The sequence below is a fragment of the Gnatocerus cornutus genome, chromosome 6 (assembly GCF_029298725.1).
Source record: "Gnatocerus cornutus isolate USDA-ARS CGAHR chromosome 6, icGnaCorn1.1, whole genome shotgun sequence".
NCBI lineage: Eukaryota > Metazoa > Arthropoda > Insecta > Coleoptera > Tenebrionidae > Gnatocerus > Gnatocerus cornutus.
In genome coordinates this window covers 13,984,280-14,544,854 of record NC_142238.1, presented here as the reverse complement: position 1 = coordinate 14,544,854, position 560,575 = coordinate 13,984,280, and the positions used below count along the sequence as shown (strand labels likewise).

Here is a 560,575-nt window from a genome sequence, read left to right as displayed (position 1 = left end):
ACTTAATGTTAGAAATCCATGTTGAGTCCACCAAGATTTTGGAATCTCGCGATTTTGACAAACTTCAGAACACAATTGAGTTTTTGGACGGTATAATTATGGATATTAAAAATACATTTCAGGAAATCATCCTCGCAGAAATGATATCCGAAATGTTATGCACCACTATAGGAGTTTATTACTCGATTTTAACATTCGGAAATGTGGATTTTTGTATGACTGTTACTTGTTTTTTCGTCACGATTATACAAGCAGCAGCTGACTTCACTACGATTGTGTTTTACCAAACAGTGGCAGAACAGGTAGTAATAAATTCGTGTTTTATTTTTTACCTTTTATATGTTTTAGAGGCAATCACTCTTGCAGAAAATCGATGACTTTTGCTGCGTTTTTAATAGAAGATTGCAGTCGTATAAACAAGTATGTTGTGAGTTTCAGTCCTGTTTAAACACACGTATTTTTTCAGAGCGAGCTTTTCAGTTTCCATTATCATTTTAATTCAATTAAATTCAGTATCTGCGGTTTGTTTCTTCTAGATTATCCCACGATTTATTCAGTAAGTAATACGTTAGAAATAAAAATGTGGAAAATGGGACGAGACCCGGTTTAATAACTTCAGGAATTTAAAACTGGATTTTTTTCAGATGATAGCTGGTATCTCCACGGTAATAGTATACCTTTTTCAATTTCAGAAAAAATGAGAAACTGGCGGAGAATTAATTCGATTTAATTCAGTTCATTGTAAAGCAAGATTTTGCATAGCTATGACACTAAAATTATAAGATTAAGAGCTGGTTTACACAGTAATACAATTGAAATTAACTAATTTGACGATTGCGGACATTTGTGTGGCGGAAAATCGATCACATATTACTTTAACATTACGTTAAATTTTTAATCAAACTTAAAGATATAATTTAGCTTCTGTAAACCAGCCTAAAAAAATTTATTCAAAAAAGTTTAAAATTTTTGCAGTTTCTAAAATAAAAATTTCTATGTGTGTGTATGATGCCGGAATTTGTTACTGCTTTTAAAATAAAGATTTCGAAAATTTGTGTTTTTTGCTCTACAATTTTGCAAGATAGTGGAGTTAATACATAGCTCAAAAATAGTAACTTCCCCAATTTTCATAGTTGTAGCACTAAAATTACAAAATTTACAAATTTTAGTGGAGGATGATGTGAATTTTTTTTCCTCTTTAAAACGAAAATTTCTAAAATTTGTGATTTTTGCTCTAAAATTTTGCAATTTAGTAAGGTTAGTACACGGTTCAAAAAGAGTAACTTCCCCAAATTTCATAGCTGTAGAACTAAACTTACCAAAATTACGAATTTTATTGGCGGAAGTCAGAAATTTTTGGTGTTTTCAAAATAAACATTTCTAAAGTTTCTGCCTTTTACTCGTCCATTTTTTAATTTGGTAGAATTAATACACGATTCAAAAAAAGTAACTTCCCTAAATTTCATAGTTGTAGCACTAAAATTACTAACATTACGAATTTTAGTGGAGATTGTCGGATTTTTTTTTTCATCTTTGAAATGGAAATACTATTACTAAGGCCCCTTTAGAAGACAACATGTTTTTAATGCTTTGCCCGGTTTTTCGAAGTCACCTTTTTTTAAAAAGTCAGAATTTTATGAAATAAATCCTGTTTTATTAAACGTGAATACGGTTTCGGTTAAGAAAAGTTACCATTTAAAAACACTTAAAATTCGTCTTTTTTCCGTTTTTCTGTTGGGCCACCTCAGAATACTTTGTTTTTTAAGCACTTTACCCCTATTTTAACAGCCTTCTTAATTAACAGTTAAAATTCGCCTTTTTCCCGTTTTTTTGTTGAGCCACTGTAGCACAAAAATGAATACGGTTTTCACCTTTTAAAAAGCAAATATTTTAACGATTTTATGCTGTTCTTAAGGTATATTAACAAATATTTCAAAAATTGTACTGTTATTAAGATAGGTATAGATAGATCTATTTTTAAGTTTTTTACTACATAGTAAGGCCCCTTCAGAATTATTTGTTTTGTTTAAGCATTTTTGTCCTGTTTTTCAAGGTCTATGTAAAAGTTCATAGTTCAGGAATTCTGTAAAGTTTTTAAAAGTTTTTTTTGTGTTTTGTGATTTTTGCTTTAAAATTTAGAGCTGTAGCACTGAAATTACTAAAATTACAAATTTTATTGAAAGAAGTCGGAAATTTTTTGTGTTTGTAAAATAAAAAATTCTAAAATTTGTGTCTTTTCCTCTACAATTTTGCAATTTAGTAAAGTTATGTACATAACTCAAAAAGAGTAACTTTTTTAAATTTCATAATTGTAGCTCCAAAATTACCAAAATTACGAATTTTATTAAAAAAAAATCAGAAATTTTTCTCTAAGTAGAAAAGATATTTGCGAAGATGTCAATACTGTAATAAAACCACACTAAATTTAGGTATTTCGGATTTGTTGTCTCTTCACAACGCAATATTCAAGCAATTCTATGTGTGTGTATGATGCCGGAATTTGTTACTGCTTTTAAAATAAAGATTTCGAAAATTTGTGTTTTTTGCTCTACAATTTTGCAAGATAGTGGAGTTAATACATAGCTCAAAAATAGTAACTTCCCCAATTTTCATAGTTGTAGCACTAAAATTACAAAATTTACAAATTTTAGTGGAGGATGATGTGAATTTTTTTTCCTCTTTAAAACGAAAATTTCTAAAATTTGTGATTTTAGCTCTAAAATTTTGCAATTTAGTAAGGTTAGTACACGGTTCAAAAAGAGTAACTTCCCCAAATTTCATAGCTGTAGAACTAAACTTACCAAAATTACGAATTTTATTGGCGGAAGTCAGAAATTTTTGGTGTTTTCAAAATAAACATTTCTAAAGTTTCATAATTGTAGCTCCAAAATTACCAAAATTACGAATTTTATTAAAAAAAAATCAGAAATTTTTCTCTAAGTAGAAAAGATATTTGCGAAGATGTCAATACTGTAATAAAACCACACTAAATTTAGGTATTTCGGATTTGTTGTCTCTTCACAACGCAATATTCAAGCAATTCTTCTAATTTTGACAAAATGCCTGTGACGGAGCAAAACTAGTCTCACCTTCAGAATCCGAAGGCAATTTACTTAAGAAATGACTTTCACTTCACCACAATTTTTCCACAATTTATTAACAAGTGGTATCTCGTTAATTTCAAATGTTTTACATAAACGTATTATACTTTGTATCGATCAAGAATTAATTTAGCTTATTAAATGTTTAGCTATAATAACACTCGATTATTATACCAATAGTCATGATGTGGCAACCCAATAAGTTTTCTTCGTTTTTAACACCAGTTTCCATAGTTTGGAAGTATACAGGACTTATTATCTTTACAAAGAAGTACTCAAGCAAATTAAGGAAAAAAACGTTCGTTTGTAGTAACGTACTGCTGTCTCCCATAGTAATATTACTGATGACAGCGATTTGTATTTTTTTTGTGCAAGAAAGAATATTCAATGGTGGTTTCTTATTAGGTTCACAGCTTGCGTTACTCGGATCTCAAAATGTTATCGCTATCACTGTGATTTACAGAAGAAGATACAATTTGGTGGCTATAATTTCGAAGTTAATTGAAGCTGAAGTGATAGTTCAAAATTTAACCAACACACACGTAATTTACCAAAATGCGAACTTTTTCTTACAATATCTGCTAATCAGGTATATTTGTACCATTATATCCTTGATTTTTGATATCGCAAGCGAGCCTACTTTCAAAGTCAATATCGCATTTTTTTACTTTGAATGGCACTATCAATTTCTTATTCAATTAATGCTTTTTACTTTCTTCTTTGCCTTGAAGACTTTGTATTTATTGTTAGAAATCCATGTTGAAACTACGAAGATTTTAGAATCTCGAGGTTTCGACGAACTTCGGAATATAATCGAATTTTTAGACGGAATAATCATGGATATTAAGAATACATTCCAGGAAATTATCCTGGTTGAAATGGCAGTCGAAGCGCTATGCACCACTGTAGGAGTATATTACTCGATTTTAACTTTCGGAAATTTGGATTTTCGTATGAATCTAGTTTGCTTCTTGTACGTGATCATACAAGCAGCTGCAGACTTCAGCACTATTTGTTTTTACCAAGCAGTGACAGAACAGGTAATGGTGCTACATTCGAGCTTTATTTTACACGTTTTATATGTTTTAGCGGCAATCATTCTTGCAGAAAATCGATGACTTTTACCACGTTATTAATAAAAGATTGTTGCCATATAAACCAGTACGTTGTAAATTTCAGTCTTGTTTATACAGACGGACTTTTTCAGCACGAGCTTCTTAGTATCAACCCCCATTTTAATAAAATCAAATTCAGTATCTGCGGTTTTTATCTACTAGATTATCCGACGATTTATGCTGTAAGTAAAACGTTAGAGTCAAAAATGTGGAAAATGGGCCGAGGCACGGTTTAATAACTTCAGGAATTTAAAACTGGGTTTCTTTTAGATGATAGCTGGCATTTCTACGATAATAATATACCTATTTCAGTTTCAGTAAAAATGAGAAAAGCGAGGAAAATAAATTGTAAAACGAGATTTAAAAAATTTGACGCAATAAAAAAAATACTCCAAAAAGCACTAATAAAGTGGTCTTTATTTACTCTCTGAGGCAGACAAAGTATTGCTCTCTGGGGACCATAAACAAAAATCATTCCATTTTCCATGGCAACATAATTGTAAAAAAATGTCACTTTTGCCAATTCTTTTAATTTTTTAGTTGCAACCAACAGAGGCTTTGGACAAAATTTTGTGTTACGCTCTTTTTCTCTCGGTTTACAATCTCTAGAATAACTTATTTTCTGTTTCGTTCTTTTGGTAAAATAAATATCTATTATAGAGACATGTAAGTATATTAAGATGTCTCTAATAAGTTTGTGTGCATGTTAAGTAGATCAGAATAGTGATGTGATGATAAAAATAATTCAAATAAGGTAGTTACCATTTCATAATAGCATAGTTACCATCAATCCATAATTTTCAATCTGTTTACGGAATTGGAAGCAACTTTGATTACTAAATAATAAACAATCTGAAGTTTATCTGTATTAATTTTAATATAAAATATCTAGGGAAGTGCATTTAGGAATTTTTGATAAATAAATGGGTGCAATCATGTCATAAAACAACATTGCTGTCATTTTAGTTGTCAATCGAGAAATACCTAATACAGCTACATAAGGGGTATTCTACAGGGTGGCCCATCTAAGACTTTCGGGCTCAATATCTTTGTTATTTATGAACGGATTTTTCCAAAATTTAAAATATAATTTCTTGAATAGGTAAGGATGATATGACATTACCAGCGTCATCCTTGTCTTAAAAATGTTAATTTTACTTGTCTTATTTTAAATTTTAATTAGTTAAAAGTTATGTCATTTTATAAAACAGCAATAATTATACGCGCGTGCCAAAAATCAACCGTCTAGCAAGTCAAGTTGCCGAGAAAAAGACAAAAAAGGACCTCAACATTTCCAAAAGATACTAACTGATAGTCGGCTATGAAACAATTGACTTCTACAGCGAGTTTAGATTTTGGACATCCCTGACTTGTTGATGAATCCGTGACATTCATGACATTTGTGACATTCATTTGAGGTTATGTTTATTTTTGAGCATTATGATGAGGACTATTGATTTAAACATGCACATTCACGATTTTTTATCTCGATCTTTTAGTAACTAATCACAATGCATTGAACCGAGCATCGTTTCTCGACATTTGTGATATTTCTCGTTTGAGGTTATGTTTACTTTAAAACATGATGATGAATATCATTCATTTAAACTTGCGCAGAACGATTTATCCCGATCTTTTGAAATTGAAAACTAATCACAATACATCAGACAACGTTTTGGTGCAAAAATTTCATAGGCACAAGGAAATGTGAGCGAAAAACTTGTTAAAAGTTGGTCGTCACCAGAAAAATGATTGCAGAATGGTTCGTTATGAGGTGCAACTAGTATTTACGACTTCTTTAGCACTGTCACAGGTTTATTGGAAATGGAAATTCAGTGACACGTATGCAGTGAAGCGATTTGACTCATTTATGATTGCATTTGCGTTAAAACAGTAATCTCATTTATGATGAAGACAGAATTAGATGATCACAAGATTTCGTCCTTTTTCAGGAAACTACTTTACTTTGATTAACAAATAATTTGTTACAAGGTATTTTATTGTAAGGTACAAAGTTTTAACAGTGAATAAACTATACCAGTGACAATTATAGCAATGTAACACCATATTTTCTACAATAGTAATGAACGAATGTACAAAAATTTACAAATGTATCAGATATTTACACTGTTACAACATGTGTCTGTACTTTGAACATTTATAACAAGTGCAAATAATGCTGGAATATTGTAAGCGTTTGGTCACTGCCATTTTGCTTGTTGGCGATGCGATGAGATTTGGCTTTTTTTACTAGCAACTCATTTCTTGAACTTTCTTGTAACGAAATGGACACAAACAATTAGGGGCAGCATAAGTTTTTGGATATGTTCTATGATGGCGAAGAATGAATTTGAGGCCCCTTGGTCCGAGCAAATCGCTTGTCGCTTTCAACTGGAACAATTGCTTCGATGATACTAGTCATTTTCCTTCGCTGAACACTTACCATGTAATGTTGCGGCGACTCTTCATCGAATTCATCAACAAGCAGGGTTTTGCACTTTTAGCAGCTTGGTTACTGTCCGTCAAACATATCCACCCATGTTAGAAGAATCCAAGTGGCATAGTCGTTCATGGTGATCAACAACACCGTCCAGAACGTTCTGCAATCGTTCTTAATGCTTGCAGCAGGGTACGATAGGGTGTCAATAAGAGTCCTTTACATGTTTGCATCTTTTGGCGGTTCATTGAGAAAAAACAGGTTCAATATTGAAAGTAACAGTCCGTGTTGGAGTACTGCATCATTTTCAGTGTGTTGCTTTCAGTCTTGTGCGTCTTTTTTCACTCGTCCAAGTTATTAATTGGTTGTTTAAAGAATTATCCCATTGAAAGAGTCGACCGACGATACTTTGTTAGAAATATCATGTGTGCAATTTTCATTAGAACGCAGTTATAAATGATGTTCATTGTCATTTTGTTTCATTTTTTTCTTGCACTACTTCTTTGACTCGTTATTCTTTCTTAGTGAGAAATTGTCTTGATACCGTGCAAGCACATTTTTCATATGATAATAGAGGGGGTATAGTGGTCCTAGATCGTTAGGTAGTTCGCAAGGTTTGTTGAAGCAACAAATACAACTCGCAACATCATGCACCATATTCAGTTCGAAAACACGAATCTGAAATATCAGATGTAAACAGTGTTCCTACAATTTGCAATGACCTTAGAAAAAGTAACTCACTATTATGCGTTTTTGGTGATCCAAAACCGCTTAGTTGTCGGTAAGCACATGTATCTGATTTCCATATTACTTATACGTCTTGGTATCATTAGTTGGTTTCCTATTCAAAGTTTCATTTGCTAATATTTCGAAACGGAATATTAATGGTACTGTACGACCAATTTGGACTTGAAAAAACTTTCATGATAACATCTTTTAGCATGGCGGTCTTGAAAGTGTGCAGAATTGTGCCTACATTTGTCGATTCGACTTTGTTTCTACAAATCATAATTGAAACATACGAATTTATTAGTCGCATAGCCACTAAATACCACAAAACTCCGTTTTGACATGGGTAAGTTTGTCTTTGCCGTTGCTCTTGTAGGTTCTAAGCCACTCAACGATACAGCATTCTTCGTTAGTTTTGCATACCAACTATACCGACTGCACCAGTATTTTTCGATAGCAGCACTGCGTCCTAGATTTCATACGTATTGTGAACCAATTTTGACTTCTTGACTACGGCAGTTCACATATTGGAGCTTCGAGCTTAATCTACTTTGGATTAATGACATTATTAAACAAAAGAAAAATGTTAAACGTATCTAGTACCATACATTTTATAGGCGCAGTAAAGAAGTTTGCCGAAAAAGGATGAAATCAGCTAATTCTGTCTCCATCATAATTGAAATAACTGTTTTAACGTAAATGCAATCATAAATGAGTCAAATCGCTTCACTGCATACGTGTCACTGAATTTCCATTTCCAATAAACCAGTGACATTTCTAAAGAAGTCGTGAATTCTAGTTGCACCTCAGCAAACCAAACTGCAATCATTTTTCTGGTGATAACCAACTTTCAACAAGTTTTTTTACTCACATTTCCTTGTGCCTACGCATTTTTTGCACCAAAACGTTGCCTGATGCATTGTGATTAGTTTCCAATTTCAAAAGATCGAGATAAATCGTTCTGCGCAAGTTTAAATCAATGATTTTCATCATCATGCTCAAAAGTAAACATAACCTCAAATGAGAAATATTACAAATGTCAAGAACGTCACTGACGTCAGCGATTATTGACAGACCGAACGCAGGGATGTCCAAAATTGGGCGTGGGAAATTATTTTTTTCATAGCCGACTATGATTTTGCATCTTTTGGAAATGTTGAGGGTCTTTTTTCTCTTTTTCTCGGCAACTTGACTAGCTAGACGGTTGAGTTTTGACACACTCGGATAATTATTGATGTTTTATAAAATGACATAAATCTTAACTAATTAAAATTTAAAATAAGACAAGTAAAATTAACATTTTTAAGACAAGGATGACGCTGGTAATGTCACATCATCCTTACCTACTCAAGAAATTATATTTTAAATTTTAGAAAAATCCGTTCATAAATGACAAAGATATTGAGCCCGAAAGTCTTAGATGGGCCACCCTGTATATGCTAACTATTATATTATTAGCAGCTTCAACAATATAGCAGACAAGGTAAAAGAGACAGTTTAAACAAATTTATAAGGAAATGTTTACAGTCGGATCAAATCATGAAGAAGTTAGCTAATTTAAAACTGCTTTCTGCCGATAAACACGTAAGATTTCGAAGGATTTAGCTCATAGACTAAGCTTCACTTTTAGAAAAATTTAGTGGTGCGTTTCCAGAGTAAGAAGCTTCGATTTTCGGTCTGCAGTTTTTTTCCTTTGGATAAAACTGCAATTTTCTCGGTAAGTAATAATTAAGGAACGCTTTGCAAGGGAAATTTTAGGGAGTTGCAGGAATGACAAATTATATTATTTGGAGGGTTCAGATATCTCGAGTGACAACTGCGGTTGAGCTTTCGGTTCAACAATGAAGACTGAAAAACAACTTTTGTTTGTTTGTTTTGTTTACTTTTGTTGATATTATTTTTAATTAATTTGTTATAATTACATGTGTGTTGACCATCGGTGTTATTATTGTCACTACCATAGAACTAAACACACCTTTAAATAAATGAGGAAAAAATGACGATTATTGGTTGGTCATAAAAATTCGGAAATTTTTAGGATTGCTTATGTCAGCCCTCTGATCAGAAAATATACTAAAAATATTCTCTACTTTTAAAAATAGCACTTTTTTGGATTTTTACCAGAAGTACCTTTTTGCTATATTTTCGATAAAATTAAGTTTTGGATTTTGATCGGCCATAACTCAGTTATTTGTTGTCAAATGTCAAATACAATAACGCAAGTTTACTTCAAAAAAATAAACTCCAAATTTCGAATTTTGAAAAATCTAAGAACGGTTTCTTAGGTAAAACTATTGAAAAGGGTTTGTTTATATTTGTCTTAATTTAAGGGATATCGAGCAAAATCGTTTCCGGACCGCCAAAATTTTGGCCTTCTGGCGACAGACAACTCAAAGTTTCAAACGGCTCTAATTCAGTTATTTGTTGACTGACGAGAAAAACAAGGGTGGTTTTGAATTCAGCGCAAAATTTTGCGTAAAATGAGCCCACATACTGTATACATACATACATACTGTAAATTTCCTTAACAAATAAACGAGATATCGACCAAAATAGATTTTCAGAGTGTAGTTTTAGCGTCATTTTCAAGATGCTGCTTCGGGGCGAAAACTGCACTTAGTATTAATGAATTATATATTGATCGAAAAAGCAGTTCAAGATCTCTCAACTGACTCAGGTCCATAAGGCAAGTGGTTTACGAAGGCCAATCAAAAAACGAAAAATTTAAAATTTTTCATCCTTTGAGTCGCAACATTTTATTTGCCTAAAAAATTGACCATCGAATTTTTGACTTTTGAGAACATATTCTAAAGTAAAATGAGCCAAAAAAACGATGGTAAAATCCGTTTCTCCAAATCTTTCGTAGTTTTGGAGATATTCAGCTTTGAAAATTTTCCAACTCAAAATTCAATGTCTAAAACTTTGATCGCTCATACCTCAGTTATTTGTTGACCGATCTTAACAATTCTCACCTTTTTGGAATCTACGTAAAAATTTGCGTAAAATGACGTATAATTACTCCAAAAATAAGCCAGATATCGATTTCAGAACTTTTGCCATAGTTTTAGTTAGGTATTTTCGCAAAGAACTCCAACTTTCGACTGTAGGAAAATCTAAGAACGATTTCTTATCTAAAAAATCGCGAGAAAAACGATTTTGGAAAGAGTTTTTTTCTATTTGCCTTAATTCCGGTAATATCGAGCAAAATCGTTTCCGGAGCTTCAAAATTTTGGCTTTCTGGCGACAACCCAAAATTTCAAAAATAAGCCGCATATCGACCGCAGAAGTCTGACATAGTTTTACTCATCAATTTTTTTTTTTTCGACAAAAGTTTAATGCCACTCGAACTAGCAACTCCAAATCTATTGGTGACACAATTTTATTTGTTTACTTTTCTTATTATTTATAACTACTTTGTTATAATTACACTTGTATTGTTCAAGGGTGTTATTATTGTCACTACCGTGGATCCAAACGCACCAATAAATAAATGAATAGAGAGAACCCTGACGATTTATGCCTGGTCATAAAAATTTGGAAATATTCAGGACTCCCCGTTTTTATCTTTCGATCTGAAAACACACAAAAATTTGAACCTAAAAACTCAAAACTGTGGTGGTTTCTCACCGCTGCAATTATCATCAATGCAATCGTCTCCTTTAAAATCTCAACAGTTAAAGACAGCACGTTTTTGGATTTGTACGAAATGTACGTTGTGGTACTGCAAAACACGGGAATTCTCCTATTGTCTCATTGGAGACAATCCCAGCTTTCAGGTTTCCTCTCTAAACTTCTTTCAATTGAGGAGAAATTGAAGGAAACAACAATGAGAACAACACAAAGCAACAAAGTTGGTTTCGCAGTTTTCGTGACAACTAAATATTGCGAAATCTTGGTGGTTTTTTTACAGGAGATCTTTTTTTGTGGTGCTCACGACTTTTTGGCTCTAGTACCAGTTTATATATGCTGGTTTTATGATAGCAACGTTGAGTTTTTCCTGTTTTGTCTCCTGATTCGGTACAAAAAAATATACACTTTATTATGCCAGTTTTTACACGACGACAACATCCAAAGTTGGCCTACCCTACAGAAATCTCTTCATATGTTCAATGACCTCATTGACACCGCCGAGACTTTCAACAAACTGTTTAGTCCAGTAATTTTACTAAAATTCTGGTCAGACTTCATATTTATAACAAACGGAATTTATAAGTTTGTTTACTTCGCCGTACATAGCGACGCTAGTTTGGTTCAATACGTAGCCAACACCATCGCCGACATCGTTTGGATCGTAACATCCATAGCTTGTAACACTTTCATTATTGTCGGCTTCAACAAAATATCTGATAAGGTGAAAACCCAAAATAACATTTTTTTGCGCGTTCACGTGTGAAGTTTGCAGATTGATGAAGCCACCGAAAAACTGCTCAGTCTAAAATTACTCACAACGAGACAACAGGTAAGTTTGTTGCGAAATGAAAAGTGCTCCTTTTGTGTTTCCAGAAAAAGCTACAAGTTCGTTTTCGGGGGAAGAGGCGCGGGTTTACCGTCTGCAATCTTTTTTCTTTGGATATAACTGTGATTTTCATGGTGGGTGAAAAAACGTGGAATTTTAATAATGAAATTTCAGGCTGTTTCAGGAATGACGAATTATATAACTTGGTTAGTACAGTTTTCACGGATGAGAGGAGGTGAATACTAAACGTTATCTTGTGTAATAAAATTTACAATTGTATTTTTGAATCGCATTTTTGTACGTAATCACATGTACAGATTCAACCACTTTAACTTATTGTTAGAAGCTGTAATTAAACTAAATTACTGGATAATGTATTATCGAACAGCTCTACAAGTACAAGAAAGTTGGGTCCTTCCGAGCAATCATTGGATCAGATCTGTTAACAAAATTGTCCTTGGAATTAAATTTTCTATCTTCATGGCGCTCGCTCCCGGAAAATCGTTATTTATTACAAAGAAGGAGCCGCGCTAATTTAATAAATCTCTGTTTACCTATCTTCTAAATAGTTCCGGAGTTTTTTCGTAGCTTGGAGCCTGTCATTGCCCGGATTATTCCAGTTTATAGTCAAAAGGAAATTCAATTTCAGACAAAGTATCGAGTTTAATGGTACACAGAACTTATCTTTATGAAAGTCATTAATGTATAAATGGAATTTCGGAAACACAGCTGAGAATGTCGTCTCACATGTCTTAGATCGGAAATTTTAATATAAAGCTTATAAGATTGATGCGTGACTTTATGTATTTATAACTACTGGAAGTTTATTCAAGAACTTAAAATGTGCATGTCGATGATGGATTTACAAAGTACTGTCATTGTGTGAAAACTCAATTTACTTGAGTGCGCCGTTTTTTTACATTCCCGCATGCTCCATTAATTAAATTTATTACTTCCCTGAAATCTCTAAAGCTTAGTTTCCAGGTAAGTTTTTATTTTTTACTACTGACGTAATTAATTACCTGCGTAATGTAGCATTCATTACGCACATCTGTGAGAGTATAAATTTGAATTTAACAAGCTTTGTCCTTTCAGCGTGTATTCAGGTAGGTATGTCATTTCTCGCTTTGAAACTACGCGTTTCAATTTTCATTTCCACATATCAGTTATTGTCGATACCAAGAATTATTAATTTTAGTATTGCAGTTGAAGAGGATATAAACCATTTTTAATTTCCGTCGTTTATCATTGATGTTCAATGAAATCTGCCCTTAAATGTTTCGCTCGTTTTTTTCTGTTGACAAATTACGCACAGAATTTTCTCATCACACCGAAAATCTTTCACGTACAAGCAGTGAGAGGGAAAATACGTTGTGTTTAGGGCAGCACTCCTAAAATCATGTTTAATTTTAAAAATAACAAATTGATAAATTTCCAATTGCTTGTAGTTGACAAAGCTCTAGAATCAGAAAAAAAAAATTGGTATTTATTATCGATAGCTTGGCGTCGCGATGTCTAAAAATTGTAAAACGTACCTATCTATACAAATTTAAGATCGATTGGATAAAAAGTTTTGGGCAAAAAACAAAAAATTGAAAAAATTTTTATCGATTGAGTCGGAACTTTTATTTCGCAACAAAATCGCCTATTGACTTTTGAGAACTTGGTAGCAAATCCGAAAAAAAAAGCGCAAGAAAAACGATGGCGCAAAATGTTTTCTTCTAGTGTCGTGGTTACGGAAACATTTAGCATTAAAAATTTGAAAAATTAAAACTAACTATTCGAAACTTTAACCGGTCATAATTCTGTTATTTGTTAAACAGATTTTGAGCCTCGATTTAGAATCTGCAGAAAATTCTGCGTCAAATGATGTATAACAGCGCAAGTTTACTTCAAAAAATAAGCGCAATATTAATATCAGAAATTTGGCATAGTTTTAGTCATGAATTTTTGCGAACAACTGCAACTTTCGATTTTAGGAAAATCTAAGAACAATTATTTATGTAAAAAATTGCGAGAAAAAAAACGAACATGAATTGGCCATAACTCAGTTATTTATTGTCAGATTTGAATTTCAATCAAATTCTACGTAAAATGAAGCCTATTGCTCAAAAAATAAGCAAGATATTCACCGCAGAAAATTGATATAGTTTTAGTCATGACATTTTGTTTTTTGACGAAAGTTTAATACATCAATTGAAACTGCAGCTCTAACTCTATTAATGACACTATTTCATTAGTTTACTCTTGCTATTTTATGTCACTCAAAGTAATATTTCATTGTAAAAACGTTAGAAGTGCTGCATTAAATTTTCATGAAATTGGGCCCATTATTCCAGGTCAAGAAAGCTTTTTTTCATGAGAACAATCCGCATGGACAGTCTATTCTCAGCCGCCCAATCACCTTATCCACAACTTCAACGCCGAGGCTGCCTTTTCTTAATATTTCATCTTTCTGTCAAACCTAAAACAAGTGTCTAGGGATTTAATAGCCGTCAACAAAACCTTGAAAAAAAATGGAAAACTGATGCTTCGTTCTCTTTAACCATGATTTATTATCGTATCTTGGATAATTTTGCAAGAAATTAGAAAGTCGACAAAACACAAAATTTGTACCGCATAAATAGGAGCTGTCTAACTAGAAATTTCGCATTCAATGCAGCATTGATGCATCCATGAAAAATTATCCCAGTCCTGCATCAAAAGCCTTCAAGATTTAATACAATTATGCCAATGATTTATGGGATCACGAAACATTGTTCTGTTCTGAAATTGGCAATACTTTTTAATCAACTCTTTGAAGCAATGTCAATGAGAGTACAGAAAAGTTTAATCCAGGCGCAATACGCAATATAAATAATTCCTGTAATTAAAACGGACATTTCGCTTATTTAAGACAGAATGGATTCCATTGGAAATTATAGCTTTCGAAGCCGAACAACACAATTAAACGTGGAGTTTATTAATAAGTGATAATAGCACATTTGATCAGAGATGATCGATTTGTTGTTTGATGTAATTGAAATTATAATAATTAATTCGAAACACGAGTCAACTCGACGCAACGGATCAATACTTCAAATTTGGCAGAAAAATTTACCGACAGTAAAATGATGGATCAAATCTCACGAGATTCGCATCATGAAAACTTGAAACGTGTGATATACGTGCGGTCAAACCCTGAAAAAATCGTGTCTAAGTCTACAAGTAATTAAGTAGAATCTTTCACGTGCAGGATACCAAGAATTGAAATTGCAAAAAGCGATCCAATCTCGACTTAATTACTACTTTCCATGCTTTAGGTAGGTTTTCTGTCACGGCATAATTCGTCGATAGCCAAAGATTTTTAGTTGTAACAATTCATGCTTAAATTGAGAACTCTTCAGTATTCATGAAGGGCTATTAACTCTGAAGTATGTCTCTATTTAAAATGTCCCCTCACGTACAATCGACTGGTATTTTAGTGCCTTATACTCTATTAAATATAGACGTTGAATCCACACATTATTACTGACACGTTTCACGTTTTGGGCACGTAAATCTTTGTGAAATTTTAATGTTCGTGGAATACATTGTGGTTCACACTCATGTAAATTGAGATTACATTTTTAAAGCAGTCTCAAATGGCGCACAAGTCCTAGCTTTACAGAAAATTGCTTGTGGTACCACATAACTGTTGATGTTCATAAATTATTAAATCATGTTCATTGTAGGTGCAAATGAAAGGTATAATCATGTGTCGAATTTCGAAGCTGTTTATTATAACACCGATTGATCAAATGTGGATTTATTATTAATTATGTGATAACGTGCATATCAAAATTTCAGTTATAATGAACCTACATTGTCATAAAGCAATCCTTTAGAATACTAATTGAAAATTTTATTTTGAATATTTGTATCACTATTTCAAACCCGGCGCCTCCACCATTTTTTGCGACTAATGAATATGCCTCCGCTTAAAGAGTTTGTAACTTTTTTTAATCCAGCATAATTAAAATCCAACTCGATAAAGCCAATTTATAAAACTTGAAATCCATTAAGACACAAATTTCAGAAATTTTTATTTTAAGACGAAGCCGAAATATAAGAAATATTACCCTAAAATCCGTAACCTTGGTAGTTTTAGTGCTACAGCTATGAAATTTTAGGAAATTACTAGTTTTTAATTGTTTATTCTTTCTGCTAAATTGCAACATTGTAGATCAAAAGTCACAAATTTTAGAAATTTTTATTTACAAGGCGAAGCAGAAATATGAGAATTCCTTTCTAAAAATTCGTAATTTTGGTAATTTTAGTGCTACAGCTACGAAATTTGGGGACATTACTAGTTTTTAAGCGTTTGTTAACTCTGACAAATTGCAACATTGTAGATCGAAAGACACAAATTTTAGAAATTTTTATTTTTAAGGCGAAGAAGAAATATGAGAAATCCTTCCCTAAAATTTGTAACTTTGGTAATTTTTGTGCTACAGCTATAAAATTTTAGGTAATTACTAGTTTTCAACCGTATATTAATTCTGCCAAATTGCAAAAATGTAGAACGAAAGACACATTCTAGAAATTTTTATTTTAAAGACGAAGGAAAAATATGAGAAATCCTCCCCTAAAATTTGTTATTTGATTGATCAAATGCGCATTTATTATTAATTATGTGATTACTTTCATATCAAAATTTCTATCATAATAAACCTACATTGTCATGAAGCAATACTTTCAAATATTAACTGAAAATTTTATTATAAATATTTGAACATATCACTATTTCAATCCCGGCGCCTCCACTATTTTTTTCGAGTAATGAATATGCTACCTCCGCTTAAAAAGTTTGTAACTTTTTTTAATCCAGCATAATTAAAATCCAACTCGACAAAGCCAATTTATAAAACTTGAAATCCATTAAAAACATTAGTATTCTGCATATAAATTTTCATAATTATTATGAACTAAGTAAACTCAAAACGCGGTGTTGTAAGAAATAATTGGATTTGATGTAAAGTTGGTATTACGGACATATATTTAATTATACTATCTCTCCCTTGTCATGTAACGTGTTTGCTCAATTACACTTGAAGGACAGAATTGTACTGTTTCACCAAAAATGATATTGTGTTCCTGCAAGTTTACGTAATCGTATTAGAATAATTACAAACAAACTTTTGGAAGTTTGATACTACTATAAACAGAACTAAGAAAAATGAAAAGTATTTGTCTCTGTAATCTTACCGGAAATAAATTGTCAAACCCCTCAGTAATTTAAAAGTGGGCTAAAGAACTTCGCTGCTAATTTAATAAAAACTTTTTTTGTTACTTTTGATTAATATTTTTGGTTGTAATAAATCTAATGTCAAGTGGATTCATTATTCAACATAATACAAATTTTGTGACGTTTATTAGTATGAAATTTAGATTTGGCCGCGCCCAGTGTTAATAAATTCTTAACCGCGCTGGGATTAAGCCAAATTAAAATATGAAGGATTTAAAAAGATTTGTTTCCGTTGCATGTGCAGTTTGTCCGAAGAGTAATTAGAATAGTTATTTTTGGCTTCATGAATTGTAAACGGAAACATTATATTAACAAGCTCCCTGGACGTTTATACACGCCGGGCGATAAAAATTGCCCAAATCGTCTGCTCTTCAGATGCGTTTATAAATTAAAATCACTGTAACATAATGAAGATTGATCACCAAAGTGGTATCTACCTAAATTATTATCTCAATTAAAACAATATTTTTATTTTTAAAGCCACACTAAAACATTTTTTATTCAGCGCCATCTTGTGTTTTTTTTGTGCACCAACTACAAAATTGACAGAATTGACAGATCATAAAATCTATAAATGTCAGATGTGACAGTTCTCATGAATTTTGAAAAACTCAATTATTAAATTAAAAGTTATTCGGCCAAAAATGTGAATACAACTCTTGTGCGTTAACCATTTTACAGCGCTCAATCATTAAACTGATTCCGCGCTGTAAAATGTAAGTTACCACACGCGACTGTAAATAACTATTATTTTAATTTTTAAGGTGGAAAATCATCTTAAACTCGATAAAATTTCCGCGCATTTTGCGGTGCTGATTCAATCACGGAAATCCTGAGTTTTTTGCAGACAGTTGGAATTTGAGAAATCGTTGCCAATATGCGTGAAATTTAACAAAAGTCGATAAATCATCTATAAATGTATTCTAAAGAAAGATTGCTACTTACCTGTCAAAGTGTCATACTTCTGCGAACTTGTTTGATCAATTTTACGCACTTGGTTATGAAAGAATGTCATTTCTAAATTAAAATGACAATCAACATGGTTTAAACAATGAACTTAACGATTTTAGAAGTAGAAGAAGTAGAAAATTTGGTCATAAAAGTACGAAGAACTAGTTTGAAATTACTTGAAAGGTTTCAAAATCAGTTTTGTCTACAAATCGTTCAGAGACCGAATATTTGAATTTATTTTGAAACTCGACCTTTAGAAAAGCCGTTGTCGGTTATGGAAATAGTGCTACCTGATACTATGTAAGTGGGACTTAAGTCCAAATAATCCCAATTTTTCTTAAAGGCATAAGGAACCAAGTGTAAAAATATGCCCAGAAATTATTTTGGATCAAAGATTACGACTATTACGCACGATTGAAATAAATAGTCATCAATAACTCGCAATTCGCTCTTAAATTGCATATTTGAAAGGAGATTAATAACACCACCGTTTTTTTTAGAATACCAGTTTTCTTAATTTTCACGAAACTATAATTATGGAGATAAACCCCTATGCTTCGAGGTACCGATGTAACCTAGGTATATAAAAATTTTAATTTGCCTCTAGCTCAACCGAATTAAATTCCACATCCAATAAATCGGTATATTTGGCCACACTCCGCTGTTTTTGCTGTTGGAGACGTGGAGAAATTCTTCTGAAAACCTCGCATGCACATCTTTCCCTCAATTTCCCATATAATCTCGTTTAACTATTCAGGGTTGTTCTTTGACCAATCAGTACATTTACGCGCATGTCACTGGTTTCAATGAATCTACAGATATTCCATTCAGTAAGGGCGCGCTCTTTCCTCCTGAAAAGTTGGTTCGTAACCGAGACCATCAAATACGCGCTTAGATAAACAAAATCTCGTGAAACTAACACATCAAGTAAATAACATCCACAGTGACAAGAATGTTTGGAAAAATCGAACTTTCCTCGTGTCAGGATGATAGAAATCTTGTCGGTAGCAACTGGTAAAATGGGCGAGGAAGTTTATGACGAAGACTCTAAAGCTAATATTAGTGTGTTAAATGAAACTTTGGATGTTTATAACAACGAAACAGTTCCGCCGGAAATTCTTTTCCATCAGAATCTTACAGTAATTTTAGTTTATAGTGCGTTGTTTGTTGTTGCTGCTGTTGGGAATCTCACGGTTTTTATTTCGCTTTTTCGCTCAAGACACCGGAAGTCCAGGATAAGTTTAATGATTCGCCATCTTGCCATTGCGGATCTAATTGTCACTTTTATCATGATACCAATTGAGGTAAGGAAGTTTGTGTTAGGATCTAAACCCTATTACTAAAAAAATTTAATAAAAATAGCACCCAGAGAGAGCTTTACTCATTCCTAAAATATGCAAGTCAGCGCGCGGTTTTCTTGCTCCCGTTATTAAATCAAATTACCGGAAAAGCGTCAAGAGTTTCAATTTCAAATTGTCACGGAAATTAACCCGTCATTACAGTTCTTGCTGGTTTAAATTCATTTCATGTCTTCAGTTTAAAATTTTTATATTTAAGAAATATGATATGAAATGAAAGGGGTAAAGCGGCAGGTCAAATTCTTTTATTTATTTTTGCCGAAATAAAGTGTACTCATGAAAAACAAAGCTGTAAATAAAACCTCAAGAGATTTTGTCCGGAAACCGTTTCGTAAAAAATATTTTTGTCTTTCTTGTTTTATTACCGTCATGTTAATTAGTAGTCTTCCCACTTGCGTCAAAGTTTTAGGTACATACTTGATGTTACAAGTGCAAAGAAAATATTCCAAACAAGCAACAACCTTCTAAACTTCAGTCTCTCTAAAACTCAAAGTTTTAATACTCAAAGTTAATTTATTAGGACTAAGGAAATTGTGTTAATGAAACAATAACATTATTAGATTTTATTTAAAAAAATAGTCGTGGGCTTTGGTCCTTCCACTCTATAAACGAATTGCTGCTTTCAATATCGAACGATATTCAAGAGTTTTCTCAATATCAGCATCCTCAAATTGACAAAATTGAGTTAAGTGGAGTAAATTTATCTTCCGAATCCGAAATCTGCGAAAGAAACTACTTTCTAAGCGTTTATCTCAAACTTAAAGGTGAACACGGAGGATCTACAAAGTAACAAAGCAGATTAGAAGTAGATAGACAAAAATAAACGGAAGGAAACCGAGCTGGCAAACTAAAACTGTGCCGATTTTGCCGCAGATACTGCAATAAAGTTTCTTGTCAGAATAATAGCGACAGCATGTGCACAGCATCTAAGAGGAGATATTTTGCACTTTGTATGCAAAATGAAACGTGCGAATGTTACAGACGAATTATTGTGTAACGCGAAAACGGTTTCAATTTTGAATCTATCAATTTTAAAATAGTTTCTAGTTTTTTTATCGTAATAATTTTGATCACAAAGTTGCAAATTTAATTTTAAACTACGTAGGACTGGCAACAATTTCATAACGGCCGGAATTTAATCTTACATTAAACTAGATCAAAATATCATCCCAGCTGATTTAGCGGAAGCTATTCGAAAAACTTTTAATGAAACCCACGTTTATATTTCTAGCCATAACTTTTTTTGCGTATAAAATTTTGAGTGTTGACGTGTTGAGTGTTTAGTACCGATTTCTTTTTTATAGGCTGACTTTAAGGCTGCATAAAGTGCTATTTAGTGTCTAGCGCGTTTCGATTTCAGATGATAAATAATTTTGAAGCTTTGACACCTTCAACAATTAGAATAAAGTCGTAAACGAGTGAATATCGATTTGCGCTCGTAATAATTCTAATGCTCTGGAAAGGGGCTGCTAAGTTTAGTCCTGGTGACTAAACAAATTTGGACCGCATTTTATAATGGAAACTTGGAATTACCATAAACAACTTTGCTAGTTGATAACAGAATAACAGCGGAATATTTTAATAGGGATTTGCTTAAATATGCATAGTTCTGTTACAAATAATGTTGGAATTCTATTTACTGGCATTTCCTAGTATTTTCCGATTTAATTTATGCAAATTTTTAGTATATCAAAAAACGAGTTTTTAATGATTTCATATTTTGTCTATTAATTTCGATTTTACAAAATTCTGATGCGGAAACAGTTTATTAACGCACTTAAAACAAATGTAGAGACAGCTGTTACCATAGCAAATTAGAAAATTAGAAAACTCTAAGCAAAGGAAAGCGGCATTTGTTGGAGAGACGTAAAATCCTAACAGTGCAAGATTTGTAAAAACAGTTTTTGGCCGATAAACCGACTAAATCTGAATTAAAAATGTTGATCTGACACAACTGACAATTTTTTAACAACGTCACTTGCAGTTTTCAAATCTTCTAATAGATGGCGCCACTACCAAAAAATTTTCAAGACCGACTCTATCCGTATAAAGCCGCGATTCCACTTGCTTGTTCTAGCCCGGACCAGACCAGACATCCAAGATTTGAGTGACGTTTTTATAATTCTTCAGCCCCTTTCTGCGGTTGGGCCGTAATAAAACATTAAGATGCAATTGCATCCCTGATTGCTGATGGCTTGTCTGGCTACGCCAGACAGGCCAAGTTGGTTCGGTTTCATGGAACAGGACGGACATAAATATGGTGCACTTGGTGATAACTGATATTGACTGATATTCGATTAATTACACAGTAAATTTTGTAATGGAAAAAAAGGGTGTATTAATTTTTTGCTGGTTTTGAATTTTAATACAACGGCCGCCGAACCGCACCAACCGGAGTTGTCTGAGAACTCGCCAGACACGGGAAGTTGGTTGAGTTTTGTAGAACGGTGATGAGGACTGGTATTTTATTAATTAGACAAAAATCACATTTTAATGCAAATTTTGTTACAATCATATTTTGTTGACTGCGTTTCTTAAGTATGATTTGTAAATTACATTATTTTGTGAAATATACATGGTGCCCGGAAAGTCGCGCACCACCGTGAAACTGTATTCTCGGACAATGCCATAGATCACCGGAAAATTGTTAAAAAAAATCCATGTCTTCAATTTTTCGAGATATGATGGATTAAAAAGACAAAGTTTGATACGAAAATTAACAATTTCTGTGCAATAATTTTACGTTCAAATGAATTTGTTACCTAAAGAACATTTTGCGCAAAGGCATGGTGCCAAGAAAATCGGAAAAATCTTGTGCAAAATGCCTGAAAACTGTTTTTTGACTCAACAATCTCGATCAGTGTGACATCGTTCATGTGAAACCATAGTTACATTACTTGTTCATGAGCCGACCTGACTAACGATAACAATACAACAGCAACGTTACTATGGCTTTGAATACTGAAAATTTAAATTATAGGGAGGTTCAGTTCTGCAATGTTGCCATTTTCCTAATTTTCTTTTGGTCCTCCTGCGAAAACAGAATGTCTGGATTTTTTTTTAACAATTTTTTGGTACTTTGGGGGTCCACCCAATTACCCCCCTTTCAAGGTGGTGCGCCACTTTCCGGACACCCTGTATGTATAAACTGCTTTCATCATGCCCTCATTAAATAAAATTTAATTAACTCCACAGATGCTAGTTTCTCAAAAATACCAACTACTTTGCAAATTTTGTCTGGATTTGTCTGATTTATCAACGTCTCGTTGAGTTCAAATCCAATCTCAATTATCAACTTGCTACAAATAATTTACTTCTTTTCAAGAAAGAAAACAATTTTGTCTGGTATTTATTACAGAGGCAAAGCTGATTTAGATGATTTTTGTGTAATTAATAGAATAGCAAAATCCTGCTCCACAGAACCGAACTAACTTGCCCTGTCTGGCGAGTTCCCGGACAACCATGGTTGGTTTGGTTCAGAGGGCGTTTGAAATTCATAACCAGCAAAAAATTTAATACACCTTGCGTTTATCATTACAAAATTTATATTATTTCTGTGTAATTAATAGAATATCAGTCATAATCAAGTGGTTTATATTTATGTCTGCTGTTTCACGGAACTGAACCAACTTGGCCTGTCTGGCGTAGCCCGGACAGACCACCAGTAACTTGGGGTGCAATTGCATCTTAATGTTTTATTACGGTCAAACCGCAGAAAGGGGCTGAAGAATTATAAAAACGTCACTCAAATCTTGGATGTCTGGTCTGGTCTGGGCTAGAGCAAGCAAGTGGAATCGCGCCTTAAGAGGCCTGTTCGCTCCCTATTAAAACGGGTTCCTAGATATTTTTTTGTGTTTACCGATTGGTATCGCACTGTCATCAATTGACACAGAAGTCTGCTGAAGTATTTTAAAAGAGGTTAGAATGTTTTATTTCCAAAATAGTTACTAGAATGGCAACCGTAAAAAGTAAAGTCACTAGATCAGATTTTTTTGTGATTCTTTAAATTTTGTTAACCTAAAAAATAATGTAGATCACACGTCCGAAAATGCTTTTGGAAGTCTTCGTGTTGCTACGACTCGACTCGCCTCGACTTCCCAATTTCACTCAGATTTACAAAAGAGCATTTTCCGGTCTTGTGATCCAAATTATTATTAGCGTATCATCTTTGTAGAAAAATTTGTTTTCTTTTAAATGCCCCTGAGCGGCCAGTGTAATCTGACCTTCTTGCCGCACTGCGGCAGCTTTTCCGCACGTGTGATTTACAGTTGAAGAACAACACAAAATTTTGATTCCAACATGAATGTAAAGCCCAAATGGAAAAATCAGGGAGTCTAATTGAATTTAAATTAATTTCCGAGTAATGGTCATTAATAATAACTCCGTTCTCTCATTAAAACATAACAACCCTTTCTAATTATAACTAAGCAAACAATAACTTACATCCCCAACTAACCACATAGTTAAAACGCAAGTGTGGGTTTAATGTGACTTTGAATATTTCATGCCGACACTTTCACTGTGCTCAGATTAATCCCCACATCATTGCACCACCTTTAAATTGTTGACCTGGATCACAGGCACATTTTGATTGGCAATAACAGCCCTCATGTATGAACATGTCTCGAAAACAATGAAAATATCACATCGCGAGACCTTTCAGACATCAAAAATATCAGAAGCAGCGTTGCAGCGACAGTAATAAATTTAATTGTCTCTTTGAGTGTCATTTTACGGAGAAAAAGAATCAACTACAAGATCAAAGATTTAATAATTTCAAACAATTAATTCTTCTAGTTTTGCACGTAAATTTTCGCGTGGGTTCGAATTCTCTGGCGTCACAGAAGTTGTACAAGATTTGATTGCTTTTTTCTCATACAAAAACATGTGTGTTTCTGATATCTTATTGATTTGATTAAACAGCTTCTCGGAGAATCTGATCCGTTTGTGTACATTTACAAGGGAAAAATATTTGACTTGCCTGGTTTCAAGAGTATAAATGAGTTTCTTGTGATAAAGGAAATGTCTGATTGCTGATTGCTGTGGTGACAATATTTCAGCAGAGCTTGAGAGCACTCTATCAAATATTTATTCACTCATGAGTTCATATCCAAATTGGGAGGCATTGAACTCGGAGAACTAATATTTGAACTACTTATAAGTACGAATTTGATTTTTTTTTTAATAATAATGAAACATTTATACGGTAATTCTTCATAAACTGTTACATTCATTAAACTCACTGTGGCATTTATAAATTAAATCGAATTCACACCACATTGTAATTAAGCCTTTGAAACAAGAAAGTGGTGGTGGATGCGCCAGTTCAAGAAGATCTATAAATAAAAATCTCAATTTTTCCGTTTGATTGGGTTGCAGCTCATTTCCGACTCGCAATCTAAAACTGAATTTGCCTTCCGAAACTATTCTGAAATATACAATGCCCAGTTGAATAAAATCATCAAAGATCCGTTGAAACCAGTACTACATAAACAAACGGTTTAAATGTTGCTAAAACCTTTTTGCATTGTTTACCTTGGTTCGGAACCCCAGGAATTCACCTGAAATGAAAATAGAGATCAGAGATGAACCTGCCACTTCGTGATGTTATTTCGCAATATAAACGCAAACAGGTCTAGATTGTGCAATGTTCAACTATAATGAGATGTTCTCTTTGACGTTTTATTGACAACTCAAACCGATCGGAGAATATAAACGCTGTTAAATCCACACAGCGAATATTTCGTGCATCGGCGCGCGAAATAAAGAATTTCTTTATTTACTTTTGATTTTCCAGCTTATCGAACAATTTAATGGAAGACCAGCGAGGAATTAAAGTTGTCTCGAGTTTGTGTTTAATAAATAAAACTGCACGTTTTTTCCCTCGACCGAATTATTCCAGTTTTGTCCACAAAAGTGTGTTATTTCACTCTTTCAGGTTGTTTGGAATTCAACCCTCGTTGAAAAAACGGGACAAAGCCATCAGAAATTTGAAGAACCGAAAATGTCTGGAATACTATAAATGGCTCGTCGAACGAAAAAACATGACAATTATTTCTAGAATTGTTTTCAGAAAGCTTCAGGCGAACACATTTACAAATCTGCTCGTTATTTCCAGGCCAAAACCACAGAGTGCGGTCTACAGCTCCAAATTACTTGATGTTGACAACGTTCTAGTCTTTCTAACCCTTTGCCGGTTTGATTAAATAAAAAAGTCGATTACACAGATTCATTGAGTGGAATTTTTAGAACATGTTTCACCCGAGCGACATTTGAAGGAATTAGAAGTGAGGGATGTTACTCTTAGGAGTAATGGATAAGACGCTTTCAAGCGATTTATGGTATTGGAAAATAGTGCAGTTGCTCTGATAAGATAAAAAAATATTTGACAACGCGAGTTTAAAGTTTCCACGCTTTGGTTTTATCACTACGTAGCCAGAAGTCTGCGTATTGAGTTTTATTCGACAGCTTTGAGTTTGAACTTTTTAAGGTCGCACCTTAAAATGCTTGTGCGATCATAACTTAAAAACGGTTTGGTCTAGAAAACTGAAATTTAGAATATATACTGTCCTTGCAGTTATCTACAAATTGTCCGTTTTTTTATTGATATCACCCCTGGAACAATAATTACACTGCATCAATTTTGGCTGAAGACTGTAACTTCGGTTTGCGTATCAAAAATGTACACAGTTGAATTGTAAAGCAAGTTGTTCTGAATACAACGGTTCTAAGTTTTAATAAATATTCTAATAATTAAGCGAGTAATCGTAGGGTAAAATTTTGGATTTTATATCGAAGCTGAAATTTTTTAATTTATAACCAATTGCCGGCAAACCACAGAAACTAGTGCTTCTCCACAAATACAAAATTTATGGTGGGGTCAGGTAGTTAGACGAAACCAAGAGGTCTAGCTGTTTGTGAAATAATAGCTCTTTTTTGGAATTAACAATAAGATAATAATAAAACTGTATTTTCATCTTTGCACTGTATTATTGGACTATGCTATGGACCACAAGGAAAATGTTCAAAAAAATACCTCTTATATTAATAAGGATTTCTGTACTAGAAATACTTACCTATTTCACGATCCTATGCATTTCTTATACAGAATCGGTAGCAAAAATTTGTTTTTTTTCACCAATAATTTTGTCGTCGCGACGCTTTAAAAATGTAATCTGTTTTAATGATTTAATGATTTTTGAGGCATAGTGGAACCAAAAGCTAATTGATTTTTTTTAATACATATAAATGTGTGAAACATATATTTCAGTTGTCATTTCAGATTTGATTCAAGTTGTTTTTAAAATTTAAAGAAAAATGCGTTTTTATTAAGTAAATAAATTAGTCAAAATTGGAAACTACGCATACTCCAAACGATCCTTTAGCTCACTTTAGATTGTAACAAAAGCCCTACGATTTCAACTGCCTTCAGACGAATTATTGGAGTGATTTGTGAAATTTGGAATAAATGTAGTTTGCAAGTGTATCATTATGATATTGAAAACTAGCATTTTTTCTCAAATTTAAAACACAATTTATAAAATTTAAAATTAAAACGGAAGCTTTTTTATCACAGTTATGTTAAAAAAAGAGTTTGCGAGTGTTTCCACTAAAACTCTAAATTTCACTTCGTGGGCGTCGAGACGCCAAGCTGATAAAAAAAGCGTTATATTCTGGAACTTAATCAACCATAAGCCGTAAGTATTTGAACAAAAAAGGCATATTTGTTTTCCAACTAATTTTGGACTTTTTTTTTAATTTAAAAAAAATTAATTAGGCAATTTTGTGCTCTCATGTTACTTCAATCAGTTAGTCACGATTTTGATCACTTTTTTCATCATTAAATATATAATATACCTTGAATATATGACGCACCTCCATTTTCGCGATGTAAAAACGAGAAAAAAAATGCTTCTTACTTTATAAAAAACTCCGGTATTTTTAAAGGGTAAAAAACAAATAAGAAAGGGTATCTCTAGGTTCTACAATTTGCTTTGAAAAATTTATTATGTTCAGCTGATTGTTTTATGGCGGTTATTAGACCCAAGCACTGGCCTGTCATTTTTGTGACAGCTCACTGCCGAAACCGAAATCTGCAGAGCGGGCTAGGGTGCGCCGTGATTTTTCAAGCATTGAATTGGTGAACTTGGTTCAAATCCGAGAATTAGCAAAGTCATGTATTTATTGTTATACAAAACAATACTTGACAAGGTGACTGGGCTGATGTGAAAGCGGCAAGTATGTAGCGTTATGGTCCCCTGCGGCAAGCAAACGCTTGTATCGTAAAGGTAATTAATTTCAGAACGTAATGCTTCTAAGTGGAATTACCAGAATTTATCAATGTGCAGAATCCGTGGAATGTTACTAAAGCGCGTCAAATTTACACCGCCACATGCAGTTAATTCAACAGTCAAAAATCAGTAACGTGTTATTTTATTAACTTTACTCGTCGTCGTCAGAGAAAATGCTTTTAATTAAAACAACCGAAACTCTCAATACAACCATTCTCTTTGTGGGCGGTTTTAATGGCACGAGGTTTTCAATTAAACGCCCGCTCCACTTCCATTTTCCCTGTAATGTTAATCTCCAGGAACAAGTGATCGTTTACATCAAAATCTTTGCACGTTTAGATTAGCTAATGCATTCGGTAAAGTCTGGTCAAAGTCAACCGCACCGATACACTTAAAGATAGTAGAGGGTCTATGAAATTTAGCTCGTGAGCAGCAAGTTTAACAGTATTATGTACATTGTCGCGTGAATTCTCATAAGCTTGTTACAAAGCGAATTTTGTGTTGTCTACGCATTAAATTCTCGAAACGAAATTTAACGTGAAGGATTGATACTTGGAGGAACATTCATAAAGTTAATGAATGGTTGTAAAGAAGCGTCGAAATTGCAAGAGCTTGCAGAACAGACGGAAAATAGGATAAGTAAGTCAAAAGAGGGAAAACACGTTCGTCTTGAGAAAATTTCAGTTTCTATCTAACTTTAGTCTTCTTAATTATGAAGTTATAATTCTCCAACTTATACAGCAAAAACTTTTCTTTTAATTCATACAAAAATAAACTAAAACTCATTTATTTTCAGTTTCAGAAATAATTTAATACACTTCCTAGAATTCAATCGCGAAAACAATACACACAATCGACCTCTGAACAGATTTTCATGAAGAGATTTATTCGCACCACTAATTTCAACTATAGAGAATAAGGCTCTAGTTAATTGAAGATGATTGTGAGAGAAGTCGAAAGTGTGTTCAGATCTTGGAGAGCCCATCAATCTTTATATTTGCTAAGGAAAAATAATTTCGCGCTTATTTATTTTGTAGAAAATTTAAATTTTTTTTCAGGTTAAAAAAGGGCAAAGAACTTCATTCTTTTTAATAAGCAAGATTTAATATTGCCGTGAACTTCAAATATTGTACAAATTAATTTTTTTCTCATTGACGAAATTGATGAGAAGGTAAACATCTTTGGGGCAAATTTCGATCATTTATAGATTTAAGATTAGAGAAATACGAAAAAACGTTTTTTAACTGTTGTGTTTGAAGTCTGGACTAACATTTGTTTTGTTATCCGATGTCAATAAGTTTGTCTGCACTGAAAGTGCTCGATGGAAAAGAAAGAGGTCTGGAATGTTGGAAGGTAATTTTTTTTATCTAAACTAGTGGATGAGAAAAGTTTAATTTTCTGAGTGCAACAAGCGAAGAAAGCGAACAAAGAATTGCGATATTAAATAATAAAAAATATCTCTACGATGTTAGGTATAAATATTTGTTTCAATATCAGAACAAGTATACATATTTAACGAGAATACCGTCTGGATCATTTTCATCTGAATTCTCATTTGGTCGTTAAACTCACAGTCTACTTCAACTCCAGTTAAGTTTGCATTGATCAATAGATAGAAAGCTTTTAAAAAATTAACTCGTTTCTTAATTGAAAAGGTAAAAAAGTGTAATCTGGAAAGAATATCTCGACTGATTTGGTCTCACTCTCAGACTTATTTATTTTTTATTTTTGAATCAATATTGGAATAATTATTTATAGTATAAGCGCGGAAACGAACGGTGCTGTGAGCGAGCTTTTGCTATGAGCTTTTCGCGAGAGTACTGTACATGACTTTTAATACTGCTTTTTCAAAACACAAAACTAACCGAATGGAATTGTTGTAAAATATAAATTAACACTTCTGTTTGTGGCTAACTTCACCTCTTTTAAAAAACCATTACTATGGTTATTATTAATTGGATTTTTGGCCAATTAGAACCGACAAATTTTATAATTGCACCTAATAGAACTTGATTGTGACCAACAATTATGTTTAAAAGCGAATTATTACGTGATTGTAGATAAAATAAATTGCTATTCAACTTACAAAGCACTTAAATAAACAACAGCTAGTTAGTTCTTAAACTTACAAACATAATAAAAACAAACTCACCATTCATTCAAATGTAAAACCCCAGAAACAATCAGAATGTAATCTACCAGCGTCTTTTGATCTCTAAAGGAGTTGAGTTTCGCTACAATTCAACAAACCATGAAATTCAAATAAAAAACACACCACCAAAACACCGTGTAAAAAACTTCAAGAGCGACGAGGGTAATCTTTAATTAAATCTTTAGTTGAAAGAAGTTCCCACTGAAGTACATACGTTTTTAGATTTTACTGCCGGTGAAGTCGTGTAAAGAAATAAAAACCGCTACAAGAGCTGACAAGTTGGGCTCAAGTTAAACCCGGTTTATGTCAGAAAGTTTTTCGTGAAAATATGTGATGGTGATTGTTGTTCTTTTCAAATAAATATCAGCAACAGACTTAAAGTTTCAGTGCTAATATTTAAGATTGTTTACTATTGACCCGGCGCATCCACCATTTTCATACGTCTAATTTTTATTCAAAGCGTTCCTATGAGCATTTTTTTTTAAGAAGCTCGTTGCCTAGGAAATTTTAATTGCGCTAATAATTCTTCATACCTTGCCTCTAGCACATTTTAATTAGCAGCAGTTATGAGCTCACAAAGCCGTTGAAAAGTGTACTTAATCAGCATTTTTGTAACAGATTTTATCTAGTACAAGTCAAACATTAGTAAGTTCGCAAAGCTCGCTTTCAGATTCCGTTTGCAAATGCTCTGCCTTTTACGATAATTTAAATATTTGTATCCTAGTCTTCCGCAGAAACAAATATCTGACGTTAGCTCGGCAACTTTAATGCAACTTCGTGAGGAAGGAAATACATCCACGTGTAAAGGGTTAGAGCAACTTTTATCTCAGCTTCTATCCTTGATTGCGCTTAAAACTTGTTCTTTCTGTTCCTACATAATACCTGTAAATGAGTTCTTGTGAATTTGTGTTTAATAAGCAATAAGCAATAAGCAACAATTGGACGTTTTTCAAGAGGAAATTAAATAGACGTGCACGTGTTTTGATGCAAACAAGTTGTTTATACATTACACAACTGTTTGTGGCTGAAGAGGTCTATGCGTACATATTCATGAAGTTTCGTTTACTAATTGTACAAAAAATGTGAAGTCCTAGTGCTGAAAAAACTAAAAAACAGAATTAAAAGTCGTATTCGTGTCAGTTTCTAAAATTTTATAAACTGCAATCGTGAAAGTACTTGAAGAAAATATTTCCGGAAAGCGAAGTTCGTGACTTGGTTTAAAGTGAAACAACTTTTCTAGCAGCTCGTGTGCCCCCACAATTTACAACTTGCAAATACCTCTTTTGTTGCACCAAATAACTGGAAAATGTTTGCCGTGAAATAAAATCGAGGAAAATATTACACCACTACTACCACTTAAAATAAATACGAAGACTGGTAGCTACGGGAATTACTCGGAAGTTTATAACATTTTTACATTGTTCTTGAAATCGACAAATTTTTATTTACTGCGCTAGTTTTAAACTCGGAAACGCCGAGCTTTTCATTTGGAAAATAAAGAAACTTTGGCCGTTAGTTATAGTTCCACTGAAACGAAACAATGATAAGCAGAGAAGTTGTTGCGATCGAACTTGATTGAGTGCAAATTGTTGGTTGGATACAGCCGAAACCATATTCATGCATATAACGCAAATTAAGGCCAATCAATGTAAAATTGGCGGAAATATCAAAAGTTGCTTCGACTCAAACTAGTTTTCTAATAAACAAATCAACGTATTGAGATTCTCTATCCGACCATTACAAGACAATGACACAACTTACAAACTTATCTTTACGGAAACGCTTATTGAATGACTGCCTACAAAAGCCATAGAAAGTAGAGAAACAAGAGTTTGGCTGCAACTTGAGGTAATCGGCGTTCAAACCGATTAAATATTAATTCAGTTATTCAATATTACAGGTAGCAACCACTTCTTAAGTTTAATTAAATTAATTGGAATTTATTACAGCTTACTTGGTGTCGCGCTTGATGAAATTCCATCAAATTACATAAAAAACGACTCGCTGCTTTTTCTGCTACATTTGCATTATAGTTAATTATTCATGTCTGGTCCGAACCTCGCTTATAAATTTAAATTTAGACGCAACTACAAAATATTTTTTATCCAAATTCGGTCTCCGGGGGTGGTCGAGAATAAAGGTACGAACAATTTCATTAGTGTGGGCGGCGACTAACAAAATTTTAAATTGGCACATATAAAACACATCAAAGACGTATTGTATTACGTTTAATTAAAAATTCGGGTATTTGCTTGATAAATATAATGATACGACAGTGGTTTTTAATTAAATGATACAAATTTAATTGTCTGTGTAAATTAAAAATATTGGGAGCTAGTGAGAGACAAAAGAAATTAGCTCGCATTGACGAGTACATTTATTGGGAAATTTATGTGTCATAATGAAACAAAAAGTTTTAATTAAAAACCCGCTAATCCGCTATCAACAATTGTTCAATTTAGTGGAGTTAACACACGCCTCTAAAAATATTAACTTTCTCCAATTTTATAGTTGTTGCCGAAAAATTACCAAGGTTACCAATTTTAGTGAAGGGTGGCGAAAATTTTGTTTAGTTTCTAAAATCAAAACTTCTTAAATTTGTGTCTTTTGCTCTATAATTCTGTAATTTGGTGGAGTTAATATACGTCTCAAAAATAGTAACCTCCCCAAATTTTATAGCCATAGCACTAAAATTACCAAAATTACGAATTTGATTAAAGGCCGGTTGAGATTTTTGCTTCGTTTTAAAGATGAAAATTTCTAAAATGTATGTCTGTTGCTCTACACTTTTAAAAATTATAGGAGTTAATATACGACTCAAAAATAGTAATTTCCCTAAATTTTAAAGTTGTAGCACAAAAATTACCAAAGTTACGAATTTTTGGTGGAGGATGTCAGACATTTTTGGTAAATTTTAAAAATTAAAATTTCTAAAATTTGTGTTTTTTGCTCAAGAATCTTGCAATTTAATAAACATAATAAACAATTCAAAAATAGTAATTTCCCCAAATTTCAAAGTTGTAACACAAAAATTTCCAAAGTTACGAATTTTTGGTGGAGGATGTCAGACTATTTTGCCGCTAAATTTATCAAAAAACTACAATTTTCTAGACATTTAAATTAAATTTTTCACAAAATTTTTTTTCTTAAAATCGCTCCATATTCTTTGTTATGGAACTTCTAAATCATAAGAGATAACAACGTGAATAACGCAGCATCAGAAGCAGAGATCTCAACGTGTATTATTATGACGTATTACATTAAAAAATCATAGTACCAATTTGGAAATTTTATGCAATAAAGAATCAAAAGAGTTTTAAATGCAACACCAATTTTAGTTTAGAAATAACTTTCCTCTGCTTCAAAACTAATTTTCTCCAAAATTTGTTGACTGTTGTAATTAATGATTTCCTGGCCAACAAAATTCTCCGCAATTTTTCTCCCCAACCAAGAATAATTTATTCATTGCCTCCCAATTATTGTCTTGCTTGTATGCATAACTCGCCGAATAACAGTGCGGAAGTTCCCCTGTATGCTATGAATTTATTATTATGGTGATGTTATCTTTAGAATGTTTACAAAATCCAACAAACACGATATTGCGGTTTCTAAAGTCGTGGCACATCTTATCATTGCCGAAAATGGATAATAACACGATCTTGGAATAAATTATTATTGTACAAACACAAACAGTGAGGGTTATTCTAAGCAAAACACCCAAATGGTGAGAGAATTAGTTCGTGATTACGCGATTTTAATTTGAGGATTAAAAGATAAGAGGGGAGGCAAAGTTTGTAATTTTTTACGCACCACGACACTAATTCTTTCTCCGGTGTAATAAATTCATGTTATAAATAGCTTTCTCTTCAGTGGGACTAAAACAAACTTCTTGATGTCCTTATGATGAATTTTAGGCGTGAAGAATTGGTTAATTTATGTGATGCCGCAATATAATTGGTAACCACGAAGAATAACAAACCTAACCAACCTTTCTGCCTACAAAATTTTTACGTCATTTTAAATTACCAGACTATTTCAGTTCTTCAGTGCATTAAATCTCGGTTTCAAACTCATTATTTTCAGGCGCTTACTTGCATATTCCTAACGCAAGATTGGTTCCGCATCCACCATTTTTAACATTTCAGTTGCTTTGCTTTCGACGTGACTACATTTTGCTTAACACTTTCTCTCAATCGTACAAATGTTTTTAATACACAAGCTGTAAATCATGCAAATTTTGTTTGGAGGAAAACTGAATAATCACCAGAGAAAATTCAGTGAGCTGAGCATATGTCGCTCCCATTATCAAGCTTTTAAAGGAAATGATAAATATTAATATCGCCGTTTGAAATTTAAAAAGATTTTTGGGGAGTCATCAAAACGGAAAAAATGAACCCATGGAGTGGATATACACATCAATATTCTAAAAGTGTCTTAAGCTTGAGTTCGAACAAAACGAACCTCTTAATCCACTTGGACACAAAATCCATATCGGAACGGAGGAACACTTTCCTTAAATTCAAAATAAATCAGTTGTGAAAGACTAATAAAGGCTCTAAAAACTTAATTCATAAAAACGTATTAAACTCAGAGAACCATCGAGTTTGTATTAAACTTTCGTACCAGTTATGCGCCAAGCGAATATGATAACGGTAAATTTAAATTCCATTTTTATTTTTTCCGTCTTTGACTATGAGGAAGTAGGATATTGGAAATTGTGCCTAAGAATTGGCCAGATGTTCCTTTGCGAAAAGTAGAATTTCTTGTTTAAATTTGAAGGATTTTTTTCCAAGTGAAATAATGATGTTTTGCTTTGCAACACCGGAAGAACATTTTATTTGAGTTGTTAAAACTTTTGTCCTCTGAAATGTTTTACGAAAAACAAGACAATTTTCGTAGTTACAAAATCTATCTTGAAATCTGAAACCCAGTAATAGGAAGGATTTAAGTGCGAGCTCAACAGAAGTCGCGTTAATTTCCATGTTTCCATAAGTACATCCCAACTCCGTAACAATTATTTCAAGAGCGTTATATTAAGCTGTCACTTCATAATTGCAGTAGTTACAAATTACATGGCTTGACAAGTATAATTAAAAACTCTAATTAAGCTTGCAATTGCCTGTGCAAAAGAAAGGTCTCTTTTAATTGGAGGTTGTAATATGGACGCTTTTACCACACACGTGTGTGTCAAGATTGTTTATGATCTCAATAAACTTGACAAGAGAGATGCTGAACTCATTATTGGAAGGTTCAGACGAGGGATATTGACACGCTGAGGTCTGAAAAAAGCTTCACGAACTAAAAGGATGAATCGGAAAATCTCATGAATTTAAATATTTGTCTGACAAGTTATATTGCTCCCACACACAAATTTGTTTAATAACAACGCAAAAACTCCTCAGCTTAAAAGCACCGACAGGTTTTAATATTAAGAGAGACGTTAATCCTTACCTTTCATTCAACTGAGTTTTTTGGTTTATTTAAGAGAGTTTCAGCACGCCTGGAAAATATTTCCGACTGTTATCTCTGTGCCGAACTGTGTCCTCTTTAATTTTCCAACTCCAGAGCTCTCATTATTTAATCAATTAATAGAGTTCACACGCTTAGAAACGATTTTAATAAGACCAGCAATGACAGGGACACACTGTCATTGGAAGCTCATTTCACACAGATGTTTATGATGGCACTGCCACGTTTTAGGGTTTATTGCTTTATAAATATAGGGGACAAAACTAGGAAAAGTCAAGCGAGCAATTTACCCCGAAAAAGCATTTGTGTGCGCTAATTTGCAAATTATAGGATCGTAGGTGTATATTCATTGTTTTATTTTAGTATCAAAGCTTTTCGTTTTATGTTTTAATTACATATTTGCGAGAGTTGAAAGATTAGATCTACGGATGCTATTTTCCAAAAGTTTATTTTCCAAAAGTAAAATTTATCAGTCTTTCTGTGATCTACTGTTCTGCAACTTGAAAGGAATACGAGTGTTTTATATACCAAAGGTAAATATTAGCTTTGTGGTTCATTACGTTTAAAGTAATTTCGAATTAATATAACAAGAATTAATTACATATTTATTGTTTTGGATAAAATTGGTGGATGCGCCGGGTCGGAAAGTACATGAATAAATAAGACATTATTATTCCACAAAACCAAACACAATTTCTAACTGGAATTATACTTTGCTTCAGCGAAAAGTTAACACACCAAGTTACACATGTCATAAATTTTGGATGCATTTTGTAATGAGTTTAGTTGAGAAAATTAGTTTTAAATTAAACAATATTGGAAATAAACTTTTGAATACAAATCATGCTAATTTACATTAAAAAAACTGTAATAGTTTTATTGGATATAATTGTTGGTTTTTCATAGTTAATTAGGTTATTCATTGAATTTTCATTTAATTTGAGGCTATATTGGAAAATATCCTGACAAAGCGAACTTGCTAACGATCGACGAATTAACAGTGTTTGCAATTCATTTACAATTAATTTTCGCCCAGATTAAAGTAATTGCTCATTTGGGTTTCTGCTGGCTTGGACTGATCTCTCTGAGTTTAGCCAAAAAATATTTACGAGCCGTTTTGTAAAGTGCAGTTACAGCACTCGTTTTTGTTGTGTGATGAACATCGCTGCTTGTGTAATAAAAATCGTTGTGTAATGTACTCATTACTAAACTAGTGCTGTAATGATTTCAAAAATGATTTTTGATATGATGACATTCGACATAGTACTTTATATCAAACTTTTCAACTTAAAATTTTTGTATACAAGGTGGTCTTCTTACTCATTTGAGGCAGACAAAATACATTTTAATAATCGCAAGTCAGGCTATAAATAAATACTAAATGCTAAAAATTTGTCGCTTGTCGCTACTGTCACTTTTTGCTGTTCGTTTGATGGTTTAATTGTAACTTTAATTTTATATAGTCAAAACCGTTTCTCAAAATTTTTCGTAGTTTCGGAAATATTGAGCTTATAACTCAGTTATGAGGAGCTTAAGATCTATCTTTTGGCCAAATTTGAGATCGATCGGACAAATAGTTTACGAGTTATGGCCAAAAATAAAAAAAATGAAAATTTTTCATCGTTTGAATCGGATTTTTTTTTCTCGAAAAATCGACTATCGCATTTTCGGCTTTTGAGAACTTTTTCTGACGTAAAATGAGCCGAGAAAAACATTGGCGCAAACCGCATCTCAAGATCTCTATATCGATATTTAGATTTAAAAATTAGGAAAAATGAGGAAAAATGAAAATAATCAACTTTCCGGAATTGTGATCGGACATAGTTCAGTTATTTGTTGTCACATCTGAATTTAAATCCTACATTTGGAATCTGCGGAAAATTCTGCGTACACTGATGTATTTATAATATCTTAAGTTTACTCTAAAAAATAAACGAGATATCGATTTCATAACTTTGCCATAGTTTTCGTCTGGAATTTTTGCGAAAAACTTTCGACTTTTGGAAAATCTAAAAATGATTTCTAAGCTAAAAAACCGTAGTATAGTATAATAACATTTTACTGCTTTTACTTCTTAAAATAACCGAAAATGCGCGCTAAAAGCTAACTAAAAAACGCCGGAAAAAAATATCTGTTTTTAACGTTTTCACGTTGGATTTAAATGAGGAATTATGATTTCGCACTGCTTTATAATTTGGAGTCGCCACATCCAAAAAAACTTTCGGCTTTTTTTACTGTTACTTACTGGGGCTAAAATTTAGGGAATTCTAAATTTTATTTATTTTAAGTGTTGGAATCAAATAATTTTTCCAATTTCATTTTTGAATAATTAAATGGAAATTTCAAGCCGCTTTCGGAGAAGAGAAAACTCGGCGCATCCACCAATTTCAAATATTTTCCACTAAAATGAAACTTTCCTGTTTTGTTATAAACGACATATCTATATTCTTCCCTCTTCTCTTTTAAGGCTTGCTGTTCTCCTTAAAAACACTCCTTTCGTTGAAATGACACAATCACGTACTGTCGCCGAAACTTTTCCTTGTTTAGAAGTCACATCATTGATAAAAGTTCAGAAAGTATCTATTACAAAACTGAAAAGCAAAATCCGTGGGAAACTGCGGCAAACACACAAACATTAACGATGTTAATGTTCTCATTACACCACTAATTGAGTTTCTAAAACATTGCAAGCCCGAAATGCTGCTAGCCATAAAATCTACAGCTCTGTCATAAAAATGATTTAAATTTTCCACATTCCCGGAACGTATGAGAATTATCTGGACTCGGTAAAAAACAGGAACAAAAACTGAATCCCCAAAATGCCGCAGAATGTGGTAAAAAATAAACGCGCGTGTCTTTAACGTTTCGATTATTTTTTGCTGGAGAACTGGGTGGTAATGGAAAAAGATAATAAAATTTGAAAGACGAGAGTAAATTTTCACGTTCGTTTAAATTGCTACTATTATGATATATTAAAAGGGACTCAAAGACATCAAACTTGATGCCTCTTTAGTATGCTTTAATTATCACAGTACTTAAAGTACGTGAAGATATTACCACTTTACCTCTTAAAATATTAAATATTTAACGAGTCTGTAAATTCCAGGTCGGATGGAGAGTGACAGGTAAATGGATCGCGGGAAATGTGGCTTGCAAAGTCTTCTTATTCCTCCGAGCGTTTGGACCCTATCTCAGCAGCAATGTCCTCGTATGTGTGTCCTTGGATAGATATTTTGCGGTCCTACATCCTCTCAAAGTCAACGATGCGAGAAGAAGAGGCAAGATAATGTTGGCTTTCGCTTGGGGCACATCGTTTGTTTACTGTATACCACAGGTAAATATATTATAATTAATTCTTCATGTCTTATCAACGAAGAAAATTTCCAGTTGAACGCACGCGTTATTTATTTACCTGTCGGAGTATAAAAACGCGAATTTTTACTTAACCCTCTTAATTTTAAAATTTTCTTTGAATGAACCTGTCAGAAATTAAATTTTGATGGACCTGAAAGTGAAGCCATTAATCACAGCTATTATTGCGAGTTCGCGAGATTTCCCACAAAAACGCCTCCACCAGCGAGTATAAAATTCATTTCCTAAAGAAAATTGTATGAAATTTGATTCCTGCAAGGATTCTTAAAGAGTGGACGCTTTTGTATTAGACAGCTGCGCCAACATTGTCCTGCAGCTCGGAATAATGTTTACAGGGAAATAAATCCGTTGCTCGATCGACAATCAGACGTGATAGCTTCACCAAATCACCGAATAAAAATTGCTTTACTTTTGTAGTCATTTTTTGTTTTTTATACAACGTTTTATCCACACACAAATTTTAATATTCGTAAATGAATAGTCACTTTTAAAATTGCTCTCATAAATTTGCAAAACCTTTAACCGCCTCTCTAAATTGCTAAAATAAAATAACCTGAAGGGCTATTGATAAGTGTTGAGAACGATACGAACTTTTTTCCCGAAGCTGGATATTGACTTAGCGTAAAGTTTGTCCGAAGTTATTAAGCCAGTTATTGGTTTAGAATTACGAACATAAATGAATTAAATCAAAACAAAGTTATCTCATTTATTTCGTTTGAGTGGTTCTTTTGCGACGAGGGAAATTTCGGTTATCTTACAACAGGTATAATTACCGTTATCAGGAAGCATCAACAAACACAAAGTAATCGATTTAATTGCTCCATGAGTTGCTTGCAAGTATACAAAGTAACAAGGACTTTTACGGTAATAAAAGTTTGAGGCGTTCCCAACAGCATAACAATATTTTATTTTCATTTAAACGGAAATCAGAGAAACCTGCTGCACCAACAGGTCGCTCGGAAATTAATCCAAATAAGTGCTTTTAAAGATTCATCACCGTGGTGAATTACGCGGCCATTATTACGTAATACTGTTGCTGTAGCCCAAAGGGATGAGCAATATTAATTCCATTGCAAATTATAGTTGGATTCTTGTTGTGTGGGTTGATTAAGCTGTTTGTGATAAAACTGGAGCTGACAAGCTGTTTAGACTACGTTTTTATTTTCTTGTTTCACTGTTTGCAATTTAGGACGAGCTGGCGATGTTTGGAATATCTAATAATGTTGTGGGAACATCAATTAAGTGCATAGTTTAGTAATGTTTTAAACCTCATCTTGCGCTAATTAGCGTCTTATATAGCCGCGGGCATCAACTAGGTAAAGCTAATGTTTCTTAAGATAACTCCTTCACCCTATTGCTACATTATTATTACGCTTCTTAGACTTGTAATGAATTAATACCTTCCATGTCAGATTAGGTCAGGAGAAATTATTTCCACCTTGTTATTTAAATACCAGGCAAATCCGCTAAAACTAACAAACAAATTTATTTCAAAACTTGTATGAATAGGATGAATAGTTCACCTTTTCGGGATCAGCATAACAGAGTTGTCAGAACAGATTAAACACAGATACAGTAAAATTTTTGGTTTATCCTTTGTGTTCTGACCACATTTACGATTGTTGCCTCAAAAAGTGCGACAGCCAAATCCACAAAAGACGAAATATTAATCCCTATGTTGAAGCTCGAACAAAAAAGTATTTGTTTTTACAAAAAATTGCGTGCATCAGCTTTGGTTTTACAGAGCTTTGCAACTTGTAATAAATCAAGGTTTAAATCATCATGTTGTTTTTTTTTGAAAATTCCGAAAAAACTGTGCTGAATCCGACGGATCTTTTTGTGGACGAAAAGCAGACATAAATGAACAGGAGGATAACGATTTTATAAATACCTCCCACGGTAGAAAAAATTAGTAAAGAATTCTAATCCTCTAAGAGCTGTTAAGATGGAAGTTCTAGGAAAGTTATGTTTTCTGGAAGGAAATTAATTAAACTATAATGAGTTTCGCAAATTAATGAAAAAAGGGGAAAAAACGAGATTTTAGAGGTTTCTGTGGGATTGTATTAGCTTACCTTCCACACAAAAGAAAAAAATTGTAATACCTCACACAATTCTCTAAGTGCAGTTGGGATTTAAGTTCATGGAAAGTTATTGAAGTTTGTGTAAATAGTTGTAAAGTCTGGAGCTCTGGGTGGAGGTTAAGTCAAATATGATGTGAGTTTCGTAAATAAAACTTATCCAAATATAATTGCAATTACTCAGCTATAGATAACACTACGAAATTGCGTTCATTTCGTCAGTTTATGGCAGACTTTACATTATAACTTCAATTTTAATTTTTGTCAGTAATACTAAATTAAGTAATACTAAAGGTTATTTCTCCTGCAGAGAATTTCTAAAAAATATATAAAACATAGGGCCGGTTTCAATTAAATACTTAACATTATGTTAAAGTGGCATGTGATCGTTTTTCCGCTAATCAAATGCCACCAATCGTCAAATTAGTTGCGAGATTAACTTAATTTCAGTTAAATTATTGTGTAAACTGACAACTATTAATTAGAATAAGGTCGTCAGGGACTAAAGAGTAACATGAAATGAAACCCAAAACGATTTTCTCAACCGCAATTTCATAACGCTTTTTTTGGTGAAACTAAAGTAAAAAATGACCTGTGTTTGGTGTTTCATTGAATGAATCTTTGAAGTCCCGAAAAAAAAATTGTAATGCTTGCATAAAAAGCATGTTTAATACAATTTATGTTCATCATTAAAATAAACGTACCTACTTATCCTGCAAAATCAAAATTATTTGACTATTTAAGTCGGAAATTTTTCTCTACTTGTCGATCTATAGCAGTTAAAAAATTATTATATTTGATTGGAAATATAGGTATTATGGCAAGTTTTTTCAATTTATTTTGTTGGTTAAAAAAGTGTTCACAATACGATAAAATAAACAGTTTATATAATAATAATTGTAGGTGATTTCTTTTTTCACCAGTTTGGCCAGGTTTAGGAGTCATCTGCTCCACTGTGTGACGGAGCAAAACCGACTTCAGATTCGGAATCAGAAGGTTATTTCACTTTAGACAGGAATTTCCACCTCTTCCGTTCAAATTTGTTCCAAAATATAAATCAGCCTTTGTGTTAAAATTATTTCATTGCTGCAATAAATGCCAATTCTGAATAAGTGAGCCGTCAACACTTTTATTTATTTTAACATTTTATGGAGAGCAGAGCCATTAATTTCAATATTTCTAATTTTGGCTTCCGCAAATGCATACAAACTATTCATATTTTAAATTGAAACCGCCTACGTACAACCGGTTTAATTACGCTTGTTGGTTTATCATACAATGATGCAGAACTTGAGAAAGAAATATGCAGGCGCTATATTAAAGTAGATTCCAGAGAGGAATTAAGCCAATTTGTTGATAGAATGGAATCTAATTTTACTAATTCAGGCCAATTTTTTCCGAACAATGCAGAAAAAAAACCAAATATTTCAGGTCAAGGTAGAAAAGTCTGCTGAACTTTATATGGTTAAAACTTTGATTGACGAGCTACCGTATTATAGAAGTTTAAAGTTAAAGCCTATTATAATTAGTGCCATGCATGTACATCGCGTTCTCTAAATTTCCGCATCGTCTCTGTACGTAAAAGCGTAAGGTAATTTAATTTACTAATCTTCAACAGGAAATGCACTTTTGCTGGGCTTAGGAATTTTGCGTTTATTAAGAATTGGTGATTTACACATCTAAATTCTCGTTGTATAACAACACACTCCTTTTATCACCAACTTGAAAGAGCCCGTCGTTGAAAAAAAAACGAAGAAAACTCAATATCGCACTGTAACTTTTTAAAACTCCACATTGCTGAACAAATTAAATTGATTTTCGATTACCACCTCCCAAAACTTCATGAATAAGTAATGTTTTTAGAAAGAAATTTAATATTCGGTCTGTGAAGTGTAAATTAAGAACAGTTTACTTGAAAATCAGTAAAGTGGACGGGCTTTGTAGTTTATGCATAGAATTTTGAATGGAACTAGTCACAAAGGTTTAATTGAGAGTTCGTATGGGTCGGACACTTGTTTGATTGCTCAAACATTTTTTGTGATTTGATGCGAATATGTGCGCAATTTTATTCAGGCAATGCAAATTGGAATAAAATTAAGGTTACAAACTTTATTGCAATTTCTTTTATTTTCACAGTATTACCGAGTAAGAAGTTTTAAAATCGGATTACAATATTCCGCTGTGGTAAATACAATTCCGGGGATTTCTGGTATGACAGAAAATGCATTTCTAAATCTGTTTTTATCCTCCATTATAATGAAATTCTCTGTAAGAAACAGAGGTAATACTGTGAAACATTTTAAAAGGTAGGTATAACAATTAATTTAACATTCCTCTATGGAAGTTTATCCTAAAATTCCACGCAGCTATTGCATCACAAAGGATAAAATATTTGTGTGAAGAGCTGAAACTGGCAACGGCTCGAGTCATAAATTATTCTTTTACAATAACAAGAGTTGCTTTGAACTGCTTCTCGCAGATGCGAAAGCACAAACTAATAGGCGATAAAGCTGCGTTTTAAAACTAAAGCTTTGTTGTTCATTTCTACAACCTACCTGGGAAAATGCATTAATATTTTCATCTACTATTAACTTTTAAATCGATTTTTTCCCACCGTATGGATTTCTTTAAACTAACATTTTGTCCACTGGTGGATGAAAATATGTCATAAGTAGTCCACGAACTGTGAAATTAAATTTCTCTCCTACGAGTAGATAAAGAAATGCGTATGCTGGGTTCGTATATTAAGCATTTTATGCTCATTTGCGGCAAGAAAAAAAAGTTTTTTAGGCCGCCGTGCGTTTTTAACGTTTTTAGAGACGTATGAATAGGCCGAAAAACGGCGTTTGGCGGCCTAGGCCTCCAAAAAAGAAACTAGATTTTTTTTATCGGTTGGTATCGCACAGATATCTGTTGAAGTATTGTTAAAGAGGTTACAATGTGCAGCCTTGAAGAGTAAAAGTCACTAGATCAGATTTATTTTATTCTTTAAATTTTGTTGACCTAAAAAATAATGTGGATCACATGTCCAAAAATGCTTTTGGAAGCTTTCGTGTTAGTTCGCCTAGTCTTCGCAATTTCACTCAGTCTGCCAAAAGAGCATTTTCCGACATTGTGATCCAAATTACTAATGAAAGTCTAGGCGGTTATATGTAACATTTAGAATAGTTGGTTTTATTTTGCTACTTGGCAGCACTGCAAAAATGTCAATTCGTCAGTTTGTGTGTTTTAGTGAAAGTCCGTGACCTTCAAAAATAAAGGTAAACTGATGACAGTTAGAGCAAAAATTTACAAAAGCACAAAATTCTGGGGATTTAGTATCTCGATAAATTCCAAAAATTAAAACGTCAAATTATTTTTTTAGAATATGCTTTCAAAAATTGTTTTTTTACGGACTCATTGAAGTTACTCAAATGAGTCTTTTTTGGACTTAATCCCAAAAAATTGCCATGACGACTAATAAAACATAAACTTTATCTGAACTAATTATGACAAGGTAATCATTTTACAAAAATAATTAATTATACCTACTAAGAGGTTTGAATGTGTTTTTGGGTGCTTAACTAAAAAATGTTCATAACGGCAACGGTGAGTCCGCAAAAACTGTTTTAGCTACGTGTAACAAAATTAGCTATAATTGTACTCTCCTTGCAATTATTTAACCTTCAATATTCTTGCATTTTTAGCTACCTCAGTTTTTGAATAAAACCGTTAATTTTGGACATCTAAATCAAGACATTCTATGATATTTTTTACTGATAGTTACATCGTGAAAAAACTAAATTGCCGACGCGTCAGAATTTTTTTTACGACGCATTCATTACTAGCTATACAATTCTCTCCACTTTCATCTAGACCAAAATGTAATTATCGCCTGCCCGATTTGATTTTTTATCTAAGCTATTAATTTTTAATAAAAACACAGCCCGGCAAAAATAAGCTAGAGGTAAATTCTTTGACACCCACACTTCAATGTAATTAAAAGTATCTGACAACAGGTATTTAAATTCAATTATTCCGTGTCAGGTAAACTTAATTAGCTAGAATTGGATGTTTCTCCCAAAAAAGAGATTTTAATCAATTTACAAAGTTTGCGATTCACTACTTTGTAAACGTGAGAATTTGTAATTCATTTTTTAGATTTAATTTAATCAACAATAAAGAAATGTTTTTGTGTGAAACTAGAATAATTATATTCGAATCGCGCTGTTCAGAATCTTGATAATCCGCGACTACACATTCGTGTTATTACGTAATATTCGAAAGCGTTCACATAATTGTTCATCCCGTTTATTAAACGACAAATTCGTATTATTCTCGGGATGCAAACACTATTACCCCAACAATTATTGTGCCTCCCCTGTTCTGAATGACTCCCACATTGAAGTCGTTCTAAAGATGCACTTGAAGTTTCATTTAGTCAAGACGATGAGGAGCGTCTTTTTCCACTCGTTCCAAGCTCAGCTAATTTCAAAACAAACACATTTAATTAATGGAGCGTCTCGCGTGTATTCTATGTATATCGAATTGAATGAAATTGTAAAGATGGAAAGGAAAATCTTCGGTTTTAATAAGTGTTCCACTTTCGTAGGAAAATGACACTGTGACTGCAGAGCGGAAGATCTCAATTTCATCTAACGATTATTCATTTTGATGGTAATTTGATCGCCTCCGCATGACGGAAGTTTACTTACAGGTCCGTTTATACATTCAATTAGGCCGTATTGTAAATTTGATCAAAAGAGACTGCAACGACGGAGCTTTATTATCTTATACGACCCGCGGAGCATTTCTCATTCAGTATTCAATGTTAGGGTCTTTAGAAGAGTTTCATTGAACACAAGAGTATCTTTCGTGAAGATAAATTTCATTTCAATGTAGGTTTCTAGGAAAAAAATGATGGCTATATAACACATTTGAAATTTCTCTCTAAATTCTTTCATCTCGAAGAACAATTTCATTAAATAGCCCTCTATTGGGACAGAGCATCCAAATGAATTTATCTGAGGTCGTGCCTTAATAAAATGCCTTGTCAAGTCCTTGTTTATCATGCAAAAGAATGTCTTTGACCCAAGACATGGAATTTAATGAATTTTTTCCATGATGATTACTTATGCGTAAATTAAACGTGACGGTAAACATTGGCGTGATTCTTGGAAATTGAACGAAATTGGTGTTTAAGAAAAAATTTCATTATTTTGCAGAGCTTTGTGTTTCGAGTGAGGGCGCATCCCACGTACCCAAATTATGAACAATGTGTCTCGTTTGGCTTCTTCACTTCGACGTCTCAAGAGATTGCTTACAATTTGATGTGCGTCATGTGTATGTACTTCATTCCTCTCTTCGTTATCATTGTTGCTTACACGGCAATCATGTGCGAAATTTCCAAGAACTCTAAAGAAACGAAAGGTGAGTAATGTTATGCTTTTAGGGCTGCATGACGGACACTTTGTTTTAATTACAGTCCTGGATTAAGCACAATTACTTTATATCTAGTTTTATTACTTTTTATAATGTACAGAGCGTTCATTTTACCTGTTCACACTTCACTTAATTTTAATAATACCTAATCAATTCACAGGCAATAATGATTCTAATTCTGAAAAAACAAGCGCTTTGTTAATATTTGGAAAATGCAAAGAAAACCTCAATGCTACTACTCTCTCTTCGCATGTAGAGCAGTCAATATCGAAGCAAAAGCAACAAAATACGAGAATGTGAACAATTTAATAAAAATCAAGTTCAAAGTCGGACAGTCACAGTGCCGAAGAATGAAGTTGCTTCAACTAACAATAAAGCTGATAATCCCTACGTGTATCTAAAACAGACTGCAACACAAATGTTTATGTTCTTCTGCAACTTTTGCATAAAAAATAGCCTAAATTAGTTCTACTTTTACCAGACGTTTTTATTTCATACACACTATTTTGACCAATGACTAAATCTGTCGTAGTTTCAGAGATACGAAAATTGCGAAAATTAAACCAACTATCCGAAACTTAAATCGGCCATAACTAGTTATTTGTTAATCGATCTCAACAATTCTCTGCCTAAAATGAGCACTAATACTTTAAGATTGTTCTATAAATAGGCGAGATATTGATTTCAGAACTTTGCCATAGTTTTAGTTAAAAATTTTCGCGAAAAACTCCAGCTTTCGACTTTTCGAAAATCCAAGAACGGTTTCTTAGCTAAACACTATTTCGAAAAGGGTTTTGTTATATATGCCCTAATTCCGGAGATATCGAACAAAATCGCCCCTCTGGCAACAACCAAAAATTTCAAACGGCTCTAATTCAGTTATTTGATGAGAAACAAGGGTGGTTTTGGATTTAGAGCAAAACTCTGCGTAAAATGAGCCTACATGCTTCAAGTTTCCTTAAAAAATAAGCGAACTATTGATATCAGCTCTTTTGCAATAGTTTTAGTCATAAATTTTTACAAAAAACTCCAACTTTCCGACTTTTGGAAAATCTAAGGACGATTTCTTAGCTTAAAAAATCGCGAGAAAAACGATTTCGATAAGGGTTTTGTTATATTTGTTCTAATTCCGGAGATATCGAGCGAAATCGTTTCCGGAGCGCCAAAAGAGGTAGAAAATCTAAAAACAACTAAAAAAAAAAACAAGTTATGAACGAACTAAAAAAAATTAAGTAACAATTGTTTGTGGTTTAAATCTTTCATATTTTGCGATAATTTCATGCAGAAGGTATTGATCGTTGAAACTGAAAATTTCATCAGCTTCAACAAAATAAATCGCAACGCTAGTAAATCATGGCGTTACAGTTTTATGGCTGCACTATTACGGATTTATGTGGTTGTAGATAAGTTTCCACATTGCATGACTTCATTAATTTCTAATAAGTTTTATAACACAAGCCATTCAGTTTCAGGGTACTGGGAAAATGAAAGACAAATTTAAGCCATGAAAACTACTAAAATCAGACTTTGATGTAATATTGCAACACTGTTTAAAAATTTGTCGGTGTTTTATTTGGCTCGTAAATTATTGTTACAGCCTAAAATTACGACAGGGAATGAAAGAACCAATCACCTGCGGCTGTAATAAATAATGACGTTATGGTGAAGGTACCATTTTAATTTCCCTTGCAGAACACGTTTTGCTTAATATTCACTGATAATAATCAGTACAAATTAGAAGCTCAATTTGCGATTTTTGGGGTATATAAGGACTGAGCTTTAGTTTGTGCCTCATAGTAGCAAAATCACGGGATGCATCACATAACCTCGGACTAATTCAAAGCGGTTAACTATAATTGAAAGTGCATATCTTGTTTCCAGACGTTGCACTTCTCTAAGCATCAGCATTAATCTGAAATATCATTAATTAAGCTAGATCCTGAATAGAACAGCCCTAAATGAGTACTCAACAAGTGGAAACTTAAATGTCGACTATTTGTCTCAATTTCAATGAACAAGTTTCAGTAACAAACTAACACAAAATATATCCACAAATCATGTGTGGTAGCTTCACAAATTCTGAACTTCAAAGTTTAATTAATCTCATAAATTTGTCATTATTTTTTGTACAAGGTATTTACAGATTAAATCTTCCAAATCTCTCTAAAAGAAAATAAGAGGAAAACCGTTTCGAGTGACAAAGAGAAGCATTATTATTACAGTTTATTAGGGAATCGATAAAAGACATCTGATGCTGATGGAGTAATTTAAATCGATTGCATTGTTCTGGAAGTCGTGTTTAATATTATCTACAGGAGAGGGACGAAAAAAGAACATTTTCAATAAAGAAATCACAAGCTATAACCTTAAAAGCTTCAAGCTCATTAAACAATAAGTTACATCTGGGCGCATCCACCAATTTAAAAAAATTCAGACCCCGAAATTCTTTACAACTGTTACTAGCAAGCAGGAAAAGAAAAGTGACACTTTTTCTTCGATCGGTGAAAAGTTTTATGTATTTTACTTGTTTTTCGTCGATAGGAGGGAAAATGTCACTTTGGATGTGATGGTGTTAAACTTTTCCCCGCTGTAGTAAAATTTGTGTCTTTTCTAGTTTTTTTATTACGACAATTTTAGGCAGTCACTGTTTGTAAAGTAGTCATTAACTGTGCCAAAGTGCAATAATTTAAAACAAAAAATACAAATTTTTGAAAAATTTATTTTAAATCAAAACAAATATTTTCAACTTTTTTTTATTAAAATTTTAACCTCTGTTAGTTTTTAAGTTATGACAATGAAATTTGGAATGGTTACTATCTTTAACATGTTGATTAACTACGATAAAGTGCAGAATTTTAGAACAAAAAATAGAGATTTTGGGAAATTGCATTTTAGAACCAACCAAATCAATTCAACTTTTTTAGTAAAATTCGTATCTCTGTTGGTTTCTATGTTATGATATTGAAATTTGGGGAGATTACTATCTTTAACGTGCTTATAAACTGTGCCAAAGTGCATAATTTTAAAATAAAAAACAGAGCTTTTAAAAATAGTATATTATGAAACGCGTTTCATAATGAACATTTTGCAGCACACACGTTTTTAGGACACGACGAGCGTAGCGAGGAGTGTCATAAAGTAGTAAGTGCGGCAAAATGCATTATGAACAAGTATCATTCGCAATTTTTTCTATTTCGCCTTATTTTAAACGAAAAAACTTGATTTCGAAATCTAGGGAATTTTAGAGTAGTTGGCATTTGCAAAATGTTCGGGAAAAAATTCGAAGTAGCCAAATCCAGTTTCAGTTAGTTTGACAGGTGTGAAGTTTTGAGATTACCGGAGCTCAAGGGAGCCAATAGAGCGAAGATGTTGATCATGATAATGATGGTTCTCTTGCACCCAAAGAGTTTTTCTCCAATGAATTATTAAGCCAAGTACAACAAAAAATAATAGTGTATTGATCGATTTATGAAAGTTTATCAAAACCAAAATCTAAATTGTCAACGTTGACGGCAGGTTGACGGTTTGTCTGCTGCAAACCTAAGAAAAATATAAGTTCCTGGAAATATTGGCACGGGATTGGTCTATTACGATACCGATACTCTCAAACGCGTATTGAAATATCTTCATTATGAACGCAAAATATAAAATTTTTATTTTAGAACCAATTTTTAAATAATTCGTTTCTGTGTTAGTTTTCAAGTTATGACAATAAAATTTGGAGAGGTTATTATCTATAACGTGTTAATAAACTGTGTCAAAGTGCCTAATTTTAGAACAAAAAATAGAGATTTTGAGAAATTTTGTTTTTGAACTGTAAGCGTTCTGAAGCTGCCGTCTTGGATGTTTGTTGATGATGTGGTTGATAAACGATGGTAAATGATGATGGTTTAAATTTTGGTTGGAAAGGACCCAAATGTACGTTGTGTTTTTGCTCAGAAAGAAAGAAAAGAAATATTTAGAATCAAATTCTAAATCATTTATGTTGTGTAACCCCAAATTCAGTGAGGCCGCAGTTTACAAGACAAATGAAACACAAAGAAATTCGTTCAATTATTGTTTATTAACAAAATCAAATCAAAATGATTTGAGTTTTGGCCGTCAATTATTTTGAACTGTTTCAAATTAAACGCTTTGTCGGAGACACCACTCTGTCGCAATTCTTAGAAATTTAGAACGGTTCGGAACTTAAGAATTTTGTGTTGTTGCTAATTTAGCATTGTTTCTCGTTCTGCGTGTGTGTTTTCACTCGCAATCGCCTTCTCTGGAATATCAGAGCATCGTGTGACTTGCAATGTTCAATCCTCAAAGTATATGAAGTTAAATGAAGACTTTGAGAAAGAAAAATATAGAATTTGGTTTGGTCTCGAATGGAATTAAATCTGCAAATGGATTTGCATGAGACTCAAACAGAATCGGACTTCGAAAGTCAAAATTAGATTAAATTGAATTAATCACGTGTACAGTCGTGGAAAATTGCCGTGTCAGAAAGACACTTGAAATTGATTATTAATTAGAATCAAATTGAATAAATTTGACATTGTACTACAATAGAGTTTTGGAAAGTTTCGCATTTTGTGGATGTGCAAAGGAGTTACAGCTTTCGCGTACCTACCAGATATTTTTAACTTTTTTTAGTAAAACTGGTATCTCTGTTAGTTTTTAAGTTAATAAATAAAATTTAGGGAGATTACTATATTTAACGTGTTCATAAACTGTGCCAAAATGCATAATTTTAAAATAAAAAACAAAGATTTTGAAAATTTTTATTTTAGAACCAAACAAATATTTTGACTTTTTTTTATAAAATTCGTATCTCGGCAAGTTTTAAATTATTGCAATGAAACTTAAAAAGATTACTATCTTTAACGTTTCCAAAAACTGTACCAAAGTGCATAATTTTAAAACTTTAACGTCTTTATTAACTATGCCAAAGTGCAAAATTTTAAAACAAGAATAAGGTATTTTGAAAATTTTTATTTTAGAACGAAACAAATATTTTTTAGTTTTTTTAATAAAATTTGTATCTTTGCTAGATTTTAAGCTACTTGAATAAAATTTGGTGGAGTTACTATCCTTAACGTGTTTATTTACTATGCCAAAGTGTAGAATTTTAGAACCAACCAAATATTTGTAACGGTTTTTATCTCTATTAGTTTTTAAGGTATGACATCTAAATTTGGAGAGGTCGAATTTAGAACGTCTTAAAACACAAATCCATTATTAACCGAATTTCATTTGAAGGTTTGAGAGAACAGGAAAAAAATAAAATTTAAATTTCCATGTTTGCCTTAGTTCAACAATCCGCGGAAAACCTGGTAGATGAAAAAAACTTCCATTCTATAATTTCTTGCAACCAGTTTTTATGTTCCTCACATACAGTTTGCATAACGATGATCCAGAAAAATGTTATCACTAAATCTGCAGCTAATTATAATTTGATATTCCAAGCACGATTCACTATTAAATGCGTTCAAATATTGTCGTTTACGTAATTAACTCAAATTTTGGCCCACGCTGGCAACGATAACTCCAACTTTTGTAAATGTTTAGTTAAGCTCCAAATGAAATTTTTTCCCAGGACGTTTAATTTAAATAAAAAAGTACGAGCACCTAAAAAGTGTAAAATCTGCCACAAAAAGTAAACGTGTTTCTCCTGGTTCATAGCAATATTAAAAAACCCAGTAATGAATGAAATTCCGTTTTTATCAACTTTCCTAGAACCTGAATTTCATTGTTGAAAAATCCATTTGGCGAATGAACTACCTGAAAAGCGAATGAATGTTGTGTCGTCACAAAACTCAATCCGAGTCAAGCTTCATGGTGAGAACTTGATTTCTAGGAGGGAAATTTATTTATTTTCTTGTCTGTTTTGTCGGCGACACAGTCGTCCGCAGTGTTCCATAAATAGTGAAAATCAGCTCGCGCATTCCGTATTATTAACAAGTGGTTGCTCGACACGTCCTTGTTTATTCATAAATCTAAATCAAATAAAATTAGGTTGTTATCTGAAATGCGAACATTCCAACATGTGGGCGGAATAAACTAGAGATAAATCTGCAACATCAATAGAGCAGAAATTTTGCAGACGAAATTTAGTTCAATTTAAATTATTCGCTTCGATGCTGCAGTGACGTATTTCTTTGTTCATTTTAATCTGCCCCACTCATTTTTCGCCCAAAATCATATCGATTCCATGTCTATAATTATTCTATTCAAATTTATTCTGGAATTCTTAATGGAAGGGATGAATCTATAATTGGTCTTCAGCTGCACATAATTGGAGCCAGTTAGCAGTCTATATCGAGAAACTGAAATTCTAATTTAATGAGCACAAACTTCTTTACTTACGATACGTAGTTGTACTATTACTTTAATCAGGACAAATTTATTTAGACCGTTAACAGCTTCAAAGGCTTTTGTGGGTACGCAGAATATTAATTAAAATTAAAATTGAATTAAAGATCTACTTTGTAATTAAAATTCTGCCACAACAATAATTAAATATTTGCACTAAATGTAATTTCCACAATTACTTTTGATAATAGCTGGGGCCACGATGAAACTGCTACTCCAAGTATATATTGGAAAATTTAATATTTCATAAAGACCCAACTGTCTAAAATAAATTATTGATTTCTTTGTTTTAATCCGACCGTTTTTAAAAAAAGTTTTTTTTTTCGTAGTCTAGATGAGTGATGATTTATGACCAGAACATTTTCCATTTTTCCTAGTCATCTCACTAAAATGTGCGATTCATTTATCAACGATCTAATCTAAATTAGAATGTTGAATTTTTATATTACGCCATTAAAATAAAACAAGCTTCATTGATAAACGATTTTTAGTTACTTTCATTCCGAAACTAAACATCGTGCTGTAATGAGAAGTAAAAAAACGCTCATTCCAGCACGATTTGTAGCGTCAGAACGAAAAATCACTAATTAGCAATATTTGCAACTTTCAAGTTATGGCAATAAATTTTGTAAAGTTACTAGCTCTAAAATGTTCATTATCTGTGTCAAAGTACAAAATTTTCGAACAAAAAATACAGATTTTAGAAAATTTTATTTTGGGACGAACCCAAAACTTTCAACTTTGTAATATTAAAATTCGTATTTCTGTTAGTTTTTAAATTATTGAAATGAAATTTAAGGATGTTACTACCTTTACGGAGTTCATTAACTGTGCTAAAGTACAAAATTTTAGAACGAAAAAAACTGATTTTGGAAAATTTTATTTTAGAACGAACCGAAAAACTCTCAACTTTGTAAATTAAAATGCCTATTTTTGTTAGTTTTTAAGTTATTGCAATGAAATTTGAGAAAGTTATTTCCTTTAAAGTGTTTATTATCTGTGCTACAGTACAAAATTTTAAAACAAAAAATACAGATTTTAAAAATTTTTATTTTAGGACAAACCGAAAAACTGTCAACTTTGTAAAGTATAATTCGTATTTTTGTTAATTCTAAAGTTACTGCAATAAAATTTAGGGAGGTTATTACTTTCAATGTGTTCATTAACTGTGTTAAAAGACAAATTTTTTTAAAAAAAGTACAAATTTTAGAAAATTTCGTTTTAGGACGAACCAAATCTTTCAACTTTGTAATAATAAAATTCGAATTTTTCCTAGTTTTCAAATTATTGCAAATTTAGGGAGGTTACTACCTTTAAAGTTTTCATTAACTGTGCCAAAGAACAAAAGTTTAAAATAAAAAAAACAGATTTTAGAAAAATTAGAAAAATACCAACCAAAAACTTTCAACTTTTTATTATTAAAATTTGTATTTTTGTTAGTTTTCAAGTTATAACAATAAAATTTGGTGAGGTTACTATCTCTAAAGTCTTCATAACCTTTGCCAAATTACAAAATTTTTAATCAAAAAATAGAGATTTTTGATTTTAAATTTCATTTTAGAACGAACCTATAACTTTCTACTTTTATTGCGAAATGATCTTGTTTAACGCAGTAAGCGAGGTCATCGTTGTGTTGCCCATTTTGCATGAGTAATAAACAAGATTTTTTAACAATTTTGGCAAAACCAATCAAAATTTGAAGTGACAGTTCTGACAATTATTTTAAAATTCTCAGTTTATTTGACAGAGTTTCCGCATGGTTTTGAGATACGTATTCATTCCAAATATACGCATAGGTAAAATACATATTTCAGCTGCCGGCACGAATACATTTGAGCTGTTGGCACGAATATGCGTGAAATCTCCCAAAATGAGAGTCCAAACCATTATTCACTTACAATGACGTTTTTGACGGAAAAACTGCGCAATTTTTATAAATTTCATCAATTTGACATTTGCGTTCTCGAAAGAAATCTTATAAGATTGTAGGAAAAATCGTTCTAAATGAGGTTTATGTGCAAACTTGCTTGTTAGCTAAATTTTAGAAAAAAAATCGAAATTAAAGCCGAACTATACAAAATAGTATCTAAAACTCGTTGAAGAGGCCAATTTCAGCGCTCGCGTCCGAATTTTGAACTCCTGAACGAGAATACTCAACTAAAATACAATTTTATCTGCCATGGTGACATTTTGATCAAATCACGGAAACCAATTTCCGTAAATTACGCCTACGATCTGTAATAAACACATTAATCAACCATCGAGTTTCACCTTCAGCTGCGTTCGGATTGGGTTTAATAAGAACCACAGTAATTTTGCTCGTGTTAGTTGATGTATTATTAGTTATGGCGCTTTTGTTCTTCCCAATGATGATTTCTTTGTTCCTCCAGTTAAAAACAATAACGTCGACACAGCGTGTAACATCCGCCTCTTTGTCGGTACATAAAAGGTCTTTACTATAGCATAAACGAAATTTTTCTTCTTGACGCAAAATTACGAGAAAGTTGTTGAGATTTTTTACAATTTCCGGAAGCTTCTTAGAAAAAACCACTTCTATACTTCAAGAGAAAAGTGCAGAGACCGACGTAAATAAACAGAGCACTCAGAAATCTTTTATTTCTCCGCGAAATACGACTGTCTTAAATCGCTTATATGAACTATTGAAACACTCATTATCTATAGAGTACAGTGAACCGCCACACGTCAAACTGTGCTGCAAAACAGATTAGATGCAATTGGATTTTAGAGGTGTTAGCTATTTGCGCACATGTAAAATACACCGCAGAGCAAAGATCCCAGATTTCATTGAAAGTCGTCTTGGTTGCACATCCAATTTACATAACAAATCTCCGAACACAAGAATAGCAAACGTTGCTTGAGTTTGGTCTAGTCGTCAGATTATAAAAAGAAAGGTATTGTGTTCTAAGAGGCGAATTTATTTTGTAAATCGCCCGGCGCATCCAGCATTTCTACCAATCTTTTTTAGTGTCGGCTCAATCAACAACTGATTGGAACCCTCCAATTTTCGTAATCATTTTCAACCGCATCCACCCGATGGCCACACGAAACTAAAAAAACGGATTCAACTTTGGTAGTTTGCATTGTTGTCGTAAATTAGTCCGCACGATCTGTCTAGCCTAAAACTCCCTCGGCGATTCATAGCGAAATTTTGTCGTCGGATATTCAAATTTAGTAAGCGATCTCAAAATGTGGATTTAGCTGAGATTATGTTACTTTTTCTGCGTCGCTTATTAATTAATTTTTTCGGCGTTCGTTGTTTTTTAGGTACAATTGCGTCCAAAAATAATGCACCATGGTATGAATATAATATGCACCCAACAATACATTTTACCTCTAGAACTTTTGGGTTGGTCTGCTTGAGATCTGAGCGGTCAGTTTTTGTACAAGGGTGCGTCAGACAACCAAATTTTATTTACAACTCACTTGAAAACTCATGCAGATTGAGTCGACCAAACAACATGATTTGAAGACCATTCAAAGAAATTTTGAATCAATGTTTGTATTTTTAAGCAATGACCTCATTTCCACTATAAGTTGATTGCGATTAAATTAATCACGCATTTAATTAAGTTTGATTGCTGACATGGATGGATGATGGAATCAAATATTAATTTTAATTAAAGATTTAATTTTTAATTTCTAATTTATTTCTTAAAATTCATTTTTCTTCACATAATTCACTTTCATTGCTAAAAAAGTAAATTTTAGAACAATTGGTTTTTAATTCTGATCAATAGTAAGTAACTAAGTATAGGCCGGTTTAATGCAATAATTGAAATTAAATTAAACTTGCAACTTACTTATGTCACTTTAACATAATGTTAAATATTTCATTTTATTCTAAATTGTTAGAGTAACAGTATCACTTTAGCAGGAAATTGTATAAAGGCACATTTAACAATCCTAGTGCTGATAAAAATTTGGCAACAATACTAGTGTTGGTAATTTTGCTAAACATGTTTTACTGATTATGGCCAACTAGCATTTATAATTTTTGAAGCGTCATTTTATATATTTTCTCCAGTTTTAGTTTTTCAAACATAGTTTTTTAGATTAAAAACCCCAATAACGTTATTTGGTTTCGTAAAAATCTTTGATCAAAATTAAGGATTTAATTTTATTTCGGTAAACCGGGTGTAACGTCCGTTTTTTTATTAAAAAAACCACCAACACCGCACTCTCCCAGCACTTTACAACCGGCAACATCGTCGATGGTGACTTTTTGGTCATAAAATCAAATAGGTTAGCTGCCTAATTGACAATTTGATTACACAAAACGGCCTTCCAGGCTGTGCTGAGTTATTAAATCCTGATTTGCAATCCAACAGGCTGTAAAAGAAACACGTTTTTAACGGAAACACTGCCTAATTTTCAGAAATGTCAAAAAATTGACAAATGTTTTCTCACCAAAAATCTCCCTAGGCAACGTTGTCGGGTGTAATGCAGGGGAAAATTGCGGTGTTGGTGTTTTTTTTTTTTTAAACGGACTTTATAATTTTTTTAATTATTTGTCTCTAGCTATAAAATATAGTTTTTTTTTAACTTTGCCATAAAAATACATTTTCTGTCATTCTTTGGGACTTAAAAAACTCAAATTTTCTTCATTTTTTTCACTAGTAATTAACTTATGTTTCTACTAATTAGTAAGTGAAAAAGTTACAAAACAATGAGAGCAAGTAATTTGACATGTCAAAATTGACAATTATATTTTTATTTAATTTATGCGAAATTTGAAAAATTTTATACTGCATTTTTAAGCTAATCTAAATTTTAATCATTCGTCAACTCTATTATTACAAGTTAACATTAGATTAAAACAAAACTTAACTTCACACGTTGAGTAATCTACTATATTTTGTCTGTATGTCCTGAAACTTTATTTCCAAATATTTTTTCCCCAATTCCAGTAAATTTGAATCAACAAAAAGGCTGTAATTTATTGGAGATCAATTCTGGTCATCAGACAAGACCCACCACTTGAGGGTGATTATATTTATAGGGTCTTGCGGTAAGTTTAAAGTTAAAGTCATAAACGCTCCACCGTATTTATACGTTTCTTTCCATCACAGCACAGCAAAATAAGATCTAAATAATTTTAGAACAGGGTTTTTGCAAACATTGAAAAGTTACCATTTTATGACTACCCAGATGTACTGGGACTGTCAAGAACGGACTTGTACCTGCCCCGGCGAGGCCCTCAAAATGTTTTCCGATGCTATTTGGAAATAAGCAATGGGATGGTGCATTATTTTTGGACGCAATTGTACTATTAATGCATTATTTGTCGGCTGAAATCATACATTGATGTGGGCTATTAATGAATGATTTAATGTGTTTACTATAGGCAACTAATTACACAATTACACGCAATTCAATAAATTCAATAAATCTGAAGACGCGGACTCACTTTAGTTTTTGTATATTTGGTTGCATAACCACCTTTTTACCATTTTTTTTTGTTGAATTTTTCAATATTCGATCACCGTAAAAGTTTTCTAGCTAACTCTACGCTTAATGGGCGATTAATAATCTCGCTTAATAACGTTAAAATCGCTCAATTATTAATCGCCTTCATTAACCACCTCGTTTGTTAAATAGCTATTTCTGTGTCGCTTATTAATTAATTTAAAGAACTAAGATTACGAATTTTCATCAAAAGGTGGGCTATATTTAGATCAAGTTTATTGTTTAACTATGGCAATGAGTACATGAAGGTCCGGCGGTTTACAAACTTTGTGATTTGAATCAAATTAGCTCGATGGCGTCATTGACAGTAGCAAATGGCATGACAACGATGGATGGAGCACTCACCTTCCCGGATATTGCGTAGACATCACCATGACAAATTTTTGCTAAAAATACCAAACTTGGAAACTTGTTGCATAAAAGATTTTTTACTCGCCGCTCTGAAGTAATATCAGCCTCATAAAAAATAGACACCCGAACGCTTCTCTTCAGGCAAAAGTGTAATAAATGCGTATATAACGTCCCCGCTGAGCATAAATACGCTCCTAGACATTTACTGCGTTTTTAAGCGCATTTTCGCAAAAGAATGATTTCCCGATCGTGACCGCCGGGAAATCGTCAATCCAAATAGAAAAGTAATCTTCTGTAGTAAACAATACTCATGCATGACCTGTCAGTTTCATTTCTGTTGATAATTACGTCCTCGCAACAAGTTGTTGAGATTTTCATGACCTCAGGACTTTTTAATAAAGTTTTCAAAAAATGTGTTATTTACAGGGGAGTCATATCGCACTTCAAATGGACGGATGAGACTGCGAAGGTCCGATATTAGTAACATTGAAAGAGCTCGCAGCAGAACGCTCAGAATGACTATTACCATTGTAGCGGTTTATGTCTGGTGCTGCACCCCTTATGTAATCATCACGATGTGGTAAGTCTCATTCTTTCAAACTAATAGCGAGGATATTAAATTTAGAGGCTTAGGGGTGTAGGTTTAATTGTTAGACAAAAAAATTATTTCATTTCCGAATTTCGTAGACAAATAATAGGAAATTACATGTCCGTACTTGCTCTTGGGCTTTGGGCGGTATAACTAAATTGAATATTGATTCAGAATATCTGTGTGTCGAGAACGAGATAATTGAAAGATTCTACGAGGGACTTTGGTTTTTACCGGGTTTTGACGTTTTTAGCGCTACAAAAACAATTACTTCGATCTTTGTGAGTTTTCTGAGCTTTGTGGCTTTTATTTGTCTTTTACCTGGAATTTGAATTTGAAATTCACACCCTTAAATTGTGCTTTTCGTGAACATTACTTTCTTAAAGGCGATTCTCATTTAACTTTTAAATAACTAATTTCCCAGCCTTTATGTTTCAAGTTATGGAGATGACCCGGAAGCAATATGTGTTCACCCTTATCAGGCAATTCAACCCTTCCAAATTTGCAATGACTTCCCCAAGATGAAAACTCTTCTCACCACTCTCATTTAAACAATATATGTATGAATTATTCAAAACCTGTAACTTTTCGGAAGTTTGGAACTTAATTACCTGAAAAAACCGAAAGGAATCTAGCGTTTATAACCCAAAACACGTCCTTTGGTTCCGTGGTTAATATTTCAAGCATGCAAACTATTTTCAGGTACATGTTTGACAGAGCAAGTGCGACAAGTCTACCAGAATGGCTACAAGACACATTTTTCATGATGGTGGTTTCCAACAGCTGCATGAACCCAATAGTTTATGGAAGTTTTGTCATAAATTTCCAAAGAGTGAACTGCAGCTGCCTTTGTTTCAAGAAGAGTAGTAGTGAAAATAATATTCATCGTAAGTATAATGGCTGGTGCGCTTCAGTGTGCTTTTTTCGTAAAACTAGGAGCAAATATGATGGATAGTAATCTTCTTAAAGGAATTATACAGAATACGAGAAATCTGCGCGAGTTTTAGCCTGAGAATAACTGTCTAAGGTTTCGCTTAAAGAGGTTTTTTGAGAGCTTAGTTGATAGAAAAGCGAGAAGAAAACTGTGAAGGGCAGTGTTAAGTTTTACCAGCAGTGACGTCGGGACGTAACCATGACAGTACTAATCATACTTTTTAATTACAAAACTGTAACTACATTTCCCGATATCAAATCCAGCACTGAACTAATTAGATTTCCGCAGAGAAAAATATTGTAATAAAATAATGATGTAATAAGGATAATTTTGAAGGTATTCTAAGGAAATAATTAAATTCCCAAACAAAAACAATGTCTATATTAATGGCCTTGTCGATTTAACAGGCTCAAACTTTAGTTATTCCTTTATGGTAATGTACTTTGAAGAGAGAATTCATAATCATTCAAGGCAGGCAAAGAGGAGCTTTACAAACCGACTAAAAATTACGAACCACCGCTGCATATCTTCACTGGGAACGCATTCTACAAATTGCATGTTTACTTATAATAAAACGAAGCATCGACAGTTTTATTTCAAATTCGGGATATGTAACATGATTCTTATTGACAAAAGGCCGAGGAAAACAATGGCGAAACGATACTTTCATATTGAAAAAAATAAAATTTCAAATTCGAACTACCGAAAATCGATTTCTAAGCTAAAAAATCGCGAGGAAAACGATTTTAAAAAGGTTTTTTTTTATATTACCCTAAATTCCGGAAATATCAAGCAAAATCGTTTTTGAACCTCCACAATTTTGGCCCTCTGGCGACAACCCAAAATTTCAAACAAAAATTTTCAAACAACTCAGTTATTTGTTGACGTACGAAATAATGAGGATTTTTTTGGAATCAGCGCAAAATTCTGGGTAAATTGAGCCCATATAGCTCAAATTTCCTTAACAAATAAAAGGAGATATCAACTAAAATAGACTTCAAGAGGGTCTTTTAAGGGTCATTTTCAAGAACCTGTTTCGGGGTGAAAACTGCATTTAGTATCATTGAATTATATATCAATCAAAAAAGCAGCTCGAGATCTATCAGCTGACTAAATTTCAGATCAAGACGACAAGTAGTTTACGAGGGGGGATCAACAATCGAACAATTAAAACATTTTTATCGATTGAGTCGCAAAAATTTTTTCCTACGACTCCATATGAAAGTGACATTTTCCACACGGTTAAATGACTCCGAAAGTTGATGTTTTCGTACATCCATTTCCGAAAGTAAAAGTCACTAGTGTGATATGAATATATCCGCACAGAACTGTCAAAATTGACAGTTATTTTCAAATACAAATGTAACTCTTGAATTTTTGTCTCAAATATGTAGACGATTCACTGTAAAACAACATGCTTAATGATAAAAATGAATTGATTAGGTCGTTTCTGACAAATCAGTTTTGACAGGTCTGTGCGGATATATTCATATCACACTAGTGACTTTTACTTTCGTAAATGGATGTACAAAAATGTCAAGCATATAACTATGTGAAATATGTCACTTTTATATAAAGTCGTAGAAAAATGACATTTAGAATAAATAAGAAATGAACTATTGTCGAAACTTATGGTTTCTTCCTGATGATGAAATGTCGTAGGAAAAATAGTGTACATAACTCGTCGGAAAGTGTCTTTCTTGCACTCGTGCATCTACTTTTACACTCGTGCGAAATTGGTCACTTTCCGTACTTGTTATGTAAATATCTATTTCCCAAAAAACTGTCCATTGAATTTTCGACTTTTGAGGGTGGATTCTAAAGTTAAATGACCCCAGAAAAACGATGATGAAAACCGTTTCTCAAAATCTTTCGCAGTTTCGGAGATATTGAGTTTTAGAAATTTTCCAACTTAAAATTCAATATCCGAAACTTTGATCGCTCATAACTCAATTTTTTGTTGACCGATCTTAAAGACTTTTATCTTCTTGAAATCTATGTGAAAATCTGCGTAAAATGAATACCAATACTTCACGCTTGCTTAATAAATAAGCGAGATATTGATCGAGTCTGAAATAGAGGCCAAAAGGCAGCCAACTTCTACATACATATTATATTGAACAAATAAAAATTTCGATTTTGAACTGTATAAAACCGTTTTCCAAAGTAAAAAATTGCAAGAAAGATTTAGCAAGTTCAAACTTTAGCCATTTGTTCATTATGGTAATGTACTTTGAAGAGAAAATTTATAATTATTGAAAGCAACCAAGAAGGACCTTCACAAACCGACAAAAAATTACAAATTGCGGCTGCATATCTTCACCGGGAACGCATTTTACAAATTGCATGTTTACTTTTAATAAAATGAAGATGCCATCTTTCGACATTTTCATTTCTACTTTGATCTCCTAACCCAATTATAATATTTTCCGGAGAGCATACAATCTCTTCAGTAAAATTTAAATTATATTTACTTTAAATCAGTACGTTTCGTTTTGTTAAAAGAAAGATTTAATTATGGTCATCTTTAATTAAAGAGGGTCGCGTCCCCAAACAGCTATTTCATTATTTAGTTGGACAGCTGGGAATTCTTAGACCTTATTTTCAAACTTTTAGGGTGATAACAAGAAAATATTCAGCCGGCGATGCTTTATTAGAATTGTGCTAACAATGAATAATAATAATTTTATTAAATAGAAGTTTTAATTTAAGAGGCTTATTTGTCATTTCGGCGACGTAAATGCAATAATAGCTTTCCAAAATTCTGAAGTGGTTGTGCTTTGTTTAATTCCTATGCTCGTTTTCATTTATTGTTGTTAGAGCCCCCTGAAAATTTTAAGAAGAAAGTTTACAGTACAAGTGAAACTTAATTCAGAAGTTCTGATATTCTAGAGTCTGCTCTCAAAGTTGTATTGAAAGGTGATAATTTCAGACCGGTGAAGTTTTAATAAAACTCATACAATAATATTTTCAAATTCAATTTGTCGCGGAATACATTAACTTTGGAATTTTTTGAACAACTTTTAATGAGATTTATGCTTGCTCTGGCATTTTTAAAACGAACATAACTTTGTTGTACATTAAATGTTAATCCAACAGAACCAGTAGAACTTAGATTTGCATTAGCAAGTTGTAGTTTCCACTTTCCGGCTATAACAGTTCGAACGGAAGTACGAATTCCCACTATTGTAAAACATCAGTCATTCTGGGCATATATATACTTTAATTCACTTTTCAGGAGCTCTTACATTGCAACAAGTAGCTATATTGACCAGAAGTATAGCTTTGTAGCAGGAAATTTAAAATCATCCCACGCTCAGAGTATTTGAATTGTCATTTGCAACAGCTTCTATTGGCTTTTTCCAAGTTCTGTCGTTTGATTGTATTGACATGAAAATGCAAAAGTTTAACTAGTTTCACTGCAAGCTCAGTTTTGCGTAAAAAGTGTTAATTTTGATTCGTTATCACAGGCCTCGCATGTTTTAAAATAAATGTAATCATCGAGTTTTAAATTGAGCGCGGTACTTCAAAAGAAATGTTTTATTTTCGTTAATATATCAAAAATTTAGAGAATATTTTTTAGGAAAAAATAAACACGAACGCCCACACGACTTTTTCAAAAGATAAAAGCTAAAAAGTTTCGTGAACCTTTAAAAATTTCAAATAATAAAAGTTTAACGTCGAACTTTTGATAAACGTAAAGTTGTGTATCAAATTCTTACAAAATTAAACCTAAATAAACGACCGAAATGGGACATTTTCTCTTTACGTAGAAGACCATAAAGTGTTTTATTGCCCCCGGAGTATAAAAAAATACTCTTTCAAGGAGGCCACAAATTAAAGTAAATGCCATTAAATTTAAATTTTGATGAAACTAACTTCGTTCTGGTAACGTCGACTGTAATAACAATTTTGCATTGTAATCGCGACGTAACAGCACATTTTTCTTATCTGTCTCAAGTAAACATTTACAAAACAGTGCAGCAAAAGTAAAATTTTTATATATCTCAAATTGCGGCAATAAAAGTTTAGCTCGCCCCTTTAACTTTCATTCGTAATATTTTATATTCACTCCGTCGCGTCATTATAATAATAGCCCATTGTAGGCACAAGTACACATCATCTTGAGCCCTAAAATCATTTTCACCCAAAAAAAACTTCCTCTGCCTTCTGTATAGTGCATGAAAGCTCGTCGCTTTATGTGGCTGAAACTTCTTGAAACTAGGAGCATATGGGTTGCAAACCATCCATATTATATTTTTGTGTTGCCCTGCTCGACTGCCGCTCGCAAAATTTGTTAAATGGTCATAAAATGCCTCATTAATGACTAATTGGTGGATTTCAGATGGAGAGGCTCAGGCGGCAGTGGCAGCCGGGCGGGGGAGGAATTTAGCTCGTGGAGTTATAAAATGTGTCCTCCGGTTCCAGAAAGGTAAGATATGCAGACAACGGAAATGAAGAATTTGTTTTGACGTGTTAAAGGTCCGATACCTTTCCAAGTATTTGCAAGTGAAATTGAATTCCTAGAAGCGTATTTTTAGACCTTCAACTTTGAGTTAATTCACCAAGATCAACACGGAAGAAAAGATTAATGGGTTTGCGTGGGAAAGCGGTGTGTTTAAACTTTTGTTTGTTAGATTGCACGCTGTATTTTTAGTAAACCCTCTGCACTTACGTATAGATTAAGGGTTAAGATCCTGATACAAGAGGATTTAGGAGAGAATAATGGGAAATTCATTCAAACTAGTGGGTTTAATGACCGGAGAATTTCACTCCAAAAACAACAATTTTGCATTCATAAATAAATTACGTGCACCTGATTACTCCCAGTGGGAAATTTAAAAAAAGAAACATGTAAAGCAAGCTTGTGCACTATAGCAAGTCTCCGTGGAAATGTTAAGACATAGATGTCTCTGGGTTATTGTCCCGGCGCATCCACCATAATTTAATTTTTCCTCAGAAATATAAAAGTTCACAAACCTGAAACAAATTGAACGAATTAATTAAAACGTGAAATTCTGCATCTAAAACAAACAAAAGGTTTGTGCGTGCGCTTCGGAACGTGTTCACATGTTCAATATGCAGAAATCAGGAAAAATATGCCCCATCAAACGACATCTTGTTCGAAGAGATTTATCTAAACACGCTGTTTTTTATGCATGAAATCCGACACTCCAGTCGTCTGCGTAAAATTCAGAGAGGTGGTTTATTCTTCACGCTGCCTTGCCCGGTTTTATAATATAGGAAAATCTTTGAAAAGAAATCTCTTATTCAACGTCTATCTCAAACGAGGTTTTACAATTTGGTTAAATTAGACTCTTTTCGGGGAAAACTAACAACATTAAATAGGCAATTTTGTAAGACAAATCTCGTCTTTTTATCAGGAAATTAAATCAATAGAAACTGCAGCTTTTGCCGACATAATTCCGACATAAAAGCTCTATAAAGAAGTGATTTACTGTGGTGTCAAAGCTCATAGTTCACAATATCTGACTAAATTGGATTTGATCCAGTTCATTTTATTTTAAGTTGCTTTACTTTGCAAACTGCAATATCTCTCACTTAGTGCTTGAGATCAAACACCAGAATCCCGACACGAATTTATTACCGGTTGTTTCGCAGTTTTTTTATACCATTTGTGACAATTTTGAGATATTAATTCCCCGAAATGTTGACTCTAATATCTTAATCTTCTTCGCGTTTTTCATTTACAATACTTCAAAGTACGTTCTTTTCCCCAGAAGATTGAATCCTAAATGTACGACTAAAACAAGTTTGCATGTGCAATATCATGTCGAATGCACGAGACGTACAAAGGTTTTAATATTGCATATTGAATAGATCTGTAAAATTCAATCTTTATGGTTTCGTACAACCCTGAAGGGAGTTAACAGTTGAAATCGGCGAATCAGTGAAGACATCGATTCTGTAATCGAATTTTATAACTTCACAGGGTTTGTACAAAAGTGACGTTTCTCATTAACACAGACAGTTGGAGTCAATGATCCGGAAAAAAAACTGTAAAAATAGCACACTGAGACAATTATTTGGCTCGTCGTGGGAACTCCGCTGAAGATTAATAAAACAAAAGTTGCTGTTATTCTTGTTTTATTCCTTCGCCGAATCCAGCTGGGAAAAACACTACCGACAACACGTGTATTTTGATTAAAACTCATCCTAATACACAATCCAATATAAATCAGAATTTTTATAAAACCGAGAATGTTATATTTAAATAGCGTGGGCTCATTCTTTCATTTTGGTTTCTCTTCATGAGAGACCTTCAAAGAGAAGCCACGGTAGAAAACCTTATAAATGATCAATGGGGCAAAAGCACAAGTTCGCTCACGTTTCTTATGAGATTAATGACAATTTTAAACCTGACGAGAATGTTAGTTCGCGGATAAGTAATGAATTTCGGGTCGATTCTTCAAATAAAGTAAACATAAACATGTTTGGAATTATATTTAGAAGCTTCAAATTCGGGATATGTAACATGTGATTCCAATCGGTTCAAGGGAGAGAAAAACGATCGTAAAAACTATTTCTTTATATCTGTCATAGTCCCGGAAATATTGACCATTAAACATTTAGAAGCTAAAAATTTAAACGCTTCTTATTCGAATAATTATTATTAATGTGAATTATATGGCCCAGTTTAGAATTTTGTTGATAAAAATCGCATCTCGATATCTGTCATAGTTCCGAAGATCTGTAGGTTCAAAAATCAGAAAATAAGTCTTTAAAACCATAAACCTACCTTTGATCTATTTTTTTTATTTTTTAAATTCGAGTAAAGATTTTATTCTCATGTAAAAAAAAATTGTATACTTATCAGATAAAGGGCGTAGAAAACGATGGTAAAAATCGCATTCTAATATCTGTCATGGTTTCAGAGGTATGAAAGACCTTTGATATGAAAAACAAAATATTTTTTTTATTCAAATTTGGATTTTATTCTTAAGGCTGTATGACACGATTACATTTTTTCTCAAATTTTTACGAATAAAAACCATCATCTGTAAAATTGACGTTTAAGATTTGTCACAAAATTAATGCAGAAAAATGTTTACTGTTTGCTGTTCTCCAAAATCAGCGGTTTGGGGGTTTATTGTCTTCATTTAGCGCATTGTTACTGCTAAACTTTTCTGAAGAATTTACAATTATTCAGTTGTTATAAATGATTAGATCAACAAATCATAAATACAAACTAATTAACTTGTAAAATTTTTGATGTCTCCTAAAAAATCTTGTGTGTATCACAGCTAAAAAAGAAACACTGCTTGGCCTTGGTACACAAATAACTATTTTTTTAATTTTCAAATTTGTGTTAAGACCGGATTCTTCTGTAAAAAAGCGCGTTAAAAACGATGGTAAAACCCGCATTTTTCGCTCTGTCATATTTTCGGAGATTTCGAGCTCTAAACATTTCTAACTCTAAACATTTCGAACTCAAAATTCACTTGCCGCAACTTTAAACGCTTCAAATTCTTTATTTATTGACGTACGTGAATAAATAACGACAAATAAAGTGAACATAAACATGTTTGAAGTGTTTTTAAAACGTTGTTTATTTTACAGTGGGGTCTGGAGCAACAAGAAGCACAGCAATGGTTCATGGCGTGGGTGTCAACGGCAACAACCGTTTACTACAAACTCCCAAGAGTAATTCAAATCTAACGGGACTGCTTGTCAAGGTAGATAATTGTTTCCAGTGCAAACAGTGTATGACTATGTGATCGTGTTACCTCGCTGCTAAATACACATTCCTTCAACATCGGCTAACTGAAAAACTCATCCTATTTTAAGATTAGTCCTTCAGTATCGTGCTAATTTATTCGGGTTCAACAGAAGCTCGAGTTGACATTTCTTAACAAAAGCGTCCAGCTGGTCCCTAACTTAGGAGAAAATAAGTAATTTCACCCGTGTCTAGTGCATACTTTTTTCTAAAAATGAGGACAAGGGAAAGTCGAATTCGTTAACAAGTCTGAATTTATAATGACTTTTCATGCTCGTCTTACTTCTCGACGCAACCACAAATAGTGTTTTCTTGTTAAAACTTTTGACAGGATAATTTTCTACACGTTTTTCTTTATTAAAATCAGTGTCAAATAGTAGAACCGAAGCGACATCACGATTAGCACAGTTTTTCTTTCAAAGTCGCTGAATTTGAAAAGTTTTCCAATATTACGAGTCATTCTTGGCCGCTTAACATTGAAGAAGGTTGTTGGACTGCATCTAATTTCGACAGCTCTTAAACTAATTGCTTCTTGAAACGAACCGACAGATGAACTAGACACGTGTTTTTACAAAATAAATCCCGGCGCATCCACCACAATAAACTTAATAATTAAATTAATTTAATTTTAAATTAATTAAATTTCATTAAAAATTTTATTAAAATTAATTTTAAATTAATTAAATTAAAGTAAATATTATATTCAATTTTAAATTTATGGTAATTAAACCATTCGGCCAGATTAATTACGTTTATCAAGCCATTCATCTAGTGTAAACACCGCAATGGTGCTCAATTATTTGTCATTTGATTTGTACCACACCCACCACAAATATACAGTGTGATTCAAAATTCAGTCCGAAAGAAAAATCTTTGGTGATAAAAAGTTTCCCTGAGAGCAAATTAAATTATTACCTCTACCCAGACTCAGACTTTACTATCCACCAGCCTGTAAATTTCTAACTTAATTATTGCTCATTTATTTACCAAACTGTGTAGTTTATTCCATTCAATACGGAGCAGTGCGTGGGGATATATTATGTATGTATTATATACAAATGTTTGGGTGTTTTTGCAACAGTTTATTACCATGATGTTGAATATTTAACCTCTGACCTATACCAAATGTCTACTTAATTTAATAAGTAAACAAGCATGCAAAAATGAGCGTCTGCTTCGTAAGACTGCGAAATTAATTAATACAGTGTCAATACAGATTTAATCTTTTCTAGATTAAACCAAAACCGCAATATTGAATTTAATCTTTAGGATGCTAAAACTAATTATAAAAAATTATATCAAGAAAGGCAGAATTATGCGATTTTCATCTTGTTCTATAATAAAATATTATCATCATTACAATAATAGGAAACGTGTGTTTTATTTATTTTATTTATTTTTTTAGTTGAGAACACATTTTAATTTTTAGGGTCATTTTCGTAGAACGGCAAAGTTGGGTGAAACTGTCAACAATAACGTTTATAAAAGCTGGCAGAAGTACCAACTTACAAAATAAAATTTTAAATAGTTTCTTAAAGCACCAGAAACTAATGAAAAAAGTGTTTTAAGGGATCTTAAAGCACCTCACTATAAAAAAAATTGTTAGTTGAGCCAGTTTATCCAAGTTTGTTCCATATCACATGACATCCACATTAATTATTCAGTTTGTTTAATATCTTGACGGTAAAGTTGGTAGTTTACACAAAGAATATAAAGACGTGCATAATATACAGGCTGTCCAGAAAGTCGCGCACCACCGTGAAACTGCATCATCGGACAATGCCATAGATCACCGGAAAAATGTTAAAAAAAATCCATGTCTTCAATTTTTCGAGATATGATGTATTAAAGAGGCAAAGTTTGATGCGAAAATTAACGATTTCTGTGCAATAATTTTACGTTTAAATGAATTTGTTACCTAAAGGACATTTTGCGCAAAGGCATGGTGCAAATAAAATCGGAAAAATCTTGCAAGAAATGCCTGAAAACGGTTAACAAGGTTTTTGAATCAACAGTCTCCATCAGTGTGGCATCGTTCACTTGAAACCATAGTTACTTTACTCCTTCATGAGCCGACCTGACTAACGCCAACAATACAACAGCAACGTTACTATGGCTTTGAACACTAGAAATTTAAATTATTGGAGGAAAAGTTCAGCAATGTTGCCATTTTCCTAATTTTCTTTTGGTCCTCCTGCGAAAACAAAGAGTCTGGAATTTTTTTTAACATTTTTTTGGTACTCTGGGGGACCACCCAATTACCCCCTTTTCAAGATGGTGCGCCATTTTCCGGACACCTGTATGAGTTGAACCAACTTAGAGTAAACTTGTGCAAAATTGTCACTTCCTCAGCCTCTAAAGAACTTTTGTTGTTACATTAAAAAACAATTTTAATATTTTTGTTCAATCTTGACTACCGTTATTCAGATTGGTATTGAAACAGAGATGAAGGAAGTCGTATAAACATTTCCCATTCAGACGAAATGATAGCTTCCACAATTCCTGTTCCAAATTGCTCTACATTTTTATTAAACTCTTTGGCTATAACTTCCATTTTCTTAGATTTATTCGCGTATTCAATATGTCAGTAACATTATTCAATTCGTGCTTGAAGTTTAATAATTTTTCGTTCTTACAGTGTCGAGTTTTTTAAAGCAGGTAAAATCAAAATTAATCGGTAAAAGGCAGTTTTATATTCAATTAAAAGTTGCTTAAAAATTTAATGGGGGTTTTTGCACTGTTGTAACAATATAATAATTCCAAATTGTTATAATACTATTAACTAGAACTGTTTAAAATTTCTTAACAACATTACTACTGTAAAAATTGTACAATGATTGTCAATATTGTCATAAAAACTATTTCAGACTATTAGTCTGTTGCATAATAAAAATCAAAATGTTTATACATTTTTGCTGTTTACTGACAAAATAAGTCTAGGATAAAGGTGGCATTTGCTAGAGAGCCGTAAAATTCAATCCCCAGAATTAACAATGTTGATTTGACAAATTTCTCAAGAGATGGCGTCACAACAAAACAACATTTATTTTGATTTTAATAGTGAAAAAATCATCTTGAACAATAAAATAACTGTGTATATCAAACTTAGGTTATAAAAGTCCTCTTTGGCTTCTTGATTGCAAAGCACACTTTTCTATCATTCTCGAACCAACAGTAATCTGATTTTTGCACCGGCCGGTAAAAAATCAGATTACACTAGCTATTCAGAGGCTTTGCCTTTGGCATAATAAAAATGGTTTGGATTATTTATCGGTCAAAAAGCTTTATACAAATCTCCCACTGTGAGGATATAACGGCTCTATATCAAAAATATTGTTATCGGGCCGTAAAATCCTTCTTACAGTTGCTTGAATGTAAATAAGTATTATTTATAGGATGATTATGAAACTGGTCTTAAGGGTTAAAGTGGAGGAAGCACAAAATCGACCACAACTAGGCAATTTATTTAATACGGTAATATTTCGATTTATGCAATTTTACTTGTATTTTGATTCAAGCGGTGCGTGAAATAAATTGTTTGCAATGTGCATTAAAAGTCAATGTAAAACATTGCATTAATGTGTTTTAATATATGTAGTTGATATAAAATTTTAATTTTTTTAAATTGCAGTAAAACCGTGAATAAAACATTTTTTAATTTCATAAAAACAGAAAATGCATTTAACATGTTAAAATTGGTAAAAGTAGCCCTGAATTTGCGACACAAATAACAATAAAAAACAGTTTCAACTGTCTCAACACGTAGATCTCTGTAATCACTTCAACTCACTTTTAAATAAGATAAAGCAACTCTTTCAGTTAACCAAAATTGTCTGCAAGAGAGATTCGGTATCCCCGTAATCATGCTGACAACAATGCGCTAAAAAACGAAAAGAATATAAATCACTGTCTATTATTCCTTTCAGATTTGTGTCGGTGTGGTATGCAGAGTTTAGTTTCTTAGTTGTTTGCAAGTTTCTAACACAAATTTAATTGCATAATTTAAGTACCTACTGGAGCGAACGTATAGTTCTATTTATGCGCGAAATATTCTTTACACTGTGTTGGTACAAGCTTAAAACCGTGCGGGAATTCAAAATATTTTGATAAATGGAAGAAGCAAAAGAAACTAGAAAAATTTGCCTCTAAAAGTAAACAGACTTCGGCGTCGAAATAAGCACCACATTCCAGACGTATTGCGTAAATACCTATTAATACAACGTTATGTAATGACTTTCTGAGTTTTCTGATCAATAAATAACGTGTTATTTTGTTGGCGCACTCGAGACAGAAATATTTCTCATTTTGTTTATTGCCAATTCTCCAATATTTTTGTTACACGTTTATAGGACATAAAAGTAAAGCCGAATAGTTAAATGAACGAAAAATTCAGCACACTCCTTTTAGTTGATGATTAAAATTTCTCTTTATTTTCAGGGTCGCTTACCCGACAAACCCCCAAGCGTCGGTCATATATCCTTCCTGAGCGAACCTCGCAACGGCCGAAATTACAGATCCAGTTTCCATAGTGAACCATGCACTCGTTCCCGAATGTGTCCAGATGAACTCTGCCTGGATACTTCATGCCATAGCGCTGATTATTACGGTTCTGCAGTTTTATAGGAGCAGGAGATGTCACCTAAGTGTGACATCAAAATGGGAATAAACGGAGCTGTCGCTCTGTATAACTTCGAGCCCGCCAGATCCAGGAATATTTAGTGTTTAGAGGATGTTTTAGCACCGCAAAGATGGACCAGGGAATACATGTGCTGAATTATAGAGGACGGATTAAACAGGGTTTGTCGTGTGATGTACATAGAAACAATTTTTTATTTTTGTATTGGAGGGATGCCAAATTTCTACTCATATCGTGTAGGTTTAATAACCAAATCTTTACTGTTGGTGCTTCAAGATTCAATCATCGGTATATAAAAAAGACTTGAAAACTGTTTGTACCGCTTTTTGAAACGGCAGAACGATCGATTTAAGTAAAAATGTAAATACTAATTGTTAAGTGTTTATCAAATAATATTATCTGTGATTCATTTTCACTATGAGATGTTTACAATTGCTGTAAAACTATTTGTAAAATTAATTCTGATTATAAATAAATTATAAACATGTTTGCGTAGATTTCCATTCCCCAATCAACAACTGCTAAATATTTTCCATTATGTTATTTGTGATCGCCCGAGTACAAAAAATATCTACACAATCTCGTATTAATTGAATAGACCCAATAGAACAGACATAAAACAGCCGTGCCGGATTAAAGAGAAATCTGATAAAAAAAAGTCTATTACAGTGATGTATTGTGTGATAAACGAAACAATGTATTATCACAAAAGAAGGTTTCTAGCTTGGCAATAAATTTAAATTTAAAAAGCAGCTGCAATGTCTTGGAAAAAAGTATTTCTGCAGAAAAATGGGCAGAAAAAACTAAATAAATGTTGCTCGAAGAAAGAAAAGCTGGATCTAATAAGTCGTTCGTCAAATATAAGTGTATAGTGGACAGCCATAAACGCACTAAAAGTTGAGTCCGCTTTAAATAATGGTGTGTTAAATTCTCAACGGCGCTTGCATAAACCCAATTACCTTCCAATGTCGACCGACGCACGTCTTTTATCGGATTTATCCTTCTCAATCCTCTGCTTTACCAGAGCTTCTTATCAGACTAATACACTTTAATGTGATGTACTTTTTTCACTCCTAACGATGGTATTTTCCTCTTTGAATGCAACTGAGTTTATTGCTCTCAAAAGAAGGTCTGCGCCTAACGAAAATACCATCACGACATTGTATTGATGTAATTTCCGCTTAATAATTCGTCAAAGTGAACTCTCAGAAGTAATGGCATTGCTATTTGTGCGATAAGAGCGGAAAGTTATGGATGGACAAACGCTGCCAGGACGAAATAATGCGCATTACATTGATGGTTTTGTCTGATGACTCATCAACTTGTTGACAATGAAAATGACAATAAATTTGACAAGCAGAAATTACGGGTCTTTTCAAATGTAGAATAGTCTGTACCTAGTCCGTTTTGCTCCTTCAGATCTCAGAGATATTTTAAAAATGAGTTTTTTTAGGTAGACCGCGTTCATTTTTTTTAGTTTTGCTTAACAACTTGCAAAATCATGAAACTTTATAATCCAACGTTGAAAAGGTAACTAAATAAGCTTTCGATCGAACTACAGAAGCCGCCAAGAGAATTAGTTTTTGCCAAGACATTTTAAAAGAACAGATAAAAAATTTGAAAAACAAACAGTTTGAATGCTAATAAAATCATGTGTTTATAAATTTTTTTATCGGTTAGAATGAAAAATCATAGATAAAAGTTATGCAGAACAGTTAAAAAGTTGTTGGGCTAGTTTTTATAATTTATATAAATTTAAAAGCGTTTTTGTGGTAATGAAGAATGTTTTTTGGTCCCAGAAACAATTTTTGTAAAGTTGATAAACGATTATAGAGCTAGAAATGGTTTTATCAGCTCCTCAAAAGATCTCAGTCCTTTCAATGTTGCACTCCAATGTTGTAATTCTTAAGTTATATGCAAAATTTCATATGTAAATCACCAAAAACGGCGTTTTTTTCTGGAACATGATCAATTTTTCAAAAATATCATATAAAGAAAAAACAAAAATTTTTAGAAATTAAAAAAATTTACTCCACTTTCTATTAAATTCCGTAACTTTGCCAGTTTTAATCATTATTCTGAAAAATTTGGTAGTTTTACTATTTTTGACTTGTTTATCAAATGTACTAAATTACAAAATTTTTTAGCAAGAAACAAAATTTTTAGAAATTTTCATTTTAAAGCCAAACCAAAAATTTGTATTCAATTCCGTAACTTTGTCAGTTTTACATATAAAACGGTAAAACTTGAAGGTTTTACTACTTTTGACTTGTTTATCAAATTTGCCAAATTACATTGTGCAGTATAATTTTTCAAGAATATCTCTGAATCCAGACCTGTGGGGACAAAACGCACTTCAGTTTCGACACTTCGCTTTATCCAAAATTTGTTGACCAATGTTACTGCACCACCCGACTAGTCGAAAGTGAAAAAAAAAGTAACGATTGTCTGTCGCTGATTACATAATTCTATCAATAGTTTCTGCACAAAAAATTGTTTTGCTGGAACAACAGGATATAATAGATTCATAAAAAGCAATCAAGGTATGTAAATAAAACCAATGTTGATTAAAAACTAACAAAAACGAAAGACCGGCATAAATTTGGCCCGGCGCATCCACCAATTCTAGACTTTATTTTTTATTCAAATACTTTTTTAGTTCCCTGGGGTGCACCAAATTAACTGTAATGTTTAGACGTTGGTAGTGTCGTTTCAAATAGTTAATAGAGAACGCCAACTCACTTAGTTCGCGTTAACTTTTCTACCCAAAAACTACCTTTGACAGAACATCAATAAACGTAATTAAATTTACGTAGTGCTAAATTGAATTTTCCAAACTCGGCCTCTATGCTAAAATTATGATTCGAAATAAATATTTGTTATTATAAATTAAAATGAATGTAATTTTTGTTGCATTTACCCTCTACGCAACTTTAAATATTCATAGTTTTCCAGAGCTCATTGTCTCTTCTCCAGCTGGGCAAATAAATAACTAAATTTATTTTTTATGAAGCCGCACGAGTTTGTGTCAACTTTTACGACAGCTTGGTTAAATAATGAAGATAACCACATTTCAGATCAATAGGAGAGAAACTCCGAATTTATCCAAGATATTGTCAGTGGAATTAAAAGCAAACAGGAGAATTGACGGGATATTAAAAAAGAATCAACATTCCTAAAAACACAAATTTATCACAGACTCGTGCTGAAGCGGCAGTCCGGTGCTTGCGTGTATTTATTATCAACCAATTGCGATCAAATCAACGTGTTAATACAAATTTATATAAAATACGCACGGAATAAACCTGAATTAAATTAAGTTGTTCCATTAATGTGGATATTTTCTTTGTCATAGAAACACATTGCGCGATTAAACCAACTTAAGGATAATCCTCGGTTTTTTTCAATATTAATGGTTCGGCCCCAACTAAAGCGGATTAGTATAATTAGGTGCTGACCACGCTTTTTATTCTTTTTGTAGATATGCCCTAAAATGTGCGTTTTAAGGTAAGTAAGAATACGAAATTAAGCGAGAAAATTATGTATTTACTCGACATTCATTTGCTTTTGTAAATGTACCGCAGACCGAGATCTAATATTAGATTTTATACCACAATCGTAATAGAACGTGTGAAAACTAACACACTCTCTAAAGCACAACAAGCTAAATAACTTACTTACATTTCATCTGGGTATCTAATATGAATGAAGTTTTTTGTAAAAGCCGCGCAGCGCGTAAACAAAGCCATTTGATTAAATTTCTAGGTATAGCCGTGGTGGCTGTTCTTAATATTATCACTCTGCAGACGCCACAAAAAATTTACTTTATTTAGAAGAACCACAATTATTCAGTTGCGAAATTTCTTTATGCACGGCAAGAATTTCACTAACTAAAACTAGAAAATCCCGTCTTCGTGTTCGATCCTTTTCACGGTTTGCAGTAATTTCAGTTTGCGTTCTTTAGAATAACCGCAAAAGTCTTTTTTTACAGATCATGTTTTGTGCGTTTTACTGTTTATTTAACGCGTTTTTTATTGACTTAATAAATATTCATCGTGCTATCAAATTCTGTAACTAACTGTGTAATACAGTGCAATTCCGATTCCGACAATTATTTATTCCGTGCAGTGTTGGTGTATTGATTTTGGAAAACGAATCTAATTTATGCTATGTTAATGATAGATCTTTACAATTGAGGTTCATTGATAGGATCCTTTAAAAGTTTTTTTTTATTTTGCGTTCGTACTGAAGCTAGTACGATACTGTTTTCGGTGTCGTACTGAGCAATTCCCGTATCGTACTGAACAGTGCAATTTTATGTTGTAAGGTTGGCATCGGTTTTATTTGATGCGCATTTTTTTTTTCATATATTGGCGCTAACTTTGTCGGGAGCAAATTACACATTGTGTTTGCAGCCAAAACCCGAATTTGCCAACTGTGGCAAAATTCCCTAAATTTTAAAATGTGTTTGTTTTGTTTAAAAATGCGCAAAATAAAAAAATAGCGTATGATAGCTCGTTTATACTGGATTTTGTCGCACTTACTCCTTTAGGACACACCTCGCTGCGCTCGTCGTGCCCTAAACCCGTGCGTGCGACAAAATCTTCAGTATAAATCTCGTATCATAATATACAATATTAGAATAACTAAATAAAATTTTATATTCGCATAAATTGTGTTTTCTACAACCTTTTTAATTCGTCGGTTTCAATAGTTTCCGTTTTGTGGAACAACGTACCTATTGATATTAAACTTTGGTAGTTTCAATCATAAAACAATCAAATTTGAAGGATATATTATTTTTGAGATGTTTATTAACTGTGCTAAATTACAAAATTTTAAAACAAAAAACAAAATTTTTAGAAATTTTTATTTTGTAGACTAACCAAAAATTTTACTTCGCTTTCTATTACATTCCATACCTTTATCAGTTTTAGTCATAAAACAATAAAATTACGAGATTTCACTATTTTCAACTTGTTTATCAAATGAGCCAAATTACGAAAATTTAGAACACAAAACAAAATTTTTAGAAATTTTCATTTTGAAAGAGAACGAACAATCAACACCACTTTTTATTTAGTCCGTAACTTTGGCAGTTTTAATCATAAAACAATAAAAATTTTAAGCATTTACTATTTTTGGCATGTTAATTAATTGTACTAAATTACAAAATTTTAGAGCAAAAAACAAAATTTTTAGAAATTTCCACTTTGAAGACGAACCAAAAATTTTACTCCGCTTTCTATTAAATTCCGTAATTTTGCCAGTTTCCATCAATGCTCTGTAAAATTTGAGGATTTTACAACTTTCGACCAATTTATTAACTGTGCTTAATTACAAAACTTTAGAACAAGAAACAAAATTTTTAGAAAATTTCATTTTGAAGACGAACTAAAAATTAACTCCGCTTTCAATTAAATTCCGTAAGTTCGCCAGTTTTTCATTATTTTGTAAAATTTGGGGATTTTACAACTTTCGACCAATTTATGAACTGTGTTTAATTCCAAATTTTAGAAACAAATTTTTTAGAAATTTTCATTTTGAAGACGAACCAAAGATTTAACTCCGCTTTCTATTAAATTCTGTAATTTTGCCAGTTTTAATCATTACTCTGTAAAATTTGGGGATTTTACAACTTTTAACCAATTTATCAACTGTGTTAAATTACAAAATTTTAAAACAAGAAACAAAATAATTTGAAATTTTCATTTTGAAGAAGAACGAAAAATCAACACCTCATTCAATAATAGTCCGAAACTTTGGCAGGTTTAATCATAAATGATTAAAATTTGGAGAATTTACTATTTTTGACATGTTTATTAACTGTGCTAAATTACAACCTTTTCCGAGCAAAAAACAAAATACATATTTAGAAATTTTCGTTTTAAAGACAGCTTTGTCAATTATAATCATAAAACGGTAAAATTTGAAAGTTTAACTACTTTTGACTTGTTTACCAAATCTGACAAATTATAAAATTTTAGAACAAGAAACAAATTCTTTAAAAAATTTCATTTTGAAGACGAACCAAAAATTTTATTCCGCTTTCTATTAAATTCTGTAGCTTTGCCAGTTTTGATCATAAAACAACAAAATTTGAAGGCTTTACTATTTTCGACTTGTTTATCAACTGTGCTAAGTTACAAATATTTAAAGCAAAAAACCAAATTTTTAGAAATTTTTACTTTGAAGACGGACCAAAAATTTCCCACATTTTCTATTAAATTTCGTATCTCTGCTAGTTGCAATCATAAAACAGTGAAATTTGTAGGTTTTACTACTTACGACTTGTTCATTAACTGTGCTTAATTACAAAATTTTAGAGCATAAACCGCTTTTGTTTCAGGCTCAATTTGATAGATCTCACTACCGGAATAGGTTGCGGTTCGCATTTTATACTGTATCATAAACAAATGTAATAAACCCATTTTGAAGAACATAATTGAGCTTTGATTCAGTACTAATTAAAAACAAACTCTGATTAAATTCGAAAGATTGGATGTCGACTAGCATGAAATACGCCTAATACTAATCCGCTTTGTGCTAATATCGTTCTTAACCAAAGGCACCACATAATTTAAACATTGCTCCTGCACTCCTGTGCAGACTTGTCTTGAAAACACCGTAATTGCGCGAACTAAACCAACTTCTCTAATTTCAGAGCACCTCAATTATTTATTACCGTATTTTGAAAACTGACGGTTAAACTAAATTGGCTAAAGTGCGCATTCAAGAGATTAGCAATTAAAAACTAAAACACCTAAAAGAGAAAAGTTGTACAAAGAACTTCCGAGATTAATTTTCCAATTTTCTGGCTCAGCAGTTTCAACTAGTGTTCATACAGCCTTTGTGTCTAGCTCGAAGGTAACTAAATATTTTCCAGGAGATTTGTTGTTTCTCAGTTGTTAAAATGTTGAAAATTCCTACAAAAAGCAAAGTAATTATGAGAAATAAATTATTGAAGGAACTCAATTGATACCAATTTTGAAATCATCTTATCTACCCTCAAGCAGTCACGATTCAGTAATTTCCGAACCTCAAACCATTAAATTTTAAACTAGGATCAGTTCCAATTATTGAGTTTTTTCATTTTCTTAAAAGGAACCACTGGCCACTTTACGACGAATTATTTAAAATCACATTTATGATATTTTAAGTCACGATCGGGTAATTTTACAACCTCAAAACCATCAAAATTGAAGTAGTTGTTGAAGTACGATGTATTTTACGTCACTTTAATAAGAACTTCACGTCTGGGTTCGTTACATTCTAATAAATGTACGTAAATTATGATCGCTTAATAACTTTTTAAACCACATAGAATGTCCATTACAGAACATATCTGTAGTACATCTGTCCAACGAATAAACAATGTAATTAGCAAACAACGAAAAACAAAGCATTTCCTACTGATGGGATTTAAATTAAATCTGAAGTCAGCCCACTCTGTATTTTTGTAAAACTTTATTACAATACTCAGTTTATTGTTTTCTTCCCAGTAGGGTAAACAGTACAAATGTCTGTAATGGACACGATTAGCCACAAAAAGTGAAGACAAACATTTCGTATTGCACTCACTTTAATTCCAGATCGGAAGATGACACGAAGCAAAACGCTCCTAATTTTCCCCCTTGTTATTTCTGTGTTTGGAAGTAAGGGGGAGATCCAGTCAGAGACGGCTGAATTCATACGAAAAATAGCTACAATGAGCGAACAGAGATCGCTTATATTAATACACAACGCCTTGGAGAATTTCCCTGAACATCTATACAAGTTGGAATTGCCGATATACAATATAAACCTGGCAGACGTGAAAAAATTCAATGGTAAATATAACTCCGGATACCATATCGAGACGACCTACGAAGAAAGTAAATTGTATTTTATATTTATGACGAATTTACAAGATATCTACGTTGATCTGCCGATAATCCGAAAAATCTATTTCTGGAGAGACAGAGACAAGGCCATCGTGTTTGTTAATGGGAATTACAGCCTCCCGGAGCTCAAAGAAAGTTTCCTTTTTTGTTATCAATTTTATATCGTTAATATAGTATTCGCGTTCCTCGGTGATAAAATCGAAGCTTTCTCTTATAATCCCTTTAAACGGGATTATTCCCTCTTCATGGAGAATCCGGGGAATTTATTCCCGGACAAATTCCAGAATTTGCACGGTTATCGATTGAGGATATCGATGTTTCCGACTATAATCAACAGAGTAGAAGGAGGAAAATATAACGGCGCTGATGGGTTAATGTCACGTACCATCGCCCACCATCTTAATACCTCCTACACCTACGTCGAGCCCAGAGTTAGTGACGAAGCGCCCGTTCTAAACCAATACCGTGACGTTGCTGAAAGGCTCACAGATGTAGGATTTAACACACGCTACATCAAGTTCAATTTTAAGAACTTAATCGAAAAAGTGTATCCGCACGACAGAGACGATCTCACTATTTTAATCCCAAAAATTACCATGAAAAAATTCAATGGATTACGCTCGCTGCTGGATGATCTCATTTGGTTTTTGGCACTCGCAACATCAATTTTTTTCTTTTTCTTCATGCTTGCAAGCACGATGATCAGCGGCAGAAAAGTTAATATCGACGAACTAGTTATCATGATCGTCGCTCTATTATTAAACAAACCAGTTCAAGAACGACAGGAACTCAATTTCAGACTCGGGCTCATGTCGTATTTGATTTTCTCCATCTTTCTTAATACTCTAATACTATGCAGATGGACAAGTATTTTCACGGCTCCTTCTCATTTTCATGGTATTCAAACTTTAAAGGAATTGGCTGAAACCAAATACGAAATCATAACAATTGACCGCTTTCAGGAACTGTTAAACGCGTCATTAGACTCAGATCTCCGGGAGAAAATGCTGCAGCGTTTTACTCTCATAGATGAACCGCAATATTTAGAGGAGATACGAAAGTGCAGAGATGTGGTTTTTATATGTAAAGACCACTTAGCTAATTACGCAAAAATTCAACAAGAAAATTATCCGAATGGAATTCAATTTTACCGCATCATGAAAGAACGGATTTTACCGACTCTTAGTTGTTATATCGTGAGTTATGGATCACCATTTTTAAAACGATTTGATGAATTAGTGAGAAGAATTGTTGAAGCAGGGATATATGATTATTGGAAAGCAAAAACGTGGCACAACTTGGGTGTTGATAACGAGTTCCGCTTTGCTAAGGAAACTGATGGAAAAACCAGTCCTTTGTCTCTTGACGACATTTCAGTGGCAGCGAAGATTCTTCTTTATGGACTCGGAGCTGCGCTTGTCATGTTTCTGTTAGAAGTTTTGTCAATAAAGGTGTTTAAGTTTTGAAATTTGTGACTGTGCTTTCCAGTATGCCAGAAAAACTAGAGAAAAAATTGGAAAGTTGCTGAAAATGGTGGATGCGCCGGGATAACTGTTCGATCAAAATTTATTTAATTCACTGGTAAACAAATTTAAAAAAAAATATTAGAAGAGATATTTTTTTCCTGATTCTGAATTCTGAATGTGAAGTCTGCTTTGCTTCATTAGGCCCGGATTCAGAGATATGCTTCAAACACGATTTTTTAGGTTCTTCTGTACAAACAATTAATTTCTTTAATTTTTCTTAAAAACTTGCAAATTAACAAAATTTCTTGACAGTGTTTTGGAAAGCCAATTTAATAAGCTTTACTAAGACTTATAAAACTTTTCGCTAGTGTTAGTACTTCCAATTAGATTTTTGAATAACAAATCTTATGTTCCAAAAAAAAGTGTTTTTAGTGATACTGGTATAAAATTTTGCATCTAACTCAAAAATTATTGTTTCAATTTTTTGTTGTAATATATCATTAAAAAGACTAAGATTTTGTTCTTCTGACGCGTTAAAAGTGCATTGATATCTCCTGTCGTTTAGAAATTACAGGACAGAAAATGTTGAGAAATTTTTCAAAAAAATTAAACTTTCTATTTTTTGACGACTTTGGTCAAAATCAATACCATTGCTTACAAAGTCGTCATTTCTAGGCACATATTGGGTTTTAAAATGATTTTAATGCTAACACAGCCCAGAATAAAACATTTTATATAAATTTTTGATGACGAAGGGTTCAAAGTTTGCTTTTAAACCAAAAAAATGTAAGGGTAAATATCATTAAAAAAAATTTTTTGCGAAACACAATGGATAACTATTAACACAAATACTCGTGAATTTAAATAAAATAAAATAAATAATATCATCAATTTTACAAAAATATTATCTGGGGCGAAAAATGCTCTAGATTGATACGAAAACGTCAAATTTATTAAAATTATAAGAACTCGACTAACAACTTTTTAACTGTTTCTACCTATAATGTTGCATCCTGACCAGCGAAACTCAAAATTTATTGCAAAACTACAGTTTTGTGACTAGACAAACAAAATATTTACAAAACCTTCTAAAGTTAAGCAAATTTGATTTTTTTTTTCTAAAAATCACTTCAAATTTGTCATATGTAACTTAAATTAAATGTAAATTAAAAGAGATAATTAGAAAATTAGAAAACAGAGAACTCGACAATTTATAACAACGTATTACACTATCGAAATAAAAGTATAAATTCAGGACTTCAATGCAAAAAATTCTCAAAAAGTTCCTTAAAACTGTTCGCCAGTTTTTTCAAATATCTTAGCAAAAACCAACTTTTCCGGCGACTTCTACAGGGTCCGGCAACACTTGTGTCCACCCCCAAAATCATCTTTAATTTTAAAGATAAAACTTTCAAAATTTGCATACGCTCACAATTAACAAAGCTCTAGAAGCTGACGCAAAAATTTGTTTTTTATCACTGATAGTTTTGGCGTCGCGACGCTTTGAAAATGTAATTTTTAGGTAATTGTGGGGGTTTGTGATATCAACCCCTAATATAATTTTTTTTCAATATAAATATGTTTTAAATATCTCAGTTGTTATTTTAGATTCAATGCAAATTGTCTTCAAAATTTGAGAAAAAAATGCTGTTTTATCAAGTTAGTTTCCAATTTCATTACGTCAAAATTGGGAACTACGTTTACACCCATCTGTCAACATCTTGTGTCACAAATGACATCAATTCTTTGGCTCGCTTTAGATTGTAACAAAAGTCTTAATTGGTGAAATTGTCGCTTTGTCGATGTTAATTAACGATTTGTGGTGTCCAAAATGTGCAACATGCCCGAGTTAATCAAGATTAGCCTTTATAAAAGTGAATGAAGTGACTTGTGAAATTTTGGTGTAAACGTAGTTTGCCACTGCGCCGTCATAATTTTGAAAACTAACTTGATAAAGCAGCGATTTTTTCGCAAATTTTAAACACAATTTGTATTTGATTTAAAACAAAAATTCAAATATTTTTGTTACAGTTATATCGAAAAAAATTTGAATTCGCGAATATTTCCCCAAAAACTCAAAAATCGCTAAAAATTAGACTTCTTGGGCGTCGCGACGCTAAACAAACCGTGATAAAAAACAATTTTTTTTGTCAGCTTCTAGAGCTTCGTCAACTGTGAGCGTATGCAAATTTTCAAAATTTTGTCTTTAAAATTAAAGACGATTTTGGGGGTGGACACAAGTGTTGCCGGACCCTGTATAGTTCATTAGAAAGCGCTTCTAATTACCTTTTTAAGGATGTTATTATAAAGTTTACTGATTTTGCAAGTTGTTAATCAAAACTAAAAAAAAATGAAAGTGAACGAGGAGTACTCAATAAAAATTTATTTTACTAATATCTCTGAGCCCTGGACCTGATGAAACAAAACGCGCTTTGAATTCAGAATCCAAAGATAATTCTACTTTTAAAACGACAAATTGCGTCCAAAACGCGTTGACTAGTGTTATTAAGCAGTTTACTAAAAATGGTGAATGCGCCGGAATAAATGTATTTTTAACAATTTTTTTGCTTTCCTCTTTTGCATTACTAATAAAAATTACCCAGTAAATCCAAAAAATACTTCCCGGTTAAGAAACGTAAACTGAACACCATCTGCGATTTCATTATTACCTCCAACGCGTGCCAAAGACATTCGTCTTATCTGGCAAAACATAAAACACATTTCACCAACTATTTCAGAAAATTTAATCAAACAAACGGAAAAAACCGGGAAACGTTAAGCCAAATAGGTGGCTTTAACAACATGAATGGAATTTTCCAGGGAAGAAGAAGCCATTAAAAACCATCATCCGTGAAAGAACTTGAGTTCTACTATACTTTGTATCCGTCTAACATTTGCAAGTAAAATATTTGTGTGGATAAATATTTAATGCAGCTTCAACTCTAACGGGAAATAATGAAAGTTTGTTATAAGTTGATAACAGGAAATAAACAAACATTGGAGGCAGCTTAAATATCCAGTTCAGAGCTTTTGGCGTAGAAAACATCCAAACTATGTTTGGTTTAACTATGTTCGCTTTAGTGGCAAGTCGGAAAAATTACACCAACATTGTGCGAACTATGCTCAAATCACCAATAAAGTTAAAAATTCAATAAAAAGCCACTCAGAATTGTAATTGATATCGATCTGAATAAGGGAAAGCGAGAGGTGATGAGAATCCGGTGGATACTTCAGACATTAAAGAACCGTAAAATCTCGATGCTCTTGAATAATTTACAACATTTTTGTGGAATTTCGTCGGCGTGAGTAAACGCAATTATTTTCCTCATCCTTAGTTAATAACACATGTCAAACAAGAAGTGAGCAATATGTGTAGTTATGTGAAAAATGGCCTCGTTTCTCGGCGCAATTACCCCACTTTTCCTCTTGTTGACATAACGGCTAACCGCCGTTTTCTGAAAAATGCAACCGCAAATACAATAATTCGTTCAATTTAGAACACAGAACCGGATTAAATTTATTTCCCAAACACAAAGAAAAAATTCGTCATTTAAAACCGGGGGCAAATACGCCCACTGATGACATTGACACGGGAAAACAACTCCTGGAAAAATGCATTCGATAATGACGCACACGTCAATTGTGAGGTCGCAGACCGGAAAATTCAATCCTCTAATAGGAGTGTAATTTTTTTGGCGCAAAGACAAATTGGAAAGTAAACACGTTATAAAAAGCCCAATTGACTCCAAGATGACTAATAAGGTTGTTAACTTTGACGTCTTAAGAAGTTCGCATTGTAAACCTGAAAAAATGACACAAATAAACGAGGCGTTTCACTCCATTAGTCGGAATAAATCGAAATTGAAAGTAATTAATATACTTGAGTCATTTTTCAATCAAGCTGCTTCCTTGCGACGAGAATTTCATAGCGGAAGTCCAAAGAGGATACAAAAAAAATAGGTCAAATCCAATCAGTTGAACTCCAGGGAACATTTTCGGGACGAAATCGGCTTGTAACCGCACAATTAAAAATATATCGTCAGAAATAAACAATTCTTTCCAACAGAGAAGAATGGAATTTTTATTAAATGACTCCACATATTTCCAATTCATTACCAAGCGAATTAAATTTAGTACGAATTTTCATATTTGCTTTGATTAATGTGCGCTTTAATAAAATTCCCCTCAGGGGGATGAATTTTTACATGAATACTTAACATTTCCCATTCTTAAAGCCTGCATACTTTTCGCGGTTGCCTTAGGCAATCCTTAAAATATGCATTTTGGTATTTGTTAATGAAGGTTTGTGCAGAATATTCCCAAGCTTTTCACGAATTAAGTTCATAGCTCGTTTTGCAGATGCGTAATGATTGAAGCGTTGTTATCCATCAGCGCCACTGGAGAAAGAGCAAAGAAATACTGCAGCATTAAAGAAGGCAAGGAATCTTATCAAGAAGTGAGAGTGCGACTAAGAGATGTCGCAACAGTTTGCTGCGAAAATTTGTATTGGCGAGTTCAATGATTCCGAAATGATATGCAAATCGTGCATAATTTATCTGTGGACTTCGAGCATTGTGAAGATAAATGAAGTTTGGGCGAGGACAATCCAAGTAATCTTTGTTAATTGTTGCACTAAGAAACTCACAGATAGAACAGGAATTATTCTTGTTTTTAAACTGCCTCTGTTTTGCAATGTTTAAGAAATCTTGGAAAATTTTCGTTCGTCCTAAATTTCAAAGTTTCTAAAACTTATAACTCTTTGGATCAAGAATAATTGTGTAATAATATACCTACGGAAAAATAAACACGTTAAAAATAGGAGTTTCCTCATGTCCTCAAAAGCAACAAAATTACAAAATTAATAAGAAATACTCATTGGAAATTTTGAGTTTACCTTCGGTACCTTCGAAAACATAATGGTTTAAAAATTCCCCGTAAATAATTTTAGCCAAAACGTTTTAGTTTGTAATATACTGAGTGTTAAAATTTCGCATTTTTCGCATGCAGAGACTAAAAAAAATTAATTCTAGAAATTTTTACAAGTGAATTATTGAAATTGTCTTGTTGGGATAAGTAGCCAATTAAACACATTTTAAGACTAAAATACTTTATTGACATTACTTAGTAATTTGGAGATTCTATTTAAAGTTTTTTATTTGTTATATTAATTATAAATAAAAAAATGACAAAATATAGGTTTATACACACTTCTGGACCTCTTAGGAAGAAGAGATTTCTTAGCTTTCCTCATTATTCCAGCTATTTTTTTCCATTTTCTGAGCGATTTCAGTTACTTTCACCTACGCTTCCAATGTAGACACAGTTCCTAACAATAACATTTAAAAATACCACTTTTTTCTATTTGACTAGAAATTGTCTTTATCGCAATCAAAGATAAAGCCTTGTATACAATTCGTACATAATTAGGCTTCTGTAGACTCGCCATATTTATTATCTATTGTCCACAAAGACCTAAATTGTGTACTTATTAAATATGAATACGTTTTTCCAAGTCGGAGGCGACCTTGGATTGTAAAAAAGATTTTTCATTTATGATTCCACATTTCAATACGCCTACATATGTATATTTCTGTTATTATGTTGGTTTCTCAATAACAGGAATTGTGAAATAAAATATCCCAGAAACAGAAAAATTGAAGAATTATAGGAGTACTACTTATACTCAAAAAGTAAGCTTGCTCTACATTTTGATGTGTTATTGAGTCAAAATGCATTTTAAAAACCATGTAGTTTTCATGTGACACTATTCAACAACACCGTATACAAAAAAAAAACACGAATAAACGTGTAGATGGTTTTAAAACGAAGTATCGATTACACAATTTGATTAATTTAATTTAATTCTTAGGTTAGGTCAAAAAAATATTTGAACAAAAACTGTTATAAATTAGATTGTATCAAAGATGCGTTGCATTGAAAAAAAGTATATTCATTTCTATTCTATGTAGTTCTTGACAACTAAAAATTTGTTTAGACGCATGTGCTTTAAAAATAAAAATAGTATGTTATTATAAATTATCGTAGAAAAGACAAATTAGAAAAAAAATTGCCGCAATGAATTGTCTAGAGGCGAAAGTACACTTATTGGACTTTAGATGTCAGTAAAAAAATAAAAAGCGTAAAAAAATTGGAACGGAACAGATTAAACAAAATTAAATTAAATGCTCTGTTTACATTTTGCAAAGCATTTCTATTAATGTCTTCAAAGGCTTGATTGTCTTTTTGGGTGGTTAGAAGTTCTTAAAAAATACCATAAAATACTTAAAAAAGTAGTTTATTTATTATAATGTAGAGATTAAGACAAAAATAACACGAGAATATAAAAATTAATTCATTAGAATATACGATTTTCTATTAAAAAAAAATGAAAAAAAAATAAGTTGCAAATCCCGAAAATTAACATCGTATGTTTGTTACATTTTTACATGAAATTTATTTCTGGTGAAATCAAGAGAAGAAGCATAATTTGGTTATCAAACGTGTTAAGTTTTATCTTCATATTTCAAAAGGTAATGGTAATGGCCAATAAAAGTGGTACTTTAAGGAAAAAAGATAAATACGACCCCGCAACAATGGTCCACCTCCGACAACTGAAACAAATTCAAAAATATGCTTTTTTTTAAATTTACAATCAAAAATATAAAATAATTATTTATAAAAGCGTCACAAAAAAACTACGCAAGCTAGTATATATTTTACTCACCCTGTATATATTTTACACTCAAGCATTCAGGCCAAAATCATTTTCGGGAAATTTATAAAGTGCCAAGTGTCGTTGAAATTAGACGAAAAAAGTTTTGAGTGGTCCACTACACCTGTATTTACTCGATGACTACATTATGACTCTATTAATTATTTAATTACATTTAGATACTATATGACTTAATTATACGAAGAGCAAACCCACAAGAATTTTTAATTATTATTTATGCTATTAATAATGATATGTTTAGGTTTTCTATTTCCACCTGGAAATAACGCACTTTCCATAAGTACTTAAAAACAATAGGAAAAACATGATAATTTACCACTTAGAATTGCCATTTTCATCGGAAGAAGTAGAATTATAATAATTGCATGTCCATTAAACGAATATTAATGGTGACAATACTTTTTTGTTATTGTTACGTTTTAATGATTAGCTTGGAAAACCAATGTGCGTCAAGATATACTTGGATGACTCATTTCATGGTCAATTTAGTCAAAGAACATCTTCTATTATTACTTATGCAAATAATTCTTGTGATTTCTATGAGAAATAATGCAAAACTATCGTATCAAAATTGAAAATCTTTTTTGAATCTTCATAAAACAAATAACGAATTTTTCAAAATTTGAATGATTCATTCTCTTTGTTCAATAACACTGACCTATTTGACTCCAATTGCGTGTTTATCTAAACCTACACGTTCTAATCTTTTGTCTGCACAGTTAATAAGTATAACAACAACTGTGAATATGACACATGAATTTTTAATATGAATTCTGATTCCTAATTAAAAATTTCCTGTGCATTATGTCATTCTACCTCGTTTTTCTACTTTTTTCTAAATTTTCCAATGGAACCTTGTAAAACAACTATATTGCATTACGTCTTTGAAAAACGCCATGAAACAATGCACAGCGTAATTGCACAAAGTCGCTAATTGGTTTGGCCATATTTTTGTTATGGCGCATAATTTTATTTACATCGAGCAGAAACCATAATTTGCAATAAATTTAGCCAATCCTATTAAATATATGATTTATTTCATTACATAAACTAATCAATTAAATTTTTGTGTAACACCGAATTATAGGCATTCACAGATGTTTTGTATTTTTATCGAACGGGAACTGCGAAAGTAGAAACGCACTGTGGAAAGTTATTGACTTGGTCAGTTTCATTAAATAATCTGCTCAGGTCTATTAACTATGTAATAACAAACTTTAGAGTTTTAATACAGCGGTAAAGTAATATTCGCTGCCTTTTAGTCCGAAATTAAATTACATTGCTTAAGCCCGAGTCATCCAAGTACACAATGAGCGGATCTACATAACACGTCCATTGCGCCACTTGAGAAATCGCTAATAATGTGTTTAAAACATCCTTGTAGGAACGTAGAGAACCCTTTCACTTTCGAACTTCATGTAGATCAGTCATATCAATATCAGTCCGAACCTAAACAGAAACTATCGCAGTGTATTAAATAATGACGTCAAGTTTTTTCGACGTTTTCACACATTTTAACCTTGTGTTGCAAAGCGTGTAAATCGACCAGAATAATTCGCATTTAACTAAAACGAGTCGACATGACCACAGTTCAGTGATAAGCTCACAAGAAACAGATAATTTCCTTAATTATACTACACGAATTCCCTTTTATATGTGAACTTCGGTTGGATGTTTCATTGCTGTGCGAAAATGTATGAGTGTTAATTGTAATTTCCAGCAATATTCACGATGGTAAAGCGGCTTCTGCTGCTGTTTTTTGTGGGACTATGTTGTGCTCAAGTGCATGCTTTGGAAATTCAAATACCGGCGGTGCCATCAATTAGTACAATTGTTAATAGGATTACCAATACCACGTTTGGTAAGTAGATACTTCACTTTTGAATGCTACAATAGCTGTGGTGGTAAAAAATCGAATTTAATTTCCGTGGATTTCACTCCAATTAACATCTTATCAGTTGTTTGCGTCCAATATCTGCAATGTGTAATAATAAAAAATTGCATAATTTTACCATTTTCAAACACCACACGTTTCGACCTCGAAGTTACCTTAAGCACACAATGGACCACCTCCATAAACAAATAAAATTAATTTCGTTTAGAATCCGGAAAAACCAGTATCGTAAAATCGAAGTAAAGTCGAGAGGAAAGTGAAAATCTGATTGAAAGTACGAGGATGAATTTTAATGTTTCCTGTCTGACCATTTCTAGCGGGTTAAAAATGCCAATCTTAAACCCAAACATCGCAAATTACGTTTTTCCGGCGGCTTTACAATGTCCGGAAAATTAGCGGCTAATTAATTAACTAAAAGCTTCGAGACTCTTATAAACAAAATAAACGTCATGTATGTTAGGATTTATTTTGTTCATTCCATTTTTAAGTCACATGTAAAATCGTATTTTATAATACAGTACAACTTCTCTAGACGGATAATCGAAAAACAGGGGTTATCGAGTTGCTAAATAAACATACGTTTTAAGGCAACAGAATTATTTGGAACTTTTTTTTTATTCAAAATACAGGATGTCCCAGAACTCGTGACCCAGAGAAAAGGCTATGAAAGCAACAATTCTGAACCAAAATTTCGAAACAAAAAATTTCTAGCTCAAAAAATAATCGAGTTAAGACAAAAGCTCTCTGGGTCATAAGTTCTGGGACACTCGGTATATAAAAACTTTAACAAAATTTATCAACAACTTAACACTAACAAATTGAAATATTGAAAAAAATTGAAACCATTAACTCTCAGACATCTTACATAAAAGAAACTAACTATTTTGTAGTCAAAAAATCTGGAACTTTCATTTATTTCTTTTTTTGGTCTCAAAATTTTCTCTGCCACAAGAGTTTTCAGTTTCCTTAATTATAAATGATTTCATTGCAAAAGAATTTCGAGCATTTTTCTTAATGTTTTCGAACACTACTTACTATTCAAAGACAAAAATTTTAACTCATAATTTTTGTTTTTTGCTCTCTGTACTAACATAAATTTCATTAAACTACACTAACTTTTACTAGTGAAATTCCAAATTTTAACTTTTCTAACAGCGATTTTTTTCTAACGCATAATCCGCACCCGGATAATTGAGGTTCTACTGTAATATATTATTAAGTGACAAAAGTGTCCTTGCCATATTTTCCCTTTAAGGTCATAATAATAATTATACCGCAATTTTATGTAGGTCTCTTGGTTTAGCGATAAGTGGTTGTGGTATTAACTGATATGATAAACCATTTAATATCCTGTAATATATTTTCATAACAGAACAAAAAACCTTTAAAAATGAATAACATCCATCACACGATTTTCCATATTTACCTCCGCATTCCTTTCAGGCTTAGTAAGAGGCGGCATAAATGTTTTTTCCCGAACAATAGAGCGAGTTATTACAACTTTCGGCAGAGTAGAAGACCGCTTAAGACAATTACTGGAAGAATTTCGCCGATTCATCGTTCGCGGCATTCCCGAACTCAGTATTCCAACGCTGGACCCTCTTCACATTGATAAAATTCAATTCAACATTACCAACGATGCAGCAAGGTAATGAGTCAATGTCATGATCATTCTTAGCTCCAAGCAAAATTACGCAATAAACTTTCAATCCTAACAGCCTCAAAGGATCGGCGTCAGACGTTACAATCAAACATATTTCGAAGTTTGTTATTGATAAAGAGGGATTCAAGGACTTGGGGAATCTTCGGTTTAAGCTGGATTTAAATCTGACGTTCCCGTATTTGACCATTGATGGGTTTTATGATATCAATGGGTTGGTTGACAACGAAATTCCAATATTCGGTGATGGTAAATTTTGGTGAGTTCGTTTTTCCACCATGCAGGATGGTAATTTTTTTTTTCAAAGGCTCCATGTTATCGATTTCAAGTTAGCAATTTCGGCTGTAATCGAATTTGACTACCCGCAACTGAGGTTAACAGCTTTATCTATTAATATCAAACTGGGGAAATTAGAGGTAAATCATCACGAGAAAAACTCAGTTTACTCACGAAATCTTTGTAGAACCAGTTCGATAATCTAATGCACGACAAAGAAATCGGTGATTTGTTCAACAAGGCGGTGTCTAAGATGGCACCTGAAGCTCTCGATTTGTTCTGGCCCAACATGAAAAAACCAACAGAGGAACAAGTTAAAAAGGTAGAGAGCCAAACATAGCAACGAAAGTTTAATTTATTTTTTCTTACAGTACGTTAACACAGTGTTGGAGAACACAACTGTTGCTAATCTTGCCAGAAGACTGTTCAACATAAGGTGATTGTAAACACTTGGATTAAATTATAATTTATTGTGGATTATGTAATATAAGATTTTTTACAACAATTTTTATTTTACTTTGTCATAAACGAAAAGTGTTACTCAACCAACCGCACGTTTGCATATTGAAATATGCATTAAGATTCCATGGAAAGCGACAGGCACTTGATCAAGATTAATTTAACAATGGAAATCAAACGTTATCATTGTCGCTCAATATTATCTCCTATCAACGCTCATGAGGTGTTGATTTAACCTACCTCAGAACTCCAATATTGCTAAGATGAAGCTCTTGTTCTATTTAAGCGCGGTATTCGTGGTTGAAGCAACAATCAATATATGCATTCCTCCACCTTCCCAACCAGGTAAGTGATGAAAGTGCACTTTTACAAATCACGACCTTCATTACATAAAAATCATTAAATTACTCTACCAGCTGCAAACCCTGATGTCCTTAAAGAAATAAACGAGAAAATCGTTGAAAAACTTAGAAGGGCAATCAATGAAAATGAACCAGATTTTGAGACGGCTCATGCAGATGTCAATATAACTCATTACGCTATTAGGTATGGGAAACCACAGTTAGCACAGTCAAAACTAAGAATTTTAGAATTGAGGGCACTGTGGATAATGTAAAAATATACGGGCTATCAAACTATGAGATATGTTTCTTGGACAACATATTTATAAACTCAAGCTACTATCAGTTCGATCCTTTCAATATAACCTTTTGGAATATCAGCGTTGGAGGACAATACAATTTTACTGGAGATCTTGGAGACATCTTCGACATATATGGAGCTGGAGATTTTCGGTAATTATTATTATTCCAAGAATCTTACACAAATCCGAATTTAATTCCACAGGTTGGATCTTCACAACTTCTCAGTGGCACTCTTCAATTTCACCTTCAATGTAAACGAAGAAGTGTGCTTTCCTGTAAACTTAAAAATCAATCTTCCATCAGTGTTCGTAAGTAAACTCATCAAACTAAATGATTTTATTCCGTCACGTCTCTTAGAGCAACTTCAGTAAGTTTATGTTTGACCCCGAATTGGAAGAACTTTTTAATAATTGCATCATGTCCATTCTACCCGATATTATGCCAATTCTATGGGGGGAGTGGCAGGAGATTTTTGATAAGCCTCTGGAAGACGTAAGTACTCACTTTTGACTCCACGTTTTTGGAATTGTTTTTGAAGGCAATCAATGACTTCCTGCATCACAAGAATCAGCTGCCATCGGTTATTAATCTGATTGAAAATATGAAAAGTGGTCAAACTTTAAGCCCGAAATTTTGCTTCGGGACTGAAGACACTGAAACAACCACTGCTGCGGACACGGAAACGACTACAACGGACTCGGATCTTCGGTAGTTCCTTCTTATCGATATTATGAGATTAAAATAAAAAATGTGCTGTAACTATTTAAATGAACATAAAAACGATAATTTAACAAAACATTACCTAACGAAGGCCGCTCCAAGGCAAAAATAAAACCCTAAAATTGCGGCAAAAAGTACGAGGTTAAACTGTAATAAAATTAAAATGATTAGTTTATTTTGTATTTTTTATTTGAGTGAGTTTTTACACAAATTTAAAGTACAATACTCTCAACGCGCGTGTCTTTTTAGGCACGAGGAGTAAATTTAGGACACATTCGTTTTGGCACATACTTTAAACTCCTTAAAAGTCATAAAAAATAAATATCATTTGGTTTTAGCTCTACATTAAATTACAGGATATGGAGATTCGTTCTTAATTAATTTAAAGATGTAACATTTTATCTTCGAGTGAAAGTCTCCTGCAGTTAGATAATCATAAACATTTGATGTAAGCTGTGCATTTTTTCCATGCACATCACGGAGAAAGCAATGACGTGGAATCTTAATATCACATTAATCACTTTAGTTGAAAAAAAAATTAACTAAAAAATGAGATTCGGGTTAAGATTAAATAACTACAAAAAAGTCATGATGTGGTTTTTCGAAGTCTTCAATTATGTGGAGTATAAAAAAAAATTTTCAAAGCTCGTCGTGTCTGTTCTGCCGGTCATTCACCATCTGCTTAACAAGTTTGACGATATCACCGGCGTTGTGAGCGGAAATTTCCTGCCGCTCAGTTGGAGAAAAATACAAAAATACTGAAGGATAACTATTGACGTACAAAGTCCCACAAAATACTCTTTCTGCTTCACAGTCAACTTTGGCACTCCTCACAAACCCTTCCAACCTCTGAAATTAAAATAAAAAAAACCGTCACAGCTTAACGACACTTACCTGAGCGACTTTCATAAACTCCGGCTCGAAATGCGTGCAATGACCACACCACGGAGCGTAAAACTCCACAAGCCAAGGTAAAATAAACTTCTTTGTGAGAATCTGTTCTCTGAACATTTCTGCGTTTAAGCGTATTATTGGAGATGGGAGTAAACTCAAAATCCACCTTTTCATTGACAAGACATCGCGATTACCGTTGTACAGTCTGAAAAGTTGAATTCAGGAAGTGGCAAATAAGAGGGAAAAACGTACGCTACTGAGTTTAATCCTTTACTTCCCAAGGGATAGAGGCGGATTGTTGGGTAGCTGCGAACGTTTTGTTGACTGCAGAGATCGGCATTAGCGACACAGTCGAGTTGAGCTACTTTAACTTCCTTGAATTCTGCAATCTTAGGAAAAAAATAAAAGTAAAGATGAGAGGGGTTAAGATTTCCTGTCATTTCCCCGGATTTTCTAGTGATTTCGACTGATTTCCTTTGATTTTCTAGTGATTTCCCCTGATATCATAGTGATTTCCGATGATATCCTAGTGATTTTCCCTGATTTCCTAATGATTTCCTTAAGAAATATTTGTGAAATCATTTGGAAATCAGAGGAAATTACAAGGAAATCAAGAAGAATCAACTCTGAATTACCAAATACATTTCGATTATGCCATATTTAACAAAATTTCTGCCATCATGCCAGTATTAAGATTTTCCGAAAAATAATTTAAAAGAAAACTAAAAAATAAATATAATAAGTAATATGTTTCTTTAATTACGTGATTTTTGTGAATTTTGAAATTTTTCTTCATCAAAAAAACCTTTTTAATAAAAATAAGGGATAATCTTGAGTTTTTCAAGGTCACCTTCGTGTTCGGGAATCAAATTACATAAGAATATCAACTTTTTACGCCGCCGCCAAAATTGTGTTGACCAGTGTAATTGCTAATCAGAAACGTTGATAACTTAAAAATATGTTTTTCAGCTGCAGTCTTCTTGTTTTTATTTAAATGAAAATATTGAAAATTGTGTTGCAGTATTATGAAGCGGTTTTAAGTTATTTCCAAAACAAATTGTGTTAAATCGAGTTTTTTAATTGACTATTTCATTTAATTTAATACAGAGTTGCCATATGCAAAATGTCAATCAACTTTTTTTTCCTGATTTCTTTGTGATTTGCCCTAATTTTCTAGTGAATTCCCTCCGATTTCCCCTAATTTCCTAAGACTTATACACCGATTTCCTAGGAAGGCGAACCCCTGGTAAAGACGATAATGAGGGATAATTTCGTACCTGTTTGGCTAATTTTCGCCACTCTGGGGATAATCTTTGGCACGGCCCACACCAAGGAGCGTAAAAATCCACGACCCAAAGCTCGTCCTCTGGTTTTCGCACCAACTGCCCAAACGAACTATCATCCAAAGTAATAACTAGAAAAAACGTTAAAATTGAAAATACTCCTCACTCAACCCTCACCAGACGGTGTCAACATATCTGAAACAAACTCGACAATACCATCCTCAGACAACACCCCATGAAACCTCTGCATTCTAGTCCCATTATACAAAATAGTGGTAGGATAAGAATTGATCCCGTGCTCTGAACACAATTTTGGGTGCAGCGTACAATCAACAGACCCAAACTGGACTTGTTGAGGGTCAAACCGTTGACTCGCCCGTCTTAACTCAGGCATTAGTTTTCGGCAAGGGGGGCACCATGGGGCGTACCAATCAACGAACCAAGCACCATCATCATCCAAAATGTTATTAACATCCGCAGGGGATAAAGCGTGGAGGTTAGTTGATTTTACGCTGTCTCTTGCGAAACTGGAGAGCTCATGGAGGACGTCTCTGCCGTGGTGAACCTCGAAGGCCCCACCGACTTTTAAAACGCCCCAAGTTGGATAACGGTTTATATGGAGGCTCGCGCAGAGAGCCGAGTTGCGGCCGCAATGAACCAAACCTATGTTAATAGAAGGAATAAGAGAAGGAAGACGTTTGAGCTGAAGGTTCAGATCTGTTGCGGTGCCCATGTAGAAGCACAACAGCCAAGGCTTTTCGTTTCCGGTTCTCAATTTAAACCGAATTTCCTGTAAGCATCAAAATGAGGTTCTGAAAACAGAGTGGCGTTTAGTTACTTTAAAATCGTCGTCGGACAGCGACTGGGGGTTAGGCAAGGCACTGAGAACGTTGTCTAGAATTTCTTTACTATCAGACCCTGAGATTCCTTGGGGTTTTTCGTTGTTACCCTGCCACAAAACGACAGGATTCGTTTTATGAGATTCTGAGATATCATCGCATAATTCGGGAGCGGTGACCAACCCCACTGACATTAAACCATCCTGCAACAAAAAAACAGTGACTTCGTTTATTTTCCGGGATATTTTACCAAAATCGCAGCCATTTTCAGCCTCGTTTCGTGTTCCGGGCAGTTAACATTGTCTTCCGTACAAAGGAAGAGCAACCATTGTTGATTCTCCTCGTTTTGCCACGTTTCCTTACTAACATCTCTCACACTGACTGTTAGTTTAGAAAGAATGAAATCCTTCAAATGATCAAAGGTTCTGGGGCCCCGGTACCGTTGCCCTTCGTACAAATGAGCCTCCTTTTCGTAGTACAACAGTGAAGGGTACGACTCTATGCTAAGTTGGTAGCATAATGACCAATCGTCCTCGCAGTTAACCGCAGCGATTCTAACTACTCCTTCGAGTTCAGAGGCAAGTTTGCGCCAAGTTGGAGCAAGTTCGTGGCAGTGGTGGCAGTTCGGCGAGTAGAAATTGACGAACCACGCCTGACTGTCGTCCAAAACATTCACTTCTGAAATAAAAACAGAAAACTCAGGAGGATTCTAAAGAAAACAAAGAAACGCACCGTAGTCAGCTCTACTCAAAGTCACAATAAGAGGATCATCATCATAGATCCCAAACTGGTCCCGATAATACGTGTAACTATGATAATGTTGCTTTTTATCTGAAGACCCTGTATCTCCATGCACGTCGTAATGTTTACGAGTGTCTGGATCTTTTAAAATTTCGTAAGCTCGAGCGATTTTAATGAATTTTTGGTCGGCTTCCGCGTCGTCCTACAAAGTTGAAGTTCTGTATAGTTCGCGAGGAGATTCGTACGCACCTGGTTCTTATCTGGGTGCAATTTAACAGCTAAATTTTTGAAGGCTTTTCTGATTTCTTTGATGGTGGCGTCTCGAGGCACCCCCAGGAGTTTGTAGAAGTCTTCGTTGTCTTCAGCGAGGGTTTGTATAAAGTAGCAAAAGATAATAAATAAGAAGATTGGTTTGAGGATCATCTTTGTCATAATGAACCTAAAAAAAAACTTAAGATCGAGAAAAAGCAAAAAAAACAGTAAAAAAAAAATAGAAATTCTTTGGGACATTCAACAGGTAAAATTTACTTACCACCCTAAAAGAAATTTTCGAATAAACAGTCCAAATAAGTAGTTTTTATTGTTTATTTACAGAACATTACAAATCTCACTACATTAGAAACACGCTCTTTCATTAAAACTGTTTGTTTTTATTTAGAAATTACAACTGACGTGTCCCAGGTTGATAGGTTATGTGTGTGTTTATTTAAGTTTTCAGCTAACACTAAACTTACCGTTTTTTAAGTTTTTCTAATACAGTTATATCACAGAAATTGTTAAGTTAAAATACTAGCTCAATTTTCTTTTATCAGCAACAATTTTTGATAACATACTCAACACCCACACTTTTTTTCTACCCACATTTATATTCTCATTTCGATTTAAAGAGGAAACACTTATTGCGCAACTCTTGTAAAAATATAACAATTTTAAGACATCAATAAACCTAAATAATGAGATTCTTTAGCAGATGCCGGACTGTCAGATGCCGATAACCTCTTTGGTAAGAATGGCAATGACATATTGACAGTTGTGGTAGGCAACACAAAATACATTCAAAAGGCGGAAAAGTCGTTGTTTGTTCACCAAGGTGCGAAAATCTCTATTTTGAGGGTGCTTCTATTGAATGCGACATACTTCAATAAATAAATTGCCACACTTGAAATTTCTGGTAATTTTTAAATTAAATTTTTTAAATTAAAAAAGTTTCGAAATTAAAAAAAAAAATTCAATCTTTGCTTGTGTGGGTGTCACAGCGATGAAATTTAGAGAGGTTACTACACTTAACACGTTTGTTAACTGTGACAAATTTCAAAATTGTGAAACAACAAACTCAAATTTAAAAAAATTTTATTTTCAGGGCAATTAAAAAAGTTTCAAAATTCTATAAAAAAACCTTTATCTTTGGTTGTGTGGGTGCCACACCAATGAAATTTGGGGAGGTTGCTACTCATAATTCATTTACTAACCGTACCAAAATTAAAAAATGTAGAATAACAAACAAAAATTTTAAAAAATCTTATTTTCAGAAAAATTAAAGAAAATCAAAATTCTATGAAAAAAATGTATCTTGGATTGTGTTGGTGCCACAACGATGAAATTCAGAGAGGTTGCTATTCTTAACCTGTTTGTTTACTGCACCAAATTTCATGATTCTGGTACAATAAACTCGGATTTCAGAAATTTTTATTTTTTGGACGAGCTCTAAAATTATTTTTTAAAAAAAAATGTATCTTGCGTTGTGTTGGTGCCACAACGATGAAATTTGGAGAGGTTGTTACTCCTAACTCATTTAATTAATGTACTAAATTTCAAAATTGTGGTACTACAGACTCGGATTTTAGAAATTTTTATTTTTAGAACAAACTCAAAAGTTTCTTTGGTTGTGTTGCTGCCACAACAATGAAATTTTAAGAGGTTGTAATTCATTTATTAACTTCATCAAATTTCAAAATTGTGAAACAACAAACTCAAATTTTAGAAATTTTTATTTTTAGAGCGAGCTTAATTTTTTTTTTTTTTTAAATTGCATCTACATTTCCGCTCGTGCAAAATTTGGTACTTTGCGCACTAGTTATGTAAATATCTATTGTAACAAAAAATTAAAAAAAAAATAGGCTCTGGGTGCGATAAGTGTCATTTTAGTTTTTATTGATAAAGAATAAAATAAATATGAAGGTAAAAATAAACCAATTACGGCGTCACGCGTTGTAAATTGATTGCAATAATTGTTTTAGATGCAAAAAAAGACAATTTGTGGATTTTCCGATTCCAATGACAAAATTTACGTCATTATTATGATTATTTTCCTACAATTATCTCTGATTGATCCTAATTTATATCACACTAGCATTCCTCTTGCTTAACCCTATTTTTAGTGTAGGTCCATTTTTTATTGATTAATAACTTGATGTAAACAACACTACACGCGTTCACACAATCTGATAAAAAATAATAACAGCACTCCAAACACATTTTCACAATACCAGTTAGAATTGGTTAAAAAATCATAAACTGTCTCCATAATAATAAAAACCATTATCAATCAGTATCAATCAGTATTTCAGCCATGAAGCAATACGTAGAAGAACCATTAAAACCGTGCATTTATCTCTTCAAACTTATTGGCATATATTCCCTGAGAGTGGTTCCAAAGCACGGAAAAAGGCACACTTTATTTGGACTTTTATGGAGTTTTTTCCTTACAATATGTTTCGCGTTTCTCTCCATATATGGAATTTCCAATCGTGATATTGAAATTGAGAACTATCTCTTCAAAGTGGTTGACTTATCACAAGTTTGCATTCTACTCAGTAATACCATCGTCTCAATTTTGTTTCTTTTATTCATGAGTAAAAAAGTGAATACTAATAAGAAGTACGACGGATAATTAACCAGACTGTTGTAGTTGTCACGATTCCTGAAGAAATTAACTCAATTTGATAAGGAATTTTCAAAAGTCGATCCAACATTCGCTCCAGAAACATACCACAAAACTGCGAATTTTACTCGTTACTTGGGTCTAATTCTAACAATTTTCTTATCTTCTTACGTTTTTCTGGACTGTTTTTTGTTCCTGAAGCAGTTCAACTTGGTTTTTATAGGGGACTGTGTGGCTTACTGATTTCCTTTCGTCCTAGGAGGTCTCGTCATAACACAATTCTTTTTAATGACTCTCTTGTTACAACAAAGATTTCTTTGGATAAACAAGAAGTTAAAAGCAGCTTCTTCATATGTGAATCTCACACGTTTTAGGTAAGAAAAAATTGGAGTAAAGTTTGTCTATTCGTACCGTTTTAGAAAAATGTCTTCAAACTGTAATAAAGTTGTGATAGCTTTGGAAAACTTAAGAAAAAAACATGATATTTTATGTAGCCTTTGTTCGCTTATTAACGTCGTTTTTTCTCTCCCTTTGTTACTAACAACCCTTCAGATTTTCATCAGTGTGATTATTACGTGTTTTATGTACGTCGAGGAATCCCAACCTTTCCATATCGGCCATGCAGTTTACTTATACAATGTTTATGAAGTGATGACTTTATTTTTTTCCTTCGTTGAAATATTAACGATGGTAAAGACGTGCTCTTGGACGAGGAGTGAAGTAAGTGGTAGTTACTATGAGTAAAATGTAGTGTCAAAATTTTAGGCCAAGCGCACGTCTTTCATTCTTCACACTTTTAAGGAAACTCAAACAGAAGTGGATGACTTTGTATATCATATTTGTATCGTCATCACTCAATCATCTTTATTTTCCAGGTACAATTATTTTCTCTACAAACGGCTAATAATGATGTGGAGTTTACTGCCTGCTCCATATTTGTAATAGATGAAACTTTACTCTTTTCGGTAAGTGAACACTAAAGGTATTAAAATAAGATAAAAGTTTCATTTTTTAGATGTTTAGTGCAATCACTGGCTATTTCATGATTGTTCTCCAGCTGAAAGCAGCCAGAAGCGATTAAAATTATAAGAGAAAATTTTGCAAACTACAAGTATTTATAACCAACTTTGTTCTAATCTGGACACTTGGAAGTCATTAAATTGTTTACCAAGAACGTGTGTTTGGTTAAATTATATATTTAATGGGTGTCAAGCATGATCGACAGTTTAAATGATGAATTACCGATAATACCCGTTAAAACAAGAAAACGAAATGCGACTGAAATATTCTATTTATAAAAATTCATTTCTATTTCAAAAGATGTCGAATTTATTCACTGTCATCAAACCATTACTCGTATTTTCAAAAATTTTTGGACTATATCCTAACACCATGGAAGATGGCGTGAAACGACGAAAGTGGACAAGTCTAGTTGAAATAATTTGGTCTGTTTTAATAGCAATGTCTTTGACAATATATCCAGCTTGCACGGTCAATACTTTTAGTAAAGACGTACCAAAATCTGATCTAATTGTAAAAATTGGTGACATGATTTACATATCAGTCTCCATTATTAACAGCGGCGTCATAACAATAAACAGCATCGCGCAAAGAAAAAAGGTACGAAAGTAAACTCTGTTGGCAGTCATTGAATTACATTTTCAGTTTATTATTTTACTACAAAGATTGCACAAGTTTGATAAAAAACTTCAATCTCCGGACTACAAAGACGCAAAAAAGCATATAATTGTTGCGATTCTCACAGTTATGTCCTTAATTCTTGCTTATCTGATCATCGACATTATTTTATTTCTGGATGAAGTCGATATCTGCAACGTTGGCTCGGAAGTCATTATCTACGTTTATCCTTTAATGACGATGATGATACTTGTTTTGCAATTCGCAGTAATTGCGTTACTCTTAATGCAAAAATTCAAGTGGATTAACACGAAATTAAAAAATATTGTGGAGCAGTGGACCGAAAAAATCGGAAATTCCCCACATGCTAATAACGCCAGAATGATGTAAGTTCGCTTTGCTGAAATCCCCAGTTAATAGAAAATTTCCAGTCTCTTAAAAAGTAAATCCGAAGTCACTATAAATGAACTGGAAGCTGTGAGACAACGTCATTTCGATCTCTGCGGAATTAGTGAGGTTCTTAATAATATTTTTGATTTCCCGATTTTAACGACCTCTTTGAATTTATTTATCTCAATAACTTTTACCATGTACTTTTATTTTATCGGGGGCTCCAAAAGCAAGGCCCTTCACCCGTTTCTGTACTCTTCGTATTATCTTCTGAATGGATTCATAAACTGTCTCTTGTTACTAGTGATGGTTAAAGCATCCTCTTGGACTAGAAAGGAGGTGTAACCTTACAACATCAAGTTGAAAAACTAATTTATAAAATTCCAGGCCAAAGTAACGAGCGAAGTTTTACATACTTTTGATAACAGAACCGGAGATATCGAAGCGTATGTAAGTACAGTTTTGAGTGGTTTTACTTAAAATAAAACTTCTAATTTTTAGATAACTCATTTTTCCTTTCAACTTTTGCATTACAACGTTGAATTTTCGGCGTGTAATGTGTTCGTTCTGGACGAAACGCTTCTGTTTTCAGTTAGTAAAAAACTATATCTTTTAAAAGTAATTTTTATTATTGCAGGTAATTGGGGCAATAACTACATATCTCGTTATTGTGACACAATTTCAGTTTCAAAATTAGCTCAATTTGGTGTTTCAAATTCTCAATAGCACATTATCAGAATGGTGGATGCGCCGGGCCATATAAAAAATTCTACTATTGCACATCGATTGGTAGTGATTTATTAACAATACACAATTATAACAACTTCAAAATATGTACAATATTGATTTGTTTCACGCTCGAAATAATAAACAAATTTTAATAATTGTTGTGTTTACTCTACCAGACAATGGAGGCCACCTACATTTATAAATTTGTATATCCTGTATTTATATTGCTAAAAATGTTGGGTCTCTGCACTTTAAAACTGGATTGTCATAACGGCTACGCAACACATTTTTTAGGTTTACTGCTATCGTTCCTTTTTCTAGTTATTTACTCTTTTTCCATCGTTCTCTACACACTCCATTCCCAGATATACCAACACACGAAATACTGGATTTTGCACAGTGTTACCACACTCAACAACATCACACGAGTGATTACATTACTACTGGTTACAACATTCATGTTATTCTCCGGACAAAAAGTAAGAAAAAGAGTTTTAATTGTGTAAAAACAAAGTTTTTAGATTGCACAAATTCTCGTTAGAATCGGAGACATTGATAAAACGTTGAAAGAGTTACAAATTGACATGCAGAAAAGCTCTTACAAGAGATTTAAGAACATCAAACTTGCAACTTTGTGTCAAGCAACGCATTTTGTGTATTACATAACTTTAAACTACTTATATTCCCAAGAACTTGGAAGCACACTTCAGAATGTTTGCTACGTCATTGCCACCACCGTCGGAACTTTAAATTCAGGAGCGGTCTTACTTCAATTCGTAGTTTTAGTTTCGCTGATAAAAGAACGATTTGAATCGATTAATCAAAATTTTACTCAGTTTTACCAGCAGTACAAAAACAGTGCGACTAAGTAAGTAACAGTTTGTGATGGTTAAATTTAATTTGGTTTTAGGTCCGCGCAAGAAGCTGTATTCAAATATTTGAATTGGTTGAGCCCGGTTCATAAAAGTTGTCGCGATGTTGCAGTAATGACACAGAATGTCTTCGCTTTGACAAATCTGTTGGTAATTTTTAAAGCGTCTGTTTCGTTAACTACTTCTTTGTATTCGGTGCTTGATATCTATTTTCTTCACTTGGAGAAAAAGTCGTTTGTTCATGGGCTCAAGCATTTTAGTACGATTTTTACCAACGTTTTTTACATTGTGGTGCTGATTGTTACGTGCACAAGAACCACAAAAGAAGTGAGTATAAAAAAAATAAGTTTCTTTTAACTTTGCGAATATTTTAGTCGAACCAGATTATGATACTCATGTTAAAACTACCGATAAAGTCGGAAATTGTCACCTCAAAGGTATACACTTTTGATTGGATTAAAATATATTTATAATTTTTTTTAGATATGGAATTTTGCATTACAAATTAAGAACGAATCTGTTGGATTTAGTTGTTTTAATCTCTTTCCCATAAACCAAAGGATGTTGCGCACAGTGAGTTTGGTAAAAAAAAGATTGAAATTTATTGAAAGAGTTTAGATTTTAGGAGCCGTGGCGACATTTTCGGTCATAATCATTCAGTTCGAAGCGGGGATTCAAAAGACATTGAATGGACAAAATCAGACCGAAATCCAAGAAAGTTAATTGTAAAAATTTTGCTTTTTCCTAATTAGCTGTGGTAACTGAGCTATTTCCGCATTTATTTTGAGTGCGTTAACAGACTGTTTCTGCATCGGATGCGTTAATAACTTCGTCAACGTTAAAAATGTTTGTAAAAAATGACTTTAGTAATCAAATCAGAAAAAATAGCATAAAAAAACTCGCTTTATCATACTTGAATAAAGCACTAGTTTTTTTCAAATTCAAATTTAAAAATGAGCGGCAATGTGGCGAGTTTTATAAAAAATGAGTGCCTTAATGGCCTTATAACCGAATTTTTTATATGTTCTATTTCTCCTAATTTGCTGTTGTAACAGAGCAATTTCCGCTTTCGTTTAGAATGTCTTAATAGACCAATTAAATACAAATTAGGAAAATACTACTTTTGGTGGATGCGCCGGGCAAAAAAAAAAACCAACAAAAACTTTTAAATAAAAGACAAAACCAGAAGTGACTTTTTATTACATACTTGCTACATTCATTCGGGTGCTTGGACAAATAACAGTTCATTTTGTCAACATGAACGATAAAATTACGAATTTTTTAAAAACTATAAAAATCTCAGTTTTTAATCACTTGAAATTTTTACAAAATCACTAAACAAACAGTTATTACTCCAAATTCCCCGATGCTGCCTCAAACCTACCTAAAAAAAAATAAAAATATTGAATTTGAACTTTAATTTACTGCAATTCTGCACACTACTCATAAATTAGTAAACGAGTTTACCAAGTTGTAGAGTTATTAGAGAATTGTAGCACTGTTTGTGCTTTTTTTACCCAAACATAATGCACGAGCACGAATTGGAGAGTTTCCGTTTATAGTAAATATTTACAAAGATAATCAAAATTATGCAATCAAAACAGTGAATCGCCACATTAATTTTTAGAAGTGTCCCTAGGTAGGTGTGAAACAAGCTTAAGAAAAAGTTGTCGGATTTGTAATGACCCTTAACGTACACTATAAACATTCACCTACGATCATCAAAGTGTAAAATGCACACCACTTGACGAAACACGATTTATTTTTCCTACTAAAAACCTAAGATCAAAGTTTACATTTATTTCCTTTCCTCGTTATGTTTATGTAAGGCTGAACAAGTGGGTGCATCTCGTGCGAACTCTTGAACACAGTTATGTCCGATACTAGTGTTGGATTTGATTCTTTAACTGTGGCAGTGTGTTCTTTTTCTGCTATAGTACCGGCACCACCATCCGCCAGGGAAACTACATGCACTGACAGCTTCTTCCGGAAAACCGCGTTTTCTTCCAACAAACCCTTTAAAACACAATTAGATAGCTGAAAAGCTTCGTAAAAAACAACCTTGTAAAATTCGATGATGTCGTCCTTCGACAGAGTTCTCAAAAACGCGACTTCCACATTAGCTCTGTCAAAATGGTACTGTTGAGCTGTTATCTCCCCCCAGAATATGTTAGTCTGCGTCGACAACTGCTTCGGTTTTTCCAGTCTTTGCGCGGCTAAAGCTTCTCTATGTCTCAAAAACTCGTCTTCAGGCATGTTACTTAAGTACGTCTTCAAGAAACAATTTAATATCAAATTCCACCACGCCACAACTTACCAGCATATTTTTTAAAAACTCTTCGATTCGATCATCTAAATGTGTGGGGTGTTTATCTGACTGTACGATGATCCTCAGACCTTGAACCCCATTAGCTCTTCTAATACCACTAAAAACAATATACCCTAATTGCTCCTTTGTTCGTAAAATATCGAAACACGGTTCCTGAATAATTTGAGCAAATAATTCCAACTTCATGTTGTTTTCTTTTGATTGCAAACCACACTGATAGTATAATTCGATGCATGATTCCTTATGCACATCGTTGTGCACTTCATAGACATAATTACAGCCATCTTCAAGTTTCAGTTCTCGGTTGAGCAACAACTGTCTTGGTAACAACGGCGACATGTTCAAAGCTGATAAAAGCCGGTCTTCCACTATTTGAACAAGTTGCAACGCTTTTTCCTTGTTGGCATTTCCATGGATGAGGCACTCGATGTGCATCTTTGATAATATCTGTGGTATAAACGCTTCTAACTTGTCAATCGTCAGCTCTAAATTAGCGAGTAAGACTAAGAAACTTTTCAATGAAAAACTCACGATCTGTAGCAGCCAAAAGCTCTTTCTTAGTCCACGAATGCTCCGTCAGCAAAGCGGCCAAGTAATAAACCGCGTGTTGGTACGGCTGTTCCGCGGCGAAGTTTTTCAAGTTGCGGATGTACTAAAATGAGCATTGTAATGTGGTTTTGGGGAAAAAAAACTTACGTTTTCTTTGCAAATTTCGAACCGCTTAGGATCGATTTTAAAGTTAGTGAGCTTCTCCATGACTTTGTCAAGCAGAATGTGCTGCTTGTTACTGTACCCCCCAATCGCAAGCTAGAAACTCTGTTGAATAAACGGAATTAGAATGATATTTTCTTACAATTAAACCGTATTTGGTGTTAATCAGCTCCCATTTTAGGCCCGCGAGCTCTGCAGCGTACGCATATTCATTCAGTGCGTCCCTAAACAACTGCACCAACATGTGAGTTAAATTACAATTCAAAGGATCCAAATAAGCTAGTGGACTAGAAATAAATTAGTTTTGATACACGAAAATTCGGTTTTTATACCTGACAAAATCAAACATTACGTTTGCTTTTGGTAGCAAGAACGTGTCGTCTTGCTTGAACCAAACACGTGTTAACGCAGTGTCTTGGATAATTGACGGGTGCTCTGTAATCTTAAAAACGAAATGAAAATGTGGAAACAAAACTATTTCTTACTTCTTTGTCGATTGGATATAGTTGGAAATCAGTGGGAATAAATTCGTTTTTTTCCGGCATTTTAAGATTGTCGGAGAGACCGACGTTGCGCCACTTCTAAAAAAGGGTTTCTATGGGTTTAATTATAAAGGAAAAAACGTTACCTCTAGTGTTTTATTAGGGACTTTTTGTACTTGGTATTTTGTCCCATAGTACGGTTCAACTTCATCCATCTGGTTTTCGTACTGTTTTGCCAACACTACGATTCTGTAAGTCCTGGTTTAGTTAGGTACTACTAATAAAAAAGTTACCTAATTTTTTCAGGCACAAAATCGCTCCAGATTTTCTCAATAATATCGGGCTTCCATTCCGAAAATAAGTACATGCAACTCAAAACGTCCTCCATTTCATAATCCTAATAAAACCAACAATAAAAAAGTGAAAATCGTAATTAAACGGTGTTACTTGTAATGTATGAACGAGTCCGGAAATATAACTTCTTGGAGATTCTTTGTCCTTAAACCTAAATAACATGTTCCCGATGTCCCTATTCTCGTCCTGTACCCACTTTTGGGGGCCTTTGGTCTTCAACATGTTTAAATACTGGAAAATTAGCTCGACGATGTCGTCGATGTGATTTATTCCTTCTTCTGTTAAATCCACAGTGACCCCAAAGAACCCCATTCCACGAGGGGCTGGTCTGCTACCCGCCACTAAATTGTTGGACCATCCTCGGGCCTTCAAAGTTGATAAAATACTGCCAGGGCCTTCGTGGCCCATTAGGTGGCTTATGTAATGCGATGGCTAAAAAAAAGGTAAAAAGTAACACTATTTTTAAAATTCGCGCCTGAACAAACGTCAAAAGTTTCAATAACATAACCTCACTTTTTGTAAAAAACTTATATAAATGGACTTTTGGGACGATTACGACCATGTCAACCCAAAATTAACGTACATTTTAGAAAGTATAAGATCAGAAGAAGTGGAAAACTCAATTTCGCATGAATTTTCGGGTTGCGAGTGTGAAGATGATTGCACGTCAAAATCTTGTTCCTGCATCCAAAGAAGTGGGGCCTACTACTCATTCAGTGACAAACAACAGCCAAGTAGTTACGTTTTGAACTTGTCCAAAAATAAACCAGTCTATGAGTGTAACAGAAACTGCAAATGTTGTAATGTGGCTTGTGGTAACAAGTTGGTACAAATGGGCCCCAGAAAAGGGCTACAAATAGTTAACAGAAGTGAGAAAGGGTTAGGTTTGGTAACTGAGAATGCGATCAATGAAGGAGGCTTCATCTGTGAATATGCTGGGGAAATAATTACACAAACTGAAGCACACAGGAGATACAAAACTTACTCTGAGCAGAAACTCGCTCATAATTATATTTTTTGTATAAATGAGCACTTTGGGGACAAAAACGAAAAAACTTTTATTGATCCAACGTTTTCTGGGAACGTGGGGCGCTACATTAACCACAGCTGCGAACCTAATTCTGTTTTAGTCCCCATTAGAGTAAATGACGAAATTCCTAAGCTGTGCATTTTTGCTAAAGAAAAAATAAGAAAATATGAGGAAATCACGTTTGATTATGGAAACAATGACGACTGTACTAAAGCGACTAAGGAGTGTCTATGTGGTTCCCAAATCTGCAAGAAATTTCTACCATTTGATTCAACACTTACTGAAGATTTGTAATACTCCTGAAGATCTGGGCATGGGAATACTATATTCAGATTCCTGACGTCTTTGATTGGGTACATATAAACGCAAGTTCCAAAATGTTCTTCTTTGAAAGGGTGTTCCTCCCATTTTGGTGACTGCACGGATTTGTCTTGAACTTCAGAGAATAATTTAACGACTATTTCTTCCAGTTCATCCAGACTTTCTGTATTTAAAAATAAAATAAAGCTGATATTGGATTTTAATAAACTATTACCTTTTCCTAATACTGCTAAACACATTATGTTAGAAGAGTACCACTTTTCATGGAATTTCAGCAGCTCCTCCCTGACATTGATATTTTTTTCTTTTGGAAGAACATCCAAAGTGTTTCTGTTACCAGTACCAAAGGTGTGGTAAGGGTGACTTGCATCAGCTAAATGCTTATCTAATTGATCTTTCCTCCAGATGTCACTGGGGATATTTTTTTCATGTTCTGAGTTAACAGCATTGACTTCTCTATCAGTTGCACTTTCAGTGAAAAGAGGAGCGAGAAAAAATTGGGAAAATCTTAAAAAAATGTGTGATTATCACCCTTCTAAAAGAGCAAAGTTTTACCTATCTAGAGCATTATTAAGTTCATCAGGTACTATGTCAAAATAGTAAATGGTGTGGTCAGGGTACGTAGCAGCATTGCTGCTACCCCCATGTTCACTCAAAAATTTACTGTACGCATTTTCATTTGGATACTTTTTGGTGCCCAAGAATAACATGTGTTCACAGAAATGTGCCAAGCCCAACACGTCTTTTGGGTCACTCATGTAACCTATAAATTATAATAAAAAGATATAAACAACACTAAACCTGTACGACGTTCGTACCGACGTTTACGTCAAGAGCAGCAGCTGATTTGTCAGTTGTGGGATCACTAACAAGCAATACTTTCATATGATTCGCAAGTTCCAGGCCTCGATAAAGTCGTCTATCTTCTTGGGACTTGATAATATTTTCTACTCTTTTTATTACTAAATTTGATGTGTTTTCCATGTTGTTGGTGCTAGCTGACTTCTTTGATGTTAGACTTACGGTACTACAACATGAAACGTGAAAATTGTTACATTTTCATCACGAATTTACCTGTAAAAGTAAAAAGTTCGAAGTCGACTGTCTGTTAGTTTCTTGACGAACAAAAAACTATGTTTTATGAACTGCATCCAGACTTATATCACAATGAATCACTACTAAAATTAAATATTATTTAAATATTGTAATTATTGCCACCGCTTTTGACAGTAAAAATAATCTGTCAAACACAGCTGTCACGGTGTTGCCAACCACCGGTGACGAAAGTTCCTGTTATTTTCAACGCATAATAAAAATACTTCTTTTGACGTTCAGATTAAAATTTATCGAAAACTGTATTGCATCGATTTTAAAAAAATTGCGAAGTGTAAAAAAAAATAAAATAAAGCCGCCCGAGCAGGGACTTGAACCCTGGACCCTTGGATTAAAAGTCCAATGCTCTACCGACTGAGCTACCCGGGCTTCGAACGTTTCATTCACAATACTACATTTCATGCAAAACAGTTTAGTTAAATTTTTGTTAAATTATATCTTATCGTTTATTTGACTTTTAAAATAGTTTTGTCAACAATTCAAATTGACGTCAAAGATAAGCACAAAATTCTCATCAAAATCACTCATAATGTATAACAGAAATATTACGTATTTAAATTTTTTATAAATTATAATTTAAAAAAAATAAAGTTCTACTCGTTTTTTTAAAATTAAACTTTTTAACTTCTATTTTTCACATCCCGCTGGAAGCTTACAATTAATAGTTCATTTATCAAATTGGTGAAGGCGCCGGGTTAAAATGAAAATTTTATTAATTTTTGTTAGTTTTTTACTATAAGTGTGTTGGTCTATTATTTATTAGCTTTTGAGCAAAGTAAAAAACCAGAAAAGCTAATATCTGCTAGAAATAAAAAGTTTGAAAGAAAAATCGGTATGTTTGAAAATTTAAAATTTTATCACCAGAGGAAATTAAAAATTTAAAACTTAATAAAACTTAAAATGTTTTGGCTATTTTGCCATTATCATTGTCGTGTCCAGTAAAATTTAAAAGTTTTCTTATCAACAAACAACACATTTTTAGTAAAATTGCCACATGCTGATTGCGTATACGTAAAACAAATGTCGTTTATATTCTTCCATTAAAAAAATACTGTGAAGTTGTAAATTAACTAAAAACAAAAAAGATGGACAAGTTTCTTAGAATGTATATGTATAAAAACTCAAATAATTTTGCATTTTCATTTTTCTAACACTAATATGTTATACTGTTTCTATGGTGCATAAGAACTCACCCTTTATATTGCTCTTAAAATACGCTTTTTTTATAAAGTACGTCGTCAATGGCAACGTATCTTATAGAGTTATAAAATACGATTCAAAAATTTACTTTATTCATTTTGCTTACATTTTTCATAAAATAAAAAAGTACAGTAATTGAAATTTTGACCGACGTTGTTAGAACTAGCACATTTCTCCCGTAACATCGTTAATGTGTTTTCAACTTCTTCTGCAAATACTTCATTTACAGTTGCTCTTGGAATAGCCGTTTCATTCTTAAACTTTCTTCCAGCATGTTCTTCTACTTCGACTACTTCATTCCCAATGGCGCTCGTAGTATTAGATGTTCCATTCCCAAAAACTTGTCTAGCTATCTTTAATCTTTCTCCCAGCGACTCTTATTCAATATAAGATTCTGCTACTTTTGCAGATTCCCATCCTCCATATCTCTTCAAGAACGTAATATCTTCCCCTACATTGTAAATTTTATTATATGTTCTGAATAATAAACTGACTACTCACCAGCATTAACAAAAAGAGTCGCCGAAGTGCGGCGAAAACAATGCCCAGTGTAACTCGATGGATTTTCTAGTTTAAGATATGTTGCGATTTTCTTCCCCAAAGGTGTTGATTCCCACACATTGGCAGCTGCACTTTCCCTTATTGTAATGTAAGAAAAATCTTGTAGGTGATTTTCTTGGGTGCAAAACAATATAACGTCTATACAATTCGATGGGATTAACCCCAAAACCTTCACTAACAATGGTGAATCGTCGTTCCTTATGGGTTTTAGAATCCGGAATAATGATATTTATTGTGTCACCACAATCATGTACGTCACTGAATTCCATAGCGGCCAATTCGGCTTTTCTACAGGCTCCAGCAACTCCGAAGATCAGTGCAACCTGAAAAATTTCATAAAATTTATGTCTAAATATAATTTATTCCTTACTTTGACAAATAAATATTCCCCTTCATCCGCTTGTTGTAAAAATGTTCTAATTTCCTCTTGTGTCAAGACCTTGGACTTTTTACTGCGATAACCAACATTTAAATTTTTTAAGAAAGGAATAACAGCACCAAACTTGTCAATTTGTATGTTGTCTTTGGCTTTTAGTGTAGCCTTGAGCACTGAATACCCTGGCCACAATGAGGCTGGTGACAACTTTTGCGACTAAAAAGTAAATGTGTTAGTTTTTCAAAAATGTTCCATTTCTATTTACGCACTTACTCTCATATCCAGGAATGTTAAAATGACATCTTCCGTTACTTCCGTGATGCCATTCTTATTTTTCCAGTCATGAAATGAATGATACACTTTCTCGTAGGCGAGTTTTGATTTTGCAGGTAACAAATTGCCCCGTAATTCTTTACCTTTTTCCTTAATTTTTTGAGGAACACTCTCGCACATTTTAACCGATGCAAATTGTTTTTTTCACAATTTGTTTACTGTTACTATAGGAAACCTACCACCGCACCCTTTACCCACCACACTTTGACACATTTTGCTACAATTAAGAATTTTTTAATCAAAGAAGATTTTTCATAAAACAAGCATTAGTGTTAGAAAAAATCTTGAAGACAACTCGTGTTTTATAGTTAAAAAATCTCGTTCTATAAAATCCTCGCTCGCTCCGCTCGCTCTGATTTTAACTACGAACTCGATTTTTAAACTCTCTATAAAACACTAGTTGTCTTAATAGCTATTAAATCTGATCAGTGGTACAAATAAATCAAATATAAAAATAACCACAATGAGATTATTGTTTTTAAACTTATTGTTTATTCTGTGCAACGGCCTGTTTAAAGTAGTACCATAAAGCTGGTCGCTACTGATAATGATAACAGCAAGGTACTGATAATAAATAACTTTGCTAGTTGACAAAGTGTATTTAGTTTTTTATGCATATTCCAGTGTGACAACATATTCCGTTGAGAATAACTGCTTTGTTTGAGTAAGTGTTACATTAAAACTCATGTTCTCAGTAAAACAATTGCCAACAAAACGTGACCACGTACAAGACCAATTAAAATTTTTGTTTTAAAAAGGTATGTGATAAAACAATCAATGTTATCAGATAATTGATGTTTTGAGAAAAAAAAAGTAAAACAATGAACCAGGTCCCACCGAGATTTGAACTCGGATCGCTGGATTCAGAGTCCAGAGTGCTAACCATTACACCATGGGACCTTGATAAATCTGCTTGCAGATCACTTGATTAAAAACTGTGGTTTTTAAATTAAATTTAAAACAATGTTTTCTAAAAAATTTCCATAGAAAACTAAAAAGCACACGTGTGCAGTGTTATAAAACACTTGGAACTCTTTTAATGACGCCATAGGAACCTACGCGCAATGAGTCACGTTTCCCTGTCAATTTCCACCGTGTTTACACAAGTGCCATACAAGGTTATGTCCAAAATTGACAGTTTGTGGTGCGGTTTGACATAGGTCCAAAGTAAAATGATATAACATCGTCAATTTCCTATGTTTGACCCTAAAAATTCGTGAGATGACATTAATCCCTTCATTCCGATTGTTACATAAATCTTTCGCAACATTCGTACTTTAGAATTCCAGAATCATGACCAGATTCTACGAACATACGACGATTTTTAACTACAGCTGGGACCAAGTTGCTCAAGGGTTTTGGAAGAGATACCCGAATCCCAACAGGTAATGAAATTACATTACAATTAACATTGGATAACTTTACCTTTCAGCAAACATGTCTTGACTGAGGATACAGTCTGTCGAGATGTACGCTCAGGACGATTGTTCTCTACCAGAATACTTAGCAAGACAAATCCGATTCCAAAATGGGCTGAAAGGTTTATCACGTCGAAACATGTTCATATTATTGAGGAATCAATTGTTGATCCTGTCAATAAAGTATTAGTTACTTATACAAGAAATCTTGGCTACACTAAAGTTATGGTAATATTTTGAAGGTGTCTCAATTGTATAATAAGAGAGGTTTTTATAGAGTGTCACTGAAAAGGTGATTTATCTACAGAGTAGTGAACAGCCTGGGAAAACTGTAGCTGTGAGGTCTGCATGGATTGATTCACAAGTTAGAGGATTCAGCAGGGCGATTTGTGCATTTGGGTATGAGAGGTTCAAGAAGAATTGTTCTAAAATGGTAAGAGACGCGCTGTTGGGTGAAATAGCTGAGGAGTTATTTTTCAAAACTCAAGAAATCCAATTTTAACTGACATTCGGTTTGAGATGAAATTGGGATTATTTTGGGTAAATCTAAAAATGTGTATCTTTTATTCAGTTACAAACCTCTTGGTAAAACATTATGTTACCATCTTATGCCAAAATAGTTCAAGTAAATTTAAAGAAAATTGAACAAATCGTTTTTTCTAATCCCTTGTCAAAATTTATGAAATGGATTTATTGGTTTTTGAAAAATAACTCCTGATGAAATGGAAAATTGGTAATAAATTATTAAGGCAATAAATCAGAGAACAAACTCCATAACTGTCACGATTTAACTTGAGAATTGACTATAAATCAAAGATTATAAATCAATTAACACAAACGTAATATTGTCAAGACGTGAACACACACGCACAATGTTACTGTAAATCACAAATTCAATCAATGTTACACAATCTAAGAAAAACTAATTACTCAACACTTCTGGCTTAATTATTAAATATATTATGTATTTTTATTAGACAATAGGAATGATTTTTTTTTAAGTTATTCTTACCACCGAATCATAGGTCAAATTATATTCAGAATGCAAACATTTTAGCCCTCAGGCGACTACCCAAAAATACAAACGGTCAGAATTCTGCCAGTTTTGGATTTTGCGTAAACTTCTGCGTTAAATGAGCACAAATAATTGGAGTTTGCTCCACGAGTAAACGAAACATTGATCAAAATCTGTTTTCAGGGGATCTTTTTGGGGTGATTTTCAACGAACTTTTTCGAAACGAAAACGACGTTTAATACCTTTGATTTCTCATCAATCGAAGCAGCAACTCGAAATTTATCAAATGGCGTATTCGAGTGACGGCCAAAAAACAAAAAATTGAAATTTTTTTATCGATTGAGTCGGAAATTTTTTTCGCGAACAAATCGACTACGGAATTTTGGGTATTTAAGGGCGAATTTTTAAGGAGAACAGCGCGAGAAAAACGATGGCGCAAACCGTTTCTTTTTATCTGTTGTAGTTACAGAGATATTGAGCAATTAAAATTTGAAAAATAAAAATCAACTATTCGAAACTTTGAACGGCCATAATTCAGTTATTTGTTGTCGTACGTAGATTTTGAGCCCGGATTTGGGATCTGCGCAAAATTCTGCGTAAAATGAGCTCTAATAATGCAAATTTACCCCCAAAATAAGCGAGATATCGCCCGCAGAATTTTGACACAGTTTTGGTCATGAATTTACTATTTTTTGTTTTTTCAAAGAAAATTGCTGAATGACTTTTTTTTATATTACCTCAGAAGAGTGGTTTCTTGTTTCTAGAATAAAATTAATTGGTTTTACATTTCCACCTGAGACAGCCTTATCGTTTCAAACGAAAAAATAAATAAATACTGTTTATCTTCCACCAAGAGATTACAACAAGTATGTTCAACTTGTGGGCTTTTCCATTTGATTAAAACCAAATTGACCCATCAAAAAAAATAATTAATTAATGCAGGTATTTTCAAAAATATTCCCACTCATGAACCGCATAATCAATTTTTTTAATGATTACAACTTCAAGTCATCGACTTTCCACATCATATAAAATGATAAATGTCTTGTTTTTCGTCCATTACGCGAGTTAATTTATATTATTGTTTAACAGCCCATTTATATTGATTAATTAAAAGTTGAATATCCAGATCTAATCGATTTAATAGGAGACGTTATCATTCCGTATCCGTCCAAAATTCATTGTTGTAACGTTAAAAGTGCCAGAACAATTGAATTTTCTTGCCGATAATGATTTTATGTAATGAGCGATGCAAACTCCTTTCTTGGTCCGTGAGAACAAAAAGATTCTAATTATCTGTTAAAAAAAACTCGTCTCGGTTTAACGTATCGATTTTCCTCTTATTTACATAAACCTACTTTTATTCGTTTTTCAGGTGGGTGGCTTCAATTACGTACTAGCAAACATGTTCCCTTTACAAAGTACCGTGACGACAACACATGCAACGATCACAGCGACGAGTAAATTAAAGGATGCCGCAAAAAATGCCTCTGAACTTGCAAAGTCGAAAGCGGCGCCTATTTACGCATCTCTACATCCCAATCAGTCGTAAAAATTTAGCACTTGTGTCGATCATTACAGAATGATCCTAGTTTGCGTAATTCAAATATCCTATGGAAGATTATTATTACGTTAATTGATTTTTTGATACTTTTTTTTATTCTAAAAATGCTATGTAAGAACTTAGAACCATTCAAATCGTGCATGTATATAATTATAGATAAATGTATATTTTACCGAGTCGCCCCCATATAGGGTACAAGGGTGTAAATTTTAGATCCGCTAGGAAGGTTGTCATGATTGTCGTTGAATTCCTAGAGTGTACAATAAATTGTAATAAAAGAATTAGTGAATGAAACTGACTTTATTTAAATTTGTGTCCTTTTTTATCAGTACCGTGTTAATATTTGTCGAAGGGTAGCACCCAATCGTCGAAGAAGCGCGTCTGCACTTTTAGACTTGCTGCCTTCACAATCACCACTTTCTTTATCCCCCATCATTCTTGTCTGAACTTGATTGTTACAGGGCGCAAATTGACGCGATTTGAGATTTGCATCTGAAAAAATAACAATAAGAGAGTAAATTAAATAATTAGGATTCTAATTTTAGCGCAGTTTATGTAACGGCTTACCCACTTTTCCTTGACAAATCAACCTTTCGAGATGACAAGCACTTCGAAATTTGCTAGCGCCTATACAAACGGGGTTGTAATCATCAGGATCGCATTCTGGACATGAAGCTCGTATCCCAACAATGTACAAAACTGAAATGAAATGTTAGAAATTTCGTTTAAATAGTCAGGTAGTAATACCAGCCACCATCAATAATGACGGTTTCATGTTTTGTTTGGATGAATAAACTGTTGGAATATTTTTATAACTATTATTTGTGCAATGGGGATTCTATATTAACTGAGAAAACAAGACTGCAATTTAACAGAACATAAAAATGCCATAAAAAGAGACTCTGGGCGTCATTTTATTTGTAAATTCGGTTTGATACAATGGTAAATTACACAATCGTTATTGAAACGCGATGGTAGGCGTTACTTAAAACACCACGGAGATTCCAGATATTCTTGAACGTTTCCGGTTGAGTGTTGTAGCATGAATCAACTGCTTTTGCCCAAAGCTCGACCTGTAATTTCGCTTTGTTACACTTCAGTAATTTCATTTTTTAGTGAAAAGTGTGTAGTTGCAATGATCATAAAACACAAACAAGATTAGAAGACTAGAGTAATAAAAGTCACTTTTAAGACCTATTGTTCTTTGCCGTAAATATACATTAAATAGAATGTCACCGGTAAGGAGCTGTATTGTACTCCATAACTTTACCAAATCAAGTTGGGCCACCTACATTCTTTGTTCCTGGTTTGATCGGAATGTGAACCGACCATAAAGTCCAACTCCAGTGTTGAGGGGGCTGCGCGGTATCTTGAAATTCCAAGTTTGCAACGTGCCAAGTTTCGCCTTCATCTGCGGTTACATCAACTCGGACGATTTTTTGCCCTCCGCCGGACCAAGCGTAACCTGGAAGTGAAGAGTGCCAAATCATGCAGTTTTTCTAGGTCTTGTACCTTTAACAACAATATGCCCATCCTCTAATTTAACACCATCACCATCCAAAGGTTTACAGATGGCTGAAATAACCGGCAGCTCTTGGATAGCTGGAGATTTCTTAAAATCGACCGTCTCCCAATCAGTGCTGGGGGAAAATCCCTTGTAATCATTCTGTTGCCAGTGCGAATCGCTCTCATTCCCGGAAACTATAATTTTCCCTGGAGAACAATTCTAAGTAAGAATTCGTCAAAATTTTTTATCTATACCTAGCCATTTTACATTTCTAGCTCCTACAACCCCCGGGACTATCACACGAATTGGATAACCGTGGTCACGTGGAATAGGAACCCCATTCATTTCATAGGCTAGTAAGACATCCCCGTATTTACTCATGGCTTTCCACAGGGGAATCGAAGCCCCGTAAGTTTTCCCAGTTGGATCAAAATCGAGCCCTTCAAACTAAACCACAGTGATTGAGATAAAAAGTTCCTGAGATTTATTACTTGCACGTGTTTCAGTCGTTTGTCGTCTTCATCAACCCCCACTTTCATAAGAACGTCTCGGAGTTTCACCCCTGTCCATCTCGCATTGCCGACAGCGGCAGCTCCCCAGTTTAAGCCTTTAACGGGTTTCACCTTCACGAAACGAATTCCTAAATCGTTGTCTTTCGTTGGGTTTTACTCTCACCTGTGTCATTTCACTACGTCGATTGCCTGCACACATGATGGTGGCTGTGATGGTGTGCTGGGGTAATTTTTTCAACTCTTCTAAGGTCAACACTAAAGATTTCTTCGTTCCTTCAACCTCCACTTCTAATTCGTAAGTCTCTGCTTCTACCTGAGGCACGGGGAGATGATTGCGGACATAAAAAAGTTCGCTAAAATAAATTACAATGACTCCTCTTACAGACTCACTTGGGTGTTATGAACTGTTCAATTAAAAGAAACGGAGGAGCTTCAGCGTTGAATGGTTTAATAGACGCGGGTTTTAGAGCTGCGTGTCTTTTTGGATCAGTGGAGTAAGGATCTGACATATCAGAAGTCAGCTTTTCAGACTCTTCTTTTGAGATATTGCCTGAAGATGAATGACTAATTTTATGAAGACTGATAATCTAGACGAACCTATGCGTAAAGTTTCAAGTATCTCAAGAACGTGTGGGTTGTTATGAACACTGTATAACATCCAGAAAGGTTCAACGGAGCTTCCAGCAGCTAATAAAATCTGCTCGCCTCCAGGATGTCCAATTATGAAATCTGTTATATCATACACACCTTCCTTGTACGTGACCCACACTCGTTTGTCCCTAAAATGAGTTCATCTGGCTTTGAAACATTGACAATACGCAATATTACTACTATTATTACGGACACTAGTCCGAAAATAGAATCATAAATCAATGGATGCCATTAAAAAAATTATCAGTGATTTCGACATTGTTCATTTGCGGTCATAAAAATAGAAGAAATGTACAGTTTTTAAACTACTAATTGTAACAAATTTGCAGTTATGAAATGAATTAGATAACATGTTACAAATCTAAACTATTGATAAAAAAAGGAATATAAAGCACTCACTTTGTACAGTGTTCTGAGACTTCTTTTAAGCTGTAGTATGGAAGGTTTTCCCTTGCAACTCCAACCTCTGGTCCTTCAAATACTTCCGCTCCTTCTAAAAACGTCACATTCTTCCTATAATCTAACAAACACTCAAGTTAACTTTCCACCACACAATTCAATTATACCATAAACTTTGTAAGCTACCAACGCCGTTAAGGAAGCCCCCATAAAAACTTTATTGCTAAAAAAACTGTTATATCTCCAGTTATTTCCATTTTCACGACCACTATCTTTATAAACTCGCTGGAAACTAGCTGGGGAAAACTGTGTTATAAACGTGTTGCTCAATACTCTGCTAAAAAGGAAGCTAAAATTGTAATATGTTAAATTTTTAATGTAAAATTATGGGATTCAACCTGTTTTTGATGTATTTCATTGTTGCCCACTCAAAGTTGCTGCTATAAAAGTAAAATATTTATAGTCTAATACAAAATAACTAAGAAAGGTCAAGTTTGTTCGTGTACAGAATTTCGATAACGAGCGATTACATTGGCCCCGATCTGATACTGATTGATAATAACCAACAACACACGTGTTAATATTTTATTAACTAACTACTTAACGACTGAAGTAAAGAAAGCAAATTGAACAAAAATCGATTTTCTATTGGGGTCGCTTAATAACAGAAAGTAGAATTTAATTTACTAATGTATTTGAGCATTTATTTATTAACATGAAAACAGTCAGTATTAACACGTTAAAAGGTGACTTGATTATAAATGTTTGAGTTTTTCCAGGTGTTATCACTTTGAACTTACCATCATTCTTCAAATTATTTATGTAAAACAAAGCATTTAATATTTATCAGTTTCTTAAAGAATTCCAAGATTAGCATGACAGTCACAACACTGACGACCTTGGAATATGTAGGGTAATTTGTCTAGTGTGTTGGTCACTCTGAAAAAAATACTTTTTCGAAAATTAATAACAAATTTTCAGAAACTGGTGTTTTTTATGGTTGTAGTTCATATAATTTATACTTTTGTGGTGTTTACGAGTGTTTGGTTAATATTAATTCGTCCTGTTTGTGTTTTTTTTGGGTCACGTTAGTAACTTTTTTGTTTCTTGGCGAGTGGTTCCCTCTGGTGGCGATGCGTCATGTGGAATCTTGTCAGTTGTCAATGTATCTCAGTGCTTGAATGATGGGTGTAAAATGGCAGGTTTTTTCGAAAAATCGTATGTTTTAGTGTCACTTCTCAATGAAATGCCGCAAATAGCGGTGATTTTAAAATGGGTGGATGCATAGGTGTGAGTCGTTCTAGGAGCGGTGCTATCGACGATTCGTCGGGGTCCATCTCAAGACCCAATTCAGGTAATCTATGTTAACCTTGGAAACATACCTCGAATAAAAAAGTAAACTTTACCCCCAGGTAGTACACGTAAAAATCATCCGTTGTGCCATGAAACTATTCGCTGGAAATCAGACGTGCCATTAACGGAAGGTCAATTAAGAAGTAAAAGGGATGAATTCTGGGACACGGCGCCCGCTTTCGAGGGCCGTAAAGAAATTTGGGATGCCCTCAGGGCTGCAGCGGTGGCTGCGGAAGCCATGGATTACGAGCTAGCGCAGGCGATACTTGATGGGGCGAGCATTTCAGTACCTAATGGTTATTTAACTGAATGTTATGATGAATTGGGAGCACGCTATCAGGTCCCTATTTATTGCCTTTCCTATCCGATTAACATTGTTAAAGAAGACAATGGGCGAGACTCGCCTGCTGAATGTTCAGAACCTGTGGATGGGGGAACAGAAACTGTGCTCAAATTGAGATTATCGCACAATTGTACTGACATTAAGTTGGCAGTTTATTCGACTGATACAATTAGTATGTGTAAGAAGAAACTTCAGGTATGACCTCTTTTTGACGTGTTACAAACATTTTGGGGGTTTTTTACAGAGTCAAGAAGGCATTGAGTCATCTAGGCAAAGGTGGTTCTATGGTGGAAAACTATTGGGTGATAAACTTCATGTAGAAGAGGCCAAAATACCTCCAGGCTATGTTGTTCAAGTTATTGTCAATATGGAAACCTCGCCTGTTTCTAAGCAAGCCTTATAAAGTTGATAAAGTAAGTCCAATAACACCAGTAGATAACAATTTTCGTAATCATATTATTGCCATTATTGACATTCATATACAGGGTCATTTACTTTAGTCTTAATCCTCATCAGTATATCAAATGTTACGTATATTAAACAGGCACCAAAATAAGTATTTAGCATAAGTAGACGACCCTGTAGCAAATGTGATAATTACAAACTCACATTTGCCCTAATTCTAGCTACATTTCTTAACCATAATTGTGAAGGTGGACTTTATTAATATTCAATGAATGCTGAGTGTTGAAGTCCAGTAACCTTCACGTTGTTTTCACTGAGGAATTACTTATTGATTATTGTTCATTTCCTCCCATAGTAACCTCACTGTCAACTACAGAAGATTCCTGCTAAAGAGGTGGGTTATTTTTAGCGTTATTCTTGGAACCAACATAATGCAGTGCTAGTTTGTTCATGTTATTCCAAAAAAGACTTGATTCATATCATTATTAGAATTAGAGGTTGATTTAAAGAGTGAAGTTTTTATATTACAGTACCAAAAAAATATATATATTAAAATTTCGCCACATCAACCACTTTGCATACACAGTGAAGATCGTTAAAAAATGGTGAGCTTCTTGTTGGCCAAAAACTTGTATGCATTTATTAATTTTTGACTGACTAATTTGTTTTAGTTGTGTACAGTTTAGAATTTATACTGCTTTTTCGACTGGACTTTGCTTTTTGTATTATATAATTTAATTTGCTATTATTAAATTAATATTTTTGACGCAAAAGTGAAAGGAATGAATTTGTTTCTAATGCCTCCACCAGCAGGACGTAGAGAACTTCATACGTATGAATTCATTTCTTACACCAATTTTGTATATTCTGTATTTTTTTTCAAGATACGTTGTAATTCCATGACTGGTATCACTTGTTAGATCAGCCGTCAATACTTTGACTAAGAAGTCTATTTTTGTACACCTCGGTGTCCAATGTCATTTACAGGCTTCCCTCGTTATTCTTCGTCTTTCTCTTACTGTATGGAATTGTCCGTCCGACTTAGTCTTTTGTACAAGTTATCGACTCCATCTTCTCTATGTTAACGCATGTGTAAAATAGAGCAAGAAAATCAAAACAGATCGTCTTTAAGAACTTGTTTTTCTCTAAAACTTCTATAGATTGTACGAGTTTGAATAGGCCTAGAATTATTTATTAAAAAAACGGTTACACATATCGGTGTAGTTCTCGAAAAATAACAAGGAAAGCCAATCGAATACTCACTAATATACATTAAAGACTGTAGCTGAGAATGTTACATGGGGGATCGTCTGCGCCCCCATGTGAACATTATCACCGTCGAACTAACCAATAATGAGATTTGAGGCAATGTAATGTAAATAAAACGCAATAAGTTTGGAATCAGATAATGTGTTTTTTAAAAACGCACCAAATACTTATTACAACTTGTTTCATGGTGGATCACGTGATAATATATTTTGTTTTAAAATGAAGTGGTAGTGTCGATACTAATTATCAAACAGATATCAATAATCTAACAATAAAAGTTTGTTACATTAACACTCTTATTTTGGCAACCTTTTAAGTTCGTGGGCTAACCACATGGCTGAAGACAGTAAAAGCAACGAACCACTTTGATGACACGCTGCCAAGGCCGTGGGCACGTAGGTTAAAAGAGTTGTGATTCCGAGACCCACCTAAAAGAGTCATTTATAGAAATTACTTTAATTGGATGTGCTCATTTACTTGTAACCAAGCCACGGTGCCTAGTGCGGTGGCCGCGATGTGCGCCCTTCGTGGCAGAACCCTACTTCTGGAAATCACATACAAGTACGTTATGTAAAGTACGGTCGATGTCCCCAAAATGCGATGTCCAAACTGGACTGTGGTCGGATTTTCTGTCAAATTCGCCACAAGAGGCTTGAGAGCTAAAATGTCGTCCGGAATCCACTTATCCGCGAACTTAGGAAACGAGTTGTAGACTAAACCAGCGTCTAGCCCGGCTACAAAAGCACCTAAAAGTACAACCTGAAGTTTGGTTCATCGAGTGTTGCAAACCCACCGGAAATTATCGTCGCGAAAACGAGACCTTTGCTCATAAGCGCTAATTTCCTAAACTTCCTGGAGGCTTTTAAGGTACTTCTACTGATATTCTGAAGGGTTTCTGGGGGTGCAAGTTGGTGTAAAGCTGACCACAACAACGAAGCGTACAAAAAGAACGCGAGACTGAGATGTGCAGCGAGTCTATATTGAGACACTCTCGGTACGTCGTTTTCAGCATGAAACCGATCTTGAAGACCTGATTTTACCATGTACCAACCCATCAAGCCTTGGGCACCAATCAAACCACCAAAAACCAACACCCGTTTTTTTAACGCAGGTGTGAATCTGCCTCGAGCCCAGAAATATACAGCTGGTAACAAAAAGACGGCACCAATGGCGCGTCCCCACATTCGGTGGCCAAATTCCATGTACCAGATCCATTTGAATTCCGATAAAGTTATTTCTCTGTTCTTACTATAAAAGAGAATTACGGGATTTAGCAATAAACAACATGCGGTGATTATTTGTAAAACAAACAGCAATTACAGAGAAGTGTCGGTTGTTCAGGGCCATGAAGCTGTTTTATGAGTCGCGTTGAAATTGCACGTAGACAAAACATTGATTTTATGGAATACGAAGCGTTCAGTTCAACAGGTTTGTTTCGCAGTGGCGGAAAGCTGCATGAAAATACGTACATTTTGAATTCGGGATATTGTTGGTATTTCGCAAATTCTTCCTCCCATTCTTTTTCAGTTCCAGGCATTTTTTCTCCTAGTAATTTCCATGTGACCATGGATAAACCAGATTCCGTAAGTCGGGTTACTCCACCTACAAATGATTGAGGGCTACTGTAACTTATGTAGTCAAAAAATATTTCGTTACTATTTACACTTTATTGTCTAATACTGAAATTTAATAATAATAAATATTTAAATTATTGATAGTTGACTATTATTTGGAACCAGTTCCTTTAAGGATTTCTTCAATTATGGTGTAAATACTATAAAGACTAAAATAATAAACCAGTGCTATACCTAAAACTACTGCTACAAAGACCATCCCACTACATGTTAGAAGCCAGTATCCTATCGCTTTTTGGCCCTTCTTAGGGGCATTAGAAGTCAGTCTCACGATTATAGAACCAGTGGATTTGAGAAAATTATTCTGAAACAAGGAATAAATCTCAATAATATTTTGGTACGTATTATGAAGTAACTTTTTTATCTAAGTGCCAATTGTGCCTCATAATGAGTGAAATATTACTTACCTTGAGAATGCAGTTGAGTGGCTGTCTTCCCAAAATGGGTTTCACGTAATTTCTAAGACCCCCATGTATAGGTAAACTCCTGCTGGTACTTCCCAGAAGTTGCCTTGCTTGGTTTGAGAATACCGACGCTCTGCAGTGTCTAGCAACATTTAGCATCGTGCAAAATTCTGTAATAATTGCGAAATACTTTGTTAAAAAAGCAACAATGCGTGTAGTTATTCTAAGCCGATGACGAAAAAGCCGCAAACCATGTTCCTCAGTAAACAACTCCAATCAGCTGATTCATTCTAATACAAATTAAAAATACGAGAATACGACTTACCGCGAGTATGGTCGACTTATTTAAAGTTTCTTTATCAGTAATCAGTGAGGGGATTTTTATATTGAACAAACAAAGTTCTAAGTTGGAATTGTTGTTTGTGATAAGAGAAACACAAATCACTTGATAATGATAAAAGCTTTTTATTGCAAAACAAGTGGAGTTTAATTAGTTCTTTTTCATTGTATATCATGGGGGATATCGCTGCTTCTAAAAGTAATTTAATCAAACGGATTTTTGGGACAATGGAGTATGGGGGCGATTTAGAAGATCTAGCTCAAGGAATTGTAAGTTTTAGACCTTGTTGACATTGTAAAATTCACACTGAATGTAGGAATGGGTAAAGAGTAAAGAAAACAGCATTTTTGCGTATGTGGATAAAAGAGATGAAGCACCAAATGGAGAAGCTTTCCCAGTTAAAAACGCAAGTAATGGGGAGCATTTATGTAATATTCAAGTCCCTGATTCGTCGACAGTTGAAAATATTCTGAAAAAAGCATCAGAGGCCAAAAATTCATGGGGTGAGATTCCACCTATAAAGAAGTCGGAAATTATCTTTAAGTGAGTAACTAATCAAATGAGTGCTTATGCAATCATTTCCATTGTAATTGCTAGATTGGGGATTGAAATCCAGAAAAAACAAGACCTCTTGGTACAACTTGAGATATTAGCCCGTGGCATCCTCAGAAAAGACACCACCAAAGCCCTGCCAATACTCACCGATTATCTGCTCTATTACTCAGGTTTTGGCGTCAAGTACAACGCGGAAAACTCCACATTCGCTCCAAAAGGCATGTAAAATCGTCACTTCACATTGGACGAGTTCTCGTATAACCTCACTTTTTTAATTCCGTCAAATCACACTCTTCTTTATTATTTCGATCAAATGAGAGTCAGAATTTGATTGGAACTTAAAATAAACAAGAATATTTAACTATTTTAAGAAGTTCGCACATTCACAACTTCACTTTTTGAATTACTGTCTAGGAATATTCATTGCTGTTTTGTTGGTAGCTCGTGTTATTTACTGGCGCTAAAATTTAATTTGAATTTCTTGCAGGCTTGGTTGTGGGGATTCTTCCTGATTTCAACTCAGTAGGAACTTTGGGTTACATATTAGGGCCGTGTTTAGCGTCTGGTTGCCAATTAGTTCTTCAGACAGGTCCTGAATTGAGTTTAGCTGTTCACGCAATCATTGAAACTGCAGCGCAAGTTGGGTAAAAAAATTTTATTCTCTAACTATTACAAAAAACTCACCTCCAATTTAAGACAAATTGAGTAATTTAACTGTTACATAAGCCTTTCAGTTTAATGCACTCAAAAAGAAACGTTTGATCATAAATTTATCCAAAAAACTAATTAAATTCGTAGCATACCTGAAGGAACCTTGAGATTAATACCTGGAAATGTAGATCCCAACGTGTTTTTCACTCACTCTGAAGTTTCCACGGTGGTATTTTTTGACGACTTGTACAAAGAACAATACTTAATTGCAAACCCGTTCAACAAGAAGCTTCTTCATTTCAACTCCTCAGGTGCATCGACTGTGATTTTCGATAACAGCGATTTAGATTCCGCTTGTCACAGTGTTGTAGAAATTGCCTTCAGTTACAAAGGAATGGTGCCTTTCTTTTTTATATCCACGATATTTTTTTTCTAAATTATGTAAATTGTAGCTACCATGGTCGACTAGAAATGTTTTTGTTCAGGAAAACATCTTTGAAGCATTCATCCACAAATTAAAACATCAAACAGCTCAATTAAAAATTGGTACAAGTAATAAAAAGAACGTGGATGTATCGTATCCATCTGAGGAAGTCTTGGGAAAGTTAACAAAAATTGTCCAAGACGCGCAAAATGCAGGAGTTGAGATATTCCAACCCAGTGATTCCGTTTTTCCAACTTTGATCATAGGAAGTAACGTTTTCCCCAACAATGTTATCAAAGAAGACTTTCTGAATGTCCCCATTGTCACAGTAGTTGCATTTAGATCTATAAACGAAGCTGTGAGTTTAGCTAATAACTCCAGGCAAGGCTTGGGAGTGTCGGTCTGGACCGAAAGCACGAGTCTTGTTAACGAAATAATCGGGAAACTAAAAGTAAGTCTGCTCTCGTTGCTCATTTTCCAACAATAAATTGTAGTTCGGAAACGTTTGGGTCAACTCCCATGGACTCTTCGCTGCGAACATCTCCACAACGCCTTACAAAACTAGCGGGAATGCGTACTTCGGAGGAAATCAAGGATTCTATGAGTACATCCAGACCAAGTCTCTGAAGGATGGTTCTATTCCTCAAGGAGCGAAAGGTGAAGTTATGGAGAAAGCGATCGCTGAAGCAAAAAAAGCTGCTTGGTCCCAACTTACCGCCATGGATAGAATAAAACACTTTCAAACAGCAATTCAGAGCATCGTAAACAACAAAAAGAATGAGACTCTGCCAGAAAAATGGCTTGACCATTGGGTCACTCTTATCCACGAGTGCATTTTAAACCACCCCGATGAAAGTTTTACCAAAACCAAACGTTTTAACGTGATAACCACTCGCGAACCTCACGGAATTGTCGCAGTGGAAACTCCTGATAACAAAGACGAGCACAATAAACGACTGATAATTGCAGCCTTAAATGAGGGGAATGCAGTTATTCTTGTAAATAGTTGTGACGAGACCACCACGTTCTATTCTAACGTTGCTAAAAGTTTGCCCAAAGGTGTTTTGACTGTGGTTTCCGCCTCACAGGATGTTACCAAAGTTGCGGCTTTGCACAAAGAACTGAGTGTTTATTTTGGAGAAAGAAGCAACAAAGTGTTTGGTTCGTTGCCTCTGAAGAGTTCGAGTAAGTTCAGGGTTGCCGATTCGGGCAACTGGAAGGAGGCACGAAATAAAGCTAGTTTGGTAAAAAATGTTTGGCTGAACAAAGGGCAGTCATTTGTGTAGACATGCTACAATAAAGTTTCATTAATTAAATTTTGATTTGACTGTAGTAAGAAGTTGTGAGATACAAATTAGGTTACATAATAATAATTCAAGGTAATTTTTTGTTCTAAAAAGGAGTTGCAAACTATAAAAAAAATAAAATCAATATAAGGAATGTGGAATTGGACAAGTATTAATTTATTGATACAACCACAGACAGCTACTAAATTAAAACATAATACCTTAACAAAATTAATAAAACTATTAACAGCAGTAAAGATTTAAATTTCTATATATTTACACGCAAGAAATTAAATTAAAATTAAATAAGGAATGTGTTGGTTCAAAGTAGTGGATTTCCCTGAAACAAAAACGTGAAATTTCCATATATTTCATACAAAGAAATAGTTAATTACCCATTCTTTGGCCACAATTAGCAGCGTGTGTTTTTCTAATTTAGGGCCAATCAAAGGATTCATTTGTGCTACATAACAGCACAACCAGCTAAAAAACGTCAAAATTAACAAGTTTTTTGAACAGTGGATAATCATGTGATATCAAATATCCTCCAAACTCCACCAAATACTTACAACAACCAACAAGTTACTCCCGTCAACATCAGAATGACTTGAATGATGCTAAAATTATTTAAACAATCAATTTCGATGGTCTAAACTTCGAAAGACTCACCCTCTGTTTGGTCCTTTTGGGACAATAATTGGCAAGACGATGCCAACACCTCCCCACAAAACCGTGAAAACAATAAACGGAAGAGCTGCAGCACCCATTTTTCCGCAATTTATCCAAAATTATATAGAAAAATTGGAAATATTCTTAAATTGCACCAACCCTTGAATCACGAGATTGACAAGTACGAAAAGTCATATGATCGCAAAGTGCGCATGTCAAAAAAGTATAACTCCACCAACTTTATAAAACTAAAGTTACCAAACAGTTGGTGGCCCGTTTTTCAAAACATGGTTTTTAAAAAGTGTTCTCACCGACTTTCAAGAGTTTTTCAGCCACTTTCAGTTACACCAAAGAATGCAGAAGTTAAGCGGCACGATATCACGTCGAACAGTCAGAGAGTGAGTTGTGAACATAACCTAAAAGTTTTGTTAATTTTTTATTTTAGCTGATGTTAGAGCAAGGGATTATTCGGCAGGCTAGTCCTGGTTGTTTCCACTTTTTACCTCTAGGAGTCAAGTCTTTGGAGAAGCTAACTAACATTGTTGATGAAGAGATGCAAAAAATTGGGGGCCAGAAAGTCATTTTTCCTACTCTTACCAATACAAAACTGTGGGAAACAACAGGTTTTCTACGTCTTCCTGCTTGGCGCGATTCTATTTCGATGTTTTAGGTAGATTAGAAACAGTTTCATCTGAACTTTTCATGATTAAAGACAGGCATGAGCAGGCCTACATTTTGAGCCCTGTAGGTGAATATTCTGAGTTGAAAATTGTGCTATGGATTGGTTCCAGACACATGAGGAGGCTGCTAGTAACTTACTTGCTACCTTATCCCCAATTTCCTATAAACACTTGCCTTTAAGGTTGTACCAAATCACTAGCAAGTACAGAGATGAGATGAAACCAAGGTTTGGGTTAATGAGAGGCAAACAGTTCTTTATGAAAGACATGTATTCATTTGATGTCGACAAAACCACAGCTCTACAGAGTTATGAAGAAATTTGCCACAGCTATGATCTCATTTTCAAAAAAATAGGAATTGATTTTATTAAAGGTGTGTTTGTTGATGAGCCAAACTTCAAATGCGAACTTGTTTTTTAGTTTTAGGATGCTCAGGCCACATGGGGGGTAACTTATCACATGAGTACCACTACAAAGCAAGCGTGGGAGAAGACAAAATTCTAACATGCTCTAAATGCAATTATCTAGCAAACACTGAAGTTTCAGGCGACGAAAAGTGCCCAAAATGTGGAAACACCTCAGTGGAAATCAGCTCAGGAATTGAAGTAAACATTGAGATTTTTAATACCAAATTGTACCCCATTTTTAAGGTGGGCCACACTTTTTTTTTGGGTGAAAAATACACGAAACCTCTAAACGCAACGTATCTTTCAACCACTGGAAAACCTCAGCTTTTACAGATGGGAAGTTATGGATTAGGATTGTCGCGAATCCTGGCAGCGACGATTGAAGTCTTGTCACACGAACACGAAATTAGGTGGCCCCCGATTTTGGCACCTTATTCCGTCGTTATTTTACCCCCAAAAGTATGATTTCTATGACTAGTCAAAATCTACATAATTTTTCCAGAGTGGAAGCAAAGAAGAAACGCAGATTAAAGACACAGGCTTGGTAGAGTCCCTCTATTCAAAAATAGAAGGACTTGGAGGGAATTTAAGGAATAACGTAATAGTGGATGATAGGGCGAGTTTCACAATAGGTCGTCGTTTCCTGGAGGCTAGGAAGACAGGTTACCCCTTTGTCGTAGCTCTAGGTAAAAAAATATTGGAACAACCTCCACTGTTTGAAGTTACAAATTTAAATTCCAATCAACAGTTCAATTTAAATGAAAACGATCTATTAGGGTACCTCAAAGACAACGCGATTTGTTAATTTACAGCAGACTACTTGCATTTGTTATACTTGATTGCGAGGATAATAAACGAGCGCTTAAATCTTTTTCCGTTTCCATAGTACTTATTTTCTTAGGGGTAGTGAGTGGTAGACCTGCAGAATGTCGCATCCACAATTTACACTGATTGAGTCTTACATTTCGACTTTGTTCCGATTCTGTATATGTTGGAGGCGTATCGGGTAAGGTTTCTCCAACAACTTCCTCGCTACTACAAACGCTTTTTTGTTAAATTGCTGTGACTTTTTACACGTACTCTATTATCCGATCCGGGACTTTAAAACGCGGAATATTAATTTTCTTAGCCATGCCTTCTTTGGGCATCAACATCGCGTTCAAATAGTCGGTGGAGAGGCCTAAAATACCGACTCCAACTCCTAGTTTGAAGAGGAGTTCTTCCGGGGCTGTATAACAGGCTTCCAAATAGGCGATTCTGATGCTAACTCTAATTAAAACAGTTAGAATTGACTATAATGAAAGACGCACGGAGGGACGTTAAGGAGTCCAATTGCGAGCATTTTGTACGAGTGGTGGTCAAAAATAAGTTCCTGGACTGCAGGAGAGCGGTGCTTGAGTTTGCTTTCGATTTTACAGGCTTTTCCTAATAAAACTCGGTTTTCTTCGGTGTTTGTGTGGAATTGAAGGTAGGCCTCTCTCAGACGGTTCATTATGTTGAAAACTTGGCTCCTGAACATCCTGTTGAGCTCCACTTCTAGAAACTACGTCAACAACAAAAAACGGGAATTTTTTCGTACCTATCACTGTAAAATTCTTTCTCAACAACGCAATCCAAACGATTTTAACTGCAATGCTCAACAAACACTCATGAAGATGCCTGTCTTTATCAGACAACGAAACATTATTGCGGTTACTCATATGGTAATACTTGAAAGTATCTTCAAACCCTAAGATAATATACGCGTAGCTTCTAGCGACCATCGCTCGCAACTCCGCCAGTTTAGCGCGGACGTTATTTTCCAAAACGGTAACAATCGGCTGTCTTAATTTCCGTTTCGCTTCTTCACGTCTGAGAATCAAGTTATCCCAGACCTGAAAATAGTACTGGAAATAAACGATTAGCATCCTCAACAATTCGTCCATGCGCTTCGTGTGCAGAAATTTGATAAACTCAGGAGTCAAATGTGAGCGCTCGGCTGTAAACAACGCCACATCTTTAATATCTTGCAAAGTAACGACGTGTGGTTCGTTTGGTTTGATTCTTCGTTGGAACTGCCGTCGAAACTGAGCCATTCCCAGCGCATCTACGGTGTCTCTGAAGAGTATTTGTCCGATGCGGTCTTTCTTTGAAGGTTGAGATCCAGTTCCGGTGGTTGGGGCGCCTGGAATTTGTTCTTTCACGTGTTCGCGGCTGGAATTAGAGTCAGATGGTGGTTGGAATGGTACGAGTACCTTATGAAGACCAAAGCGTTGGTGTTGTCGTCCCATGCCCAGTACCCGTTTGTGAACGGTGCGTTGACGCGGTCTTTCGCCATCACATTTTGATTAATAACTCCTTGATTACAAACAGTTTATTAAATTGACAAGGTGTCGAAAAAATCGAAACAAAACGTCTTGCAATAATACGCGCTGAAAATCGCTATAATGCTCCAAAATTTCGGGCAGTCGCACAGAGCGGTGTAGGCTAGAAGTTGCGACATGGTTGTGTACAACGAGACAACGCAGAGATGGAATTCTTGGACACTCGTGTCCCAGATGAGTGACGGGAGCAGGAGAAAAGTCCCGAAACTGGATATGGTAACGGACTTCCAAATTGTAAGGAATGTCATGGGTTGTTTACCCACGACTTTACAGTATATTCGGGTTAGGATGTACACAACTGTTAAGAAGCATGAAGTTTCTGGAAAAAACCGTCAGGAATGAACAAAGGGGTTGTTTCTTACTCAGAGCGACGTTAAAACTGAGTTTGTAGAACAAAAAATCGGCCATTTCGTTGAATTCGTTCAGGAAAGGTTTTTCGTCTTCTTCGGGTGGGTCGGGCTCCTCTGCCGAGCTGCGCATTAATTCAGAGTATGCTTCCATTAGAAGGAGGATTACAGAGAGTTTCCAAAAGTTCTGAAAAAAAAAACGTTTAAAATTAGATCGTTTTTATTACGGTTTTTACGATACAACTATTTGTGCAATTCTGTTTTCTTATTTACGATTGGCAAAACATTTTTTTAAAGAAAAATATATCTTTCTAAAAATATGAAACAGTTTTATTACATTCACAAATTATTACTGGCTGCTGGGGAATAAACACAGTAATTTTCAACTGAGGTAATGAGTTGCAGTCAAGAGAGCCTGAAGAGAATAAATTGGAAAATAGACTGTTTATTACTGCAGTGGAATGTAAACACGTGTGCATTGTATTTAAATGACACAAAACGTTGGATTTTTTCCAAATTTTATACAAAAAGTTGTTTTCATTCATTGCAAAAACACAAATGTTTTGGGATTTGCAAATAGAATAGTCCATTCACCTCAAGGCGTGAGACGGGAAATGGGGACAGCAAATTGAATACAATAAAATAAATTGAATTGAAAGCAACACCAGAAAAATATGGCACAAAATTAACTGGTCAAAATCCCTCCAGACCTTATTTTGAATTAAAAAAAGTTGAGTCATGTAAGGAATTGTTTGAAAAAACTACAATAATGTGGACATAAGTTCAAGTAAATAAATAAAAATGATTCTCACCTTAAAATCGACATTGAAGAGAACATGCCGATATGCAGTCTTCTGCAGCAGGACTAAATCAATTATAGTTATAACAACATCATATTCTACGTATTTGTCAGCGACATTCTGGCAGTTTTCCTGGTGAAAATGTTTCTTATTGTGAAAAACTTATCTAAATATATTTACGCAATCAGTTAACTTCAAAACAGTCGCACTATATTTCTTGAAAAGATTGTTAACTTTCGCCCCACAATTCACACAGACGTAGTTTTTCATTTCCCCCATCTCAAAAAAATGTAAACAAAAACATAACCTCTTTTCAGCGTGTTTTTGACAGGCGATGATTTTCCCTCTATTGACGGTAACTCGAACTAAAAAAGAAGGAATCTGTCCCGTCAAAGTAACAGCTGGCCTTCACCAAGATTGTTTTCCATCATGTATCAAAGCAAAACAGTTCTGTGATGGCAGTAGTTGATCAGCTGCTGAGTAGTGCTGGGAGGAATGGCTCCATCATTTAGTTAACTAAAACAACGAAATTTTGTGAGATTTTTGACTTTGTTCTGTGAAAGGTGTAAGCAAAAATGGATTACAAAAGCGTAGTTTACAATGCTGCCAGAGATGGGAATCTAAATAGGCTAAAGGTAAGATTCCGTTGTCTTATCTGGATGTGGGTTTTTGGATGTAGGACGAAAATTCAAAACAAAGGGAAATGATAGGAATGGGTTTTCACTTTTAGGGGGTTTCTGGATAATCCAATGGATAATGCAATTGATAATACTCATGACTTTATTTTCGAATTACAAATAACGATTTGTCGGTTAAAGAACAGTTACGCATTTTTTTCGTGGCAATTGAATGATAACTGGGGGCCCAGTTATCGATTTTTTTTTGTTAGGAACGTGGCCACTGTGTCGTACAATCTGAAGAAAACTTTTTTTTTCTTTCATTTTTTTTGTCAAATTTTATGACTCAGAACAATGAATTTTATACTTATTGAACCACGACTAAAATTACACATGTTTTTAATTACTCCTATTATTCTTTGTACTTTTATTTCTTTGCTGCAATTTTATTCATTCAAGTTTTGAAACACTTTTGAATACAAATGTTTAGCGCCAATGCCCTGCAGTGTCTAGTCATTATTTGTGGATGCATTTTTATTAGGTGAATTGTTTACAATCTTATTGAATATTAAATAGTCTCATTTGAAATGAATTTTATTGAAAACAAAGTTACAGACTGAAATTTGTTGTTTTTTTTATACAATTTCTGTTTTTGGTTTTACAAAATTCAGGTCTTGGAAATTTTGGAGATTTTTTTGTAAAATATAAACGTAAATTTTACCAAAAAAGAAAAACTTAATGTCACGATATACGCACGTTAAAATGAAATGACAAATTTTGGATTTTCTTAATGGGGCATTTATAATCTTGTATCATTTCAAATTTAAATGACCTGTGTCGCTCATACTCTTTACTTAGTAGTTACATGATGTTTACTAGAAATAAATAAAATTGGATGAGATTCAACAAATGGTTACATTTTTTTGGCTTGTATTGTTTCAAAAATTTTGAAATTTTTTTGCCAGCACTGCTTTTTTGTGTCATAAATCCAATAATTTTATATAAAAGTAAATAAAATTTTTATATGGAACAAAATTCAAAACTTTACTAACTATCTTTACTGATTAGCGAGAATTTTATATTTTTGTGATATGTGGGAAAATATTGTTTCCAAGAAGTCATTTGTAGATCAACTCTGTGGATTAAAGCAGATTTTTCAAAATTATTGACCAAGTTTCAAATTCTCAAGACGCTCGTCTTTGCCAGCGGGGGGCACACGAATTTTGCAACCTCCTAGCGCGAATGATAGAAAACAACCCACGAAGAACTTCGAAAATCGGGTTAATCACGAAAACTGCCAAGGAAAGATAAAAATGCACGAGTTTTCAAATTGGTTTAATTGATTTTATCGAGAGATTATCAATATATTTTGGGAATTTTGACGTTCTAATCTAAGCTGGTTTTTTTCTTTGTTCGCGTCATTTCTGTGGAGAAATTTATTTATCTATTTATAAATAGTATCTTTTGTCCATACGGGTTCTTTGTACGATTTAAAAATATTTGCAATAAAATTTATGACAAAATTGCCCTGTCGATTGTACTTAGTGATGCTGATAACATTTCTGATAAAAACAAACTGCCCCTAATTTAAGTAGCTATTGATAAAATGACAAAACATCCGAATTCTAGTGGTTAACAAACAGTTAACTCGGTTTTCTTAAAATTAGCTTCTTTCTTCCTTTTCCGAAAGTCTGAATTAAACCAGTGACTCATATGATTATTGAATGTTGGCACTATTCCAACCCAGCGGTGGCGTGCATCGTCTTTGTGGCATTTCCACATTTTTGCTAAAAAGTCTACAAGGAAGTAACAAATTTAACAACCTTTCATGTTTACTTAAGATCGCACTAAGGAACTTGGAATTTTTTTTGTGAATTTAACAGACAATTGTTCTCAATTTATCATTGCCAAGTAAATAAAAGTAGTGATAAGTTAAACTAATAGAGATTGAAATTTCTTCATACTAAAATAATTTCACTGTTGCCTACTTGAAATTAGTTTACGGGTTAAGTTCTAAAATTATCCCGAACCAACTGAGACGAAAAACTACGCGTTGACTCAAAATTTCCCACTGTGCTCTTTATTTGGTACACGGTCTTTTGTCGGATTTGCAATGTCTTTATTTAGTATACAATACCCTGTGTGTAATTACTAATTTAAATTTGAGGTTAATAAGTCTGATATTGGAGTAATATGAGTTTACTAGAACAATGGATAATTGAACTTGTAAAGTAGAAGGCAAGGTAACGGAGTTATTAGGTGACGATACATCATTTATACACAAACCACTCAAGAATGAGGAGCATCAAAATAGACGGTCCCAAAGTAGACGCCCTTGTTAAATTTTCACGCGTTTATTAGTTCAATTTTCAGTTTAGCGCTCACTTTTACGTAATTTTGGAATTTGCAACTTTGATGACGCCAGACCTTGAACCACAATCTTCGATCATTTATTAAACTTCTATAAAACTTAATTTCTTCAACTTGATTACGACGATGAAATTCTACAAGTATTCATATTTACTTGTTTATCTCTCCTACCTTAGAAGATGTAGGTATTATGCAAAAGCTGTGGAAATTACGTGATTGACTTGAAAGTGGACTTTTCTTGGTTAAACGCCATATTTTCTCGATCTGCGGAAACCTATAAATACTTTGATTTTATAATCTACTTAGTAAATTTTAGTACGCGGCTACAGTAAACATTTTTGCTAGAAAATTAGGTCGCAACGTTGATCAAAATATTTTCCCTCGGGAGACTTGCAAAGAAAAGGAAGAATCCACGACAACTGACGTCAAACTTCACCTCAGTGAAAGAGATTTCATTGTAGGGAAGTTATTTTGAGACCTCCAATCACTAATAATACGTTTGTAATGCCACGAAACTTAACATCGGTTTGATTCAAGTGATTTCCTAGACGAAACAGCATTGAGAAAAAACCGAGTGCAGCTCCAGTAGCGAAATTAAACTGACCTCATTGTTTATTTTGTTAGTATTTAGGTAAAGTTCGACGTTTTTGTAGAAATAAATTTACGTAATAAATGGCTCAGAGTGTAACACTTTCCACGATAAAATACAATTTACAAATATCAAGTTTTATTGCATGACTGGCGAAACTATGTTTAAAATATCTGCGAAAAGCGAACGCTTCTTTTCAGTTTTAAATGAGCGTGGGTGGTTAAATTAAAGTGAAGGTCGGTTACAAAAGACAATTGGGTGTTATACCTGATATTAGATATGTGGCCTCATTATCCTTAAACGAGGAATAAACAGTCTTGCTCATTTTAGAACGACATTTTATGACTGTCTAGAATTTTTATTTTTTGATTTTGATTAGCGTTTTATTGGGTTATTGAACCGGTGACTTACTCATCTGTTTGAAGAAATTACGGATTTTGGTACAAACCGTTTGATTTCCTGTCATTCTTCGCGATGTGGTTGGAAACCTAATTATTTTATTGATCGTGAAATGAACAGTTTTTTTCTAGGATGAGCATTATGTTGGCAGAGTTTTTTAACGTTCTGCGACAGTTTGAGGTCAAACTTTAATTCAAATAACAGTGCTGCCAATACGTAAAAAATACAGCGTCTCCTTTTCGCCATTTTTTCAGATTTTGACCACGAACGTATTATTATATTCGACCTGATTCGTGTGGAATTAACATTAAATAACTTTGCACATACTCATTGTTTTGCAACTATTGATTAGGAATCTTTTCAAGTATTCTCACCTTGGCACTCCCAAAACTTTAGATTTGTCTATTTTCACTGATACTGTGATTGTTTATATTTTTTTCAGTGATATGAGCCGAAAATTTCCATGGCCATATCATAGGCGTGGTGTTTTTGTATTTTGGAGCTCATGGAAAATTTTGAATATTATTTCCAATTCCATTATAACGTTTTGTCGACAATCCGGTCCACTGATGATTCCACTACCTATTATAATTACAAATTTTTAGACATTGAATGAGCGGGTTTCGAGTGGAAACATCGTCAAGAGCTGATATACAGGTGTTTCGTAAATGAGCGGTACCTATAATCATCAAGAGAAACGAGTTTTTGAAGTTCAGAGATTGCCGCCCATTTACGAAACATCCTGTACTTTTAGTGGGTTTAAAATTTATTGTTAATAATTAACAAGTTGATTAACAATTACGTGACTTTTTTTTTCAGCGAATAATTTTCAATAAATTAGAAGCAATTAAAAGGAACGAGAGAAAGTTTATAGCGCGTTGTTTGATCGAAGTATTTTTTTTATCAATGATATTAAAGTTTCGATAATTTTGCAATCTTTTGTTGTCTCGTACTCACTGAATTTGTGTAACTTTCATAATGTTGTCGGCTAGATACGGGTAATTTTTCATTCTTATAATTCCACCTAAAACATTTTTTCGAAAATTGATTAAACTTTCTGTAATTGTATTTATAAAGATTAATTTATAAAGATTAATATTTTATTGTTATCGAAAAATTAGCACCAATACGTTAGGATTGCTTCATAAATAACCGAGATAGCGATCGAGTCTGAATTAGAGACTGAAAGGCAGCTAACTTCTACTCTACATTGAAAAAATGAAAATTTTGAATTCGAACTATCTAAGATTGATTTCTAAGGTAAAAAATTGCGAGAAAAACGATTTTGGATTCAGCGTGAAATTCTGCGTTAAATAAGCCCATATAGCTCAAATTTTCTTAACAAATAAACGAGGTATCGACTGCATTACATTTTCAGAGGGTCATTTTAGGGCCATTTTGAAGACGCTATTTCGGGGCGAAAACTGGGTTTAATATTATTACATTATATATCCATCGAAAGAGCAGCTCGAAATCTATCAAATGGTCAATTCTCAGGTCGATCGGGCAAATAGTTCACAAGGGAAGATCAAAAAACAAAAAATTGAAAAACTTTTATCGATTGAGTCGTAAAATTTTTTTGCTCAAAAAATTTACCATCGAATTTTCGACTTTTGAGGACATATTCTAAAGTAAAATGAACCGAGAAAAACGATGGCGAAAACCGTTTCTCAAAAGTTTTCCTAGTTTCGGAGATATTGAGCTCTGAAAATTTTACAACTCAAAATCCAATATCAGAAACTTTGATCGCTCATAACTCAGTTATTTGTGGACCGATTTCAACGAATTTTACGTTTTTAGATTCTGCGTGAAAGGAGGTATAATAACGCAAGTTTACTCCCAAAAATAAGTGAGATATTGGTATCAGAACTTTGGCATAGTTTTAGTCATGAATTTTCGCGAAAAACTTCAACTTTCGACTTTTGAAAAATCTAAGAACGGTTTCTTCAACACGTTATTGTCTTTTTGTCATTTAGAAGTTACATGACAAAGAATATGGAGCAATTTTTAGAAAAGTCACGTCTTGTTAACTTTCGAAGATTTTGTAAGAATTTGAACTTAAATGTAGTTAATGATTTCACTGGTCAGTATGGAAATAAACGACTTTAATGCTTCAGTACAATTTTTTCCAAAATTTGTTGACTCCTATTGATAACAATTTTGTTTATCGGAAAGAAAACAAAACCATTGTTAAGACCCGGAATTTCAGTCCAAGAATATCTTAATGAACAAATTAACAAAGGGGAAATCCGCGGCAACAACTGTTGCATTAGAAGTATAAGTGTCTTGTTGTTTTGTCTAAAAATAATATGCGGCCTCTGGTTTGGATAACCCAAGCTCAAGTTTTCAGCATCGATTTGCGATAATTTGCCTGATAATCGTGACCAAGTTAGTGTGTGTATCTGTAATTATAACTCGATATAAAAAGTACAATTGTTGAATCCAAAAAAAACACAAAAATATTCAAATTTTGTTTATGCAAAATTCAGCACTAATCTATTTGCAGTTTTCACTGGATGAAACTCGTTCGTTAATCTTTGGGGGTCTTAATAGCGGAGCTTTAAAAACAAAGACCACTGATAGCGTGTGGATTTGTAAATTTTCTAGTCTCCAGAAGTACGTAAGAGTTGCATTTTATTGCAATTAACTGTATCTGTTTGTACTTTGTACCTATGGTATGATCATTATCGGTTACCTGCATTTTCATTTAGCGTCTGTTATAAACAAATTAATTCTCTATTAAGAGTGAGTAATGTATTAGCCAAGTAATCGTTCTGCAACAATAATTTGCGATCAGAAAAAAATATTTTCATGAAATTTGCTTGTCATGGATACTACCAAAGATCCGATACTGGCTTGTGCTGTAATAAACAACTTTCACGCACTTCCAATCAAATTTAGATTATACTTGTATGAATTACAACACGCGCATTTTGGTCATTAACGAAATTCTTGGAAAGGCTCTTGCACAAAACTTATACTTTAACAGTTTTAATTTAGCGTCATTCCGCGACCGTTTGTCATTCCGAACCACAAAAAGCGAAGTGGTTAAATGAAGTAATTCATTTTATTATATTGCAATTAAATAGAAATGACCTACCTCTAGTTATTGTTACTAATCACTTCGGTAAGTGAAAGTGGTTATGTAAGTCGGAAAGAACATGAAGACATTGCTTTGAATTATAAATTCATTAGAAATGATAATAGCTGAGAATGCTAGCAGTAATTTGATATGAGTTTTAGCTGCACATCCATTGTTGTCATTGCTCGTTCGCCAGTCGTGTCATTTTTTATTCTGGGACACGATTTCTTAGTAAAATCTTCCCGGATGATGATTGATTGTGATTCTTAGATCGAGGCGAGAAGCGTGAAAACATAAAAGGTGAGAGATGAAAAAAAACTTCATAATTCCGGGTTCTGGTGCTGCTTCTGATCAATTTCTTTTGATATTTTTCTAAAATTTAGCCGGCAGTGAACATTAATGACTAAGAATAAAGTAGTGCTGTAATGTAAACAAACAGTGAAAAATAACATTGTAAGCAGAAAACGTCAATATACATGTAATATATTGTTCTTGTTCACATTCTTTATGTTTATTGTTTTGTTGACTTTCCTTGCGGTGAAACATGCGGAATATCATTTCACTTCAACGAAGGTCGTTTGCTTATCCTGAGAAAAACAGTATTTTGATTTATGACCCGGGTGGTCATTATGATAAATTGTTTCATTTCGAATAAGTTCCGTATGTGCAATTGATGGAAAAATTCTCGCCAGTCCCTCTGTAGTGATTGCAAATCTCGAACCGGGACCTTCCTCAACGCATAAATATGTCCATTTAAAGGCCATTCCGAAGATACGGCAATAAACCACCAATCATTTGAATTTCCTATTTATAATTTATACCATATAGAGATTTTCAAGATCACAACTTGATCTTGAGATTTACGGGGCGATAACATCGCCAACAATAAAATATGCAATAGAATGATAATGATATTCTAGACACGATCGAACGGTTTAAATTTGATGTCGAACACACCTAACAAGGTCTATACACTCTGCGGTTTATGTATTCTATTTAATTGAATTTGCGAGAAAAAAAATTACGTAAATGACATGTTATGTTACACAAGATGCAATGCGTTTATGATTGTATTGGTTTCATAGAAAAATCAACCACCTGTAACCTTTACAAAAATTGCCTTGTCATTTTCGGACAGATGTTTTGACCGATTCTGCTGAAGGTTACGATTACAGATTCTGCAAAACGAAATACGGATATAAAATATCGTAAACAAGAGCAAAAAGTAGAATGGGAAGTCCGCGCAAGAGTGTTAATTCTTTAATTATCGGGACGTCTACACGGTCCACCACGACCTTGGCATTCATAGAATTTCCCTTATCCATGCATCGGTTCCGACTTGGCATCACGCAAATTTTTTTAGTTATTTCATTCGTCAAATTTTTTGGAGCGGTGCCCCAGTTCAAAATAAACCAACTGTGAAGCTAACCGCAGTATTGTAGCTCAACTAAACGTAAGTTTTATATTTTTGTTTAATTTTTAATATTGCCAAAAGAGTTTATAGAAGTTTTGCCAATGCTAGTTGGCATCATTGAACTGATCTATTATTAGGACCAAGCGTGACATTCACACGTCGAAACTTCCTCTCTCCAGTTCAACATTTCTTGGTTTCATCGAAATTTAAGGAAGTTCGGCAAGTCGCCGATTGCTCATTTTCGTTAGGAATCGAGTAATTTCAAACAAGAGTACCTGGATACTATTTTTTGCAAAACTTCAAATGATTCTTCATTGCCAAATACAAAAATAGAAAGTGGATTTATACTTCTCTCGTTTCTGTTTTGCTTATTTCTTTGTATTTTTTTTTATTAGCGGACATCTGTGGATTATTATGTAAGCAGATTGAAGATTAGAGCAGAAAATTATTTGCTGCGTTAGATGAAAATTGAAAGTGTGTCACACAGCTTTATTCCGCGCGTTTTAACGATTCTCTAAACTTTCAAATTACCAAATTGGGGTCAATGGCAAAGGTCGCAAACGATTTAACCGATAATGACATAATAGGTGCTACAAATGTATTGTAAGTGTGAGACACAATGCTCTTTTGTTTGATGGGGAAACCCGCGAGACTGGGTCATTTACGACATTTTAACGTTTTCCGCTACAATTTTTCGTATTTCAGCATTTTTTTCGGCCAATTTTAACGAAACCTTGGTATTTTCTAAGTTTCCTGAAAATTATTTGGGGAAGAATGCTTCAGTTTCGAATATACGGAATGTTGAAAAATATGTTTAAAGAATTATTTTTTTTTAATTTATTTTAATTTTAACTCTCATCAGGCGAGGGTTTAATCTCTCTGGGAAATCGGTGTATTAGACTTAAGAAATTAAGGGAAATTGTTAGGAAATCACTAGAAAATCATGGGAAATCATTTGGACATCAGGGGAATCAATAGGAAATTAGGGAAAGTTAGTCAAAATCACAAGGATATCAGGGAAATTTCGACGAAATTACAAGGAAATAAGGGCAAGTTGGACGAAATCACAAAGAGGTGAGACGAAATCATAACGAAATCAGGGGAAATTTTACGAAATCACAAGGAAATCAGGGGAATTTAGACGAAATCATAAAGAAATCAAGGGAAGTTTTATGAAATCAAAATGAAATAAGGGGAAGTTGGACGAAATCACAAGGAAAAAAGAATAAGTGAGACGAAATCAAGGGAAGTTTGACGAAATTAAAAGAAAATACGGGGAAGTTGGGCGAATTCACAAGGAAATCAGAGGAATTTAGACGAAATCACAAAAAGTAGGAAGAAGTTGGACAAAATCACAATGAGATCAGAGGAAGTAAGACGAAATTATAAGGAAATAAGGGGAAATTTAACGAAATCGCAAAGAAATAAGGGGTAGTTGGACAAGAGGAATTTAGACGAAGTAACAAGGAAATGAGGGGAATTTAGACGAAATCAGAAAAAAATTAGGAGAGCTTGGACGAAATCACAATGAGATCAGGTGAACTTTTACCAAATCACAAGGAAATAATGGAAAGTTGGACTATATCACAAGGAAATAAGGAGAAGTTGGACGAAATTACAAGGAAATTAGGGAAATTAGGGAAATTTAAACGAAATTACCAAAAAGTAAGGAGAGTTTCGACAAAATCACAATGAGATCAGGGGAAGTTTGACGAAATCACAAGGAAATAAGGAGAAGTTGGGCGAAATCACAAAGAAATCAAGGAAAGTCAGGTGTAGGTCATTTTTGAGAAGTATTATTCCCTGGTCATCAGTATACAAACTAAAACATTTTGGTTTTGGCCAGAGCATTACGTTCTCAGCTAATAAAGCGTCGTTGAAATTGGATGAAAAAAAATTTACTTCACTTGGAATTACTCATTTTTCCCTTGAGATTTCTTAGCGATGTTTCGTTCTTTAATCAGTTTTTTTACTCATTTATTTATTGTTATTTACACTATTACGAAACATTTTTTATCATTGATCGCCGCTCTTCCATGTCTTTCGATATTTCATAAGCGTGTTTCTATTTAAAACCCGGAATCGATCGGTAAATTTTTGATCCTTACATGAAGCAAGGATATTCTATATTTGGAAGGTGGTTTTAAGATTTTTAAAAGGTTTTCATGGGTACATTCTCAACGAGTTGGGTGTGAATCAGATGTTGTTTCCGTCAGTTGCGTCAATCACCGTTGCCTTTTGTGCAGTTATTAAGAAATTTCAATGGCACGTTTTCGTAGGTGAATAACCTCTTGGGATTAAGCAAAAACACCGGCAATGGTCTGTGGTTGCGTTCTCATCAAATTCACTGATTTGGGTGGTTATATAACTCGAGACATTAGAAATCGAAAAGATGTCAGTATTACATTACCTATCGATACGGTTAATTAAATTTTAATGGAGCGATTTTATGTAAAGTACACTGATTTAAAATTCCGGCTAGTGAACCAGGTCATTGAAGCAATCGTGTGTGTTTTAGTTTAGTTGTCTTTAAGTTGTCTTTGTTTCCAGTTATACCTGCACTGCAACAAAGGCAAAGAAGAAGTCTCTATGCTAGTAGCAGCCAAAACCTCCGGAGCCACCCCTCTGGTAATTGCTTGCAGAAATGGGCACTACGACGTTGCAGAATACCTCATCGAAAAATGCCATGCAGACATCGAACAACCCGGCTCAGGTACTATAAAAAACTGTAAAAATGTGTTAATTCCGCTTGTTTTTTTAGTTATGTTTGATGGTGAGACCATCGAGGGTGCTCCTCCCTTGTGGTGCGCCGCTGCCGCCGGCCATTTAGACATAGTGAAATTGTTAATATCGCACGGTGCGAAAGTGAACAGTACAACAAGAACAAACTCAACACCTTTGCGCGCTGCCTGTTTCGACGGTCATCTGGACATCGTCAAGTATCTAGTGCACCACGGAGCTGATATCGAAGTGGCCAACAGACACGGGCATTCTTGTTTAATGATAGCTTGTTATAAAGGCCATATTCGAATTGCCAGATATTTGCTTAGTTTAAAGGCTAGTGTTAATAGGAAAAGTGTTAAAGGCAACACAGCTCTTCATGACTGTGCTGAATCGGGAAGTCTCGAGATTCTTAAATTATTAATAGAGAATGGAGCCACAATGGATGTTGATTCATATGGTAAATGTTACTAACTTTTCTCTGTGTTTACTCATGTTTTATGTTATCCAGGAATGACGCCACTGTTAGCCGCTGCAGTCACTGGGCATAATCATATTGTAGAATATTTAATTAAACTTCCACATCTTGTTTCGAGGAAGGAGAAAATAGACGCGTTAGAATTACTAGGAGCTACTTGTGTCGACAAGAAACGTGATATGGTTGGGGCTTTGGAAGTTTGGAGGCGGGCAATGCATTATAGGTAAGAAAAAGGCTCAAATCCATTGCAGACGATTGAAAGCACTTGAGTATTATAAGAAGCAACGGCGTTCAAATGTTATCAGTAATTTTCTTATCGTTCCGCGCGGTTTTATTACGCAATTCGTCTCAAATCTGGCCTTTAATTATCTCATATTAGTGGAACGAAGTTTTGTGGTTGTGGAGAATAAAGTGGCAGTTTAATTGGTCTTTTAGATAGTAGTTGGGATTTATCTTCTTTGGGGAATTGTATATAATTAAAACCGGTTGACTTGAGAGAATTTATAGAAAAACAATCGTCATGACAATATTCTATATTATTACGTCTCTAGTTCAACAATTTCGGTGTTTTTTCTCAAAAATTTTGGGTTTTTTCTTGGCTGGCGAATCGGGAAATGACCCTCGTTATTATTATTCACGGACAAAAAACTCGTCATGTCTGCAATTTAAACGTGTTCAATTATATCGCCAAATTTATAACCTGTATTGATGACAGAGGAGGTCGTTTTAATTTATAATTTAGTACCTGAAATATTGTTTAAAATTTCCTTCAACAAAAATTGAGTATTAAATCTGTGGCTTAGTGCTAGAAAGGCCAATCTCGAAAAACGTGGTATTGAGATAATAATTATGGATTCAATACCTCACGAGTTATTTTTCAAAACTTAATAAATCTAAATTTAACTGACAGAAGGTTTGAGGTAAATTTAAGATTATTTTGGGTAAATCTAACAATGTGTATATTTTATTCAGTGAAAAACCGTTTGCTAAAACATTGTGTTACCATTTTATGCCAAAATAGTTGAAGTAAATTTGAAGAAAATTGAACAAAAATTATCGTTTTTGTAAAAATTTATGAAATGGATTTATTGAGTTTTGAAAAATAACTCCTCAACTGTCGTCGAATAGTACTGAGCAGCGCAATTGACGTTGAAAAAAATCCTTTCTTTTCTATTTTTATATTCACATTTATTTATACTACATATTGAAGAAATGAACTCCAAAAAAAAATAAAAAAAAATAATTAGATTTGTTTATAAAATATTTGCTAAAATGGTCAGATTGGTCTTTTCAAAACTGCATCTCAGATGGAATACTCCTTGTTAAGAACCTATACCTCCGTGCAAATTTTAGTGGCGGAAGGTGTATGTGAGCGCGCAGTGTATGTAGACTTTAGGGTAATTAGCGGCCGTTGGCAATACGTTTAAACTGGGGTGGAGTGGGGCACTGTCAAAATAAATTTGTTTACTATAACCTGAAAAGTTTTTAATTTTATGTAATTTCACGTAGACTTCGCGTATTCACTCTGATAAGTTGGTTCAAAAACAATCCACGGTAGAGCCATTCCACATCCCGAGTTTAACTACAAGTAGAAAAAATACAGTCAAGGCAAGTGCGCCTAAAGAAAAGCATTATTTTTCATTTATTGTTCTACTGAACACATCATCTATTGACTCTGGCGATGTCTTTTACAAAAACGAGGACTGTTTTTTGAAATTACGACCAAGGTACTGCTGGTACTATCTTCATTACGAACAACGAACTAGAAGAACTTGCTGATGATGATAACCATTTCGTATATCGAGCTACTTTACACTTTCTAGATTTAACAAAAAACTATGCAACTATTCAAGTTTTTGTCAAAATTCAGAACTTCCTAATTTGTATTAACAGGCATTATCACATTTCAAACTGTTCATTGTAAACAATAGCACCACTACATTTGTATCCTTAATAAATGTCTCGTCTACCTAATTTGTTGTGAAGTTAAAGTCCTAAACTTTTAATCACAATGGAATAAAACGCAATACCACTTTATTTGTAATGCAATTCATCGAAAATTGATAAACTTCATCGTTGTTATTATTTCTGTCAAGTGTCTGTCATCTGATGACAAGATGATGACAACACCAGTGCCAACATACAGTCGTAAAACTACCCTTTCACAGTACAACCCAATACATAAATTCTGTCAAATTTCGTGTACAGTCCCAAAATTTGGACGAATAATGACCTTGAAATGTGGTATTCAAAATAAATGAGGTTTAGTGCAACCTAAAAACGGTAATTTTAGAACTTTTTCGTTTTGTTTGAAGTAAAAAATTCATTTAATTCTAATACGAGTACAATTAATTTTGACTATAAAATTTACATTAGGTGCTATTTTTTTTTGAATAAAATATTTAAAAAATAGCTAACTACAATCAAGAAGCAAGAAGCCCTCAGTAAAACATAACCGGTTGAAATATCCTAATGAAATTTTCATTATTTTAATTTTATGCTGAAATAAGGCTTTTCTGCAAATTTCATCAAAATCTGATTACTGCTTTTAGGTGTTGCATTTTTTATAGAAATCAGATAGAACTTTTAGAACGGCCATATCTTAGAAATGGTGATAATTAGGAAAAAGTATAAGGACCATTTTGTAGATATGATCTACAATTTTTATTCGAGCTATATTTTTGATAAAACTCACCGTTTTCAAGAAAAAGACAAAAAACCGAAAATTTTGATCTTTGTCATTGAATAACTTTTTAAGTACACATAGGATCTATGGGGACTTTTGACACTTTATTTCTACAAGGGTACTAAAATTTGCTCTGTTGGAATTTTTGTTATTTGAAATGTCTATTTTGACCGGACTAACACTTGCAGTATGAAATTGAAGCCATTTCATAAAAAGCCAATGAACAGCAATTTTTTTTAATTTAAAGAGAATTTTCTTGTGCATGCTCAATGGCATTATCTATGGGATATTTTCTGTTGATGCTTGTAATTAGGCTAAATTAGTAAAAGTTAATTAATTTTCGGGCAATTCAATTTACGTTAAGTCGCATTAACACTGCAACGTGCATGAGATAAGCTCTTCTTGCATAAAAGAAATCATATCATATTTATGAGATTGGCCCCTCAAAAAATATGGAATTTTTTAGTTTTGACCTTAAAGCAATAAAACAGCATTGTAATGACAGTTTATTTCTGCTATAAAACAAAAAAATCTCAAAATTTTGAGATTAGGATTTCTTGCACCAAGCTACAGAAATTAAAACCACTGGCACTGATAAGAAAACTAATAACTGATAGTCGGGGCAGGATGCGGTTAATAGAAAAAAATGTGAAAGGAAGTAACGATTCTAATTTGTGTTTTCCTAGATACCACGGCGACGGGGCCCCCATTTTGAAGCCCCGCACGCAGCAAGTGGCGGCCTACGACTACGTGGTGGAAATCACCGATCCCGACTCTTTAGACGACCTAATGGCAGATCCGGACGAGATGAGAATGCAAGCTTTAGTAATGCGCGAGCGTATCTTAGGCCCAGCTCACCCCGACACGAGTTACTACATTCGCTACCGAGGGGCAGTTTACGCAGATGCTGGTAAATTCAACAGATGCATAGAATTGTGGAATTATGCTCTTGATATGCAACAATCGATGCTTGAGAGATTAAACCCGATGACTCAAAGTAGCTTATTTTCCTTCACCGAATTGTTCTCTTTTATAATGGGGGAAGAAGGAAAGCACACAACTAGAGGGCGTCTCGTTCCGCCTGTGGATGTCGTGGAAATCCTCCGAGTGTTCAAGAAGGCGGTGAAAGAAGTAGATTTAGGTAGTCAGATGTTAGAGAAAATGCCTAATGTTGAGAGAGATATGACTTATTTGACTAGAGTTCTAGTTATAACTTTACACCTGGCGTGTTTGTTGACAAGGATGTTGGAACATCACACCACAACGGAAGAAATTACGAAAGAGATCCACAAAGCCGTTTATGACTTGGTCAAGTTGAAGATTAAAGCTCGCTCTGGACGCACGGCTTTGCATTTAGCTTGTTGCAGAGATGCTGCTTTGCTAGGGAGATATCCTGCTTGTCAGTTTCCTTCCGCTCATTTAGCAGAGGTGCTGCTCCGTGTGGGGGCCGATCCTAACGTTAAAGATGACGACGGCAACACACCTCTTCATTTAGCAGCTATGGCTAGACCTTGTCCTGCCAATATCGCTCAAGTCCTGCTGAAACACGGCGCTCATTTAGATTTAGTGAACAATAACGGTGATACCTTTGGTAGTTTACTTAAAGGACAGCAAGTGCACGAGTTAGTGAATACGGCGAAATTCACAGGATTGAGATGTGCTGCCGCGCGTACCATTCAGCAATTTAAGATTCCTTATAAAGGAATTGTACCAGCTGCTTTAGAATCTTTTATTGCATGCCACTGACTTTGTGATTCTTTTTTGTGTTAATGTACAATTATTTGTCGACATCTACAATTTCAAATTGCTGATTTCTCGATTTACCAGTGATCTTAGATCATCTTTTTGGCAACTATGACGTGATGGTAGTGGTTTTTTATATTTACAACAGTTTGTTGTTTAAACTACCCTCTTGTCACTACTGAGTGTGAACAAGAGAAAAATTAGTTGTGAACGTACGAGTCATTAATTAGTAAAATGCTGTAGGTTACTTGATTGTTAATAGAGAAAGTTTTACTCTCAAAATTATAACAAAGATTAATTGAATTGTTAGTTGCTAAATGTAATGAAATTCAGTTACTTGGAATAAATTTTAATTGTAGGTAAGGTAAATGTTTGTATGTTACATAACTAAAATATCGTTTGTGCTGTTTGTTGTCCAATTGTACGAACGGAGCAAATGGATTTTAGTTGTGCGTAATCTAAAGTGTGATTTTTATGAGTGCTAAATATATTTACAATCATTATCTAGGCTATATAAATTTTGTTAAATAAAAATATTAAAAATATTTATGTTGTTGTTTGTTTTTCCAAACGTCGGAATTTTTATAGTCCTTGCAAAATTTTTGTAGCGATAACGACTAATTAGTCTTTACAATAAAAAAATTCCATCGATTATACGATTTTTTGATTCTTAGTTTTTTACGGTATGCAAAATGTAGACAACACACAATACACACAACTTTTCTGCTGGTTTATAATTAAACACATAAATAACGGGCTAAGCGCCATTTAAAATTTTGAAATTATTAAACATTTTCTTTTAAACTAGGCATTGTCCTATTAACCTGACGGCAAAAATTTTATTGCAAGCCTATTAACCAAAGTCTAATAACATAATTTTTGCTCTCAAGTTAATATGGCAATGTCTAGTACAAAAGAAAATGATTAATAAACTCATGAGTGAGTGTGATTTTTTAAATGGCGCTTAGCCCGTTATTTATGTCAAGTCTTCAATTTATAATTACACTGGTGAACACAATTTTTGTCGTCGCCGTAAAAAGTTGATATTCTTATGTAATTTGATCCTCTAAACACGATGGTGACCTTGAAAATTTTCTAGGATCTCCAGTTTTTGAGATATGTCTCCAAAAGATCTAAAAGAACTAAAATGAACTAAAATGTGTGTCCTGAAGTGCAGGTAAGAGACAATTATAATTATGTTCAGGTAAGTCAACCAAACGATGTTTTAGTCCATGTTCCTAATTAAAAATTGCAAATTCGCAAAAACACAATATTCTTATCACTAATGATACTAATGAAACTATGAAACTACGAACTTCTGCAGCCTGCTCAATATTATGAAACCCCACGATTTTATAGTGCCCTCCCACGTTAAATACGAAGACTTAAAGAAACAGTGAGAAGGAAAATTCTCGTTGAGAATTCCGAGTTCGAAATACTTGCACTAGATCTCGCATCTTACGTAATGTTCCTCAAGGGACCAATCCGATAATTTCCATTACACTCAAGATCCAATTGTCGAAAGTTCCTAAACAAAAACAAAAAATCCATTGTGGAAAGGATCAGTAAAATTTTCCAACTCAAAATTCAGTATCCGAAACTTTGATTGCTTATAACACAGTTATTTGTTGACCGTTTTCAACGACTCTTATCTTTTTGGAATTCACGTGAAATCTGCGTAAAATGAGGTAAATAAGGCTAGTTTCCTCCAAAAAATAAGCGAGATATCGGTATCAAAACTTTGCTATACTTTTATCTCATGAATTTTCGCGAAACTTTTGACTTATAAAAAATCTAAGAACGATTTCTTAGCTAAAAAATCGCAAGAAAAACGATTCCGAAAAGGGTTCTTTGATATTTGCTATAATTCCGGAGATATCGAGCAAAATCGTTTTCGAACCTCCAAAATTTTGGCCCTCTGGCGACAACCCAAAATTTCAAATGGTCCTAATTCAGATATTTGTTTACTGACAAGAAAAACAAGGGTGGTTTTGCACTCAACACGAAATTCTGCGTAAAATGAGCCGACATACTTCAAATTTCCTTATCAAAAAGTCAAAAAAGTTTTTTGCCCAAAAAATTTACCAACGAATTTTCGACTTTTGAGGACATATTCTAAAGTAAAATAAGCCGAGAAAAACGATGGTGAAAACCGTTTCTCAAAATCATTCGTTGTTTCGGAGATATTGAACTTTAAAAATTTTACATCTCAAAATCAAATAGCAGAAACTTTGATCGCTCATAACTCAGTTATTTGTTGACCGATTTGAACGGCTCTTACCTTTTTTGAATCTACGTAAAAATCTGCGTAAAATGAACCAATACTTCATAAATAAGCGAGATAGCGACCGAGTCTGAATTAGAGACTGAAAGTTTCCTAAACAAAAAAACCAATTCATTGTGGAAAAGTATCAGTAAACAAATCGATAAAAGGTCTTTCTAAAAAAATGTCCCCGGATTTATTTTATAGTTTCTCCTCTAAAACTAACATATAGAAGATGATCAAACAAAATCTTGACAACCCTCGGTGACCTTCCTCGAGATCTACTTGTATTCCGGACATGAGTACAACGTGATCAATATTCCGGTGGGCTTAAATTTATTTCCTCCTCATGTTTCCAAATATACAGCCGCTGCGATGGTAGAATTGCACTATCTGAATAAGATAAGTGGTTATATAGTCAAGGTGAACCATTTTAGACGTCTCAACCAGTTTGTCAAAGATACTTTTCAGGTGTTACACTTGAAGTATGCGTGAAGAGCAAAAGTTGGAGGGTTGTGATGTACTTTACCCTCTAAACAACTTTATACGAATTGTATAGAACCCACGTTCGGGTTAATTATGCTACGGAATACCATCCGCATGTTAACTTGAAGCTGACAAGAAACGAAGAAATTTCAAAACTTTATTTATTATAAATTAATAACGACAGAAGTTTGATCCTGTCCCGTTTAATCAAATTAGCTCGAATTTAGTATTCTGTCACAGTCTGTATTCGAAGCGCAAATTAATAAATCCTTGGAAAATTGAAAAAACGAATCAGCAGCACAGTGAAGTAGATAATTTCGTGTTCGTCACTAATCCTTGGCCTTTGCTTTATCCTCTCGTGTAAAATTACAAAAGGTCCGCATTTGCAAAAATCAATACAATAATAATAATAACAACACCGCAACCAGTTGTATGGCCGCAGTTGGTGAAGTAAAGTTTCTCGGTCATGATGGGAAATTTACAACACGTTCCCGTTGAATTTAATGCAGAGCTGTGGAAAAAAGAAATAAACAAATAATTGACGAGAGTACAGTAGTGATTGGGCGAAGTTCAGAAAGTTGCGGAAGAATGATGTGATGGTAGCAGTGAGGTTTTGAAATTGTTATTAGAATCGCAAGTTATTGTTGCCGTTTGGGCATTGTGCCGAATTTGTAAAGCTAATAATGAAGAGTTTGATTCGTCCGAAATACTTTATTAAGCATGGATATTTATAAAACCAAGCAACAACGTATAACAATTTTAAACTATCATACAACACATTAACGGTCTCTACCCAATCTAACACTTACATAAATATGTACAAATGATGTTCCCATTATGTCAATAGGCAGTCTATTGATCTAAGTATCAATAACTTCCTCTACCTAGTCTAATAATCATTTTTAATTTAACTTCTAGTTTATATTTTTCTATATTATCGTTTAGATACAGTTTCATTTTATTGGGTGCTATTTAAACATGTTTTATTATTTTCTCTATTCGTAATAAAATTCGATAATGGCACTACGTGTTTAAAAACTTACAAAACAACCCCAACCAAGTAAAAAAGTTTCAATAGAAAACGTACCGAACTGTGTAAAATATATAATTATTGATGCTTATTTACAATTCAGGTAGCTCTCAATTGAATACAAAATTCATAAGCTTTATTCCTGTCGTTTTGCAGTCGACGAATTTGTAGGACGAGATGAATTTTTAACAGTGACAACTTTACATCGACATTACTCAGTCTCTGTTTGCTTAACCGCTACGCCGAATATGTTTATGTTAAGTAAACAGGACTATTTACTCATGTTATGTTAATCCTGCAATGTCAGTGCGAGTTCTACTGCATTATAAAATCTCTGATGAGTCATATTTACACAACAACGTTTTGAGAATGATACCGATATTGATGATGAAATGATATTTGAGGCATTGACGTGAGCAACTACTGTGGAGGGCAACGGACAACAGTAGTGGTGGTGTACTCTTCGAATTTCTTGTCGATTGGAATGCGGTCATCGTATAACGTGGGGGCTTGCAGGATTATTCCTGCTGTGCCCACCAACACTGCTAAAGTGAAGATCCAGAGGAAGAGGCGGTCGAGGACCATTGCCACGTATTTCCAGTCCTCTTTCACCTGGAAATGCACAAAATGCGTTATTTTACTAATCAATAAAATGGTCTCCTGAATCTGAATTCGGACTTCGTTTTTAAATTTTTAATACATTATTAAAAAGGCAACTGAATGAGCTTTCTAACAAATTATAGAAGTCGCCGAGAGAATCAGCTTTTGCCAAGATATTTGGGAAAAATTGATGAAAATTTTGGAAAACGAATTTTTGAAACTTTTTTGCATGGAATTCCTGAATTCCTAAAACTCCAATTTTTTAATGTAATTTGTCAAAATTGTTATGATCTCTTGCTGTTTAGAAGGTACATGCCAAAGAATGTGGAGCGATTTTTGAAAAAAAATCACGTTGTGTTAACTTTCGTAGTTTTTGTAAAAAATGTAGTTTGTAACTTACAAAATTGTAATTTTTTGATAAATCTCGTGTTTCTAAATGAATTCACAGGTGCTAGAGTGTAAGATCATAGATAAAAATTATGCAGCAACTGTTAAAAAGCTTTTTGCTTTTTTTTATATTTATAATATTATAACTTTCAAGAAATTTTCTATTTTTTTTATTTTGAGTTGCGTTACTATTAAAGTCATTAAAATTTAATATGTGCCTAGAAATTACAATTTTATAAGCAATGGCATTTTCTTTAAATAAAATTGTCAAAAATAGTATATTATGATGCATTATGAACAAGTATCATCGCTATTTTTTCTATTTCGCCTTATTTTAAACGAAAAAACTTGATTTCGAAATCTAGGAAATTTTAGGGTAGTTGACATTTGCAAAATGTTCGGGAAAAAAATTCGAAGTAGCCAAATCCAATTTCAGTCAGTTTGACAGGTGTGACGTTTTGAGGTTACCGGAGCGCAAGGGATCCAAGAAACCGAAGATGTTGATCATGATCATGATGGTTCTCTTGGATCCAAAGAGTTTTTCTTCGATGAATTATTAAGCCAAGTACAACAAGAAATAATAGTGTATTGAAATCGATTTATCATGTTTTATCAAAACCAAAATCTAAATTGTCAACGTTGACGGAAGGTTGACAGTTTGTCTGTTGCAAACCTAAGAAAAATATATGCTCCTGGAAATATTGGCACGGGATTGGTCCATTACGATACCGAAATAAGCTCAAACGCGTATCGAAATATCTTCATTATGAACGCGAAATAGAAAAATATTTTTTTTTTTTGGAAAACTTCTCAATGTTTTCGTTAACTTTCAAAGATTTTGTAAAAAAAATACGTTTAGTGTCTAAAAAATTGTAGTTTTTCGATAAATTTACAGTTTTTAAATTATATATTTCACTGGTCAGAAAAAAAGATCACAGATAAAAATTATGCAGCAACTGTTGGCTGTTTAATAAAATCGCCAAAAAATAAGAAAAAGAATAATTTTTTTTAAACTTTTTAATGTGTTTTGACCTGTAACTTCTAAACGATAAAAGATAGCAATGCATTTGTCAGCGCGTCAAAAAGGCAAGATATCAGTTTGTTTTGTACATCAGAACCTAAAAATCATTTTTCAAAAACATCTCTAAATCCGGCCCTGATGGAGCAAAAGGTCTTCAGATTTTGCTGTCGAAACGACTTCCCGCTTCCCCAGAATAAATTCTTTCCAAAATTTGTTGATTGATATTATTCTTTGATGTTTGACGACGGTCCTAAAAGCCTAATGAATTTTTAATGCCTGAATTTGATAATCTGAACGTGACCCGTTTTCATTTTAATGAACGCGAGAGATAAAACGAAATTTATTTCAACATTGTTGCAAAATCCGGAGAATTTATTATATTTTTATTAAATTAAATTAAAAATTTGGACTACGATTGCATAAGTAAACTTGTAGCTGCTTGTAAAATATTTTATTTGGATTATCTCGTGGTGGTTTTCCCTCTGTGGCCTCTTTTCTCGAATAAGAAAGTGAAATTCTGCAGAGACTTGTAGCAGCAAGCACCAAAACGGCAATAAGAGAGCAAAAGTCTCAAGAATGCAAACTGCGACATTTTCAGGGTCGTTTTGTGTTTGCGATGTTTGGTGCAGCTTTAGTTATTTTTTAGTTTTGAGCTATAAAAATTTAAAGTGCATAAGAAATAATTAATTCTCGTGAAACGAAGTTTTAAACTTTTTTAACTTACGATGCATCATAATTAAGTTTTTTATTAGTTCTTAAACAAAATTAAACATTCACGAACAAAAAATTGGCGCTAATTTTGGGTGTGGTGAAGATTAATTAAATAATTTTATTGTGTCCGCAATTGGGTGTAATTATTCCTTGTTTTCGCACAACAGCTTGTTATTTTTATTCAAATGAATTCATCTCATTCTTTGGAATTCTCGTCCGAACTTTGCCTTCCAAATGACATTTAAATAATAAACCGAATTTTTGCAAACGAGAACAGCTTAACTAAATTCCGCAAGTTAAAACACACTTTGAGACAATTTGTAAGGTCGCTCGTTTAAATTGGTTTAAAACATGACTTTTTTCGTGTCGTTATATTGCCCCAATTCTCCTTCCTCTCGCCCAATTCAAAGCAAACTTCGTTTGGTGCTGATCGACATACAATGGCTTCTTCTCAAATAAACCGGAAAGCCGGACTATCGCAAAGAAATAAAATCGCCTTTCGATAAACAACGATAAAAGTGTTAGCACCTTGGTGGAGTCCTCCAGCATTTTAGTGTGTTCTGCAATAAATCGTACGCAGAAGCACGACTTGTGAATTTCAGGGGGACACCGTGAATGAGAGAAGGCAGGATTTCGAAGCACTGGGCTTTTGATTCCATTATCGGCCTCTCCAGATACCGTTAGGTCTTCGGATTCGGAGTGTGGCAACGCCACGGGGCCGTGGATCTGACAGCTGCCGCCGAAAGGGCCGCCGTCTTCCAAGCTGCGAATGGAAAAATTGCGATCAATAAGTGGGTTAAGGGCGAAGGAGAAATAACAGTAACAGAGTAGGAGCTTTATTGTCGAGGGCGAAGACAAGTAACGAGCTTTCTGTTGAGATTTACATTTGCGGAAATCATTACTGGTCAACTCGAAGCTCAACTAAATTTATGCTAACAAAAGATGGATGGACACACCCATCTTTGAATGTATGCTTCTGTTTTCTGCCGCCAAAACAATTTATATCAGATTCTACGCCCCCGTCAAATCTGCTAAGTGTTCTGATTTATCGACAACTCCAACATAAACTTCCGTTATCTCGATATTAATTAGCCGCTCCTCTCTGAAGAGTACGTCTACAACTTATTTCATAATTTTAACTACTTCTCGCTGTATCCGGATTCCATCCACGTCTCAAAGTGGAAGTGATGAATAATAATGGGCTTAACAATAGAAATTGCCTTTTAATACTGCAGCCTTCAGTTTGGATGAAGGTTGAAGTTGATGGAATTTAGCTTCTGCCTTTAATCATTGCAAAAACATCGATCCGCTTATTTAGGAAAATAAAATCATTTCATACCTTGGAGATAAATCCTCCTTTGAAGGGCTCCTAGCGGTAGGATACCTCCTTTTAGGGCTGGACTCGTCTCTGTGCATCGTCGTGTGATAAGGATACAGACAAGTCGACGGCTCACGTCCTCGCATCAAGAAACGACTAGACATAGACCTGTGTCATGAAAAGCGAAAACATTTGATTTGACTACAATTAGTAGCGTGTTTAACTACTCTTCCTCTTTAGAAATACGCCGCGTGTTTCAAAGACATAAAGATTTCGGTGGGTGTTAATCTAAGACACCAACCACCGATAACAAACGTCTTCTTTACAACAACTACTTTAATTACCTGTTTGTTTCGAATACGTATTGCGGCCTTTTCATTACTAGTAATCTCGGTAATATGTGTATAAAAACCCTTTTCACCCATGGCGACATTTTGTGCGTTTGTGGAGATCGAAAGTGAACGTTGAGGACGACAACTGTGACGCATATGCTGAAACATTAAAAAGATACCACTGAAAATGTACATAAATCAAAACAACACGAAATGAATTGTTGGCAAAATTGCCACGTTTTTGTGACAAACTATTGAAATTTTATCGGAACCGCGGTGTGGCGCAAAATTTGCAAAAAGTCTGATAAATTTAAATGCGAAACTGTTGATGATTGCATTGGTACATATTTGTGTTAGTGATCATTTAGTGTGTTGATATCAATATAGATATGAGAATTTCAGCACAACTAATGGATTTTGAGTTAATTTTCATTTTAGAACAAGTTAATTTAGATTTACTTACTGGTTGTGTTAAATTTCAAAATTAGCGGAAACGACTGCTTTTGGAAATTTTTTTATTTTTTTGGATGAACCGAATACAGCAAAACTTTTAACTAAGGGATATAACTTTTGCAGTTTTAATGCCTCAGCAATTAAATTTGGTTACTTGTTGTGTCAAATTTTAGAATTATAAAGCAACAGCAACTGATTTTACTTTTTTTTTCTTGCAAAAATGGTGGAGGCGCCGGGCCAATATGTATTTTTTTTAAACAAGGAATAAATTTTACTAATTTAGACATATTAACCATCTTAAAACGCAAAATTATGACATACACGTAAAGAGATATAATTAGATTTTTTTTTAAGAATGCACCGAAATGTTCTGAAAAATTATGTTGAGGGCTATAACTTTGCTAATTTTAATGCCACAGCAATCAAATTTTGAGAGGTTACTAATTTTTGCTTATTTACAAACTTTATCAAGTTTTAAAATTATAGAGCTAAATAGACTGATTTTACAAATTTTTATTTTTTAGAGGAACCAAATATTGCATAAAAGTTTTATTAAGGGTTGGAACTTTGCTAATTGTGAAGCAACAGCAACCAAATTTAGGGAGGTTACTAACTTTTACTTAGTGATTTACTGTGCTAGATTTCAAGATTGTTAAGCAAAAGTAACAGATTTTAGAAATTTTTATTTTTCAGACGAACCAAAAATTGAAAAAAAAAAGGTTAAAACTCTAGTAATTTTGATGTCACAGCAACCAAAAATGGGGACTTGTAATTTTTACTAGATTATTAATTGTGCCAAATTTAAAAATTTTAGAGCAAAAGCGACTGATTTTAGAAATTTTAATTTTTTCCAGTAATTGCTATTGAAGGACGAAACTCTGATAATTTTGATGCTACACCAATCAAATTTAAAGAAGTTACTAATTTTTACTTAGTTAGTATCTACTCCAAATTTGAAAACTATAGAGCAAAAGCAAGCAATTTTAGAAATTTTTATGTTTTGGAAGAACTGAGAATTGCAAAATAAATTTTTTAAGGGATGATGGTACTTTTGACTCTACTACAACCAAATTTGGGAAGATTAGTAATTTTTACTTAATTATTAACTGTGCCGAATTTCAAAATTTTGGAGCAAAAGTGACTGATTTTAGAATTTTTTATTTTTTAGAGGAACTGAAAATTGCAATAAAAATTTATTATCGCTTGAAACTGTGGAAATTTTGACGCCACATCAACTAAATTTGTGGAGGTTACTAATTTTTATTTAGTTATTAACTGTACTAAATTTCAAAATTATAAAGCAAAAGCGACAGATTTTTTCTTTAGTTAAACCGAAAATTGCAAAACAAATTATTAAGTTTAGAAACTCTGTTAATTTTGACGCTACAACAACCAAATTTGGGGAGATTATTTATTTTTACTTAGTTGTTTACTGTACCATATTTCAAATTTTATAGAGCAAAAGCAAAAATAAATATATTTTTTAGAGGAACCAAAAATTACAAAAAAAAGAATTAAGAGATGAAACTCGTAATTTTGATGCTACAGCAACTAAATTTTTGGACGTTACTAATTTTTACTTACTAACTGCACCAAATTTCAAGATTATTGAAAAAAAGTGACCAATTTTGGAAATTTGTATGTTTTTGAAGAACCGAAAATTGCAAAAAAAATGTATTAAGGGATGAAACTTTGGTAATTTTGACGCTACAACAACCAAATTTGGAGAGGTTACAAATCTTTACTAAGTTATTAACTGCACCAAATTTAAAAATTATAAAGCTTAAGGTACTGATTTTAAAAAAATATATTTTTTAAAGAAACCGAAAATTGCAAGAAAATGTATTAAGGGTTGAAACTGTGGTAATTTTGAGACCGCAACAACCAAATTTTTAGAGGTTACGAATTTTTACTTAATTCTTAACTGAGTCAAATTTAAAAATTATAGAGCAAAGCGCCTGATTTTAGAAATTTTTATTTTTTGAATAAACTAAAATCTGCATTTTTTTTGTATTAAGAAGTGTAATTTTGGTAATCTTAATGCCAAAGCAACTAAATTTTGAGGAGTTACTAATTTCAACCTGCTTATTCACTGTGCTAAACTGCAAAATTGTACGTAGATCAGAACACACAAAATTTGCTAATGCAAAAATGGTGGAGGCGCCGGACCAGACAACAAAATATTTACTTTTAAAAGTCCACATTTTAACAAATCTGTATCATTTTTGTATTCGGAGGTTCGTGCGCCACAGTTAAACTAGTGCCTGGAGCAACTTCCCATGAAATTTCCGTCTGTCCCAGCCAAAAACGCCCGGCTATGTTTGCCACGGTTGGCCTCTTTGAGTAAACAATATTTGACACATCAGAGGACTTTGTCTGTTGATATAGGAGATCACAGTCTAAAACAAACAGCAAAAGCCAGAAACTCATATATTAAAGCCTTGACCAGAAAATCGCATAATTTAAAACGCAAGCGTGAGGCAGAAACCCTCGCCGGCTTTAACATTAAATATGTACCGTGTGATGTAGTGTTAAAAGCTTCCTTTACTGTTAAGTTTCCGATAAGAACCGCGTGTTGAATTTTGAATCATCTTACCTTATTGATACTAGAATCATTGCAAAAATGAGGTATTTTCCTAGCAACGGCACCACTAACGATGTTGGCGGGATAATCTCGACGACGAGGAGGAAAAACACGTGAAGACTAATCAGGATGGATATCGACAGTGTTACCTGGAAAAGAGTTTTGTTAGTTTTCTAAAATAAGCATAGTTTGTTGTAGTTTGCCAATTATGATTTACTCGAGCTCACGTCCAGTTGTTCGAGCCAATTATAGCAAATGTGATGAAATATCCAGCCAGCGTGAGATAACAGAATGTAATTAGACCAGAGGAGAATGCAAAGAGCGATTTCCGGAACAGAACAATGCTTAGAGACAAAATACAGCACTTGGCTTTAGCATGCATGGGACAAACAGTCGAATTATTTATTCAATGCTTGCCAACGAAATTTCCGTGCGAGATTATATCTCTAACAACCTGAAATATGAAATTTTTTTCTCAAACTTTACACTGACAAATCATGAATGTGACATCGAATTCATTAAGGCTCAGCTAAAGTCTCTATCAACTAACTCCGAGAATAGTTTAGCTCTGTTTGCTTAGGACTGGGTCATTATTTTTTTCGATTAATTCCCGCAATATCATTAAAATTGTTTGAGCCCCAGGAATCAATAACTCTGGAAGAAATAATAATGCTTCTAAATCCTGCGATGGGAGAGAATATGACAATTTGAATATAAAACTTCGAAACTTTCAATGACTGATGGTGGATAACTTTCCGAATTTTGTATTAAAATAGAGATCGTTCCTGATATCTATGACCGGACGAAATCTGCGATTACTAACCGACAATTGTAGAATATTAATCCAAATGGTGCTGAATAACAGATTGCGTGTTCTGGATGATTTATCAATGGACACAGAGAGTAATGAGCACAAGAACGATGCAAAGTCATGCAGGAAGAAATTAAAGAGTCGTTTTCAATTGAAAAGCAAAATTCAACTATTTGAAAGAGTTTAAAAGCTCGTTGCGACAAATTTTCTTAACGACATGTTTTTGCTAAAACTCTTTGGTCGATTTCGCCTTTCAGACGTGATTCGTTGAATGCTTCTGGAATAATTAAACGCGCAAAGTGTAAAAGTAAAAACTAATTAAATCAGTGCGATTTCAACTCTTTTCGTTACATTTTAATTCCGGCAATTACGAAATATGTTCCGAAAGCTTCAATGTAATTTGATTGAAAACTGAGTTATTACGAGAGTTTCAACGCATTTTTAATTTCAGCTATTTGGTTAAACAATACAAACTAGCTGAATAGGCATTGTGGTTTATTGCAAGCTGAATGTAAATTAGTGCAACAAGACGCGATATTTATCTTCCTGATCAAAGTCCGTGCAAACATTCCCAACCGCTTCTTTCCCTTTTCCCTCGTCTCGAATTTCAGCAATTAGGAAATAAAATCTGAACGCTTCCAGAATGTAATTTAGTCATGTTTTTGTTCCTTCGTTTTATGACAGTTAAAAGAAACTCCGACATATTCCTGCACTAACTTGAACTCGACCAAGATAATGGAAATTCCGGCAAAAAACGCAAGAAACTGTCATCGGAGGCATCCATTAACGGACATTACGTTTCGTATAGAACTTCATTAAACAGGACATCAGATGAATGTTTATTATTCTTAGCCGATGCTTTAATATACGATGTCGGTGTTGACACGATGTAAGAAATTATTTAGACAGAGTGGAAATTTCTGTATCAGAGTTCGTAAGTTAAACATGGCGGTGAAATGACAATGAAACTTTTTTTAGACGTCGGGGCGAAATGGACGGAATTACCACTATAAAAGGGTGATGGATTATTTATTACCTTTTCTCCACTGTCTGATGGCAGGTAGAATGTGAGAACGGTGAGAAACGAAATGCCCATGCAGGGAATGATGATGTTCACGGTATAAAACAAAGTCTTTCTTCGCATCGTTATATTGAAAGTTATATCGAGATATGGCTCATCACAGCATGTGTAGAATTTTTCATTTCTGCAACAAAGAAAATAATTTAGTTTCGCAAACACACATAAAAATACTTTGTTGGGAGTACCTGAAGACTTTTATAGATAGTAGCACTAAATTTAAATTCGGTGTTCTCTTTTATTTAACTCACAATACGACTTGAATAATCCGGCAATAATTTTTGATTATGATCAGTAAATAGCATCAGAAGCCACTAACCCTTTATCGCCTGATTTAATTAACTTTGGCGAGCAGCGTCCGCTTTATTACATTGATCTTGTCTACGAGCTCTACAAAATGAGCTCTAGATCCCAAGAAAATAAAACTTTAATATTTTTAACACTTAGAAGTGTCCATGGCTCTTAAAACTTTTTAAAACTTTTTTATAAATGGTTGCTCTTAACTAACATCCATAGTTAATTGTTTCATAATCAAACCTGCGCTCGGTAACTTAGACATTGCGGATTAATCATTTCAAGTTGAGGATAATCGTCAGGAAACAACATCCACGGACAAACTAGACGTGTACATCTGCCATCCATCATCTGAAGATTCGCTCCATTAAATCTGTTTATTCCCCCAGATATTGATCTTGTAAGTGTCCAACCTCCGTGTAAAAATTAAGACACTTGGGTTTTGACACTAAATAATGGGGGAAAAGCTTCACACTAGATTTACAGGGTTGCGGAAAATGAGCAAAAGTTGACGTGAAAAATGGTGGAGGCGCCGGGCACTAAATTTTTCTGCGATCAAATGGCCGGTAGTAAATTTTAATTTAGAACCTTAAGCTGTAAAAATCGGGGATTTAAACCCAGGATTCGCTAATTTTATTATGCTATGAAATAATTTCTTTTCGTGAATTTGTTTTTGCCAATTCTAAGGATGAGTATATAGGGAATGCAAGTATCTTTATTTTTCTCGGATTTTATTGAACTAAATTTGATCATACATAAATCAAAATAACGGGAAATGAATTATTGGAGAAATTGTCACGTTTTTATCACACGAACTATTGAAATTTTATCGGAAAAATAACTGCGGTGTGTCGTAAAATTTGTAAAAGTCTGATAAATTTAAATGCAAAGCGTTTGGTGATTGCATTGGTACATATTTGATTTTACTGATCATTTAGTCTTGTTGATAACAATATAGACGGGAATATTTTAACAGAACTAACCAATTTTGAATTTATTTGCAATTTTGCAACAAATATTTTTTTGCAATTAAATTTTAAATAAAATTTGGAGGGTTACTAATCTAATTTTTATTATAAACTAGGCAAAATTTTAAAATTATGGAACAGAAGCAACTGATTCTGAAAATTTTTATTTTTTAGATGAACTAAAAATTGCATTTTTTTTATTAAACCAAAATAAAAATACAACTATTGAACGAATTTTGGGCGAATTTTTTTCTGAAGCAAGAAGGCGATTTCTAAATTTTATAAAAAAAATATCTTTGGTTGTGTTGGCGCTACAGCGATAAAATTTGGTGATGTTGCTAATCCTTACTTATTTATTAACTGCACCGAATTTCAAAATTGTAGAGTCAGATTTTAGAAATTTATATTTTGAGGTCGAGCTCAAAAATTTAAAAACTCTATTACAAAAAATGTATCTTTGGTTGTGTTGGTGGCACAGCGATAAAATTTGGAGAGGTTGCTACTCCTAACTCATTTATCAACTGCACTAAATTTTAAAATTTAAGTTTAACAGATTCTGGTTTTAGAAATTTTTATTCAAAGGACGAGCTCAAAAGTTCTATGAAAAAATTTTTGTCTTTGGTTGTGTTGGTACAGCAGCGATGAAATTTGGGGAAGATGCTAATCTTGACTCATTTATTACCTGCACCAAATTTCTAAACTTTTAAACAGCAGACTCAGATTTTAGAAAATTTAATTTTTATGACAAACCAAAAAGTTTCAAAATTCTTTTAAAAAATGTATCTTTGGTTGTTTTGGTACCACCGCGATAAAATTTGGGGGAGATGCTAATCTTAACCCTTTTATTAACAACAAATTTTAAAATTGCAGAACAACAGACACGGATTTTAAGAATTTTTATTTTTAGGATAGAACAAGCCCAAACGTTTTAAAATTCTATAAAAAAATTATATATTTGATTGTGTTGGTGCCATAACGATAAAATTTGGAGAGGTTGCTACTTTTAACTCAGTTATTAACTGTACGAAATTTCAAAGTTGTGAAACAACAAACTCGGATTTTAGAATTTTTATTTTTTTTTGGCAAGACAAAAGGTTGAAAAATTCTATAAAAAAATTGGATAAACAAAAACTTCTAAAAAATATGTCCTTGACTCAAATAAAAAGTTATTTATCGTAAAAATGACCACAGTTGTTGAAAATCTTTGTCATGAGAAACTGGCAAGACAAAAGGTTGAAAAATTCTATAAAAAAATTGGATAAACAAAAACTTCTAAAAAATATGTCCTTGACTCAAATAAAAAGTTATTTATCGTAAAAATGACCACAGTTGTTGAAAATCTTTGTCATGAGAAACTGAACTATTCAAAAGTGTGCAAAATTCGTATTGTTTTTAGTAGAAGAAAACGCTTGTTTGAATGTTTTCTTTAATTTGCTTATTCATTTCCATAACTCACCTCGCCCGTCTTCGTCCTTTGAAAATATTTATGATTCTCAAAGAGATGTTTGCAGCCTCTCATGTAAAATTCACGATTTCTATTATAAAAACCGCGAAGAGCTCGCAATCACAATTTTAGATTTTATAGATCTCATATTGGGGTCAACCCGCCCTAAATTAATATTTCTTATGACATCCCCGACTATTTCATAACTTTGAGTTTTATCTTCAACCACAACCTTTAAGCCCGGTAAAAAAATGCGTCATCGTTTTTCTCTTTCAAAAACTCTCCAAACAAGAGATTAGTGCTTCGTTTTGTTTTATGTAGCGCTTATAGCCAAAGCTTCGAATTAATTTTATTCGCATTAATCTTCCTAAAGTTGTATTAACAGACTTATGCAGCAATAACAATTTATCACAGAGATGACAAATGTGATTATTCGGATTTATGGTATTTTTTAGTATTACCTTACGGCAGGTACTTCGAGGATGTCCCATTCGACGGACATATAAAATTCAGAGAGGTCAACTCCGACGTCGACAATGTTGCTTCCAGCTTTTTCGTCCATGTGGCGAAGATCCACCTAAATAAAAATTAAGTTACAAGAAGATTTTTAAGTTTTACCACACCAATACAATTATCAGCTAATATGTACAGAGTATACAGAAACACCTGTAACAAACAACAAAACCCAACAATCAGATTTAGAAAATTCGAGATTTTCCCCGCGACTATTTATTATTATAATTTGTGGGGAAATATTCCAAAGTGTTTGACAGGAAAAAATTGCAGCGAATTTCTTAGCGGATTTGGCGTCGGCGAACCGGAACAAGTCGAATTAATTTCATTTATCAAAGAGAATTTATGTATGCTGTGAGATTTGTTGAGCGAATTTGGCCACTTTAAGAAAAATTAAACACAAGCATGCGAAGAAGAATCCACATGCAGAAGTTAGCTTTAATGAACTTGCTTTAATCACAGTTTAAGCGGTTTTTTAAGAGAATATTTAGTCGTCACTGTCTGAGTAAATCTGTGGAAACTAAATCCATGATTCTTGCCCGCAATTTAATAATGAACTAAATTCCCAGCATGATACCAAATAGTTCCCGATCTGCTCGAAATTTATTTAATCCCGACGTCAATATTCCGGGATTAAATTATACTGTTATTAGTTACGATGAGAGATATAAATCCCGGATTTTCTAGACATCCGCCACATTTTCACCGGAACTTTGAAATGTAATTGCATTTTGTAAATTCCAAGATGAATCAAAACAATAAAGTTACTCGAAGACTATTGACCAAACCTGGGAATTAAGACAAATAAACATTTCATTTGGCTGCAAAATTTTTATTTTACTTATTTGGTTGGTACCGCCGTACTCAAATCGAACAATTGAAGATTAATTTAAATGCAGAGCAGTGATGCCAACTTTAAAAAAGCATTTTTTTTGCCGCAATTGTTGAAAAATTGGTGGAGGCGCCCAAAATCACATGGAAAAAAACCTCTCGCTTGTTTCTGTAATGAGAGTAAAACTAACAAACCACAACTCAGAGTGTCACATGATTATCCCGACTAATTGCTGTTTAAGTTTTGCCCTTTTCCACCCTTCGTGAGTTTTTGTCGGCGGTCTAAACATTTTGGCAAAAATCTGATATGTTGGCAACAAGACAAATGTAATAAGGAACGCCCATCATTATGCGACATAAATCTCTGTCAGTGCTGCTAACGTTGCACACTTCAGGATTAGAGATTTTACTCAGACAGCAGAAAATAATTAAAGAGCTGTATAAGTTTAAGCATCAATTATAGTGGAACTTAAGTAAATCAGTTTAAGGATGAGTTTAAAAGCGAGTCAGTTTAATTCCTGGAGGAAGGTTTGTTTGACTTGTACATATCTCTTACACAAGGTAGAAATTTCGTTTTGTGTCAGTTTGTTTGATGTAGATGATAAGCATGCTACAGTGAGACAAGCAAGCATTGTGTGAGAATCTAAAGAAGCATGAGAAATCTTTCAAATTAAAATAAAGCGTGCAGTATTGTTAACTCATGGTGCTTTTATCTGACATTTTTAGTAATGTTTTAGGCAATTTTTTTAGTGTGACAATGGATTTTGCCAGGCGAGTAATGAAACCAAGTGTAATGTATTGTTTCATATTACAGCTGGAAACCCTAAGCATCACAGGAACCATGTAAAGCACGAAGCACAAGACAGCCATTATTTCTGAACACACCGGCATTTCTTTTAATTACGTTTATTAAATTAAAGTGGAAATGCTTTGTTAACTGTCATACTTACCGAACTTAATCTCATAAGTAAACACCTAGAAGTGTTTCAACAAAATTGCTCTATTGTCTCTTAACAATGCAATTTATTTTATTTTTTTTTCGGTAGCGCTATCATGCCGCGGAGCCAACGTAAGCGACATCCATCTAACATTTACCGTAACTTTCTAACACTAACCTCCCTTAATGGAAAAGGTATAAAATTTGTGGTGCGTCAAAAATTGTTACACCACAGACAAAAATATAAAACGCGCTAAAATTTGCTACCACTAAATTAGTGACGAGTATCAACCGCACATTTTTAGTTCCAGCTTTCAAAGTTATTTTAGTTAGTAAATTATTGTTTTATTTAAGAGTGAACTACTGAAGCTAATGGCTAAAAATAAAAACAAAGCCATATGTGAAATCAAACATGACAAGCCACGAAAAAGTTCCGCTCGCTGTCGAAATTGTGTTGTAAGATTTACTTATCTCTTCAAACAAAAATTCGATATCAACCTGTTACGGATTCGTAACTTCGTTTCAGGTTTTTATGTTTACCTGTTTGCCAGAGTCATATGTGAAGACGAAATAAGTCAAAGGAGCTTTGTATTAAAAATCCTTTTGTAGGTCAAAAGTTGAATTATTTTAGTTCAAAAAAGATCGTAGTAAATTCGATATATTTTACAATGATGAGAAACACAAGTTTTCCATTATTCTGTCAAAACTGGTACGCTTAAAAATATTCCGATATTAATTCACCGTATTTACTGAATGCGACGCGAATAATTCAAATTTTGTTTTTGTTGACTTTGTGTTCGTTCCAAAAGAACAATTTTACGTTAGTGGTACATCGGGATCGTTGTCTAAAAAATAAAAATATCGCGAATAATTGACGATTTTTAAAGATTTGTGGGCATCACAAATCACAAAAAGCTCGTAAAAGCACTTTTTTGTTAGTCCATGAGATTTATAATGTGTCTGGTTTCAAATTTGTTGTTATTTTGTCAAAAAGCTTCTTCAACTTTTGGGTGAACAATTTCGTCCATTGTGCTTTCAGACCTGGAAATTTGAAGCTGATTAACAGCTCATGTTTCGTCTGAATTTCAAATTAACCTGTGCACGACATCCAGCAGTGACAAATATTGACTCTCTGACCTAAACTAGGTGTTCATCCACATGTAAAGCGTTATAATAATGTTCCCCCTATGGTAAACTACCCCAAAAATATAATAACGCTAGTCATGAACACATCGTTTATAGCACTTACTTTGTAACAGTTTTTAATAGCTCTACTTTATCCTAATTTATCTCTTGACTGCTTCGGTGGCTATTAAAGATGGGCATTTATCGTATAACGACATATTCTGCTGAAGGCTATATGATGCAAATTACTTCCCAAGTTTCAAGTAATTTATTTTATGGTAATGCAATTAACTTTTAGATGTGACTTTTCGTTTGGTATTTGACAGTGATGCCAGTCGTGCGTTACTGAATATATCGTCTATGGTCGGTTAAACTAAACCATAAACAATGTTTCAATTTTTATAGCCCATAAATTAACCGCGGTGTGTTTTTAGTAAAACTCGTGAAATTTTAAGATGTTTATTTTAAAGATTTAGTTCAATTTACTCCACCTTGCAATATCAGGAAATGTCAGCATTTGTCCTGAATTAAAATGTACTCTGAGGTGTATTGTAAGCCGAGACAACACGTTTCTACCACATCAAATGTAAATTTAAAACCTATTAGGGACTATAAGTAGGATAAGCAAACGGGATTCTACCTGCCTCCCCCAACTTAATTTATTCCATTGATATTCCCATTCACCGACTATTTCAAGGAAAAATAACGAAATGTGCGTTGAAGACTCAATTTGATTTGTTGCAGTAACCATCGCAGAATTTAATTAACCGTTGTTTCGGTTCTAGATTCGTTTTAAAATATTGATTGAATTGCTTGGAATAAAAGGACAAAATTGTATTGATGTGCTTCGAACTTATCGGGATAGAATTATTGATTTTAAGGGAAAAGAATTTATGTAACCTTGTGGAGAAATTACTTTCGGCTTGTGACCACAACGAGGAAATGGCTACTTGGAAGGCATAAAGCTTCTTCACCAATCGAGGCAATTTCACAAAATATTTCTGCGGTTGTACGGCTGCAAACAGCAAAGCCGAAATTGAATTCTTAAAGGAGAGCAGAGTACATAAAACGGCAGAATGGACATTATCACGAAGTGTGAGCATAAAGTTTCTATGCATGAGGAAAATTTTGGGGACAATCTCACTTAGCTACATGTTGTATAATATTAATCCCAAAAATAATAAAAAAGTAGAAGGTATTTTGTTATTTTTGACTTTCTTTAGTACTTAAAAAAAAAACTGAAATAAATTTTTATAAAAATGGACACAAAATTGAAAATCTGATGGATTTAACGCATTGAAATGGTTTAAAATTTATGATGAATCTCATAAATCTAAAAAAATCAATACAATTTTAAATACCTACATTTGCAAATTTAAAATCTAAAATACTGTTTAAAATATTGAATGTTTATAAAAATATACAAATATGCAAAGTATTTGACAGATTCTAAGTGTCTAAGACACATCAAAAATAAAAATGCATCTAGAAAAATTGGAGTATTCAAAGACTTTAAGAAATACGTAGAATTTAAAGCATTCATCGGATCCACAAATACTATATAATCAAGATTCTAGCTAAGAATCAAAAGAGTGCAATGTATATATCTAAAAATTTCTCTAAATTCTTAAACTAAGCTGAAAAAGAGAAAATCTATAAATTCTTCACAATTATAGAATACACACCTAAATGGTCTAAAAATTCGAAAAATGTAAACAAGCTAATATAAGTAAAAAATGTAAAAAATATAATTTGTAAGGCTAGAAAACCTAAATTTAAAGAATTTGAACAAAATACAAATACAGTTATTAAAAAAATCTAAAAAAATCAAAAAGAACTTGAAAAAAATATGGTCATTAAAATGTACCCAATTTTAGAGAATATTAAAAATCGAAATAGTCTAAAAATTATAAAAATTTGATAGTTTGTAAGGTTGGAAAATTTAAAGAAATCTAAAAGAATTTGAACAAAATAAGGTCATTAAATTTTAGAGAATTTTGAAAACTCAAATTGTCTAAAATTAAAAAAAAATGTAAACATTCTAAAAACAACTAAAAAATTTAAAAATTTTAAGGTTAGAGAATCTAAAAAAATTTAAAAGAATTTAAGCAAGATGAGGTCATTAAATTGTACACAATTTTCGAGAATATTGAAATCTCAAATAGGCTAAAAATAAAAAAAAATGTAAACACTAAGAAATTTAGAAAAATTGAAAATTTGCGAGGCAAAAAAATTTAAAAAAATTTGAACACAATAAGGTCATTAAATTCTATACAACTACATACGGGGAATATTCAAAACTTAAATGGTCCAAAATATCTAAAAGAATTTGAATAAAGTAAGATCACTAAATCCTATACCATTATACAGGGTGTTAGGTAACGTTACGGCCATAGAATAATTGGTAATTAAGGAAGGCAAACTGTCTTGGAATCCGCAATTAATTTTATTTTTTTCGTTTTAGTTAAAAAGCTACAAGGCTTTAAAGTTGACCAATAGAATGGCTCCAAATAATTTTTCAATTTTACAGAAATCCAAGTAGCTTTCGGACCAAACGAATATTTGTCACTATCCCGTCACATTTGAAGTTTTAAATCAGTGGCGTCAATAAAAGGGAAAAACAACGCAATTTTATTCAAAAAACAGACAATAAAGCAACAATGCAATAGATGTTCAAAATGGCCACCATCTTGTTGAACATATAATTGTAAACAACGCAACAATGTTGCCTTTATTGTACTCAACACAGTTTTGTTTTGATGAACTTAATTTGTGATGTCCACAAAAATGGAACAAGTACGCCACTGATAAAAAATAAGAACTGTCAGTTTGACATCAAACAAAAAATTTCCTTCAGTAACTCTGATTCAAATTCTGGTAACCTTATGCAAATTGTTCCCTGATTGGTCACATTCAAAGCCTTCCAGCTCTTAAACGGTTCAAGAAAACCCGAAAAAAACTTCGAAACATTCCTTTTCACGGCTGCCTCCATCACCCCTTTTTCTATGGCAGTAACGTTACCTAACACCCTGTAGAGGGATATCAAAAATCCAAATAGTCTAAAAATTAAAAGAATATGAACAATCTAAAAATTTTTATAATTTGTTAAGTTTAGAGAATTTAAAGAATCTAAAAGGAACAAAATATGGTCACTGAATTGGTCACATTTATCACAGGATATGAAAAACTGAAATAATTTAAACATTCAAAGAGTAAACAATTTAAAAAAATATAGAAAAATTTAGGAATTTGTAAGGTTAGAAAGTCTAAAAAAATCTAACAAAACTAATTTTAAGGCAGAGAATTAAAAAAAAAATTAAAATGTACCTACCTATTGCCCAAAATATAAAATTTTCACATTCTCATCTTCAAAAAATGTTTTGAGATTTATTCTTCTAAGCTTGTTGTAAAAATGGCTTCTATTTAAAGACTTACCTTAATTACAAATTCGAGCCCCCAATTTTAAGAGGAATGAGCTTTTGCCATTAATGAAAACGGGGAACTGTCGGAAATCACTTTTACTTAGTTTTGCTATTTATATCCCACTGGTATTGTAACATAACATTTAAAGCCATTAATTTAGCTAATGACAAAAAGTTGGAAAGTTGTCCTATTATACTCTCAATAAAGTATCGCTCTGATAAACTCTTCTTGTCTCGTTAGAAACTGTTAAAATCGATACCCAAAGTACCATGCTGATTAATTGAAATAAATCAAGACCCAACGTAAGAGAAGTGTATGCACGAACTTTAATAAGTTTTAACGATTGGGCACCGTTTAATAGAGCCCGAACACGCTATAAATTCCGCAAGGTGCAAAAGTCGTGCAAGTGCATGCAATCGTTGAACTCGAGTGCTTTGAACCGACATTTACTAACCTACAAACCCAACAAAATCTCCTCTTTGACAGCACTCCAATAACTGTTCATTTTTGATGGCCTATCAGTGTTAATTAAATTGAAAAAATAGCGCTCAAAGCGATCATTTCCCGAAATAACAAGTGTGTGGAAACGAATGGAAAAATAATCGTTCATCAGGTTGATTTCGTTTTCAATTAGCGCTTGTCAAAGAGGGAGCTTCCATGCAACATTGAAGCAAACATTTTCATGCAAAGTTCAGTTATAGCCCAGTCAATAAAGGTTTTAATCTAACCCTGTACTGCAGAGATAATTTAAAGGTCCTCGGTGAACTTTGCTTGGAATTTTAAGACAATCTGCAAGCTATGAATGGAACTCGCTCGGCTTCTTCGACGAAATGACCTCGACTCTACAACGTGCATCGAAAAATTAGAAGCGAATGATTTGTGGAATTAGTTGCCTGTCTGTAAGGTGTTGACACTAAAATAAGAACCGCGACGGTTTAAGCCCCCAGCAACTAAAACTGCTACCAGAAACTAAGGAAATGTCGTCGCAATCAGAGATTTGATTAGATTGTGATGAGGATCCCAGTACGTCATCCACACTAATTTGAAGACTCTTTCCAATTCTGAATATGAAACAAATCTGTCACGTTCTCAGCAACATCAAAGCTACGTTCACGGCGCCTCTGAAATGAACATGAATGACGCACATCCTAATTTTGTTTAAATTTAATTCCAATTGATGTAAACATTTTCTGCCACATGCTTTATCGAAAAGCGTGCCCGTAATTTATTCTCATTGTACAAACGCAAATGGAAATTAAATTTAGTTGATAAAATCATTCAAGGCATGCAATAAATAGGAATTTTGCTGTGGAATGTCAATACCTATAGCAAACTAAATGACAGATTTTTTTTCAATTTCCTCAAAGATTACAACTGTCATTATTGAGCGCTCTATTGTTCCTTTTATTTCAGTTTGTTAGCCACCCCGTCAACATGCAGTAAATTAAAAAAGATAAAACGTCTTTGCACGTTTAGATTCTTACTCTCTCTCATCACGAAATTCGCGTTTTTCGCTCTCGTCTAGCTCAAAGAACCTCAAGCTTTATTATTTCTGGACTTATGATGAGGCTCTATTTTTAGAAATGTTATGTTTTAATGGACTTTCTTACAAAGCGTTTAGTGGCAACTTTTTTTCTTATTTTAACGCACGGAATTTTCGGTTTTGTGTACTTAAATTTAACATTGCGAGCTTCTCAAAAGAAAAACAGACATTTTACATTTGAAAGAAAATTTATCACAAAAGCTTCATTAATGTCATGGGGAGAGTAAACTTAATGTGTTTCCAAACTGATTTACATTTTAAGAGCAGTTTGCGAGCGTATTCGGCGCTTTCAAGTGAGCTTTTTCAGTGATATATGGTAAACAATAAGTGTAATGGGGGACGCATCGCTGATATAAAAAATCACAACGTATGTGTTCATAGAGCTTTAATCATTCGAGGGATGTGAATATGTTTGGAATGTGAGATAGAGGAAACTGACAAAAACAGATGTTCTGTTTTTTAAGACTCCGGAACTTTTGGTTGAATTGGTTTGACCATGAAGATGGTAAAAGTGTGTTGTAAAAATCATTGAATGGGCTATAGAACCAGCTGCAAATCTACCCCCAGCGTCGTCCGTATTTCCGGCGAGCAAATGCGCGTTGGTTGCATCTCGTTCACAGATCGATCAACACGCCCATCAGACATGCAGATGTCTTTGATCGCATACCCGCCCAGCAGTGGATTTCAGTATCGTGAGTCAAAGTGTTAACTGTTAATTTTATACCTTTCCCAAGTGTAAACAGTCGATATGTACAGGGAGCGAAATCTCTAAACAAACACCAGTCAACAATAACACCACGCGAACCTTAAACCCATCGTACGTCCAACTTCCTAACTTCAAAACGCATGTTTGGACGTCGTACGGAAAGAATTCTACGTCTATAGCGCAAGAAGACTTGTAAACCGCGGGCGGCTGCCACACCACGAGGCCGTTGTAGTAGACGGTGGCTTTGGTCATCAACGTGACCTCATAGTTGCCGTCGGCGCTGCAAGAAAACACACTGACAGTGCCAACATGCGCGCCAGAACCGCCGTCCACGGGGACTCCCCGACAACATTTAACTAAATCCCCTGGAAGTCGCGCTTGGAGATGACCGCCAGCGACGACTCCAGAACATCGTTACACACATGGAGCTGGGGTGAGTTCACAGAAGCCTCAATTTACGAACTAGAGCAGCGGGCAAAGTTTCCAGACTGGATCCGGGAAAAAGCGCTTCTACAAACTTCCAAGGCGGATTCATAATTTCAGGTGAAATCGCTCGAAAATCCGAACAATTTTTCAGCTTCAGAACTACAGGAATTTATTTGATTATCATTACTGTATTTTAGCAGTAGGCTGTGAAAGAAATTCATAAATTAATCTCAATTGACGCTAATGTCTGAGAAATGACATGAATAAATAAATTATTGCCATTATCAACCCCCTTTTTCCGTCTTTATGTCCTTTATGACCCTCCATTATTAAACCACTTTTGAACTGACCGAAACCCGATCAAAATAACTCCATTCGTTTGAAGGCACCGAATTTAAAGCCGATCACAAGCCAACGCTTGCAGCTGATTTACGTGACGTGATTGCCATGTGATGGTCGTAAATCTGTGATGCAAAACCGATTGCCCACAAAGCTGTTTTTAATGTAATGCTTGTTTTCAGATCCTGCTGCACGTATTAGCATACATATCACTTGTTTGACCACCAATTTTTACTTTTTCCACGACTCTACAACTCAATTTTGCTCGATAATAAGAATTTGGGATTTTATTATTTCATCATGCATCATTATTTCAATACCTGAGAAGCATAATCTCCAATTTTTGTGAAAAATGAATTAAATAATGTTTTTATTACTCTTTATTTTTTTATCTTCTTTAAGTCAGAGAAAAATAATCCCCATTAGACGAAAAACAAACGATCCGTCTAAAAATCCGTCTATTGGAACATTCCATTAAAATTATCGTTGTAAGATCAAAATAATGCCACCATTTTTTTTTAAATCCTGTAATTTCTTAATTTTTTAGGCGATTTTAACGATATTTGTGGAGATTATCACTCTCGACTGCTTTATTAAGAGTGTCGATTTAGAAAAATTTAGACCGAAAAAGAAAATTTTTAGAAATTTTGATTTTGAAGAGCATAAAAAAATTTTTGTTTTATGATAATAAAATGTGACTAAACATTTTTAACGACCTGTAAGTTTTTCATTTTTAAAGCCACTATAACCAAATTTTTGGAGTTTATAAGTATATAAGTCTTGACTATCTTATTAAGAATACCGATTTAGAAAAATTTAAACCAAAAAGGAGAATATTTAGAAATTTTTATTTGAACAACTGTGAAAAAGTCAATTTTTGGATCAAAGGTTACGACTATTACGCACGATTTGAAATAAATAGTCATTAATAATTCGCAATTCGCTCTTAAATTTCATATTTTAAAAGCGATTAATAACACCACTGTGATTTTTTAGAATACCTGTTTTGTTAATTTTTTTGAAATTATAATTTATGGAGATAAACTCTTATGCTTCTGAGGTACCGATTTGTGGTCTTTAATTTTATTTGGGGGAATCCAGGGGAGATATTAGCATAGCAAGAATATCAAAACTCGTAACTCATTTAGCACATTTTGGTGTTAATTTATTATCATGGGAAAATGGGAAATTTAAGTTTTGAGATGAGTTAAACCGGGAAAGTTTGTTAATTAATACACCCGTTGGTGCGGAATGAAAATAATAGCGAAACTTATTGTGGAAATTTAAAATGAACTCTGTTGTTTTTATTGTCAATGTGTAATAACGCAAATATTATTCTTGAGTGTAGAAAATCGGTTCTGATGCTGAGAGCGTTTTTCAGTCCCAGTGAAGACATTGTGTTTATCTTTTCCGACATGATAATTAATGTTTGAAGCTTAACAACTCAGTTCCTAAAACAACAAAACTTCTTTGTTTATTTAAAATTCTAACAAAGTTAAACAGTGTCGCAGCTAGATTAAACACGCCAGTTTGAACAAGTCTAGCTTCATTATTTGTCTGGAAATGTTGCCCACCCTCGGTGTAGTGCACAGCCCAAAACAGTAGGGAAAATGGGTCCTGCGCCCTTCCAAGCATGCACCTACCTTGAAGCCATCGTACGTCCAGCTACCAAATTTGAGGACGCAGGTCTGTTCATCGAACGGAAAATACTCAACGTCAATCTCACAAGACGACTTGTATATAGCAGGGGGCTTCCATTCAACAAGACCTTGGTGGTAGATGGTGGCCTTGGTGGCCAGAGTAACTTCGAAGTTCCCGTCCGCGCTGCAAGGCAATCAACAACGACCAGCAACCGCACAACTAACACCTACGTAAGTCGATTTCTGAACAGTTCAAACTGGAGCAATCGGCCAGAAAACGGACCGTACTCTCCTAATAAATATAGCATAAACAAAGAAAGGTGAGGAGAAATAAGAAAACGTGAAGACATAACATAAAGCTGCGTCTACGGATTTTATGGGCTTGTTTTATTGGACTGGGCTCTTGTCACGCGGATTTATTACAAGATAAAAATGTGACAGCGTGTAAAGGCACCAAAATTAATAACGAGCGTTGTCAAATTGCTAACGTCATTTAAATTTAACGAAATGCATTTCACTGATTTCCTCTCTATGAACTTCCTTAAAATCCGCGTTGATTCTCATTTTATTATCCCTGCGCTTGCAAACATCGCACTTTATGAAAGCTCTCAAATAAAACGATCATTTCCGAAAAGCTTCTACCCCCACTACAATCACAAAAAACATTAAGAAACTTGCAGAACCGGAAGTCGCTCATAAAACATGAAGTTAATCCAGCTTCTGCCTACAGTGACTGATTAATTGTTATAACTCGGATCTTTTCACGGAACTTTTGCACTCCTCTCCTAATGAAAATTCACATTTTGCATTTAGTCAGTGCGTTTATGTGTAAGTAGAGCTTACAACGACGTGATTTGTGAGTCTTAAATCACGTGCGTCACGTATTTCGCGACCCGAAAAGATTACAAACGGAAAGAGCAACCCTGCATCACGTACACCACTGTATCACACCATTCTCTCATGAAAAATATACTGTCACAGAACGACGCCTGGAGTTAGTGCTATTGATAATTAGTTACAGCAATGGAGCGTTTTTAGCTGGGAGCTGTGTACTGAATTCTCCGTTCTATGGAAAAAAATGTGAGCCATTTTTAAGCGCTAAAAGTTTAGTATAGATTCGTGTGCCTTTCATTACGGAAAAGCAAATACAAATAAAAAATTGTACATGTAATCAAATATTCCTGCAGTGCTTCTTCGAGACTCTATTTAAATGAACCTTGCAACCGGAGATGCTTTTTTTAAGATTTTTGCTTGATGGTAGACGCGACTCTTTTGCTTTGTGATTTTTTATGTCACTTTGTGTTTAGTCTTATGCTGTGCTATTAGTAATTATTTATATTTCAGCAACTGTAAGTAGAATTTTACGACTCGACAATTATTAAACACGGTTCGTCGGCAAAGAATTTTATTCGAAGAAAATTGCTCATAAAAACGAAAACCAACAATGTGTTCTAAAAACACCCCTTCTTTCAAAAGAAATCAAATTTTATATTATCGTAGGTTGAATTACTTACATTTTGAAAATTTATGTTTTAATAATTACATTTTTTTATTTTTTAAATTTTTGATGGTTTCACTGGTTAAAATTCTATAATCGACAATAGAATATCTCGTCGGCTTAGGTCGTTAAGTTGCTAAGTCCATTTAGATTTTTTTTTAACTCAGGTTTACAAATCTTAATTTTTTACATATTTGTCGTCAAATCTGGGATTTGAAAATTTGGGAAATGTAAATAGAATATTTCTTAACAACCTAGGCCACCGTGTTTAATCAGTTATTAGTTGTTTAGTTCTGAATGCATTGCTAAAATTTAATATGCTATTTTGAATTGTCCTATAAATGTTCTATCAAATTAAAGTAATCGTAAGTTGGTGTGAATCGTCAATAATTTTTTAAAGCCATTTTTAAAATTAATAGGTCGATTTTTCGTTAATTTTGCTGGGTAGAATACATAGTTAAAATCTCTAGACTGTACGCCTTTTTCTCAACAATTTTTCAATTTGCTAGAGTTAATATACGAGTGAAAAGTAAAAAATGCCCCAATTTTTAAAGCTGTAACACAAAAATTACTAAAATTACAAATTTTGGCTTGAGAAATGTTTCTCTTGAAAATTAAAATTTCTAAATATTGTGTTTTTGCTCTACAATTTTGCAATTTGGTAGAACTAATACACGGCTCAAAAGTAATAGTTTTCCCAAAGTTCATGCTGAAGCAATAAAATTGCCGAAATTTTAATGGTGGATGTCGAAAATTTTTGCTTCGTTTTTAAAATAAAATTTTTAAAGTCTGTGTCTTCCGTTCTAGACTTTTGTAACTTATCAAAATTACTTATTGGTAGTAACTTTTTCAAGTTTTGTAGCCGATGTACTGGAATTATAAAAACATTCCGAATTTAATCAAAGGGTGCCTGAATTTTTTGCTCGGCCTTAACAGTTTCTAAAATTGGGTCTTTTGCTCTACAGTTTTGCAATTTGGTAGAGTCAATTGACGGCTCAAAAGTTGTATTTTCCCCAAATTTTATAGCCGTAGCACTAAAATTACCAAAATTATAATAAAACTAGTTATGAAATTTTGATAAAAACGTTCTTGCAATTTCTTATCCATCTGCCTGGGTTTTAGAGTTGTATGACATAAATGCTTTTCACATCTCTACTTTTCGCAACATACTGTTCTCGATCATAGAATTTTAAACGACTAAGCGATCAAAAGTTTAAAAAATAAGGAAAATTCAAATATTGATACATACATTTTCATAATATTTCATAATAAAAGTAATTCAACCTACGATGAATTAAAATTTGACTTTTTTAAAAAAGAAGGTGCTCTAGAATACATTGTTGGTTTTCATTTTCATGAGCAATTTTGTTCGAATTGTGTAAAATTTGTATTTTGTGGAAAAACTGCTGAAACATCTTGCGTTGCATTAACACATATAATTGTAAAAAAATTGTGGCGCATCCACCAATTTTATGGTATTAATTACATTTATCTATGACCATAAAATAATTAAAAAAAGTAATTTAAAATTTAAGAGGCAAAAAAATCATTTTTAAAAGCTGAATATTGAGTTTACCCGGCGCATCCACCATTTTTACGTAAAACTATCGTGGCAATTTGAAACTAAAGCACGCTTAATTTTGATTGATTTTAATTAATTTTAACCGTCAATTAGTGTGGTAACATAGCTTTTATATTCTATGTTCGTTCCAGATTATATTAAATTTACTCTCTGGAACAACAGACAGTAATTTAGGCACATTTAGCCTTTTCAGGTCCCATTTCCTAGATTTCACTTCTCGTCATCATTTATTTAAATTTTTGTGTGGCAGTCACAGAAAGCCCATCATTTAAACATGTTCTTGCATTGTTAACATTTAGACGTATATTTAATTATTCAATAAAGCCTAGTAATTAAATTTTAAATTCCCCACTTTAATCAACCGTGTAAAATAAGCGTATAATAGGCTTAATTACTTGAAATTGTTCGCTTCTATCATTTCCTTTAAACCATCAATTGCGTCTCTATTCAAACCACACATTTCGGGTTCGCCCCCGCACATGCAAATGTAGTAAGATTAATCATTAAGAAAGCATTCCACTGTTGCTCGTAATCATGATCCAGAGAGACGGAACCTCGGAATATTAGCAGCGTTCAGTTAAAGTGTTGATACGTTTACTGACAGTAACTGAAGTAATTTACAGCATTATCTCTGGGGAGTCGGCGTCTACATAACCGCTTGTAACTGCTCAGTGCCCAGCTCAATTCCCCGCTGTCATTTTTTCTAGCTTTAACTTAATTTCTAACAAAATTACTTCCGCCGTAAACAATTTCGTTCGCAATCCACTCAATGATCTATTATTGTGATTTATTAAAATTCTAGTCTCAAATGGACGCTTTCCTCTGCTTGTACCACTAATGGAATGATAAATAAAGGAAATCCAGGTAGATTTAGCGAGTGGTAAATATTGAATCACAATCGAAACTGATGGAAAATTCCAACAAAATTGCAGGGGCTCCAAGAATACGTCATGTTAATTAATTTACTGACCGAACCTTCCAAAGATTATTGTCCAAACTTAGAAAATAAACGTTGTATCGTTAGGCCGGTTCGCCAATTAAACTGTGAAATTATTACCCATTTAATGAATGAATATGAAGTTAGCGGTCGTGTTACGTCAGAACCCAGTGGGAGATGACTGAAGTTAACAGAAATGACTGTCAAAAGCCACTCGCGCGATTTATGCAAGTTGGGAGTATTTTTCCTCATTAAACTGGCATTTGCAGACAAAAAGATTAAACTTTTAATTAGGTGAAACGGTGGCGGTCTTGTTAAAAGTTTAATTTTGTTATAAACATTAATGGAGATGAAAAAATGAAGTGCAATTTGAGGTGATAAGATAAAAGTTTTTATGTGTACTTCAAACTGAAGTGGGTCATTTTATTTAAGTTGTTGCAATAAAAGACGTCTCAGGGCAGTCACCAAATTTCATACAAATTACTTTACATTTATTTGTTTATTTTCATTTTGTTTATAAAAACGAGCAATACTGTTTTATGTTTTTCTTTTTTACATATAAAGTTTTGTTTATACGCTCAAGCTACTTGCACAAATTGGTTTGCTTAAATAAAGTGAATATTTGAGGGTCGTTTACCAGATTCACAGTGTGGTCGGAAATTAAAAGAAAAAATAAGTTGCTGTTTTGGGAACTCTGTCTATTGCAAACTTTTTATTTTTTATTTAAAATTTTATTTATTTTGACATTTGATGATTGGCATTTAATTAATTTTTTTATAAACTAGAAATGGAAAAGAATCGTAGATAAAACGTTGTAAGATACACATTTAAAAAGTCTCTACAAGGCTATATAACCAGCCACTCATGCAATAAAGAATGAATTTTAAAAACAAAATTTAATCATCTCTGTTATTTGTTGTCGTACGTAGGTTTTGAGCTCAGATTTGGAATCTGCGTGAAATTTTGTATAAAATGGGTATCTTAAACTATAGTTTGTCTGAAATATAAGTAAGTTATCGACCGAAGTAACTTTACATAGATTTAATCAAGAATTTTTTTAGAGAGAATTAAATTTTCGTAAAATCTAAAGGCGAATTCATACCAAACAAAATGCGAAAAAAATGCATTTTTCTATATGTGGGAGTTTCTGAGAAATTTTCATTCTTTGGTGACAACACAAAATTTTAATCACTCATAAATTAGTTGTTTGTTGACAATCGTGAAAAATTTGCACCGAAACAAGTGTTTTGGGGTGATTTTCAACTTTTTAAGGGAGAAAACGTCGTTTAGAGCTTTTGAGCAGCTCAAAAAACTTTAAAAATGATTTCGTGTTGTTTTTGTGTTTTTCATTCTAAACAGGTCATGTATTTTGAACGTACGTCGGTTTTTTGCTCGGAAACTGTCAAATCTATAAAATATTACTCCTACTATTTATTACATGCTTTTTTTTCAAAGCCAATTTTTGAATAGAAATTTAATTCCAAAATAAATAAATTGGGCGATGACTTTTTCAAAAATTGCATCTTTTTACTAGCTTAGATTTTGCATCCACCATTGAAAGCTTTATCGAATCCGACATAATTTGAGTCTAAAATTTCATGGAATGAGCTTAAATTTATCGAAAAATCGTCTCTAGCAGAATACTAACAGAGAAGGAGCTTAAATTTATCGAAAAAACGTTTTTAGCAAAATACAGATTTTTTAATGGAAAACTGTTCAAATAAAGTTAGATACACTATACAGAGTTGTCCCTAATAAAATACAAATCGGAAAATGGGTAATAGTTCATAATAAGTTTGAAATGGAAAATTTTGTGTTAAAATTTTGATCCGCTAATGAATTTGTGGAGTTTTTAATGCCAATTTCAGTAAAAATTTTCGAAAAATAAACAAGTAGCAAAATGATTTTATCAGAGTTTCTGTCAGTTTAACAATAATTGTAGAATTTGGATTCCTTTGACTTGAAATTTTTTTATTTGAAATCAGTGGTTTTTTCAAGTGTGACAAATTTTATTTCAGTCAGTTTTGAATTAAAATAATGAACGATTTACAAAATTTTAGAAATGGGTGATTTTTTGACTGAGATTAACAATTTTTGTTGGTGTCGTTAAGCAAAACTGTCTTATAAAACGAAGCGTTAGTTTACTACAATTATTGAGCTTAAATAAATTAATTTGTGCAATTAATCAAAGGGGCTCACCCGGCGCATCCACCATTTTCCATTATGTAAAAACAAGTATAATATTTATCTTCCTTGAGAAAATATCACATTTTTTTCTTTTACTTTAACTCAAAGCTATAAATGAAACTATCCTTCATAAATAAAAGTAACGGCCAGAAAACAATATAAATTATTATTATTACATTAATAAAATATTCATTTGGATGACTATGAGTGATGCTGAATCTACTAATAATAATCAAAAAGATTTTTATTACATATCTCAAATAAAATCTGAGAACACATTAATAGATTAAAAGCTTTACTCATAAAAGTGTTTTGTAGTTTGTCGTAGATTTAGTACTGAAATCAAAATATTGTCGGACTGAAGTAAAATTGCAGGTAATGCTTCTCCCACACCTTGAATTAATGAAGTAGTTAATTCAATTGAATGTCAGTTTAAACCGATTTACAATCAAACTTCGCACTAATGCAATTGGATAAACAACAACAGTGTTTTGTTCTAGAGGCGTGGTTGAATTGCACTACAATAGCATTGTCGGTTGATCAATGCGCAGCGTTTTTGTACAAATTAAGAATTTTATTTTTGTAGCCTTTGTGCATTTAATCAAATTATTGCATTAATAATACCGAAACATTGTTATTTGGTAATAAATTCATGAAGTTTGAACGTTGAAAAATAAATGAGCCGCCACATTTGTCACAAATTTATTACGAAACGGGCTTTCTAGGAAAATGCACATATTGCGGCCCACACAGTTTATTCCAATTTAAGGAAGCTGAAAATGTCATCAATTTAGTGAAAATGATTTTTCATAATCAACATTCTGCTTCAATGTCCTGTTGATTAATAGCGGAAGCTTAGCATCAATCATATTCTGAGTTGATATACAGAGCTACAATTGCTTTTTTGCTCCGACTGATCGAAACTTGCATGTTCGTTTTGCAAAAAACACTGTTAACTAACGCAGGTGACCAATTTATCGTCATTTTCCCATTTTGTGTGCTAAACAAAACTACGTTGATCATATTTCACCTGTGCGCGTCCCATATTCGTTTTTATGTTACACTGTTGACGAAGATACATTTTTATGTTACGTGAAATGACACTTGTAAAAAATACGTCTCTACTAAGCATCGATCTGTTGGCTCTTGGCACATGTTGTAGTTTTGGCGCAAAAATTTACGAGTAACGATATTGCAGTGTAATGATTTCATAAAAACGTGAACGTGTCTCTTGTAAGTTAAGTAGGAGAACGCAAGAAAAATGTTTAATATTAAATAAAGTGGGATTCTGGCGAGGATCAAATACTATTGAAAACAATTTCGTTATTATGGATACTAGCGCAAAGCTTTGGACCCACAGCTTACATATATTTTCCATTAGAGAGATGCGCTTTGAGTCTTATTAAGTTTGACTTGTTGGCTTTCTGTTGTGACGGAATAAATAGTTTTAACATCTTGGATATTAGAGATTGCTTTTGACGTAAATTGTAACAAATGGAAGGTCTTGACGCAAAAACTGCACTGTGACGTAAACACGTTTATTTATGAGCGAGGGTCCTAAATCGAAGTGTAAAGTTATTCGAGGGAATTTTTTCTTCGAAGTACGAAAGGAAAGGTACACATTTTAATCGGCTTAAAATTCCATTTTGTTTGGAGCTTTTGCAGACTCTGCTGATGAAGTAAATTTAAAACGATTCATGCCGTGAATAAACGATTATTTCCGAAAGCTATATTTCAGCAATAATAAGGAAATTGCATCTTAAGGAATTACGGAACCTTGGTGAAAGCATTACTTATACCTGACTGGAAATTCTGTTAGATATATTACCAAAATTTAATTGCACCTCTTGTAAACGTGTAAAATTTTTCTTCGTAGCTTTGCGAAAATCGATCGTGAGCAAGTTTGTGTTTCCTTAGCCTCCAACCCGAAACAAAGCTAGAGCTTGACTTATTCTTTTAGGCTCTGTAATTCTAGACAAACTCCTTTTCAGCGAATCGGTTCTTCTGTCAAGCATTAACATTAATCGTAGAAATGAGGGTCTACGCCTTTATCTCCCCTTTATGTGATGCGATGATTTGGGTTCTTATCTCCGTTATTATAAAACTGGCGCAAGTTTTGCTAGGTAAAACCTTACCCTCATTGCCGCTCTCTTAATTACACAAAAGCTCACCTACAACGAATAGAAAATAGCGTAATCTTCTATTTAATATAACGTTCCCGCATTCATGGTATTTTAATCACAATGTAAAACATTATATGGGTATAAAAACGTTTTTTGTTTATAGAATAGGACCTCTTGTTAACGTTTCGAAATCGAGCTTTACTGCTGTCGTAAATACGCAAAGAATAGTTCATTACGACGTTTATAGTATATCCGGTTTTTGTACAAAGAAACTTCATTAAAATTTCCAGGAGGGATGTTTTTCACTGAAACACATTTATGACGGAGGGAAGTTTCGGGTTTCTGTAGGAAACAACAAGACGGAAGCTTAAGATATTAGAGCAATGCACTGAAAGAATTATGTTGAATTGTCATCCTTGATCATTCTGACAAAGTCTTTTTAATTCTTGAAAAAGACACGTGTTCAAATTGTAGAAATTCTCTACAATTAAATTTTTAACTGCTGTCTGTAATATTTACAATAAAAATCTCGTTCTTGGTTTTTTGAATTGTAAATTACACTATCAGTGCGGAAAAGTTGCAGTAGTGCGACAAAAAAATCTGATTAGTGATTATACAGATCTGTACCGCAACAATACACCAAGTCATTTGTTTCACTAGGCTGGAAAATGTTCTTTTAGAAATGCGACGAAAGTGTTGGGCTTTTCGAAAGCATTTTTCAAGCGTATTAAACACGCAATTTTGTGCGCCTATAATAATTAAGAATTATTTATTTTGATTTTTGGAATTCATTTAATTAGGGAAATTTTAGCAGTTGAGAAATATGTTGGTAGCACTCCTTTATTATTTTCCAAGGTCATTCATCTCCAAAACGGCAGACAAATTGACCCAATTGACATTTATGCAGTGGTGCCAACTAGCAAAATAAAATTAACTCTTCAAAAGGTCACGTTTGACTGCCTAGACTTTTAAAAAACGATTTATTTTGCCGCAAATGAGTATCACAAATATCATAAAACATGACGGAGTGCAATAAAGTGGATGTTTACTTCCGCAAATCACTATAGTAATGCATTGCTAAACGGTCGTTTGACATTTCACAGTATTTAAAGTTTAAAAAATCGGCAGAATTATTGCAGTTTAGATGGTGAAAAATTTTTCTACAAATCTCCCACTATAAGGATTTTCGTCTCTCCAACAAATGCCGCTGTCACCTGCAGCTCGGCGACAAACATTGCTGCCGAGCCGTAAAATCCTACTTACAGTCGCTCGAATATAGATAACTATTTTTGTCAGCTATTTAGCTGAAATGACAAATGAATAATAATATAAAATTGGTGGATGCGCCGGGATTTTTCTATAATTCTGTTTATGCAACGCAAATTGCCTCAAATAACTAAAATTGATGGCGTATGTTTTTGCATAAAATACAAATTTTAATTGCATGATTTATAAACTGAATTAATTTTTATTAATGAAATTTTTGTTACAAAACATAAATTCACTTGGAGTACTTTTATTACAATTATTTATGCAAAATTGCTCAAATCTCCGTAATACGCAAATTGAGCATCTGCTTGAAATGCAATAATCTCAAGTGAAACAAGAGCCATAAATCAAGCCTGCTCATAAATACAGTCATCTCCAATAAAACATGTATATAATTAATATAAATTGGAATTTAATGAAACGGAAACCAATATGAGCGATCAAAGTGGTTGGTAAATCGTTGGAAATTGCTTTTATGATTGTTTCGGCAGAAACGTTGAAATTGACACAACCAAAAGCCGCCTTTGCGTGAACCTTTGTTACTAGTTCTCTGGATTCATTATTAACAAAGTTTCTTCAAATACAAATAAACTTTTAACAAACAGTTTTAAGCGTTTGCTACAAACAATATTAAAAAAACAGAATTGTCTTTAACGATGTTGCTTTTAGGAAATGTTTACGGAGAAACTGTGTGGATTCGACATAAATTAAGAAAATTGTGTGCAGCTATAATTAATTTACTTGCAACGTAAATGTGTATACAAGTCGAGAAAATTAATCTTAACACGAGAACAAACAAGTTTAAAATCTCGGTGCATGTTAAACGGTAAGAAGATTACGGTCATATTTTATGTAACATTATTAAATGCTCTTTTGCATTGTTGAATTTTATCTCTCGGTCTTTCAGTACACCGTGTGTTTTATAAAACGGCTAAAACTCATTTATAAAGGCGATGTGTCAAAACCGTAAGTAGAAATAATGTTGTTTGTAAGAAGTGCATTGAAAGTTAGTTCTATAAAGAACGTTCTTGGGCCTCTTTACGTCTTTCCAAACTATTCACTATACTAATGGTTTCCAGAAAGCAGCTTCTAAAACTCCAAATGTTCGAAATTAGAACGAATGAGAGAGAAGAAAACGGTGTGAATTCGTGTTAGGCTAAATTACATCAATACTTGCACCTCTTCGAGCGATAACTTCGCATAAACTTGATAAATTCCGTCTAAACTTCCTGCGAATTTATCCCGGTTAAAAAAGGCAACTCCCTCGAGACACCACAACAAGACGTGGAATTTCCCACATGTGCATTACTAGCAAAATCTGTCTTTCAGACCTCATTACCCGAATAATTTATCAATGATAAGAACGCCAAGTGACTGTGAAATATGAGAGCCAAGTTGGTAAACATTGTTCAACTGCAATTTCTGTTATTGAAAACTGCGAGTTACTACTTAGCTGCAAAAAATTGAAATTTAAACGGGAAGTTTGCGACTAGAGACCATTAAAACTATTCGCTTTTTCTTGAGTTTATAGACGAGACTGAAATATGAGGCAATAGCGAGAGAAGCAAGCTATAAACCGGGCAATATGGAAAGTGCAGCGGTATCGATGTATGAAACAAGGAATTCAGGACGTTATCCTTTGATCTCTGGATGGAAGTGTCGCGATTCCGGGTTATGTGTGAGGTTTCAAAGAAACTGGAGGAAATGGAGAACGCTTTTCCTTTTGTTACACGAAAGTGAAGAACACTTGCAAAATTAGCTAAATGCAGATTCAGATCCGCACCTAAATAAACACCGGCAATTAAAAATGGTGGATGCGCCTCTAAAAATTGTTCCTTACCATGTAAAAATGTCACTAGTTTGTGATTTTTTGCCTCTTTCCATTAATCTTGTTTAAAATTCCTGCAAAAACTGCGCGCAAGTTTTGGAGTAAACTTGTTTGGCAAACTTTGAATTTATACATCTCTAGAGGTAAAGAGTTGGAAATTATCCAAAACACGGTACCGGGAGTAAGTGTGACACAACAAAGTTATGATTGTTTTAGGTTCTACTAGCGAATTGAATCTTAGTGAACATCATAAATAACTTTCATTGTTGGAGAATCTGAAGTGTCGTCACTGTTTTCAAATAAATTATTTTTATTCTCTACTGATTTGAACAGGACCAGTGGTAATTTTCAATTTTCTTGCTAATGACTTGCTTCGGTGGAAAAACTCTCCAGTGGTAAAAAATCTGTAGACTGACTTTTCTGCTATTCGTGTGAATTACAGGCCTTGTGACAGGATCATATTTTATGTAGCATGAAATTTATTTTCATCATAAAAGTCCGAAGCCGCATACCGGAAAGTTTTAGTATTAATAACAGTCTTATTTTCTACAAAAAGCAATATTTATTACATATTTTATCTCAACACATGCAAATACCCGCGAATTTATTTTGTAATCAAGCGCGAAGCTATTACCACCCTCTTGGAAAAGAGTATCGTTATTTCAACTTAGGAATTAATCTCAAGTCGCACTTTTGGCACCTTTACACGCTTCAAATGAAAGATAAGGTAAACTAGGAGTCGTCTGAAACCAATTATTTGTTAAAACTACATCTAGACAAATCTACCCCACAAAGAGAATTTAAAGCAACTTACTTATTGTACAACACAATGTCAGGCCTCCATATGTGGTCTGAAGGAACGTGGAGCATGTGCACACCTCCGTATTCTTTCGGCTCCCATCTCAATTTATAGTCGTACCACGACTGAAACAAATTAAGACGAGCTTTAATTAAATTGTATTCGGTTTTTATTGCACGATAAAGCGGAATTATTTAAATAAACACAGAGGGTTGTATCGTGGGATAATGTTGTTTATTGGCCAGTTTACAACCGGTTTACTACCGGATTATTGCAAAACAGGAATTAGGGAATTGATAACGAGTTTCAAGTACACTCACCTGCTCGACCCAGAGGTTCGTCGTCATTATTTGATTCTTCAAGTTCTGCAACAAAAAAAACATTGAAAGACATATGGTCTTAAAATTCCGGCGGGTAATTGACTGGGGCACGGTTCCTCCAAACTTCCGGGGAATTAAGACTTAATTGAAACTTCTTAATGCCCCCTTGACAGTTTTAAAGTTCCTGGATTTATCAATGAGAACTTTCTCCGCCACCTGTACCAAAATTGTCGTTATTTCGGTACGAAATAAAAATTGGACCTGGCGCCTCCACCATATTTTACTAACGAAAACTAGGAAAAATCTGCAGTTAGAACGCAGCAGCTTCGCTAATTTTGTTATTTTCTTAATCGAACTTTAGAAAAAATTAGGATTCTTTTATTAGGTTATTATTAGCAAAAGACACAAATTTTATAAATTTTCTATTTGAAGAAAAACCAAAATTTTATTACATCCTTTGGAAAAATTCGTAATTTTTGTAATTTTAGTGCTGCAGCTATGAAATTTTGCAAAGTTACTATTTTTGAGTCGTGCAAAAACTATACCAAATTGCAAAATTGTAAAGCAAAAGACACAAATTTTAGAAATTTTTGATTTGAAGACAAACCAAAAATTTCCAACATCTTTTAGAAAAAAACTTTCGGGGAATTAAGATTTAATTGAAAATTCTTAATGTCCCTTTGACAATTTTAAAGTTCCCGGATTTATCAATGAAAACTTTCCCCCGCGCCTGAACTAAAATTGGCATTTTATTTTGGGACGAAATAAAAATTGGATTCGGCGCCTCCACCATTTTACTTTTAAATAAAACTACGAAAAATCTGCAGTTAGAACGCGGCAGCGTCGCTGATTTTTTTCATTTTCTTTGTCGATTCAGTATTAAAAAAGCGCTGAAGTTTTGTCGAACTTTGGAGAAAATAAGGATTCTTTTATTAGGTTATTAGTCGGGTATGGAGAATTCCAGAAACGACTTTCTTCACCTCTGCCACGTCACATCTAATAAAAATGTGATAAATAAGTCGTAAAATTCGCCATGGCAGATCACATTTATTTTATTAGAGAGTTTACGGACTATGAATTGAACTATAAAATTGCATGTTACCAATTATTAAAAATGGAATTAAAGTTTACACCTCCCCCGGGCTTCATTTTTGAAAGCCACTTCAGTCGTGCCTCTTCATTGTGGAATTCACGTTCGTATCTCTCCCAATCAATAATTCTCGATTAATGCAGTCTGGAATTCTCTAATGATGCAAGTTATGCACTCAAGTATCTCAGAATAGCACTTCGTTTAGATAACATAGCTGCGATGGATAATTAAAGCAATTTTCGAAACATTACGAGGAAAAAACTCGAGATTCTAGCCATCAATAATTTCCGCTCAGTTAGCTTGTTATTGGACTCCAATAATGGGTAGTAACATTAGCTGTTGTAAACTCTAAAATGTCATGCAAGTTGACACGTGCGAATTATGAGATAGGTCATAATGTGATGTAGAAAATTAACCAGTGAGCTTTCCTTGAATTTATTCAAGTGTGTTATTTATCATAGCGACGAGAAAGTGTCATGAGATGTGTTGAGCAGAGATAAATTTCGGATATTTTAAGCTGCAGGTTGAATATCGCAGAATTAGCGACGGATTTTCGAGTAATTAAGTAACGTAATTAACGAATTAGGATTCACACAGCCAATAAACAGTCTTAAGTCAGTGACGATTGCTTTTTTGGTATAGAAAAACGATTGCAAATATTTGAAACTGTGTAATTTTCCACTGTACGCGCGGGAGAAAAATGTGATTATTCTTTTTCGTATTTCGCTGCGAATATTACATTTTTACCACCCAGAAATTCCTCTCTAAATTCCAGGACTGCAAAAATACGTTTTTATTTTATTATAAAATGTGTCTTCTGGTGTTAATGAAATTTTAAGATTTTGTACATTAAATTCGCGCGAAAATGTAAACATGTCGCTTCATTTTATTAAGCGAACCACAAAGTGGAAATAAAAGTTTTATTTTTTTAAATAAAATAGTTTAAATAAAGATAACGTTTTTGTAAACTGGCTATAATCTGGAATGGGCTAATAAAAAGCTTACCCGGCGCATCCACCATTTAGATAAAAGTAGCATCCTTAGAAACACAATAAAAAGTACTGTACTATTACAGTAGTCAACAATTAAACTGAAGAAGCAGAATGACTTCCTGATTCTGAATCTGAAATCCGTTTTGCTTTATCAGGTCCGGCTTTACAGATTTTTAGGTTCAACTACAGTATGTCCCGGATTGAGTTCACAAGAGGAAAAAAAACGTTATTTTTCATTTTACAAAAAAATGACAAAGGAATAATATTTTTTGCTTAGTTTAAAATAAATAAATCTTTAATTAAAACTTTAATATTATGAAGCTGTGTTCTTAAAATCGAAAAAAAACAAAAAATAACGAAGAAATTTTTTATTTTTAATTTTGCAAAAAATGTCATAGGAATGAAATTTGTTCCTTAACTCAAACCAATTTCCGCTATTTGATTGACCCCATTACCTGTTTTAGCAAATAGTTCAATTTTAACTCGTAATTCTTTAGGACTCTGTTTCGAATTTTCTCAATTATTGTTAAGGTTGCAATTGCATTTTTTTTCAATTTTTTTATACTTACACATTATTGGGTTAATTTTTCTTTAATCTTAAACGCACTATTTGATATTGTGAATCCACAGCCTGATATTATTTAAATACGATTACAAAATTTAATAAATAAAAATAATGAAAAAATTAATTTTAAGAGTACAAACTAATAATTTTGAAATTTTAATTGTAGATTTATCTGTTTTGAAATAAGCAAAAAATGTTATTCCTTTGTCATTTTTTTGTAAAATGGAAAATAAACTTTTTTTCCCTCTTGTGAACTCAATCCGGGGACATACTGTATAAAAATATTGGTTTTATTCAGTTTTTTTTTAATTGCAAAGTTATGGAATTTCTCGACAGCGTTTTGGGAAGCCAATTTAATAAGCTATCCAATGACATATAACACTCGTCGATAGGGTTAGTACTTAGTAATGATATTCTAGAAAATACACTGTCATGTCCCGAAAAAAACGCGATTTAGCCGTTAAATCTAGATTTCTAGCTTTACCTTTAGCTCTCTTTGAATTCAACCCAGAAAATAGGCAAAATGTACAATAAATCGTCATTTGTTTTTAATGATTTTTATACGCAATTTTCCATCTAACTCAAAAATTATTGTATCTATTTTTTATTGAAATACAACATTGATAAGACTGAAATCTTGCCTTGCGGTCTGACAAATACATTGCTATTTTTTATCGTTTAAAAGTTACAAGACAAAAAACATTGAGAAGATTAAAAAAATATGTTTTTTTATTTTTTTCGATTTCTTTAAAAAATCAAAGCTGTTGTCACAAAATTCCTAGGCATATATTAAATTTTAAAATATACAATAATACGAGTACATTTTAGAAAACTTCTTAATGAAGAAAAAGTGGAGTGGAAATTCTTAAAAGGAATTGAAAAATTTTCTGGGAAACCCAATAACAGTGTTGTTTAACATTTCTCAAGTTGTGAATTTTCCATATTTTCTCCTACAACAAATATCTTTCGATAAATCTCCGAATTCCGGTGACAAACACACAAAGTTGCTTCCTGTGGCGTTTTTAGAGTCGATATTGCCCAGATCTGGCTATTTTTGACTGTGACCTGTGACTACATTTGCATCAGATAAATCACATCGGGTTCGGTCGTAAATATGAGGCGGAGATGAGTTATTATAAAAGATTTTTATGGGTATTACGGAAATCGTTAATGGATGGCTTCGTCGAAAATTGAGAAATTCGATGCTGCATGAAAAACGAACTTTATGTGGAGTAAGAAGTGGTCACCGAATTATCTGGAAAGGTGCACTCTTGAGGCGTGTTAAACGACGTTTATTGATCTTAAAGGAGTAGGGATAGCAGGAGTACTCTTGTGATCTGAAGGGTGCAAAAAAGTGTAAATTAAATGTGTACGTTTGGAAAGATCGAGTTGAAAATGGGGGTTATTAAGTCACTTTTGTTAGTTTTGTGTATAGAAAGTCCTTGGCACAACCCCCGATAAATCTCTCCACCTCCTCCTTTCCTCATTGCATAAAACCTCCATTTTCATCTGTTCTTTTTTAAACCGGGTTATTTATTTCCATTTGCTTCAAGCCCACGCTAAATCCCGATAAACACCTCTAGTTTGTCTTTTAACCACCTCTACTTTGTCCGTTTAAACCGAGCGGGCACTTGCCGCCCCCATTCTCCAATATCACACGTATTTATGGGTGGTAACGCACAGTTTCGTTCGTCGACTTTTTCAGAGCTTCGATGGCAACGCTGAGGTCGTAATCCACACTAAATAATTCAACGGAGCTGTACGCGAGATCCCGGTGCGACCGCGTAAAGCGCCCTTCGGGCGCTACTACACAGAAAAACAGATAACTTGGCGTGCATTCCCGCAAAAAAGCGAACGGTATTTAGCGAAAATTGCCCGAAATTGGACACTCTCGTTAAGCTGGGACGTCGTAAAGAGGATTAATTACTCAGGGGAGTTTTTGACAATTATGCGCCCATCTGAAGCCGGCACAATGGGAAAATTGCCGGTGGTTTGGCACGAAACGCGAAAATCAAACGCTACAATTAACATTGCCACGACAGCGACAAATGCACGGGGTAAGATCAGTTCGTCCCCGACAGTTTGCCCCCGACAATTCGTCTCTCACCAATTTGTCCCCAGTTTAATTCGTTGCGGTGTGATCTTTGACAACACTGCGCAACAGTACTTTTTTTCCAAAGGTCTAAAAGGGGTTTCTGGATATATAGGGCGTTCTGATTACAAAACACTAATCGATTTTTCAAGATCAGCTCTAGTTTTCGAAAAAATTTTAATGTTAAATTTCAGGCTAAACCAGCTGTAAAAAAATACTCTATTTCTGAAGTTTTTTTTTACAGGTCTTTAAATTTATTCAAAATCGATGTTACTCTACAAACAATGCCATTAAATGTTAGAGCAACATTGCTTAGAAAATTACAGTGTCTATTGTCGAAAACGCAAAAATTGGTCTTAAGAAACATGGAAAATTTTATGATTTAAGACTTAACACCGGAAAAACATCGATAAAAATCGTAAATTTACACTTAAATTAATTAAATTGGACTGTCAGACTTTTGATTTTTTTTTCTTGTTGTTTTCAAAATTTAGAAAAATGAATTGAACATCAAAAAGCTAAAGCTAATATGATAAATCTGTCAACGGATTCGTCTAAATTATGAAGAACTGTTGACTTCTCCGGAAAAAATAGAAAACTTAAATTTTGTTGGATTGTGTAACAATTGAAAAATGCGTTTTATATCGAGAGATCAAATAAAAACTTATCCTTTAGAATTACCTTTGGAATTCCACAGCGTGTCCTGAATTACCACTTTGACGGCTGCCAATTATAAGGTTATAAGATGAAAACCGTCTTGAATTTGCAAAAAATGGAAAGCAAAAGTCCGTGTTGTCATTAGTTTTTCATAAGAGGACTTTTTGTAATGTGAATCATATATGACAGCGTTGACAAAATTGTTCATTAAAATTTTCACAAAATTTCCAGTTTGACAATGTCAAATTACTTGACAGAAACGAAAGACTGTTTCTTCAATCAAAGACATGACTTGAAATTTCATAGCCAACTAAGGATGAGTTTTTATTTGATCTTTCGATATAATTTCACTTAAAATTGATATCTGCAACACTAAGAAAATTCGTTTTATTTCATTTAAAAAAATTAAATATATTAAAATTCTCACTGGGAAATAAAAATATTTATAGAGAAGACATACAAAAATTTGCAATATTAACATGCGATAAAGACGCATTACAAATTAAAAAGATTCCGACGAAGAATTTAATTAATTATTATTATTGTTTGAAAAAAATTCTAAATCATTTTCAGTGATCGGAAAAAACGTCTTTAAGAACAAACATCTGCAAATTAATATATATCTGTAAATTAATTAAGGAAATTAAGGAAAATGTTTCTATTGGTTACAATTTTTGAAAAAAAAAATTCAAGTTAGCGAAGTTGATTTTACTATATCTAGATACCATAGAAAACAAATGTTTTTCATTAACCAGTAAAAACCAGTAAAAATGTTGTAGTTATTGTAAAACACAATTTCTAATTTCAATTCGATGAATTAAGAGAGTTCAAAACAAAATTTTGACTTAGGCGAAATGCAATAAAACCCGGAAATAAAAATGTTAAAATTGATTACATGTCCAAGTCGAAAAAAAACAATTGTCTATAAAAGCTTTTTTGGTGGCACATTTACCACTGTTAAATAATTACCTAATAATAATATACAGGGTGTCCCAGAACTCATGCCTAGCCGAAAACCGGGGATATCGGGAAAAGATGTGAATGTGTAAATTGCTGAAAAAAAGTTCCAGCTCCAACAGAAACTGAGAAAAGACATGACAAAGTTGACCAATCACAAGGCTGCGTGGAGATGGTCTGGAGGATACACTGGCGTGTTGCTAAGAAACCAGTTTAAATTTTCTCCTTTGAATTTTGTATGAACAATCTGGTCCACTATAAATTTCACTGACGTTAGAATGACAGGCTTCAATAAATCTAACTCATATTGAACTTAGTGTGCAGAAACGGCTCAGCGTACTTTAGAAATTGACTAGAGGGTTGAAGACTACTGGTTGACGAGCGTTGAATGACAAGAGACACACCTGGAGGACAACTGACACAGTGAAAATCCAAGTGGAGTGTGAAACGGCGTTTCTTTTGGTTTCCCTTGCTTGCTGGTTTCCTAGTTGATGTTTGGTGGTAACAAATATCCTAAAACTGCTCAGGAGTACTCGGCGGCAGAATGTCTCGAAATGCGTCTTATTTTTGAAGAGTGCTATCGAAATTAGTATTAGCAGCAAGAACGTACCGAGGACGTTTTCCAGGTGGTGATTATTATCCGGACAACAAAACGATTCTTAGTGTTGTTTCTCGAGCTGGACACACTGATCAGTTATTAACAGATCGGCGCGAAGTTGGTGGAGCACCAAGACAGGCCAGAACTGTTGAAAATGAAGAAGCCGTTTTGGAAGCGGTTAATGAACGAACACTCCACGCAAAGTATCTGAACTGTGGCACGCCAGTTAGAAATCGGAAAACCTTCTGTACAAAAAATTCTCGCGACAGATCACCGGCACCCGTACCATGTCAAAGTTTGGTTAGAAGAGCTCATCTGTGTGTCCAAAATAATGGTGGTTTGTTCAAACATTTGATTTAACTATTACATCATGTGTCTTGTTCTGTTTCTTGTTGTAATAAAAGGGTTCTTTTTAGAATCGTCATTGTGTGGTTTTGATCTGTCAAATTGACATTAAATGTCAGTTATAAAAATGTAGTGGACCAAATCAATTTTCCTTTTTAGGATTTAATTATGAAACCTAGCAACGTTAATATTATTTGTGCTTGAGCGTCTGGGATTGGTCAGTTTCGTTAAGCAATTTCTCAATTTTAATGCACATCAGGACAAAACAAATTGCATTTTTGGCGTCCTGATTGCTGTCGGCATCCGCCCTTTTTCGGCTAGGCGTGAGTTCTGGGACACCCTGTATAATCATTTTTTTGTTGGCATTTTTGTTATTGTAACTGTATTGAGAAAACTCAGATTAACTAAAACTGATGCAAATTACTAATGGCACAAAAAAATATTTTGGATTTGTTCTCCAGTGTAATTTAAAATTTGGTACCAGACAAAATGGCAGATAATAAATGATAAAAAACGGAACATTTTTATTGTATGTGGCCGTTGATGCTCTTACTATTATAACAGCGCATGTAAACAAAGCTTTTAGAGACAAATTTGCAAGGGACGAATTAACCGGAAGACGAATTGACCGAGGACAAATAAGTCGGGGACAAACTGTCCACAAATCCAAATGCACTGCATTTGCAAAAAAGTTGGAAATACCTTGCATCAGATCTAAACAATTTATATTGTGGTATTCTATTGCGGATTCCGTTTCGATGAAATTAGTAAAGTTCTTCTAAGTAATTTTCATAAATAGCTAAACCAAAGCCGGCGCCATGCACTTGCAGCAAGTTCCCCATTAGCTTACTTAATCTCAAACTGCGCTACATCCCTCGCAGCAAGCAATAAAATTCCCCTTAAAATTTGGCCACTTTTGAACAATTCCAGAACATTCATCAGGCTTTTCCACTTTCGTGAGGAGTAAACCATAATGTATTTTTGTCTAGTAAGTAATTTAACAGAAGTGAGGAAAGAGTCCAATTTCTATTCAAAACAGTATTTCCCATAATGGATTTTAGCCTTGCCGCCAATCTGGAAACAATCTTGTATTCGTTTGCAATATTCACCCCGATTCGCACATCCGTTTTAAATTGGAATCTCATCGATCTACATATTAGAGGAAACATAATACACGAGAGGTGCATTTCAACGTGTTGTCGCACGGCTGTAAAAAAAAACAACGCAGATATGAAGTGCTTCGGAAGTAAATGCAACTGGGGAAAATTTTGTGGGGTATTTATGACTGTTGGGAATAACGGTGTGCAATATTAACAAGCATTTTCCGCGTCAGAGCGAGATTAAGAAATATCTGTTGTAAATTCCCAAAAAGACGCATTAGTTGTTGACAATAATTTAGTGTTAGCTAAATTTGGGAGTAAACACGACGTGTCTCTCTTGGTTCCTTTAATTCTCTCTTCTGTTGTCGTCAATAGAAATATTGACCAAGTTGTGAAAACGGATCCGTATGAAATATTTAATTCGCCTGTGTGGCACCACATAAACGTGAAAGAATAAACTCGCCACTAACCATGTCGTGCGTTTGAAAAAGGGTTGTCTTCCATGCCCCCGACAAATACAAATTTCCCCTCGAATCATCGTGTGATTACTCGGGTCCTGACCTACAAGGCCCTTTCTGCCTCTGACTGGAAAAAGGTCATCATGCGTCGCTGAACATGCGGTTCGGAAGTCCATTAAACTGTTTGTGGATGTTGTACAGGTGTGAAAAGTGCTATTTTTCCGAGAGCAGTTAACAGTTCGAAGAGTCAATTAAACTTGCGAAGAAAGAAAATTTCAGAAAGTTGGAATAATCGGTCATTTAGTCGCCATGTAATTTACTGGAGGACAAATGGTTGCCGCTCCATCACTCGATGCGATAAATGATACCTATCAGGATATTGACTTGAGCGAAGTCGGAGAAAAGCTCCGGATTAAACAGGACGCGATCGCGTTACAGTTTTGTTGACGTTAAGCAGGGGAGGAAGGGAAGGGCTCGTTCGATGTTAGAGGGAAAATAAGTTACTAATCAGTTGACATCGCCCCAAATTGAACCTGATCCACCTGGAAATTATGGTGGATGCGCCGGGTCAATTCATTCAGTGCGAGCTGTACCATAAACCACCCTAATCTCAGTTTTAAAATCGATAATACTATAAACCAAATCTACTTATCTCCACTTTTTCGAAATCTCTAAAACGCCACAAATTGCTTTACGACGTTACGTTTCCAACGAATCCGCACTCAAGTTGTCTGGAGATTTGTTATCACACAAAAACCTAATATAGAAACCAGTTTAACAGGCGCACCTGAGTCCGTTTAAGTCTGATCGTTTTTCAGATTCAATTAATGTCGAAACTAGATACACTTCCGATCATATTTAACAAAATAAAGTAATTAAGTGTTGTTTGAAACTCCCAGAGCACTTAAATTTTTAACTGAACTTTGGCAGACTAGTTTATCCCCGAGGCGGCATTAAATTTTAACCGATTATCTTCCCGTTTTTCTTTATTTTTATGTCAAGAAGCATATTTGGTCCCCTTTATTGTTCCGGGAGTTAAAAATGCAACAACGTGATAATCCAACAAAAAAATGTTTATTCTGGCTGTGAGTCGGCTGATGGCTTGTCATTTGCAGAATTTTAATAATTTCCGCTATTTGGGGCGCCCTCTCTCATTCCATTATTGTCTTCGTGCATAAAACATTTTAATAATTTTTGCTCTATTAAGCTGTTTTCTCATTTGAACAATCACAGGTTCGTAATTAGCTGCTATTACTCAGACTAATGCGTTTCGTGTGTTGTCGAAGCGATTTGCAACCCCACCTATGCTATTTTAGCTGTCAAAGTAAACATTAGAAGCATGAAATGTTGACGTGTCGCGAGGGAATCTGATGCATGGGATACATCAGTATCGGAGAGCGCTTTCCCATAACGTGATTCTTTCAGGATAGTCTAAAAATGTCAGGAGATCCCAGCGGACCAGACCGTATATTTGACAGTTTGATGGGAGGTGGTGGACAAAATGTGGCGGCAAAAGCCGTAAAATATGCATACTGAAGAGATAAAATATGAAAGGAAGCCCCACATTTTTAGAGACAAGTTCAATCAATTATATAAAATTTGCTCTTCCAATGGAAATCCCTTGCACTACAAACTATGGTAACTAACTTTATGGGAGTGGTTGTCCGAATACTAACGCAAAACGTAGTTAATGTGAATATTGCCGTAAATATGCGGGATAATTTATTTCGCTACGGCCACATGAATTTACGACTGTTTGCTATAATTGCCGTAATACAACACTACGGATTCAACTTTAGTTTTAGTTTAGAAGAACTGAAGTATAATTTATGTTTCCCCTGAAACATAATTAAATTAAATACGATACTTGGCATGGCGTCCGTTCGAGATTAAACGTAAAACGCGCGATATTTTTTCGCTCCATTATCAGTTTTTATAGCTTCAACCGCCTATTTATTCTTCCTAGGAAAACTGGAAAACCCACAGCATTAATAATTAATCATCTATCAGTGCCGTATCACGAATTCTTCTCTGCTTGTAGTATTTTCCCGTACTCGCAACATCAAAAGGCACAAAGAAAATTCGCCATTTCGCTTCATCTCTTCTCAGTAAACACTAACCACCGTAATCCTTTGTGTCTGAACGAGTTGAATTATTAACGACGTGTAACGCTATCAAAACGAGTGTAGTTGTATTCCGTTCGTAGAAATCTTTGAATAACACAGCCAATTTAGTCTATGTTGTGCCAAAAGTGGAGTGATTGAAGGATCAAGTCATTATGCGTCATAACAACAAGATAGATGAGTTTCAAATTCTTCGACAAGCTGTTTTTATTGTGGTATGTGACAAAGTGACACTGTAGTGATGCGAAAATGATGAAATTTTCAAAGCATTATTCGGTTAGCGACAATTTTGGGCGTCTCGAGACTCATATCCATTTCATATTTCAATTTGTTGAATGGGATATGAAATATTTATCGGATGGTTAAAGGGCGGAAACTCCGGGAAAAATCATAATCGCTGGCAAATGGAGCTTTTGCAGAGGTGCGTCAACCTTAAGAATGATACATCGCAAAAAAGTTCTTCTTCATTTTGTGGTTATTCTGTGCTAATTTGTGCGGCAATGTCAAAATTTTGTGCACTTTTCATTTTTGAGTTATTTAAGATGTTCCAACTTGACAGTGACCATCTTCTGGCATAAAAATTAATGAAACTGGTTATGTGCTAATTTGTGCTGCAATTTTTAACTTCAATAAATAAAAAATTTTAAGTTTGTCTTAATTAAAAATTTCTAAAATTTGTCCAATTTTCATAGCTGTAGCACTAAAATTACCAAAATTACAAATTTTTTTAGAAGATGTGGAAAATTTTTGGTTCGTCTGCAAATTGAAATTTTCTATAATTTGGGTCTTTTGCTCCACAATTTAATAATTTGGTAGAGTTTACACGACTCAAAAATGGTAATTTCCCCAAATTTCAAAGCGGGAGCACTGAAATTACCAAAATTACAAATTTTTCTATAAGATGTCGGAAATTTTTGGTTCGTCCGTAAAATAAAAATTTTTAAAATTTGATTCTTTTACTCTATATTATTGTAATTTGGTAGAATTATTACACAATTCAAAAATAGTAATTTCCCTAATTTTCATAGCTGGGGCACTAAAATTACCAAAATTACAGATTTTTCTATAGAATGTCCAAAATTTTTGGTTCGTCTGTAAAATAAAAATTTCTAAAATTTGAGTCTTTAGCTCTACAATTTTGTAATTTGGTAGAGTTAATACAGAACTTAATAGTATATTAAATATTAAGAACGGTAAGGACACTTTACCGATCGAAGACAATTGTTTGGAGGAGGAACGCAGCGATGACTCCAATTATTGTCTGAGATCGGTATAGTCCTTAACGTTCGTGATGCTTATAATATTTTTTGCACGATAGACAAATTTCGATTATTTTTATGAAACAAAAAATGTTACAAATAATTGACATTAATTGTTCTTCAAAAATTCCTGAAAAGTCAAAATTTCGGTCTGAGAATGGATATAAATCCTTCTTTTTTAATGACTATTTTTAAATTTTTACTTACCGTTCTAGAACGGTAAGTAAATTTTGTACTTACCGTTTTGTTTATCTTGGTAACCAGTAAACTCAACTTACTGTTCCAACAGCAGGCGCGGTAACTAAGCAAAAGTGTTCTATTGTGCAAAAAAATAGTAACTTCCTTAAATTTCATAGCTGGGGCACTAAATTTACCAAAATTACAAATTTTTCTATAGTATGTCGGAAATTTTTGGTTAGTCTGCAAAATAAAAATTTCTAAAATTTGAGTCCTTTTTAGCTCTACAATTTTGTAAGTTGTTAGACTTAATACGCGACTAAAAAGTAGCAATTTTCTTAAATTTTATAGCAATTGCGCTAAAATTACCAAAATTACGAATTTTTCTAAAGAATGTCAAAAACTTTTGTTGATTCGTCTTCAAATTCAAAATTTTTAAAATTTGTGTCTTTTGCTTAACAATTTTGCATAATAGTAGAGTTAATATACGACATAAAAATAATAACTTTCCCAAATATCACAGCTGTACCACTAAAATTTGTGTTTTTTGCTCTACAATTTTGTAATTTGGTAGAGTTAATGCACTACTCTTAAATAATAATTTCTCAAAATTTTATATAAGACACTGAAATTACCAAAATTACGAATTTTAGTGAAGAATATAAAAATATTTTTTGCTCGTTTTCAAAATAAACATTTTTAAAATTTGTGTTTTTTTCCTCTAAAATTTTTCAATTTAGTAAAGTTAATATACGATTCAAAAATAGTAACTTTGCTAAATTTCATCGCTGTAGCACTAAAATTACGAATTTTTCTAAAATATTTCAAAAATTTTTTATTCGTCTGTAAACTGAAAATTTCTAAAATTTGTGTCTTTTGCTAGACAATTTTATAATTTGGTATAGTTATTCCACGACTTAAAAATAGTAACTTCCACAATCATCATAGCTACGGCACTAAAATTACCCAAATTAGCACAAAATTATGACGTAATTTCAATTTTTTTGCGATGAACGAGGCTCAAACCTGCCGCACCTCTTTTGCAGAACAAAATGTTTCCGGTATTACAAGGCTTAAATCCAAAACTGCGTTTGTGTAGATCCCAGTTTAATAGACTGAACGTTATCTGAAACAGAACTGGAGTTCATTCGTTCAAACCCATTAAAATTGAACCACTATTAGCATAGTCCTCCCTATTTTTTGTTCGACAAAATTATATTTAGAGCATTGTAACTTTCCAATCGATATCTAAACGCGCTTCAAATTTACAACTCTATCTAGCTGTAAAATGAAAACAAATTTATCAAATAAAATTGAACAGACGGTTTAGAGATATGGCTTCCACATTTTATTATTTCCTGTCTGGTTTTGTGCCGTGGAATAGTGTCGGCGTTATCTATTTAGCCATATTTTGAAATATTATCACGAATCTTTGATGAGGAGATTACCGTTCCTCTCCAATTTTCCCTCGTGATAGAGACGCTGTCAGGCGAAAAATGCCTTCATTGCAGAACTCTTTCCCGCTTATAGGTGTTTATTACACATGCCTTTCCATTTCGATCAGATGCTGCAGCCGAATGTACATAAAAAGGGGAAGGAGGCCACTTCCATTTACATCAGGATGCTATAAATCAATCAGATAGCAGATGTTTAACGAACTGCAACAGAATCAGAAGGGTATTCACAAAAATGCGGGATATTTTCTAATCTCTTGCAATGACGAATATTCATTTCGGACGAAAAGGGGAAAAACTGGAGATAAATTTTAGTTGTTGACGCCGTCTTGTGTCACCACTTGGTGCAATTATTGTCTTTTTACGAATTCCACACCACTTGCTGCAGTCTTTAAATATTGCACTTGTCACACTCCAACGCCTCGCTACAATAATAAATTTCAATGCCGAATACTTGTTATTTTTTATTTCCTCTTGGGAAGTTGAACGAAGTTGGTACAGCCATTTAGAAGGAGACGTGGGATGCATTCATGCCGAGGAATTAGTCTCAAAATGGTTTTTTAATTACCGTTTAATGCAGGTTTCTTCCTTTTTTCAAGGCATAAAAGTTCGCATCGACACCTGCACTGGTTGTATAAAAATATCTGTGGAACATCAATAAGAACTTTCCACCTTTCCCCTCTTAGTTGAATCTTAATTGCTGTTAAGCAGCACGTGTTATGGCCCTGTTCCCGACACCCCCTCATTTCCAATTCCAATTTAGAATCTCTGTTGCCTTCAAAGTTATCAATTCATTTGGAAACTCTTGTTCAATTTATAAATATTTGTTTAGGTTGGATGGTTCTTTTCGCACTTATGGCCCTATATTGCTTGAATTTTCTCTATATTGACACAACAGATTCAATGGAGTGGATGTTCACAATTTCAACTTGACGGAATGAGTGAATTCCTGCTTGAGTTCTTTTGATTGATCAGGCTGCTAGCAGGAATGTTTTTAAAAGTTCCCACAAACTAAAAGCGCTTGTTTCGTAAGAAAACTCGTAAATTACGAAGTGAAGCGAATCTGGGTCACTGATGCAAATCACCTTCGCTACAATCCGAACCACAAGACCACAAATCTGTCATACGCTTTGCTTCCGATGCAAATCCGTCATTGCACTCACCAACATGCGAAAAATTGATACCGCGAATGAGAATGCGGGGCGCCCAGCCAGAAACATACAAATGTATGGAGACGAAAATCCAATTTGCGGTGGTGAAACAGCCAGAATTTTTCAAAATTTTGTGGTGCAGGAATTTTGGTAAAAATGGTGGATGCGCCGGTTCAATTTCAAATTATAATTGAATGAAATGTTTCTTTTGCCATTATACCTATTGGAAAAACATTTTTGTCCAACATTTATCAACACACTGTAATACAATTACGCAGAGAAACGACGGACGATAAATCGAACGACTGCATTCAAATATGGAAATTGAATTGAAGTGCGCATCAGGTGAAAAATTGTCGGCGATAACTCGAAGGGTTTTGAAAGAAAAAAATCAGAGATGCTAATAACACTTTTCAAACAACAAACTTTGTTGCAAAGTAAAAATTAATCATCGCTACGCGAAATAAAAATTCGGAGACAAAATAGAAATGTTAATTTCTCCGCCAGTTTTAAACTTTGTAATTTGATAGAGTGATACATACACGACTATAAAATAGTAACTTCCATAAATTTTATAGTTGTAGCGCTAAAAATACAAAAATTATGATTTTTTCGAAAAGATATCGGAAATTTTTGTCGTCTTCAAAACATTTTTTTTTAACATTTGTGTTTTTTGCTCTACATAGAATTGTGCAATTTAGTTAAGTCAATACACGACTAATTTAAATTTCTAAAATTTGAGTCTTTCGTTCTACAACTTGGTAATTTGATAAAGATAATGTGCACGACTTAAAAATAGTAACTTCCTCAAACTTCATAGCTGGGGCAGTACAATTACTAAATTAACTACAAATTTTTCTAAAGGATGTCGGAAATGTTTGGTTTATCTTCAAACCGAAAATTTTTAAAATGTGTCTTTTGCTTCACAATTTTTCAATTTGGTGGAGTTAATACACGACTCAAAAATAGTAACTTCCCAAAATTTCATAGCAGTAGCACTAAAATTACCAAAATTACGAATTTTTCTAAAGAATGTCGGAAAATTTTGGCTTGTCTTCAAATAGAAAATTTCTAAAATTTGAGTCTTTTGCTTTACAATTTTGCAATTTGGTGGAGTTAATACACGACTCAAAACTAGTAACTCTCCAACATTTTACAGCTGTAGCACTAAAATTACTAAAACTATGAATTTTTTAGAGGATGTCGTAAATTTTTAATTCGACTGCAAAATAAACATTTCTAAAATTTGAGTTTTTTGCTCTACAATTTGGTACTTTAGCATAGGTAATACACAACTTAAAAATAGTAACTTCCCCAAATTTCATAGCTGGGGCACTAAAAGTACCAAAATTACGATTTTTTCTAAAGGATGTCGGAAATTTTTGGTTCGTCTACAAATTGGTTATTTCTAAAATTTCTGTCTTCTGCTCTACAATTTTGTAATTTAGTAGTGTTAATATACTACTCAAAAAAATAATGTCTCCAAACATTTATCAACTGTCATACAATTACGCAGAGAAACGACGGACGATAACTCGAACGACTGCCTTCAAATATGTAAATTGAAAAATTCTCGGCGATAACTCGAACGGTTCTGAAAGAAAAAATCAGGAAAGCTAATGACACTTTTCCAACAACAAACTTTGTCGTAAAGACAAAATTAATCATTTGCGCGAAATAAAAATTCCGGGACAAAATGGAAATGTTAATTTCTCCGCCAGTTTTAAATTAACTACTTTTTAGATATTTTGAGCTGTATTTTCTCACTCCATTAAGGTTTCAAGTCTGCGGTAAATTAAAAAAACCCGTTCTTTAAAATACGCCGAAATAAATTTGCAATATTGAAATTGTAGGCAGACGAGCACTTAGAACTTTATCGGATTTGCAATTAAGAAAATAAATTTAAATTTTCCGTAACGACGTCGAGTATTGTTGCTAGAAACTTCCCTTCTTTTTCCTTTTATGTAATGAGCTCCGGCAAATGATGCGCCTTCATTTAGATCCGTAAATCGAATTCCTGCAAATGTTTGTCTCCGTTAACTTCTTCGCAATTAATATATGCTCAATTGCGGCTGACATTTGAACATAGCTTCGAGAATGAGCTCAAACTTGTAATTTTATTTGTGTTGATTTTGCGAATTAATCCGATGCTAGATATGTCTAAATTGCCTGTAGGTATCGGAACTAGTTCATCGATTTATCTAGGCAGGAAGACAGGTTCATAACCGTGATGCGTTATATCCTTCACTGCTCCAAGCAAACCTATTTAATTAATAAAATTGACAATTTATCCACATCCGACGAATATAGATAACCCCAACAGCTCTATTCTCACAAACTGTCGTAAAACCGGGAAGATGTCCATCGTCCATAAAAAAAATTCGACGAGTAAGGATTCATAAAAAAGCTGCGAACTATAAACCTGGATCGAATTTTGACGCAGCTAAGTGAAAAAGGATTTAAAACGGCAAGTTGTAAGAGAAATAATTTTCTCGAGAATTAATGTGTCCGAAAGAATCATAGATAAGAGCATGAAGTTGAGAAATGTAATGTAGTTTTTAAAGACGAAAGCGGAAATGAATTTTGACATGATGGAGCTGCAGTTTTACAACACCAATTCTAGAACATACAGGCGGATGATCATCGCGTTTTATCGATGCTCCAAGTCTTCATCGCTGATGCTTCTTGTCATAAATAGATACTACAGCAAACATAGTATAAAAATGTAATAAGCACGGTTCAGAGCGTTTTGAATGCATTGAGGTGCATTTATGCTAGAAGTCTCTTCGTGTTGTCAACAGTGGAATGTTTCAACCTAGGCGAGCGATTTTTCGACGAAATTTGTTCTGGAGCAGCGGAAAGTCGTTTCTAAAGAAGAATTGCCACCGGATTTTGAATCAGGACAGGACTAAGAGATATGTGTAAAAAAATGTGTGATTTTGTTGTAAAAGTTCTTGTAAAAAATTCATTAATGAACATAAAATTGTATTTGTCTTCAAATCGAAAATTTTTAAAATGTGAGTCTTTTGCTCTACAATTGTGTAATTTGGTAGAAATAGTACACAACTCAAAAATAGTGATTTCCCCAAATTTCATAGCTGTGGCTCGAAAATTAGCAAAATTACGAATTTGTCTAAAGAATGTCGGAAATTTTTGGTTTGTCTTCAAATCGAAAATTTCTAAAATTTGTGTCTTTTACTCCACTCATACACAAATTTTGATGCTAAATCACGATTTTTTGAAAATTCTGGCCGTTTTTTGGGTTGGATTCGCAGAGTAGAGCTTGAAATCAAAAAAACTACTAGTTTTTATCAAGATTTAACCGCTAAATTGCGTTTTTTTGGGACATTGTATTTGTCAGAATATCATTGGAAGTACTGACCCTACCGATGAGTTTTATACGCCATTGGAAAGCTTATAAAATTGGCTTTTCAAAACCTACAGAGCAATTCCATACATTAAACTTCCAAGAAAATCTGAAGCAAATGAACGTTAGGACAGTAAAACCCAAAAAAAAAATTAATTAATTAAAAAAATTATTTTTCAAGAATATCTTTGAATCCGGGCCTGTTTGAGCGAAACGGACTTTGGATTCGCAATGAGAAGATTATTCCACTTTAGAAATGACTTTTCGCTTCTCCCAAAATGTATTGACTAGTGTAATAAACAGGAACAATGGCCCGAATTACACGACCATAAACAAAATAAGATGACAGTCTGGCGTGTAATTCTACGCTGTTAACATAAATTACTCCGAAAATATCTGAAATATTTAATATCGCTACTGAATTTCGGTGGAAAATTCTTTTTTCACCCTACCGAGAAAACCCTATTTTTTTCCTATCAGATCGTTTCTCGAACCCTCATTAACTCGAACTATGGGGTGTGTCTTACTTTTATCCATCCACTTGTCTTGCAAAAGGAAATTTATTAAGCCACACGCTGTGGAAACTTTAATTGGTGCGAGTTTTATTGTAATCTGTTTTTCACATTTCGCCAATTTAAATATTTGTCTTTAAATAATTTTTTGCTTAAGATTCAAACGTTTGCTCAACAAATAAATGGGAAAAATTCCTCTAAAACAGGCGAAATGAAATTCATTCATTTAACCAGATGTTGTCAAAGGGTCGACTGAAAGTCTGGATAATATGTAGCCATACCGACACTACAAGAATTAATTAATCTGGTTGAACTCTGTATAAACTCGCTTAAAAACGCAGTGATCTCATTGATATTTTCCATCAAGGGTCATGATCAAATAAATAACGCAGGATCGGATCCTTTCCAGACTATCGCATCATCGCAGAAAAATGCAGAGCACCGAAAAACCGTGAAATAAATTTTAAATCTCCCGAAGGTCGGAAAGCAATACCTTCACCGTATTTACATTTGCACAAAAGTCCAGTTTACACAGTCGTCAGTCCTCCAACTTTAATATGAACGTTATGTAAAGGGGGTAAACTCCAACTCATTTCGGATGTCCTCCGTTCTATTTCGCCAGGAGAGCAGACTTGAAGGATAAATGTTTATTGCTCGTCCGGTAAGGGACACAATAATCACATAAATTTCCACTTCTCCAGGGAAAAGTAATAATTCCGGAAGGTACGTTCCAACTCTCTTTTTCGTAATTGTCAAACGTTTAATTGGTTTCGGCGACTTTATGTTAAACGGCCATTCCAAATTATACCATCTGTATTCATCCTAGCTTTGTTCGAAATTTATTAGGGTGAAAGCGTGACAGAGTTAGTTACAATTACTTATAGAACAATATAACGCTGCCATTGTAGGACAATGAACGACAATAAATCGTTAACGAGCGTCATCAAAGACGCTAATTTAAATTTAATCAAGGTGAAAAATTTGACCTGGAACCCACGAAAATTTATGAAAAACATTCATTACAAACGGAGAAAGCCTGTGACACATTTAACGCAACAAAGTTCCCTGAATTAATCATTTCAAAGCAAAAGTCACCTCGAAGTGGAAATGGTAATTTCGTACTGATTTTACATTAACTTTTTAAATTCCCGAAGCGGCGGTTTATTAATAATTCAAACGCCGATAAAAGAACGGTGTAAATTAAATTCAATATTGTATTTACATGTCGAAATCCACAATTAGAGCGGATTTAATTTCCTTTATTGAAAAGCTCGTGCTCGCGAGCTCTGGAGTGCTTTTGCTACCTAGAACACGTTCTCCATATTATTTATATGTAGTCCAGATCGCGTTTAAATCTGTCACTTTTGAAATTGTGTAGCTTCTATTTTATTTATACGAAAAAATTGTGATTCTAGACGGGGACTACGACATGAATTATAATTAGGATCTAACTAAAACTCTGCAAATAAATTTTAAATAGAAAAACGCGGAAGCTTGCAACCAGCGTGATCTAATTTAAATCTGGCATATTAGCAAGTTATTAGAGCGGAGAGATAAAATTTGCATATCGCAAAGCGCCAAAGCGTTGTGATTGACAGTTTATTTAATATTCGCGTAATTAACACTGATCAATATTTAAAATTAATCCGCTCATTGTTTCCTGATAATGGCGCGTTTTTCGTTCCAATCAGGTTTATGATTTGTGTGGAAATAGTTTAGATGGAGTTATAAAACAAAATACACATTAGATAGTTATCGGAGCATAAAATCGTAATTTTGACATCTCTATAGTGTTTTTATTACCCTTTACATCAAGTCTGTTAAAATTATGGTGCAAAGATAGCCACAAAAGGATGTAAGTAATAAAATCTTGACATTTAAAAGCCGCGGTAAATAACCGAGGAGTCAGGGAAAATTGTTTATACTTGTTGACGATAGAAGAAAGTTAAACAATTTAAAGTTTTCTAATATTCCGGATCTATTGATCGGGAAACTCCTTTGATAAGAAACTGATTTAGGGAAAAATCAAATTTTTGACCCGAATAAATTATTATCGAAATTTCTTTTGATGTTCGTTTTTCAAGAGAGCAAAGTGCTCATGATATTCAAATTTCAGGTCAGCTGAAAGGGAGTAGGAAAAATGCAAGTAGGGCTAACGAATTTAGTGCATTTTTACCTAGAATTTACGATTTAACTCTTCGTCTTCATAAATCAACACACTTCCTATGGTTTTGTTGACCTTTCAAACCTTACTTAAAGAAATTGTTATCTCAGAAGGACTTCCAACCTACAGCTATAATCGATCTTCTTGAACACCACGTGACAGCTTTGGCAGATGCTCTGGTTTACTCGAATACTCTTATCTTTAAGCCGCACACCATTAGCATATTTTATAAGTGCTGCAACATTCCCTCCTTGGATTAACCCTTTGCTATACAAAGGATCTCCGTTAAGAAAACGTTGCCAAAGGGTGACATTTTCAACGAAAGAAGTGAACCTAATTTTTCACGGTTATATCCAACTGGAGAAAGCAATTATAAGCTTTCTTATATTTTAAATCTCCAGAGACACTTCGGAGATAAGATCACAATTGGATTGGATGTTTGTGGTAACTTTATCTTACTAAGGACCAACCTACATAAATTCTAGGTTTTGTCTAATGGCTAAATTAATAGCTTTGCTTACCTTCAGTTTAATGGAGCTGTAATAGTAAAATTCCGGTTATTTTGGTATAGCTCCGGGACAGTTGACATTGCTCTTAATTAAGAGAAGGGATAAATTTTATTATTTGCTTGTGTCTCAGTAATTTAATATACAAAAATTCCGGGACCGGAATTGCTGCTTCTGAGGAATGGAACAAAATTAATTGTTTGTTTATTATTATTAATTCCGAACCTAAAGTCTGTTTCGCTCCATCAGGTTCGGATCTAAAAATTTTCTTAAAAAATGATATTTTTAGGTTCACTGTACAAAAATTTATTTTTTCAGTTTTTTGCAAAGTTATGGGATTTGCTGCAAAGTGTTTTAGAAAGCAAACTAAACAAGCTTTTCAATGATCTATACAACTCTTTGCTAGGATTAGTATTTTCCATGATATTTTTGAAAAACTAATCTTCGGTGTAAAAAAAAAACGCGTTTTATAGTGATTTTCAAATACCTTAAAAATTATTTCGTCGCTTTTTAATTGTACTTAATTCCTACTTAATTAGAAAGACTGAGATATTGTCTCTCTGACGCTAACAAGAGCATTGCTATTTATTATCGTTTTGAAGTTACTGGATAAAAACATTGAAAATTTGATTGTTTAAATTCAAATATAAAATTCGATTGCGGTGCAAAATTTTTCCGAAATTTTCAATGGTCGATTTCTTTAAAACTATAAGAGGAAGAAAAATGCGTTTTTCTTATCATTTTTCTCGCCCTTTAGTTGCCAAGAGTCCAGTCTTACACCTTTCGAATTCAAAAATTTATCTGTTCAAATAAAATGTACATTTATTTTTGTTTTTTTTTATTTTTAATTTTCAATAAGTTCAAAACTAGGACATAGGAAGATGCTGTTTTTGCCATCGTTTTTATCGAGCTTTTGTCGATAAGAATCCTGTCTTAAATTTTAAGATTCAATTGCTCAAATTCGACAGTAATTCTATTTCAGTGGAAAACTTTCTGGAATTTTCAGTGTTTCATATCTTCGAAACTATGACAGATAAAAAAGTGCGTTTTTCCCGATTTGCTAAAAATCGAATTTTAAATGAATTTAAAACTTAAAAGCATTTTTATAATGCAAATTTTCATGAAAAAAGTTGACTTTATTGAATCCTGATTTAGAGGTAAGAATTATAAGATTTCGTTTCATAGCTCCACTACCCCTCTTAACCGTTAATCCTTGATGAAAACTTATTATTTTATGATTTTTCTTCTCTACTTTGCAAATACAGTCTCAAAAACCGTTTGAATGTAAAGAAAATCGTCAGTTAGCTGTAAATTTGCGAATTTCAAGCACATTTCAGTGGATTTCTCCGAATCAGTTGTTGAATCTTAATAAAAACTTATTATTTTATGCGTTTCGACCTCTACTTTGCAAAAACAGCCCCAAAAATCGTCTGCATAGAAAAAAAATTGGCATTTAACTTTGAATTTAGTTGATTTTGCGACGAATTTTGGAAATTTCATGCAAATTTCAGTCAATTTCTATAAAATCAATTCTTGAATCTTGATAAAAAGTTATTATATTATATTTTTCGACCATTACTTTGCAAATACAGCCTCAAAAACCGTCTGAACTGCAATAAAATCGTCATTTAGTTTCAAATTTAGTTGATATTTTGACAATTTTTGCGAATTTCATGCTCATTTCAGCCAATTTCTTTAGAATTAACTCTTGAATCTTGATCAAAATTTATTATTTCATGTTTTTCGCCCATTACTTTTTGAATACAGCCTTATGTGGGAAGATTAACACAATATCGAAAAATCACTGAATCAGGAGGCAGTTCTACTTTAAAAATGATTTTATACTGCTCCAGTAAAAATTTCGTTAAAAATTTGTGACCGGCTTCTAATACCTGAGCGACAGTAAATTACCAAAAATTTGCGTTTTCTGTCGAAATTCTAGAGCGTCAAAAAGTTCAAAGCACCTCAAACAATCCTACAATTTCCCACGGAAGAAATCTAAGGTTACTGGTGTCGTATTTTCCTCAATTTATTAAGTTACCCAATTTTTCTATTTACCCCCGACAATGGAATTTCTGTGTGTCCCATCCACTAGAATTTTTTCCATCCGTCTCTTTTATAAACTCGCCTTTCAGTTGACATACGCCCCATTCATCCCCTCGTGTCACATAAAAAAAGCGGTTAATGCTATTTGCTTAATGCAATTTTCTGTTACATATCTCACATTCCGCATTTCGCCTCTAACGTTTGATGAATGAATCAAGCATGTTAGATTTATTTACTCACACATAATCGCTTCATTACCGCTCATTGTTTACACGGTTATTTAGAACGCACGAAGATAAACACGAAATTCAAGTTATCAGTCGGCAGGATATAATCTTAGCTTGAGTCTCAACCAAGATGCTCCTAAATTATTCATTTCAGCCTGTCAGAGGCAAACGTCATGTGAGTTCATAACACTGGAGAAGCAGTTCATCCTGCACAAAGAGAAACGACGTTTCAAAGCATTGATGCACATTACTTAAGACACTAAAAACACCTGAAATTAATTAACTTTGAGTGCATCCACCATTTTTCAATCTTGTTACGAAAGTAGCTCAGATGTTTACTGCAGTGTAGCTTTCTCGACTCAGTTATGTCGAATTCACAAAAGAAGACTCCATCGACTCAGCTTTTGTTGGAGAAAAGCAGTTTTATAACCACGTTTCTTCGGATTCTTTAAAATTCACAAGCCGTAACGATCGTTTCACTCCACAAAATATTGTTATTCGGAAAATTTAATATATTCCGTATTTGCACAATGATCTCACACGTGTTTGTTGCAATGGCAGTTTCCGTATTTCCTTAATGCTATAAAACGGAAAAAAGTGTTGAACTGATCGTAACAATTTATTACAAGAGTTAATAGTTGTGGTAAAGAAAGGCTCTTATTGGAACGGGATTTATAACACGTTACTATGTCATGGCGATATGTGGAGTTATTTTTTCGCCGGACTTAATCCTAATAAAAATGGTGGATGCGCCGGGCTAAATTTGATCAGACGCTTATTCGAATTTCTTAATAAACAGTGGCGCTTATGGCGAATTCGAGTTTTTGAACAAAAACAAATTAAAAGCTTTTTATTAAACCAATACCGTTATCGTGTTTTTACACTCTCCCGCCTCTATAATTCGAAAACATCTCCCCGATCCTTGTCATAACATTATTCTAAAAGCTCTACAAAAGATTAAAAGCTGATAGAAATTAATTATTGCTCGTTCAATTGGTTCGAAGGAAATAGATTTTCGTTATTTAGTATTTTGGGCATGTTTTGTGCACGTTAGTGCCATTGATCTTTGTTAAAATAATTTTATCACGTTGTGCCACGCCTCAGTGCTTTGAACGAATCTAATATTTTGTTCCAAGGGCCTTCATTTACCGGAAATAAAAAATAAAGCGTTTGTTTCATTTCCGAAGTAAACAAAAACACATTAATCTTGGAAAGACGCCATCATTTTTCGAATTTTCATTTACAGATCACAAATATTGTCGCAGTGTGTAACGCATATAAAACCTCCAACTTTTCACGTTATCTAAATGATTTAGAAGGTAAGTTTCCTGCATTCCAACAGACGTGTTTACATGTTTACTGTGTACTTGAAGTAAACTGTAATTTACACTCTCCCGTTTTATTATTCCAGTACATAAATGCTTAATAAATTATGCGTGCGCCACTGGGATTTACCTAAATCTGTCATAAAGATCGACGCAACTCACCCTCACGAAATAATTAGCTGGCGTGTTTTGTGAATCGTTTAATTACTGAAATTTACAGATGCAATCTGGATTCAAGCCGTGTTCACAACTGTTAAACGCGCCTAGATTAACACTAAAATCTGTACCGAAAATGAACTCGTTTGGGAATTACAAATAATTAATCCAGTCCGACCGCAATGAACTCTGAAAACTAAAGACTTCTTACGGGGGCGTAAGTTTGACAATCTAACTTCTGACACAGTTCTTTTTATCTCTGCCTGAGCCCTGGAAAATTTCCGAATTCCGGAGTTTATTGCGGCGGGAATCTTATGATATGGATTAAGACCAACGCACGTAACGCAATGTGAAAAATGAAAGTGTTGGTTAAGGCGAGGTGCATAAGGGCCGCTTTTGGCGGCTAAATTAGGGCCTGTCTTCATTTATCACAGTTATTGCCAGTTTTTACTGTGAAGACAAATGAGGTATTGGAGGAAACATATTTTCTTTAAACTTTCCAATTTTGAGAAACACTCATTTGTTTCAGGTTTTTTCTGAAGTTTGAGGAAAGTAAAAAATTAATAAAATCAAGCTCGTCTCGCAACTAATCTGACGATTGCTGACATTTAATTGGCGGATAAACGATCACAAGTCATGTTTAACATTATTTTAAGTATTTAATCGAAATTTAATATTTAATTTAGCTTCTGTAATTAATCATAGAAAATCATACAGAATTCTTAAATATGCAAAGATTTATGTAAGAATAATAAGTACATAAAACTCAATATAAATTCAACAAACTTCATTTTGGTTATTTTAAAAAAAAAATTAAAGTGCGGAAGTGCTATAGAATCCTGAAAATCTAAAGAATTTAAAGAATCATATAAAACTTGAATAAACCAAAAAAAATTAGAGAAATATGTGAGGAATTAAAGACATACAAAGTGTTTTATTATAAGATGCTATAAAATCTAAAAATCATAAAAATTTTGGTAAATTAAAAAAAAATCTAGAAAAATATGGACATTTCTAAAAGAATCAAAACATTACTTGTGATATTAAAAAAATCCTAGAATCTGGAAACTTATAGAAAATGATAAAGAGTTCTCTAAAAAATTGAAGGAATCCATTCAAAGCTCAATGAAACAGATCTAATGAATCTTAAAAATTTCCGGAAAATTCTAGAAACACTTAAAGAAGCTTAGAAAATGTGAAGAAAGCAATAAAAATAATTAAGAAAAATTGATGCAACCGTGGATGGAATCTTCAAGGTTCTTATGTATCTAAGAATCATAAAGAATTATAGTATATAATATCGTAGCGAAACTATAAAATAACTATAAATTTTGAAAAACATTTGTTTTAGAAGCTTTTTTAAAGTTTGCGGAAAGAAAAAAATTAATTCCGAGCCCAAACCTTAAGAATTAAAAATGGCGGCTGCGCCGCTTTTTACTTTGGTAGATTTTCATTGACCGCAACATGTTTCCTCCCATAAAAGTGCAGATAAAGTTGATATTGGTGACAAAGTTTGGAGAAAATTTGTCTCCTCGCAGGCCAAATGTTGTTCTTTAACCAGTTTTTCTCCGGCTAATCAAATAACCTATTTCTCGCCACATTTCACTTCACTTTCACAGCACCAATTGTGCCATTAAGAAAGTTGGATTCTGCATAATTCCAATACAACTTTCTTCTCTCATAAAAATCTTTCACAACAAAGCATAAGCCACTCTTTCGCTAAACTCGTAAATTGAACCTGAATATGCGCCAGTAAAACACTCAGATTTTACAATACACCGTTCATTGTTTGTGAGCTTTACAATGTTTGCAGAAAGCTGAATGGAAACATTATTTTCAAAATTAAATTAAATAGCGTCGCTGCTTCTGGTGCAGTAACTGTTACAGTAAACAGGATGAAATCTTAGAAGGGTGTGAATTAGCAGTTAAAGAGACAATTAGGGGTATAATGACGGTCAATTTTGTACACAACACACTTTCACTTGCGGGAAATTAAACGGAGCAATAAATTCATTACTGGCGGAACCATTCTTTAGCATTAAGTTTACACCACCCGCAACGGTTGCCGCTTCAATATTAATATTTAAAACATATTTAAACACCGAGATTTCAAATTAAAAAATCCTCGTCTGTGCTGAAACCGTCTTTCTAATTAAATCCCCAAGCACAAAGTAAATCACAATCAAACAAGTTCCAAATAAAATGTCTCATCCTTAGCTTTGATGTTTCTCGACAACACAACGAATAATGTAGAAATGTACTTTAATTTTGCAATTGTCTGTTATGAAAACGTTACAAGCGAAGTTACAAGACTGATGAATTGACTGCGTTTGTCAGTCGGAAGCACTTTCTTTTCACGGCTGTATCTTCGAAACTATTGATCGCGAGGAAAAATGTTTTATACTATTTTCTCGAATTTCACGGTGCACAATCTCTGTCAATGATTGAGAATTGTGTGATAAAAAACTGACGATTGACAAGGGGAAATGGTCGCACTTTTTGCAAAATCGAATCGTAATCATTTTAGTGTCAGTAACAAAAAAAATCGCAAATGTTTTGGGTAAATTAATTATGTAGCATCTGAAACCAAAATGGAGTTCTTTCGGAATGTTTGGTTGAATAAAAAATGAGTCTTTCGGCTGTCTGTTTATGTTACGGGTGGCAACTGATATGGTTTTGTGAATACTGTCAATCATAATATTTCCAGTAAAATCAAACAAAACGTGTTGATGTTGTGGTAGAAATAGTTTTTCCAAAATTGGGCTCTCAAAAAATTAACGTTTTTATAGAATTTTGAGCAACGGAATTGGGAATTGTTTATGTAAAAATCATTGACTGTTGATGGAGATTGATCCAAAAATATTGTTTCCGAAATGTGCCAATCACGCTTCTTTATAGAATCCGAAACAAAACCCTTCAACGTGAAGTATTATTAAATTGTGCCCGCTCATGTGATAAAAAATCCTTTTTCTTCCCTCTCTTCAGTAGTTATGATGATTCCACCCCTCCCGCCCTTCCCTCCAAATATCGACAAAAACCAAGATCTCACCACGTCAATCAGCTGGGAAAGTTTAAGTTTGATGCAAACTCTCAAAACATCCGAAGTGTTGACCACGGGCCTCACTAACTTGTTATAATTGGAAAGTAAATCGTCGTAAAGACGTTTGGCATCAGGATTCCCAGCCACAGCACCGTGCACTACCAAGGCCGACAGCAGCCAGGCTCTCAGCGTCTCGGCGGCGGAAGGAGGCATCCCGACGCGGCACCGCGGCACTCTGGAGCCACACTGCACGCTCGATTCGGACAGACGATGCCACATCGGCACCCCACCCGATCCTGTGCGAAACGACAGGAACGGAAATTTCAACGGACGGATTAAGATGCTGAATTATCTTTTTCTAATTGAGAGTGACCTCACTTGTGCGAAGGAGATAACGAAGGGAAGAGGGGAAAAGGGAATTGACCTGAAATTTGTTAATGTGACACCTATGGCTTGAAATGGGAAGGTCGATACGATGGGATTGTCAGGCGTCTAAAAATAACAACCTTAGCGCTTTAAATATTGGTTAGCAATTATTATTTTAACCCCCTCTGCCCCCACGCAGCTCCAATCCCAGTAATTTCAATTATTAACTTCTCTAACTAAAACGTGCTTGCACATCCATCACGGTTATTAATCATCTGTCATATTCAAACTCAAAGAAATCGAAACTCCAAATTATCATTTTTCAACTGACCCAGTTTTGCACAGAAAAGAACAAAAACACCAGAGGCAGGTAGGAGCAGTGGGGCGGTTCGTCACTTAAGGCGATTTATTATTGTGCACGTACACTAAACACTGGCCAGGCTCGGACTTTGACAACTTGCACGGTTCCCGTAATTTATCGCCATCAAATCGTTAACCGTTAATTCAAAAGCTTTGTTACAGCAGCAGAAAATATCGGTAATCTGATCCTTAAAGCCTGAAAAATCCCGAGTTTCTTCGAGCTAAATTCAGATAACTCGCACCAAATTTCTATCATTATACAGTTGAACTTTCATAACTCGAAGTCTGAAGGGAAACCACAATTAGTTCGAGTTAAAGAAAAACTAAACGAAAAATTAAAATTTTAAAATTTATGTTTGTTCTTTTTTTTCTAAAATTGTTTTTTAAAAATTTTTAAGTTGTACTCAGTAGCAGTTTTTCATTGTAAAAAAAAATTGAATATTTTAAACGCATTTTTCACTTATAAATGTGAATCTTCAAAATCATCGTTTCGAGTTGCAATTTTTATAATTTTCCGAAATTTTTGTTAAAGATCTGATTTTGATCTGAATTTTTAGGATATTCTTCTTCTTGCACTTAAAAATTTGTTTTATGGCTCAATTCTTCTTAGTGAGATATCGTTGTCAGAATCACTTACCCCAAAACCAGATTTTCGAAATATAATTCAGAATGAATTCAGGTGACGTTGGAGATCTTGTTACAAGTTTCATAGCTATCTAACACTTTTAATAAAATTCTAGATTTATGGTGGCATTTAAAGCTATTAATATACTTCAGAAGTACCACAATATCAGCTTTTACAAACTAATTCTGAGAAAATTTTCGAGTTATAGAAGTCTACACAACGTATGTTGGCAAAATTTAATTCGATTTACAGTTATAGAGTTAGTATACGAGTTATAGAGAAGAAATCTCATGGAAATTTTAAGGAAAACGCAAGGGAATAAAATAAATTTCAAGTTGTAAAAAAAATCGAGTAATACAAGTTCGAGTTGTGGAAGTTCGACTGTATTTAAGATTATGTTCATGGAGCTTAAGTCGCTTGCGGGCGCAAAACGCTCTAAACTCATAACTAAAATTACTAGCAGCTTTTCAGCTCCTGTTGACAAGACAAAAAAAATGAGCGCACCCGCCAAACCAGTAAAATTGATTTTATGTAAGCCCATGCAAACGAATTAAACAAATTGATATAAAACGCCAACAAAAGGATTAATTGGATTTGTGCTAGTTTAGTTATAAATTTGCAGAATCCGGGAATTATGTTATCACCAAATTCAAATAAAATTTATTTGTCGACGATATAGCAAAATCCTGCTAAAACCTGCAAAGCAAAAAGCGTTAATTATTACCTAAAAGCACAGTGAGGATGAACTGGTGTCAAAGCGAATTCCGAGTGCGTCTAAATTGGCCATACAATAACGCTCCTGAGTATTTCATAAAAGCCTCAATGATTTACATTTATTTTTGCCGGGTGAGTTCTTTTTTATTAAAAGCTAAGCAGCTTTTTAATTTGAGGCATTCGTGACTGAAAATGGGTCGCATCTACAGTTTTAACGCATGTACTCAGAAAAATGTTATTAGAAAAATTAGCATACATGTACACTTTAAGCGCTGCAAATTTTCTATTAACGAAGCTCGATCTTTGACGTTTCAAATGGAACAATGCAACCCAAAACAAGCCATTGCGGGAAACTATTCAAAAAACAATTCCAGTTTGTAGCGTGAAAAATAAATTTATTTTGTTGGAACGTTTTTCTCTGAAAGTTAAAACGGATTCCCTTCAAAATGAATTATTTGTGCATTAAAATATGTGACAGTTTATCCGCGGAATGTTTGAAACAAAGAACCTGAAATGAAGTTTGACTTTTGAACTAAAATAGGAGAATAACCACTTGCATCCAACTTTAATTGTCTTTCTCTATTTTACGAAGTTGTATATTTTAATTTGTCCTAGTTTAATATTGATAGAAGTACGAGTGGTTTGGAATAAGAATCTGCTTCTCTCAAAGCTTCTAAATTGTTTCTACCTGCTTTTGAGTAGAGCTCTGTCCGTTTGCTTCGGATCCTGCGAGCGACATTTATGTTCTACGTCTTTTCTTAATGACATGGAGACAACGCTGAGATTGCAAAATACGAATATCTTTTGACGAGTTAAAGTCGGGCGCTTCCTATCTGAAGTGGCTTAATTATTTTTAGTTTTCTTTTTCGAGTCCTGTGTGCATCGAAGAGTTAACAGATTTGGTGTTACTTAAGAATGACAAAATATATCCGTTTTGTTAAGGATTTATCGAAATCGCTTAATAAATTCTGCGGATTCTTTTTTGTGTCCGTTTCCGAAAAACGTTTAAACTTCGAGTGAAATTAAATGGAGGGTAAAGAAGTATCGTAGTTCCCGTTTCGACGTAACACTCATAACAATTAGAACCCCTCAAAGCAACCTCAAAAAACCGACTTATTGATTGTGCCTGGAATGAACATAACAAAATATAATTGGTTTTTCGAGGTTTCTATGTCTCTTCTAATTTCGTTAGTGGAATCCTACAAGTTTCCAAACGAGATTGACTGCCAACAACACGCAATGCTGTTTCGCTAATTATGGCGAGATGCTGTCGTTGTGATTGAAATTTTTGGTGAGGAGAATTAATGATGGGACTCTTTATGACTGGAAAACATTTTAATTCATTCATAAAGCGAGTAGTGAGAAAATCGAAAATGTGAGTAATGGATACAGCGATGCAATCAATCACCAATTCTCTCGGATATTTGGAGTATCTTCGAAGGCCCCAAATCGAATTATTGATTTCAATTTACTTGGAAGTCCTTCGATTTCCAATCAGAAAATTACAAGCGAATAAATACTTAAATGTAAAATGACGGTATTGTCATCTCTTATAATGTCTCCGCTGTGAAAAGTCTCGGACTTAAAAGCTTAAAAATTGCTCCGTATTTCGTCTTTTATCACCAAACTTATCTAATTACGATTTGATATCACGCGACGTAAACAATTAAAAATAAAGAAAACGTCTGCTTTTTGCATTCGTCCGTCTGCTTCAGCACATTTCGAAGTTATAATCCAGAGAAGCTTAAATACACAATCAATATTGAAAGCGGTCGCTACACCTTTCCTATCTCTATTACACACAACTACTAGCGTGAGCAGAAAAGCAAACTTTTATGTTTCTAGCTCTTCCTTTAATGTGTTTCCACTTCAGCTGTTTTGGTAAACAGATGAACAAATTTTGGCTGTTCAAACAGTCGCGATAATACTGCATGTAACAATATGAAGTCGGTCTACTGAATTCTGTGTTTACAGACAAAGCTCTCAGATCTTTGAAATGAAAGATCGTGACGAATCACATATCAGAGAATAAATCGAAAGACATTTTACTTTGCGAAAAGAAGCAATAGAAAGGCTTAGAAAAACAGGCAGGACTCTTCTTACGGTTTCGATTTTAAATAAAAGAAATACGTTACAGGGCGCTCGTTATTTATATACATAAAAGTGTTATAAAGAATGAAAATGTTTTTATTAATAATATATTTATTAATTTAAACATTTTGAAGAAAAAATAAATTAATTTATTACAAGATACTTAAATATTTTATGCGATACAAAACGACAGCTATCAATAAGTACTGTTTAATAACTTAAAATTTTAAACATTTTTCTCATTTTTTATTCATCGATTGTTTACAATTTCTAAAGACACTACCCTCCTCTACCTCCATCAGATCACACCACCAACAGGAAACAATTTAAACGTTTCATGAAGTTCCCTTTATTTCTTCACTAAAGCTTTACTACGCTGCCCTCTACTAGCACCCAACTCACTTAAAAAGCTTCGGCTAAGAAAGCTCGCTTCAAAGTTCATGTACAAATTAGATTACTGTTATGAATGAAAGGTTGCTTTTATGAAGCTTTTTTTGCAGCATTTCTTTTTCGTCGTTGTCGGTTTTCTCGTTTCTGAAAACGTAGATTACAGTTCTGATAAATCATTTCGCAGTTTGCCTTTCCTAAGCCAAGGATTGAAGCTTTTAAGCTGTCCAGCATCGATGTAGCAGGATTTATGTTTTTGGTGAGGCGGCCAGAAATCCAGCTCATGCCCAAACTGCAACATGGAATCTTATTTAGCAAAAGGATTTTTTTTTCACATACCTCCAAACGGGAATTAGAATTCTGTTGTTTCCTTCAGTATCTCTCGAGAATTTATTGTTTTCGCATAGCGTCTGTCTTAAACAGTTCCCGTCATCTTCATTTGCCAAAAATGCTGCATCAATCGAGGTTAAAATTCTTCTTGCCAACTCATTTAACGCTTGATTATGAGGATTTGTTATTGTAGGTATCTCCCTTTTGTATTGAAATTTTATTGAGTCCCTTCCTGTACCGCCAGTTCCAGTTCCGCCCGTGCCGGTACCACCCGTACCAGTTCCTCCCGTTCCGGTACCGCCGGTTCCCGTTCCCGTGCCTGTCCCTGTTCCTGTACCTGTTCCTGTACCTGTTCCTGTTACATCCATAGCATTATATCATGTACCTGTTTCTCACCTCCACCGCCTCCAGTTGCACCACCCCCATCCCCTGTGCCTGTGGCGCCTCCATCATCACCTCCTCCCCCATCACCGCCATTTCCCGTACCTGTTCCACCGCCACCAGTGCCTGTACCTGTACCTCCATTGCCGGTGTCTGTACCGCCCCCAGTACCAGTGTCCGTGCCACCGCCAGTACCGGTGTCTGTTCCGCCCCCAGTACCGGTGTCTGTTCCGCCCCCAGTACCGGTATCCGTACCGCCCCCAGTACCAGTGTCTGTACCGCCCCCAGTACCAGTGTCTGTACCACCCCCAGTACCGGTGTCTGTTCCGCCCCCAGTGCCGGTGCTTGTACCGCCCCCACCTGTGCCGGTACCCGTCATTCCCTCACCTGTCATAGTCATATCAGTTGGAGTCATGCTCATTGGCATCATCATGGCAGTTGCAGTGGACTGCGGATTGCTCTAGAATGAAAATTCTTTTAATGACTGTTGAAGCATCAAAAAATTACTTACAGCCATAGAGATACACATAATGACATGAATGATAAACATTCCAAACGACAAATACGCCAAAGCAGTCAAAGCTATATCAAACAAATCCGACAAATCATGTTCTTTATCTCCACCGCCACTTTCTTCATGAATAATATGATATTTTGGCTGTTCTTGAATGATATGTTCTGGAGGTTCTGGATGACCTCCAAAACCTGCAATAAAACACTAACAACAATGTGGTTCTAATTTATTATTTTACTATCTCCATGAGACGACATTCCGCTGTATCCATAGGATCCTCCACCCCCACCCCCATGTGAAGAAGGATAACTACCACCACCTCCTCCTGAAAAATACATGGGAGTATCTCCTCCACCATGCCCCAATTTAGCTGGAGACATCGGTGGCGAATGATGCTGATGGTTACGATGTTGCTGCTGCTGTTGCTGTTGGAACGAATACCCAGCAACTTGTCCATCGTAATCTTCATTAAACTCTTCGTCTTTGTCGCCATCATCATCAACGCGATTATCCACATTGTCGTAATGACGATAAATATCTTCCAAAGTCGTACTCCTAAAAATCACTGATAAATCGTCATCGCCGGTGTTAAATTAAGTACTTTGACAGCCAGTCTTTGTAATTAGAAGAACCCTCATCCTGCAACAGCTGATTTTTCACAGACGGCTGCCCTTTGGAAGTCCTTGTTTGTAGACCCGGCGGATTCACTCCCATTCTTCGTTTAATGCGAGACAACGTCATATCTTCAATTATCTCTTCAGCGACGTAGTTTCGACACAAATACTCGTTCATCATTGATCTAAAAATTGGCAGTGATTTCATCATCAAGGAATTATAATTGTTACCTGTGAAAACCCATCGTTTCCATAGCATTCCAGAGACTCCCATCGTCTTCTTTCGCATCATCGATGGTGTTATTAAAATTTGATCCTTGAGGATTTTCAAGCATTAGGATGGTCCCCGGCATAAAATCCTCAGCGAGAATATCATCAACATCGATAACATTGTTTGCAAACACAACCGAAACCAAAAATGTTAAAACAATGTGTTGAGTCATGTTGACAAAAGCTGTGACAGAACTGAAGATGTTGAGGTTCAGAGTCGGATTTCTTAGCGGAAATGACAATTTTCCTATCTTTGTACCATGAAATGTCGTTGATTTTAATGGTTCACGGGATGAACCGTTAGAGTAAGTGTGACGTAATTAGTGCAATTTTACCAGGTAGTTTAACTGGGAGAGGTCCTGTTATTTGTAAAGTAAGGAAGAGGGGTCTCGGAGTTATTATAAACGGGATTATTTGGTTAAATTAAAACTGGATTTGAAGCATTTCGTTAAACTGTGTGACTCTTTCAGGTCCGATTAAAGAAACGCATATTAAACAACGGACTATAAAATTTTGGATTAATTTTGTCCTGAACTATATTTTGATCCTATTGCAAAAACGTAATTTTTAGATGAGATTACGTAATTTGATTGTGGACGATCCACATCCACAGAAAACTAAAAATTTATCTAAATTTAAAATTATTTCTTATTGCAATGCAAGTTTTAAAATGTCGTTTTAACTAGCATGTACCAACTGTGACACTACTGTAAGTAGAAGGGGTTATGGAGGTTATTGAGAACTGCCGAATTTTTGAATTATTGGAAAAATAGCGATATTCCTAACATTTCTTAACAAGACTTTTAAATCACAGAAATTAATTTTTATCTGTAAAATTATACATAATCTACTATCTGAAAATTATAGCCTGTACATTATTTTACAATTAGTTTTATCATTTTAAAAGGCTCTGAATTGAGATGTTCCAAATACTAAATTGTATTACTATCTTACTTCTATTATGGAAACCACCATTATAAAGAGTTTTTCTCTATATCAAACGCTATAAAAACTAATTAAAATGGTGAGGAAATAACAAAGTTACAATAAAGAAAAAAAATGAGAAACAAAGCTCAAATTGCAATTGTAGTATGTCGTATTAAAATATTATCCAGACTATTACAGAGAATTTCGGCCGTCCCAAGCAAAAACACAGGTTTAAAAAAAAATTACTGGACCTAGAAATGATCTAGATAAAATGCATTTCTAAATAATTTTAACATTACACTTGTCATTTAGCTTTTTGTCATTTAAAAATCTTCAGATAAAGACAAAAGTAAAGTTCAAATCATTTGTGAAAGCGTTTTAAATAAATTAATTCTAGGCCCATTGAAATTTTTTTAAAAAAGCTGATACTATGTTTTTGCTTGGGACAGCCGATTTATGCCTAAAATCCAGTGTAAGATCTCGTATAGAAACACTCTCACTAGCTATCAAAAGTTTGATTAAAAAGTGGTCTAGAGACTTTTTCTCTTTCAAAAACTATTAAAACTAACAAAATCGGTTAAAAAAAAACGAAGTTAATGAATTTCGATTTTTAAACAACCCCTAAATGCTTAAATTGATTTGAAATCGAAAAGAACAACCTCTTGGTCAGTTGTTTTCACACAACATTTGTGCTTATTTAAAAAAAAAAGTAAATATGCGCCCACATATACTCGTAAGTACGTAATTTAGGCGACCTAGCTCATAACCTCTTGTAGCTCACCTATGTCTAATTCCGGAAAACGCATAATAATTAATTATAATATAATTACTAAAGCGCACATTAAAAAATCATGTTTAGTTGAACATCCAGAGCTGCAATAAGAAAGTGTCTGTCACTTTTTTCATTAATTAAGATTGTTTTGCCATAATTTCAACCTGCACAAGTCGCAAAACCACATAATCTAAAAGATTTTCCTTAGAACTGTCAATTTAGTTCGTCCTATAATCTATCATACCTGTGAAATTATGTTTAGTCTCAGACTATATCGTTTAATCCAAGATTAAGTCGTTTGTGCAATCCATATTTCGTTTAGTCCTTGCTATAGTTCAGAACTAAATTTTAGTCACGGACTACATTTAACCCCAAACAAAAAATATTATTCTGCAATCAATCGAATTTGACGTCAAAGTCTTAAACTAAAAATTTAATCCGCGTTTCTGTAATCGGGTCTTAATGGATCTTTTTCCATAAAATAATAAAGAAATCGATTTCTGCATTGCATTTTTGTTTGGCGGCGATGCCAGCCCACCTCATCGAAAACATGGCGTAATTTAAATATGGAATGTAACACCTATCTCCGGAATAATCCTTACATAAACGTACTAATACCCGAAGTGTCAACCCATAATACGGTAAACGGTAAACAGTAGTCAGGATTGGTAGAGAGAAGATCTGCGCGGGCACGTTTCCTTTCAAGCTCCCCTCTCTATAACGGCTTTTATACCTATTCGCTGTTTTGCTCTATTGTTGCAATAATAAATGATTTCTGTACGCCAGGATAGTCTGAAATAACGCTTCTAAATGGGAGATATTTTCTCCTGAAAGCATTGCAAAGTGTTTTTAATACATTTTAGTAAATGGACTTTATTGTGTACCAACACTCGTGGAAGATCTTATACAAATCATAAAATGTCTCGTTTACAACCTGCGAACGTAAAAAAGACAAACTGTCCTGACTTTAATTATAATTAAAAGTTTTCTTCACTATTTTCCAACGCTAAAATGAAGGCTAAAAAACTACACGAGTTCGATTGTTGAACATTATTTGTGAATCTGTTGTGAGACGCTGAACAGCGCGCTGAAGAGCTTTTAGTGGTGATTTATCTGTTTGCGATTGGCTGTCATGTGCTGGTTGGAAACCTACATGGGTGGTTATACAGTTTTAAACAGGTGTTTCAGACAGGTCCATTCACACTCTTGTTATATCGTAACCGAGGTTAAAAGCAAGATTCCTGAAAATTATTCGATTAATTTAAGATTTTTACTACGTTCCATTTCTCTAATGCAATCGAAATGCAATTTACGAGAACGATTCATTAGAGGGGTGATAAAACCCATCAAGTAACGGGGAATCGCTTACATCAAACAATGTGAAGCAGATGTAAATTTATGGTGTAAAATGATATCAACCACTTAACTACATTTATCTCCCCCGTTTGCTGGATGCTGTTAACCAGGGAACATCAAATCACTAATACAATGGGCGTTAATGCGGCTATATCTCGATGGCATGAAAAACTCGGGGGTGAGTAGTGTGGGAGAATTATAATAGCTACGTGTGTATTAGTCCAGTGATTGCAAACAGGCTACTTTGGGGGTAAGCCGAACTGGCGGGTTTTCTTTTATAGGTAGTTATTGGAACGCCATTTGTTTCTAGAACAGCACACAATTTTTTATTTTCATTGATTTCTGTATAACGGAAACAATAATGAAGTTGCTATAATTAACAATAAAATAACTATTTCATTGGGTAGAATTTTATATGGATCTAACTGCAAAAAAATCACGCAAGTAAAATTCATTTGGAAAACTTTGGTCGGTGACTCAAAATTAGACTGTCGTGAAATAAAATGTTTGTTTTTTGCTACTGAAATCTGTAAAAACAACAATTTAGTGGATTTGTGCGTTTGATCGTAAAGCTCCAAAATTTTGAAAAATCATGTTGTTGAAATTAACGATTTAAAATAAAAGAGTATGTCACATTTCATACCAAATAATACGCACGGTACGTAAATAAATATTCGGATTTGATACCGAATTCAATCGTTATCTCATTGATAGTTCAGTAGAATCGAACATTAGACTAGTTTCCAGCAATTTTGTATACATTTGGATCTTTCTATTTAGTTTTCTTATATTATAACACATCAAAATTTGGCAATATCCCACGTGCAGCTGACATAAACAAGTATTCTTTAAGTTTCCACTGCAAGTAATTCGAAATTAGTTGTGACCAAATAACAAAACAAGCAAATTATAAAGGTTTTATTTTTGAAAAATCCAAAAAAATTTAAGTTTCTGGTTATTCTAAATTTAGTAAAGTTACTACTTTTCACATATAAAGTACTAAATTTAGAATTACGAAGCAAAAGCAATAAAAAACAATTAGAGAATATGATTGTGATTAAAATCAGTTAAAATCCATTGATTGGCTCGTATTGTTTTCATCAAATTTGTTTGTACAACAAGAAAACTTTTTCTTTATTGGCTAGATGTTCTGAGCTTTTGTTCATTGGTTAAATTTCTACATGTTAAGTTTTACAGAAAAATGAACAAATTTGTTCGTTGTTCATAACAAAAGAAAAAAGAAAAAATCAAACTCTCAATTTCCTGCTTAATTTTATTGGCTTTTGGTTATTAGATGGAACAGTTAACATTCAGCGCTCCTAAAATTCGCAAAGCAAAAATTCCCGAGCACGCCTTTCTGCATCTAACTTAGACTTATAACAACTTTTATTTTATGCCAAGTTTGCAATTTTGCAATTTTTTTTTAAACATTAAAGCAAAGCTAAACATTAGAAAACAAATAGATACGTTATACCTTAAAGTGGTATATTTTTAGATTGCAGTTTATTTCAAAATTAAATAAGTCAAACAAATTCTTTGCATAAATGAATATAAATATTTTTTAGGCGACTTAAACTGAAAATGAAATTTTTAGGCCTTAAAAGCGGCCTAAAAGTGAGTCTTTTCTGGCCGCAAACATTTTCGGCCGATCTATGGTGGCGCCATCTATCCATAGTTTTGCATATTACGTCAAGATACCGATATTACCCTCAATTTTATAATTATTTGGGTAAAATTAAATCGACAAACTGCTGTAAAGTGCAACAAAGACGTGTTGAATTATTGAAAATGAACATGTCTAGCAATGCTCCTGCAACTACATTAAAAAACACATTAAACCTAATTCATACAAATTGTGAAGCTACACGTGCTGAAACTGCAAATGTAAATAAAGAAAATATGAACTTTTCTAAAGGATTCATAAATATTTACAATTATTCAGTTGTTATAATTGATTAAATCAATAAATCATTAATAAAAATTAATTAACATGTAAATTTAATGATGTCGCCTAAAAAATCTTGTGTGTAACACGGCCAAAAAGTGCCATTTTGCCATTCTGCAAAAAGAACCACTTTTTGGCCTTGGTACACAAATAGCTATTATTCAAAATGCACTAATTAAGTTGTCTTTATCCAAAATGCACTAATAAAGTAATACTTTATTCACCTATTTTATACAAATAAAGTACTCTTTTATTCTCTAAAATAGTATATTAAAGACACCGAGTTTCATAAGGCAATTTTTTAGGCACGAATCGAAATTTATAAAACAAGCGGCAAAGCCGCGAGTTTTATAATGGATGAGTGCCTAAATGGCCTTATGAACGAGGTTTTTATATTATTTTTCCTAATTTGTTCTTGTAACAGAGCTATTTTCGCTATTTTTGCATTCGTCTTCTGTGCTATAATATCCATTTCGATACGGAATAGCTTTGTTTCTATAGCAACTTGGGAATGTTTAAAATACAAATTAGGAAAAGAAAATTATGCCACATTTCCATGACAACCATGCAAGCATAGCTTTCTAAACGCTAAAAAATTGCCACTGCTGTCATTTCTGTCAATTCTTTTAATGCTTTAATTGCAACCAACAGAGGCTTTAGATAAAATCTAGTATTATATTCGAGTGTAATTATTCACTCCAAAAATCGTATCTACGATCTCGAGAATAACTGATTTTTGTCGTGAATAATTTGCATCTTTACACTCTTATATAATAAATATCTATTATTCACTTATTTCAGACAAATAAAGTACTCTATTACTCTCTAGAGACCATGAAAAAAATTATGCTACATTTTCATGACAACAACGTGGATGTATAGCTTTTTAAATGGTAAAAATTTGTCACTGTTGGCACTTCTGTCAATTCTTTGAATGTCTTAATAGCAATAAACAGAGGCTTGGAAAAAATCTGGTATTATATTCGAGTGTAAGGGAAAATTATTCACTCCAAAAATTTTACTCTTTTGATCTATGATTTCGAGAATAACTGTTTTGTTGACGTGAATAATTTGCTTTCTTATACTCTTAGATAATAATAAATATCTATTTTTCAATTCTTATTAATAAAATATTTATGTACTAACTCTCATTAGTAAAACAATACTTTAATCAAAAGAATAAATAAACTGCTATTGACAACGAAATAAAAAAATAAAAAATTAAAATTTGCACTTCCATTGAAATTTTCGCTTCTTTGGCTTCTTTGTAAATAGTTATGCAAATTTTTCATTTTGCCGATTTAGAGTCTGAATGTGTTTTTGAAATGATAAATAACCAGGAAGAACGCAACTAAACGAAGCTGCGGTTGCAGTGTCAAAATTATTTCCAGAAAAATTAAAATTAGTTTAAGAAAAAGAGTAAAAACTCTATCAAAACAAAATTATACACAAATTATCTACACTGAAAAACATTATCTTGTGATAACGACTACACTACAATCAAAACTAAACTATTTGTTATATTAAAATTCGTTTTTATTTACTTATATGTACTATAAACAGCAATTATTAACACAAAATGTAATTGAAATTATTACTAATAACCATATATAATAATTATCTACATAAAATGCAAATAAACAATGCTTGGGCTTTGAATTTGCATATTTTGTAAGCTCTCTGTTGTCTGACATATCTAACATTTTGGTAGTAACATCAGTAACTTTCAAAAAGACGCAGTAATACCCGAGACCGGCAGTAGAAGACATTAGCTGCCACCTCTTTTACCAATCTTTTCGCCAAAATTGCTTTAAATAAAACATCTTTACTCTATGTTAAATCCTGGCAAAAATAGTCTAGAATAATTTTATTTTTTAATTCAAAGATCAATAGATTTTTAACAAGAAAATTTCTCGATAATTTCCAATGCAGATAAAAGACAATTCTAATCCATAAAATAATGTAGGTAATGCAACTTTGGACATTTATTTAATTACAAAAATAATTTCTAACTGCTAATCACAATTACATTACAATATTACATTAATTTTAAAGTGTTAAATAAGCAATGAAATTCTTATAATAGAGATTCTTGGCGAAAATAAAAACTTCTTGAAATGGCAGACGAATTTGTTATCAAATTGATTCAAAAATTTTTATTTGAGAAATCAAGAAGTGCCACTCATAAAATTAAGAAACCAGTTAGTAAGTAAATATGTACTTAATTTTTTTCTAAGTTTGCGGAAGAAGAAACCACAACTTTTTAAAATAATGTAACTTAATGAACGTAAATTTTTGATCGTGTCTATTTAAAAATGTATTGGACCTACAATGCCATGAATATGAAAAAAAAACGAACAGAAGCAATTTATTTTCTTTTTTTATGGACTATATTATGTCAAAAGAAGCGGCGATTTATGAGTGTTGGTAGCTCTATGTCTTAAGGCTTTTTGGTAATTTACCGTTGCTCAATTGGCTACAATGATAAATCAAAAATAAACTTATTATTCTTACTTATTATACTAGCTTATTATTATTAGTTACGAATATTATACGAAAAGTCATAAAAGTGTATTAACATAATGAATCCATAATGAAAAAACCAATAAAGCTGAATAACTCTAATGACCTCCAAGAAGCTAAAACAAGGTAGAGATTTGGTTGTTTTTCCTTTTAGTAAAATCGAATAAAAAAGTCTAAAATTTCCCGCAATATGTTACCGTCTCACATATTGAAATACGGCAAAGCTCTCCTCCAACAGCTATAACCCCAGCATTAAGGGAGTAAACGGTTGAGAACCACACGTAAAAGGAAGTATAAAGGTGCGAAGATGGATTTTAGGGCAAGTTGAAAACACGCGAAATACCAATCTGTAGCGGCGGCTGACGAGATGAGCAACACGGGGCGGGTATTTAGAGGGAGGGACAGGTACGAGGTGTTAGTTGATTCAGCAAAGGATCTAATGGACCAGCCTTACACGCCACGGTAGCTCAAACACCTAGTCCTCGTACTCATCTCGAATCCTTTACGTCTTATACTTGACGATGGATACCAATAATCGGTACGAAAGTGATGATGACGATCAGAATTTTCTCGATTCGGACTTTACTTCTGAAGAAGAACAGAGTGTTGATATTGTGTCGACGAGCCACGATGATGACAGGAACTGTGAGGACGAAAGGAAGGATGATAGGTCCTGTGAGGATAATACGGGAGCCAACAAGTTTTCCATTGATACCATTTTGGGACTGAATAGAAAGTGTAAGGATGACAAGTGCGATGATAAAGTTGTGCCCAAAGAGGTTAAGTTTGTTAAGCCAACACCGCTGCCGGCGGCTCCACGCACAGGTTAGCTCATTTTTTTATTAAAACATTATTAATTTTGACTAGTTTTGTTAGTGTAAAATTCTTTTATCAACACGGATTTTCAACGAGAAACATTCAAGTGCTTTAAATTAAATAGAAGAGTTAGTTTACGGAAAACAACTTGTGCTTAATTAGTTCGAAAAAATTTATACTTAAATCAAATTATCAATAATTAAATCATGTAAGTAAATATTATCATTGACTAAAGGGTTTACAAGATAGATTCAAAGGACCAAAAATCCTTTATTTTAAATAATATTGATTCTTTATTTTTGGTAATTAATTAAAAATAAAAACAATAATTTTATCTTGATTTATACATTATACATCTCACAATTTGCTTATAATGTTAAAAAAAATTATATAAATTTTTATTGCAATGAACCAGTATAACGTTGTAGAACGTTTACAAAACTGACACAATTGGCAAAAATTTGTAAACAATTTCTTAGAATTTTAAAATGTTTTGTGATATTGAAGAGTTTATTTGGAACTGATCTGGCATCATTTTTTTTAGAACTTCTTTTTGAGACATTTTTATTTTATTGTTTTTTGGGAACGTCGTTTCGTGTTTCAACCTTTAGACTGCTCTTTGCTAGCAATTTAATTTTTTTAATAAATGACACAAAAAAATTGCCTAATCATTAAAATTGATAGTTTTCAAAATAACGAGAGCAAAGTATTTTATTCTGATTGTCGCTTTTGATAATTCTGATTTATTTAGTCTCAAAATTTATTTCTGGCCATAATTTTTCTTTTCTTAACCTTAAGTGGAGTAAGAATTATGTTAAGAGTACTAAATTACAACACACGAAAAACCATAAAAAATAAATTGCGATTTATAATTAAATTATTATTTGTTACGATAAACAAGCGAAATATCTCAATTTTTAAAGGTCCAATTAAAGAAACGCAGATTAAACAACGGACTAGAAAATCTTGGATTAAATTTATTTCTGAATTATATTTTAATCCAATTGCAGAAACATGGGACTACGTTATCTAGGATAAAATGTTTTTGCTTGTAAACGAACTATGAAACTTACAAATAAATTTACATCTGATGAATTTCTTATACAGGGTGATGAAAAAAAGACGCCCATGAGTGGAAGTACCATGTCCTTTGCAGTTAAACCATCTCAGAAACCAAAGCAAAATTAATGTAAACCTATAACTTTTTAAAATATAGACTTTATTCAAAGGGCAAACTTGGCAATCCTGCTCAACCCTTTCTAATAAAATTTTACATTCGGCAGTCTGGGTAACTAAGCAACTAATACTGAAAGCTTTACAATGTTGCAACATTGAAAAATTTTCTACAAAGCCAAGAAATGGTACTTTTATAAGTTTAAGAAACTTGGTTTAAAGCACTTTTTGCTCATTTTTGGTTACAGAATATCATTAACTGTAAAAAATTTGACGTCGAACAATCAGATTTTTATAAAAACTCGATTTAGTTTGATCGTTTATAAAACAAAACTTACTTACAAAACTCTTATTAGTTAAAAAAGCACAAATCTTGTTTTAGTTTTCAATTTTGAGCTCAGGAAAAAATTAGCTGCACCATGATGGACGCATCACCCTGTATACAAAATCGGTTGCAAAAATGAACGGAAGAATATATCAAATTTTCGATTTTTAAACAACCCCAAATGCTTAAAAAAAATTGAATTTGAAAAAGCCATTCTTCTGATCAGTGGTTTCCACACAAAATTTGTACCAATTTTCAAATAAAAAATAAAGAAACATGAACACATTGACCACTTAAATCAGATTTCTGAAATTGCAGAATACGCGCACATCTAAAAATCATGTTTAGTTGAACAATTAACATTGTATTGCCATTATTTCAATATCCTTAAATCGACGAAACCTAAAATATTGTATAAGTAAAAACCTGTGGCATTATGCATATTTAGTCTCAAATTATATCGTATAATCCGGAATTAAGTCGTTTTAACAATCCGAATTTCGTTTAGTCTCTGCTAGAGTGTAAAACTTAATTTTAGCCACGGATTTCATTTAACTCAGAACTAAAAATTTGCTTTAATCATTGAACTCAAAATTTAATGTGCGTTTCTGCAAAGGGGCCTAACTATAACAAAAACGCAAACATTTTCTCAAAAACACACTTTGCATTAACACAACTCTCAGCTTTTTGCTTTACTTTTAAGAAACGACATATGTAGGTACTAAAATCTTATCACTGGATATGTTTAAAAAAATGAACGCTCTGTATTATGCAAGAATTTCTCAAATATGTGAGTTTTTATTAGTTGTGTTGGAGATAATATCAGAAGCAAAAAATTTTACGAATTCTTAAAAATCCACTCAACGAATAAGACGACATTTATTTTGACTGCATTTAGAAATGATGTTTGCAGAATTTGTCATCACATTGTTGGTCTCAAATCAGATGATTCTCAACGTTTATTTGAGACATCCAAAGAGGTGAAAATCAGAGAATGTCCAGACGAAGCCACTAAACATTTCCACTTTTTGAGAAATTTTTGGTTTAATTTTAAAAATGACAATTTAGCGTAGTAAGTCAGTGATTGTATCAATAGAACTCTTGTGTCTTCGCCCGACTTTCGATTTGGTAAACTGTGGTCACAATTCCAAATGGTCTGAATTTTTTTTTAAGAAATTTGGTAGTAACGACTGACGCAACAGAGGTGTGAGTGAACTGGTTGTTGTTTTATTGCAATAATTACTAAATAATATATTTTGCAATAATTACTAAAGGAAAATGATCGCTACACTCCTGACGGTGCACAGAGCTTCCAAATATTCCAATATATTAGAAGTACGGAGAAAATCATTTAACCATACTTCAATTTACAAATTTTAGAGCAAAACTTTGAGTTATATTTGCAATAACAACAGAACAAGCTTAAATGTTTACAAATTTTTATTTTCAATTCTTTACATCGACGGATAAATGTTTGCGGTTTTGCTCTTTCCTTTCTTGTCGATATTGTAGAGGTACACACACTAACTAACTGCCATTTTAAAATTAGTATTTTTCCTATGACACTATTTACTTTCTTTTTGTTTGTCGATTTTTGTTTTAATAGACTTAACAAACCGAAGATTTGTTTTCGACAATCACATGCCTAGCATCTTTGCAAATGATTTGAATACATACCATAAATTCGCACGTGTATTAGTTGGTAATATTACTGTCGAAATCTGTCACAACACTTATCACTTTTAGTTGTATCAATATTATTTGATCATTGTCATCACCTAATGTAACTGGGTCTGTTATAAGTATTGTTTTTAATGGAAAATTTTAGGTGTTTACCCATCTGTGGTGGATCTTCAGCAGTACGGCAGACCAGACCCTGCACCTCCTGATCCGGGGCTACTGGAGTTTTTGTCAAACACAAAAGTTTCCAGCTCGCAAGGATCAGAATCTTCGTATCTTCCTTATCATTTGCATCCAGGAACGAGTTCTTCTTTCATTTACACAAACTGGTTGAGTTCAACGGGGGATCACAAAAATTCTAGTCATATTTTTGGACTTCAAGGTAAGTTCTTTGTTTCAAATAATATTAAATACTTTTAAAGCTATTCGATTAATCATATAAAAGACGTAAATGGTCGTTCATTACTTCACAATAGAGATGAACAATAACATGAATGATCGAAAATGGGCAGATCGCGTGTAGGGTAATAATAAGATAGCGTAATAAGAATTGAACAATTTACAAATCACCTTATTCGTAAACTCATTAATTATAGTCGCTTTCAGGGTATTGATAACAATTACTTAGACAAGCAATTTGGATGAAAAACGAAAATCTTGGAAAGAAAATTGTGATAATTTTATCCTTTAACTTGTGGACAGGCACGTAAATCACGACTGCCTTGTCATTTTGTAATTGACTTCTCGGAAAACCGCCTGGTGTGAAAAAAAGAACTATCTTGAGCAGGCTTAAACAAACTATTAACTACTTTAACAAATAAAAATTTTTAAGAAGTCAAACAATGTGTTTTACATACCTACATGATCGTTTTAGAAGCAGGTGGTTATGGCTATAAAACAGTAAGCAAACAAGACTCCAAAATCAATAAAAGATTAAAAATTAACACGGACCCACCTCAGGTCAACTTTCCAATTTCCGAACCAAATATCCGTGCTAGTTTTCAATTCGAAAATGTCTGAAAGTGGCATTCTCTCGCTATTAGTGAATAATTTGTCGCGTATAAACGTATAATTGTTCAAATAGCCCCACATTAACATTAATTAGCAATATGGTTATAGTGTTTATGTTGCTTGAATCCTGATCGTAAGTGCTAATTGAAAACAAAGGGCACGTTTTAAATGTATTTGCTCAAATCATTACACCGCGACTAGCGGCTGCACAAAATCCAGAAAAAGTGGGAGAGATTATGTGCTTATGTGTGTTTGCTTAGGAGTTTGACACTGTCATGTCACATAACTTACAACCTGACAATTTGCCTGCTAAACACCTGTGTACTATTTCAAACACAACATTTAGAACCAACGATGGTACTACCGAATTTTAGCATATTTTCTTCAAAAATCCTCCCAGAGTGAAATCGACTCATGGAAATCATCAAGTACTAAATACATATTTATCAAAGTAAAAACGTAATTATTGTAGTGTGACATCAATAAGCAAACTTAAACAAGTGTTAATATTGCAAGTGACAATTGTGTTAGTAAATGCAAATCAGCTTCTTGTTTACATCTTTATTTCACGGCGATTTTGAAACCGCTCTCTAATTGGACGCTCTCCCATCTTTAGGCAAAAGTTCCTTTGTCCAACATGTTAACAGGACGAGGAAACTGACCATCTGTTTCTGAAAGAATTGGATTTTCGGCTCAGATCCAGATTACACCAGTTTGCTAAATGTGAAAATTTTTATTCTTGTTACAGCCAGAAAATTTAGACAATTTGGCCCGTGCACTTTTAGTTTTACAAAAAAAAAGTCCAAGTTTCACCGGTCTACTCGATTTAAATTTCAAAGCTTATTTGGAATTCCTTCTTATTTGGTCGTCAGGTAAAATGCAGATCAATCTAAATCTTTAAATCTTTCTCTCTTTGCAGATTTAAAATCTACGCAAGAACATGTAGTAGACTCATTTAGTTTATTTAATTACATACTTTGAATTTTTAAAACGTACTGAATCTTTAGAAAACCCATGGAATATTATAGATTTTTGGAGAATTCTGCCAAAAATTCCAGAAATTCTTTAAAAAATGTTTACGATCTTCCAGAATTTGCTGAAAAACCTTTTGCAATTTTCGAGTAATCTGTAGGATTCTGTAAGAAGCACTAAGTCTAGAATTGTCTACAATGCTAAAAATACGAAAACTACAAATTTTAATAAAAAATATTGTAAATTTTTGAGTCGCTCTCAAAATCAAAAATTCTAAAATATGTTCTCTTTGCTCAAAAATGCTGTACTTTGACAAAGTTGAAAAACAAGTAAGAGTAGTAACTCCTCTAAATTTCACAGTTCTCAGGCTAAAAGCACGGAAATTACAAATTTTAATAAAAAAATGTTGCAAATTTTTTAGTTGTCCTCAAAATAAAAAATTCTAAAATTTGTTCTCTTTGCTCAAAAATTCTGTACTTTGGCATAGTTGAAAAACAAGTGAAGAATAGTAACTCCTTCAAATTTGATAGTTTTAGATCTAAAAATAACAAAATTACAAATTTTTATTAAAAATATTACAAATTTTTGGCTCGCTCTTGAAATTAAAAATTGTAATTTTTTTTCTCTTTGCTCAAAAATTCTGTACTTTGGCACAGTTGAAAAACTGATTAAAAATAATAACTCCACCAAATTTCATAGTTCTAGATCTAAAAATCCGAAAATTACAGATTTTATTAATAAAGTTTCAAATTTCTGAATCGCCCCTAAACTGAAAAATTCTAAAATTTGTCGGTTTTGACCAAACATGCAGTACTTTAGCTCAGTTGAAAAACAAGTCAAGAGTAGTAACTTCTCCAACTTTCATAGTTCTAGAGCTAAAAGTACGAAAATTACAAATTTTAGTCAAAAAGTTGCAAATTTCTAAATCGCCCCCAACTGAAAAGTTCTAAAATTTGTCTGCTTTGCTCAAACATTCTGTACTTTGGCACAGTTAAAAAACAAGTGAAAAATAGTAACTCCTCCAAATTTCACAATTTTAGAGCTAAAAGTACGAAAACTACAAATTTTAATAAAAAATGTTGCAATTTGAAAGTTTATTTTAAAATAAAATGGCATAAAAAATCGTTATATTGGTATCAAAAGCCTTTACAACCAAAATTTAATTGTTCAGTTTTAAGATACAAACCTAACGAACTGAAAAAGACATAGAAAAGTTGAGTTCTTTTATAATCATTGTAGTTTTTTAGCCTCGTTATTCTTCGCTTCCTCTTATCTAACTTTTTTTTAGCGCCAAAGCCGACAAACCGCCGCTCCAGAAAACCGGGCTTGGACCGCAAACCTCGCCAGGCTTACAGCGCCAAGCAGCTTGAACGCCTCGAAAGCGAATTCAAAGTGGACAAATACCTCAGCGTCAGCAAAAGAATGGAACTTTCCAAAGCCCTAAATCTCACCGAAGTCCAAATCAAGACCTGGTTCCAAAACCGACGAACCAAATGGAAAAAACAGTTAACTACAAGACTAAAGATGGCGCAACGCCAGGGACTTTTCCCACCACACTATTTCGCGCCAGCTGCGCAACAGTATTCTGCACTTTTCACACCGTACTATTCTTCTTTAGGATGCGTGTTCGGCGTCCCGACGATAGAGGACTCTGCAGCGACGGAGGCGTCGCGACGGACGTCAACATTGACCAACACTTAAGTTATTGTTGTATATTTGTATTTATTAAAAGTTAGTGAATGGTAAATAAAATTTAATTGTGTTTTCTTGTGTACAATTCCATACAGACACAAAGTAATTTTGCGCTGTTGGGAACAAAACTTATCTACACAAACGAACTAAAAATTGTAGCTTCTATCAACATATTGTACTCTGTACCGCACTTCAAAAATGCCACCAAGTGGACTCGTCTTGTTGCTTACATCACTTTGAGCTTCCTGTCCTTACATACACGTTCAAAAATGTAAAATAATTATAATAAAGAAAACAGTATAAAGGCACTTTTTCTCCACAATCAATCACAAAGTGCGCTAGAAAATAAATACAAATAAATATCTTACCGCTAAATAAATTAACTAGAAATAAACGTGTAGTCCTAACAAAAATAATCTAATACAAATTATTTTACACGTCAACAAACTTATTGTACGAACATTAACCTAATAAATCGAATGCGATTCAGGTATTTTGTTGTCAATAAAGTACAATTATCACAAAGGTATAATTAAAATATCTAGTTGTTGCGATTTAATCCAAGGCTCCTTGCCCGGTGCTTGGAAGCAGGAGACACAGCAATCCACTTCCTGTAATGAGAACAAATTACAAAACGGGGAGAAGATAAATTCGCACCGATTTATAACAAGAAATTAACGAAAAAGCACCAATATCGCGATGGCAATAACTAAAAATATAACGTCTGTTGACCCAAATCCAAAATGCAGTAGTAAAAGTTATTGCTGCAGAGATATTTTCGTACTTTTCGACAATACCACTCTAATTATTTCAGAAATAAAACCTTAAAACTCACCTAACAACATGGCGGCGAATAATACAATAGGCACCACGCAATTCAAATCAATAAGAAAACCAAAGAGGAGATTTCCTACAAGTGCGCCTCCTCTTCCGAAAGTCAAAGACAAAGCAGCCGCCATCACCCTAAAAACTGAATTAGATTCCAGTTCCTTCAAACTTCTCCATTACCTTAAATTTGTTGGAAACAAATCCACCATGACACAATAAACGGTGCTGATCCCCAAACTCGTTAAAGCTTCAAAAATACACGACAAAACCAAGTTCGAAATGGTTGAATTGACGAAATAAAGACCGAAAGTAACGGCTCCGGCCACAAGCAGACTGAAAACTACACCAAAACTTCTTGTTAGATTAAACAGAAATGTGTGGTTTTACCTACCTAAGAAAAATTTAGCCCCCAGCCTGTGGACACACAAAGGCAACCAGAAACTTGTAGGAATACATGCTAAACCAATAATCAAAGTGTGAAGAAACACGGAGTCTGCAATAGGATCGCCACAGTATTCTTCATGTGGTGACAAAGTTTGGTTTGATACAACGACTGAGGAGACTTCACAAACTGTTGCTCTTTCGTTGGGATGAAGATTTTCGAACTCTTCGAATCGGTAAAAGAGTTCAGGGAACCAAATCATCAAAGTGTAGTAACTAAAAAGCGGCTCTAGAAATGTTTTTTGGTTGTTAATTTATTTTACCTCGTGGTCAATCCAAATTGAATAAGACAAGTGATCACAGTGTACCTCAAATGAGGCGGTTTACACAAAGCTTTAGTTTGTTCCCAAATTTCCTGAAGCAACAACTTCAACTCCTTCGGTTTTCTGATCCTTAAGCTACGAATACTGCGAGTGGATTGCTGAGACACAACACTCATTGTGCGCACTTTTTCTCTTAAACTAATAACCTGAAAGAAAATGTTGAGTGTTTTAATTTAACTAAATCGAGTTGGAATACCGGAAAGTTGGCAGCACTGTCTCCAGTGTTGCTCGCATACATATCCTTCAACACTTCTAAAGCCTCATCGGCTTCACCACACTCCAACAAAAACTTCGGACTTTCTGGAAAGAAGAATAACCAAAATCCGATTAACAAACTGGGCACAGAACACGTCGCCACGAAGAGATTCCAACTAGAAAACTTAAAGTTGTCAGCTTCGTATACAAATTCCATAGGAATTATGATCCAGGCGATTCCTGGAAGAACGATCACGCCAAGAGTCCAGAAGAGTTCCATCCAACAGAGGATGGTTTCGCGGTATTTGCCAGGCTGGAATTCGCCCAGGTATGGAAAACAGATGCCCATAGCACCTGTAATGCTGGATTTTTTATTAGTAAATCAGAAAGAAAGACGGGACTTACGCAAAGCCGTTGAGGAATCTAAACAACATGAATAACCAGTAGACTTGGGAAATGCTGGATAAAAGACCGCAGCATCCGTCCATTAGTAAGGCACCAATTAATACTGTTTTTCTGCCCTTTGTATCAGCCAGGCATCCCCAAAAATACGAGCCAATGACCATACCTAGGGAAAGAGAATTAAAGACCAAAACCTTTTTTATTCAGATAAGGGCAAAATCTCATTTGATGTAGACAAAGCCCCCTATTACTCTCTAGAGATATAAAGTATTGTCATGTCACATTTCCATTTCCAACAGCGCCGAAATGGCTTTCTAAATGCTAAAAATTTGTCACTGCTGCCACTTCTGGCAATTTTTTTAATGTTTTAATTACAACCAATTGGAGATTTGAATAAAATCTTGTATTCTATCCGACTATAATGGCATTTCGTTCACTTAAAAAATCTACTACTTTTCAAGATTTTAAACTCTACTCTACGAATTCAACCCAGAAATGGTGAGAATGAACAAAAAAATCGTCATTTAGCATCAAAATAAGCGGATTTCTCTACGAATTTTGCAGATTTTGTGACGGTCTATACTGTTTTCTCGCGATTTAGCGTTGAATCTTGATACAAATTAGTAGTTTTCTACATTTTAAGCTTTAAGTTTTTAAGCTTTACTCTGCAAATCCAACGCAGAAAACGGCCAGAATGGACGAAAAATCGTCATTTATAAGCGGATTTCTTTTGGTTCGGATCTTTCAATAGTTAAAATATAAACAAATTAAATGAATGTGTATGTAAATTTATACAAAAATAATCTGCTTACTGCAAAAAAGTATTATTTTTTATCAATAAGCAGTATCTTTAATGTCTCAACATAAAATTTTAAACATGACATAACAATAAAGTTTTTGAACAAAATTATTTGATAACACACAATAAAACTTAATACGGGGAAGTTGATATGATTGAAACAAATCTACGAAAACAAAATATTTAATTTTTTATTGCACAGCACTTGCAGTTATGGATAATAAAATTTTTATCTGCTTTCTGTAATAAAATGCTTTATACCATTTCGGTTGTTTAAACTGATTCGAAAATAAATTGTTTTATAAACTTTGAATTATTATTAGCGGATTAAACCAAACCTGAAATTTTAAGATTTAATAAAATCTGTCAGGCCTTGTACATATTATTTGAAATGTTGGTGGCACTGACTGTAAGTTATGATTTTGACATTTTGACATAATCGCATATAAATTAATGTTTAGCCTCAAACTGTCAGTAGATGACAGGCAGTCTCACCAACACAATTTAATTTTCGAAGCTGTTTTTATTCGAATGTTGACATCTCGTGCAATTAATAAATTTTTGTGGCAACAGTCATTTTATATGGCAGGAAAACCGGAAACAAAGCCAACAACAGTTCAGTATTTTGATCAACAACATGAATTATAAATAAGCAGTCAATAAATAGAACTAGGCATCGATAATGTATGACTAGTTCAAAGGAAATTCAGAGACGAAACTAGATAGGTGAAAATAAAAGCTTTACCGATTGTATTAATGGAAACGGAAAAAAATCGAATTTCTGATTAAAAAATGAGCTTTCTTCTGCCAAGACTGCAAGTGTCGAAAGTTCTAGAGCGACCATGAACTGATTAGTTATTTTCTGGCACATTATTCTAATTTTGATCGTGCTTGAAAATGTGTAAAGGAATGTAAATAAATTATAAAAAATAGTTTATGACTGAAAATTTGTCCATTCTTGGTGAACCTTCGATTAAAATTCGCAGTAAAGCGAAAATCCTTGCGCCTCGAAGGTATTCCAGCTCTCCTATGATCCCGTCTCCGAGGTTATCCATTGATTTATGTTTAGTCTATCTGAGACAATTTCATTTTAACTGACATTGATTGAACGTTTCAATTTAAAGCAAAGAGAGTTTATGACCGCTTTTCCCCTCGCACTATAATAATAAACGGTCAAGGCTTTGTCCACTCATGAAACAAGTTTAATTTTCCTTTCTGCTCTTGACTTTTTCCTAAGAAGCCTTCACTTACCAAGCATGGGGGCGGCAGTCAACCATCCTTTGTCCGCAGAAGACATTTCGAAGTCGCATGTCGCCGATGGCAACACGAAGGAGATGATTGTTATTCCAACGGCGGTGTTCAAATAAATTAAACCACATACTGTCAACAAGGCGAAATGAAATTTTCCGAAACCTACAACAATCGATCGATTTTAACCCTGAGGAAACAATAGTGGAAATTTTAAGAGGCGATTATTATGCAAGGCTCAGATTAACATTGGCTTTTGGCACGTCGTATTGACACCCAAAGTCGTTCATCCACCATCTGGGTCAAGTTTAAGACTGGTGTGCGGAATATGCAATTAACAAGGTGGAAATGTCGACAAGAGTCTGGGAAAACCGAATCATTTCAAAGAAATTTTAAACTGGTTATAATTCCGTAAGCTGAAATTATTTAAATTTACAGTAGAAAGCAATATGCATAAATTGACCCACGCCGATTTTTTAACAAATCGAACATCGATTTTATCATAATTTTATTAACGAACACATAAATATTAATTAATGTCAGAAACACATCAATCATTCAAAAACTACTTCTTGTTACCGCACAGCTTGGAAATTTCGCAAATTATTATGTAAATTAATTAATTAGATTTTTCGTTTCGCCCCCCTTAATTAATTTTAACTTTTTCGGTTTTGATTACATTAATATTGGTAAATATTTTCATTAGTTTTATCAGTTTTCACGTCGTTTGTAGAAAGCAAATTTTTAACTATATCCGCGAAAAAAAAAAGATTAAAAAGGTCATCGACTATGACTTAATAATCCAAATGATATATTGATATATGTATAGTAAAATCCCTAAATTTCATTGCCGCAGCATGAAAATTACCAAAATTACAATTTTTTATTAAAAAAAGACAATTTTTAGTTCGTTTGCAAAATAAAAAATTCTAAAAATTGTCCACTCTGTTCTAGAACTTTCTAATTTGGGTAAGAAAATAAACAAGTACAAACTAGTAACATCCCCAAATTTCATTTTCACAGCGTAAACAGTACAGAATTAGAAATTTTAGTTATAAAAAAGGCAATTTTTAGTTCCTTTGGAAAATAAAAATTTCTAAAAATTGTTCACTCTGTTCTAGAACTTTCTAATTTAGGTAAGAAAATATGCAAGTCCAAACTAGTAAAATCCCCAAATTTCTTTGCCACAGCGTAAAAATTACCAGAATTACAAAATTTTTATTTGAAGAAAATGAAAATTTTTAGTTCGTTTCAAAAATAAAAATTTCTAAAAAATGTATATCTTCGTTTACAATTTTCAGAAAGTGATAAACCAGTTAAAACTAGTAAAATCCCCAAATTTCCTTGTCATAGCGTAAACATTAACAAAATTATAAATTTTTATTTAAAAAAAAGGCAATTTTGAATTCCCCTTTAAATTACGGTTTCGATTTTGGGTAACACAAAACAAAATCCATCACTTTTACTTAATTTTTCGGTAGTTTTCTTACTTAATGGCTTATTTAAATAAAGTAGCCGAATTGCCTGAAGAAAGAACACCTAACAATTAATATAAATCAATATAAAGTGCCTAATTTTTGATCGATAAATTGCTTAAATGACGCAAAGGATTTGGCAACCTCCTATCAATTAACATCTCAATCAGCATTCTGCGGGTGTCTTAAAATCTCGTTTATTTTCGCAATGAACTTAATCGCGTTAAACTTAAATAGACGATAATGAAAGAAAAATATTTGCACTAAACTTAGTGGAAAAATATTTCGTCAAAGGCAGGAGCTTGCAAATCAATTTAATTATAGCCCGATTTTACGAACGTCTTTCTCCATTTGCACCTTTCTTGGTAACAAGTAAAAATATTTCATCAGAATTAAGTAGGTACAAATTATTTCTATTGTGTTATATCTTGTTCTTTTAGAATAGCCGGCGTGTGTCCTCGCGCCAAGAAAATAAATCTGAGCCTGACAAAGTTAATTAGGTTAATTGTGCAAATTCGACACCGAACGACCAATATTGAATATATATTTCACACAATAAATTGAATCGATGGAAAACGCGCCGAGTAAACAATAATTAGTTGATATTGTTGAAAAGGTGCGTTTATCGATTTTTCCGACACTATTTTATGTATTAAAAGTAGCGACTTACCCGTGCTCTCGAGCGCCCTTTCGAAATCTTCGCCCTGGCCCTCGATGAAATCTAATCCTAGAGAAAAAAAAAGACCGTTAAGAATAGTGAAACTCCACGTGTCTTTGATGTAAAAGTAAATGAGACACTAACCCATGTTGCTCGGCAGCGATTCGTTCCAATACAAAATCCGAATGAAATTACAGGTGTCACTCGAAGAAAGTCACAAGTACAATAATATTATTTAGCCGCGATTGTAAATATCATATCCCGCAGTACGTTACCTTCGCATAATACTGTTTTTCATTGGTCAAATGTCCATTATCAGTCATTATCTCAAGTTCATCTACTCCCAGATTGGTTATTTTCGATTTTTGCATGTGATAGCTTCTAACCGCGAATACGCATCACTTTTCGATCACGACACGTTTAATTAAACCGGAAACTGCCTCTAATACAGATCGGCTTTTCTTACTCGTGATGTCCGTGGTCGTGCGAGTCGTATAATAAAAATGATGGGACTTGTGACAAGTTCAACTAAAAATAGAAATAATCGATCCTTAAATTAATCCCATTAATTAAGTTTACACATGTCACCTGTGTTATGGACTAGTAATTTGGACCACATTAGTGTGCTATTAAAATACTTTATGCTCACAACGAAATTACTTGTGGACTGAATTTATTAAGAACTTTTGCGCTAGTCTGAGGGATATTCCGAGGTGGTCGTTACGAATCGATAAAATCAATCACTATAGTAAATTTAGACAGAAGAACAGAAATAAAAACAAGGTAACACAAGTTAAATTTAATTAATCTACTAGCGGGGAACATTAAAAATTTATAGTACGCTTCGGCTGGAAATAAAGCGGTGGGTATTAATGAACTGCGAATTTTGTCCATTTTTTATTTGATTTCACGTTGAAATTAGTTAGTTAATTTTAAAGCACTACTACTAAAGACTATAAAATTCTAAAATTTTCTTCTGCCCAAATTTCCATTAAATTTAATTTCTCGAAAATCCAACAATCAATCAGTGAGAAGTTATGTTCTCAAAGAAAATAAATTCTATTTTTTTAACTTATGTTCTCAAAGTCTAAATTTCTATTAAAATGATTCAGACTCTTGAATTTTCGAATTTTCCAAGTTACAGATTTCAATGTTGGATTATGAATTTTCCAGATTCTGGACACTCAGATCTTATAACTTTTCCTCTCAGAATCTTATTAAAGTCTCAGTTTTTCATTACAATTTTTTAGTTACTTAAATTCTCGAGAACTGCTGAACTAAATTAAAAGAAATTTAAAGTTATTTCGATGAAAACTGTAAATGATAGATTTAAAATATTAGATCATGAATTATCAGATTGCTGGTTTTGTGTCGTTTATTAACGTTACCAAATCTCTAGATTACAGAGCCTAAAATAAAAAATTTAAAAATTTTATTTCAGAAACAAAAATATTGAAGATTTCTTACGGAAATTCGCAACATTAGCAATTTAAGTGTTATCGTAATCAAATTTGGACAGTTTGTTATTTTAGAGCTGTTTATTAACACAAGCAAAAATCTAAATTATAGAGCCAAAAATACAAATTAGAAATTTTTATTTTATTTTAAATCTGAATAAAAAATATCTGACATTTCTTTTAATTCGTATTATTGTAATCAAATTTGGGAAGATTGCTCCGTTTGAGTTGTTTATTAACTCCACTAATTCAAAATAATTTAGAACGTAAAATACAAATTTTAGAAATTTTCATTTTCAGTTTCGACTAAAAATATCTGACATTTTTTACTAAAATTCATAACACTGTCAATTTTAGTGTTATGTTAATCAAATTTGGACAGATTGCTATTTTAGAGCTGCTTATTAACACAAGCAAAAATCTAAATTATAGAGCCAAAAATACAAATTTTAGAAATTTTGATTTTGAATCTGAATAAAAAATATCTGACATTTCTTACAAAAATTCGTAACTCTGACAATTTTCGTATTATTGTAATAAAATTTGGGCAGATTGCTACGTTTGAGTTGTTTATTAACTCCACTAAATGAAAATATTTTATTACGCAAAATACAAATTTTAGAAATTTTTATTTTCAGTTTCAACTAAAAATATCTGACATTTTTCTTATTAAAACTCTGTCAATTTTAGTATTATTTGAATCAAATTTAGGCAGATTGCTATTTTAAAGCTGTTTATTAACTCAACAAAATAACTAAATTATAAAGTCAAAAATACAAATTTTTGAAATTTTCATTTTCCATCTGAAGCAAAAATATTCAACATTTCTTACTAAAATTCGTAACTCGGGCAATTTTAGTAATATAATATCCAAATTTGAGCAATGTTCTATATTTGAATTGTTTATTAATTCAACGAAATCGCGAATTTATAGAGCCTAAAATACCAATTTTAGAAATTTTTATTTACGGAACCAAAACTCAGAATCTAGACTTTTAGATCTATTTTTTTCTCCCAGAATCTTATTCAATTCAAAGTTTTCTATCTTTTTTCCAAAAACATCGAAATTCGTCTAAATTTACGTAAAACTGTGGAAACTTTTTGAAGAAAAGAATCGTTCAAAATTCTGACTCTGGTTCTTTATCCTGACCAAACTGTAACCCGATGAGCCACACTAAATCTAATTTTATTTTGTTTTTGTTTGTAACAGTTTACTTATTTTTTCTACAATAAAACGAGCACATCTCTACGTAGATCCGATCGTTTACGTAAAACCAAATGTACTAGCCAAATCAAGGATAACTTAAACTAAATTAAATTAACCGGATGCCGAATGGAAAATTTTGAATAAAATCCTGCGAAATTTCCCGAAACGTTAATAAAATTTGGCAACATTCTCTTTTCGGTACTTGTTCCACCTATCCCTACTAAATTTGTGAGTTATAATTTTAACAAACGGACGTCAGAAATCAAATGTGTTTACTTTCACTAAAAAATTTACGATCCCACCAAGGCAAAAATCGAATCGGTCCTTACATTAAAATAACCACAATATTATTAAACGTCCTACGCTAACCTAAAATTCGTTTTGTTCTATTTAATTTTAGACATAATTATAATTTCGGTGACGTTTATCACCCCACAAACTCCAAATAGACATACCTTCACATAAAGAAAACAAAGAATAATAGCGATGATTGCCTGAAAAATAATTTTGGAAACTCGGAGCTGACGACGATCGCATTTTCCACAAGTGCACAAACAAGACTGCGCTTTAATCCAGAAATTCAGCACGATAATGACTAATTTAAACAGAATATTAAAACATACTCATTGTACTTATAACCTATTTAACATAGATATGTAAATCGGTACGTATTTGAGTAACTATTAGTATATTTTGTAGAAAAGAAATATTATCACAACAAAATTCACGTGACTGTTTTTATGGGTTCATGATCACATTTTTGGCTTCTCACGTCGGTCGACTGCCAGCAGGACATTAAGGAATTAAAAACAGATGCAACAATAAAATGAGACAATTATTCATATCGGATTTTTGAACACGGTTAATTCGACCTTTTGTTACCCTTCGCTCCCGTACAATTAATGATTAATAGCACGAATTTTCCAGAAATTAGATCAAAATGATAAAGCGACAAAGTGGCAATGAAAATCAAGGGCTTAGTCATGAAAAATTTCTAAAAAGAACAAAGCAAGGTAATTATGACGTTAACCGCATGTAAACAACCAAAATTGTTTAAAAATTATCAATCATTTGCTTCGCCGACGCAAAATGATTATGTCAAATTAAGTTGCTCTGAATTTTATAACCACAATAATTTAAGTTTATTAACCTTAACTAATTAACTCTATATTAATACACAATTTATAAACAAACTGTTCATAAAAATGGAGTGTTATGATTAATAAATTATTTAAATGATGAAACTGCGTTAACTTTTGAACTTTGAGGGAACACAGCGTCGGAATCTTGTTAAATGAGTTTCTCATGTAATTAATCGATAATTTAGAAGCAGGTAGTGCCCCTGTACATTCATGAGTGATTACGAAATCCGAATTAATTTCATTACGTCATTATCATGGAAAGAAGTTCATAGGAGTGTTCGTCTCGAAAACTGGAAATTGGAAACAACTTTGATACTCTTACCAATGCCATATTTAGCAATAATTTCGTTTTAGCGACCTTTCAAAATAATTAGCAATTCCATGTCAAATCATCTTCGAAATAAAATCCCTGTCCCATCGATAAAATATTTAAGTAGTTCGAAGGAAAAAAACTTTTAGTTATTTCTTCGTCGCACCGCCCTTTCTGAATTAATAAACCCCATGATTAATTTACCGGACCAACACACTAAACCGATACCATTTACCCATTTGAAATTAATAAGTGCTAGGTAAGACGACCCTGACCCGCATTCTTAATCTATTATCAAACAGGAGCCGCTCGCAAAAACAGAAAAAATATTCAATTAGTCTTAATTGCACGATTTTAAAAACAGCGATCATATCTCGAACCAGTTTAATTTATGAAAGTTTTCCACGCGTGGTTCAGTCGGAAAGGCACTGCTCCGCTGCCAGGATTTCCGATATACAGTGCGGTCAAGAAGAACTGGTCCATCTGGTCCATGCAAGGACGTGTACTTGTCCCAGACAATAACGCTAGGTGTGAACTCGATTTGAATACTGTAGCAGGAATCCGTAATGTGATATTGACATATTTCGTTCGCTGAATTTAAGAGTTGTGCCAAGTTTTCGACATTTTATCGATAACAAATTGAACGACATCTCAATAAAATTGATAATGCGCTCGTTAAGCGAGCGAGAAGGCATAAGTATGATAATTTTGTTATTCCAATGGAAATGTGGGACACGTTTTAATTGCGTTATTATACTTGTAGACTAATTTCTTGACATTTAGACACACGGAATGGATTTTTTTATGGAACTGAAGTACATTGTTGTATTCAGCCCACGATTTCTGCAGGATCACGATTTTTATTTCCCAATCGAAGGCTCCAGCAAACAATTATAAGGACGTAGGAAATTTACTCGACAGATTTCTGGAAATTTTAATCGGACAGCACTTATCACATTGAAGCCACTTAACTGTTTTGTTTTCAAATCAGAGTAAATTGCTTGTAATGTAAGTGATCGGTGTTAAGCAGCTGCTAACAACTCGAGATATTATTTTTTCAAAGTCACACATTGTTAACAGGTTCAAGGTGACGAAGTAATTTAATATACCAGAGGTGAGTAATCAATTGCATTATTTCGTTATGCACTTTTGCTTTCCTTCGCGGAATTATGTAACAGTTAAAGGGACTGTTTAAAGTTCTTTTCTCGTGACGCAAAACCGTCTAAAACTAGGTGACACTAAAAACCAAAATAACTGCAAAAAAATCATAAAATCTCTGAATTATTACTTGTGATTTCTTCGTGTTTTTGTACTTCCATTGACAAGTTTCCAATTTTTTATAACTTCTTATGTAATGTGGAAATGTTAAAAGGCCACAAAATAAAAAACACATCAATGGACACCAAAAATAAAATATCTTGAAAAAAACATAAAAACTATTTTGCGTTTGCCAGAGAATCCTCTTCATCTTCTGTTTTATGACTGAAATTTGGTAATTTTTTGTGGCCTTTTCTTTCTCCTAAAACCGTCAACATTTTCCATGACTCAAAGGTCCAAGCGAGAAAACAGATAGATTTATGTATTTGTTGCATCTTTCTATATCTAAAAATAAAAGGCAATAAAACTTTGCACACATAAATGAGTTATAAATCTTTATGCCAATTATGAGTGGAAAATTTTAGACCATCGAAAATAAATATAGCCTAGTTATATCCGGTTTTAACAAATAAGTATTTTTCCACATGAAAAACAAGCATGATATTTCAAATTGGACATGTTCCTATTTGCAAATCGAGATTAGCTATTTATAGCCGAATTTTCTTTAGTACTCTGTTTGTTTCTGAAAATATTTCAAAAACTTGGAGCAAAGTTTAGTGCACGAGATATTTGTCTACAGAAATGGACTTAGTCCAAATTTTATAAGACCAGGAATAGTACTGGTGCCAAAAATAATATGCAATTCCCGTATTTAGAGGTGTTTATTGAAACTTAAGAAGTCATAACTTAAGGGTCCAAATAATCAAATGTTTGATTTGTCAATTACATCATTCATTGATTCCTGTTTTATCCAGTGCGAATCTTTCCGGACTGTCATCCAGTATCAATAACAGCAAATCGCAATTTAATGACCCGAGTCAATTATTTTAGACTTAGCTTTATCAGTTGGTTACAGGAGCATCTGGGGCAAAGAAGCCGTGGAAGTTTAAGCCAATTAAACTTTGCTGACTGTGACAAGTGAAAAGCTTTTGGATTGAGATGGTTTCAGCGTCGCTGTAAAACATGTTTACGAGTTCATTATGAAAACCATTCTTTCCACGACAAAAACAGGAGTTATAATTGGGTTCCATACAAAGCAATAATTCAATTATAGAAAATGTTTCCGCGTTAAAAAACCCAAATTTATTAATGAGAATTCAATTGCTACTTTGTCATGTTTGCATGTAAATTCGCCAATTCCAACTTAATTATCTTTCAGTTGTGTGGGCGATGATACAAAGTCGCTGAAACGCGCAAGACAATGCCATGAAAGGCGCTAAGATGCAGTCGTGTTTTGTTCTCAAAGGGTGAATCCAGCAAGTGGTTGGTGTGGTAACTCATAATGTAAAAATGGGCACAGAAAAATTACACGAATACGAAGGTTTGGTTGGACGTCTGCACACTACAAGAAACGAACTGAAAGACCGCTGGAATCGGTGGAAAGAAGATAATCCCACTTCGTTACTACAAGTATTAAAAGAAAAGTGTTTTTCCCAAAATCATCCCTCTAATGTGGTTTATGAAGATTACTCCCATATTTATAGGTAATTTCGTAGTGTCTTTACGATGGTAATATAAATTGTTAATTTTGTCTTCAGACGGAAAACCCGAACGGAATTGATACGCATTTCAGCAGCAGTAATGGGAATTGAGTTCTCATATTCGGCGGAAACGGCTTTCGTATCACCAACTTTATTGAAAATTGGCGTCGAGCACAAACACATGACTTTAGTCTGGGCTTTATCGCCTCTTATTGGATTTTTTCTAACGCCGATTTTAGGGTCTCTGAGTGATCGCTGTCATTTACACTTCGGACGGAGAAGACCTTTCATTTTCGTTATGTCTCTGGGAGTTCTAATAGGTAAAACCCTCAACCATGACACGAATCATTAATAATTCTTTTAGGCTTACTATTAGTACCAAATGGAGAACTTCTGGGGTACCTCGCGGGTGATTCCAAACCCCCGAACGTAACATATCCGTACCACCGCCCCAGTCTTTTACAACCAATAAAAAACGACAATTCTACGATCAACGAGTTTCAAGACACCCCTTACAACAATTCACACCCTTGGGGAATTTTCTTTACCATCTTAGGAACGGTTTTGCTCGATTTTGACGCCGACGCTTGTCAGAGTCCTGCGAGAGCGTACCTTCTGGATGTCACCATTTCTGGTAAGTTTTCGCGCGTGCTGTTGAGTAGGTACCATTTTTTTGCTTTTTAGATGACCATGCTCGCGGATTAAGTACTTTTACAGTGATGGCAGGTCTCGGGGGATTTCTTGGCTACGCTCTGGGAGGCATTAATTGGGATATAACTCCCATAGGTATAAATAACGCGAAGTTTTGTCTATAAATCAGTTGGAGCTATAAATCTTCATTTATTTTCTTTGAGATCTTAAACATTTAAAATGGCATGAACCAGAAATTTTAATTTTTTCTATGGCGTGTCCGAAAATTTATACTATAAAAAAATTACCAAAATAAGATGAAAAGCCCATTTCCAAAAGACACCACTTTTCACCACTGACACTTTTTACAGAGTGCCAAATTACGAGCCCTATTTAAACACTTTTAAAATGAGCTAATTAGCCGTTTTCCTGTTTGACCCACATTTAATTGATCGTAAAATTTCGGCAGGAACTAATCGTCAAATTAATTATTTTTATGGCCATTCCAGGGGTGCTCTTTGGAGGTCATGTCCGGGCAGTCTTCATGTTAACAACCGTCATCTTCATGGTCTGTGTCTCTTACACGATCACCAGTTTTAAAGAAATGCCGTTGGGAATACTCGAGCTAAGAGGTACCTTAGACGAGTCCGAAGAAGACGAAAATATTGAGATGAATCGAGAGCTAAATTACGGAAGTTTGGGCGCCGATGAAGCACAAGTTGTCATCAACTTAAAGAATTCTTTTTATTGTACAATTCGTTGCAGGAGACCGGAAGTACTACCCAGTACGTTTCCATAAATGGCGAAGGAAGTGCAAAACCACGCAAAAGTATCGTTCCTTCGCCCAACGCTTCATTAGGTGTTTATTTAAAAAGCATAATCTACATGCCCAAATCGTTGAAAATTCTTTGTTTGACCAACCTCTTCTGCTGGATGGCGCATGTTTGCTACTCTTTGTACTTCACAGATTTCGTCGGAGAGGCAGTCTTTGCTGGAAACCCAACAGTAAAAAACCCGCGAATAAAATTCTTCTCTCTTATATTTTTTTTAGGATCTTGAAGGAACTCCAGATCGAGAATTGTACGAAACTGGAGTCCGCTTCGGATGCTGGGGAATGTCAATGTACTCTCTTTCCTGCGCTTGTTACTCCATGATCATCGAACGCCTCATCACAAAATTAGGGTAAGTTTCCCCAAAAAGGAGTTTATTAATTTTCGCAAAAGTGCCAAAAAGGTGTACGTCGGCGGTCTTCTGGTCTACTCCACCGGCATGTTCCTCATGGCCCTCACCAGAGACAAAGTCGGCGTGATTCTCTTCAGCGGGACTGCTGGAGTTATGTACTCGACTTTGTTCACCATGCCGTATCTCCTAGTTGCTCATTACCACGCCAAAGGAACGGTACTGCCTTCGTACTAATATCACCTCGTTACCAAAATTCTTTTAGTTTGATACAGAAGATGCTCAACCCCAAATCCGAGGTCTCGGTACCGACGTGGCCATCGTCTCCAGCATGGTCTTCCTCGCTCAATTCATTCTATCAATTTGCATGGGTTACATTGTCAATGCTGCAGGAACAACAACTGCTGTGGTAAGCGTTGCCAGCAGTCTCGCTTTCTGTGGCGCGATCACAGCAACCCAAGTCGTGTACTTAGACCTATAAATTATTTTTAACCGTAAAAATGCATGACAGATGTACTTGTCCTTGTAACAATAATATTTGTTGAAACCTGTATATTTCCGAAGATCGGTGCCAAAACAAAATTTGCTTTTCTTGGAAAAAATATCCAACTGGACCAAACCGACTTAAACCGGTCATCAATTTATTGGCAAGTGTACTATGTTTTGATGTGTACGTGAGATTCAAATGTTAAGTATCGCTTAAAAATAAAAAAATGTAAAAAATTGTTTTATGACTCCACCATGGACTGGTTTTATGGGCGTCGGGAGGCATTTGATGTTTATTTCGGTTTTTATTTTATTTTATAAAAATAATTTTATTGGGTTTTCAAGGCGGAAGTCAATGTCAGTGTCGACCAGAAGATGACTGAGGACCTTCGACGGAAATGTTTACGAAATTGATAATCTTGTGGTTAAAATAGACACTGAATGATGTAAAGTCGTATACCTTTGAATCTTTTAATAACTAGACTTGGCAGCAACGTGGTTCTTTTAATTTCCAACGTTTGACTTAACATTTGTTTACATTACTGTGATATTACAAAGAGATGACGCATAATTCCTATCAAAGTCTGCAAAATAAAACTGATATCTGAGACTTAGGAAAAGTACTGGAGACTTGATAAAATATTCTAATCAAAAACAAGTGTCTATCGTACAGTCGAGCAATGTAAATCACGTGAAAGGAAGCATTCTTCACGTTTTTGCAATAAAAGCGGTGTGAACACAAAGGAATTTTGGATTTTAGTGAGTTTTCACGCCAAGAAACCGCGTCTTCCGCAAAGCATGTTATTTTTCTAGATAAAATGCCGCGTGGCAGCCCGCCAGTTATCTCTTTGTTTTCTCGACATTTATAATGACGCTGCTCTCTCAATCTGGGTCTATTTTAAAATGTACTTTCTTTTCGAGAAAACAAATCCATAGGGCAAAACAAAACAAGCATGCTATTACCTAACACTGTCATCGGCTCTTGAGAAAAAATCAAAGTCTATAACCAACACACTTCCTGTGAAGTCCCTGAATGCTAGTCGCGAACTAATTGCAGCAACCGCTTGCTCACGCACTGAGAAAAATCTTGTCAAATAAAAAATATATAAAATCTGTGGAAAGCTCCTGTCTACATGGGTCATAACCCGAAATTTATGACCGCAGCGGTAGAAAAAAAGCAACTGAAAGTGAAAAACAAACATAAAAATATAAATAAAAACGATCTTTGATTGTTTTACTTGTCAGTGACGCGCGAGATTTTTAACTGATGTCGCACAGATCCCAAAATTTTAAATTTAAGTCAAACCACGACCTTCGCAGAACAATAAAAGTTTATTGTCGATTCGATAACTCGAAATAATTTCAACGCTGCACAAATATGGAAAAATGCACTTACAGTTTTAGAATGATTGGAATTTTATCTGAAATGTTTTGTCGGTGTTATAGTTAATCCTGCAGCAACATAAAGAAACCTACAATTTGGCGTCCCAAGACTAAATATTGGACTACTACAACAGTCAGAAATGTTGCTTACATGCTTAACTCAGTGACTCTCACCCTCTTCTCCAAAGTCATCCGCTGGACAGATTCGAATGTCGAAAAGAATGTCACTTCCCGCCCATACTACACGTGCGGCACTTTCTTTGCTACCATGTTTAGCCATGACGCCATATAATTCAGTCTGTCACTCTGCACACTAACACTTGAACTTGCCAACGATTCAATTCAAAAATAATTGCATCATTAGATTCTTTCCAAATACTTCGTACACGTGCTTGGCTGCCACCTAATGAAAATGAACGACGGATTTTTCCATTTGCCACAATCTTTATTGCTTGGCATAAAAATAAATGTCGCGAAAAATAAAACAAACGGCAAGAATAGACTCCACTGTTTTGAATGATTTTATTAATTAAAAGGCACAGTCTCTGCCGACTCACACCTCAGCAAAGGACGGATTCGATCTATCACAACCTTTATAGTGCACAGTGGTACAATAAATTAATCATCAATACGTAGTGCGTCACTAACAATACTTAATTGCATTAAATTCGCAGATTGTTCATGGACTTGTCTAAAACGTCCTTCCTAATCTTGGGGTAGTCGGGATTGAGCTTAAGCACTTGGTGACTGATATCAACAGCGTCCGCGAAGTTCTTGCACTTCATCAAACTATAAGCCAACTTGTAGCCTATTCCAGGGTTGGATTTACCACCAAATTTCCAAGCGCACTCGTAATTGGTAACTGCATCTTTGTACCGCTGCTCTTTTTCGCAAATAAAACCCAAATATTCGTACGCTTTACTGCAAGCTTTGTTGTGTTGCACCACTTTATTTAACAAATCGCTCGCGACATCGTACTTCGTCGACTGTATATAATAGTCGGCCAACAACAGCCAACACCTTTCCAAATACTCGGCATCTTCAAACGTCCAAATTGCTTTCGCGACGCGCTTTAACTGATTTTTGGCTCTTTGCGTCTGTTTTAGTAAAGTATAAGCTGTGGACATCCCCAAAATTGGACCGACATGATCCTTGTAGACATTATGAGACGCTAAGGATATAAACTCTTCTAATCCTCTCTCGATGTTTGGTTTTTCCTGAGTAGCCAAGAACCGAAAGTTTGTCAACAGCTTATACTTCAACAAATCATCACCATTAGCCTCCAACCGGTGCTTCAACTCTTTCAATAAGCGATCAGCGGTTTTCAGCGCCATAGATCTGGAGTCTCGATATTCTATGTCTTCACTGTCCATAAACTGATCACCGAGCATTTCGTCATCGGGATTTAAACAAATTTCGATCATGTTACAAAGAGCTTGATGGCCCCATTCCGGGTCTTGACGAGCAAGATTGAAGTTTCTTAGAGCGCCGTTTAAGTTACCGGAATACCATTGATACAGAGCGGTACTGTACAAGAAGCTCGGATCTTTAGATGGGTTGCTGGTGTTCTTTTCCGCGTTAGTCAAATGCTCAGGGAAGTCGTTCAGATTTCCGGTTCTTCGCATTATTTCCACTAGGCGAACAAGAGCTGTCCAATTCGTAGGTTGTTTTGTGATGAGCTGAGTGAAGTGAAAAAGAGCCATCTCAAAGTCGATCTGAAAACAACTCGGTGAGAGAGTGTAAAAGAGAGATTTACGTACTTTTCTGAATGCGATGTCGGCCATCATTACAGACGCGTGTTCATTTTCGGCGTCTATGGCTAAGATGTTGGTGCATATTTGTTGACAGGAGTCCAAACTGTTCATCTGGAAAGAACGTTTTTTTTATTGCCTGAACACAAAAAACTTGAATTAATAATAACACTAGTTTTAAATTAAATTTTAATTTTTAAATTTTTTCTTATATCCCACTGTGATCACAAAAATCCATTGAGCATAATTTTATCACGTCTGGATTTTTCACAGGATTTTTTTGTTTATGCGTAAGAAAGCATTCATTTGTGGGGAAAAATGATTCGCAAGATGCAATATTTTTTATATTTAAAATTTGAATTTTTGGCTTATATCTGTAAAAACTTTAAATTTAATTATAAGCAACTTTTCTTAAAATTTTAATATTGAAAAATCCCTATATTAAAAAAATCGCAATAGGCTGAGTTTACAACTTACAGTAAGGTAGTGGTTTTAAAAAATGCACCATATGGCCTTCTATGATTGTGCCAAAATTTACAATTTACAAAAATTAACGGAGATATGAGCTTGTAGTCAATTAAGAGAGAGACATCCTGTATAAGTAAAAACCAAACGTGATATATATTTTTTTGTTTTCAGTTTTGAATTCCCCTTAAAAAACTCTTCTAGATTCAGCCCTTGTAAACTAGTGTAATCGATTAATTTGAAATTCTCCACAAAAAATTGTGTTATCGATTATGACAAAACGAAATATTACCATCATTCAAGGCCGAGAAAAACATGATTATAAAAACTGTAAGAAGTACATTTCCAATCGTAAAGTCATAAATACACGTTTTTATAGATTTATGAATTACAGTTCAATTAATGGTGATGATAATACAAATTATAGAAGTCGGGACTAATAAATTTAGCAATCATTGTTGCAGCAACAAAAACGAACCTTTTTAACGTGTAAATTATGCTTTGAATTTTCTATCAAAATACGATTTTTTGATTTTTTGTACCAACCTAAGGTTCTTAAGCTCTATCGTAAAAATGTCAAGTTTATTTGTTATCACATTTCAGCTTGTCAGATTAATGAAATTATTCACTCTTACAAAGTCCTTTTACTGCGCCTTCGTGAATTGTTTGTAGTTATAAATAAGAAAATTTGTCAAGACTCCCATGAATTTTGCTCGTCATGTCGTGTTATTGATTCATCTATGGACGTCAAAGTGATAGTTCTAAGGCAAAAAAATTGTAAAAAATTAAATAGTGTCAGATATAGATTTTGGTAGTGCCTGCCATAAAGATAAGATGATTTTATAACGTTTTTTGCAATTTTTCTTTAAAATTTTTGGTTTTGAACAGTCACTTTGACGTTTATCGGTGTCGTTTAATACCACGACATGCCGAGCAAAATTCATAGACGACTTTAATGACAAATTATCGTAATCACTCGTCAATTGTAAATAAAAATAAAAAAAATCCCTGACTGTAGTAGATAAGTAAAGAAACTAAAGAATGCACACAAACAAATTTTTCAAACAATATTATTGTAAACTTTTTAGTCTCGTTTCTTTACTCCCGTCATTTTTCTATATATTTTTCTAATTATTTTGAGTTTTCTAGCTTTTTTACGTTATTTAATCTTTGTTAGAATCTTTATTGTTTGATTTTGCTCTTTTTTTCTTTCTTCCTATTTTATCGATTCTTAAAACACATTTTTAAGTCTTCGCATTCGAAAAATTCCTCGGATTTCTGTCATATTTTCAGATCCTATAGACTCAATAAAGAGTACTTTTGGTTTATTAGGTTTGGTTATCTGCTTGTGTACCTTTATTAAGTCTTTTAGATCTTTTGAACTTTTTATGTTTTATTAAGGTCCTATTTTTAATTTTTTTATGTAGTACTACATACCTAAAAAAGTAATTTTATTCGAAAATTCTTAGCTGTCCAAGTTTAAAATTTGAAATTTTAGTCAAAAACTCCTTTTAGTCAAAATTTGGATGTCTGAAATCTCTACAAACATGAGATCCTATTTATTATAAATTTAAAATTATCCCGTACATTTCCTCAGAACCTCTTAGTTTTTCGGTGCTGAAATTGTCTTTAGAATGTAAGATATTGATCATAACTATAAATTACGCATTTTTTAGTGATATACAATGGAATTTAAAAAAAATAGAATAAAAACCCTACTAAACATATCAGGACGATTAAATAAGTAAAAATAGTGCAACCTGTATGCTCACGTTCAATTAATTAATTAAGTAATTAAATAATTAATTAACATACCCGTAGAATCTCATCATTTATACATAATTTATAACTCATCAATAATAATTTCCGCACGCCAGTGTAAGCATTTTACGCTGACCAATCAAAATTCTTACTGAAGAAGTTCACAAACGTACAAACCGGTCGACCTTGGGAGTACGGTGAAGGCGTGAGAAGTGGGTGACCCTGAAGGCCACAAAGAAGTTGTTTCTGGGTCAACTTTTATTCCAGGGAGTCATAATTCGCATACTCTTCTTTTCAGAGTGTTTATGTAATTTAAATAATGTTTTACCTGCATGTAGAGCTTCGCCAATGCCGTCAGAATGTCAACATTGCTGGGAGATATTTCCAGAGCCTCTTTGTAGCAGAGAACGGCTTGTTCATGGTTCTTTAGAGCGGATGATATCTCAGCTAACTTAACTTCGATGTCAAGCAGTAATTGAATTTCGTCGTCTGGAACATCTAAAAGGCTCTATAAGAAAAAAAACGGGACTACAAAAACACATACTTGTTTGTTCCACTGATAACCTCTTCCGGACTCTGTTCTGATTGTCTCTGGAGTCCTTCAAGACTGACATTGATCCAGACAAATTCCCTGATTTTTCCCGAGCTTGGGCTAAAAGCATCAATAACTTTGTTTTGAACTGTAAATAAGTCAGATCTTCTAGTTTGTTGGAGCTTTCACTTTCTATCTCATCCATGAGAAGCAATTCCGCTTTTTCGTACTCTTTCATCTGGATGTAGAGATCAGCAAGTTGAAGCTTCAGCTCGGAATCTTGAGTCGTTTTGATCGAGTCTTTATAAAAAGCAACAGCTTTAGCGAAGTAGTGAGTCTGTACCAGAGCTTTGCCCAATTTGGAGATCAAGTACGGATCCTTCGGATTTTGCTGAAGGGCCAAACTATAGCACTCAAGAGAGTCGTCAGGTTCTGAAACATACAAGTTAGTCTTGTACCCGGCTTGTACCAAACAGTACCTAAAATAGTCATGTAGGCATCACCTAAAAGAAGGTAACTTTCAGCTCCTGGATTCTCATCGACCATGTCTTGATAACACTGCAAATACGCGTAAGAGTCCAGACGGTACTTTAAGAGAATATCCGCGAGTTTGGTTCTAGCCTGAAGATAGTACGACTCGTTCGGTTTAACTTTATTCAAGAGATCTATAGCTCCTTGGACGTTCTTTCTTTGAACCGCATGGTCCGCGCTTAGGATTAGAATCCTAGCTTCTTCAGGAGTCCCTTGGAACTCTTCAACCGCCGTTTCAAGTAACTTCGCGGCTTCATCAATCTGACCAATCATATTATGAGCCTCAATGAGTTCAATATAAATCGACGCCTTCTCCAGTAGTGTTAAATCACTCTGATCACTCATTGAATACGTGGTGACCAAAGAAAGAGCCGTGATGAGCGACTTTATGGTGTCATGAATGTTATTACCATTCTTATCCACCAATGCATGGATGTAATGATACATTGGATTTTCTCTGACTTTGAAATTGTAACTTAGCCCCACTTCGAGACTCTGGGCGGCTCTTTCAAAGTGCCCATTTTGCACCTGAATCTGCGCCATGAGTAAATGGGCGTCGCTTGACGTCTCATCGTCGATTTTACTCAAAATTTGTTCAAGACTGTTCCTGGCGCCCTTCGTGTCCCCGCTTAAGTACTGGAGCTTCGCTAATAAGTAAGCGGCTTCGTACAACCCCGGGCAGGCTTTGGTGACAACTTTGAGGACATTCTGCGCCGTGGTGGCAGCGACCGACGTCACTCGAATTCCCCCTTTAGAAAAATCGGTACTGTACGAAATGTACTGTAAGTACTCCTTTACAACATCCAACATAAAATCCGGATCTAAGTTCTGGAGATAAAAATCTGAGTAGTACTGGTGTTTCAAGGAGTTCAACTGGAGGTCGCAAGCTTTCTTCAGGAAGATCAACGCCTCGTCGGACTTCTCATTGATTTTTGCTCGGAGTAAGTAGAGTTGAGGGGAGTTTTGCGCTTCTTCCAGCTCCAAAATAAAGTCGACTTGCTTCTTGATTTGGTCGGACTTTCCGTTTTCCGAAAGCTCGCAGAAGGAGAGACCCATGAGAGCTTTGACAGAGGATTCGTTGATTTTAGTGGCTGTTTTGAAATGTTTTTGGGCGTCTTTGATTCGGTTTGATAACAAGCACTGATTGCCTAACTCCACGATGAACTCCACGTTCTCTGAGTTGATATGAAGAGCTTTTTCTACCATCTTATGCGTTTCTTTGAGGACTTCTGCATTGCGCCCGCATGTTTTGGAAAACAGTTGGGCGTTTTCAAGGAGAAGTTTTCCGTTCTTGTTTTCTTGGGTTTCAACTTCCGAGACGAATCTTTTTATGCAAGTTGCGGCTTCTTCGTAGTTTGCATCGCGGCAGAGTAGCATCAAAATATTGATTTTTTGAGAGTCTATGTTCTCTATGTTGTCGTTGCTGATTCTGTTCATGGTCTCTATGGATTGCTCCCAGTCTTGGGAAGCAAATTGGATCTTCATTTTCTGTATTAAAGGTATGGGGGAGTTGGGGAACCGCACCACGGCTTTGTTAACAGAGTCGAGAGCATCCTCGAACTTGTTTTGAGTCATGTAACTCTCTGACACCCCCAAAATACCATCTAAGTTGCGTTTGTTGTTCTTCAGCGATTTCTCAAAGATATCAGTGATGTTTTGGGTCACTTTGTGACCAGTTTTCTTCAGGTGCAACAAAATCCAGCCTTTCAGAGTTAAACCATCTATCAAACCGGACTCAATATTCAGAGACTTTTCCACGTAATCTAGCGCCTTCTCTGGTTTGTTCAACACGAAGAGAACGAAAGCAGAGTGACAGAAATCAATAGCCTCTGCGGTTTTCCGCATGTCTCTAACTTGCGAGTCCAGTTTATGGAACAGATCTTTGTTTGAAACTCCCAAGAGCTTGTGAGAGTACATCAGGGCGATGGTAGCCGCTAATTTGACGCTATTTTCGTCTCGTACAGTATCAAGCTCGTTTATGCATTCCTCAAGACGATTGTTCAGAAGCAGTGCTAGAGCGTGGTACAACCGGAAAGGCCCCTCACTCTTGAATTTCGAAATCGCCTCTTTACAGGCGTTAATCATAGCATTGTAGTACTTCTCTCGAAAATAGAAGAATATTTTTGACTTGAAATCGAGCTCGTCCTCTTCCATTTTGAATAAGAAAGTGCTTGCTTTATCACGGTTTTATTGGTGCTTTATTCAACTACAAACTTCTTATACTTATCTACATTCTTTGAATAAAAGTGCTGGAGGAACTCGCAGGAGAGGCGGAGTTTCTTGTTTTGACCAATGAGGTAGTCGAAAACGCGCTGCAAAACAAAAGAAAGTCTTATTAAACTAAACGGTGTTAGGTCAGTGTTGTGTCACGTGTTAAACGTCTCAACTCTGATTGGTGGATTGTACAGTGAATCTACCTCGGCGAAAATAGTGCCAACACCGTGACCACTAACATCGTCTGGAACCTCAGTGTTAACTAAATCATAAATGTCACCATCTTGCTCGTATTCTATTTGAGCTACATGTGAATTAAAACTAATTGAAATAATGGAATTTTGAGTGTCATGTTTGATTTTTCCAACTTGTAACATTTTTTTCAAATTGGACATCATACGAGTGGTCGCAGCCATTGTGCCACAGAAAGGCAAAAACTAAAAGAGTGCCTGATAAAAGATATTTATGATCAAAATGAACTTACATTTTAAGAAATGTGAATGAAGGCAATAAAAGAGACTTGGACGTTGACCGATACAAACAAAACTGACGGCTGTCAAACCGGTGTTTTCAAACAGACGTGATATTAGGCATTAAAAGTTGGGCCCGAAAGAGCGATTTTATACTTTGTTTAGAATAAAAAGTAAGCATTTTTGTTATCAAAATGGAAGCTTAATCTGTTCATTCTTCTTATTACGTCTTTTTCCATTAATTTGCTTACATAAAGAATTTGTTGCCGTAACGAATCACTTAGTTGAAAATTCCAACTCTAGGGCAGCGGCAACTTCACCCCACAAGGTTCGCAGGTGGTGAAAATATCCTGCTAAAATCCCTATTTTTTTTAAATGAACGTCATCGTGACGTTTCAAAAGTTATCTTCCTCAACTTAATCCTTTTAAATGCGCGTAAATAAGTTATTTTGAGTTGTATCGCCACCTAGCAATGGCCCCCATCCAACCTATTGTGTTAGTTCACGGGGGCGCAGGCACCATCAGCGACGACACCAAAGCCAAAGCCCTAGTGGAAGGAGTCAAAATAGCCGCAAAAGCTGGTTACAAAGTTTTACAATCTGGAGGAACCGTCGTGGATGCCGTCCAAGCAGCCGTGCAACTCATGGAAAATGAAGAAATGTTCAATTCAGGTCTAGGATCAGTCCTAAATGTTGAAGGAGAAGTGGAAATGGATGCTAGTATCATGGTTGGAACTGATTTGAGCGCGGGTGCTGTAACCGTGGTCAAAGACATCCAAAGTCCTATCGCTCTAGCTAGACTTGTAATGGAGAAAACTGATCACGTTCTATTAGCTGGTGAGGGGGCTAAGAAATTCGCTGTGGAACAAGGAGTTGTGTTGTTACCTCCTGGGGCTCTTGTCACAAACGCTACAAAAGAGGCCCTCGCGAAATGGAAGGCCAAACACACTCAAGCAGGAGCTGAGTTGGGTACTGTGGGAGCAGTTGCTATAGATAGTAATGGGAGATTAGCAGCTGCCACTTCCACAGGAGGAAGAGAAGGAAAATTAGCAGGAAGGTCTAGCGATACCTGCATGTTAGGAAGTGGGACCTACGCTGATGATAACGTGGGGGCTGTTTCTACGACTGGGCATGGGGAAACTATCGCGAAATTCTGTCTAGCACATGCCATCATTAAAGCTATGGAAAGTGGAGAGGGTGCTGATGCTGCCACCAAAAATTGTATTATAAAAATGACCTCAAGACTGAACAATACTGCGGGGGCGATCACTCTGTCTTCTAAAGGGGAGGTTGGGGTTAGCTTCAGCACAAATAGGATGTCCTGGGCGTATCAGAAAGGGAATGAACTCCACTTTGGCATAAATAAGAATGAGAGAGTTGTTGAAAAAGTATAAAATCCCAATAAATAAACCATAAATAATCAAAGAATAAATAAACTATCCTAATACTGTTGCTACAAGAGACATGATTTTGCTGACACCTGCCTCCAGTTCCACATCATTATTATTCTTAAGCTGCAAATCCCAGTTGTTTAAGCCATCAAGGCTGCATTCAGAGGCGACATCATCAACACCTACAAGACACGTTCAGAGTCTCACTTTCAACTTTACATTACTACCAGGCGTGAAAATCCAACCCCTGCTTTCCCTGATGGTGGAATCAGCTTCAATTCTCACTGTTTTAATCTTCTCCTTGAAGACATTTTTGAACCACTCCACATCACTTTTTCTGCGAATATCGCTCACGATCCATACAGGCTTAATCTCGGCTAAATTTTAAGAAATTAGCGGGGGTTGGTTTCAGATAATTTTAGAGTACCTTCATCACAGGCTGCCTTACAGAAATATCCAGGCTCCACCTCCCTAATTTTATCACTCCAGTTTATCATATCGCGGCGATAATTCTCTTTGTAAGGACCATCACTCAACAGTTCTTGAAAGTCCAAGTTGTGGTTTTTAGCGTATAAATTCTTCAGTGGCCCTGAAATCCTCACCACGGTGCAATTTTCCTCGCCCAAGCTAAAACCACTAAGGTAAGTTTAAATAATTACTCGGGCTTGTGGGTACATCGCTTTTATTTTTTCACACATATAATCCTTCCCTGATTTTCTTTTGCCACTGAAAAGTAGGATAATCCCAGGGGTACCCATGTTCCAACTCAGCAGAAATAAGTGAGGTTAGGATTTACTAGGTCGGGTATATAAAATCATGTTTCGGGGGAATTCAGAGCGCTTTTCTCAGATTCGGTGTTGTTACTATAACCATAAGAAACTCATTTGCAAATCAGCAAAAATAAGTGAGGTTAGAGTTCACAAAATAATTGCTTGCTCATTACGACGAAGCGGACGTACTTGTGCAATTATGCCTCGTTAGCCCCTTTTTTGAGGCGAACTTTTTTCCACATTGTTTGCAGTTGTTCCATAGCCTCTCTCCATGGATCGCCATATGTTCTTTCAAGCCGTCTGAACGAATAAACGTTTTGTCGCACAATCGACAAATGTAGGGTCTCACCCCTGTGTGACATCTAACATGTACAGTCAGCATGTACTTATCAACGAATTTCTTATCACAGTATGTGCATTCGTGTCTTTTTTCCTTGCTGTGTACTCTCCTCAAATGATCATTTAAATTCCGGTTGCTTTTGAAGATTTTCGAGCAGACTTCACAAACACACACTTCTTGAGCATGAGTGGACATGTGTACGTAAACTGCAGAGGCTGTCCTTCCAGCGTAGTCACACAGTTTGCATTTGTATAAACGCTCGTCGCTGTGGGAGCGTAAATGTACAGTCATTGCCGTTTTGGAAGAGAATCTTTTGCCACAAGCTTCACAGATGTGGTTTTTTTGGTCTGTGTGCATTGTTATTATGTGTTGCTGCAGGGCGGCTCTTGAGTTGAACCTGCTGGAACAATGGGGGCACCTGGAAAAAAAGTCACTAGTGGAATTATGTTATTAGAGTCATTACATGTGGCGGTCTGTGTGTTTAATGAGGTGTAATTTCATGCTGTTTTTAAGGATCATTTTTCCACATTTAGGGCAAGGTTTCTTGTGGTTTCTATCATGTTCCACAAGTTCATCTCTGGATGAAAATACCTAGAATTAGAGTGATTATATTGGGTTTTAGTAGTTGAAATGGTACCTCTTCACACTTATCACATTTAAAAACAGGTGCCCCATTGTGGACAGTTTGGTGGTCCAAGTACTCTATGCAAGTCCCAAATTCGTTACAACAAATATCACAAGTGTATATATTCTCTGCTGGACTAAATTGAATCTCTTGTTTTTCCTCTTCCACAATAATAAGATACTTGATGTCTTCACTGGACTCGTCCTCCCAGAACTTCCGCGCTCTAACTTTCTCTCGGCTCTGACTCCATTGTAAGAGCACATTATTTGACTTCAAACACAAATCTTTGAAATTCCACCAGTCTTCAATTTTCTGGAGGCAAGAATTACAAGCTTTTGTAGGAAGATCTTTACTGTCTGTAATCTGATAAGATGGGTAAATCGAATTGTAACCACCCATAAGTACCTCAACTGAGACACACTCTCTAATTTTGTCGAGGACTTCTTTGTTATTCAACACGGGAATCAAGTCATGGGGGTCTTCATGTAAACATAACCTACAAACCTGCATCGCTAGATTTTTAGTTTTTGGGCGTGGGGGTGCAACGGAGGAGTCGTCTTATGAATTGGAAACTCTTCAGGGTTGAGGGGTTTCAAAACGGGGCCCCAGAAAGTCGAGAAATATTCGGAATGTTTACTGCGAAAGAAAAACTTGGGGTTTTTGTCCACTGGGGTTGGTACAACTGTTTTTAAAAATTTGCCGCCATTCCAGTTTGAATTCAAATTAAAAAAATGCGATAATACATGTTCGAAATTGTAGTTTTCTAATTTTATTACAACCTAATAATCCCTCGACAGCTGAAACTGTAAAAAACTAATTACAAACTCACCGCTGCCAATAAAAATCCTTTTATTACCAACCATCTGCATAAAAACGAACATTCGCGCAATGCGCATCGAATACCAATTAAAGGTATCTAATCTTCAAAAATTCAGTGTTAAAAGTGAATCGACACCTTCCGCTTCGATTTCAGCATGAGCATTCACGGCGACAGCATTGAAGAGGTGCACGAGATGCCCATGTCCGCCCTAATTCGCCCATTTCGCTCCGAACTCGAAGACGAAAAGGTACAATCACTAATGATAACATTAACCCAAAAAAAGGAGGATGTTCCACCGATCGACGTTTTATGGATCACCGGGCGCGAAGGTGGGAACTATTACTACAGTTTTGGGGGCTGCCACCGCTACGAAGCCCATAAGAGACTTAATTTACCGACAATCAAGGCGAAGCTGGTGAGATCCACGATTGAAGATTTGAAGTGTTATTTAGGTAGCAGCACTCCGGATTTGAAATGACGACGCATTGTTTATTGGTAACAACTTGCATTTATTAAAATTGGTATCGCAGGTATTCAATGTAAATATTTTGTTTTTTCTATTGGACGATGACATCATTTGTCTCCAATAAAATTTATTTTTATAAATGTTAATAAAAGTAATGGTGGTGATAAATGTGTTTGTTTGATACGAGGGAGAGTTATCTTGTAAAACAGATTACAGATTTGTTAATTTTATGAGCAAAAGTGTTAACTTTATATTTCACCGCCCCATGTTTGCCTTATTCTGATTAATGCTTTGTTAGTGATCTCTTATCAATATGATTAAAATAACAAAAGCTAGGGTTGTGCGATTATATGCAACAAAAAACGTATATAAGTCTTTATTTATATTATTATACAAAAAATCACATTGTGTAACACGCAATTCTTGTTAAGATAAAATAAAAAATGTCCACACATAAAACTAAATGAAACCAAAACTTCTTACGTAAATTTTAAGAGTGATGTTCAACATCAGGTACAAGGTTGGCAAAAAATTCATTTGTCTTTAAGGTTATTAAACTTGAAAGGTACTTAGTAGGTGTTATTGTTAACTCATTCTTGATTAATATTCCAAGCAATATTTACAAAACAAATTCACATCTCGGCAAATATTTACAACAAAAATCCGTCACCAGACTACAAAACAGTTTTATCTACACTACCGGTGAAAATCAACGTAATTCTAGTCCGTTTAATATGAAAAATTTATTTGAGACCACAAATACAGTTATATCACATTTTTTGTAACATCGCAACTCAATACTAAAGAATTTTTGGTTTTCAACTGCCAATTTCGCGTGATTAAATAAATTAGCGCCCATTAAAAAACTCTGGATCCTCATTTGAGGCCACCGCTTTTTGTTTAATAAAGTACGGTTTGTACGCCTTTCTGGTGGTGTAATTTGCAGCCGAATCGCTCGATTTACTTACTCCTTCGTTGTTTTGATATGTTCCGTTTCCATTTTGGCGGAGATGTCGAGGAATCGCTCCGTATTTTACTTGAATCAGTCTTGTGTCTAAAACTTCACAATCTATTTGCATGAGAGGCACAAAGGTCGACTGACTCCTGTTATCTGTAAACCAAAATCAACACACTTTTCTATGCCATTATTGTTTTTACCATCAGGCAAGACCGAGGGCATGATTAGCGACATCTTTGGCCTCCTTGTCTTGTTGTGGTGAAGAGCCGGCAACAACATGTGATGGTCACTAAACGACACGACGTAAAAAGTGTCATCCTGTCGGTTAATAGCTTCGAAAAACTCGCTGTAGAGTTGCTGAGGCGTCGGTGAAAAGACTTGGAGCTCGTTAGTTTCACCAGCTGACAATTTTTTACCGACGCTGTGATTCTCATACACTGAGGAAATTAACGTGGTTTGGTACTTCCGCTGCTTTCTTTTTCGCATTGCCTTGGTCTTCGATTTGGGAGGCGTCGTGACGCTGGTGGCGTTCGAAGCTGCTTGATTGGGCTCTATCGGTTTGCCAATCCACCTACCAAACAAGTAAATACACGAAATTTCAATTTCGTTTTTACCGTTCAAGCTCCAGAGCTAACCGCGCACTCTCAGTCTGGTTTATTAAGGCTGGGCACATGGAAAAGGTCGAGAAAGTTGAACCGTTTTTTTCAGTTATTTCTTCTGGTGCCCACAACAAATTCCGGGCGTGGTGATCCACGGATTTAGGCAGGTCAGATTTCAATATAGCTGCTTCGTTTTTTGCAAGCAATGGGTTTCTGTAATAATCGTGTTAAAAACAATTTTGTTAAAAGGACGTACAACCTGAAGTAGTCTAAGTGGAAGGCCACTGAGAAGAGGAACATGCATAAGATAATATTCGTCTTAACACTGCTGGGGCTCTTCTGTACTGTACCCCCTTCATACTTCATCAGGCGTTCTCTAAGTTGTTGGTTCTCCTGTACAAAAATATTAGAAAAGAACAATAATGTAACAACAATTCACCAATTTCAACTGTTGGTTTTCTGTGCTCAAGTCCTTCACTTGGTTCTCCAAAGATGTTAAGTAGTCTTTCTTCTTTTTTCTCGATAAGCAGGCCGATTCTCTATTCTTTATTTTCCTCTGGTGTCTCTTTAGAATCTTTGGATCAATATTCACTCCTAAATTATTGCTGCCTTTTAAAATAACAGGTGGAGGTGAACTTGTGGTCGGGATTTGAGCAACACTCGTTATAGGAACTGAGGTGATGTTCTCCAACACCACAACTTTGTGTGGCGGAGAACTAATAGGTGTAGGTGCACTCCTCTTAAAATCTGTGTTTTTTAAAACCACAATTTTATTTTTCGGACTGCAGACCCCCAGTTTTGGTTGAATTGGTACTTTTTTGGTAAGAGTAACCTGTCCGTTGGGTATAATCTTCACCTGATTGTGGCCAATTGGTGAAAATAAGACTTTAGAGTCAATTTCTGACTTGTGAACTGGGACATTGACCACAGACCCTGTTGGGGATTGTGGCTCAATCTTCAACTCGTCTTTAATTTCAAAAAACTTCAGACTATCTTCAGATAATTGCACTGGAGAGAGAGACTTGCTAGAAGCTGAAGAACTACAACTATCAGCTTCTATTTTAATTTCTGAGCATAAATCAATCACTGGTTTCTCAGGAACGAATTCCCGGAAACTCTCAGCAATATCGTCGAATTTATCATTTGGTGACGATGGCGAGACAATCTCTGACATGATCTCTTCAGGACTCTTATCAAAAAATGAGTTGAGTAAACTCATTTCATCTTCACCCGCATTTAGTAACAGAGGGATGTCTAAATCGGACGATAATTGTTGAAGAAAATCTTCATCTGAAGGGAGATCCGTGCAGTCTAAAAATGTTTTTTTTGAGGAAAAAGGTGAACGATCTCGGAGGGCGTATTTACCTGTAAAACACGAATTACCACTGCACGACTCGGGCGAACTTTTAAACGCATAATCTTCAATGTTTAAATATTCATTTGTTGTCAACATATCTGGGGTTTCTTTTATAATTATTAGTAAATTTATTTAAAACACCGATCATAACACATAACCGCAGAATTTGTGCTGACGTTGTTAGGGATTTTCAAGGTTACGGAAACAAAGTCACTGGACAAATCGTGAAACGCAAAAGCACCAGATGATGCAAAGTTGGTTGTATATGCCAATGGTGCGGGAAATTCAAAAAATTTTGAATTTTTGGGTTTTATGTAAGTTGGATAATGGTCCAAGTGTATTTATTTTCATACTATTTTACATAAATATTTGTTAAAGAACACCTAATAATAAACTTAATTATGTTAAAAACCATTGTCCATTACCATAAGCACTACCAAAATGTATTAAAAATTAGTTATAAAATTTGAGATCTGGGTAAATTATGACATGAAATTTTGACATTAAGTACCTAACGCAAACTAAAAATAGGGAAATGAATTTCATCGTTGTTGTTAAATGAATGTCTTGTATGGTGGTACAGGATCAGATGGAACACCGAAAAGCTGAAAATGTTTAGGCCTCTTTTGATATAAAGAACATTGCTAAACAATTACTACAACAATCAAGCGTAAAATTAAAAAACTACAATAAAATTTTCCAACAACAAAATCTGTATGTTGTCTGAGTTGTTGAAATTTTGTTACAGATTTCATTGCACAATAACCTATTGCTAATTTATGAGGTTCTAGATTAGCTAAAACGAAACATAAATTTGACTTTTTACTCCAAAGACTTTTTTTACAAATATGGTAAGCTATTGCTTATTTTTACACTGTCGAAAATATGTTTTGTGTATAAAAATTTTTATTATATACTTTTTGAAGTTTTCTAGAAAAGTAAGCGTCTGGAAGTTTAAATTATTTGGATATACTTTCATGATGCGAGTACAAAATGACTATTCATTAGTACTATTATTTCAGTTAGCATGTATGAAATCTCAGAATTCAGGCTGTATAAAAATAATGCGGGAAAAATTTACATTTGTACAAAACGAAATAAAAAGATAAAGTTAATTAAATATGTAAACGTTACAAGTAAAACCGAAGGATCTACTACAAACTCTAATACGCACAACCGAGCTCAATTAAAAGACGAGATTACAAATTATTTACAATGGATGACGGTAGTTATACCTATTTGATTTAAAGCAAAAAATATTTATTAAGTGGCAGAAGGATAGATCCTTTTCATCACAAAATATCACTGTAATAAATAAATTATAATAATATACATCATAGTTACACAATGTCAAAAATATTTGCAAATACAGATCTCTCCTTAATGCACCAATAAATATTTAAACTCAAAATACATAATACGTACTTCAGAAGTACCCAAATTACATCTCAGTAATGATAATTACAACACAATAAGAATTATGTTACATGCAAACTAGTTGACAACCTCTGAAGTAAGCATACTTCCATTTTCAAATCTGTACATGCTCAATATTTTCCATTCTTCTCACGCGATAATTAAAGTAAAAAAGACAAAATCGTACATGATAATTTCCCTTTATATAAAATTCAGTGAGACACGACCAAGACCGAGTATGATTGTGCAAAACATGCATTGAAAAACGAAAAAACATGTAAAAAATCACAGTAATCAATCAAGTATTATACACGTAATATTACAGAACGACGATTGCAGCATATAATGCACAGTCATATGCAGATAAACTTATAGTGTGCGCTGATACTAAAGAACACTGTTTTAAAATTAGATGGTGTTTGGTGGTTTAGGACGACGCCGTCAGGTACCATTTCCGAAAGATACAATATGAAGATGATGTACTGTCTGCATGATGTAACAGGTACAACAAATGCAAAGGCGACAATGGCTAATTTCTAGACTCCGCCGGTTGCTACCTACAAGGAAATTCACCATTCAGTTCCAACAAACAACAAAAACAGAAAATCAATTTGCCACAACAATAAACTTCTTCACGCACTATTAAAATGTACACTTAAATATTGCATTAATTGACATCAAAACTCAGTTTTTTGTGGTACTACATGTGCTGCCATCTCAACTTGTGCATGAATGCCATCTCCCAGAGTTTTTATTCTTTCTTGCCGACTAGCAAAAAGAGTAATGCCACTCACCGAAAGGATTATTTACAGTCCAACAAAATTTAACTTTTCTATTTTTTCTGAAGAAGTCACAACGGTTCTTCATAATTTAGACCTTATTACGTAAGAATCCGTCGACAGATTTATCATATCAGCTCTAGTTTTTTAGATTTTCAATTGATTTTCCAAATTTTGAAGAAGCGATTTTGGCAACAAAAAAAAATCAAAAGTCTGAATGTCCAATTTAATCGATTTAGGTATAAATTTACGATTTTCATCGAACTCTTTCCGGCGTTTAGTCTTAAATCATAAAATTTTACATGTTTCTTGAGACCAATTTCTGCGTTTTCGACAATTGCCACTGCAATCTTCTAAGCGATGTTGCTCTAACATTTAATGTCATTGTTTGTAAAGTAACATCGATTTTGAATAAACTTGAAAACTTTTTCAAAAAAAATTCAAAAATACAGTATTCTTTTACAGCTGGTTTAGCCTAAAACTAGAACTGTTTTTGAAAACCGATTACAGTTTCGTAATCAGAACGTCCTGTATATCCAGAAACGCCTATTACATCTTTGGAAAAAAAAGGACTGTTGCACAGTGTTATACTCGAGGATGAAAGAAAAACTCTGCCAATGTCCACAAATTTATTAATGAGGAGTTTTTATAGGTACTAAATTTCGAACAGCTGAGTGTAAATAATAAATAAAATTAAAAAATTTGGAAAAAGAGGAGCTCCATCTTCGGCGTCTGAAAGAAATGCGTGACAAACTGGTAGCATTCCCAGAAACGCCCTAATTTCAAGAATTGGAGAATTAAAAGCATCAAAGTTCAAGTTCTTAATAATAAAGTTGTTAAATTTTTTACTTTTACTAAGTGTACTTTATAAAGACAAACATCTTAAATAATATCACAGATACACAGCCTGCAAATGTAAGTCGACTAAGAAAACAGCGGTCTTCTCTGAAAATTCCCATAAAACCTTTAAATTGATGAAGGCGTTAAAGTCAAGCGTCAAGCAAAACCAGCGATCTTACCTGTGACCGATTATGCCGTTAATAGGTGCAGATACGGTTGGCACCATTTCAAGTTCAACAAGCAAAGGAAAATGGTCGGAGAAAACGTGCGGATGTGGACAACCGATAACTTTGTTTTGTGTTAACCAGTCGGACGAAAGCGGTCCCAATAAACCTAAAGGTGTCATTGTCTGTTTAGCGTAGAAAATGTAGTCAATAATGCCCTTGAAATCAAATCTGCAACAAACGTCTTCATATCACGACTCAATTTGTTTTTAATAACTTACGTGTAATTAGTGAACGGCATTATTTCGTCATTGTAGGCAGAAGCGAGCTTGAAGGAATGTGTAAATTCATTAGGTTTATCACAGCTCAAGACCTTCTCCAGGCATTGTTTATAGCTAAAGTCTTTGAAGTCTTTGTGATCTTGCGAGACTCTTCCTGTACTCAAAAATTCGATAACGCCTGAATCGGGCAGTGAATTAAAATCGCCACAAAGTACGAGCTGGATGCTGTTGGCGTCTGCGTTCAAATTCTCGTTCGCTTTTAGTGTTTGAGCAGATTTCTCGAGTATCGTTTTGAGTTCGTTACTTAACATCATCGTCTGGATCAACTTGACGTCGCAGAACTCTGGATCCCAATGGATATGTGCTGTACATACAAGAATGGGCTGTTGGATGAACGGCGCATCTGCTGGAGCTGAAATGAAATTATTAATTTACAGGCTTATAAAACTAACTTCATTACTGTTTTCCCAAGCTCCTTCCGTGGTTTGTAAGAGCGCGGCGAGACCTATGTTGTCCTTCGGCATTACTCTGTTAAGCATGTGGTCTAAACCATCTGCGTTTGCCATCGCTAATTGGTTAAACTCAACTAAGTGTTCTTTGATTAGAGTAAATCTACAACACAAGACTTGTAATAATTCCAGAGACGACACTTCCAATTCTTACTTTGCTGTCCTGTAAAATATCGCGCAACCATCGACGTATTTTCTTTCGCTTTCTACCATATGTTTCGCCCGCGATTTTGGAGAATAAATTCCCGCGTACCCATCGTTCTTAAGTTCGGGTAAAAAATAGTTGTAAAACTGTTCCATCTCAACTTCTTGCAAATTTATTATGTCCGCGCTGTAATGTCTTATTTCTTCAAGAATACCCTTTTTCCTGTAGTCCCAATTCAGAGCCCAACTTGGACAATAACTGTACATTTGTCGTGTGGCGTACTTATCACATAAAACATTATAACACATCACAGTGAAAATACCTGCAAAAATACCATCTCAGAATTTCTCCTAATTAAATTAACACTAGTAATTATAGACATGTGGTGGCGTTGCCGCAATTTCTCTACGGAACTACTTTTTCTAACGACTAGCTCAATTTTGACTTTCTTTAGTAATTAGATGAAAGCTGTTTGCTTAACTTACAAGTCGGTCGGTTAGATGATGGCCTGGCTAAGGGGATCCATGGCCGAGGAGGCGGCGTGGGAGTTGTAACTGAAAACAAAAACACAATTTAGATGATGGGATAACAATGTAAGACAACTAAACCAAACAAAATAAAACCTTTTTCTGACTTCTTGATAAAATGGGGATTCGTTCATAAAATTGTCCGCTGGATTAAAAAATGGTATCGTTTGCGCTCTAGCACTCTCCAAAATTAATATGGACATAAAATTCGTAATAATATTCTGTGGTTAATTTTTGGTTTCAGATTTATGTAATTACCTAAAAAACGAATTCAACCGCAAACTACAGCCTCAAAAACAAGTCAAAAATACGAAGTTTGTAAATTAAACTTCGATTAATTCCTAAAAAATGTACTTTAGAAGCTTGTGTTCAAAGAGGCTGATTGGTTAAAGCTGTTGCTAAGAAATCTTGCTCACCGACTTTAGAAACACAGTTTTGAGAAAAGCGCGTTTAATGTTGCAAAAACATTTCTAAAGCAACAATTTTAAATTTTCACCGAGTCGTTTAATTCAAGGCCATATAATAAACACTCCGTCTCTTCGGCAGCTTCTAATATCTCCAGTTGGTGTTGTGTATTGGTACTTAACATTACGGTGCATGAAATCACAAGACACCAATTAAGTGTAGAGATAACCATTGATACCGATGCTGCCAAATGTAATTCAAACAAAAATTTCTAAATAAATAAATCTAAAATCCCCCGTAATCAAAGTAAAATACAGTTTTTTATTTATGGAATTTGATAACGGTTAACAATGTGTGATTTAACATTCTTTGCGCCCACCTTTTTCCATGAAATTTTAAGATAATTCTATTGAATGTTACAAAATTTGCAGTGCTATAACTTAAACATTAAAAATAATGTTCATATTAATGGCTTCTATCACGCAAAACGCTTTTTCTGTGGTAATTTTGAGACACAACTCTAAAATCCGACGAAAATTTGTTTTTATTACCAACCGTTGGCGTCGCGACGCCTACAACTGTAATTTTTAGCAATTTTCAAGTTTTTTGGGAAAATAATTGCTAATTTAAGTTATTTTAAATACAGTCAAACTTCTATAACTCGAAATGTATTTTATTCCCTCGCGTTTTCTTTAAAATTTACATGTGATTTAATCTCTACATATAACTCAAAAATTTCTATAAATCGAATTAAATTTTGACATACGAAGTGTTAACTTCCATAACTCGAAAATTTTCTCAAAATTAGTTTGTAAAAGCTGATATTGTGGTACTTTCCTGAAACTTTTGAAGTTGATTAATAACTTTAAATGCCACTATAAATCTAGAATTTTATCTTAAGGTTGAACTGCTAAAATCCTAACGGTAAATTTCAGTTTCGAAACAACTATGCATCGGTCTCACTCGTCTCACTTCTGAGGAGGTAAAGCTTGGGGTATGGTCAAATCGAGGGTCAGATCATAAAATAGTAAATAAACCATAAATCTAACCGAGAAGAAATGCAGCATTAGCTTGAAAGTTCTTTGCACAAATATTTCACAAACAAAAAAGAAACACATTTTTTAAAACAAATGTTGTTTTTTTATAAATAAGTTTTGCTTACATAATAAGCAAAATTAGTTTCAGGTGTATGATCAAAAGGAATTTGAAATAGTAATAAAACTTATATAAACAAATAATATAATGAAAAAAAAACAAAAAAAAACACAAAAAAACTACAAAACCAAAAAATCTACTAAAACAAAAAAAAATACAAAGAAAAAAATAAAAATATACAGAAAAAACATGAAATGTTTACTCAAACATAAAAACAAAAAGAAAAAACAAAAAATATGTGAAAAGCCCACTAAAGGCATTTCTTTACCATTTCGGGTAACATACATGACAGTCTTTTAGTTTGATTAACATTACATCACAAAATTCTTCATCCTATAAACACCCCTTTGGAGTCCAAACTATGAAAAAACAGTATCTTCTCGTAACTAGCAATTGTCTTTGGACTTGATAAAAATACTGACGGTTTTTGTTTAGTGAAATCGTGTTTGCTCCAGTGATCAAACAAAATTTTATTTTTTGGCAACAATTGTTTCCTGCGGTGTCAAATTTTCGAGCCTATTGTCGCCTATCAGCCCATCTGGTGAGGCTGTCAAAAATGAATTGTTCTGACATATGAAGAGTCCACCCGGGAGAAATTTTGGTTCAGGTGGGGGTGAATCTTCACAGTGAATGTCCAGGTTCAGATTTTTTAGTTGTTCTGGACAACAATCCTTTCTCCTTTTCTCCTAATAACTTATACGCGCAAGCCAAAGCTTTGGGTTCGTTTTCAATGCCACAAAACGTGTATTTGTTACGCGAAATTTTGATTTCTATTATTCCTGCTGCCACCTTCGCTCTACTTGTACTTGGTCGCAGTTTACAAATTCTACCAAAATTACTAGCCGTCAGTCTTTGTTCTCGCTTACAGTGCCATAAAACACTGTTTCTTTGATCCGTTGTGGTCAATGAAATATTTAAAACTTTTTCCGGTGATTTCCGCAAGTCATTTAAAAATTTGATCTTCTTTTCCTCAAAATTAAATCCTTTTAATACCCAAAAAGGTAGAATTATAGTTTTCTATCCACGCCGACGGGTCGAAAACTGACCACTTTTGTTATCAAATTTGGCATCAAGAATAGATCAAGAGTGGCGATGATTTTCTTGATTTTTAATTTGATAATGCACCCGCCTTCGCCCGGAAATCGAACTGCATTCATTGATAGAGTTAGTTAAAAGTTAGTTGACCATAATTATGCTGTAAATCAACAAATCGCCACACAAAAGAAAATAATTACGTAGCAATAACCTTTATTGAGGGTTTTACACTGAGGGTCGTCTTTGCCTGAGGCGAAAGAAAAGGACAGACACCATTCCGAAATCGCTAAAATTTCAAAAGTTTAGCCAAAACTACAGCCGTCCTAATTAATAAATTGACTTTTTTCTTGCGCCAATCGGTTTGTTTTGAAAATGTGTAGCGTTGTTACTAAGTCAAATTTTAATAAAGAAAAATATAATTTTCTAAAATCAAAAAAAAATATTTAAAAAACCAAGATCTAAATCTAATAGGGTAGCGTCACTACAATTTTTTGTGCTCTTTCAAACACAAAAAACCGCACCTCAATAGCTCTTTTCGTTTTCGTGTAATTTTGTACGAACTTTTACATTGAAACGCCCTATCTTCAAATATGGATAGTTCAACCTTAAGTGTTAGATAGCTATGAAACTTGCAACAAGATGCCTAAAATTGATGTTCTGGATTGTCTAAAAATCGATATATGGAGCTCTGAAGTCACCGAAAAAGCTTTATTTAGGAAATCAGGTTTTGGTAAGTAATTTTGATAACATTTTGAGCCCCGAAAACAAATTCCTAAGTGCATGAAAAAAATATCCTAAAAAATCAAATCTTTAAAAAAAATTTCAGAAAATTATAAAAATTGCAACTCGAAACGATGCAGATTGTAAAGATTCACATTTACAAGTAAAAAATGCGTTGGAATATTGAAACATTTTTATACACTGGAAGAGTTCGTTATTGACAACATTTACAATTCTATAAAAACCATTTTATGAAAAAAATTGTAAGAACAAACGTAACAAACATTTGCACTAAAATTTAAACGGATTATGTACTTCAATAAAATTTTAATTTTTTGTTAAACTCTAAATTTATTTAACTCGAACCAATTGTGGTTTCCCTTCAAGTTTCGAGTTATGGAAGTTCGACTGAATAACTGTAATAAAAATTTCTTAGTTTTTAAGTTTAAATTTTATGCAAATTGTGCTTGAAAGTTGTGTGAATTTGTGTTAAGTTTTAATTTTTTATTTTTAAAATTAAAGACAATTAAAAATTGTTACCAACACAAAAAGAACAGTGTTATCAAGATGCATTGAATTTTCAAGCCTCTTTAGATTTGTTGGCTATTATTGATATTTTTACGGGCGTTTAGTACTTCTAGATTCTTAACTCTTCACGGTTTTGAGTTTCAGTAAAAAACGCTAAAAAAGGATAAAACGCGCTGATTTCAAGTTGACTTGCGGCATTGCAAACCTGAGTCATAGTGACACCAATCGAACTGATGCCACCTTGATAAGTTGAGCTACTAGGCTACAAAAACTTAAGAGCAAAACAAGCAAATGGTCGGCGTGCACTTTATATGGTTATTTATTAATTTATTTCTGTTTGAGTCTCTTATTTTTATAACTACACCCTCCACTTAACATAATGTTAGTCATTTATAAAAAGCCGTGCTTTAATTGCCGACCGCAGCCTTTTTTGACACCAACAAAAATCACATCCTTCATTAGCATGCAGCATACACCATTAACTGTTTTTCTGACGTAGCACCCCTTTGCCGCAAAACGTTGAAACCGCAAATCGTCCTTACAAAGTGCCAATTTTTGCTGTCCATTTTTAACGTAATGAACGTTTGAACGAATATAAACGAGCTTTTGAATTAACAAAAACAAAGGAATCGTGATTTTAGAAATGAAGTTCCTGCGGTTGAGAGGCTCGATAAGTTCTTTTGCGGAATAACGTAAGTGCTTGAGATCGAGTGTCGAGCAATGGCTTCTGAGTTACGCAAACAGCTTTTAGATCAATGTTACGTTACGTAAGAATGAAAAGGTTGAATAAACGCAATGCGGGATCTATGGAATGTTTGTTTAATTGTGCGCTTAAAATCTCAGTTCCTTTACAAATTAGATAAGTGAAAGACTGAGTATGGGAAAACCGCCGTTTCATTTCCCTAGTTGGTCAAGGAAGAAGCAGATGTGCAACAAGTCCTTTGTTACGTCTTAGAAAGTAAAACTAGAAAAGAAGAAATGCTGATGCGTTCGATGTAATTATACGAGACGAAAAACCTCAAGAAAGCACTTTCTCGACACTATAATTACACGAACAAAAGTAATGTTGTGAAGGCTGTGAAAAAGTGCGTTTACACACCTAATTCTTCGCCCAGCATTGTATATGGAGTAACGCAGACTTATTAATTTCCTTGCGACATACATATGTCGCAATTACTCACCGACTCGCTAATAATCAGGGTACTCGTGATGTGTTAAAACAAGTGAACACTTCGTGCGAAACAAGGAACTTAACGAGTTCAAATTTGATTTCACCACTCATGTTTGTTTCATGTTTGACCGATTGCAGAGTAACAATGTAATTGCGTAAGTTCGTCTCAAATTCCTCGGTTACGCACTGTCTGTTTTTTGGACCGATCAAAGCTACCATTAAGACAATCAGATATGTGGAAGAAAATGGGTCGTTAGGTAAAAAGATTAGGTCGAGTTCTCATGTTTAGACGTCGCGCTGCATTTACTACACTTTTTCGACATTCTCACAGTCAAGCACGTCTGGAAATTTTTGGACAAAGAGCCGCTGTGATGCTTGACGGCACACAACGTATTAAAATAACGAGGTGCAATTAGGGATCTTACGAGCTTTGAGGCTTGAAACTTTTTCATGGAAGAACGGGTCAAAAAGACCGGTGAGAATATCATTATGATTGGTTTAGTATGACTGATGAGGTTTCTGTGACCGTGATTGAGAAGTGGGTCAGTGAAGAACTTTTCCATTTTCGGAACAAATTATAAATTCGCACCTCAATGATATAACTAACGCAACTTTCACAAATTCTACGGTTGGTTATGGGGGATACGACCAGTTCGTCGCCGACAGTTTGCCCCCGTCAATTGGTCCCCGACAATTCGCCCCGGGCTCTTTCGTCCCCAGTTTAATTCGTACCGGTGTGACTTATGATAACACAGTGCAACAAAAATTAGTTCCTCTTCATTTGATCTTATTTTCCGCTTAAATATACTAGTTTAAACTTGTTTTAAACATTCATTCATCAAAACCATCAATTTTGCAAAAAATGTCAACAAAATGTATGCAAATTTTGTGGTTTTTATTAATTTTAGCTGCTATTTTTTTATGTTATAAAAACTAATATATTCATAACAATATGTTCTACGGATAGCCACAAACTTCTAGTAGATGCACCCAGCAAATGAAGCATCGACATGATGGGAGACTAGGTTTAGTATTCCCAGTTTCCTAAGGTTATATTGCTTACGCTATTGTTATGGAGTCATTCCTCTTTCAATAGGCGAAATTATCCAAACTACCCCCATCATAAATTAAAAATTCTTGCCTGGCTATCTAGTTTATAGTAAACCCAGTTGACATATACCTAGTAAATTTTATGGCCACATTATGAGAAGGCCGGGCAGTACTAATCCTTGCGATTGGAGACCATAAATGAGCACGAAATGAGTGCGGGCCTATTCAACCATCGGTCAACTCTCTACCTAGAACTTTGTCGGCTGCAGTTTACAACACCCAGTTTTATTTCTATGGGTGGTTTGACTTAAGCCATAAAATGTTTGCTAGGTATATGTCAACTGAGGTTACTATACATCTGGCTGTTTCCCCGGATTACAGCAGACCTTTGATTTATAAGCGTCCCCATCATTTTAACAATGGTACAAATTATGGTGGGTGGCTACCTCTTAAACGAAGTTAAATAGGTTTATGGAGGCCATATAACCTTATTCTACTGGGAATTCTATATATAATCTTATACTCGACACTTCTTCTACACATCGGCGAAAATGTAGAAAAATCCGCAATTTTTGAAAAAAAAATAGTTTTTTTGTATTTTATTTTTTATTTTTTTAACCCAGATATTCCTACTGTCCTTTAAAAAGAACACAGCAAAATTTCTTATCAGCAGGATTAAATAAAATCTAGCTTTTCTGAATAGATCGCGTCAATTTTTTTTCTGTTAAACAGAGTATTTTAACTCTTTTGGGCAGTTTATTTGATGCTGATTGCGTTAAATTATTACATTTTACTTTAATTTGTTACTGCTTCTGTCTACTGTCCCTTTAAAAAGACACCCTAATTAAGGTACAAGCACAAATAACTAGTTAGAAATTATTATTTTTACTTTCATTTAATATCATTATGAGATAATAAATTTACAAAAAAAAATTTAACGATTTTTTTTAGGCATATCTGGGTTAAAATAAATCATAATTTGTCAACACAGAGTGACTCAAATTATAACAAAGCATTTTTATAAATTATCTTCTACACCAGAATAGATTAAAACAGAAAAAAATTAAATTAATGTTTTCTTGTTAAAGTCGATGACTCGATGAAGTCTAATTTATCAGAAACAAAATGAAAATTCAGAGGAACAACAGCTTTTAAAATTTTTGTTACACTATGTAATAATTAAAAAATGCGATTTATATAATTTTACTTAAAATTGATATCTGCAACACAACGTAGCTAACATATATACTGAGAAAATTCGTTTTATTACAATTAAAAAAATCAAATATAATAAAATTGTCACTGGTAAATAAAAATATTTATAGAGAAGACATACGAAAAATTGCAATATTTTATATTTATTTATTATTTATATTTATTATAAATCATTTTAAATGATCGAACAAAATGTCTTTAAAAACAAACATCTGTAAATGAATTTTTAACATTTAACTCTGTCCGAGTCTGTCAAAATAAAAAATTACATAAAAATAGTAAATCCGTTATTTATTAAGAACATTTTAATGATTAGATGCAAAGAACGTCTAAAAAATAACTGAATGAGCGCATTAATTTCTTACAATACAGTAGAACCTCGATTATCCATGCAAGAGTGTTCGTTCGATTATCAGTGTCTCAATTATCCTTGCATTACTGAAAAACACACAAATCGAAGACCAACTACTTCTACTTTTGCTTCCAATGTTAGAAAACTTAAAATTTGTAATTTCAGCAAAGGTTGGTGTAGTTTAATGAGATTTAAGTCAGTGCAGAGCAAAAACAAAATTATGAGTTAAAATTTTTATCTTTGAATAGTAATGTTCGCCTATTAAAAAAAATGCTTGAAATAAATTTTTGCAATGAAAACCTTCATAATTGAGGAAACTAAAAACTCAAATGACAAAAAAAATTTTGCGACCAAAAAAGAAATACAGTCGAACTTCCACAACTCGAAATTCTATTACTCGAATTTTACTACAACTTTGATAATCTGGAATTTGGAAAATGGACGCGATGAGACCACGCTTGGATGATCGCATGGGAATTAATAACAACAACTTTCTCCTAAGACTAAACACGGTTCCTTCTATTCAAGACAATATAGGAAGCTAATTGAAGTAATTGCGGCAAGTAAAGCGTAACCACAACTTTCTGCAATTACCGACTTTTTCCGTTTGATGTAAAAAATCATGAATAATAAACGCGGCTGTGACCGGTTTCTCCCATTGTGAATAGAGGAATGATACACATTTTTCATTCGCGGACTTTCCTGCATTTATTTTAACCTTGAATAGCTTATGTTTATAACCAACAATGTAAAAGGAAGAATAATTCTAAGAAAGTCTAAGGTCTATTCTTGCAATTTCGTACACTTGTTACTACCTGAACAATAATATATAAATAAAACAAGAACTCGAAATTATGCGCGTGGTTCTTGGTATTACATAAATCCAACACGACATAGGTGCTCATTTCGTATTTTTAAACTTTTTTTTCACGTCGAACATGTCAAGGAATGGGCTGGACCAAAGAGGCATTATATGTAGATGAGAATGGGGAATGACTCTGCAACAACGTGATTTTCAAAGGAATCTCGTTAACTGCTCACTCCATAGAAAGTAACAACCAAAAAGGCTTCACATTTAGTTTTAATTTCTACCATTTTGTTATCACAAGAAATAGTTTAAGATCTCTTTCAACTGATACCACACACATTGTGCAGTAAATACTACAATAAATAATCTAACAAACGTGGCGTTATGAGAATTTATTAGTTACAAAAGTATGCATATATAATTTTACCACAGGTGGTAGCCATTAGCTTGGAAATTTCTATCAACCAAACAGGAAATATTTGATTCAATGAAGAACAAAGCTGCGGAGGGAAACCGTGTCAAAGTTTTTTCCAAGGATTAGAATGTTACCGATGACTTTGTACAACCAAATAAGCAAATGTCATCGGATTTTGCGAGATTCGCGAAGAACTGTGGGTAGACCTATCAGTCAAGGGTCAAGAATGAAATTATTTATGCCCCCCAAACCTTAAACTCGAAGTTTTTGTGCTGCGTTAAGTGGTATAGTTAAATCCGTTAAAAGATCTACTTAAGATGCTGGCACAGTTCCCATTCTCACCTATTGACTAAGGCTCCTTTCTCCATTCAAAATTGCGAATTAATTACTCAAATACAAAAAATGAAATAATTCTGTCACGTTTTCATAATCTCTTCTCACATTTTGAACTCTGCTGGCTCTAATTACGTTAAATCGGGGCACTTTCTCCACATTTAAGTATGCATGGAAGTTCGTATTTGGGTTAAAATAACATGCCCAGATACAAAAAGGAAAGTGTCTTAGCGAAAACCGATTTATTCAAGTGAAGGATTCAGCCAAGCATTTGACCTTGTTTTCGGGCAACTGAAAAGATGACTAGCAAAATAAGAATTACAGAGCTATAGTTCTGAAACACGGAAGCTTATTGTGAAAAAACGGTGACCATAAATCGATTTCTAATAAAAAGTCGACACCTCATCAGTGACATAGTATAAAACCAACATTCGAACGCATCAGCCTGTATGGTTGTTTCGTGCGCAACTGGAGGCAATTTATCTGTGTTTTTTTAATTGTCACAGGTGCGCTGAAGAGAAAATATTGATTACAAGGATGCGGAGATCGTAAATCGTCGCCTTTTACTCACTTTTCCAGATGAAAAGTCGCAGCCTTTTCCGCGTTTTTAGTGGATATCAAAAGAATTCGTCAACAGGTTTTCATACCTTAACAAGATCGAGCCATCCACGAGGTCGACTACATTCTACATCTACACCATAACTATAAACAATGTGAATGTTCTAATAATCTAAGACAGGGTGTGGAATCTTTAAGATTCCAGCTCCGCCACTAAGCAAAATTTGTCGGAATTATGTAGTTAGAACGCAAATTTCCAATTATCTCCCCAGCCATAACTTGCAAATGAGCAAATTTGAAAGTTCTTAGCTTTTGCTCTTTTTACTAGGCAATTTCTCGTTATCGGCAAATGTAAAAAAATTATTCGCGCAACAACGCCTTAAAGTCGATTGAAACCGGCGAGCTCCAACCTTCAGGAAATTCGTGTGCAGAGACGAATAATTACATCTCTGCCCAGTAATTGGAAATAACAGTTCGGAATGAGCATCCATATTGGATAAATTTATAAAAGGAGGCTTATCAAGCGAGGATCTTGAGTTAGTTTCGCTCAAAAATATTACATTCCTCGCCGGTTTCACTCATTGTTTTGCAAATCTTGGAAATGGGACACTTCAATTCCCAATAGGAACAATGAGATATTACAACAATGTGCACACTAACCTAATTTGAATGCTATGGAAAAAAATAATTACTCTTAACAATTAACAGTGATAAAAACAATGAACACAAATTACAGTAAACTGACCTTGTTCAAATCAATAAATATTACAATAAAAATCAAAATTGACCGTTGAATTAAGCTCAACCTTGATTTTTTACTTGTATTAATGCAGATCGCTTCATTTTTTTTCAAATTGTTGTGTCCTTCAAGCTTGAGGAATTTAGCTCCCAACGCTTTTCTAATGAAGTGTCTCACGTGGCTTTAATTGTTAAACATTTTTTACCAAACTGTCTATTTATCGCGTCATCACAGTTCAAGCTCCAGGAACTTTAGTTTTAAATGGGTTGGAAGAATTCGCATTTTTTGTACTTAACTGTCGCAATGTGATCTGTAAAAAGTTATTTGCCAAGGTTACAACAAATTATTCTGATTTAAATGCACTTTCCATGTATGCATTGCAATTATTTCGATCTTTATAGAGGACGTTGAAATGTAGTTTCGCCATTCAAGACAAATAGATTCGTCAATAAAACAAAATGTGCGTTAAAAAGACTGTGTGGACTTTTTTTTAATTAGAACCAATTGCATTGAGGCGGTGTTGCTAAACAATTAATATTCCACGCGTTGGGAGGTTTCCAAATGCTTTGCGAAATGAATCACTCACAACTGAGACAATTTTTCTTAGTAGCACGCAACCTTTGTGAAAAACAAACTCATTATAAGGATGAATAAAAATCCCTGGGAGTGATATTTATGACGAACATCTACTAATCGTTAACTGCGAAAACAAATCTGATTGCACAAATAAACTTGTGTTTTGCTTTTCGTTTAGCTTAATTAAAGCCGACAGTTCTCGTTTTTATTTAATTGCGCTGCAACGACTTGGATTGAACGAGGTCGCAAATTGAAGTATTTTTTTGGCTCGTTTTAGCTTAAATTCGACATTCTTTCCCGTTCTACAGGAAACGAAACATAAAGTGGCAATTATCTCTACAAAAAAACGCAAGAAATGATGATTTCTAACACAGAAAAGTCTTCAACACGGAAAAGCCTTATTAATCAACTCAAACCGCCTTTTAATTCTTCGGTAAAAACAAACAACTTCTAAAGGCTTGTCATTTCTGCACTCCTTCGTCACGATCACGAACAACCTTCACGTTAACATCTAAAACCGAAATTTACGTGACGAGTATATGAACCGCTGTCTTTCTTTCTAAGGTGCGAAGTTTATTGTTTTGCATGAAGTATAGACGACTCTTTCAGGCATCACCTTGAGTTCCAACGCCGTATTAGCGACATTGTGACATGTCGTTCGTTGTTTGGAAAAATCGGATTAGATGTATTGTCTGACTCGAGGACATTCATTGGTTTGCAAGTCACTTTCGATGGGCATACATGAGCATACGTGCTTGGTACAGTTGATCGACCTATCCGACAACATGTAAGCAAACAAGGAATTATTAATATCATTAAACTTGGCAACTTTCTACTGATTTTAATTGCCTAAAAAACCATGTGAAAACTACAAGTGTAAACAATGAAGAAATCGGAGGCAAAATTGCCTTTTCCGGCGAGAGTAGGCTTTAGAGGAAAAGTCAGAGTCGGTGGATGCTGAGACAGGACGATGTCCAACGTTTCTGCAAAAAGCTGCTTCGCAATTTCTCAGTTTTTTACGTTGGGTCGATTCAAATTTCGACGTTTATCATCCAAAACATCAATATGGGGTATTCCATACCAAATGGACCACTTTTGAACCCGACCCCTTTTCGATTTGGCTGAAAGTTTTTCATCTTTTTCGATTCTGTGAAAAACGGTTCTCAGAATTTTTCCAAATTTTTGTTCCCAGTCCAATAAATTTTTACAAAAAATGGCTTTTATACTTTCAAATAGCTATAACTTTTTTAAAAATTAACTTACTAGGAAGGGTTTATTTTTCAAAATTTTTGTTTAGAAATGCACTTTTCAGAAAAAAAAAATTAAAATGATAAATTTGATGAAATTTTTGCCATTTTTGAGCAAAACCGTTATTTTCTCGAAGTTCGCCATTTTTGATATTATTTTCTCAAAAAAAACTTCAATTAATTCTGCGATCATTACCGCATATCTCAGAGTGGGCCGATTTTTTTTTATTTGCAAATAATCGCAGAATTAAAATTAAAAAAAATGGCGAACTTCGAAAAAATAACGGCTTTTCCCAAAAATGGCAAAAATTTCATTGAATTTATCATTTTAATTATATTTTGTATTTTTTTTCTAAAAAGTACAATTCAAAACAAAAATTTTGAAAAAACACGTTCCAATCAGATATTTTTCACAGAATTAAAATAAAAAATAAAAATTGGCGAACTTCGAAAAAATAACGGTTTTTTCAAAAATGGCAAAAATTTCATTGAATTTATCATTTAAATTATATTTTGTATTTTTTTCTAAAAAGTACAATTCAAAACAAAAATTTTGAAAAAACATGTTCCAATCAGTTATTTTTTGAAGATACAGCTATCTGAAAATAAAAAAGGCATTTTTTTGTAAAAATTTATACCTTTTTTTGAATTGAGTAAAAAAAATTGAAAAAATTTTGAGAACTGTTTTTCATCGGGTAGAAAAAGATGAAAAACTTTATGCCAAATCGAAAAGAGTCGGGGTCAAAAGTGGTCGATTTGGTGTGGAATACCCCAAGATGTGTTCGGATTATTGATGATTTAGTGTTCGGATTACCACGAATCTGTTGTTAGGGGTACATAACAGTCCTTAGATCTGCATTTTTTACAACAAAAAAATAAAATTTGTTTAGACCAGTAAAAATATTGGATTTCGGATTAACGAGGCTCGGATTGAAAAGGTGCTACTGTACTTCATAAAAAAAACTTGTGGAAAATTTTCCATATTTATTAACAATTAAACCACTGGCGTGGAACAGATGTACACAATTAATATGTTAATGTTAACAAGTAAATCGCCAAATAGCTGTTTCGGGCTAAACTTCGCACCGTTAAAACACCTCGACTATAAAAAACGAAAATAAATGTTTGTGGTATTAATTTCGTAATTAGTGTGGTATTGACAATTGCTTTTCCTTTTACTATGAAAAAATGCAACCTTTCGTTTCATTGCCACAAACCGCAACTGAACGTTGCACAATTAAAAAAATTGGAAAAGCGGCTTGAGTGTCTCAATCCAATCATTCAAACATAGAAATTTCGTTTTGAATTTTGAGTGTTTTGGGCATAAGCAAAACTCAGACTGTCATTAAAACAGGCGTTTATTGACGATGTATAAGTCACTACAGTGCATACATCTCTTAACTATCCATGCAGTTATGGACAAAACTACGATATCTGTATAAAGTAAAATACTTAACATAAGTATTTCGGCTTAAGTCTAGCAAGATAAGAAACCTAAGTATACAATCGGTAATCATTAAATAAAGTGACCATAAATAAGATGAGAACTCCAGCTAACCATTCGAAACTCTTTCGCATGGTCTGCTGGTTTTCCGTATGGACCAGTAAACTTTACGTAGAAAGTTTCCTACAACAAAGTTTTATAATGATACACGCGGAAAAGCTAGTGGCGAAAAAAGTGAAAGCTTAAATTATCCACAATGAAGTTTGAGAGATCCATCTCGAAGTTTGAGATCGCACTCATTCCTCGATGCACTCGCTATTTACACTTGCTTCGTTTTCGCACGTTTGTTTACCACAGGATTTGTCATCGACATTGCTTAAAATTCTATCTGGGCCTTTCGGAAAGGCACGAACACTGTCAACACTCGACGAAGAAAAGAATTTAATTTCAATGTCACGATGTCCATTTAAGGACGTCACGATTTCCGTGGAGACTTCCAGATCGCCTGAAGAAGAAGGAACACTTTTGGAGTCGCTTTTGTCTTTTTCTTCGTCGAGGGAAATCATCGACATGCTGTGGACCAAACAGTGGTCGTCGGACGTGTAAGTTGACAGAATGTCATAGTTTGGAAACTGGAAGGTTTTCTTGGGCGTTGTGAGGAACGGAGAGTAGCAACTTCTATCTACATCCCAGATTTGACCAGCGGGATCACAGTAACGACATTGACAGAGTGTTTGGTTACCGTTGATGTCGACGTCGTCTATCTCTTTGACATCTTCGAAAGAATGGTGGAGTTGAGGAGTTTCTGACTCGTCGACGGTCGTGGTCAAGGGTTCAGGAACTATTCCGTAGATGTGTGGGTCGAAAATGAAGGGAGTGTATGTTGTGAGGATCGGTACTGTGTCTATGTCTGGACTAGCACTGTCAGTGGAGAAGTCGTCGTTCGGGGAACGCCCTAACGACGGTTTTCGATCTTTTTTTCGTCTTTTGCGTGGTTTGATAATGCGTGGAAGACAGTTATCCGAATTGGCTGATCCTGAGCTTTCATCACTGGTTACACTAACAGTGTCCACACCAACGCACTGGTTATCCACACTTTTAGCATTCTTCTTGTCGAAGTTTTTCTTCTGCGCTTTATTCCTCCGGTTGAAACTCTTGGTAAGTATGAGGGGTGCGCCTTGGGTGTGCACCGCCAGTCTCGCCAAAGGTGTGTGTTGATCCTCTGGTTTTGGGGACGCGCTCCGGATCTCTGGCCGATTGCGTTTTTGATGATTCGCGAAGGAAATCAAGGGCATGCCACCCGCCCATCTGTCCACCGAATTGCATCTTTGTATTCTGAATCTCCCGTCGTAGTTAACGTAACTTCCGGGGTAAACTTCCGGTATCCTGGAGTAGAAGACGTCGCGATTGGCCGCTTTGGGCCTTTGTTGCGTAATGAGACATGCACCGATGTACTTTTCAACTTCCAGCGTGCCCGACGACGCTGGGCTCATGGCAATCGGCGTTATTGCACCAAGTGTCACATGCCGACATTTGCCGCGATGTCTAGTCTACAGATACCGTACGAACACTGACGAGTTTCGGAGTCCGGTGCTCCGGTGCTTTGCCTGCCGCGACTAGCATCCCACTACTGTCGCTGCACTAACCTACTTCTGAAGCGGGCTGAAACTCAAACAAAGAGAGCGCACTAGAAGATCCACCCACACAACTGGGTCACAAGTTTAGATTGTAGGACGGAGGAGAAATGCACCCCGGCGATGAGATGGCGGATCACCGGAGGATAAGCGGTACCAGCCCGTGGCCCCGATTTATGACCCTATTTGTTAGTGGGTCACTCTCTGGGGTCAACTTCGACACCTTCTAAAGCACCGGTCGCTTCTCAGATATTACGACGTTATCGACAGCTTGACCGAGTTCGGTTGTCTGATCGACGTAACACACCACATCCTTCGATTGTTTTACTGTGTTAGCGCGGGGTTTATGCGATTCTTTTGATCGCATGCGGACCTAACCAACAGGAAAAACCACCGTAAGCTCACAACACAGACGTTACGCACATTAAGGTTTTACATTGTTGATGTCCGTTCTGTTTTCCGACGATTACTTCTTTTCATGGAAAAAAGACATCTAATGCGAGCGTCTCCATTAACACACTTAACACGCACTTTTTTGGTTTCTTCAAAGTGGTAAATACAATACCAATAACAATATAAGTCTATTGTAGTTACGATATTTAAGATTTAAATGTCACCTCAACATTTCCATAATAGGACGTTAGACAAACAATAATATGAACTCAGAGAAAGCTGATTATGCGTCCATAGATGTGTAATAAGCTTAAACTCTTCTCCAAAAATCCGGGTCGAAAACACACAAAAATTAGACAGGAACTACTTTCGTAATCAACTAAAAAAACTAATACTTGGGACTTGCACCGTTTATCGTTTCACCTCTTTTCACTAACTTTAACTGTAAATATTTAATTCTTGAATCATTTAGCAATATTTTCTCTTAGAGGTTCCGCTTGAATAAATTCTCATGTGCAGAACTTTACATAACTTATGATTCTTGATTAAAGTTCTCACTAAAGTAGGCTGCAGACGTTGGTGTTTCTGCAGCACTCGGTTTTTTCAGAGGCCACAATAAACGAAATGGCATTCTTAAATTTCAAGAGAAAAATCGCTTGGTGATCCTTCTCAAAAATGATCTGCACCTGACTTCTCCTGATTTCCTTGTGATTTCGTCTAATTTCCCCTTATTTCCTCGTGATTTCGTAAAATTTCCCCTGATCTCATTGTGATTTCGTCCAACCTCTTCTTATTTCCTTCTAATTTCGTCTAAATTCCCCTGATTTCCTTGTTATTTCATCCAACTTCCTCTAATTTCCTTGTGATTTCGTCCAACCTCCCCCTTATGTTCTTTTGTTTTCGTCTAACTTTCCTGATTTCCTTACGATTTCGTCCAACTTCCCATTATTTCCTTGTGATTTTGTCCAACTTCCCCTTATTTCCTCGTGATTTCGTAAAACTTCCACTGATCTCATTGTGATTTGGTCCAACTTCCTATTATTTCCTTGTGATTTGGTCTAAATTCCCGATTTCTTTGTTATTTCGTCCAACCTCTACTAATTTCCTTGTGATTTCGTCTAAATTCTCCTGATTTTCTTGTGATTTAGTCAAACTTCCCCCTGATTTCTTAAGATTTTCCAGGAAGCTTAACCCATCGATTTTATCTTTCGCGGCACTAAATCTATACGTTTATCAAAGATACTGGAAAAAAACACTAAAATTTACGTGGTTTTTATTATAATTAACGAACGCATTAAATTTTATTATAATTATTAATAAGGAAGTTTTTTTATTATTCTGTAACACTTAATTTTATGACTCCTTAGCAATCGAAATGCTTGGTCTAAATCCTGCAAATTGTTTTAGAAAGTTGAAGAGTGTTCTTCTATCAGTATCAGTCCGTTCTGTTTTTTGTCAGTCGCTACATTACAAAATAACTTCTTAACGATCTGAGAAAGTCTTCATTTAACGATTTTGGGTGATTCAACAATAATGAATTTGCGTAAATACAAAAAATCTTGAATTATTGATAGTTTTAAAGATTTATTGGTTTCACCCTTCACATTTCAGCGGAGACTTCTTGCGGTACTTTTGAGTGTCCAACAAAAACGTTTCCCATTTAAATTTTTAATTGATTTTTCAAACCTTTTGATTCTATGAACCGTAAAATATTCTATAAACCGGAATCGATTGAATCTCGTGACGTTCCAATAAATACCAATCAATTCCATCATCTTTATCTAAGTGTTTCCATCCGATTAAGCCCGGGAAGCCTCAAAGGTTTAATTTATCACATTTTTAAAGTTTGTGATTAAACGTCTTGGCATAGCAAATGATCGTTTGATGCAAAAAGTCTTCCGTCCCATTTTAGAGCATTTTTGATTGTGATGCATGTTATAGTTTCCTGGAGAAGCTCGTGAAACGAATCGGAAGCCATAGTCGACTACCCAATTAAGAATCGGATAATTAGTGCCGCTAGGTGAGTCGGAATTGCTGTGCCAGTAGACTAGATAAAGTGACTCGTCTGCCTCCGAATCGAGGTTTCCAGTATAACTGCTCTCCCATTGACTTGTTTGTTCATAGCGATCATCTGAAGCAATTTAATGACGACCGTAAATTATCCAACTCCTCCCATGAACGAAGCCATCGGGAGCAGCGATCTCAACACGAAATTTATTTCTTATTTAATTTAGCCCAGCTTATAAACCTACTTTCACTTGCAAACCGCCGTTTTTTCAGCAACGAGTCCGGAACGATACCATCATCATAAATTGCCATTAACCCCAAAATGAGGAAGCGACTTTTTCACCTGCTCCTCTACTAGCCAACACCTGCCTGAGTCGCACCTGAACACCTTGTCTCATGGACGTTGTTCTTCGAGTAAGGTGTTGTACACACCTTATAAAGAAGTTGTTGGGTGATACATCTGTTGCGCGTTATTGCTACAGATAGAGAAACACGAAATGGGTTAGGTTGGGATTGATGGTGGCCGCGAAGGATAACTGCTGTGCGAAATAACAACCGCGCTGGTATGAAATCGACATCAGAATTTCAAATTACAACTGGTTTCGTGCAATGACCAACGAATGCAGGTACCAAAATTGGGATTACCGTAGTCTTCGGAGAAGACAACCAAATTACAACCAGGAAACTACAAGTGGAATTTTTAGAGTTGAACCATTCATAAAACTGAATATTAATGATGTAAATAAATAACCATTTTTACGTGTTACGATGTGAGTCAATCGGCCTTGCATCTACATATTACTCTTTAACGACTTCTCACCATGATATTAACCACTGGCTTCGGAATTCCTATCAAGAAAGAAAAACCAACTCCACAACGTAGATATTGTGACCGTAACCTTGTATTTACATCATTTATGAGTTTGTCCCAATTTCGGCATCACCTCCACTATCTATTTAAATTTTGTATGGTTGTTGACTTTGTGATTAACCCTCGCCCACCGGTTACGGTACCGACCGCTGATGACTTTCTTAACCGTCTCTTTTCTAAAGTAACGAACTTGTGGGTGCAAAATCCTAAAAAGGACGAATGAATGAGCATGTGATCCATTCAGCATTGAACAAAAGTGTTCAAAAACTCCGCTACTGCAATTTACGAGAACATAAATGATTTACGTGACATAAAACTGAACATGTCCGTTACGTTGCACGACTAATAAACACTTTAATATGTGCGGCGCATTCAGCAGTGTGCGTGTTAAAAAAAATAATTAATGCCGCTACACTCATAACAATTACTGCAAACTATACATTTTTAATTTAACGGACTCTTAGGATGGCGGATAGTGGGTTAGTCTAATGTCAAAAGTAAACACGTATCCAACGCCGTGGAGAAGAAGCTCTTCAGGAACAAAGGTGTCGTTAGTCATCGACCACACAAAGACCCATTTCCGGTAAAACCCACCTAGTCCCACTAGCTTTTATCTGGAACAGGATAAAGGATACCACCACGCGCTTTCACCAGAATTACCAACGTAACATTATAGTGTCGAATTCTTTCGACCCATGTGGTAAATTGTGGCGTTTTATGAGGAAAGCCTACATACAAACGAACTTAAAAATTCTCGACTTTATGGATTTTTTATTGTCTTGTAAGAAGTAGAGACAAAGAACAGATGGTTGATGTCCAAGCCCATCCGCCATGGGCTGAACCACAAAAATTTGACCTCCAGTTTTGGGAAAAAATTCACTGAAGAAGAAAAATTGAGTTCTAATTCTAATTTTCAATGACAGATATTTCAAAAACTCCATAAATATGAATATACCTCAATTCTACGTAATGTTTTCCAAAGACATTTTTGCATATAACTCATGAATTAATGTATCGATTTCTCATTGTGAGGCGTGCATTGCAAAGTCTGAGATCTCACCTTCTCACGAGATGTCTGATCATCTTGAAGTTGGATGACAAAGAACATTGAACGGCGCCTCAGAAAAAACTTTTTAATTTATTGTTGATTTCACAACGAACAAAAATGTCTATAAAATAGAAGTTTCTCGTTATCTGTTACGTTCAAACCGACTTCAATAGAAAGTGAGAACGATAAAAAATGAAATGCATGAAGAAATGTGTGGGTCGAATACTTTTTACTATAAGATCAATATTTACATTAAATCAGATCAGTTCAAATATTTATTTGAAAATAATTAAGTATTGTTTAAAAAAGAGGTTTTTTGTGAAGTTTCCGGGCAGCTAATGACCGTAGTAATGAGTTCTAGAGTTCGTTCGAAAGCTTAATTAATCACTTTCTAATAGTCTTGGATAAGTTCATAACTGCGTTAATTTTTAAGTACTCCAAAGAAAATGAATGTGAATATTTATGAATACTTTTAAAATGTATTTTGTCCATTTTTTTAACAAATAAAAATAATCTGTTTATGTTTATGGAAATGTGCTCATTTAGAAGAAGGTACGTCCAAAATAACTATTTTTGTTAGAAAACACAAAATGCAGTGTTTGCGGACTAATCGCTGCTGTTTATAGACGAGACCGCGAAAACTTGTGCCTGTGATGTTAGATTGTTAAAAATACACACAATAAAATTGATCTTTTTTTACATGAAAAAATTACCAATTCATATTGATGTACCGATTAGATTAAATAAAGTTGTTTAATTATTGTGTGTGACTATGTACTCTATTTTATTATTTTATTGTGGCAACTTTTAGAGATTGAGTCCAAAAAAGACTCGTTTGAGGGACTATTTTTGTTATAAAAGACAAAATGCAGTTTTTGCAGACTACATCGCTGCAGTTTATGGACGAGGCCGCAAAAACTTGTGCCTTTGATTTAAGATTGTTTAAAATAAATACAATAAAATTAACGTTTTTTTTGCATGAAAAAATTATAGGACTTTGAATTATAGGGTCTTTGAATCCCCTACAAAATTCTACATTAGGAATGAGTGCCCACTCCCAAACTCCAAACCTTATTGTTTCACAATGTGATTCTACGAACAAAAATTCCAAAAAAACAAAGAGTCATTTTCTTTATCTTGAAGTATATTCCAAGGCGCAATTTGCTACTTCTAGTCGTAGATCTGATGATAAACTCTGTATTTTTCGTAAAAACGGAATATTAAATCATTCCACGAGAATAACTTTATCAATTTAAATAACCTTTACTCTCAAACAAGCCGTCGAGATTCTGCTGTTCCCACACAAAATTCCATTACCAACTACGTTTAGTACTGTCGATTACAAAAACAATGAAAATACCTGAAAAAGGTACATTTTCTGTTAAACCCAACCAAGGCGAGACAAAAAGTTGATTGGTAATTCTAGCAAACCTTGAAACAAACCGCTAACCCTGAAAGAGTTAACTAGTGAAGAATATTTGTCGGCGACAACTAGCGTGACTGTGTTATAGTTTACGATGATCCAGTCGATTACTCTACTAGAATTCATAATTTTAGCTTGCGGTTTTCGCCTGAACAAGCTGTCTAAAAAAATCAACCATGTAGCAAAAGTCCCCTTGATTAAATCGAAGGCCGAAACACAATCTATTTTTGATTGAAATTGAAGTGACTGACTAATTTGGAAGCCGTGCCCTTCGATAAAAAGAAGACTTTGAAAGTCGCCCACTGCTCAAACTCTTATCTCTTTTGAAATCAGACCTATCCTCGTTTACGTAGCACGAACCCTTTTTTAACAAAAGCTGCCGTTGTTGTTACGAAACCTTATGGATGCAAACAAACATGAAAACATCAGTTATTTAGATAAAGAACTAAAATGTTAAAAACGTGACCCAGGTAATTTATTTCCAGAGCTTAGAATTTCGCAAGAATTGGTACTGAAGACAATGGTACTTAAAAAGAAATAGAGTGCCGAACGGTTTCTTTATTAATTTTAGAATAGTACCTCGACTGTTGTCACTGCCAAGGCTACAATAAAAAAGGTAAACAAAGAGACCAGAGTATTAATTATTTGTAACCTTCCATTACAGCATTGTACCAGATATTCCAAATTGGTACTATCCAATCGCTTCCACTTGGAGTGTAGTTATAAAAAATCTCCATATAATCACCATTAATCAATGCTGTAGTACCTCGTCTCATGTTAAGTCTTGCGTGCATTACCAATACAAAGTCGATTTCACCGAAAGTATTTCAACTGTGATAACCTACTTAAGTCTTTGACACTTCCTAATCAGATTGTAAGAGTAGGCGTGTAACCATCAATACCCATCGCCGAAAAAAACAACGTGAACGCTCACGGTATTAAAAAAAAATAATGAGAATGTTAGATTATCTGGTCCGGTCCTGTGGCTTTTCTCCTCTCGTTAAAAAATATTCAACCTTAATTAGGCACATCAACGAAACAATATTACAACAAATAGTCGTAATTACCTTAAAACTACCGTTTCGTTTGAGACCCACATACACATGATACAGAACGATTTGGCCCGTTAAGCCACACGCCCTAGCTTTACTGTTTGTGTACATAACGACATTCTCCGCAAAATGTAACAAATCTCGTTCAATTTGTTACTGTTAATAAACCAAGCGGGACTTGAATAGAAAAATCACGAAATTTTATTTCGCAAGCACGAGTGTGTTCCTTTCAAGGATATGACCAACAATCTTACTAAATGTTTTCAATCGCCGTTTTACTTTCCCATCTTCAAAACACGACAAATTAACGTCATGCAATCACTGAAAAGTCCGGTAACGGTTGTGGTAGGCAGTCTTCCAACGGACGTACTTAGTAATTATCTGATAAAATTATAGGTGCAAGCACAAACCAGTTCCTCTGGAAATTGAGTGCTTGACTAGGAGATTCGTGATACTAATAGAGGAAATTTGGTGAAATTTTCAAGTGTCAATAGAATCACAAATTCGCACACTTGGCCTCGTTAAAATTTTCCGGCGTAAACTAGTATCGCTTACGAAGACAATCATTTCAATTAAGTTCATCAGCCAAAAATAAACGGTGAGCCGGTTGGGAAATCTGGTGGCAAAAAAATAGAAGTTTCGCATAACAAATTAGTTTGTTGCCTCTGTGTCAACAATGTCTCATAAACTGACTCGTTATAACAGCGTAATTGCGTCATTAATTAATCGATAGGTAATTACATGACAGTGTAATTTGTCTCTATTGGTAGGTAAATTCCACACCGCGTTTTTTGTTGATCTTCCGCCTAATTCCCATCGATGTAGGACGTTCGCGAAAGAATACACAAAAATCTTATAATACCCAGTTTGTAGAACGTGCAAATTGTGAGAGAAAGGAGCGATCTACCACTCTGATTCATCTCATTGATTTCACATAACAGAAAATGTGAATTTATGCGTTTTTTCAACAAACAATAGAATGGTAACGTGTCTTGATAGACATCTCTCCAGGCAAAGAAAAAATTCACCTACTTGTCGTTAATTAGATGATAAAATTAAACTATTCTTCGTGTCAGACAAGAGAAAGTCTCTTAATTTCCCCCCTCTGATGATAGATTAGACACAAATAAGACATAGCGGCAACTTGGCAAAATTTTACTGTAGGTAACGGAAACAAAGAATAATAAAAACTACGACTGTTATAACGCTTGTTTCGGCGAAAGCTCTCGCACGTCTCATTAGCATAAATGATACGACCTGTTATTATTAGCGGCCGATGCAAATTCAACAGTAATTTAAAAGAAAAAGGCAACACATTATATTTTCATTGATATGTAACAGTAACAATTAAAACGGATTAACGGATCCTTCGAGATAACCACCTACTTAGAAGAAAAATTCCGCAACCTCAAAGGAGTCCTTCTCTCACGTATTTTATACGATTGGAATGACATTCTGAAAGGAAAATTGCACTATATTTAGATATGTTTCAATTACCATGATTCCAAGGTAACCTTTCAATGAACTGTGAAAGGAAATCGCTTACGGAAATCACGGATTCTCGTTAGAATTTCGAGATTTGCATCTAGTCATTTTTTTTTGTTAGTCTTCCTACAATTCGATAAAATTATGAAATAAATATCCGTTGATCTAGTCAATTAGACAGTTAATTAGTCGAGAGGAACCATTTTTCAAATCGCAGTGAACCCAATTACGTTGCGAAACTTCCTTTCATTAGTTTCAAATAGAGGGAAATTTAAACAATGAGCAAAAACTTTCTTCGGAAATATTCATTAATGTAACCTCTATTTGAAAATCACGAATGTATTACCAATTAACATTACGAAATTATCGATTTAAGAAAATCCGTTATTTTTCTTACAAAACACAAAATGCAGTTTTTACGGACTACATCGCTGATTTTTATAGACGAGGCCGCAAAACTTGTGCTTCTGATTTTAGATTGTTTAAAATAAACACAATAAAATTGCCGTTTTTTCGCATGAAAAAAATTACCAATTCATATTGATATACCTGTTAAATTAAATAAAGTTATTTAATCATTGTATTTGACTATGTACTTTGTTTTATTATTTTATTGTGGCGACTTTTTGAGATTGAGTCCGAAAAAGACTCATTTTAAAGATTTGAAATGAGTCTTTGGATCCCCAGTACTTTCTTCGGAAATATTCATTAATGTAACCTCTATTTGAAAATCACGACTGTATTACCAATTAACATTACGAAATTATCGATTTAAGAAAATCCGTTAATCTCCACACTACTAATTTATAACCCTCCTTAATGTGAAAGGTTACAAACGTGCTCAGCACTGATGATGGCACAGATACCATCATTATTCCACTAAATGTCAACAAAAGACAGTGGCTTTTTTACGTGGGACGAATTTCGTCACTGATTATTGTCATGCACAAGTCTTTAAAACAATATCCAACCGCAAGTAGTCCGATTTTTATGGTTGGCTTTCACTCAACAGTATCCTGTAAATATGAGTGTAATTGCGATCGTTATGGTAGCGCAACCACAAGAGAAAGCTACATTAAAACTCGCATTCAGGAAGATGGGGCAATAAGCAATATTTTAAATAATAACAGATATTTGCTTTCAGGAAGGAACAATACGTTCACGACGTTTTTGAAACCTTCCCCCATTAAAAGCGCGCGTTGTGAGACCATCTATCACGTCAATCAGCTGTCTACCCTCAACAAAAACGCCGTGAATGCATTATCTCCACCGAGGTGACAACTTTAAAAATCCTACCTTGAAGGTTGTCTAACATGAAAGTCAACAACTTGTGTGTCCCATTGGGCTCAGCATAAATGTTCATGATGTCTTTACTGAGTGGATTTCCTACTAAACCGAGAACTATGAGATTAAACAGCTTCCCCAGTTCATATGGCAGAATCCTTAATTGGTTATGACTCAATTGCAGTTCCCTGAAACATCAAAGTTTATACTTACAAAAAGGGATTATTACTTTAATATGAATTACAAGGGACTTACACTCCGGGCTGCGCTGGGAAGGTTACGAAGGGACTTGTTAGGAAGGAGATGAAGGTCTTATAACGCAGGGTTTGAAAAAAGAGAAGAAAACGTGATGTTATATAAGTTGTCTTTAGCAGGCCCACAAAAAAAAGACGGCTATAAAAATTACACTTTTCATTTTCGTTGCTGACAGAAAAACAATTACGTGATTCAGAGGTTTTTTCGAGCTGCTGAAAATAGGCATGACCCTACAAGGATCTACAACTTAGCATTCAATTTAACACGGAAAATGCAACCAAAAATTCATTGAGTGTAAAGAGCGGGCCTAATAAATATGCATCGTATAGTGTCGCTTCAAGTTTTACATTTTTATGACGACAAATAAATCACGTGGATCGTTGTGAATATAAATTGGAATTGACTTCACATTTCTAAATACGGTCTAGATCCGGTAAAATAAATCAAATTGTCGAGGTTGTTATCAATGCAAATATTAGATTAAAGTGTAAAAATCTCTCTATAAATACTAACCTCCATTTTGGTGACAAAATTTTGCGGTTTTACTGCATCAGCGAGTAAACTAAAAAACTAGAATAGCGTCGAAGATAACCTTCGCGTTTTGGAGTTATGTATTAATTTAAGGCCATTTGTTTGACTTCCATGACTAGTCATTTTATGGTCGGACGAAAAGGTGAATTTTGCCACAAAACAGCATTTTTTCAGCAGTCTAATATTAAAAATTGGTTATTTATAGAAAATGAAAAGCGTTGTAAATAACAAGATCTAGATTATTCCTTTGGATGCTTTTAACTAAGATAAATTTAAAATTGTAATGGGCTTGGGACAATTTTAGCCAAAACTAAAGAACTACCAATTAGCATATAAACACGATAACACTGAGCAAATAGCAAAGAACAGTGACCTGAGGTCGCAAATTCTCACTCAAATTATACACCGAGTTTTTATATTCCACGCCAATTAGAAAATTTTCAATTTGCCGAACAAGTACTTGTGATTTTTGAGTTCTTTTTGAGAAAAAAAATCGGCCAACTAACTCTAAAATTTTCATTTTCTCAGAAGCTTTTCGAAGCATGTAAAAATGCTAAAAAATCCAAACAGTTCAACGAAACAGAAGAATCAAAGGCATTGAAATGATTCCGAAAATCTGGAGGATTCATCTGAGGAAAGATGAACGACATTGAAAGGATCAAACAGGTTTGAAAAATCTGAAGAATCTTAAAAACTAGAAGAACCCTTTTCCTAAGGTTACAGAAATAGCTAGATTCTACAATTATAAATTTTTCTAAGCAATACCTAGCTACTGAGGAAGTCCATCCAATTTAAAAATACATTTCGACCACTAGGTTTCTTTTAATGTTAATATTAATGTATAATTTTCCATGAAATTGTTAAAATTATAACGGAGAAAATTTTTTTTTTTCTTAAATTTATATACGATTTTTCCTAAAACTGTACAGAAGTTCAATTAAAAAATTTGGGGTATTGCTATTGAGCCTCTAGCCAATATTTGTGTAAAATTTAAAGAGAATCCTAGAAAAACGATTGTCACTAGAATACCATTTTAAGGACTCAAAAAAATTATAGAATTCGATAGACCGTAAAATTTTGAAACTAGAAGATCCAAATAAGGCAAATTTTATAGAAACCGAATGAGTCGTATGATTCAAAGAACATAGAAAGCATCAGGAAAGTCTAGAGAAAATAAAATTCACAGCATCATGCACTCTAATCCAAAAAAAAAATAGGAATCTACATAAGAAATTGCATATTGTGGGATAATATGATAGATAAATATGGTCACAGACATTTTATTTTTTACGTATTATCCACTCTATAGTAATTACTGATCCACAATTATCCAGGAATTCTATAGTAATTTATCCATATCTGGTTATGCCACAAAAATCACAGCGATTATCTGTGGTCTTGCAAAATCATGATTACAAGACATTTAGTTATTATTCAATAAACCATTTTACATATGCATTGAATGTCAATAGAAATATGTAAATTTAGTGTGCTATACTAATTACCCAATGTGTTACGTCCATACCTACCTGTTAACATACTAAAAAAATGTAATTTATAAATTGTGTAATGATATATTGCTTACTTGCAATTAAATTGCGAACAAGACAAACTATAAAAGCTGTAATCATTAAATTCTTTAAATTGTGTTAATTGAAGCATTTCCCCAATTCTTGATGCCGTGAGTCCTCAAAAAAAAAACTGCTTCGTGTCTACAAAACCAATAACATGTTTACGAAATTTCTGAATAAACGACCGGTTTTGTATCAACAAAAACGTAATTATCACACTATTCTGTTTACACAACAATAAAAACAAATTTTGTAACATAATAAAAGGACAATTCTGTAAATTCAGCTTCCTAAATAATTCAATTTCTGGCTTTGTAAACACTTCAAAGACCTGATCACTGTTATCTGCCAAACCTATGTAATGTTATCGTGTTTACAAGGCTTTTTTACAAAAATGATGTAAATATCGTTATCGCACTACATTTGTGTGAAAAATGGCCATTTTAATTATCTAGTGAATGCCTTGGCCTAGGTCACCCTTATAACATTTTACGATAATTTTATTTCAAGTGTGTTTACATTCCAATCTGTGGCTAAAACATTGTTTTTGCAACAATATAAATAAAATCTAAAAATATAGACTTTGATACGCCTGTTGTAAACACAGATCTTGGTCAGAGGGGCTCACCTGAGTTGTATAAGTTCTCCTAGCTCTGCAGGCAGCGAGCGCAACTTATTGGATGACAAATCTAGCTTCCTCAAGTTTACGAGCTGGCAAATATCAGGTGGCAATCGTTGCAGGGAATTGTTTTTTAAATATAATGCTGTAAGGTGGGTCATTTGAAAGAGGTTTGGGCTTAGATTTCGTATAGTCCCTGTTATCTCCAATTCTGTCCAAAATGACTTTTTACCAGCCGCTTGATCTTCAGCAGACATGTAGGTGTGAGTTCTTCTATTAGAACCATTGTTCTCATACTTGCTGTCCTTAGAATTGCGTGGCATAATATATCCTAGAACGGGAAAACACATTTTTAGTTGGGAATTGAAATTAATTCAAGCACTGGAATTTTGACTAATGTCATTGTTACAGCCACAATCACTTGTTTACAACTTTGGTGGCTTGAATCAATGATTTTTGTGCCTAAATTAAGTTTGCGATAAGCATTTTCATTTGCAAACGCCACAATTTCGTTAAAACGGTAAAGTTCAACAAACTCTTGATGACCCTGTAAACAAGGGAAGCCTGAAGAACTTGGCTATTGTAACGAACCGCCTGTCATATTTGTTGTCTTTTTAGTCATCAAAATGATGAGAAAACACGATAATCGTTACGTTTTTTCGTGTTGTTGATCGGTTTTATTCCGTTTACTTACAAAACGAATGGCATGACGCACGAAATTGTTAACTGTAGAAGACATCAACAGGGATAGACAGGCAGCCGCTTTGGCGATAAAATACGCTTTTAGCTCGCTAATTTAATGAAAATACGTTTCAAACTATGCACTAATTACCTTCATCTACTCCTTAATTAATTATAAATAGCGGAGATATGTACAAATAACTTTTTTCGGGATATTCACTTTATACACAACTTCTCCATAAAAAGCCAGATTTCAGGGTAGGCAACTGCTTTGACATAACAAAATTCCCTGTTTTGACAGACAAGCTGTCATCTTGATAATTCATGGGTATGCAACCAATAATACGTTATTTTCGCAGCAAAAAAAAATTGGATTTTATAATAATAGTTTATTGACCTTATGAACTAAAAGCACAGACTCACATACTGTTTTAAGAGTGAAGTTACAGCAAACAGAATACATAGTCATATAAAATACATTTGCTGCCAATTAAATTAAAGTAACACTAACTTTAAACTAGGAAATAAGTATGGAAACATCAACTAAGGTTAATCTACCATTTTTTGTACAAAACATGAAAAATGTAAATGGATAATAACCTTAGTACTATGTGGAGAAACTAGAAAAAACGATATTCCATGCCAATGAGTCTTCATCACATTCACTTAGTCATGCTATAATCAAAATTAACGTGGTGAATTTCACAAAATCCGTAATTGCACATGAAACAATTACAAACAGTTTAAATTTCGTCAAAGAATCTTAGCGGCCCACAGAGCCAAATAACTGAATTATGAAAATAAAACATGAAATAACATCACAGTCTCCATCAAACAATCACTCATTACTATACCTTGGCTACACAACAAAATCGAATTTTGCAAAACGTAATATTGAACCAATGTACAACTCTACTCGTCTAATATAAAACACAATTTGGAATGAAAATCGTAATCTTCTTGATTTAGAGAAACAAAAGATGTGTAGGCACTAAGATATAAGTTTTGAAGAAAAATCCTCCAAATTAACAAAACAGGCATCAAATGATGTGTGGGTACATTATTTTTAAATAAGAAGGATAAATATATATTGGCACAGTCTTGAATTAACCATCCTCCTTCGGGGGCGTAAACCAACCTAAAACGCAAGATTTTATGATAGTTTCATTGTTTGAATACCTCACCGTTTTTTTCGTGAATTTGTACAAGAGATTTAAAACTTTGCTGAGCACGCGCGAGGCTGTATTGTCCTTGGGAGCAAACTTTTGGTGTTCCAAACTGAATGCGCGCTTTACCTTTCACTAACGTCGCGGAAATCTGCATTATTACAGCTTCGACGGTGTACGCACTTGACCAGCCTTGTTTCGTTAACAATTCCATGCATATCGCCCCTCCAACTAAGACGTAACCTCCTAAAACAGCAATTTATTCGGTGTTTCTTTAGATCAACAAGAGCAAACCTGAGATAATTGGATGTACCACTCTTACAAATGGCGGTTCAAATGGATAAGTATCTTTGAAGAGCATGTTGAGTAAAATGGCGTCTTTGCCTTCCTTTTCTTTCAACATTTGTAGATCGTGACTTAAGGGACTATCTGGATCTACTGCCATCAAACGGATATTCCATTCGTAAAGCGATTCGTTTACCAGTTCAATCTGGTACATCTTATTTTTGAAAGATTCAGATCTGTATATATCCCTAAGTTCTTTCATAAGACGATCTGTCGCTTGCACCGAGCCCGAGACGGATCCCTGCACAACATCAATTAGTAAAATATAACGAACACAATGAAGAGACTTTACTTTTAAATATTCCTGCCTTTGGTTTTGTCTTAAGCGTTCTAAAGTGGCCAAATGTTCAACACCCATCTCGTCAGCTTTCGGTCGGCTGTCTTCCATTTCCATAGCCAAATCTTCATCGGCGTCACTATCTTCTTCTGCGTCGCTGTCGGCGATGTCGCCTTCAGCGTCACTGTCAAGGCCCTCATCTTCCATCAACTCGTCAGCAGCACTTATCCTGGACATGATACAAAATACTAAAGATTATGACAATATAAGACAAAGATGTAACGTCACGTTGAAAGTAGAACTAAATTTTTCTCACAAAAGTACATAAAAATGAATAAAATGAATAAAATTTGTTTTATTTCAAAATTCTGTTCTATTACGAAATACATTAAAAATAAATCGTGAGAGTATAGTTCGGCACGAAACTACTTTGGAGTAATAAAAATATAAACACATTTGCGCCTTGCAATATTTCAATACAAAGTATTTAAGTTAAAATTAAAGTGTAACGGAAAAGTTGGCAAATCGTTTTTCATTTAAAATTAGCTTACAACAAATACCAAGTGCCTTCATTCTAAATGTACATTTCTAATCAACTATGCCTGTTTTAGAAGCACATATTATCACGAAAATCCTTGGAAAACAATTCTCCGTTAGCAGTAGTGTACAAACAACATTTGCGTATGTTAGTCTTAACATTTCAACTATGTTATCTGAAATAACAAGACGACATTACTACTAAATAATTAATTTTAAAGTCGTTTTTCCTGCCAACAAAATCAATATTATAAAGGCATTTCCTCTTTAAAATATCAATAAACAATGCAACAATGAAGCGAAATGTAGTTTCAAAATTCTTTTCCCAGTGGAGCTCTTATTGTGGGAACTGGTTTATAGGTAATATCAAAAAAGTACCTGCTTGGCCTCAATAAGCAAAGGCAATTTTTACAATAACATTGGGCATTTGCATTTTATTGGACTTAAATACGCGGATACGACCTTGAAAGTAAATTTACTTGTCCTGAACTTAGCGATAACAATTTGTGGGTGAATCATTTATTGCGATTCGACAAACTCAATATTTGTTATGTTAGGATATCCTATTATGATGTATAGTATAATAAAATTATAATTATAATATAATCTATAATACGCAGCTATTTAAAAAGCTCAATGCCCTGGTACTAAAAATATTTATTAATATAGGATCATATTCGAACTAATCGATTTAATAATCAATCATAAAATTAATTAAAAAAGTGCGGTTGCTTTAATCGTATTATGTAGATTACAAATCCATTTTTCATGTAAACCTACAATAAATTAGCATGCAGCAAAAAATTGAACGCCAATACAAAATAGTACATTAGATAAGAAGGAAACTGTTTTTTACAAATAAGAGAATGTTTAAATAATAAGTATAAAAGCTAAAAATCAAAAGGTGGGTCAACCAAAATTATGTAAAAACTACCATTCGTCTTCAACTTCTGAGTCATCCCGCTAAAGAACGAATTTTTTAAAGTTTATTAGGTAACATTACTCCTGGTGTCCACAAAAAAAAGAGATTTGGGACTGAAAAACCACCACAATTCTAAATTGACCAAAAACACAAACTTCTGCATTGAAATGAAGTCTCTAAAAATTTGTTCCACCCATATAATAAATAACTGAACCTGTTAAAATTCTTTCTTTAGAGCTTAAGGCACAATTTGCATAACCACAAATAACTGTCTTTTTTAAACCGCTTGCTACCAATTTTCACCCATTATCTGGCTGTAAAACCATTTCAAATAATGAATATGAATATAGTAAACAATTTAAAGTTAAGCTCGCTCCGTCAATTAGAAAAAAAATCGATGTAAAAGTGTAAACATTCAAATTTCGCGCCGTTAATTTTGGTAATAAAATTTAAATTACTGACATGTACACTTGCGATCAAAAGTTTTTAGAGATCATTTTGAGTGTCGTTTTTTAATAAACTAAAAATATAAAAATTTGTCTGTTTTCTGATATAATTAAAATCAATGAACAAATAGTTGAAGAATGAAGAGTTAAAAAATTATGGTGACAACCGTAACCTCACATTTGGGTCAGTGTGACATCCAGTTGAATGCAGACTGTCATCGTCAATTCTAGTGATTTTGTTACAGTCTGTTTTTTTAAACCACCAACATCGCAATCTCCTATATTACAACCGGCAACGTTGTCTAGGGAGATTTTTGGTGAGAAAACAAAATGTCAAATTAGTGACATTTCAGAAAATGACGCATTGTTTCCGTTAAAAACGTTTCTTTTACAGCCTATTGGATTGCAAATCAAAGGATTAAATAATAGTGAAGACTCGGCACAGCCTGAAAGGCCGTTTTGTGTAATCAAATTGTCAATTAGGAAACTAACCTAATTATTTGATTTTCTCCCCAAAAAGTCACTAGTGGGAGAGCGACGTGTTGTTTTTTTTTAAAGGACCTTATAACTAAAACAGTAAGGCGCGAAATTTAAAAATCAATCCTGTTTTGAATAAAAACAATAAAACATTTAAATTTAAAATGCAGACAAGCCTACCATAACCTGAAATAATTCCGAAACTATGCAATTAGGTAAATTCCGTTTAAATAAAGATGATTTTGTTAATTAAGCGAAACAGGTTCACCACACCTTAAAATTTAGGTTAAAAATAATAACGTTGTTTGTTTAAATCTACAAAACTGCACCTGTTCCTTCAAGGTACGTCCAAGTTTTTACATTTGTGATAACATAACATGCTCTGTATTGTAGTTGATGGATTTCCATTTAACTGATAACATTGTAATCAATACAAAGAATTGGCACTTATTCATCTGCCCTTACTAGCCTTTAAGATAAATTCCGTTCTATTATAATCCCAGCAGTGTAAACAACGTGATATGACTGTTGACACTTGTATGCATGAAAAATGGCAAGGTGGTCAACTGAGTACAAGATTATTTACCGATTTGTTGTTTGTGGATCTGGAATATGCAGCCTATCTAAATCAGGTGGCTCAGGGACGGCGTGTAAACGACATAGTTCCCTAAGAAGTATCGAAACTTGGTGGAGGACATGGTTGTCTAAACCTTCAGTGTTACTTAATATCTGCACAGCATTTGTAATACTAGTTTCTTCGGAATCGGCGAACCACACAGGGGGCACAGATGGGTAGGTTTCCTGCAATGGTTTTGTGTGAGAACCATGAAAGAGGACATCTAGTACAGTACTTCAGCTGTTTGTTTTTAGCCTACATATGTTAAATGTCAAAAAAAAGCAACAAAGATGGAAATACTCTTTGTTATCGTCTGTGGCAGTGAATTTCACAAAATTGAGCCACTTTTTCACAACTAGGATCTTTCTTAAACTAAGCCTTACCGTGATGTTCGCGTGAATTTCGTATTTTTTGCCGTTTTTTCCTATAAATCTACAACTCAGCTCATCAACACTCGCGGACACGATCTGAAATCGTTCATGGTTTTTCGAAAAGAATCCTTCTAATGTTCTTATTTCTTGTTTCAAAGTATTTAAACACGCCATAAGGCTCACTAACTATCAATTTAGAGCCCCTAATTACTTGAAGATTTTTTTAAAGAGCACAATTTTAACACTAATGTTTTATAACTGTTCACTCCCTGGACATACCAAGATGGCTGCTGACTTCACTTGGTTGAGAAAAGATTCGTTCGGGTAAAACCGCGGCACTTCGGCACGATTCGCGCTCCCAATTTGTATTGAATTAACGGGACCGTCTTTTTTTGCTTTCATTTCTGGGATTTTTTTAGATTTCAAAACACGGACCATTTAAAGCTACTTTTGGGCACAACTTTTTATAACCATTTTTCCCTTAATTTGTCATTGTGAAAAAATAAGGTCAATTCATTTGTTTGGGTTTTCACAAAATTTCTATTTTTCAGCCTTGAGCTTGACTGAAATTTTGCAATATTGTGGAAATCGTTTAATATGTGAATTACGAACGAAATTTAGCTCGAGGTTAACAAAAGACTATTTTCTAAGTAATAAATCTTGCTATACACTGACATAAATAAAGGGAGAAGAAAGAAGTGAAAGAGGGTTGAAGATGCAGGTATAAAATATTCCCTGGACGTTCGATTTTAATAAATACCGCCAATATCCCAGTACAAAAAAACATCTGGCAGATTTTAATATGCACCTCACAAATCACAATGCGTCCCCAGTCTTTATCTGTGTAAATAAATCTCATACACAGCTATGGTCACATAAATCCATAAGCAGAAGAATGACGTCACTTGTGGTCTTGCGTGGCCTAAATGTATGGGTGAAGGACGATTAATATCGTTTCCTAAAAAAGTTCACCATTTTTTGAAGCTCTCATGGGAAAAAATCGACTTTATAGAGGTCAATCATCCACCGAAAGTTTGATGGTGTTCAATTCCTTCGTCGCTCGAACTTGGCATTATTTTATTTGTACTAATTGAGTCTGGTTCTGGGTATTACAGGCGCCGTATCATCAAAGCAAACAAGTCCATAGATTTCTTTTTGGTTAAAAGCCTGTAAAGCCATTATGACTTTGCTTCTTGCTGTAACAACAGTAACAGAATCTTAATGTTCCACTAAGTTTTCCAAATTGCCGCCATTTAGATATAAAAACCAAAATGGGGAAAGAATTTCGCGACTACTAAGTAGGTTTTCGTTTTACTTACTCAAAATCCCATTTTCTGTTCAAAAAATCAATTTAAAATAAAAAAATCAACATTAAAACATTATTTTTTTTTACTTTATATTTCAGGTTTAGTTTCTATGTTCTTATAGCTTATTAACTAAAGATAAAAATTAAAATTATAGACAAACTGACAGTCACGACAAAAAAGTTTCGAAACTTTTGATTAAAGCCTGTAACTCTAGGATTATTAATCTAATAAAATTATACAGTGTGGTTCTCAAAAAATACAAATGATACGATGGACACCCAGAATTTCACTTTTTTATTCCAATGTTTACAAATATTATTAACTTTTTAGTACCTATACGGTTCCAAAACTAGACATTTTACGGACTCATTTAAGTTCCTAAAGTAAGTCGTTTTCGGACTCAATTCCAAAAAGTTGCCATGACAATTAATAAGGCATAGTTTTCAATACAATTTCATTTAATATAATAAATAGGTTCATCAATGAGTATACAAAAATAGGTTTGGAAAAATTCGAACAATGCTCTTCGCGTTTTCGGTAATTTTTTCAGGATTTTGCATTTTACGCAAAAAAGTAATGTTTATTTTAAACAAACTGATGGTTACATGACTTTAATTAAAAAATGTTGTTTATAACACGTACATAAAAAGTTTTTGCGGACTCAATCATCTGCTGTTCTGTAATCGGTAAACAGCAACGATGAGTCTGTAAAAACCGTTTTTTTTAATACTTGCAATTTGTAAAATAGCTATTTAAATCGACACATTTTTAACTGTTTTAGTTAAGTTAGTTTAAAAGTTAGTTTAACATTGTTTCCATTAGTGAATTAAAGTTTATTTCACTGTTACAAATCACGGAAATCATGTCACGAAACACACGAAACTTTTTATAATTTCGAATAATTTGAGATTGTAATTGTGGATAAAACGTTATATTACATTCGTGTTTTAATCACGCTTTCTCCATTTGAGAATATTGAACGTTGGAACTACGTTCTTGTTTTTAAATATTTTTGTGTGAACAAAATGTTGTCTTAAACTCTTGTACTATAAATAACTTTGTTGAGCAAATTTTTTTCAAAGCACAATATCTGTAACCAAAAATTTCACCAAAATACCAAAATATTTATTCGATTCGTCTTATAAATCGCATACATTTTACTCCAAAAATTCAATTTTCCATCATTTGCAGTTTTTGAGAAAAAAAATTGAAAAAAAAGCTTATCGTTCGCTCTGTAAAAAATGTCAAATTTTAGTAAAAAAAAACAAATTTCGAGACAATTATTTTTAAAATATTTATTCTATCAAACTATAAAATAGTAAAAAACAAACTAATTTTTTAAAAATTTAAAAGGAATACAAAATAAACATTTTTAGAATAGAATTTAGAATTCTCGAGTTTTCATGCCAATCAAGTCAAACTGTACCAAATCACAAAACTATAAAACTAAAGTGACAACTTTTAAAAATGTTTTTGAAACGAGCCAAAAATTCTATCTTTAAATCAGATAAAACGCTAGATAATGACGTCAATTTGCGAAATAATAGAACAAACAGATTTCATTTAATTTCAAAAAAACCTTTTTAAATTTAGTATCTCGTATAATCCCAGAAATCCAACCAACTGTTTGCCATTTCAAGGTACAATTTGTTAATTGCTGAAACTTCTTTAACATTTCACATTTGTTCACGTACATTTCCTGCAACCACACTATCAAGGTTAGTGCTTAAATCTCACACGTTGATCTCCAGAGTGCACATTTCTCAAGCACTGTTGCAGACAGTATAAATCAAAGGATATATTCAACAAGTTTATAAAAATTATAAGTAACATTTAGATAATATTAACACCTGCAAGGCTACAGTGCGACACAGCAGGATATCTTAAGACAGAAATTTAGTGTGCTTCCAAAAGTATTAAACCTACGCCACTGATCTGACGATTGTTTTTGATCTTAAAATTGCCTGAAGACAACAGAACACTGTCTGGGTTAACAATAAAAACAGCACAAATGCAAAAATGAAAAAATAAAATTAAGTATTGGTGGGGCATTTATATTTAGACATTAACGAGCACGCGAAATTAATGAAGAAATTAAATAAATTTAACTGAAATTACAGCAGTTCATGTTTACAGACATTTAAATTATGGTGGATGTTTAGTTATCAGCATCACCGAGCTGACTGTAATTACCATAATAAAAACACTTTAATTGGATTCCGTTAAAATAAAAATTTTATCTCCACACAAGATTTCCATTTTCAGACATTTCGCACCGATGGGAATCAAAATGCAGTGTAGGCTCCTGATATGTAAAATCGTTGTATTGTGAATTCTAGAACTTGTTTTTAGTGCATAAATCCAACGATTAACAGTTATCCTCCTTAGAATCTCCTAATTTGAAAGAAAACGGTATGAAGATAAAATGTACAATTTTGCCTTTTTGCATTTTGAAGAGGGGGAAATTCCCTGCTTGTATAAGAAGACTTGACCGTGACTTTGAAACAAATTCGCGAATTGTCTCTAGCTCTCGAGATCACCAGAAGGGGTGAAAAAGCAAAATGGTAATTTTTGAGAGACAAGTGATTGTTTGCATAATTGTTCAAACCATTGTGGCGGCAAATAGTAAGTACTCTTTTTTATAAAATCTATTTCAGTGCTTTTCCAAACGCGCTCTTTTACGACTGGTATAAAATTAACATCATCTCTAATTTTCCGGGCTAATTAAATTACACAACAAGACAGTTTATCGCCCAGATCCAGGTGTACAATTTTACGATCGTGTTTGTCATATTTACTGAAATTTTCTCATCATCTGCTGTTGTTATCTGGTTGGCAGCTGCACCACTCGAAACCGCAAAATCCGATCTGAGAAATAAATTGCGGATCCAGAAACCGGATTACTGAAATTACGCATCATTTTCAGATTCTGTAATTTCATTTTCATACGTTTCTGTTGGTTTGTTTATCAATAAAAATTAATTAATCCAAGACTCATTTACCTGAGGCTTCATTAGTTTCGCAGGATGCAGGTAGATAAGTAGCAGGATTCCACTTAATCAGCTCGAATAAATAACGGAGCAAAAAATGGAACCCGCTCTTGGAGATTTCAAAATTAAAACAAATCACATGCTATAGTTAATTTTACGAAGTGGTCGATTAGATTCTGTAATTAGCATAAATTAACTGGAGCAGCAGAGAAATGTGGGCGAATTTCGTTTAAAAATCTCGAGATACCGCGAGCAAAGTTAGGTATTCTGCCTACTTATCCCATCAAGCGGCTTCGTAAATGGTAGAAGATCCTAAAATGGATGGAAGAAATAATAAAAATTAAAAAAAGGTTTTCTGCCCACAATTTCTTCGTCTTAGGGTCAACAACTCCAAAAGTTATTGTTATTTTAAAGACGAATTCGGCGGTTAACCCAATTAATCTCTTCAGTCAGAATTGATACAGCCGCAGATACCATAAATGGGTCCAAAGACACTTTTTTTTGGCTGAAAACCAGAATAGCGAATCGATAAACTTCGAATTAATTATCACTTTAAAATTCATTCGAGAGGAAATTTAAATGAGAAAATAATTTTGTGGTCGATCTGCATCCTGTTGAAAACGTTCTATTAAAAAAGTAATAATTTACAATCTATTTTAATAGATTTCTGAATTTCATATCAATGTTGTTTATTTTTTAAAAAAATAAGCGATATATCGATATCAAAATTTTGACATAGTTTTCGACATGAATTTTTGCAAAAATTTGCAAATTTCGACTGTAGAAAAACCAAAAAACTATTTCTTATGTAAAAAATCGCGAGAAAAACGATGGCGCAAACCGCATCTCAATATCTGAAATAGTTTCCAAGATATCGAGCACAAATTTTTTTCAACCTTCAAAAATTTGGTCATCTGGCGACAACCCAAAATTTCAAACGGCCATAACTCAGTTATTTGTTGACAAAAATTCAAAAATTCTCATATTTTTAGATTCAGCGTGACTTTCTGCGTAAAATGAGACCCAAATTCGTTATGTTTGCTTAATATTAAACGAGGTCAAAAACTGTTTTGAAAACAGCATTTCAGGGTGATTTTCAATCAATGTTTTCAAAATAAGAACGACGATTAATAGCTTTGAATTATACATCAATCGAGAGAGGAGCTCAAAATCTATCTACTGGCCAAATTTGAGATCCATCGGACAAATAGTTTACGAGTTATGGTCAAAAATAAAGAAAATTAAAAATTTTCATCGTTTGAGTCGGAATTTTTTTTTGCGAAAAATCGACTATCGAATTTTGGGCTTTTGAAAACATTTTCTGACTTAAAATGAGCCGAGAAAAAGAATGGCGCAAACCGCATCTCAATTTCTCAAATAGTTTCCTAGATATTTAACTTTAAAAATTATGAAAAATGAGGAAAAATAAAAATCAACTTTCCGAAACTTTGATCGACCATAACTCAGTTATTTGTTGTCGGATCTGAATTTAAATCCCAGATTTTAAATCTGCGTAAAATTCTGCGTACACTGATGTATAATAACTTAAGTTTACTCTAAAAAATAAGCGAGATATCGATATCAAAATTTTGACATAGTTTTCGACATGAATTTTTGCAAAAATTTGCAAATTTCGACTGTAGAAAAATCAAAAAACTATTTCTTATGTAAAAAATCGCGAGAAAAACGATGGCGCAAACCGCATCTCAATATCTGAAATAGTTTCCAAGATATCGAGCACAAATTGTTTTCAACCTTCAAAAATTTGGTCCTCTGGCGACAACCCAAAATTTCAAACGGCCATAACTCAGTTATTTGTTGACAAAACTTCAAAAATTCTCATATTTTTAGATTCAGCGTGACATTCTGCGTAAAATGAGACCCAAATTTGTTAAGTTTGCTTAATAAATAAACGAGGTATTGGTCAAAAACTGTTTTGAAAACAGCATTTCAGGGTGATTTTCAATCAATGTTTTCAAAATCAAAACGACGTTTAATAGCTTTGAATTATACATCAGTCGAATGAGGAGCTCAAAATCTATCTACTGGCCAAATTTGAGATCCATTGGACCAATAGTTTACGCGTTATGGCCAAAAATAAAGAAAATTAAAAATTTTCATCGTTTGAGTCGGAATTTTTTTTCGCGAAAAATCGACTATCGAATTTTGGGCTTTTGAAAACATTTTCTGGCTTAAAATGAGCCGAGAAAAAAAATGGCGCAAACCGCATCTCAATATCTCAAATAGTTTCCTAGATATTTAACTTTAAAAATTATGAAAAATGAGGAAAAATGAAAATCAACTTTCCAAAACTTTGATCGACCATAACTCAGTTATTTGTTGTCGGATCTGAATTTAAATCACAGATTTGGAAGCTGCGTAAAATTCTGCGTACACTGATGTATAATAACTTAAATTTACTCTAAAAAATAAGCGAAATATCCATATCAAAATTTTGACATAGTTCTTGACATGAATTTTTGCAAACATTGGCAAATTTCGACTGTAAAAAAATCAAAAAACTATTTCTTATGTAAAAAATTGCGAGAAAAACGATGGCGCAAACCGCATCTCAATATCTGCAATAGTTTCCAAGATATCGAGCACAAATTGTTTTCAACCTTCAAAAATTTGGTCCTCTGGCGACAACCCAAAATTTCAAACGGCCATAACTCAGTTATTTGTTGACAAAAATTCAAAAATTCTCATATTTTTAGATTCAGCGTGACATTCTGCGTAAAATGAGACCCAAATTTGTTAAGTTTGCTTAATAAATAAACGAGGTATTGGTCAAAAACTGTTTTGAAAACAGCATTTCAGGGTGATTTTCAATCAATGTTTTCAAAATCAAAACGACGTTTAATAGCTTTGAATTATACATCAGTCGAATGAGGAGCTCAAAATCTATCTACTGGCCAAATTTGAGATCCATTGGACAAATAGTTTACGCGTTATAGCCAAAAATAAAGAAAATTAAAAATTTTCATCGTTTGAGTCGGAATTTTTTTTCGCGAAAAATCGACTATCGAATTTTGGGCTTTTGAAAACATTTTCAGACTTAAAATGAGCCGAGAAAAAGAATGACGCAAACCGCATCTCAATATCTCAAATAGTTTCCTAGATATTTAACTTTAAAAATTATGAAAAATGAGGAAAAATGAAAATCAACTTTCCGAAACTTTGATCGACCATAACTCAGTTATTTGTTGTCGGATCTGAATTTAAATCACAGATTTGGAAGCTGCGTAAAATTCTGCGTACACTGATGTATAATAACTTAAATTTACTCTAAAAAATAAGCGAAATATCCATATCAAAATTTTGACATAGTTTTTGACATGAATTTTTGCAAAAATTTGCAAATTTCGACTGTAAAAAAATCAAAAAACTATTTCCTATGTAAAAAATTGCGAGAAAAACGATGGCGCAAACCGCATCTCAATATCTGAAACAGTTTCCAAGATATCGAGCACAAATTGTTTTCAACCTTCAAAAATTTGGTCCTCTGGCGACAACCCAAAATTTCAAACGGCCATAACTCAGTTATTTGTTGACAAAAATTCAAAAATTCTCATATTTTTAGATTCAGCGTGACATTCTGCGTAAAATGAGACCCAAATTTGTTAAGTTTGCTTAATAAATAAACGAGGTATTGGTCAAAAACTGTTTTGAAAACAGCATTTCAGGGTGATTTTCAATCAATGTTTTCAAAATCAAAACGACGTTTAATAGCTTTGAATTATACATCAGTCGAATGAGGAGCTCAAAATCTATCTACTGGCCAAATTTGAGATCCATTGGACAAATAGTTTACGCGTTATGGCCAAAAATAAAGAAAATTAAAAATTTTCATCGTTTGAGTCGGAATTTTTTTTCGCGAAAAATCGACTATCGAATTTTGGGCTTTTGAAAACATTTTCTGGCTTAAAATGAGCCGAGAAAAAAAATGGCGCAAACCGCATCTCAATATCTCAAATAGTTTCCTAGATATTTAACTTTAAAAATTATGAAAAATGAGGAAAAATGAAAATCAACTTTCCGAAACTCTGATCGACCATAACTCAGTTATTTGTTGTCGGATCTGAATTTAAATCACAGATTTGGAAGCTGCGTAAAATTCTGCGTACACTGATGTATAATAACTTAAATTTACTCTAAAAAATAAGCGAAATATCCATATCAAAATTTTGACATAGTTTTTGACATGAATTTTTGCAAAAATTTGCAAATTTCGACTGTAAAAAAATCAAAAAACTATTTCTTATGTAAAAAATTGCGAGAAAAACGATGGCGCAAACCGCATCTCAATATCTGAAACAGTTTCCAAGATATCGAGCACAAATTGTTTTCAACCTTCAAAAATTTGGTCCTATGGCGACAACCCAAAATTTCAAACGGCCATAACTCAGTTATTTGTTGACAAAAATTCAAAAATTCTCATATTTTTAGATTCAGCGTGACATTCTGCGTAAAATGAGACCCAAATTTGTTAAGTTTGCTTAATAAATAAACGAGGTATTGGTCAAAAACTGTTTTGAAAACAGCATTTCAGGGTGATTTTCAATCAATGTTTTCAAAATCAAAACGACGTTTAATAGCTTTGAATTATACATCAGTCGAAAGAGGAGCTCAAAATCTATCTACTGGCCAAATTTGAGATCTATTGGACAAATAGATTACGAGTTATGGCCAAAAATAAAGAAAATTAAAAATTTTCATCGTTTGAGTCGGAATTTTTTTTCGCGAAAAATCGACTATCGAATTTTGGGCTTTTGAAAACATTTTCTGGCTTAAAATGAGCCGAGAAAAAAAATGGCGCAAACCGCATCTCAATATCTCAAATAGTTTCCTAGATATTTAACTTTAAAAATTATGAAAATTGAGGAAAAATGAAAATCAACTCTCCGAAACTTTGATCGACCATAACTCAGTTATTTGTTGTCGGATCTGAATTTAAATCACAGATTTGGAAGCTGCGTAAAATTCTGCGTACACTGATGTATAATAACTTAAGTTTACTCTAAAAATAAGCGAAATATCCATATCAAAATTTTGACATAGTTTTAGACATGAATTTTTGCAAAAATTTGCAAATTTCGACTGTAGAAAAATCAAAAAACTATTTCTTATGTAAAAAGTCGCGAGAAAAACGATGGGCAAACCGCATCTCAATATCTGAAATAGTTTCCAAGATATCGAGCACAAATTGTTTTCAACCTTCAAAAATTTGGCCCTCTGGCGACAACCCAAAATTTCAAACGGCCATAACTCAGTTATTTGTTAACAAAAGTTCAAAAATTCGCATATTTTTAGATTCAGCGTGACATTCTGCGTAAAATGAGACCCAAATTTGTTAAGTTTGCTTAATAAATAAACGAAGTATTGGTCAAAAACTGTTTTGAAAACAGCATTTCAGGGTGATTTTCAATCAATGTTTTCAAAATCAAAACGACGTTTAATAGCTTTGAATTATACATCAGTCGAAAGAGGAGCTCAAAATCTATCTACTGGCCAAATTTGAGATCCATTGGACAAATAGTTTACGAGTTATGGCCAAAAATAAAGAAAATTAAAAATTTTCATCGTTTGAGTCGGAATTTTTTTTCGCGAAAAATCGACTATCGAATTTTGGGCTTTTGAAAACATTTTCTGGCTTAAAATGAGCCGAGAAAAAAAATGGCGCAAACCGCATCTCAATATCTCAAATAGTTTCCTAGATATTTAACTTTAAAAATTATGAAAAATGAGGAAAAATGAAAATCAACTTTCCGAAACTTTGATCGACCATAACTCAGTTATTTGTTGTCGGATCTGAATTTAAATCCCAGATTTGGAAGCTGCGTAAAATTCTGCGTACACTGATGTATAATAACTTAAATTTACTCTAAAAAATAAGCGAAATATCCATATCAAAATTTTGACATAGTTCTTGACATGAATTTTTGCAAAAATTGGTAAATTTCGACTGTAAAAAAATCAAAAAACTATTTCTTATGTAAAAAATTGCGAGAAAAACGATGGCGCAAACCGAATCTCAATATCTGAAATAGTTTCCAAGATATCGAGCACAAATTGTTTTCAACCTTCAAAAATTTGGTCCTCTGGCGACAACCCAAAATTTCAAACGGCCATAACTCAGTTATTTGTTGACAAAAATTCAAAAATTCTGATATTTTTAGATTCAGCGTGACATTCTGCGTAAAATGAGACCCAAATTTGTTAAGTTTGCTTAATAAATAAACGAGGTATTGGTCAAAAACTGTTTTGAAAACAGCATTTCAGGGTGATTTTCAATCAATGTTTTCAAAATCAAAACGACGTTTAATAGCTTTGAATTATACATCAGTCGAATGAGGAGCTCAAAATCTATCTACTGGCCAGATTTGAGATCCATTGGACAAATAGTTTACGAGTTATGGCCAAAAATAAAGAAAATTAAAAATTTTCATCGTTTGAGTCGGAATTTTTTTTCGCGAAAAATCGACTATCGAATTTTGGCCTTTTGAAAACATTTTCTGACGTAGAATGAGCCGAGAAAAAGAATGGCGCAAACCGCATCTCAATATCTCAAATAGTTTCGTAGATATTTAACTTTAAAAATTACGAAAAATGAGGAAAAATGAAAATCAACTTTTCGAAACTTTGATCGACCATAACTCAGTTATTTGTTGTCGGATCTGAATTTAAATCACAGATTTGGAAGCTGCGTAAAATTCTGCGTACACTGATGTATAATAACTTAAGTTTAGTCTAAAAATAAGCGAAATATCCATATCAAAATTTTGACATAGTTTTTGACATGAATTTTTGCAAAAATTTCCAAATTTCGACTGTAGAAAAATCAAAAAACTATTTCTTATGTAAAAAGTCGCGAGAAAAACGATGGCGCAAACCGCATCTCAATATCTGAAATAGTTTCCAAGATATCGAGCACAAATTGTTTTCAACCTTCAAAAATTTGGCCCTCTGGCGACAACCCAAAATTTCAAACGGCCATAACTCAGTTATTTGTTAACAAAAGTTCAAAAATTCGCATATTTTTAGATTCAGCGTGACATTCTGCGTAAAATGAGACCCAAATTTGTTAAGTTTGCTTAATAAATAAACGAGGTATTGGTCAAAAACTGTTTTGAAAACAGCATTTCAGGGTGATTTTCAATCAATGTTTTCAAAATCAAAACGACGTTTAATAGCTTTGAATTATACATCAGTCGAATGAAGAGCTCAAAATCTATCTACTGGCCAAATTTGAGATCCATTGGACCAATAGTTTACGCGTTATGGCCAAAAATAAAGAAAATTAAAAATTTTCATCGTTTGAGTCGGAATTCTTTTTCGCGAAAAATCGACTATCGAATTTTGGGCTTTTGAAAACATTTTCTGACTTAAAATGAGCCGAGAAAAAGAATGGCGCAAACCGCATCTCAATATCTCAAATAGTTTCCTAGATATTTAACTTTAAAAATTATGAAAAATGAGGAAAAATGAAAATCAACTTTCCGAAACTTTGATCGACCATAACTCAGTTATTTGTTGTCGGATCTGAATTTAAATCACAGATTTGGAAGCTGCGTAAAATTCTGCGTACACTGATGTATAATAACTTAAATTTACTCTAAAAAATAAGCGAAATATCCATATCAAAATTTTGACATAGTTCTTGACATGAATTTTTGCAAAAATTGGCAAATTTCGACTGTAAAAAAATCAAAAAACCATTTCTTATGTAAAAAATTGCGAGAAAAACGATGGCGCAAACCGCATCTCAATATCTGAAATAGTTTCCAAGATTTCGAGCACAAATTGTTTTCAACCTTCAAAAATTTGGTCCTCTGGCGACAACCCAAAATTTCAAACGGCCATAACTCAGTTATTTGTTGACAAAAATTCAAAAATTCTCATATTTTTAGATTCAGCGTGACATTCTGCGTAAAATGAGACCCAAATTTGTTAAGTTTGCTTAATAAATAAACGAGGTATTGGTCAAAAACTGTTTTGAAAACAGCATTTCAGGGTGATTTTCAATCAATGTTTTCAAAATCAAAACGACGTTTAATAGCTTTGAATTATACATCAGTCGAAAGAGGAGCTCAAAATCTATCTACTGGCCAAATTTGAGATCTATTGGACAAATAGATTACGAGTTATGGCCAAAAATAAAGAAAATTAAAAATTTTCATCGTTTGAGTCGGAATTTTTTTTCGCGAAAAATCGACTATCGAATTTTGGGCTTTTGAAAACATTTTCTGGCTTAAAATGAGCCGAGAAAAAAAATGGCGCAAACCGCATCTCAATATCTCAAATAGTTTCCTAGATATTTAACTTTAAAAATTATGAAAAATGAGGAAAAATGAAAATCAACTCTCCGAAACTTTGATCGACCATAACTCAGTTATTTGTTGTCGGATCTGAATTTAAATCACAGATTTGGAAGCTGCGTAAAGTTCTGCGTACACTGATGTATAATAACTTAAATTTACTCTAAAAAATAAGCGAAATATCCATATCAAAATTTTGACATAGTTCTTGACATGAATTTTTGCAAAAATTGGCAAATTTCGACTGTAAAAAAATCAAAAAACTATTTCTTATGTAAAAAATTGCGAGAAAAACGATGGCGCAAACCGCATCTCAATATCTGAAATAGTTTCCAAGATTTCGAGCACAAATTGTTTTCAACCTTCAAAAATTTGGTCCTCTGGCGACAACCCAAAATTTCAAACGGCCATAACTCAGTTATTTGTTGACAAAAATTCAAAAATTCGCATATTTTTAGATTCAGCGTGACATTCTGCGTAAAATGAGACCCAAATTTGTTAAGTTTGCTTAATAAATAAACGAGGTATTGGTCAAAAACTGTTTTGAAAACAGCATTTCAGGGTGATTTTCAATCAATGTTTTCAAAATCAAAACGACGTTTAATAGCTTTGAATTATACATCAGTCGAAAGAGGAGCTCAAAATCTATCTACTGGCCAAATTTGAGATCTATTGGACAAATAGATTACGAGTTATGGCCAAAAATAAAGAAAATTAAAAATTTTCATCGTTTGAGTCGGAATTTTTTTTCGCGAAAAATCGACTATCGAATTTTGGCCTTTTGAAAACATTTTCTGACGTAAAATGAGCCGAGAAAAAGAATGGCGCAAACCGCATCTCAATATCTCAAATAGTTTCGTAGATATTTAACTTTAAAAATTACGAAAAAATGAGGAAAAATGAAAATCAACTTTTCGAAATTTTGATCGACCATAACTCAGTTATTTGTTGTCGGATCTGAATTTAAATCCCAGATTTGGAAGCTGCATAAAATTCTGCGTACACTGATGTATAATAACTTAAGTTTTCTCTAAAAATAAGCGAAATATCCATATCAAAATTTTGACATAGTTTTTGACATGAATTTTTGCAAAAATTTGCAAATTTCGACTGTAGAAAAATCAAAAAACTATTTCTTATGTAAAAAGTCGCGAGAAAAACGATGGCGCAAACCGCATCTCAATATCTGAAATAGTTTCCAAGATATCGAGCACAAATTGTTTTCAACCTTCAAAAATTTGGCCCTCTGGCGACAACCCAAAATTTCAAACGGCCATAACTCAGTTATTTGTCAACAAAAGTTCAAAAATTCGCATATTTTTAGATTCAGCGTGACATTCTGCGTAAAATGAGACCCAAATTTGTTAAGTTTGCTTAATAAATAAACGAGGTATTGGTCAAAAACTGTTTTGAAAACAGCATTTCAGGGTGATTTTCAATCAATGTTTTCAAAATCAAAACGACGTTTAATAGCTTTGAATTATACATCAGTCGAAAGAGGAGCTCAAAATCTATCTACTGGCCAAATTTGAGATCCATTGGACAAATAGTTTACGAGTTATGGCCAAAAATAAAGAAAATTAAAAATTTTCATCGTTTGAGTCGGAATTTTTTTTCGCGAAAAATCGACTATCGAATTTTGGCCTTTTGAAAACATTTTCTGACGTAAAATGAGCCGAGAAAAAGAATGACGCAAACCGCATCTCAATATCTCAAATAGTTTCCTAGATATTTAACTATAAAAATTACGAAAAATGAGGAAAAATGAAAATCAACTTTTCGAAACTTTGATCGACCATAACTCAGTTATTTGTTGTCGGATCTGAATTTAAATCCCAGATTTGGAAGCTGCGTAAAATTCTGCGTACACTGATGTATAATAACTTAAGTTTACTCTAAAAATAAGCGAAATATTCATATCAAAATTTTGACATAGTTTTTGACATGAATTTTTGCAAAAATTTGCAAATTTCGACTGTAGAAAAATCAAAAAACTATTTCTTATGTAAAAAGTCGCGAGAAAAACGATGGCGCAAACCGCATCTCAATATCTGAAATAGTTTCCAAGATATCGAGCACAAATTGTTTTCAACCTTCAAAAATTTGGCCCTCTGGCGACAACCCAAAATTTCAAACGGCCATAACTCAGTTATTTGTTAACAAAAGTTCAAAAATTCGCATATTTTAGATTCAGCGTGACATTCTGCGTAAAATGAGACCCAAATTTGTTAAGTTTGCTTAATAAATAAACGAGGTATTGGTCAAAAACTGTTTTGAAAACAGCATTTCATGGTGATTTTCAATCAATGTTTTCAAAATCAAAACGACGTTTAATACCTTTGAATTATACATCAGTCGAAAGAGGAGCTCAAAATCTATCTACTGGCCAAATTTGAGATCCATTGGACAAATAGTTTACGAGTTATGGCCAAAAATAAAGAAAATTAAAAATTTTCATCGTTTGAGTCGGAATTTTTTTTCGCGAAAAATCGACTATCGAATTTTGGCCTTTTGAAAACATTTTCTGACGTAAAATGAGCCGAGAAAAAGAATGACGCAAACCGCATCTCAATATCTCAAATAGTTTCCTAGATATTTAACTTTAAAAATTACGAAAAATGAGGAAAAATGAAAATCAACTTTTCGAAACTTTGATCGACCATAACTCAGTTATTTGTTGTCGGATCTGAATTTAAATCCCAGATTTGGAACCTGCGTAAAATTCTGCGTACACTGATGTATAATAACTTAAGTTTACTCTAAAAATAAGCGAAATATCCATATCAAAATTTTGACATAGTTTTTGACATGAATTTTTGCAAAAATTTGCAAATTTAGACTGTAGAAAAATCAAAAAACTATTTCTTATGTAAAAAGTCGCGAGAAAAACGATGGCGCAAACCGCATCTCAATATCTGAAATAGTTTCCAAGATATCGAGCACAAATTGTTTTCAACCTTCAAAAATTTGGCCCTCTGGAGACAACCCAAAATTTCAAACGGCCATAACTCAGTTATTTGTCAACAAAAGTTCAAAAATTCGCATATTTTTAGATTCAGCGTGACATTCTGCGTAAAATGAGACCCAAATTTGTTAAGTTTGCTTAATAAATAAACGAGGTATTGGTCAAAAACTGTTTTGAAAACAGCATTTCAGGGTGATTTTCAATCAATGTTTTCAAAATCAAAACGACGTTTAATAGCTTTGAATTATACATCAGTCGAAAGAGGAGCTCAAAATCTATCTACTGGCCAAATTTGAGATCCATTGGACAAATAGTTTACGAGTTATGGCCAAAAATAAAGAAAATTAAAAATTTTCATCGTTTGAGTCGGAATTTTTTTTCGCGAAAAATCGACTATCGAATTTTGGCCTTTTGAAAACATTTTCTGACGTAAAATGAGCCGAGAAAAAGAATGACGCAAACCGCATCTCAATATCTCAAATAGTTTCCTAGATATTTAACTATAAAAATTACGAAAAATGAGGAAAAATGAAAATCAACTTTTCGAAACTTTGATCGACCATAACTCAGTTATTTGTTGTCGGATCTGAATTTAAATCCCAGATTTGGAAGCTGCGTAAAATTCTGCGTACACTGATGTATAATAACTTAAGTTTACTCTAAAAATAAGCGAAATATCCATATCAAAATTTTGACATAGTTTTTGACATGAATTTTTGCAAAAATTTGCAAATTTCGACTGTAGAAAAATCAAAAAACTATTTCTTATGTAAAAAGTCGCGAGAAAAACGATGGCGCAAACCGCATCTCAATATCTGAAACAGTTTCCAAGATATCGAGCACAAATTGTTTTCAACCTTCAAAAATTTGGTCCTCTGGCGACAACCCAAAATTTCAAAAGGTCATAACTCAGTTATTTGTTGACAAAAATTCAAAAATTCTCATATTTTTAGATTCAGCGTGACATTCTGCGTAAAATGAGACCCAAATTTGTTAAGTTTGCTTAATAAATAAACGAGGTATTGGTCAAAAACTGTTTTGAAAACAGCATTTCAGGGTGATTTTCAATCAATGTTTTCAAAATCAAAACGACGTTTAATAGCTTTGAATTATACATCAGTCGAAAGAGGAGCTCAAAATCTATCTACTGGCCAAATTTGAGATCTATTGGACAAATAGATTACGAGTTATGGCCAAAAATAAAGAAAATTAAAAATTTTCATCGTTTGAGTCGGAATTTTTTTTCGCGAAAAATCGACTATCGAATTTTGGCCTTTTGAAAACATTTTCTGACGTAAAATGAGCCGAGAAAAAGAATGGCGCAAACCGCATCTCAATATCTCAAATAGTTTCGTAGATATTTAACTTTAAAAATTACGAAAAAATGAGGAAAAATGAAAATCAACTTTTCGAAATTTTGATCGACCATAACTCAGTTATTTGTTGTCGGATCTGAATTTAAATCCCAGATTTGGAAGCTGCATAAAATTCTGCGTACACTGATGTATAATAACTTAAGTTTTCTCTAAAAATAAGCGAAATATCCATATCAAAATTTTGACATAGTTTTTGACATGAATTTTTGCAAAAATTTGCAAATTTCGACTGTAGAAAAATCAAAAAAGTATTTCTTATGTAAAAAGTCGCGAGAAAAACGATGGCGCAAACCGCATCTCAATATCTGAAATAGTTTCCAAGATATCGAGCACAAATTGTTTTCAACCTTCAAAAATTTGGCCCTCTGGCGACAACCCAAAATTTCAAACGGCCATAACTCAGTTATTTGTCAACAAAAGTTCAAAAATTCGCATATTTTTAGATTCAGCGTGACATTCTGCGTAAAATGAGACCCAAATTTGTTAAGTTTGCTTAATAAATAAACGAGGTATTGGTCAAAAACTGTTTTGAAAACAGCATTTCAGGGTGATTTTCAATCAATGTTTTCAAAATCAAAACGACGTTTAATAGCTTTGAATTATACATCAGTCGAATGAGGAGCTCAAAATCTATCTACTGGCCAAATTTGAGATCCATTGGACAAATAGTTTACGCGTTATGGCCAAAAATAAAGAACATTAAAAATTTTCATCGTTTGAGTCGGAATTTTTTTTCGCGAAAAATCGACTATCGAATTTTGGGCTTTTGAAAACATTTTCTGACTTAAAATGAGCCGAGAAAAAGAATGACGCAAACCGCATCTCAATATCTCAAATAGTTTCCTAGATATTTAACTTTAAAAATTATGAAAAATGAGGAAAAATGAAAATCAACTTTCTGAAACTTTGATCGACCATAACTCAGTTATTTGTTGTCGGATCTGAATTTAAATCACAGATTTGGAAGCTGCGTAAAATTCTGCGTACACTGATGTATAATAACTTAAATTTACTCTAAAAAATAAGCGAAATATCCATATCAAAATTTTGACATAGTTCTTGACATGAATTTTTGCAAAAATTGGTAAATTTCGACTGTAAAAAAATCAAAAAACTATTTCTTATGTAAAAAATTGCGAGAAAAACGATGGCGCAAACCGCATCTCAATATCTGAAATAGTTTCCAAGATATCGAGCACAAATTGTTTTCAACCTTCAAAAATTTGGTCCTCTGGCGACAACCCAAAATTTCAAACGGCCATAACTCGGTTATTTGTCAACAAAAGTTCAAAAATTCGCATATTTTTAGATTCAGCGTGACATTCTGCGTAAAATGAGACCCAAATTTGTTAAGTTTGCTTAATAAATAAACGAGGTATTGGTCAAAAACTGTTTTGAAAACAGCATTTCAGGGTGATTTTCAATCAATGTTTTCAAAATCAAAACGACGTTTAATAGCTTTGAATTATACATCAGTCGAAAGAGGAGCTCAAAATCTATCTACTGGCCAAATTTGAGATCCATTGGACAAATAGTTTACGAGTTATGGCCAAAAATAAAGAAAATTAAAAATTTTCATCGTTTGAGTCGGAATTTTTTTTCGCGAAAAATCGACTATCGAATTTTGGCCTTTTGAAAACATTTTCTGACGTAAAATGAGCCGAGAAAAAGAATGACGCAAACCGCATCTCAATATCTCAAATAGTTTCCTAGATATTTAACTATAAAAATTACGAAAAATGAGGAAAAATGAAAATCAACTTTTCGAAACTTTGATCGACCATAACTCAGTTATTTGTTGTCGGATCTGAATTTAAATCCCAGATTTGGAAGCTGCGTAAAATTCTGCGTACACTGATGTATAATAACTTAAGTTTACTCTAAAAATAAGCGAAATATTCATATCAAAATTTTGACATAGTTTTTGACATGAATTTTTGCAAAAATTTGCAAATTTCGACTGTAGAAAAATCAAAAAACTATTTCTTATGTAAAAAGTCGCGAGAAAAACGATGGCGCAAACCGCATCTCAATATCTGAAATAGTTTCCAAGATATCGAGCACAAATTGTTTTCAACCTTCAAAAATTTGGCCCTCTGGCGACAACCCAAAATTTCAAACGGCCATAACTCAGTTATTTGTTGACAAAAGTTCAAAAATTCGCATATTTTTAGATTCAGCGTGACATTCTGCGTAAAATGAGACCCAAATTTGTTAAGTTTGCTTAATAAATAAACGAGGTATTGGTCAAAAACTGTTTTGAAAACAGCATTTCATGGTGATTTTCAATCAATGTTTTCAAAATCAAAACGACGTTTAATAGCTTTGAATTATACATCAGTCGAAAGAGGAGCTCAAAATCTATCTACTGGCCAAATTTGAGATCCATTGGACAAATAGTTTACGAGTTATGGCCAAAAATAAGGAAAATTAAAAATTTTCATCGTTTGAGTCGGAATTTTTTTTCGCGAAAAATCGACTATCGAATTTTGGCCTTTTGAAAACATTTTCTGACGTAAAATGAGCCGAGAAAAAGAATGACGCAAACCGCATCTCAATATCTCAAATAGTTTCCTAGATATTTAACTTTAAAAATTACGAAAAATGAGGAAAAATGAAAATCAACTTTTCGAAACTTTGATCGACCATAACTCAGTTATTTGTTGTCGGATCTGAATTTAAATCCCAGATTTGGAACCTGCGTAAAATTCTGCGTACACTGATGTATAATAACTTAAGTTTACTCTAAAAATAAGCGAAATATCCATATCAAAATTTTGACATAGTTTTTGACATGAATTTTTGCAAAAATTTGCAAATTTCGACTGTAGAAAAATCAAAAAACTATTTCTTATGTAAAAAGTCGCGAGAAAAACGATGGCGCAAACCGCATCTCAATATCTGAAATAGTTTCCAAGATATCGAGCACAAATTGTTTTCAACCTTCAAAAATTTGGCCCTCTGGCGACAACCCAAAATTTCAAACGGCCATAATTCAGTTATTTGTTAACAAAAGTTAAAAAATTCGCATATTTTTAGATTCAGCGTGACATTCTGCGTAAAATGAGACCCACATTTGTCAAGTTTGCTTAATAAATAAACGAGGCATTGGTCAAAAACTGTTTTGAAAACATCATTTCAGGGTGATTTTCAATCAATGTTTTCAAAATCAAAACGACGCTTAATAGCTTTGAATTATACATGTGTCAAGAGAGGAGCTCAAAATCTATCTACTGGCCAAATTTGAGATCCATTGGACAAATAGTTTACGAGTTATGGCCAAAAATAAAGAAAATTAAAAATTTTCATCGTTTGAGTCGGAATTTTTTTTCGCGAAAAATCGACTATCGAATTTTGGCCTTTTGAAAACATTTTCTGACGTAAAATGAGCCGAGAAAAAGAATGACGCAAACCGCATCTCAATATCTCAAACAGTTTCCTAGATATTTAACTTTAAAAATTACGAAAGATGAGGAAAAATGAAAATCAACTTTTCGAAACTTTGATCGACCACAACTCAGTTATTTGTTGTCGGATCTGAATTTAAATCCCAGATTTGGAAGCTGCGAAAAATTCTGCGTACACTGATGTATAATAACTTATGTTTACTCTAAAAAATAAGAGAAATATCCATATCAAAATTTTGACATAGTTTTTGACATGAATTTTTGCAAAAATTTGCAAATTTTGACTGTAAAAAAATTAAAAAACTATTTCTTATGTAAAAAATTGCGAGAAAAACGATGGCGCAAACCGCATCTCAATATCTGAAATAGTTTCCAAGATATCGAGCACAAATTGTTTTCAACCTTCAAAAATTTGGCCCTCTGACGACAACCCAAAATTTCAAACGGCCATAACTCAGTTATTTGTTAACAAAAATTCTAAAATTCTCATATTTTTAGATTCAGCGTGACATTCTGCGTAAAATGAGACCCAAATTTGTTAAGTTTGCTTAATAAATAAACGAGGCATTGGTCAAAAACTGATTTGAAAACATCATTTCGAGGTGATTTTCAATCAATGTTTTCAAAATCAAAACGACGTTTAATAGCTTTGAATTATACATGTGTCCAGAGAGGAGCTCAAAATCTATCTACTGGCCAAATTTGAGATCCATTGGACAAATAGTTTACGAGTTATGGCCAAAAATAAAAAAAATTAAAAATTTTCATCGTTTGAGTCGGAATTTTTTTTCGCGAAAAATCGACTATCGAATTTTGGGCTTTTGAAAACATTTTCTGACGTAAAATGAGCCGAGAAAAAGAATGGCGCAAACCGCATCTCAATATCTCAAATAGTTTCCTAGATATTTAACTTTAAAAATTACGAAAAATGAGGAAAAATGAAAATCAACTTTCCGAAACTTTGATCGACCATAACTCAGTTATTCTGTTAACTCAATTCTACAAAACTCGTGTGAAATCTTCCATTTTCAACACTTGTTATACAATATACTATTCCGAAACTTTTATCGCCCAAACGCTTCTCCAATATTTCTAATAGTTTCGGAATCTCTTATCAATGTGGTTTATTTCTTTTTATTGTTACTTTCAGTGCAGAAAAACAGCCTGAATAAAATGCCCGCAGAATAATTCAATAATTTTTTCCTGCCTGGATTTTCCTATTACCGCCTTAATTTTATCACCCTGTATAGTAACCACACCTCTGCACTGAATTGCAGCAGACGATTCGTATCGTTCGTCGGTAATTGTAGCAAAACAGGATTGTTTGGTTCCGACGTAGACAAGCACAGAATTCAGACTAGTTCAATTACAAAAGCTGCGTTATTGTTCTTCTTTTTGTCTGCATCATTGGTGGTTTCTGCTAAATCAGACCAACATTTCCTCTTTATCGCCGTACGAGTTTTTTACGTTTCTAGCTTATAATCTTGCACCAGGAGGACAAAATCTAGCAAAACCAAAGCAAACAATCAACCAAGTGCAGTTAGCAGTGGTCGTACCGCCAGGAACTAAACTCCCTCAAGGAAACCAACCACCAGGTCCTCCCTCTTCGGAGTACGTTTGGCTACAAGTTCCAGCTTCGTATTTCACGCAAGGAACAGCTCCTCCAAGTCCAACGAGACCATCAGGAGGCTCTGATGTTTTTAACTTCGAAAACACACCAGGGGTGCATCAACCCCTTGCCCCAGTCACGACAGCACCTCCTCCAGGTACTGTCCAACACCCTTAACCTCTTGTAATAATCCCACCGTTGCAGTGGACGTTCTTTTACGAAGATGTTTGAGACCAAGAGGACAATTCCCAAGCAGTGCTTGCAACAAATACGTGAACTGTTGGGACGGCGTCGCCGTGGAGCAATTCTGCCCGGAAACTCTAGTGTTCAACCCCAAAGGCTACTGTGATTATCCAGAAAACGTGGATTGCGGAGGACGACCAACTGAAGGTATCAATACAAATCGCTAACTGTAAAAACGGATTCGGCGCCACAATATTAACTGTATCGTTTACCACGCAGAGATTCCACCTCCTCCGATGTCAATCGACACGACTACGGTTTCTTCACCGGTTCAGACCTCTTCGCAAGCACCCACAACTGCAGCTCCTCCAACTGTGATAGTCACTCTGCCCACGAGTATTACTTGTAAAACCCGTGTTATTTGATACTACACGATTTTTTTAGTTGATCCCAGTTTACGTAAAAGGTGTGCGAAACCAAGAGGTCAATTCCGAAGCGAAGCTTGTAATAAATATGTTAATTGTTGGGATGACGTCGTCGTCGAACAGGAGTGTCCTGAAGGACTGTTGTTCTCAAATAAAGGATACTGTGATTATCCAGGGAATGTTGATTGCCAGAATCACACAACGCCGACGAGTAATTCGTTAGATTAATTTCTCATGGTTGATTTAATGATGTTTTTTAGGAAACGGAGAAGTTGGGGCTAGTGAGTGTCCCATCGACTTTGGTACTTTTAGAGAAAAAGCGAATTGTAGCAACTATTTTACTTGTATTGGAGGGAAAGTTGTCGCGAGATATTCTTGTCCGGAAGGGTTCAATTTTAATGATGTGAGTCAGAAATATTTGGGGTGTTTGATTTTTTATTTTACTGTTGGCAGAATTTGGGCGTCTGTGATTACGCAGACCGTGTGGATTGCAGCAAGGATCCGTTGATCTTTAGTCCGAAATCCAACTTCTTATCGAATCTCCCAAAAGGTACGATACTAATTAGATATAAAATATTGGAAATAAAAATGAAGAAATTAAACAACATTCGAGTTCCATATTTATTAAAAATCTTTAGAATGATTGGAGAAAAATACAGATAATGGCACTATACTCTCTGATGTTTTTGGTGGATGCGCCGGTCAAATTCAAATCCAAAATTGCAATCCCGTTTTGAAATTGCTACTCGAATATTACACAGAAAATTTTGCTGGCATTTTTCGTTTGAAATGTAGTAGGAGTATTAATTTGTCGCAAAAATTTGAAACAACCGTTAAAAATGAATTCTTCAAAAGTTTTTAACATTTTCAAATCATTTGAACAAAAAAATCACAAAGTTTCTCCGTCAGAAACGAAAACAAATTTGTTTTAACGAGTAGTCAACTTATAGATTTTATTCGAATTATTAACCAAAGAACTGAGCCTTCAGTTCAAATAATCGAATTTGAATGATCGATGTTCGAATAAAAAGTTCATTGTCCACAAATTTAAACGCTTTTAACTCACTTATTTGTTGTCGGATCTGAATTTCAATCCAAGATTTAGAATCTGCGGAAAATTCTGTATGCACTGATGTAATTAATAACTCAAGTTTACTCCGAAAAATAAGCGAGATATCGACATCAGAAGTTAGACATAGTTTTAGTCATAAATTTGGCCAAAAACTTCTAATTTTGGGCGAAAAAGTCAAAAATTAAAACATCCATCAGAACGTTTGCAAATTGATGAAATCAAACTTTTATTTCCTTCTTTTCCGTTTAGATTTTTTGCAAAAAATCGACAACTGTAAACCTGGCGCCGTCTTTGCCCTCAACCCACAATGCACAGCTGCTTGCTTATGCCGCGAAGGTCTATCTGAAGTGGTCCAGTGTCCATCAGGTTTGGCTTACGACTCCGAGTCCGACAAATGCTTACTGCCACATCTTGCCAAATGGTAAAATCATCAAGCCACACCAACAATTTTTACATAACTTTTGTTGCAGCTAAAGTTGGAGTCATCTTCTACTACTTCCTTATTTATTTAATTTATTGACTTTTTTGGCTTGTGATCTCATTCCACGACGAGTGGAATGTATGGGATGGTGGAGGTTTTTTCTTCTCATTAGAACTATCAAATATAAGTTCTAGAATCTAGTTCAGTTTTTTACTGCGGTTCCTAACTCGGGAAAAAAATTGTAAAAAATGCATGTTATTATTCCATAAAAGGTCGTAATCATCGAAAAATATGAAAGTAGTACTTTAAAGTGGCGCGAAAGTTTTCCTATTATCCAAAAAGTATAGAAAAATATCCATTAATAATTCCAATAGTTTGCAATTAGCTTAGTTATATCACTTAATTAAAATACTTATAAGTCTTACAGTTATGGGCACACTTACGATTTGTTGTTATTTACCTTATATAAAGCCATATCTTAGATTTTTGTCACGGCTTAACTAAGTTAGCAAAAAACTAAGTGAAATTGCATTAAAAGCTTCCTAAATGTCAATGAATTAGCACATTACGCATAATAGACTTGCAGTGATATAATATTCAATATTTCAACTTTGCATTCAAAAAGCCTTCATCAATAGTTAATTAAAGGCCATTAAGAAAAAACCAATTACCGTTTTTCTGTAGTTTTTTCTATAAATTTCGATAACACGTTAATAGGTACAAATTAATAGTTCCAATTGATTAAGCTTGTCACCATAAATTTCTTCTCATCCAAATCTTGATTTACAAACCAAATAATTAATTAAATATCTGCCGAAACCCACAGATCTTTGTCCCAGGCCAAGGTTATTGCTATAACTCAAAATTCACTGCATATTTTGTATTTACTCTTCAAGTAAAAGAACCCGAACCTGTTTCTTTCCCTTCTCTCTTCTTGTAGTTATCAACCCATCAAATGCCAGACTCCATTGAGCGTGTTAATAACATGGGAAAAACATCAAGTTTAATCAGTTGATTAGGTCGAAAACAATGGATGTTCTCAAGTTTTTTTGTCAACGGAAATCAAGTACATGATATGCAAATATTTCTGCGTTTGTTGTGATTGAAGGAAACTATTTAAACGTTAACTTTGACACATGAACTGGAACTAACAACCACAAAGTCACCTTGGTATCTCATGTCTTTGCAAAATTAGTTTTTTACCAAGGTTTGAAGTGGAGACGACATTTCATGGACACGCCTAGGCTCAATTAATTATGAACCAGAATAAATTGGTGTGTTTTTACACCGCTGCAATTTTGGTGGATGCGCCTGGATGCTCCCATTTAATTTCCACATTAACACATTCCCGTCGATTTCATGATCATCACGAATGCAATGTTTTTAAATTCAAACATTTCATAGCTGGCCGCTTTTGCTGAATACTAGACCAAGCCATTAGCATTTTGATTGACTTAATCAATAGATTTTACATTTATTGCACATTTGTCGAAATTCGTGCAATTAAGTTCAACCCACTCTATTTTAATGTCATTTATTTTAAGTTTACGTTAAATTAGAGATTCAATTAAACCTCCATTAAATGACCCAGTCCTTGGTGTGTTTTTTTCGAAGTTTTTTCACCGAAAAATTAAAAAACAGTGAAAGTGATACTCTATTTTATTTTGATGAAAAAACAAGTTTTCACTTTATGACCTTCAATTTAAATAACAAAAATGGAAAGAAACACAATACGTTTAAATTTTCTAAAATTACTTTAATAAGGATTTGCCAATAAGTTAAGAAGCTCGGATTTCATAAATTCGTTCGAAATGTTAGATTTTGAGGAGCTAAAAGAAGACCTACATATTTCTTTTAAATGCTCATGAACTTAGATGAACTGAACTGTGTGCCACTTAAATATAAACAACATGAAAATCATTGCGATTGTGTACAATTATATAATGAGTTTATTCCAGTGATCGCCGGAGTGAAAGTGCCGAATCTCTTACGATACTCCAAATATTTAAACTTTTCATCACACACTGTCGAATTGTTTTCTCGGTTTTTCTAGAATTCCTCGTGTGAAATTATGAAATTCCAATTAACACAAGGTTAAAATTTAGAGCTAGAAAGTGCCTCCACAGGTTCACTTCTTCATTAATGGTGTGGAAACAACGTTAAAATAATTAAGCAATTAATTAGCCCACAATTTACAAAATGTAAAGAAAGCTCAAAACTGATCACTATGGAACCATAATTTTGGATGCCCAAACTTTCCCATCTCAAGGTTAACAGGTCTAAACTGATTAAATCTACGAAGAGGATGTTTTTTTTAATTGAGACACAATGTTTATCTTCATTCATGAGGCTTCTCTTGGCATTTCAAGAAGAACTGTGACATTTTAACATCCAAGGATGTTACATCCTGTTACGATACACCCTCGAGCTAATTTTATTTGAAGATTCCGGGCCAGCAGAGGTTCACTGTGCCAAGTTGTGCCCATCTTTGTACACAAGGAGAACAACTTTTCATTTCAGTTCTAATTATGTCTACCGGCAATTCGAAAACGTTTCTCTTCAAATGAGAAAATTGCAACGCGTTTGCATACGATGTTTACACAATAAATCAGCGGGCAGTTAGCGGGACTTCTTTCTTTGCTTTTATGAAGTAGTCAGGATTTAGGCACACAAAACTTTTTAGTTTTTTAGATTCTTCGTTGTTTAGGTTTAAGCAATTCAATAAAATGACGATCTAGAGGTGAAAAAATATAAAGAAACTGATAAGAAAAGACGAAGAAAATGAAAAGCTGAAGCTGTAAACTTTAAAAAGTTTCAAATTGCCCTGAAAACATTTGTGCAACTGATTTGATCAAATTCGCATTTTTGAGAACGAATCCTAAAAACAAGATCAAAGCCAATTTTCTTTATCTGTTGTAGTTCCGAAGATATCAAGCATTAAAAATTTGAAAAATAAAAATCAACTATCTGAAATTTTGATCGGTTATAACCCATTTATTTGTTGTCGTATCTGAATTTCAAACCAAGATTTGGAATCTGCAAAAAATTCTGCATACACTGATATAATATAAAAAAAATAACTCAAGCTTACTCCAAAAAATAAGCGAGATATCGATATCAGAAGTTTGGCATAGTTTTAGTCATGAATTTTTGCGAAAAACTGCAACTTTCGACTTTTGGAAAATCTAAGACCGATTTCTTAGCTAAAAAATAGCGAGAGAAACGATGGCGAAAACCGCATCGTTCCATCTGTCATAGTTTCCGAGATATTGAGCACCGATATTTCCGAACCTTCAAAAATTTGATACTCTGGCGACTACTCCATTGCATTGAAGTTTTTTAATCAGAATTGGAATGTACGAGTAGGTGACAAGCGTAAAATTTTTACCACTGCATCTGAGCACACGCGTAATAAATCTAGACCGTAAAAATGTAAATTTATTCATCCAACCGTTGAATATAGTACGCGCATAATTTCTAATTATTTCTATTAAAACAGCAAAAGTGTGGTATTTTACCGGCAACTTGAGACTACTTTTAATTTAGAAATCGTAGAATAAGCACTAGACGGAATTTTTTGGTAAATTATAACTGTGAGAAAGGACATGCCGAATTTACATTTCAGTTGTTGTACTGTTATACTCCTTGAATAATACTCTGATATCCGTTACTTTACTAGTGTGTGAAGAAATTCAAGAGCACGTATTATTATTTGACGGAAGTCACGGCTAAAGAGCTATATCCTTCGATTCTTTAATAAGACAATATTTAATAAATAAATTCCGACACGATCAAAAAATTCTTTCAATTATACCTTTGGTATTCTGGGAAGGATAACGCTAAAGAAAGGGATATGCAAAAGAGTTGATCTTTGACATGAGCAACCTTATTAGAAAAAAGATTCAAGTTCAACTATAATCAAATCATCAGCTTTCTAACTTGCTCATCACCCACACAATTGCAGCCTTTTTTTGTTTTTGCAGTTGCAAAATAAAACTTATGCAAGTGAATATTGACCTATCAGAAAATCCAAATTAAGGTAAACCACTTAGACTTTCGTTGAAATGTTTCAATCACGTCTATTAACTTAGTAATTAAGAGAAGATTTCAAAATACAAGTAACAGCGAAATTTTTTGCACAAACTAACCCTGAGATTTCTTGTTCACTGAAAGATCAAAATGTGGAAGGTGAAGGTAAGATGCACTTGTTTATTAAGAATTGTTTTTTCTGATTTAGTACCTCGAAGACACGATCCTCGATTTAAGCCAAGGTTTCTTTTAATTTAGCAAATGCATAAGAATTAACGTAATGTCAATGATTTTGGTTTAGAAATGTTAGTTTGGTTGAAAAATTAATTATTAATGTACTTCCTCAATTAAACTACAGCTGCTACTTAAAATTACCAACTGCATAATGTTCGAGACATTTCCAATATATTTTATATCTCAGTCAGGGTACCACGAAGGTAATGCCTGCCTACAAATGCATAATAAACTTGCATTGGCGTTCAATGCTCGTGAATACTAATCATTTGCGTAACTTTGTTATGTAACAGTTCTAAGAAAACCGGCGGAAGAAGATCCATTGAAAAGCACCGAAGATTTTTATCAACGTGCAATTATAAGAAAATATAGAGCGACTTCGGTGCTTTACCATTTTAGATCGTTTGTTTGGTTCATCGCAAATGTCACATTAGCACACAAACAGATCATCTTTTCCGATATTGTTCGACTTTATGCTTCCGGGAAAACTGGAAACAGTAATCATAACCGCTATTGAATAATGAGACATACTGTTATGTAGCTACCTTATTGATATGCAAACAATTTTGATTTAAATAAGTGGGACTTGTAACTAAAAATAATACAAAAGTGGAAATGGAAAGTATCTAAAGAAATTTTAATTTCAAGCAGAAAAATAAAAGCTTCCATTACTTTATAGATCGTAAATCACAGGCAGAAATTGCATCTTATTTTAAACATTATTGTTTATTATAGTTGAAAGTGTAATTTGACTGAATTCTGACTGCAGTAATTTATGACCATTCAGATACGAACAGAGAATTATGATTAATGGATCGCGATAAAAGTCGTCGAAAATCATTCTTGGCATTTGATGTTGCACAAATAGGGTTTTATTTTATTTTGCCGAGACAAACAGGGCCGTGTTTAAATAATTTCTTGCCGCATTTCCCTTGTTCTGTTGCAAAATTTGACATCTTAATTTATTGAACTACACGATTCGAGTTGATTTAACTTCGTTTCTCCTTGGGAATTAATTTATCACTCATATTTATATATTTAAATATGTCTAGATTCTCGATTTATTTCCCAAAAATAAGCGAAATATCGATATCAGAAATCTGGCACAGTTTTAGTCGTAAATTCTCGCAAAAAGCTGCAACTTTCGATTTTTGGAAAAACAAAAAACTCTATTTTATGTAAAAAAATCCCAAGAAAAACGATGGCGCAAACCGCATCTCAATGTCTAAAATAGTTTCCGAGATATCGAACACGAATTGTTTTGAACCTTCAAAAATGTGATCCTCTGGCGACAACCCAAAATTTCAAACGGTCATAACTCAGTTATTTGTTGACAAAAATTCAAAAATTCTCATGTTTTTTCAGTTTTTCGCGAAAAATCGACTATCAAATTTTGGGTTTCTTAGAACTTTTTCTAACGTAAAATGAGCCGAGGAAAAAGATTATTTGTTGTCGGATCTAAATTTCAATCCTAGATTCAAGATCTGCAGAAAATTCTGCATTTAAAATGAGGTATAATAACGCAACTTTACTCCAAAAATAAGGGAGACATCGATTTCAGAACTTTACCACAGTTTTGAACATGAATTTTCGGAAAAAATTCCAACTTTCGTTTTTTTTTTAAGTCTAAAAACTTTTTTTTTAATTCGTGGAAAAAACAATGGCGCAAAGCGCAATCGGATATGCCAATAAAACATCTTAATTTATTGAACTACACGATTCGAGTTGATTTAACTCCATTTCTCCTTGGAAATTAATTTATCACTCATATGTATGTAAATATGTCTAAATTCTTGATTTATTTCCCAACGATTTTAAAAATCGCTTGTGAAATTTATCGTTGTGTTGAATTAACAAAACTTCAATTTTAAATCTAAATTATTACCCCTCGAAATAACAGATTGAATCTCCTCGTCTTGCTCAACTCCAACTATGAATTATGACATTATTAGAACTCTTATTAAAAGACGCCCATGTCGCTCATCCACACATTTTTGCAATACGAAGATTCGCAATCTCTGTAGGTTTAGAAAAAATATCAACATAAATAGTCGTAGTGCGGAAAGGTCGCCACCAACCCATCAAATCCCCTTAAATTCGGAAAACCCCGCCACTTTCACTTTTGGAATAATTCATGTGTATCACACTTTATGGGCCCAGAGAAAGTCGCGTTTGCCTTTTGTGTCGCTGTCAAAATTCGACGTAAATCACTGTAATATGGAATGATCCAGGAACCATTAATAATTTCGTAATAGCCCATGATCCTGCTGGGGCCGAATCTAAGTCCATCCCGTTGAAAGAACGGCGCATTCCTCGTTCATTACAAATCCATGGGCGTTTGTAGATTATACAGTACATAGTGGCTGCATGGGCGTGTATAGTGAAAGTGAATTAACGAGAATACATTAAAATATTTAGCGGACAGTAAGAAGTCTGATGGGCACAGTTGGACCTTGAGAGCATGGTTCTGAAATATCCGTCCTCTGAGACGATTTATTCGTCGCGGTAAGATGCTTTCCTGGTTCTTTCAAGAAACTTTTCAATAAATCCGATATGGAAAGAATGTCTGGAATTTATTTTCGCTGTTTATAATTACCTGCAAATTGTTCCAATGTCAGCGGACAAAAAGTCGTGCTTGGTATGTACAGCTACAGTGAAAACCTAGAGATGGGTGAGGCGAAAATATTCAAATTCTGCGAGTTACGTGATACGAATCAATTTTCACAGAGAAATCGAGCAATTCTTCATTCTCCGAAAATTAAACCGCGAATATATGTAATAAGTGATGTAACGCTCAAAACTGATATAACTCGCTTAATTGGAAGAACACATTGATGATATAGTACAAAGTAATGTAAGAAGAAAGTTTCAGTTTCGGTGTTCTTTTGAAAAATTTACAAGAGGCACACCCAAACTTTCAAATGCTTGCTCATCATGCACTGAGTTGCATCAACGATTCCGATTTATCGATTGGCTGCTTCTTGTGTAGAATTTTGGAAAATTACCATTTGGAGGTCTTTAACAAGTTTAATTAGCCTTTGCGACCTAAACCTAGTTGCAAATGCCCACAATCTAAAGTGATTTTATATGTAGTAATTATACAACTTCTAGCACACTTTAGTGAAAAAATTGCAGGTCTTTGCCAAGTTTAAGGTTTGGGTATTTGCGTACAACCTAGTTCCAGCTGGAGAGGCCCAACACCTTGAAATAAAACGAATTTTCAGCTTCCATTTGATTGAAATTTGATCGCTTCGTATGCCGAGATGCAAATTGGTGAATGCGCCAATCTTCTCAATTTTTAATAAAATTCTCATCAGCTTCAATTACACACTGCTTTTCCTGACAGTTTGCAGAATTTTGAATGCTAAAACAACACATTTTTTAAATTTCCACATATTTATGAGTACGTAAAAAACTATCCGAAATTTTGATCGGCCATAACTCAGTTATTTGTTGTCAGATCTGAATTTCAATCCCAGATTTGGAATCTGGGGAAAATTCTGCGTACACTGATATATAATAACTCAAGTTTATTCCACAAAATAAGCGAGATAACGATATCAAAAATTTGGCATAGTTTTAGTCATAAATTTTCGCGAAAAACTGCAACTTTCGACTTTTGGAAATTCTAAGAACGATTTTTCATCTAAAAATTCGCAAAAAAAACTGATGGCGCAAAGCGCAAATCGAATATGGCAATAAAATTTTGTTATTCATTAATTCGCAGAAAGTCCGTGCCTCTGACAACCCTGCACCACCCATGTGGATGTTATGACAATCTCTTCAATTTTGACGCAGAAATACGTAGAAAATCTCAGGCATTCGAAGGCAAACTGCTGTTATAATTTGTGGCTTATTCTCTTGCCCCAAGCTTCTAAATACACAGAAGTATTTTAATAGAGCAAAATAACAGCACACAAATTACCGGTTTCAATAATAGGAATTCGATACATTTTTACCGATAATGCTCAAGCATTGTGATCACTCTGGAAAGAGTGAAAGTCACTATACATATTTGCCCTGTGACAATGCTTATTTGACACTTTCTCTGCACTTGTCTCCTCAAACTCTATTATTGCCGGTACATTTTAATTAAACTATGTCTTCATAAAGTTTTATGCGTGTCATTAGTAAACCAAGTGATTTTACGACGATTTTGTCCTAGTTTTAAAAGAAGATAATCATGATCTATTTCGCATGCTTTCTGATCTTTACCGAGTCGAGTTCTCATCCTAGTTTAGATCGATTTTTATCAGTTTGGGGGACATTGTTTGAAAAGTGTGAAAGCGACAAAATGAGGAAAATTGACAAGGAACTAAAAATGTGACCTTCCGACGTGATTGTTTAAGGTCAATGGTCAGCACCGTAAAATTTTCGCAAAGAAAATTCATTTCCACCCCTGTCAACGATGTGGAATTTCCTACACGTAATAAAGTGGTGTTTTTAAGGGTTGTTGAGGGCGCGAAAGGCGGTAAAAACTGACCACGGAATGTCGCTATGAAGGAATCAGATCAAGGTGGTCAGCGCTTGGGTGTGGTGTCGCGTTTGCGAGATCTTTCCTTATTCATACAAGGAAATTAAACTCAAGCATCTATAAGAGTTGGTAATTGATGATGAAATCTTCATTCTTTCAACTGACTACGCACGATTTGCGTTTAGTCATCGTCCAGCCTTCGTTTCCTCCAAACTCTTAAAAAATAGATTGTTCGGTGGTAAAAGTACAGAACAATAACGTCCTCAAGAGTAAGTAACGATGCTTACAATAACTCGCAAATTGCCACTTGATTGATTTGACTAAAGGCAATGTCAAATGGAAGAAGGCTTGGTCTGTACTTGATCCACTTTTTCTTGTTGTTCCCTTATACGCCATCGCACCCTAAATTGACACTTTTCAATATCGATATTAACATAATGTTTTAATTAAAGCAAGGCAATTAATTTTTTATGTTTGTTCTTGATGCGGTAACTTCCTTGCGTTGATCCACCAAATTTATAACAAAAATAAAAACCGAGAGAGGTGACGAAACGCGGGTCAAAAAACTCAATGATTTGCGATGTTTGCAAATAAACTTGATAATGAATATTAGAAGTAAGTAATAACGAAGTAATAAGTAAAGGGAAAGAAAAGCCACTTTCTCTTTGACAATGTTGACTGATGAGGGTTCCACTTTTCCGTTTTCCCGAAAGGGCACTCTAATCTTAATCGACCATAAAAATGGATTTAGCTGATGCATAACTCAAATTTTCTAATTTGTAACCTTGAGACGGAATTGCGAGTTCTTCCTGAGAATTTTCAAGCGGCAAAAAGTTTAAAATTATTGTAAACAAACAGTGTGGTAACTTTGCTAATAATATTATAAATTATTGAAATGTCTGTCCATATTTTAAGCGAATTAATTCTAATTTTTGCTTCCTATTTCGTTTTCTTCCCCATTCCAGTTATTGTTACAAAAAAAAATCTCAAACACAACACGCAACAGATTTTACAGTTTTTGAATTAATAGTCTGATCATTAGTCCACCACACCCTACTTACAAAATCCCAAATGCCGTTCATCTGTCGCTAGTAAAAACCATTTGCTCGGTCATATGGCCATCGAGTTTCCCTCGTCCGCTTTCTTAAAGCCACAAACTAAAAAACCGTACAAAAGCAAACCCACTGTTAATATAGAAGTTTCCACTTTTATGATGAATCAAAACATTTTGTATGTGAAACATGTTGTGACAATGTCCAGACCACGTTGCCGGCATCGTCAGTGGCGTGCAATGGAAAGCAATATATTGGTAGACAGACTGAGGAAAGAGCTATCAGCAGGATCAGCAAGCGGGGGGTCCTGCAACAGCAGGTATAAAGTAAGCAGGCCTCCTGCGGAAAGACAGTCATACATACTTTAGTGCACAAAGATGAGGTCCTTCGCGTGTTTTTTGGTGCTTAGTGCACTCACCTACTCTGGTACGTACTAGTGCAATTTTTCGCATTTTTGGATATTATTGTGATAGTGGAATTGCAGTGAAACGGGTAGAAATTTCGCGAATTTGAAAGTGATTTTTGGCAGAATTGTGATCGGGTCCAAAAGTTTGATTTTCTGGGAAAAGACGCGACTTTCAAATAAGAAATTTCTAGACGTGAAATGCAAAATTCCACTAACATGATTTGCTCTGTACTTGTGACATACAATTATTATACTTTCTTGGAACATATGGTCAAGTTTTAATTTAACAATGCTCACGGCTTGTTTAACTAGTGAAATTACCTTTTGACTCGATCAATTGAAATTTCATGATAATTAAACAAACATTAATGCAATTTTTCACTAAAATCCGCGCTCTACTGCTTTTTCTAAAGCGTGAAATATCTGAGTAAGTAGGTTGTGAAACTTATTGTGAACGGATTATTTACAATTTACAACCACAATCTGTTCGCCAAGAACGAGTAATGTTGCTGCTAACTATTCCAATTATATTTTTCGTAATAAGAATTACAAAACTCTATTATCACGTTATAACCACTGAACTTCCTAAATTTCAAACCACGTAATGTTTAATAATAAAGTGAAGATGTTATATAAGTAACGGCTCTGGAAGATTCAGTTACCAATAACACAAGTGCATAATTATAGGTAACATTTCATGATTCAGGAAATAGCAATAAACCGTTGAATACTTTTACAAAATAAAAACCGTACCAGTCAACCTTCAGCACACATTTCTGCATAAGATTATTGTCTTCTATAAATACATGCATATATCCGCGTTGTCTCAAATTCTTTTAATCACTTCATTTTTCAACTTTCAATTACCCCGATGTAGGTTAAAGCAATGCTGAAGGCAGCTCCAATTTTTAAGTTTATTTCAATTTCCAGTCGAGCGAAGAGTGTTACAAATAAACCAGACGAGAGATTAAATACTAGAAATTATTATTGTAACAGTTTCTGTTCGAGTATGTAAACTAGAGAAATAAATCTTTGCCCCCGCGAAAAGTGAATTAGTGATTATTATTGACCACATCACTTTCATTACTTTCGATTTGGATTAACGAAAAGTGAACTTTTTCAGGATTTCTAAATTTGAGTACCGCAATTTACCGTTACTATAATTAATGCAAAATTGTTCATACTTAGAATGTTGATACATGCTATAAACATTAATGGAGCTGTAAAATAGTACAGTACAACCTCGATTATCCGTGCTTCTCTGCACGATAATCGAAAAACACGGGTAATCGAGTTGTTCAAAAATATACGTTTTAAGGCAACAGAATTAGTTGGAACGTTTTCTCAAAATTTGTATACCTATAAAACTTTAACAAAATTTATCAACATCTTAACAATACCAATTTTTAATATTAAAAGAAATTAAAACAATCAACTCTTATCAAATATATTACAAGTAACTATTTTGTGGTCTTTCCTTCATTTATATCTTTTTTGGTCCCAAAATTTTCTCTACCACTTGAGTTTTCAGGTTCTTTAATTACGAAAGATTTCATTGCAAAAGAATTTATTTCAAGCATTTTTCTTGATGTTTGCGAATACTACTATTCAAAGACAAAAATTTTAACTCATAATTTTGTTGTTGTTCTTTGCACTGACTTAAATCTTAAACTTCACCTGTTCTGCACTGACTTAAATCTCATTAAACTGCACCAACCTTTACTAAAATTCCAAACTTTAAGTTCTCTAACATTGGAAGCAAAAATACGAAATAGTTGGTCTTCGATTTGTGTTTTTTGTAATGCACGGATAATTGAGGCAATCGAGGTTCTACTGTACTGAGAAATCGTGATTTTCGGCCTTGCACTTGCCAACATTTGACCACTTTGCATATTTTTTCAAGCGCGCTTTAGGGAATTATTACTAAAACAAATGTCAAAGATTCTTTCAACACTGTCTTAACAAATCGCGAGTAATGTCAAGGACCCCGTTTTTCTAAAAAATTACAAAATCTGTAATGAACGAACTCATTTAAAAAATTCCACCCTGAGCATAAATTTGGACGAATTTATTAGTCAAGCCAAAAAACAAAATGGCCTAAAGGTGTAACGGTCGATTATATCACATTATGTGACACCTTAACACAGTTAGCACTTGTATACATGAACTTTTGTTACTTCCTACACTTACGTCGCGTGCCTGATTTTTAGTTTAGAGGCGGAATTACATAATTTGAGTTACTTTGGCACGGATCTTAGGAATGAAATTTATGGTTCCCCCTGTATACATTAGCAAATAAATGAAGCATTATGGGTTCGCTTTCATAACTAGGCGTATCATAACTCATAAGTAACTTAATTATTTACCTAATCTGTCACCACAATTTTATATATCTCACCCATAATTGCGTCATTCACTTTCACAGTGATCGTAAGTCTCCATTTAGAAAAACAGGAACTTGCTTCAGTTGTCGCATTGTTGACTCTCTTATCTCAGAATCAAACTATTGTTCGATAATAACCGCAAAGGTCTGTGATGGAATTGTAGTTTTTAATTTCAAAACTTTATTGAGGGTCAGTCTTACATACATAATCAAATAACAAATTATATAATAATGTCATAACAAAACGCGTAAGTGTCGATACAAGTAAAATTCCTCGAAACTTTCTCCAATGTCTCAGCGCGTCCAGCTGAAAACCCGCGAAAAGCGTTTAACTTTTTTGGCGGTGTCGGAACGTGACCTTCAGAAAAAACGCATTGTTAAGGTAGAAAGTAACTATCACTTGCAGTTTAGATTCACTGGAGCGACTAATCAGCGCTGAAATGTGTGAACCGACCTTAACCTTTAGCATGGATAGAAAGTAGTGATTTTGATGGACTGAATTTCGTTATGTAAATGAAGTCTTCTTCACGCACCCTCCAGGAACTGCAGCGTGAAATAAAATGCACCAATGAACTTTGGGTGCGGTGTATTTGCATGCATGGGTGAAAGACCCCGATGTGGAACACTTTTCAAATTCACTTTTAGTCCAAGAGCTGACAAAAAACCGGCGCTGCTTTCGACCTGATCGTTGTTTCATGGCGCAATATGCTGCTCATATTACCTTTCCTCTTCAGGCACTGAGCTGCAATTACAGGATTCCACTTTCCATTTTTTATTGCGTCCTCGTATGCGTAAGACTAAAATGTCGATAGGTTACCCAAAATGTCACTGAATACATCAGAAAATCACAAGTGGAGCGAATAACTAAAATGCGCTTCAGGTTATCGAACACTTTCAAAACAGTCGGAGATCAACACGACCTGAATTACTTTTATTAATTATTTCTAAGAACATTTTTTCTTCGTTGCAGCCTTGGGGCAAGAAAACTTCAAATGCCCCGACGACTTCGGCTTCTACCCACATCACACCTCCTGCGACAAATACTGGAAGTGCGACAACAACGTCGCCGAGCTGAAGACCTGCGGAAACGGTTTGGCCTTCGATGCAAGTGACCCGAAATATTTGACTGAAAACTGTGATTACATCCACAACGTGGAATGCGGCGACAGAACACAACTTGGTACTCATTTCCACCCCCAATCTTCGTGAATTGACGTTGTTTTTCAGAGCCTCCAATCTCCAGCACCCACTGTGAGCGTCTCTACGGTATCTTCGCCGACGAGGCCAAATGCGACGTTTTCTGGAACTGTTGGAACGGCGAAGCCTCCAGATACCAGTGCTCTCCCGGTCTCGCCTACGACCGTGAAGCCCGTGTCTGCATGTGGGCTGACCAAGTCCCAGAATGTAAAAACGAAGAAGTGGCTGGAGGGTTCTCATGCCCGGCCCCTGGTGAAGTTACCAACTCTGGAACCTTCTCTCGTCATGCCCATCCTGATGACTGCCGTAAATACTACATCTGTTTGGAAGGCACCCCAAGAGAGTACGGATGCCCCATTGGAACCGTCTTCAAAATCGGCGATGCTGATGGTACCGGTAACTGCGAAGATCCTGAAGATGTTCCTGGATGGTAAGTTGTTCTTCCTCATGCACTAACACTCACCACACTAAACTTCTGCTTCCTCTACTTTTGCATGCTCTTACTTTACTCATTTCTGTGGAAAAGTGCCGAAATCGAAATTGTCGCACCGTGGTTCCTAACATAATTTTTTTTCGGCCATTGAATTATTGGCGAAAGAACCACAGTGCGCGGTCTAAATTGCGATTGCGAATTCCCTTGCCTTTGCCCTTGTGCCTTGCTTGCCTGCCCCCATCCTGTGCAGACTAATTCCAAGTGGGCGTTCACAGCGAGGACTACTATGGTGACTTGGACTTGAAGAGCATCCGCAAGAGTGAACTGCTGGCTGGTCTCCAAAGCAGTGGATCTACAAGATCGGCCCCAGGCAAGAGCAAGCCAAGGCCGGCCCCCGCGTCGCGCAACGCCCCCGAACCCGCCGATAATTAATCCATAAACCTCATCACCCGTAACCTCAATCTATAGCAGACCGTCATTCGGTAGACTGAGATACTCACTGTATTATTTAACTTAGATAGAATTAATTTAGTGAATCGGGTATCTATTTAACCGATTGACTTTCTGTTCCTATAGCTTAATTTAAAAGTAAATTAATTGCGAAATTTGTTCTCTTGAGACATGTTCTTTCTCTACACGGTACAAAACTTTTAAATTTTTATAAATAAAAAAAACTGTTTTATAGCTCCTTGTTTTTATTTTGAGTTGCCCCAGACTCCCAATTTCTCTTGGTAAGGAAACTTCTCTACTCACAGGCTGAGGCTAACTCTTAAACCTTCATTGTATTTAAACTTGACACAGTTACTCACAAAGTCGTCGATTCGAATTATTTTTTTACCAAAAGTCACGCTTTGACTGTGAAATTTTAATCAGAATCGACGAATTCTTCATTTTTAATCATTAACAGTGGCTTAGGGCTGTCCTTTATCGCCCCCCTAATCAGATATTATTTTGGGCCCAATAAAAAAAGCCTCAAAAACCTTGTAAATACAAAATATCTGATCCAGTTGAAAGTGCTCGGTCGCCTGGAACAAAATTCTCAAAAAAATGCCCCTGGAAAGCTTGGAGAAAATGTTTGATGAAGCGTATAACTAAAATCATGATCATCGATCAAACTGCTGTTTCATGTCGACTAATTCATTTTTTTCTACAGTGAAGACTACTACAAAGACGTAGACTTAAAGGCTCTGAAAAAGTTAGGGTACTAAGAAGAAGTCGAGGATTGTACAGAACTTTAGTGTAAGTCTCTTCATAACGTGGAAGTCCAGTAAGTGCGCGTGTGTTTTAATAAGTAAAAAGCAGAAATCTCACTGCATGTTGATTTTTTGTTTGATACTGTTTAAGTAGCTTTAATGAGTGTACTAAGTTAGTATAAAATAAATTATAAGTTGATTAGTTTTGTTTTATTGAACGGGGTCGAATGAAAGTGAGAGTCATTTAAAATATCTTTTAATTATAATCAGGTAGGTAATATTTACATCTTTTAAATTAAACTATACAGTAATATCAGGTATGGCATCTTTAATTATTTACAAATAAACGATATTTTCATATCGTGACAAAGTGAACTGCAACAGAACTGTAATTTGAAAATAAGTCATGATCAACAGCCATTAATTAAATAGGAAAATTTACTATATTCTCGAAACTGATGTTGAATTGGTATTAACACAGCAGAAAAATAAAACGGTAAAATCAGTCTCCACGCTTTTAATTGTGTAATTAAAAATTAGGAAACCGAACTCAAGCGTCTGGCATTTCATCGATCACAATAACAGAATGCTCGCTTGATTAATTTAATCAAAAATGCATAAAAATATCGATAATACATCGCAACTCGGTAAAATGTCAAGTTAGAAATTATCCACACTCGCGAGTGTTGCAAGACATTTATAAATTCATGTTTCATCATCGCACTGTGTGGAAGATTCCTTTCAAAGGAACAATTTTAACGAGTTTTTAATAAATATCAGTCCAATAATAAATTCTTTTTATCCTTAGTCATTTAACGCTAAATTATTTATAGAAGTGATTCTAAAACGATAAATTACTTATAAAATTAATAATACACAGGACCAGCAACCAACATCCTGACGGATTAAAGACTAGTAATGTAAAATGACTATGTTTTAAAAACACAGCAGAACACACGAGAATTAAAATCAAAAGACGCTTTTAAATTTGCAGATATTCAAATCAACGTTAAAGAGGCAGTGATTGAAATGTGTTCAGAAGACTAGAAATAAACAGGAGAGAAAAGAGGTGAAAATTGTATCAACGACGCCTTTTCTTACACAAATTACGTAATGAGTTTGACCACTTTTTCTCTTATACAACCGGTAGAACGAAAATAGAAAAAGGTCGTTTAAGCGACAAAAAATGAGAAAACTAGGTGCGTTTTTGTCGCTGAAATCGTGAAAATATAAAGACAGCTCGCATGAATTCCAGCACTTAACGCATGATTTGAATATTCCAACACAAAAACTTTAAGCACCATAAAATCGAAAAGCTTTAGCTTATTTTTTCACACCCTGCAACAGCAATACTATAAAGGCAATTAGTTTCAAGTTTTTCAAAAATTATAATTGGCGTTTCATCATCAGACGACCTGAATCTAAGTACTCACTCTAAAATTGAATAAACTACGAGTGTTATGACACATCGTTGTTGTGGAATAAGCGCCTCTGAGGTTCGGGGGTGTAATGAAATCTAGCTCTGAGGTGTTGAGGGGAGCCTGGAACCGACGTACTTTCGGAGAGTCGCCTTGGGGGCGGCACTGGGGGCGTGGGGGAAATATACCTACATAAAAACCCATTAATGTGTTTTTGGTTTTCTTGGAAACCCACCTTCTTGAGAGACTCGGTGAGTTTGCTTCTAGAAAATTCCGATGAATCGCTAGAGGACTCTGGTTTTCGCTCACAGTTCTGTTGAGCCTGGGTGGCGGTTCGGGGCTGTGATGCCGAGACGTCCTTCCACTTCTATCACCGCTCAACTGCAATTTGATGTAGGAAGCAAACCTTTTCTTTCCTGTAACATCTCGATAAAATTATGTTGTTCTAATTAGGGAGGTCCCACCAGATTCTTCGGCTTCCTTCGCTAACTGCTGCTGTTTCTGCTGGTGATAGAACCTTTGTAAAATAATCGGACTAGTATTCCCACTGTTGTAGTGCTCTTGACTTTGCGCCCTAAGCGGTAAAGGTGACCCAGTCGGCGACCGCCAACTATCAACTCTTCTTCGCGGAAACGGAGAGCCCCCAGAAGTCTCCGGTGCTTCGTTGTCTTGTCCCCGTTGCGATTTAGCAGCTATATGATTTTGATATGCTTTTAACGGTGAATACGTTTTGTATATTTCATTGGGTTCTATGGTGCTTTGGTGAGGCAAATCGACTGTCCTTTGGTGTAGATATGGCTGATTATCGTTTCTTTGGTGATTGGCTGATTGGAATGTGCTTAGACGAGAAATGTGACCACGACCAACAGGTGGTAAACTCTGATAAACCGGAGGCGCGTCTTCTGATTTGTTGCTTAATTCAGGTGGTTTCAATGGTTTGTACAGGCACTGAGCGTTGCCATTGGTGATGTTTGTCAAGTATTGAGCAAGATGTTGGGTGGTTTGTGGTTGCCGTTGATGCGAGGTAAAAAAACGACGTAAGGTGGATTGAGCGATGTTCGATCTAGACGGACATGCGCCGTTAAAAAACCAGAGGCATTATAAAGTGGTAAAACATGCCAAGTAGTTTAATTAATAGTACAGTTTAATTCATGCTTTACACACCTCAAATTAAAGAAAAAGAAAAGGAAAATTAATGAAGAAAAGAAAAGTCAAAGTAGAATTAAAAAGTAAGCTCTAAACTAGGTATAAAAAATAAAAAACGAAACTAACCATGCAACATACCTAGGCGCTGTTGTATTAGCTACAGCGTCTGCTTCTTTCAGTGCATTAATTACCCATTCCCCCACATCAACATGTTTAGTTTCATATTTTTTTATGAACGTCAAAGACTTTAGTTTCGCATATTTAGGCCTCTGTTTTTGATCCTTGATTAAACTGAAAGAAAGTCATTCTTTGCCCAACTACTTAAGCTAACAACTTACCAACACTTGACAAATTCTCTAAAGTCGTCACTAAAAGTCTCAGGAAGACTAGGTGGTTCCTGACCTAACACTTTAGTGAGGACTTCAAAATCAGTTGTACAATTTGGATAGGGGAAAACTCCTGTAGCTAATTCCACTAATGTGATTCCTAAAGACCAAACATCGGCGCGGATGTCATAATCAGGGTTTTTAGGATCTGGTTCAATGCGCTCAGGCTAAAATTAAAAGAATTAAAAACGGCGAAATAAAGACATGATGACTTACTGCAAGATAAGCGGCGCATCCCGCACTTCTTGTTTTAGCCATTGAGTCAACTAGGCGGCCACTTATACCAAAATCACAGAGTTTAACATGTCCTTTAGTGTCTAATAAAATGTTTGACGGTTTAACATCTCTGTGAATAACTCCATGTTTATCCTTCAAGTATGATAAAGCTTCCACCGTCTAAAAAGTGGTTTTAATGGTGGTTTAAAGAACCAGGAAGAAACTTACTGCAAGTGTGACTTTGCCTAATATTTCCTCAGGTATTGGTTTGTCTAACCGCTTTAACAACTTGTCAAAACATGTGGTCATTAACTCCATGCAGATCCACACTTCAGTATCAGTAATAAAACAGCCTAAACATTGGACTATATATTTACAGTCATGTGATTTTAAAACCACTTCTATATCCATTAGTATCCTTTTATTTTCTTCAGTGTTACCTGAGCGCCTCATTTGCTAAAATGAATTGAATTAGGTTCAAGCTAAAAGGTGTTGAAAGGGTTTACTTTGACAGCTATAATTTCATTACTAAGTCTGTGTCTCATTTTAATAACGTGACCACACGTTCCAAATCCTAATTCTTCTAGTCTTTCCATATCTTTTATATTTGTTTCATATACTTTATTGTTAATTGTTAGTTTTCCACTTATTTCCATGATTTCTTTCATTTTCTTATCAGTCTCTAAGATTTCATTGCTTTTAGGACTGAAAGTTAGATCTCTGGGCCTGCTTTTACTAGACCCTGTTATGGGCACTAGTTATTCAAAAAGAGAAGCATTTTAGCATTGTACACAAAATTCAAACTAACTTACGCTGAAGACAGGGGCGACTGTGAGGAACATCACCATTATTTCTAGGGACACCCGACATTTGAGGACTGCGCGGAGAATCTTGCCTTATTCGATCTAATAAATTATTTATTTTCTGTTCTGGACTAGACATAATTATACACTACAAAGTCAAAACCAATGACAGCTAAACGAAATAACCTGTAACTTTTGTTAGCTGCCAAAGGAAAAAACCATGGCCACTCTAGTGACAAAACTAAATGCCCAATTATCTAGCTTGGTACCAACGTAAAGTTTAAAAATTTCAGCGCGGTCAATAACCATTTCCTCGAAAGTTAAAACTGTACAACTGGTAAAACATTTGTACATTTAATTACGCAAAAACTTCGCACAAACACATCGGTCATAAATTTAAATTTGACCTCTTAACCTTTAACATGGCAGGTATGACAGATGTCACATGACCTTGTAAAACGTCATTTAATAAAAACAGTTTTATAAGAATTTTTATTTTCCACATTTTACTGGCTACAGACGGAATTCAGGCATTAATAAATAAATTGAAGTTGATGGGCTCTGCAAATCACACTTGAGCATGCTTAGCATTGTGATGTCTTTTAAGTTTCTGACTCTCTGTAAAAGACTTCCCACAATTGGGAAACTTGCAAATGTAAGGTCTCTCCCCAGTGTGACTCCTCAAGTGAATGATCAAGTGGTGCCGTTCAAAAAAAGTCTTAAAACACTCATCACATTTATGCAAACGTAAGCCCTGAAAAAGATCAAATATAACTAAAATTAGGCTAGAATTCCTAGCGAACTATTTTCCCATTCTTTGGATTGACCACTCTTGTTGGCATAACGGGCACCGGTTGTTCTGTTTGACCCATAGAGACATGCAACAATAATGAAAAGAATGGTTACATTCGCCCCAAACAACAACACAATCTTGTTTTCCATAAGAATCTTTTTTGCTCTCTGCTTGACAACGGAGACATGCATCCATGACTTGGACGCGACATATTGCACAAGTATCACATTCGACGTCCCAACTCCACATCGCCACAGCGTTCCACTTCTTCAGAGTAAACATTTTTTCGTTTTTGGCGGAGTCTCCATCGAGGCGTTCGGTGTTTTCGTTTTCATCAGCGATAGAAGAAGACATTTTGGGGTAAAATCGACTGCTTTTCAGAGACACAAAAACTTAGAAAAACATAACCTATTGTTGAAATGAGATAATTTCACGTCGGAAAAACTGTCAACCAGTGCCCGCGAGATTCAAATTCTACCTGATGATATCTCTGATGCTTTAGAAGTTCCTTCCTTGTGTAGAATGCTGATGGACACGTCTGGCACTTGAACTCTCTGATACCAGTGTGGATATTCTCGTGTCTTTCAAGGCTGCATTTTGAGGAAAATGACTTGGGGCACTGGGAGCAGTAGAATCTCACTCCTTCATGATGCTTTTTTTCGTGCGCTCTTAGATTGCTTCTCACTGAAAATCCTATGTTACACAACTTACAAGAATATGCCTTCACTGCGAGGTGTATTTTCTCGTGACACGTGAGGGAATTCTTAGTAATAAATCCTTTGCCTTGAAAATAAAATGCAAAAAGACACTCAGGGGAGAATAAACACTGATTTTACCACATGTTACACATAAAAACGAACGCGTCCCTTCATGAGTTAACTGGTGAGTCTTCAAGTTGTATGCTGAACTCAAAGTTTTTTTGCAATTTGCGAAGGTACAAATAAATTTTCCGTTTTTCCGGACTTTGAAATTCTTAATTGTTACTTTTTCTTCAAAGGTGTCTTCTAAAATTGCTTTAATTAAGATGAATTTACGAAATTGTTCAATACATGCCTACCAAAATCAGAATTATCTGGTACTACAGCTGGGCATTCTCTGAGTATATCTAGAAGAGAATGATGTATTTTAAAATAAACTTTAAATTAAGGTACCATCTTTATTGTCGCCGCTTTTTTCCCGACCGGAATTAAGAGAACACTGGTGATATCCATACTCATCCACAGTTTTGAAAATGTCTCCACATTTTATGCAAGGAATTTCAAAATCTACTTTAAATTCTGCCTCATCAAAACTAGTCTCTAAATGCGATTTCTCATGGGCATCAAAAACTTCCTGACTACTAAATTCAGCAGGACATTTATCACATATTAAAGGTTCCTCAGTCTTCACATCTTCTCCACTTTTTAGTAATTTTCTAAGACAGTGATCCACTTTACGTGCGTATTGTTTAAAAGAAGAAAACGATTTTATATTGTCTTTACATTCCTCACACACAGAAGGTGGTAATAGTTGTTGTGATTTATCATTGACCTAAAAGACACTCTTTTAGAAACACCAGAGGGGCGCCACAACAATACCTTGAGTTTGAGACAGTCGTAAATGTCTTTTATTAGTCTTTTATCAGTGTTGATATCATAGAGACCAGGTTTTGAATGGCATAACCGACAATTATCCATTACAATATACTCAATTAAAACCATTTTGTTTAAACCGTTTGGTTCATTAAATGCCACCGATTAGATATTGTCTTGGGGGGCTAAAAAGAGCCAATTAAAAAAGTTTGAGTACATTGTTGACAACCCAAAGTGAGGTTATGTCTGATTGTCATGTTATCTACGCATTTACATTGCTTTTGTTAGAGCCCCTCTGTAATACGTGTAGTTTGAGGCAGCTTTAAAGTTTACTTAATTATTGTTATTGTTTACATTAATTTTTTTCTTGGTTAGGGAATTAATTATTTACGGTTGGTGCACTCAGCAATAAAAAATGTTTTGATAGCCGGCGCCAATTTTAAAGTAAGTGAATACAAAAGTTTATTTTGTTTATTATAACATATTAATTTGTTGCATGCACAAAACATGTTGATTAAGAAATACTGGGAAATAAAGAAATAAAGGTACACAATAAAGGTAGACTGTACATAAGCATTTAATTTTTATGAAAAATTTAACCCGGAAGCTATAATAACAAGCAGATATTTATTTTCATAATAGTTTGAGCAATAATCTAGAAAAAAACGAATTAAAAATGTAGAAATAGCCGTGAAAATGTGGTTCATTAGATAACTTCTAGGGTCCTGGCGCATCCACCAAAGACAAAAAATCTATATCGAAAAATTCAAATTTTACTTCAAATTAACAAGAGGACCAAAATACATTGAAATTTTTCAATTTATCGAGAAAAATCGAGGAAATCGGGAAAAAACTTCAAATTATCGAGAGCCTACTGTATTTGATATTTTAAAAATCTAAGAAGAGTACAAATAAAACATTAAACTTTTTTTGTGATAAAATGGACGTTATATTGCAATATTTGTATAAAACATTTCTTCGTAGCTGCTGTAGGTTTGTCAATCGAATGTCTTTTAGAAAATCTGTGGTTTGCTTTAATCTATGTAGTCCCACTTTTTTAGTTAAAATGAAAAAGCCCGAATCCCATTTTCCGTTTGATTACGACAAAAATATAGTAGAAAGAAACCCTTTACGTATCAATTATCCTTTTAATTAGAAATGATTACAAAGCCCATTTTGAAGCCGTACGCGTAATTTTTCTAAAATCCGCTATTGCCAGTCAACTGTCGTTAACAATGTAAAAATCCGTCGAGTGTAGTCCGCTAGCGAGGCATCCATCAGGAAACAAGCACTTTTCAAGAACAAAAACACGCCGGGGGTGGCTGCGGTGAAACATGCAAACATCGCTCGCTCTGATTTCAATATAGCCGCATCAACCCCTTCGGGGGCGATTTTTACATTGCAGCAGCGAATCATCCCACCCTCCGTCGCCTCCACCCCTCTAGTACAATAAGGATCTGTCAATTGTAAGCTCGCGCCCGCTCTATTTGCGTGCACGGCACTGCTATGATATCCGCGGAATCTAGGAAATGAAAAATGCATGTTCCGCATTAAAAGCTCGTTTGAGAGTATGATGGAGTATTAATAGGATACTCTGCCGCCACCGCCACTGAATTCGTACTCTCTGTGCGTGCTGCGAAATAAATGCAATGAGTGGGATCTGCATTTGGCGGATGCCGTTTCGTTCACGTTAATTAACACAGACAAAAAATTACGATTATTAAAGTAAATCCGGAACGAGATTTATCATGTATTAGCATTTTTTTTATTACCAATTCGCGTGTTCCTCCCCGACGGATAATTTTTCTAGTTTACCGCTTGATTCACCCTTGACATTAACAATGGCTAGAAATGTAATAATCTCGCCAGTAACATATATAAAACCACAAGTGTTATTGACGCGGCGTGGCCCTACGGGCTCATTATCACAATGGTGCCCTTTTCTCCCCTGCCATCCCTATCCGGACAAATATGAAATGAAATCTCACCCTGAATTAACCCCCCTTTCCCGCAAACACCCTGCCAATCAAGATTCAATATGACCACACAGAATACTCACAATGAGCCTGTTTTATATTGACATTGTTGCACTTTCCAACTCATAATTCATTCGACAAACCGCTGAGTTTGTTTTTGTGTCGACAGCGATTTCATATCGTTTTATCAAGTATCAATTATTATTTAACAAAATACAACTGTATTGTTCGCACTAATCCATTGGATTCACGCAATGATGAAGTTTTCAATTAGCATTTCATTTAAATGAAATGCGAATAGTCGCCCAATGAGCAGTTGGATTACAAAACCACTAATTATGTCATGTATAACGATTATCTTTATTTGTTTAGTTTCAATTGAAAAATTTATAATTGACTGGATGAGCTATCGATATGATAATGTCTAATCAATTTACAATGCAGCCAATTGGATTTCAGTTCAACCCTTGGAGATTTGGGAAAATATCTGATTTCATTTTTGCAGGGTGGTTCGGTGAATGGGGGCTAGAGAGTCACACTTCATCGCTACCCTCTTGACTTGTCACTTTTATAAGTTTTTTGCAAACTAAGTCTGCATTTTAAGCACTAGTTCCATGTTTCTTCGCATTTGATGTAACGAACACTCCTGCCATAAATTTACATTTGAAGTGAACTTTTGTATGGAAATCAACGTTCGATTTCTTTTTTCTTTGATTTTCCCAAATAAACCTCCTACAAAGAAATAGAAACAATTTGAGTTTTGCTAATATTTGATCTGCTTCGCAGAATTAATTATTGTAAGACTTAAATTTCAAAATTTTTTGTCTTACTTAGCATCAGCGCCGACGTCATCTTGTAAACTATCTTGAGGTTTGATTTTTTAACTTTTATAAAATGGTGGATGCGCCGGGACAATCTTAATTTTGACAGTTTAATACATCGTTGATTCTATTTTTTATTAAAAAAATGCATTTAGACAATTATAAATAAATTATGGATAAAATATTTAATAAAATAATACTTTTATAGGAGTAAAATATATCTACAATAAAAATTTTCGATCATTTGAACATTTTGGATATAAAATTCTCCTTTGTTCTTTAGTTTTGCATTCTTTTGGGGCAAAATTGCAGCTTTCCAATAGATTACATTTTCTAAAATAAAATCGAATTCTTATTTTTATCTCGTTTTTTACGCTATCGACAAATTTCTTAAGTATTTAAATAAAATTTTTAAATTGTTTCTTGATAAGACTTCTACAAATCTTTTTTTCTACAATTTATTTTAATTAATCTTTTAAGCTGTTCAAATTCTTGAGATTTAAAATTGTTTTGATTTATTAGTTTCTTCAATTTTTTTAAATTTTTTGATTTCGGTTGGAATTTTTGAAATCTTTAAAATCCTTCAGATATTTTCAATTGTTCCAATTTCTCACATCCCTTAATTCGTTTTTTGAGGCGCTTTGGATTCTTTAGATATTGTTGAAAAACAGAAAACAGCAGAAATTTGCAAAATTCGTAGTCAAATTCGGTTATTTTGATGCTAAATGACGATTTTTCGTCTATCCTGGCTGTTTTCTGGGTTGGATTTGGAGAGTAGAGCTTGAAAACTAGAAAACCACTAGTTTTTATCAAGATTCAGCAACTAAATTGCGAGAAAACAACAGAAATCTTCACAAAATCTGCAACATTTGTAGAGAAATTCGCTTCTTTTAATGCCAAATGACGATTTTTGTTCATTCTGGCCGTTTTATAGGTTGGATTTGCAGAGTAGAGCTTGAAACCTAAAAAACTACTAGTTTTTATAAAGATTCAACGGCTAAATTACGAGAAAACAGCAGAAATTTGCAAAATTCGTAGAGAAATCCGCTTATATTGATCATAAATGACGATTTTTCATCCATTCCGTTTTGAGTCTCAACTTTTTAGAGTCTTGAACTAAACAAATAAAAAGTTTGGGCTTTAGAAATTCACGTCTTAAAAAATAGGAGTAAGAAACTTAGACGTACAAAATTTAAATTGAATTTTCACAACTGATGCATTATGAGCCCATAATACCACTGCTTAGAGCCGTCTTATAGGGTCAATAAAACACTAGTATCTTATAGTATCTTATATCGTAATTCATTTTTATTAATAATGAAGAAAGACGCCAGCTGAACGTCCTTATTTATGGCTGATGGCCTTTTCGTGTTCTCCAAGTGTTAAACTCGGCAAACTCCTTCCCATATGCGTCGTTCGGGAATAAAGAGTGATGAAAAAAAGTACCTATGCTACCTACCATGTTGCAACTAATTCTTTTCTGAGCCAAAATTGAAAACAGAAACGAAATAATTTTTTAACTAAAATAGAAGCTTTCTTTTTTAAACGATCAAACTCTATTTGGTTTAAATTTTTAAAACAACTTTATTATTAGAGATTAGATTTTTTACAGTTATTGATATTTTGTATCAAAAAAAGGAAAAAAGTGCAAATAAATCATAAAAATTTTTATGTTTTCTGCCGCAGTTGTGGAAAAAAAATTGGATTGCATTCGTATTTTATTGGCTGAAAACACTCAAAAGAAGGGTGTCTACCCTTTTCTGTCGTGTTTTATAGGTCCAATAAAGCACGTGTACAATAAGTAGCTATTATTTTAAGCAGTTTATTTATTAAAAAAGAAAGACAGAATGTTCAATATGCATTTAAATAATCTCCGCATCTTTGTGCTTTATCAGCTCTGTTTTAAAAATGATGTAACATTTTCACCCATCATTCCTTCGGCAACAATCGTCATAAAACAAATCAATATGCCAGAAATCCGCACCCCCGAACTCCATACCCATAACAAATTGCCATCTAACAGCATCACCTCTGTCATCCTCCCCAAATCTCGTAATCCCCAGCAAACCGTCGAAAATTCCTTAAGCATTATTAATTTCGACACACCACAATTACCAAGACTCTAATATAGTACAATTACCATCGAGGGTGAGGTAGGAATTGATAGACAGCTGAACGCCACATGAGTGCTCCGCGCAGATTGCGGGGATGATGATCAGCTAACACCCCTACTCTAACTCGTATCTCTATCTGTTCCACTCTTCACTATGCAATGTGATATGTAAATGAGATAACACATTGTGTCTTCGAAAATCCAAACAAATTCGCGAGTTTGTGGCATATCTCTGGAATGACTGACATTTTACTCAGCAACAGATTCAAAGCAGGGATTTGGGGAGAGAAATACAGTTCTGACAATTAGAGGTCGAATTGAAAAATGTGACGGTGTGGGTGTCGCAAGGGGTGCTGTCACCTGTGGAAACCGCCCCACGTGCATGCCGCCCCACCCTCGTCATTATTATCACATTTAGCGCCCCTCATTGCGTGGCGCACTGTCACTGAGCTAGCACGTGGTCTTTGCTTGTTGTCGTCGCGACGCTCACGCGACCGAGTCTTGCTGAACGTGTGGTGTAGTGAGATTTCAAAGAGGGTGAGTTTGTTAAAAAAATATTCCAAGAGTTTTAACCTAAAATTATTGAATTATTATCTCTATCAGCATTGTTTATTCATGACATGAGCATTCATAGAGAATCTAGCATTAATTTCAATTCAACGTTCTGCGGATTATTCAGAATGAATATTTGAAAACAATTTAACGCGTACTTCGCCGAACGCACTATGTACTGCCTAGAGAATTTATTATGCTTTTTGACTACAAATATACTTTTTATTATAATGATGAAAATTTCGATTAGCTTTCCTTTATCGGCTTTTATAGTGGAAAAAACGGGGCACAGTACACAAAGTGTCAGTAAAATTTGAATATTTAAATTCCATTACAAACTGGTCGTTCATATTTGTGTGAAAATCAAATACTTACATAATTGAATGAACAAATTTTACAATCTACAATAAAATTTTCAGTTTTAATTTTCAAACACGTTTAAATTTTAAGATATATATTTGTTTTTGGTTTCAAACTTAACTAACAAAAAATTAAAGTAGCACATTAGACGGAATTCCCCATAAGTTAAAAAATAGAGTTTTAGAAATATTTTTCTGAAAATTTATTGAAAAACTGACTTTCAAGCGAATATTGTTTAATGGGATATTACCAATCATTTATTTTATTTTGTTTTTATGACAACTTCCCGACTAATAAACAGCGCAAAAACAACATACTAATAAGAAGAAAAAAGACTATTTAATGATAAGAATTAAATCTAAAATGAGTTTTTCGTTTTAAAATTTTCTCAATTTTAAGAAAAATTCACGAATTTTGCTACAATTTTTTCATTAGTTATTTCGAATTAATTGAATTTAATGATTTTTTTGTATACAAGGCATCTTAGAACGCTTTTTTAATGAAAAATTCTTCATTAACATCTGAAATTTGTATCGCTCAATGTTCAGACACTTATATTTTTTGAATTAAAGGCTACATAGTATTCCAATTGACTTTGACAAAGAATTTCTTTTTAGAAGAAAATGCAACTTTTCTGAGCACCATTTTAGCCAGTTCAAAAAAAACAGCTCTAAATCAAGAATTAGCGTCAATGTAAAAAATGACAGTTTGACATAAAAATTTTCGTCTGCTTTAGATAAAATGTAAGACAGTCTTTTTGACTCTGAGAAGTTGTCTTCAGGTAAATAGCAATATGATTATCTTCAGTCGGGCCAAATCATTTTGGACATCAAAGTCATTTGGGTGGCTCAGAGGAAAAATGGACCAAGTCCATAAATTAAAATTTTTGCATTAACTTTTGGTATATGAGTCAATCATAAGTTTATTTATTTATATGTAGTTTGTAAATTTGGTCTTTGAACCAAAAATGTTATCTGGTCTCAAGACAAGAAATGCTAATTGCAAAAGCAATATAAAAATACGAATAGATTATTATGAGTAAAACAAGTTCAAATGTGGACATTTTTAAATTTGTTTAAATAAACTTTGTCCACTTTTCCTCTAAACCTCCCACTTGATTCTCATAAAGTGTAAAGCATCCTTTATGTATTTTATTATTACTGCCACTTTTGACAATATTATTTGAAATTTGCACGTCAAATTGAGAGTAATGCAAATTTTCAAAATGACAATAAAGTGAAATTAGAGAGTGGTTAATTCATGTCGATAATGTTACCAATGGTTATAAACGAGTAAAAAATAACTTAAACTTGCAAGTCAGTGATTTAAGTGACTTTGACGAACAAAGACTTTTGGTCAGAATAGTACAGTTGCGGTCATTGAATAATTGAATGTAAGGGGTTTTCTTTTTTTTTTTCAAGTTTAAACAAGTTTTGTAAGTAAAGAACATTGACGTATAAAAAACCATAAGTGACTGATTTAAGTCAGCGATTATTGCTCGGAATTTCGCATTTCAATGAAATAAACTATTTGCTAAAATGTGGATGGCCTGCTTTAGATTTGCATTAATTACTAAAACATTATATACTTATTCAAGTTTTCGAGAGACAAACATTTTCCGGTAAATTATTATTCAAAATAAATTTAAAAAAAAAAGATAGTAAACATCGCATCAACAGAAGAATTTTAGATTAAATTTTAAAAATCAGTCTAGTTACGAAGAAAAATTTAAAATAAAACTCATTTTAATAATCAAAACTTTTTAAATTCTAATTGCTCAAATTTTGATTTTTTTCTTTGTGTTAGCTAGGTTGCATTTATTGCAATTCAGTATTATACAGGGTGTTAGGTAACGTTACGGCCATAGACTAATGGGTAATTAAGGAAGGCAAACTGTCTCGGAATCCGCAATTAATTTTATTTTTTTCGTTTTAGTTAAAAAGCTACAAGGCTTTAAAGTTGACCAATAAAATGACTTTAAATAATTTTTCAATTTTACAGAAATCCAAGTAGCTTTCGGACCAAACGAATAATTTGTCACTTTCCCGTCACATTTGAAGTTTTAAATCAGTGGCGTCAATTAAAGGGAAAAACAATAACACAATTTTATTCAAAAAACAGACAATAAAGCAACACTACAATAGATGTTCAAAATGGTCATCATCTTGTTGAACACATAATTGTAAACGACGCAACAATGTTTTCTTTATTGTACCCAACACATTTTCGTTTTGACGAACTTGATTTGTGATGTCTACAAAAATAGAACAAGTACGCCACTGATAAAAAATAAGAACTGTCAGTTTGACGTCAAACAAAAAATTTCCTTCAGTAACTCTGATTCAAATTTTTGTAACCTTATGCAAATTGTTCCCTGATTGGTCACATTCAAAGCCTTCCAGCTCTTAAACGGTTCAAAAAAACCCGAAAAAACTTCGAAACATTACTTTTCACGGCTTCCTTCATCACCCATTTTTCTATGTCCGTAACGTTACCTAACACCCTGTATAACTTAAAACGCAATTTCAAATAAATAAAAACCACACGAAATATTTTCTGTGCACTCAAAAGTAGTTGTAGTTTGTCTTTCCAAGCCTATTTCAAAATCACTCTGTACTCGTATATTTCTTTACCAACGCACAATTACGAGAACATTAAGTTTAATATTTATGCAAACATTTTCTAACACCAGATTTTCAAATGTATGCGGAACTACAAAACTGTTATTAGAAAATTTATAAATTACAGGTAAATACACAGATAATTTTATTAAACAGAACATAGTCAATGACAGTGTATTTTCTTTCCTGTTTTAAAAGTAAATTTTTCTCTGAACATTTAACAGATTTTTGTACATTTTTCCATCAATCAGCTAATGTTTTTTGTAAACTTGAAAAGTTCGAAACTCTAAAGTAAATTTATTTACCTTATGTACAGTTGTGTCTAGTGAGTTACACGAGAACACTGATTAAACTTCAATTGACCGATGAATGATGGACGAAATTCAGTAGTTCTAACTGTACTAATTTGATTAAATATTTCAGTATTATTTTTTTACATTCAAAGCTAAATCCATAGAATACACACAGACGTTTATAAAAGTTTTGAAATTTGAAATGTGTCATTTTTGATACGTCCAGCAGTACTACCAACATTTAAAAATATTAAATTCCCTAATCGATGCGACGCGACGTCTGCTTTTAATCATCACTTCAGATTTCTCATAAGCGCAACAAATTATTAAGAGATGACCAGAATCTTTAAACATTATTTTAGATTTAAAATGTTTTCTAACTTAACTCGACATCATTATTATCGTTATTCCATGAGAGCTAAATATTTCACAAAATCCAGTTGATACCTTCCGACTACACTCATGAATCTCATTTTTTAGTCTACTTTTTACCCTCCTAAAGTCAAATACTTTAACACCGAAACGAAAATACCCAAACGTTGCTTTTCCGCCGTCTAAAAATAAAAAATCTAAAGCTGTTATTAGTAGTTGTTTCCCCAATTCACTATTGCCCGTTTTTTCGTCAATTATATTCTTTCGTGAGGGTGCGTGAACATTGACTATAGATTGAATACAACTGGCGGAAGTAGTTGTTGTTACATGTGGGGTTCATATTGGGATGACTTGCACCCCATCAAAGAATAATGTATTTGCTGACCACGAACCATATGTCAGTGTGGTCGTGTTAAGGCTCCATTAAATTAAGTATAGTTTTTATGGTTGATCACAAACGTGTCAGCATGATTGTAGTAGAAAATCTATAAATTATAGTCGCATTAGAACGAATTTAATCAGAAGGTGTTGTTTACCCTCTTGAAGGAGACGGTTCGGATAAAACAAAGATTCAGACAATATGGAGACGCACATTAATTAAACATTGTTAGATTGTAATTAGTCTGACTGATGATTGTTTGCTCGGTTGAACATCAGTAGCACCCAAACTTTCCTTACACTTGTCTAAGAAACCCTCCTGAATAAGACAAATTATAGTTGGTGTGCACATCCTATCAAAGTTCCAATAAAAACAAGATTCCGTAAAGTGTTCCATTTTTAATTCAATCTCAGTTCCTCATTAAAACTTAGCTATTGCGGCGAAGTTTGTGTGTACAAGTGTTACGGATGCAGCAGTCGTAAAACCAGCTAATAAACTTTGTTTCCATCGAGGATTTATTTGCATTCGACGGTCCCATTTTATTAAAGCATTATAAAGTTTAGTCGGGTTGATGTTGAAAGACAATCTGTCAAATTAAAGTTGGTCGTCAATAACAGAGAGAAATTCGAGAAGAGACAAGGAAGTTGGCAGAGCTCAATTCACGATGCAAATTGGGGAACATCTCCCCTAAATGATTTTAAAGTGAGCTTCTGGATTTAAAAGGATTTTATTAGAATGGTGCTATGCCGAGAGTGTGTTTTCTTGTACATCAGGTTGCGCGTTCTTGCCAGACGTTGTTTCGACGCTTGTCTATTTTTATACCTTTTTCCATGTCAAAATTCGGGCGAGCTTTAAAAAAATTAAGTCGTAGTTCAATTAAATTTAATTTTATTATTAATAAGCTCGGCGCAATCGCGTTGTGGGATAAAAAAATAAACATTTCAGTCAATTTCAGCGCTGCGAAAGTAATCAATTCAAGTTCATCCGAATCCGAAAAAATGACATTACATCTCCAGCGTACCGACTCGCATCTCCTTTATTATCTCATCTTCAAATATAAAATGTACGCAAGTCGAGGGGCGTCGAAAGAAGCTCTGCTAGCTGGAAGTTGATATCGCGTCACCAAAATATTTCTTTGCAATTACACTAAGCTCTTCCAGTCTAAGAGAGGAGCACAATGCAAGCGTCCTGGAAACGTCCCGGATGCCGCTAAATCTGCTAGCGATGCGCCCGAATCATACAAAAGCTTCGCCCACAAAAGATTATTAAGTTTGATGAGCGTTTAGTGCATGCCAACGTATTAACGTGCGGATCGTCAAAGCTGCGGATAAGCGACCATTTAATTGTTAAGGAACCGCTCACTGAAAATATGCCGTCGATAAGCTGCTTAGCATTACCCCTCTCAAATTGCAAGCTCTTCACAGACTTCATCGTATAATATCTTTCCAAAGACAATTCCGTTTTGAATGCCTCTATTCAAACACCTGGACCCTACGGCGCACTTGCCAAGTTCAGGCTTATTTTCTCGCTCACGCTCATCGCAATTGACAGGAATAAAGGATAATGACGGCGGGGATGAAAACGGCTGTTACTTTCTTAAGACCAAAGCCACCACAAACGTGGAAACTTAAAAAACTAAATTTTTCTGGGTGGATATTTAGTGGATGCGCCGGGATAAAACACAACCGAAATGTTTAGTTAGCTGATTTTTCTTTCCCAACAAGGTAAAACAATTTCTTGTATTAAATCCGAGTTTATTTAATTACGGGGATGAGAAGGGCTGTTAATTTCTTAAGACCAAAGCCACCACAAACGTGGAAACTTAATGAAACGTCTTGAAAACAAAATTTTTCTGGGTAGATATTTGGTGGATGCGCCAGAATAAAACACAGCCGAAATGTTTAGATTAGCTCATTTTTCTCTTCCAACAAGATGAAGCAATTTCCAATATTAAACCCGGGTTTATATAATTGCGGGGATAAAAAGGGCTGTTACTTTCTTAAAACCAAAACCACCACAAATGTGGAATCCTAATGGAACGTCTTGAAAACTATTTTTTCTGGGTGGATATTTGGTGGATGCGCCGGGATAAACCACAGTCGAAATGTTTAGATTAACTGATTTTTCTCTACCAACAAAGTAAAGCAATTTCTAATATTAAATCCAAGTTCATATAATTGCGGGGATAAAAAGGGCTGTTGGTTCCTTAAGACCAAAACCACCACAAACGTAGAAACTTAGTGAAACGTCTTGAAAACAAATTTTTTTGGGGTGGATATTTGGTGGATGCGTCGGGATAAAACACAACCGAAATGTTTAGATTAGCTGATTTTTCTCTTGCAACAAGGTAAAGCAATTTCTAATATTAATCCGAGTTCATATAATTACGAAATTCTCAAGACAATCGCACAGAGGGATTAAACCATTTGCAGATTGGTTGAGACGCAATTAAATCATCTGTATTTGCTGTAAGGATAATATGGTCTTGCCATCATCTAAGAAAGGGTTGGGATTACGAGAATTGTGCGCACTAGACGATGATTATTATTATCTTACACAATACACTCAATCCTAACGTCTTCATTCTGAAATGTATGCCACCGACACTGATTTATTACGATCCGAATAATTTATTATCACTTTATTTTTCAAAGAAATCTAAATTATTGCGTTTTAAAATTTATCGTTCGGATTGTGAAGACGAGTAATTAATTAGGAGACGCTAATTATCAGGACGAAAAAGAATCCCCGAAATGAGGGAATAAACAAGGAAGAAAAAATCGCGTTTCAAGTTCCGCCGCTTGCATTTATCAAAAAAGTTTTAATTTGCTGCGAAGTTTTAAGAAGTAAGTGATTGTTTTAAAACTGGTGGCAGAAGTATAAATGTGGTGATAATTCGTAGAGATTTTTATATTGAAAAATAAGAGAGTGGTTAATTCATGTTGATAACGTTACCAATTGTTATAAATGAGTGAAAAATAAGTAAGCTACATTTACAAGTCAGTGATTTCAGTGACTTTGACGACCAAAAAATTTCGGCCGGAATTGAATAATTACGTGTAAATTATTATATCTGACGGATTTTTTTTCCGTAGTTTTAACAAGTTTTGTTTTTTCCGTAGTTTTAACAGTGGCGTATCTAAAACCATTATGTGACACTCTTTAAATTAGCGATAATTGCTCGGAATTGTGACCGCTTTAAAAAGAGGTGATTTTTGGGATTTTTTTCAAAGAAAACTACTGCATGAAATGTTTTCAAATTTAGAGGATATATTTTTACATACATTATAAAGACAAATAAAAATTTTCAGATGAGATTATTTAATTCTGACCGAGTTATTGAGTAATTTTTTTTTAATTTTAATTGTCATGCCAAAGTGCTATTTTTTTGTGTTAGCTGAGTTGCAATGAAATCTGAGAGTAAACAAGGAAGCAAAAATCGCGCTTCAAGTTCCGCCGCTTGCATTTATCAAAAAAAAAAAAAAAATTTGCTGCGAAGTTTTAAGAAGTAAGTGATTGTTTTAAAACTGCATGGTGACCGAAATACACTCTCGATAATTTGAAGTTTTTTCCTGGTCCCTTGGATTTCTCTCGATAAATTGAAAAATTTTAATGTATTTTGGTCCTCTCGTTAATTTTAAATAAAATTGAGAACATTTTTTTCTGCCAACACTTTTTAATTTGAAGCGTGGGCGTACAAGAAAAACAGAAAACTTCTGAACAAACCATTCTTAAAAAAATCCATTGCAGCTTTAAAATCAAATTTTACATCTTTTCACTTATGTCTTTTAATAAAGCGTTCTTGGGAGTTTTGTCCTTACATAAATTTGTTTCACTAAAACAATTAATAACTTACAAATATAAGTTTTACGAGTAAGTGGATTTTACGCTCTCTTCTCTGATTGTTTTGTTTATTCTGACTATTGTTTGTTTGCCTTTAAACGTTTTGAATCACACTATATTTTGAACTCTCGATAATTTAAACTTTTTGCCAGGTCCTTTGAGTTTCAAATTATCGAGAGTCTACTGTATAAATGTGGTGATGATTCGTCGAGATTTTTATATTGAAAAATTAGAGACTGGTTAATTCAGTGACCGTATCGCGCGCGCTTTTTCTGCCTCCTCGTCCAAACGAGCATTTGATTTGGAAATTGTCAGACGAAAAAGCCGCCTCCACCCAAAGCCAGAGGGCGAAGTTTCAGATAACGAGAAGGGAGGTGGTGCATTGCTATGGCGATGCTGCTGGTGATTGTTTCCAAGCTCATTGTCTGAGACCGTTCCCGACATGCACAATACTCGTCTCAGCCATTGTAATCACCGCCACACCACATCCCGATGGACTCCTATCGCCTTGCCACCGCCACTACTTCCGTGAACTCTGGACTCCGCGTCGGAAACGCGACCCTATTGTTCCCACAAATGTAGGCTAATGAAATCGAGCTTTTCAAATCTGTTATGTTATCTACTTTAAACAATTTGTATGGATGTCAGCGGAGGAAAATTCATATAACGTACATAAAACATTCGAGATGAGCCTTCGGGGCTCCACAAATTTGAAACACTAATAATATTATCGTATTTCTTTATTTGCAGATGTCTTCAGTGAACGAGCAACTAGTCCCTCCCCCGAAACCCCGGATCTCCCCTCTAGAATTCCGCAATACCGACCTTGTTTCGCGACTTCTTGCAGCAACCCCCCCGTATCTCTACAACATGTCTCTCCTCCCCAATACTTATTTCTTCAGCGAAATGCTGCGATCTTTCGTACAAGCAAAATCAGATGCGAGTAACCGCAATTTCCAAACTCGAAGAACCAGGAAGAGACCTTGGACTTCGATAAAGCACGACAGTTCCTCTCCTTCTAAACTAGAACCAACGAACGACTGGACAATAAAAAACACATTTGCGGAACCAAAATCTGATAGTCCTCTAGAACTCACCACCGACAGCGACAAAATCAAAAGTTACCCCAGCACCGAAAGAAAAATAGAAATGCCGCTACCAGAACAAGTAGATCCTTTATATTCGCCCTTGCAAGAAACCACCCCTTCTGGACTGATTCTACCACCGCCTCCACCAATGTGGTACCCTCCTCTCTACCCCACGACAGCCCCATATGGAATCGATCCGTTGCACTTCTTCATTGATCTCAGAGTCTCGGGACACATCTACGACAGAAAGAACCAAAAAGAAGAAACCACTTCAAAGGCAGAATCTGAAGAGAAGAAGCAAGCAAAGGAGCCGATTTTCAAGCAGTCGCGACACGCTTCTGCATTTTCAGTCCCCACACCTCGTTTGAATCGGGGCCCCATTAACTTGAGCCACAATGAAGATTACACTCAAGAAACAAAGAATATAAAGTTTGATGTGAAATCGATGGGGTTTGACAAAACGTGCAATAAAGTAGGAGCGAGCTACATCATGAGGAATCTTAATAACATCTACAAAACCATAACGGAGGAGTCGCAGAACAATGTGAAGAATGAAAACGAAAATGACAACGAAACTGAAGAAGAGAAACAGAAACGAGTCAAAGATTTGCGAGCTTTGATCGGTTTAGAGTTGGTCGTGGATTATATGAACCACGCGAAGCCTCAGCCGAAGCGTCCATTAGAAGAAACCACGGACTCGGAGTCTGTTGGGAGTCCAAACGTGGAAGTTGTGGCGATCCATGACGAGACTTAAAAATGTTATTAAATTTAAAACTAGTCGTTATAACCGTTAGTTGTACATAATTGTAACTTATGGCAGTGTAAATATGAATGGTAACACATGTGGAGAATAGCTGGGGCGCAATCCCAATTATGATTATTAGTCTGCAGTTTTCCTCTCCCTTCGTTAAGCAGAGTAAGTTTAAAAGAGTCTGATTTTCAGGTAAGTATCTGCCATTTGTTTGAGCAACTTTTACATCATTACCATTACAAATGAGTTCTTGCCGTAGTAATTTTCAAATATGGCGAACTACTTTAAATAATATTCATAATAAATTAAAGCGAAAAGATGTGATCGCTTCAAGTCCCTCGAGAGTAACTCGCATTTGTTTCCCGCAATTAGAGTAAGTCTTTTTAACACCGAGACTATCTTTTCCCGCAAGAACTGAATTTCCATCTAATTAGTTGGACGTCGTTGTTTGCTCAAATATTAGCTCATAAATAAATTTAACAAAAACGTATACTTGCTGTCATCTTCCGACAATGTAATAATGATATTATTTCCTCGACCGCCGGTGATTTATAAGGGATGCTATAAATTGGAAAAGTTTCTTGGGGGAACTGGCGTATTGTAATATTTCAAAAACTTTCGTACATCTAACGGATTTTTTACAAGTTATCACTAGTTTTAATTGTTAGAAAAACATGAGCCAGAATAAACACGAATTTGGGTTGGCGGAAGTTTTGTCAAAACTTAATCACGTTAAAATTAAGCTCGGGGCATTGTTAAAATCACATGCAAATCCGTTGTTCGGGTAGGTTAGGTGCCGACAAGCGAGATTTTCCACTAGCACCGTCATGTAAAATGTGTAAATATTCACACACTCTCACCCGTTACTGTTTTGCATATTCATAAGGAAAGCTTTCGCCTGCAAATATTAGTTAAATTTTCACAACGCTACAATAGAATTTACATTTTATAATAAAACGCAGGATGGATTCATTTACAACGGAAAATATTTAAAAAGGAATCAATCATTCTTTCTAACAATTCATCATGCGACAGATTTATGCAAAATTTCTTATCGTTAATTGCAATTTCCTAGCCGCATGTTGGATCATTTATGACATATTTTCGCAGTGAAAGCGATTCAAACTCAGTTAAGATTAAGCGGATTACTTTAATTTTTGTCGATTTAGCTGAAGCTGACATTTAGTTTTTTATAATGAATAATTTTGGTGCTAAGTATATCTGTCCTAGCTTCTGAAATTCCAGATCCCAAAACAACCCACATTTTAAAATACAAATATCTTATTAGCACCTAATATACTTCATGAAATGCTTCGTGAGATGAGACCAAATTTATAGTACCTAATTGAGCATGAAAATTAATTAGAGAAGACTGAGCATCCTCCATAAGCTAACATTTTGAGAACTTTTTCTGTTATTCAAAACAAGTCGGTAAATTGGATTGATTTGACTCCTGCCCTTTTCATTCTCCTTCGTAATATAAAAATTCTTCAATTCCTTTTCCTGCTTGGCGCGCCGCCACTGCTTGAACCCGCAAAGTTGCGCTACCAACTAAACAACGCTGATCTCCCTAAACTTTAACTTTTTGCCGACTTGTTGAATAACCTCCAACAGTGACATTGACAATGACGTGATATTTGAATGTGATTATCTAAAGCAGACATTCACTTAATTTAAATTTACCATAAGTTTAACAGTACAAACAAGCACAATGTCTAACATTTATCACAAATCTATGGCTGCTTTAGATTCCTATGTTCCCAAAAAATTCCTACCTCTTTGGCAACATCCTGCAGGTAAATTAATTATTTAAATTACGATTTATTGCGTTTTAAACCTCCATATTGTACTTGCAGGTCCGAAAACTGTATTCTTTTGGGCTCCGGTGTTCAAATGGGTTAGTTGACATTGGTAACAATTAGGAAGTGTCTTAATTAGAGTTTTTTAGGGGTTAGTTATGGCAGGAATTGGCGATATGGCTCGTCCTGCTGAAAACATTAGTATTTCACAAAGCGGAGCTTTATTAGCAACTGGAGTGATATGGTCCCGGTATTCATTAGTAATTATTCCTAAAAACTATGGTTTGTTTAGTGTCAACGTTTTTGTGGCTCTTACTCAAGCTGTACAAGTTTTCAGAGCTTATAGGTAAAAAAAAAACCAAGTCTGGATAGTTTTCTACATCTTATTTACAGATATCAACAAAGTCTAAAAACCAAAGAACTCGCATAAAGGAGATTTTAAGTTAGGACAGATTTATTTATTATCAGATTAATGTTAATTAGGTGTAGATACAAATAGGAGACATGCATTTTTGAAGTTTTGATCTGCTGATGAATGTACACCTACATGCTCAAGTCAAAATGTTGGCAACACGGGAATCAGATCTATTTTTGATAGGTATCAAATATTTGTATTTTCTATATAAAATTTTGTGAAACTCATTTTAATAAACTGTTTTTGTTTATGTTTGTTACCTTAATAAGGCATGGAAACGTTAAATTTGCATTGGAATTTTTCCTTGGGTAGAAAAATTTGAATGATTACATAAATTATTTATAATTTGGCTTGAACTTTGCACTAAGATGCTTATTTATTGTCATTGCGTAGTGCTGGTTGCCTATTGTACCATAATAATGTGGGTACCACTTAATTATAATTTATGCTTTTATTTTTCTTTCACAATAATTTTTTTTTAGTTGTGCGATAATTGAATTTTTTCACTCATAGATCAGGAACAACGATTTCGCGCATAGCAACCATCACCGGTAACTAAGGCTTTCGAGCACTAGTGCGGGAACATGCACGCAAAAATTTTGCCATAGAAGCCATATAGAAAATATCAGTTACTACAAATTTAAAGAAACACGCATTGGGATCCTCTTCCCCTAATATTTATTTAAATAAGTTAACAAATTACAAGAAAATTAATATTTTTTGAGAAAAAGTTCATCAGCGCCATCTATTAGCAACTTAATAATTGTTGCTCTTTTGTAAAAACATAACCTCAAAATAACATTAACAAGTTTTATGATTTTAACGATTAATAAAATTAAGCTTTTGTGAAACGTTTTATTTTACAAATACTCAAGTAATCGATGTTGGTCATCAAGTAAGTATACTCAGTACTTTTAATTTTTATTATTATAGATGTTTATGTTGAATGTGCAGTTGCTGCACGAAGCAAACGACACACCAGAAACTCCAGCAGTGTTTTCAGTTCTCACGGCGTTACTAATATTGTACGAATTGTTGGAATTGGATCTTACAGGTTCCGTGTCTGTCAAAGTGTCTGCTACTTCTATTTTATTTTTTAAAGAATCTTGGATATATCCCTCCGCTACTGCGGAAGATTTCCAACCACCATGTCTTTTAACGGCTAGAAAGTCAAGCCCCTTGTTTGCTAATAAAGTAGCACTGCTCCTACGAAAACAATGGCCAGTATATTGATGAGGGTTTGGAAGTTCAAGATATTTGGCGATCAATGATGGAATTTTCCCAATGGTGTTTATACCAATAGGTAAATTTATACATTTTCCTGCACGATAAGTTAGAAATAGTCTCCTGTTGTCAGTCACAACTTGTAGTCTTAATTTCACAAATTGCTTTATTATTTCGACCCATTCCCTTTTGGTTATGGCAAATTCCCGTTTAACCTTAGTTTTTGTTTCAGGAATAGAAACCAAAATTATGTCATCTTTAAAGATAACATCACCAATCATCATCTTACAAATTTCTTCTCGGCGGCAGGCTCCAGAAATTCCCATAATCAAAATCGTCTAAAATATAAATGTTAAATTTTTGAATGTAAATTTCTGAATAAAGACAAACCACTCACTTTCATCAAAAAATATTCTTTGTTAGGGGCCTCTGTCAAAAATTTTGTAATATGTTCTCCTTCAAGTATTTGTGACTTTTTTGGAATGTGATGTTCCGTTTTCCTTTTAAGAAGGGCAAGCAATTTTGGATATTTCGAGATATCTATATTCTTCTTAATATTCAAGCAAGATCGTATCATGCTATAAATTGGCCACAATGTTTTTTTAGTAGAACCTATTTCTTCAAAATTGGCCACCAAGACGTTTTCAGAGTAATTTTTGATCTTTTTATCTTCGCACCATTTGACAAACTGAGAAAACGTACTCTCATATCTGGGGCGTGATTTTGTCGGCAATAAATTGTTTATTGCAGCAGTTGCCGCACTTTTCACTTCGGGTGGTGTACACTCGAATTCAAACTCTTCTTCCGAAGACATGGTACAAATCAATACAAATCTTTATTTTTGAACTTTTTGCTTGACAGAATTGACAACTGTCAACTGGAAACTTCAGCGACTTGATTTTTTATACCAACAAATGCGAACTATATATGATGGCGAAAATTTGTTACAAACTTCGTGCAAAAAATGTTATACAAGAGACGTGCGGGAATAATTTTGCCTGATTCGTGCGACATTCCTTCACTCGTGCGCGGGGCGCACTCGTGTTGAAAGAGTCGCACTTATCTGCAAAAATTGTATTCCCGCACTAATCATGTAAAATACTATTTCCGCCAACCATTCCTCGCTCGTGCATCTTCGTGTTGTTTATCAACCGTCAATTGTCATTTATGTGTCAAAGTCAAAATCTTGCAAGTTTATTGCCGATTACTATTACCGGTGTTATCAACTCGTATTTATCGAATTCAAGTGATTTGCAATTCAGTTTTAAATTACGTAAGTATTCACTTCGTTAAATTTATAATTTTTTAAATAAGCAGGAAGGAAATGCATTGTAAACCAATCATGCAATTATTTCGTTCATGTGGCAATAAAATGTTTTCCTAATTACACGTAAAATTAACTTTATTCAGTGCTCTTTGATTAAATATTTCAGTTGATTTCTATTATAATTGATATCAACTACGCATTTTTGTAATATTCCGAAGGCGATCGTTGAAGAATTGTGTAGGAAAATCACACTAATTGGTATCGTCATTTTATTTCTAATGCGCCTGTTAAACGCGATAAGGTAATAAATTCCTTCGGTTTTCTTTTTATTCATTGCAGCAATTACTGTTTACATTATTGTCGTGTTTATAGTCTCTTTTTCAAGAAATTCAATCGGTAATTAATTAGAGATATTTTTATGTAGGATGACAATGCAAAGATCAATTCAACAAAGTATTGTGCTACTTGGAATAATTCTTGTATCAGTTGGAATATTTTTTATTGACCATTGGCGTTTTTCAACAGTTAATCGTTACATTATTCAAAAACTTTATTGGCGATGTGATGAAAAAAGTGGCTCGTTTACTCTTCAGTTCTTGAAAAAATTGACGTTAGTAGTTAATTACATTTCTTCTAAAAACAAACTCGTTTGTACTATTTTTCATCGCCTCTGCATTGTTCCAGCAAATGTGCCAAATCATCTAGCATCTACAAACGTTTATCTGTTCATCTTATACTTTGTACTCCTCTTCAAACATAACGTAAAAGCTACCTGTGTAATGACCTTCACCTATGAAGCAGCACTAATTGAATTTCTGCAACAACAATAAAATCATAAAAAGATCCGAATCGAACAACACTCCTTTGCAATCAACTGCGCGCTAATAAATCTGTTAAAATAGCATCCAAGCGTCATTTTCTTCATTTTACGACCATTGTACATGTGCTAAATATTTACAGAGTTTCCTAACATGAACGTTAAACCCGTACGTCTATTTATAGTTGAACATTGCGAGTGTTCTGCAGTGCAAGAATGGCTCGAGACCTCGACATCGTGCTCTTCGGAGCTACAGGGTTTACCGGAAAACACGCAGTGCCTATAATTAATAAACTTGCGAGCGCTAAAAATCGTCATCTGACTTGGGGGATTGCTGGTCGTTCCGAGAATAAACTGAAGGATTTGCTGCAACAATGCGAGAAGGAAATTGGTGAGGTCACTTCTTTGCTTGGGTTTGTTGCTAAAATTGCTGATAGGAACCTCGCTGGCGAATATTCCCATAATCATCGCCGATGTCCAAGATGAGAAAAGTTTGAAAGAAATGGCTCGGAAAGCCCGCATTGTTATTAATTGCTGTGGGCCTTACCGGTTCTTCGGTGAACCTGTGGTCAAAGCGTGCGTGGAGGAAGGGACCCATCACGTCGATGTTAGCGGCGAACCGCAATACATGGAGAAGATGCAATTGAAGTACAATGAGCAAGCGAAAGAAAAAGGAATTTACATTGTTAGTGCTTGCGGGTTTGATAGCATTCCCTCTGATTTAGGGGTTGTGTTTTTACAAAAAAAATTCGATGGGACTCTGAATTCTGTTGTGACTTACTTAGACACTTGGGAGGAAGGAGAAGCTGTTTCAGGTCCTGCTATTAATTTCGGGACGTGGGAGTCAGCAATTTACGGGTTAGCACACGCTAACGAATTGAGGGATTTGAGAAAGCAACTGTTCCCCAATCGACTTCCGAGTCTCAAACCGAAATTGCAGCTCGTGTAAGTGTGATTTTATTGTAGTAAGAACCCAAATTGAAGGTTTTATTCTTAGCACGCGCCCCCATCAAAGCGACAATGTCACCGGTTGGGTCCTCCCGTTCCCCGGATCAGATCGTTCCGTGGTAAAACGCTCCCAACGCCTCTTCTATGAAAAAGACCAAAAACGCCCCATTCAAATAGAAACTTACTTCTTACTCAAATCCATTTGGAGTGTCTTCGCTTTAGTAATTTTCGGGATAATATTCCAAATTCTAACCCGCTTCCAATTTGGACGAGATCTTCTCTTGAAAGTAAGAATCAGTTTAAACACGTTTAACACCAGTTACAGTTATATTTTTTATATTTTTAAGTACCCGGAAAAATTCAGCGGTGGATTCTTCAGTCGGGAGCCTCCCAGTGAAGAAAAGATCAAGAAAAGTCGTTTCTGCATTACTCTCTATGGTGAAGGTTGGAAAGAAAAACTTTCAGATCCCAGCGATCAATTTACTACTCCACCTAATAAAATGATTACTGCGAAGGTTAAGGGGAGCAATCCTGGGTATGGGGCCACATGCGTTTGTTTGGTGCTTGCTGCTATCAAAATTCTTACTGAGACTGATAAGATGCCGGCTGGAGGAGGAGTTTTCCCACCGGGCTATGCCTTTGCCAATACTTCTATCATTGAAGAAATGCATGAGAATGAAGTTACTTTTGATGTTGTGGTTGAGAAGGAGTTGCCTACTTCTAAGTATTAATGGTTGGGATTAATTGCTTTTGCTGGGTTTTATATTTATCAGCTTTCAACATATTTACTGGTCATATAATATTTTTTGTATTTTAACTGTACTGATGTTAACTGTTATTGAGCTAATAAAATGTACTTTAGATTTCTAACCAAGACAATAATTTCCCATTCTTTCAAAACGTTGACAATTTGTGTATTGCTAATTACATTAGGCAGGAAATTTGTACTGGAGCAGTGGAAAATCATTTCTAAAGTAAAATTACCTCCTGATCCTGAATTCGAAACCCGTTTTGCTCCATTAGGTCAGGACTCGGAGAAATAAGTTCTTTTAGTACATCGCATTGACTTATTTTGAAGAAAAACGCTTTTAAAACACTTTTTGATCTTTTTTTATTTTAAATTCCTAAATTTATACTTTGATTTCTTAATGTAATATGTTATTATAAAGGTTGAGATCTCCGCTTTCCAAAACGGCCTTAAACACATTATTATCTCTTGTGATTTAGAAGTTATGACAAAGAATAAAAATGGATTTTTCACGTTTTGTTAATTTTTCGAAAAGTTTGCAAAAACTTTAATTTGAATGCCTACATAATTATAGTTTTTCCCATAAATCTCGCATTTCTAAATGATTTCACTGGTCCATTTTTTAACATTTGCTCCATAATTTTTGTACATGATTTTCTAATCATATACAAAAATTATGGAGCAAATGTTAAAAAATTGTTGGTCGAGTTTTTTTTTTATAATTTAAATAAATTTGAAGACGTTTTAATATCAATGTAGATATTTTATTTGCCCCAGATTAAATTTTCATAGAATCTTCATAGGTTACGGTCACCAGATTGTCCGGAAATAAGGTCAGGACAAGAAGCAAACAAATTCTGAACAATTCATTTCAAAATTTTTGGGTCCATAAGCAAACAAAGAACTCTCCATTGTCAAGAAGTTTTCTAGAACGTGTTATTCTAGGCTGCATTAGCATTAAAATAATTTTAAAACTTAATATGTGCTTATGATTTTGCAAGCAATGGCATGAATTTTGTAATGTTTCTTTTTCTAGCCATGAGTTTAATAGTTGGTTGGAAAGCTTAGAAAATTGGCTTTTTAAAACACTGTCGAGCAATGCCATAGCTCTGCAAGTTTTCAAGAAAAATTGAAGACACTTATGGAATAGACCTGATGAAGCAAAACAGATTTCAGATTCAGAATCAGAAGATCTATTCACTTTAAAAATGACTTTCTACTCTAATATAGTTTTTTTCACAAGACTTTAGATGCAGATGTTCCTTAGAAATTCTTTCCGGTGTGGGCAAATTGCTCAATTTAACCCCAAACATTTGGGCTATTAATAACTAAGTTGCTTATTAATGACTTCAACACAGTCTGAACAGCTCAACACAGCTAAAGTAGATTTAGGAATCGGTTGGATAGGTAATCATAATTCACTTTGGCTTGTATATTTACATTATATTACAAGATCGGAAAAAGTACACCAACGATTTTTTGTTCTAGGAAAAAATACGTTTTTCCAACTTGCAAGAAACATAGTTAAGTCCTCGTCCAATTACCAAAACTCCCTTTTATTGTCCTTTACCTGCAACACTGCATAACAACATGAAAAAAATTGCAACAATTTTAATCTCACTCATTTCGCCCCAACCATGCGTGCTTGTTGCAACAAAGGGACCAATTCTTCCCTAAACAAAGAACTGCTAACCCCATGAGTTATTTTGAGAATTTGGTAGGCATTAGTCAGGTGCTCGAATGCCAATTGATCACTTTCTTCAAATAGCAGAATTTTCCCGATTTTTAAATGCAAAAGACCTGTGACTGGATGGAGTTGACCGTAATATTTACTAAAAATACATAAAAAGAAGTACGTCAGAGTAGTTAAAAACGGAGCTTGCCAAACTCTATGATGCTGACTAATTAGAGCAAAGAAACATGTTATTTATAGACTTTCACGTGTCTTAAACACATGGGAGTTCGATCGGTTCTTTTGGTTTTGCCAAACAGTTGACAAATGTGCAACATATTTTTGTTGACGTTCGTGTAGTACAAATGTTATATCATTTATAACGACTTACTAATATGCGTCGACGAGCTCGAGGCCGAACTTTCTGGCACAATCCCACTTCTGAAAGTCAATACTCGATTGAAATGCTAAATCTAGTGTCTTGACGTGTTTTATGTTATATTTGTGCAAGACACCTTGCTGTTTTTGAAGACATATCTCACATACATCAAAATCTAAGAATATGTTAAGAAAAATGCGTCACTATTACGCAAATTGGCCGGTTATACACAGAAGGATACACGCTAGTTGCTTCATGTTTTGTAAATGAATGTCCGTAAATTCCACAATTTCTTTAAACTTCTCCAGAAAATCATCGCTTATTGTTGTAGTGCATTTAGAGCACGTATCTCCAGACCTAACAGCTTCTGAATCAATGTAATTATTGCAGGCGGAGTTTGGACAGGCAGCCGCACAGATTTCTGGAGGCTCTGGCTCCAAACACCGCGGGCACTTACAGAGGAAATAATAGGCAGTTTCTAGTTCTTTCTGTCTGTCTTTCGTTGTGTTGAGAATGTCGATGTAGCTAATACGAATCTGCGGAAATGAATGACGACGGGAACTAATTTCCGAGTTGCAAACATACCTGAGACCAGTCTAAATATTGGAAAGTATTTAAAGCCCGGATGTGTAAAGTAGGACCGTCAAAAATGGCCACAGCGTTTGGGGTACAAGAATGGTCAATCACCGATGCCCCTAAGTACATTCCGGTTCCTAAACACTGCAATTCTTGATCCAAAATATTGAAACTATTAATACACATCTGTAAAAAAAATGAGTCATAAAAAACAACAAATAGCTCGGCCGACAATTATATCCAGAAGGTCAAGGGTCCGATTTGACTCGTTTAATTTATACCCTTATTAATAGAACAATGTAAATAGGATTATTTTTGAATACATGGGATTATGTAAGACTTACCCTTCCATACATTCCCATTAGTTCTGCGGAGTTTGGGAGAACATCATCCCCTAAGAACTCGAACAGAACGGCACACAGTGAGGTAAAATGTTCCATTCTGAGTTTATCGCCTTTTATGTTTGGATAGTCTGCAACGAAAGTTTTACTATGAAGAGTAAAACAAGGAAATACTCACGCGACATTAAGTCTTTATACATCCGAAAACAATTCTGGAAATAGTAGGATTTGACAAAATCACCACCTTTCCTCAAAATGTAGATAAGTCTAACCAACACCCTTGCGGCATCAGGTAGGATTCTTGGAGCCACCCGTTTCAACCCTCGACATTCAAACTTGTGCACACTCCATCCCTCTTTCTGGCACACCTTACCACAGTAGTAGACGTAGTGACATCCTGAACATTTCATAAACTCACCCCTTAAATTTTGTTCTTTTTAAATTTCAGAATAGGAATAAAGAACTTGTTAAACCAACAAGTAACACTCACTTTTTCAAGCAGAAATCACAATATTCGGTTCTTAATTTTGAGCTTAGCACGTAAACAAAAGGTTTTTCTTTGTGGATTGTACACCCTTGATGAACCAATTTTTTGGTCCTCATTTCTGCCTCTGTAAGAACGGTGGGTAATCAGAGATGAAAACACAAGTGTAGATGGCACAAGACGAGTGGTATTTTTAAAGTACAGGTTCACTGCGGCCAAGTATTTAAGGAGAGAACTGGTAAAAATATCTATGGTCTTCGAAATTTTAAGGAGACCACAGGTGGTGGTCGGGAGGAGGAAAAATAATTTTAGAGAAAGCACCTGTACTCTAAATAAGAAATTTATAAAGAGAATTATTTTCTTACCGTCTGCCATAATTTCCTAATTGTTATTTAACTTGCATTAGAAACCCAAAAGTGTAACTACGTTTTAAACAAACTTCCACAATCAATTAACAATTTTTTGTTAATTGTTGACATGTTTGTTGCAAATTTAACCTCAAACATCAAACAACCGTGCATGTCAAATTTGACATTGTGATAATTTGTGGGAATTCCACTTCACTTGTTGAGTGCCTTTTGTGCTATTCGTCAAATTAAATTCTCCGATATTTGAAAATTTGGCGCCATTTCGAGGTGTGTATGTTTCTTACTAATAAATGTTATAATTAACGTCATTAATACCAAAAAATACATTGATATGGTTGAAAACACATGTTTTAATTGGAGGAAAGATAAAAAATGTCACTACGCAAGTGGCAACTGCACCTATTATTAGTATTGTTTTAGAAATCAAGTTGTGTTATCTAACATTCTTTAAAATTTGTGGTTTGTTTTCGCTTTCTTCCAAGAACTAAAAAAATATGTGGATTCGTAATGAAAAAATTCCGGGAAGACCTTCAACTCCGCCGAAATATAAATTATTAAAACCCAGCTGGTTTAATATTTACAGTGAAATTCACGCCAACAAAACACAACTGATTAAAGATAACAATCAATAAATTAATTATGTTACAAAAGTAGGTAAATCAATACTTTCGCGCTAATTTTCAAACAATTGACTTTTGACAGATGTCGCCATATTCGCTATTTTAAACATCAAAAAACGTCGAGTTTTTTCAAACATGGCTTACGTTTTTCTGCCCTGAAGAAACGAATTTTATCATCGACATCGTATTTTTAATCTCGGCGAGCAAATTAGCCCGGAACTGTGGATTTTAGTGTTTCTTGTTGTGGCGTGTAATAAAGAAATTGACATTGTCCGTTGTTCAGTCAGTTCAGTGTGAAATTGTGCAACAACCGGAGCCCCCGTTCCAAAATTCTTCCAACATTGAAATTCTAAAAGTAGGTTAAAGAAAAAAAGTTCCTAAGCGATTCAGCCTCGCTCGTGGCGAGAATGTCCTTATTTGGGTGATGATTCATGTGTTCTAATTAATTTGTTTCAATAGTAAACCAAGTTTTTCCAACAATGGAAGATGAAGAATACAAGAAGTTGCCGGTGGAAGATCGTTGCGTCCACAAACTCTGGCAAGCACGTAAAAACGGGTATGAAGAAGTCGCCAAGCTGTTTCGCCAAATTGACGACGATAAGTCTCCCGAATTTGGGAAATACTTGGGATTGGTGAAGAAATTTGTTGTTGACAGTCATGCAGTCTGTCAGGAAAAAGGACTTGAAGCCACTTTGGCGTTTGTTGAGAATTACGCTCATGCTGGCAGAACTGTTGGGGAGGTTATGACAGGAATCATTACTAAATGTATAGCAGCCCCCAAAGTACAAACCAGAGAACTTGCAGTACAAGTGATTTTAATGTATATTGAGATTGAGAAAGGCGAGGCTGTTCAGGAAGAGCTCCTTAAAGGGATGGAGCAAAAGAACCCCAAAATTGTGTCTGGATGCATCAGCACCTGCACCACAGCTTTGAGGGAATTCGGATCGAAAATCATCACCGTGAAGCCACTAGTCAAGAAAATAACAACTCTGTGCTCAGACAGGGACAAGAATGTTAGAGATGAAGCAAGGGCTATGGTTGTGGAGATCTATCGGTGGATTGGAGGCGCGCTAAGGTATTAGAAATAGTAAAGACTTAATCACTCAACACACATCTGTGTGGGAGGAACAATAGCACGTTTTGCAAATTGATTTACTCGCACAACTCTTGATTACTTTAACAAATATAATAACTGTTCTAGGCCCCAATTAAACAACCTGAAGCCCGTTCAAATAACAGAACTAGAAACAGAATTCACCAAAGTTGAAGGCCAAAAAGCTGTACCTCAGCGCTTCATAAGATCAGAACAAAAAAAGCAAGTAACTGCCGCCATACAAGCAGAAGAGGTTGACGGCGGTAATAAACATTTTAATTTATTTTTAATTCATCAATTTTTCCACATGGTCAAGCATAAATTTAACTTTTTAATCAATAGGCGCGTCGGACGATCAGGAAGAAGAAGAAACGCCTGAAGTGGACCCCTACGATTTGGCCGATCCTGTAGACATCTTATCCCACCTCCCTAAAGACTTTTTCGAGAAAATTGAGGCGAAAAAATGGCAAGAAAGAAAAGAAGCTTTGGAGGTGTTGGAGAAATTGGTCAACACGCCAAAATTACAAAATGGGGACTATGGAGATTTGGTCAGAGCTCTCAAGAAGATTATTGAGAAAGATAGCAATGTCGTGGTGGTCGCTATGGCTGGACGCTGTTTGACAGGACTCGCAACAGGTTTAAAGAAGAAGTTTCATCCGTATTCAAACGCGTGTATTCCATCTCTGCTCGAAAAGTTCAAAGAGAAGAAACAGAACGTTGTGACAGCAATGAAAGACGCGATCGACATTATTTACCAATCAGTAAAAAAATCACTCATCTAAATCTTTATGTATTAAACTGATTGTTTCAGACAACTATTGAACCAATTTTAGACGACGTCATTGAAGCGCTGGGCAATAAAAATCCGTCTGTGAAATCCGAAACCTCCTTCTTCCTCGCGCGAGCTTTCACCAGAACGCAACCGACTCTAATCAACAAAAAGACTCTGAAAGCTCTCTGTGCGCCACTCGTCAAAAATGTCAACGAGTCGGGTAATTTTCTACATTTATCCATTAATTTTAATCTAATTTCGTCTTTCCATCAGACCCCACCGTAAGAGATTCCGCCGCCGAAGCCCTAGGAACGCTAATGAAGCTCGTGGGAGAAAAGGCAATTGGCCCATTTTTGGTCGAACTGGAAAAGGACGCAATAAAAATGGGCAAAATCAAAGAATCGTGTGATAAAGCAGTCATAACGGTGAAGATCGTGGCGCCTAAGAAAGAACGGCCCAATACAGCTCCAGCGAAACCACCAGCAAAGTCCAAAATGACGACCACTGCACCGAAATCGGCACCAAGTGCTACAGCTAAGACAGCAGCGCCGAAGAAGAAAACCGCAAGTAATAACGCAGCAGTTGTTCGCTCCAAAGGAAAGGCTCCGGCGAAAAAAGCGGCGGAGAGAGAACTGGGGGATGAAGAAGTCGATGAGATCATCGGGAACATCGTTAGCAACAGTGTTATTGCAGAGATGGCGGACGGCAACTACAAGACGCGGTAAGATTGTTTTTCGTTATCCCTATAATTCACAAATGAACGTGTGTAGATTGGCAGCAATGGAGCAACTTCTTGCCGCAATCAAAGAAATGAACGGCAGTGAAATGCCCGCTCAGGCTGTCGTCAAATCGCTGAGTCGCAAACCTGGTTTAAAAGACACAAATTTCCAAGTATTACAACTGAAATTGGAAATTGTGAAACACCTCGCTGAGAACGCCACTTTTTCTACCACCACAGCAAGTATTTGTCTCAACGACATTATTGAAAAATTCGGGGATCCGAAGAATGGGAATTTAGTACACGAGACTATGACGGCGATAACTGAAGCCACAACGTTGTCGTTCGTTTCACCAACTGCTTTAGATGTTGCGTTGAACCAGAAGAATCCAAAAGTGATCGTTGAATGTTTTAGTTGGATGGCCACTGCCATCAAAGACTTCGGTTTTAAGTAAGTCCTGAAGAAGTCTTTTGCGAGGGGGTAATGTTTGTTTTCAGTGATTTGAACGCCAAATTGTTAATTGACAGCGGAAAGAAGGCCCTGGCTTCGAGTAATCCTGCTATTAGGCAAGCTGCGATCAACTTTTGCGGAGTTCTGTTTCTCTACATCCAGAATCCGTTGTATACGTTCTTTGAGTCAGAAAAAGCAACACTACGAGATCAGCTGTCTGCAGAGTTTGAGCAGTACCAAGGAGTGAAACCCCCAGCACCCACCAAAGGTTCGGTATTTTATTTTAAACAATTTTAAATTAAACAAAAAATCGTGTTTTAGGTCTGGCTAAATGTGCAAGCGCAAGCAGTGTTGACAATTTGGACGAAGACGAAGGTACAGGCGACAGTGAACCCATCGCCATTCAAGACCTGATTCCAAGAACCGACATCAGTGGTCAATTCAACGAATGTCTGCTAAACGAACTCGAAGATAAAAATTGGAAAGTAAGAACTGAAGCGCTGGGAAAAATCAACCAAATTATCCAAGACGCGAAGTGTATCAAGCCGAATTTGGGCGACTTGCCTCCAGCCCTAAACCGCCGGTTGTCGGACAGTAACAAGCAAGTGGCTCAAACTGCTCTGAATGTCTGCGATAGTATTGCAAAGGCTATGGGGCCATCATGTAAACAATACGTGAAGGTTTTCTTTCCAAACATCTTGAAGAATTGGGGAGATAACAAAACTCAGCTGCGAACAGCCGCTAAAGAAACCATCGAGGCCTACGTGGAGCAGAGTGGTAGTTACAAAGAGTTCTTCGAAAATGAAATGATCGCTGATGCTCTCAAGACAGGCACTCAACAGTTGAAGATCGAGCTGTGGGACTGGTTGGCTGAAATTCTACCCAAAGGTAAGAAGAAAACTTGTTTTTCATAACAATAGTTTGTGTTTAGTTCCAGTCAAATCGATCCCAAAGGAGGAATTAATTGTCTGCATTCCTATTTTATACAGTCATTTGGAAGATAGAATTTCTGATATCAGATCGAACTCGCAGAAAGCGATGTATGGTGTTATGATACACGTTGGATACGACGCCATGGTGAAGCAGTTGGAAAAACTAAAGGTAAAACACGATACTCGTTGTATTATCTAACTCTATTTTTTAGCCCATGTCTCAAACTGAAGTGAAAAAACGATTGGATATTGAAAGGGCTAAACTGCCGATACAACCAACCAAAAAAGTTGCAGAAAAAGAAGAGAAGGTCGTTAGAGGAACAAAGCCGGTGGCGAACACCAAGAACGCCGTCAAACCTAAAGTAAGCCTTTTTATTACTAATACGTACTTTTCTCGGACTGATTATATTTTTATAAGATCGTGTTTAGCGCGTTTCGACGTGTTGGTAAAAAATTGGAGTCTTTCCAGAGCTTGTTTAAGAATTGATTTTTTGGAAACCCTTGGACATGTAATAAAATATAAAAACAGAAAATTCCATGATTATTATTTAAATTAATAAATTTTCGATCAAGTCTGACAATTTCTTTCTACATTTAGGGAACCGCTGCTACCGCTAAAACAGCAGCCACGACAAGCAAAAAGAAAGAAGAAGACATCGATACGTCTCCTCTGCTCGTTGTTAACAACATGAAGCATCAAAGAACAATCGACGAATCGAAACTCAAAGTGCTAAAATGGAATTTTACGACTCCCAGAGAAGAATTTGTCGATCTTTTGCGCGAACAGATGACCGCAGCAAATGTCAACAAAAACTTAATTTCCAACATGTTTCACACCGATTTTGGGTAAGAATCTCGATTTTTTGTAGCAGCATTTACTATTCGTGTTGTTAGGTACCACATAAGAGCCTTAGAAGCTCTCTCTGAAGACTTAAGTGACAACAGCCAAGCTCTAATTTCAAATCTTGACTTGATTTTAAAATGGTTGACTTTGCGGTTCTTTGATACAAATCCGTCGGTGGTTTTCAAAGGGTTGGAATATCTTCATAGTGTTTTTACCATGTTAACCGAATGTAATTATAAGATGTTAGAAAGTGAAGCTGCTTCATTTCTTCCATATTTGGTCGGAAAGGTAAAGTCCCAGTTTGTAAAATTTTGAGCTCACTTTATTTCTAGATCGGTGATGCGAAATTCTGTAACGCCGTGCGCGCTCTGGTTAAACAAATATGTTGCGTTTATCCCGTGGGACGCGTTTTCACCTACACCATGGAAGGGGTCAAGTCGAAAAATGCCCGACAAAGAGCAGAGTGTCTAGAAGTAATGGGATCAATTCTACAAGATCATGGTAAAACAGTTTTGTTATAAAATCGTTAGTTTACGTGCTTCTCTAGGAATCTCAGTCTGTGGTTCTTCGCCTGCCCCTGTTTTGAAAGACGTGGCAAAACAAGTGTCAGACAAAGACAAATCTGTGAGAAACGCCGCGTTGAACTGCCTAGTCGAAGCATACAATATCATGGGAGATAAAGTTTACAAGATTATAGGAAATGTAAGTTTCCTCCACCTGCAACGTTGTGTAACTTTTCGATTTTAGATTCTTGGGAAAGACTTGTCGCTCCTAGAAAGTCGCATTAAACATTCAAAGCGCACGACTATTCTAAAACCGGAAGTGTCCGTACCGCAGTTTGCACCAAAGGAGCAAGAGATCGCTCAGCCGGAAGATGAGGTCGCTGATATTGAAACCGAAAAGAACGACGATGATGAAGATGACAATTTACCTCCTGTGATGTAAGTTTTGTGGAAGATTTGTGTTCAGATTTTAATTTCGGTTTTAGAATGCCCCCGAAAATGGTTCAAGAGTACAGAGAGCCCACAGGTCCTTTCGCTTTGGATCGCGAGTTGATCCAGCGGTTAGACAAAATTCACATTGCTCACGTTCCAGTGAAAGTACAAGAGTTCGATTTGGACTTCCTCAAGGATGATGTGTACATTCCGAATTTGTCCGAGGCGAATGTAAAAGCAAAGTAAGAGAATAGTACAGTTGTGATACAAAATTGTGGGTTTTTTTGTTACAGAATATTACCGTTGTCACCACCGAAGCCTCTGGATCATAATTTGTCATTTTCGAAACTATCGCAACGACAACAGAGCCCCAAATCTGTGGATCCAGCTCTCCTTATCAGTATTAATCACATTGCATGTACTGATTTGAATATGGCTATGCAGGGCCTACAACAAGTGATTGGATATTTACAATCCTCCAATAATGCAGGAATAACTAATTACGAAAACGACTTATTCAGTGCCATAATCACACAGTTGAAACAGCTGCGGAACCAAGACCCCGTCCTCGACAATCGAGTTGCTAAGGTGTATAGAAGCATCTTAACAACTATGGACTCGGTAAGGCAATTTCAAACCACTAGAGTCAATTTTTGAACTTTTTTTTAGTTTTATCTGCGGGGTGGTCAGCAGGTGTCTATTGATAATTTAAAGAACATTGTTGATCAACTGATCCATGTCTTGGTGGACAAAAAACTTGAAAGATGTACTAACGGCGATGCTTATGTGCGGGTCATTAATTTGCATTGTGTAAAAATCATCGAAAAATCCGATCACACCAGAATCATTTGGTAAGAAAATTGTTGATACCACTCTTCGCCTAACATTTTCATTTTCAGCGCCTTGGTCAATTTAATCCATGAATGCATACAAAGAGACAGTTGGGCTCGTCACACTGAACTTGTAATGAAATGTTTGTGGCGAGTCATAAAATTAATGCCCAATTGGGGCGAAGAGATTGACTACGATTCAGTACTGCTAGAAGTTCACAATTTCCTCAAAGAATTTCCTTCTACTTGGTGGAAAAATAAACCCTTAGATACCGTCCTCCGCACCATTAAAACTATCCTACATTCCTGTGTGAAAATTAGGGGTGGTTGCATCATGTTGCATTTCGGAAAAATTCCAAATCCCAGTGAATCGGAAATTGAATCCTACGTCTTGAAATTATTAAAGACTATGAATTTGGAAGCGGTCAATGCACCCCCGGCGCAGCCACCACAGCAACGAAAATCACCATTTCTAAGGGCCACAACACAGACAAGTTTAACTGAGATTTTCCAAAAGATTGGGAATAAAGACGAGACCAAAGAAGGTTTGACTTTGCTATACGACTTCATGCAGCAACATCCTGAAGCGGATATCGATGTGTTCTTGAAGAAATCCTCAAAGGTTTTCCAGGATTACATCAGGAATGGATTGCAAGAGATTGAGGACTCTAGAGCCAGCACGAAGTCGACCATGGGTAATCTTGCATAAAATTATAACATTGTCTAAACGACATATTTCAGAGAAAGTTGAACAAAAGGCTGCAGAACTGATAACATCATCATCAGAAGTTGTTGTGGAAGAGAACAAGGGACCTGAATACTGGGAAAATCGACTGAAAATGTTGAAAAAGAAACTGAATCCAGACAATGAATAAAACTGAAAGAGGTATTTTTTAAATGTTTACGTTGAATGTTAAGGTTGGATATTTAACTAGATAGTTATTAGAAATACATTACATTACAAATAGTTTAATCCAACTAGAACATCTTTGTCTCTCTTATATGTAGTGTAATTTATTTTGTATTATTATTTTTTTACTTGTAACGTTCCACTATTTAATAAATTTAGACATTTACAGTTATTTTGGTGTTTTTCTTAAAACTCCCAAGTAAAAATAACAATTTTTTTTCAATTACTTTATTGAAAAATTTAAGATAACAACGAATCAAATACAAGTGTACAATCAAAAATGTACACCACTAATTTCCTTTAAGCCAGTCGTACACCCATATTTGAGGTTTGAAAAAAAATAAATAAATTACCATTACGCACATAAAACTGCAATATAAAAGATTTACTACTTAATACAAAACCCATGTTGAACATGTTACTGGGAAATTTGTTAAAAATAAAATCCTAATGTTTATCAAACATTCGACACATCCACACTCATCCACTCAGTTTGGGCTAGTAAGGTAATTAATTCAGTCTTGCACCTCACAGCTCATCTTTAAGATCATCATCATCCTCGCTTGTTGGTGGTGGTGGTCCACCGGATCCTTGGTACAACTTCGCAATAATTGGTTGTACTACGTCCTCAAGTTCTTTCTTCTGTTTCTTGTACTCTTCAGCATCAGTGTCTTGGTTATCTTCCAACCACTTGATTTTCTCATCAATGGCTTCTTCCATTTTCGTTTTTTCATCACCGGAGACTTTGGAGCCTAATTTATCTTTATCGCCGAGTTGGTTCTTGAGAGAGTACGCGTAACTTTCGAGTTCGTTTCTTGCTTCAACTCGTTCCTTCAATTTCTTATCGTCATCGGCAAACTTCTCAGCGTCCCGGATCATCCTGTCGATATCTTCAGGAGTTAATCTGTTCTGGTCGTTGGTGATGACGATCTTTTCCCTGTTTCCGGTTCCCTTGTCCTCTGCGGATACTTGCAAAATACCATTAGCGTCGATTTCGAATGTGACTTCGATCTGAGGGACACCTCTTGGTGCTGGAGGAATGCCAGTAAGGTCGAATTTTCCCAATAAATGGTTGTCTTTAGTCATGGGACGCTCTCCTTCGTATACTTGGATGGTAACAGTGTGTTGGTTGTCGGAAGCCGTTGAGAAAACTTGAGATTTCTTCGTGGGAATGACTGTGTTTCTTGGGATGAGTTTGGTCATGACTCCTCCAACAGTTTCGATACCCATGGTCAATGGATTGACATCCAAAAGAACGATGGCGTCGGTATCTTGTTCACCGGAGAGGACACCAGCTTGGACGGCAGCACCGTACGCAACAGCTTCATCAGGGTTGATACCACGAGATGGTTCTTTGCCATTGAAGAATTCTTTAACCAATTGTTGGACTTTGGGAATACGAGTTGAACCACCGACCAAGACGATTTCATCGACATCTTTTTTGTTCATATCCGCATCTTCGAGTACTTTTTGGACTGGTTTCATGGTGGATCTGAAGAGGTCCATGTTCAATTCTTCGAACTTCGCTCTGGTGAGGGTTTCAGAGAAGTCATCACCTTCGAAGAACGATTCAATTTCGATTCTGACTTGATGACCTGAAGATAGCGCTCTCTTGGCTTTTTCGACTTCACGACGGAGTTTTTGGACAGCTCTGTTATCTTTGCGGATGTCTTTGCCCTTCTTCTTCTTGTATAATTTGATGAAGTGGTCCATGACTCTTTGATCGAAATCTTCACCTCCAAGATGAGTATCACCGTTTGTAGCAACGACTTCAAAGACTCCATTATCGATGGTTAACAAGGAAACATCAAAGGTACCACCACCCAAATCAAAGACTAAAACATTCTTCTCGCCATCTTTCTTATCCAAACCATACGCAATAGCGGCAGCTGTGGGTTCGTTAATAATCCTCATTACGTTAAGCCCAGCGATGGTACCAGCATCCTTGGTAGCCTGACGTTGAGCATCATTGAAGTACGCAGGTACTGTTACAACAGCGTGAGTGACTTTCTTTCCCAAATAAGCTTCAGCGGTTTCTTTCATTTTTCCCAAGACCATGGCGGAGATTTCTTCAGGTGCGAAGACTTTTTCTCCTTGGGCAGTGTCGACAGAGATATGGGGTTTCGAATTCTTCTCGATGACTTTGAAGGGGAAAAATTTGATGTCGTTTTGGACTGTTACATCACCCCAATCTCTACCAATAAGACGCTTAGCGTCGAAGACGGTGTTCTCAGGATTGGTGGTCAACTGATTCTTAGCAGCGTCGCCGATGAGACGCTCGCCGTCTGATGTGAAAGCTACGTACGAGGGGGTGATACGGTTTCCTTGGTCGTTGGCGATAATTTCCACGCGGCCGTTTTTGTAGACACCCACACTGAAATAAGCAAATTTATTTAAAAAAAAAAACAAGTGGAGGCAAAAATCAATTTAATTAAAGTTTTTTTTTATTGTGTAATCGCTTAGATAAGCGCTTTTGATGACCGGTTAAATAGCTGGCAATTGTTTATCAGGTAATCACTAATTAGCAACGCCCTTTGGAGCGTAATGAATGAACAGAAGCACAGTTAAAACGGATTCGGATTCTTCTAGAATCTCATAACCGTTCACATTCTAATGGAATTCAAACTAACTCCAAAAAAACTAGGAGTTGCCAGCATCTGGTTACCATTTAGAAGTCTAGTTCTGCAAAGGAAAAATAGTAAAAATGTCTTACCATGAATAAGTCGTTCCTAAATCAATTCCTATGACTGTGCCTACTTCTTCCTTCTCTTTTTTGTCGTCTTTTGCCGTGACGGCCAGCACGAGGCACAAAGCCCCCAACGCCAAATGTAACCTCATTTTTAAAAATTCTTCGTTTGATAACTATAAAAAAAGATAATTTTCAATTAATTACAACAAAGGCCTCAAATATGTTGGTGTGGCTGTGCCACATGTACTATAACTGTACAAATTGTCTGACACCAAAGTACCGAAATTTTGACACGTATTGACTCGAATGCTCGATCAAATTTTTCAGATAAAATTTTATGACTGCCAGACATCGTTTCAATGAAAATAACTCAAAACTCCAGAATTATAAAACAAAAACGTCTAACCGGTGAAGTATCATGGTGGAAACCATAAATTTTTCCGCCGCCCCCAAAACTAACCAACCCAAATTAATCAATTACAGTTAATTACTCACCAAATATACAAATTAATTTCACTGAAACTAAAAAAGTTCGCACTTTTCTCTACGTAAAACGATCAAAACGTACTAACACCTTCCTTGTTCACGAAACTGGCTAAATTGGTTTGACACGCCGAATATAAATGTAGAATTTGTCGTGGTATTCTCCTATTGGTTGGATTTTCAAAGTTATGCGTTCTGATAGGGTAATCTCGCTCTCGGTGGCTGTCTCTGATTGGTACACGTGATCACTCTAGAAGCGCAGTGATTGTAAATGATGACTGCAGTGGCGTAACCGAATTAGGGATAAAGAAGGAGGAATTTCGAGAAATTTCGTGATAAATGAATGGAAATTTCGGGACTTTCTAAGCTGTCATGACGTGGACTTCCAGAATAAACGAAAAACAGAAATTAAACATGCGGTTTGGTTCAATCGAATTAGGTATTGAAGAGGAACAAAATGACCAAAAAAAGTGTAAAACTAAATTGCTTTCTTTGAAATGATAAATGAAAGTTTTCGTTTTGGAAAGTTATAATAAATAATAGTTGTATTGAAAGCATATCTAAATGTTCTTTTCACTGAAAATTCAATAAATTGCAATTATTTGCTTGATTGGTCAATTTACAATGATGGATTTGGTTTCTTTAGTGATACGCGCATGTTTTTACAACAACAAACTAAAAATAATAATTTCATAAGAAAATTGATGTCTTTTCCAACGAGTTTTTGGATTATCTTAATCGTATTTAAGTTTTACAACAATAATAAATGATGGGTAGTGTAATAAAGTAGATTATTGAGATTATTTAACACATTCATGGATTTTAATAACAATTTAATATCATATGTATCATAAAAAACTAAAAATTTTATCAAAAGTTTTATTGTAGTTATCTTATCTAAATTTAAAATCAAGTGTATTTGAGAAATATTCCACAGCTTTTTATTAAAAAATGCTGCAACCATCAATTTCAAAATTGCGTCGACACGCTAGGGACTTTCATCGCCGACATTGCCACTCTTGTCGCGTTTTGTCAAATGTCAAAAATTCAAAACTTTTGATTTTCAGTTATGTATTTGAGTTTATGATGCATTTTTAAACAAATTTTTAATTATAGAATGAATTAAAAGTCTCCAGTGAACCCGCCTTATTTTCATTCATCTTTAAGGCTTTTAATACCTCCCAGAACTCAACTACAGCTGTGTGAAATTAATGAAAATCGAGATGGGTGAAAAAATTGAGGTTATTTGTTTATTTACATCTTGAAAGAACTCCACTTTTAAAATTATTATTTATTTTAGGACTATGAAGTTTATAACTTGTTAGGAAAAGGTGGTTTTGCTTCTGTTTACCACGCTAAATGTCTAAAAACAGGGCTAAATGTGGCAATAAAAATGGTAGACAAACTCCTTTAATCGTGTTTTGTAAACATTGGTGATTTTAGATTGATAAAAAATTAATGCAAGCGGCTGGAATGGTGAAACGTGTGGAACAGGAAGTGTCAATACATTACAGACTGAAGCATCCTGCAATTTTGGAGTTATACACTTTTTTTGAGGATGTAAATTATGTTTATTTAGTTTTAGAACTTTGTCATAATGGAGAACTGAGGGCTTACATAAAGAACAAAGTAAGATTAGCACACCACACTAATTCGAAATTAAACATATATTGTAGTCATTAACTGAAAGTGAAGTCAGCAATATCATGAAGCAAGTTGTTGAAGGCATGAAGTATCTTCATACTCACAATATCTTACACCGGGACATCTCATTATCAAATCTGTTGCTAACAAAGGACATGCAAGTTGTATGTATGAGAAACAAGATCACTTCCTAGTTAGAAACTTTTAGAAAATTGCAGATTTTGGTTTGGCTACACAATTATCAAGACCTGATGAAAAACACATGACTATGTGTGGTACCCCAAACTTTATATCTCCAGAAGTTTTATCTAGAACTTCTCATGGTTTAGAGGCGGATGTCTGGGGCTTAGGCTGCTTATTATACAATCTTTTAGTGGGGTCTCCACCTTTTGATACCCACGGTGTTAAAAACACGTTGAATCGCATTGTTTCCGTGAATTATCATCTACCAAGTCATTTGTCACCTGAAGCTAAGGATTTGATTAATTCACTTCTGCAGAAGAATCCAAAGGATAGGATCAAATTAGATCAGATTTTAGAGCATCCTTTCATTAAAAGAGGACTTGTAAGTATTGACAGTCAGTGAATAAATAAGGATGTAGTTTTTACAGTTGATGACTTCGCATTTGACCCAAGACAGTGGGATTCACACCATGTCTAGCCGTCGTGACAGCGCTTTTAGCGATAGTGCCGTTCCAAACATGTACATGACTCCTAATAACAGACTTCTAAATAATGACTGCTTGCCTAAAAACCCCTTTAATGTAAACTCCCACAGCATGGAACAAATCACAAGAAAAACTTATGACTCTCATCTCAGAACAAACTACTCAGATCCTCAGTACTTTTCTTATCAACCATCAAACGACCCCATTTCTGTTTTCTCAAATCTCTCAAAATGTGAGGCAAGAACAAGTCACTGCAGTTGTCACGAATCACCGGCAAGTGGAAGTCAAAACGCATATCCTGCAGACCCTGGAGGGAGAATTCTCAAAGATATTACTACTTCCAACTGCATAGCTGGCAGTGAAACTAAAAAAAGCGAAAAATTAAAGAGTCAGCGCCTGTTGCAATTGTGTTCTCAAAGACTACACCCAAAAACCCACAGAACTGAAAATTCGATTTTACACATATTGGAAGATGGCGAAGTTGTGGTGGAGTTAATGAAGAAGAAAGGGAGTTCCAAACGAACGGTGGTTTGTGACGTGCTAAGGATATCCTCAGATGGGGCTAAAATAATAATTTATGAGCCCAATGGAGGAAGAGGAGTGCCACCAGGGGCCACACCACCACCCATTCCACTTCAAGGCGGCTACGACACTTTTACCATCGAAAATCTACCTGAAAAACACTGGAGGAAGTACATGCACGCGTATCAATTTGTTGCTTTAATTAAAGAGAAAACTCCGAAAGTAACGTGCTACAGCGAGAAAATGAAGTGCGTCCTCATGGAGAATTTAACAGATTTTGAGGCGACTTTTTACGAAGGTCTGTTATTGATGTTAAAAAACGAGTTTTTATTGTTGATTTTCAGGAGGTGCAGTAACGAAGTCTTCTCTGAAAGGAATAACGTTTCAAGACTCTTCAGGAAACAAAATCGTTGTCAAAAACGCTAATGAATGTCGCAATTTAACAGGAACATTTGAGTACATGTGGAATCAATCACAAGAAGCTCTCAAACACTGTTTGGTGTTGGAAGAATTGTTATCGAAGCTAAGTGGGCCAAACTTCCCCGCTATAATCGGAAGAAGACCCGCGTCACTGCTTGGAAAAGAGAACCACACTCAATCCGTAATGGTAAAATAACAAAATAGTGATAATTTCGTTGTTTTATCTTTATTTTACAGCCTTCGTTTACTGTTTCCATGAACAGTACAGCTGTAGGGTCATCGTTCCAGAGTAATGTAAGCAAAGAAAAAAGAGTTTCCGTACCAGGCGTAGGAACTGCTGTGCAATTACCTAATGGAGAAGTGCAAATTAGGTATGGTGACGGTTCCCAGTTGTCGATGGACGGTAAACATCAAATCAAGTACCAGTATTCAGACGGCAGTACTGTGATGTATACTGATAATGATAACATTCCTCGCCCTATAAGAGAGAAATTACAACACATGCCGAAGATCTTGAAGACGTTGATGCCAACGACCCACAATTTTCGGTTGTAGTTTGGTGACGTGTAGAGGACAACTGTGGTCATAAGCACACGCAGTATTATCGCCATGACAGGTTTTTTATTTTTAAGATGTTGCATTTTATTAAGGTTCTTATTGGAAAAACAAATAAAGAATTAAGTGTAAGATTTGTGAAACTAAGAACCAGCGCATCCACCATTTTTACCATCTATTGGGGCAATCAAAGCATCTCTCTGGACTTTACAAAATCAAATTTAATTAAATATGGAGGCTTGAGATTAACTCCAAGCGCTTTCAAAGGAAAAACACTCAACAGTACGTTTGGAATTGATGGTTATCAATTTTCAAGAGTATTGTTGACTTGATATCCACTCCAGTTAAAATGACCACGTGCAATGCTTTGTTTTTAACATTGTTAAGACCGAATTGCTTGTTATTGCATCAATCATTTCTCGGAAGATTTCTAAGAAATCGATAAATAGGGTTATTGTGCCGCAGAAAAACAACATTTTTACATATAAAACTTGCGCAAAAACAGGAAATATGATGGTAACATTTGCTTAAGACATTTTTCACATTCATAAATTTAACTAAACTGCAACGTAATTTAATATAACAATCATTGTTTTCTTTTGCAAGCTACTTCTCTGTTTCCATTTCATTTCAAATCAATTGGTTCAGTAGGTCTGTTTAATTTAGTTTCGTGATAATTTAACTTCGTGGAAATTTATATCAAAGGAATGTAATTTTAAATTACGCCACTTCGTAAAGTCGGACTGATTGACCTTCTCATAGAAATTCAATCGCATTGTTAAATTAACATTAAATACACCTAGAATACATGCAAATGTGCTGATTCATTGTGTTTTTGCTTTCAGCTGCGACGGTCACCGTTATGACACTTAACGACAATAGCAAAGATCAATGAATTAATTTATATTAACTTGTGATTGACAAAACCGCTTGTGTGTTATCTGTAACACTTGACCTTAAAATTCGTGTTCATAGATAACGTTTTTTCGAACCCAATTAATATGGTCAGTTTGTATTTATCATTTCGAAGGCCGCGTGATGAAATTAGGAACGCGTGTTTTACGTGGAAAAATATATTACAAATATAGAATAAATACAAAAGTAAAATTTGATACAATTTCTAAAAACCTAAAATACTTTATGCATATTGTCTTCTGAACTCATTCATGAATTTCACTAATAAACCGACATCTTCATTGGTGACGGCGTTGTACAGCGATGCTCTCATTCCCCCGACGAGTCTGTGACCTTTCAATTGGTACATTTTCAACTTCTCCGCTTCTTCCAAGAATTTGTCTTCTAATTCTTCATTTCCCTGGGGTCCGCCGACTCTGAAGGGGATGTTTATTCTACTTCTGCAGTTTTCGTCGATGGGGCAACTGTAGAAGTTATTCGAGTTAAGAATGGCGTCGTACAAAGTTGTCTTTTTCTCCGAAGAATGTGTCTCCATGGCTTCAACGCCGCCTTTGTTTTTAATCCATTGCAGGACTTTCTCCATTACGTAAACTCTGAAATCCAAGAATTATCACCTGTTTTATTAAATTCCGAAAAAAACTTACGAGAATGTCGCGGGGGTGTTGTGTACAGAATTTTGTTCACTAATGTAGGTAAAATCGAATACTGAAGGGCAGATTTTCATAGGGTTCTTTAACAAGTCTTCGCGGACGATGACAATAGTGACTCCTGCAGGACCAACGTTCTTTTGCGCGCCAGCAATGATGGCTCCATACTTGGAGATGTCAACACGTTTGGTCATAATACTGGAAGACATATCGCTAACTAGAGGAACTCCTTTAGAGTCAGGAATGTACGGGAATTCAACTCCTGCAAGTCAAGGTAAAGTTACGAGTCACTTAAAAAGACCTCTGACCTACCATCGACTGTTTCATTATCACAATAGTATAAATATGAGGCCTCGGGGTTCAAGGTCCACGTAGATTCTGGTGGAATACTCCCAGGCTTATCAGCTTTAGGGAACACCAAATTGACTTTTCCGTACTTTGCTGCTTCTTTTGCTGCTTTACCAGACCAGGTACCTGTGACCGCATAATCAGCGGAACCTGTTCTGTTGATGAGGTTCATAGCTACGGCGGCGAAAGCACCAGTTCCTCCGCCTTGCATGAAAAGAATCTTATAATTGTCTGGCACATGTCTGGAAGAACAAGTTTGAGTTTTTTAAAGGCGATTTTTTACCGCGGGCTTACAGTAGCTCTCGGATGAGTTTTTGGGCGCTATTGTTTATTTTCGTGTATTCTTTGGAGCGATGGCTCATTTCCATCAAACTCATTCCGCTGTTGTCGTAGGATAAGAGCTCGTTCTGGACTTCTGTTAGGACCTGAAAGTGGGTTATTGTTATCAAAATGTCGGTCGTTATTACTATTATTCTAGTTTTACTATCGCAGCGTGATTGCAATTCGAAAGTACCAATTAAATGTAATAGCGATGGAAGCAGAAATTTCAATGGTGGGTAAAAAATTACATACCTCTCTGGGGAGTTTGGCTGGCCCAGCCCCAAAATTCAATGCTGATTGACTGCTTCCCATTGCACACACTTTTTGTTCAACAATGTAGAAAACTGAACTGTACTCTTTCCTCGCTGACTAAACTTTATATATTGTCGTGTTTCTAACGTGGGTATGGTGGGGTACAAGATATTTGACGACTGTAATCAAATTCATTTCTCAATAACAATTACGTTGTACTGATAAGTCCGTCACTCCACGTTACTGCTTGTAAAAAATGATTTACATAAAAAGGGGTCGAGTCAAGTGTGACAAACCTTATCAGGTTCCATGATCTTCATCTTTGTATGAACTTCCGATAACGATCTTTAAATTTGCTTGTAGTGACAAAGTTACAAGTGATTTCAGATACGATAATCTTTGAATGAAGTACAAAAATTTGTTTTCCAGTTTTTTTATATCGATTTTGTGTTTCCTTATTTTGGAATAAACATAAAAATGCGACAATTATGCAGGCATAAGTTCCGCTGCGAGTATGATGTAAGAGCATGTGAAAACGATTACCCTTAGAAACCGTTTTTTTCTTTAATCTTCTTACTGTGAAAATATCTTCTGAGGTCAGTCACATGTCTAGATACTATGCAATAAGCTATTCTTATTTCATGTTTCGTATGTAAAGACGTATATCCTTCCGATGGAAAATTATACTAGTGACGATTCTTTGATTAAAATTAATCAACAGATTGCAGAATCGGTCTTGTGATGTTTGGAGGTACCGAACAGAGCGAAATAAATTCGATGATAACAGTGAAGCAATCTGTTACTAAGCGTAAATCAGGAAAGTTTTACATCACCGGGTGATCCCATTTGTTAACAACATATTTATCATTGAATTTTAGAAACAATAGTTGTTTGCTCCGCTATTTTTGTGGTACTGGAGGATCAGGCGATCTAAACAAATTTCGAAATATTTGGTTTACCATGAAAACAAGTTTGATGGTGTTTCCTTTTTTTATATTTAGCCGCTTCATTGGAGATTATTTTAAAACGATTTATGGAGGAGTAGTGACAATGGATTGTTAAGAATGTTCTTGCGTTAATGCGTTAATTAATTGTTGGAGTATTTTTTTGTGATAAGATAAGATTGTAGATTGGATGGTTTTACTTCCGCCCGCTATTGTAATAATTGAAACGAATTGTTTGTTAAAATAGAAGATTATTTTTTAAGTACATATTGACTATAATTTATTTACACAAAAAAAAAGATATTAATTTTATAACTTATGACTTTAATCAATTTTATTACAGTACACTTCAGAAGTATTTTGCGGGTTTATTGATTGATGGATAGCTTTAAGAAAAAAATAGAATGGTAAAATGTGAATATTAAATTTGATCTGGATACGTCGCGTTAAATATTTTATTGTTGAAAATTATTTAAACAGTTTTCATGAATTTAAATATTGTTTACAATACATATAGGGTAAAAGGGGAAAACGATAATATATTTTGTGTAAATTTCTTAAAAGAAAGCGAAATCACAAGTTTTTTTTTCTTAAACTGGAATACATGCACCTCATGCTCTTTTGGACAGTTTCTTAAGGAATCTAATAAAAAAAATTAAATTCCTATTGCCGTGTTTCGATAAAGTCGAGGGTATTGCAACTTATTTTTTCTATTCTAACATTCTTAAAACGCAAATATTACCGTACCGATATTATACAGGTGTCCCAGAATTCGCGTCTCAGAGAGAATGGGCTTATTCTGAACCAAAATTATAATTACAAGAAACACATTTTTTTAGCTCAAAAATAAACGAGTTATGACGAAAAAACAGACTGAACAGACTTTAAAAATCGGTAACTGTGGACACATACTATCACTCATTGGTCAGATGAACATTACACTCTAGAATAAGCTGCTGGGATTGGTTGTTAATTTTTTATTCTTTTTTGATTACTATTAAACTTAATTAATTTTTGTTTAGAAATTTACGATCTGTATTGCTGTCGGCACCCTTCCTTACTCTCTGGGGCGTGACTTTTGGGACACCTGTATATTAAAAGTTACTTTTAGACGTCTTATAATTTTGGTCATACATCTGTTAGCTAGAATCAACTGGAATTGCAATATTCTCGCAGATTATTGAGTTTTAGAACTAATAGATGAAGAGAAACTTAAAAAGTGCCCATTTTTATTACACTTTTATTTATTAGGAGTACAAATTAAAAAATACGTACAGGTGTCCCAGAATGCTCGCACAATATTCACACAGTTTTTGAGTTAGAAGTATTTTAAATTGGCCAATCACAGCGCTAGAACAGACAGTCTAGACAGTCTTTCCCATTTGACAAATCTAAATCGTTTTCTGCTTATATGGGCGGCTTTACCATTAAAAGGAAGGCGAGTGTATATTATTGAATTATATTTTTCTCAAAAACCCGACTTGCAGAAAGCGATTAGTTTTGATTATTGTACTCACAATTAAATTTAATGACATCATGTATTATAGGAAATTTTAGTTAAAAATTTGTTGTTGTTATTTATTCTTTCATAACAATAATAATTTTTAAATCAATTTCTCTGCTTTAAAGTGAATAAAAACTGCACAGCAAGTAGAGTTGTTTGCTCAACTTTTCAAAATTTTGAATGCGGATATTTTTTAAAATAATAAATTAATTAATAATAAAATTTATCGTTTTTTTAATAAGAAAGTAAAAAAAAGTCTCGCAAATAAAGGAATTCAGCACTGCAAAGTACACCGGTAAAACTAAAATAAATTGTTCCATTGTTCTGTCTTCAGCAGCAGTTCAGAATTTTTGTCCAAATGTCTCCAAAATGCCATTATTTCTATTTTTCTGTTGAATATTCCGAATTATTTTTAGAAGTAAATATGAGAAATAGAGTTGTGATACCATCAATGACTAATTTTAGCTTTTGATTGTTAAATTGATAAAAATATTAATAATTTTTTTTATTTTAAATTTTTGGGCGACATCTAGTACCAAATAGTCGAAGTTTTGTTTAGGAGGTATCTGTAAAGTAGGTAAATTTGGAATCGGGATCAAAGTGTGTCACGCTTAAATGACATAATTGGATGAAGATGGTGCCAGTAGTGTCGGATCGGTTCGTTCGCCGTTCGGTTGTTCGTTTCGCCATAGTAGAAAATGGCGACCGTGATGATTTTGATGTAACGAATGTACTTTGCGAAGTGCGTGTAGTGAGGTTTGTAAAATAAACGAAACTGTTCTGTTGTGTTTAGTTTGAATGAAAGGCAAACATGCAGAATGTATCACAAGAGTCCTCGACAGATAATCCGAAAATAGATAAAGTGAACGTCCACCACGATATAGGGAACTTATCGTCGACTCCCCATTCAACCTCCAATTCGAGTCCCGCAAAGTCCGAAACGGAAACGTACTCAGAACATCGGCGATATATGTCAGATTCATCGGAAAGCGAAGAAGACAGTGTGTCAGAGGTAGGATTTTACTTTGTCCCTTGTACGAAATCGTCGATTGCCTCGAGGCCCAAGTATCAATGAACTTATGTCGAGAGACATCTTGTGGCAGTCATGTCTGTGTCGTGCGATACTCGCCCTTCGCATATTATCGAGTTTGTGCCAAAAACGCCGATTAATCGCCCATTTTCCCGTCTCATGAGTCCCACATGCCCACCAACTTTATTATATAAGGCCTGAAGAAAATCGCCGTCAAAGTCGTGCTGTGGTGAACCACTGCTACCATCTACTTGACCAGGACTATTTTCGTACACGTCAAATCTTTTGTTTCGGATATTTCGCGAAAATCGCCCAACGAAAGCCCAGACAGACACAAGTAGCACGGAACTACCTGCGCAATCACAACATTCCTTATCATTTACATTCTTAATTGCCCAGTGTCATAGTTCAGATTCCACACTTGTCTGACTGCATTTCCCAGCGTTTGTCCCACCAAACCCTGTCCCATTTACATGCTCAAAATTCTAAACACCCATCGCTTGTCCCACCCACTCCCCCGAATCCTGTCCCATTTACAGTTACTCGCTATAATTGTTCAAAATTAACTCGGTTTTGTACAATCGCCGATCGTATGCTCTACCATTTCCCGTTATCTCAGTCTCGGGATATTTTACTGTGCAATTTAGACACAAATAACGTTTCCTCCTGCTACGAGCACGTAAAAAACAATATTATCCTGCTGAAAAAAACATGTCCTTTGCTCTTGCACGCTACGCTTACCAGAAGAATCCAACACCTCTTGCAAAATTACTAGAACAATGCGGCTTCTTTACTGCGGGGGAATGTCGACTTTCTCTAAAACTATTGTTCACAAGACAAGATTGACCGACAATTTCGATTTTTAGTCTTTTACTCTAACACGAATATTTTATTACACCTCGAAGTTCGAATACCTCGTCATCATGTTATTAACATTTGATATTTTTTATGAATGTGCACTCATAAACACATTAATAGCGGAGAAAATGTTCTCTGGGATTTAATACGTGTGCGATGCCATGACTTTTCCCAGTGTTGCTTTAAATTTACGGAAACGTCAGAGGCTTCAGATTGATTAAAACATAAAAGTTCTGGAAGGAGTGTCTCAAAATACGACGTGGAACACGATTTTTGACAGAAATTGGACTTATTATTGTATGGTGTAGGGAAGCCTGTCCGGTTTTTCTTAACCTTTTTATTGTCTAGTCATGGCTAGTCTCAGGAAGGCAGTTTTCCCACTTGCACGAACTCAACATTCATTTCTTTTGACTTGCCACCATTTTTTGTGTTCTTTTCTATTATTTTTTTATTCATTTCTTTTCATTTACTAATTTACTAATGTAGCGATACTGTTGTAAGTTTTACTCAGCTTTTTTGGATCATTTCTGGTTTCTAAATCTTCTATTATTTCAGAGAAAACTGTCTTTTAAATGTTTTTCTTTTCAAAGGCGGCTCTTGTTGGTGAGATGAATATCAAAACCTTACAACTGTTTCTCTAACCTTTATATTTCGTAAAATCTATGGAAACGCCTACTTTTTCTCATTTATGGTTATTAATGGTAATAAATCTTCTATTCCTCGCTCGTTCGCAATAGAGAGGTTCTACTGTATTCCATTTTAAAAATTTGAACTAATGAAAACTCGGACTACAGTAGACTCTCGATAATTTGAAATTCAAGGGACCTGGCAAAAAGTTCAAATTATCGAGAGTTCAAAATATAGTGTGATTCAAATAAATGAGAGAAAGAGTTTAAAGTTTAAAGGCAAACAGCCAAAAGTCAGAATAAACAAACCAATCAGAGAAGAGAGCGTAAAATCCACTAACTACACTTTAAAGAAATATTGTAAAACTTATGTTTTATAAGCTATTAATTCTTCTGATAAAACAGATTTATACTACGACAAAACTTCCCTTTATTAAAAGAGTCAAAAAATCTGATTTTAAAGCTGCAATGGAATTTTTAAGTATGGCTTATTCAAAAGTTTTCTGTTTTTTTTTATCCGTCCACGCGAGCGACTTCAAATTAACGAGAGTTCAGGAGGGAAAAATTCAAATTATATAGAGTGTTTGCAGGAAAAAAATTCTAGATTTTACTTCAAATTAACGAGGGGACCAAAATACATTGAAATTTTTCAATTTATCGAGGGAAATCGAGGGGACCGGAAAAAAACTTCAAATTATCGAGAAATTCAAATTATCGAGAGTCTACTGTACATAACTTGGCTTTACTATCATGATTGACATGATCCGAAGCCGTTATTACCGAAGACATTTCGTTTCCTTTGACCCAGAAATACGAAATTATAATTAATGATGAAAAAAACTCAAAGTTTTTTTTAATTTCGTGAGCTAGTAATTTTTTCTATGACTGGGCGTTTAATCTAAGAAATGTCAAAGTAACAAACCTATGATGACAAGCCACTTCCGTGTTTTGTCGCAACTCTTCCAGTTCTTGTTTGGTGATGTCTTTAAACAACAATCTTATCAGCATGTAGAAAAATTTGGAGACATCAGTGGCGATTATAAAATACTTCTTCGTGTTAAAAACTTGAAAAGACAAGGAAATATTACAGTCTATTAGCTTAAAGAAATGAGATAAGCTAATCTGTGCAATTAAATTTTGGTAAGCCACAAACGGACGTGTTAATTGATTTCGTACGAGTTAGTCAGATCGTAACAATTTTTGAAGCATTCGGTACCACATTCTAGTGAAAAATACGAAATGTAAGGGGGAACAGATCTCCAAGAATTGAAAGGCCACTGGAAGGATACAATACACTCATTCACCACACAATCGTAGCCTTGATGATGATTCCATTGTCGTCGAAACCTGTATCGAGTGCTCAATCTGAAGAAAAATCTCTTCAATCATAATCAAACCTTAAATTTCTGTTCCAACTTGTATAAATCTGTGGAATGTAAAAGTACGTGCTCAAAATGATAACAAAACCAAGTTAGTTTGCATGCATATCTGTTAATTCTGTTGAACAACTTTGAACTGCACTTTTGCCGAACTAATTATGTTTCTCAGCGAAAACCTAAGGTCATAGTTTTCTTTTTCCAGAAATAGTAACAAGCATTGGGGTTTTTGTGACGCAACCATAATTTAATTAATACCTTAATAACGAAATGTCACTGACAATTAAGACGAGTTAACTGATTATATTAATGTAGTGAAAATGAAAATGTCTCATTGTTTCTCTTTTCTCGTGCTTTTACTTCAAGTGAACGGTACGAAAGTAATTTCCAAATTATTCGGGAAGTGTTTGTAGACCACAATTTACCGTTAATTAGCATTTGAACAATACCGAAATTACGTTATTTTAGTAAGAGTTGAAAATTAAGAATATGCAAATATCGCCGATTTTATGTTTCACAAGGTTTTTTTTAATTAATTCTTACTTAACGTTTTACTTAACTGGTTGTCAATTCTGTGGTACTTCTCGAAAGCATTTGTATGTTACTGCGAATTAATTTGGAACATTAAGCAATATATTTAATTCAGCGGTGATTATTAATAATAATCAGCAAAGACTTGATTGCAATAACGAATTCTACCAAGGGACCACCTGTGAGGATCATTAAACAGTAATTTACAGTTCAAATCGAGGCCGTTTAAGCACAATTAGTTTCTATCACGTTGGATTTACTAATGATGAGTAAACAGAGTTTTCGGAATTGTTTTGTTTTGAGTAGTGCCCAAATGTCAAGGTATGTCTTGTATGCTGCACCAACCAGGAAACAGAGCGTGCAGTAAAGAAATAGTGATTGCCTATATTTATTTATCGAACTGTAACGGGCGTCAATAAGTATGAAATTTATTTCTATGTAGGCTGGCGATTGTTTTCTCCATCAAAACAAGAAGAATCGTCATATATGATGTCTGGAAAGACGGTCGATATGAAGACGAAGTGTGTTACAAAATAACGGCGATGATGACCCATCACGTTATTTTACTTTAGCAAAATGCGCTAATAGAAAGCGCATTTTTATATAAAATGATTTGTTACAGTTTCCAGTTGATTTTGTGAGCGTTGGTGCATGGTTATAAACCTTATCAGGAAATGTTTTTACAGCTTTTCATTATGTTTCGCAAAGAGACACGTCGAAATTAAAGAATGTGATAGCGACAAATGTGGCAGCAGCGACAACGCTGGAAGTGGAGATGCCGGAAATATCTATAAGGTTTAATAACTTCATTAAAATTTAACCAACACCAATTTATGACATAGTTCTTTTATTAATGCAAAGCTGCGGCCGCCGACAGTTTGCAGGTTATAGTATTTTTAAGTCGTGAGAATATTTTTATTTGAATTATTTTTAGATGACTAATAGACGAGTTTTCGCGCGTCTATGTCAACATTATTTGTTAAAAGTTGCAAAGAGTTCAAAAGTTGAAAAAATACTCCACAAATTTGCAGGATTGATATCATCATCCTCTCACTTTCTTATTATTTCTTCTGCGTCATCATATCCTCAAAGGACGTGCGTCCGGAAGTGAACGTTATTCAAATAACATTGTAAAGTCGACCGAACAATCAGGTTTATTCTGTTGATCTGTTTAATGCAAATTACAAGTAATAACATTCAATTAAATAAAACTGTATCAAATAAAAATTTATTGTTTCGATCTAATTTAGCTTTGTCAGTTTCAGATATAATGGAAAATGTTTTTTGCTTTTGATTGCATCAATGTAACTAAAAAAAAATCATTGGGGCAAACCCAGATTAATAACCTTCAAAGGAAAATTGCGACGATTGTTTTTATGTTTGAAACATGATAATTTCTATTTATCATTCGTAACATTGTGCCACGAAACAATGTGTGTAAATTTGGAATGGCTAATTACTACAACATTAATTATTTCGGCGACTACTTGTAGCAACAATTGCTATGCATATTGAAAGAATAACAGTGAGAGTCGTTGACATTCACAATTCTATGACATTTAGCGCAGAGGCGGATTAAGTGGCTGCCGGCTTTGCACGGATGATCCGAGCACAATTATTGCTGTAAAATTGAAATATCAGAGCGAATCTTCGATCCAAAGGTTCCAAACTATACTAATCCCCCTCTGAACACCACAGAATCGGAAAGTGTGAAGGATACCTCACATGAGTTGGCTTGGAATCCGGTCTAAATCCATATTAAATTTGTGTATGGGCTTTGGAGTCATACTTTGAGATAAAAGTTTGAACAGGCGCACAGAATTTGTTGTTTTTCCAGTAATCAACATCTAATAAAGATGAGAAGCCACAAAACTTTACTTTGCGTATTAACAATGCATAAATTCCGGTGTTCATCTCGGGTTAATTTTATAACAGATCTCCACACTAAATCATGATAATTTATTGAAGATGAAACATGTTTTGGTTGGTGGGTCAGCGGCGATAGTTACTGTAGGTTATGGTTATGATTTTCAACAATTCGCCTTGGGAAACGTTTGATTTTTTGCGGCTGTAGAACTATTTTATCAGACTAATTTCATCAACTCGTAATTTCCCGATAACGTCACCATCAACTGAAAATGCTACAATATTTGCCGTGAAAATGACTAAATTCTGCGCAGTTTCTTTTCTTTACATTTAAATAGACTCAGGCGTGCCATTAAAATTGAATAATTTTTTTCAGGATAGCGCATTTTCATTTGAAGACGAGAAGCTAATTAACAAACTGTTGGAAGAGGTAACGGTAGAAGTATGTACTTTACATGTCTTTAATTTAAGACCATTTTGAAAAAAGCTTTCAATGGCGGACTTTGTTTTTAGCAACTCATTTCATGTTTTATTTCAACTTAACGCTTACTAACAATTAGGGCATTAAGGTGTGTTTATTAAATTGATGAGTTAAAGTTGAATGAAAATAACATTTTTTGGGTCTGCACGATAACTTCTATTTGTTGTGCCGTTATAACGCGTAATTCTTTCATACAATCTTCGCGCCTTGTTTGTCAAACACACAGTTCACTGTAGAGCCGAAAATATGCTAAATTTGTGTATGACACGGAGTGTTTATGTTCATATTTTTAGCCCGGGGATTCTGAGCGATCTCGCTTTGTTGATTGGATAGAAAAAATGCACTCTTACAACATTCATTTAAGAGAGTTCATTAATAGTACTGTAATACTTTCATTGTTCCAATTGGAAATCAAAAAACAAGGAATCCTGTTCTTTGTAATTACGTTACGTTTAACAGATGCCAAGTGACGCTATTCCAATAGATTTTTTTTGGGTCTAAAAGCATATTGTTGATGGTAGCGGCTTGCAAGACAAACGTGACCTTAGCGTCTCGTAGTGAGTAAGAACCCGTCAGTTTGCGGGGGTGCAGTAAATTGACCGTTTAATTCATTTAAATATAAGCGACATATAATTAAACAATAACGGGCACAGCCCCTTGGTTCATTCATTTCAAATAATTTTGAATTAACACCAATTAAAGGCGCTTTTCTTCCTGTTCCTTTATCTGTGCGATTTGTGTCTGCAGTGGTCACCACAAGCGCTACTAAATTTAAAAACAGCATTGCGTTAAGATTGTTTGACTGAATGAGTGAGAATGAATGATTTGAGAGTATTGTATAATATGATTTAGGTGGAGTCATTTATGATTGATCAGGAGTTCGAGGAGGATACCCAGGTCGTCGCCGCTAAATATCTACTAAACACTGACGAAGATCGAGCCGTTGATCCCGAAACGCAAGCACGTCTTGAAGCACTCCTACAAGCTGCAGGTAAAAAATCATTTCTTCGGACATGGTGAAATTGAAACCTTCACGTTCAACAAAGTTTTCAATAAATCTTCAAATTTCTTATGTTATAATTACTCCTAATTAGGTTTGAGTTTTTGAGTTTTGGTTAGTTTCTTCTTAAACAATATTTAAAGTAATTGACCTACATATTAAGAAAAGTTCAAGCATGTGCATTTTTTATCAAATTCGCTCTTTAGTCACAACAATAGCGACTTTCTTTCTATTACAATCATTCAGGAATTTTTATGGTCATATTGGGTGACTGAATAGAATGAGCCACTTATGGATGCAGCTTTAATAATGGCATCAAGTTTATTGTTTTGAAAGTGGTTACATGGATAGAAATTCTGTCTTTACAAGCGGAATAAATAGATTGCTAGTTTTGTTAACAAGCAAAATCAGCAAATTCTTCAGGTTACCATCGAGGATTCAGATTTATTAAGACTTTTGTCATGGACAAGTTTTCACGTTGTAGTTCAACTCACTCCATCATTGGCATTTTTAAAATAGCTCAACCTCAAAATGAATTCAGTTTTCCTATTTTTGCGCCAAGCTGCTCGACAATACTTCGAATATTATCGTGCTTTAACAAAAAGTATTCATCTTTGAAAAAAAAAGGTTGATAATTTTTTGTTCTTATCCGTTTATTATACTCAATAAAATAGTAAATTTGTTGGGATTTTGGTGTTTAAATTTCGTTTTATATGATAAAAATGCTTTAATCTATGCATGTCTTAGCCAAGTGCTCATCTCATCACCCATTATCAAATAGACCGACAGTAATTAGAGTGTCTAATCTAATACTTATCGAGACGATATTTTTAAATAAATGTAACGATACTAAAACTGTGATAACATTGTTATAAAAATGGAATTAACTGAAAGACAATAATACTGACCTACTTTTCTTCGCTAATTATTTCATCTACAAATCATTGCTGTGGTCATACAGGTACACATGTAGGTACTTAAATTTGTAATTAGAATATTGGAGCAAAAAGTACAGTTGTGCAAATACACCCAATTGAGGACACCTTTGTAGTCAAATTACACGACATTAATCAAATAGTTTGAAAATTGCCTAAAAAAGAAAGCAAGTGAGTCATTCTGTTTTCAATGATTTGCGGATAGGCTAAGCAAAATGTGAGAGATGTGGGCTGGAGCTTACTCCCTCACACTTGATTGACCTACATAACCCATAGATAATCTTTATCTTGAGTATTTTTATTATGTCCGATGTTGGGGTTGACTTATTAACATGTTGATCTAAACTAGAAACTTCCACGTGAATGAAATATTAATTTCAGCATCCAAGTCAGACGATTTTACTTCCAAATCTATTCATGAAAACATTTTGAATTCGAAATTGTTATAGTCGTCGTGTATAATTAAAAAGTCTTTGATTTCTTCCAGGTATTAGCCAGTTGGCGGCTAAAGATGGTAAACATCTAGCAGATCCTGAAGTTTTGAGGCGTTTAACATCTAGTGTGTCATGTGCATTGGACGAAGCAGCCGCTGCTCTTACTCGAATGCGCTCTGACAACCCTCGAACTCAACCAGAAAAGACATCTTTAGTAGAAGCTTGTACGGACGGGGATGTTGGTACTGTAAGGAAGCTACTGACTGAGGGTAGATCTGTGCACGAAACGTCCGAAGAAGGAGAGAGTTTGTTGTCTTTAGCGTGCAGTGCTGGCTATTATGAACTAGCGCAGGTGATTGAATTCTTCACTTGATTTGAGCACAATTTTACCCGTCTCTGCTTCTAGGTGTTGTTAGCCATGCATGCCAACGTAGAAGACAGAGGAATCAAGGGAGAATGTACTCCCTTGATGGAAGCAGCTTCAGCAGGACATTTAGACATAGTCAAATTGCTTGTTAAACATGGCGCGGACGTCAATGCGCAGTCAACATCCGGTGAGTGGACTGAGTCAAGAAGAGCTTTTCATGCATTATACATATACAACTCAATTGACTAGTTAGAGGAATCTGTTTTATATTACACTTTACGAGTTATGATAGGTATCTTATCAAGAGACGTTTTTCTAAGATTAGGATGTTATTGCACTCTCAACGTCAACAAACTTTTTACAAACAAGCCAAGTTGTGTTGAACGACCAAATGTTATTTAAAATGTAATTTAGCCTTTTTCTTCAAATTTCATTATAAAGTTCTTGTTTCTGCCAAAATGCGGACTAGTGTTGTCGAACAGTCAACTATGCTAGACACCAAACAAAAGGAAGTTACACGGAATTGAATGTTAAATTTCTTCTTATTTTTAATGATTGACATGGTCATCTTTGTTTTTTCTTCGCAAAAACCTTCAAAAAACAAATCATAACAACTTTGCAAAGTAAAATCCTTCAAAAAAGTGTAGGTAAAACTGCTGTATAAACTTTGAAGTCTTCAAAATAAATAACTTTATAATTAATGAACCGACAAAGTAATCGATGCTTGTATTAATAATATTCTATTTTGCTTATTTGCTTTGTGTTTCTTCGTCTAGGCAATACTCCCCTAATGTACGGTTGTGCCGGTGGTCACACGAAGGTCGTCGAGTTCCTCTTGGAAAACGGTGCGAACGTGGAGGACCACAATGAAAACGGTCACACCCCGCTTATGGAAGCTGCCAGCGCAGGTCATGTCGATCTTGCAAAAATCCTGTTGAAGCGAGGTGCTGGTATCAACACTCACTCCAACGAGTTTAAAGAATCAGCGCTCACCCTCGCGTGTTATAAAGGACATTTAGAAATGGTTAGGTTTTTATTAGAGGCGGGCGCTGATCAAGAACACAAAACCGACGAAATGCATACAGCGCTCATGGAAGCGAGTATGGATGGGCACGTGGAAGTGGCGAGGTTGTTGTTGGATTCTGGCGCTCAAGTTAACATGCCAACCGACAGTTTCGAGTCTCCTCTTACCCTCGCTGCGTGTGGTGGACACGTGGATCTAGCAATGTTGCTGATCGAACGTGGGGCTAACATCGAGGAAGTTAATGATGAAGGTTACACGCCTTTGATGGAAGCAGCGAGAGAGGGACATGAAGAAATGGTCCATCTACTGTTGGGACAAGGTAGTAGTATCAGCCTTATGGGAAATTCTTCGTTATCAGTAGTTAACGGGGTTGTTTCTTAGGGGCCAACATCAATGCTCAGACGGATGAGACGCAAGAGACGGCGTTGACATTGGCGTGTTGTGGTGGCTTCACGGAAGTTGCTGATATCCTTTTGAAAGGGGGCGCTGACATAGAGTTGGGGGCTTCAACACCTTTGATGGAGGCAGCGCAAGAAGGTCACTTGGACTTGGTCAAGTTCCTCTTGGAGAACGACGCTAATGTCCACGCTCAGACCCAAACCGGGGATACTGCACTTACGTATGCGTGTGAAAACGGACATACGGATGTCGCAGACTACCTCCTGCAGTACGGTGCAGACCTGGAGCACGAATCAGAAGGCGGACGCACACCATTAATGAAAGCGTGTCGAGCGGGACATTTGTGCACTGTACAGTTCTTAATATCGAAAGGCGCGAATGTAAGAAGGCAAACGACGAATAACGACCACACGCCGTTGTCGTTAGCATGTGCTGGAGGACATCTTTCAGTGGTGGAGTTGTTGTTGAGTCACAGCGCAGATCCTTGTCACAAGTTGAAGGTATAGTTTTTAACGTGTGGTTGAATTTCGATGGCTAAAGATGAGTCTTCAGGATAATTCCACCATGTTGATTGAGGCGGCGAAAGGAGGTCACACGAATGTCGTTCAGCTCCTTCTGGACTACCCCCATTCAATGCAGCATATGATGATAAACCAACACCAACAAGGGGCCACAACGGCTACCAATTTGTCGATGCTTCCGGGGCAAGTTGGTAGCCGAGACTCTCCGTTACCACCTGGAGCGATGCCTCCCAACTTGCCCGCACAACCCATCAATTTTTTTCAACCTCCCCCAGGTAACTTGAAGCGCAAACATCGATTTTAGAAGCTTATCATGACTTTTTTTAGCGGCCGCAGTCCTGCAAGAGGTTCCCGAGGCTGTCCGAATAGTTTCTCAGGATGACTCCAGCAGTCCGTCGCTGGACGTTTCTAAACAGCAAGTATCCCTCGGTTTGAGTAGAGCATCCGAAAATCAAACCAATTTTAGAAAGCCCTTATCGAAGAGTCGCTCTGCCAATGCCGTGTTCGACGTGGCGCTCACTTCCGCCGAGGCGCAGCAAGTACGGACTCAACCATTACTCAACGATTTCGATGACGAGACGATGGAGTTCCTCAACAAAGAAGATCCAAACAGTACGCTAATTGATTATATCAAAAGTCGTAAGAAACAATACAATGTAGTGTCATCTTCGGGTTCAGATGAGGGCACAACACAAAAACAACAAATTCTTGAGGAGTTGCATGTAAGTTACCGTAAGTGAACTGCCCTGATGGAGTTTACAGCGTTCACGTTTTAGCGGGTTGAACGTGAACTTCATGGGAAGCAATCTTCTCATGGCCACGTGTTTCAATATGCAATTCCTCAAGATCAGTGTCCTGCTGCTGCTAATAATTCACTGCCTCATATGTTAAATATTGACATTGCTATGCAACAACAGCAGCAAGGTACGTATTTTTTCTGCATGGATTAATGCTGAAGAATTACAAAAGTTACTCGTAAATTCTCATTTGTGTATAATATAACCTTTCTGCTTTGTTGTAAGCTTCATAAATTAAAAGAAGTTAAATTCACCACTTTGGAGGCATGGGGGTTAGCTAGAAAAAAAATTTCTTTTTTATCTGCAACTTATAACATAGTGAATTAATTTAATTAGTTACCCATATAATGTGGTGTTTCTCCTCATGCCTTCATTTATCCACATTAAACACAATTAAATAAATGGAACGAATGGGACTTAATGCTTTTGTGTGTGCATGAAAACGTAATTAAATGCATTGGCTTTGTGTAGGGTGGTGAATTTTCTACTTTCTCTGCATTACTGTTTGTTGTCTTCTAACAAATAGCAACTTCATTCCTAATGCACTGAAAAATTGAGAATTTATGACAACTAAAGGCAGCGAAATTCTAGAGGCTCAAAACTGGTTTAACTTTCTGTGCTTGCTTGTTTTCTTTTTACTAGTTTTTTGTAATTTTGCTTTTGAAATATTAAGTTTTTTTTCTGACGTACCAGTCTAATGCCATCGAATTTCACAGCCTAACACAACCCGAAGTAAAAGCAGTATTTTGCACGAATCTTGTTTTAGAGAATCTTTATTTTGTGATGTGCCCACATTGCTCTTTCATTTGCTGTGGATTTGCGGACAGTTCGTCCCCGGCAATTGGTCCCCAAACATTTTCGTCTCCGGTCAATTCGAGTGCCGGTTAAATCGTCCCCTGCAAATATGTCCCTGAAAGCTTTGTTTACATGCGCTGTAATAATAATAAGATCATCAACTGCCATATTTGCGGTGACATACAATAAAAATGTAATCCGTTTTTCATAATTTATTATCTGCATAGGGTCTGGCAACAATTGTAGTCACTTCTAAAATTGTCGTTAATAATAATAATTTATTTTTTGTCATTGCGAGAGTTTAAAAAACAGTATTTATTTTATTTATATTGCAGGAAACTAATACGCTCATTCAAAGTTATTTTTTAGACGTTCTCTGCATCTGATCATTAAAATGTTTTTCTTAAAATTAAAAATTCATTTGCGGATGTTTGTTCTTAAAAAGACATTTTTTTTCGAACATTTAATTAATTATTTAATTTTTCGTCGGGTTCTTATTTAATTCATTATCAACCTCAAATGCGTCTTTATCGCATGCTAATATTGCATTTTTTTGTATGTCTTCTCTATAAATGTTTTTATTTACCAGTGTCAATTTTTTTTAGTATATAGCTACCCTGTGTTGCAGATATCAATTTTAAGTAAAATTATATAAGCCATTTTTCAATTATTATCAAAGATCGCATCGGGACGAATTAAACTAGGGGCAAATTGCATTGGGGACGAAGTATGCTGTGTTGTTCTAACCCAAATGCTGCAGTTAAGAGGAATTTTTCGAAATCCATTTGTTTTTCAGATAGTTTTCAGCTCATTCCTATGCACAATGATTTTGTAAAATTCTTCTTGTATTAGGTATTGGTGACTAACGGTTGAAATAACTGCGCATTGAATAGTGCAATACCGGTGTGACGGACGAACAATTTTATATTTTGCTTTTACGTAGAAAATTTTCGTGTGCTTTTGAACTAGTAACACACTGGTGTAGGAGGTGCTTTTCGTCAACGCTAAAGTCGTAATTTCGCCATGGACTTTAACCCCTCGCGTTTTAACAAGCATGTCCTAGCCCTAAACCCCCGTTTGGGTGCATGAAAATCCATGTGGCTATGGTTCTGATAGCGCATATTTGTCAGGGCTGGGGACTGGCATGACAGGTTCCATGTTTCCTGCCAACAATCTACAAGTCCACAATACTTTCTACACAGGAGGTGCAACCTGCTTGCAATCGCCCCTAAAACTGGCCGTCAGCGGAGACACGGGAACGTTTAACCAAAATCAAACGCAACCGGCATTTTATTTTACGCCACTAACGACATCCGTAGCGTTACCCACTGCCAGCACCACCACTACGCAACCGATCAAATTTCAAAGTGTGACATCTCATGCCGAAGTCAGTCAGGTACTCCCGCAGTCAAAATAACTTTCAGTTTTTAATGTAAACATCCGATAGAATACTGCGATTAGTGATAGACCCAAGGCGAAACCTGTCTCGAAAAAAGAAGGGAAAAATGTGCGAAAGCAACAGCTTCAACAGCAGTACCAATCGAATTTGTATGGTCAGCAATCGACGCAAGTTTTTAGTCCGATTCAGTTGCAACAACAGCCGCAACAGTCGGGAGAGAAACCGTTGAATATCTCAGAGACTCTCAATATGCAAGGTCTAGATCTTGATTCAATAGACCAAGAGTCATTGGTGTTGAAAGAAGAAACACCAGAAAACCTTCTAACGGCGTCCATACTTCAGCAGTTCCAAAACACATCAATTCGGGCTGCTTTTGTTGGATCACCTGTGAGTAGATTGTTCAATTGATTTATCTCTGGTTTTACCATATTTGTGCACCGTCTAATTACTGTATTTTGCAGCAGCAGAAAACTCGATTGGATCTCTATGACCATGTACAAGATGGTAAAGTCACAAAATTAGAAATAACCGAGAAGGATTTTTCAACAGTAGATGATGTTGTTCAAACTCTTGAATCATTTAACACCTCTGATATCAATGACCAAAGTGTAAATCAGCATAATCTCCAGGTACTTCGATTGGTGTCATTTGAAGTTTATTTGTAAACGGGTGTTTTTCTGCAGGTTCAACCCTATCCAAGTGCTATTGATGAAACCATGTTAGCATCCTTCGCCAGTCAGCAAGAACTGCAAAATCAGACAGATCTATCCCGGGTTGAATACTTTGCAGTGCCTGCAAATGGCTCTCAAGTACCCGTACATACGATTTATCCATATGAACACTATTTGACAACTGCAGGTATGCCAAACAAAGAACAAAGTGGTGCTATCTACCAAGCAGGATTTCAAGCTGGAATTAATTTAATGCAGCAACAATTAGGTGATTAATTATTGCTTAATTTGTTGTTACTAACTAAAATCGCCCGAGTTGTCTGTGCCATCCATAGACAATTCTAGCGACGAAATTGTAACTAACGTAAGTTTGCATAAACTCCGGTCACATTTTAATTTCGCACGTGGTGTCAGTTTATGCAAATTTGATTCTCGAGTGCGTTTTTTTCACTATTAACCCACTTACAGCATGCCCGAGTGCGAGTACAAGTGAAACTATAACAACCGCAACGGTGGTTCCGACGACCGTAGGGTCATTACCTGGTACGTCCGCACAGCCCTACATAACACCACAACAAGTGGCTTGTGCCCCACAAGTACAAACCCCTTGTAATCATGGAGTAAACCCCTCGCCCATGCAACCCGCTCATCATTGCCAATCACCATGCACTCAACACCAACAGTTAGCGCAAACACATCAACAACAAGTCAGCCATCAGGTACAGGCGGCAACCCAGACGCCGCAAACTGCTGAGGCGAAAAAAACCGGTAAACCACTTGATGGAATGAAAATCAAAAAGGGGCGCGTTATTCGGCACCCTAACCAACCCTTACAAGGCAACAATTTCCAGCAGAATCAAAATTTTCAAGTTGGACCCAACAATGCAGGTATTTATGTTTTTCTTGACTGTGTGGCTGTACTAATTGGAGTCTAATAGTAAAAAGTCAATCGATGATTAAAGTTGCATGGGCATGTCAGATCTCACACTTACTTCTTAAAAATATTTTTCTGATCGTTAATTGAAAAATAATTGCTGTCGTAAGTTAATCTAATCTGACTTGTTCATGTTCTTGAGAAAATAAATTAGCAAAATGTCCAATTTTAGCTATCAACCAGTACAACGGTGTGAATCAACAATGCCAAAATACCCTTCCTTGTCTCGATGTAGACTCCAAGACCGACAGTAACCACGATACGGCTCTTACCCTCGCTTGCGCAGGAGGTCACGAAGATCTTGTAGATCTCTTAATAAATCGTGGCGCTGACATTGAACATCGCGACAAAAAAGGTTTTACCCCTCTAATTTTGGCCGCAACGGCAGGGCATGAAAAAGTCGTTGAGGTTCTCTTGAATCATAACGCCGACATTGAGGCTCAATCTGAAAGAACAAAAGACACGCCTCTTAGTTTGGCATGTTCCGGAGGACGATATGAAGTAAACTTGCTAATTTTTGACCAAGTGAAAAGTACAGTATTTTTTTTTTAGGTTGTTGAGTTACTTTTGAACAGAAACGCCAATAAAGAACACAGGAATGTGTCAGATTATACCCCTCTTAGTTTAGCAGCTTCTGGTGGTTACGTCAACATTATAAAGTTGCTGCTAAGCCATGGAGCCGAGATCAATTCTCGAACTGGAAGTAAATTAGGTATATCTCCTCTTATGTTAGCTGCAATGAACGGTCATACTGCTGCTGTAAAACTGTTATTGGACATGGGAAGCGATATTAATGCTCAAATTGAAACCAATCGAAACACTGCGTTAACTTTGGCGTGCTTTCAAGGACGGCACGAAGTTGTGAGCTTGCTGCTGGACCGTAAAGCCAACGTCGAACACAGAGCCAAGGTAAGAATCCCAGTTACCTGTACTTACAAGTGACAACTCGCCAAAACGTCAGAATTGTTTTGTTAAATTCGATTTTCAATTTTTATTCTTCACACTTGCAGACCGGTCTCACGCCGCTCATGGAAGCCGCCAGCGGAGGTTACGTAGAAGTCGGTCGAGTTCTCCTCGACAAAGGCGCTGATGTCAATGCAACGCCAGTCCCTTCATCTCGAGACACCGCTTTAACCATCGCCGCCGACAAAGGCCACGTTCGCTTTGTCGAGCTTCTTCTCTGCCGAGGAGCACAGATCGAAGTGAAGAACAAGAAAGGAAATTCCCCGCTCTGGTTAGCCGCAAATGGTGGTCACCTCGCCGTTGTCGAATTGCTGTACAACATCAATGCCGACATCGACTCACAAGACAACAGAAAGGTTTCTTGTTTGATGGCCGCGTTCCGGAAAGGTCACGTAAAAGTCGTAAGGTGGATGGTACACCACGTGACGCAGTTTCCTAGTGATCAAGAAATGATTCGATATATTGCGACTGTTAACGATAAGGATTTGCTAGAAAAGTGCCAAGAGTGTGTCAAGGTTATTCGCGCGGCGAAAGAAACGCAAGCTGCCAAAGCGAATAAGAACGCCACGATTCTTTTGGAGGAGTTGGATATGGAGAAGAATAGAGAAGAGACGAAGAGGCTCGCGGCAGCGAGGAGGCGGGAGCGAAAAAAGAAAAAGAAACTGGAGAAGAAAGAGGAACGGCGGAAGTTGCTCGAAGAGAACAAGAAAAACGAGAACTATGACGATAAAGATAAGAAGATCGTTGAGGACGAAAAAGGGGAGGAAGAAGGTAAGCTGTTGGTTTCGTAACAATTCAACGCATGTATCTGTTGGCATATGAAGTGTTTTACTAAAGTATCAATAAGAGAGTGACGTCACAGGCAGGATAAACTTGTTAATAAGTTCTTCACGTACATCATTGTGTTTGTCATACATTTTTATACACAACGGTTTTTTTTTTCAACGATTAACTCTGATTTCCACTTACAGCTAATTTTTTGTAGATATTTTCTTGTTTTACTTGATTTTTACATCATTATCAATAAAATACTTCATTCAGTGACAGGCACCAACGGTTTTATCGCTCTAGCTGGGTCGCTAGAGCTGGTGGAGGTCGACAACTCAAGTTTCTGAAATGAAAAGAAGACGTCTTCTGCACAGGTACGTTGCAATTATCTGTAAATATGCCTTTTACAAGCGATTTACAACGCATTGCTGATATTGGATCATTCTATTCATCAGCAGCCGAAGCATCTTTAGGTTGGTAAATTTACATTTTAACACACCACTAAAAATTGCGTTATTGTTTTTGAACAAAAAAAAACTTTTATCCTGTGTGTGACGTCACCGTGAGATTTTTGCTCTTTGGTACGTAACACTTCTTTTTTTTTCGGATAGTCCGACGAATATTTTTTTAACAACTGTTGCTTTACAGCATGCGTATAATTGAAAGAGTTCTTCACTCGGACTATTATGTAATTTGTGCGTTAACCCGAAATTGCGCATCTTTTAGATAACGTTCAAGACGTCAATTTGGATCCCGCCATCCGCAACGGCGACACAGGTGATAAAGAAGAAGGAGACAGCGGTATCGACGCCAATAGCCAAGGCAGTTGCTCAAGTAACGACATCAAACCGAACGACAAGCGAAAAGACAAAAAGAAGAAGAAAGCAACTTTGAATTCGAAGAACAACAGTCCCACTAGTAAAGCCGGTTCAAGTAAATCTCAAAATTTAGGCGAATCGCCTGAAAAACGATCCGATAAGAGTAATGATAAGAACAAAGCATCGAACCAATTCCGAAAAGGTCTTGTGTTTGAAGCTACGAAAAGTCCAGCAGAACGAGACGACTTTGAAGCTACTGGTAACGAAAATTACGTGTCGAATAAGTCCAAGAAAAGTCACAATTATGAAAGTGATGGTCAGTCGAAAGTTTGTTCTTCAACCAGTCCGAAACAGTCTTCAAAAAGAGACGAAGGGTGGAAAGAAGTCGTGAGGAAGTCAAACATTCAAGCGGTTTCCATGTCAGAGTCAGGGGTTAAGAAGGTTTCCGTGCCCTTAAATGCTATTTCGAGGGTAATAGGGCGAGGTGGTAGTAACATTAATGCGATTAGAGGTGCGACCGGAGCCCACATTGAAGTGGAGAAACAGAGTAAAGGTCAAGGAGAAAGAATCATCACAATCAAGTAAGTTTCAAAAATTTGGGGATGATTTATTTTATTGCTGTGGTTGATTTATAGGGGTGCACCTGACGTCACTAAACAAGCGCATTCGTTGATAGCAACTTTGATCAAAGATCCAGATGTAGACATTCTGCAGATGCTTCCAAAGACTAACAAAGCGGCGACGAGTGCTACAACTCTGTGGGATAAGACGCAGATTGGGGTAGGCAATTTTCGTAATTACAACGAAGATTTTTTTTAAACGTGTTAATCAGCCTGGCTAAGATTAGACTGTTTTGATTTTAGACGAAGAAAATCGCGGGCAAAGTATTGACAGTCACACAACCATCGGCTTTAACAACGACCACTCAGTCAAAGACCATTCAAACCGTGGCACCGTCGGTGACGTCGTCGTCTAGGTCTTCAACTACTACCGTAAAGCTTCGCGGAGCCGTCCCGGTCATAACGTCGCGAGTAACTGCCCCCAGGTTAGTGGCTCAGGCCGAGAAAAACGCAGCGGCTCAAGCTGCTGCAGCGATTCGTTCGTCTGTTCCTCACACCTCGTCGAGTTCGTCGACAAGTCGTACCAACAAATTAATCACAACTACAACAGCGACACAAACTTTCGCCGCCAAGTTGTCCGAAACAACAGCGAATCAGTTGTCTGTAGCGGTTAGTCACGGGGTCATCAGTAAGTCTCGGAATCTAGGCCTACCAGCGAGCGCTGTAGGTCCTGTTTCCCCCCAATCGGTTTCCCACTCTGCGTCAAACACACATTCTTCGCCAAAGCATAGTCGACCCACACCGACGGCCTCGGCGCCACCCAACATGCAACACTACCAAAGTCCAGGAAAAGGGCCCGTTTTCGGAAGCGCCAGCAGCCAAGTTAACGTTTCAGTTCCAGTTTCAGAATCCTCAGGAACTGTAGTGAGGAGTACAACACCCAATGTCGTGCAATCAACAGCTGCGCAATTACAAGAGGAAATCAACCAGAATAGCGTACCAACACCTCCAGAATACTCACTGTTTTATTCGACTGATCAATCGATGTGGAGGCGAGATAATGAATCTCAAAAACCTGTCAATTTTGCAGCAGTTACAGGGGGTTCTAATTCTCAAAATGTCATGCAACCGAAATTCGGTATCGATCAAGATCCACCGTTGGTAGATGTTGCGAAAGCTCCCGGTTATAGAGGTGGTACTGTTTGCTCTCCCGTCTCTTCCAAAACGAGCAGTAACAGTACCACTCCTCCGAATATCTCGGCGAATCCTGCAAATTTTCAAGTTTATCCCGAACCCTCAAAGACCCAACAGCTCCCTCCCATCGGCAGCAACATCGGGCGAACACAAGTCTCCACACAGAACGACAGTAATAACCACTTTTACTCGGAATATTTCAAACCCGGATCAACGAACATTCCCCACAATATGCTCAACATGACCAACGAGGGGCAGCTGCTGCAGTCGACGTACCAAAACAGTTCTCTGAAGAACTATAGCTACGCTCAATCTCAACAAACGAATATGCCATTAGTGAGCATGTCACGGCTCAATCCGAAAGCTCCAGATTTTTCCAGTACTGTTTATAACGCGATGCCGGCAAAACAGGGTCCACAGATGTACAACGGCTTCCCAATGCCCGGCCAAAACAACACTGCGATGTACTCGGGGGGCAAAAACGCCGTCGACTCTTATAGGTCTGTTATTAAACTTGCCATTCAAAGGATGATTTGCATTGTTTAAAATTACAGGTCAGGAGTGAATTCTTCACAAGCCCATTGGCCGTTAATGCAAATGCAACAACCGTTCACACAACAACAAACAGAAATAATTAGTGGAATGGCCACCGGAATGACTTTACACAATCTCGCGCGAGCTGCTGGTAGCGAAATCTTGGAAAACGGCCCAGAGATGTCTATGGTGAACCACTCGCCAAATATGTCACCGAATTTGCCCGGTGTTCATAACATGCATCAAAATGAGGGACATTATGGTGAAGACCGGAAACAACCTCCTCAACCCATCGGTACAGAAAGAGCTAGAAAAGTATACCCGAATGTTGAACACACATTGTGGCCAATGGACAAACCGGCACCGCGATGGGCAAACGCAAACGAACGATTTGCAGTAAGCAGGGGACACATGTATCAGGAAGAACTGCCGCAGTTCATGGATGCATTCACGGTAAGTGGTTGGTCTAAACAATTTTAAAAAGTTTTATGCTCGTGAATATTCATTTTCTTCAGTTCCACAAATACCTAGTAGGGACATAAATATTGTTAACTTTAATCTATTTGTTAGAAGCAAAAAAAATCAAAATTTCTGCTAGTGTTACAATGGAGTGGTCGGATAAAAAAAACCGAATCGCTGCACAGGAGTTTAAAAAAAAGTGAACCACCCTGAAGAAGTAAACATAGAACGTCTAAATTTGGCGCAAAGGCTTGTTGGCTTAAGGCCATGTTAAACGTTTCGCCCAACTCAGTTTTCAGATCTTGTCATATACCTGTCAAGAAGTGCGGGACTCGGACATTTTGTAACAGTCTCGTTATCTGTTTGGGTGGACACAATAGTTGAGGGATAGAAAGGTTTTGGGCGTAAAAATTTACAACGGGGTAATTTCGAAGCACATTTCTCTTGTGATCCGAAAGTGTGGTATTAGACACTGTTTGCGATATCCACTCCTAACTTTTCAGCAGCAACAAAAATTTTTTTTTTCAAACCCCACAAAATTGCTAAACGGCACATGAATTTTCCTAAGAAGAAAGTTGTAAATTTTACCTGGAAACCAAATTTGAAACTGTATAAATTAAATCGATATTATGACTCGATAATAAAATTACAGTAGTCTCCCGGTACCCGCGGGGGTTTGGGTCCAAGCCTGACTGCTGATAAGAAAGAGGTCTGAGTGAAAATTTCCTTTTTATTATTTCTTTTCGTGTAAAAGATTCTAAAGTTGACCAATCAAAATTCGAAAAATAATTAAAGATCTGACTGCAAACATAGTGGTTTGGTTTTGACAAAAAACGAGAATACCAAACAACTGTCACATTAGTCAATGGCGGCACAAATGTACTTGATGCTGAATATTTAATTCGAAAAATATATCGTTTACAAAATTATAAAACCATTCAAATTGTCCTTTGTTCCGATCTAGACCAAGATATAAACGCTGTAACAAGAAATGATTTACTGTAATCTCAGGACCATTGCGAAACTATTCAGCACACATTTTGACAGATCTGTCAGGTACGCCTATGTCACAAAATATCAGGTGTAATATGTGTGAGATTTTGTTCAACGAAATGACTTGATTTCTAAAATTTTTCAAATATCCAAACTCTGACGTGATTGTTTACTTTTACGTTCTTCCACAGCTTACAAGAAATGCTACAGAAAAAAAATCTTCGAGATTTTAATTACTATCACTTTAATAATATTGCTGTTACAGTTTGGTGCTTTACTTACCAAGCAACCTGTATAATATGAATTATAATGGGTATAGTCCGTCCAACGAATAAATAGATGACAGTTTTCTAACCAAATCTGCGCGATAAAAACTAGTACCAACAACCGCCAAATTTAAAATAGTTGTCATGATGCTAATTTTAAAATTCATTATTTTTACTAAATTTACTGCTATAAAAATGGCTCCTATTACTTGATTATAGAAAGGGAATTAACAAACTAACTAATTCGGTGTTTTGTCATTAATTTGGTAACGTAGAGAAAACCTCAAAAACCCTCAATTTTTACACACTTGAAAGCTGTGTGTCAGGTAAGTCCTTCCGCCAGGAAATCGAGAGGCACACAAAACTTTATTAGCAGTCCAGTTGTTACAAATCTTTCATTACCAACATTCTAATTAGGAAACTTCGGTCAAGTTGACCAACATATCTTGAATCTACTCATCATGAAACTTGCAAAAGACAATTTGCACAACAGAAAAACCGAAAAACTAGTAATTAGACACTATTTTAACAACAAAACTCAAGGAACAGTGCAAAAAGTGGATCTTAAAGTGGTCAAAATGACGAATGTCAGTGAATGTCAAATCATTGACAAATTTCTAAAAAAGGCGGAAAGGCGTAGTTGCATAACCAACTTAAATCGCGATTAATATCCCCAAAAAGACGGAAAATTCTAGAGTATTTCAAGTTGCCATGTTTCATGCCATACAATTCAAATCATCCTATTTACTCGCTGGATTTACTATATAAGTTTGTGAATTTTATGTATGGTTCAAGGTTTAGGGATTACAGTCTTTTTGTGGTCACCCCCAAAATCGTCTTTAATTTAAAAGAAAAAATTTTGAAATTAAAAATTAAAGAAAAATGTTATTTTATTAAGTTAATTTTCAAATTCATAACGTCAAGGTTTGAAACTATGGGTGCGATTTTGTTTCTCAAGACGATAAATAAAGCGGCAGTGATAAAATATAGCCGTCTTTGTCTTTTGCATTTGAAATTTGTATTTTTTTTCTTGTCACTTATCACTTCGTCTAGCAATACGTTCGCGTCAAAATTGACCTTCATACAAATGAATCAAGTGACTTGTGAAAATTTGGTGTAAACGTAGTTTCTCACTCACTGTCCGTCATTATTTTAAAAAGTAATAAATCAGCGTTTTTTTTCTCTGATTTTAAACACAATTTGCATTAAATTTTAAGGAAAAACAGATATTTTTATCACATTTATTTTGAAAAAAAATTGAAATCCGCAAAAACTCAAAAATCACTAAAAATTACACTTTATTGGCGTCGCGACGCCAATCGAACCGTGGTAAAAACAAATTTTTGCGTTAGGTTGTGGAACTTGATCAACCATAAGCGTATGCAATATTGCAAATTTTCATCTTTTAAGTTAAGGGGGTGACCGTAATTTGCGCATCCTGTATTTATAAAATATAAAATTTCTGTACTCGATTCAAACAGCTTGTCTGTGCTATGGTCAGATGGTTGGGTCCCCTAACAATGTAATCTGTGGTAATGAGGGTACAGTCGTAAATCTACCCTCAAGACGTAAGTTGTAAATCATATTTCGATACGAGATTCAAAAACGTGTATATTAACCTCAGTTGACATATACCTAGTAAACATTTTATGGCTTAAGTCAAACCACCCATAGAAATAAAACTGGGTGTTGTAAACTACAGCCGACAAAGTTCTAGGTAGAGAGTTGACCGATGGTTGAATAGGCCCGCACTCATTTCGTGCTCATTTATGGTCTCCAATCGCAAGGATTAGTACTGCCCGCCCCTCTCATAATGTGGCCATAAAATTTACTAGGTATATGTGAACTGGGTTTACTATAATCGTTCTGGGAAGATAACTAAATCATTTTTTATGTAATTTAAGAATTTTTTTTATCAATGTCATCACAAGTTTATTCTCTACAATTTGGTCGAAGAAAAAACTTGATATTTTGAACAGGTTCTATTTTATGGAATGGTCTGAAAATTCCGAATTATTAAACTATTATAACTTGCCGATTTTCTTTTTAATTATTTTTTTGTTTCGGCCAATCGTTACAGAATTGTATTACAAAAAGATGAGTTTTTGAACGAAATTGATACCTATGAAACTAAGTATGAAAACTTCCCAGAACTTTACATGGGATAAGAGAAAAACGTTGAACATGGCCTTAAAACAAATAAATGATTAAATTTTGAAGGTAATCCGTCATCTCTAAAAGAAATTTTATCTTTGTTGACCATCCATATCACCGGATTTAAATCCTATAGAACATGTCTGGAACATGGTGGATCAAAGGATGCATTGAACCATTTCATTTCCAGCACGCCAGGATGGATGCTGGATGTATAAGAGTACGAAGAAATGTTATGCATTTTAAATTTATTTCTACTTAAATGTTGTTAAATTTTCTTAAAAATCTTTCTCAATGCATCAATTCTTTCTACCAAATTTCAACATTCTACGTCTTCTTCAGGGTGGTTCATTTTTTTTAAACGCAGTGTATCTGTCGTATTTTTGAATGAATTGGAGTAAAAAGTAAAGTAAAGTATGTGTAACAGTATTTGTGTCCAAACTAGGTAATTTGGTAGATAAATAATTTCGTAAAGTCTCTTGTTGATATGCGATGTACGAACTATGATATTTTTAGCCTGCTGTGCCCATGGAGACTCCTCACACGTTCTCCAACGGACCAATCCAACCGTACATGTTGCAGCAACAGCCAATAGGTCGCCCCCCTTCTGATTATATGCAAGTGGAGTTAAAAGACTTGCCCTGGGAAGGAAACCGCCCGAATGTTGATGTTCAAGACAAATCGCAACACGTAAGATGGTGAAATTTTTGTGGATTTGAGGTGACGTTTTTGTTGGCAGGGATGGGCCGGGATGTCCAAATGGAACCAGTAAACATGGATTTTACATGATCAGAACTATAAGCGTTTTTTTGACAAGTCCATCGTGCGAAATTTAGCTTACATCTTTGTGATCTTTGGGATACAAGTTTTACAGTAGAACCTAGTACTAGTTTTTGTTTATGGTATCTCTATTCAAGTACACACATGTGCAAGTGTCTGGTTTAGGAGGCCCATTATACAGGCCACGAGCCCCCTTGCCTGCATTCGGTGTATATAAAAACTATTCAGATCATTATTCTAATTGTAGTATGTTGTTTGCATGTCCCATTATTTCGTTTATAACTGCTTATAGTTTATGAAATACAACTGTTTTACTTGATTATCTTTTGTAGCCAAATTTGGATCATGAATGATAAATACAGCTTTACTAGCGGCTCCAAAAACAAGCCAACGTCGAGCTGAAGTTAGAGTATATAATTATAATATTACACTATGTATAATGTAGTAGTTGCGCAATGGTGTCGAGGGATTGGCGATAGGGACAAGTGTTAACTTGTGAATAATTTGTTCTCTATTCGAATATTTACTTTCATTTCTACATGTGTAAGCGCAGTGTTTGTATGCCTCACGACTGGGTTCCGCCCGGCACAAGCACTCGGTGGGTATCGCTGACTCCCACGAAACTGTAGGGTTATTATTAAACGGATCATTATGTAATATTGCTTGTACATGAAGACTTAAATATATCTTTATGCACTGTATCTGGCTTTCTTTAAATTTTATCCTAAGTCACGGAACCGTGATCTTTGACCTTTCCCGATCAGCCGACCAAATCTAGAAATAAAATGACTCAGTACTCTCCTGACTCATCCAAAACATAAATAAACTCGATAAACGTTAAAATTTATTATAAACATAGAATTTGAAGTCAGTTACATTATAGAACAATTGCAATACCTAATGATATCACGGAAAATAACACATTTTTCTTAAAGATAATTACAATGCACCTAGAATACCCTATGAGAATATATGATTGTTAGTAATCAGTACTAATCAGCAAAACGTCTAAATTTATGGGAACCCTTCCAAGTCCAGACATCTATGGACGTGATTTTCCAACGATTGATAAGAGTTGAACCCAAAGTTACACTTTGGACAATTGTAACCTTCCGGCCTTGGTTGATTCCTTGCTCGAATCGTTTCAATCTCATTCTGTAACTGTTGATTTCGTTTCTGTAGATTCTTTAGATCTTCAGCGATTTGATCTCTTTCCCTTTTTAGCGTCACTTTCGATTCTCTTTCGGCTTCAAAATCAGTTTTGTGCAATTCTACTTGTTCCTTCAAGGCGAAGATTTCGTCGTTTTCGCTGTCTTGCAGCAACTTGCGCAGTTTTTCAATTTCTTCAACTTTCTTGTCATGTTCGATTTCTAGCTGTGTTATGGTTTGTTGTGCAATGCTGAGTTGCCTGCGGTACTGAGTGCAATCTTCTTCAACACCAGCGTACTTCTTGATTTCGGTTCTCAACAACACATTTTCTTGTCGTGCAGACTCTGTCTCGAGTTTTGCGGTTTTCAGTTCTTGTTCAAGAGCGGCGATTCTTGACAGTTCTTCACTGTGTTTTTTGATGGTTTCCTGGTGTTGGTCTGAGAGTTGTAAAATTGTATTCATCCTCGATTTGAGATCGTTGTTTTCTTTTTCTAGCTTTTGCACGTTGCCCCTGAGATTTCCATTCTCAAACTGTAACATGTTGATTTCTTCAACTTTCGACCGCATTTGGTCTTCAAACTTGGGAGCTTGGCCGATTTTATCGTTCAGTTTTTCAATGTTTTGTGTCTTCTGGGTGAGCTCTGCGTTTAGTCCAACATTCTGGGATTCAAGAAAGCTGAATTTCTGAGAGGATTCTTTCAGTTCTTCGCAGAGTTTGGTAATTGTGTTGTTCAGTTCCTCAATTTGTTCTTTTAGTTGTATTTTTTCCACTTCTATCTCCCCCATTTTCAACTTGGCGCTGGCCAGTTCAGTCTGCAATTCATCTGTTTTTTCAACAAGACTTTCTCCCTCGATCACGTTAATAAAAGACGGTTGTTCAATCTTCATGATCTTCTTTTTCAGATTCATGATTTCTTCTTCTTGTAGTTTTTTGATGTCAGTGTAGCCCTCCACCTCATCAGCCAATCTAGCATTTTCATCTTTATACTTTTCAATGCAGATTTTAGCTTCATTAAACTTCTCCTTGTAGGATTTAACGACGTTAGTCACATCATCTTTATAAGCAACAAACTGCGTGTACTGTTTCTTCATATTAACATTAGTATGAGCAATAGTATTCTTCAATTTTTCATTGTCTTTGATGAGTTCTTCAACCTGCTTCTGGATTTCTTCATATGATGACTCTGGTGAAATGACGATCTTTGCAACAGATGAGGCAATAGTGTCCAAACCCACAACAGCTGGTTCCTCCAGTTCTTGTGTGTTAATTTGGGCAATTTCTGAGCTGATGAGGCTCTTCATTTCACGTACCTTGTTGGTTCGAAAAAGTGGCAAAACTTCAGCAGGTGGAGAAGCACTCAATGTGTGGTCGCTGATGGATGATGAGGGCTCCAGCACCACAAAAGAATCTTCATCGTCGGAAGCTTCTGGAACTTCAGTTGAAATCGATGTGATGTCCATCTCGTCACTATTCATGGCACAATTACGTTGTTATCCTCTTATCAGTTAAATTAATAAAGATTACAATGCGTTACGCATAGATTGCACTAAAATTCTGATGACAAATTATCCAAACTCAGAAACGTAAATAAATCAGGATTTTACACAGGTAGGGAATGTGGTGCGGGAGTTGTGGTGAACCTGCCTGTTTTGGTAATTTTATCTCTGCCAACCTAATAAGCCTAATTGATAGAGAAAATTATAGACTTAAGAAAGGATCTAAAACTTGCCCACGTACATATTTCTGCTGTAAATTGAATTTTGGGCTGTTTTTATATTATGAAAGATTTTTTTAATTAAAAATGAATAAAAATTTCGAAAATTCCAGGTTCTTTCTCTCGTAATGTTGGCACCTTTTATTGTGCTGTCACTGTCAAAATATTGTCAAAGCGTCCCGATTTTAAGGTTGGAAATGTTTTAGCGTTTTCTTGGCGTATTTAGAGTCTTTTTAGAGTTTCCAATAATGGAGACAATTCTGGAGCAGCAACGGCGCTACCATGAAGAAAAAGAGCGTTTAATTGACGCTATGGTCAAAGAAATGTTGCACAAAAAAGCCACTGTAAGTTAAACAGTTATTATTCGTTTTCGCCCACAGTTTTGCATTGTTTTTTAGTATCGTGAAGCTATAAATTCCGATTATCGTCTGAAGTGTTTGTTAGACAGATACATGGTTTCTACAGACCGTTTAATTGAGTTGTATGAAGATAAAGATGGTCAAAGAAAAGCTGAAGTTGCTGCTCTTACTGGGCCCAATGAGTTTCAGGAGTTTTATAATCGTTTAAAACAAATTAAGGATTTTTATCGAAAACATCCCAATGAGGTTTGTTGGTTTTAAAATTAGGTGTTGATTCTACATGATTGATTTTAGATAAGTGTGCCTATGTCTGTGGATTTTGATGAACTGGCAAAAGCACGTGAAAATCCATCTGAAGAAATGGCCAGTAAGTCTTCATACTTCTTGTTTGCTCTGGTTTTCACGCTGTTTTAGATTTGGTGGAGTTCACTGATGAGGAAGGTTATGGAAAATATTTAGATCTTCATGAGTGTTATGAGAAGTACATTAATTTGAAAGGAATTGAAAAAGTGGACTATATCACATATCTTGCAATGTTTGACCAGTTGTATGATATCCCCAAAGAACGGAAAACTGGCGAATATCGCAAATATCTCCTGTCTCTAATTGAGTATTTGACATGGTTTGTTCAAAGAGTGAAACCTTTGTTAGACATAGAACACGATCTTCAAGCTGAATCTGATGCTATTATGGTTCAATGGGAGTCAGGGACAGTTCCTGGATGGCCTGTAATACACCATATCACTCTTAATTTCAATAAATTTTAATTATTTATTGTAGAAAGAAACAGGGTCAGCTCTAGCGAACGTGGGGGCTCATTTAGACTTGTCAGCTTTCTCCAGTTGGGAAGAATTGGCGTCTCTGGGTTTGGATCGTCTCAAATCCGCCTTGATGGCGCTTGGTTTGAAATGTGGAGGGTAATTTAACCATTCCCAGTCTAAGTAAACTCTAACTCTTTATTTTAGCACTCTTGAAGAAAGAGCCCAACGCCTATTTTCCACCAAAGGCAAAGGCTCATTGGATCCTTCTTTAATGACTAAAAATAAGTCTGGGAAAGCCAGTAAAGAAAAAGAACAGCTGAGACAGAGAGAACTGGCTTGTCTTGAAGCTCAGATTTACAGATTGGCTGATTTGGTTTCTCCTCAGCGCGCTGCAACTAAAGAAAATGTTCAAAGGAAACAAGCGCGAACGGATGGCGAGAGGGATGACAGTGAAAATGAGGAGAGTGAAGAAGAGAGTCCTGATGAAGCTGATGATGACGTCCCTTATAATCCGAAGAATCTGCCACTAGGATGGGATGGAAAGGTAGTTCAAAAAATCTCAAATAAAACTTATTAATTTTCTACTTTTAGCCCATTCCTTACTGGCTTTACAAGCTTCATGGACTAAACATCAGCTACAACTGCGAAATTTGCGGTAATTACGTCTATAAAGGGCCCAAAGCGTTCCAAAGACACTTTGCTGAGTGGCGACACGCTCATGGAATGAGGTGTTTAGGCATACCTAACACTGCGCATTTCGCAAATGTAACGCAAATTGAAGATGCTCTAGCCTGTAAGCTGACCTTTTTTAAAACTACTCTTATTTTAGTGATTTGATTTGGTTTTAGTGTGGGAAAAACTGAAAGTACAGAAACAAGCTGAACGTTGGCAACCAGAAACGGAGGAAGAATATGAAGATTCCCAAGGGAACGTGGTGAATAGGAAAACATACGAGGATTTGAAGCGACAAGGGTTGTTATAACTTTTGGTTTCTTGGAGTACTGCAGCAGTAAGGTCATTTTGATTGTGTATACGTGTGAAGTAAGACATTAACAGAATTAAACTTTTCCATGTAACTGAAATTATTTTTCCATTGAATTGACTTTTAAATGAAAAAAGTTATTTGACCACACTGTATTTGTTCTGTATTTGACCATGGGGAGGACACATAAGTTATGCATCTTTTTTTATTGTCACATAAGTTATGCATCTTTGATAACTATGGCGTAAAGATTTCTATTCTAAAGATAAAAAATATTCCGGCGCATTCACCATTTTTCATAAGTAATAAAATTCACATCTCGAAGACTAAGAATTGTTTGGCTTTACACAACTTTTTCGTCAAATGAATTTTTTAGCAGTTGTGGATAAAATGAGTTTTCTATTTCGCGTCTTGAGATGAATTTGTACATTTTCTCTTAAATTACCTGATTTATTAGTTAGGAAGTTTTAAATTACCATTGGGACTTTCACGAATTTTTAGTTAAAACATTCTTTTCTAATAAAAAACGATGATAGGTTGTGTTTTCTGTTTCGAGGTTTAACTAAACAAAATCTGTTGATTTGTATTCAAATTTTATTAACTCAGACATAGTACAATTTATAGTGTTATTAAAAAATAACACAATTAAGTTAATACAAATAAAACTTGTCAGCTTTAAATGTTAAATTCTCTAGCTGCAGACAATGAAAGGCTTGACTGTTGCTTCGTATTCCATTAGAGGCTATTTTTGAGTTTTGTCCCTCTGGAAACATTTTCTGTATAGACGACACGATTTTGTGTCTTGGATTTATGGGGCCAACCAGACCGGGGTGGTGTTGTAAGCGCGGACGCCACAAGTGATCAGGGGAACTCGAGGTACCTAAAACATAACACACAAACAAAAGCAAATACGAAAGAACAAGTTAAAACAGAAGTTACTCAATAGGTGCTAGCACTCAACACAGTTTACAGTCGACAGGTTGCTAGCAAACCGTGTCGACAAACCCTCCTCCTTTTATCCGGGCTTGGGACCGGCAACAGCGTCCTTAGTGCCTTACTTAATGCACCCCAGGACGCTGCAGGCGGAGTTAAAAATCTGTTTGTGTGTAAGTATCTGTTTTGTGCGTAATAGTGAAAAGTAGAAATGTACTCACCGGGATCTCCACTTCCTAGCTGTAGACGAGGCTCGATTTCCTTTGGACTCCGAATCTGAAATTTCATTTCGTGTTATTGGGAATAGTAATTACAAAAAGAAAAAATATTACCATCGCTGTGCATCTCTCTTCAAGAATGGTTCTTTTGACAACTGGTCCTCTGCCATTTCTGATCTGGAAAAAACTTAAATTAGTGAGACGGACCGGCCCTGGTGTAGTGGGCGCAAGCGCTCCACAAGTGACCAAGGGAACTCTGCAGAACTCTGCTATCTGAAACAAAAATAACACAACACGAAGCAAAACAAACCAACAAACCTTTGGGTGCTAGCACTCAACATTTTCAAACCTAAAAGAGAAACGGTTAAAAATTCAAACCTGTCGTCGACATCTTCAGCGTTGACAGCTCGACCTGGTGGATTGTGACGTTGTGGGCACTGGAATATCCTGCAGAATTCTAAAGTCTGAAACGTATTATGTTACATATTGGTGTTAGTCCCATATTAGTATCCCAAAATGTTAGTTTCCCAATAGGTTAGTTATGGTTAAAACCCCAATGTTACCAAATAATTGTTTTCATATTCCGATTTATTAATTGCGCACTTATTCTAAAACTTATTTCATAACTTACTTTCTAAGCTTAGTTGCTAACTTAACTAACTATACTAGGTACAGGCGAGCCCTGAAATAAAAACATACAAAAGACATTAATTAGAAATAGGAAGAATCACCGAAGAAAATTATTCCCTGGAATACATCTGAAAAAAGCAGAAATTAGTGAAGAAAATCGAGAATTCAATTGGAAACAAGCCCTGTAAAGGAAAGTAGTAATGAAATGGGGGACTTGCTTGCTGGCCGGGGCGTTGAATCATTGCATCCTGAAGGTCCTCCTGGAAGTTCACGTTCTGTCCTCCACTTCGATGATGACTGCTGCAATCTGTAACATTCAGAACATTAAAAACTTCTAGTCAAGCCCTGAAAAGAAAAGTAGTAATGAAATGGGACTTGCGTGCTGGCCGGGGCGTTGATTCCTCGCATCCTGAAGGTCCTTCTGGAGGTTGACGTCTTGTCCTCCACTTCGATCATGACTGCTGCAATCTGTAACACTCAGAAGATTAAAAACTTCTAGACGATCCCTGAAAAGGAAAGTAGTAATGAAATGGGACTTGCTTGCTGGCCGGGGCGTTGAGTCGTCGCATTCTGAAGAGCCTCTTGGAAGTCGACATCTTGTCCTCCACTCCGAAGTCTCCTAGAATCTGTAACATTCAGAACATTAAAAACTTCTAGACAAGCCCTGAAAAGAAAAGAAGACAACTAAAACCTGTCGTGGACATCTTGACCTAGGGTTGTGATGTTGAAAGCACGGAAAACTTCTAAAATCTGAAACATATAATGTTGCATATTTGTGTTAGACTCGTGTTAATACCCCAAGATGTTAGTTTCCCGAGAGTTAAATATGTCAGTTAGATTTAGTGCCGCATCCCCGTTAACTTAACTTAACTTATTTCATAACTTACTTTCTAAACTTACTTGCTAACTTACTTGCTATAACCTAATTGCTAACTGAACTAACTATTCTAGGTACAGACGAGCTCTGAAATAAAGATATACAATAAACATTAATTAAAAGAAAGAATCCACAATGTCACTATCCTTTTATCCAATGAAACCTGGAAATAACAAAAAAAAATTAATAAAGACACACTTGAATTTATCAAAGGTATCGCTTCTTTGCTTCATGACTAAGAAAAGAGTGAAATATTTGTTCTTATCAACCCATCTGAAGATTTCCGTGGAGAGAGCCAACAGGAATGAGTCCTGAAGCTTCTCATGTTTTTTTACAGTGAACAGGTCGCTAGCAAACCTGTCCACAAACCCTCCTCCTTTTATCCGGGCTTGGGACCGGCAGCAGCGTCCTTAGTGCCTTACTTAATGCACCCCAGGACGCTGCAGGCGGAGTTAAAAATCTGTTTGTGTGTAAGTATCTGCTTTGTGTGTAATAGTGAAAGGAAGAAATGTACTCACCGGGAGCGGGGCTCTCCACTTCCTGGCTGAAGACGATGAGAGGATCGATTTCCTTTGGACTTCGAATCTGAAATTACACTTCGTGTTATTGGAGACAGCAATTACAAAAAGAAAATCAATTACCGTGGTTGGACATCTTATCTCTTCAAGAACGGCTTGTTCGACCACTGGTCCCCTGCCATTTGGGCTCTAGAAAAAACTTATTTTAGTGAGACGGGCCGGCCCAAAGGCCGACCCTGGTGTAGTGGGCGCAAGCGCTCCACAAGTGACCAAGGGAACTCTGCAGAACTCTGCTATCTGAAACAAAAACAACACAACACAAAACAAATCAACAAACCCATTGAGTGCTAGCACCTCAACATTTCAAAACCTGAAAGAGAAACGGTTAGAAATTCAAACCTGTCGTCGACATCTTCAGCGTTGACAGCTCGACCTAGTGGACTGTGACGTTGTGGGCACTGGAATATCCTGCAGAATTCTAAAATCTGAAACGTATTATAGTTACATATTGGTGTTAGTCCCGTATTAGTACTCCGAAATGTTAGTTTCCCAATAGTTAGTTATGGTTAAAACCCCAATGTTACCAAATAATTGTTTTCATATTCCGATTTATTAATTGCGCACTTATTCTAAAACTTATTTCATAACTTACTTTCTAAACTTAGTTGCTAACTTAACTAACTATAATTAGGTACAGGCGAGCTCTGAAAAAAAAAACATACAAAAGACTAATTAGAAGGAGAAAGAATTACCGAAGAAAAATCTTGACTGGAATACATCTGAAAGAAGCAGAAATTAGTGAAAAGAATCAAGAATTCAGTTATAAACAAGCTCTGAAAAGGAAAGTAGTAATGAAATGAGACTTGCTTGCTGGCCGGGGCGTTGAATCCTCGCATCCTGAAGGTCCTTCTGGACGTTGACATCCTGTCCTCCACTCCGATGATGACTGCTGCAATCTGTAACACTCAGAACATTAAAAACTTCTAGACGATCCCTGAAAAGGAAAGTAGTAATGAAATGGGACTTGCTTGCTGGCCGGGGCGTTGAGTCGTCGCATCCTGAAGGTCCTTCTGGAAGTTGACATCGTGTCCTTCACTCCGATGATGACTGCTGCAATCTGTAACATTCAGAACATTAAATACTTCTAGACGATCCCTGAAAAAAAAAAGTAGTAATGAAATGGGACTTCCTTGCTGGCCGGGGCGTTGAGTCGTCGCATCCTGAAGGTCCTTCCGGACGTTGACATCCTGTCCTCCACCCCGATGATGACTGCTGCAGTCTGTAACACTCAGAACATTAAAAACTTCTAGTCAAGCCCTGAAAAGGAAAGTAGTAATGAAATGGGACTTGCGTGCTGGCCGGGGCGTTGATTCCTCGCATCCTGAAGGTCCTTCTGGAAGTTGACATCGTGTCCTCCACTCCGATGATGACTGCTGCAATCTGTAACACTCAGAACATTAAAAACTTCTAGTCAAGCCCTGAAAAAGAAAGTAGTAATGAAATGGGACTTGCTTGCTGGCCGGGGCGTTGATTCCTCGCATCCTGAAGGTCCTTCTGGAGGTTGACGTCATGTCCTCCACTTCGATGATGACTGCTGCAATCTGTAACACTCAGAACATTAAAAACTTCTAGTCAAGCCCTGAAAAGGAAAGTAGTAATGAAATGGGTCTTGCTTGCTGGCCGGGGCGTTGATTCCTCGCATCCTGAAGGTCCTTCTGGAGGTTGACGTCTTGTCCTCCACTTCGATGATGACTGCTGCAATCTGTAACATTCAGAACATTAAAAATTTCTAGACGATCCCTGAAAAGGAAAGTAGTAATGAAAGAGGGCTTGCTTGCTGGCCGGGGCGTTGAGTCGTCGCATCCTGAATGTCCTTCTGGAAGTTGACATCGTGTCCTCCACTCCGATGATGACTGCTGCAATCTGTAACACTCAGAACATTAAAAACTTCTAGTCAAGCCCTGAAAAAGAAAGTAGTAATGAAATGGGACTTGCTTGCTGGCCGGGGCGTTGATTCCTCGCATCCTGAAGGTCCTTCTGAAAGTTGACATCGTGTCCTCCACTCCGATGATGACTGCTGCAATCTGTAACACTCAGAACATTAAAAACTTCTAGTCAAGCCCTGAAAAAGAAAGTAGTAATGAAATGGGACTTGCTTGCTGGCCGGGGCGTTGATTCCTCGCATCCTGAAGGTCCTTCTGGAGGTTGACGTCATGTCCTCCACTCCGATGATGACTGCTGCAATCTGTAACACTCAGAACATTAAAAACTTCTAGTCAAGCCCTGAAAAAGAAAGTAGTAATGAAATGGGACTTGCGTGCTGGCCGGGGCGTTGATTCCTCGCATCCTGAAGGTCCTTCTGGAGGTTGACGTCATGTCCTCCACTTCGATGATGACTGCTGCAATCTGTAACACTCAGAACATTAAAAACTTGTAGACGTTCCCTGAAAAGGAAAGTAGTAATTGAAAGGGGACTTGCTTGCTGGCCGGGGCGTTGAATCCTCGCATCCTGAAGGTCCTTCTGGAAGTTGACATCGTGTCCTCCACTCCGATGATGACTGCTGCAATCTGTAACATTCAGAACATTAAAAACTTCTAGTGAAGCCCTGAAAAGGAAAGTAGTAATGAAATGGGACTTGCGTGCTGGCCGGGGCGTTGAATCCTCGCATCCTGAAGGTCCTTCTGGCCGTTGACATCCTGTCCTCCACTCCGATGATGACTACTGCAATCTGTAACACTTAGAACATTAAAAACTTCTAGACGATCCCTGAAAAGGGAAGTAGTAATGAAATGGGACTTGCTTGCTGGCCGGGGCGTTGAGTCGTCGCATCCTGAAGGTCCTTCTGGAAGTTGACATCTTCTGCGTTGACAGCCCGATCTGGTGGATTGCAATGTTGTGAAACCGGAAAATTCGCAGAATTCTAAAATCTGAAACAAATCATGTTGCATATTCGTGTTAGTCCCAAAGTGTTAGTTTCCCATTAATTAAAATCTTTCAGTTAGATTGTAAATCCCGTTTTGTTAGTAGTGCACTTGTACTATAACTTATCACAAAACCTTATTTCTAAACTTAGTTGCTAACTTAATTGCTAACTTATTTGCTAACTTAGCTAACTATACTAGGTACAGGAGAGCTCTGAAATAAAGACATACAAAAGATACTAATTACAAGAAAGAAGAATCGTTGAAGAAAATGGAACTGGAATACACCTAAAACAAACAGAAATTAGTAAAAAGCATCAAGAAGTCAGTTATGGGAAGTTGCGTTGGGTGCTTGCCAATTCATCGATGCACTCGGCGATCCACACTCTATCTATCCAGTTTGTGAAGAAAATTTCATTTTCCACTTCGAAATCTGCTGAAACCTGGAATTATCAAAAAAGAATTTAATAAGGACACACTTGAGTTTGTCAAAGGTATCGCTTCTCTGCTTTATGACTAAGAAAAGAGTGTAACATTTGTTCCCATCAACCCATCTGAAGATTTCCGTGGAGAGAGCCAACAGGAATGAGTCCTGAAGCTTCTCAAGTTCTTTTACAGTGGACAGGTCGCTAGCAAACCGTGTCCACAAACCCTCCTCCTTTTATCCGGGCTTGGGACCGGCAGCAGCGTCCTTAGGGCCTACTTAACGCACCCCAGGACGCTGCAGGCGGAGTTAAAAACTGTTTGTGTGTAAGTATATCTGTTTTATGTGTAATATTCAAAGAATAAAGTAAAACTAACGCGAACTAACCAAATCGTCCCTACATAAACCATTACAATCCCACTCTGTAACGATTTAATTTCAAACTCGCTTTATTTCTCACACACGCAATGTCTACGTCTATCCTCAACAAGAGCCACTGCACAACTGCCCTCCGACCGACTAATTAATTACGATTACGTGATTACCTAACTCTTTTTACTCAAAAAAACTATTTGTAGCAAACAATGGCCCGGGCGAGAGCCGCTGAATGATTGACACTCGACTAACTAATTAAATAGAATTACGTGATTACCTAACAATTTTTCTTATTGCGCAAAAAATTGTTCGCTAAGAATGGACACTGCGCTCCCGAAACCATGAAAATTAAAAGGAAGTAAACCGAATGTTTCCTGTAAATTACTGTAGCTATCTACTTGCAGAGCTAACGCGTAAAGCTAGGATAAGCAACTTTACACAAAAGCAAAATTGTTTAAACTAATAAACGAAAAGTCCGAAGAAACTAACGTGAAGTGTGCCTAAATTAACACTAACACCCCGATCGAGTATATACGATCAGCGACCACAAAAGAACACTCCACATTATTAACTACTTTAAAATCTTGAAGCGATGAATTAAAAAGGAAATAAACCGAATGTTTCATGTAAATAACTGTGCCTATCCAATAGAGAGACTAGTGCGTCAAGCTATAATCAACTCCGCTAATCACCGATTAACTTTAACACGACTAACTTTAAACAAAAGCTAAATTGTTTAAACAAATGTTCGAAAAGTCCTGAGAAACTAACACGAAGTGTGTATAAACCGAAACGTCCTTAAATAAACAACTAGTACTCACCCTGCAAAGAATCAATTCCAAAATCGTTTTATTTCTCACAAACGTAATGCCAATACGTCTATCTTCTTCAAGAGCCACTGCACAACTGCCCTCCCGACCGACTAATTAAATAGGTTTACATAATTCCCAAAAAAAAAAATAATTGTAGCAGACAAAGGCCCGGACGAGAGCCGCTACATGACTGGACACCCCGACCAACAAATTAAATATGATTACGTGATTACCTAACTTTTTTTCTTAATCCGCAATAAATTGTTCGCACTGCATTCCCGAAACTATGAAAATTTAAAGGAAATACACCGACGAATATTTCCTATAAGTTTAAACTAATAAACGAAATGTCCAAAGAAACGAATGCGAAATGTCTAAACTGAAACGGCTCTAAGTAAACTAGCTGCAGGTGCTCACCTCGCAACTGTTGAAATGAACACTGCATATGATTAAATATTTCCAAATTCCGTAGCCAAGAAACTTGAAAGAGACTAGAGAAGCTAACGCGTGAAGCTATATATCAACTAAGCTGCATTGTTCCCAAATAAACTCATTTAACACCTACCTTTCAATTCAAATCCAAAAACGGCACCACTGTTTCACTTCACATGCAGAAACACATCCGTCTCTACCAAGTCGCGGCGCTCAACTGATTAAATGAGGGAATAAAGTCATTACGAAACCTCGGTAAAAACTGTCCTTCGCGTTTATTCGTCGGTGAATTAAGACCGCCACATTGTTGTTATTATTTTGGCGCAAAAATTTAAACAAACGTGCGAAATTATAGCTATCGATGAAAGTCCAACTTGTAAAAGTACTATCGCGGAATCAAAATTTCGAACATCACTTTTTGAGATGGCAATGTAAATCAAGCTTTATTGTCATTGTGACTGACATACAAAGTAAATTTCTGGCACTTGCTGAGTCTTTTACAAATTTTAAGGTTATAAAGACAAAGGACAGTTTACAATTTTTAAACATCAATCAATTTGATGTTTGAAATTTTGTTTCCGCGATAGTACTAATGAGAGACGACGTATCGAAATTCGATTGTAACTTGAATAATGGGCAAGTGTATTGTTGGTTGCCTATGTAATCTATGTGCAAAGCTTGTGCGACGTTCTCATAGATGTCGCCACTTCACGTGGTGGGAAACTCATCTAACTATTTGTGTATTTGACTTTGACAGATAAATAAGTGAACCTCATATGCGATCAAATGCGGATTTCGTCTAGAATTTAATCGTTTAGTGCTGTTAATCTAAAGTGGTTTTACTATTCTTTGTTCCATTGTTATCATGTGCTTCATGTCATGGATTTGCTGAATGGGGTATACAACTTCAACAATGCATTTGAGGCAACATTCAAAGCAACTTGGTTGGGCAGTATCATATTGGATTTTGTACCCCATGAAACAATTCTGGTAAGTAACCAACACTTTTATTGTTACGTCGATATTTCAACAGTTGTATGTTTAATAACGAGTTTTGGGGCTTGCAGGTTCTCCCCATTTTTTTTGGGGGCTTCCTTGCTACCATCATAACTCTCATTTATCTCTGCGTCCGAAAATGTCACCGAAAAGGTAATAATCACATTTTCGAGAGCAAACTTCCAATAATAAATCGTTTCAGTTCTTTTTGCCAGACAGTTAAAATCGGAAGAACAAGGCACCCGTTTTAGGAAACGAGACAAAGCGTTATTTTACGGCCGGAAAATGTTACGAAAAGTTAAAAATATTTCGGGACAAGTCCGGAATTCCGGACAAGGACGTAAAAGAAAGATGGTGATGAAATTCGCCAGAAGAATTTTACAGCTAAAGAAGGAAACTGATACAGAACAGTTAAAGGTAGTTTTTGTTACATAAGAACTGTGAAAGTCATGTTTTGCAAGGACGTGTTTTGAAATACTGTCTTTATTGCGAATGTTATGATAATGACTTGACATTATGATAATGTTGTTTACTTAGGTCCTGGAACCTCCTGCTGAATATCTGCAAGAAGAGATGTTGAGCGATGACAGGATGCCACCGGACGCCTTATACTTGCTCCAGAGTATCCGAGTTTTTGGACATTTCGAAAAACCCGTTTTTTTGAAGCTTTGCAAACATACGGAGATCATTAATGTGGATGCCGGGGCATATTTGTTTAGAATAGGTATCTTTATATGTTTGGGACACAAGGGGGCTCCACAGTCCTTGAACTTTTTAGCACAGCTGTGCATCAAATCTTGCATGCATTGAGCTGAACGGTCTGAAATGAGCGATGAGTATTTAGGTCAATTCTTGAATAACAGAATTCCTAATTTGTACATTTACTTAAGAGAATGCCTTTGTTAATCAAACATGTTCGTTTGCTCGATTCCTTTGTGGCAAACATTTGTATTGAAAAGCCTTGGCTGACTAATTAATAGCACGTCATTGTTTATTATCAAAACTCCTTTTAATCGTCTATACAATGCATGCAAACTTAAAACTGTGAAGCCAATTTTCACCTAATTTCTAGGCGATTCCGACGAAAATGTCTACATTGTCCAAAGCGGGAAACTCAACGTCTGCATTACCACCCACGACAACACAAACGTGTCTCTAAAAATCGTAAAACCCGGCGAGTCCGTCACATCTCTCCTCAGTTTCACCGATGTCCTAACAGTAGGTGTCGTTTTCCCCCCCAAATTTCGCTTCATTTATTTTTAGGGCTACACCAACCCTTACAAAACCGTCTCTGCTAAAGCGGTCGAAGACTCGACAATCATGAAACTCCCAATGTCCGCTTTCCAAGAAATCTTCCGCGAATATCCCGATATCTTCATCAGAGTGGTGCAAGTCATTATGGTGCGCCTGCAACGTGTTACCTTCACTGCTTTACATCAGTACCTCGGTCTAAGCGCTGAACTAGTCAAACAGGGACCAAAAACTAAAATTAGTAAGAATCCGATAGTTACCAATTCGCCCATGAAGAAGAAACGGGATGAAACTAAAGACGCGCCTTTTTATTCAACTGAGAATGCGACGCAACCGATTCCAGTTCCGGGTCATAGAAGAAGTCGAAGTAGTTTAGAATCTAAGTCATTTTCGCCGAACACGCCGGATATGGTTGCTGACGCCGAAACAGCGACTGCTAATGTAATTTTAACAAAATCCCCTTTTTGTACTTATAGTCATGTTGTAGACTCCTGATGTCACTTTACAAAGGAAGCGGCATTCTGTAGATAACGTGGACGATGACACTCTTATCGAACTTGCGACTGAAGCGTTCGTCAACGAGTTAGGTTTAGAAGACGACGATATGTTGAAGGGAAAAATTGAACTGAAGGAGGTAGCTGCTGGTACTTATTTAATGAAAGAATATTCAAACAAAGTAAGTGTTTGTATTGTTTTGCACCACCTTTTTACAAGTTTCTAGGACGTTGCGTTGGTTTACGTTGTCTCTGGAGCTCTCATGGTGTCGCAGAGAGTCACAGAAGGAGATGACGAAGTCCACATGTTCACAGCGTACCATGGCGATTTCGTCGGAGGTCTTGCAGTTCTCACAGGAGAGCCGAGCTTCTTCACCATTAGAGCCAAGCACTTCACTCGCATCGCTCTCCTTTCTAAGAACTCTTTCTATGGGTAAAACCGCCTGGATAATTTCACCTTAACAATTCTTTTTTTTTATAGAATGATGAAGGACCATCCAAATGTCGTACTCTACGTCGCACACTCTGTTGTTCAAAGACTATCACCGTTTGTTCGCCAAGTGGATTTTGCTCTAGATTGGTTGTTTATAGAGTCAGGACGTGCAGTTTACCGTCAAGACGATGATAGCGATTCTACTTATATCGTTCTGTCGGGGCGCTTGAGGTCTGTCATCACGCATAAAAATGGAAAGAAGGAGTTGGTTGGGGAGTACGGCAAAGGAGATTTGATTGGAGTTGTAAGTAGTTGCGACTTTATCAAAGTTAGAGTTGATTGATGCTTATAGGTGGAAATGGTAACGCATACTAAAAGAAGCACGACTGTGATTGCCGTAAGAGATTCTGAACTAGCGAAATTACCTGAAGGATTGTTTAATGCGATTAAATTGAAGTACCCGATTGTTGTCACAAGACTGATTAACCTATTAGGGCATCGGATTTTAGGTGAGGACGGTACTTTAGGTCGCGTTCGACTTAATTTAATGTCTTTCTTAGGTTCCTGGAAGAAGCCTAGTTTGACCGTCAACACCCCCAGTAGCTCGGCGGTGGATAGTCGTCCCTCCCAGATGAACTTTTCGACTGTAGCTATAGTCGCCGCTTCCGACGATGTACCATTAACCGCCTTCACCTACGAACTGTACCATTGCTTATGTGCCATAGGTACTCCACTTCTTCTTACAAATCTTGTTCTGACTCTCATACTTTAGGACCAACGATAAGACTGACTTCGGATATAATACGTAAGACTTTGGGTCCTTCGATAATGGATCCGAACAACGAGTACCGCTTGACTTCATGGCTGGCGCAACAAGAAGACCAACACAAAATTTCTCTTTACCAGTGCGATGTAACAGTAAGCGCGTGGACGCAGAGGTGTATCCGACAAGCTGATTGCATATTGATCGTGGGTTTGGGCGAAAACCGTCCCACTCAGGGAAAAGTCGAGAAAGAAGTTGAACGACTAGCAATGAGAACTCAAAAAGAACTTGTTTTATTGCACAGAGAAGGTGGTAAACCACACAATACCATCGGTTGGATCAACATGAGGAGTTGGGTGTCGTCACATCATCACATTTTAAGCCCCAACAGGATGTTCTCTAGAAAATCCCTTTACAGAATCGTAAGACTGTCTCCATTTAACTTTTTGTTTTTAAGTTTCTTCTTCAGAACGAGCTGTATTCCAAAGTGTGCCAATCCGAGCCCAACGTCCACTCCGACTTTTCTCGATTAGCGCGATGGCTAACCGGTAAATCAGTGGGACTAGTTTTGGGTGGAGGCGGAGCTCGAGGCTCCGCCCACGTAGGTATGATTAAAGCAATCCAAGAAGCTGGAATCCCCATTGACATGGTCGGTGGAGTCAGCATCGGTGCCTTCATGGGTGCTTTATGGTGCGGAGAACGCAACATCACTACGGTAACACAAAAAGCACGCGAGTGGTCCAAGGTTGGTGGCTTTCTACCTCAAACTCTTCTAACACTCTTGTTGCAGAAAATGACACAATGGTGGCGCCAGATCATGGATTTAACTTACCCAATGACTTCAATGTTTAGCGGCCGCGATTTCAATCAGACAATAAAAGGAACTTTTGGTGATACTTCTATAGAGGATCTTTGGTTACCTTATTTTACTGTAACTACAGATATTACTGCTTCTTGTATGAGGTTACACTCTCATGGTAAGTTGCTTGGTTGTACGTTGCTGAGTCTTTTGTTTGCATTGTTCATCACGGACATTTAGCACCTTCATTAGTTTTCGTTTTCATTCTCTTTTGTTGCATCCACTTTTTATGTGTGTGAGGTGTATGTATTAAATTGTGATTGGTTAACCTATATGTTTGCACTAAAAATACACAGAATTTGTTTACTGATTGTTTAAATCGCAGACAATACAGTGTGTACGATGGTATGTATATTAGGTAGGAAAATTGGGATAAGCTTGTTTTCATCATTTGCACAGGGGTTAAAAGTCTGCATTAAAATGGCGATTGCGTAGAAATTCACTAATGAAGGTCCTAAAATTTTTGACTGTAGATCTGTAATTGTACAATTCTGTGGAAGTATTTTACGTAGGAGATTGTAGATACTTATTGTATGTATTGGCTTATCGATAAAAAGAAAAGCCTAGTAGTTAATTTTATTGTATGAAACCACTGTTTAATGTAAGTACCAATCTATAAAAGGCGTATTAATACTATAATTATAACTTAAATTTAGCCCCCTTTAGGGGCACATCTTTATTATTGCTCACCATTATAATGACACAAGCCACAGATGAATGACGACACGGAACTGCCGAATGCAAAATAAAAAAAGCATGAACTTAACAGTTGGTGTTGATTTCCTAAAAGAAATCTCAAAAATGTGTGTTGTATTATCTTTTGCTGTTGCATGCTATGGATGTCGAAGCTTGTACAACCGTGTCGTCACGATTCCTGTGACACTCATAACATACATCTTGCAGTTCAAGTGCTTAAGTATCGAGCTTTTGTCCGTATAAAGTCCAAATTGTTGTTTAATGTCCGTGAAAGTTGTGCTTAAATCCAGGATTAAAAAAAAGTACTAACGAAAGGAACCTGTACATAAGGCATGTAGTTTAGTAAGCGCATTTTCGTAGGCTCTCTATGGCGGTACGTTCGTGCGTCTATGTCTCTCTCCGGATACATGCCGCCTCTATGCGATCCTGTCGATGGTCATCTACTTTTAGATGGAGGCTACACTAATAACCTTCCAGGTAAACTTACATGACTTTATTACACGTTACAAGGGCGGCTATGCAAGGGGTGAGTATACAGTTCAGTGGTCGGATCGGTCTCTTACACACAAAGAAAGGTAAACCAATCACAATAGTGTGTGGGTATAGTGGAGGATACTAACTTATTCTTATTGGTGGAGTCCTAAATTAACCGCTTCCTGGTTTATTCCATGCTTCTTATTATTTTTTCCCTTTTTTGGTCATTTTGTTAGTTACAGAATGACTCTAGAAAATGTGAAATTAGCTAAATTTAATTGACAGGTCATTTGTGGAGATATGTGAGAGCCAGTATGTCAATAGTTGGCATTTTTCCGCCACTGTGTGATCCTTTAGATGGACACTTGTTAGCTGATGGTTGTTACGTCAACAATGTACCAGGTAACCGGTTACTTTTAGTTCGTTTTGTTTTGAACTCCGCAGGTAGGTGGTTTACACTATTAAACACCCACCTAAACATTTAGTGCTAGTTTCCACTTGCAATCTTGACACACAATTCAACACTTTTACCAAAAGAGTCTTAATTTAAATTACCGTAGCCGACGTTATGAGAGGCCTCGGGGCCAATCACATCCTAGCCATCGATGTGGGCTCAGTGGATGACCAAGACCTCACCAATTACGGTGACGATTTGTCGGGTTGGTGGCTCCTCTGGAAGCGTTGGAACCCCTTCACCAATCCAGTAAAAGTACCAAATTTGCCCGACATCCAATCTAGATTGGCGTACGTGAGCTGTGTGCGCCAACTGGAAGTAAGTCTTTTTGAACCAAAGAGTTTTCACCACGTCCTTTTGTGTAGGAAGTGAAAAATAGCGACTACTGCGAGTACATTCGGCCCCCCATCGATAAATACAAAACGCTGCAGTTTGGGAGTTTCGATGAGATCCGGGAAGTTGGATACCAACACGGAAAATCTTACTTTGAGGAGAAACAAAAAACTGGGAATTTCCCGATATTTAAATCCACGCCGGTGACGAGCAAAACTGAGTCTGAGAACATTTTGTCTGAGTACACTTTCACTGATTTGGCTCAGATGGTTTGTAAAGTGTCGAGGTAAAATCACAACTTATCAAAACTAGTTGTAAAACCACGAATTCTAGACCATATGAAGAGACCTCCAGTTCAAGCTCTGACGACGAGTATGAAGATGGCCACGATGGATACGCCTCAGAACCAACCGTGTGCCTAATGGACGTAAGTCATGTGTTTTGTGTACTAACCGTTCGAATTTTTTTCTTCTAATTTTCTTTAGTTCCAACGGCAACAGAGCTGGCACGGATATTCTAGTTCAGTTAATTTTTAGTTTGGTGCTGGGTTTTTGTGCTTTTGTGTTGTCCCACTCGTAATTCTCTTTCTCTTCTTTTTAGAACAACAGAGATAAATTGCTCCATATGAGGAGAGCGGGCGGCTCTCTTTCATTGTCAGAAAACGAAATCGAATCCGAAGTAGAATTCGACGTTAAGCATAGGAAAAGTGAAAAAGAGTTACGTTTTTCTAGTCTTTAGTACTTTGACTCTTTAATGCAATGTTGCAGTAGGTTTGTTTAAGACACTAGTTTTTCGTTAATAGTAACGACTTCTGAAACCTGTTAAATTTTCGCGCATATTTATAATCAATGAAGTGTGATCTCTGTATATTTTTTTAAAGAAAATAAAAGATAAAGTTACCACCGTTATTTTAATAAAACTTGTTTACAGAGTGATGTTTACAAACTTAATTTATCTAGGGTAAACCTACAGGTGTGTTCTTATCAACTAAAATCGTTCAAATTCGGATCAATTAAACTCAAAACACTCCCAACTAACTGAAGGGAGCCGGTAATCAACAAATCGTACTTCTCCTGGTTTGTAAGGAACTCAATACCATCGGCGATAGTCGGGAAAGCTTCACAAATTTCCGCTTTTCTTGTCCTCTTCTCCTCCAAACCGCGCCACAACTGTTGATGCAGCCGACACCTCGTCACCAACTCATCAACACTCTTGCAGTTGGTGTTGTCTGAAACATCACCAGTGGTCACCGCTTCCGCTCGTTGAGCTTTACCTGACTTGAATCCGGCCATGCTACTACTGGCAAGGTTAGTCACGAAGACAACAGCGTCAAACCCGCAGATTTGTAGCTCTTTTAGTAAACTTTCCGCGTTTCTATCCCCCGTCACGTTGAACATCAACGCCTTTTTCTTCTGTGAGCTTTTGGTGATGTCTTTGAACCACTTGGCGCACACTGAGACGCTCTCAAGTGTGTGCGCTCCGTCCAAATAGAAACTACAATGTCAAAATGAGTTGTTACTCGAGGATTCTCTTGGTTTTTACGAAATGGTTTCTGTGTGCTTGACTTGGTATCGTCCGGGCCACCTACAGTTGAAGAGGGATTGTTCTGTGGTTTCTTTGCTCAACGCTTGACCTCTGGTTTGTTCTGAAACATCGCGTCAATTTGTGGGGTGGTTGTAATGGAACTCACTTAGCCACGCTTCGCACAGAGTCACTGCTAAACTTGCGTTCAAGTTTAAGATGTGAGGTGGGTAAGATGATGCGTGCGTGGGGAATTTATACTGAAGACCATTTTCGACTACTTTGAGTTGACACTGAAAGATGTAATGTATCGTGTGTTGGCGTAGTAGACGAGTTACCTTTTTTTCAATACTGCGCTCTTTGAGAATACTTAAGGCGGTTTCCGGTTGCGGAACTGTAAACGCTTGGCAGCCCCTTTTCATAATCCCCGCTTTATTCCAAGCAATTTTTTCTATAGTTGACCCTAATAACGTCACATGATCGATACCCAAAGATGTGATACCCACCACAGGCACTTTCCTTAAGACATTGGTGCAATCATATTCTCCGCCGATCCCAACTTCGACGATAGCGACGTCCACTTTTTTTTCTAAGAAGACATAAAACGCTAGGATTGTCAAAAACCGGAAATACAGCGGCATGTCGTGGTCGTCGCTCTGTTAAAAACGGCCTGTAGATCAGTCAATTTTTCTGATCGTTACCTTTTTTTGATCTAAAGACGAATAAATTTTCCAAAAGTACTTCACAAAGTCATCTTTTTCTATCGGTTTCCCATTTATCCTGATTCTTTCCCGAACTTCGAATAAGTGCGGTGACGAGAAAAATCCCGTTCTGAACCCATGATCCCGTAGGATTCGTTCGGAGAAGGCGCAAGTTGTGCCTTTTCCTTTGGTTCCAGCGACGTGGATTACCGACAGGTCGTCTAATTGGTCCAATGAGACCCCAGCCCTTAACGAAAATATTGCTCAAGTTAAATATTGATTTATCGATACTTAAGATAAGTTTCTGGCAATCGTAGTAATTTATTTTGAACAGAAAGTTAGCAGTGAGTGGAGTTGTTTTTTTCTTGGAAAACGTCTTCAACCAGTGGCGAGTGATAACGAAAATAGAAAAACAGTGTTGTTAAGAAGTCTAATTGCAAAACCCAGGAACTCTTGTTTTCCAATTAGTGATTATCAGGTGACTAACGCGCCGGTATGTTTTGATAACTAAGTTATGTACACAAGTTTAAATAAAATTATTTGCATAGTGGATTAGCAGATAGCAATGCAAAATATTTTTGCAGTGATTAAAAATCTTTTGGGGGGCACTACCTGTTTAAATATTTTTCTACTTCAAGGAGCTGATCCCCATTATGATTATTAATCGTCGCCTTAGCTTTGATGTACTGAGCATTACTTTGTAAACCATTTAGGGCTTCTATACACGCCTGCAAATAACTCGTATTAAAGATGAATCACCCTTTATCTAAAACTTACTTCATAATCCAACTTTTTTGATATCTTTGACTGCATATTATTCTTCACAGGAATCGTGGAAAAATTGCGATTTCCTAGTAAAACAAACCGAAGAAACATATTAGGTTAATTTAATCACCACGTGCCAATTTTTCAACTATTACAAAGACTAAGTAAAAAAATGTAAATAAAAAGTGATACGGGGCGGACGAGTATTGGGAATTTATCTTATTTACTAACTACTTACGTACCAAGTAAACAACGTTTCAGCTTCGGAAATAAGGTTATGAAACTTGACACGAAACTGACATCGATTTTTATCATTTGTTATTGATAATTGAACGGATTGCATCATCGATCACGTTTTTTGTTGACAGATGTCATTTAATTATTATTAATTTGACCAATCAGAACGTTGGGGGGTGGCGAGTCTTGAAGCTGATTGGTTGACTGGAAAGAGCGAGTTTGGGGGATTTCAAATATCACCAAGACGCATTTTATTATTGTAGTTCAAACAAGATGTTAAACAATAATTATCACTTTTATCTACGACTATTTAATAAATTGATTATAATATCTTTTCTATTAGATAAATAATGGATGAAATTGCCTGTGTAATTATGAAATTCGTCGGCCCTGATTGGCTAAGATTAATATAATAATGACAATGCTTTTTCAAATGGAGTGAAGTTAGTTTTTTTGTTATTGTTTTTAACATAGTTGTTGAACAATTCACATATCAAAATTTCATAAGTAAACAAGTTGAAAATATTTGCACATGTTCCGCGCTCTGAATATTATATTAGTCACATGTATTTCAGTGAATCGTCGTAGATAATAAAAAAATATGACCGTAGATGAAATGTCGTAGTTAACTGGCATATTATCAAGCTATTATTGCACTCGTATGATTAAACCACTCGTTTGATTGTTTTTTAGACCAATATGCCAAAGTTGCGTCGCCAACAAAAATTAAACAATTTTCGTGAACTTCTTTGAATTAAAACGCGTAATTTGGATAAACTAAATGTCTTTATTTTTCAATTATTGAAGTTTCGTGTCAGATTTATGATTTATATCGCAAAATATAAACGATTTAAAACCAAAGTGTGAGCGCACCTTTACCTCGCTTGTTGTTTCAAACTAGGGGAATTCGCGTTTGGTTGGTACCCCCGTCGTTTGACCAGTAATAAGATGGACGTTGCCAGCTTGTGTTCTCGTTTAAAATCCTGATTTAAATGTCCACCAACTTGACGTGAGTGGGGGTAATGTTGATTACTTTCCTTCCTCTGACCACCTCTGACATTTTCACTTTTTACATTTCTCACTCATCACTTTGCTGCATTTCCTGGTGCAGTAGTGCAGTGCTTGCTCCTCTTCAGAACCTCAACGAATTCGCCCCTATTTCAGTGAACTGCGTCATGTAAAATGTGAGTAAGGGGGCCCCACCTAATGCATTATCGTTGATAAAACTTGACATTTGAACCCCCGGGAATGGAGTAATCGCCTTCAGAGTTAAATAGTGTTTTTCTTGCAGAGCTAACATGTCAGAGAACTTGGACGACCGGATTTTGCGAGGCACGCGATTACCAGCATCCAGAGATTTATTTGGGGTGAAGCACTATCAGGAGCCTCGAATGCTGGCTAATTGTGATAGGTTTATACCATGTAGGGCTGGAAATAATTGGGAGACAAGCTTTGCCACTTTGCCAGACACCAGCAAGAACTCACAAATGGGAAAGAAGACTAGGGAAACTGGGGAAAATACTCGAGACAGTTCCGTTTACAATATTCTTTTGAGGAATGAACTGTTTGGAGAGAACACAGAAGATGTCAAATCCCAATGTGATGAGAGACAAGTTCTTACACCTGTGAAGAACAAGAATTTGTTTAGATATGGCACCCCAACTAAGGTTAGTCAAATTTAATTTTTTTTTAGTATTTCCTAGGCTTTGCAGTTTTATTATCACGTTTTGAAGTGATAAGAATGGTTAAACACATTAACACCTACAACTAGGTTATGCTAATATGTGGATATAAATTAAAGTTGAAGCAAAAATTTTGGCCATGAGCTTAGAGGAAAATTGTGTTAAGAGCTAAAACAGACTGACTCATTTTTTCTTCTTTTGAACTTGGGACGAAAAAAAACGTTTTTTGGCTCTGACTGCTGTGTTCTTAAATTAACACTCGTAAATGCGCAAATTGTTCTCCTCCTGCTGTGGAATCTTCATATATTAATATTACAAAAAGGATAAAGATAAAAGTGTATTATTACAATTTTTTACAAGAAAAACCCAAATATAACTGACGTGACAATTTTCAATGAAAGTTAGGTCAAATAATGCGAATTCTCTTGTCAGCAATAATTGTAGTGTAAAATGCTGATTTCAATTTGACTTGCGACATTGCAAATCGAAGTTGCGTCTTAGCAAGCCAATCAAATTCATACTTATTCTTTATTTCCGTTTGTTTTACAGCAATGTCGTTTTAAAATCACAGATTGTTTTCCAGCCCCTGACGTATCTTATCGTGTCTACATATTTGTAAAATGAACGGGACCGGTAATGGAACTATTTCCACAAATCCTTATTTTGTCCACTTTACGCGTAGTTTTCTATAATTATCACTTACAAGCAGACAGCAATTAGCTAATGCCCGATAATAATCGCCCCGTTATGGTAATGATGCTAACTTTCCCTAAAATATTTTATGCTGAACTGAACGAAACTGAGATGCGACTTCCCGTGGGGCAAAACGATTAAAAATGCATAATGATCACTTTTGTGCAGTGTAATTGCATTTGTGATCAGCATCACTATTAGGTATTTATTGAAGGTTACATCATTATTGTGCATATTAGTAACTATGCAATGATGTGTGCAATTTATTTATCAAACATTGATTACTCGTACTGGAATTCCGTGTTTGTTACTTGATACATGTCGAAACTGAGCAAATATGTATTTTCCACATGTTACTTACTCAACCGGAAATTCTCAATATTGTCGTTTTTCACGGGGGCTTCTATTCTAAAACTAAAGATAACTGTTTATTACAACCGAAATAGCACCAGCGGAAATCGTACTTCGTTTAAGGCAAAAATAATGTCGCATTCCTGTCAACGTGGGGCTATTTCCGATTACTTTTATAGCCATGTGCAGAGGTCCCTTGCTATCGCCACCGAAAATTAGAATACATTATTCAATATTACAATAAGAAACGTGATTTACAAGCTGATTATCGAAACGTGACACAAGCGGAAGCCTCTACTCTTGTATCTATGCATTTGTTTGCTAATTTTGTATTTTTCACGTTTTTCGCAATAATGCGAACATCCAGCTGACAATTCGAAAATGCTAACATCGCGACATTGTTTCAGTTCATTAGCTTCTTCAGGGAATGTGTTCAATTGGATGTACAAATAATCGGCTTAGCAACGGGAGGTGAAAATTTTAGACGGGAGTTCTGACTGCCAAGAAAAAAATATTTTTTTTACGAAGAAATAAGTGTGAACTTTGATTAAAAAAACACGATTTGAGAAGGTTACGCCACATGTTGTAATAAGCAGTATATTGAGACACAAGGGATAAAATTAGTTTTTATTCCCTGGGCAAAGTTTGGAGCCCGAGAATACGATGGTGATAAAATAGCACATTGAAAATTAGATACGCAGCGTCGGTGAAAACAATATCCAATAACCATTTCCATTGCGCCTTGAAGGCCCACTTTAATGCCTCATTGTTGTGTCACAATTCTAATTTTAAATGTATAATTACTGAATAAGTAGGCCAACGTCGTTTAGTGATAACAGCTTTGACATTGTCGATTTATCAATTGAAAACCACATGACCCTAACTTTTCCTTTTTTTTTCAGATGGAGAAAACTCCCACCAGCAAATTCCAGTCAACCCCTTACTCATTATCCCCCTTGAGCGTCAGCAGTCAACGTCTTCTCCGATCTCCCCATAAAGCCACCCGTAAAATCTCCAGGATACCTTTCAAAGTCTTGGATGCTCCTGAACTCCAGGATGACTTTTATCTAAATCTAGTCGATTGGTCCGTACAAAATGTCCTTAGTGTCGGTTTAGGAAGTTGCGTGTATTTGTGGTCAGCATGTACTAGTCAAGTGACGAGACTTTGTGATTTATCCGCCGATGGTAATGTGGTAACGTCGGTGGCGTGGAGTGAAAGAGGACATCTGGTGGCTGTGGGGACACATCACGGTTATGTTACTGTGTGGGATGTGGCGGTTAATAAACAAGTTAATAAATTACAAGGACATTCAGCCAGGGTCGGAGCGCTGGCGTGGAATGGGGATGTGTTGAGTTCGGGAAGCAGAGACAGGCTCATCTTGCAGAGGGACACCAGGACACCACGTAAGGAATTTTGTCTCGGGCGCAAAAATACGTTTTTTGCACTCGGGCGCATAAACATGTTTTTTGCACTTGATGCGTAATATACAGAAGGCTTTGCATTTTATCTGTGGGCAGCTCGGTTGTCCCCCAATTTTAAAATCGAATCGTCAGAACTACCAACAGAGAGGTTCTAAATTCCTGTACAAAATTGACCCAGAATCTTTAATAACTTGACTCAGAACTTTGAACGTTACATTTCCCTCATTTCGATATTAAATAATTCGATAAGCCATTAATTACTCGACAATTAATTTTTTATCAATAAACAAAGATGCTCATGACCTTGATAGGGATAAAGACCCATCGACCGTTCAGACACAGGATACACGTGCCGTTTTAAACCCACAAAAACAATAAAATCTTATCACAAATTTATAACATTTGTCGTGGCGTCGACTTATTCCGTTGACCTGAAATGACCTAAATAATTTATTCAAATGGAAATGGGCAGCAGGGCTGTCACAAACACTTATTTGAATAAATAATCGTTGCATTGTATTTCAATGAAAGTTTCACCTGTTTTGACTCGACCCGTAAAATTTACAGCGACTGTGACGGAGCGGAGACTGGTGGGTCATCGCCAAGAAGTCTGCGGTTTGAAATGGTCCCCCGACAACCAATACTTAGCTTCTGGTGGTAATGATAACAGACTCTACGTGTGGAATATGCAGTCTTTGTCACCGGTGCAAACCTACACGGATCATTTAGCCGCTGTCAAAGCGATAGCGTGGTCTCCACACCACCATGGGCTTCTAGCTTCAGGAGGTGGTACAGCAGATAGGTGTATCAGGTTTTGGAACACTTTGACTGGGCAACCGATGCAAAGTGTGGATACTGGTAGGTCAAACTCCTCTGTTTGTTTTATGGGAGATAACATTTGTTGTTTAGGATCTCAAGTTTGCAACTTGGCGTGGTCAAAACACAGCTCGGAGCTGGTGTCAACGCATGGATACTCTCAGAATCAGATTTTAGTGTGGAAATATCCAAGTTTAACACAAGTGGCGAAGTTAACAGGGCACTCGTATAGAGTTTTGTATTTGGCGTTATCACCCGATGGCGAAGCTATAGTCACAGGAGCCGGCGATGAAACATTGAGGTTTTGGAATGTGTTCAGCAAAGCAAGATCACAGAAAGAAACGCGATCTGTTCTTAGTTTATACACAGGAATCCGATAGTTTATTAATTATTTATATCAAGTTTATAAAATTTTTACTTTATACAGTTATTTTGTATTTATAATAAACGTATTTATTTTTATACGCTCGCAAGCGTAGTAACTTTGCCAAAAGTCTGAAACTGAATTCTGTTTGAAGGTATGTGTGTTTTCATGAATTCTCTGTAAATAATTACATTGTAAATTAGGGCCATTGAAATGTAATTCGCTCATTGTAATATTATATTGTTTCAAACAAAACAAAACTACAAGTGTAAATAAACGTAATTACATAAATTTGCAAGTGTTTATTCGTCTGAGTATTTTTCTGATAATCGTACATTCTTATAAAAGCTTAAAAGTATTAAAATCGGTACAGGTGACCACGAAATGCATGTAATTTTGCTACGAAACAAAATACTGAAAGGAAATGAACAGTTTATTACAGAGCTCGCGTATTACCCACGACGTGAGCTTTGAAAGTCGCTATTTACAAATAAATAATTATAAATAACAAATTGATTATCATACAATTAACATCGGCACAGCCACATGAATAAGGTGCTACGAAATAAGAATGTCCAAAGCTTTATCTCTATCGTTATCGCATTGCAGTAACGCTGTTGAGACCTTACTTTCAGGGAATCCTAAGTCTAAGAGTTCGGACATCGCCAGCAAATGCTCCACCACCTAAAACAATGAAAAATTTTGGCTAGAGTCCAAAAGACGGTGTATTTTTTTACATGGTAGGACAGAGTTACCAACTTATTACAAGTTATATTCACCTTTTTTTGATCGCTCCCGACAACCTTGCAGACCCTAGCGACCCTGGAGAGTGGGAACCCCATGGAACTGATGGACTTGGACATATCCTGCATACTTTTTGGTAAAGAACTAAAATCTTCCGACAGATCCTCGCTCTTGATTTTCGCTTTGGGAAAAACTTCCGTACTTCTATTTCGATGGGGATCGCGATTTCGCGTATTGTCCAAGTGTGTATTATCAAGTTCATTTTGCAGAGTTTTCATAATATCCGGAATACTCTTATAAGTGGACATTTTAGTATCCTGTACTGGGGAGCCATAATTGGTCTCTGTCTGATTGGAGTAAGAGTAAGGAGGATTGTACGATGGATTCGTTATCGTTTCAGGAGGGTAGTAGTACCCGTTGGCCGTGGAGTATAAGGAGGATACTGGCTGTATATAATTCGTCCTGTTTGGAATGGAATAGGAATAACTACTGGGGCCCGTCATAGGATAAGCCAAGCTGGCACTGCTTTGCGGCGTGTAAGTCATGCGTTTAGGATCTTGGTCGCCCTTCAAAACTTGCGCTAGTTCCTCCATGTCGTTTATTGATTTAAGTTCCATGTTATCAAAAGGACTAGAAGTATCAGCTTCAAAATCGGAGATATTAAACGGACTCTTCTCGGGAGATTTGTAGTCGATATTCTGCGCCAAGCTCTGTTCTTTTAAAGGTATCGGAGTCAGAATGTTTGAGAATGAGTTAGGAGCTTTAGTAGGAAACAACATAGACTGGTTCTGCTGGTAGCCTTGACTAGGACCTGAACTTAAATATAGATTATTTGTGGGCGAAGCCTCTTCTTCCTCAGACAATTGTTGGTATTCAAGCTTCTCTTCCTGTTTCTTCTTTTCCTCAGCTTTTGCCTTCTTTAATCTCTCATCTAATTGTTGAAACATCACAGATCTTGCAGTTTTCCACTCCTTCATTTTTTCTATAACAGTCTTTTCTAGGAGAAATTCGTATTGAGGGATTGTATCTTGAATTTGTTTGTTTAGTGTTAATCTTTGCGCGTAGGACATCGCCAGGCTTATTCTTGGAGGAGGCTTGTATCTTTCTGATATCTTCACTCGGACGTTGTCCATATAACCTGAGGTTTCTTGAACCTTATTAGCCATTGTCTTGACTAACTGTCAACGAGATCTAATAATGAATCATTCTTTTGCTCACGTTTACATGACAAATATGTTTTTATGGATTACTCACCTTAACCTTAATTTAACAGGGAGATTGTAGGACCACAGATTCTAAAAGTACCAAAATTCCATTATTGTACAAAGTCCTGGAGCCTCTCAGGGTTGTTTAAGTGATGTAGAATTGGAAAGTTGTGTTGAAAACGACATAAAATTATTACTTTATAAATATTTTTTGTCTTTGTCATCTGATGACATATTGGTTCTGGGGTTTTTCGCCACGGGTCTGCAGAGATTGGTAACTAGACGTTGTCCCCAGTTTTCCACAGATCTAAGGACAACAAAGAGAGACACTAGCAATTTCACTCAGAATTTTCAAAACTCGTTACACCAAACCCTTTTATTGTTCTCATATTATTACAAGAGTTAAGTTTCGCAGGTTTTTAGTGAATTAAAGATTTTTTTGTTGTGATAATACGGAGCGCGTTTGTTGTTTTTGTGCATCTAGTGTTGATTACGTCACTGATCTAGTTGCAATGGGTGGGTTTTATAAAAACTAGGAGGTTATGTTGGTATCAATGTTTAGTAGTGCATTTGACGGTCTTGATAACTTTTGTTACTCTTTCGTTCTTGATTACAATTAATTAGAGTAATTTACTGGGCATACGAACGTTCTTAATTGCTTCAGTTTAAATGTGTGCAGTGTTGATTTTATTATGCTGGGATAACGAATAAGGAAACCTCTACCAAACAGGGAAATAACTAAAAAAAAATAAAAATAGTGTGCTTCTTCATATTTTTATTTGGCTAGCCCTTTTGGTATTTTCTGTATAAAATGACTGAATACAAATTAGTAGTAGTTGGAGCGGGTGGTGTCGGCAAGTCAGCTTTGACTATACAATTAATACAAAACCACTTTGTGGACGAGTATGACCCAACCATCGAAGACTCCTATAGGAAACAAGTGGTCATCGATGGAGAGACGTGTTTATTAGACATCCTAGACACGGCAGGCCAAGAAGAATACAGTGCCATGCGAGACCAATACATGAGGACAGGCGAAGGGTTTCTCTTAGTCTTTGCAGTGAATTCTGCCAAGAGCTTTGAAGATATCGGAACTTACAGGGAACAAATCAAAAGGGTCAAAGATGCAGAAGAAGTGCCCATGGTTTTGGTAGGGAACAAATGCGATCTGTCTTCATGGGCTGTGGATATGAGCCAAGCTAGAGAGGTAATGACCAGGAAAGTTATTCACACTTCCATCTTTGCACATCTGTGCTATTTTATCAGAAACTAACTTATATTTGTTTTACAGATGAAGCTTTCAATTAGTTTAGACTATTTAAATTGCAGAAGTTTTACTTAATGATTGAGGAATGCAAAAACAAATGATTGAAGGTGATGACTCACTAATATGTTTATATCGCGGCGAAAGAAAATCTCATAAATATTTCTTTTAACGTTATTATTATCTAACGTGAATAATTGAATCGATCAGAGGTCGCAACCACAGGATTTTCGCCTTTTTTGGGTCCATCGCAATACTCCCAAAAACGTACAAAACCCATAATGTTACCATGAAATCTCCAGATTAGAATTGGCAATGGAATAATTCTGTATTAGCTAGCCTCGTTCTATGGTGACGTCATGGGTTTGGTACGTTTTGTTTGCGTTAATTTCGCACATTTATCGGATTTTACAATAGTATTTTAATTGCTCACATCCATTTTCTCTGATTCACTCGTCTAAAGATTGGAAATACAAGAAATTTGGTAAAAAAAGCGACTGGGAAGAAACAATTTTTGTGAATCTGAACTGAAGCTCTTTTTCTTTCTAGGTGGCCAAGCAGTACGGAATCCCCTTTGTGGAGACATCGGCGAAAACGAGGATGGGTGTAGACGACGCCTTTTACACGTTAGTTAGGGAAATTCGTAAAGACAAAACAAAAAGCGGTAAACACAAGCACGGCCACGGCCACGGTCGGGTTCCTTTTAAGTTGAGGTGCAGCATCCTCTAAGAACAAAAGACTCATCTACCAGGTGTTTAAAAAGAAAATCCAAGGGATCGTGTTTTGCTTCGCATTTTTCTCCTCTGTGAAGTGTGATAGTGTATAAAAAATAATAATATTGGGGGAGCGCTGCTTCAAGCTCCCCCCGATTGTTAATATCATCATATATTTTGACAATTCGTGTGAGTGTTTCCAGTATAATTCCAGTTAGTAAGTGCGAAAATGTGTAATTAAAAGGAAGCTTATGGAACAAGTTTTTTTGTACCACATTTTGCTTTTAGTTATTACAAACAAGTGTGTCTTTCCTGCTCAGTATATTCTTACTTCTCGATTTGAGAGCGGGATCTTAAATTTGCTGTAAATACTTTATAGATATTATATATTCAGTGAAAGATGCTTTTGAAATGTTTTGTCTGCACAAATTTCTGTTCTAAACATGTCTTTTATCTTTGTTTTAAAGAGGATAAATACTCATTTTTATACTTGTCAGATATTAAAATTCATATATTCTAAACATAGAGAAACCTTTGTGATGTATTTTTTATCGATAGAGTTTGTCTTTTCTTTTTGACAATGGAATTTGTACAGTTGCGCAAGATTTTGGCAAATTTACTTTTAGGGTTACGATGATATTATGGAATTTTTGTCTCTGTTCTGAAGGATTTTATTCTGTAATATCTCAGGTATAGCATATCGTAAATATTTTGCGCACAAATTTGTATAGGTGCCTCAAAGAGAAAACACTTTTCTCTCTTGTGTTGATATTATGTAGTTATCCTCTTTAATGAGAGTATCGTCAAAATCATTTCTGGATTACGAAGAATAAATCGACCGCTCCAGTAGTCTCAAATCCCGTGTTACTAGACTCTTTACCTTTATTTATTCCTCGTATTCTGGCATAAGATAGTTAACTTCAAGCAATGATCAATCGTTAAAATATAACCAAGTTCAAGCTTAATCTTGGTCTTGACATGTTATTCCCAAGTTTTCTATATGAGATTTTCTTAATGTTCTACTAATCTAGTTTTAATTTGCCTTCATATATTATACAAAAACATGAAAAACAAAATTATAAAAATATATGTAGCAATTTAGTTTATAGATATGTCTACTAAAAATTCTCTTATTAATAAAATGTTAAATATTTACACACTTTCTTTTATTCAACAACTTTATTGAAAACTATCGACCTTAGATATAAAGTCCCAAAAAAACCTAACATAAGTTAATGTACATACAATAATTAAAATATAGCAGTGCACCTTATTCAGTATTAAAGATAAAACACAAATGAAACTGATCAAGGCAAAGATAGTGGGCGGAAGTATTGACGGCAATACAACGCAACCATACTGAGGGGTTTATCCTGGGCTCCATATTGTCGATTATTCCTTTCCGTCGCCCGATTATACGCCATACTGTACTGCTTATCGAAAGCATTCAAATCGATGTGACTACGACCCAAAGCCTTACACGCCAAGAACAAAATATCTCGATAAATTGAGACGTTCTTGTTACTTTCGTCACGGGACCTCTGATGAGACTCTCTTTCAGACGCTAAACTCTTCAAAGGTTCGGCCAAATCATCCACGCGAATACTATTGAGGACTTTTTGCATAAATCTACAAAAAAAGAATGTAATTAATGAAAATTATGGGGAAACGACTCACGATTTTGTTACGATATTCTTAAGACTAGGGTTGATTTGAGTAGCATCTTTCATTTTCCATAGTATGTACATTGGAGGACGCTCTGTATATAACCGAGGTTCATCCCACAGACATTTGACGCAAACTTGCGCGGCAAGTTGCTCTGAAAGTAAAAATGAAGTTAGCAACGCGTAGAGTATAATCGGACTTAGAAGGGATGAAAAGAACTTACGCCCTTCATCCTTAACGTCGGCTTTGGAGAGAAGTTTCATCAAATTTTGCTCATAAATTGTCAGTTTTTGGTTGCTTACCTAACGCTGCCAGCTCCTGCGTCAAAGGATCCGTTCCTTCCTCAACTGGTTGCATCACACCCCCCAGTTCTTCGATAACACCCCCATTATCGTCACTCTTATCCTTTTTCTCACTGTTACCCTCTTCGGTCCTTATCTTCAAATATAAATTCGGGAGATGCGTTTGGACGTTGATTCTTTCAAAAGCCCACACCAAGTTCCAGTAGATAATGGGATGCTCATCCACGAATTTCGCCTCAGCTAAGCTGAGATCCCCCTCCTGAGTCAGTATATTTTCCAGTTCTTTTCTTAGAACCAACGGGTTCAAATATGGTACACTGAACGGATCACACGGCGGAATATTCTTTCCCGTTATCATCATTGTAAGCAGCGGAACCGTCGGTTTGCTACACGCTTGACAAATCGTGTTAAGATTCGAATCTTCCGCAAACCAGTTCGCCATGATGTCTTCGTCGTAGAGAAGACACGAGCAGTTGTGGCACTGGGAGCAGGAGCTCATCGTGATCTCCAATTCGCTGTCTGGTTACCACAATTAATACCTCACCGTTACAAAGACAGTTTACCTTTATGATCGTCCACCGGAAACGGAAACAAACTCTCCGGCAGCGGTTCATCCGAATCCTTCAAATTCGTGTAACTTCCCCGATAGCTCCCCAACTCAGCCGACACTCTTCTGTGTCTTTCTCCCCCTTCGCTCCCATCCGTGGACTCACATTCTCCCCCAGTTTCCGCCGCGTCTCCTGCGGCTAGTCGATCACTCGGTGCCATCTTCACCGGTGTGTTGTGCGCCGATGTCGACATCGCCTCTTTGATTTCGTCCAACTTCTTCACCATCGTGTTCGCCGCTGATTTTATGGAACTAATTCCACCTTGGATTAGTTCGTTCGATTTCTTACCTGTCAAGCTGCTGGGGCTATAATAACGAATCAAAAAGTTAATTTTTGATATGTTATACCGGCGGGTTTCTCTACAGCAATGCCACTTACCTGAGGTTATTGAAGGCATTTTCGAATAATTGCTGGGGGACCTTCAGGTCGGCTTTGCGTAGGGAGAGGCGTGATGGTGAATAGCGGCTAAAATGAAACATCTAGCTACGATCTACACGTGCAGTGAAAGCCATGAAGCACGACGCACTCGACAGCTGCCACATGCACAAGTTCAAATAAAAAGTTAAACTGAAGCGGCGACGTCCGACACTCGCCGGATTCGTCAAACTTAACAATTCTATTCAATGTGATTAATTCAACATCTATGTCTTTGAAGCAACATCGCATTTACCTGAATCCTATTTTTAACGTCGAACCAAAACTTGCCAAACTAGACGTGACTGACGCCGCTGGGACGGTTTCAGATCTATGTAGCTTACTTTGAGCAGGAGGACTACCTTCAAAAGTAGCCGATCGATGGACTGTCGACTTGAATAACACAGGCTCGTCGGTTAAAAGAGGGTTTTGATTGGTTGCTACAGGCTCTGGAGGCGGCGTTATGCACGTTTTGGGCGGTGGAGGCTGATCAAAAGCCCCCAGAGGGTCGTTCTGCGTCACCACAGTACGAGGAGATATCCTAAAAAAAACAACTCTTACAAATCCCCAGTGGTTTCAACGTTACTCACTTTCCCGGCGACTGTTTTCCAGACTCCTCGCTTGACTCCCCGTTGAAATTCAGCGTGCGCGAACAATTCTTTTTGTTTTGTTGCAACTTATCGATGATGTTAGCATCCCCGGCGCTCTCAGACCGCGATAAAATTCTACACTCTGAAGGACTGCCAGGGGGGGTGAAATGGTTGTTCAGTTTTTCCTCCACCGGGTCTGTGTTCCCTTCTAACAAAACATCAATGTCGTCGGATTGTTCAACAACGTCTTTCACGGATTGTTCCGACCCGTTGCGACTCCCTTTGACTATGTTGGTCATTTTCCGGAATCTACCAAGAAAACTGTTATCGGTAAGGACGGCTTCATGAGAATCCAAAGAAGAACGCGACGCTGTTCTATCCCCTGGGTCTAATAAACTCGAGCCACCTTCAGTCGACGCGGAGAGTTTTCTTGTAGCTCTGTGACGAGCGGCCCAGCGGAAATGCGCCGCTCCCATTACTACATTCCTTAGTTTGTTCCAAAGGAGTTGACTAGGTGCAGAGTACGCCGGCCATTCCGCCTCCAAGACACACCGGTTATACAAACTGCAAACTTCGCGTTTAAAAATGCTCGTTTGATCGTGATGACAACGTACCCGTAAGTCAACGCGTTGGGTTGAATCCCAAACTTTTTCATTATCACAAGAAGCTTCACAGCCAAGAGAGGCCGCGAGTGCTCACCGCACAACTGCATCATCAATCTGTAACACACTTCATCGCAAGCCAACTTCTGCTGAGTCGCTCGCACCAGCAACTCGTAGGCTTGCTGAAGAATCGCCTTTTCTTTCCCGGCGTTTAAGGACAACATACTCGGCAACACCATAAAGTATAAAGTGTGACACGTTCCGCAAAGACACCGCGCCCACAACTCCGGGGAGTTGACGCATTTCCTGGAAAACGAAGACTAATCTAGCGCTACTAGCATTGAAATAGTTACCGAGCCATCTTCTGGGCGGATTTTATTTCGTGTTTGGTCCTCCTCGCCATAGGCGAGCCAGGGATCGCCGTTGGATACAACGATGTTAAATGAGTCCGGGTCTTCCCGGACAATAGACCAGGATCTAACGTGAAGTTGGAATAAGTGTGACTATTCTCAGAAACTGGTTCCGGTGGTAAGACGAAGATTGTTCTGTCGCTTTTATGGAGGGCATCGGGTTCGATTAGTCTGATGTCGCTTTCTTCAAAATTTAGTCTTTCTGAACAGTCGTCAAAGAAAGTAAGACCTTGGTCACCATCCGCGACAAAACTCCTCTCCTCAATGAAGCGGATAAACATCTGTGTCCTCATCATCAAAGAAAAGAATCTCTGATGAGTCTTGTCGCGGCTTTTAAGGAAGTCAGATAACTGGAAGAGAGCTTGAGGGTCGGTCGTGCCGACAGTGGGAGCTTTTGTAATTGGCAGAAGATAAGATCTGTAGTCCTTAAGAGTCAGAGCCATGAACCTCACAAAGGCTTCTTGGATCTCCAGTTCTTGCGCTTGCTGAAAGAAAGTGTTAAACGGAAGTGAGATTTCACCGCAACGTACCTCTTTCTCTTTTTTCCTGAACTCGATTTCTATCTTGTCTTGTCCGGACGGTATTTCAGTGTTGTTATTCCTGATTTGGTAATACAAGTAATCTAAACTAGCTTTCAAACTTTTGGCCGGTTTCTTAGGCAAGAGTTTGATGTTGAGGATCTGTCTTTGCGACTCTGACACTGTTATTATGTTGGTGTCTAAATCAATGCAGCTGACGTCTGGGGGTGGATCGTAAAGATCGAAAAACCTCGAATCTACCCCGATTAGGAAAGGCAGGGGTGCGTGTAAAACCTCCACCAACCCTAAAGGACATAGAGGGATGTAAGGGCACTGCCACTTAAACGGGAAGAGAAGTGAAGAAACCGCCTCCGCCACAGCAGTTAAAGTATCAGGTCGTAACGAATGGATAAGAATCTTCTGTTCCGTCAACGCTAAAAGAAGGACTTGCAAGCAGTTCTCCGACCCCAAATTCAAGAGAAGTTGTCTAAACCCAGCCGCGCTCCTCGGCAACGGCACATCTTCCGGTTGCGTCATTATAACTTTATTGTTGATGGTCTGTTCGTCGTTGTGGTCAGACAGTTCCAGAAAAGTCCGCGGCGAAGGAAACGGGACTTCGTCCAACAACTGGACGATGTACCTCTCCACCGGTATCGATTGGGGCTCTCCACTGGCCACCATATTCTACCAAAAACTCCAATTTCAGTGGGTTCACACTTATCGCTTATCAACTTACGTGTAGGAAGAGCAGCCACTTTTCGAAGGCGTCGCTGAAAGGCCAATGCGATAACAAACAAATGCTTTTGTTCATGTGCAACGTATATTCAGAGTTGTCTTCATATTCCAATAACTCTTTCTGTTCCGCACTAAGGCGCTGAATTGGGAATTTCTCATAAAAAGTCACCGCTGATCCGTAAACTTTATATTTCGCGTCGGAAACGGTCAGAACGAATGTACTGAATACTGGTTTTGGTTGAGAGGCCACCACAGGCCAGAGTTCTAGGGTTGCTCCCATGGGCAGACAAAACAAAGGCACCGAGTTCGGAAACGGAAAGTTTGGGAGATCTGACATGGGGTACCTAAAAAGAATGCAATTTGGGTGAAAACCGATAAAAATAGATTCATTGGACTGCTTAAGCAGTTTTTATGCGAAGTTACAGTGAAACCTGTATAAAACGGAATCACAAGAGACTGTCCGATGTTTTAGTGGAAAGAAATGAGATTTCTTCCGCGAAAAATTTCCAGCCAACAATTTGAAGCTTTGAAATTTTGATGTTCAAGACGTTCGGCGATTGTAAAAGTAAACCTAATACTTATATACTAGTTTCTTTACTTCTTTGATCTTGGTAACACGAATTATCCGTTTACAACTTAGATTTTCCATCCATTATCCAATTTTTCGTTAATCCGATTTTTATTTTTTAACAGATGAACTTGCGTTGTTCCATATTTAAATTGAGTTATTAATTGTTTAACGCTTAAATTTTCACATTCTTGAACTCGGTTTAACTCTATTTTTTAAAAGTCAATGTGATTTTCCATCCGTCCATTGTCTCTGAGTTCTCGATATCTGAATTTTTATTCGGAAGAAAATTCTTGGTAGCCATAATAAAGAAATACGTAAAATATTAGGAGAAATACAATATGAAGCAAACAAAATAAACAAAAAGTCCGCAGATAACATTTTTTCGAAGAATTCCTAATAGTTTCTAAGAAAATTAAGAGCAGTAAATAAAAAAAATTTGTTTTAAAAATCCGATGGTCCGTTTTTTGGCTTGATTTGTTTCTACAATATTGTTTTCTAACTCTAAATGTATTTTTTTTAGTCACTTACGTATTTTTAATTCGTGGATTTCTTATAAATTGTACTTTTTAGGCGACTTAAGATACCGCTATTACCTCCAATTTTATAATTATTTGGGTAAAATCAAATCGAGTAACTGCTGTAAAATGTAACAAAGAAGTGTTGAATTTTTGCAAATAAACATGTCTAGCAGTGCTGCTGCAACAACATCAAACCTAATTCACACAAATTGTGAAACTACACATGCCAAAACTGCAAATGTAAATAAAAAAATATGAACTTTTCTGAAGGATTCATAAATATTTACAATGAATTACTTGTTGTAAATGATTAAATCAATAAATCATACATAAAAATTAATTAACTTGTAAATTTAATGATGTCGCCTAAACAATCTTGAGCATATTACAGCCAAAAAGTGCTAGTTTGCCCTAGGCCATTAAAAAACGGCTCGGCCAAAAAGAAACACATGGTACACAAATAACTATTTTGGTTTTTGGAAAAAAAGCCGTTTCAAGTCGTTTTTTTCGAATGATGAAAGAAAAATTGATTATCTAAGTGATACAGTAAATATATTTGCATATTATCCATAGGATCCATCATTTTTTGTGTTTGTTCACTTTTAAATTGATATTTATTGATTTCCAAGTTTATCATATTTTCACCTTGTAATTAAGTGTGTTTTTTTAATCTACTGAATACAATCTTCTAATTTACAATGTTTGACATTTTCAATACATTTTCAAGCAAATTGCAGTATTGAATTTTATATTTTGGGCCTAAAAATTGACCAGACTAATATCGTCCGGTTGAACTGATGATTAAAGAGTTATTCTACCGGCACCGTCAAAATTTTCCGTAATAAACAGGTTTCAGGCTTTTACAGATTCCGTTTTACACAGGTTTCACTGTATATTAACTTTGGCCTTAGTCAGATCGTCAGGCGTAATTAAAAAAATGAACAAAGTACGGAGTTAATAAGTAACCTTCAGTGTTTCATTTTCAGTTTTTTTCAGTGAATGTAAAATAAAGTAAAAAGGATAATTATCTTTTTTATTACTTTTTTTTAGAATCATGACTTATGAAACACCTGTGATGACTTCATGAGTGACTAAAAATTATATTGCGTTCAATTATCCCCTTAAATAGATTAAATTTAATTACAGACTTCCTTACTTTTATCAGAGATAAAACAGAGATAAAAATCGGCAGTTGTAACTACATCAAACTGTTTATTGCTCTAGAAGTGTGATTTTATTATGATTTATGACGCCCTGCGCTGTGGTAATAAAATGATTAAAAAACATTCATGTGATTTCTCTCCAACTTCAGGGACTTAATAAAACCGGGAAGTACCTAAAAGATAACTTTTCTTACCTTGATAAAACCTCAGGCTTGTATGTCAACAACTTAGCTCTATTCATGGATTTCTTATAACAGAGAAAAACATCACTGCCCACGATTCCCTTATTCAAATTCTTGTTGATGCAACAAAAAGCGTGTGGGGGCGATTCACCTTTACTAGCAATGACAACACAGACATCAGTGACAACTAGAGCATTACAGGGCATTGATGGGTGCCCCCTTCTGTATGTGATGAAAGTCTGAGATGTTGAATTATTAACATTAGCAACATGTTTGCCCACACTTTGCTTGACAACTTGGGCGTCTTGCATGAGCCATTCTTTGCCTTCATACATAACACCTGAAAAGAACAATAACTCAGAGATTCAATGTTATTGCAATTTTTACCTATGTCAACTAGGGGTGGTTTGTCACGTCCTCTCTTGTAACAGAGAAAACACTCGTTTGTTCTTAAACTACCATGATTGAGATCAGCTATTAGACCACTTGGTGTTCTATCAACAAGGATATATCCTGGAGGTAGTTTCTCCCCCAAACCCGGGAAAACCACACTGACTTCAGTAATGGGGGCTTGTCCATGACTCGCTTTGAGATTACCCCCTTCAGATAACGTCGTTTCGTCCAAGGGGTCGGGATCATCATCAGGGAAACCTGCCACTACGAAGTAATCAGCCACTCTTTTCTCATCCATTTTAAAAATATAACAGGTGTAACTTCAGATTCTTAATACTCAAATTAAGGCACATTTTTTAGATTTCAACCAAAACTTATGTTGTTTTAATTATTAATACTAGGTTTTGATATCATTTTACGATATTGTGGATGACTCATCGCGCAATTCCGTGGACTTTCTAAAATGAATTCTTCTGAGAAGTTAATCACGAAGTTATTGTTTACACTTTATGTTTATTTTAATCGTATTTAACATCTCTTGATAAGTCTAATTTACGTCTATTTTTGATATTTGACAAGTTGACATTTTTGACGTTTCATCATTTCGTGGTCTAATAAAAAAATCCCTAATATGTCGGATTACAGGTTCCTGTAAATCTCAAATAAAACAAGATAAGTATTGTTGGTTGCCTAGTCGTTACATTATAGACGCGCGAGATTCAAAAATGATTTAATTTTATCTCAACTTCACTTTATTATTCACTTTTGAAAGTTGCTCTGAGTAAGAAATGCTTGTTTATTGATGCTGTTAGTTAATTGTTTTAACAATAAGAGTTCGTTTTAATCATATCTACATTGAGTTTATTATTTTATGTACATTACAATGAATATCGTGCATTTATAAATATTATATAAAATAATTATGTTTATAATATGGAAAAAGATTTATTCAATAATATTATGAGCAAACTACAATATCTTATAAATGAAACAGCTTCAACATTATATTATTGATTTATCAAATACAGAGAAATGAGCCGTTTTCTGTTTATCAATAAAAAAACTAGCTACAGTAACATCACACGGCTCACACCCAAGTACCATATAACATATTATAACAATTACTATGTTAATGATTATCATCGTTATCTCAACTGAAGTCTTAATGTCAACAAATCCCTCCGGAGGGACTACAATTACAATTCTTCCGGTACCATTTTTAATAGAGCCATTTTCTTCTTGGCCACCTTCGAGATGAGCACGTCGATGGGTTTTGTGGTGTCATAGAGTGATGGTGCATTAAAAATAATAAGTCCTGTTCCAACAACGCAAGCGAGGGTGAAAATCCACAGGAACAGTCTGTCGAGGACCATAGCGACGTATTTCCAATCTTCCTCGACCTGAGTAAAACACATTTAGCTTATTTAAAATGTTAAAACATCGTCTTACGTTTTCGAAAGAGTCCTTGTTTCTAACATGTTGAGCGATGAACCTGGAATCGGCTATAGTTTTCTCCATGTCATGCATATCGAGCTTGTCGAAAGAAGGACTCGCGTCGCTTGTCCCGTCGAAAGTGTTAGTCCTGCAACTAGCAGGACTGTACAAGTCTTCGTCGCCGCCGGAAAGGGGCATTGAAGGGAAAGGGGGCTCCCCGAAGCAGGGACCCATACCTCCAGAAGCAGCTACGTCGAATCTAGAAGGAGGTGGAAGACCCAAATCGAAACTATCGAAAGAGGTTTTTTCGAAAGATTTACATTTGTCCATCATGGGAACTTGGATAACATCAGTGAGCATACTGTCTTGACATTTATTATCGTCATCGTCGTCTTTTTTGGGACGTTCTATGAAGAGGAATTTCGGGAGGATGTCAATAAAGAAGAGACGAACCCAAGGAGCCAGTTTGTGGGTAACTGGTGAACGGAAGTTGACGTTGAGAACGGCGATCGTGATGACGACGGAAAGAGTGCACAACAACATTGTGAAGAGCAAATATTTACCTAACAGAGGCACTGTTATGGAAGTAGGAGGAATGATTTCCACCAACAAGAGGAAGAATACAGTCAAGGAAAGAAGAATGGAGATGCAGAGTGATACTTTTTCGCCAGAATCGGATGGTAAGTAAAACACCAAGATGGAGAGGAACGATATGCCCACACAAGGAATGATTAAATTGACGGTGTAGAAAAGAGTTTTTCGTCTTAGAGTAATGTTGAAGATGATGTCAGGATAGGGTTCTTCACAACAACTGTAGAATTTCTCATTTCGCACTGCTGGTACCTTCATTATGTCCCATTCCACTGATATGTAATAATCTTGAAGATCTATACCTACATCGATCTTATTGGAATCTTGTACTTGTGACAGATGGCGTAAATCAACCTAGCAAAGACATGTTTACACATCTTTCATTACTCTGGAACGCAGGTTACCATATATCCGTCATAAGTCCAAGATCCGAACTTCATGAAGCATGTTTGCTCGTCGAACGGAAAATATTCCACGTCGATTTCACAGAAAGACTTATAGATTGCTGGAGGTTTCCATACTACTTTACCCGTGTGGTGGAGGATGGCTTTGGTCATTATCGTCACTTCGTAGTTGCCATCGGCACTAAAAATGAGAGCAACCCGTTTAAATACGCTCCTTATAATTACTTCAGCGTTGTTTATTAAATCGCTTTGATCTTCTATTCGAGCAGGTAGCGCAAAATGTACGTAGAATACATAACAAGAGCTTCTATTATCAAACTGATTTACAAAGCTAGGCAAGCATGCGAGCGACCTAAATAATTTAAACTACACCAGAAATTGTTTGCGAGTATTGCAGAGGGTGCTTAAACACAACAACATTGTCGGGTTATTTTTAAAATTCCTCGAATTTATGAAGGTGAAAAGGAACGTTTTTTTAATAAGATACCGCAATGCGCCACTTTCTCATTATTCCAACGCTTTAATCAGATTCCACGTTTCTACCATATTTTTAAACTAAGCGTTCATCACGAAATAAATTGCCGTAAGCTTATCAAAAACTTACTTGTTATAGAGTACAATATCTGGAAGCCAAATGTGTTCAGATGGAACATGGAGAGTTTCAACACCGTTGTAATCGTCTGGATTCCACTTCAGCTTATAATCGTTCCATTCCTGAAATGCATACTTGCGGTTTTACACCTGATTCTGAATACAGCTAATTTTTTTTCGTACCTGTTCGACCCAAACGTTGGTGGTCATTATTTGGTTCTTTAGGTTCTGGACAAAAAAAGTTGTAACATGAATTACTTATTTCGGTAGTAAAATGTTTTAAAGCTTGTGAAAATTTGCTTTGAAAACATGTTGTCTAAGTAAACGTCAATTCGTTTTATTTGCGTCGCTTTAATTTAAGCGGATTTTTATCTAATAATTTAAAGCCGACGGAGTTTGTTTACTTTGTTTCAGACGGGAATAATTCATTTATGTTTGACTTTCAAACATCAAACTTGTAATTACTTTATTATAATTATTTAAGGTGGAAATCTGTAAAATTCGGAGAATACAAAAACAATTTAGATCTTCCGAAATTAGCGTTTATAGAAGAGATGTCTTTTCGATATAATATTATGGGGGCCCAGTGAAGTACTCATTTTTAAATCGTCACTCAAAGAAAAAAATTCAAGAGACGAAAAACGTTTGGTAAAACACTCCAAATGTGTGATCTTCGTAGTGGTTTTATCTTAAAAAAAGGAGCAAAGAATTTATTATTGAGAGGTCGACTTTTCAGTAGCTTCTTCTCCAAAGGAAATTTCTAATTTTTCTCTCTATTTTCTATTTTATTAAAGCGGCGAAATAATTCGGAATCGGGTATTGCTCCATCAGGTCAGGACACAGAGATTTTTATAAAATATCTTTTTTTACACCGCGCCTACGTTTTAGTTTTGCTCAACAACTTGCAAAATCATTAAACTTTATAATACACCACTGAAAAGATAATTAAATAAGTTTTCCAACGAATTATTTATAGAAGTCGGCAGGAGAAAAACTGATAAAAAATTCGAAAAACGAACGTTTTTTAAACACTTCTTAATACGTTTATGCCTAGAACTCCTAAAGTGGTATTTGATTTTTTTTAGTGTGATACCTTATTATCTTTTATTATTTAGAAGTTACCTGACGATGAATATAGAGATTTAAAAAAAAAACTTTTGAAAACTTTCGGAGATTTTGTAAAAAATTTAATTTAAATGTTCAAAAAATTGTAGTTTTTCGTTAAATCATGCATTGTTAAATAATTTCACTGGTCATAATTAAATATACCTAAAAATTATGCAGCAGCTGTTAAAAAGTTGTTAATTTAATTTTTTATGTATGTAAAGACGTTTTCGTATTAATCTAGATATTTTTTTCGCCCCAGTTAAAATTTTAGTAAAATTGTTGATATTTTTATCAGTTACTTATACCAGATTGTTTGTAAAAAAATTCAAGTGAAGATGCAAAAAATTAATTTTCAGTAACATCTACTTCCTCATTTTGTGCTAACTTTTTAACAGATTGGTGAGTATTTGTGTTTAATAGTTACCATTTGTCTTTCCTAGAAAATTAAAGTAATTACTTCCAAAGATTTCCACTTCCTAATTTTTTGGTCTATAAGCAAACTAAGAACTCATAATCATCAAGAACTGTTTCAAAATGTATTATTCTGGCCTGCGTTACCATTAAGTCATTTTAAAACTTAATATGTGTTCTGAATTTACGATTTTGTAATTTGCTTCTTTAATGAAATCGCCAAAAAGTTATAAAACTTTTAATTTTTTTGAAAAATTTTTCAATGATTTTTTGTTCTGTAATTTCTAAATGATAAAAGAAAGCAATACAATTGTCAGCGGGTTAAAAAGACAAGATCTCAATGTTTTCAATGATGCATTACAATGAAAAATCGATGAAATAATTTTTAAGTTATATAAAATTACATATAAAAATCACTAAAGAAAGAACATGAGAACCTTTTTGCAAAAATATTATAAGAAGTTCAACTCCTAGCGATGAGTTTTCTACGGCGTTGGAAAGCTTATTAAATTGGCTTTTCAAAAAACTGTGGGATTATTTCAATACCTTAAGAGTTTTCAAGAAAAACTGCAAAAAATAAATTTGTGTTCAGTAGAAACCAAAACTCCATAAAGTAAAAATTCTCCCCTTTCGCAGGCTTATCCATACAAGCACATGAATAAATCAGGTTTAGTGTCGTGCTCATTAGCACACAGTGTTGCACAGAAATTGACGTAATCTTCGTCTAATTTCCATGCATAATACGCAAACATGTTCCCAAAGATAATCTGCATTGAAGCAAATTTCTGCGTATTTTTCGGACTTACCACATCGATTAGCTGGGATAGTTTGAGGCCCATTTTGACGGTGAGTCGGTCAGAGTTGTTGCCGACAGGTCTGATAAGGCGGTTGTAGTTTGATAGAAGATCATCATAGAGACGTTTGGCATCCTGGTTGCCAATAACAACCGGGTTAAAAGCTCCCAGCATCAACCATGAAAGGGTGAGCAACAGCTCCATCATACCTTCCTGGAATGAAATTAGCTAGATTATTGTGTTCCGTCAACTGGTCAACTTTGTAATTACAGCGCACTGCAGCAGTATTAATTAATCATCGGAAACGTCAGTGAAAGGATGACTGCAAGGTAGTAATTAATTAAGGGAGACTCTAACAACTGTCATAACTTTATTATAGATGAATTATGTTGCTAATTTCTACGGTCTCAGGAGGACTGCACTATATTGCTTGTATTTTATTTCGTTGAGAAATTGTATTGTTCCCACTCAATTTCCTTTTGTTGGATTTTCGTTTCATTGTACTCTTTGTATCCGTTTATAACTTAATCGTGTTGTACTGTTTTAATTGTGTGCTTTACAGGTTTTATTTGGAGAAGAAAATTCATTTTTGGTTCCACAAAGAAATCGCAGAAGGGAATGACATCTCAATCCACACAAAGCTAACACGCTAAAAGTAAAGTTCTTGGAACATCGGGATTAGTTTGTAAACTACCTCAAAAAACGAGATTAATGTTTAATGTACTAAAAACTTTGAGAAAACTTGTATGAAATTTTGAAACTAATGGATTTAATTTCCTGAGAAATCTATTTAAAAACTTGTGCATACTACTACTGAAACTTTACTACTTATACAAGATAATAGCACAAGAAATTTCATTTAATCCTCACACTAAAATTATTTTAAGTTTACACCTCGGCTTGGAGCCTCGGTCACTTAGCAGCGATTAAGATGAAGAAATTAAGCGGATTTAGTACTGAGAATGTTTTGTTTATCTTCGCTACGGGCAAACTGAATTTAGGAGGATCGTTAGCAGTAACTGAATTTATTAAAATTGAAAACTTCTCAGAGAACCTTTCCTTCACTAACAGAATGTTAATAAAAAACAAATAACAAAGTCGACTAATTTTAATTGAATTAGATAAAAACTGGTCGTCATTTTGAACTACGGTTCGTTTATTTTAGAGGCTTTAGTTGTTTTAATCATTTCCTGTGATCCCGCCGGTTAGTTAAAGTAGCTTTTACAATTACGGTACAGAATCCGCCATTACTCCGAGATTTTCTCTTAATCCTGAGCAAATACGACAATGTTGCGTTTGCTTCTCCGATTTATGTTTAAATCGATAAGTGTTGGAATTATTCTCTTAATCAGGAAAAGTGGAAAATTTTATTTTTTTCAAAATGCGCAAAAGAATTTTACTGAAACCTTATTTACATAAAATTTTATTCTCGTCAAAACATTGAATTATAACTATGCGAACAAATATATTTTCCAGCCAACATATTCTGGTTTTCAATGAAGAATTTATTGCCATTTTGCGTGTGATAATCAGAGTTCTATTTAAAGTCAATGATTTGGTACAATAACTTTCCATAATGAAATATAAATGTTATGTTAATAGAGAAAGAACAACAAAAATATTTTTATTGACCCCTTTGCGATAACCGAAAACAAAAATTGATTTGTAAATTTTGTTTAAAAATTATTGAACTCATGTTTTTGCTGAACAGTTTTTGTTCTTATTTGGCACTTGTAAAAATTCAAACAATCGTATATAAAATTTTGTATACTCTACAAATTACATAAAGAAGTAACACTTTCTTACTTACACATAAAACTGTAAAAAGTAACTTTACGGCCGCTCCTGAAACGTTTTAACCCACTTTACTTCTTTAATGTTATCAAATTTCTCTTCTTGCTTTCTTTTACTTACAGTCGCCTAATAACGTTGAGTAGTTGAAATTTGGCTAAAAGGATTTTGGGTCTCTGAGGTAGAATTCAATAAAGATCATTTGTATCTACAGTGTACAAAAATTATTATTTTTGAACGAAAATCCAATGAAGTAGAGCCAAGGTAGAAAAAGTCTGTAATATTGTAAAGCGACTTATCTAATTTTAGAAAGCACTTAGTAAATAGCTTTTTTTGTGCATTTTCTTCTTAAAGAGCAATCGTTCGGTTATCAGTTTTCTTAGAAGCCTTGAAAAGTTTACTTTACTTAATTGCAGTAGATTTAGTGAGAGCAATAAAGTGGTGTTTTTAAAATATGTATTTTTTCTTTAAGCGTAACAAAATGTTTACATTATATTACCAATAAAATAAAGCTAGCGGTTAAACGAATCATAACCCAGGGACCGTAATGCAATCTGACAGCCATTTGAGGTTTTACATTCATTTGACATTTCTATCTTTCATTGAGCTTACATTGCAGTGTTGTTTTTATTCAACCCTAAATATTAATAAAAGTTTTTGCGAACAGTATTTAAAATAGAATTTTATTAAATAGAGGCCACAAGACGTGCGCCGCCAGTTCAAATTGAAAATACTTGAAAAAAACAGAATATTTTAGTAGGAGCAGAATCCCTTTTTGTATTTTATTCAAATTGCATTACCCCGCTTGCTCTCTGAATTCAATACAATTTTTTATTAATTTCTACTCCTAATAACATAATATACTATTTTATTCTGATTACAATTTTTTTATAGAATCTTAAGACCGAAATTTGTAATTATAACTTTTCTGAGTTTTAAATCAAAGGCTTAATCGCTGAGATTTTAAGTCTATAGAAGTTAAGATTTCTAATAGATTTTAGTCTAGGAGTTCAAAATAGAACACTCCTGAATCGGCTTAGAACCCGATATTCTAAAATCGGAAATATCAGTGCAAATAATTAAAACTCGCTCGATTTAAATAATGAAATCACATTTTTTAATTTCATTTGATCAAATTCGAAATCGAGATTTAAACGATTTAGATGCATTTTTTACTCTGCGACTAGAATCGATAAAATCAGATTAAAAATTTAAAGCAGATAGGGAAAGGCGATTTCTTTAGCAGTTCCATTTGTCATTGCTCCCACCAATTTTAATTGATTTGTTTTTTAATTAAGTAAATATTTAGGTGTGTTTATTTTCTACTTGCATTCTTTATTGTTTGGAAATTATTGCAACATGTTAATTAGAAAAATAAGTGCAGCCAAAAAGCAATAAACTGTTTAATGAATTGTGTTTTAAAAGATCAAATTTTTTAATTACAATTTTTGTTAGAATTATTGATTTGTTTATGCAAAATATACAAATTTTTAAAATGACTTTCTTGACCCAAATTGCCGACAGTTGTAGAAAAATGCTTCTCATTTTGCTACTAGATATTTCTGAATCTGTTGATGATGTAATGCAAAATTCTGAAGACATTGGAAGAATTCAATTTGTCGCATTTCCATAAAACTCTTATATTTATCAGCGTGAAAAGAATTTCCAATTGAGGCTCCCGTAATTACATAATTGAATAGTAGCAATTCCCTTTGAACTTCCTAATGTCTTTAGGTTTCGAAGAAATAGTAACTAAACGATTTTCCGTGATAATCAAATAGGAGTAACTCGACCGTCGCGATTTGTATAAAGTATATATTCTTTCGATTATCTTAAGCGATTCAAGTTTCCGATAAAAATGTTAATCTTGCCTGTCACCACGTATCACATCTCTCAAGACAAAGATTTAAGATGACAAAGAGCACTCGAGAGCTTTTATAAGTCAGTGAGTAAACGCCCACTTTCAAATCTAAACAATAAAGAAAAGCTCGAAACTTCGCCAAAACTCAGAATTGAATAAAATTGTCAGTTTCTCACCTCTTACATGATCTGCCAATCAAATCTAAAAACGCACGTTCTCGATGTACTTTTCATAGTATCACGCATCACCGTCACTGCGATGTGGTTCTGTTAGAGCTCTGCTGTCGGCAGGACATCCCTAGCTACTGGGGTGCAGCATCCCTTAGCAGTTCTTTGATATGACGGAGGTTCGCGAACGGATCCGAGGAAAGCCAGTCAATACCCGGTCGGAGACTCGATCCGGAGGGCGGACCGGAATTATCGCTAACACCATGAATGAAGGACTCACCAACAGCAATGCGATATCCCGCACCACTTCGGATTGATTCCCATATTAATTAATTATGAAAGTTGCTCCTACTCGGTGATTATCTCAGCGAAAGGGAAGTAATGAGTTTAAAAAGACCAAACACTCTCAAAGTTGCTACTTTCATTCTTCAAGTTCATTGGAAGGTTTTGTTCTATCAGAAAAAATTGGTTGTGATGCGGCAGGCAATGTCCAACTTGCCGAAGTTTGCTCCACACGAAAAACTGGCGGTTTTTGTTGGGCGAAGGAGACTAAAGCCTCCGCGAAACATTGACTAGTTATTGTGCTCTCGTGTCATAAAAATTGCTTTTTTTCTATTCTAGCAAAACTTATAATGACTTAACATGCTTCAAATTAAGTCCTTTGTATAGTTTTGTCTCATTTGGGAACGCAACCGGTTATTTAGCGGAACAAGAACTTCCATTAAAATTAGCAACTAGTTTCATAACTAGCCGATTGTTCATTTATTTTCGAGCGGTTTGGATACAAATCGTCAATTTATATGTAAATTAATATTGCAAATTGTATCCATTTGCGACGTTATAAAACCGAAAATTTATAGCAGCAAGTGCACCATTCATTAATTCTTATGAAAAGAATCATGTAAAGCTCATTTATAGGAAAATTCGAGAGTTTAACAAGTTTTCTTGAGATGACTGTGATTTATTTACCTCAGAACTGCGATGGTGGAACTTTGTCTCTTCGATTTTGTGGAGCCGTTTACTGCATAGAGATTGAAAATAATGTTTCCTTTTATGGCTTCGAGTATTTTGTTATTTTTTATTGGGTGTATATTCTATCTTCAATCATTTTGCAACAAAAGCCTCATGCATTTTAATAGAAAAAACTGATTCTTTCTGCAGCAATATTCCCGTTTTTAAATTTTCTACAAATGGTGGACGCGCCGCAATAAGAGACTTTATTATTGGCGTGTGTTCATAATTTTACGTGATTTTTTAATTAGAATGAAATTTAAACAATTATAGAAAGAAAATTAAAAAAGAATTTTATTAAAGTTTCCGGTGCCGTCCTATGTGGAGTAAACTGCATTTTCTGATAGCCTTCTTATTTTGTTCCAAATCACCGAGCAAAACAGCGATAAAGCATAATTTTGCAATTTGGGACACTTAATACACAATTAAAAAAAATAACTTTCCCAAATTTCATAGTTATAACACTAAAATTACCAAAATTACGAATTTTATTGATAAATATCGAAAATATTTTTTTCGTCCTAAAAATGAAAATTACTAAAATTTGTGTCGACTTAATACACGACTCAAAAATAAAAATTTTCCCAAATTTCATAGTTGAAGCACTAAATTTACGAATTTTAGTTATAAATGTCGAATCTTTTTGCTTCGTCCTAAAAATAAAAATCTTTAAAGTTTGTGTTTTTTGCTCCACAATTTTGCAATTTGGTGGGATTAATACATAATTCAAAAATAGTCGTTTTACTAAATTTTATATCAGTAGTTCTAAAATTACCAAAATTACAATTTTTAGTAATAAATGTCGAACATTTTTGCTTTGTCCTAGAAATAAAAATTTCTAAATTTCGTGTCTTTTGCTCTACAATTTTGCAATTTGGTAAACTTAATACATGACTTAAGAATAGTAACTTCTCCAAAGTTCAGAGCTGTAGCACTAAAATTACTAAAATTACGAATTTTAGTGATAAATGTAGAACATTTTTGCTTCGTTCTAAAAATGAAAATTTCTAAAATTCGTATGTTTTGCTCTACAACTTTGCAATTTGGTAGACTCAATGCATAACTCAAAAATAGTAAGTTTTTCAAATTTCATAGCTGTAGCACTAAAACTACCAAAATTATGATTTTTAGTATTTTTTTTTAAAAAATGGTGGATGCGCTGGGATAGAAACTTTCCTCTTGGCAAGTGTGCATCATTTTACATATTTTTTTAATTATAAATATACCCATAAAAAGTAAAAATTTATTTTATTAAACTTCCCAGTTCCACCCCATCTGCAGGAAAACTGCATTTTCTGCTCCCTCTCCGAACAAAACAGTTTTGTTTTAAATCCCCGAACAAAACGGCGACAAAGCATTTTTTTCATTTTATTGATCAAAGGAAAGAGAACATGTTTCCCCAGATTGAGTGCTCGCATGTTGGATACATTTCAGTGCAATTATGTTGTTTGTTCGCTGCCAAGTCGAACTCATCCCTTTCTTCGTGACCTTCGTCTTCAAAATGTCGGACTCTAAAAACAAACCCGTCAGTTAAAACAACCAAGTTTGTAATTTCCATTTGCAATAAAAGCGATAAGACACTGAAAAAATAGAAAAATATTTACATAAACCGTACCTAAAGATGGCTTTAATAATTTCTTCCATAAAAGTGCCTCTTTCTCTGGCTGCTTTGCTGACTTCGCAAACCGTCTTAAGCAAACACGCTCTGCCATCTTTGCTTAGTCTGTAAATAAGTTTTGTTTAAACAAAGACAACTGGGTGATAGTAGCGTGTTATTAAATTGCGTGTAAAATTTTAGTTATCTCAAATCTTTAAAGATAAATTATGAAATTAGTTTCCGAGTCTGAAGATTGCTGGTATTATATTTATTACCCTGCGAACAACTTTTCGATTTTAGTGTATAGGTCCCTCCTCGTCCTTCTATAAACTCTGTGATAAACAGGATGTAGATAAGTCGTAACAGGCTCGTTGTAAATTTTCCTCCGCGGTTGTTGAGCGTTTTGACTCGTTCTAGAGTCCTTCGCCGTTTTGTACCTGCAAGCACAATTTCCAATCAATTCCATGGCTCTACCGGCTTAAATCTTAATATTACTGGTTACGATTCTTGTAGGTCCGCTCCGGGGTGTTGTTATAATTGATTTTCTTTTTGGTGTGAAGCGCGGTAAATCCCGGATTTGTAACAGATATCTTAGAGTATCCTTTGATGGTGTTGTAGCTGCTTGCTGGTGGTTTATTTATGAGAAATGGATTGTAATAGGTTTTCGTGTAAGTGACAGGTGCCGGGGATTTTGTGTTTTGTATCGTCCAGCCGCCGGAAGCGTGCTTTTGGGGCTTGTCAATGCGGTGGAGGAGTTCGGAGGGCCTTCTGAAGGGCACAAATGGATCATGAGGTAACTGCCATGCCAACGCCACTGTAGAGCCGACTGTAAAGAGTTGGCCGACACCCAAAGATGGCTGTGTGAAGCAAAAAACTGAAACAGTGTATACAATTACATTTTTTAATCTCAGCAATTAACTCCAGATCTAACTTAATCTCTACTTAGATAAAGAATGAGAGCACAGATAATCTTGTAAGAAATTGGACATCAGTTCAGCATTTATCTCTAATTCCGAAGCGATTAAATAAGAATTGGATTTTTTTGTTTGAGATTGTTCTTGCACGTGCCAATTTTTTAGGGTGAATCAAATATCGATTATGTCTTTCGGAGGGCGGAAGCCTACGATTTTTTCATGGACGTTCAAACAGGAAGGCAACGATTTGTCATCCCTAACTCTCTATTTACTGTGCGTCTGAAAGTTTCATTTGTCAGATTTATTTAATTTGTGTACGTTCATTTTGTTATTGATCTGTTTGTTCTGTGTTGGCTGAATTGACGGATGTTTTGAAAAGGTAAAAACGTCTAGAAAAAAACTCGAAATAAAAGTGAACACTCAGAAGTTAGAAATAGTCGTTCATATTTTGGGAAATTTAGTGCCACAGGTATGCAACTCGAGAAAGTTACTATTTTTGAATCGTGTATTAAGTATATTAAATTGCAAAATTGTGGAGCAAAAAACACAAATCTTAGAAATTTTTATTTTTTGAGCAGAGAAAAAATATTCGACATCCATCACTAAAAATCGTAATTTTTGTAATTTTAGTAGTACGGGCATGAGATTTGGGGAATAAACTATTTTTGAGTCATGTATTAACTCTACCAAATTACAAAATTGTAGAACAAGAAACTCAAATTTTAGAAATTTTTATTTTAAAAACGTCGAAAAAATTTTCGACATTTATCACTAAAAATCGTAATTTTAGTAATTTTATTGCTACTGATATGAAATTTGAGGGAGTTATTATTTTTAAATCGTGTATTAACTCCACTAAATTGTAAAATTGTAGAGCAAGAGATACAAATTTTAGAAATTTGTATTTTTAAGACGAAGCAAACATTTTTGACATTTATCGCTAAAAATCGTAATTTTGGTAATTTTAGTGTTACAGATATGAAATTTGCAGAAGTTACTAGTTTTGAGTCATATATTAACTTTACTAAATTGCAAACTTGTAAAGCAAAAGACACAAATTTTAGAAATTTTTATTTTTTGGCAAAGCAAAAATCTTCGACATATAGGTATCACTAAAAATCGTAATTTTAGTATTTTTTGTGCTACAAATATGAAATTTGGGAAAGTTATTATTTTTAAATCATGTATTAACTCCACCAAATTGGAAAATTGTAGAGCAAGAAACACAGGTTTTAGAAATTTTTATTTTTAAGACAAACCAAAAATTTCTGACATTTATCACTAAAAATCGTAATTTTGGTAATTTTAGAGTTACTGATATAAAATTTAACGAAGTGACTATTTTTGAATCATGTATTAACTCCACTAAATTGCAAAATTGTAGAGCAAGAAACACAAATTTTAGAAATTTTTATTTTTAAGACGAACCAAAAATTTATCGCTAAAAATTGTAATTTTGGTAAATTTAGTGCTACAGGTATGAAATTTGAGGAAGTTACTAGTTTTGAATCATGTATTAACTCTACCCAATTGCAAAATTGTAGAGCAAAAAACAAATTTTAGAAATTTTTATATTTTGGGAAAGCAAAAATTATCGACATTTATCACTAAAAATCGTAATTTTTGTACTTTTAGTGCTAGAGGTATGAAATTAAAGGAAGTTATTGTTTTTGAGTCATGTATTAAGTTTACCCAATTGTTTAATTGTATTATTACGTACGCCGTTCATAAAAAGCCACTTTATGGACGCTAAAGGATATCATTAAGCTTAAATTGTTATACAATCATACATAAAAGCATTTTTTTCAGCTAATTCTAAAAATGATAGTTATGGGTGTACCAAATGGGGTAAAATTTGCAGTTTTCGAATAATATATCTAAGACCCTAAGAATCTAAATAAATCACCAAATTATTATCAAAATGTGGTAATAATCTTCTACTTTATTACTTTTCTTTTCTATCCTCAGTTCAATAAACATAAATCAAGTAAAATTTATCTCTCCTTCGGGTCAGCCTTTCCTTTTTTTTAGTCTTCAGCTTTAAGTGGATTTCAAGATGCTACTTTATTTATGACAATAAACCAGTAATAGTTTATTTAAATTCACATTTTTTGTACCTGGATCAAAGCCTTTTACCACCGCCAAAGCCCACAAAAAATTTAGATCAATTTTCGTTGAAATAACCGAAAAAACTTTACTTTCCTCTGAAAATAAGCCCGATAAAAGCACCAATATCTTAAAGCTTGTTATACATTTACAAAAAGACTGCGCTTTGAAGTAAAGTGCGCCAAGTTCAATTTCCTGAAAAAAGCAAATTAGCTTCCTGTGTTTTAAGTCTTATCATCGTCAAATTGCTCAAAGCTCGCGAAAAAAGAAGCTTTTATGTAGTAAATTTCACGCTACGGAATTGTTAAATTCGGTTTTGCATTTTTCACGGTGGAATTCAAATAAAAATTTATCCGCAGAGATTGACAGATTACGCGACAGTTAACATGAAATGAATACGCACCTAGCTGTAGAGAGCTTCCTTCCGGGAAGATGAGGTACCTTCGTTTTCTCGACAAACTTGCATCCGTGTCATTAATTCGTGCTTGGATGTCATCTTGTAAATTTTGTAGCGTTGCTCGTATCAAAAATATAATAAAGAAAATTGCACATGTGGTTACTTGTCTAGCCATTGCTTTTCCCGAGTAAACGACTACGGACACTGTGCTAAATTCTTTCTTGATAAGGCGATAATTGTTTCAACGGTTTTCATAGCTAAACGGTACTTTAAGTTAAATATTTAACACAATTGTGATTAAATTATCACAAGTAGACTAATTCTGGATTTTATTGACCGCAGTTTGTCCAACTTTTCCAACTTGTTCATAGAGAATGGAGATCCCCTTATATCTCATTGGAGTTTTTATGTTGTTTGTTCCCGAAATAAATTCGGGTGGATCTAGAAATGACAACGTTATTCTTTCTCGTCGTAAAAGATATGTGGCTTTTCCAGATGGATCTACCCTGATCGTAAGTTTTTCATATTTTTTTAACTTAAATTATAGTTTTTGCAGTGGGCGTTCTGCATGACGGCACAAACTATCCTACCCATGGGAATCTTCACCGAAGGCGTCAATTGGGGTGTTGCCTACGATCTTCCCAACAGAACTACTCTTTTGGGATATGTTGAAGACAAATCTAACTACTTGTTAAGAAGAAGACATCGAAGGGATTTGTATAGTAAAGCGGAAGTTATCATGGATTCGTAAGTTCTTAGTATACATACATTCACGAGTTGAGCTTTAAAGCTTTGCCGAATAGGAACGCGGCCAAAGCTTTGTTTCTCCAAGTTTTAAAAATTTTCTGAATTATGTTGGCGTTTTGTGAGTTGCAGGAGTTTGTTTTATTTATTTGGAAAGTTTACTCGTTTATTCAAAACACACAAACTATGTTGAGGTAATCAATCCATGTCAGACATGAGCTTTTATGTGTGTGAATTACATATTTTAATGCAAACAAATAAACAACACATAGAAGTTACTAAGGTTGGCAAAAACAAAACACCCTAAACGGGGCAGTTGGCGAGAGTGGTAACAAAATGGGCAGTTGACGTTTCTAATCTCAAAAGTTCAATTTCAACGTTTCTAATTCGACTAGAATTTTACTTTAAATTTTACTTTTAATTAAATTTATAATTTAAAAATTATCTTACATTCATTATCGTACATTCCCAAAGAGAATTCGGTCCCTCCAGATTGGCAAGTACACTCTGATTTACCAAAAATCTAATGTAACTTAATTAAATTAATTAAATACGATATTTTATCTACTTCTATAATTTTTTATTTTTATTTACGATTAATCACTGAAGTAAGTATGATTCATTTAATTTTCCTAGTGCGACACATGTATAAACATTTTTAACTTGTTTATTTTAAAAATTTTAATATGCGAATTGTTCAAAACGTGTTAAAATTCTTAGAGCAAATAATACAAAACAATGAGAAAAAAAAACATTTTTTATAAAAAAATTATAACTGCTGTAGTTTTAGCACTTTTTTAGTAAAATTTTAGACTTACTAATTAACTATTTTAAATTACAAATTTCCACAGTGAGAGACAGAAAATTCGAAAAATTTTTTCTTAGAAGGAACACAATTTGCCACATTTTTTATTAAAATTTGTAACTTTTGCAGTAGTATTGCTTTCTCAATGAGATTTGGGGATATAACTATTTTTGCCCTGTTTATTAGCTGTTTCAAATTACAAATTAATAGAGCAAAAAACAGGCATTTTGGAAAATTCGAAACGTAGGAATATTATTAGCCTTAAACTGTTCATTTACTGTTCCAAATTACAAATTTATAGAGCAAACAAGAAAAATTGTGGAAATTTTCTTATTAAAGAAAAGGCAAAATTACAACCAGTACAATTTTAACTCGTTATCGATGTAATTTGGAGATGAGACTAATTTTGGTACACTAATTAATTGTTTCAAATTACAAAATCATAGAGAAAAAGACAAAAATTTTGGAAGTTTTTCCTTGGAGGCAAAACTAATTTTTAATCAAAATTTGTGACTATTCCAGTTTTCATGTTTGAATAATGAAATGTAGTGATATTATTAGCCTTGACCTATTGATAGAAATTTATAAAGCATACAAAATCAATTTTTGAAATTTTTTTATTAAGGAGAAGATAAAATCTGCAATGCATAAATTTGAGGATATTATTAGCCTTGACCTGTTTATTAACTTTTCATATTACAAATTCATAAAACAAGAGACAGAAATTTTCGATTTAAGGCAAATTTATTTAATGGTAGATAAAAACTGCTTATTTGATAACAACACGAGCTAAATTTTTAAACGTTCTGAATTTTTAATTTTTATCGTTTGTCGTGAAATTGTTGTAAATGTACACAACAATGTTAGAACCCTTTATTTTCCCCCCATTGAAAAGAATTGAAAATTAATGCATCATAAAACCAAATGTTTTGAACTAGAGCTATAATCCACAGTTAAATTCGTTGGCGCATCGTAAAATAGCTGCAGTTACTCCGTTAAAATATAAAACTAGCAGTATCTCATTCGCAAAAAGCTTTCTCAGTCTTGTAAATTCGCTGGGATGTAAAACGGAATGTAATAAAATTTGATCCGTTTGAAGTTGTTTACATTTTTATTTCCACGTCCTCATTACTTTATTGTTTCGGAATTAAGACGTAAATAATCTTCCAGAATGGGTTTCCACGGTCGGAGTTGTGTCTTTCGAGCTTTATGTGAGGCATCTCGTTTAAGTCGTAAAAGTCCCACTTTATCAGAAGAATTGATCCGTCTTGTCTTCAAGTAAGTTATTTAAGTTTAAAAAGAGATTATTAATCGGTATTGATTGATAGGTTTCCGGGACAAAGCATATCGGTTTTCGAGCCTGAAGAGCACCGTTTATATCATTCAGCGTATCGACAAGGACGAGAAAACAAGCAACAGGATTGTGCAGGAATGTTCCCGGCATGTTCAATCTCGCTCATAGATCTGGCTTTAGGATATTACAACGATTACACGGAGGAACCTCATTATCAAGTTTCGATACCAACGACGGAAGTAAATTGAAAACGAGACGATCAATATAAAAATAAACTCTGTAAACTGCACGATCAATAAAATTTTAAGATATGAAGCGACTTGAATAAGTTATTTCGTTGTTGTTTGTATGTAACTGTTTTCTCAGTTACGTTTCAATTAACAGGCAGATTCGAAGAACACGCAGTCACATAATGATTTATGGTTGACTGTTCAAGATGGCAATTACTCGAGCTATATTTTTCTTCATCACTATTTTAGCTCTGTGTGCCAGTAACGATCCTCCAGATAAGATTTTGTCCCGGAAAAAAAGATATCTCGTGTTCCCTGAAGGATCGAGTTTATCAGTAAGTATTTATGGCTTTAATCCTGAATACAAGACCAAAAATTGCGATGATGTGGTCTCAAGAGATTTTACGTTCAACAAACTCGGTTTAATTTTAAATTCTGGAATGACTTATCTCGTTACATAACCCGAATTTAATTTTCAGATAGCAATATGCATGACTGCTCAAATGGGAATAACACCAGGTGAAATATTCACGGAAGGCGTAAACTGGGGCATTTCGTACGAACTTCCAAACGATACCAAGCCGTTTAAGGAGTTTTTAGGGAAGTCAAAGGAAGTTATGCAAAGGCGACATCGCAGAGATCTTTATACTAAGATCGAGAAAATCATGAAATCGTAAGTCACTGCATTAATTAATGGAAAGCTCCGTGGAGTTATATTAAAATTCCTCTACTTGCAGTGTCTGTTTCAAAATTATATTTATGAATTTTAAACGTAGGATGTTCAAGCGAAATTCTCATTTCAAAGTTATGTAGAAATTCGACAAAAAGCAAAGTTAAACGGCATAAAGAAGTGAGCAAGATTCTGTTAGGTAAAGTTCGAGTTTGCTCTAGGTGACTTCTGAGTGCAAATTTCGAACTTAAATGTTAAACCAGTCGCTTCAGGCAACGATAAAGCAGAAATTTCGTTTCATTAGAAATTGCTGGATGTGTATTAATACTAGAGCAGTCATGAGTGTAACTAAACTTGTTGAAGTTTTTAATTGTCTAACTCTAGAAACTTTAAACAATAAAAGTTAGAAATCATGTTATGTTTGAAATGCTGATTACACTACACAATACATGATTTGTATTCTGCGTAATTTAAAAAAAAAGTTAAAAATGTGTTATGCTAATTTCGACTCTTCTTGAAATATTTTGCAATATTTGTCAGTATTTAAAAATGTTTGGTTTGTTCTCAAAATAAAAATGATCAAATATTCTGTTTCTTGTTCTATAATTTTGGAATTTAGCACAGATGATAATCAAATCAAAAGTAGTAAAACCTGCAAATTTCACTATTTTGAGACAAAAAATGTCAAAATTATAGAATTTAACAAAAAGTAGAGAACAATTTTTGGTTCGTTTAAAATATATATTTTTTTTAAATTGGTATTTTTTGCTCTATAATTTAGCAATTTATTGGGGTTAATAAGCCACTCAAAATTTATAATTGGCTCAAATTTTATTGCAAGAGCACTAAAATTGTCAGAGTTACAAATTTTTATAAAAAAATAAAAAAATAATTTTGCTTCATTCATACTACAGTAGGGCCTCGTTAATCCGGAGAGGCAAAAACAAGACCCTTTCCGGATTATCGAGGCGTCCGGATTACAGTATGCCATATTTGACGGTACTAAAACACATGTTTAACTTTAGTTTCTTTAATCAATTTTTAAATGAAAGCATAAAGTCAAAAATGTACATGTTCATGTAGAAAAACAGTAAGTTAAATTAGATAAAACAATAGACTTTACATAAACAAAAGACTGACGACGCATTGGCTCATGGCAGCCCGCACCTACACCCGCCCCCGCCCGTCCCCCCGCAAAGCTCATTGCCCGGCCGGATTACAGCGATCACCGAACTAGTAGAGGTCCGGATTACCGAGGCTCTACTGTATTTCTAAAAATTTAATTTTTTGCTTTAAAATTTTAAAATTTAACACAAATAATAATTAAGTCAACAGTAGTAAAACCTGCAAATTGTACTGTTTTGGGCTAAAACATGCCAAAGTTTCGTAATTTAATAAAAAGTAAGGCAAATTTTTGGTTTGTTCAAAATAAAAATATCCATGATTTGTATTTTTTGCTCAATAATGTGATGATTTAGTGGCGTTAATACACAACTTACAAATTGCAATTTGCCTAATTTTCAATGTTATAGCACTAAAACTGCCAGAGATACGAATTTTAGTAAAACTTGATGGATATTTTTTTAGCTTGAATATGAATAATTCTAAAATCTGTAATTTATACGAGAAGTTTAGCGATTGGATGGAGTTATTAAACGATTCAAAAATAATAATCATTTCAAAGTTGACAGCTATAGCACGAAAATTGTCACAGTTACGAATTTTTATAAAAATGTTGGATAATTTTGGTTCTTTTAAAAAAGACTTTTTCTAAACATTTTATTTTTTGCTTTAAAATTTTAGAATTTAGCACAGATAATAACTATGTCAAAAGTAGTAAACCAAACCTGAAAATTTTACTGTTTTGGGCTAAAAAATGTCAAATGTATGGAATTTAATAAAAAGTAAGACAAAGTTTTGGTTTGTTTAAAATAAAAATTTTCAACATTTGTATTTTTTGCTCAATAATTTGATGATTTAGTGGCGTTAATAAACAATTTAAAAGTGGCAGTTTGCCCAAATTTCAATGTTATAGCACTAAAACTGCCAGAGTTACGAATTTTTATAAAAAAAGGTTGGATTTTCTCTTACTTGAAGATAAAAAATTCTAAAATCTGTATTTTTAGCTCTTTAGTGTTTAGTGATTTGGTACAGTTTAGTAAGTTGGTGGACAAATCAAAAATAATAATATTCCTAAAATTGACATACAAATTTTTATATAAAATGTTCGATAATTTTGGTTCATTTTTAAAATGACTATTTCTAAAAATTGTATTTATTGCACACAATTTTTTTAATTAAACGCAAGTGATAACCAAGGTAAAAGTAGCAAAACCTGCTATTTTCACTGTTATAGGAAGAAAACTGTTGAAGTTACATAATTTAATAAAAAGAAACGTAGTGCAAATTTTTGGTTCGTTCAAAATTAAAATTTAAAAAATTGTAATTTTTGCTCTCCAAAATTTTGATTTAGTGGCGTTAATAAACAACTTAAAAATTGCAATTTGCAAATATGTGGTTGTTAATACACTAAATGTGACAGTTACGAATTTAAGAAAAAATTTAGCTTTTCCAATAAATATTAAATTTGATCTAGAGAACAAAAAAATTGTCTTGGAGTGTTATCCTTCGCTGCAAAATTCCAAAATTTTCCAACAAAGAAGAAGTTTATTCGTTTTTAAGGAAACTTTAATTTTAAGCTGACTCCTAAATCAGAATTAAATCCTTGAGGGTATAAACTCCTTTTCCAGAATGGGCTACAACGGCCGTAACTGCGTCCTCCGAGCTTTATGTGAAGCCTCTCGTCATTTCCAACCCAAAGGCGAAAGTTTAGTAGATGAAATCCTGCGAATCGTATTCAAGTCAGTCGTTGGCGATAACTTACAATATTTTACAATATTGCAATTTTAGATATCCAAAGAATCGCATTGACGAACCGGAAGACGAGAGACATTATCAGTATTATCAAGCGTCACAAAAGGGAATCAGATATCAGAACGAAGAATGTTTCGAAATGTTTCCAGGGTGTCCTTTTTCATTGATTGATCTAGCTCTCGGCTATTACTCCACTTTTGGACATTATCCTCTCACATAAGAAGGTTTTTAGAAAACAGTTGTGGAAAATTAGCGAATAAAACTGAGCTGCTTGTATTGATTTGAGATTTTCTTGTGATTTTCTCCTCACCTTGCGAAGGATTTGATGAGGCGTGCAGGAATACATTTATCAGTATCACTGACGCTGCGAAAAATTGCTCGTACGGAATTGATTAGTGGTCAAAAGCTTTGACGGGCGATAATTTTGTTTGGAGCTCCTTTAATTACATCAATAAAAGTCAAACAAAAAGCACTTTAGCTATATTTCTAGGATAAATAAAGAATCTCCGTTACTTAACCGTAAACGGGTATCTTAAGTGATTCGGGTAATGCAGATCAGTGAGTGCGGCATCGTTGATCATATCTGAAAATGTTGGCAAACAAATCTGTGAAGTTCCTGGCCATAATTTTGGTGTTTTATTGGAATTTTCGTCACGGAACTTCGGATAAAAAATTCGGTCTGAGTAGAAAAAAGCGGACGTTGCTGTGGGAGAAAGGAAACAGTAGACTTCAAGTTAGTACCCCACTTTTCCCTTCATCTCAACATTTTCTGTAGATTATCACAGGTGTGGGTGTCCCCGTAGATTTAGACGTAGAAACCGTCATCATCGCAGGAATTATCAAAGGCCAATATCGCCTACCAGTCAATATCTCGAACCTTAAACCAACCACCTACTACGAAAGAAAAAAACGGTCCATTTCACGATGGGATATTTACGAGTTTTTAGGGCAGTTGTGGCAACAGTGAGATTTAACGTTCCATTCAGGTGATAATTTATTTTTTCGTTGGTTCGTAGGCGTGGATTTGGCGGAAAATCTTGTATATTGAGAGCCATTTGTGAATTATCGCATAGACCCGTTGATAAAACTTACAGTCTGTTTGATGAATTGGTGCACGCAGTTTTCACGTGAGGAAGACGGTGGGAAAAGGAAAAAGTTTATTCATTTTTAATTTGTTTTAGACCGAGCAGCACCAAGGAAACTTTGCGACAACATAGCGATAATGAATATTTTGCAGCTCAGAAGTTTGGAAAAGTAATGGGAAAATCTTGTAAATCCAAGTTTCCAGATTGTGGGATTGACATTGTTGATATGTTTACGATGTAGAATAAAGAGTTCTTAAGTTCGGATTTTCCTTAACCTGCGACTTTGCAAATAGGTTCGCATTATTAATTTGTTTCAATGAGATTTTTTTTATTTTTAGCTGATTTATTACTTTGAAAGGGTTTCTCAGAGTAAGTTTTAATTAAACCCATTATTGACTGCTGTTTTATTCTTTTATTCTAGAAGTGGTTTTACCAAAATCGTTAAATTTAGAGTCGATTTCATCAACTAGCGTTTAACTAATAAACTGAGTTTAGTTTAACTGGTGATTTTAAACTCAGTTTTGTTTGTTCTGATTTCACCAAGGAAATCGAAATTTCTCTAAACCAAGTTTTATAAAACAGCAATTAAGGCAAAAGAAAAACTGACGATGCTGCAAATTATTGTTACTATGACAGATTATTACGTTTTGTATCTCGAGAAACACGTTCTGGTGATCAAACGCAAGGAAAATTCATTATTTTAACAGTCAGTATATCTTGTGATACAAGTGATTAAAGAAGAAGCACCAAAAAATAAAGATTTTTGAAGAAAATTCTTTGTACATTTCTCTGCCACTATTATTGTTGAACCGCATTTATCTATCCATCTTAGCTGCATAGATATGGAGCGTTAAAAATTGGTATTAATACCTATTCACCAAAATAGATTTACAATCTAATTTAACCAATTGTTAAATTTCGAACATGAAATGGAGTTAATAGACAACTTAAAAGTAGTAACTTTTTTAAATTTTACAGCTGTAGCACAAAAATTATTAATTTTAGGCAATTTTTGCTTGGCATTGAAATGAAAATTTCTAAAATCCGCGTTTTTCGTTTTACAATTTTGCGATTTAGCCGCGTTAATATACGATTGAAAATAGATATTTACATAACAAGTACGAAAAGTGACCAATTTCGCACGAGTGTAAAAGTAGATGCACGAGGCGCTAGCCGAGTGCAGATATTACACGAGTGCAAGAAAAACACTTTCCGACGAGTTATGTACACTATTTTTCCTACGACCTTTCATCATCAGGAAGAAACCATAAGTTTCGACAATAGTTCATTTCTTATCTATTCTAAATGCCATTTTTCTACAACCTCTTAAAAAGTGACGTATTCCACATATTTAGATGGTTTATGTTTTTGTACATCCATTTGTCACTAGTGTGATATGAATATATCCGCACAGACCTGTCAAAACTGATTTGTCAAAAACGACCTAACCAATTCATTTTTATCATTACGCATGTTGTTTTACAGTGAATCGTCTACATATTTGCGACAACAATTCAAGAGTTACATTTGTATTTCAAAATAACTGTCAATCTTGACAGGTCTGTGCGGATATATTCATATCACACTAGTGACTTTTACTTTCGGAAATGGATGTACGAAAACATCAACTGTCGGAGTCATTTTACCGTGTGGAAAATGTCACTTTCATATGGAGTCGTAGGAAAATAGTAATTTCCTTCAGAAAAGTTGTCATTCTATTCCTCGGTTATGACAATAGCGCCACCTGAAAAATTTTTTGCTCGTTCAAGAAAAAGATAGTTATAATAAGCAATTAGGAAATTAAATTAATTGTGTTTCGACTTTTGATAAAGACGGTCGTTTTGGAGATTGTGCTACAAAGTGCTCTGCTTTTTCTTTTTTTTTCTAATTATGTATTCCTCCAATTCTAATTTTTTCTTTCAGAATTTTTTTTCGCGAAGTGTAAGTGTATGCGTTTTTTGACAAGTGGCAGGTGGTAGTAATACTGTGTTAGTGTGTTAACATGTAGGCAAGACAAAATTATGTTTAAGTAAATAAATAAAATTTTTGCTCTTTATAACTCTTCGTAAATTCGAAAAACTTTCTCGAGTGTCAAATTTGTGGCGAGTTTTGCATAACAGTGTCGAAGTATTTTTTAGTGCGCGAGTAATTTAGTGTCTTAAAACTAAAATTCAAATCATTTTTAAATTAGGGGAACGCAGGGTAATGGGAGCCATCGGGAAATGGGAGCGATAGTAATACAAGGAAAAGTAGGCACATTTGCGCGATCGTAAGCACTCGGTCGCTTCCGTCAACCATCGTTAAACTTCGCCCAATGAACACTAGTCGTTAGCGCCATCCGTTAAGTCACGAAGAAGGGTTGTGTGTTTTTCGCTCCATGCTTATAAAAAACTGCCGATTGCCAGCGCCAAGGTAAGCATGAAGTTATATTCTATATTTATTTTTTATTTGTGTTACAAATAGTTCATCGCATTAATAACTAAGATCTCATTTAAAGTATGTTTAGTTGAATTTTCGGGGCAGAGTAAATATTATGGCCCAATTTCCCAAAAAACGTTAAATGGGCTCTCATTACCCGCATGTGTCGGGTAATGGGAGCTATTGATTTTTTTTTGTAAAATCGTTATTGGACCTCAAACCTATGACTGTAATTTGTTATATTTGTGATTGAAATATACTTAAATAATTAATGCAAGAGTTCCTAATTAAAAATTATAAGAATGTTAACAAATGTTGTTTTTATCAACATTTTCCCTTAGTAGGCTCCCATTACCCTGGTTTCCCCTAAATTGAGTGAAAAAGTTAAGTCCCGTTGATGTCTTAAAGTTTTAAAAATCACTTGAATCTTTTTGTTTCGTTTCTTAACTTAATACTCCAACAAAGCCGCATACATGTTCAAATCATTTACATAAATAAACGCGCCTCAGTGGTTAAAAACTTTTTTTTTACTTTTTCCCTAACATTACTTAAACAAATACCTCAGAGTTCTGACTAAATTTAGAAGTATTATCATTATCACATAAATAGAACTGCAGTTACCTGGCCGAACAGTTTTACACAAAACTTTATACAATGATCGGCAAATTATCTTGCACAATAAATGTATTATTATTATTGTTATTATTATTAATATTTTGCAATCCATGTAACGCATTTTTTAATGGAAAACGAACGAAACGAGTGTTGCTTTGGCCTAAACACCAAGAAGATCCTGAAAACTTGGTCGAAGTAGTATTTCTACATTTTTCTTTTTTGAGTGAGTAATATTTTGTAGGCCACCGTAGGTGTTGGCATTCCTCTTAATGCAGAAGGATCTGTTACCATCGGCACATGTTTCAACTTCAATTATCTGTTGCCAACGAATATCTCAAATCTTCAGTTTTCTGATAACAGGACGAAACGGGCAATTGCTCGATGGGATTTTTATGAGCTTTTAGCAGAATTGTTGCTTCAGTTAAGTATGTAAAACATGCAATATTTTCTTATTTTGTAATTTTAGACGTGGATATGGAGGCAAATCTTGCATTTTGAGAGTTATTTGTGAGTTAGCTCACAGACCAACTGACAAATCTTACAGTTTCTTTGAAGAGTTAGTTCACGTTATTTTCACGTAAGCTAGACTGGAGAAAACTTGCTTGATGAACTTAATTTAATCGATTGCGTTGTAGACCAAAGCAAGAAAATTTCTATGACAATGAATATCTAGATGCTTATAAATTTGGGAAAGCCATGGGAGAATTTTGTAAAACGAAGTTCGCAAACTGTGGAATTGATATAGTTGACATGTTTACGATGTAAATAAACTGCTTTAATTAGCTATCGAGATTCGTCTCCAACCTCAAACATTCGAGCAGGAAAAAACAGTTTCTAGGTGGAATATTTATGAGCTTTTAGGCCAATTGTGGCAACAGTGAGATTTGCGCGTTCAATTCAGGTAATAATTTATTATTCTGTTTGTTTGTAGGCGTGGATATGGCGGTAAATCTTGCAAATTGATAGGTATTGAATCACAGGTTCAGTTGATAGAGCTAATTTTATGATGAATTTATGGTTTCTACAGTAATTTTTAGTACGAGAGGGCAAAGGACAATTCTAGCGGAGACAGCGGTAATGAAAGAAATTTTGCAGCGGAGATGGGTGGGAAATTGTATGGAAATTTTGCTCTTACTTATTTTATAAAATATTATGTAAGAAAAACATATGCATTCCTTCAGTTAAGGTGTCGAAAATGAAATTTATTTTTAGGTATTTCATAGGTTATCTAAATTCCCAACACCACAATTTTTTAATAAAAGAGCACAAAATTTGCAAAATTAGGAAAACTAAAATCTTATGTATCTATCTGTGACCAAGTTGTTAAGGAACGCTTATATCAATCACTTCAGTTCATTAATGAGTTATATGAGCGAAATATCGACCGCAGAAGTATGAGATAAGTTTAGTCGTGTATTTTTTCCTAAATAAATCTAATTTTTGTCTTTTCAAAAATCTATTTCTAACGTAAAATGAGTCGAAGAAATCTATGGCACAAACTGCATCTCAATATCTGTAATAGTTTTCGATATATTTAGCTTTAACAATTAGAAATAATGAAAATCAACCATCCGAAACTTTGATCGTTATTTGTCGGATATGAATTTAAATCCCACATTTGAAATTTGCGGAAAATTCTGCGTACACTAATGTATAATAACTTAAGTTTACTAAGTAGGTAATTAAGTAAGTTTTGTTAAGTTGCTAAGTCCATTTTTGAACAAAATGCGTTTTCAATTTTTAAAAAGAGAAAACAAAATGGTAAGCGTTGGATCTTTTTATGTGTTATTATTTCAGAATTAAGAAACATTTTATTTTCATTCCCCAAATTTTCAAATTCCAGATTTGACGACAAATATGTAAAAAATTAAGATTGAAAATTTCGACTTTTGAAAAATCTAAAAACTATTTCTTATGTAAAAAATTGCGAAAAGAACGATGCCGCAAACCGCATCTTAATATCTGTAATAGTTTCTGAGATATCGAGCACGAATTGTTTCAAATCTTCAAAAATTTAGCCCTCTGGCGACAACCTCAAAATTCAAATGGCCATAAATCAGTTATTTGTTGACAAAAATTCTTGAAGCTTTGGTTGGATTCAGCGCGACGTTCTGCTTAAAGTGAGCTAAAATTTGTTTAATTTGCTTAATAAATAAACGAGGCATTGGCGAAAAACTGTTTTGAAGAGGTTATTTTGTAGTGATTTTCAATCCTGTTTTCATGGTTAAAACGACGTTTAATATTTTTATGTTCTATATCAGTCGAAAGATGAGCTCAAAATCTATCAACTGGCCAAATTTGAAATCGATCGGACAAAAAGTTTATGAGTTTTAGCCAAAAAACAAAAAATTGAAAAATTTTCATCGTTTGCTTTGAATTGTAATTTTTTTTCGCGAAAAAATCGACTATTGAATTTTGGACTTTTGTGAACTTTTTCTAACGTAAATTGAGCCGAAGAAAGCGATGGCGCAAACGGTTGCCTATTTTTTTAAATAGTTTCCGAGATATTTAGCTTTGAAAATTAGCGAAAATAAAAATTAACTATCTAAAATTTTGACCGGCTACAACTCAGTTATTCGTTGTCGCATCTGAATTTAAATCCCAGATTTAGAATCTGCAAAATTCTGCGTATGAGTGCCAATAGTTTAGGATTTCCCTAAAATTAAGTAGAAGTTTGACTGAATTTTTTTTTCACCGAAATCAAATTATCGACTTTTAGAAAATCGAAGAGCTAAACCACAATAATACACATAAATACTGCGTTTGAAATTGATAATGTTTTCAAGAGGTTCCTGTCGGTTTTAATGATTGCATTTATAATTATAACTCAAATGAATTAATTTGTTTTTCAATTTTCAATTATTATTATTCATTGGTTTAATTTGTGACTAGTTATTGGAAACGCAATCTTTGTCATACATCGAATAAATTTTATCTGTTCTCGATAAAACCGAACAAAACGAAGTTGTTTGCGACATAACCAGTGCTACTTTTCTTTCATTGTTGTTTGTTGGAATCTTGAGAATACTTTGTAACTTTCCGAGTTTGAAAAGATTTCAACAAAAAACGAGTGCAATATTTGATAAAAAATTCAGTATTCTCACCTCCATGAATATTCTATGCAAATTTTGCTCTAGTATTTGTTCATGAACAATGAACGGAGAAGCAATTTGTCACACCACCACCTAATTTTAATATCTAAATATTGGAAGACACGTTAGATAAATTAAGTGTTCGTTAGAGCGTCAGGACGAAATCCCATAAATGTTCAATTATTTGCTAATTAAAATTCATGTCAAAGTGATTCAAATTGTCTAGAATATTGTTCAGTTGAATCGTTATTGTCGTCGAGACTTAAGAATGCTTTTCTTAGTTTGTATTTTAATTTATTTTTTGTCACTTAGTGATGGATATGGCAGAGAAAAAAGAACGCTTCTCTGGAAAGAAGGAGCAAGCAGAATCCAAGTAATTTTCATATTTTATCCGTTTTTCCTGCAAATATTTTTCAGGTAATTGCAGGGTTTGGGGTCCCAGTGGATCTGAAACCAGATACTGTTATTGTCGGAACAGTATTTAAAGCAAATTATGTGTTACCGTCCAATATCAGCCGACTTTTCACCCCGTACACATATTACGCCCGGAAAAAACGAGCCGCCACCAGATGGGACGTGTACGGACTCTTATCCCAAACTATGCAAATGTAAAACTCACAAACAACCTTTTGAGGTAATTAGTTTGTTTTTCTAGGCGTGGATTTGGGGGAAAACCGTGCGTTTTACGAGCCATTTGTGAGGTAGCTCGTACGCCTCTCGAGAAAAATTACGGACTTTTCAACGAATTGATTCATATGCTTTTCACGTAAGTGGTAAAGTTTTTTGTGTTGTAATAAAATGGGATTTTTAGACCCACGAGCACTAACGAAAAAGTGCAGCATCATTCCGATAACGAGTATTATGCTGCGCAAAAGATCGGAGAGAAAAGCGGAAAATGCGATAGGATTTTCCACGACTGCAGTGCCAGTCTGATGGATCTGTTCACTGTTTACAGTAATGAAATTCCTAATTTATTTTAGGATGTTTGAATTCGCCCGGATTTAATGTGCGGAAACGTTCGAAATGAAACAGGAAATGAGAAACGGATTAACTCACCACCTTATTGTCAACAAATGGGAAATTAGCTGGTTTTTCAAAACCGGTTGAGAATCTGTGGTAGTTGACATTCCTCAGTTCAAACCAACGACCTGCCACTTGTTCCAATATTTAAATAAAGAAGCGACAAAGTCCAGTTAAAGTATTTAGTGTCTGTATTAAATACAATAAAAATTTACTAATATTATTAAGGGATGAAAGACGCTCAAATTGAATATGTAATTACCCGCAACTTATTAGCGATTGTCGATGACATCCCACCTTCATTTCAAAATGATCAAGTGTGAGTCATTTTTATTTCTCGTCGTTCTTTTCCACGTCTCTTCCAGTCAACATGCTCGTGGTGTTTTGAGCAGAGAAAAAAGAACTCTAGTTTGGCCTACAACTGGTCGATTATTGGTTAATATCCCCCATGTTTTTTTTGTGACTAACAAAAAAATTCTAGGCTATTTGTGGCTACGGAGTTCCGGTCGATTTGAAACCAGAAACTGTGATCTTCGGAACTGTTTTTAAAGCGAATTATCGCTATCCTTCAAACATATCGCAAATCACAGAACCCTTTGTGACGTATGCAAGGAAAAAACGAGCCCTCAGTAGATGGAATTTGTACGAATTGCTCGCACAGGCACTGGAAATGTAAGATTAGCTCTTAAAAAACTTTGTTATTGATTAGTGTTGTTAGGAGAGGATTTAATGGGAAGTCGTGTATTTTACGAGCTATTTGTGAGGTGGCGCATACCCCCTTCGTGAAAAATTTTGGACTTTTTCATGAGCTCATTCATAAGTTTTTTACGTAAGTATGAGATTTTTTAATGGTGCGGAATTCAAGAATACTTTCAGACCTTCGAGCACGAGAGAGCCACTCAATCGGCATAGTGATAATGAGTATTTGGCCGCCCAAATGTTGGGCGAAACGAGGCAAAGTTGCGAGAAGATTTTTAAAGACTGCACGACGAGCTTTTTAGATACTTTTACGGTTTTGGAGCACTTGATGTTGTAATAAAATAACTGGAGTAGATAAATGGTTTATTGAACTTGGTGCCTTAAGTTTGAAAAAAATGTGGGTAAAAGTGATCAAACTAGCGTGTAATAGTATATTGTATAACAAGTGTTGAAAATGGAAGATTTCACACGAGTTTTGCAGAATTGAGCCACGAGCCGTAGGCGAGTGGCTTAAGCAAACGAGTGTGAAATCGAATTTTCAACACGTGTTGTACACTATATTTTTCCGACGACCACAAAAATCGCAGAGTTAATATTTATTTTTTTTAATTAAAGTTTATGGTTCACGCTCTTCCACTTGCTTATAATGGTGCAAAAACACCTCAAGTTATCTCTGGTCAAATTAAAACTTAAAATGTCATTCGGCAGAGCTCCTAGCCGCGGACAAAATAATTATGCCGTTGCGCCGAAAGTTAGATACCGATAATGTATGATCTGTGTCAACCTGTGTGCAATGTAAAAACACACACCTGTCGGCCAATCAGAGATCTCAAATTTTTCATTGCACACGGGTATGCGCTTCGTTCGTCTTCGCGCTGAAATTGTTTGCAATTTTAAATTTTCACTACGAGAAAACTGTATGAAATGTGGTATTTTATAGTGGTCGTCGGAAAAAGTATGTAACTTTGACGGAAATTGGAATTGTCAGTAAGAAAATGTCATAATTTTTGGTAAATTCGGACTTCAAAATTTAGTGGAAATATTGTTAAGTAAAATCTGCGAAAAATTCTGCGTACACTGATGTATAACAACTCAAGTTTACACCAAAAAATGAGCGAGATATCGATATCAGAAATTTGCCATAGTTTTAGTCATAAATTTTCGCGAAAAAATGCAGCTTTCGATTTTTGGAAAATCTAAGAACAATTTTTTATGTCATAATTGCGAAAAAAACGATGGCGCAAACCGCATTTTATTATCTGTAATAGTTTCCGAGATATTGGGCACGAATTGTTTCGAACCCAAAAATTTGGCCCTCTGGCGACAACCCAAAAATTCAAACGGACATAAATAAGTTATTTGTTAGCAAAAATTAAAAATTCTTATGGTTCTAAAGACAGCGTGACATTCTTGTTGACAATTATTTAGAGAACACGGGAAACATAGTAAAAAAAATCTATGCCTCATTTTCTTAATGTTATAGCATCTCAAAGGTAACCCATTCAAAAGGATGTAGCTTCTAGCATATGCATGCATGACTGTGGTAACTATTTGTAATACCATTAATTAATGTTCTTGTTTCTATTTATCCCGACTGCATTCCATTTTAACTTAAATTTATCAAGTTTTTAGTTTCTATTCTTCATTTCAAACCTTAGCGAGGTCCAAATGTCAAACCTGGCCCGAAATTTGGGACTGTACCAAAAAATTGTGTGGAGAAGTGTACTTTATAGGGACATTTTTATAAACCAAAAGTTGCCCACCCTGTCTGCCATCACTTTGACAGCACCGTCATAATTTGTTGTTTCGTTGATGAAAGCGTTTTCAGTTCACTTTTTGAAAACCAGCAACTTTAGCAATTCTAATTAATTGGTTAAAGTAAATAAATCCCTTCGCCAAGTTCGCACCGTTCGCACAAACTGACAGATTTCTGAATTTGACAATGTCATCCCCCTCTACATCATTACATTCCAGGTGGCACCAACTCTTCCAAAATTTCCTAGCAATGTACAATATACTGCTCACTCATATATACCCGTTGACACTAAAATGGGGGCCTCGCTATCAATTGAAATAAGGTATATTTTTGAATAAGAATCGATCAAATTACATTTGGCAACAGGGTGATTTTCACGTGCAAAAACAGAAAAAGAAATAGATAGCTGATATCAAAATTGACTTGATTTGACATTTATAACCAAACTTGTCAAAATGTATGAAAACAATGAGTACGCTGATATGTAAGTACCTCATTTTGGGAGAATTTGAAGATAATGCTGCGCTAGCCGCAAGGGTGTATGCAGAGCGTTACCCTGCTAGGCGACATCCGCCAACTAATACTATCCGAAGATTAGGCGGTAGAGTGAGAGAAACAGGGAGCCTTAACCCTCTAGGAATTAATGCCCATGATCGAGGGCGTCCGAGAACAACCCGAACACCGCAACTAGAAGAAGAGGTCTTACATTTGGTGCATGAAAACCCAGCAATAAGTACCCGTGAAATTTTCACCCAACTCGATGTTAATCACACGTCGGTCAACAGAATCATTAGAGAAGAAAGGCTTCACCCTTACCATATCACAAGGGTCCAAGCATTGCTTCCTCAAGATTTTGCAAGACGGTCAAATTATTGTAATTAGCTCGTGGCACGAATTGCCCAACTTCCAAATTTTGCCGCAAATGTGTTATGGAGTGATGAGGCAACGTTCACAAGAAATGGTTATTTCAACCAGCATAATTCTCATTTTTACTCTTTAGAAAATCCCCATTTAGCTAAGCAGGTGGATCATCAACATCGTTTTAGTGCAAATGTTTGGGCTGGGATTTTAGGTAACCATTTAATTGGACCTTTTATTATACCCAATCGTCTGAATGGGAAATTTTTTTTACATTTTCTAGACAAGACAGAAATTTTTTTGGACAGTTGAAAGAGGTTGAACCAGGTGTGGTTCCAGTTAGATGGCGCTCCACCTCACAATGCGAGACCAACTTTCCAAATCGGTGAATAGGGAGGAATGGACCCGTCTTATGGCAACCCAGATCGTCGGCCTTAAACCCCCAAAATTTTTTCTTTTGGAGCCAAATAAAAAATTTGGTGTATCAAACGCCATTTGATAATTTAAACGTTTTAATACAATGAATTCATGTAGCCGGGGCAGCAATTAATGCTAACATGTTAGCCAGGGTTCAAGAAAATGTGTCAAGAAGAGCACAAGCATGTTTAGACGCTGAAGGCAGAAATTTTAAACACCTCCTTTGTGGAGCATTTTTAAACAATTTAAAACACCTCCATTGTGAACCAATGTTTTTATTTTTTCTTAAATACAATTTTTGATAGTGATTACTTTTGGCTTGCCTTTATTTATGTTAAGAAAAATGTATTTTCAGCTCATTATTTCTTTGTAGACGAAAGGAAAGTGCAATTCCAAAACAACTTATGAAAAACACATTACGTTAGAAGTTCAGCAAGAATGAAAGAATGAATTAATTCGTCGTGGGGATGAAATTAGCGATTTGGACTTTTCGGTTCAATAAATTTTGGATTGAAGAAGTATGGAGCGAAAATTGAACCAATAGCACTTTAAACAAAAGAATTTTAAATCTGCAACACTCGAAAACTTAGAGTTTATAAAGTTTCTTCACAACATTTTCGGTAAATTCGTTTTCTCCAAAGTGCATTAACTGTAGGCTCTTTTAGCAAGGTCACAAGCATAACTAAAAGTACTTTAAAAAAGGGTATTAAAATAACCATCCATATCATTGGAACGTCTTGTTCAAATAAAATACTCTTTCTTTAGTTAATAATTACTCTGATAATAATAATTGAAAAGCTGCCTATAACCTAAAAGTAAGACGTCAATCAATTTTGATTGAATACCATAACTACACCAATTTACGTAAGCGTAATTGTAGTTTTTCTATTTTTCCTTATTAGGTACTATTGCGGACAAAATAATTCAAACGACAAGCTTTTGTCATTTCAAAAACCATCATGTAAATCACTCTTTATTGTCAATGTCAATATAATTTGAAGTCGTTTGAATTTTTTTGGCCGTAATAGTACTACGCTATGCAACGTTGCCAAATTAATTCTTTTAAAAGTTCGATTTTCTCAAAAAGTAGAAGCCAAAAATTTTTTTAACATTTTTTTTAGACTCTATCAAGGTATTTTAACAATGTACTGTAGAGCATATCTGCCATTTTTGATACAGCCTGTATATGCCTGAGCCACAAACGAAGATTGCTCCTGACCCGTAAAATTCGACTTACAGTTGTTCGAATGTAAATTACTATCATTTCTTAAAATTTAAATTTAAATAAAAATTCTAACAAAACAACAATTGTGTCTGAAAATGTGAAGAATCCGCAGAATGTGAGCACCAAAAAAATCTCAAGATAACTGCAAATTTTTTGTTTGACCATTTAAATTTTGACTTACATAATAAATAGGTACTTAATTTAAATACATTCATAATGTTTAACGTTCTACATAATTGTGTGTGCATATTACGTAACTTTTTTTGTTTAAGTCATGTTTATTTATGTAGTTTCAACATTTAATTTAAAGAACCATCACATTTTTAGTAGCTAGTTGTAATTTTTTTTAACATTCTTTTTAAACAATTGACATATACAATTTTTATTTTATTTATGACATTAAAAAAAAGTTTTAATAATGGTCGTAGAAAAAGCATAGTATTTTACGGCACCTATATTTACTCGGTTGATTTGTTTTACTCGCTCGCAAGCTCGCTCCTATCGCAAGCATCAGCTTTTCAAAATAATATACTCGTAAAATAACAATGTTCATAAAAAAACAACAAATTAAAATGATAAAAATGCACCTTCGATGTCATATTATTACCTACCATGTAAATATAAAGCAGTAAAATTAACATTAATTGTATATTTAGCACCTGACGGCAACGTTAATATCCTAAAAGTTATTACTCTACAATAAACAAAAACAAACAAAACATATTATTTTCTACATAGCTTTATTAATAAAATTTCAAAATCGTGTAATTTTTCTTAACCTCACAGCAGCATCTTGGTAAATTGCTCAATAAAATTGACCTTGCACTCCGGGAACAAAACAGCGCAATTGTACACTTTCCTCCCCAGTTCTTCAGCAGCGCGATACTCACAGTTCAGATGATTGTCAAGAGATTCGCGAGTGGAGGACGGTCTGAAAATTACACTGTAATGGAATTTTCCATAAAATTTTTATTACTCACGTCAAAATTGCGTGTATTATTTCAGCCAAAATTCCGCTCTTCTTCTCGAAAGGTCGCGCGGCAACTTCACAAATACTTCTCAACATACAAGCTTTCCCATCTCCTAATCCTTTTCTCTCAAAGAAACCCTCAATGAGTTTATAAGTCGTCCATCTAGTTGCAGATCGTTTTCTTCGGGCGAAATCAATAGATGGTTGTGTGTAGTCTGTGCTGTTGGTTGGTAATAAATAAAACGCTTTAATAACTGTACCAACTGTTATGCTTTGATCTTGGAGTTCGATCGGTGTTCCAATTCCTGCGATCATCTACTAGGAGATTATTTTTTAGTGTTGTTTTAGAAATGTTACCTGGACCCAATTGACGCCTTCGAACCATATTAATGATCTTCTTTGACGAGAGAGGAGTTCTGCGCTCGTATCTAAAAGTTTGCTAAAAGCGGTATCAATTACTATGCACATTAAAAGGGAATATAATTTCATGGCGAGATATAACTTCGGTTAACGCTCAATCAATCATTGTGTTAGATGAAACGTAAGTTAAATGACCCTTCCAGAGTTGTTTGGTGAGTAAACAAGAAGTTAGAGGATTGTTACTAATGAATGAGGACGCTTCGCGGAGCAGCCAGTAACAGACACGGAAAAAATTGCGTACTGGAATAGGAGCATTAAGATGTTCTTTACTTTGACAGCTGTCATGTAAATCTGGTTTTGGAGACCGTAAGAAGAATTTTAATTAGATTTTTGATGTTTTTGGGATGAAACTCGTCTTTTCCATAAGAATTATTAAATAATAAATACATACAGTAGACTCTCGATAATTTGAACCTCGATAATTTGAATTTCTCGGTAATTTGAAGTTTTTTCCCGGTCCTCTCAATTTCTCTCGATAAATTGAAAAATTTCAATGTATTTTGGTTTCCTCGTTAATTTGAAATAAAATCGAACTGTCGTTAATTTGAAGTCCTTCGCCTGGGCGGACAAGAAAAACAGAAAACTTCTGAACAAGCCAATCTTAAAAATTCCATTGCAGCTTTAAAATCAGATTTTACATTTTTTAACTAGCTTTTATTGACTAGATTAATAGCTTTACAAAATCTAAGTTTTACGATATTTTGTCAAAGTGGAGTTAGTGGATTTTACGCTCTCTTCTCTGATTGGTTTGTTTATTTTGACTATTGTCTGTTTGCCTTTAAACTCTCGTTTATTTGAATTTTTTCTCTCTTTCTCTCGATTATTTGAATCACACTGTATTTTAAACTCTCGATAATTTAAACTGTCTGCCAGCTCTCCTAAGTTTCAAATTATCGAGAGTCTACTGCAATACCAAATTATGGTAAATTAAACTCAATTAATCAAATAATGTTGAAAGGTATTAATAATATAATGTTGTCTAGCTACAAATACATATTTGGATTTTATAGTTCTTGCTTCGAAAATAGTTTATGCAAGATGCCATCGAAATTGACACTTTACATTATCGTTGTTGAAAATTTGACTTTGCACTTACTGCCTGTATAAATGGGAAAAATAGCTCAGCAAGCCGTAAAATAATAATGAAAAGCTCTTGATGACTGTCAAATTAAACTGTCAAAATTGTTAAAGACAATTTCAGGTTTTTTTAATGAATTACGTTGTACAAAAAATGTACGCATTTCTGGTTCTATAGGCAAATAACTATTCATATTTTACCTTGAATTTACGAATAATTGATGCTTTTTTTTGATTAAAAGTCACCGTAATTGACAATGAACTTGAACTATTTATCTTTATTATTGAACTATTTATCTTCATTATAAGTAGGACTTTGGCATAAGTTTGTAAAAATATGACATTAAAAAATTTGTTTTTTTTTCAATTCAAAGATTTTCAATGACTTTTCAAATGAAGGAATAGAATATGTGTTATAACAATGATGCGTAATGTAGATACGCACTATTTACCATTGACAATCAAAAGTTAATTGTACAGGGTCCGACAACAATTCTTGTGGTCACCTCCAAAATCGTCTTTAATTTTAAAGTCAAAACTTTTCAGATTTGCATACCCTTATACTTGATCAACTTTAGGAATCTGACGCAAAAATTTGTTTTTTATCATCGACAGTTAAGCGTCGCGACGCCTTAAAAATGTAATTTTAAAAATCTTCGTGCGTTTTAAAAAAAGTTTCGTTTACTTCAGTTTGAACAAGTTGCAATTAGTTATTTGGGGTACCCACAGAACCGTATTTGCTCAAAGCAGAAACCACGACCTTTAAATAGGCTCTACGTCGTTTAGAGCAGGTGTATTCAGAGTCCTGAGATAATTCACGAGCTGTAACTCTAAGTTTTTTAGATTTTAAAGGTTTTCAAGACCTTGAATCTTCCAACTGTCAGATATTTCTAGGATTCTCATTCTCATCTCATCTCAGTTTCTCAGATTATCAGGAGAAGGCGGATTAGGCTAAGATAAACATAAGACAAATTTAAAAAATCGAATTTTTTGGATTTTGTACTTTTTATCTTGCTGTATTAAAAAATTCGTAAACTTCACTAGTCAACGAGGTTTTGTACTGAAGAAGTAAAAATCATTGCTGAAGTCGGATTCTGAAGTTTTTTTTGTTCTATCAGCTCAGGATTCAGAGACAAAATGATTTTTAGCGTAAATAAATATTTGATTTATTAAAGGTCGCGTCGCTTTGTTTGTAAATGAAGGAGAATAAAAAGGGTAATGAGTTTATGACAATAATTTGACATGACATTGAAATTGTTTATACAAATTCTTTAGCGGATCCGGCTATGTGTTAAATTGTAACTTAGCTAAAATGTATAAATGTACATTTTAAAAGCAATATTATGTTTCTGGAAATGCGTACATACGGAATTTTATTTTTTTCTTATTAGAACTACTATCAAAATTCGATATTTTAAATTTTTATTTAAATTAATATGTTTAAGATTTTTAAATTGTCGGAAATTTAATGTGATCACTGATCAGTTTCCCAAATTTCCGGTTTTCGATCTTTATTCGATTTAAAAATTTAAGTTCCTGTTTTTTGTCTTATAGTACTATAATATTCACGGAGACGAGTCAGCGCATCGAAACTGCAACTTGGTGTAAATTTGGGCCAAAAATAATTATAAATAAGTTTTATGACATTTCTTCTCGTTCAGCAACTGGGAGCTTTTTTAGCCTATTTTTTCGAAAGTGTCGAAAGTGAATAAACCATAGATTCAACTTTCAGATGCTCTTCGGTTGTTCATTTTAAATTAAAATTATTGAGCTTTATCGTCACTCGATTTAATGTTTGTTTTGGTGTGTTATGTAATTCTAAAATCATAGTTATTTACCTCAGTTTATAAACATTTGAAAATGGTTTGATAGTGTAAATTACTGCAATTTACTTTACAAAAATAAAGTACCAAGGTGATAGGGTGTAATAAGTAGTTCTCAACAAGTTTTTTTTTTTTGATATATTCTACTGATAAACAAATGGCCAAAAATGTGCAGTTTGAAATTCTGTTTTCTTAGTGAAGATCTATTGCGTCATTTGTTAATAAAATCAACAAAAAATCTTTTACGTACTGGCTAAAAACCTCTTTGATGTTATTTGTTGTTTTTACACAACATAAAAATCGTACACTTCATTAGCTTCTAACTTATAGTTTCGAACTCTTATCTATGTTTTGACCTACATTTTCATTACTCCACGTAAAGCTTCACAATAATAATAATAATCACTCAATTTTATCCACAAGCAATTATGGAACTGCGTATTTCCACATCTATAAAAAACTGTTGATTTTTTGTGAATCATCCATCATATGCCTTCTGTTAGGATAACCCTCGCTCCAAAAATGTCTTTATCATTATAAGTAGCTGCTTTTAGCAACGCGTTGTTAATTTCCCCATCTTTAATACAAAATGTTGTCTCATATTCAAATGATTGTTAGTAAACAAGTTTAGGCTCTTCAGGATGTTGCTGCTCAAACTTCTTCTACTACTAAGTTTCATTCTCATTGTAACAGCCCAGAACACGAAAGTTGTGCGAAACAACCCTTTCCTATCAAGAAAAAAACGATACCTCGCGTTTCCTAAAGACAGCAATTTTGTGGTGCGTCAACAGTGTAAAATTTCAAACTAAATTAAAAACGTTGAGAATTTTAGATAACTCTCTCCTACATTAAAGCTTTGTTGGTGGTGCAACCTCGAGGGTGGAATCTTCTAGGTGAGTGTGACGTGCCGTTTGCCCTGCCAAGTGACACGAGAATATTTAAAAAGGATCCGAAAATCCATACATTACAACGAAGGGAAATTACAAGGCGTTTAGAAAGCGAGTTTTCACGGTACAATAGTATTAATAAATTTGCGATTTTGATGAGACATTGTTTTAGGCAAAATTTCAATGGATCTGCATGTGTCAACAGGCTAATTTGCGAAGTTTGCGAATACAAAGGCAATCTAGGAAAATCATTGGTCAGTGATCTATTGACGGCTATATTTACGTAAGTCAATTGACGTTACGATAAATTTTCCGATATGCCTTTTTGTAGCCCGGAAGTCCATTCGAACTCAACGTGTGAACAGTATTGCTCGGAAAATTATTTTTTACACTGCGAAGTCTCTTTTCTTAGTTTTATACTGAGCAGTTTGTTTTCACAATGATTTATTTATATTTACAATGAAGTTATGAATAAATACAAGAAGTAGCGATGTTGGTTTTAACTGAATCCGAGCTGTGTCCCTGTCAGCACGTACGGACAGTTTTCGACGTGGTGATCGCATCTGTTCAAAAACGACTTAAAAAACTCAGATTCCATCGTCACAGTGCTGAAATCAGTTCGTAAAAAGAGTGTAAAAACAGAGTATTACTCACTTGCTGATAATGTTGCCGATGCCACAGAATAGCCCGCAGTGATGTGATGCTTTCACTTCAGCAACATTTTCGCAGATGTACTTGAGAATGCAGGAATAAACGCTGAGAGCAGATCTAGAAAAAGTGGAAATCAGGCAAAGTTCTCCGAGAATATGGACTTACTCGTCTGTAATACTGTCTAATTCAGCGTGAACATCTCTCTTAAAAAATTGGTGTCTTTTGGGTATACTTTCAGGCAACTCGTAATTTATTCTGAACGCCCATCCATGAGCGAAAATTTCTGTATAATTCAACACGTTATCTTTTCCGTTCAGTCGGAACTGAAAAGAATCGTCACGAATCAAAAACGAACAATTGGTAATACTCACGAAAAATTTACTGCTTTTGCTGAAAACCACTTTCCGCTTTGTTCGGTGTTTATATTCTAAATTTGCACTTGTGAGAACTGCGAAAAAGAGCAGGCAAGCCACCGGAAGTTGCATTATTCTTTCTGACTGATTATTTTCTGGGGTTTGTCACGGATGGTTATCGATTTGGACATCGAGTACAGTAACTTAAATAAGGTTTACAGTTGAGTAAATCTAAATGTAGCGGTAAGTTTTTGTCGATGATGACACGTCCTTACTAATTGAAATGAACAGCAAATTATGAATGTAACGTTTTATGCAAAGAGATGCGATTTGGATTTTCCTCGATATTTTCGTAATTTCCCCGACTGTAAGCGAATTTCCGGATGGGGTATCCGCCCCGCAACCGGAACGCTGCAAATCAACATCGATTTTCACTTAATTTTTTACCGAGTAACATATTTCTTGTTTCGCAGCAAATACCGACTGGAAAAAAATAAACACCCTGAATTTACAAACAATTAATCGACTTTCTTTGATCTTATAATGCAAATCGGGTATTTAGCAAATAGTTGTCAACTTGTACACCGCCAAACAAATATTTAACCAGAGCGGCTAACATCTCCAGAACTGTTAGAGTACTCAAAATGATAGTCCGATTCGCTTTGATCAGCGTCTTAAACGTTGTGGTGTTATCTCAAGTTACTAATTTAGCGAAAAAGAATCCTTTGTTGTCACGGAGGAAGAGATACTTAGCTTTTCCAATGAATAGCAATTTCGTGGTGAGTTCGTATTTTAATTGTGGCGTCCCCTTAGTCGGAGAAAGAATGACGACGCCTCATTTTAAATTTTAAAGCCGTTTTGGGGGTTAAAATATTCAGAGAAGTATCAGGAGCACAAGGATTTGAGGATGTCTGCATGCAAATTTCCTTCAAGCTAGCGAGAGGAGAGGCTGCGCTAAAGGCTGCTATCCCGAATAAATCTAACAGTGAGATTGGAAATTTCGATCTAACATCCTGAAATTGCTCAGAGATTGTTAACAAATGCCCTGATATTGTCTCCACGTTTGTAAATGTGTTATGGAGCAACGAACAGACCTTTAGTTTCTACTCCAGCATCCTCGAGCAATCGATAAAAGAGCGACAAACTCGCTTGGTGCGAAATAACGGCACTAATTAAACTTTGTTACTTTAATTTATCAAGTTTATAGTTTATTCCCTATTGTTTAGGTCTCGATGGCTTATGCTAAGGCGTTTCTCAGAGCTCAACCAAGAGGATGGAATGCTGTTGGAGAGCTAGACGTCCCATTTCCTCTCCCTAGTGATACCCGACTATTTAAGAAATACCGCAGTCACTACGTCCAAAGACGAGAAATTTTAGACACTATGGAAACTGAATTTACTAGGTACAAACCTCACCGCTCCCCGAAATTTCTTCTTTTAAGTTTTATTCTCTTCAGAAATGGTTTCAACGGCAATGCATGCGTGAAAAGAATGATTTGTGAAGCTCGACAATACATTGATATGGAAGGTAAATCTTTGGTGAAAGATATTTTATCGGCTATATTCAAGTGAGTTTATGATAATGTTTGATTTACTACTAGTTTCGGGGTTGTTTATTTTTAGATTCTCGGAGGATGATTTAGGGGAGAAATATGGACCCCTCTGTCACGACGCAACGTTTTCGGGGTGCGAGATATCATTTCTAGGCTACATTTTAAGTAGTGCTCTTGTAAGATAAATGAAATAAAAACTGAATTTTAAAGACAACATTGTGGTTTTATCCATTTTATCATAAGTTAAAAGTGTGTTTTGCGAAATCCATTACTTTATAATTATTGTTTTCTGTTTTTACTCATTTTTTATCGAAAATGCGATGTTTTTAAAGTTTCCTTGACTTAATTTAAATATTCAAAACCACTTTAGTTTGTTTACCTTTGTGAATATTTTTATTTCATTCTTAAGTACGATTCTTTGAACACTAATTATCGTTTTACAGACACTCACATTGCTTCTTTTTTTTAATAAAAAAACTAAAACCGCAAGGTCACATGACACCTGCTTTTCGACTTAAATATGAAAACTCGAATTCTTAATTCGTCGACGTCAAAGGTTTTGTACCTCCACCAAAACATTGCAAACAGGTAAAACTATAAATTCCTATTTTTCGAACGAAATTGTCAGAAAAACGGCTCCACAAGTAATACGAAGTGGGGGAAATTTTGTACCGATAAACCAAAACGATTTGTGGAAATTGTGTAAAAGTAAATTCGCGCTTACCGGTAAAATAAGTGGAACTGCAATGTTTTTTTTCGACACGACGGATTCGGTGCTCCGAAAAGTCGCCCATTTTTGCAGTGCTGCTCAAAGTAAGTTTCTTCAGTTTTCGTACAGAAAATAATTGAATTTCACAGGAAAATATGACTACTACATGCATGACATTGAAGGTGAGCGAGAATTTCAATAATAATAATAATTTCTTATTGATTGTTAGATCCCCGGATCAAAGGGTGGTACCTTCTTTCCAGCCCCCTTCCAACCCTCATGGCATTAGCATGTTACTTTTATCTCATTTGCATTTTCTTACCAAAGTATATGAGAAACCGAAAGCCCTTCAAGATCGACTTCCTCGTTCGAGTTTACAACATATTTCAAATACTTGCCTGTTCAACTCTAGTCTATCAGGTGTGTGGAAAAACGCTGCAACTTGCAAAAATAACATTTTTTCCAGCTTCTCACTCCACGTTCGTTCTATTGGACCTGCGACCGATTTACTTACTCCACAGATCCCGTCTCATTAAAACGAGTCTCTCTTAACTACTATTTTTATTTAATCAAACTAGCGGAGCTCGCAGAAACCGTTTTCTTCGTCCTTCGAAAAAAATTCAGTCAAGTTTCGTCCTTGCATATTTACCACCATGTGACCACGTTTCTGATGGCTTGGCTGTACGGCAAATATCTTTCAGGTTTGTTTCTTCAAGTCATTATAATTAATTAAACTTGTTTGTCAGGTGGAATGGTCGCGTTTTGCATGTTTTTGAATTCTTCGATTCACATTATGATGTATAGTTATTATTTTTTGTCGGCGCTGGGGCCAGAGTGGCAGAAATATGTGGCGAGATGGAAACCCACTATTACGATGTTGCAAATGGTAGGTTTGACATGGGTGGCGCATTATTCACAAGAAGTGTTACAGATGCAGTTGATTACTCTCATTGTGCATTCGTCTCAAGCGGTCTTGAACAAAAATTGTGGTCTTCCCAGTATTAGCTTCTATTTCTATGCAACTAATGTCGCTGTGGTGTTCTACATGTTTAAAAACTTTTACAGAACCAGCTATAGGGGTGGCAAGAAAGTGAAATAAATTTAGTTCTTTTAAGACCATGTTAAAAGTTTTTCTCTTATGGGGAATCCCATGTAAAGTTCTAGAAAGTTTTCAGACTTAAATTCATAGGTATCAATTTCGTACAAAAACTTATCTGTTTTTAATACAATTCTATAACGATTAGCCGAGACAAAATAATAATAATAAAAAAAACGGCAAGTGATAATAGTTTAATCATTCGGAATTTTCAGGCATTTCTATAAAATTTCAAATTGTTGAGAATAAACTTGTAATGACATTGATAAAAAAAATCTTAAATTACATAAAAAATAATTTAATTATCTTCCCAGAAATATTACACGTTTTTGAATCTCGTATCGAAATAAGATTTACAACTTACGTCTTGAGGGTAGATTTATGACCGTACCCTCATTACCACAGTTTAAACCATTTGGGGACCCAACCATCTGAGCGCAGACAAGCTGTTTGAATCCAGTACAGAAATTTTATATTTTATAAATACAGGGTGCGCAAATTATGGTCACCCCCAAAATCGTCTTTAATTTGAATGATAAAAATTTGCAATATTGCATATGCTTATGGTTGATCAAGTTCTACAACCTAACGCAAAAATTTGTTTTTACCACGGTTCGATTGGCGTCGCGTATGTAATTAATAATTTTTAGCGATTTTTGAGTTTTTGCAAATTTCAATTTTTTTTCAAAATAAATGTGATAAAAATATTTGTTTTTATTTAAAATCTAATGCAAATTGTTAAAATCAGAGAAAAAAAACGCTGTTTTATCAAGTTACTTTTTGAAATTATGACGGGCAGTGAGTGACAAACTACGTTTACACCAAATTTTCACAAGTCACTTGATTCAGTAAGTAAAAGTTAAGTAAATTTTGACGCAAACGTGTTGCACTTTTTGGTCACTAAAAATTGTTTATTAACTTCGAAAAACCAAAAATTTCACTAAATAAAACTTTTGTTACAATCTAAAGCACACGAAATGGTACATGACATTTATGATACAAGATGTTGACAGTTGGGTGTACGTAAATTTAGATATAAATTTTGACTTTATGAATTCGAAAATTAACTTAATAATATATCATTTTTCATTTCAAAATTTTTTCATTAAAATTAAAGACGATATTGGGGGTGACAAGTAATGACTGTAATCTCTAAACCCTGAATCATACATAAGATTACTTATACCCATTATAATTCATATTATATAATACAAATTATTTTAATGTTTTATGATGCATATTCAAAAACATTTTCATATAATTTTAATCGTCCAAAAATATTTTGGAGTGTTATCGAGTCATAATATCGATTTAATTTATGCAGTTTCAAGTTTGGTTTCCAAGTAAAATTTGCAACCTTCTTAGGAAAATTCATGTGCTGTTTAGCAATTTTGCGAAAACTGAGTTGTGCGAAACGTTTAACATGGCCTTAATAAAACATAGAAAACGGTAAAACTTTTATTAGGAAAATTAGTAAATAGTTATAAAGTCCTAATACAAAATCAGTCTTGTTCTTTTTGATATACCGAGCGATGCTCAGTAATCACCAAATGAGTATTAAGTAAATTAGTTTTACAGCTTTACATCGACATAAATAGATGGGTCTAAGAAGGGTTAGCTCTATACAAAAACTTAATGATAGCAAACAGTTAGGATTCTCTTAACACTGCGATAGAGTCCTGCAAGGAACGAATTCCAGAGGCTTAGCATTCCTGTCGCAGTATCGATCTGGTAGCGCCATCTCCTGCCCGTCGACGCACATCACGCTCCGGCGCTTCATGGGTGTTTCGTCCTGCAAAAGAAAACAGTTTGAAGTATTGTCGATAGATGTAGGCACCGATTTCGAAGTTTAAAACAACTTTACGGACCTTATTAGCGCACGTAACGGGACAAGATTGCCAGGGTCCCACCCACCAGTGCGTTGGACAAGGGTCGTCGTTGCATGCTCTGACCAATTTGTCCGGTTTCTCCGAACTTTCACACATGAGTTCATCGACGATGCTTGATGTCCCATCAACGACGGAAGGAACTTCTCCCACTGTTGACTCCTGACACAATGGTCTCCGCTCTTGGATGCCTCCACCACAAGTGGCGGAACACTGAGACCAATATCCCATGATCCATGTGTACTTCACCTGCTGTGTCGTTTGTCGTTTCCAAATCGAGTACTTGTATTCAATCCCAGGATTGTGTACTTTACCTCGGAAAATCACCTGTGAAACACAGATAGCCATACAGTGATTTGTGCAGACTACAAATGCAATCTGATCAAGCACATGTTACAATCCTGTAATCATCGTAATTGGATCATTGAATGACAATGTGAGATCCATGCGAAGCTGTTATTGTACAAAAAGCTGCTGCAATAATTTTCATTTGGATCCCGTTGCGATGAAATGATAAAAGTATTGGAGATAGCACTCATAAATTGCGGAAAAGTAGCGTTGTAACTACCGCAGCCGCAAATGCATTGAACACGTTGCTGAAAGCCGCTCATTGCATATTCACAATAACGGTCACCGCAAAAACATATATTTCTATTTTTTGCAAGTTATGAGTGCAGGTTTCGATAGTGAGTATGATATTAACTCTGCATTTCTACCATTTGTAGTCTGCATCAATGTAAATAATAGTAATTTGGAAAGCGCGGCTGAAGTCGTTAACTATGCAGAGGAAATTTATTGGGCCATAAGCCAAGTTGTGAAAGGAGCGTTGATTAACGAACCAAAGAGGCTACTCTACATAAATTAGCTCCAACGGCATCGTCTCAAAAAAAAATCTTTTTTTTTTCAAAATACAAATATGTATTGCAAGAAAGTAACATTTATTTTAAAGGTAGGAGAACGCTTTAAAATTAAAATTCATTTGAACAATTTGTTTTCACGCCTACACGTTTATTTCATCACCATTTTTCCAGTTTATTTAATCGAATTATTTTAAAAGCATTTGTTTATTTACCCATTATAAAAACATTATTTAGAAATGAGCCTAGATAAAATATTATAAGAGAAAAATATCGGGTGTTTAATTAAAAGTCCAAAAGCTGGTAGCATTACAGTCTTAATCAGATTTTTATTTAGACACCCGATTTATAAATTTATTCTATGGACTAGTAACATGTTTTACGTTTTAATTAAAAAGGTTTGGGAACAATTTTATTAAGTTACCATAAATGCATTATAATGTAAACACTGCAACGCAAACAACCGTTTATTTCTAAATTTCTACATATTTGTGATGATCCATTAAAATTTTAATTTCAATTAAATTTTAAAGTAAATTTGCGAAGATATGTCATCGGTCATGCAAAGAATAAGATGGCATTTATTTTTTTATTTTTATGAGAACTGAGACAATCTTTTGTGAAATAGTTATTTATATAAAAATCAGAAAAATGACACATTTTATTTTACACTGCGCCGAGTATTTAAAGCTCCGAATAAATACACATTTTACTAAGGAGTTTTGTATTAAATTTTTCTGAAATCCTAAAAAAATTCCAACAAACTATTCAAGAGCCAAAGTAAAATTGTGTAAGTCTGTCATACTTTTAAATTTTACAAATTTACAACTAAGGTTGACTTTTGGTACCATAAAGTATAAGTTCAATTTCCCAGCACCCAAATTAGCAGAGAAATCTCGTTTACATAACGATTTTTTCACCGTTAGTAGCTCGGAAACAAAAAAGTTATATGTTGGAAAAGAACTTATTTAATTAAATAAAGATTTCAATAAAATCTTCTATTTCTTTGTTTGCGTCGATACTTTCCCAAAAATTCGAGAAAACTGATGAAAGTTGATGTTTAATCTTTTGAACAAGCCAAATTTCAGAAATTTTTATTTTGAGAAGGAAACAAAAAGTTACAAAATCCTTTATTAAAATTCGTAATTTTAGTGCTACAGCTACGAAATTTGGAGAACTTACTGTTTGAATCATGTATTAACTCTACCCATTTGCAAAAGTTTAGGGCGAAAAGCACAAATTTTAGAAATTTTCAATTTGAGGAGAAAACAAAAATTTCCAAAATCCTTCACTAAAATTCGTAATTTTCGTAATTTTAGTGCTACAGCTACAAAATTTGGGGAAATTACCATTTTTGAGTCGCGTATTAAAGCTACCAAATTGCAAAAATTGAGGGCAAAAGGCACCAGTTTTAAATAATTTTATTTTGAGGAGGAAGCAAAATTTTCCGAAATCCTTCACTAAAATTCGTAATTTTCGTAATTTTAGTAACTTTGAATTACCATTGCCCAAATTGCACTGGGACTGGGAAGATGGTTCAGATATCGTCTGACGCAGAATTTCATAAAGAATGTTATTGATCTCTTGATATTTTTTATTTGTCTGATGGTTCGGAACTAAAAATGCGATAAACCCTCGGCACGCCTCGTTGGAAGGTGTTTTGCGGTAGAAAATGGGTGAAGCGGCCCCTATTTTTTCCTTTTACTCGAATTTTTTTCCTGTATTCCTTGGTTTTTATACGTATAAATTACTTGGATTAAAAATCTAAAAGCACTGTAAATCGTCGAAAAAAAATAGCTACAAAAAATGCAGACAAAGAATTCGAAAGACAATTAAAAATAGAATAATGAATGCCAAAATGCCAAAAACTAAAAGATTCCAGAAAGTCCACTTATTTACTTAATTTGGTGTTACAAGTTACTTGCTAAAATTAAAGTTAAATCGTGCTATTTTTAAGTAAAAACGCATTGAATGCAGCATCCCAAAAGTGAAACATTAGCTGTGCGTTCCGGCAAGTGTAAAATTAGTCAAATTAGGCCTTAAATTACATCCACACATAAACCAGTCTTGCTGTTGGAATAATTGTTAATAAACCTCCGTCGTAGTCGTAAAACCGCCTAATATGGAACATTTTAAAGCAGCTGTTTATTTTCAGTATAGCAAGTAAAATCGCGCTTAATCTGTTTCTAAGATTTATAAATGTTCCTAATTTATATCAAAAGAAAGTAAAATTTAAATATTTTGCATCGCTGGAAGTTCCCATATTTTAGTAAAAGATTTCGTTCATTAGCAGTAATCACACGGATCGCTGAGTCGGGGGAAAGCAAAATATAAGGAGCGGCATCCGTTCGAGCTAAAATTTTCCTTTTTTGTGTGTAAGTAAGTAAAGTAGAAATATAAAGAGTACGTGATTCGCAAGAAGCGAAGACGCCCGAATTCAATTAAGTAAATTCCGTGTATATAATGAATGAACACGCAATGTACCTTCTGGAAAGGTCGATGAGAAACGACAGTATAAATCAAGAGGAGAGAGGTAGATTTTCAAAGTGACTTACGTAAACGACTATAGGTTCTCGTATCGGACCTGGTATTCGAATCTTCTCTAGCTGGTTGTCCCTTTCGTAAAGGGCTTGAGCCCCTGCCACTGTATATTCTCCCGGTAACGTGATGTGCCTGCAAAACAAACAATACCGTGAATTAAATGACAATATCGTTAAAGTGAATACGTGAAACATTGCCTACGGGGCCGCAACGTCAAATACAACGCATTTATATGCAAACATTGCAAAAAACGAAATTCTAGTGATAATTAGATATGGCAGCTGTAGGCCCATTTTCCATAACTAAAAACTGCCTCCAGCGAGTAATTTAAAGCGTGTAGAAATAAATTCGGTAGAGAATTGGATAGAACCCTGATGTATTTCAGGGTTGTATAATTAGCGAAACAATTTTAGAGAAACGTACCGTCTTCCATTTAGATAGTATTTCTTGGTGTAGGCGCTCCCGATCCCGATGTAGTTTTCAGAGTGATCCTTTTCCTCAATGCGGATATTGCGTGCACCGGTTGGTATTACTACGACTTCTCGATACCCTTGAGAATAGCTTTGTTTCGTGTACAAACCCTCGATTTTGTCGCATTTTGTACCATCACCTTGACAAATTCCACAATCATCCTCGTGTGCTGTCGAGTCAACCACCCAATCACAACCGACTTTCTGTATGTTTACAGGGTTAAAATTTCGATTTATGCAACGAAGACACTTACCCGACATATTCCGGAAATACACACGTCTCTAGAGCCCACGTTGCAGGGAGTACCATCGGCAGCATACTCACCCCAAGGTACGATTACAGTTTCATTAGCGTCACTGCAGTATAACTGACAAGGTTCATCTGCAATAATAACACCACCAGAAGGTTCATCAATATTCAATTATATGTAGATCTAAGTGTGGGAGATTCGTGCTCTAGGCGGGGATTTCAGAGGAGTGCTTGTAGAGATTAAATACTCGTGATGTGTTTCCATTTAGTGATTCAGAGCGGCGGTGAAATTAAGACAAACGGATCTTTATTAAAGTAAATTCCGAATATTTTTCTTAGCATCGCACAGTGGTCACGATCGCAAATCTAGCTGGACAAAAATCATTACTCAATAAAATTTCGTCAATTTTTGGAAATGAATTTTAACGTTTATCACATTCATAGAACTTTTTAAGGCAAGCCTACTGCATTTTTTTTGTAATGGGGCCGTTTCCCAATATTTTGCTTCAAGTTGAAAATATCAATAAATATTATTAAGAAAAGTTGCTTAGAATAATATTTTAGATTTTTAGAGCAAATTTTAGTCCAAAATTCACATTTTGCTTTTTTTTACTTTTTAAAATTTTAAATTCGGTCAGAAGTTTGATCATTAATTTGTCTACTTTTGTTGTTAATAGTTTTGTTATTTTTATTCGGTTCAATATCCTGTTAACTGTATTTTTATCATTCACGTTGATTTTCACTGAAAATTTTGAAAAAAACAAAAATTGACGAAAATAAGAGCTTGTATTCATTCTAATTGCAACCGCCTGAATATGGTTGTACATATATTTTGTACATGCATTTTCATGCAGTTTTTCTCTTTGTCAAATTTAAATAAAATATTGCGTTAAAAATTGACAATCGGTTGTTCAAGCGCTATAAATTATTTGGTTTTATCAATGTAAGATTACACTAATATTTCACTTTTGTGACAGTCAAATTCTAGAATATCGGCGAATTTTGGAGTGCGTTTTCAAAATTTATGTTTTACCAGATTGGTTCAAATATGAATGCAAATTGTTTAATAAAACTATTAAAGCCTGGAGGTATTATTGATTTGAAATAAACACAATCAAAGTTATAAATTTTAAAGATATAATTTCTATATATTTGTAAAATGGCATTTAATTACGATAAAAGGTAGATCGTTCGTTTTCTTGTTTCTTAGTTTAGTAGTTTCTACTAATTTACATTTTTTTTTAAAATAAATAAATGAGGAGATTCAAGATTCATAGATGAAGATAAAATCACTCCACAAATTTCTATTAAAGTTTGATTTAATTTACTATCAAAACGTGCAAGGAGAATCATCTCATGTCCCAAAAATGTTTTCAGTAATATTTTTATAAGTAATTTTGAATGTAAAGACGGTTTGGCACGACCACATTTTTTCTCAAATTTTTACGAATAAATTTTACGCATAAAATTTTTTTTCAAATTAACGTTCAAGATTTGTCCCAAAATTAAAGCAGTTTTTTTTTCTGTTCGCTAACCTCTAAAAACAGCGGTTTGGGAGTTTATTCTCTTCACTTGGCGCATTGTTACTGCGTAGAATTGTGAAAATATTTATGAACTTTTAGAATACGTTGCGCTTTTCCATATTTAAATTGAGTTATTAATTGTTTATTACTTAAATTATCACATTCTCAAACTCAGTTTAACCCTTTTTATTCTTTTAAAGTCAACGTGATTTTCCTCCATCCGTTCATTGTCCCTGAATTGTCAATATTATAATTTTTATTCAGAAGCAAAACTTTTGGTAGCCATAATAAAAAAAATTAAATAAGCATCTAAAATGTTAGGTGAAATATAGTACGAGCCAAACAAAATACACAAGATAGTCGGTGCGTGACTTGTTTTTTGACAAATTCCTAATTGTTCCTAAGAAAATTTGAAGCAGTAAACAAAACATTTCGTCTTAAAAATCCAATACTCTGTTTTTTGTCTTCCGTGTTTGCGTATTTTTAAAGAGTAAAAGTAAGAGAGTACTTTAATGATTCTTTAATAAATCAAAACTAGTTCCAGATTGAAATAACTTGAAACAAATTTTAAAACTTTAGTTAAACTTTAATTTTATTTCAAAATTAGAAAGGAAATTTCAAGCAATATTATTTGTTTTTAAGCATATTCCGGGAAAAAATGGGTTTTTGGGTAAGTATGTAATTTCAGTTGAATGACCAATGTCACAAATTTGCAAAATTTAAAAACAGTTTGAAAAAATTGGCTTGCATGTAGTCCTCATAATTTGTCTGAAATTGCAATGCAAGGGAGTAAAGTGGTTGTGCTGGCTGTAGATCCAATTCTGATAAAAACAACATGGACAAACGCACAGTAATCGACAGTTTGAAGATTTTAGAACAATATACGTTATTCAGAAATTCAAATAAACAAACTTGATTATTGATTTTTGACCAGCTAGATTCGCCATCGATGCCACTGTGCAAATAGTTTACTGAAACAATTACTTTTTTATTTCTGCAACTAAATCTCCCGTCTGCAGTGTTTGGCAGAATGCAATTAAAGTTTTAATCACTCAATCGTTTGCGCCCATAAATTTATACCAACTTTTTCTGTGCCATCAAGTGCAGCTTTTATCTAATTTTACCTTGATCGAAATAAGGCTGCCATTCGTATTTCCTCCCTTCGTAGTTCCTATTATTATATTTCGAGCATTGAAAAGCTCTAAATGTGGGTCTGTTGTCTGGACAAGGATCAGTGTTACATATCCTGTATCGTCTTCGCTCTCCGGTGCAAAAGCGACCTCCGGCTGTTGGACTAGGGTGGTCGCATTCTCTTTGTGTGACGGACACACCAGCACCACAGGTGCGAGAACATTCACTCCAGGAACTCCATTCTCCCCAACCGCCGTCAATCGCGACAGGAGGCTCCATTATCGGCACGCATTTCTGATCTTGACACCACTGAAACCGATAAAACTATTATTAATTGCTCGTTTAACCAAGACCATTAGTCTTGTGTAATATCGACATCGGTGACATACTAGTCCTAATTACGACAAGAATAGATGTCATCGATGAGGATTTATCGTCGGTTTTCAATTTTTACAAGTCTGCAAAAAATTTCAGTTAATAAAAGTAAACTTTCTTTAGAAATCTTAAAGTTAACAGTTTCGACTTTCTTTTTACTTAAAAGAACTCCACTGATATACCGTCAAATAGTTCCGAAATCCGCGACGCGTTCATTAAAAGTTTGAAGCTTTGACTTATTTATTAATTAAAGAAAATTCGAGGTGTCTTTTCATAAAATAACTAAAGCAGATAACGAGTATTGTGACAAACTCCAGCTTGCAACAATTTACGTAATCAGTGCTCTAATACCGTGAAATGATCTACGTTGTTTATTAGAGGAAGCAATTTATACTTTATGTGTACTTAATTAATTTCAGATAGATACAACTCCTAGGTGGTCTTGGTTAACCGGTTAACACTGAAACTCAAATGATAAAACACAAAAAAACAACTTTGAGTTGTAACAACACAATGACAGTTCAATTAAGTTTACCTGTCAGCCAATATGTTATCTCTGGTAAAGTATTGGCGGTTTCTTGCAATTTAGAGATAAAATTAAATTAACTGCGATAATTAAATCTTCACACGTGAGTGTAGCCAGTGACGTTGCTTGGCTTCTAATTGTTTTACACTTTGGGGTTAAAAATAAAAGGTTCTCCTGTGGGAGTTCTCTCCGGTTAACGCATAGTTGAGAAGTTTAAAGACACTTTCAGTTAGTTTCAAATTTGCGCTGTACTGGAGAACAACAAATGATTTGTAATTTGTCATTGAAACCGTAATAATCGTTACGTGCTTCATTTCAAGTTGAAAAAACTCGGCGGGATCTATTGATAATAACGTCGTTTGTCTTGGGCACTGACAGAGAATAATAGTTCTAGCAATAAATGAGCGCAGATTTCTGAGGACTTAAATAGTGAGAACTGGTCTTATCGCGATAATAAGAGTAAAAAATTTTATGAATAAGCGATAATTCTAGCTACTGAATTCGCAGATTTATTGAGTTAAATTGCGGAAGATTATTAATTGAGATACTTATTAAAAACAGGTTCTAAGCTCTAAAGCCTAAAAATCCTCAGGGAGTATTTAGAAAACAAGAACTGAAACTTATAAAAATAAGAGGCTTTTCGTAAAACTGAAGCAATCTTTCGCAAATATAAGAAACTTGGGCGCATCCACCATTTTTGCAAAATTATAATGCAGGAAAATTTGATCTACAAGGAATTCCCAACGTGTCTGATGAAAATAAAAAAAGCTAGAAATATAGTGGAATGAAGCTCGTTTTAGCTACCACAGAATCATAAAAAATTGTGAGCCACCGCAATGGGACAGCTTGTGGTATTTCAATATTTATGGCGAGACAACTCTGTTTGGGGATGATCGGCTACAGTTTTTGGTAAATAAACTCTCATTTTAAGCACTTTAATTTTTTTTTAAACTGTCCTGTTAAAGTAGCGATTCATATTTTTAAATGCATTTTCATGCATTTTTTTTCTTCGTTAAATTTGATTTTCATAATAAAATATGGCGTTAAAAAATGACAATCGGTTGTTTGAGCGCTATAAATTATTTGGTTTTATCAATGTAAGATTACACTAATATTTCATTTTTGTGACAGTCAAATTCTAGAATATCAGCAAATTTTGGAGTGCGTTTTCCAAATTTATGTACTATCAGATTGGCTCAAATATGAATGAAAATTGTTTTATAAAACTACTGAAGCTTGGAAGTATTTATTGAATTGAAATAAACACAAAATAAAATATAAATTTTAAAGATATTATTTCTATATATTTGTAAAACGGCATTTTAATTACGATAATAGGTAGATCGTTCGTTTTCTTGTTTCTTAGTTTGGTAGTTTCTACTATTTTTCATTTCTTTAAAAAATAAATAAATGGGGAGATTCAGGACGTTGCATGCATAGATAAGATTAAAATAACTCCACAAATTTCCATTGAAGTTTCATTTAATTAACTATCAAAACGTGTAATGGAGAATCGTCTATTGCCATAAAAAATTGTGATATTTTTATAGGCAATTTTGAATTTAAAGGCGGTTTGACACGACCACATTTTTTCTCAAATTTTTACGAATAAATTTTACGAATAAGAATTTGAGATTTTTTTTCAAATTTTTTCAAAAATATTGTTTGCTAATTTTGCTGTTTGTCACTAGAATATTTATTTGAAAATAAATTTTAAAATTTCTATTCGAAAAATTGGAGAAAAAATGGGATCGTGTCAAACCGCCTTAACTCAAGAACTATATTTCATAGTAATGCATCATTGAAAAGACTGAGATCTGAAGAGCTGACAAATGCAGTGTTATGTCGTATTGTTTAGAAGTTACAGGACAAGTAAAATTAAGAAACTTTCAAAAATTCAAAGTTTTTGTTATTGTTGGTTGATTTCATAAAAAGATTGTAATTTCAAGGCACGTTTCAAGTTTTAAAATGATTTTAATATAGAAAACTTCTTGATGATGAAGAGTTCTTAGTTTGCTTATAGACTTATAGAAACTCTTGAAATGAGAACGTTTTCAAATTTATTTAAGTTATAAAAAACAAGACTAACAACTTTTCAACAAACAACAACAAAATTTTCATCAGTTTTGGAAAAGTTAGTTCTGCCGCCGACATCTGTAGTTCGTTAGATAGCTTATTTATTTAGCTTTTCAATGAAATGGTACTAAAAATTTTTAACTTAATAAAAGGGCAAAAAGTAACACCTTTAATAAAGTTTTATGATTTTGTTGTCGAAAAGTTGAAAAAAAAGCAAAAGTAAGTGATTTTTCACTACTCCACTACACATTTCGTCCAAAATCTGTAGACTCGTGTAATATAAAGAAAATTGAATAATTCGTGAAACTATGGAGAAAATATTCAGACAATTAAAGGAATTATACTAGCTGTAAGTACATATTTTAAATTTCAAGACATATGGTCAGTCAAAATAGAAATTTTGGTATTTTTTAGCCATTCATTTGGAGACAATAGATATTTTCAGCGCAGTGCGCATTCACCATTTTTGCTTCCAAAAACTCATATTCACATTTATTATTTAGAGTCAAACCAACCAAAATACCAGAAATAGCGTGTCCAACAAATAATTTTATAAACACAATAGTTATGCGACATTCCACACTGTTATATTAAAAATTAAAAATTAATTATTCGTTATGAACTTCATAATTAAAAACGGAACCTACAAAACCAAATTAGTTGATTTATTAAAATAAAATTGGAATCTCTGCTTCCGAAACCTTTGAAATTGTTTGTATAAAACAGAAAACCTGCAAAACCCTTGTATATTAATTCATGTAAAAAATCTTTTGGCTTGTTCGCGTACACACTTTTTCCATGTTTATGACTAACCTTGTGCTTTCCGCAATGAGTTCCAGGAGCAGCGGGCCTCAGCTGTGTCGTACACGTGTCATTTACTAAACACCACAGCCGAAAGCATATCTCATCCAAAGGCGTACACACAGTGGCATCACCTCCAAACTGGAACCGGCACTGGTAATCTGCATTGTACATGGCTCCAGGGGGCAGTTCCGGGTACTCGTACACTTCATTATCCTCCGGTTCATCTTGCAAGCATCCGCCGAGCCCCTTGCTGAAAGTTGATCATATTTTCCATAAACAATTGTTGGTGCTTCTAATAATTCAAAATGAAGGTTTGTCGTGCGGAAAATACCACATAAATTGTCTGTGCATTCTTTTTTATGAACGAAGGTAATATTAAAAGGTAATTAGGAGTGTCTTGAAATTTATGGTGCTTGTAATCGCAAAAGAGGTACTTACTCAAGGAAGTTGGTGATATCTCGACGGCTACATCGAGACCAGCTGACCCCTACGGTGTCGGCTTCAAAGCTCGGTGTCATGATGTGTGAAGTGTTGCCTTGTCGTCCTTTGCAACCGATTTTTTCAGTGTCGTGGTACATACCAAAGCTAGTCGATAAATACGAGAAACGTGAAAAAGGTGCTACTTTCAGAACGAAATATCGGCACGAAATGTCACGCAAAAAGAAGAAAGCAACTCAACACCATAAATTGTTCCTTCATGTTAAAGGATATTTATTGGCTTGTAATTATTTAAACTATTAAACTTAATGGGTAATTGAATGACAAGTACCTAGTAAATTTTACCTGCACAAATACTTTCAATGCATATTAATAAGCAAAAATAAACTTATAGAGAAACACGTACTTTATTGGTTGTCACGGGTCAAATGTGAAAAAAAAAAACGCGACATAAATTCCACAAGTTTGATTTCGGATTTAATAAGCTCGAAATTTCATAAGACCGACCCGTTATTAGCAACATTTATGGAATGAGAGTCTTACTTGTGCCCCATCTCATGTGCGATTGTATGCGCCAGCGTGATCCCATTGTCCTCATTAACGCTGCAACTCCTGCTGCTCTTGCACATTCCTGCAACATGGGCAACCCCTAGCGTATTACACGGAGCGTTCTGCCTCGCACAAATATCCTTTCTCGTGATAAGAATAGCAACATCGTGGTGATGTGGGTGCGAATCGTTTCCAGGATTTAAATCTCTCTGCCACTTGCAAAAGTTTTTTAAAGTCTGATCTGCGTTGATGCTTACGTTGAGATCGGGTTCCGAGAGAGGATCGTCTATTAAAATGATTTTTACTACAACGACCTTTATCATATTGCCTATACTCGGGTCCATGTAAAGGGACGACACCTTAGGTAAAAAATATTGTTTAAAATCGAAACAAACCCACAGATCGCCGGAAGAAAAATTTATTCGAAGAAAATTGCTCATAAAAACGGAAAGCAACAATGTGTTCTAAAACCCCCTCTTTTAAAAGAAGTCAAATTTTAAATCACCATTTTGAAAAATGTATGTTTCAAAAATTGCATTTTTTTATTTTTTAAATTTTTGATGGTTTATCTGGTTAAAATTCTATTAATCGACAACAAAATGTTTGCTGAGAAAAGCATTTATGACATACAACTCTAAAACCAAGACAACTGGGTAAAAAATTCCAATAACGCAATTATTTTTTTTTTTAATATACTTCTTTTTTTTCAAACTGAACTGAGTTCTTATGTGTACATTATAAGCAATTTAAGGCAATTTTGACAATTTAATATCAAATTTTTTCCAAAAAATTAACACTTGTTGCAAAATAGTTGCCAAAAATAAAAGTGGAAATCGCTGCGATTTTTACTTCAAGTGTTACACTTGGCCTCGACAGAGAGTTTTACTTATTTGAAGCTATTTCTGACTCAATTTTTTGTCACATTTGTGTTAAATCAGTTAACAAAACTGTTAAATTCTGAATGCATTGCCAAAGTTTAATTTGCAATTTCGGATTGTCCTATAAATGTTCTATCAAAATAAAGTAATAAAGAAGTTGATGTGAATCGTCAATAATTTTTTTAAAGCTATTTTAAAATTAATAAGCAGATTTTGCGTTAACTTTGCTGGGTATTGTGGTTAAAATTTCTATAATGTACGCCTTTTTCTCAACAATTTTCCAATTTACTAAAGTTAATACAGTGAAACTTCCCTTAAGCGGACACCAATAGAGGACAAGATTTTGTCCGCTTAATAGAGAAGATAGAAATTTTCAAAAACGTTTTTATAATAAAAATCTGTACTTCATAAATAAAGCGAAATTTCTTCAAACCAATAATTTATTTTCAACAATAAAAAATTAATGAAAAACAAGTAGTGCATAAATCGTTTTTGTGTAAATCATTAAACATAAAAAAATAAACATAACAATAAAACATAAAAAAACAGAAAAATAATTTAATTTAAAAAAAATCTTACTAAGTTTGAATTTCTTCCGCTGCAATTTTTTTTTAGTAAATTTGGAGGTTGAACTCCGTTTCCACACCTCCAAAATTATTTAAAAATTAAAATTTCCAAAAATTGTGTCTTTCGCTCTACAATTTTGCAATTTGGAGAATTAATAGCTACACGCGTCAAAAGTAGTAGTTTTTCCTAAGTTCATGCTGTAGCAATAAAATTACCAAAATTTTAATAGTGAATGTCAGAAATTTTCCTGTTTTTAAAATAAAATTTTAAGTCTGTCTTCCGTCCTAGCCATTTATAATTTATTAAAATTAATACATAACTCATAAGTAGTAACATTTCCAAGATACGTAGCCGATGTACAGTAATTATAAAAACATTCCAAATTTTGACAAAGGATGTCTGAATTTTTTGCCTCGCCTTTACAATTTCTAAAATTTGTCTTTTGACAGTTTTGTAGCTTGAGTTAATTGACGGTTTAAAAGTACTAACTTTAAAATTGTATGACATACATGTAAACATTCTGTTGTCGATTATAAAATTTTAAACGCCTAACCCATCAAAAGGTTAAAAAAAAGAAAAATTCAGATATTAATATACATTTTCATAATTTTTAAAATAAAAGTAATTCAACCTAAGATAATTTAAAATTTGACTTTTTTTGAAAAATAGGGGGCTCTCTCTATAACACATTGCCGGTTTTCGTTTTCATGAGCAATTTTTTCCGAATAAATCTCTTCCGCCGAACTGTGAACCAAGCGTTAAAGAAAAAGATTTTTTATTTAACGCGTGGTGGAAATAAAAATGTCGTTAGCACATTCTGGTCACTTATTGACGGGCCAAACTGACTCGTAAAATCGATCGTTAAAAAAATTTATGCACCAATAATAAAATTAATTTTAGCAATTAGAGCTCAGGTATTCCGGGAATTGAGATTAGTGAAATAGTTTGTTTTACGAGCGACTAATTTGCAAAAACGTCGCTAAGCTATAAAACGGCGGAATTCCTCGCCGTTGTTTGCGACACAAAAAAGATGGTTACCATGTTCATGATCATCAGCAAATACGTCTCAATGTCTCCATCCTCATGAAATTCCACCATAGTGGGATCCGCCACAAGCAAAGTCTCAACATATTGCGGCTTGCTCACCGAGCGCTTTTGCCTTCCATCAACTTTCTTATATTTATGTTTTTTCATTTCGGACTGGTGCACGCTCGGGATATCAATTTTATGTTTATTTTTGTGCTTTTTCTCTTGCACCTTTACTTTACCCAGTTGTTTCTGCCATTCGAGTCTAGAAAATTAGAATTATTTATTTTCTTAATTGCCAAAACGAGGTAATTCTTACTCGGTCATTTTTTTCGGTTCGCGAGTGCCGCAGTCACGAAAGTGCTTCCTTCTTTTCTTTTTCTTCTTCTTCTTCGCATTACCTGACACAACAGCCGATCTTTTGTAGATCAAATGGGGGTGGCCAGGATCGATTTGTTTAATTGAATTATGAGCGGGTTCGATGTAATATCTCCCATTTTCAGTGTGGAGTGTACCTGTCTTTTAAACATGAATTTTATTCAGGTTGTGTCAGCTTTTCTCGGTTTATGACAGCCGAGACATAAAAATATGCAACAAAAATGAGATCATTCCGGGTCATGAAACTACATTGTAACAAAAAAAAACCAATCAATTAACTTAAAATCGACTTCTGTTTCTGTCTGAAAATTTAATTAAGTTTCAATTAAGTTTTTGCTTGTCACTGCATTACGTGGATTATTTTCCTTATCACGAATGAAATAAACTCACCAGTCCGTTGCACGTTGAAATGGCTACCCTGGAATTCGGTTGACCATGAACAATGCCTTGAAAATGACAGTTTTTGGATTTATCGCTCGGTTTTGATCTCGTATGTGTGTCCCTTCTTCTCCGCTCTACAACGAGAGCCGGAGCTAAAAAATTTCGGACCGGTTCAAGTATCAATAGGTGTTCTGTATCATGTATGGTTATGTTGAAGTGCACCTGACCATCATCGTGGAAACTTGTCAAGTCGTGGGAAACGTAATCGCCGTTGGGAGACACTTTTCGTGGCACAGTTTCATGAACTCCTGATGATAAAACGCCAGTGTACAAACCTGCAACAACAATCGTTTATTATTTGAGTGAATCGACTTGATTTTCCACGTTTTAGAGCCGCTCCTGAATTTTATTGGGTAATAAATTACGGCAATTCCTGAAAACAAGGTATTTCCTCGGCGAATCTTGTACATATCTAAATAATTTATGGCGAATTGTACACAATACTGCGGCTAAAAATTCCTGGACGTGGTGCCATCTTCAGCTGTCATCGGGGCGTTACATGATGCAGCATTGAAATCTCTCGCATTCTGCAAACGCCTTACTAACTACGGTTACGTGTTCGGAATGCCGCACGCCATTTGAATTTTATCAAATTGATGAAACAGGAGACCGCAAATACAAAAAGTCTTGACCTGATATTTGATACCGAGAAACCAGAACGGACTGTCTAGCTGCAACGAGTTCTTTTATTGTTTGTCATTGGAGGTGGAATCAAGCTGTCACTTCTCATAAAAATCGAGATCTTGTAATCAATACGGAAGCCTTCAAACGCCGCATATTTCAGACAAATCAGGTTACTTATTTATAAAAAAGCTCTTAAGTTTATCTGAAAAATTTTTCATAACATCACAGAGGCGAATGCTTTAATGCATAGTTCATTAGGTAAATAACAACTTTATATAGGTAGCTTATCACGTCGTTTTATGTAAATGCCACAGCGTTAAAATTCCGAGGGATTTAAAACGTTTCATTCCGGATAGTAAGTTATCGCTGATAATGGAGCTACTGAATTTCTATCTTTATAGATTGAATTTGAATCGACTAAGTAGAGCGTTGGAAGTTCAAACAGTTTATTACCAAAATTTCAATTTAATTTTAATTTTTTAGTCCCCGAAGCTTGAATATAATGAATAACATTTCTGGGAAATTGTTTAGCATTAAAAAGTTTTCAAATTGTAACGTTTCAATAAAATTTTAGATTGTCAGACTTTGACATTACACGACAAACGAATTTCTTGTTTACCATAAATTAACATTCATAGTGAAAAAAAGAAGAAATTTTCTTTCAGGATATGGTTTGCTGGACTAAAATAAAAACTATAAAGTTTTTTTCTTAATAGTGGGCACTTTTCCTTCCCACCATCGAAGCATGCCAAACGTCTATCGCATTTTACTTCGGAATGTCAGATCAAAAAATGAAAAATGTAGCTGATAGTTCTGCTAGGTGTTAAAATATAACAAGAAAAACCAAATATCTTAAAACTGTGTTCAAAGATGCATCTAAGAGCAAAATATTCAGAAAATGTAACAAATTTCTCTAAACAGAAGTTAATTTTCATCTTTTTTAAAAAGTCACAGCGCTTTAAATTTGGTAAAATTCAATTGATTTTTTTTTAATTATAGATGAAATTGAGAACAAATTATTACAAATTAATACTGTTAACGAATTTTATTAATAAAAAATCTACATTTTTCTTTTTTTTTAGTTCTTAGATTGAACTAAGAATTTTTGGCAACATATTACCCAATGAATAAATAAATAAATGGTTTTGCTGTAAGTTGCGACCAAAGTTCTGCGTAATTATTGCTGTCTTTTCATTTCAAGAACGTACAAATTCTTTGAATATTATCAAATGTTCTCTAATAAATGTCCCAATTGTTTTGACCTGTGACAACAAAAAAAATCTAATTGTAAAATTTGGTTAACATTAAAACAGGTTATACCTAATTCTTTGTTACTTTTTGCGGCAATTTTGAAACACCCTGTATATCAGAGACTACTAAAAACATCTGTTTTTCACCGTAAATAACATGGAAGCAAAAAGTTTTACATTAAAGGACTATAAGCATTGTTTAAAAGGTACAATTTCTCAGCAAAATGTGTATTATCATTAAATTTTATTAGAAGTAATAACGACATGCCATCAAACGCAATATCTCTTGCCTGTTAAAACTTTCCAAATTGAGCAATTTTACAGTAAAATTTTATTGTACATTTTTGGCCATTTTATAAAAATATGCACAATATAAATGCAAAAAAACAACTTTTGAAAACTTTGTTCATTTTTTCTACAACACTCCGAAATGCAACTTAATTTTCGATTGGCATTGCGCAAATTCTATTACGGCTAGAAACATATGTCTAGTTTAAAATTTCGCCAAGAATTGTTTTGATCTCTTGAATTTTTTTATTTCACAGTTACTTCAGAACTAAACTCTCACCCTCTAGCGTCCACTATTTAGAAGAAAGACTGTTCAGATCTTATTCTTCATTAAGCACAGCCGTGCGTAAGGACTAGTGAGAAGAAATCGCACGGTCCGTTTAGATGAATGTTTTGAGTTGGCAACATAGCAATGACAAATTGGCGTCTTTCGCCACCGCTGTGCTATGTTTTGATCAACTAATTAGACCACAATAAAATTCTATTGTCGTTTCAATATTCCGTAACTCTAGTGATAATTAGGTGTTAAACATGAACATTTCCTGTCATACAGTATAATTGTTGGATTCCATGCGGATACGAGTAGGAGGGAAAAGTTCTGTGCCATAGACATTATAATAATACTTACTGAACGGAGCATAGAGAGAGATGACTGGTGACAAGATCTAAACAAAGATAGGTAGAAAGAAATCAGCTGATGTAGTCGACAGAGACTCAACTCGATTGTTAATGAGTGTTACCACTGTTAAAGCAACATTATTTTGTGTTGTAAGTTTTTTGAATGTGTTGGGAGAGAACCAGCTGAAAAAATGAATTATGGGTTGAACTTTTCGTTAAATTATTTAAAAGTACCGCCGGTGTTTTCCAACCAAATGACCAATCAACGAATCGACTACATCACGTGGTATATCGGTTGAGTTTTTATCTTTGTCTAACAACAGAAAGACTTTATCTTCTATCCTTGTCCCAATCCTGTCACCAGTGCTTTCTGAACACAAGTTTAGTATAGGCTCCGTCCATATATTATTATGTCTATGTTCTGTGCCATACCATAACCTCACTAATTTGTTGTTTTGTAAGATTTGTGTTTGTGGATTACTTTTCATTGAATGAGGGGTTAGCAAACATAGTTTTTTACACACACATAGTGTGTACATAATCAGCTGACTCCAAATATCAATGCGGTGACAAAATGTAGTTGTATTTGTAGAAAAAGTATAGTACGCAACGCGAAGGTAAGGCCAATTACGCATTTGTGAAATTATTGCACTCGGCTACGCCTCGTGCACAATTGCTTCACTGCGTGCGTAATTGGCTAGTTATCATTCTTGTTGCGTAATATACCATTTTCAACATGATATTTTGCGATAACTGAAAAACTTGTCAGTTGCTTGTAGAACCATCTAAATTAATCAAAATTGACATGTGCTCATTACAGGTATCCAAGTTATCCCTTTCAAACAATGCCAATTTCTAAAATTGCTCTTTTGTAAATCGGTAAATTGTCTGCAGAAAAAATAACGTATAAGCCGAATCAATGCATTTGTCTTAAAAATGTAAAATTACACATTTCAAAAGTTTGTCGACATGCTTTTAGTTTATGGTGAAGTGCACAAAAATGGTTTACCAGAAAGCGGTTTTAGGATATGAATATTTTTCCAATAGATACATATCGCATATCAGGTTGTTTGGCAAAGTTCCACCAGAGACTTCAAAATTTTAAGACAGACAGTTTAAGGACACATTGAGAACTTGTTGTATTTTCGTTGTTTCCTTACAATCCATCAAATATTTTACTTCAGATTTGTTTAGCAACGTAACCACATGTGTTTTTTAGTTTTTTTCCTATCGCATCTCATTGGTCATCTTGAGAAAGCTATAACTTCTAAACGAACAAAAAAAAAGATTCTTTCTTAAAGAAGTCCAAAGACTTAACAGTTTACGAATTGCCGCTTATTTGTAAAACATTCTGTAAAAGTGCTAGAATTTGGCCCGCTTTTTAAGAAAAAAAAAGTTAATACATTCAAAAATAATAAATTCCAAGAACTGTAAGCACCTTAAAATTGCAATCCTAGATTTGTGCAGAAATTACGGATCGAAAAAGCTGAAATTATGCAAATAACTGCAACATTCATGAAATTTTAGCGTCAAGAAACCGCAGTGCTTGGTATTAAATTAATTATTACAAGACATAACGTCGAATTATCCGTGCGACTCCGGCAGTAACAGGACTTTAAAACGACATAAACATCAGGATTTCTATTTCAGGAGATTAAGAAAAGCTGTTTTATTGTCTTTAAAATAACAAACTTATTATCTGCATGTTGTGATTTTCTTGAAGGATAACGAAACAAAGGAACTTACACAAAATAAAATTGCATATTTATTGCCGCGTCTTGTGCTTTTTGTTTTTTTAAGAGATATGTAAATAAAAACTTTATGCCTACAGTATTTCCCAAGTTGCTCATTACTCACTTTTAAATATAACTAAGTTGTTTTCTTAAATTTTATTACACTCTTTGTAGTAAAAAAACATTCGCTCGATCGACGTGAGCATGATATTTTAAGTGGAAATCAATGCCAAATAAAATTCGGCAATAAAAATCGTTCTCGACACATCTCGGAGTTAATAATTTTTTAATTTAACGCCTTCGGATATTTCCTTGATTAGCATTTAAAACACTTGGAGTGGTGTTAATATTTCATATTTAGGAAGTTATAAAAGCATCAAATAATTCAGAGATATAAATGTCAAATAAAGCTATAAAACTAATTTTTTCTAACGAGGATAGATGTGATCGAATCAATACGCAATAAGACAGGAAACTGTTGTATCCTTTATTGGTAATTGAAAGCTACCTACGTTTTATTTGTGTTGGTTTTTTAAGGTGAAATAGGTAGATCTGACTAGTTTACATTCCCACACAATGAACAGCTGCTACAGAATCAAGGAGTCTATAAAAATGAGATCATTACACTTTTAATTATCAATTAATATTACACTAAAGTGTTTGATCTCGTGTAGTGTAGCGTGTAAGATTTAATTTCCTGTTTCTTTGACGTTCACTAATGTTTAATGTAATGTAATACCTACGAAATTCCGGAAAGACTTCTTACAAAGCTTTCGCGATTAATGAGTTGATGTCGAAAATAAATTTTTAATTAAACTTATTAAAAAGAAAAAATGGTGTACCCTCAAGCCTAATAACAGAAGTTTTCGGAACGATCCAAAAACGAACATTAGAGGGAATTAAGGAACAATAAATTAATTGTTTTTAATGGTAGAGCGGGTATAAATTTATAAAGTGTAATGACAACGTGTCTAAAAAGGAAACACCCATTCGCCGCCATTATTCATTTCAGTTATAATTAAATGCAAGACAGACCAATCAATTTTAATTAAATAACACATACATCATATGATATTTTAATAATTTGACGGCTCAAGTGCACCTGGTTTTGTTGACTGCGATTGCACACAAATTGATCGGAGATGTGTAAACAACGAAATGTGTTTGCGTCAACTGCATTCAAATCCAAACACTTTTAATTAGAAAAGTCCTAATTAATAAGTCGTGTATGGTGGATAAACAAATCAACGAGTCACATAATCAAGCTTTCGGCTTCATTGTGGTCTTGTCAACTTTTTATTTATTTATCTGTTTGACGGAACTTGTTCTTAATTAGCTTGATCGGGAATGTTTAATATAGTTATTAATGAACAACTGAATTTAATTAAATCAATGGAGAAGGTTACATTTTTTTGATGTTAAATGGTTTTAGGTACACGAATTTTTAGTGTCAAGGTGGGTGGATATGTACTTTGCTATTTTTAGTTTTTTTCGAAGGATACAAGAAATTTATGGAATCAAGTATTGAATCGAAATTACAACTTGTGCCGAGTTTGTATACTAGAGACTGAATTATTTAAATATCATATTTACATTTTGTTGAATGCAACTATTTGAAAATAAATATCATTATTCACATACCAATGGCTTGTGTCAGCGTTTATAATTTTGCGTTTCTCAGAAAAATGTAAGCACCTGTTTGTTTTAATTTTGGTAAAATAAATGCGGGATGTTTGGTGAAAATTTCTGTGAAAACCTATTTTTGGGACTGGGAAAATATTGTCTCTGATTTTTTGGCTCCTATGTATGAAACGAGTAGTAAACTTTAACATCCGGCACTTTTTAACCTAGTTTTAAAAGAAGAATAACAAAAAGATTCTTAAGAAATTTGCTTTATTTTGGTTTGAGCTTTATTCACCTTTTACTTAAATTTTAGTCGCTAGAGAAGCAGGTGAAAAGTATAAAAATTTAAGAAAAAAATAGAATAAGTCCACAAATTAAACAGAATAAATTTTAGAGATGAATAATTTAAAATAACAATATTAGATGATTTTATCAAAAAAATAAAAACGAAGATTCACTTTCATTCTGATTAGACAAATGTTACAAAAAAAAATTATACAAAATTAAGATGATAAAAGGATTATAACGACAAAACCTAAATTGAAGTAATGTTGCGAGTCAAAAAATGAAAAATTTTAAATTTTTGGTTTTTTGATCGCCACTCGTATATTATTTGACCTATTGATCTGAGATTTGTCTAGTTTATAGAACTTGAGTTGCTTTTTTGATTGACGTAACTCAAAAGTATTAAACGTCGTTTCGCTTTGAAAAAAAATTCTTGAAAATGACTCCATAAAATTTATTCTCAATAGTTATTTGTTTCACTAGGCTAGAAAATGTTCTTTTGGAAATGCAAGGAAAGTATTGAAATCCGAGCCCGGGGGGCGAGGATTTCAATTTCCGAGCATTTCCAAAACATTTTCTAGCCGTGTCAAACATGAAATTTTGTGCGCCGACAAATATTTATAGTAATTTATTTTGACTTTTGGTTTGAATTTGAAACGTCATTCCCTCATTTAGGGGAATTTCATCAGCTGGGAAAGAGGTTGGTAGCACCCCATTCAAATCAAACGATTGCAGATTAATTTAAATTCAAATGTGTTTCAGCAAATTTTTGTGGTATCTTTGCTTAATTAATCTACCTTTATTATTTTCGAAGGTCATTGGCCTCCAAATTCTCACACAAATTGACACAACTGACATTTATGCAGCGATGCCAACTTGCAAAATAAAACCAACTATTCGAAATGTCAGGTTTGACTGCCTAGAGATTCAAAAGGTGATCTTCTTGCCGCAAATGAGTATCACAAATCTCATGAAAAGTGACGGAGGCGCACAAAATATATTGTAGTCGATATCTAGTTTACTTGTGAAAAAAATTTCTGTTTCGTGGGCTGATTTTACGCAGAATTTCACGCTGAATCCAAAACTGCCTCTATTTTTCCCGTACGGCTACAAATAACTGCATTAAAGGCGTTTAAAGTTTCGGGTAGTCGCCAGAGTTAAATAGAGCATTTCTCTATATGGAGATAGAAAAAAAAATAAAATTATAACCAATATACTTTATCGTAGTTAAACCAATAAATGAACATAGTGTGGAAAACTTAAAACTTAACTGAACATAAAAAGCAAAGCCAGAACAGCTTGAAGGCGACAGAAATAACAAGTTCGCACCGCAGAGGGCCACCCGGCATGGACCCCTTTCCAGGTAAGTTAGTGGGTGGTGAATCACCGAGATTTAACAAAAAATAGTTCGAAACTGGATCTATTACAAAATTAAAATGAGAAAGAAGAAAAAATAAAAATAAAAATTGAAAGAAATCTAAAAAAATGAAAAACAGATTTTATTTGATCTCATTGGATTTCCGTGTTTGCACATTTTAGTTCTCTTCCAACGAAAAGCGAAAATAGTAATTTATTTAAACATTGTCACACCTTTCAAAAAAAGGTCGGTAGGTGACACCGCACCGGTGCTCTTATAGCCTTTGGTGAGCTGGTGTCGTGGGTCAGAGAGTCTGGGCGCCAAGAACTTAGTTTGATTTAAAAGTAGCCAAGTCGCTCAATGCTACGCGGAAGTAAGATAAATGGTTTAAAAAATTAGGCTTTAATAAAAAATATGAAATTAACAATTGGTGAAAATTGAGGTGAGGTTGGTTAGTTAAATTTAAATGACAGGTTCGATACCGTGTCACAGCTGTGATTGGTTTACAGAATGACTATGTTAAAAAAGGTTAAATATTAAAAATAATAATGATCAGTTAAATTGGACTCAAGAAATAAATTAAATCAGATTACAGGCAAGCGAGACTCTCGATGGAGTCGATAAAAGCACGCTGTCGGCGACGTCGATAGTACGACTCAGGCGGTGACGCAATGAAACAATAATATCGCAAAAAAAGGTACTTATCGCCGTCGGGAACGCTCCAGGTGCCTCGGTCGTCTGGTCCGGGCTGTATGTGGCCGCTCGGGGTGGTTGTTAGCGGGCGAGAAAGTCTCGGCTACTCCACGAGGTCGATCGGGGACTCAAGGCGACGGGCAAGGGTGTTGTAGGCGTACCGGCGAGAATCGGGTAGTCGTTCGTGCGAGAGTTGTAGGCGTCCGTGCGACCCTAATTTTCTAAATTAGTATCGTCAAGAAAAAACGTGAAATATTACCTCTCTGAGGGTGAACGATACCTAATGCGGTTCTGGGGTTCTTAACCGCAAGTACGGGACTTCAAATAGTACTAGGAAGTGCTTAGACGGTAAAGATACGGTACTTTAAGGTAAGATACTACGTCTGCTTCCTTCGAAGCCCAAAACGGAAAAAGAACGTTAAAATACCACGAGGAATCGTAGGTGGCACTACCTGTGATTTCGGGGATGATAAGAAGATTCCGACCTCTGCGCGAGTACCGCGGGCGCTCTCAATGTCGCACTTGTCAAAGAGTCGTGATTGACAGGTTATGTTAGTTTGTTGTTGTTGGTGAATGTCCGCAATAAACGTAGGTTGGTAAGTGATACTGTTATCTAACATAGTAATCGCGAGAGGGTTGATCTTGAAAACTAAAATGGTTGTTGTAGGGATTTAGAGAAAAGTACGGGAACCAGTCATGACGAATTCCTGGACTGGACAACATAAAGGGGCTTTAAACCACACCGAGTCGCCCTTGGTTCGGTGCGACGATACAAGAAGGAACGTGGGCTCTGAAATTCACCGGAAGGGTGCCAACACCTTCCAGAGGGACAGTCGAAAACGCTCAGGGGTGGTCTGCGCCTCACCAACCCCTTCCTGGCGAACACACGAAATTTTTGGGGCAAAGGCTTGATCCAACTTCCCCTAGGATTGGAGCCGAAGAAAAGATAAAAAAGATAAACGCGATAATAGTAAGTTTTGAACTGTGGAGACTTACTAGACTATTATTCATTTTAGGTTGAACACTGATGTTGTCGTGTCAACGGTGGAAAAGTACCCAGGCATTTATGGGACTCCTAAATCGCCTCCCATACCAGCGGTGTCTCGCGTTTATCCCCTAATTCATAAAAATCTTAATAAATGACCTTGTTCTCATTTTAGAAACGTTACAACATAATTAGAAAAATTTACATCTAGGTAAAAAACTCAAAATAAGAATAATTGCATAATTCATTTTTAAATTACCTGCGCCTGACAACTTTTCCTTCTATTATTTCTCGAAGACTAACGGTTTGAACTAATAAATTATTATTATGTTTCCAACATTTTTGCATCCCGTCAGTGTTTGTAAAATTTCAAAACAGCTGCACAAAATTTTGCTTCATGCATATTTATCAAATTACTCTTTACCAATACGTTTCTGATTTTGATTGAAAATACAAGCGTTACGTGGATCGACCTAATTCACAAATTACTGTAAAAATGTTTGACAATTGTGTGGGATGATGTTGCAACGAATTCCAGCGATTTATATTCTTGCAAATATTCGTCTTATTACGAGAGAAATTTGTGTAAATATAAATTAAGTGTGACAGATATTTACATAAAATTTGGATTATAAACAATTAGACGGTTGAGAAAACATCACGCGAAATAAATGTCACTGTATAATTTTATTATAAAAATTAATTCTTCGGAATTAATGATAGAAATTAAAGAAAACGACATCAATTTTGTAACATTCACTCGTAATTACATGTTATTAAAAAGAATGAGTCATTTTGAAAGAATCTGCTTCCTAGGCTACTTGAGAGCGCTTTTTTAGTTCGATAACAACGATTTGCATGTACAAATTGGTATGGAAGACATGATTTTATGGCTTTAGCCTGACTGGTCATGGTCCTGAATTTTGCGATTACGTCTGTTGAGTAATACATCAACACGAGTGTTTGAATTGAAATTTTATTACTGCAGTAATAGCTACTGTAATATAATGAAGACGTTTATGGGTATTTACGCTTTGATACGACATAAGTGTACCGTTTTCCTGATATAAGCAGACAGCTCTGACGTAAATGCAGGAAATAATTGCGGTGACAAAGAATGATTTCCTCGTATAAAATCATTAAAGCCGAAAAAAGCTTGGACTCAGGTAAACTACGAAAACTGATCACGCAGCCTCTTTATGGAGATTGATATCTCTGTCACGCTCAAGCTCATTAAGTCCTAACTGGAGAGAATAGTTGGTTTTTAGGGTTCCTTAACTCCCTAAGGATTATTACATCTGTTCTGGACAGTTTTTAGGCCAGTAACCGGCAGAAAGAAGGCAAAGAGGTGGGCGGCTCCTCTGGTGTTTAATAAACAAGAAACCTACATAGAAGAAGTGATTTAACAACATCTAAAAAGCAAGTTTCGGTGTTTCGTTACAAGTGTTGGTAGGCGGAGGATCGACCTCTTCATAAAACACTTCGCGATCTGTTCCTTTTCACATTTTGAATGATTACTTTTACTACAGTGCATCCCACACCTTACACTTGCGACTTCCCACTTTGACAGCTTGTTGAATGCACTTATTCATTCATCCATTCATCAGCTCCACTTATCCGCAACGCGGCAGTAATTTATGGACATAATTATTTCGACGAAAAATCGCGGTTCGACTATAATTATTGGGTTTCAGTGTAATCACTTACGAACTGTTATGTTATGCGTGTATGTATTTGACTAGTTACATGTGTATGAGGCAATTAAAGCGGCTCCTGCGTTGTTTTAGTTTAAATTGCCTTGCGTAGGTTAAATGTTACTGGTTTTGCAGTAAAGTTAATTAATCGGAAAATTTAGAGTGTGGAAATAGTGGACCACTGCGGTTTATATTCGTTTTTATCCCCTGGATTAACACAAAAAAAAACTCTCGTTGATTGACCAACATTTAATTATCTATTATTTCAATTTATTTCCCTCTCTAGTTTATGTTTGCAGAAAGGAGCTCTTTCCGGATGTAATCTTCTGTTTCTAAAGCCAAATATGCAATTATTTTCCGTTTTTGCCAGTATCTCGTTTGTTAATGTCACCGTAAATTTCTAGATAAATCTGAAATGGTAATTCGATTTGCAGACTCCTACAATATGTTTATTCGCTTCGTTCGTATAAAGTTAGGATTTTATTTCTAAAAGACTGGGAAATGCCGAGCGTTCCGGAAAGATCTAATGCTGGATGTTACACGGGAATGTTATAGCTTTAGATAATTCTTTCGATTAGCACAATGTATAAAGCTTGATTTGTAAGGCTCTGGAGACATTGAGGAGACAATGAAAATTACACTAGTCCACAAGATTTCGGGAAAATTTGTCATGTAAAAGTGGAAAGTCAGAAAAGCCTTCTAATTTCCAAACTTTAAAAATTTATATCAAATTTTTGAAGAAACAATCGTAAATTGGTCATTTGAAGAATTATAAATTGAACATTTGCTGAAGTTACTACTTTTGACTTCTTTATTCGGCACGCTAAAATTCGAAATTTGCAGGTAAACAGAATTCATTTAAAAAAAAATAAATTTTATTTAATCAAGTTTTTGAAAAAAAAATCGTAAATTGGTTATTTGTAAAACTATAAATTTGAAATTTGCAGCAGTTGCTACTCTAAACTTCGTTATTCGATACGCCGAAATGCAAAATTATCAAATAGATAAAACGAATTTTGGAAATTTTTATCTGCCAAGAAACCAAATTCTTGAAAAAAAATCGTAAATTGGTCATTTGCGGAACTATAAATTGCTGAAGGTACTACCTTTAAACTTATTTATTCGGCACGCTAAAATTCAAAATTTGCAAGTAAATAGAACAAATTTTGTAAATTTTTAAATTTTGCTTAATCAAGTTTTTGAAAAAAATCGTAAATTAGTTATTTTTGAAACTATAAATTTGAATTTTTGCTTTAGAGACTATCTTTGACTTCTTTATTTGGCACGCCAAAATGCAAAATTCTCAAGTAAATAGAACGAATTTTGGAATTTATACAAATTTTAACTAATTAAATTTTTGAAAAAAAAATCGTAAATTGGTCATTTGAGGAACTATAAATTTGAAATTTGCTGAACTTACTACTCTTAACCTCTTTATTCGGCACGCCAAAATCTAAAATTTTTATGTAGATGGGACAAATTTTGTAAATTTTTAAATTTGTTGAATAAAATTTTTGAAAAAATAATTGTAAATTCGTCATTTGTGAAAGTATAAATTTGAAATTTGCTTTGGAGACTATCTTTGACTTCTTTATTTGGCAGTCCAACATGCAAAATTCTCAAGTACCTATATAGAACCAATTTTGAAAATTTTTAAATTTTAAATGACCACATTTTAAAAAAAAACCTAAATAAATTTGAAATTTGTTAGAGATTTAGAATCGGTAGTCTTTAGAAATGGCTTTCCACTGCTCCAGTACAAATTTCGTCCAAACTGTGCAGTAAATTGATCAAACTGATTCACATTTGAAACTCTGACCCCATTAAAAAACGACGCTGAAACCGCGTCTTCAAAGAAAGTTACCAGGAGGATCGAACGAACTCTTACACAACTTTCCTCTTCGCCTCAATAAAATTATTCATAGACAGTAAGCAATAAAATTGGGATTTTAACGGCGTTAAGAAAGGTGCTAAACTAACGATTTAGACACGAATGAAAATCCTCGCTTTATAAACAATATTTAACACGTCAAACACTAATATTAACGCTGAAATATCAGCTCTTATCTCACTGAAATCAAGTTTACATCTTTTTTACGAAAAGGTTTTATTTATTAGCCACAAATGACACGCGAAACTGCGTGACTAACTTCTTGTTCCCCTTTTTTTGTCTTTATAACAGCAATCAGCGATTTATCCTCGGTGAAATGGAGATGTTTCTGATTATAACATGTTTATCCGATAGTCTTATTTGAATTTTATGCAAATATTGAAAGTAATAAGCTGTATTGCCGTCTCACCCACGGTTTACCGCCCACTAAGGGCCATCACGATGAATTGCTACCAGAGGTACGTACCGTTCACTTATATTGTAAATTATGTACTCGAATTCGTGTCAGGAGTGTTTAGAGGAAGCCCTGCTGCTGCATCTTATTACGACCTGTCTTTACCGCAAATTACTCTGATTAAAAAGCGGCATGGGAGAAGCATTATTTTAAATTACGATTCAGTGCGAACGGAATAACTTCAGATCGCGTTTATTAATTACCTTCTTTCGCAGGAATTGAAACACCTCAGCGAATAGATTTGTAATGTCTACCATAAATCGACGACTGTCATAAATAAGTACAGCATAACTGCTGCATTTGTGAAGTATGGCTGTAGAAATAGTTTTTAAATATGCTTAGAATGCGAATATACAGAACGATGTTGCAATAAGTGTCATTGCTTTATGGGGTGATAATTCACTCCACAGAAGAACTCCATTCAATGCAACTTCCTTATTTTTCTTATGTTACAAATAAAAGTAATCACATTGTAGAATAATACCTAAATCAATCACAACGTCAAATAGTGTAGATGAAAATCGCCGACTTGGAATTCACTTAACGTGCAGGAATTTTGCTTCAGAAGAAACGGTAATTATATATAATTAAATTATATGAGTGTACGTGATTCTGAGAAAAAGACAAATTGAGAACGACTTTTTCATTAGCGGCGAGTGGGCCTCTGCTGTTGGAATTACAAAATTTTACAATCCGATGGGGCTTTTATTGTTTTTTTGCTAGTTTTAAACTCCTTTGGTAAAAGCGGGAAAAATACAAAATTGGTTTCGTGAGAGACATTCAATTAAGTTTGGATCAGTCGTATGATAGAAAAATAAGAAATCATTAATAAAAGTGTTCGATGAAACAAAGAATTGAATTCGAATGGATGAGATGAGCAAAATTTCGAAATCTCTCAATTGCAATAAAGCAGCACCGGAAGAAGTCTAAAAATCGAAGGTACTAAGGGTCTAGAGAGATAATTGAGAAAATATGAAATTGATGGGTAATGGGTTTTAAATTTGAGTAGTGGATAGCATCAATAAAACTAATAAATAATTTATAGGATACGAGAAAATAATTTATAGCAATCTGCAAAACTCAAAAAATAGAAAACAAAGCATAAGAATCTAGAAAATTTAACAAATTAAATAACAAAAAATTCAAATGATTCACAGAATGAATTTTATCCTAGAAATTCTAAGAAAAAACACTACTAAATCAGATTTTAAATGTTAAAAATTTAAATAAAATTCAGACTGACATTATTGAAATAGAAATTTGGTCTTTACCCAGTTATTTGTTGGCGTACCGAAATTTTGCGTACAGATTCGAATTCAGTGTAAAATTTTGCGTAAAATAAACCCCAATAATGTAAGTTTGCTTCATGAATTAACTAGACATTGACCGAAATAGATTTTCAATAGGTCTTTTTTGGTCGATAATTAAGAAACTTTTTCAAAGCGAGATTGACCCAAACATTCAAACGGCCATAACTCAATTATTTGTTAACGTAGGCTAAAAAATTGCCCCATTTTGGATTTTGCGTGATGTTTTGCGTTTAATGAGCGCAAGTTTAAATGAGCTTGCTTCACAAATAAACGAGAAATTTACCAAAATCTGTTTTCAAGAGATGTTTTTTTGGTGATTTTCAATTTTTTTTTTCGGGGCGAAAACGACGATTCATACCTCTAAGTTTACATCAATCGAAAAAGCAGCTCGAAATCTATCATCTGGCTAAATTTTAGATTGGTAACATAAATAGTCAAGAAAAGACGGTCAAAAAACAAAAATTTCAATTTTCTTCATGGTTTTTTATCGACTATTAAATTCGGATATTGAAATGCCCAAAAAACGATGGTAAAACCGCCTCTTAGCATCTGTCTTTATTTTTATTGTACTTTATTGTACTGTAAAAGTACTTTTAATCCATAAAAACTTAAAAGTTCTTAAATTACAATGAAAATTAAGAATTTTTAAGGATTTACAAAATCTTGCGAGATAATTTAAAAAATCCACAATATTTGAAGTTCATCTCAATATTAAAATTATTTAAGACATGAGTTTAAAAAAGTCATTTTTCATGAAGAGATTGTTCAAACATGTTTTCAAACGTTTTCTCTACGATTGTTCTTAATTTCAATTTTATAAAAAAGATAATAGAAATCATCTGTCATGAAATGTCAAAATAAATAAAATTTGACAGCTGATTCGTCGTATCTAACAATAATCAAAACAAAGTTCACTAAGCGGTTACTTTTTGAACCAAAATCTGTTCAAAAATGCCTTTTTGTAAATTTTTTCGACCATTACTACAAAAAGTTGTCATTTTCATTGTCATTTTAATTGCGAAATGACATTATTTTAAACCAAAGTACGTAAAAGTGCGTAAAAATATGTTACTTTGACAAGAATTGAAATAACAAATATGCAATCGTCTTGAACCCTTATTGACTTTTGTTAAATTTCACGCTTATTCGCACCGATTTCTCAAATTCTAACCGTGAAATCGACCTAAAAACTGATTCTATTAATTTTAAAATAATTGTTAGAACTGTGAACTTGAAGAATTTACCGTTAAATTTTGTAATTTACAGCGATTGTAGGAAAAAATCTTGTTCGCTACTCAAGCGAAATGACTGTTACGCACAAAACACGTCTAGTGCGTAAAATAGAATCGTTTCGCAACTTGTTTTCCTAATGACTATTTTATTATAAAGATATTCTAGAGACTCTAACTAAAAATCTCTCGATATTTCGATTTTGAATTCATTCTGAGCTCATTCCGATTTATGTAGTCATTTTTATCTTTGGGCAGTAAGACCTTGTACGCCGCTAGAAATGCATGTAATCAAATCTTCACATCAAACATGACAAGAACCATTTATCTACAATCTCGGAACATACCTTGAGTCTTCTAAACAATAATTTTTACAATTAATGGAATCCGTAAATAATATTTAATGTCATAATTAAGATTCTCAAAGCCAAGCGGTAAATTGATAATTAATCGAAAGGCAAGTTTAATTAATGCTACCCATTGCGATTATTAACGAAATTACACACAATTTAATTTATGACCATAACGTAAATAATAATTTGTGAACTGGAATCTATAAACAAGTTTTTGCTGAGAGGAAGTCGAAAAAGTAGCAACTGTGAAGTGAAAAAGGTAATGAAAATCCAAACGTTCGTGGGTGATTAGAAGGATTATCATACATTTTCATGATCCAGTAATAAACGTCTATTCAAATTAGCAAACGAACAAGACAGCAAATTAGCTAGTTAAAGAGCAAGATAATAATTTACACACCTAAAGTAAGTGACATAATATTAGGTCCGACTCATTTAAAATAATTAATGAAACAAGATTTTCTCTAATTAGGTAGATATTCCACGTCTCAAGTATCGATTTTGTCATTCCTAAAAATCTCAAAATAGTCGTTATTAATAATGAAAATCTCATTTTAACTCCTATTTATAAACCCAATTGCTTGCTGCAAATTGTAATTGAAATGCTTGTTGTTCTAAGATACTCGTAAATCACATTTCGTATAGTGGAGGGTTCATGTTCGAGTCATGAGCATTTAAAAATACATAAACCATAATTACGGCCAATTATATTTTTATTAGTGCATAAGAAGGAAAAAAAATGTGTCTGTTTTTCTGTGTGTTTAACGCACTCGAATGATAAACATTAAACAGAAAAAGAAACACTATAAATAAATCGATGAATCAACTAAAATAAACATCAATAAACTTGTTTTTTGCTTTTTGCTCTACTGCTGCTCATTCGGACAGCAGAAATTATTCTTGAAATGCAATTAAACGAGAATCATGAAAGGAATATGGTTATAACGTGTGCAGATATTGTAAATTCTACGCTTGTTTCGTTTCACTTGGTTTTTTCAGCTTGTGCCTTACGGTGCTGAAGAAGTTGCATTACAGGAATTGCTTCAAAGAAACAAGATTGCTAGTTAGTTGAAAATAAGCTCTAGGACTTTTATAATAAGGAATAATTAAATTGCGAAACAACAAAAGTATGAATTCAACGTGTTTATCGTTTATCTTCTTCCTTGCATTTTCTGTTTGTTTAGGAAAAATGCAAATAAACAAAACGTGCTTAAGCAGGATCGGATTTCGCGTATAATTCTTTCAAACTTAATTTCAAGTTAGTTTTTCAAGAGAACTTTCTTGATTGATTTTATCGCGCAATTATAATTTTTGCCACATTCAAGCCACTGAGTAAGATTGATTCGTTACACATAATTTACTGTGCACAAAAAAATATAAATTAAGTAATGACAGATTGTGGCCATGAAGTAACCAGATTTGTCTCTGCTTTGCATTTTTTAAGGAACAATTAATGCACCGATGGCCGAACTTTGCACTTAAAAAAAACACTATTATTTTCTTTAAAAGTGAAACGAGTTGAGAGTAAAAGGAGCGTTAAATGTCAGTGTTTAAACAAATCACGGTGATTGGCGGTTTATTGACACTTACAGGTAATGGATTATTATTTCATACAGATTTCGGAATAAATTAGAGTTTTTTCTGGGAGCTAGACAGCGTGTTTTTTCGCTGCTCTAGAATGCGCGCATTTCCCCAACGCAAAATAATGTTTTCGCATTATTAAATGGTGCTTGTCAATGCGTAAGACAGCCAACGCATTAAATTTGCATGGTGAATTTTTCCGGTTTCGCATCTTGTTTATGGAAAGGCGAGATTTCCAACGGATGTCGAGTTCTGTTGCAACATCGGTAATGACTTTCCCTGCGCAAATTTTCTCCGAAATTAGCGGTGATTTTAATTATTTTTACGTTTTGTGGAATTAAAATGCTCTACACGCATTCTTAATTCTAGCCTTCAGAGGCAGATAAATGTTCCAAGCGGCATGCTACAAATAAATAATGTGATACGATTTAAGCCAGATTAAGTATGCCGCATTAATCTAACCTCCAATTAGAAAAAAGTATGTTTTAATTATTATCAAGTGAATTAATCTAAATAATAATACCACTCACCTGTATAAATCTTGTCCGCTTTCGTTGCGCAAGTGACGAAGAAAACCAGGAAAGAAACCCAATGCCACTTGGAGGGCTTAGGAGGGGCCCACATTTCTTTAGATATTATGGCACTCAAATCATATCAGAGCCAAACTGAAATCAAATGTGATATTACTCGTGTGTTTGCACACTTGACCCATTGAGTGGGCGATAGCTGCAAACTTATTGGACCAAAAGCATTTGTTTACAAGCCACATCATACGCAAATTATTAACCAAAAATCTGCTAATTGCACATCGACGACATGTACAATCAAATTATTTTAAAATCAACAAACTATAATGTCCATTCGTTATTCCATTCATTTTAACTGGACGAATTTAGTTACAATTAGTGTTTGCATGACTGTGCAAAAATGTAATTACAGTAGAGCCTCGGTAATCCGGACCTCTGCTAGTTCGGTGATCGCTGTAATCCGGCCGGGCTATGAGCTTTGCGGGGGGACGGGCGGGGGCGGGTGTAGGTGCGGGCTGCCATGAGCCAATGCGTCGTCAGTCTTTTGTTTATGTAAAGTCTAATGTTTTATCTAATTTAACTTACTGTTTTTCTACATGAACATGTACATTTTTGACTTTATGCTTTCATTTAAAAATTGATTAAAGAAACTAAAGTTAAACATGTGTTTTAGTACCGTCAAATATGGCATACTATAATCCGGACGCCTCGATAATCCGGAAAGGGTCTTGTTTTTGCCTCTCCGGATTAACGAGGCCCTACTGTACTTTTGCGGTTTTAGAGGTTCCAAATTTAAATCGGCGTGAACACTTTGCGGCATTGTCTGAGTGATAGCCGAAACAGACAGAAAGACGAATCAAAATTTATAATTCAAATGTAAACATTGGGTTAAATATTTTGATGCATGTACAACAAATTTCATGGTTAATTCAATATTGTTTTGATCCGAAATTACTACTGCCACCAGCAGAAACAAAAATTTGTTCAAACATGCAAATCTATGTTTTATCAGTTCGGTTCATTAATTTTGGGTTTTAATTTTACGATTTTCATGCAGATGCTTATAAATAAATTTAAATAGTTATTTACAGTCAAGCAGTTGAAAGTAAGATTTTACGGCCAGCGGTTCAGGCGGCATTTGCTGGAGAAACGCTCTGCGATATTTTTACACTTATAGCCCAATAAACCATCTAAAACTGTTACTTTGACATGTCTGGAAATTCTAATAGATAGTGTTACACAGTCAAATCAATTTTAATTTTGATAAAAGATAAAAGATATAAACTCAACATTCTCTTGGATAGATAATAAAAGGAAATAAAAATAAATTGTAATGAGTAATCCGATTAGAAATAAATATGCAGCTTCAGAAAACTACATTTCTAAGATACTAAAAAAAAGAAAAATAACCAAAAAAATACCTTCTTTAACGGTATGGACGTAAAATAAAGATCATAAACATCGACCTTATTGAGTCTATAAAAATTCGAGTAACAATGTAGCAGTTTGTTTGCTCAGATGCGTTCAAAAATAGCAAAATTAAGTAACTGGTGCTCCTAAAACTAAAAAAATCTGAGTACAAACTTTAAACTTTTCGCTGCTGGAATTGCACGCTCCCTCCCTTTGTAATACCTAATATAAAATCCTTTTTTATGATTTTCGTATTTGTAAACAGATAAAGCTCAAATTTCCTATACCCACAATGTAACGATATGTAGACAATTGCCTTACCTGAGTTCCACCAAAGAAAAAGCAATGAAAACACATTTTTACTTGTGATAAAAATCTCATTTCATTTCAAGTTCGTTTCCGCTTGAAATACTCTCAAACGGGATAAAGCTCCAGCTCGTACTTGTAATATTTTTTGTAACAACAAACTGTAATTTAAAGTTGTTTCTCGTTTTTCACTCGTCTTAGTTTTAAATTTTTGTTTTCTTTGTGAGAACGGTAGGCAATCTCAACAACAGTCGTTTAGTTTGCATTTTCCGATTGTAGATTTCTTCGTCTTCACTAATCACTAACTAAGTGCGGGAGCTCTAAATTTTCAGTTAAATAATAAATCGGTGACCTTACATTTTATTGAATGTTTATGAGAACTAAAGTGAACATTGTTGGAAACACCTGTCATCACATTTTCACTCTCTGGAAATTTATGAGGATCATGAATTTTACTTTTACTATAAATACAAATTCCCGTACTCATTGTATTGTAAAATACCAATTCAGTTAATTCCAAAGTGTTGCATGTTGCCACTGAAAGCGTAAAGGATTAGCAATGTGTAATCTTCGGAATAAAAGCCAGCAGTTGTTCGCTATATAAATTACATTCTTTGTTCTTTTTGAATTGTTATTAATTGTTACAAGTTGAAAAACTAGAATTGAAATTTAGTTTCAATGGTGAAACAATAAGAGATGATCTGCAATAATGTTACCACTAGCTGTTAAACCGTTCATCCCCCGAAATAATAAAGTTTGGTTTAAATTAAACATAAACAAAACGAATGTTTGTTGTTGAAAGCAGTCAATACAAACTATTGTTCGGCAAAATTGCACAAGGATGGTAAAATAACAAACAAAAAGTAAAGTAGTGGTTAGCCCGTCGAGTTTGGTTGCGTTTTAATGGTGCTAACCGTTTTTCTCAAAGGCTTATCAAAATTGATTCTTTTTAAATGCAATGTAAAAGTTTAATGATGTTAAATATAATTACCTTTTGAGATACGAGCACAAACTAAGACCGTATCAGAACTTACTTCAACTAAATAACATCTTTTTGTGTTTATTTTGGGTAATATACGACCACATTCGGCTAATTTTCATAAATTTTCGTAAATTAGAATTAAAGAATTAAAGTAAGATATTACAGTAATTAAATGTTGCAAAAACTTTGTTTCACAATGCGTATAAAGTTAAGATAAAGTTTCTTTTCTGGGACAGGTTTGTTTGCAAAATTATTTTTTTTGTGTTTTTTGATCAATTAAGGCAATAAAGCGTAATAGATTAAAGTATGTCCATTATGACGGCATTCGTCATGTTCAAAACAATTCCAGCAGTAACATTTTTGTGGTGAATTTAAGCGTACAGCTCAATTAATTAAATAACATCAGTGCAATAATGGAACCGCTCCAGGCTCATAAATTTTTATAAACCCCTGAGCCGATCATTATTAATTGATAGCAGTTTAAAATTAGTGAAATTGGAAAAGGGAGTTGAACGAAGGAGATGGTTTAACCCGTGGCCCATAAAAATAGGTCAGGATGCTCACCAAACTCATAAATCCCTAATCTTGGAGCGTGGAAACAATGAATTCTTGCAGTTATCGTCGTGAAGAAAAATCTAGAAATGGGTCACCAGGATCACTAGTTCACGTAAAGAACACTCGGCGTTGCACCTGCACTCCGCGACGGTCTGTGTGACGGTTGAAAATGAGCAAGAGCAGCTTTGAAAGATCTACAGCTCCAGACCACCAGATGACTAAACACCTACGGCCTGGGGCATCGCCACTTCCCATCGTCGCCAAACTTGTTCCGGAAATCTGAATGGAATAATAAATGTTTTATGACACATAAGCGGTTTCGCGGTCCATCGTTCTTGTTTATAAATCAGCTGTTTGTTCAAGTGGATTATTTAATTTGTAATCGTATCCTCAGACAACTCGTAAACAGATTCTTTAACACTACGTATACAATGTTTACGTATTACTAGCGAACACGAGATGCATTAAACATATGAGTACCTCGTGAAAAGTTGATTTCTTGAGATATCTATGTTTGCTTCACTTCCATAGACTAGGTGACATACATTTTTCACCATACTTCTTGGATATATGTCATATTTTAGTGATAACAACGGATGTCAGCTTGATTGAAGATGCAATATGCAGAAGAATAAAATTTCTATAGAAAGTTCAAATTGCTGCTGTGGCTTGAAAAATAGACTTATATTAACGTCGATTTTTAAATGTGCGATTTCACTCCGGGAGAGAAAAATGTCAACTTGTTTGCGCGAAACGAGCATGTGGGTTTCGATTCGAATTATAGATTGCAATCGATATTTTTATACGCTTCATTACGAAAAATGAAAGAGGGGCTTTAGGAGTTATGGCATTAATCGTCTTTTTTTCGCTGTTTCGTTTTGATGTGCGTAAATAGACTTCAAATGTTACAAAAACATTGGTGGTCCAAACACAATTTTTATTCACAGGCAACCCAAAATACATTTGTAGTTTTAGTTTTTGTCTGTTTTCACCAAAATATCAGATGTAAAAGAAAGCGAAAATTTTCTGGATATTCTGAGAAGCAATATAATATAACCATTTTTTAATTTGTAGACACTTTAATTTTCTTGGAACCTTGAAAATTTTGATAATTTTAGGAATTAGTGAAATAAAGCATAAATTTAAATTTTAAAAATTCTTTGGTTGTTTGGAATTTGTTTGATAAAATTATGGAAAATTGAACACGTAACGCAACTTTCTAGATTCTCTTTACATTTTGTTAATTAATATTATTATTATCTTTTTATTTTCCACTTTTTTCTTTTTAGTTTTTGTTTAAAAGTTCTTAAGATTCTTTCGAATTTTTAAATTTTCTAGAATCCTTTTGAATTCTTTGAATATTTCCTTCATAGGCTATAATTTTCCACAGATTTTGAGATTCTTGTCGGATTATCTCTACTGTCTTTTTATTTTTGTTAGATTCTCCAAATTCTTTAAATAAATGATCTAATCGTATCTATTCCTTCTAAGTTCTCTTTATATTCTGGCAAATTCTTATTTGATTTTCTACAATTTTTATTTTATAAAAATTTGATAATTAAAAAAATCAGAAATTCAAATAAAAATTGTTTAAATGTTTGAAATGCATTTAGTTTTGTCTAATTTTTTTACTTCAAATAGATAGATTCTCTGGATTCCGTTTAAATTCTTTTTATTTCCTCTTCATAATGTCAAGTTTTATTTAGATTTGCTAGATTCCTAATAATTTTTGTAAATTCCGTATATTTTCTGAATAAATTCTCTCTACAGAGTCCGGCAACACTTGTGTCCACCCCTAAAATCGTCTTTAATTTTAAAGATAAAATTTTGAAAATTTGCGTACGCTTATAGTTGACAAAGCTCTAGAAGCTGACACAAAAATTTGTTTTGATATCACGGTTTGTTTGACGTCGCGACGCCTAAAAAGTATAATTTTTAGCGATTTTTGAGTTTTTGCGGTAATATTAGCGAATTCAATTTTTTTTCAACATAACTGTGATACAAATATTTGAGTTTTTATTTTAAATCTACTGCAAATGGTGTTTAAATTTGCGAAAAAAACGATGTTTTATCAAGTTAGTTTTCAACATTTTGACGGTGCAGTGACAAACTACGTTTACACCAAAATTTCACAAGTCACTTCATTCACTCATATGAAGGTGAATTTTGTTTAACTCGGGCATGTTGCACTTTATGGACACCAGAAATCGTTAATTAACATCGACAAAGCAACAGTTTCACCAAGTAAGACTTTTGTTACCATCTAAAACGAACCAAAGGATAGATGTCATTTGGGACACAAGATGTTGACAGACCGGTGTAAACGTAGTTCCCAACTTTGACGTAATGAAATTGGAAACTAACTTGATAAAACAATATTTTTTCCTCACATTTTAAATACAATTCACATTAAATCTAAAATATCAACTGAGATATTTTTAACACACTTATATTAAAAAAAAATTAAATTAGGGGTTGATTTCACAAACCTTCACAATTAGCTAAAAAATACATTTTAAGGCGTCGAGACGCCAAAACTATAAGTGATAAAAAATAAATTTTCGGCTTCTAGAGCTTTGTCAACTTTGAGCGTATGCAAATTTTCAAAATTTTGTTTTTAAAATTAAAGACGATTTTGGGGGTGGACACAAGTGTTGCCGGACCCCGTATAGGTACCTACTCTCTATTTTTTTTTTATTTTCTGTTTAATGCTTCGTAAATTTTGTAGATTATTTGTATTTTAGAAATATGTACTTAAATATAGAAATAGAAATTAGGCCAATAAGAATATGTAGGATTAGAAATATTAATTTTTAGAAATTATTTGTATGTTCGGAATTCATTCGGAAAAGTTCTGGAAAATTAAAAGTTAAACTTTAGATTTTGTCTAATTTACTTTAGATTTTTTTTAGAATTCTTCTTAGTTTCTGAATAGATTTCTATTAAAATCTGTTTTTTAATTTGAAAGAAATATTAAAGTTTTAGATAGACTTTTAAAAATTGTGATGGTGTTTGAAAGACATTGGGTAAAAACAGCGCAAAGCTTGTAAGCCAAATATTATTTTGTCTTTCTTGATAAAGCTTTAAAAAAAGTAAAAAACACACCAACTTTTAAATTTCAGTTTGTTGCGAATAATAATGTTTTCCTTTTTTGATTCGTTACAGAAATAGTCCATCAAACAAGTGAAATTTCCAGGAATTAATTTCCTCAAATCAAAAAAGTTTTTTATTGAAGAGAAATAATTTATTTTTCCGTGTTAGTCTTCAAACCTGAGATTTAAAAGTTTGAGGAATGACAATAGAATGTTTTTTTAACTCTGAAATCGCATCATGTAAAATTATCCAACGATTTATCCTTGATATTCTTGTTAAAAAATTGAAAATTTATATTATTCAAAAATAGACTTGATATGAATTCAAAATTTGGTTAGATGTTGACCAAATTAAAGCTCTTAAAAAAATTTGATAGAATTTCTAAAGACACGCTAAATTCAGCTAGGACCAGCTAGGACTATCCAAAATAAACTCTCTAAAATAACACTAAATCCTCCAAAAACTGAGGAGCTTTCATTTCGTCTTTATTGCGCCTCCTCAATATGATAAACATTCCATCCTTGAACCTTAAAGCAGAGTCGCGTTTTTTTTTTAGTTAATAAATTTAGTTCCTCGGTAGAGTTACGTAAATCATTTTGCGCGAAACGTCTGTGGTGAAACGTCTCGTTGAATCCTGATATTATTCGTTAATAAAAAATATCTTCTCTAAAAGCGCCTGTTTGCGTGTTTTATTTTTAGCTTATGAAATTCAGTTAATATTCTGAGAGCTGCATGAAAAATGTAAAGATACAAAAATAGTGAGTCTCCTTGCGACGTCAGTGTCTGGTTTTATTACAATAGCCGTTTTCATTTGAACAATAATTGTCTTCGGTGACTGACAGTCGACTTGTCTTTTGTCAATAAAATATGAGCGGCGCCGGGTATAATTGACTTGTTTAATTTTAAATGCAAAATGTTGTAGTTATTATGTTACTTTATAGCATTGGTAGTGAACTATTTACCAACTTCAATGTTCCACATAATAAAATATTAAATGAAATAAGTTCGATACGGCGAGAATAAAATATTGTTTTGAATTTTTCTCCTCCATAAAAGATCTATAAAGTCGTACTTCTTGGTGCCTTTATAGACACTTATAACCGTATTTTTATTGAAACTTATAGCCACTTTCTACAAACCGCGGTTTAAATAAAATTTGATTGCGCTATTACGACTCCACTTTTATTTTGTATATAGCCATAAGTGCAATAAATATCTGAATCAGTGGGCAGTTGCACAGATTTATTGCTCCTAAATTGATTGACGCTACGTTAAAATGCAAAAATTTTTATGTGGTTTCTCGCGAAGTTTGTTTAGTTCATATCGCAAAGTGTTGATGCGGAACGAGACAGTATTTACAATAAAATTCAAAAGTTTACACAAAAATAGAACAATGGAAATAATCAAAGCTTGAAATGGAAGCATTAAGATCTAATCTAATGTTGCACGTCAAAGGTAAGTGTGGTAATTGAAACAAAATATTGTTGGCTGTTTACACGTCATTTATTATTCATTTCCAGCACGCGTAAAATTAAAATTGGTACGCACTATTTAAGCGAGTGTGAGAGCCGCGAAAAAGCTTTTAACAATAAATAAATATTTTAAAAATGGATGACACGACTCCAATATTTGTTTTAGCACTTTACGGTGTTTGTTTAAACAATCTCCCTTTAAAGCGGTGTGTTTAACAAAACTGCTGGCTTTTTTGTCTAAAAGCGTATTTTTTCATGCGTTGCGCAACGGATTACCATTCCGGTTGGACGATTTATTTAAAAGTTCGCTTTGATAAATGGAGATATCAAAAGTGACATGTCTGGAGTGATATTTTATTTCAATACGATGTTTCCATATAGGGAAAAACAATTTCATCATGAATAATAAAATGATTATAAATCCACCTTAAGCATGCGTTAAGAAAACAAGCATAATTATTGAGCATTAAAGATTGTAACAAAGATATTGATTGGCCTTCGTTATATGAGTATTGTTTCAGTTATTTTTTTTTTTAATAGGCTTAATTGTCTGATCCTTAACGATTTTTGTCCGCATAAGGAAAGACGAGTTTGCTGAATTTTTCCTGCTGCCACGAACTTCAATTTTCTCGGCTCGGAAATGTCCAAAATCTTATGATTGACATGTTGTTTGATCACTGAAGGTTACAACAATAGTCACGCTTACCAACTTTATCTGATCTTCGAGTAATTTGTTTGCAGACACTGACTCATAGTACCTAAACAAAAGCGGATTTTTTAATAACGCAGTATCACCTGGATTATTGATCCGAAACGATTTATGTAGTCATCCGTCAAATCTAAAATTAAATTGTGATCCAGTTAATATTTTAAGGCTGGTTCCCATTGTGGTCTCGATATAATTATTTTAATTTTCGAAGTTCCCGGTGATCCTTTGGGGATAAATATTAACATATCCTCATTGATCGTCCCTCGGGATTCAAATGGGTATTACTCACGTTGAATAATTCGTTCTGCTATGTTTTATGAGAGTATTCATTGCAAGTCACTCTGAAATAAATCTAAATAGGCTTAAAGAGAGCAGGAAGCCGTAAAGTAACAGATTACTGTCATTAAACACCGTATTTAAATTCCATTGTTACTGTGTTGATTACATTCCAATCAAATAAGAAAGACACTTCTTAATCCAGGACCTGAGAGCGAAGTTATTATTCCGACTGAAATATTTCAGTTTATTAAAACTTTTTTATGAAAATTTGTCATTTTGTTTTCCTGTATTTCTAAGAAAAATGTTTCCTATACACACCAAGGCCCAGAATTTACATTTAAATTTTCAGAGTTTACTCCACAAACCGCACTCTAAAAGAAAAAAATCGAGAATGCCGGGAATACACACTGGAAATATTTCTAACATTTCCGCCGAGCTCTGGGTCATGATTCATATTTAATTAATTAAAAAAATGGCTCGAGAATTTGAGAAACTCTTATAAAACCCGTGAAATTAATATGTATTAATTTTTTCTTCTGATCAAGCAGTTTTAATAAAGATATGATATTCCATCGCAACAACAATAATTATCATTAATATTAAATATTTATGTGTTGTGTTTAAGAGTTTGAAGTAATATATGAACATGTTTACGCATCGACTGCTCATTAATGCGCAATGGGAAAATGTTGACAAAATGCACGTAACCAATAATATTTAAGTCTTTAATAAGTCGCGAGCGTGCGTCAAAATAATGGAAGATTTTCGTTTTTTGCTTGTATTAATTGCGTTTCATTCTTCAGCTTGTGTGGCCAATTATACCGAATTTTTTTCCAATTTCCGACAATTTCCACGTGACCACGTCAATTTGAGGCTCGGCCTTTGTGGTATCGGACTTATCGATTTTCTGACGCAATTTATTAAAATGCACCGCACTGCAAGTCCTTCCTACTTAAAATTTATTAACAATTATAGTGTGATTGACGTTGAAAGCATAGTTAATTAAAATATCAAAGCAATTGTCGCGATTTTCCATGAAGAGTTTTACGTACGATCCACGTGACGTACTTCCTGTCTGAAATTGTCTGATTTAAGAATGTTAAATGCTTGGAGTCAACAGAAATGATTGATAGATGTGCAGCGATTAAATCATAGAAAAATTGAGTCTTCAGATGAGATGGAGACTGAGAAGATCACACAGGTCAAGTTATTCCATCCGTAGAATAGCAAGTGTTAAGCCTCATTTCCACGGTCCGTTCTAGAGAGAACAGAATTTGATTTACGATGGAATTTGAGTTATTGCACCATATTTTGCGGTCAGAAAATTTGCAAATCCTATTGCACCCTTGGTTTACAATCCTCTGTTCCGATTCGGGCGGACAAGCTGGTTGAAACGCCGAACCACCACACGGACTTGCTACATTTGATCGTAACCAAACAGTTTTAATTACTCCAATTCTTTTAATTTGAACACTAATTTTTTATCATAATGTTAATAAGGTAAATAACACATATAAATGTGGATTAATTTTAATAAATATGCTGATAAATGTAGATGAACATACTTATTTCCTGCATTGAAATGTACAGAATCATTGTATGAAAACAGGCGCGAATGAATGCAGGTAGGTACGTTTCTTATCTTTGTGAGTGGATTTACCCTTTTGAAATAACCGACAGGTCTGTATTTTTGTGGATTTGCTCAGTTATTACCTGGGGATTTGAATTTTTAATTTTGTTCTATGAATTAAATTTTCTGAATATTAGTGAAAGTTAACATACCAGACATATCCACGAACTAAGTAACTTGAAAAATAAATAAAATAAAATAAATTTATAAACATTCTGTACTGGTTCAAAAGCACGAACCATCTTGTCTGTTCGACGGACATTTCAACGCAGAACCAAGACAGAACGCACCGGACAGTTCAGAACGCACAGAATAATTGAAATTAGCCGCTCCTTTGGAGAAAACTTTCAATAAACAATGCATTTCAGAATTTTTGTATAATTAATCTCGTTAAATAGGAATAAAAAAATGTTACTGTATTTCAATTAATTATTCCTGACATTATTTTACTGGTGGAGAAGTTAGCAATGAAATATACAAAATTATTCTATGAAAACAGGCGGGAATGGATACAGGTATGTAGGTTTCTTATCTCTGTGAGTGGATTTACCCTTTTGAAGAAACCGACAGGTAGTATTTTTGTGGATTTGGTCCGACTTATTACCTGAAGATTTGAATTTTTAATTTCGTTCTATAAATTGAATTTTTCTGACTTACGACGGTTTATATGAGAATTTACCTACAATACAAATTTTACTGCTTTAATTGAACGAACTATCTTGTCTGTTCGACATCGGTTCGGCGGACATTTCAACACAGAACAAAACACAGAACGCACAGTAATTAAATTGGTCGCATAGAATGAACCTAACTTATGAAATTATTTTGTACGTTCGAAAAACAGGGATTTTTTGGATTTTGGTCAGAGATATTACCTGAAGATTTAAATTTTTAATTTTGTTCTATGAACTAAATTTTCTGAATATTAGTCAAAATTACCATAGCTGACGTATCCACGTAATAAGTAACTTGAAGTATAAATAAAATGAAACAAATTTAAGAACATTCTGTACTAGTTCAATAGCAATATGAAAACGTATCCGGTGGACCAGCTGGTTCGATTTCACGCATGTCTGCCTACTGTAGTCACTCACTGGACAAGATTTTTATAAACATGCATTACGATGAAGTTACGCCGTCAATAACCGGATATTTTCGTAAACTGGAGTGGACGCAATGTTCTGAGTTTTACTTAAATCA

General features: G+C 34.6%; 69 protein-coding genes, 2 long non-coding RNA genes, 2 other non-coding genes and 2 pseudogenes across 124 annotated transcripts; 37 read left to right on the top strand and 38 right to left on the bottom strand.

Annotated features, from left to right (window-relative positions):
* Positions 1-18,890: 18,890 nt before the first annotated feature.
* LOC148173250 (adipokinetic hormone/corazonin-related peptide receptor variant I-like) lies at positions 18,891-72,706 on the top strand. 2 transcript variants are annotated; one of them, XM_088038841.1, is made up of 8 exons: positions 18,891-19,359; positions 38,432-38,659; positions 45,980-46,184; positions 58,818-58,971; positions 59,683-59,867; positions 64,260-64,346; positions 67,496-67,611; positions 72,090-72,706. In XM_088038841.1, exons 1-8 carry the CDS (start codon positions 19,042-19,044, stop codon positions 72,273-72,275), a joined length of 1,479 nt encoding a protein of 492 aa, XP_087894967.1. In that variant the 5' UTR covers positions 18,891-19,041; the 3' UTR covers positions 72,276-72,706. The 2 variants fall into 2 exon arrangements, with proteins under 2 accessions (XP_087894967.1, XP_087894968.1); XM_088038842.1 differs by lacking the exon at positions 64,260-64,346.
* Positions 72,707-79,888: 7,182 nt separating this feature from the next.
* LOC148173249 (uncharacterized) lies at positions 79,889-86,159 on the top strand. The gene is made up of 2 exons (XM_088039857.1): positions 79,889-81,612; positions 85,997-86,159. Exons 1-2 carry the CDS (start codon positions 79,889-79,891, stop codon positions 86,157-86,159), a joined length of 1,887 nt encoding a protein of 628 aa, XP_087895983.1.
* A 3,581-nt stretch (positions 86,160-89,740) lies between these two features.
* Positions 89,741-92,705, top strand: LOC148173248 (uncharacterized). The gene is made up of 6 exons (XM_088038366.1): positions 89,741-90,231; positions 91,708-91,912; positions 91,983-92,183; positions 92,232-92,340; positions 92,388-92,522; positions 92,572-92,705. Exons 1-6 carry the CDS (start codon positions 90,102-90,104, stop codon positions 92,638-92,640), a joined length of 849 nt encoding a protein of 282 aa, XP_087894492.1. The 5' UTR covers positions 89,741-90,101; the 3' UTR covers positions 92,641-92,705.
* Positions 92,706-92,804: 99 nt separating this feature from the next.
* On the top strand, positions 92,805-94,198 carry LOC148173247 (uncharacterized). The gene is made up of 6 exons (XM_088038367.1): positions 92,805-93,004; positions 93,076-93,205; positions 93,250-93,453; positions 93,506-93,611; positions 93,661-93,795; positions 93,842-94,198. The coding sequence occupies exons 1-6, from the start codon at positions 92,923-92,925 to the stop codon at positions 94,013-94,015; spliced, it is 831 nt and encodes a 276-aa protein (XP_087894493.1). The 5' UTR covers positions 92,805-92,922; the 3' UTR covers positions 94,016-94,198.
* A 7-nt stretch (positions 94,199-94,205) lies between these two features.
* Positions 94,206-98,808, bottom strand: LOC148173246 (endoplasmic reticulum disulfide reductase DNAJC10-like). 2 transcript variants are annotated; one of them, XM_088038363.1, is made up of 10 exons: positions 98,515-98,808; positions 98,030-98,219; positions 97,772-97,982; positions 97,290-97,717; positions 97,039-97,242; positions 96,378-96,990; positions 96,195-96,331; positions 95,170-95,306; positions 94,918-95,122; positions 94,206-94,872 (listed from the first exon to the last, which is right to left on the bottom strand). In XM_088038363.1, the coding sequence occupies exons 2-10, from the start codon at positions 98,210-98,212 to the stop codon at positions 94,663-94,665; spliced, it is 2,328 nt and encodes a 775-aa protein (XP_087894489.1). In that variant the 5' UTR covers positions 98,213-98,219; positions 98,515-98,808; the 3' UTR covers positions 94,206-94,662. The 2 variants fall into 2 exon arrangements, with proteins under 2 accessions (XP_087894489.1, XP_087894491.1); XM_088038365.1 differs by lacking the exon at positions 98,515-98,808 and adding an exon at positions 98,313-98,463.
* A 3,173-nt stretch (positions 98,809-101,981) lies between these two features.
* LOC148173245 (putative gustatory receptor 28a) lies at positions 101,982-103,601 on the top strand (annotated as a pseudogene).
* A 1,872-nt stretch (positions 103,602-105,473) lies between these two features.
* On the bottom strand, positions 105,474-110,802 carry Ide (Insulin degrading metalloproteinase). The gene is made up of 16 exons (XM_088039009.1): positions 110,592-110,802; positions 110,336-110,544; positions 110,073-110,280; positions 109,732-110,024; positions 109,478-109,680; positions 108,260-108,598; positions 108,106-108,209; positions 107,959-108,061; positions 107,816-107,911; positions 107,663-107,772; positions 107,473-107,617; positions 107,316-107,426; positions 107,151-107,271; positions 106,608-107,104; positions 106,352-106,561; positions 105,474-106,306 (listed from the first exon to the last, which is right to left on the bottom strand). Exons 1-16 carry the CDS (start codon positions 110,666-110,668, stop codon positions 106,076-106,078), a joined length of 3,057 nt encoding a protein of 1,018 aa, XP_087895135.1. The 5' UTR covers positions 110,669-110,802; the 3' UTR covers positions 105,474-106,075.
* LOC148173244 (putative histone-lysine N-methyltransferase set-23) lies at positions 108,661-109,490 on the top strand. Its single transcript, XM_088039010.1, has one exon. It carries the CDS (start codon positions 108,702-108,704, stop codon positions 109,488-109,490), a length of 789 nt encoding a protein of 262 aa, XP_087895136.1. The 5' UTR covers positions 108,661-108,701.
* Positions 110,803-110,926: 124 nt separating the features above from the next.
* TRNAK-UUU (transfer RNA lysine (anticodon UUU)) lies at positions 110,927-110,999 on the bottom strand. Its single transcript has one exon. It is a non-coding gene; the product is annotated as a tRNA-Lys (tRNA).
* A 992-nt stretch (positions 111,000-111,991) lies between these two features.
* LOC148173241 (uncharacterized) lies at positions 111,992-113,427 on the bottom strand. Its single transcript, XM_088039342.1, has 4 exons — positions 113,041-113,427; positions 112,762-112,983; positions 112,332-112,714; positions 111,992-112,281 (listed from the first exon to the last, which is right to left on the bottom strand). Exons 1-3 carry the CDS (start codon positions 113,218-113,220, stop codon positions 112,403-112,405), a joined length of 714 nt encoding a protein of 237 aa, XP_087895468.1. The 5' UTR covers positions 113,221-113,427; the 3' UTR covers positions 111,992-112,281; positions 112,332-112,402.
* A 250-nt stretch (positions 113,428-113,677) lies between these two features.
* prel (preli-like) lies at positions 113,678-117,391 on the top strand. 2 transcript variants are annotated; one of them, XM_088040246.1, is made up of 5 exons: positions 113,678-113,764; positions 114,382-114,485; positions 114,533-114,746; positions 114,796-114,951; positions 116,909-117,391. In XM_088040246.1, the coding sequence occupies exons 2-5, from the start codon at positions 114,394-114,396 to the stop codon at positions 117,083-117,085; spliced, it is 639 nt and encodes a 212-aa protein (XP_087896372.1). In that variant the 5' UTR covers positions 113,678-113,764; positions 114,382-114,393; the 3' UTR covers positions 117,086-117,391. The 2 variants fall into 2 exon arrangements, with proteins under 2 accessions (XP_087896372.1, XP_087896373.1); XM_088040247.1 differs by lacking the exon at positions 113,678-113,764 and adding an exon at positions 113,841-113,858.
* On the bottom strand, positions 113,929-114,000 carry TRNAQ-CUG (transfer RNA glutamine (anticodon CUG)). The gene has a single exon. It is a non-coding gene; the product is annotated as a tRNA-Gln (tRNA).
* LOC148173238 (uncharacterized) lies at positions 117,383-117,926 on the bottom strand. The gene is made up of 3 exons (XM_088040254.1): positions 117,845-117,926; positions 117,665-117,796; positions 117,383-117,589 (listed from the first exon to the last, which is right to left on the bottom strand). The coding sequence occupies exons 1-3, from the start codon at positions 117,870-117,872 to the stop codon at positions 117,423-117,425; spliced, it is 327 nt and encodes a 108-aa protein (XP_087896380.1). The 5' UTR covers positions 117,873-117,926; the 3' UTR covers positions 117,383-117,422.
* Positions 117,927-117,982: 56 nt separating this feature from the next.
* Positions 117,983-121,103, bottom strand: shop (sulfite oxidase). The gene is made up of 12 exons (XM_088040216.1): positions 120,967-121,103; positions 120,565-120,606; positions 120,334-120,515; positions 120,167-120,287; positions 119,714-119,895; positions 119,507-119,666; positions 119,280-119,469; positions 119,096-119,227; positions 118,859-119,051; positions 118,610-118,810; positions 118,390-118,562; positions 117,983-118,170 (listed from the first exon to the last, which is right to left on the bottom strand). The coding sequence occupies exons 2-12, from the start codon at positions 120,582-120,584 to the stop codon at positions 118,045-118,047; spliced, it is 1,680 nt and encodes a 559-aa protein (XP_087896342.1). The 5' UTR covers positions 120,585-120,606; positions 120,967-121,103; the 3' UTR covers positions 117,983-118,044.
* Positions 121,104-121,275: 172 nt separating this feature from the next.
* Positions 121,276-123,676, top strand: LOC148173236 (ubiquitin domain-containing protein 2). The gene is made up of 4 exons (XM_088040244.1): positions 121,276-121,520; positions 121,579-122,057; positions 122,107-122,275; positions 122,623-123,676. Exons 1-3 carry the CDS (start codon positions 121,439-121,441, stop codon positions 122,263-122,265), a joined length of 720 nt encoding a protein of 239 aa, XP_087896370.1. The 5' UTR covers positions 121,276-121,438; the 3' UTR covers positions 122,266-122,275; positions 122,623-123,676.
* On the bottom strand, positions 123,662-126,704 carry LOC148173235 (heme A synthase COX15). Of its 2 annotated transcripts, none has more exons than XM_088040228.1 (7): positions 126,617-126,704; positions 125,578-125,744; positions 125,345-125,474; positions 125,006-125,138; positions 124,330-124,784; positions 124,014-124,282; positions 123,662-123,964 (listed from the first exon to the last, which is right to left on the bottom strand). In XM_088040228.1, the coding sequence occupies exons 2-7, from the start codon at positions 125,731-125,733 to the stop codon at positions 123,833-123,835; spliced, it is 1,275 nt and encodes a 424-aa protein (XP_087896354.1). In that variant the 5' UTR covers positions 125,734-125,744; positions 126,617-126,704; the 3' UTR covers positions 123,662-123,832. The 2 variants fall into 2 exon arrangements, with proteins under 2 accessions (XP_087896354.1, XP_087896355.1); XM_088040229.1 differs by lacking the exon at positions 126,617-126,704 and adding an exon at positions 125,900-125,985.
* LOC148173234 (uncharacterized) lies at positions 126,088-128,860 on the top strand. The gene is made up of 7 exons (XM_088040195.1): positions 126,088-126,183; positions 126,231-126,457; positions 126,512-126,687; positions 126,957-127,113; positions 127,268-127,517; positions 127,573-127,995; positions 128,039-128,860. Exons 1-7 carry the CDS (start codon positions 126,088-126,090, stop codon positions 128,828-128,830), a joined length of 2,121 nt encoding a protein of 706 aa, XP_087896321.1. The 3' UTR covers positions 128,831-128,860.
* Positions 128,861-128,986: 126 nt separating this feature from the next.
* Positions 128,987-129,730, bottom strand: LOC148173233 (V-type proton ATPase subunit e 2-like). Its single transcript, XM_088040256.1, has 4 exons — positions 129,500-129,730; positions 129,400-129,447; positions 129,226-129,313; positions 128,987-129,170 (listed from the first exon to the last, which is right to left on the bottom strand). The coding sequence occupies exons 1-4, from the start codon at positions 129,595-129,597 to the stop codon at positions 129,153-129,155; spliced, it is 252 nt and encodes an 83-aa protein (XP_087896382.1). The 5' UTR covers positions 129,598-129,730; the 3' UTR covers positions 128,987-129,152.
* Positions 129,704-131,457, top strand: ProRS-m (prolyl-tRNA synthetase 2-like protein, mitochondrial). The gene is made up of 7 exons (XM_088040222.1): positions 129,704-129,897; positions 129,945-130,122; positions 130,170-130,243; positions 130,291-130,552; positions 130,600-130,784; positions 130,830-131,045; positions 131,089-131,457. The coding sequence occupies exons 1-7, from the start codon at positions 129,712-129,714 to the stop codon at positions 131,389-131,391; spliced, it is 1,404 nt and encodes a 467-aa protein (XP_087896348.1). The 5' UTR covers positions 129,704-129,711; the 3' UTR covers positions 131,392-131,457.
* On the bottom strand, positions 131,393-132,903 carry LOC148173231 (protein phosphatase 1 regulatory subunit 36-like). Its single transcript, XM_088040257.1, has 5 exons — positions 132,821-132,903; positions 132,166-132,779; positions 131,897-132,122; positions 131,667-131,855; positions 131,393-131,621 (listed from the first exon to the last, which is right to left on the bottom strand). Exons 1-5 carry the CDS (start codon positions 132,901-132,903, stop codon positions 131,393-131,395), a joined length of 1,341 nt encoding a protein of 446 aa, XP_087896383.1.
* Positions 132,904-132,924: 21 nt separating this feature from the next.
* Positions 132,925-134,506, bottom strand: Arv1 (ACAT-related protein required for viability 1). The gene is made up of 4 exons (XM_088040245.1): positions 134,277-134,506; positions 134,109-134,228; positions 133,312-133,483; positions 132,925-133,268 (listed from the first exon to the last, which is right to left on the bottom strand). The coding sequence occupies exons 1-4, from the start codon at positions 134,373-134,375 to the stop codon at positions 132,943-132,945; spliced, it is 717 nt and encodes a 238-aa protein (XP_087896371.1). The 5' UTR covers positions 134,376-134,506; the 3' UTR covers positions 132,925-132,942.
* A 17-nt stretch (positions 134,507-134,523) lies between these two features.
* LOC148173229 (protein fem-1 homolog CG6966) lies at positions 134,524-150,740 on the top strand. 2 transcript variants are annotated; one of them, XM_088040199.1, is made up of 5 exons: positions 134,524-134,731; positions 145,118-145,280; positions 145,329-145,748; positions 145,800-145,989; positions 149,139-150,740. In XM_088040199.1, the coding sequence occupies exons 1-5, from the start codon at positions 134,672-134,674 to the stop codon at positions 150,196-150,198; spliced, it is 1,893 nt and encodes a 630-aa protein (XP_087896325.1). In that variant the 5' UTR covers positions 134,524-134,671; the 3' UTR covers positions 150,199-150,740. The 2 variants fall into 2 exon arrangements, with proteins under 2 accessions (XP_087896325.1, XP_087896326.1); XM_088040200.1 differs by lacking the exon at positions 134,524-134,731 and adding an exon at positions 142,516-142,606.
* Positions 150,741-154,299: 3,559 nt separating this feature from the next.
* On the bottom strand, positions 154,300-218,606 carry nAChRalpha4 (nicotinic acetylcholine receptor alpha4). 6 transcript variants are annotated; one of them, XM_088040209.1, is made up of 11 exons: positions 218,372-218,606; positions 190,002-190,046; positions 189,697-189,806; positions 177,462-177,642; positions 166,437-166,552; positions 163,228-163,396; positions 161,393-161,529; positions 158,356-158,502; positions 158,033-158,179; positions 157,222-157,456; positions 154,300-154,586 (listed from the first exon to the last, which is right to left on the bottom strand). In XM_088040209.1, exons 1-11 carry the CDS (start codon positions 218,573-218,575, stop codon positions 154,395-154,397), a joined length of 1,683 nt encoding a protein of 560 aa, XP_087896335.1. In that variant the 5' UTR covers positions 218,576-218,606; the 3' UTR covers positions 154,300-154,394. The 6 variants fall into 6 exon arrangements, with proteins under 6 accessions (XP_087896335.1, XP_087896337.1, XP_087896336.1 ...); XM_088040211.1 differs by having other exon boundaries at positions 158,033-158,167; XM_088040210.1 differs by lacking the exon at positions 177,462-177,642 and adding an exon at positions 175,153-175,333.
* Positions 175,353-175,702, top strand: LOC148173228 (uncharacterized). Its single transcript, XR_015770314.1, has 2 exons — positions 175,353-175,486; positions 175,534-175,702. It is a non-coding gene; the product is annotated as an uncharacterized LOC148173228 (long non-coding RNA).
* Positions 218,607-222,998: 4,392 nt separating the features above from the next.
* Positions 222,999-225,187, bottom strand: LOC148173226 (uncharacterized). The gene is made up of 7 exons (XM_088039856.1): positions 224,976-225,187; positions 224,732-224,929; positions 224,369-224,685; positions 224,128-224,321; positions 223,632-224,076; positions 223,245-223,590; positions 222,999-223,197 (listed from the first exon to the last, which is right to left on the bottom strand). Exons 1-7 carry the CDS (start codon positions 225,185-225,187, stop codon positions 222,999-223,001), a joined length of 1,911 nt encoding a protein of 636 aa, XP_087895982.1.
* A 7,871-nt stretch (positions 225,188-233,058) lies between these two features.
* LOC148173225 (homeobox protein vent1-like) lies at positions 233,059-240,215 on the top strand. The gene is made up of 3 exons (XM_088040241.1): positions 233,059-233,362; positions 236,680-236,913; positions 239,803-240,215. Exons 1-3 carry the CDS (start codon positions 233,059-233,061, stop codon positions 240,213-240,215), a joined length of 951 nt encoding a protein of 316 aa, XP_087896367.1.
* A 37-nt stretch (positions 240,216-240,252) lies between these two features.
* On the bottom strand, positions 240,253-257,792 carry LOC148173224 (synaptic vesicle glycoprotein 2B-like). 4 transcript variants are annotated; one of them, XM_088040217.1, is made up of 10 exons: positions 257,342-257,792; positions 246,588-246,644; positions 244,446-244,607; positions 242,399-242,561; positions 241,995-242,355; positions 241,739-241,944; positions 241,426-241,691; positions 241,215-241,374; positions 241,042-241,169; positions 240,253-240,817 (listed from the first exon to the last, which is right to left on the bottom strand). In XM_088040217.1, the coding sequence occupies exons 1-10, from the start codon at positions 257,445-257,447 to the stop codon at positions 240,762-240,764; spliced, it is 1,665 nt and encodes a 554-aa protein (XP_087896343.1). In that variant the 5' UTR covers positions 257,448-257,792; the 3' UTR covers positions 240,253-240,761. The 4 variants fall into 4 exon arrangements, with proteins under 4 accessions (XP_087896343.1, XP_087896345.1, XP_087896344.1 ...); XM_088040219.1 differs by lacking the exon at positions 257,342-257,792 and adding an exon at positions 256,748-256,862; XM_088040218.1 differs by lacking the exon at positions 257,342-257,792 and adding an exon at positions 249,695-249,840.
* Positions 251,697-257,932, top strand: lovit (loss of visual transmission). Of its 3 annotated transcripts, none has more exons than XM_088040202.1 (11): positions 251,697-251,805; positions 253,168-253,492; positions 253,547-253,809; positions 253,854-254,123; positions 254,174-254,275; positions 254,629-254,837; positions 254,885-255,124; positions 255,171-255,301; positions 255,343-255,517; positions 255,564-255,707; positions 256,130-256,234. In XM_088040202.1, exons 2-11 carry the CDS (start codon positions 253,299-253,301, stop codon positions 256,196-256,198), a joined length of 1,797 nt encoding a protein of 598 aa, XP_087896328.1. In that variant the 5' UTR covers positions 251,697-251,805; positions 253,168-253,298; the 3' UTR covers positions 256,199-256,234. The 3 variants fall into 3 exon arrangements, with proteins under 3 accessions (XP_087896328.1, XP_087896330.1, XP_087896327.1); XM_088040204.1 differs by lacking the exon at positions 256,130-256,234 and adding an exon at positions 257,842-257,932 and having other exon boundaries at positions 251,698-251,805; XM_088040201.1 differs by lacking the exon at positions 256,130-256,234 and having other exon boundaries at positions 251,698-251,805; positions 255,564-255,948.
* Positions 257,676-264,361, bottom strand: LOC148173222 (tetratricopeptide repeat protein 21B-like). Its single transcript, XM_088040193.1, has 5 exons — positions 262,156-264,361; positions 261,689-262,108; positions 261,473-261,642; positions 258,928-259,032; positions 257,676-258,882 (listed from the first exon to the last, which is right to left on the bottom strand). Exons 1-5 carry the CDS (start codon positions 264,359-264,361, stop codon positions 257,830-257,832), a joined length of 3,954 nt encoding a protein of 1,317 aa, XP_087896319.1. The 3' UTR covers positions 257,676-257,829.
* A 17-nt stretch (positions 264,362-264,378) lies between these two features.
* On the bottom strand, positions 264,379-265,037 carry LOC148173221 (protein NATD1). Its single transcript, XM_088040253.1, has 3 exons — positions 264,906-265,037; positions 264,625-264,858; positions 264,379-264,519 (listed from the first exon to the last, which is right to left on the bottom strand). Exons 2-3 carry the CDS (start codon positions 264,835-264,837, stop codon positions 264,406-264,408), a joined length of 327 nt encoding a protein of 108 aa, XP_087896379.1. The 5' UTR covers positions 264,838-264,858; positions 264,906-265,037; the 3' UTR covers positions 264,379-264,405.
* Positions 265,038-265,133: 96 nt separating this feature from the next.
* On the top strand, positions 265,134-266,341 carry LOC148173220 (isoaspartyl peptidase/L-asparaginase pseudogene; annotated as a pseudogene).
* On the bottom strand, positions 266,267-267,214 carry Pmvk (Phosphomevalonate kinase). Of its 2 annotated transcripts, none has more exons than XM_088040248.1 (4): positions 266,957-267,214; positions 266,709-266,917; positions 266,509-266,658; positions 266,267-266,463 (listed from the first exon to the last, which is right to left on the bottom strand). In XM_088040248.1, the coding sequence occupies exons 1-4, from the start codon at positions 267,037-267,039 to the stop codon at positions 266,327-266,329; spliced, it is 579 nt and encodes a 192-aa protein (XP_087896374.1). In that variant the 5' UTR covers positions 267,040-267,214; the 3' UTR covers positions 266,267-266,326. The 2 variants fall into 2 exon arrangements, with proteins under 2 accessions (XP_087896374.1, XP_087896376.1); XM_088040250.1 differs by having other exon boundaries at positions 266,709-266,908.
* Positions 266,836-269,470, top strand: Srx (sulfiredoxin). The gene is made up of 2 exons (XM_088040255.1): positions 266,836-266,922; positions 268,990-269,470. Exon 2 carries the CDS (start codon positions 268,991-268,993, stop codon positions 269,312-269,314), a length of 324 nt encoding a protein of 107 aa, XP_087896381.1. The 5' UTR covers positions 266,836-266,922; position 268,990; the 3' UTR covers positions 269,315-269,470.
* Positions 267,058-268,526, bottom strand: LOC148173218 (zinc finger Y-chromosomal protein 2-like). The gene is made up of 5 exons (XM_088040235.1): positions 268,422-268,526; positions 268,029-268,379; positions 267,855-267,982; positions 267,241-267,809; positions 267,058-267,144 (listed from the first exon to the last, which is right to left on the bottom strand). The coding sequence occupies exons 1-5, from the start codon at positions 268,524-268,526 to the stop codon at positions 267,113-267,115; spliced, it is 1,185 nt and encodes a 394-aa protein (XP_087896361.1). The 3' UTR covers positions 267,058-267,112.
* Positions 269,471-269,663: 193 nt separating the features above from the next.
* Atf6 (bZIP_ATF6 domain-containing protein ATf6) lies at positions 269,664-272,436 on the bottom strand. Its single transcript, XM_088040198.1, has 6 exons — positions 272,225-272,436; positions 271,299-272,170; positions 271,119-271,252; positions 270,875-271,072; positions 270,461-270,831; positions 269,664-270,413 (listed from the first exon to the last, which is right to left on the bottom strand). Exons 1-6 carry the CDS (start codon positions 272,310-272,312, stop codon positions 270,151-270,153), a joined length of 1,926 nt encoding a protein of 641 aa, XP_087896324.1. The 5' UTR covers positions 272,313-272,436; the 3' UTR covers positions 269,664-270,150.
* A 104-nt stretch (positions 272,437-272,540) lies between these two features.
* On the bottom strand, positions 272,541-305,767 carry twin (CCR4-NOT transcription complex subunit 6-like twin). 4 transcript variants are annotated; one of them, XM_088040206.1, is made up of 9 exons: positions 305,634-305,767; positions 304,811-305,132; positions 301,838-302,013; positions 276,836-276,904; positions 276,360-276,672; positions 276,157-276,308; positions 275,697-276,108; positions 275,431-275,646; positions 275,027-275,375 (listed from the first exon to the last, which is right to left on the bottom strand). In XM_088040206.1, exons 2-9 carry the CDS (start codon positions 305,122-305,124, stop codon positions 275,336-275,338), a joined length of 1,692 nt encoding a protein of 563 aa, XP_087896332.1. In that variant the 5' UTR covers positions 305,125-305,132; positions 305,634-305,767; the 3' UTR covers positions 275,027-275,335. The 4 variants fall into 4 exon arrangements, with proteins under 4 accessions (XP_087896333.1, XP_087896332.1, XP_087896331.1 ...); XM_088040207.1 differs by lacking the exons at positions 275,027-275,375; positions 305,634-305,767 and adding an exon at positions 272,541-274,189 and having other exon boundaries at positions 304,811-305,166; XM_088040205.1 differs by lacking the exon at positions 305,634-305,767 and having other exon boundaries at positions 304,811-305,166.
* Positions 290,525-292,444, bottom strand: LOC148173215 (uncharacterized). Its single transcript, XM_088040234.1, has one exon. The coding sequence runs from the start codon at positions 292,119-292,121 to the stop codon at positions 290,925-290,927; it is 1,197 nt and encodes a 398-aa protein (XP_087896360.1). The 5' UTR covers positions 292,122-292,444; the 3' UTR covers positions 290,525-290,924.
* An 89-nt stretch (positions 305,768-305,856) lies between the features above and the next one.
* Positions 305,857-310,980, bottom strand: LOC148173213 (ubiquitin-conjugating enzyme E2 Q2). The gene is made up of 6 exons (XM_088040236.1): positions 310,652-310,980; positions 310,239-310,453; positions 307,286-307,499; positions 306,943-307,234; positions 306,667-306,894; positions 305,857-306,620 (listed from the first exon to the last, which is right to left on the bottom strand). The coding sequence occupies exons 1-6, from the start codon at positions 310,811-310,813 to the stop codon at positions 306,589-306,591; spliced, it is 1,143 nt and encodes a 380-aa protein (XP_087896362.1). The 5' UTR covers positions 310,814-310,980; the 3' UTR covers positions 305,857-306,588.
* Positions 310,981-314,414: 3,434 nt separating this feature from the next.
* On the top strand, positions 314,415-334,912 carry LOC148173212 (putative chitinase 10). Of its 2 annotated transcripts, none has more exons than XM_088040231.1 (9): positions 314,415-314,571; positions 332,496-332,768; positions 332,816-333,001; positions 333,074-333,190; positions 333,239-333,430; positions 333,480-333,622; positions 333,673-333,769; positions 334,541-334,712; positions 334,762-334,912. In XM_088040231.1, the coding sequence occupies exons 1-9, from the start codon at positions 314,508-314,510 to the stop codon at positions 334,763-334,765; spliced, it is 1,248 nt and encodes a 415-aa protein (XP_087896357.1). In that variant the 5' UTR covers positions 314,415-314,507; the 3' UTR covers positions 334,766-334,912. The 2 variants fall into 2 exon arrangements, with proteins under 2 accessions (XP_087896357.1, XP_087896356.1); XM_088040230.1 differs by having other exon boundaries at positions 332,478-332,768.
* Positions 334,913-344,815: 9,903 nt separating this feature from the next.
* Gasp (Chitin binding Peritrophin-A domain-containing protein Gasp) lies at positions 344,816-350,313 on the top strand. 2 transcript variants are annotated; one of them, XM_088040243.1, is made up of 4 exons: positions 344,816-344,927; positions 348,261-348,470; positions 348,518-348,917; positions 350,074-350,313. In XM_088040243.1, exons 1-4 carry the CDS (start codon positions 344,879-344,881, stop codon positions 350,126-350,128), a joined length of 714 nt encoding a protein of 237 aa, XP_087896369.1. In that variant the 5' UTR covers positions 344,816-344,878; the 3' UTR covers positions 350,129-350,313. The 2 variants fall into 2 exon arrangements, with proteins under 2 accessions (XP_087896369.1, XP_087896368.1); XM_088040242.1 differs by lacking the exon at positions 350,074-350,313 and adding an exon at positions 349,196-349,604.
* A 40-nt stretch (positions 350,314-350,353) lies between these two features.
* Positions 350,354-354,446, bottom strand: LOC148173210 (dual specificity mitogen-activated protein kinase kinase 7-like). The gene is made up of 9 exons (XM_088040196.1): positions 354,092-354,446; positions 353,786-354,033; positions 353,508-353,735; positions 353,280-353,459; positions 353,016-353,230; positions 352,816-352,968; positions 351,996-352,594; positions 351,767-351,947; positions 350,354-351,719 (listed from the first exon to the last, which is right to left on the bottom strand). Exons 1-9 carry the CDS (start codon positions 354,219-354,221, stop codon positions 351,572-351,574), a joined length of 2,082 nt encoding a protein of 693 aa, XP_087896322.1. The 5' UTR covers positions 354,222-354,446; the 3' UTR covers positions 350,354-351,571.
* A 100-nt stretch (positions 354,447-354,546) lies between these two features.
* LOC148173208 (uncharacterized) lies at positions 354,547-356,835 on the bottom strand. Of its 2 annotated transcripts, XM_088040232.1 has the most exons (7): positions 356,721-356,835; positions 356,453-356,631; positions 356,027-356,405; positions 355,933-355,980; positions 355,712-355,888; positions 355,354-355,658; positions 354,547-354,836 (listed from the first exon to the last, which is right to left on the bottom strand). In XM_088040232.1, exons 2-7 carry the CDS (start codon positions 356,573-356,575, stop codon positions 354,651-354,653), a joined length of 1,218 nt encoding a protein of 405 aa, XP_087896358.1. In that variant the 5' UTR covers positions 356,576-356,631; positions 356,721-356,835; the 3' UTR covers positions 354,547-354,650. The 2 variants fall into 2 exon arrangements, with proteins under 2 accessions (XP_087896358.1, XP_087896359.1); XM_088040233.1 differs by having other exon boundaries at positions 355,712-355,879; positions 356,453-356,835.
* Roc2 (Regulator of cullins 2) lies at positions 354,792-355,347 on the bottom strand. Its single transcript, XM_088040252.1, has one exon. The coding sequence runs from the start codon at positions 355,227-355,229 to the stop codon at positions 354,885-354,887; it is 345 nt and encodes a 114-aa protein (XP_087896378.1). The 5' UTR covers positions 355,230-355,347; the 3' UTR covers positions 354,792-354,884.
* A 4,953-nt stretch (positions 356,836-361,788) lies between the features above and the next one.
* LOC148173207 (uncharacterized) lies at positions 361,789-371,717 on the top strand. Its single transcript, XM_088040239.1, has 2 exons — positions 361,789-361,893; positions 370,527-371,717. The coding sequence occupies exon 2, from the start codon at positions 370,527-370,529 to the stop codon at positions 371,616-371,618; it is 1,092 nt and encodes a 363-aa protein (XP_087896365.1). The 5' UTR covers positions 361,789-361,893; the 3' UTR covers positions 371,619-371,717.
* Positions 371,718-373,184: 1,467 nt separating this feature from the next.
* LOC148173206 (mitochondrial pyruvate carrier 2-like) lies at positions 373,185-374,079 on the top strand. Its single transcript, XM_088040251.1, has 4 exons — positions 373,185-373,411; positions 373,472-373,512; positions 373,564-373,760; positions 373,808-374,079. The coding sequence occupies exons 1-4, from the start codon at positions 373,327-373,329 to the stop codon at positions 373,842-373,844; spliced, it is 360 nt and encodes a 119-aa protein (XP_087896377.1). The 5' UTR covers positions 373,185-373,326; the 3' UTR covers positions 373,845-374,079.
* Positions 374,080-374,722: 643 nt separating this feature from the next.
* LOC148173205 (uncharacterized) lies at positions 374,723-376,148 on the bottom strand. Its single transcript, XM_088040240.1, has 2 exons — positions 375,451-376,148; positions 374,723-375,391 (listed from the first exon to the last, which is right to left on the bottom strand). Exons 1-2 carry the CDS (start codon positions 375,865-375,867, stop codon positions 374,744-374,746), a joined length of 1,065 nt encoding a protein of 354 aa, XP_087896366.1. The 5' UTR covers positions 375,868-376,148; the 3' UTR covers positions 374,723-374,743.
* Positions 376,149-376,186: 38 nt separating this feature from the next.
* Positions 376,187-378,955, top strand: LOC148173204 (saccharopine dehydrogenase-like oxidoreductase). The gene is made up of 5 exons (XM_088040227.1): positions 376,187-376,326; positions 377,323-377,528; positions 377,575-378,082; positions 378,135-378,372; positions 378,433-378,955. Exons 2-5 carry the CDS (start codon positions 377,354-377,356, stop codon positions 378,814-378,816), a joined length of 1,305 nt encoding a protein of 434 aa, XP_087896353.1. The 5' UTR covers positions 376,187-376,326; positions 377,323-377,353; the 3' UTR covers positions 378,817-378,955.
* Positions 378,956-380,255: 1,300 nt separating this feature from the next.
* Positions 380,256-382,850, bottom strand: Smyd3 (SET and MYND domain containing, class 3). 3 transcript variants are annotated; one of them, XM_088040223.1, is made up of 9 exons: positions 382,651-382,850; positions 382,292-382,412; positions 381,980-382,221; positions 381,805-381,932; positions 381,470-381,646; positions 381,126-381,420; positions 380,897-381,059; positions 380,455-380,665; positions 380,256-380,411 (listed from the first exon to the last, which is right to left on the bottom strand). In XM_088040223.1, exons 1-8 carry the CDS (start codon positions 382,658-382,660, stop codon positions 380,455-380,457), a joined length of 1,347 nt encoding a protein of 448 aa, XP_087896349.1. In that variant the 5' UTR covers positions 382,661-382,850; the 3' UTR covers positions 380,256-380,411. The 3 variants fall into 3 exon arrangements, with proteins under 3 accessions (XP_087896349.1, XP_087896350.1, XP_087896351.1); XM_088040224.1 differs by having other exon boundaries at positions 380,256-380,403; XM_088040225.1 differs by lacking the exon at positions 382,651-382,850 and having other exon boundaries at positions 381,980-382,234; positions 382,292-382,381.
* Positions 382,851-383,347: 497 nt separating this feature from the next.
* On the top strand, positions 383,348-390,930 carry msps (msps cytoskeleton-associated protein 5). Its single transcript, XM_088040192.1, has 21 exons — positions 383,348-383,628; positions 383,733-384,348; positions 384,475-384,629; positions 384,709-385,127; positions 385,178-385,358; positions 385,412-385,859; positions 385,909-386,307; positions 386,355-386,575; positions 386,629-387,195; positions 387,239-387,408; positions 387,452-387,601; positions 387,838-388,085; positions 388,134-388,371; positions 388,416-388,584; positions 388,631-388,785; positions 388,831-389,024; positions 389,072-389,260; positions 389,312-389,639; positions 389,688-389,869; positions 389,918-390,543; positions 390,590-390,930. The coding sequence occupies exons 2-21, from the start codon at positions 383,753-383,755 to the stop codon at positions 390,721-390,723; spliced, it is 5,769 nt and encodes a 1,922-aa protein (XP_087896318.1). The 5' UTR covers positions 383,348-383,628; positions 383,733-383,752; the 3' UTR covers positions 390,724-390,930.
* A 187-nt stretch (positions 390,931-391,117) lies between these two features.
* LOC148173201 (endoplasmic reticulum chaperone BiP) lies at positions 391,118-394,095 on the bottom strand. Its single transcript, XM_088040197.1, has 3 exons — positions 393,943-394,095; positions 393,472-393,620; positions 391,118-393,132 (listed from the first exon to the last, which is right to left on the bottom strand). The coding sequence occupies exons 2-3, from the start codon at positions 393,594-393,596 to the stop codon at positions 391,287-391,289; spliced, it is 1,971 nt and encodes a 656-aa protein (XP_087896323.1). The 5' UTR covers positions 393,597-393,620; positions 393,943-394,095; the 3' UTR covers positions 391,118-391,286.
* An 856-nt stretch (positions 394,096-394,951) lies between these two features.
* SAK (polo like kinase SAK) lies at positions 394,952-397,871 on the top strand. The gene is made up of 8 exons (XM_088040194.1): positions 394,952-395,171; positions 395,231-395,326; positions 395,374-395,559; positions 395,607-395,738; positions 395,783-396,139; positions 396,186-397,062; positions 397,109-397,371; positions 397,422-397,871. The coding sequence occupies exons 1-8, from the start codon at positions 395,142-395,144 to the stop codon at positions 397,737-397,739; spliced, it is 2,259 nt and encodes a 752-aa protein (XP_087896320.1). The 5' UTR covers positions 394,952-395,141; the 3' UTR covers positions 397,740-397,871.
* A 925-nt stretch (positions 397,872-398,796) lies between these two features.
* LOC148173199 (phosphoserine aminotransferase) lies at positions 398,797-400,349 on the bottom strand. Its single transcript, XM_088040237.1, has 5 exons — positions 400,223-400,349; positions 399,944-400,074; positions 399,614-399,891; positions 399,299-399,563; positions 398,797-399,247 (listed from the first exon to the last, which is right to left on the bottom strand). Exons 1-5 carry the CDS (start codon positions 400,280-400,282, stop codon positions 398,878-398,880), a joined length of 1,104 nt encoding a protein of 367 aa, XP_087896363.1. The 5' UTR covers positions 400,283-400,349; the 3' UTR covers positions 398,797-398,877.
* A 2,975-nt stretch (positions 400,350-403,324) lies between these two features.
* On the top strand, positions 403,325-428,904 carry mask (multiple ankyrin repeats single KH domain). Of its 16 annotated transcripts, none has more exons than XM_088040178.1 (25): positions 403,325-403,682; positions 409,334-409,387; positions 410,291-410,429; positions 411,861-412,159; positions 412,214-412,361; positions 412,951-413,520; positions 413,580-414,097; positions 414,150-414,393; positions 414,446-414,533; positions 414,585-414,840; positions 414,895-415,042; positions 416,841-417,106; positions 417,158-417,496; positions 417,571-417,738; positions 417,793-418,048; positions 418,249-418,668; positions 418,887-419,215; positions 419,267-419,623; positions 419,725-420,448; positions 421,172-421,844; positions 421,899-422,043; positions 422,127-423,517; positions 423,572-424,004; positions 427,940-428,113; positions 428,163-428,904. In XM_088040178.1, the coding sequence occupies exons 1-25, from the start codon at positions 403,482-403,484 to the stop codon at positions 428,193-428,195; spliced, it is 8,373 nt and encodes a 2,790-aa protein (XP_087896304.1). In that variant the 5' UTR covers positions 403,325-403,481; the 3' UTR covers positions 428,196-428,904. The 16 variants fall into 16 exon arrangements, with proteins under 16 accessions (XP_087896304.1, XP_087896306.1, XP_087896308.1 ...); XM_088040180.1 differs by having other exon boundaries at positions 409,334-409,399; positions 410,315-410,429; XM_088040182.1 differs by having other exon boundaries at positions 409,334-409,399; positions 416,913-417,106.
* A 123-nt stretch (positions 428,905-429,027) lies between these two features.
* Positions 429,028-431,004, bottom strand: LOC148173197 (uncharacterized). Its single transcript, XM_088040221.1, has one exon. The coding sequence runs from the start codon at positions 430,826-430,828 to the stop codon at positions 429,218-429,220; it is 1,611 nt and encodes a 536-aa protein (XP_087896347.1). The 5' UTR covers positions 430,829-431,004; the 3' UTR covers positions 429,028-429,217.
* A 196-nt stretch (positions 431,005-431,200) lies between these two features.
* Positions 431,201-433,269, top strand: noi (splicing factor 3a subunit 3 noi). Its single transcript, XM_088039477.1, has 8 exons — positions 431,201-431,411; positions 431,466-431,672; positions 431,721-431,793; positions 431,841-432,154; positions 432,207-432,343; positions 432,392-432,731; positions 432,779-432,980; positions 433,036-433,269. The coding sequence occupies exons 1-8, from the start codon at positions 431,316-431,318 to the stop codon at positions 433,167-433,169; spliced, it is 1,503 nt and encodes a 500-aa protein (XP_087895603.1). The 5' UTR covers positions 431,201-431,315; the 3' UTR covers positions 433,170-433,269.
* Positions 433,270-442,032: 8,763 nt separating this feature from the next.
* Positions 442,033-448,963, top strand: sws (patatin like phospholipase domain containing sws). 4 transcript variants are annotated; one of them, XM_088038492.1, is made up of 20 exons: positions 442,033-442,300; positions 442,378-442,459; positions 442,509-442,723; positions 442,844-443,030; positions 443,379-443,524; positions 443,570-443,998; positions 444,045-444,233; positions 444,279-444,484; positions 444,533-444,788; positions 444,837-444,993; positions 445,045-445,209; positions 445,257-445,669; positions 445,717-445,992; positions 446,038-446,224; positions 447,163-447,279; positions 447,562-447,678; positions 447,837-448,048; positions 448,096-448,349; positions 448,397-448,490; positions 448,664-448,963. In XM_088038492.1, exons 1-20 carry the CDS (start codon positions 442,190-442,192, stop codon positions 448,799-448,801), a joined length of 3,951 nt encoding a protein of 1,316 aa, XP_087894618.1. In that variant the 5' UTR covers positions 442,033-442,189; the 3' UTR covers positions 448,802-448,963. The 4 variants fall into 4 exon arrangements, with proteins under 4 accessions (XP_087894618.1, XP_087894615.1, XP_087894614.1 ...); XM_088038489.1 differs by lacking the exon at positions 447,163-447,279; XM_088038488.1 differs by lacking the exon at positions 447,562-447,678.
* LOC148173194 (folylpolyglutamate synthase, mitochondrial-like) lies at positions 448,955-451,421 on the bottom strand. The gene is made up of 8 exons (XM_088038493.1): positions 451,293-451,421; positions 451,063-451,136; positions 450,898-451,013; positions 450,286-450,532; positions 449,923-450,240; positions 449,754-449,877; positions 449,606-449,708; positions 448,955-449,557 (listed from the first exon to the last, which is right to left on the bottom strand). The coding sequence occupies exons 1-8, from the start codon at positions 451,363-451,365 to the stop codon at positions 449,047-449,049; spliced, it is 1,566 nt and encodes a 521-aa protein (XP_087894619.1). The 5' UTR covers positions 451,366-451,421; the 3' UTR covers positions 448,955-449,046.
* On the top strand, positions 450,624-456,718 carry fzr (fizzy and cell division cycle 20 related). 4 transcript variants are annotated; one of them, XM_088038496.1, is made up of 5 exons: positions 450,624-450,763; positions 452,579-452,954; positions 454,916-455,417; positions 456,003-456,293; positions 456,345-456,718. In XM_088038496.1, exons 2-5 carry the CDS (start codon positions 452,586-452,588, stop codon positions 456,629-456,631), a joined length of 1,449 nt encoding a protein of 482 aa, XP_087894622.1. In that variant the 5' UTR covers positions 450,624-450,763; positions 452,579-452,585; the 3' UTR covers positions 456,632-456,718. The 4 variants fall into 4 exon arrangements, with proteins under 4 accessions (XP_087894622.1, XP_087894623.1, XP_087894620.1 ...); XM_088038497.1 differs by having other exon boundaries at positions 450,624-450,778; XM_088038494.1 differs by lacking the exon at positions 450,624-450,763 and adding an exon at positions 452,188-452,296.
* Positions 456,719-456,902: 184 nt separating this feature from the next.
* LOC148173192 (uncharacterized) lies at positions 456,903-458,726 on the bottom strand. 3 transcript variants are annotated; one of them, XM_088038500.1, is made up of 3 exons: positions 458,614-458,726; positions 457,395-458,566; positions 456,903-457,299 (listed from the first exon to the last, which is right to left on the bottom strand). In XM_088038500.1, the coding sequence occupies exons 2-3, from the start codon at positions 458,523-458,525 to the stop codon at positions 457,174-457,176; spliced, it is 1,257 nt and encodes a 418-aa protein (XP_087894626.1). In that variant the 5' UTR covers positions 458,526-458,566; positions 458,614-458,726; the 3' UTR covers positions 456,903-457,173. The 3 variants fall into 3 exon arrangements, with proteins under 3 accessions (XP_087894626.1, XP_087894624.1, XP_087894625.1); XM_088038498.1 differs by having other exon boundaries at positions 457,395-458,550; XM_088038499.1 differs by having other exon boundaries at positions 457,395-458,537.
* Positions 458,727-459,101: 375 nt separating this feature from the next.
* LOC148173191 (ras-like protein) lies at positions 459,102-461,696 on the top strand. Its single transcript, XM_088038501.1, has 2 exons — positions 459,102-459,771; positions 460,378-461,696. Exons 1-2 carry the CDS (start codon positions 459,376-459,378, stop codon positions 460,555-460,557), a joined length of 576 nt encoding a protein of 191 aa, XP_087894627.1. The 5' UTR covers positions 459,102-459,375; the 3' UTR covers positions 460,558-461,696.
* Positions 461,697-461,714: 18 nt separating this feature from the next.
* Positions 461,715-469,833, bottom strand: Crag (DENN domain-containing protein Crag). 5 transcript variants are annotated; one of them, XM_088038483.1, is made up of 14 exons: positions 469,207-469,833; positions 468,832-469,159; positions 466,387-466,729; positions 465,663-466,334; positions 465,076-465,617; positions 464,735-465,028; positions 464,121-464,684; positions 463,787-464,071; positions 463,495-463,581; positions 463,072-463,421; positions 462,509-463,027; positions 462,430-462,450; positions 462,219-462,360; positions 461,716-462,170 (listed from the first exon to the last, which is right to left on the bottom strand). In XM_088038483.1, exons 1-14 carry the CDS (start codon positions 469,508-469,510, stop codon positions 461,849-461,851), a joined length of 4,773 nt encoding a protein of 1,590 aa, XP_087894609.1. In that variant the 5' UTR covers positions 469,511-469,833; the 3' UTR covers positions 461,716-461,848. The 5 variants fall into 5 exon arrangements, with proteins under 5 accessions (XP_087894611.1, XP_087894613.1, XP_087894612.1 ...); XM_088038485.1 differs by lacking the exon at positions 463,495-463,581 and having other exon boundaries at positions 461,715-462,170; XM_088038487.1 differs by lacking the exon at positions 463,495-463,581 and having other exon boundaries at positions 461,715-462,170; positions 463,072-463,367.
* Positions 469,834-470,120: 287 nt separating this feature from the next.
* On the bottom strand, positions 470,121-478,501 carry nAChRalpha1 (nicotinic acetylcholine receptor alpha1). Its single transcript, XM_088038654.1, has 7 exons — positions 478,373-478,501; positions 474,557-474,757; positions 472,416-472,460; positions 472,246-472,355; positions 471,642-471,822; positions 470,662-471,591; positions 470,121-470,612 (listed from the first exon to the last, which is right to left on the bottom strand). Exons 2-7 carry the CDS (start codon positions 474,749-474,751, stop codon positions 470,409-470,411), a joined length of 1,665 nt encoding a protein of 554 aa, XP_087894780.1. The 5' UTR covers positions 474,752-474,757; positions 478,373-478,501; the 3' UTR covers positions 470,121-470,408.
* A 2,248-nt stretch (positions 478,502-480,749) lies between these two features.
* LOC148173188 (uncharacterized) lies at positions 480,750-484,563 on the bottom strand. Its single transcript, XM_088039855.1, has 5 exons — positions 484,395-484,563; positions 481,467-481,845; positions 481,247-481,408; positions 480,990-481,097; positions 480,750-480,885 (listed from the first exon to the last, which is right to left on the bottom strand). The coding sequence occupies exons 1-5, from the start codon at positions 484,561-484,563 to the stop codon at positions 480,750-480,752; spliced, it is 954 nt and encodes a 317-aa protein (XP_087895981.1).
* Positions 484,564-484,762: 199 nt separating this feature from the next.
* Positions 484,763-487,922, top strand: LOC148173187 (uncharacterized). The gene is made up of 6 exons (XM_088039854.1): positions 484,763-484,900; positions 484,945-485,135; positions 487,108-487,215; positions 487,266-487,470; positions 487,616-487,670; positions 487,711-487,922. The coding sequence occupies exons 1-6, from the start codon at positions 484,763-484,765 to the stop codon at positions 487,920-487,922; spliced, it is 909 nt and encodes a 302-aa protein (XP_087895980.1).
* On the top strand, positions 487,743-491,225 carry LOC148173186 (uncharacterized). The gene is made up of 4 exons (XM_088039509.1): positions 487,743-487,796; positions 487,941-488,134; positions 490,882-490,992; positions 491,042-491,225. Exons 2-4 carry the CDS (start codon positions 487,953-487,955, stop codon positions 491,223-491,225), a joined length of 477 nt encoding a protein of 158 aa, XP_087895635.1. The 5' UTR covers positions 487,743-487,796; positions 487,941-487,952.
* Positions 491,226-491,594: 369 nt separating this feature from the next.
* Positions 491,595-492,331, top strand: LOC148173185 (uncharacterized). Its single transcript, XM_088039853.1, has 4 exons — positions 491,595-491,738; positions 491,781-491,968; positions 492,022-492,132; positions 492,187-492,331. Exons 1-4 carry the CDS (start codon positions 491,595-491,597, stop codon positions 492,329-492,331), a joined length of 588 nt encoding a protein of 195 aa, XP_087895979.1.
* Positions 492,332-498,231: 5,900 nt separating this feature from the next.
* Positions 498,232-499,195, top strand: LOC148173184 (uncharacterized). Its single transcript, XM_088039852.1, has 6 exons — positions 498,232-498,259; positions 498,336-498,355; positions 498,454-498,588; positions 498,633-498,823; positions 498,871-498,981; positions 499,027-499,195. The coding sequence occupies exons 1-6, from the start codon at positions 498,232-498,234 to the stop codon at positions 499,193-499,195; spliced, it is 654 nt and encodes a 217-aa protein (XP_087895978.1).
* Positions 499,196-499,544: 349 nt separating this feature from the next.
* LOC148173183 (uncharacterized) lies at positions 499,545-500,925 on the top strand. Its single transcript, XM_088039850.1, has 8 exons — positions 499,545-499,670; positions 499,717-499,907; positions 499,954-500,064; positions 500,112-500,267; positions 500,320-500,370; positions 500,550-500,610; positions 500,691-500,729; positions 500,875-500,925. The coding sequence occupies exons 1-8, from the start codon at positions 499,545-499,547 to the stop codon at positions 500,923-500,925; spliced, it is 786 nt and encodes a 261-aa protein (XP_087895976.1).
* A 3,677-nt stretch (positions 500,926-504,602) lies between these two features.
* LOC148173182 (uncharacterized) lies at positions 504,603-505,649 on the bottom strand. The gene is made up of 5 exons (XM_088039849.1): positions 505,518-505,649; positions 505,171-505,475; positions 504,975-505,121; positions 504,802-504,869; positions 504,603-504,721 (listed from the first exon to the last, which is right to left on the bottom strand). Exons 1-5 carry the CDS (start codon positions 505,647-505,649, stop codon positions 504,603-504,605), a joined length of 771 nt encoding a protein of 256 aa, XP_087895975.1.
* A 3,472-nt stretch (positions 505,650-509,121) lies between these two features.
* LOC148173181 (uncharacterized) lies at positions 509,122-509,810 on the top strand. Its single transcript, XM_088039848.1, has 4 exons — positions 509,122-509,259; positions 509,313-509,491; positions 509,540-509,650; positions 509,699-509,810. Exons 1-4 carry the CDS (start codon positions 509,122-509,124, stop codon positions 509,808-509,810), a joined length of 540 nt encoding a protein of 179 aa, XP_087895974.1.
* Positions 509,811-509,866: 56 nt separating this feature from the next.
* LOC148173180 (uncharacterized) lies at positions 509,867-510,990 on the bottom strand. The gene is made up of 8 exons (XM_088039847.1): positions 510,955-510,990; positions 510,819-510,908; positions 510,647-510,782; positions 510,576-510,602; positions 510,390-510,526; positions 510,184-510,341; positions 510,022-510,135; positions 509,867-509,975 (listed from the first exon to the last, which is right to left on the bottom strand). The coding sequence occupies exons 1-8, from the start codon at positions 510,988-510,990 to the stop codon at positions 509,867-509,869; spliced, it is 807 nt and encodes a 268-aa protein (XP_087895973.1).
* A 25-nt stretch (positions 510,991-511,015) lies between these two features.
* On the top strand, positions 511,016-512,441 carry LOC148173179 (uncharacterized). Its single transcript, XM_088039846.1, has 5 exons — positions 511,016-511,150; positions 511,598-511,773; positions 511,828-511,938; positions 511,994-512,099; positions 512,367-512,441. The coding sequence occupies exons 1-5, from the start codon at positions 511,016-511,018 to the stop codon at positions 512,439-512,441; spliced, it is 603 nt and encodes a 200-aa protein (XP_087895972.1).
* Positions 512,336-513,746, top strand: LOC148173178 (very long chain fatty acid elongase 7-like). Its single transcript, XM_088038266.1, has 6 exons — positions 512,336-512,736; positions 512,782-512,814; positions 512,862-513,052; positions 513,099-513,333; positions 513,379-513,518; positions 513,564-513,746. Exons 1-6 carry the CDS (start codon positions 512,670-512,672, stop codon positions 513,729-513,731), a joined length of 834 nt encoding a protein of 277 aa, XP_087894392.1. The 5' UTR covers positions 512,336-512,669; the 3' UTR covers positions 513,732-513,746.
* Positions 513,747-515,173: 1,427 nt separating this feature from the next.
* On the bottom strand, positions 515,174-552,434 carry AdamTS-B (ADAM metallopeptidase with thrombospondin type 1 motif B). The gene is made up of 14 exons (XM_088038265.1): positions 552,202-552,434; positions 548,943-549,077; positions 530,394-530,719; positions 529,945-530,144; positions 529,638-529,890; positions 527,149-527,513; positions 526,606-526,752; positions 526,177-526,417; positions 522,380-522,695; positions 519,737-519,864; positions 519,436-519,686; positions 519,027-519,144; positions 515,597-515,941; positions 515,174-515,520 (listed from the first exon to the last, which is right to left on the bottom strand). The coding sequence occupies exons 2-14, from the start codon at positions 549,034-549,036 to the stop codon at positions 515,389-515,391; spliced, it is 2,916 nt and encodes a 971-aa protein (XP_087894391.1). The 5' UTR covers positions 549,037-549,077; positions 552,202-552,434; the 3' UTR covers positions 515,174-515,388.
* On the top strand, positions 539,206-540,094 carry LOC148173177 (uncharacterized). The gene is made up of 4 exons (XR_015770298.1): positions 539,206-539,284; positions 539,358-539,511; positions 539,583-539,885; positions 539,932-540,094. It is a non-coding gene; the product is annotated as an uncharacterized LOC148173177 (long non-coding RNA).
* Positions 552,435-560,575: the final 8,141 nt, after the last annotated feature.

Bases quoted from the DNA above. Each gene is read 5' to 3' on its own strand.
- LOC148173250 (XM_088038841.1), top strand. From the start codon at position 19,042: ATGATAGAAATCTTGTCGGTAGCAACTGGTAAAATGGGCGAGGAAGTT. The intron at 59,868-64,259 runs GTAAGTATAATG...GGTGGATTTCAG, and splicing joins TAGTGAAAATAATATTCATC to ATGGAGAGGCTCAGGCGGCA. The intron at 67,612-72,089 runs GTAGATAATTGT...CTTTATTTTCAG, and splicing joins TAACGGGACTGCTTGTCAAG to GGTCGCTTACCCGACAAACC.
- LOC148173249 (XM_088039857.1), top strand. From the start codon at position 79,889: ATGACACGAAGCAAAACGCTCCTAATTTTCCCCCTTGTTATTTCTGTG. The intron at 81,613-85,996 runs GTCAATAAAGGT...CTCGTTTTGCAG, and splicing joins ATGTTTCTGTTAGAAGTTTT to ATGCGTAATGATTGAAGCGT.
- LOC148173248 (XM_088038366.1), top strand. From the start codon at position 90,102: ATGGTAAAGCGGCTTCTGCTGCTGTTTTTTGTGGGACTATGTTGTGCT. The intron at 92,184-92,231 runs GTGAGTTCGTTT...TTTTTTTCAAAG, and splicing joins TTCGGTGATGGTAAATTTTG to GCTCCATGTTATCGATTTCA. The intron at 92,341-92,387 runs GTAAATCATCAC...AAATCTTTGTAG, and splicing joins TCAAACTGGGGAAATTAGAG to AACCAGTTCGATAATCTAAT.
- LOC148173247 (XM_088038367.1), top strand. From the start codon at position 92,923: ATGAAGCTCTTGTTCTATTTAAGCGCGGTATTCGTGGTTGAAGCAACA. The intron at 93,206-93,249 runs GTATGGGAAACC...TAAGAATTTTAG, and splicing joins ATAACTCATTACGCTATTAG to AATTGAGGGCACTGTGGATA. The intron at 93,612-93,660 runs GTAAGTAAACTC...CACGTCTCTTAG, and splicing joins TCAATCTTCCATCAGTGTTC to AGCAACTTCAGTAAGTTTAT.
- LOC148173246 (XM_088038363.1), bottom strand. From the start codon at position 98,212: ATGACAAAGATGATCCTCAAACCAATCTTCTTATTTATTATCTTTTGC. The intron at 97,718-97,771 runs GTGCGTTTCTTT...TTTTTATTTCAG, and splicing joins TTTGAGTAGAGCTGACTACG to AAGTGAATGTTTTGGACGAC. The intron at 96,991-97,038 runs GTAACTAAACGC...TGATGCTTACAG, and splicing joins TGTCCGACGACGATTTTAAA to GAAATTCGGTTTAAATTGAG.
- LOC148173244 (XM_088039010.1), top strand. From the start codon at position 108,702: ATGGACTTTTGGGACGATTACGACCATGTCAACCCAAAATTAACGTAC.
- Ide (XM_088039009.1), bottom strand. From the start codon at position 110,668: ATGCAGTTCATAAAACATAGTTTTTTGTTCGTCAAGAAACTAACAGAC. The intron at 110,545-110,591 runs GTAAATTCGTGA...TTCATGTTGTAG, and splicing joins CGAACTTTTTACTTTTACAG to TACCGTAAGTCTAACATCAA. The intron at 107,272-107,315 runs GTAAGTTTTTTT...TGCTCATTTTAG, and splicing joins TCGAAATTTGCAAAGAAAAC to TACATCCGCAACTTGAAAAA.
- LOC148173241 (XM_088039342.1), bottom strand. From the start codon at position 113,220: ATGTGCGAGAGTGTTCCTCAAAAAATTAAGGAAAAAGGTAAAGAATTA. The intron at 112,984-113,040 runs GTAAGTGCGTAA...TTTACTTTTTAG, and splicing joins TAACATTCCTGGATATGAGA to TCGCAAAAGTTGTCACCAGC. The intron at 112,715-112,761 runs GTAAGGAATAAA...GAAATTTTTCAG, and splicing joins GGGAATATTTATTTGTCAAA to GTTGCACTGATCTTCGGAGT.
- prel (XM_088040246.1), top strand. From the start codon at position 114,394: ATGACCAGATTCTACGAACATACGACGATTTTTAACTACAGCTGGGAC. The intron at 114,486-114,532 runs GTAATGAAATTA...TTTACCTTTCAG, and splicing joins AGATACCCGAATCCCAACAG to CAAACATGTCTTGACTGAGG. The intron at 114,952-116,908 runs GTAAGAGACGCG...TTCGTTTTTCAG, and splicing joins AGAAGAATTGTTCTAAAATG to GTGGGTGGCTTCAATTACGT.
- LOC148173238 (XM_088040254.1), bottom strand. From the start codon at position 117,872: ATGAAACCGTCATTATTGATGGTGGCTG. The intron at 117,797-117,844 runs GTATTACTACCT...ATTTCATTTCAG, and splicing joins GTCATTATTGATGGTGGCTG to TTTTGTACATTGTTGGGATA. The intron at 117,590-117,664 runs GTAAGCCGTTAC...TTATTTTTTCAG, and splicing joins GATTTGTCAAGGAAAAGTGG to ATGCAAATCTCAAATCGCGT.
- shop (XM_088040216.1), bottom strand. From the start codon at position 120,584: ATGAAATACATCAAAAACAG. The intron at 118,563-118,609 runs GTACAAGACCTA...CTTCACTTCCAG, and splicing joins TGGGCATATTGTTGTTAAAG to GTTACGCTTGGTCCGGCGGA. The intron at 118,171-118,389 runs GTAGGTGGCCCA...GCGAAATTACAG, and splicing joins TCAAACCAGGAACAAAGAAT to GTCGAGCTTTGGGCAAAAGC.
- LOC148173236 (XM_088040244.1), top strand. From the start codon at position 121,439: ATGGGTGGATGCATAGGTGTGAGTCGTTCTAGGAGCGGTGCTATCGAC. The intron at 121,521-121,578 runs GTAATCTATGTT...CTTTACCCCCAG, and splicing joins CATCTCAAGACCCAATTCAG to GTAGTACACGTAAAAATCAT. The intron at 122,058-122,106 runs GTATGACCTCTT...GGTTTTTTACAG, and splicing joins TGTGTAAGAAGAAACTTCAG to AGTCAAGAAGGCATTGAGTC.
- LOC148173235 (XM_088040228.1), bottom strand. From the start codon at position 125,733: ATGCTAAATGTTGCTAGACACTGCAGAGCGTCGGTATTCTCAAACCAA. The intron at 125,139-125,344 runs GTATAGCACTGG...AATCATTTGTAG, and splicing joins CTTTGTAGCAGTAGTTTTAG to GTGGAGTAACCCGACTTACG. The intron at 124,785-125,005 runs GTACGTATTTTC...TCTCTTTTATAG, and splicing joins CAATATCCCGAATTCAAAAT to TAAGAACAGAGAAATAACTT.
- LOC148173234 (XM_088040195.1), top strand. From the start codon at position 126,088: ATGGGGGATATCGCTGCTTCTAAAAGTAATTTAATCAAACGGATTTTT. The intron at 126,458-126,511 runs GTGAGTAACTAA...TGTAATTGCTAG, and splicing joins AAGTCGGAAATTATCTTTAA to ATTGGGGATTGAAATCCAGA. The intron at 127,518-127,572 runs GTGCCTTTCTTT...TGTAAATTGTAG, and splicing joins CCTTCAGTTACAAAGGAATG to CTACCATGGTCGACTAGAAA.
- LOC148173233 (XM_088040256.1), bottom strand. From the start codon at position 129,597: ATGGGTGCTGCAGCTCTTCCGTTTATTGTTTTCACGGTTTTGTGGGGA. The intron at 129,448-129,499 runs GTGAGTCTTTCG...AAATAATTTTAG, and splicing joins CCAAAAGGACCAAACAGAGG to CATCATTCAAGTCATTCTGA. The intron at 129,314-129,399 runs GTAAGTATTTGG...GACGTTTTTTAG, and splicing joins GGAGTAACTTGTTGGTTGTT to CTGGTTGTGCTGTTATGTAG.
- ProRS-m (XM_088040222.1), top strand. From the start codon at position 129,712: ATGTCAAAAAAGTATAACTCCACCAACTTTATAAAACTAAAGTTACCA. The intron at 130,553-130,599 runs GTGTGTTTGTTG...CTTGTTTTTTAG, and splicing joins AGGAATTGATTTTATTAAAG to TTTTAGGATGCTCAGGCCAC. The intron at 131,046-131,088 runs GTATGATTTCTA...TAATTTTTCCAG, and splicing joins TCGTTATTTTACCCCCAAAA to AGTGGAAGCAAAGAAGAAAC.
- LOC148173231 (XM_088040257.1), bottom strand. From the start codon at position 132,903: ATGGCGAAAGACCGCGTCAACGCACCGTTCACAAACGGGTACTGGGCA. The intron at 132,780-132,820 runs GTACTCGTACCA...CTCTAATTCCAG, and splicing joins AACGCTTTGGTCTTCATAAG to CCGCGAACACGTGAAAGAAC. The intron at 131,622-131,666 runs GTACGTGTAAAA...AAGCGTTTGTAG, and splicing joins GTCCCGGATCGGATAATAGA to TAGCGAGGAAGTTGTTGGAG.
- Arv1 (XM_088040245.1), bottom strand. From the start codon at position 134,375: ATGGGGGAAATGAAAAACTACGTCTGTGTGAATTGTGGGGCGAAAGTT. The intron at 133,484-134,108 runs GTGAGAATCATT...TTTTTTTTTCAG, and splicing joins TCTTCAATGTCGATTTTAAG to AACTTTTGGAAACTCTCTGT. The intron at 133,269-133,311 runs GTAAGAAACAAC...GGTTTTTTCCAG, and splicing joins CAGTTTTAACGTCGCTCTGA to AAACTTCATGCTTCTTAACA.
- LOC148173229 (XM_088040199.1), top strand. From the start codon at position 134,672: ATGGATTACAAAAGCGTAGTTTACAATGCTGCCAGAGATGGGAATCTA. The intron at 134,732-145,117 runs GTAAGATTCCGT...CTTTGTTTCCAG, and splicing joins GGAATCTAAATAGGCTAAAG to TTATACCTGCACTGCAACAA. The intron at 145,749-145,799 runs GTAAATGTTACT...TATGTTATCCAG, and splicing joins AATGGATGTTGATTCATATG to GAATGACGCCACTGTTAGCC.
- nAChRalpha4 (XM_088040209.1), bottom strand. From the start codon at position 218,575: ATGCCTCCTTCCGCCGCCGAGACGCTGAGAGCCTGGCTGCTGTCGGCC. The intron at 157,457-158,032 runs GTATGAAATGAT...TTCCATTCGCAG, and splicing joins AAGGAGGATTTATCTCCAAG to CTTGGAAGACGGCGGCCCTT. The intron at 154,587-157,221 runs GTGCTAACACTT...GTGCATTTCCAG, and splicing joins TGCTGGAGGACTCCACCAAG to GTGAAAGAGGACTGGAAATA.
- LOC148173226 (XM_088039856.1), bottom strand. From the start codon at position 225,187: ATGACTCAACACATTGTTTTAACATTTTTGGTTTCGGTTGTGTTTGCA. The intron at 224,930-224,975 runs GTAACAATTATA...GCCAATTTTTAG, and splicing joins GAAACGATGGGTTTTCACAG to ATCAATGATGAACGAGTATT. The intron at 224,686-224,731 runs GTACTTAATTTA...AGTGATTTTTAG, and splicing joins TACAAAGACTGGCTGTCAAA to GAGTACGACTTTGGAAGATA.
- LOC148173225 (XM_088040241.1), top strand. From the start codon at position 233,059: ATGGATACCAATAATCGGTACGAAAGTGATGATGACGATCAGAATTTT. The intron at 233,363-236,679 runs GTTAGCTCATTT...GGAAAATTTTAG, and splicing joins GCCGGCGGCTCCACGCACAG to GTGTTTACCCATCTGTGGTG. The intron at 236,914-239,802 runs GTAAGTTCTTTG...ACTTTTTTTTAG, and splicing joins TCATATTTTTGGACTTCAAG to CGCCAAAGCCGACAAACCGC.
- lovit (XM_088040201.1), top strand. From the start codon at position 253,299: ATGGGCACAGAAAAATTACACGAATACGAAGGTTTGGTTGGACGTCTG. The intron at 253,493-253,546 runs GTAATTTCGTAG...TTTTGTCTTCAG, and splicing joins GATTACTCCCATATTTATAG to ACGGAAAACCCGAACGGAAT. The intron at 255,125-255,170 runs GTAAAAAACCCG...TATTTTTTTTAG, and splicing joins TCTTTGCTGGAAACCCAACA to GATCTTGAAGGAACTCCAGA.
- LOC148173224 (XM_088040217.1), bottom strand. From the start codon at position 257,447: ATGGCTAAACATGGTAGCAAAGAAAGTGCCGCACGTGTAGTATGGGCG. The intron at 241,945-241,994 runs GTATTCCAACTC...ATTTTCTTTCAG, and splicing joins ACAGTGCTGCCAACTTTCCG to GTTATTAGTTTAAGAGAAAA. The intron at 241,170-241,214 runs GTAATGGAGAAG...TTCAGTTTTTAG, and splicing joins TTGTTTCCAACAAATTTAAG to GGTGATGGCGGCTGCTTTGT.
- LOC148173222 (XM_088040193.1), bottom strand. From the start codon at position 264,361: ATGGAAGAGGACGAGCTCGATTTCAAGTCAAAAATATTCTTCTATTTT. The intron at 262,109-262,155 runs GTACTGTTTGGT...TGTATGTTTCAG, and splicing joins TGCCTACATGACTATTTTAG to AACCTGACGACTCTCTTGAG. The intron at 261,643-261,688 runs GTATGTGTTTTT...AGAGCCTTTTAG, and splicing joins GTTATCAGTGGAACAAACAA to ATGTTCCAGACGACGAAATT.
- LOC148173221 (XM_088040253.1), bottom strand. From the start codon at position 264,837: ATGGCTGCGACCACTCGTATGATGTCCAATTTGAAAAAAATGTTACAA. The intron at 264,520-264,624 runs GTAGATTCACTG...TTTGTTTTGCAG, and splicing joins TTGGCACTATTTTCGCCGAG to CGCGTTTTCGACTACCTCAT.
- Pmvk (XM_088040248.1), bottom strand. From the start codon at position 267,039: ATGGGTACCCCTGGGATTATCCTACTTTTCAGTGGCAAAAGAAAATCA. The intron at 266,918-266,956 runs GTACCCACAAGC...AACTTACCTTAG, and splicing joins TGTGAAAAAATAAAAGCGAT to TGGTTTTAGCTTGGGCGAGG. The intron at 266,659-266,708 runs GTACTCTAAAAT...CTTAAAATTTAG, and splicing joins TAAGGCAGCCTGTGATGAAG to CCGAGATTAAGCCTGTATGG.
- LOC148173218 (XM_088040235.1), bottom strand. From the start codon at position 268,526: ATGCAGGTTTGTAGGTTATGTTTACATGAAGACCCCCATGACTTGATT. The intron at 268,380-268,421 runs GTACTTATGGGT...CCATCTTATCAG, and splicing joins GAGAGTGTGTCTCAGTTGAG to ATTACAGACAGTAAAGATCT. The intron at 267,983-268,028 runs GTACCATTTCAA...CTCTAATTCTAG, and splicing joins AATGTGATAAGTGTGAAGAG to GTATTTTCATCCAGAGATGA.
- Srx (XM_088040255.1), top strand. From the start codon at position 268,991: ATGAGCATTCACGGCGACAGCATTGAAGAGGTGCACGAGATGCCCATG.
- Atf6 (XM_088040198.1), bottom strand. From the start codon at position 272,312: ATGTTGACAACAAATGAATATTTAAACATTGAAGATTATGCGTTTAAA. The intron at 272,171-272,224 runs GTAAATACGCCC...AAACATTTTTAG, and splicing joins TGGTAATTCGTGTTTTACAG to ACTGCACGGATCTCCCTTCA. The intron at 271,073-271,118 runs GTTGTACGTCCT...CGATTATTACAG, and splicing joins TTCCACTTAGACTACTTCAG to AAACCCATTGCTTGCAAAAA.
- LOC148173215 (XM_088040234.1), bottom strand. From the start codon at position 292,121: ATGAGCCCAGCGTCGTCGGGCACGCTGGAAGTTGAAAAGTACATCGGT.
- twin (XM_088040205.1), bottom strand. From the start codon at position 305,151: ATGTGTTTTCCCGTTCTAGGATATATTATGCCACGCAATTCTAAGGAC. The intron at 276,309-276,359 runs GTAAGAATTGGA...CTTGTGTTGTAG, and splicing joins ATATTTTACAGGACAGCAAA to ATTTACTCTAATCAAAGAAC. The intron at 275,647-275,696 runs GTAAGTTATTAA...CGTTTGTTGCAG, and splicing joins ATGCCGTTCACTAATTACAC to ATTTGATTTCAAGGGCATTA.
- LOC148173213 (XM_088040236.1), bottom strand. From the start codon at position 310,813: ATGGCGTGTTTAAATACTTTGAAACAAGAAATAAGAACATTAGAAGGA. The intron at 307,235-307,285 runs GTAAAGTCTCTT...GATGTTGTGCAG, and splicing joins AAAGGCAGGAATATTTAAAA to GGATCCGTCTCGGGCTCGGT. The intron at 306,621-306,666 runs GTGAGGTATTCA...CTTGCGTTTTAG, and splicing joins ACAAATTCACGAAAAAAACG to GTTGGTTTACGCCCCCGAAG.
- LOC148173212 (XM_088040230.1), top strand. From the start codon at position 314,508: ATGGTAATTTTTGAGAGACAAGTGATTGTTTGCATAATTGTTCAAACC. The intron at 314,572-332,477 runs GTAAGTACTCTT...TTACGTTTCTAG, and splicing joins AACCATTGTGGCGGCAAATA to CTTATAATCTTGCACCAGGA. The intron at 333,002-333,073 runs GTATCAATACAA...TTTACCACGCAG, and splicing joins CGGAGGACGACCAACTGAAG to AGATTCCACCTCCTCCGATG.
- Gasp (XM_088040242.1), top strand. From the start codon at position 344,879: ATGAGGTCCTTCGCGTGTTTTTTGGTGCTTAGTGCACTCACCTACTCT. The intron at 348,471-348,517 runs GTACTCATTTCC...GTTGTTTTTCAG, and splicing joins CGGCGACAGAACACAACTTG to AGCCTCCAATCTCCAGCACC. The intron at 348,918-349,195 runs GTAAGTTGTTCT...GGGCGTTCACAG, and splicing joins CCTGAAGATGTTCCTGGATG to CGAGGACTACTATGGTGACT.
- LOC148173210 (XM_088040196.1), bottom strand. From the start codon at position 354,221: ATGTCTAGTCCAGAACAGAAAATAAATAATTTATTAGATCGAATAAGG. The intron at 353,231-353,279 runs GTAAGTCATCAT...TTTTAATTTTAG, and splicing joins GATGCGCCGCTTATCTTGCA to CCTGAGCGCATTGAACCAGA. The intron at 352,969-353,015 runs GTAAGTTGTTAG...ACTTTCTTTCAG, and splicing joins AGAGAATTTGTCAAGTGTTG to TTTAATCAAGGATCAAAAAC.
- Roc2 (XM_088040252.1), bottom strand. From the start codon at position 355,229: ATGTCTTCTTCTATCGCTGATGAAAACGAAAACACCGAACGCCTCGAT.
- LOC148173208 (XM_088040232.1), bottom strand. From the start codon at position 356,575: ATGGTTTTAATTGAGTATATTGTAATGGATAATTGTCGGTTATGCCAT. The intron at 355,981-356,026 runs GTACCTTAATTT...ATTCTCTTCTAG, and splicing joins AAGCGGCGACAATAAAGATG to ATATACTCAGAGAATGCCCA. The intron at 355,659-355,711 runs GTAAAATCAGTG...TTTATTTTCAAG, and splicing joins GTTTTTATGTGTAACATGTG to GCAAAGGATTTATTACTAAG.
- LOC148173207 (XM_088040239.1), top strand. From the start codon at position 370,527: ATGTCTTCAGTGAACGAGCAACTAGTCCCTCCCCCGAAACCCCGGATC.
- LOC148173206 (XM_088040251.1), top strand. From the start codon at position 373,327: ATGTCTAACATTTATCACAAATCTATGGCTGCTTTAGATTCCTATGTT. The intron at 373,412-373,471 runs GTAAATTAATTA...TTGTACTTGCAG, and splicing joins TCTTTGGCAACATCCTGCAG to GTCCGAAAACTGTATTCTTT. The intron at 373,761-373,807 runs GTAAAAAAAAAA...TCTTATTTACAG, and splicing joins CAAGTTTTCAGAGCTTATAG to ATATCAACAAAGTCTAAAAA.
- LOC148173205 (XM_088040240.1), bottom strand. From the start codon at position 375,867: ATGTCTTCGGAAGAAGAGTTTGAATTCGAGTGTACACCACCCGAAGTG. The intron at 375,392-375,450 runs GTGAGTGGTTTG...TTTATATTTTAG, and splicing joins AAGAATATTTTTTGATGAAA to ACGATTTTGATTATGGGAAT.
- LOC148173204 (XM_088040227.1), top strand. From the start codon at position 377,354: ATGGCTCGAGACCTCGACATCGTGCTCTTCGGAGCTACAGGGTTTACC. The intron at 377,529-377,574 runs GTGAGGTCACTT...AATTGCTGATAG, and splicing joins ACAATGCGAGAAGGAAATTG to GAACCTCGCTGGCGAATATT. The intron at 378,373-378,432 runs GTAAGAATCAGT...TATATTTTTAAG, and splicing joins GACGAGATCTTCTCTTGAAA to TACCCGGAAAAATTCAGCGG.
- Smyd3 (XM_088040223.1), bottom strand. The intron at 381,933-381,979 runs GTGAGTATTTCC...CTTTCGTTGCAG, and splicing joins GTATAAAGACTTAATGTCGC to ACTATCCAAACATAAAAGGC. The intron at 380,666-380,896 runs GTAAGTCGTTAT...ATGTATTTTTAG, and splicing joins GAGCTCGTCGACGCATATTA to TAAATATTACGGTCAACTCC.
- msps (XM_088040192.1), top strand. From the start codon at position 383,753: ATGGAAGATGAAGAATACAAGAAGTTGCCGGTGGAAGATCGTTGCGTC. The intron at 385,128-385,177 runs GTAAAAAAATCA...TGATTGTTTCAG, and splicing joins TCGACATTATTTACCAATCA to ACAACTATTGAACCAATTTT. The intron at 388,086-388,133 runs GTAAGAATCTCG...TCGTGTTGTTAG, and splicing joins ATGTTTCACACCGATTTTGG to GTACCACATAAGAGCCTTAG.
- LOC148173201 (XM_088040197.1), bottom strand. From the start codon at position 393,596: ATGAGGTTACATTTGGCGTTGGGGGCTTTGTGCCTCGTGCTGGCCGTC. The intron at 393,133-393,471 runs GTAAGACATTTT...TGCTTATTTCAG, and splicing joins TTAGGAACGACTTATTCATG to TGTGGGTGTCTACAAAAACG.
- SAK (XM_088040194.1), top strand. From the start codon at position 395,142: ATGAAAATCGAGATGGGTGAAAAAATTGAG. The intron at 397,063-397,108 runs GTCTGTTATTGA...GTTGATTTTCAG, and splicing joins TGAGGCGACTTTTTACGAAG to GAGGTGCAGTAACGAAGTCT. The intron at 397,372-397,421 runs GTAAAATAACAA...TTTATTTTACAG, and splicing joins ACCACACTCAATCCGTAATG to CCTTCGTTTACTGTTTCCAT.
- LOC148173199 (XM_088040237.1), bottom strand. From the start codon at position 400,282: ATGGGAAGCAGTCAATCAGCATTGAATTTTGGGGCTGGGCCAGCCAAA. The intron at 399,892-399,943 runs GTAAGCCCGCGG...TTGTTCTTCCAG, and splicing joins AAACTCATCCGAGAGCTACT to ACATGTGCCAGACAATTATA. The intron at 399,248-399,298 runs GTAAGTTTTTTT...CTTGGATTTCAG, and splicing joins AACACCCCCGCGACATTCTC to AGTTTACGTAATGGAGAAAG.
- mask (XM_088040174.1), top strand. From the start codon at position 403,482: ATGCAGAATGTATCACAAGAGTCCTCGACAGATAATCCGAAAATAGAT. The intron at 414,841-414,894 runs GTAAGTTACCGT...TTCACGTTTTAG, and splicing joins AAATTCTTGAGGAGTTGCAT to CGGGTTGAACGTGAACTTCA. The intron at 424,005-427,939 runs GTAAGTGGTTGG...TGATATTTTTAG, and splicing joins AGTTCATGGATGCATTCACG to CCTGCTGTGCCCATGGAGAC.
- LOC148173197 (XM_088040221.1), bottom strand. From the start codon at position 430,828: ATGAATAGTGACGAGATGGACATCACATCGATTTCAACTGAAGTTCCA.
- noi (XM_088039477.1), top strand. From the start codon at position 431,316: ATGGAGACAATTCTGGAGCAGCAACGGCGCTACCATGAAGAAAAAGAG. The intron at 431,673-431,720 runs GTTTGTTGGTTT...GATTGATTTTAG, and splicing joins ATCGAAAACATCCCAATGAG to ATAAGTGTGCCTATGTCTGT. The intron at 432,344-432,391 runs GTAATTTAACCA...TCTTTATTTTAG, and splicing joins CTTGGTTTGAAATGTGGAGG to CACTCTTGAAGAAAGAGCCC.
- sws (XM_088038492.1), top strand. From the start codon at position 442,190: ATGGATTTGCTGAATGGGGTATACAACTTCAACAATGCATTTGAGGCA. The intron at 445,993-446,037 runs GTTGGTGGCTTT...CTCTTGTTGCAG, and splicing joins AAGCACGCGAGTGGTCCAAG to AAAATGACACAATGGTGGCG. The intron at 446,225-447,162 runs GTAAGTTGCTTG...GCATTTTCGTAG, and splicing joins TATGAGGTTACACTCTCATG to GCTCTCTATGGCGGTACGTT.
- LOC148173194 (XM_088038493.1), bottom strand. From the start codon at position 451,365: ATGATAAAAATCGATGTCAGTTTCGTGTCAAGTTTCATAACCTTATTT. The intron at 451,137-451,292 runs GTACGTAAGTAG...TTGTTTTACTAG, and splicing joins GCTGAAACGTTGTTTACTTG to GAAATCGCAATTTTTCCACG. The intron at 449,878-449,922 runs GTAACTCGTCTA...TACATCTTTCAG, and splicing joins AGCGCAGTATTGAAAAAAAG to TGTCAACTCAAAGTAGTCGA.
- fzr (XM_088038494.1), top strand. The intron at 452,955-454,915 runs GTTAGTCAAATT...TTTTTTTTTCAG, and splicing joins GATATGGCACCCCAACTAAG to ATGGAGAAAACTCCCACCAG. The intron at 455,418-456,002 runs GTAAGGAATTTT...TAAAATTTACAG, and splicing joins GAGGGACACCAGGACACCAC to CGACTGTGACGGAGCGGAGA.
- LOC148173192 (XM_088038500.1), bottom strand. From the start codon at position 458,525: ATGGCTAATAAGGTTCAAGAAACCTCAGGTTATATGGACAACGTCCGA. The intron at 457,300-457,394 runs GTGAATATAACT...TCATTGTTTTAG, and splicing joins TCGGGAGCGATCAAAAAAAG to GTGGTGGAGCATTTGCTGGC.
- LOC148173191 (XM_088038501.1), top strand. From the start codon at position 459,376: ATGACTGAATACAAATTAGTAGTAGTTGGAGCGGGTGGTGTCGGCAAG. The intron at 459,772-460,377 runs GTAATGACCAGG...TTTTCTTTCTAG, and splicing joins ATATGAGCCAAGCTAGAGAG to GTGGCCAAGCAGTACGGAAT.
- Crag (XM_088038483.1), bottom strand. From the start codon at position 469,510: ATGGATGAGAAAAGAGTGGCTGATTACTTCGTAGTGGCAGGTTTCCCT. The intron at 469,160-469,206 runs GTAAAAATTGCA...TGTTCTTTTCAG, and splicing joins ACCACCCCTAGTTGACATAG to GTGTTATGTATGAAGGCAAA. The intron at 462,451-462,508 runs GTAAGCAACCAA...TTCTCTCCAAAG, and splicing joins GCAGGAGCTGGCAGCGTTAG to CCGACGTTAAGGATGAAGGG.
- nAChRalpha1 (XM_088038654.1), bottom strand. From the start codon at position 474,751: ATGATGGAGCTGTTGCTCACCCTTTCATGGTTGATGCTGGGAGCTTTT. The intron at 472,356-472,415 runs GTACGAAAAAAA...TATGCATTTCAG, and splicing joins CCAACGTTTGGGTCGAACAG to GAATGGAACGATTATAAGCT. The intron at 471,592-471,641 runs GTAACCTGCGTT...TGTCTTTGCTAG, and splicing joins GGACTTATGACGGATATATG to GTTGATTTACGCCATCTGTC.
- LOC148173188 (XM_088039855.1), bottom strand. From the start codon at position 484,563: ATGGCTAGACAAGTAACCACATGTGCAATTTTCTTTATTATATTTTTG. The intron at 481,846-484,394 runs GTGCGTATTCAT...ACACTGTTTCAG, and splicing joins AGGAAGCTCTCTACAGCTAG to TTTTTTGCTTCACACAGCCA. The intron at 480,886-480,989 runs GTACGGTTTATG...GTTTGTTTTTAG, and splicing joins ATTATTAAAGCCATCTTTAG to AGTCCGACATTTTGAAGACG.
- LOC148173187 (XM_088039854.1), top strand. From the start codon at position 484,763: ATGGAGATCCCCTTATATCTCATTGGAGTTTTTATGTTGTTTGTTCCC. The intron at 485,136-487,107 runs GTAAGTTCTTAG...ATAATCTTCCAG, and splicing joins GCGGAAGTTATCATGGATTC to AATGGGTTTCCACGGTCGGA. The intron at 487,471-487,615 runs GTAAATTGAAAA...TTCAATTAACAG, and splicing joins TTTCGATACCAACGACGGAA to GCAGATTCGAAGAACACGCA.
- LOC148173186 (XM_088039509.1), top strand. From the start codon at position 487,953: ATGACTGCTCAAATGGGAATAACACCAGGTGAAATATTCACGGAAGGC. The intron at 488,135-490,881 runs GTAAGTCACTGC...CTCCTTTTCCAG, and splicing joins ATCGAGAAAATCATGAAATC to AATGGGCTACAACGGCCGTA. The intron at 490,993-491,041 runs GTCAGTCGTTGG...TTGCAATTTTAG, and splicing joins ATCCTGCGAATCGTATTCAA to ATATCCAAAGAATCGCATTG.
- LOC148173185 (XM_088039853.1), top strand. From the start codon at position 491,595: ATGTTGGCAAACAAATCTGTGAAGTTCCTGGCCATAATTTTGGTGTTT. The intron at 491,969-492,021 runs GTGAGATTTAAC...GTTGGTTCGTAG, and splicing joins TTAGGGCAGTTGTGGCAACA to GCGTGGATTTGGCGGAAAAT. The intron at 492,133-492,186 runs GTGAGGAAGACG...AATTTGTTTTAG, and splicing joins TTGGTGCACGCAGTTTTCAC to ACCGAGCAGCACCAAGGAAA.
- LOC148173184 (XM_088039852.1), top strand. From the start codon at position 498,232: ATGAATATTCTATGCAAATTTTGCTCTA. The intron at 498,589-498,632 runs GTAATTTTCATA...AATATTTTTCAG, and splicing joins AAGGAGCAAGCAGAATCCAA to GTAATTGCAGGGTTTGGGGT. The intron at 498,824-498,870 runs GTAAAACTCACA...TTGTTTTTCTAG, and splicing joins TTATCCCAAACTATGCAAAT to GCGTGGATTTGGGGGAAAAC.
- LOC148173183 (XM_088039850.1), top strand. From the start codon at position 499,545: ATGATCAAGTGTGAGTCATTTTTATTTCTCGTCGTTCTTTTCCACGTC. The intron at 499,908-499,953 runs GTAAGATTAGCT...TAGTGTTGTTAG, and splicing joins CTCGCACAGGCACTGGAAAT to GAGAGGATTTAATGGGAAGT. The intron at 500,371-500,549 runs GTATAACAAGTG...TTTTAATTAAAG, and splicing joins CTAGCGTGTAATAGTATATT to TTTATGGTTCACGCTCTTCC.
- LOC148173182 (XM_088039849.1), bottom strand. From the start codon at position 505,649: ATGAAATTATATTCCCTTTTAATGTGCATAGTAATTGATACCGCTTTT. The intron at 504,870-504,974 runs GTGAGGTTAAGA...AATAACTTTTAG, and splicing joins CAATTTACCAAGATGCTGCT to GATATTAACGTTGCCGTCAG. The intron at 504,722-504,801 runs GTAGGTAATAAT...TTATTTTACGAG, and splicing joins TACTGCTTTATATTTACATG to TATATTATTTTGAAAAGCTG.
- LOC148173181 (XM_088039848.1), top strand. From the start codon at position 509,122: ATGTTGCTGCTCAAACTTCTTCTACTACTAAGTTTCATTCTCATTGTA. The intron at 509,260-509,312 runs GTGCGTCAACAG...TGAGAATTTTAG, and splicing joins CTAAAGACAGCAATTTTGTG to ATAACTCTCTCCTACATTAA. The intron at 509,651-509,698 runs GTAAGTCAATTG...GCCTTTTTGTAG, and splicing joins CTATTGACGGCTATATTTAC to CCCGGAAGTCCATTCGAACT.
- LOC148173180 (XM_088039847.1), bottom strand. From the start codon at position 510,990: ATGTTAGCCGCTCTGGTTAAATATTTGTTTGGCGGT. The intron at 510,342-510,389 runs GTGAGTATTACC...GATTCTTTTCAG, and splicing joins GCAAAAGCAGTAAATTTTTC to TTCCGACTGAACGGAAAAGA. The intron at 510,136-510,183 runs GTAAGTCCATAT...CACTTTTTCTAG, and splicing joins TTAGACAGTATTACAGACGA to ATCTGCTCTCAGCGTTTATT.
- LOC148173179 (XM_088039846.1), top strand. From the start codon at position 511,016: ATGATAGTCCGATTCGCTTTGATCAGCGTCTTAAACGTTGTGGTGTTA. The intron at 511,939-511,993 runs GTGAGTTTATGA...GTTTATTTTTAG, and splicing joins ATTTTATCGGCTATATTCAA to ATTCTCGGAGGATGATTTAG. The intron at 512,100-512,366 runs GTAAGATAAATG...ATCGTTTTACAG, and splicing joins ACATTTTAAGTAGTGCTCTT to ACACTCACATTGCTTCTTTT.
- LOC148173178 (XM_088038266.1), top strand. From the start codon at position 512,670: ATGTTTTTTTTCGACACGACGGATTCGGTGCTCCGAAAAGTCGCCCAT. The intron at 513,053-513,098 runs GTGTGTGGAAAA...CATTTTTTCCAG, and splicing joins GTTCAACTCTAGTCTATCAG to CTTCTCACTCCACGTTCGTT. The intron at 513,519-513,563 runs GTAGGTTTGACA...GAAGTGTTACAG, and splicing joins CTATTACGATGTTGCAAATG to ATGCAGTTGATTACTCTCAT.
- AdamTS-B (XM_088038265.1), bottom strand. From the start codon at position 549,036: ATGTGGGCCCCTCCTAAGCCCTCCAAGTGGCATTGGGTTTCTTTCCTG. The intron at 530,145-530,393 runs GTGAGTTTATTT...CATGTTTAAAAG, and splicing joins TTTCAACGTGCAACGGACTG to ACAGGTACACTCCACACTGA. The intron at 519,865-522,379 runs GTAAAATTAGAT...TTATTATTGCAG, and splicing joins GCAGCCTTATTTCGATCAAG to ATGAACCTTGTCAGTTATAC.